The sequence below is a fragment of the Camarhynchus parvulus genome, chromosome 2, assembly GCF_901933205.1.
Source record: "Camarhynchus parvulus chromosome 2, STF_HiC, whole genome shotgun sequence".
In the NCBI taxonomy this organism is placed as follows: domain Eukaryota; kingdom Metazoa; phylum Chordata; class Aves; order Passeriformes; family Thraupidae; genus Camarhynchus; species Camarhynchus parvulus.
Window position 1 is genome coordinate 20545977 of NC_044572.1, and position 576716 is coordinate 21122692.

General features: G+C 40.0%; 9 protein-coding genes across 17 annotated transcripts; 6 read left to right on the forward strand and 3 right to left on the reverse strand.

Annotated features, from left to right (window-relative positions):
* Positions 1 to 555: 555 nt before the first annotated feature.
* Positions 556 to 31123, reverse strand: STAM (signal transducing adaptor molecule). Its single transcript, XM_030967829.1, has 14 exons — positions 30986 to 31123; positions 20421 to 20505; positions 13805 to 13880; positions 13625 to 13720; positions 12917 to 13063; positions 12555 to 12645; positions 11366 to 11558; positions 10944 to 11038; positions 9634 to 9722; positions 7953 to 8040; positions 5484 to 5538; positions 5076 to 5229; positions 4385 to 4560; positions 556 to 3239 (listed from the first exon to the last, which is right to left on the reverse strand). Exons 1-14 carry the CDS (start codon positions 31023 to 31025, stop codon positions 2990 to 2992), a joined length of 1635 nt encoding a protein of 544 aa, XP_030823689.1. The 5' UTR covers positions 31026 to 31123; the 3' UTR covers positions 556 to 2989.
* Positions 31124 to 40453: 9330 nt separating this feature from the next.
* HACD1 (3-hydroxyacyl-CoA dehydratase 1) lies at positions 40454 to 58812 on the forward strand. Of its 2 annotated transcripts, XM_030967842.1 has the most exons (7): positions 40454 to 40704; positions 44842 to 44959; positions 46174 to 46192; positions 46274 to 46362; positions 49112 to 49233; positions 51701 to 51879; positions 53367 to 53591. In XM_030967842.1, the coding sequence occupies exons 1-7, from the start codon at positions 40574 to 40576 to the stop codon at positions 53447 to 53449; spliced, it is 741 nt and encodes a 246-aa protein (XP_030823702.1). In that variant the 5' UTR covers positions 40454 to 40573; the 3' UTR covers positions 53450 to 53591. The 2 variants fall into 2 exon arrangements, with proteins under 2 accessions (XP_030823702.1, XP_030823710.1); XM_030967850.1 differs by lacking the exon at positions 44842 to 44959 and having other exon boundaries at positions 40560 to 40704; positions 53367 to 58812.
* Positions 58813 to 92728: 33916 nt separating this feature from the next.
* On the forward strand, positions 92729 to 138178 carry ST8SIA6 (ST8 alpha-N-acetyl-neuraminide alpha-2,8-sialyltransferase 6). 4 transcript variants are annotated; one of them, XM_030971246.1, is made up of 9 exons: positions 92729 to 92931; positions 93145 to 93261; positions 102159 to 102257; positions 107692 to 107778; positions 119308 to 119452; positions 121710 to 121822; positions 122959 to 123051; positions 125948 to 126420; positions 130584 to 138178. In XM_030971246.1, exons 1-8 carry the CDS (start codon positions 92837 to 92839, stop codon positions 126414 to 126416), a joined length of 1218 nt encoding a protein of 405 aa, XP_030827106.1. In that variant the 5' UTR covers positions 92729 to 92836; the 3' UTR covers positions 126417 to 126420; positions 130584 to 138178. The 4 variants fall into 4 exon arrangements, with proteins under 4 accessions (XP_030827106.1, XP_030827107.1, XP_030827108.1 ...); XM_030971247.1 differs by having other exon boundaries at positions 93145 to 93240; XM_030971248.1 differs by lacking the exons at positions 102159 to 102257; positions 107692 to 107778.
* A 17306-nt stretch (positions 138179 to 155484) lies between these two features.
* VIM (vimentin) lies at positions 155485 to 164034 on the reverse strand. The gene is made up of 9 exons (XM_030965841.1): positions 163409 to 164034; positions 163177 to 163237; positions 159083 to 159178; positions 158781 to 158942; positions 158191 to 158316; positions 157256 to 157476; positions 157120 to 157163; positions 156616 to 156701; positions 155485 to 156097 (listed from the first exon to the last, which is right to left on the reverse strand). The coding sequence occupies exons 1-9, from the start codon at positions 163948 to 163950 to the stop codon at positions 156056 to 156058; spliced, it is 1380 nt and encodes a 459-aa protein (XP_030821701.1). The 5' UTR covers positions 163951 to 164034; the 3' UTR covers positions 155485 to 156055.
* Positions 164035 to 176510: 12476 nt separating this feature from the next.
* On the forward strand, positions 176511 to 205420 carry TRDMT1 (tRNA aspartic acid methyltransferase 1). 2 transcript variants are annotated; one of them, XM_030943784.1, is made up of 11 exons: positions 176511 to 176590; positions 184613 to 184722; positions 186360 to 186436; positions 187932 to 188003; positions 191385 to 191450; positions 192905 to 192974; positions 194268 to 194351; positions 194860 to 195227; positions 199230 to 199287; positions 200301 to 200430; positions 204815 to 205420. In XM_030943784.1, the coding sequence occupies exons 1-11, from the start codon at positions 176527 to 176529 to the stop codon at positions 204913 to 204915; spliced, it is 1200 nt and encodes a 399-aa protein (XP_030799644.1). In that variant the 5' UTR covers positions 176511 to 176526; the 3' UTR covers positions 204916 to 205420. The 2 variants fall into 2 exon arrangements, with proteins under 2 accessions (XP_030799644.1, XP_030799645.1); XM_030943785.1 differs by lacking the exon at positions 176511 to 176590 and adding an exon at positions 184049 to 184096.
* An 8770-nt stretch (positions 205421 to 214190) lies between these two features.
* Positions 214191 to 356518, forward strand: CUBN (cubilin). Its single transcript, XM_030971133.1, has 67 exons — positions 214191 to 214309; positions 214464 to 214593; positions 214910 to 215002; positions 215901 to 215939; positions 216701 to 216802; positions 217671 to 217774; positions 221314 to 221440; positions 222869 to 223037; positions 223763 to 223894; positions 225065 to 225160; positions 225703 to 225824; positions 227945 to 228131; positions 229872 to 229990; positions 231452 to 231683; positions 232910 to 233091; positions 233881 to 234043; positions 234240 to 234430; positions 238057 to 238213; positions 238988 to 239166; positions 239622 to 239784; positions 240025 to 240241; positions 241242 to 241372; positions 249388 to 249574; positions 253174 to 253334; positions 253861 to 254042; positions 254716 to 254872; positions 257373 to 257560; positions 270708 to 270867; positions 278782 to 278963; positions 285298 to 285472; positions 287025 to 287206; positions 292431 to 292587; positions 294469 to 294585; positions 296840 to 296953; positions 298542 to 298670; positions 298954 to 299086; positions 301863 to 302068; positions 302959 to 303140; positions 304806 to 304995; positions 305647 to 305844; positions 306173 to 306319; positions 307169 to 307359; positions 307645 to 307828; positions 309145 to 309319; positions 310349 to 310527; positions 312283 to 312492; positions 312794 to 312934; positions 313328 to 313509; positions 315031 to 315202; positions 316141 to 316347; positions 319399 to 319548; positions 320394 to 320515; positions 322182 to 322407; positions 324251 to 324438; positions 326625 to 326781; positions 327996 to 328145; positions 335293 to 335493; positions 337599 to 337728; positions 338625 to 338842; positions 348915 to 349129; positions 350122 to 350284; positions 350740 to 350948; positions 351590 to 351737; positions 351856 to 352037; positions 353141 to 353306; positions 355096 to 355331; positions 356211 to 356518. The coding sequence occupies exons 1-67, from the start codon at positions 214191 to 214193 to the stop codon at positions 356316 to 356318; spliced, it is 10911 nt and encodes a 3636-aa protein (XP_030826993.1). The 3' UTR covers positions 356319 to 356518.
* A 6352-nt stretch (positions 356519 to 362870) lies between these two features.
* RSU1 (Ras suppressor protein 1) lies at positions 362871 to 464455 on the forward strand. Its single transcript, XM_030967082.1, has 9 exons — positions 362871 to 362996; positions 363289 to 363400; positions 370253 to 370303; positions 384263 to 384383; positions 387804 to 387922; positions 389407 to 389489; positions 389760 to 389874; positions 402796 to 402928; positions 463885 to 464455. The coding sequence occupies exons 2-9, from the start codon at positions 363292 to 363294 to the stop codon at positions 463985 to 463987; spliced, it is 834 nt and encodes a 277-aa protein (XP_030822942.1). The 5' UTR covers positions 362871 to 362996; positions 363289 to 363291; the 3' UTR covers positions 463988 to 464455.
* Positions 464456 to 488380: 23925 nt separating this feature from the next.
* C1QL3 (complement C1q like 3) lies at positions 488381 to 495063 on the forward strand. Its single transcript, XM_030943039.1, has 2 exons — positions 488381 to 489211; positions 493607 to 495063. Exons 1-2 carry the CDS (start codon positions 488624 to 488626, stop codon positions 493784 to 493786), a joined length of 768 nt encoding a protein of 255 aa, XP_030798899.1. The 5' UTR covers positions 488381 to 488623; the 3' UTR covers positions 493787 to 495063.
* A 1301-nt stretch (positions 495064 to 496364) lies between these two features.
* Positions 496365 to 517229, reverse strand: PTER (phosphotriesterase related). Of its 4 annotated transcripts, XM_030943035.1 has the most exons (6): positions 517156 to 517229; positions 515201 to 515351; positions 506075 to 506548; positions 504104 to 504369; positions 500606 to 500746; positions 496365 to 497323 (listed from the first exon to the last, which is right to left on the reverse strand). In XM_030943035.1, the coding sequence occupies exons 3-6, from the start codon at positions 506504 to 506506 to the stop codon at positions 497113 to 497115; spliced, it is 1050 nt and encodes a 349-aa protein (XP_030798895.1). In that variant the 5' UTR covers positions 506507 to 506548; positions 515201 to 515351; positions 517156 to 517229; the 3' UTR covers positions 496365 to 497112. The 4 variants fall into 4 exon arrangements, with proteins under 4 accessions (XP_030798895.1, XP_030798898.1, XP_030798896.1 ...); XM_030943038.1 differs by lacking the exon at positions 515201 to 515351 and having other exon boundaries at positions 517156 to 517220; XM_030943036.1 differs by lacking the exon at positions 515201 to 515351 and having other exon boundaries at positions 517142 to 517218.
* Positions 517230 to 576716: the final 59487 nt, after the last annotated feature.

Here is a 576716-nt window from a genome sequence, read left to right on the forward strand (position 1 = left end):
ACAATGCATGAACAAGGAATCTGAGAATCAATCATAGCAGAGAAGCACCAGCAATGGCATCTCCAGGTTCATGATAGCAAACCAGCAGAGAGGAGGAGAATTGAAGTATCATTTCTAAGCTGTAAGAGAGAATATGAGAGGATGACTGCAGGAATTCATGCAGTGACAGCATCTAGCAAAGTAGGAGAAGGCATCACTTCAGAGTATCAAGCATACAGGGCACAATCAAGCAGAAAGATATTTTCTGATTAAAAAAACCAACATGAAGTAATGCAGCTCCAAATTTAATTTAATCCAAAAATTGCACTTGAAATGGAAAATGTAGGTTGCAAGAGAAACACTAATGACTCAGAACCTAAAATTCTAGTGACCTGCTCCACCAGTTCTAGACAATGAACTCTGATTCAAAGTTAACTAAAATTCCCAGCCTGCTGCAGGAGATACCTTAGAGCAGTGACTTTAATAAAAGTATGAAGGAAAATAGAAAATGTCTATCGTTTTTTCACAACTTTCATTATATTGAATTTAAAGGGGCACTGAATTTTAGCAAGTGGCTTTTTTTGTCATTATGAACATGAAAGGTGATTTTAATTTTCATAAAAATGGATGAATGACCAAAATAAGCAAGTTGGAGAGCAGAAAAACTGTGATGCACATAAGGGTTCAGTGTTCAAATGAGAAACCCAGGATCCAGCATTTCTGTAAATCAAGGAAAAACTTCAGAAGTTTTAAAAACAATGACAAATGACTAACAAAATGTATTTTTTCTGGGTCATTTCTGTATGGAAGTAACACATACCCTTATTAGGGACCATGTGACACAACATATGAAAACCTAAGAATACAATTGTTAATAACAAAAGGACTATCTTGATGCTTCAAGCTTTTCCTTGAATCAGGGACTAAGAACAATGGAATAAAAAAATTATTTTCACTTTTGTGTATAAATTATACATTTCTATACATTGACTATCTGATTTTGGAATAAGATACCTAATGCACACAGAGAACACTATCTAAATTATACTACAAATTCTTTCTAAAGACATCACTTCTTTAATCCATAAAAAGTCATCCATGACACAGTATGTCAGATTATTATTTTTTTCTTTAGTATTTCCTTTCAAATTTCACAGCCTTTTCTGATGACACCAAGTACTGAAATAATTAATGACGGTTTGCAAGGATGCTTAAAAATTTCAGAGAAAACAAATATGTGAAAATCCTAGCATTAGATCAAGCAGCTGGCTAGAACATCCCCAACTGGAATAGATCAACCATGGGAACGTTTTGTAACCACCCCAGTCAGAAGTTATACAAAGCAGTCATCTGAAAGTATCTGGCAAAACACTGATGTAAATTAAAATAGTGAAACAAAGGCATGTTAGGTAACTGTGAACAGATGCAGGAGTACATGGGATAACAGAGCTCATTTTATAGGATAATGTACAATTGCAACATTTAATTCCAGAAGCATCACACTAAAATATAGTACACATAACAAACAACTTCTGACATACACACAGGACTAAAACCAGATCTGATGTTGAAGCCGCCCAGTACTGCTCTAGTGGAAATTAGAGCTGCTGGAAAAGATGAAACCAGGATGCATTACAAGATGGAATACAAACACAAAGTAACAACAGTCTTGGTACAAGAAACTCTGCTCAAGCACACCTGAAATGCTGCCTTCCATTACCACATTTCTTTTGCAGCACCTCATCCACAGAAAGCCATGTGGCTAAGTTACTGAGGAACACAAGGGTTTGAAACAGGCTAATGCATGTTGCTGCAGAAGAGAATTTAAAGTAACCTAAAAGTGGATTTTGATGAGATGCCTCATGAACTATTCAAATTATAGGAGGCTAATAAACTCAAATAGTACAACTGGAAATTGAAACAGACATTTAAGGCAGAAGTGTTTGTGTTAGAACAGTAAACAGAACAAATTGTTAAGCAAGGCCACAAGAGATATAATGAAGCCCTGAAGGTTTGTTCAGCAAAGTGATTTACATGTCCATAATTCTCTATGTTCTAATTAAGAAGACTTGAATAAAATAGAGTAATTCACTTTGTGTGTTCCAGTTTAAAACTCCATTGTTTCTCTTTCAAATCAATTCCTCTGTCTTTCTTTGGTGTAATCTCTACCAACACACATAGAATACAGTTCTGGTTCTCATTTTAAAAAACAACTTGGAAAAATAAATTACATGCTTCTCATGATAAAATGCTGTTCTGTTTCATGGTCCCATGACATGTTTAGCAGCCTCTGAATAGTAGTTTTAAGTTAGTAATTATGTCCGAAGCAGAATCATAATTTGCTGTTATCCCCCCAAATTATTTACTAGTTAACAAGTTTACTTTGGTAGATAAGCTATCTAATAGTCATGATACACTTGTGTTCAATTCAAGAAGTAGTGAAACTTAGATAAGTTTATAAATTCATATATAGACCTTAGCTTGTAATTGTAACCATGATATGCAGAATTACTGTTTTTCCTGCACTGGAAAAAGACATTGCATCTGTCTTAAAACTAGACAAAACTATGAAATATGGTTGTCAGTTCATGATTAAAATAAAATAGTAAAGCAAATTATTTTTAAACATTGTGTTAAATATATTCACATGACCACCATAGTTATACGAAATGGGCACTACTGCAATCACACACTATATGTACATAACATATATGCCACAACAGTTTGCAATGGTTGAGTTTTCACAAACTAGCCAATTTAACCATACATAAATAATCTTGTACCAATTTTAGGCATTTTAAAAGGAATTAAATTTCCTAAATATATCAGTTCTTCCGCAAAATTAAAAAAAAATCCTAAAAAGTCAGTGCAAATTGAACTTGTTCACCAAGAGAGATTCTTATTAAGCTGAGGATAAACAAAGTTTAAGAGATTAAATGAAGGAACTCATAGAATCGCCAACCGCCTTTAGCAGAGGTTAAAGAAGATTAGGAATCACAAGTCCTGGATCCTATAGCAGAGCCTTCTGTGAGTAACTGTGCTGTGCTTGTTGAGGTGGTGGAGGCTGTGGTTGTTGTGGAGGTGCTTGCTGACTGCCTGCTGTCTGTGGCAGAGCTGTAGATGCTAAGTTATAGTTTGGCACCTGGGACATATTAGTTCCAGCATTCTGATAAGCAGCAACATCAACAGTACCAGGTGGTGGACTATACACTGAAGGCTGGTTAGAAAAGGTACTTCCAGCAACAGAACCAACCATTGCACTGAAAAAAACCAAACAACAACAAAAATGAGAGAAAACATATTTAAAGTAGAACTAACAAACAATTTATCAACATAACAGCAAAATTTTATTGCTTCTTCAGTTGTTCTATTTATACACACAAAAATCTTCTAACTCTGGACAGATTGCATATTTAAAACTGTAGCCAATGAGTATTCCCATTAAAACTCAAACACACTCCTCAGATTTAAACATACAGTAGACAGTCCCCATGGATTTAAAATTAGACTATGTATCTGTACTTCTGATTTATTTTAAGGTGCAACATGGAATACCATCTATCTCCCATTCTGTTCATGGAAAAAAAAAAAAAACAAAACGCAACAAACTGTTTTAAATAGCAAAACAAGTCGGATCAATATGCAGAAACTCACTTTATCATTGTATGCTTTGCTATCTCAAATAAATACCTCTGGGGACAAAGACTAACAAATACTTTAATAACTCAGATGGATGTGTCTCCCAATTTTTTAGAATAAAATTACTTTCCATAGAGAGTAAACAAAGGCAAAAAACTCAAACAAACAAAAACCAATTAACAAAAGCCCATAAACCTTTCCACAATATAGGTAACTTAACCAAAACTTAGCATCTTTGGCCATCCAGCCAATGTAAAAAGCCTCTTTCAGCTTCCTTATTTAGGCAAGCTGTATAAGCTTTAGTCAGTATTCATAGCCCATTCACTTTCCCAAAATGAGCAAAATTCTCCCCATTCTTCTGTAGTAAGATATTTGACAAATGAGCAGTAGAATTTACACTCAGAAATTATGCAGAGCCAGCCAGAGCAGTATATAATCTTCATCATTAAAACTATATAAAAAGTTACTACTAATTCTACTAAACCATGTCTGTATAATTTCCTCTGTTTTATATTAAAAAGCACAGAGCTATATAAATTACATATTTTGTATACGGAAAATTTAAAACTATATAAAATTAAAAAAAAAACAATAAAAAACTTAAGTTTGTCAGGAATTTTTACCAAATACATGACACCAATAAAAAGCACTCTGGAAATGATTGCACTAAAGTATCATTCAGTTGTGTTTATTATACTCCTGTAATTTAAAAAAGAGTCTCTGTTTAAATTGATTTAAAGTTGAATAGAAAAATATTTAAAATTACTTTGTGTAAGACGTCTGTGCAGGCTGACCAGGAATTACTGAGCTGGCAGATGGAGTAACTGTGCCTTGGCTGAGAGAAGGGAGCTGTTCTGGAGGAAGATTGTAACCTTGAATGGGGCCCATCTGTGCACTCCCTGCCACCAAATATGCATTACCTTGAGTTTGCCCTGGATAAACCTAGGAAGTTAAATAAAGCAGTATTAGAAATAAAATACAAGAAAATTTGCTATTTAATATCTGACTTTAGAACTTAAAGACTGCTCAAATATTTTAGTTTCCTTTTTTTTATATACCACTGAAGAGCATTTAGCATTTAAATTACTGAAGTTAAAAATGGTAATTCTTTCATAGCATCATTTTCATGTTGAATTATCTCTGAGTAGATAGGGAGAAATTGTACTCCTTTGGTTGCTTATTTTCTTTGACCCACTATGCAAAGCCCTGGCAGTTTTATTTTTTAATTTTATGCAACTAAAAGCCCAGGATGGGCTTTTTCCTTGATCAAAAGGAACTGAACAGAAAAACATTAAAAGCATTAGAACCCACAAAAGAAGAGCATCCAAAGCTTGTAGCTGAAAACAAACACTTTTATTTTTATTTTTTTACATACTGTGCCAAAAAACTAAGAGAAAACACTGCTCAGTCAGTGTGAACTTGATAAGGTCAATGGCTATTAAAGGCTACATCCATACCTGAGAGCCAGAAACACCAGATGACGGCATGTAATACTGCTGGTTTTGTAGTTTTGCATACATGGAATACATTGGGTCCTCATTCATCAATTTGTTATACAAAGAAAGAGCCTCCATTGCTTTAACATTGAGCTCTGAAAGTTCTGAATGTTTCCTAGAAAATATATATGACAGTTCATTTTACAATTTAGGTAACTTTATTATAGGAGAGACAACACAGAGTAATTTCATTAAGTGTGTTAAGTAACTTTTTTTTACTGTGAAGTGATGCTTGACAAGTGCCAGAAAGTCAAATGGTACAATATTTTCTTGCCATTATTCACAGAAATTAAGATGGTATTGAGTAACAACTCTGGTTTCTAAGAATGAATTTTAATTTCAGTCAAAGCACATGACATTTCCTTTTACCTGTCTATATCCTCCAATTTTTCATCTATGAGAGGTCCCATCTGGTGGCACATTGCTAGAATAGAAAGACATTAAAATATATCAGAATAATAAACATTTCCATACTGCAAAGTCAGAAAGCTATAAAAAAATTAAATAGAAATAGATGCTAGTCCAATTCTCTTTTAGTTCATTACTATAATCTGTATGTAAAAAAATTTTTAATAACAGAGGTAGTGTCATGAACAATTTAAGAATGAGACCCAGCTAAAGTTTTCAGTACTGGTACAATTTAAAAAACATATTTTAAAATAAAAGTAAAATGAAACAAAACACATTTAATATCCAGGAAGTATAAAAGTGAAACTATTTTGCATGAAAGGCTCATGTGAATTGAAATCTCTTCTTAAAGGAAGAAGATTTGGCACTGCAACCTAGGACGTGCTCATCCAATTTTGCTACAAGAAGACTATGAAAACAATGAAGGAGAAAATTGGTTGCAATGATTCAATCATCTGCACATCAAAGACATTAATAGCACATTAGTCTCACTAAAATTCTAACTGGGGGAAGGGGGTCTTTTAAACCAGTGACATGTGCAAAAAACAACATAAAATCTTACCAGAATCAGAATGAAAAAGCATTAAAATAAACAAAAATACACCCCATGCCTCCTTTCAGCACAAGAACATGGGGCTCATCTACCTGCCAAGGAAACCATGGCTAATTAGCAAAAAGGCAGAGTTTGTCAAATGTCAAATAAGCAGACACAAAAGCTGAAAGGGAAATTTAGAATATTAGAAATGCAGAAGGTCCTGAAAACATCTGAGCCATGACAAGTGAAAGGACATCATTATTGAGTTCCTTGGAGGCAACTCCAGGTGCAAGAGGAGTTGTATGAGAGGTACCCATCTGCTTCTTTGAACCTGGGATCAATAATACATTGGCAGAAATGCTGGGCAAAGATGTAAAAGCTGTCAAAGTTCTGCCTGCTTTTATGTATAGCACGAAGTGTGGCAAAAGGCATGACAAGGATTGTTTAGATTCTGTTAACATGATGACTGCTCTGCTGCCAAACACAAACTCTGGGCTCCTGAACACATACATTTGGATGAGCTCTCCAACTCAGACTTTTATGACTGGACATGTGGATGGCAGAAGAAAATGAAGTGGTTTTTCCCTCAAACGTTGATCAGCATCTACCACCACAGTAGGAACCAAGGACTCAAAACATATCTATAGTAAAATTTCCAGAACCTATGTCCAAAACAGTAGTTCACCAAAGCCTAAATAAGTGTAGAGCAAGTAATTTTGAATTAGCATTGTAGAACTATATGTAGTCATATGTTTGGCAAGTGCTGTTGCAGGTAGCTGGGGAATAATCATCTGACCACACTACTGCCTTCAGATTCCAGGAGCAGTCCCACTGTTTAATATAAAATTCAGCATTGTTTTAATGATGTCACAATGCATTTTGAAACAATTCCTAAAGTAAGCCATATCTGTAGGCTGGTTGACAAGCATACCTTTAATTTCTCTGCCTCTGTCCTGGATCAGATACAGAAAATCTGCTTCTTAGACAACAGCCTCTATAGCTATATTTGAGACTTGAAAGAATAAAACCAGTCATGTTTCTTTTTACCTCTCTTTAGTGGAACAAGAATATGTGCAGACGTGTTGCTGATGTGATTTTCTAAAACAGGATTAATTTACAGAGATGATGAACCAGATGGATGTGGAAAGATGGGAGATATCTAAAAGTTTAGAAACCTATGCATTTTTTAATTCTTAACTTCTAGATAGATGTAGAAACTGTCATTTTCTTAACAAATCTGGCATCATCTGGATTGTCAGTTTAAGCCTATGTTGTGTCTCATAATCAGGATGCTTCTTTTCTTCCTTTTCCAAATTCCACTTTAAAAATTTTGGTGCATCTATCAGCCTAGGTAAAATGATCTATAATGTCTCTATGAAGAGATAGTCTGAACAATGACTCAAAGAGTAGGATAATTTGTAGCACTCCATGAGTTATTTGTTAATATGCAACTCCTCCAGAAATACACATGCAACTGAAAAGCATGTGGGACACCCACAGGTATATTCTAAATCTCTCTAGTGTTTCTGCTTCCTCTCATGGAATCTTCCTGACACTCCTTTTGCCACTCATGCTGTACTACCTTGTGAAGGAAAAAAATTATGAATGAATATGACCAAATTAAGTATTTATGTGTCTTGAAAAGGGAAAATAATTTAGGAAACAGTTTTATTTAGAGAAAAGTAGATTTGTTTTAAGTTAACATTTTTGACTTTGGTCTCGTAGATGTGGGGAACAAGAAGTGAGAAGATAATTATGGCTCAGGCACTTTTCTCAGGCATGCTTCTCACATGTACACGAAGCTGAAGAAGTTTCAGCTTAGTTTCAATCTGCGTTGATACAGAAAATTACCAGTGAGAGAAACAACAATGAAAAAACTAATTCTTTTTTGTTACCCTCAAGATGAAGCAGTTCTGGGAGGTCTGGCTGGTCATCAGATGGATCAGCACTTTGTAACATCTGCAAGAGTTGGTCCATTTTATCCTGGAACACAAATTGTATTATTAGGGCAAATGTGGCAGCAAGGGAATTAGCATTTTCAGGATAGTAAATTAAAGCAGCTGTTCACAACAGCCATTTTGATCTCTTGGCACTTGAGAATCAACTAGATTAACTTAAAAAAATGCAAATTATACATGCTACTTTAGAGGAATGAAGATGCTTGAACAAGAAAATGCAAAATGAGAAAAAATAGCTTTAACAAGGAATGTGCTCAATACTCCTTTATTCCTAGAAGTCCTTCTAACCATGTACTATTTTCTGAGCAGTTCCTATTTTCCCAGCCTAGATATTACATATGCAATACCACCACCTAGTGGGACTAGTGGAAATGTTTTGACAGAATACATTGAGAAAGTACTTCAAATTCACTGAAAAGCAATTTTAAGTGCATGAGGCCTATTCAGTACATGAGCCATGCCATTATTAATGTAATGAAGTGCTGTTTTAAGATGATGTTTGGAGGCATCTCAGGATTTACTTCAGAACAAGTAGAGCTTAAGTAAGGAGTTTAAGTGCAATCCTTTTGTAATAAAATCATCAAAGGTTAGAAAACAAACAGGCATAAAGTCTTTGAAAAATATGTCTTGGACTGAACTATATTGGTTAAAGTACCAAAAACATTACATGTAAATTATTTTTAATCATTTATTAGCTGAGCACAATCAAATAATTAGCCTTTTTCACATTGAGTTATATAGGTCGCATGAAAGAAAATCATGCTTTGTCCTCCTTAAACCATGGAAAGGCTGGGACAAGTCAAATTAACTACTTCCTTAAAAATTATACTATGGCCAATTTAAAAACAAAAGAAGACACTAAAACAAAAATCAACAATGGACTCACAGAAAACAAAAGCTGGAAGGCTGAAAGCTCAAGGCAGGCCTCAGATAATCTATTTCAGCAGGTTAGAAACTAGTATCTCCTGGGAAGAAGAGTTTTTTTGAGGTGGGATTTAAATAGGACTTCAGGAAGGCAGTAACTGATTTCTCATTTCAAAAAAAAACATGACAGAACCCAGGTTGAGGTTAAAAAAAAAAAGGGGGGGGGGGGGGAAATTTCCTGGACTGAATGCTCCTGGAAACCCTACAGGATCACTGTGGTGAGATTGTAAATATCTTACTAAATATTACTTACATAGGAACAGTATTTCAGACTTTTCAGGGACAGAAAGATCTTTCAGTTTGAGGGTAGACAGTGGTGGTTACACTGGAAATAAATCTAAGTGAGCAGCCAAGATGAGTATCTCTATGGTATCCTGAAGTACTTTTAGCAAAATTTGAACGTAGATGTACCACTCAGCACTAAGATTCTAGCTTGGAGGTAAACAGATGTACAACCCTCAAGTAGGGCCCTAAATGGAATGCAGTTCCAAATTCAGTTTCAGAAATTCCCAAGAACTTCAAGACTCTTAAACAAAAAAGAATACTGAAGATTTTATTTATTACTCTAAAGGAAACTCTCTTTCCACACTCTTTTTATCATATTTTTCAAGTACATGATGAAAGGGTTAAACATCATATATTTAAATGTCCCAGCAGTGCATTTTATACCAATCAGGATTTTTGCCATGCTTACTTCATCAATATAAACTGGTTCTGGCTCAGGTTCTATTGTCTCTACTTGAACTTCATCACTGAACTGCACTGTTTTCTTCTCAGCTTTCACTGCAAGATAAACAGCCAGATTTAATTTTACAAAAGAAAAAATAAACAGTGACATAAATATTATACAACTAGTATAGGTTACAGGTTCCTTGCATTTGAAAACTCTACTGTGAAAATTTTTAAAATTAGTATTTTATTGACATTTGAAAGCCTCAGCCCTAAATAATTTTCTTATCTGTAAATCACATTATAAAAAAATAGACCAGTTCACACAATCTCAGCAGAAATATGTTTTAGCAAGTAAATGGCTTTATCATAGTCTCCGTACACATAATATATATATTGAAAGGTCATCAGGCTAAAAGACTGAGAAAGAGTGATTGGAAACAATAGGGCTACCAACTCAAGTTTAAGATAAAACTGATAAAATCATCTATGACAGACTGAGCCTTCTTTTCTCCAAAGCAAAGTCCACAACTGAAAGGTCTTAAGTTTTTCTATTCCATCTTCACCAAATCCTATATGCAAAGCATCTCATTCCTCTGTAGTGGAGATTAGCACAAAAAAGCTCTATATTTAGCAAAAAAGCCAAATATGACTCTTATCAGATAGTCATAGCATAGCACAAATGACTGGTACAGCATGTAATTCTGCTGACCTGCTCATACTTCTAGCAGCCTCAAATTGAGATAACAGATGATTAACCTTTCAAACCCATGAGATTTACATAAATCAGCTCTAGAATATTGAAGTCCTATCCCAGATTTAATATTTTTATTAAATAGTTAAAGTAGATTGGATGGATATAAATAAGCTGCATGCAGAAAATCCCTCTGTTCACTAGGCACATGTACCTATGCACATGTACATACCTACAGTAGGTAGGCTTCTTGAACTATTTGAACACTGGTAGTCTGTCTCCAAGTCCTATCTGCCATGGGGCCTTCAGTTTCATCTCAATTAGATATGCACCATTGCAACTGGACAAAAAGGCAGTTTGGAAAAAAAGCTGCTGTTGTCCGTGTCTGTCTAGGTGTCAATGGAATGATTTCATGAGTCTCAAAGAAACTGCTGACAAAGGCAGCAGCAGACAGCAGCATTTTTCAGCAGAAGACAGTTTGGGCAACCTTGGTCTGTTTTTTGTGATAGCATAGCAAGGGCTCCTCAGTTTTACTTCAATTATCACATAAATTTGCAACTGAACTCCATCATAAGGGGAAGGAAATCACCCATGAGCCATGGCAGAGCTAAACATATATACATAAATGCAATGTCACTTACTCATTTCAGGCTCAGCAGAAAGATCAGCTGTTACAAAATTAGATGGAAACAATCCTATACCCTGATGAGTTTCACCTTTCCACCAATTTGGATCACTAAAGATTAAAAAAAAAAAAAGTAAAGTCCCCATACATCAGAAATCCCATACTCACATGGAACTTTCCTAGGAATTGCACAATAAAGGCCTTTATATCACTAGCACATACATATAACTTGCATATATGCAGAAATCTTTACACAGGAATTTTTATGCAAATATATTTATTTGTAAAAAATTGAGAAGATAACAAAATAAAGTATTAATACAAAATTACGCTTCCATTCATTGCATATCAAGGTATGCTTCTACATAGAAGATATAATTATTTCTAATTAATTTTTACAGTTTAACATAATTCTAGTAGGCTTTCTATATAACTTACCTGTCATCAAGTATAGTTATAAGTTCTCCAGCTTTAAAAGTTAGTTCATTATCTTCAGCAGCCTCGAAATCGTAGATTGCACGAACCTTTCGGCCCTCGTGTTTGTGGTTGGTTAAAAGGCTTGAGGTGCTTGGATACAAACTGGAAAGTGCTGTCTGCTGTTGCCTTTGTTCTTTTAGTGACAGCTCAATAGCTACAAAAGAAGAGTTACTCAGATGAAAATTCCCTATAAAAATGGGTTGATGGATATGAAAATTTAATTCTGTGAAAACTTTTAGTATAATTCTATTCCTATTGCATTTTAATGACTTTGTGTCTTTCTCTTAGAATTAATGGTAAATAACAAAGAGAACAGAATTCTGCCTGTGGATTTACTGTGGCTTCCAACATGGACAGGATGAATAAACAGCATATAAGAACAAATAGAATAACTCCCCAAAGTCATCCAATTTTTATTATTATATTATTGTTACAACCTTGAACTGATGTAAAATATTTACATTCTTATTTTACATCTTACACCATGTTGAACTTTTCCAGACTGCTTGAAACATTAAAAAGATAATGTGTTCCAGTGCACACTGGTTCTCTGCTAGACAGAAGTCCTTAGCCTGGATTCACAGAATCAGATTCACACAGATTGGCTGAGGCTGGAAAGCACCTCTGGAAGTCATCTGGTCCAATCCCCTGTTCACGCAGGATCACCATAGCTGACTGCCAATGACAACTTTTTAATATCTCCAAGAATAAAGACACCATGACATCCCTGGGAAACCTGTGCTAGTGCTTGTCCACCTTCACAGTAAAGTCCCTCCTTAATTCATAATTGACAAAATTATTTTTGCTTAAACAAGCAAAAATTCGCCCCTTCTTTTATTTTCCTCCTTATCATTCCTTGAATAATTTCATATTTCTGGGTCATTTTCAAGTAAGCTTGACTGAGCAGAGAAGTTTCACTCATATTAAACTCAGCTCAACTTTGCAGAAAAAAATGGATCATATTTAAGAAGAGGCAGCATGGACACAAACATTATGAAACTCATGTAGATATGCTTTTGAGACACAGATCTCTTTAAAAGTAGACTTTGGTGGGTTGACTATTGAAGAAACCATTAGTAACACATACAGATTGGCTATTGTTCATTTAAATAAATCAATATGCATCATGTCAGCAAATAAATGCACTCACCTTTAGCTAAATCCTCCTCTTCCTTTTTGGTGGCTACTGTACCAGGATCTTTGGCAACTAGAGCTGGACTTGCTTTTGCTTGTTCAGCAGCCTAGCCAAAAGTAAAAGATGTAAAAATGAATCCAACAAAAAAGTGAGAGTGCATTAATTTCACCCTTTTGCTTTGTATTCACCTGCTATATAAAAATGTAAAATAATCTAGAGCATTCCACTACTCAAAGAAAAGTGTTATTAAGACAAGATAGCTTTCATTTTGTTTGCCAAACATTCTAGAATTCAAGACTACAAACTGTAAAACACAGAGCTGAGGATAAAAAGAATTTGTGACACACTTTGAGAACAACTACAAAAATCCAATATACCTGTGAACCAATAGCTGGGAAAGTAACTCCTTGCTCCTTAAGATTTTTTATCATAGCAGATATCAAACTAAGCTGTGGGTCATTCTTGAATTCATCAGTCCATTCCACCATAAGGGCTTTCAGCTTTTCACAAACTTTTGGATGACCCTGCATGGACAGTAGAAACTAGTCAAATAATGTAAGAATCTGATCTTAATTTCAAGTAATTGCCTGTTATTGTCAATATAAAACATATAGATACCTTACTTTGTAGTCAAGTTTAGCACTCAGTCATTATTAGAAAGGGAGAATAATACATCAGCATTGTGTTTGTGCCAGTACAGTACATGCTAGGCCCAAAATAAAGTAAAATAAGATTACATAGAACTCCCTGTTCCATCTCCATTTCATCATATTTGTATTTAATGTTTTACTGATGTTATTTAAAGTGAAAATATAGTAGCTTATTTATGAATTAACACACCACACCTCCCCCAAACAGAATATCTATGTTAACTAGTATGAAGTGGCATTCAGGAAGTTAACATATATACACAAATGCAATGCATTTATGCATAAAAGCCACAGTCTTTACAGTAATCTTCTCTCCTTCCCCTCCTCCGTCTTTCCAGTCCTCTAAAAGTAGATTCCATTCTACTTTCAGATTATCCCAATTCTCTATCCAATTTCACTTACAGGTGAAACATAAAAGTCAATGCAATACATTACCTTATTCAACACATTGCTTACTTCACTGGCAAAATCTCTTGAACAGACTTCTAAATGAAATATTTTGCCACAGTTTGATACACATGCTCCTAGAAGCTAATGAAAGAAAGATTAAAAATTAGACTTTTTTTGCAATATAACTTTTCAGGAAGAAAATGAACTACATGAAAAAGAACCTACTGTTAATGCTTGCATAGCGACGTGTGGATCTTTATGGTTCACTCTCTTCATAATAGAGCGGAGGCAGTCCTTAGGCCTGAAAAACACAATCCAGCTTTAAAAATATGGAATGGAACAAACATTTCCTACTGCACACGTGACAATGCTGACAACATTAACAGATAGCAAGATCTCCTGAGCATCGTAAATTATTTAGTAGTTTATAATTTAAAACAATAACATTTAAAAAAATAAATTAAACACCATAAACAGTTATAGCCATTTCTATCTGTAGTATTTGTATCTCTCTTAATTATCAAAACCTCTCAGTAATTTCTATTACTTCTTGTACTTAAGAGTGAATTACTGTAAATAGTCCAGAAATGCATCAAACCCCTTACAATTAGAGAACTGGAATTCTCTGTAGTCCATGCACCTACTCCTCTATATTTCACATATATATGTAAGAACATTTCCTTACATACTGATTTACCAACACCCTTTTATTTTGAATTACCACCATATACCTCAGAGTACCTTTTAATTTACAGAATAACATTAATAAAGAAGACATGTAATAAACCAATAATTTCTAAAAAAACCTGTTACACAATCTACATCAAAGTTTCAAAACAATTAAATACAGAATTCAAGTCTTACCTATGTTGTGGTAGATAGAAATAACATGAAAAGCAACTTCAACAAAGAATTTGAAAGGGGACTTCAGAAAGTTTAGCACATTAAAATCTATGTGACTTTCTGATACTTTGTTCCATCTATAAAGTAGTGGAAAGCTGAGCCAGGCTGAGGTAGGAATTTTCAAGGGCATACAATCATTATCTGTTGAATAGCCCTGGAAAGATAACCCTGGAAGAGGGTAAGTAGAGAAGGAGGAAAAGAGAAGGTAAATCTAAACTAAGAGATTTTACACATTCATGGAGTTTACACATTTATAGCATGGTTGTCTTTGGAAGCAAAAGTATTTTTCTTTTGAACTGATATCCAAAAACTAACATGAAACTCAGGTATAAGTTACACCACTGCTTGGCTATACTATATTTGGCAGTGTCTACATTTTACAGAAATGTCCACCTCATATTTAGTGGCACTAATTATAGAAAGTGCTGTCACACAGCACAAGTACATATCATTCAGTGTATGTCTTCATATACCAATTATTACAGATGAAGGCTTTAAGGCAAGTACTACCTTTTATCTGTTAATTATCCAAGACTTCTCATATGTTCACTTAAGTTGAGAAAGAATACAAGCTAAAATTGTTAGAAATAACTGCTTTCTTTAACCATTCGTTTATGAGTAGGAATAACAATGTGGTATGATTGCAAGCTCAAAAAAGTGCTTGCCCATTGTGAAGCCAGTATTTATTAAGGCAGGGTGCAGGATCAAGAGTTTAGCAGTTCAGAAACAGGATCATTAGCCTATGATGTTTTTTACAAAGGAATCCAAAGTCTTATTAAAAGTAATAAGAGAGCCTCAAAGCCAAATGATCATCTACATGTCTCAAGTACAATCTACTTGTACATATATTTAAAAGCAATTATCAATACTTGAATGTTAAATGTTTTTAAATACTCAAATGTTTAAAATAAGAAAACTTGATTACATGTAGATAAAGAAGATAATCCAGGTGTGCCAATCTTTAGTTACACAGAGTAAGAAAACCTATTCTAGACAGGCCTGTAATTCTTATTTTTACTTCTAATTAATTCATCATACAATTTAGTGTGTAAATTATGAGAAGCACTATACAGAAACCAGAGGGAAGCATTTACTCTATGAGTGTAGAACTCTGTCTACTTAGTAGGCATCCCTCCAAATTGTACTATACAAATATTTGTCCACAGCTCCACTCCAATGATCATCATTTCAGAGGCACCACAATGAGTAGTTATAACAAATAAGTAGGGTGAAAATTTGGCAAGATACATAGAAGTTGTGTATCATATGTGGCATCATATGGTATCATAAACCAATTCATATAGAAAATACAATGAATTTCAGGTTTAGTTTTAGAAAGTAGAAAAAATTCTGATTATATTTTATTTAACAAAGACACAATTAGCAGCATTTGCAATCTAAAATGCTACTCTGCACAAAACATTTCAGATATGTTCAGGAATTTATTGTTCATTTACAGTCTAAGGTAACTCTGTGGGACTCAGCTTTCCTCCTTGCTCCTTCAGAAACAGGCTGATCATTAAGCTTCCTGGTCAGCCTGTGAGACATACACTGCAATTACAATGCAAAATACTACTGAGATTGTGTAATGTGAGGGGGAAAAAATGGAAGATACATTGGAAAACTATCAAGTAAGCAAGTTTGCTGTTCTCTCTTGCATGAACAGGCACAAAAACAACCAAAGAAGAAACAGCTAACCAGAACACTGACTTGCTGAGGCAGTGATTAATCCTTAAGGAATCAAGACAAAGTTAGGCAAGCAGCAATATGGACAAACCACTTCTCAATGACAATTTGCCAATACCCATCCCCAACACAGAGCGTTGCAATGTACATTTCTATTTTCTCAACCCTTGGTGCAGCCTCTCAGCCACTGACTCAATTTTTTTTCAGCCATCTTTTTTTTTTACTAAGTAAATTTTCTGGAAAAAAAACTGAAGTTGTGAAAGTTTCAGTGTAGACTGATATGTCTCATGAAATAAACAGTACAAGTGTCTCAAAGCCAAATGCAAACCCAATTGGAGTTAGGAACTGGCTAGCAAATCACTGAAATGACTGAAGAAGGGGGGACATCTTTGCTAAAATATACCATACCTGTCCATTAGTTGTTCCTTTTATTCTGTTTAATGAACCATTCCAAATTTTATAGTGTTATTTTATTCTGAGATGATAAACTATAGATTCAGTTTTGTAAGCATTTTCATCATAGAAAAGCAACACTATGCAAAAATCAATATCTTTTCTGTAGTCAGATTTAAAATGCCAGTCAAATATACAATCATAGAACATCCTAAGTAGGAAGGGACCCCCAAAGATCATTGAAGCCCAGCTCCTGGCCCTGCAAAGTACAGCCTCAAGAATCACTCCATGCGATTAAAATTTTAAAAATTTTTAAAATAAACAAGTTTTCAAGAATGCTGTACAAAACCAGGAGACAGAAAGGATTGCCTCTAACAGTAAAACCTTTGTTTTAATCATGTTTCTATGCTGAAAAGGCAATTTGCTCTAAAGGCAATTTGTTGAGCTAATATTGGCAAAAAACAGGATGCAAACAATGTGATGTGCAACTGCTGAGCTGTATGAGCTTCTAATGGAAATTCAAAGATTAAAAAAAGTGTTGTCTCATCATTAGACAAATTTTAGATCATCTAAGAACCTGATATGTGAAGCATGCAGAAAATGTTAATTCTGTACTACATAGAGTACTATTTCATATAAGCTATTGTAAACAAGTCGTATTGTTTAAAATATTGACATATTTTCTGTCTTTCCTGTGTTTTCTATAAAAATTCTAATAGCAACTCTGATTTTAAATTCACAAAAAAAAACCCAGAGAAAGTAGTCAAAGAGAGGGATTCAGTGGAATTCTAACTTGCTAAAAATCTGTTTTACTTGTTTGGATTAAAGGAAGCAAGATAACATTTTCAGCAATTTGTAATTCTTGGTATGGAGAGTATTACAACATAAAAAATAACAGTAGCAATTATGTTATGGAACTGAAACTAATTTATGTTATGAGAAAATGCAACATCTTTGTAGCATAACAGGTTTCCAACAATTAATCTGGATACCAACAAGTTTGCAGACAATGTGCTATGCCAGAAGTGCTACTTGATGAATAAATGTTTTTCTAGGCTGCTGTGGCTTCAGGTATAAGGCAACTCACATCTAGAATGCTGCAGGATGCAATGGGGCTTGTAGAATAGTACAAAGAAAATCCACAAATGAGAGATTTATGTAATCTAAACTTCTGCCAAGAACAGAAACAAGCAGCTTGTACTGGAGCAGAATTGGTTAAAAAATTAAAGCTGATCCCAGTTAAGAAGACTTGCATCCTTGTCAGAGGACCTTAAACTGCAGGAGAATTTCAAACAGCTAAGCATATCTCATTTAAACTTCTTAATGGGAAACATTATCTTGCTTTACCTTGCTACTGCACTATATAATCCATTACAAACAAAGAAAACCCACTCTCAGCAAGTTTTAACAGAATCTGAATTTAAGCAACAAGTCAGCTGGCAGCCTATTACACGCAGGAAAAATATTACAAAGGTTAAAGTCCCACTTTTCTAAAACAATTTTATTAAGAAAAATATTAAAATACAAATACGCAAAAGAAAAAGACCAAAACCAACACAAACAAACCTCAGAAATCCTAACAGGAATTTATCTGCATATTACCAGGAAATCTCTAGCTTTATCTGTACTGCCGTCTCTTGCAGCTACACACATTCGAGCACTGTTCAGGCTATGTTGCTGTGAGACTAAACTTCATCTGTGGAAAGGCTTTCAGTGATTAAATAGAATACTGAAACATTCAGTAATATAGTTACTGTTACAAGCTTGGCATCAATGTGCTCAAGGAATAGAAATGCAGTTTTACATATAAAGACTAATCTGAAACATTATTAACAACTTGCCAGCTGTTATCTTAACTACAGTTATACACAACAGCACAGAAGTCTCAATATGCTGCGCTATTTTTATGTACTCCTCCAGAGAGCATCTCTAATCCCAAGGAATAAGATTATTTGCAAACCTGTCCTTAGGAACAAAGTCCCAGGTGGGACTTGGCTGTCTGGCATCTCATACTGTTTCTAGCAGTTCTACAAGGCATCCAAGTCATTCTCAGAGAAGCCTTCCACAGCATCAGTGGCAAAACCTTCTTCTTGAGTTTGTTTCATTCCTAAATTTTTACAAGAAGTGCTTCAAAAAGGTGTATTTAAAACATTTCCCAGTCCTAATACTACACTGACTGAAAGCACTATAAATACTCTGAAATTATGTCTTTAAACTGTATTTTTTAGTTGCTAGTTCAAATTATACTTTATCTTTTCTTGTCCAAAAAGTAAGTTCATGCATAAATTCCATGAAAGAGCTCAGTAAATAATCAAACATGGAAACATTAGCAGCCCATATTAAGATGTGTTTAATTTAGTATCACAACTCCAAAATGTACGTTTTCCAAAGCCCTGCTGACAGAGAATAGCTTCTGAAAACAAGGAGAAGAACCACAAAGCTTGCTGTTTTCTGTGACAAAGACACTGGTGGTCTGATGATGAGAACAATGAAAGGCAGCAGATGCTTTATACCTTGGTTTTAGCGAATTTTTGACATACAGCTGAAGCCCTTGTAGTGTCCTTATCACATAGCTAGTGAAATATGGGCTGGATAAAGGTGGGTGGAAAACCGGTCTCCTAGGCTCAAAGAGTTGTCACCTGTAGTGCAAATTCCAGCTAGCAGACAGTATCCTTCAGGGATTTCTTCTGGGAGCAACAGTGCTCTCAGTAACTTACTGACCAGAGCAAGTTGAAGTGGAACATATCAGTACACTGAGGCCATGGATAATGTTCAGAGGGACCTGGACAGGCTGGAGAAATGGGCACACTGGAAGTTCAATAAGAACAAGGATAAGCTATTGCATTTTAAATGAAGCCAGGAGCTGACCACATGAAAAGCAGGAAATTATCTGCAGGTCCTATTGGGTGAGAGGTGTCAGCAGTGCAGCCTGCAGCTAAGACAACCAACCACATCCCAGCTCGAACTATGGGTCAGCACAACCAACAAGGTCAGGAAAGTGACCCTTTCCCTCCATTCTGCACTTGTAAGATTGCATCTGGAGCATTTTGTCCACTTTGGTGCTCCCCACTGCAAGAAGGCTATTTACACACTGCCCTAAGTCCAATAGATAGCTGCCAGGATGGTCAGGGAGGGTCACATCCAGGGAAAAGATAGGAGAGGTGCTTCAGCTTTGAGAAGAGCAGCCAAAAAGTGGGGCTTACTGCTTTCAACAAGCAATTAATCAGAGTATACACAGAAGATGCAGCCAGATCCTCTCTTAGAGCTGCACAGTCACAGGACAAGATGCAATAGACAAGTCGGAAGAGTAAAAATTGCAAACAGATTGCAGAATTATTTTTTTTATTTCCTTACTTAGTAAGGAGAACTAGTTAAATACTGAAACATGTTGCCCACAGAAGTTGCAGAACCTTTGACCTTGGAGGCATTCAAGACTCGACACGGTCCTGAGCAACCTGATCTAATTAGACCAGTTTGAAGCTGGAGGGGTTGGACTAGATGACCTCTGGAGGTCACTTCCAACTTAGATTATGATTCTGTAAGAAAAATGCCTCATGAAGTTTCCTGGGTTTACAGGGATACTGCTAAAACATATCAATTTATTTTATCTGCTACACTGGCGAAAAGCTGCTGTACACAAATCCTAATTTTAACGCATCAGCCAGTATCTCCAAAGGACTGCAAAATATTTCAGCAGAAGCCCCACACGTTTTCTTTTTACTTGCAACCAATTTAAGTTAAATTCAGCTGTTGTAGAAGTTTGTAAAAGATAACGAAAAATTCACTCCTCTCGCCTGGGTATGAGACTGAAGTAACAGAATTAAAAACGTTTGGGGAGGAAATTCCTGAAGTTACTTACCCTGTGCGTGACTGTCCAACTTTATCACAGATGTCTAAGATGAGGCCCCAGTCCTCTGCAGTGTTCATCTCACTGGTTGCTTTCTCTGATAAATAAAAGTATAAGGAAATCAAAATACAAATTTTAAAAAAAATCTAAATTGTTAACAAAGACATTGGTATATTATGTCTTTGTATATTTCTAAATGTATGAAAAATCCCTATATTTAATAAAACTTATATATTAACAATGTTATATCTAATTCTTTTTAATTTTCTAATGTTCACTTGTGACCATTAATTTTAATAATAAGTAAATATATTTTGGTGTTGTTTTACCACATCATAAAGGTGTACACAAAACATTAACAAGCAGTATGGCTATCAACAGATTTTTTTCCCATTTGAACTATAAAGTTTAATAGGATATGAATACTCAAAGCATTGGTTCAGTGTTTGCAGAGTCACATACAGCTGAATTTATCACCTTCTTAGACACTAAAGTGCTGTGTCTTGCATTTCCTTTCATATATTACATCTCAACAAGAAAGATTAAAAAAGTCATCATAATCACTAAACTTCTATATTCCCATTCTTACTTCTGCTTTGGATAATATATCCCACTGTTTCTTTTCAGCTATAAAGACTGCTAAACCAAAGTTAATTTCAAAGAAGCCACTGTGACTCTTTCTTCCAAATTTTTTGAATAGGACAAGAGTCCCTGGTAAAAACTAAAGAAATAGAGGACGTTGAGAAGAAATAGATTCAATGTCAGAAGAAAAAATAGGCTCCCTCTCTATTTGTCCCCCACAAAAGCTTAGTTACAGTAAGGTTAACAATAAATAAAAGCATTAAAGGAAACTGACCCTTACACTGCAGCTCAATTGAAGATTATCTAAACACTGATACATCAGCTCAGGACTGGAGAGCATAAAGGAATGCCCCCACATTTTTAATTACTAACCAAAAAGTAGGATAATGGGCATAGAATAATACAGAAACTTTGTTTCCCATCCCTGCTCTTCATCTAATGTTTACAGCTTCATCTACAAAACACAAAATATGCGTCAGCAGTAAATACCATCCTTCAGGGAATGTCTTGGACTACTTAGTTTTATGAAAGGAACCAAAGATTTCCTATAAAAACTTCTCTGCCAGGAAAGATTCATTATCTAGATTAGCACTGGCAAAATTGCAAAGACAAAGACAAAGTAAACATCTAATCTCCAAAAATTACAAGGATTACTCATATCTAAATGGATGGCTTTTCTTATGAATAAGTTTCTACGTCCTATAAATTGATGTAGGTTACAGTTAATTCTTTTCTTAAGTCAAACAAAAATGCAGAAAAGCAAAACTCTATGGTTATATGCTCCCAAAGTATTTATGAGGAAAAATTCAACACTGACATATATACAACTGAAATGATAACACATCAGCTCTACAGCCTGATGCAAGTAAAGAGCAAAACAGTATAGGGAAATCCTAAATGGGAGTTAGTTACTATTCTGTATGTTCTCTCAGATAAAGTAGAGGGACATTACCTCTTCTCTCTAAACCCTATCAGAAAACTTGTTTGATTAGAAAAAGCATTCATAATCAACAGAAATATCAAAAATTATGGGTAGACATCATGCTAACATCTAGCACTAAGATATACCAGCTGATCAACCAACCACTTCATTTTCCTTTCAGTCTGCTCTTGTTCCAATTCATCTTATGACTAACAGTCATAGAAATTTGTGATTTTCAGGTAAGACACTTGAACTCAATGCCTTGCATGAGCCATCACAGACCAAGTCAGTCTTCTGAAATTGCAGTCTATGCACACAGCAGCTGTTCTGCTCCAAGACAGCCTCAACTCCGCAGCACCAGAACTGCTTTTTTAAAACACAGAGCCTGAGTTTCCTACACTGCGTTCCTCAGACTGAAAGCAGCTGATAAGCACAGTCCAGAGACACACAAAACAGACCACATGGAGGCAGTTTACTTCCAGGACTCCACTGCTTCAGTTCATTGCCTGCTCTACTGGAGCTGGACCAGCTCCAGTCAAAGAGTGACTGCACACTTCTCTCCAAAGCCTTCAGCTCCTGCCAGGCTCTGAGCTCGCACAAGGAGCTCACAAACCCACACTGGTCACTCTTGCCTAATGCTGCACTTCAGCTGGCACATCCTTTAGCAGAGAGATGAGCAATCCAATGGAACTAAAACCTTGGTCTTTTCCATTGTTCTACATAACAGACAGTTGTCTGTATTTTTGACAACAATTGATCCTTCTTTTCTCACTATGTCAGCAAAGAGAAATGACATAGCAATCAGTTATGTCTTCTACAAACCAAGGAGTAAACTAATGCATGTTTAATGTTTTAATATAACAGCAAACTATATGCTTTACGCTAATTTAAATACTTCGGCTGAAACTCTAAATAAGATAGTGACTGATGAAATCCCTGATCCACATTAACCACACCAATTATAGCCTTTATTTTAATTCTCAATGAGAACATTTTGCAAATCTATGCATGAGTACAATCACAAGTTTTCTGCTATGATCACGTTCTTTCTTGGCAGTCGAAGTTAGTCCTATATAAAAAGTGCCATTTGCTTGTAATGCCTTCCCCTAGGATGTTTCCTCCACCAACAAACACTAGATAGTTTCTTAGTAAATTTCAGCCTGAAACCAAGTTTCAGTGTATACTGTCAGTCTTCTGTAGTAACAATCATCTAATAAATCAATCAGATAATAAAATTAATGGTAAGACAAGAGAAAAAAAAATGCCTCTGGAGTCCTACCTAAATTCTGTCTCAAACAAGGGAAGTTAAAAGTTAAGAACATACTGAGAATGTTAGCAGCACACTGTCTGAGCTGACTGTCCACAAAAAAGGCCTCTTACTAATGCTATGCCAAACACAAAGGAAAAAGGACTGCATCACAGCTCTCTTCCATGAGGCTGCACCACTCAATTCAAGGCATTGTTTTCAGAGCACAAGCAAAGCCTACAATAGTAATTTTAAGCAGTGCAAGACTGTACAATCATATGTTGCATCCGGTTAATTTGTAGTAATTAATAGTTATTATTAATCCTAATTACTATTAATAGTAGTTAGTAAAATAATAGTTTTAATTTTTCTTAACTGTTTTTTTCCTTGTTTTTTTTTTTTCATTATTTGTCTTTACTGCTTACCTTTATTTTATCAGGAGTTATTTAATATTCTTTTCTTACCAGTAATTCCATAAAGACACACATACATATTTGTAAGAGCCGCAGTTTAAGAGGAAAACAATAATTTGATCTATGGATGCTTTGGTCAAAACCAACAATGATCAGGCACAATATAAGAATATATTTCTAAATTATTTCAACAATTTATTTAGTTCCTAAAACAAACACAAAAGAGACAAAGAACTTATATCATTTTTGGCCACTTTGTAAGGCACAGACCTTGGAATCACTAGGCCTCTCTCCTTACACTTCTGCATTCAGTGCACTAAGCATACTGGGCCAGATCAGTTCCATCTTGCCCAACATTCAGTCTCTAAAATATATATTATACCTACACCAGACACCTAGGAAAACATAAAAGAGAGCAAGGTAAGCATTAATTGTATTTTCCTACCAACACACCTTCCAGTGACCAACAATTTGCAGCTTCGTAACTCCTGAGTCAGAATTGGTGCTCCAACCACACAAACATTGTCATAAATCACACACAGAACAAATAAAACATTCTGAAGGAAAATGCACCTCATTTGATGGAAATCTCAGCTGTGTTTGTATCCCTAGCTTCTCAATAATTTGTAGAATATAATGTCCTTTAAATAAAGCACCTACATGCTGAAATCATTCGTCCAAACACATATTTTATCTTTTTTTCATGGCACTGAATAGCACCTGGCTTCTAAAGAAAACATCATTCCTCATTACAAATGCCACAGACTCTCACTGAAATACTGTGCCTAAAATCCAGAAGACAGAGTTACACCTATTGAATGAGAAGCCAGGCCAAAAAGATCTAAATATATGAGTTTAATTACTTATGCATTAGTTGAAAGTACACAGGCTATTGCACAGGCTCTTTTGGGATAGCTAAATCACCATACCTCTCCTTGTGTCCTAAGATTCATTAAGTGTGTTGAGGCCCCATTTCCCTCTAATTTACACAAACCTGAATGCTTGGAGCATTGATAAAATTCTGTTTGCTCCTCTGGTTTTATGCATTATTTATAAATTATAGGCAAAGCAAAAAATATTTGCATTCTGATTCTATTTGAAGTCCTCTATTACATTCAAAACACAATCACAGTTGATTATTTTAGGACAGAAGAAAAAAAAGCCAAAACCTTTTTCTCAGAAATAAAAATAAAAATTACCTAAAATACATGCCTGTCCTAAAAGAAATTTATCATCAGATTTACAAAGTACTATTAGACAGAAGGAAGGTAGTGCATGTTGAAAAAAATCCATTGCCAGATTTAGTGGTTGATGCTTTAGGTGCTGGTAAAAGGAATATAAATTTTGCTGCAGATTTGCCATGGAAATATGTGCTAGTCACTTGATTTCTCTGCCTTAGTTCTGCATCTTAATATCATTTTACTGCCTTAACAGAAATTTGTAAGAGTAAATACTCTCATGAGTGTTCGGATACGCAGTGAACCACATGATGCATTTCTTAGGGCAGAAAACTTAGTTACTATCCATTGCTAACATCATTTTCAGAGGGAGTTCTTGGCAGGCTTCAGCTTCCCAAGCTTCAGTTTTTACTGAAGTTTATTTTGAAAGAAAAACCCCAACTGAGTTATTTTTCTGCAACTAAGTCTCAAAGATGGTAAAACTAGTAGAATTTAAGAAATAACAAATCTAGATCAAAATACCTTCAAACCCAACACTTAAAATGTACATTATTTGAAGCAGTTAAAACAAGTAGCAGTAAAAACTGTCAGAAAATTCTACCAATATAAGGTTTTCAACCATCCGACTTATTATTTGCTATTACTCGATTCATGGATGTAACATCATTTTCACAGTTGGACATCATTAAAATGAAATACTGAAATTGTAACTTCAATTACAAAGAGACAAATGGCTACAGAAAGTCTTCAAAAGAGTAGCTAAAGAAAGTCTTCAACTCACAGATTCATATTACAACCACTTTCTAGTATGATAAAAAATCCTCAGAATCTCTTCTATCATTATAAATAACACAGATTTAATGAAAAATTCAACACACCCCTAAGCCTTCTCTCCTCTTCTGCTCAAAGTTTTCTTTTCTTCACATGGCTAAATAAAGAATTTCCTCTTCCCTATGAAATTACAAACACTAAAATTCCAAAGCAATATAGTTTAAATAGCCCTTAAGGACTAAAAGTGACTGCAAATTTTTCTTTCTTTTTGCAGACACTTGCTGAGAACTTTGGATTACATGCCACTCCACATCACTAAAGTTAAATGCACTTAAATTTTGCTCTTTTTTGTTTCTCAAATAAAAAGAATAAATACATTTGTTGGTCCATTCTACAGAAGCCACCACTTGAATATCAACCACTTTGCATTTCACTAACATGCTCAGAACTGCACAAGAAGAATATGTCCAACCAGATTCCATTTGGCAAGACTGAAAATACTCCTAACAGGCAATGACACCTTAGAGAGAAACTTGAATTCCATGTACCATTAACTTTGATAAAGCTATTAACCAACTTCTGCAGTTTAACTATACATATGCAGTGTTCCCAAGTCCTTCTGGGAGCAATTGTAGGAGGTGAAAGCCCTGCAGCTGATCCAAGGCAAAGCCAGCAGCAGTGACTGAGGCCACCTCAGCCCATTCCTTCAGAAAACTGTGTAGGATCCCATTGTACTTACAGTGGCCCAGCAAAAATGAACATCCCTCAGCTCAGTGAACTGAGCAGAATGTAGACAAAAGGACTGGTTAAAATCTGGTTTAAAAGGCTGAAATCGTAAGACTAGCTGAGCAAAAATAATTTAGATGTTTAGATCTCTCACACAAACCCTAACAAATCCACAGAACTCAAACTACCTTTCACCCAGGAATATTACAACACAACAGGAAGGTGAGCACATTAGAGATACATCAGAAGGATGAATAGTCTGTAAACAAGGTGTATCACAGGCATGTCATGTGAAAAAAAGGTGCCAGGATATACTTGCAGAAGCCCACAAGCCAAGCCACAGAACAAGAAGCATTTCAGAAGGAAGATCAGCAAGAAACTTAATTTTCCACATCAGGTATGCAGTGTTATTTTTATCAGTTAGAGGAACAGATTTTACATGTTGAAGATCTACTTTGATTCTTTTAAATTTTGGTATTATAATACACACTGTCACAGCTGAAAGTAGAACCAATTAAGCGACAGTTCTTCCCTGGGAGGAAAGCAAGAGAATTACCAGAAAAGTAGAGTCTTTCAATATCAAACATACTATGTTGGCTTCAAAGTGCCCACCTGAACTGACAGCCTGCTAATTGACAGTGGGAAAGATTTTTTTTTGTTGGCTGATAACTGAAGGGGTATTCCACTTAGTCTTACCCTGTCAGCATTGCCATTTTTCACTAAGGACCTATCACCAAAGGTATCTTTAAGTAAAAAGTTCCTGTTTTCCATAAATATTTATAAACTACTGAAAAGGGGGGTGGATATAGCTCATTTTCCACACATTTTCTACCTGGTCACCCTGTTAACTCACAGTTAATGTCCTTTGTAAAATAAAGCTGAGAAAAACAGTAGGCCAACTCAGGCAAAAAAGTGTCAGTCTCATGACAAGCTGAACCAATCTTTGGAATTCATCTTTCTTTGCAGCCAGATGTTAACTCGCAGTCTGCAGTCTCCATAATGATCTGGGGACAAGAAACTCATCTATGACAATTTTCCCTTCTTTTGACCAACCTGCCCCAACAAAAAAGTTCAGCTCAGAGAGACATGTAATTGGACATTTTGAAAATGTTGACTAAGCAAGGGGATAAATTTAAGGAACAATGAGCTTAAATAGCAAGAGGATTTTATTTCAAAAATTGCACCATGGGAATCATAGTCAAACCATTTCTTACATTCTAAGAGCATCAAACTAGAGGCTGATCATATGTAATTCAAGCATATTATTAAATATTTGAAGAGTCAATAGGATAAAATTATCAACAACTGCTAGAGTTAATAAAACATAGGGAAAATGATTACAAGTCACATCAAGTTCTACTATCTTACTAAACCACCTGCTTAATTTCCTATTACTGTAAATAACAAGCCTGAATTTCTTCTCAATCCTGTGCTACCTCAAACCATCAAAGTAAGAACCAGAGTAACATCCAGAGCAAGCGCAAATACCTTCATCCTTTACTGTGCGTAAGGAAAAAAGAAAAACAATCTAATCCCCCATGTTTTTTAACACCTTCTCTTAATATCATGTGTTATTTCTATGACACCTTATACCAGAACCTGAGTTACAGATTTTATTCTTGAGATAACATCTAAATGACACTTGAGAACTGCTTTAGCAGTAAATTCTTCATCAAACCTAGCTTAAGCACCATTACATTACTAATAAGCCTGTCATGACAGATTAGTAGACAGTCTTTTGGTTCTTAAAGCAAATGTCACCATTATTTTACCTGAGTCAAACCTGCAGATTAATCTGCATTTCTCAAGAATAACTGGCTGGGAATAATTTTATGATTAAGATTCAAAAATACAGTAGAAATACAGTAGAAACAGGAAACTCACAAACCTAATAAGAATATTTTTAATTCTAGCTCCTTAAATGGAAGATTAGAGTTTCTTAACTATACTCTCAACAGGCCCAGTTCTTGATGATTTTTTTTCTTATTTTAAATTCCATTATTACACTTCTTACTTGGGCACATCATCAAAGGTTCCCCGACTTGATTGTGAAAACTTGTGTCACCACTGATTAGCATCCCTTCTTGCTAAAATACTCCCAAATATGGTAAAAAAGAAACTTCAGAAAATGAAAAGTATTTGGGCTTCATCCAGAGATTTGGACTCTTGAGGATGACAATGGTTGACCTTCTCAAATCTCTGGGCATTCTTTAATATTATTAATTTAATAGCAGTCTTAAACAACATTCTTTAGCCAGCTACACTAAAAAAAAACAGTTGGCACAAATGGTAAACTATTATGGATGACCAGGTTCCACTGCAGCAGCATACTAACAGGACTAGCCAAATGTTGCTAGTTGATCAGACAAACTGAAAAATTTGTCCTGAATCTAAGACATACTTATGCTCCTCAAAATGATGGAAAATAATTTAGTTCCAGATATGTACTCTGCAATGCATTATCCTAAATCGTTCCAAGATAATTTCCAACTACTCCACAGTGCTGATCAGCTGTTCAGTAGACAAGAATGCACAGCTATTGTAATACTATCAACTACACCAATGTCCAAACTCTCATGAAATTAAGAATAGCTGCTGACTGCATTTCTGCTTCAGGAATCTGATTTTAAAAAGAAAACTTTCTTGCTGGTTAAGAACAAAAGCAGAGCACTCAACTTTCACTCACAGAAAACAAATGAAAAATAGCACTATGTCTTGACAACTTTTGGAAGTTTCCTGAGAACATGATAGCTTACTCTACAGCTGATGCTGTCTTATGAAGCCTGCCAAAAAATTCATCCAGATAATAGCAAATTCCCAAGGGGCCCCAAAGAAGAAGAGCCTAGGGACGCTTTCCGGGAGAGTTCACCATTCCCATCTCCCTGGCACAAATCCAGTTAAGTGATGGATAAAGGCAGCAGGCTCCTGAAAGTAGGGTGTCACCAACTGGACAACCTGCTGCTCCTACAGTGTCTCTCAGGATGCCATGAAAGGGGTCAAAAGAAAGAGGCTGTCTACCAGTGAAAATCAGCTCATTGCCCACTCTCTGCTTTTCCAAGAATGATTTGGTACTGAGTGGTTATTTCTATCTCCTCATACGGTTTACAGAATAACACTTTTGAAAATTCTTCACTGTTGATCATATTAGGCAAGCACAGTAGGTAAGGGGTTGGCATCCTCTGCACCTGGAAAAGAGCAAATGAGCCACTGAAGCAACTGATGGGTGACCCACTGCCTTGAGACTGGCAGTGCTGAGGAGCACATCCAATGAACTGAGCTCTAGAGACACCCCTTCAAGCAGTCTGGGCTTCCCTGCCAGCCAGAGGCACTAGGAAGAAAAAAGTGAACACCTGCCAGAACCTGAGCCTATCACTTTTTAATCTTATTAGTTCAAATAATTCTCTGATAGTCCATGGAAAACCAGCAAGCAGTACAATCTCTTCCTCACTTTCAGCTGTCAAATTACACTAGAAGACAGCAGAACAACTAAGAAGAATTATTTACTGCTTTCCAAAATAAGTTAGTCAAGTTTGCTACCGACAAAATCATTAATTGGAGCACAGTCTTCAGTTTAAAAGTGTTAACAGTTCAAAATAAGAAGACCAAGCTATGTCTTATTTTGATGCAATAGACTAAGAATTTCTGATAACATACATACAGACTTTATATCTCAGTACTTTGTTTAGGCACTAATCCCTTCTCCTGAAAGGTTACACACTTTTCAAACGTTTTTGAGTTGGTATTTCTTTGAAGAGCTGGAAGAATTGAATTGGAGCCTAAACATCAGAAGTCTGATAAACATTTAGAAACAATGTATCTGTAGTTGAAAGTTACAGCGTTTAATTCTATTAAAGAAATTACTTTCAAGAGACTTATACAATGTTACACTTCTGTAAGAAAATAACCAAGGGGTGTACTTATCCGCACAGGAGAAGAAGTCCCTTTATATTATGGGATTCCCCAGACAAAGCCTTTATGGCTCAAAGCAAAAGAGATGTCAGCAGCAGGTCAAAAACAAACCATATTACACAATCTCAAATAAAACACACAAAACTAATTATTAACTATCTATATGTTATTTTATCTTCAGTTTCGACACATCAGCATTAAGTAAAATTTTTGTCGAGTAAAAGCAAGATACTTCCTTTCCATCTAATCTGGCCTTGGAACAAGTAAGGTGGGGAATAACACCTGAGCTCAGCACATCAAGCTTTACTTGAAAGGAAAAGAGAAAGCTCCTACAGGAATCCCCTTTAGAAAACTAAATAAAAAACGCTTTAATGATTTTCTCATGCCTGTCTGTGAAGCAACTGTAGATGGTGCTTTTTACTGTTCATCCTTTCAAAAACACTCCAGCGCGGACCTTTCGCACTACTTGTTTTGCTGTGCTGCCGCGTTTGTGTGCTGAGCAGGCCAGCCCGTCCCCCCGGAGCATCCCCGCGCTCAGCCCCGCGGCCCGCAAGGCCAGAGGGCCCCGGCGCTGGCCCCGGCCGGCCCCGGCCGGGACGCGGCCCCAGCCCAGCCCAGCCCGGCCCGGCCCGGACCGGCCCGGCCGCTCCCGCCGCACCGCGCCCGCCGCCGCTGCTCCCACTGCCCGGCCGGGCTCCAGCGAGCCCAGCAGTGCAGGGCCGGGACAGCGGGCCGGCCGCCCGCGGGGATGGAGCCAGAGCGGCTCGGAGGGCCGGCCGGCCGCCTGCGGGGTTACCTCGAGGGGAGGCCGGGCCGCGGGAGCCACTCACCCACATCCTGGTCGAATGGGTTGGTGGCGAATAGCGGCATGGTGGGGCGGGGGCGGCCGCCCCTCCCGGCGGCGCGGCGGCAGCGGCGGCGGCGAGAGAGAGCGGCCCTCGGCGGCGGCCGCGGCAGCTCCTCCTCCCACCCCGGGCAGCTCCGCCGCCACCTCCTCCCAGCGCCGGGCGCCGCCTCCCGCGCAGCACGCCGGGAACCGGGGCTGGGCCCGCCGCCTGCCGCGGGGCCCGGCAGCGACGCCCGGCCTGGCGGCGGCATACGGACCCGGCCCGCCCCGCTACCCCAGGTCGGCACGGCTACCCTAGGCGGTGGTTTATATTATATAGTTACATGTAGCTCTTTCCTCCCCGCTGCTCGGGAGGCTGGTGCTGTATCCAGACACGTTTGCTTTCTATGGAAGATTTTTGGAACTTCCCTACACGTTGGTCTGACTGAATCTTTTCATTGGTAATGCTTGTGACACGGGTTAGCCTGACGGCAAAGGGCAGGCTGGTGGTTATGCCAGCATCTCAGCATCGCACGGGAGCCTGAGCAGTTCTCCGCGGTCACATCCCATGGAGAGCAGCCGCTATCAGCTGGTCACAGGGCCTGGAATATCCCGTGGCCTCTGCTTGCCTATCTTGGTGCTCCACTTTGTAAGGCTCTGTTGCTGCCTTCAGTGGGGTGTGTCCCACGTTAACAATATGACTCATAGGATAAGACACATTCTGCCTATTCTTGCTGTCACATAAAACTCTAAGTCATTAACCTTAAGGCCTTTTAGTACTGTTCAATTACTCTGAACTGGTTAGGTTGCAAATTAAGTAAAACTAGGCTCATGTATACACTTGGGGAAAGAGTCAGACACAGAGCAATAGGGGCATATCACAGGCGTGCAAACAAGAAATGAAAAAGGTACTATGGCTGTTTGCAAGGCAGAAATACTAGATGCAATCAATAGCACTAACCATGCTCAATAATGAATGTGATTGCATGCATTAGGCAGACTTCTGACACATCAAATGAAAACTGCACACCAAGCCTCTCCCTGCAAGGATTTACAGTCACTAGGCACTTTGTTATTTTACTGGGTTTTTTTCCCCAGACCTCTAGTTCTGCTTCTCTATCCATAGCAACTGTTTTCAGCAGCTAATGCAGGTCAGCATTGATCTACTGTGTAGAACTGACTGCTTGTAAGGAATTGCATGTTTTCTTTGGGTTCTACCTCAATTCAATGACTAGATATCCTCAGAGGATGCTTTACCTCCTCCCCATTCATCATCCCCCATTGTGTTCACAAAAGACATGGTAGATGCTTTCTGAGCCTGTTTTATCCCCTCCTTTCTCATCCCTTCTTTCTGATGGGTTCAAAACTAGTTGTAGGAAACCTTTCAAAACAAGCAGAGCTTTTATTCAGTAGTCCTGCAGGAAGAGCTAACACAACACTCGTGGGGAACTGGGGTTTTAGACTGCCTTCAGCCTAAAAGCATTCCAACCCAATTTTCCTTCCCAGTACCCTACTCAACATTCTGAAAAAATGCAGCCTATACCAGGAAGCATCTTAAGGGTCTGTAATCATGGCTCATATTTTGATTCTGTAATGATTTTTTTTTTACTGTAGACACAGTGTGAAGTCCTTCCAAAACTCCATATTGTCTTGCATCTCTCTCTTTTCCTTGTCTTATGGCTCTATCATTTTTCCGTGGCACAGCAATGGGTGGTAGGTAGAGCACTCTCCCTGGAAGTGTGGGGTTTGCCCTCTCAGACATAAATGGCTACAGAAACCAGCTTTTCCACCTTATGTGTGAGTAGTATAATGAATATGCTATTAAAAACAGGTGTGTTAATCTATATGCTATTAATAAACAGGTGTGAACTACATCTTTACTGGATGTAGTTCAAAATGTTTGTATTATTTCCTACTGCTGCCTAAGTTAGCTATCTGAAAGTAAGGCGTATAGATCAAAGGTACAGTCTCAAATTGCATCTAATTTTGGGGGCTCTACAGCTGAAAGAGAATGTAGCAACACTGCCCTGTGCCCACAACTATGTGCTGCCACCACATTTCTTGTATTAGATTTGGAATTTGATCCATTTCATTGGTGGTTGCACAATCAGCTGATCCAGCTGAAAACTACTTCACTGCAGAGAAGTTCCCTGTTGGATCATGTCACACCTCTGACTCACCTTGGAATTAGATCAGGCATGTGAAGAGGTGGGAAGGCATGGCTGGGGACAGTACTGCAGCACTCTGGGTCAGGAAAAACAGGCATGTCCAGGGGATTATTCATCTGTTCTATTTTGGACCTCATTCTGAAGATGGCCTCTGCAACAGTGACTCTGTTGATTTCACAGTGGAGCCTATCTGCCCAATAGTTCTCTGACTTAGGGCTTGTCTCTAGACAGCCTTATAGCAAGTTTAATAGGGTGGGTTTTTTTTTTAAATATGCACTACTTTTGTCTGAAGTAAGCAGTCTCAGATGACTGGTGCAGACATTTCTTTTTTCTTTGCTCTTTTTATATAGTACTGTTGTTCAGATACAGCTAAGAGGTCATAGAATGGCCTGGGTTAGAATGGACCTTAGAGGTAATCTAGTTCCAATCCCCCTACCACGGGCAGGGACACTTTCCACTACACCAGGTTGGTCATACCCCTGTTCAATCTTTGAACCACTGCCAGGTTTGGGGCACCCACACTTCTCTGGGCAACATGTTCCAGAGCCTCACCACCCTGACAGTAAATAATTTCTTCCCAGTATCTCATCTAAATCCACTGTTTCAATCTAAAGCCATTACCCCTTGCCTTATTGCTGTGTCTCTACAATCTCCTTGTTAAAAAGTCCCTCTCCACCTTTCTTGCAGGCACCCTTCAGATACCAGAAGGCTGCAATGAGGTCTCCCAGAGCCTTCTCCTTCCAGTCTGAACAGCTCCAACTCTCTCAGCCCATCTCCACAGCAGAGCTGCTCCAGCCCTCTGATATATTCATGGCCTCCTCTGCACTCACTCCAGCAGGTCCATATCCTTCTTATGTTGGGGTACCCAGAGCTGAATCCAGTACTCCAGGTGGAGTCTCATAAAGGCAGTTAATTTCCAGCATAACACACTTCCTGGATTTTAAAGATGTGACACACATCTAAATTTGATTAAGTGTTTTATTTATGTTGTTTGTTTATATAATTTGTTACTTATTTTTTAAATTGTGACAAGAGTTTATCCATATGAAAGTAAATTCTGTATTCTGATGATATACAATTATTCATTTCTCTACAATCTTCAGTAGGAAAGGATACCTAAGAGGGGCAACTTGTAAATAACAATCTGCTGGGGAAGTTCTAATGTTCTTTACCATCACTCAATTGACACCCATCTGCATTAGACAAGCATTTTCTTAAAATAAGACAGTGCCATTGTAGCCATGGAGGCCCACTGCAGCTCCAGTTTGCTGGGATAGTATTTTATTTGTCATGCCCATTTATTTTAGCATATCTTAGTTTTGTAGCTGCTCCATTGTAAAAATAAGGTGTATGATGCCAGGAAAAAGTCAGGCCAGTACACTTCCAGCAAGGAGACAGATATGAAGAACAATGATTGTCTCACAAATCAGTCCCACTGACCTTTATTTTAACTGCATTTTCGTTATAATCCACTGTGTACATTGCTTTTGGAACTGGAAGCTGTGAAGAAAGGATAATCAAAGGAAAACAGAAAGGCTCAGAATAGAGCAAGTGCCAGCCGTCCATTTAATCACAGCTTTTGTCTTTGACAGGGCAAGTACAAAATGTTTTGGATGGCATGCAAGATGCTGTACTGCATAATGATATGATGATATGACGAAGACAAAATGTTTCCCAGTTACAGGGCACATGTAAATCCAGTGCTACCGGACTACAGTGATTTATTTCCCATCTATAATCTTATTGTATATGTTCTAATATTTTGCAAGTGTCCAAGCAGCATGACTTACAGTATTCTTATCTATTTCATTATGTATAGAGAAAATATATGAAACACATCAATACAGTAAGTCTGGTGTCTGCTGTTAGGAAACCAGGCGAAAATTATTTAATTGTTCCTTTTTGTCTTAATATTTATGAAGGATGCAAGTAGGATTATGTGAAGCATATTACTGGAATTCCTTCAAACCCATGTAATCTTAGAACTAGGCAAAGATTCTACTAATAAATTTCATAAAATAGTTCATTTTGCCCTGACCACTTTAAAAATTGTGATGTGCAACCTTCTAGTTAGCATTTGCACACAGATGCCAAAAACAAGGGTTTATATCTTCCTCAATCTCTCTGAATTCAAAGCAGTAATTTCAAAGCAACTCATATGAAGTAATACTTGCATATATTTACACTAAAGTTTTGTTAAATGATTTTGAATAACAAGTTCACGGAAGTCAAACACAAAAATGTGTCTATGCTATTTGCTTGAGTACTCTTATGGAAATGTGTTGTGATAAATCTGTGAAAGGCAGATAACCTGTGAGGTGCTGTCTGCTGGGATCTCTGGGTGCCTGGGCTTCCCTGGGGATGCTGGCCAGAGCATCACTCTGTGCCAGCTTCCTGACGCTGCTCTAGAGAACCACTTGTCCTAGTGCTTTTTTTGGCACAAACACCTGTTCTCAGTGTGGCCAAACTGGCTACACCCAATATGGTCACTTTTTCATGCTGATAACTCAGACCAGTTTTCAACCAATGATGAGGTTAAAATTAATCTTTTTGTTCTTTGCCACTCTTTGAAGAAGGAAATAGAAATACTTCTACTGACCACAGCAGGCATCAGATTGGAACACTACTCACTTGATAAAGAGCCCTTTTTAACTCAAGCTCTTGAAATAAAACTAAATAACAAGCTTAGATTGTGCCTGCTCTGAAACTAATAATGGAAGTGGTCTCCTCCACAGAGATTGTAGCTCTCACACAAGCAAGCTACCATTGAAATATACAAAAAATCAGAAGGGATTTTTAATATTATTGAAGTGTGTTTTGTGAAACCCTGTGAAGAATTTGCCTGATATCTATTGGGCAAGGTAGAAAAGCTTCTTTAGAGGAAGAATATTACTTTTATTGCATAATATAGAAAAGGGATTTAAGAATATATTTATGCTACCAGGTAATTTCCAAAGTGTATTTTATTTTACTCACATGAACTGTACAATTGAAATTAATAGTACTAATTTCAGTTTTAATCATTATATGTATATATATATACACACACGAAATTAGAATATTAAAGTGGAGTTAGCTTCTTGATACAGCCAGTGTGCAAAGATTCCAACTGCACAGATCACATCATATCTGAAATATCCCATAAAGAAAATAATTGTTGCATGGAGTTCAATTAGTCTATTATAGCAAAAAGTACACTGAGTTTGGATAAATCAAAAACTCAGATAAACCAAACTCAAATGAGCAGGATAGCCATCTCCTTTTAACATGTGCTTATTCTTCAGCACTGCAGTTTGCATTTTGGTTTTGTTCCTGGAGAGGATTAAATAGAATACACAAGGGCATCCCAGACTTAATGTGCTTTTCAGAACATTTAATAAGCCAGTAGGTTTTGGATACGTAGAATCAATAACTTCCATACAAAAAAATTTAAATGTTCACACCAAAATTTTGTATTTTTGTAATAGAATTATAAAATTCCACTTCATCCTATGTTCATCACACTTCTTTTCCTTTGCTGACTACTTAGCTGTACAGTTAGAGGCTTAATATGAATCATTCATTTTGCAGCAGCAGTGCAAAACTCCAACTGCTTTAGAAGTGCCAAATATGAGATCTAGTTCTTCCCACAAGATTTGTGCAATCCATTATGCACCACATCTTTTGAAAGCATCTTCTATCAAATTGCTAGCATAGTAAATTAAAAATTAGATATACACACCTGGATGAATACACTAAAAGACACACACACAGCGTTGTTTAATTTAGACAAAATTCTGTTTACTTGCATTTATCCTTGAATATCTCATTGAGTCCTACATACCATAAACCTAGAATAGTGTACAAGTAGTATATATAAAGTCTGTTGTCTAAACACATTGTTCTTGCAGTGTGTTCGGAACCTTAACTGAAGACAGGGCAGAAGGACAAGCAGAATCGAAGCTGTTAAGTTTTTTAACAAATTCCTCTTGCCAGAATTTTAAGTTACTGTCTAACATTTAACTAGTCTGAAGTATAAAGGTAGTTCTGCAGGGTTCATATCAAGTAGTTCTTGAAGCATTCAATAGTAGATGACTTTCCCCTGTGATGGTGGAATTGATAAGTCATTGTAATTTTTTCAGAGCACTACAGTTTTTCATTCCATTAAGTGTTTCCATATTGAATAGATAAATTTTATAACAAAAACCCCAGAACACTGTAGAACATTTCATTAGAAAATAATCTCATATAAGCTTCACTTTGTATTTCTGGAAATAGATTGGAAGTAAAAACTTTATAAGGTTTATTCAGCTCTATAAGGTTTTGAGTATCTGTGTGTGCAATAGGAATCTAGAAGTAAAATATATTGGTAATATAAATCATGAAGAAGACCAAGAAAACCACTTATTTTTGTAGTAACAGTATAGCAGTGTTGATGATTTGGAGCTAGCTATAGTAAATAAAGGTAAACTTCCAGCAGGGTTGAGAATGAATGTGAAACACAATGATGCTCTCACCTACAACATAAAAGACCTTGATCTGACTGTCTTGAAATTTATTGGAAAGGTTGGTTTGTGTTTGAATAACAACAAAGTTCACCTCAATTGATAAGCCAGTCATAACTGATTTTAAAAGCTGATTTAGATAGTGCAATTAATATATAAGCTTATTAACTTCTATTGATTAAATTTCTGTATGTAAAGAAAATCTATCTTATTAATAATTTTGAGATTTTTGGGATCAAAAGGTGTTAGCCAAAGTTGAAATATTAGATGAAATAATTTTGCTACTATAAAAACCTTATTTCAAATTAAGTAAAGATACTGTACTTAATGCTTTGAAAATAGCTGACACTTTATCACATTTAAATAAAGGATTCAGAAAATACAGACTAGTAACCACAAACATATACATTGTAATTGACAGAAATCATGCTTTAAAGAATAACAGTAGGAACCTTATGAAAAAGAAATTACATTTCAACTAATAAATTGCAGTTCCTGGAACAGGCAATTATAAAAACAGATTTGTAAAAAAAAAAACAGGATTAACACAACAAATATGTTTTGAAAATGCTGCTGAAAAAATGTCACACAGGAGCTACCCAAGATATAAAGTAGTTACAGATTAAGGAATAAAATATCTCCATGGATTAAAAGATGGGAAATAGAAACAAGGAGCAAATTTATTACAGCAAAATTACAGCAGTGGGGTGTTTATGAAAGTTCTGTGATATGTTTTGTGCTTAATACTTTAATGTTTGGGAAACATAGCCAAATGGAGATGACAAATCTTGCAAATGGAACAAAAAGTCTAGTTTATTTCAATCCAAGAAAAGATCATGGGGATATTCAGAAAGTTTTCATCAATTGGGTGAATGAGTGGTGTGATAGCAAGAGAAACTGTAAGCTTAATAAATAGTAACCACAATATTAGAGCAAACACATTGAGACATTATCCTCACCACTGAGTTCTGAATTGACTAAATTAACTGAAGACAAACCCAGTCATCATTACAGATGTGTGCACCCAAAATCAATAAATCTGAGTAAATAAATAGGGGAGGGAAAGTTATATCGAATTCTGATGAGGATTAGACAAACTTCTTATCAAATTTCAAAAGATTCTGATCAAAAGCATGAAAAACATCCAAGAAGGGATTTAAAAATGGAAAATTTTACTTCAGAAAGAAAATAGGATTTGTTGCCTCAAGACTGCTGTGGAAAAATCTCAGACATGGCAAAGGACAGCTAAAAGTAGTAAAAAAAAAACAACCTAACTGATATTAAAAATTGGAAATGAGTCATGCCTTTCTCCATGTATCATAATTTAAGAAAGTCTTCATCGGTTAATGAATTCATAAACTGACAAAATCAAATGAGAAAAAAAAATACCTTACTCATAATATGTGGTTAATTTTTGATGCCTCTTTCAACACTACATTGTCAAAGCCAAAAAGTTAGAATGGTTTGAAGGGAGAAGAGGAGTTCAAGTGCAGAAAACATGTAAGATAGCAGGAATGTCCAGAATTAAAATAATAAATATTGAAAATATTTTTGAAAACTAAAGTTAAAAGCAACTTATAGCTGTCACATTGAGATGACATGTAGGCTCAGATTAACCTGTATTGGCAAAAACTTCTGAGCTGGTCATTCAATCCTGTGTGTAAATTCTTTGTCTTGATTTTTTAACTGGATTATATTTATTCTTGATTCTCAAACTGGATTATATTTATTTCCTGAACACAAAAAGTATCTCTGTATGTGTAATATTGGTACCTAGTGTAATCTAAGAGCATATATAATGTGCTCTTTTGCCAACTACTCATTTTGCACATTATACATTTGCTGTTGCGAGAGGGTGTGTGTTTTGAGGCTGAAAGATGAACATCTGCTTGTGTGCTTTGGTGAGGAGGGGGAAACAGGTTTTGTTTGGCACATCTGCTTATCTTTACATGAAGGCCCTCAACCTGAGACATCCAGGTGTCTTCAGCATTGAAACATCCACCCCATTCTAAAGTAGACTTGGACTCTTTTAAATTCTGCTGAACAAGTAGCTTTTCAAAGATATCCTGACCCAGTTTTGGAATTCTTCTGTCTGTGTATGCCTGTGTCTGAGGTATTTGGGCTGAGAGGTCATGGTCACCATGCTTAGCTGTGGAAATGAGGAGCCTGCATTCCCCAGCGAGCAGAGACTGTGCCAGGTGTCAGGATAGTGGGTGCAGCCCACACTTTTGAAGCATCATGTCACATTAGCTCAGGCTAAGGTTGTCTCCCTTCCAGAGCCAGTCCCAGCAATGCTACCTGTGCTGGCTTAGCTTCCCTTTGCACTTGCACAGAGAGCAGACATTTACAAGGTAACCTGCATACTCAAATCTCATCCTTGTCTGCCACCTGGGTGCTCTTCAGGCCCTTGGAAGAAATTTCCCCTTCTCAGGTGGGAGTCTTAGTCTTCCTCATGTATTGAGGGTGGTATTTATGGAGACCTACCAGACTGTCGCCCTGGTCACCCTGGCAGGTGGCTGTTTGGCCTCTGAGATGGGGGCCTGGGCATATTCCCACCAGTCGGTCTCTGGCCGGACTCCCCCGTGTTCCCAGTCTCAGACACCTGTTTCTGTGTTTCCAAGAACGGCGCTATTTTCTGTCACTTTTTCTGAGGTGGGCTGTGCCCGCTGCTGCTGCCTGACGCCGGGTACCACCCCACCAGGATCTCCCCGCCGATGGAGGCTCAGCCGCCCCCCCAGGCTCCGGCTGACCCGGGGAGACCCGCGGCGCGGAGGGAGGAGCGCGCAGGGCCATGTGAGCCGCCGGCGGCGGCAGCGGCCCTCGGGGAAGACAGATGGGGTGAGAGACAGCGCCGGGTCCGGCTGTCAGCGCGGCCCCAGCCCCGCCGCGGAGGGAGCCCCTCCTCCCCGCCGTGCGCGCCGCGCTCCCGGCCGGGGAACCATGGCGTCCAGCGAGGAGGACGGAGGCGGCAACGGCGCGGTGGAGGAGAAGGAGAACGGCAAGAAGAAGAAGAAGCTGGGCGTCCTGGCCACGACATGGCTCATCTTCTACAACGTCGCCATGACCGCGGGGTGAGCGGGCGCGGGCGGCGCGGCGCCTCCGCGGGCGCGGAGCGGCGGAGCGGGGGGCGGCCGGGGCGAGGCGGGGGCCCGGCGGGGCCGGGCGGGAGAGCCGGGACGCGGGGGAGCCGGGACGCGGGGAGCCGCCGGCAGCGGGGCTCTCCTCGCCCGCCGAGCATTGCCTAATACGGTGCAGCGCTGCCGGCCGCCGGCGCGTCACCCCGCGCCCGCCGCGGAGGTTAAGTATAGCCGGGACCGGAATGCCGGGCGGGGGAGCCGCGTCCCGCGGCGCGGCCTCCCGGATGCGGACGGGGCTGCTGGGCGCCCGCGGGGAGCCCACGGCGCTCCGCGGTGCCCCGGGGACTCCAGGGCCGGGGTCCCGAGAGGGACGGGTCGGCGCGCCCTGGCTGTGAGCGAGCAGAGCCCGCCCCGGCTGCCGGCAGGCAGAGCTGTCCAAAGCCAGCCCGGCCCGCGGGCAGGAGCGATGAGCGGGGCCCGGGGGAGGCAGAAGAGTGGCCCAGGAGGTTCCTTTGAGGTTGGGCTCCGTGCTGCGAGGCTTTGCTGTGAAGAAAGATGGTATTTATCTTGAATAACAGAAAATAAGCGCAGTCAGGTTTATGCTGTTAATGCTCGAAGCATGTATTCTCACTTCTTGAAAATTTTCACTGTTCACTAACTCTTAGGGGAAAAAACCGCAACCTATTCTTTTCCACGTGTTTAAGAGAAAGATAAGAATGAAAAAATTTAGAACTTCTAGTGTGATATTCATCATGAAAACAGTTTTCCTTTGGTTACTAATGGGTGGTCTCACTGCCCTTTGAATCCCGTAGAGTAAAACTAACACGCCGCAGTTGAGGCAGGAGCTCAAGCACTCCTGGAGAAAGCCAGGCATGTGATCTTAATGGCTTTCTTCTCACTAGCAACTGTGAATCTTGATTATTTATTAAAGTCTGTTCATATATTACTGCAGCACTTTTTGAAAAGTGCTTTTACGTGAGGTTAATGTTACCTCATTGAATTACCAGTCTTGTGCTCCATGTGTGAATTTGCTAATGAACACTGACTCTTGCCACTGATTTTCATGTCTCTAAAAGATTATCGAACCGTATTAGTTTTGACCTTAGGTGCTGCATCAGAGGACGTAAGGTACTTCCTTCTCTCTCATTTTCCATTAATATCAAAAGAAATTAGGACACACAAAATTAGATTTTTTTATGTGGAAACAGAAAAAAAAAAAGAGGTTGGAATAAATTCTTATAATCATTTATGGGTACAATTTAAGAGAAAAATACATATTTGAAATACAGGTATACTTAACAGAGACACTACACAGGATAAATGTTTAACTAGAACAGTATATTTGTCCAGTTGTGCAGGTAGTGCAATATAGCAAAATGTTTCTGGAGTTTTAACAAACTAATGCATAACTACATGTTAACAACCATTCTAATAAAAAACCTGCAGCTTATCTTTGTTTCAAAACAGATTTAAGGGACTAAAATGACAGATCAATACTCAGTTTTGCTGAAAGTCCCAACTGGAGATGCTGCCTTTATTACAGAAGGTGTTTTCCATTTCCTGGTGATTTGTAATAATCAGTACAAGGACTTTCCTGAGATCCAAAGTCAAAGCCACGGACATCTGAATAAATCTATCTACAGAAATTTATGTCCACATAAAAAATCCTTTAAGAAAACTGCACTTGCTGTCTTTGATTCTGAGTGTAGTCCAAGATTACTTCTCTCTGCAATGCTTATGCTTTGGTTGTGGAATGAGATGCAGAAAATGCCTTGTTAGGTTAAATATATTATGACTTCTCAGACGAAGTAGCATACAGAGCTGATGCTGCCACATTTGTGCTGCCAGCTGGATGTAAACTCACCATCACCTTCCTCCTGTCAAACACCTCACTGTAAAACGGGGCAGCTCCACTGTGAAAGACTACCAGTGATATTTCAGTAATTCCTTGTTTCCACAGTGGTTGGAGACAACCTGAAATAAATGCACTCATATTTAAAATCCGTTATAAAATCTAAGTAACACTTGCAGGGGAAAATTTTGGAGCTCTGACAGATCAGATTCACGGGCTTAAAGTAGAAGGGATCAAAGAGGGCAATCATTCCTGCTGTGTGGGGAAGCCTGACTAACTCTATGTGAGTTTGAAATGCTGTCATGAAGTGCTGGAATGGGGCACACCAAGTGACTGCATAGCAGAGGCCGCCGTGCGTAGGGAGCTCTTGAGGGGCTGACACTGATGTCCGTGCCATGCGAGGTGAGCGGGCGCTGCCAGGATCCAGGCACAGTGGGTCTGACCCAACATTGCTGTTTCCAGGTACCCTGGTTCCAGTGCTAGCCTATACCTTATGCTCAGGGAGGACTATAGGAGGATGATTTAAATATTTGTCCAAATGTTTATGTAAATATTTCTCTGAATGTTTATAATCTCTCTGAATCTGTCTCTGAGTATTTCTGAAGCCCTTCTGCTTTGTCACTTGGGCCTTTCCTTAGCCAGAGTTCGTGTTGCTGCAGAATATACTTGCCATGGCTTTGTTGAGAATGAAAGGACTGAGTAATTGTTCCCAGCAATTTCCGAGAAGACAATCAACTAAAATTTTTGTTATTTTTGATTTTTATTTTTAGCTATCCAAATAGCCATCTATAGCTCTTGCTATGCCTATGTTAAAGAATTTTTGTACTTTCTTAGTTTTTTTTTGATTGAAACCTGAAGTTTTCAGTCTTCTTGCTAATGTGATGTTTTAAGAACAAAGTATAGGTCTGAAAGGCTGAGAGAGTTGGGTTTTTTCAGTCTGGAGAATGGAAGGCTCCAGGGTGACACAATTTCAGTTCCTGAAGGGAGCCCACAAGAGAGCTGGAGAGGGACTTTTCACAAGCACCTGTAGTGATAGAGACTATCACTAGAATAAGGTATAATGGGGTTGAACTGAAAGAAGGCAGGTTTAGATTAGATATTGGGAAGAAGTTCTTTACTCAGAGGGTAGTGAGGCACTTGCAGAGGTTACCCAAAGAACCCCTGGATGCCCCATTCCTGGAAGGGTTCAAAGCCAGGTTGGACGGGGCCCTGAGTGACCTTGTCTAGTAGAAGGTGTCCCTGCTTATGGCAGAGGGGGTTGGAACTAGATGATCTCTAAGGTCCATTCCTACCTGATCAATCCCATGATTAAGGAAGATATAGTACACTGTTTTGAAAATCCTTATATAAAAATGTGTTTATTACATGGAAGGAATTCCTCATGCCTTGGATTATTTTACAGAGTCTGGGCATGTGGTGGGATCAACCCACAATTTAGATGTTTATTTTTTAATCTCAATTTCCATTCTAAATCTCAATTTATATTTTATGTCAAATTCTATGATTAAAAGATACTGTTACTTTTTCTTTCTTTACATTGGAAGGGTTATTAGTTGGCATCATTGTTCAGTTTCCTAAAAAAAACCAAAATAAATTTATCCAACACCCTCAAATGTGCTAGTTAAATATGTTTCTTGAGGTCAGGAGTATAGAACATCCATCTTTCAGCACTTTGGAGTCTGATTTTTAAGTCAACTTTTAAAACACTTCTCAACACTTTGGAAAACATAATTATAGTGGTACCTTTGTTTGGACAATCACAAACAGGAGCATTAAAATCACTAGTCAGTCCTGAAATCAATGAGTTGAGAGGCCATGAAAAATGTAAAACTGATGTGCATAAATTCCAGTCCTTTACTTTGACAAACTTGCAACTCAAACAGTGACTTCAGTGCCAAGCTCATCATGTGGTTTCAAATAACAGTATTTAATAGTCAAGATGCATGCGAATTTAAAAGATACATAAAAATTTACATAAAAATATGTAGTCACTGCTGGAGAAAACTCTGATGGATGAGTGGTTTTGGGGAGTTCCCTCAATTTAGTCAATCCTTGGAAGGCAGCAAGTTATTCTCCATTATTTTCCAAGAGATGAGCGTAATATTTACATAATATTATATACTATTTATGTCTAAAGATATTTTTTGACGATCTAAGAACACCGACAAGTGAAGAATCAAAGTTAACCTGTGAAGAAAAATACTCTACTAAATTATTTACGATGGATGGATATTTTTAGAATTCTAATTTGAAATGTATCCATTCTCTTTCTTTTATAGGTGGCTGGTATTAGGTATTGCCATGGTGCGGTTTTATATACAGAAAGGAACACATAGAGGCTTATTCAGAAGCGTTCAAAAGACGCTTAAATTTTTCCAGACATTTGCTTTGCTTGAGGTAAATTTTAAACATTAGTTTGCTTTACTGAATGCTGCATATCATAGGCAAAACACATTATTATCCTGAATTTAAAATAAGAATATTATATTAGTTCTAAAAGTCCTTTTTACTTTATTATTTAATGAAGTTTTGGGGGTGGGACAAGGTAATTACTTGAAACAAATCAGCTTGTGTTTTTCAGACTTAATTCTAATATTTCTTTAAATCAGTGCCTGAGAACTGCTTTGATTTGAGAGTCTTTAATGCAAAAGGCAAAATCTTGAAGGCATTACAGCCAGTAGATCAGCCCTCTAGTGTAGTAGATATCATCATCTCAGAGATTGAATATATATAAAGAATATATTCTTTATACTGGACTTACTATCCCTCTGTGCCTTTCCTGCTTCTGCTTATTTCAAGACAGGATTCACGCACCCCATATAATCCATTGCTACGGGGTCTGTGCAAGATTTGCAAAGTATTCTTTAAGTAATACTTTTGCAAACTGTGCACTAGTGGTCTCAGTTCTGGTACACCTGTGGAATGAGGCTTTATTGTTGGTTTTATGGAGCACTTGCAGTTCTTTCCCAGGCACAGCAAAGAATGTCTATCTACATTTTAATTTTTTTTCTCAATCTGTCTACAACATCTCTAGTTCAAACAACTGTTAAAATATGTCACCAGCTGCATATAAGCTTTTGTGTTGGTAAACTTTCACTGTAATTCTATTCAAACCTGCCAAAGTTATGAAAAGCACTTCATTTGCTAAACATTACTGACCAGAAAATACATTGTATCTAAAGATTCATAGCTGTCATTGACAAAAGTATAATAATGTTATTAATCTGTAATAAATGCAGAACATTTTTAAATTGCTGTGTGTTTAGTGTTCCTTATGTGACTTCCTCTACACTGTCCTGTAAAATTCTTCTTTGAATAAGGTATAGGAAGAGAAGCTTACTAGTTGAATAAAATGCTTTGTAAGTATCTAAATGTCTAATATTTACAATTAAATTGAAAAACAAATGTCTTACATGTATTTGCACAGCTCAGATATTGAGACCATCCCAACACTTATCGCCAGGGCTCTGCCATGTATTTCTTTTTAAGACTGTTAGTGGGAGACAAAAACCAGAATTGAGCCTAAGTTTATATTAACATCAAAAGGCCATGTTTATAGGGTAGCTAGTAACAAACCACACATCAGTAACCTCTGACATTTTTATTTACAGGTAATCCACTGTGCAGTTGGTGAGTTCTTTGTTTTAGTTTCTCCTGTAGCTAGTTAAAACATGAATTGTGGAGCAGAGATAACAGGTTTCTCTTTTTAAGGAATAGTTCGCACATCTGTGCTTGTGACTGGGGTCCAAGTCAGTTCAAGGATCTTCATGGTGTGGTTCATTGCACACAGTATAAAACAGGTATGTGTCTGAGCAAATTATGTTTTGATTGCTTTTAAGGAGAAGCTGTTACTACAGTTCTCATTTCACAAGGAAGACCAAGCTAAAACTTAATTCTATTCCTGTAGAGAATGCTTACATATTTGAGTGCAATTTTGGAAGTTAGGGTTACAAAATAGAATTTGTGTGATTCTTGCCAGGAGACAGAGTCTGGGTCGTAGCTGTGAATCAGCAGTGTTTTCAGCATCGTGCCCTCTGTGGTCTGCCTAAATGAAATAAATCAATGACTACTCCAATTATTTACAAGCAAAACTACCCTAGTGTTAACAGTCCCCTTTCAAAAATTTTAATTAGCACTTGCTGAATTAATCTAAATAAAAGGTAAATTTATGTCTTTAAATTTATGTCTTGAATTCATATGTATAAACATGGTTGTGATTTTGCTATTTTTTTAGAAACCTTCTCAAAATTTTAATGTTATGGCAATCTGTTAAGATTGTGACACACTGGATGACATCAAATTAACAATGGCACTTAAGGACCTGTGTACATGACAGTGGCTTATTTGCCTGGCTTTGGGTGGCTGTTGTAAGGTTAGTGATCCATTAGTAAAATGTAGCAAGCAGTTCACAACTAGTAGGTAGGACGTTAGATTGAGCTTGTGAGGTGTGCTTTCTATGAAAGGCGTATAAAAAATTAAGTGGTAGGTTTTGTGCTCCTGAATTTCTTCAGAACTTGAAAAGCTGAGCCGTTAAACTGTCTCACCAGCAGATGGCATAGGTCTTTCTGCAGATGAATTATCCTAGCACCTGCCTCAGTTATCAAATCTTCATTTCATTTCACAAGAGGACTTGTTTTCTACACTGCATCTTTTCCTTAACATGGAATAAATTAAATAGGCTTTTAATAGGGTGATTTTTTTTGTTCTTTTTTCTTGTTGTTTTTTCAGTTTGTTTTGGGTTTTGTGGGTTTTTTTTGGTTTTTTTTTTTTTTTTTTTTTTTTTTTGTTTTTGTTTAGTTTGGTTTGTTGCTTCTTTTTTCCTTGTAAGTTAACTTTTTATATTTTTTTGTAAGGCAAAATGTCTCAAAGATTAACAAGATTCTTATATTGAATATCTACACATGAGCTGGACTATAGCACTGCATTTTGCCTTTTTTATTATCTGCAGTGGACTAAATCTTAAGCATATCCAGCAATTTCTTTTATTTCCTCTATCTACACTACTGTAGGCCAAGCTGTGTCCAACAAGAAATGCATTTGAATGTATGTCTGATTGTATTTCATGCTGTTATTGCTTAGCAGGCATGAATGTTCAGGGTCACTTTAGGTGGTGAGAGGCACATCAGTGATAATAGCCAGAGCCAGACCTCCCCACTTGACTGCAGATTTGCAAGGCAGCAGATAGGAATTCTCTGCATACTTATTTAAAGCTCCTCTGCTTGGATTTAGCACTGTGACATGAATCCAAGTTTGAGTTATCAATGTTTGTCTCTTAATTGCATGAGGCAAAAAACAGCCTAATTCTCTCTTTACCTTTCCATATTTGTTTGGGTGTCTTTGCACTTCAGTTGCTGCTATTTGTTTGTGATTTTGGTGCTATTTTTATGTCTCCATTTTCTTTATGATATTGGTGAGATCCTTCTGGTAAAATTGCACCTTCTTTGACTGACACATTGAGGGTGTGATTTTATGAGCAGTTATAATTCTTTTTGACTTTTTCAGAGTTGTGGATTTTCACCATCTTGGAGATATATTAAGCTTTGTCACCAAGTTGCATTTTATTTTGAAAAATAATTTCCCTTTTTTATAATTTTAACAAAACTTGTGTTGCTTTATTCTATTTCACAGACATCCCTGGAGCTTTTCAGCCTTCAGGCATAGAAGTGTATTACAAAATTCCTCCCCTCTTAAGGGAAAGAAAATTACTTCTGTGTAATTCTTCCTCACAGAAGGTAGTGTTTGTAATAGATCCCCAGGTGCCTTCTTTGTATTTGGGACTTCTGTTTATTTGTTCACTCAGACTGAAAAGGAACTGGTGTTTTGAAACAGCAGAGATATGCTACTTACTGATGAGGCAGTTTAATGACTCAGAACTTAAATCTTACATGGGATTGTTGAGTGAGTTTACCCAAAGCTCCTGGTCTACCAACTATTCTTCATTTAGAGAGCCATCTGTGCTCCAGCTCCTTAACTATCTTAGAGCTCCCTGAAGTCTGCCAAACTTGATCTTCTGTGACCAAGTTCCAGTTAGTAGGTTATGTAAAGCAATTCCTTTTGTCTAAAGTTTCATGGAGATGTGCATTATATATTGAAGAAGAAGCAAGATAAAAAGAGAAAATCTAGGAAATGAAGTAGTGAAATGCAGAATGGTTAAAAAGTGATTATGAGAAGAACATACACCTTCTGCAGCATTTTGTTGTTCTTGCTGTTTTGAGGAGGAAAAACATAAACAAGTAGATAAACCACAAATAGAAGAGGGATAGTTAGTCTAGTGGAATGTAGGTAGAGAATAAAGAGGAGGAAAAAGCATAATTCGAGAGTTTTATATTTTGATATTTGCATAATGGATGAAGATTGCTCAGTTGACAAATGTCTGTATGTTAGTAATCACATATGATAATGAACTGTACATGGTAATGGTTTCAGCATAATACTTTTGTGCCAAAGGTATTAGTTCTGTTCTATATATCTTAAAGAGAAGTCTGTTGCAGTTTGCACAGAAAAGAAGCCTAAGGATGAAGCAAATGTTGGTTCTTTATACTTCTGCAGATCCAGAATGAGGAGAGCGTTATTCTTTTTCTGGTCGTATGGACTGTGACAGAGATTACTCGATATTCCTTCTACACATTCAACCTGCTCAACCATTTGCCATACTTCATTAAATGGGCCAGGTGGAGATGTCTTGCACTTGAGTTTCTCATGATTCTGTGCATGTTGGTTTCACGCATGCTGAACTAACACACAGGAGAGCAGATGTTTGAGCTTTGGTTATGTGTCAGCAAAGTGCAAGTCAGTTGCTGTCTGTATTTGGGATCATTGTTGCTTGGTTTAATATGTTAAAAATATTTTAGCTGAGGTTTTTGGAGTATGGTTTTTTCTTTGCTTTCTGTGTCTCATAGTTTGAACTCTGCTTTCACTTACTCTAATTTTTTTTTCATTTACTCTAATTTTTTTCTCTATCTTTTTAAGTTTATCTCATATTTTAATTTGCAGTATGACTCTTTACGATGCTCTGAATACAGTGCCCAAAATTAAGCACCTGTGCTAGTCTTTGTGGATGTTAGTTTTTTGAAAATGTGGGAGTTGTTGTCACTCAATCTGCATTATTACTCTCTAAGAAGTTCTGCTTTGTCAGATCTCTTGTAAGATTATATCCATGTAGTGAAGTTAAATACTGACTTAGTTTAGGCCACAAAAATTGAGTTCCAAATTAAAACTGTCTTGATTTTAAAGCATTCTTAAGGTTGGCCACTAGATCGCATACACTACAGAGACTGTGGGTGTTTATCAGGAGACTTAACTGGAATAGTATTCTATGTAGTCATTATTTGAAAAATACATGTGAGGCAGACTTGTTATGTTAGAAGAAGAATATCTAACCTACATTCAGTACAGGTGACTCTAATTTGAAAGAGTTTGTTTGTTATTTTCCTTTATTTTTGTTTTATAGATAATCCAGGTTTGATGCTTCTAATGAGCTTCTTTGATATGTCTGATATTTATGTCCATTCTTGTAAAACATTTCCTTTTTGCTAATGCCTAAGCGAGAGACTTGTTTAAGCACTAAATGACAAACTTAAAGATAGTCAGACTGCCTATCATCAGTAGCTTTTTATACAGACTTCAGAAAGAGAAATGCACTCAGAACAAATTACATTGACAGATAATAATTTTTGCCATCAGGTCAGTGTGCCTTGAATAACAGAATTTTGTTTGCTTAATATAGACAGTAGGGAAAACCAACATTCTCACTGAAAAGACATGGTGAAATATTAATATAAACAAAATATTTGAAAATAATATATTTTTTCATAGAGTCTAAAATATCCCTTCAAGATTTTTGGATAAACAAACAGCACAACTGGGTATGAATTCAGTACTGAGAGATGGAATTTCTATCTTTAGCTTATAACTGCATAGAGACAAACAATATGTAAGGTATTAGTTCCTTCTTATCTAATCTGCGTTCTTCTTGGTGCTGCCAAGCAATAGGACAGGAGGCAAAGGGCAGAAACTGATGCACAGGAAGTGCCACCTGAACATGAGGAAGAACTTTACTGTGCAGGTGACCGAGCACTGGAACAGATTGTCCAGAGAGACAATCCAGTGTCTCCCTCACTGGAGATATTCAAAACCCATCTGGACACAATCCTGTGCCATGTGCTCTAGGATAACCCTGCTTGCATGGGGAGGTTGGGCCAGATGTCTCATTGTGGTCCCTTCCAACCTGAACTATTCTGTGATTCCCCTCATCTGTGAGTCTTCTAAGCCCTTCTCTTCTAGGAGGATTTCATGCTTAGTTGCTGCTGGTTTGGATCTCATTTCTTTTGGTCAGGGAGTGCACATTGTACCTTTCTGTCTGTGTGACAACTCCCATTGCTGTTCCCTATATGAACTGGAGAATTGTTCCATAGGAGAACCTGCATATCTGTGGTGCACTGTGTGAAAGGACAGCACATAACCTATTGATTACAATTTTCATTTTGTCGCTGCCTATGTGGCTTTTGGCATTCAAACCAGATTTTCTTTCAACTGGATGTTTTGCCTTTTATTTGAACATCATCTCACTTTAAAATGGATCTGATAAGTTTCTGGTACAGTAATTTTCTTTTCTCTTTTTATTCCAATTTCCATTAGTGGTAAATGTAGTATTCCCATGTTGTAGTGAGTAAAATGGGCTCCTGATGACATTCAACATTGTCATTTTATTCAAACAATTTGTAGTACATACAACTGACCTGGTGTGTGTGCACTGTGATGAAAATATGTAGGATCATCTGAGATTCAGTCCTGGTCTGAATCCTGTCAGTGACAACAGGAGTAAGAATAGTACATTTTCAAAAAATTATTATTTGAGACTAAAAATTTGAGGATTGTTCTATTAGAAAGAGATAAAAACATTCTGATACTTCACTGTTTTTAAACAAAGCACTGAGGAATGCATTCTCTTGTCAATCGAAGCAACTCTACTGAAAGTAACTAAAAATGATATGTCAAGTCAGGATGTGATCCCTGATTCTGGTGCAGGAACCACTTTGATACATTTCTGTGCCACTAAAAATAACAAGTGAAAATGTTAGGTTTATGGAGTGTTTCTCACAAGGTTTTTTTTTTTATTATTATTATTTTTCAATACAGATACAACTTTTTTATCGTTTTGTATCCTGCTGGAGTTGCAGGTGAACTGCTAACCATATATGCTGCTTTACCCTACGTGAAGAAAACAGGAATGTTTTCACTGAGACTTCCCAACAAATACAATGTCTCCTTTGACTACTATTACTTCCTTATTATTGTCATGTTCTCCTATGTGCCATGTAAGTACTGTTTAACTGTAGAAATATTGTAACATCATAAAAATAAATCTTCAGTGATGCTATAAAAACTACCTGTATTAAAATTTGCTGAACACTTTCTACTGTAAGAGCCTGCTTTCTGTTGTTCCAAGCTTTACTATGCTTTAACTGGTTAGGCTGAAATTTTCTGTCCTGTTATCTGCTCAGGAACATAATCTGTCTTAAAAATTTCAATGAACATGCTAAAATTATTTCTCAGACTTGGACGAAGTGAGAAAAGTTGCTGCTTACACACAGATATGTCTGTAACTCTCTTGCTGGGACTTTCTAGAGCCTCTCCCACTTTGAAGTAATGACTTTAAAATGGTTCTGCAAGTTGTGCCAGAGATTTGCTGTGGCTTTTTACTACTAATAACCATGTACCTTGGAAAAACCATCATTCAAGCATGCTCAGGAAAAACTTGAAGCAGTATTTCATTTTCACAGAAATAAAACCCCCTCCCCTGCCAAACCTCTCTGAACATCTGCAGTCCCTGGCTTAATCAGTTTGTCCTTGTACTTATGCGTGCCAAAACCATGGAGGTAACAGTAGAGAGAGTATCTTACCTGTCTTTCACTTCCAGTGTTATCTCCACTGCTACCTAAGCAGTGAAGACAAGGAGAAGGCAACCTGATATACCAGATATTCCACCATGAATAGGGCTTGACCAAACTAGGCAAATGTAATATTTTAGATAATATTAATGATAGAATATATAATATTTTAAAATACATTTTAAGTACATTAAGGCAGGAGATTAGAGAGAAATTGAAAAGCAGGAAAACTGAAGTTAAAGGGTCTGTGATCTGCATTCATGAAAGGTATTCATGAAGGTATTCATGAGAAGGCAGCATTCAATATGGACTTTTACACTATGAACGCACACTTAAATTTTTGGTTCCAAGAAGTCATGAAGGCCAACAAGAGAGATTTATGTCAACAAAAAATATTCTAAGTTGTGGTAACTTACTAATAGTTTTACATCTGTTTATGTAACAACACTTCAGGAATAAACCCAGTTTTCTAGCCATTAAATGTAAGGATCAACTCTGTCAGTAGGACAGTAATATAATAGATGACAGAGGGACAGCAAAGCGGGATCTCCTTACTTCAGACTTGAACAAATAGGGTAAATTTGTATCCTCCTCCAAGTCTTCAAAAATGCTTAGGACAGATTTGAATTCTTCAAGCTCTGTCAGAATGTGGTTAAATCCTATTTCTACAAGGAAACTGTTGGAGTGAAGTTCCTTGAACACAGAGTATTTATTCAGGGATAAATGAGCTTTGAGTAATTATTGTTTTTTAAATCACTGCAATGTTCATGATTTGTTATTATTCACCTTAATCAACTCAACCACTGTGTGCCATAATTTTTACTCAGTTCATCATTCTGTAAAATAGTGGTTTTCCATTATGTGATCTGTTGAATATTTCCATCTAATTTGCTTTCTTTTATGCTTTGATCAAGTATTTCCACAACTCTACTTCCACATGCTGCGGCAGAGAAGAAGGGTGCTTCATGGAGAAGTGATTGTGGAAAAGGACGATTGAATCAAGCTGTGTAACCATGGTGCTTTCAGTGGAAAGGAAAAGAAGAGAGGGTAAAGACCCAAAACTTCCTCTGATTTTTCTGAGTCCAAGTTTTAAAACATGGAACAAGAATAAACAACTGTGCCTGTGCCTGTGGACTGTATTATTTTTGCAATTAATATATTTTGAGACCTACCTTTTCATCCTCAGATTCACTTTGGTTTTTAATTGTTCATTTCTTGAAAGAAACATTTTCTTATTTTCAATAGGTTGATGAGTAGCTTTAAGAATTAGAATAGTTGGCTACTGTGCCTTCTGTTCTGAAAGTTCTGTTATGACCTGTAGTCATTATCAAGAACAGAAGAAGAGTTGATAAGTTGTACTGAAAGTGAGTCTTCTGGAAATCAGAGTGTAAATTAGGTAATGATGTTTTTCATAGACTAGGTGAATTAAATGGTATTTAAGCTTTATATTAAGTAATACCTTTCCAATTATAAGTACTGTAGCACATTAATATTTTTTGAATTACAGTATCACATGCAGAATTCCAGAAGGACTTTTGAAAAGAGTTGAATTCTTGATTGTCAGCACAAATTTAGACCTCCCTGTATTTTCATTTGTAATTTTAAAGATACTTAGGATAATAGATATAATATTAACTGGTTAAAAGTTTGTGCTGAGGAGAAGACAGGTTGTGCCTTCCTTTCTCTGATTAGTGGCTGGAATGGCAAAGCTGATTGTCAGCATGTTTCCTATTCTACATTTAAAGTATGTATGCAGAAAAGTCAGTATTGCGTTGAAAATCTGTAGCTATGGTGAGATATTTGACTTCTTTTCAATAGCTCAGTGGGATAAAATATATTTAAAATGTAATCTTAAAATATAAATTGTGCTTTGATTCATCCCACTGGGCAATTTTAATTGCTCCCTCCCCATTAATTGTTCATACTGTGTTGACCTAATTCTATTTCATGTCTTCAAGAATCTGCAGGAAGGATCTACAGTATATTGACAGAAGTTAGAGGTGATTTTATACTATGATACTTGAGTGGGAGAGCTCCAACAAATTGGAAGATTTTGATCTAACAGCCTAGCAGATTCAGAGAAGGGTGATGCATTTGAGGAAACTTGGATACTAAGTGAGAGAGAGAAGATTGAAATGTAGTAATGTGGTACGAAGCCTTGAAAATGTAGGCAGTAAACCTGTCTTGTTTCTGGCTTCACTGATGTCAAAAGAAGTGTATGCATATGTGGAAGAGCTGCATCAGGCAGCTGTAAGTCAGAATACTTGTGGTTGCTGAGGTAATTTCTGGAGTACAGTGTTATGTTTTGGCTACCTCAGGGATGAAGAATTGGATAATCTTCTGAAAGCTCAGAGAACAATAACAAAACTAGTGGAAGTGAGAAAGAAGTCGGAAAGATTGAGTTGCTAATATGTGTAATTCTTTGTTCTATGATAAATATGGAAGAACTTTAAAAAGTATGGAGGTGTAGCTATGATGAATTTGGAACAAGGTAAAGTGCCAATGAATATCAGAAGAAAGGTCCTACTGATTAGATCAATTATGGAATGACACAGTAATGCAGTGTCTTGGAAGGGTTTCAGTTAAAGTTGGCAAGAGATTGAACTACCTATTTGAATAGGCAGTTTCCATTTTTAGCTTCAATGGTACTATGATACTACAGCTTTTTGAAATTTCTAGATATGCCAGAATAAGGTGTATCAAGTAATTTAATAAAAAAACAAGGATTTCCTATATCCCTAATTTTTAAATTCCATGTTGTGCCTTGGATTTGTGATATATATGTATGTCTTCATTACACGTAAATGAGTTTCCTTTTATGTGACAGGTGCATAGTGGACTTGAGACAGAACAGTTGTATTTCTTTAAGTTTTAAAAGGTGTAATCTTTATATTCCTTAAATTTCACACAAGGTGCTCTAATTTAACTTACTACTTCTGTTTTATATGCAGCTAAAATTATTAAAAGTTTAAAATATAAATTACATTTACAACACTGAATCACAAAATAGTTGTGTTACTATGTGTTCAGACTAGCAGTTGTATGTGTCCAACATTCTTTCAGTACTGTTTTATAAACTGTGAGGAACATATTGGCAGTTTTGGGAAATATATCTCCATTAGCAAACAGAAGAGTGTGATGAAATATGAAAAACTAAGATTGGATTAAGTTCTGTGTCTCTTTTTACTGTCAGGGCAGCTCACTGAAGACCATAGCTATCAGTTCATTGAAAATGCATTGGATACCTAAGGATGTGATTTTGAAATCCTTGATCAGATGAGTGTATCCTGTAGCTAATATTCTTACTAAAGGAAATATTTGCAGTATGAAAGTGTATTATATTTGTTTTCATTGTGGCCTAAGGACATTATCATATGTTAATCAAGGATCTATTTTTATATCCTTTTGTACATATGAAATAAAAGAAAACCAACACTGTTTGCTGCAATCTTGGGTTGCACTTCCATAAAGCAACAATGTCCAAGGTGATAAAATTTAAAACTGGATTTACAGCTACAAAACAGTCTTGCTAAATCATGAATGAATAAAAAAAAGTAAAGCTAAAATTTACTCACAGTATCACATTCAATGTTTCATTGACCAGAGAGATTGCCATGTAGATTAGTTTACATGACATTTACCTAAAAAAAGTAAGCAACATGTTCTTCACTTCCTCCTGTTTTTTGACTGAAACCTTTCACCGAAGCCTCCTTTTCACAGAATCAGTAAGGTTGGAAAAGACCTCCACGGTCACCAAGTCCAACCTTTGACTGACCACCACGACATCAAGTAGACTATAGCACTAAGTGCCATGTCCAGCTGCTTCTTGAATGCTTCCAGGGGTGGTGCCTCCACCACCTCCCTGGGGAGCCAGTTCCAATACCTGACCAGCCTTTCCATGGAGAAATTCTTCCTGATGTCCAACCTGAACCTCCCCTGACACTCCTTGAGGCCTTTTCCTCTTGTCTGGTTGCTGGTTCTGTTAACATATCTTCTGAAACATAGTGCGAATTGCAGGTAAAATCTTCTTGCTATTGACTTCAGATGCACTAGGATTTTATCCTAGGTAGCTATATTTCAATTTCAATAGACCATCTTGAAACATTTAATTAACTTGTCAAATGGACATTAAAACATAAGTATGATTTTCATATGGTGCTCTCTTTCCAACTTCTTTTTTACATCTATCTTTTTGTCTTCCTCTCTGCAATATTCCTAGTTTTCTAAAGCATTTAAATCCTTCTGCTTACGTAAGATTAGGAATGTATTAAAACATCTGCATCTCTAATGTTTTCATGTAGTCTTTAGCAAATTGTCCTTGTAAAGGTATTTTCTTACTTGTTCTATATAGGCCTTCTGAAATGAATTTATATAGAGCATGGCTTTATGAAACTTTGAATGGCAGTATATAGAAATAGGGAGATTCATTTTAATCAGGTGACTTTTCCTACTGTTGGTAGAAACAGAAACCATCTTTTGTATAAACTCTGCCTGAAAGCAGCTGGATTTCTTGAGGTTCTCCCCAGCGCTCACATACTGTGAAAAGCTGTTTTGGGACAGATTGGGTTGTTTCACAGCTCAGCCCAGAATGCTTGGAGGTCAGATTCCAGCTTCAGGGCATAGGCAGCAGCAAGGAATGTGGTGCTGAGGTATTGCATCTTCTGCATTATCTGGCAAGGGGTCTCTGAGGCCATGGTGAGCGGTAGCTGATGTAATTTCTCCCACCCTGCAGGATGTGAGATGAGAGAAAGCTCAGTGTGCTGTCATTACTGTCTGCTGAGGGAGCTCAGGGGATCAGCTGGAGGATCTCTGCGCACAAAGGGTGTGTTACAGAGAGCCTTTCACACTCCGCTCAGCTGTGGTTTGCTATCTGTTAGCCTACATGTCTTGAGATAGACAGGTGTGCCAGGATGGGCACGGCACACCAATCTCAACAGCCCAGTTCAACATAAACTGACTTGGAGAAACGGTGCAGGGTGCTGTTCTCATTCCCATTGAACATAACATTTAGCCAGGTTCATGTTCATGGATAGATTGCAAGTCTAGTTAACAGAGAGATGCATGGAGACCTTTTCTGTGACCAGATGGAAATATGTGCATTTTAAATCTAGGTCTAGCTAATGCTCTGATTGTTGTACTCTTGGTCTTCACAGTAGCTTCCTTCAGTGGATATTAGGATATGTGTATGGTTACTAAATAAACCGGAATGAAACCAATTCACAATTGTTACAATAATTTATAATTTCAAATTAGTTTAAATGACATTAACAGTTTTTGAATTGAGCACTTGCTTAATCTGCCTCAGAAAGAAAAAAAAGAAAGGAAAGTTAATACAAATAAATGTTCTGCACTAGGCAGTAGGGCCTCATAAATCAAAATTTTCAGGCAGGCAAACTGACTGCATTTCATACAGGATTTTTTAAGTGGGTTTAACAAAAAAGGTGAAAGCTTTTCTGAAAATCAAAGTTTATTTCATAATGTATATTTTAAAATGTGCTGAGACTTACTGTATTATTCATTACCAGTTTACAATTTAAATTCATGCTGAACCTGCAGTTTTTATAGATGATTAACTGTAGCCCATTAAAATGTTTCATTCTGTGTTTGTTACAATGGCTGTTTAAAGAACAAACTCCCCATTTTTCTGCAGAGCTCTGTGTTCTCTTGCTCAAGTGAGTTTCAGTATTGTTACTGCCTGGGATGCTTTGCCAGGCTGCTGAAGGGCAGATTTCAGTGTGCCAAGGGCAGCTCCATGAGCCTCCTTCCAGGAGGGCACAGCTCCACAGTGGGTGGCACTGTCGGGTCGGTGCCGGGCACTGCTCTGTCACCAGTGCCGTTCTGGGGTCTCGAGCGCCTTCAGCAGTGCCAGCTCTGCAGATGTCCCCAGCTGATTCATCCCCGTGACTTCCCAGATGGAGAGAACTTTTAGGTCACAAAAGCAAATCTGACAAGTGAACTGAGAGCTGTCCCAAGAGAACTGTGGAGACCTGAATGTTGGGTGACTCCAGCCCTCTCGAGGAAGTTGCTGTCAGTTTCACGCCCTGCAGCTGGTAGTGGCTGGTGATGTACAGTACTTTCTGTGTCATGTTGTACCACCTGAAACATGCTGTCCTTTTATTCATACTCTCCTGCCTCTCTGTTTGGTCTTGAATGTATTTGAATGTCCTTTCAGTTTATGGCTTTGTAAAAGTGTAAGTTTTATCTTTTTATTTTAGCAGAAAATTTTATCTAAGTGTGTAGAATGTATATGTATAGAATTGTACATCAAGTTTCTTAATAATGTAAATGCACTGCAACTGCTTGTTATTGTTATTTCTTCTAAAATGCGTTATCATTAGAAGTTTACATGGACAGGAAAGCAACGCAATATGATACTTCTAATAACTTATTTATTTGCAAAAAATATAATATTTTTTGATCTATAGATTCAGATATTTATTTTAGTGACTGTTAATACTGTAGCACTGTAGAAATTAATAATCTATTAAAAGATGTATTTTAAACTTTGTTCTAGTTGATTTTTAAAATTTTTTTAGCATGTAGAAGTCAGTTCCTATAAGCATTCAGCATATTACACCAGTATTGTTTACATATTACACCATAGTATTGTTTACAAATACTATACTTTTTATTTAGAATTATTTCACAAATTAATAGTGAGGTCCCCTGTAACAAATTAATCTTGAGGTCCCCTATTTATTCTTACCCAGACAGTCTTTTCATATTTCTTAAAATATATTCCATAAAAACCAGGTAATAATACCAGAGTAGTAATAACACTGGTTTATCAAAGAAGAGCATAAAACACAGGGCATTCAAGAGAATACCAATATGTATGAAAAAAATGCATTACAGTGATCCTGAAATAGATGTTCCAGTAGTAGATGTTTCAGTGTTTTGGAACAGGACTTTTTTTGTGGTACTAACCTTTGAGAGGGGTGGAGACAGAGAACATCCTCTGTCTGTCCTTTGCCGTGTGACTAACAATGACATTGCAGCTATGAGGATTTCGTTGCCATGACAGTATGAGAAAGCAGTTTGTGAGCATTCGCACCTACTTCTTTTGAATTAGGAATCAAGTGGTTGTAACCCCAAGGAGCTTAACTGCATATAAAGCTTAAATCCTGTTAGTCAGATGTATTATAATGGAGATGTAGATCTCCTAATCTGGAAGTCACAGAAATGGTCTTCTGATCTAAATTTACAGGACAGGATTTACGTGTCCTGGCCCTCTACCAAGGTTAAACAATTCAGATTTCTACAGAAGTCAGTGGAAGAACGTCCACTGATCTCCGCAGGAGTTTGATAGGATGAAGACATTTGTGTAGTCTGTTCTGTGTAATTCTGGATTCCTGTTAGTACTGTCTGGGAGAGAGCCTGTGCTTGTTGTGCATGGTGGCACATTTCCTCCCAGCTTTGCAGGATGCCCAGCACTGCTCCCTGCAGAACGCTCCAGAACACCTGGAAATCTCCAGTAGTGCACCACTATTGCATTATACTGATTTGAATTCAGCAAAGTTGTAGAAACTCCCTTCACATATCTATGTAAGTGTCTTTAATTAATCTAGGCCCAGTGAGACATCCCATTAAAAATAGGCAGGGTAGATCATCCCTCACAGCTGCTTGGACATTCCTAGCTTGAAATGCTGCCGTCACTGAACAACTTTGATTTTCATATATAATCTCTTGGTGGTTTGTGCTCATACCACTTTGATAAGATGGCACTTTGCCTGCCCTTAAGTGGCTGTTCCAGATTTCATAGAACAAATTGCAAATGACAAACAAGAAAAGACTCAGATGGGTGTCCTGCTCCACACACAGAGCACCCTCCTGTGCTGGGAAGAGAATCCCAAATCCTGGGTGTGTAATAACATTTGCATGCCTTTTGATCAATCATGTATGAAGCTGAATATTATAATACAGACCTTCAACTCATAAAGAAAGGAAACAAATTTTGTTACCAAAGACATTACATTACAAGTGAATTACATTTTATTCTCTTAATTAAGTCTGGGAAGACCATTAAGATTGAGACTCATTCAATGACAAAATAGAGACAGTATTGGGGATCTTGCAGCCAACACTTGCTGCCAACTGAAAGCAAGTATTTAACATTACTTCTGTTTTCATTCAAAGTGGGGTCATATTACTGAGAATAAAAAAATTGAATTCTTGCCAGAAGAAGTTTTTTACAGCGATCATCTCTGACCAGGTCTCAATTAATTTAACTATTCAATCTCTACATTATATCAGCCAACTCTTAACGAAAGAGTTCTGTCTCTAGAAAAAAACAAACCTGAGAACAATTCTGTTAAAGTTTTTTAAATAGAAAATGTACTTTAGACTTCATGAGATAGAAACATTTTTGAACATTTTCAAATCCTTGAGAAATGTTTATTTAAATAATTTGAAGATCATTTATTTATTTATTTATTTATTTATTTATTGTGTTCTCACTACAATAATAGAATGCTTGAAAAGATGTTGGAAATGTAGAGAACAATGCCCATATACTAAATATGCTGGTATTAGATCTTTAAAAATATGATCATAACTCAGGGTTATCAGAAAGAAAGCAGAGGCACAAACCAAGTCTGCTAAAATGGAAAGAGTAGCTGAAATATCACAGCTCCATTTGATCCACAGGCAGTGTCCACTGCTGTCTATTATAAATGTCACTGTGTTCATACTTGCTACAGAAGTTTTTGGATTTTTAAAAATCAATAGACATGAGTAGTTACTGGTGGTAGAAATGTGTTACTGTTATGTGCAACTTGAGTGAGAAAAAGGAAAAAAAGAGGGCATGGTATTTCCATATCTCAACACTTTTAAATTGAAAGATTGTCTTAAGAGCCATATTAGGCAGCATTGCCAACACATTTTTATTTTGCCATAAAACCAAATATAAGCTACTTTTTAGAGTTTTATTTTCCCACTATTTCTTTGCCATGTAAAAATAACTCTATCGTCTTGATGATTTTCTCAGTTGTCTCAGGGTCCTGCTATTTCACAGGTCAGCAGTAGTCCACAACTGGAAGAACACTTTATTGTGATATTCCTAAATTGGTGCAATGGCTTCAGTCTTTAGGAATAACTTTTTCCTCCCAAAAATTGAAGGATGAAAATAAAATATTCTATACTAATATATTTTATGAGTGTTCTTGCCTCCTAAAAATGTCTATTATGTGCTAATGGGTCTGTGTGGTTTGTTTGTTTAACTTTTGGTTTTTTGTTTCCACCTGTACTTAAAAACTAATTACACCCTTGCCTACTGAATATGAAGTCAGTGGACTGTGGTGGTTTCAGATAGGAGAGTTCCTTGAGTTTATGACAAGTTTGTAGTAAACTTCCTTGATCATTAGTTTCAACACTTAGCTGCAAATATTTGTGGGAAAAATACAGTGACTTCAGCTTCTGAAGTGAGCATTATACTTCAGAATATCTTTCTGAAGGTATTCAATGTTTAAACATGGTTCTCTTTTGTTCTGCTTCCTTCTGATCTGTGCAGAATGCTGACAGAGAGGGAACAATCGTGACGTCTCCAGTAAATAATGTCAGGTTGTTGTTCTCTTTTCACTCCCCTGGCTCATTTGAAAACTTGCTACCATCCTTGAGCTTTTAGACAGCACTAAATTGGAGGTAACTCAATCACCTTCCTCTGGTCTGTAAAGCATTCAGGGTTAGACTACGCAGAGGGCAGAAAGCCAGCAGGGAGCAATGGAACTAACACTGAGTGCTAGGTGAAGATTGAGTGGCTTTAGCCATGCGCCATGTGTAGTATGTAGGATGTGTGTTTAGGGAACTGAAAAAGAGACTGCTCCTGAGTCACTAACTCCTGGGAGGCTGCTGTGCTTGTGACTGGAACAAACTTGCTGTTTAGCCTTTGGTATTGAGAAGACACATGAGACGTGCTTCACTGATGAGAGGTACCATTTATATATCTGCTCTTGGTTTTCAGTTCTGGGCACACTATGTGCCTGCAATTTGCATGGTTCTACATGTTAAAAGAATTAACACCTTCTGCCAGTGTTTTAATGTAGTTTAATTCTGAGATGTCAAGAACTTCTTGGAAGAAATAACACCTTGGACTGATCTGATTCCATCATGAGAGCACAAATGTTTCAAGGAGCAGAAGTAAATCTATTTAAGGTTTGGGTGCCCTCCATAAATAGCTCTGGCAGCTCATTCAGTCCAGTCTCACATCTTTCTGATGTCATCTTCTCCAGCATAATCTGTATCTTCTAATTCTTTCTGCACTATGAAATCTCATTACACAAAATAAAATATGTATGAAAGAGAAATAGGAGGTATGTAGCCAGCATATTGAAAATTTGGGACCTCTCCTTCCTTACTGCAGTCTTTTGTGACAATTGTGGAAGGAATATCAGACCAACAATTTTTAGGAACAACAAAACTGTTGGTCACCAGCAATGGACTAAGAGTTTCCTGACTGAAACTGTTTGAGGGGAGTCTGCTCAGGGATGTGTTTCTTGCAGGTGCTTGCTGAGAATTTCAGTCACAAGCCCTTTCTCCCAAGGCAGTCTTTTTCCTTTAAGATGATTGTGTGTACTCCAGAAGTGATGTTTAAACCTTCAAGGTATCTAGTGCTAGTGCTAGTGCTAAAATTTCTACCTTTCAAAGGCTTTAACCTTTCTGTGATTCAGTTATACTCCCATTACAGGCCCACAGCACCCCTCCAGTGATGATCTTTCTTCACTGTGTATGTCTTGTTTTCCCGAGACTGATGTATCTAAAAATATTCACAGCCCAAGTAGAATTACCTAGTATTTCCTCTGGTTAAGAAAGTTATTACCCTGTATTTGGTTATTATAAGCATGGAGTTTTTTTGATCAAGGCGTGCTTAGTTTCAAAGCTGTGAGACATACAACAAATCTTCAATTGGAGGAAGGGGTTAAATTACTTCATTATTTACTCGAACCTCTGAGACTGTAACAGGTGCATATTGGAAGAGATAATGAGACATGTTTGAAGCCAGCTGCAGACAAGCTATTATTTCACTATGTCTCTCTGAGAAACCACAGGTAGAGAATTACTCGTCTCATGATGATGGCTGCTGCCCCAAGCACTAACCAGTGTCATTCTGTACAGCTCCTCTTCTGTGAGAAGCTGAGAAATAATAACCATGGAATTAACCCGAGCTCTAAAGAGCTGTTATTCTTTAGGTACACTACTTACCAAGAGGTTTCATCTGCAAATAATACCTCTTGAGAATGTGAGCAGGCAGGATGTGATAATTTACAAAAGCCCTTAAGAGATTGCAATTTGAAATGTCACAGCTGGGTAGGTTTGCAGTTCACAGAAGGTTTGGAGATACAGATCCTGGGGCCAGATCCTTTGCTGCCGTGCCTCAGGGGAATCGTGCTGACTTACAGAATTTTGAAGACTTGACTTTTAGAAGAGCTTTTCTAAGAATAGTTCAAAATTTGAATAGGTAGTACATGTGAAATTGTGGTGTTTTTCTTTTTTTAATTTAGAAGAATTTTAATTTATTGAACAAGTTTCTTTAATAAAACTGGAAACAGTGAGGGATTTTCTTCTGAAGCAGTTTTAGAAAAACATTTCTCTGAGTATTCTAATAATGTGAAAATGCATTTTTGACAGAAAATTGCATTATTTTCCCAGAAAATTCTTGGCTAGCACAACATCCAAGTCCCGAGACTGGGGATGGGGGTATAGAGAGGAGGGTGAAAGAACGTGAATGAAAAGCCACATTGCCTCCCCAGCTGTGAGCAGCCACTGGAGGCTCCAACACAGAGACAGCCAGGGAAACAGAGAGTGGCCACAGCAGGCAAGGGACACTTGTAACAGTGGTCATAAAATCGAGAAAAAAGACTTCCTGAGTCTTCTGCCCACCAAACAAAACAAGGTAATGCTGCTGGAGGACGAAGGGGTGAAGGATTAATTAATCCCCAACTTGAGAAGGATACAGTCTCATTCAATGAGAGTTCAATGTACTAATTTTACCTTATTCTGTCACTGACCAAGTAATCTTTTTTCTGAATTAATCTGTTTCCTTCCTATAAAAAGCAATGTGATAGAAACTTCTTTTATCTTTTCATGGATCTGTTCTCTTTCCTGGTGCTTTTAACTTGGTATCTGGAGAACAGTGGCAGGAGCTTGAACAGAGAAGCATCCAACTCCTTCCTGTGTTTTTACTGCAGATTTCTAAAGGAGTGTTTGGCTTGTTCTGTGCATCAGGAGATTAACCCTGATTCACCTTAGCTCTGTACTGAGAAAATTCTCTAGGGTCCATCTGAAACACCTACACAGCCACTCCCCTGAAGCCTTTTGGTATCCCTGAAGTAGAGTTTCATTAGAATCCAGCCATTTGAGCTTCACCTCTGCCAAGGATTTGGCTTCAGACTCTGGGAGCTTCCAGTGCTTTCTGATGCAGGGGTGGATCTTTGAAAGGAACCAACCCCTGCCATGAATGTGACTCTTGCAGTGGTTCAAGCTTTCAGTCTGGAGTGTGGATAGAGTTAAAATAATCTGTGTTCTGAGAGTTCACCCATCTCATTTTTACCACTGTGCCTTCTGGTAAGGATGATTGACTGAAAGAACCATATTTTGTTCTCAGAAGCTTAGAAAGAGGCTTAATGCTGTGACAAACAAGAAACTTCCTAAGAAAATTAAGGATGAAGTGACAACAAGAGTGATTTAGAAAGTAGAAACTTGGGATTTAACAGCAGTGTACAGTAAAAACAAGCTAGTTCCAAAGTATGAATGCTGATCTTGCATGTTTGAAGTAAACAGAGAAGGTTTCCATGTTTCCCAGACTTTTTTTTTCCTGATACTTAAAGTGGACAAGATGGTCATTTGGTGGGAATTCATGTGGTGCCAAGAAAGTGAAGTTTACAGCAAATGATATATGGCCCTTTGTGTCTATAACTCACATCACGTGTATTTCCCTTTTCTCTATCACTTTAAGTTTTCCGTACTGTATCTCTCTAGATCATTCTTTGGAAAGCTGAAAGAAATCAGTGACTCCGTCATTTCATTGTACTTGGCCTTATTTGGTTTTAGGCTATAGAAAATACAATTTTTCCTCTCTGTTATATGTGGGTCTCTTCTGATACTGAGAACATTATATTGTCTTCACAAAGGACTGATGCTGTTTATTGGACATACAACTAAAGGGATGCTAAAAACAATTATAATAATACAGTATCTGCAGACAAATGGCTTTTCTGACACAAAACAACAAAATGAGTTATTGCTCTAAGTGTCAATTAATGCTTTTAAGATGCTTTAATTGTACAGTATCTATTTCAGACTCATGAAATGTAGAGGTAATTTGGGCTAAAAGAAGATATGATTCACAGTCGATATGTAACTGTGACTTGACAAGGGGCTTAATAGCTGCCTGAGGCAGATAAGAATGTGTGATAATGAGAATCCAGCAGAAAAACACATCATGGAACTGAACTGCAGAGTTTCCCTGGGTAGATGGTGTCAGAGCTGGTCATGTTCCTACTACAAGGCAAAAAGGCAGAAGCAGTCAGTGACTGCTGCAACCTTGGAGTTAGTAACAAAGTACTCATTTTTGAAGTAAATACATGTATTCATTCATAGTCATATTAATATATAAATGTACATCCATTCATATATAAAACCTTCTTTTTTTGAATGCAGTTTGGTGAAATGCATTTCAGCATGACAGAGAAGTGGGATCATGATAAAGCCTTCCATTTACTGTGCTCTGTTGTCTATTCATGTCCCTTGCCAAGTCCTTTCCAGGAAGCTGTAAAAAGAAAATTATTTGCTGGCTTAGGTTTGGACTTAACTCTGTTCCCTTCATTGCTACTGTGCTCTTCTCTGCAGGGGATCGTTTTACATTTTCTTAATTGCAGAGAGAGATCATGGTGTTGGCAGTGGTTGTACTGAGAAATGAGTTTTTATGAAGTGCAGTCCACTTACTGCACTGGAACTTCAGCACCTGCAAGCTGAATGATAGCATCCTGTGAAGTTAATGCTGATGACTTTGTCACCAAGAGGACAGATTTATTTGCACCCATGCATTTTATAGCAAGATTGGGCTTTAAAAATGTTTTGTCATGTTGCTTTATGACTACCTGCATCTTTCTGTTTGAGAATATTGCTACTTGGAAGTAAAACAAAGGAGAAGCTATTGGCTGGACATTAAGGTGAGATTCCTCTCAAGCAACTTTCTATGCTGCAGATGTTTACAGCCAGGGCAGGTACACAACCTTCCCTTTAGAATCAGGAGAGAGAAATGGGTGGTTCATTTAACCTTTTGTAGACATCAAATTTTAATTGAGATGAACCCTACTCCAGCCTCTTTGTCTATAAATACCATCCTGTACCTGACTCTGCAAACAGTATTCCTAGAGGCACACGGATAAAGGACTCCACACTGCTCATAGGCTGCCCCACCAGGAGGAGACCGGTTGTATCCCTGCTGCATATCAGCTTTCATTTGAGAAACTCTCCAAAACAGATCACTCTCCAAAACTGATCACTTTCCAGGGTTGGTAAGTCCCACTTGGAGCAAATGAAGGAAAACATTGCAGACTATCTCTAAAGGAAAAAATCCATCCTATATTTTTCAGGATCTTATCCATGAGAAAATTCTGCACCTCTTAGAGGCTTCCTAATGAGTGACCTGTACTTGCAGAACATGCTTGCTCATGTCCTCTCTCCAACAGCTTTGCAATCCAGTTGTGAATTTCAGCCCCATGAAAAAGAGACAATAATGTTTCAAAGATGCTGTATTCCTAAATCCTTTTTAGAAAATTTATGCTTGAATACAGAAGAAGAAGCCTAGTGAATGTTACCATAAAAGAAAGGCAGTACCTTTCAGCTGGTCATGGACTTGCCCCTGGCTAAACTGGGGTACACACTCTGCCTGCCCTTCCAGCAGCAGCAGGCTCTGGACAAACCACTGTACCCTGCTTTTTCTCCAGCTGGTACCTGGGGATGCAATAGAAAGCAAGGACTTCAGAAATTTAAGAGCAGAATCTCGGGTTGCTGAGAGAGAAAGGTATTAGGAAGCTGCTGGGTCTGTGATGAAATGCTGAGTAGATAAAAATCTATAGGAATCCAGGCTTAAACTGATTGTTCTGCACATGTCATTTCTAATCACTTGTAACATTGTAAATACTGTTCACTTCTAGAGGTCAAAGAAGGATCAGGAGAATTTGAGGGAATAAAATGTACATACTCTTCAGAAACTGGAGCAAACAGCTGACTTGTCTTCACCTGCAGCATCACTTCCTGTAATTCCCCCATTCCCTGCTGTGAAATCCTCTTAGCATCCCTCTGAAACACAAGTGTAAAGAAAATTGCACTCTGTCTGCGCTTCTATTTAGCTAACATAAAAGAGGTAATCTCTGCTGCCTGGGTATTGTCCAAATGTTATACTTAATGAGTCCACTTAAACACCTTAATGAGAGAAAAAGGTATGGAAAGGCAGTTCCTTTGAGCAATTTATCACAAAAAAAGGGAAAGCTCAACACTGGAAATTCTGCAAGCCAGAAAACACAAATTCAGTGTGGAAGTGAATCCAGGCTGAAACATCCATAAGAAAGGAAAAAAAGCTGTGTCCCCTCACTTGTCAGGCTGGTTATAACCAACCCAAAAACCTGCTTAAAATCATCATGTGCCACTGACACTCTATTGTGTCCTATGACTTAGACCTCCTCAGCCTTTGAGTTTGTCTTGGGTATCCAGAGCATCTCCTGGGCCTTGGGGTGTTCCCTGCACTGCTCTGCTCAGTCCTGATTCTCTGGCCTGTCCTATTGACTAACTTCTTGGCCCTTCAGCTTGAGACTCCATCACCCAGGAGTTGGCATAAATAAGTTAATTTCATGCTGTATTGAACACTGTGCATAAAACACAAGACCTTTTTTTATGCTTTTAATGGTAATGGTATGCTTTATTTTTCATCCTTTGTTTGCTTCCTCAGAACTAAACATTTTGTCTGCCCTTTCTAGACCATAATTGTGTCCATCATTCCTTTTATCTGTGCATTAACTTTCTGTCTTTATGAACTCTTTTACTTTTTAATGAGCCTGGATATTTGACCTGTTTTCCACCTTAGAACAGATGCAGTAGTCTATTCCCTAGAAGTGAATGTTCAAGAGGTTATTGCCCTTTTGTGTGGAGCTCTAGAACACCCACCATGGCAGCCATTCTGTGCCTGTGCTCAGCAGTATAAGGTTTCATTTTTGAGATCTCAAATGACTTCAAAAGACAGTATCAAGCTGACAAAAATTTAATAGTGATGTTCTGCTCACATCATTCCCTTTTGAGAAATTCTTTTTCACTGTGTGTACTGTGAATGAGTCCTTGTTTTTAAATAGGTACATTAAATCCCACTCTGCAAGCTCTTACAAAATGTTTTCCCCTAGGAATATAACAGTTCTGGCCAAAGTCTGATTGCTGAAAATACACGTCTCGCATGGTGGTTCAGAGGGCTGCAGGAGTACACTGATTCCAGCTATGATTTTCCTTAGAAATCCACGAATTCCTTAATTTTTCTCTGTCCTTCATTGGCTAAAAGTTTAGGTACTCTCTATTCTGTAAAACTGTTTTCTGTTCCTTTTAACTCTTGCAATCATATCTGGTTCTCTTTTGCTAGTACTAAATAATCTCTGCCTTTTCACAGGTTTAAATCCAGACTGTTGATTGGATTTTTCCCCTTGATTTTGACATCTGATCCCCACTACAATTTGCTCTGACACAGTGATTATAATACCAGTATATGGTGTATTTTGAGTTAAGACAAGTTATAGAACTGCTATACATGGCTCAGAATTTCTTCCCCTCTGGTCAGTTTCTCTTGTAAAGCTGATACCTCTCAAGAGTACTTTTTCCCTCCTAGCAGTGGTACACCCCTTCAGTACCTTTTGTGCTGCCTGATCACTGGCTCAGACTTCAACACTTCCCTATGCAAACTTGATTACATGAAAATCTAAAGCCTGTTTCCTAGCAATATTTTAAAAAACACCCACTTCAGGGCCATCTTTGTTTCATACTGTCTTCCCAGAAAACATAATGGTCACTTGACCTTTTTCCCCTTGCCAGGTACATTTCTGGAAAATGTCATATTTCTTGCAGTTTTAACCTCACCCCTCTTCATGAAGCATTATATTCACTACTTCTTTCTACTTCTAAAACCTTTTCTCTGTTTTTGAATCTACTTTTTCTTATTCTCTTGCTCCCTGCCTCAAGGAGTATTCTTTGGCTTGGGAACTTTTTCAGAATTCAGAATTACAGCTTTTAAGCACAGTGAGTCATTACTACAACAAAAGGTAAAAAGAAAGACAATGTGAAGAAATAGTACATTAGAGAGGGAGATTAATCTATGTAGCCCTCTCTGAGCCTGCCTACAGACATCTAACTCTGACAGGATTGCTCCAAACCAGCACATTTCAGTCTCTGTCATGACCCCTTGTCCTCACATGCATTCAGGCTATAGTCCATTGCCCTTGAGAAAAAATACTCACTTGGTCAGAAAGTCAGAAACATGTTAAAGAAATATTCTGGACACTGAAGAAGAACTATGTCCTCTGTGCAAGAGATGGTGTAGGTAATTATTTCAGCTATTGACAGAGTTACAGATAGCTTTAAAATATGAAACCTTTCTCAGATGTTTGTAAAAAAACTAGTTGGATGAAAGAAAAGATAAAAGGATAACATTGAGCTGTGACTGAGAAGAGGATCTGTGCTTCTGGAGACTGATGTTTCTTAAATTATGGAGGGTTAACATGTGTCTGAAAGACACAGTTAAACCCCAAGAATCACATTAATTGAAGAAAAATTGCACTGCTATCCTAAAAGCTGATCCCAAGATGTGCTGTTTTGCATTTGCAGGATGAACCATACTAGTGACTAGTGTGTTGTCAGCTGCAATAAATATCTCTTGGGATGGTTGTTGTTGAAAGCCTTGAGACAACAGAGATGAAAGAGACAAAGGTTGCTGGTCCCAGGTAACAGTCACAGCTCTTTTGAAAGGCGCACCTCATTCAGCAACGAAGACAAGGACTTACCTAAAGCTCTTCAGGCATAACTAACAACAGCAGGTGAAGCAATTTAATGATGTGAAAGACAGTTTCTATAGGTGAAATATGGAAGATAACAGGTCTGGGAGAAGGGATGCTTCCCTTTTTAAAAAATTATTTCTTTTTTCTGATAGCTGACAACAAAAACAACAGCAGCTGGAAGTACTCGAGAGTGAGCGACAGCGAAGGAGCCAGGATGAGTGGCAAATGGCAGAAAATAAGAAAAGTGACTTGAAAAGGCTCTGGGCCCCCAGTGGCTCTAAGAATACTGAATTGGGACAACAAAAGCAAGAGTGCACTTTGAACGAAAACATGAATGTGCTCTTCCTCCTGGCCGCATCTGAACCCTTTCTCAACTTATAGATCAATGCAGAAGCAAAGACATGCTGAATCTTTCATGTGGCTGTGCTGTTCTATAATAAAACCTGAACAAACAGGTTTTGTTTACCAGCCTTCTACTGAAGCCACATTTTTCAATCAGGACTCTTCTCATGTACCATTCTCCAGTCTACTCAAGCAGAAGGTTAGGTCTTCCCTTGACATTGACATCAACTTCCATTGGAGAATCTCTAGCAGTTCACTTCAGAAATGAACTTGGTAATGGAAACAATGTTTATTTTTTGAGTATGAGGAATAAAAACTTTTTCCATCAACCGAAGAGTTCAGTGAAAAACAGGTGCCACAATTCTATGAAGTTGGCAACAACTTCTGGTGATGTCTGAATAGACAGACTTTGCAAATAGATCTGGATTTGAGACATAAGCTTTCTCCCCTTGAAAAAACAGCTTCACATGTCCTGCTTGTTTAGTCGCTTCATTTTAGAACTGGGTTTTGTCAAGGAAAATAATATGCTAGGTGCCCTGTGAAGTACCTACAAACAACTTTATTAGCCAAGGATGGGTTCTTGCCCTTTTTTCTGCCACTGGGAGTCTCAGAAGAAGCTTGGGTCAAAGTACTGTAGGTCAGGGAATTTTGTTCTGACTCAATGTACGTAGTTTTACAACGTTCCCTGTTTAGTGAATTACTTATTTTTGTCTTCATATCATTATGATGTTTTAGCACCTCCTTAACAGGAGACTATTTTGAGGGGCAGCAGCTGCAAAGAAACTGGCAGCAGCATGACATTTCACCTAACAGCAAAACCCCCTTCTCATGGTAGTGACCACAGCTTGCACACATCTGAAAACCTTGTCTTCATTCATGAAAAAAATAAACCCTTTAACTAAGACCTGCTATCACTGATAGCCCCTCTCTCTCTGTGTAGACCCTGGCCAAGACATGAATAGTCTTTCTCATACTTCCCTCCTATGTCTGAATACAATTTCATGGAAAATTAAATGTGACAGTAGAACTTGCCAGTGACTGTGAGGTGACTGATAACTCTTCTCTCTGCTCCCCAGTACATTCAGTGTTCATAGCACTGAGTTTGGCAGAGCTGCTGGGTTTGCTCATTTCCTTCACTCTGAGCCAAGATTCCCAGTAGTGTGGGACAATTTTAGAAGCAAGATACACTCAACTGAACTTCATCTATGAAGAGATGAACAGGTGCTTATAGCTGAGTTGTCAAGTCCATATATTACCTTGATGGGTTTTTTCTTTTTGAAATAGAGTCATTTTTGAGTATGGACTTTTGGCCAGTCCGCAGATTTCAGGAAGCAATCTACTCCTGAACTGATTCATTCTGGGGAAAACAAAAATGCAGAGAAGATAGAAACAAGATCTGCAGTATGCAGAGTAATTTTCAGGGGTGGAGTAGTGACAGTGCCTGTTGCTCATGTTGGTTGCTGGGGTGGGAGCAGCTGCAGGGGCTGTTGTCACTTTGTCAGATTTAAGGACCTTTTCCTCCTGAGGACACTGAGCACTGTTGAATATGGCTTGATAGGTCTGGGCCAGGCCCCAGCACATTGTTGAAACTTGGGTCTTCTGTGGGGTACCAGGGTGATAAGAGACTTAAAGAATATTTCGCTTCTTTCCTGGATTCTGCACTTATTGAGGGATAATGTACAAACACATTGGAGGTGCCCACTGCCCTAGGGCCTTACTCATACAATCCCACCCACCCCATCATTCTGACTATCCAGTTTTTGGGCAGATCTCTGGGTAATGTTCTTAATTATTTGTCTGGCCTTAAAGAAGGTCTGAAGCATATGCAACAACATGCTGGCTCCTAGTAAAAAGACCAGTTTGGTTTCAAGGGTAGTCACAGGATATTCAAAATCTTTTCAGTTCTTGACTACTGTAATCAGCCTGGAGTTCAAGGAAAGAATAAAGGAGGGGAGAAAAAGAAATGAAGGTGTTTCGCCCGTAGGTTGCTCCTCTGAGAAACAGAGAAAAAGCCAAAGATGTGATTTTTAGTTGTTCCAGTAGATGACTCCCAAAGCACAGAGGTGCCTGCAATACTGAGCACATCCAGTAGGTTTGTGTCCCGACAAGCAGCGCTGTCATATCATAAACCCATCCTATGAAATACACCACAGAGAGCATGTACTACAGGTGAGGTATTACAGGTATAACTCAGACAAAACACCAAAAATATGACGGCAAATAAGTCCACATTTTTAGTAGCAAGTATTGTTAAACCAATACAATGAATGTTTGTAGCAATTTTCTTTTAACACACTCTAGTCCTTATCTCAAGCTTTGGTTCCCCTGTTCAGGTGCCAAAAAAGGACTGGCATGGTTTAAGCCCAGCTGGACGCAAAATATCATCTCAGCTGCTCACTCAATCCCCCTCTGCCTGGTGGAATGGGGAGGAGAATTGCTCAATTATTAAGCACAAGAACTGCTTAATAATTGAGAATAGAGTAAAATACAATAATAATGGTAAATAATGATGATAAAAAGGAAACAAACCATTGATGCACAGTACAATTGCTCATCATCTGCTGACCAATGCCAGACCTCCCTTCCCAAACCCAGACTGGCCATGTTTCCAGGAAACTCCCCCCAGTTTATATACTGGGAATGATCTGTGATGTGGGATATCTTTTTGCCCAGTTTGGGTCACCCCTCCCTTCTATGCTCCCTCCCTGTCTTTTGGGGTTTTTTGGGTTTTTGGTTTGGTTTTTTTTTTGGCATGTCTTCACTGAGACAAGGAAAAACAAAAGTCCTTGACTTAGAATGAAATGACTTTGCAAAAAGTATGCATCAGTGTGTTATCAACACATCTCTCATTCTGAATCCAAAACACTGCACTGTAACAGCTATTGGGAAGAAATTAACTCTATTCTAGCTGAAACCAGGACACTGAGATAGGTAAATTAACTTTATTCTAGCTGAAACCAGGACACTGAGATAGGTAAAATAGTTGTTAAGCAATATCCAGAATGCATTCTTCCATAATACCCTCTCTCAAGCCTGCTAATTCAATGGATTTTAGCTTCTCTGTGCTTTGCTACATTGCATGACTACAAATGATATTTCAGGGAAGGAACAGAGCTGGTGCATCCACCTGTGTAAAGTGATAAGGAAAGGTTATGAGGAATCATTAAGCAAAGAACTGGAGGCTAGGGAGTTCTGTGAAGATGACATGGACATGAAGAGGGCATGCACACCCTGACATACAATCAGTGAATTTAGTCTACAGATTTTGAAATTTACAACCTGCAAGGCTGCAGATGTGGCAGTTGACATGCTCCAATTGAATTGGAAGCTTCAGTGGCCCCATGCTGCTGTCCAGATCAGCAAAGGTGTGAATCAGCAGGAACCTGGCTGGAGCACCTGAATGGATGCTCATACTGCTGAGTAGTGGCTTGCAATAGGAGTGGGTCTGTGGGGTGAAACAGCTGCCACTGGGGATCCGCTGTCCACACTATCCAAGGTGGGGACGTGGAGGGGGATGGAGGAGGCTGTTAATGCCATTAGTGGTTTGAGCCCACTAGATACAACCCAGTCCAGAAGCCGGTCTTCTGGTTTAATCTAATCTGAAAGCAAGCCATCTTGTGTACCCTGAGACAACTCCACAAAGCAAACAAAAAGAGGATTGATAGGGTGACAGACTTTAAAAACATATCTTGAGTGTAATATCCTCTCCATTTCTCTAACAATATATAACAATTACCTGAGTGGAAATCATTCCCATGGGCAGGAAAAAGGTTGGTTAAGAGATGAACTAATTCTCATGGGAAAGAAAGCATTGCTTGTTCCAGAGTTCTCTGTTTAGGATGTTGAAGTATTTCTCACACAGCTGTTAACTGTTTGTAAAATAACACAGACCCACAACCCCAGCAAATGCTGATCACCTGTGCCTTGGTCGCTGGTCTCTGGCATCACAGCCCTCTGATGCTGCTGTGGGACCTGGGGTGATGCTGCATAGGCAGTAACACAAACCCGGCTCTATTTCCTCTGATCATTAATCACTCAGGATTTCATTGGTGCTTAATGGCCATACTTTGGGCATTCCTATAAAGACTATAAGATTTCATGTACTTGGAGCCCTTCTGCCTTTCCAAGGCACTCACATTTTCTTTTTCTAGGAATAGCCTTGCTGATAAAATGAGTCAGCCCCCTGCCAACAGCGAACATGATGACTGACGCTTAAATGGCACCTTTCATGCTAGGAATGTTTAAACCCATGTGTGGAATCCTTCCCTGGCTGCTGGCTGTGCTGTCAATACGATGCCAGAGCCTTTCTACATGCACAGACCAGGAGGTCTCAGTGTGAGGATTCAGCACCCTTCGTTACTGCCTTGGAAAGGATCTGTGTGTGAGGCTCTGACATGGCTGGCGGGCTCAAGTATTACACAGGGAATTGTGGAGCTCCTAGGCCATGTTGCAGGAACAGCAATGAAAAGGAACTGTGCAAGTCCTCTGGTGAGGTTCCTGCAGCCATGTCAAAGGCACCTCTTCTCATCCCTCCTAATGTGCCAACAGCTTGATCCTCTAGCACACCAGTGGTCTCCTGCATGCTGCAGAGATGCAGGCAGTTGAGCATGAAGAGGTAAGTGACATGAGCTTTATGTTTATTCTGTTCCTACTGGCTTAAGCAAGACTTGACTGTCTGCCTTAGAAGCATGAAATAATTTCTCAGGGATGTGGTGCCTAGCAGCACTAATGTTAGAAAGAAGACTAAGTATTTAATACTGGTGTTTTATGGAACACTCTTCATGGACAGAATTGCAACACAAAAGCATCTGAGGAGCAAACAGCTCAGTTGTTCCTTCAGCTAGCCGGCCAAACACATCTTCAGCTTCTCTACCAAAAAGTACCTGGTTCAGAAAAAAAACTATAGAAAAGGGATTAGAAAAGTAAAAGTGAACTTCATTTTTTCTTTTATGAAACTTGAACTTCTGCAAGTTCTTACAAGATAATATTGCAAATATCATATAAAAATATACTTCAGTTACAAGGGAAGTCAGTGTTGCTACAGCCAGAAGCAAGCAAGTGGGAGATTGAAGAGGATGGTGTCATTTGGTGTTGATGGGAGCCTTGGTCTTTTGAAAGCCTGTGCACATCTGTCCAGCGACATCAGTAGTTTTCTATTTAAAGTCAAGCACTGGTTCGCTGAACCTGACTCAAAGATAACTGCAGCTTGTTTCATAAAACTGGAAAATTAATCAGTGTGAAATGTATTGGAAAACAGAATGGTAATTCATATGCCTCAGCAGTTTCCTTATTAGGTAAAACAAGCTTTTGATTGTTCTCCCAGGGCATACAATACCTCAATATGCTGCAAAATAGGCTTTTAGAAATGAGCCAGCACGACTTGCATACCTCAGTGACCACTTTTGTGACAAATGCAAATGAATATTTTGAATCCAAGGTCAAAGTCTAATCATCGAAAGGCAAAGGCTCAGTCACTAATTTCTTTAGATGTACTCTTCACCCTACATAAACAGCCTGTCCTGGGCTGACTGGGACCCAGTGGGGTTTACAGAGGACAGGGACCACTGGTTTTCCCTATGATGAGTTTCCCTAGACAGCTACACTGTAAATTCTTCACAGCAGATGCAAAAGAAACCAGTATGGAATCAAAATTCTCCTATGGAAAAGGAAAGTACCACACATTAAAATAGCAGGATTAGAAGCTCGTAAAACAAAAGGGTGGCTTAGGGTTCCAGATGTATCATATTACAAATGGTCTTTTACAGTTGGCTCTACTCCTTGGAACCACTGAATCATTTCCTACTTGGGCACGTTTGGAAATGTCAGATTTTCCAAATGAATTCTCTCTGGTTGCATCAACTGAAAACTCAGAGTGGCTCAGTGACTTAGAGTGGGAAAGACAGTTGCATAGAAGGATATAAATGAATTCATTATCCCAGCAGAATTAAGCTCATTTTAATAGCACTGCCCGCTACCCTGAACAGTGCTAGGATAAAACTTAAAGGTAGGTCCTTTAGCAGGAAGGAAGTGTTCCTTTTTTAGTCTACATTTTTTTTCAGCAACTAATGATAATAGCATCCATAATAAAAGGATGGAGGAGGTCTGGATGCTCTCTGCCTCTATCCCTGAGGAATGGGGTGATGAGAAATTGTGTTGACTTAACCATATGTCCAGAAGGATTAATTTTGATTCTGTAGTCTTGGTATCAGCTGCTAGCTCAAAGGAGATGAGTGTGATGGTGATGTTTCTAGGCTACTGATTACTTGCTATCCCTGACCTGCAAAATGACAAGATTCCTGATTCTACATGTTTCCAGCCTCACTACAGACTACTGTTAGGAGAGAGAATTATAAGAGATGGTGAGACTGCTTTAATTACATCTTTACATCTGGTAAAGACACAGATTTCCTAGGCCAAGATGTTATTTCATGGTGTGGGTTCATTCAAGGAATATCTGGGATGAGGTTAAGTCAATACCATGTAGTGCATACCACAGCAAAATCCCTGCACAAGCTGGCAGAACCCCTGTGGCCAGCAGCACCCGCACAGGCGTCAGATCTTCTGAGCCTCAGTGCTTTACTTATGTGTCCATTTTATGTGGGCAAAATACAAAATGTGATTTGCTTGATGATTTTGGAGTGCAGACAACTAATTTTTAAAACCTTGTCAGCCCCTCTGTGGTTTGTGCCCTCCCTGGGACAGCACTGCATGCCTGCTCACACCAGACAAATCCTCCAGGGTGCTCCCAGGCCACCCCCAGCAGCTGGTGGATGGACTTTTTGCATGGGCAAGCAGCTGGCCTGCCAGCTCCTGCCTGGCCCCCTTCCCCACAGGCAGCACCCAGGGCAGCTGTGGGGCGCTGGTGCTGCTGTGCCATCGAGCGGACAGAAGCTTCTCTTTGAACACTGCCCAAGCGACTGGGATTTAGTGTCTGCTTAATGGCACTAGTACAGACTGATGGAAAACCATCTTGATACAAATGACTTGTAATAATCTCCAAGTGAATGATTTCCTGTGTTTTGTTAATATTTTAAATAAATCCAATGCCACATTTCTAGAAGATGTCTATATTGCAAGAGGACTTTCTCACTCTACTGATATCTGTCTGCAGGAGAATGGAAAGAACTTGGCCACCAAGCAGCATCCATGGACATGTAATTTCCAACATGACATTTATGTCCTAAACATATTGTGTTTGCAGACATTCATTTGTAAAGATTTTCTTTTTCTCTTCCTGAAAAAATTGCATTTTTATGGATAAAACAATCAGTGAAGGTGGCCACGGTGCCAATATCCCCTTTAAATTATCAAAAATAAAAAATAAGTTGAAATAATACAAAGGACAGCTCATTTCTGGTTGTTATCTATTATTCATATGCACTGTCAATAGTTCATTAGTTCTGGTCTGTTTTCCCATGTCAAAAATCATGTTTTTCATGCCTACAGTCATGCAGTAGAAAAAAGTAGTGATCAATGACCTCAATACAATGAAAATAACCCATTTAAAATGATCTGTTTGCATACAGTCTAGAAGCTGAAAACTTCACATCCCATTTCTGAAAAAAACCCAATCTAACAACATTTCATAGAAACAAAATTTATTTTCAAGTAGAAATTACTTCTTACTGTTTTGAGTGAGGTATTTGAGTGAATTCTTGCAAATAACACTGGCAGAAATTGGGATGAGTTTGAAAACAACCTGCAAAAAAGGAAAATTGCACTTTTCTGATACCATATCCCTCTTCATAAAAATTGCAGCTAGTCCTACTTAACCGTGAGCTGTTTGTGAAATGTGAGCTGAAATGTGAGCATTTCTCAAAGTGATGAATGGTGTCTCAGCATTTCCTTCTCTCTTTCTGATGATCTGTTATAATGACAGCAGCTTTTATCATACCTCTATTTGTGAGGGCCCCTCGCTTTCTTCCTTCTTTTACTACAAAAGCTCTCAAAGGAAGCTTTTGTGTGTCAGGAGAAGCCAAATTAACATAATATTCAGCATCTATAAATAGTTACTTCAAATTGGGCTTCTACAAAACCTTGAAGTAATATTTATTCTTTTTTTTTTCCTACTGCTGGTAAAAGATACAATCTTTTTCCTCACATTTTCTCCTTTATAAAACATTAATGTTGTTTTTCTGATTTTGTATATTTTTCAATGCTTTGATCCTGAACAGGTAAAAGATGGCCAGTTCGTTGTTCCTGTATTTTGAATTTGTGCAAGAAAGACCTTGTAAGAAATATGGCATGTGGTAATGGCAAATTAATTACCAAGGACAATGCCAAATTATCTGTCTTAAAAACAGACCCTGGAAAACATGGATTTTTCATAAGCTCTGCTCCTAAAATTTTTCAAACCTTTTGACAATCGCTTCCAAATGTAAAAAAATTGGAAGGAACTAATAAACTGAGAAGGATTAAGACAAGGCTAATTAAATCAATGTCTGGTACGAGGTTCATGAGAAAATGTTAGCCACTATTTGTACATCATAACGATCAAGTTGTGAAATTATCAGATATCCTGTGCAAATGAAATAACAGAATTATTTCCTTCTTTTTCCACACAATTCCCAACCAAATTGTGAAATTCAATTCCATGTAACAAGGAAGCTCAAGAGGAATTTAGACAAATTCTTGGAAGACAAAAACCTTAGTTTTTTTTAACGAGACAGTCCAGGGATAACCAGTGACTTGAAGATTTCACAGAGCTGAGGGTTTACACCACGGGAAAGTTTACTGTTTGCACCCTTCTCCTTTTGCTTTTTTCCTCTCGGGCATGGCTGGAGAGAGGCATTGAGGCTGCCCTAACACACACAGTGGTTGTTATGACCTCAAACGTCTCAGGGGTTGCCCAGGATGCTCTCTGGAGGCAAAGACCCGGTGCCCCCCGGTACGGGAGGTGTGCGCATCAGCCCTGGGGCCCTTCCCGCATCCCTCCCCTCGCCTTCAGGACACTCTGGCATTGACACCGAGCCGCAGAGCTGAGCAGGGCTGTGAGACCTGTAGAAAGCTGTTGATGTCGAGGCTGATTGAGGGTCGTTGCCATTGAGTTGTTAGCGCTGTGAATGTCAGTGACTGCCAGGAAGAGACAGCAGATCCAGCTGTGCCAGACAGGAGCAATCTGGCCCGTGCGCCGCTCGCCGTCTGCTGCGCTGGGATGGAGCAGGCTCCAGACTGCGCTCCAACAGAGGCTGCAGCTCTTCTGCCTGATCATTAACTGGTTGGGACTTTCTTCTAAGGACCAAGAGGTGCAAAATGGTTTAAAAAATTTTCCCTGTGAACTATACGGTCTCTTTTCCACATTAGCAGGTTACTGATGGCTGATAGCTTTAAAAATCCTTAATAGGAACACAGCAGTTCTTCCAAAACCTTTTTTTTTGTTTGTTTGTTTAGCACTGAGGAGCTTTCTTTCTAATTTTTTTCCCCTCAGCAATTTTAAGGACTAATAATTTAGTTTTTAAAGGAAAAACTTGTCTTTTCTGAATCTCATGACTCCAGTGACTAAGCAGCGAGGGAAACACTAAATGACACAAGATTAAATCAAAGGTACAATTCAGGTTTTTGAGATTTTGTCCTGAGAATATTTTCCCGATCTTCTAAGTGGCTAACATTTTAATCCTGGCCAGAGAAAGGCAACCACATCTAATCTAATCTAATCTAATCTAATCTAATCTAATCTAATCTAATCTAACCTAATCTAATTTAGAGTTTACAATGAAGCTAACTCATTAACAAACTGTTTACTTTTTAATTCCATGGCAGTATAATACACTGCTATATCCTGGACAAATTACTTATTCCAGCTCATGTATATATATTAAAAAGTTATTTACATAAAGCTAGGCTATAGTATGAAACAGCTACTCAAAGAATGTCTGTTTGGGTCAAATTAAGAATAGCAGATTCATTGAAGAAATCCTATGAAAACTATTATTTTGAACTAACAGGACTCATCAGTAAATATTTTTTGAGAAAAGGCAATAGCTGAATAATCATAAAACAAGTTCTTTGTGTAGCCCAACTCACTATGCTTCTGAGGCAGTACCATCTACATTAACTACTGCTTTCCCTTCCCCATAACAGTCATTTCTTCAAGAGGAATTTACAAAATTAGAATAGCTTTTTATTGAATAGCAGGATGTTTTGCATGATGGAAATTCCTTTAATATTTCAACTTCTGCAATTCCATACAATGACTTAAAAGCAACAGACAAAATGTCTTAGACCATGTTCGCAGGAGATATTTAGGAGCAGATTTATTGCTCTATTTTAATTTTACTCTAATTTTCCAGTAACTCAGGAACTGGAGCATGAGCCTTTTTTTTTTTTACAGATTAAGAGCTTTTTTAACACTCTTGCCAATCCTTTCTTTTTTCAAGGAGTTTAGCTTATCTTTGTTCACTAAGATACTCCAGCTGTACTGTTGCCCAGAAAGGCCTCCTGCATGGCTGGGCTGTGTCTCTATTCACCATCTTTTGAGGCTCTCAGGGTTCTTTGTGCCCAGGCCCATTCAGCTGGCACATTTATGGCTCAGTAGTACATTAAATCCTGTGGCAGCTGCTTTTCTTGAAGAAGCATGCTCAGCCTGACAGAATATGAGCTGTAGAGACACGTAAGGGTGCCACTGAGGGACATGGTTCAGCGATGGACCTGGCAGTGCTGGGTTAAGAGCTGGACTCTATGATCTTAGAGGTCCTCCAGCTTAAATGACCCTATGGTTCACTGACTTGAACCTAGACTTTTGTCAATTATTGTTTTTCTCATGAATGCAAATAAAAAATCAACCTAATATTCTTTTAAAGTCTCTTATAAATTTGAGAAGAAAGAACTTCTGATAGTTGAATTCCCAAAGCAAGTGCACACTTTGTGACTTTCTCAATATGAACAGCATGAGCCACAACCCTGGTAGTGCTCTGCACACCAGTGCCATCCAGTCTGAGTACCAGAGCCCTTCAGATGATGGATGAGTTATTTTGGTGGATGCAGGATTTCTCTGTGTAGTTCCTACCAACTAACTCTGCTCTCTGGGGAATTTAACAGCAAAACCAGCTTTGATTTCTGTGGTAAGTGCTTGAAAAATTCCACCTTCTATAAAGCGAGTGTGGCAGACATCTTCTACATGAAAAGAATAAAGGTTAATTTTGGCTCTAAATTCAGGAGAAATTGAAGTAGACAGTGTGAATATAGCAGGGTGTCCATGGATAGGAAAACTCATGTCAATAATGCCATGAGAACATCACAGAATCACAGAATCACCAGGTTAAAAGAGACCTTCAAGATCATCGAGTCCAACCCAGCCCTAACACCTGAACTAAACCATGGCACCGAGTACCACATCCAGTCTTTTTTTAAACATCTCCAGGGATAGTGACTCCACCACCTCACCAGGCACGCCATTCCAGTACTTGATCACACTTTCTGTAAAAAACTTTTCTCCTAATATCCAACCTATATTTCCCTTGGCACAGCTTAAGACTGTGTCCTCTTATTCTGCCAGTTGCTGCCTGGAGAAACAGAGCAACCCCCCCCTGACCACAACAACCTTTCAGGAAGTTGGTTGCATGGGAACATGCATTATACCAAGTCTCTAAATTATTTTTCCCACATAATTAAACATGCAAGTGTAATTAAACCCTATATCTATCAAGCTTAATCCATGTCAAATCTGACTTGATTCAGCCTTGTATCTCCAGCAGAAGCTGTATGCCAGGCGATTTAAGTAATACTCATTTAAAAGCTTGCTGTCACCTCATAAAATAATGTCCGAATACATGAAAAAAAAATCAGTGTTTTTAGATGAGGACATGAATGCTTTTAATTCCCCTAAATATTTCTCAGATGGCTTTACTCACCTGTAGCTAAAACAGTGTCTCTGATAAGAACTGATAAGAAATATCAGCTTAAATATGTTCACTTTTGGATGAGATAAATTTCTCTCCAGAAGTGAGTATCTTTCATTTAAGTATAAATAGAACCAGGGTGAATGGTTCAAATATGGATGTATATATTTCATTTGACTGTATCTGATAATATGAAACCCAGCCATGATGTGCCGTGTCTTATAAAAGTAAACTTTTGTGTCTTTGTTTTTTAAAGATCTTTTACATAAATAGATCTAATGAGGTTGATACTTTCAATGAAAAATGTATCATTTCAGCTTCCTTTTAAAACCAGAAGCCCATACAAGGTTTTGTATTTATAACTGGCAAAACCAACTTGTTTGTACACAATTTATTCATTTTGCTTCCTGTCTAGGTAAATACAGTATCTATAGGCTATTTAGAAACAAATCGTGAATGTCAAGGTAAGTTTATATTTCATAACTTACCTAATTTCCTAAAAATGTTCTCTTTACTGAAATAAAAGTAACTACCTACAGACCCAGAAGTCTAATCCAAATTTCCAAATTTTATACTATTTTACCCTTTTGATTACAGAATAGATCAGTACAGTCGAAGGTCAGAGGGGGAGCTCTGTCACTTTTTCTGTTATGTTACCTGAACACAGGAGTACACATGCTATAGTCTACAGAAAATAATGCCCGTTTGCTATACCCAGGAAAAAAACTCAGGAAAGATTTGATCTTCTTGTGCCCACCCCAGAGCTCCTTCAGTGTTTCTTCACCCAGAGCCTGGGGAAAACACTTCTCCCCTCCCTGTGCCTCACACAGCTGCTGCAGTTTGTGGTTAGGATGATGCTTCGTGTGTGGAAAATGAGTGTGCAGCTCAAAGCAATGCCACTCACGTCTCATGCAGCTTAGGACCTCAGCCAACTTGTACCCAGGGCATGGGTTCCTACTGGAGCTCTACCAATGCTATTCTCCCTGTTCTGCTCACATCTTCCTGGCCCACACCTCTGTTCCTAGTTTCCTACAGAACATCTGGCGACACCTTCTCATCGTGCATTGGAAGTGCACTCACGTAGTAATGCATTCTTGCTTTTGTTTGGCCTGAAATATTTTTGTGTTTGTTAAAAATGGTCTGCATTCTGTTTATAAGTCTAGATAAAATACATGCTCAATAAATGTAAAAGTCAGTAAATGGTAGGACAGTATTTATAACTGGGCCAGTCACTAAAGACCAAACATTGAGTTACAGTGCCGTGTTGCAGCTTTATGAATTATAGGGTGTCTGGACAGAAAAATCAATTTGTTGCAATTTTGAATTACTTGGCACCTTTTAATTTTCAGAGATCATCTTGCTTCAGATCTTGACATGCATCACTGGGCCAGACAGGAAATGGGCCCCATGACTGGTTCCTGTCTTACAGGGCTCAGTAGGATACATGTAAATATCCTGTGCAGCAGATCTTTCAGATACCTGCTCCTACACATCATCCTCAGCTAGATGCTAACGTGCCTCAGAAATGCAAACCTGCAATTCAGGGCTGAAAATCTGGTTCAGTGTGGTTGAGAAAGGGACCTAGTTCCAACTCCTCCAATGTGGACTGAATTTGTGGTCTCAATCTCATCCTTGGTGAAAAGATTATTGGTTGTTGGGGTTTTTTCCCCCCACAAAGGGAAATTATTCCACTATACACATTACTGAAGACTGAATCACAGAAGATGGAAAAAGGTGGTGCAAAGGCTGAAGCACTGTCTCTCCTTGAAGAAGATCCAAGTAATGTGGTTTGGAGCAGTTCAGGGAAGTGCTGCTGCATCTGCCTGCTGCTCTCTGTGGTACTCTCTGGTCAGCTGTCAGCAGGGGGCTCATTCAGTTTTTCATGACTTTACCCAACAGTTATCAAAAAATTTCACATATTGCTTACTTGTTAAATTCTCAGTTTGCTCTTGAGGACAGCCAAGCTGAGCCTGAGTGCATCTGGGGAGCCCGAATAAATTTTCTCCAGCTGCAGGTTCCAAGTGATGATTCCTTGCTTTAGAATTGACTTTTATACACACTCAGCTATTTGGTCAAATGCATACTCATGCAATATGCAAACACAACATTAAAGGCGAAGGATTTTAAATGCTGGTATTTAAAATGCACATCTCCCAGCACATGATTATGGTACTTTAAGCATCAGCATTCCTCTCAGCTGAAAATGCCTTCATCCTCCCTCCCCTCTGCCCTTAGTGCTCAGGCTCTGCACACTTCACATGCTATCCTGTCCCCCACACTGAGCCCCTATGCTCCTCATGCACCTCTTCTCTGTCCTGGAGCCTCCATCCTCCTCTCCTTGCTCCCTGCTCTCCCTTTTGGGTCCTCTTCCCAAACACTGATACATTTTCAGATTTCTTCAGATTTCTTCAGTGATGCCAAGACTGTTCAATACAGAAGACTCAGAAACGGTGTATGCAAACCATATATTTATAAACTTAGTCTGTTTAGATGGACTCGTTTACTGTAGGGGATGTCCAGATAAGAGGTATGGTGTTAAAGTTCTCACTTAACAATGAGGTTGGTCAATCTGTAACAAGAAACAGACAATATGCTGCAGAAAGTCTTACCTGGAAACTAGGTACTAAATGCCTGTTCTGAAAGTAATGCTAAACATAAGAGCTGTTATTGATCCCTTCTGTTCAGATGACACTCACTCTTCCTAAGCTACATTTGGTTTTCCCCTCTGCTAGATCTTAATTATTTTCTGCCAGGCCATCAAAAGGCACTGGATATAATAAACTAAAATGTGGTCTCTCTGGAAGTACAGTAATTGAGAGAGAGACAAATAGATAAGTGACTACCTGAGAACCATAGGAGAGATTCTGGCTTACCCAGCAGACAGATTTTGCAGGAATGGCAGTATATTTGCAGAGCCTAATGAAAGTGATTGCAATACAATCAGCAAGGCCTGTCACTGAGGTAAGGGATATCAGCATATTTACTAAAGCCCCATACCTAGCACTACATGTTTAGAGGAGAGAGACAGAGGGAGAGAGCGGAGCCCAATTGATGCTGATCTGCCATGAGAAGGAAAATGTCCTAACTCTCTCCCTTGGCCTCTGACTGCCACCTTCCATGCCCCTGGCCATGGCACATCCAAGGTTTCTCACTTTCTCTCTATGCCAGAGAGGGGCTGTGCTGCTGGACAGCACCAATCCAGCCGCTCCACTGCCAGTCCTCTCCCCAGCAGCACAGCAATGGCCACGCACTGCCTGAGATGGCTCTCGATATGTTGGCATGAATCCCATCATGTTTTGGCCCATTTTGGACTCCGGTCTACAACCAACATAATTCAGAAAGATAATTACTTCAGAATGGGGAAAAAAAGACATTTGAGACAACTCTGGTTTGTAGCAAGCATTCCCAAATGTCTCTATATCTTGCTAGCTCTTAAAGTAACCTGGATTTATTTCAGTTTGGAGGTAAAGGCTTTCACTTCCAGTTTATAAATGGCTCAAGATGTTACTAGGCAAACAGAAATAAAGAATTGTGTAGAGTTTTTTCCCCCCTTGCTTTCACTGATGATTCTGAAACAGGAAGCCACCCTAAGGCTTAGAGGTAGATTCTTTTTTATGGCTTATTTTCGTATACTATTTCTCTTCCCAAGATGTGCTGAAAGTTCAATGACTGTCTTGATTTTCCTCATCACTGCACGGAAATGCCCCCTGCACCATGTAAACACTGATGTTTCACTTCAGAGACACACTGAGCTTTCAGAGCACTCTGGCAGGTGTCTCACCAGAAGCTCAAGTCTGGCCCCAGGTTAACATGTGCTTAAAGCTGCATCTGAGCTAAGGGACCTTGTCAAACCCTGACTCTCAAGCACCCTCACAATTACTTTCCTACACAGCCCCATGAGTTACGGATTCTCCTCCAGGTGATCTCCTTTTCACAGCAAGGTATCCCAGTCCCAAGCCCCATCTGGCTGATCCCAATGTGAACACCCACATCCCTCACCTGCACCCCTTTTGGCACCCTCCTTGTATCACAGGCTTATCAGCATTAACTTCACCACTGCAAATAGCCTAAGAAGTACCTGATGGTAGAAGAAGGAAAATCTAGGATTTGCAGCTGCTATGTTTCTATGGAGCATTCAACAATTTTTACTGCAGAAGAGACTGTGAAAATCACTATTATGTAAGAATATGTTTAGGCTACAATCTGGGCAGTTATATTTTTAACTCTGTTTGATGAAGTTAATGGCTTTTTCCCAGTTTAAAGACAGAGGTCTTGTCTTTCTTCCTCCAAACCCCTCAAACCCATGAGTTCATGGTGCTTTCTACTACTTCTGTGGTGTTCTTCCATAGCAATGAAGTAGTCAGTCCTCATACTTTGGCGCAGGATTTTCGTTTATTTTTCCATTTGTTGTACTCCATGAATTTCAACAAAGGAAATACAGGAATGCCCCAAAAAAAAAAAAGAAAAAGAGAAAAAGAGCTCTAGCTTTTTCAGTGCACTGTGATCCCAAAAAGACATTTGGAGCTGATCGGTCAGGCCACCCTCCTGGATGAAACTCAGTGGATAATCTTCCCATCCCAAGATTAGGCCTTCATTACCATGCCCTTTTTTTTTTCTTGTTCCAAGTGATCCCTGCTATTTGCTCATATCATGCATTTTTTCCCTGAATTGTTGCTCTGATTTTTCATAAACATAAATGATGCTGACTGACAATCACACCCCATCACTTGTATCATAAAGGATGATTCTGGACTCCACTATGGCCTCTCATTTCAATCACTGTGTATTTTATATGCATACTTCAACAAACACATGATCCCAAATAGGATTTTTCTACAGATGGGCAGCTGGACACACTGTGTCACACTTAGTGATGGAAAGAAATGTTTAGTTTGACTTAATTACCTTAACCATTGACCACAGAGCCCAATGAGAGCCCTTCCATTATATGACATCCCTGGGGCATATTCCCCCTTCAGCCATGCAGGCATTTTAAAAGCCTCTGGGAGCTGTACAGTCACTCTGTATGCTGATCTATGATGAATAAATGTTGCTCCAACAGTTTTTGTCAGTGCTAATTTACTTGCTTTGTTTGTTTGCTTGGGGTTTTAATAATTGTATTAGAAGACTTTGCTCCTGATGTATTTGACATTGTGCCATTGGTCCATTAGGATTTGGTTGAGTGTTGTGCATTATTTTTAATTTGCATTCACAGTATGCTCTGTAATAACTCCCACTGAATTCTAGCAATGGATGCTGTGAATTTGTATTAACAGCAGCACTGTTTTGTGCAACTGTAGTAAAATTCTTTGCAAAAGAATACTTAGCACATCATCTCCTTCAGCGAAGGAGATCAGAGTTCCAAATAACAACAGAGACTTGCAAATTGTTCCTGGGCTAATTGTAATGGAAGGATTCATCTTGGATGGAAATCACTGGCACAAGCTACTGTTGATGCCAGAAGTTTACATGGTTTCAAAAAGCAATTAGACATAATTATGGAAGAAAAATCCATGAAAGGCAACTAAACACACAGCTAGCTCTAGTTCAGAAATTCCCTGAGCCATTGATTGCTGGAAGCTGAGAAAGGGTCCTAGGGACGGATCACTGCACAGTTCTTCCCTGGGATTGTGCTACTGGGCACTGCCTGAAGAACACACTGTTCTAGCCTGACCCAGTATGGCCTTTTGCATAGTGTCATGTTAAGATGTCGTGCAGAGAGCCTTGAGGAAGAAAAGAGAATGGGAAAAAAATTATCTTCCTTCAGATTAACAACTTGCAAGTTTTTAGGTTTCTGAATTAAAATCCTCCTTTGTACCTCACTGCAATTCAGATCCTCTTGGCCCATGAGCTTCCTTTGGAAAAGCATACACACCGGACTGAACCACAGCCATGGGCACATGCCTGTAGTGCCCTTAATTGGATGAAGGCTCACACAGAGGCTGGCAGTAGAGTACTCATTTTCAGTAGTTACCAGCCTCAAGTCTGCTTATGCTACAAGATGCATTTTTGGCAACCAGTATTTATCTGCCTTTGGGCTGGATCATCATTGCTGAAGAGGAGAAGCTGGTTTCTCAGTTAAACTAAATAAAGGAATCTGGTGAAGTGTACACAATATCTTACTCTGATGGATATAAAAACATAGCTTACAACAGTGAAAAATCATTCATTTTGTGCACAAGAAGCAAGTCCTGCTGTTGGTAAGAAGAGGGAGCTAATAATACCAGGTCATGGGTTCAATCCCCATACAGGTCATTCACTTAAGAGTTGGACTCGATGATCCTTGTCTGTCCCTTCCAACTCAGAATATTCTGTGATTCTGTAAGAATGGCATCTTATGAGACACTCAGAGTCCTGAAGACTTCTCCAGGTGCCCTGATTTTTTTTCACCTTGACCTTCTCCAAAGAGTGAATGGTGCTTGACTGGATGAGTCATCACTGGCACATTTGATGAACATCTCAAAGTGATGGTACATGTAACTGCTTTTAAACACCTAATAATTTAGCTAGCTTTAGGTTGATCCCAACAGACTGCTGGCTGAATTTAGTTATTAAATTATTATTTTAATAAAGCCTAATTTTTAAGTTACAGGACACAAAAAAAATAGAGAAAAACTAGAGAAAAAAACATTAAGGCAAGATAAAAAGCATAGCAGCAACAGCCACACATGGTGATTATTTAGTTTGGACTTTGACTTTTTTTTATTTTAAAGGGGAACAGGAATGCATTGCTTTTTGTGATTTTCCTTTAGTGGAATGATTGGGGCCATTTGATGTCCTGAAGTCTGGCAGACGGCACCTTAGTTCTTGCAGTTTATCATTATGTAAAACCATGTTGCCCAAAACCGTGGGTGGAAATAAATGAAGTTGTGAAATGCAATGAACCAATGACTTTTTCCCAGTTTGAAACACATATGTCTGTTTTGTGAATTTACTGGAAGTTTCTTTTTGCTAAAAGCATATTGTGAGTGCACTAAAAATACCAAAATAGTTGTCTCACACCAACACCTCACTCTGGGGCCTCTCACACTTCCCCAGAACATGGGACTCCAGTTTCACTGAACATCTTTAATACGTTTCTCTTCTTGTTAATTGTAACAGTCATTTCTCCTCCTATTTGCAATAACTAATATCCCTATGACAGCCATTGCTTAGATGAGAAGGCAGCACTAGGAAAGCATTTAATGAACATTAATTGCTTCTTAATATGATTTAGCTGCTGGAAATAAGAAGGCTAAGCTGGCTCCATGTGACCAGCAGCCCTACAGGCACCTCCACCAGACTCCTTTCGAGACGCAATCCTGCTGACCTGGGGGACAGCAGCCTTTCATGGATGATAACCAAGGCTGCATTTTGCTTTTCGAAATTAGCAGCTAAGTAGGGCTGTAGGAGCTCAGTAACAAAGTCATGATGATACCACCTGGCTGATTAGTGATCTCTTCCTTCTGTGCAAGCCAGCAATTATCAATTCCTGCTGACTTCAGAAGCTAATGGGAATCAGAGGATGAGGGATGCTGCCAAAATGCAGCTGCTTCCAGCTGTGAGGAGGATGATGAGATGGGACACAGACTCTATATGCACTGTTAAGTCTCTGTCTTTTCCTGTGTGGCATCTTTGGCACCCATACCTTTATCATTTTGACCCTCTGCATTACATTACCTGACACCATCACTTCTGATATGGCAACACCACAGAAGAGAAACTTGGTCTTCTGAATCCAATATTCCTAAATTTGAATTCTGATTCACCATTGATTCTTATCTCACTGTTTAGTAAGGTCACTTAACCTTTCTACTAAGCTGCTGTGCCAGGAAATTAAGGCTGGTAACATTTAAAGATACTGTGACAATCAATCAATACCTGTTTGTAAACATGTTAGTAAACAACAAGCACAAAGTGCCAAGTCTAATCTAAACACATTCAGCTTATAATCTTCCCATTTTCTTTGCAAGAACTTTAATATGACACAAAGATTAACCTTCTGATCTCAGAAAAAGAAATCTTTACTGTACTATAGACTACCGTTGGCAGCAGACCTCTAACTTGAAATATTATGTCCTCACCGCCATCACTAAATTTCCCATGGATTAGCTGACAGTGATACCTCAGGACTCACAGGAAAACTGTATTGCAGAGGGAAATAACAGTGAGGGCAAAAGCCAAAGCTTTTTCTGGACTGCAATTCTTAGTTGTCTTTGATTCAGAGCTGGAATTGAATACTACTAGACTTTTAAGATGAAAGACTTATTGTTTTACATAGGGTATTTAATGGGTATTACAGAATAGCTGATGATATCCACTAACATAAGCAGGAGCCTTCATGTTTTACAGAGGTGATGGGGGATTGATATTTCTAATATCTGCTGATCAATATACACATACCTTGAAAAGCTTGACAGTTGCCCCCCTACTTATTTGTATACAGTGTAACTGGTTTGATAGCATAGGCCCAAAGCAAGCTTTTGGGAAATGGTGATGAATCACCTTCACGTTCCAGACATTTACATTCAATCACAACAATTCAAAAGTTTGCTGGTTAGAGATTCACAACAATCTTGAACCAGCAAACTTCTTCAGGACTTCAGAAGTCTTCACACTGGCTTTGTTTTGCTATTACAATCAAGTAGCTCAAAGCCAAGAAGACAACTGAGCTGTGCTCCCAGGGGACTGTGCAATGAGCCAGTCAGATACCTGCAACCCTTTGGGACACCAGCCAACTGCTTCTAGCTCCCTCCCACCAGCACCCACAGCCCTGCTCACCAGCAAGTGAACAAATGCCCCAAAACCATCATTAGATGTTTCCCTGCATACTCCAACACAATCACAGACAGTGCTGTGCTGTTCCTCTGGTGCACTTCCTAGAGGCTTGCTGCTTCCTATTGTCATATCTCTATGACTCACAATATCAAGTTGGTGTTACTTCATTAATATAGAGCAGCAGAGCTCTTACTTTGAGATTTTCTAGCCATTGTTCGATGAGCAGCAGCTCTAAGGCTTAAGGAAATGCTCACAGATACAGAAAACATGAAGGATAGGGAAGAATTTGCAAAAACAAGGTGTCAGCTCACAACTGAAAGGCTCCTGTAAGTCACAGCATCTCTTCTACCCACTTTTAATAAAGGGGACCCAGTTATTGGCACCTTGTCACCTTACTAGTGACCTTACAGAACATCTAGTTCCAACACCCCTTGCCATAAGCAGGGACACCTTCCACTAGGTCAGGTTGATCCACGCTGACCTTGAACACTTCCAGGGATGGGGCATCCACGGCTTCTCCGGGCAATCTGTTCTAGTGCCTCATCATGCTCACAGTAAAGAGTATCTTCCTAATATTCCATCTAAACCTGTCTTTCAGTTTAAAGCCATCCTGTTTGTCCTATCACTACATGCCCTTGTTAAAAAGTCCCTCCCCAGCTTTCTTGTAGGCCTCATTCAGATAGCAGAAAGCTGTAATGAGGTCCCCCCAGAGCCTTCTCCAGGCTAAAGCACCCCAGCTCTCAGGCTGTCTGCATAGCAGAGGTGTTCCATCTGGCAGATCAGGTTCACGGCCCTCCTCTGAACAGGGTCACAGCCTTCCTATGTTGGGGGGCCCCAGAGCTGCACACACAGTGTTCCACGTGGGGTCATTTTTATCTATAATATACATAGTTTTATAATATACCTTTTATGAGACGAAACACAGGACACATTGACTATTATTTTTTAATTCAGAGAAAGAGCTATTGAAGTAGCAGCGGCTTCAGTACACCGGCCACAGGGCAGGGCTGCCTGCCCTTGCCGGGCAAGCCCCACACCCTGCTCCCGCCGCCGTCCCGCAGGGCACCCCTCTCCCCCATTAAAGTTTGGGCAGTTTCGACTCCCTAGCTCCGCCGCCCTCGACACAGGGAAGCGCTGCGGGAAGCGCCCCGAGCGGCGGCCGGCACAGGCCGCTAGCAAAGGCCGCCCGGGTGCCGCCCGGGTGCCGCCCTCACGCCGGCCGAGCCCGGCCGCTCCCCGCCAGCACCGGCGGGCCGGGCCCGCGGCGGCCGCGGCGGGGGGGCCGATGGCGGCGGCGCAGGGCTGCGGGCGAGGGGCGGAGCGCAGAGACCCTGTGGCTGCCATGGCCGCCTCCCCCTCCCCGCAGCCTCCCTTAAATACTACGGGGCCGTAGCTGCGACGGGCGCCGCTGCCGAGCGCACCATGCGGGCTGTCATCGCCTTGGCCGCGGCGCTGGGCAGCCTGCTGCTGGGCGGCTGCCTCTTGCGCCTGGGCGGCCAGCAGCCCCTCCGCGCCAGGTAGGGCGGCCGGGCGGCCTCGCCCGCGGTCCGGAGCCGGCTGGGGAGGGCGGGAGCAGCGGGACGAGCCCCGCGGGGCGCGGCGGAGCCTGGTGGTGTCCCCGGCTCGGTCTGGGCTCGGCGCGGGTCGCGGGCAGGAGAGCGGCGCCGCTCTCGCCGGGTGATGTTCAATCACTGGTCCTGACAACTTTGTTTTCCCGTCTCGCTTGCCAGGGGCTGGGAGGAGGACGCAGGAATAGCGGCTGTCACGCCGAAAGTGGTGCGAGCCCTCAGGTCTCCCCTGACGCCCCTTCCTCAGACCGAGAACAGGTACGGGCTGGACGCCCGCAGGTGGGTCCGTGAGGTCGGGTCTGCAAAAGCAGAAATTCGCCTTCGCTCCAGTTCATTCTTGCTTTTGTTCCGGTAGCTTGAGCAGAGAGAGCGTTAGAGATTATTACGGCAAATGGCACTTTGCTTTAACTATAATGAATTATTTGCTCCTGGGCCCTCTTATTGACGGCTGTCACTCTGCCGTTGGTTTCGAGCCCAATAAAATACTGTGTAGAGCAATTTTGTTAGCGTACGATCCAAAAAGTGCCTGCTGAATGACACGTTCCAGGTATCTTTTTATTCTTCTTTCCAGGAAGGTGGAGCTGGAGCTGGGAAATGCTGTTACTGTTTTTGTAATCTGTATTTAGTTAAAAATACAGATTTATCATTTACAATCCATTTACAATGAAGGCCAGACGTATGAAGCCTGTTTAGTTTTGGGGTGGCATTGTACTTTGTGGGAGCCCATTCATTTGATCCTGTGTCTTGACCTTCTAGATCAGTGTAGATTTTTGCTTTACAGCCTGTTTTTTTATACTGTGAATTTTAATATGAAGGTACTTTGTAAAATCAGCTGTGAAACGTTGTGCCGTAAATGCAGACTTCAATACTAATGACTATTGTTTTTATGCTCTTGGGTCCCCACACACTGTAGGAAAACTAAGAGTGCAGAAGATGGTGGTGTAATCCATACATGAGATCAATACTATGTAAGAAGTAGTTTTGAAATATTTTTTGCTTTCTTCTTTTACTTTTTATGGCATTATTACCTTTGCAGTTACCGTGACTATTATATGTTAATATATATTACAGTCAAAAACACATTATAAAAATTAGAAGGAACTTAAGAATTGGGTCTTTCACAGAAATGATGATGTCCTGGTTGTGTTGAAGACAGTGGTGACAGTGCAGTTAACCTTACTGAGGCCACCATCTTACTCAATCTAGCTGAATTTGACAGCCTATGCTTTCCCTAAGTGAATGCAAGTGATGTTACTTGCAGTAATGATTGCAGTGTACCCTAACAGTGCGTTTCTTACGTGTTTGTGATGAGATATTCTTGTGCTCTTTCCCTCAATATTTCAAACTTTCACAAGCTATAAGTTTATAGCATCTTTCAAAGTTAGAGTGAAAGAAAAAGGACAGAATTCTCCAAATGTTCCTACCTGCTGTTATGAACTTCTAGCCCACTTCTCTTTCCTGTTCTCATTTTTTCCATTTCGGCTTTTTTTCCCATCTTTCCCCCTCTTGATATTGGTTTTTTCAGTATGTACTGTTCTGCTTTGCTTTTTTTTTGTAGACATTACTCTATTCTTCTCTCCACTCTGTTTTGGGCTATGTCTGTGGTTTCCCCCTGGCCCATCTCCTCATGCTCTTCCCTACTAGTTTCTGAGTTGCATCTCCTTTCATTCAGCTCTCTGTGTTATACCATGGAATTGAATTGACTAGAAATCCTGACAGAGAGCACTTCAGACAACAGTCTAACTATTTCCCATCTGCTGTTAGTACACTCAGCTGGAGCAATGAAAGTAGAAACAACACATACCAAAGAGGTCTGAAAAGCCTTTGCAATAGGGCAAGTGAGATTGTGATTTTAAATATGTATTTTTCCTTATTCTGTTTGGAGGATTTTGACACCAATTTGAAGCTAGTTTTTGTCAGCTTGAAATTGTATTTCTTCATGACTAAGTGTCTGCAAAAGTGTGTCAAGTAAATAATTCATCAAAGAAAGTTTCAATATACTCAAGCTCCTGTAACTGTAGTGTCTTTGGAGAGATGTCTTGCCGGCTGAATCCGAGAGTGGATGTGCTTTCTCACCTGACTGACTATGCTCAGTAAGCTGGCCTGACAAGGGTTTGTGGTGCATGTGTGGCTAGTGAGAAAGGAGAGAGAGCTGCTGGACTGGACTGACCAGGAGCCGTTAGTTCATCCAGAGAGCAGCAGGACTGGGCAGGGAGCCATGCTGGAGGGGTTTGATCCAGGCAGCAGCTGGACTGGGCCTGGCTGAGGGCCATGATGGAGATGCTTGATCCAGAGAGCATCTGGACTCATTCAGGAGTTCAGAGCAATCCCTCAGTGATGGAGATGGATGGTCTGGTCAATAGGAATTAGATTCCAGTGTGCTGTGGGGTAGTGTGGTTCTCCTAAACAACCCCGATCATTTGAATGGCATTGCTGTGTTATTGGCAGCAACGTTCTTTCCTGCATAAGAGTAAGAGGATGTACATGGATGTTTCCAGGAAAGGAAAAAGAAAAAAATGTAGGCACTATCCCTGACCTCTAAGTAAAAGTAATCTAGACAATCTTCACAGTCACAAGCTAATCTTTCTTATCATTATTTCCTTTGCTGTTGGAGGCATATTTGTAACCAGACATCTCCCAGATAATCTCTAAGGCCCTATTGTTCTGTTGCCTTGCAGTATTGAAAGCTAATCTGTTCTTTTACTTTGAGTAATACTTTTAAAAGGGTGAAACTGAAGGATGAAAGGATGAAAAGCAGGGGATTGGATCAGACTCGCTTAGATATTTAGGCAGCTATTATGTGCAGCAATGTTTAAATACATGGTGACCAGGCACCTAAAGTTCTCTGGAGATCTGTGTCTTCGTAAATAACCTTGATGATGTGGTATGTCTCTTACAGGACGTTGCTTACCCCTTTTTCTTGTTAAGCCTTAGCTGATTGGGGCAATGTGACTGCCTCTACAGTGCAACTTGCACATCTTGTTTTGGGCTCATTTCACAGCCCACTGTGCCTCTTAGTAGGGTTTCTTACTGAAAAGAAAGGCCGCTGTTAGTAAGATATGTCTAGTAGCCCCCAGATGTATTCATGGAACCAGTATCATTTATACTGCAATAGTATGTTCTCTGGCAGATTTCTCCTATCTATGCCTCATACTGTCCTCTCAATTTTTAAGCCGGAACTGCGAGTACAATTTCTATTTTCTTAACTACAGCCTTCTTATATTTTAAACAGTACAACCAAAAAAAGAAGTCTTGCATTTTTCTCATCTTTAGATCCTTGGTCTTCCCTCTCTCCTTTCCTCTTTTCCCAACTGTGTTCATGCAGGCATATTTGTTTGTTTACTGGTTACATTAATAGTAGAACAGAAGACTCAGTACTGCTAGTGCTTATCAGGGGAAAATGAAAATAGTAAGAGATGCTAGGTAGTATTTTCTTTGTAATGAGGCCCAGGGCTAGGTTAAATTTAGGAAGAAATTCTAGCTCCTATTATACTACCCAGGAATATGTAGCAGATAAATCATGCCAGGTCCTGCAAGGGAAGTCAAAAGACAGCACTATTTATGTATACTTCATATAAAAGTAACAAGGCAGCAGTACCCTGAAGAACTGACCGCCATTACTCTGTTGGTCTGTGTTGCCAGTTTTAAGGCATTCACTTACTATTTCCCCAGCTTGCTTTCTGTCTTTGCAGGTCCAGGGCAAGCACAGTGTAAAGACCACTGAGGTAATTGAACAGTGGGGGGAAGTGATTAAGAAGCTATGGATAAACAAGTTAGTATTAATACAGTGTTCCATAGTGTTGATTTCTCCAATTCCTCTCTCAGCAGCAGATCTGTATGCAGGCCTAGGAAATAAACAGCTATACTTAATTAACAATGGCACAGAGACCTGTACATTCTGTCTCCTGACAAAATATTGCATTCAGGCAGTCAGAAGGGGAAGAAGAGACAGGCTAATACCACAGTTATGGAGTAACCTAGTATATGGCACAAATAATTTGCTATGATTTGGATTAGTCAGCAGTGGGGGTCCACTTCACTAATTTTACTGCTCTCTTAATATTTTGCCCCTTCATCCCCAAGTGATGCATGCAGATATATTTTAGGAGCACATTTTGAACCCATGCCTCATGTGTTAGTTCTGTCTAAATGAATAGGTGTTCAGTTGAAAGCTGCTGCCAGGACACATTTATGTTCTGACAGTGGTGAAAGGTTTCTGTTTACTTGGTCCAAGTGAAACTGCTCTGTCATTCTATTGTGTGCCCTTGTAACATGATTTTAGTGTAAGTACCTTATTCTTTTCACTTCACCTACCATGAGGCTCTGAATGTTGCTTGTCATGTTACCTGTCATGCAGTTTATGGATTTTATAAATAAAAAGTATCTGATGTTATATATAACCTTGGTGAATGCACTGGAGGGTCTTTCAAATAATTTCAAGATGCAGTTTGTGTTGAAGACCAGATTTAGCTAAGATTTGTGTTGAAGACCAGATTTAGATAAGCAATACCTCTATAGGAACTTGAACAAAGATAGTAGGATCAATCCCTTTAAGAGTTGCTGTGATTAATGTTTCAAGACAAATTCTCACTCCTGTGGTTTGATGAAGCAATTTTTATAGTCCATTTCACCAAGAATTTAAATTGTGTATTGCCTTATTAATCAAGGTGTTGTGAACTTTAAAAACATCACTATATTCTTATCATCTGATTAATTTGAAATACTGTCAAAGACAGTACTTAAGAGCACCCTTCCTATGGAAGTATGGATTTTGGGTTTTTTAATAGTCTTCAACTAACAGATGATGAGATTCAAATATAAATTGGTCCCTTCAAGGGAGAGATTAAGACAGAAGATATTCGCAATCTGGATAATGCTATTCAGTGCCATTTTGGGAGAATGATAAAAATGTGCAATTTTGCATACAGAAGTTATCCTTTTTAGCTGGAGATGCTCAGCTGGAACATGTTTAGAGCTCTTGTGCTGCTTCAGACAGACAAGATCAAGAAGCTATAGAAAAGAGCAACAACTTATAATGCTGGGTGTGGAGTGAATAGCCAACAAGTGGGATTTTCCCTTACTTTCAGTGTGGACTTACTAGGGAGGTGAAGTTTTTGTTGCTTTCACTGCTGCCAGACACTTTAGTTCTGAGAAATTTTGAATATCTCATCCCACATTCTTTGTTTCTACCTGATTTTGAGCGATATCTAGAAGAGTGACCTTTTAATCTTTGTATTACAGTATAACTCACAGCACCAGTTTTTCCGTCTGCCTTTTTTCTTTTCTTTTCTTCCCTATCATTCCTCCATCTTATACCCATCCCATTTTCCTACTCTGATAACTGGGTTGGGTTTGGTAAAGGGTGTGCCTTTGCTTTTCCTTCCTGTATCTTTCTGCTGCCCCAGAATGTTCTTACTTGATGTACCCCTTTGTCTGGTGATTCCCTGCACTAAGGTTCCCTGTTGTCTCCCGACTGAATGCTGCAGGAGCAGCAAAAGGACTTTCCATATAGTTTCTGTCTAAAGGTGGAGTCAGTCCTTGTCTTAGCAGATCCTCAAACTGTAAAATTGTTTGTCTTCCTGAGAGCAAGATATAGAATAAAAACGTGCTGATAGATAAGGCACATGGTCTTAATCTACTGTGGATTTATTAAAGTACAGATGGTGTACTTCCTGAGTTTCTAGAATTACCATAGGAAGTATGTGGTCCTCAAGCTGTTTGTATATGATTAAAAAAGCCCCTGTTTTTCAGATTTGGTCCAATGAGATTGGCTTTGAGAACATCTAAGCCCTAGGGAAAATACAGCTGAAATTTCCCTGTATCATCAGTTTTATGAATTCAAGCCAACAGAATGTTTCTACTTCAAGTTCTCATTTAGCTTAATAGTTCACGAAATTAGTTGAATGTAGCCTGATGTCTGCACTGTTAGGCATGTTATGATTTCATTGCAGGAGTTGTAGTGCTGCTCTAAGTAGAGAGCAAAGACTGTCATCCACGAGGTCAGATAAATTCATTTAGTGGTAAGTGTTGCCTTGCACAATTGTCTGAAATGAGCAGAAATTTAATCTGAGTTTGATGTCTGCACAACTTTGCCATGGATAATGCAGTAGAAGTCTGGACTGTCTCTTGCACACCCATCTTTATCTAAGTGGAAAAAGATTTTACTGATGTGAAGCAGAGGCTACTCTGACAGTGAAACAGAAATTCAGAAATTTAACTTTTAATTGATTGAGTTATTGTTTTACATCTCTTGAAAATATATTGTTTTAATTTTGTACCTTTTGCACCACATAAAGAGGGTTAAGTAAATTTTATGTACTAAAAGCTAGAGAAGAAGCATTTTGGTGATCTATCATGTGGCTGTAAAAGTGATTGTGAGGCTTTAATGACAAAACAGAATGGAGATTTATTTTGTTCTTTCTTTTTTCTCTGACTTCCTCTTTTTTTGAATTTTTCCGGTCTTGAAAATGATTACATAAAAACAATTGTGTATTAAAAATGAGACAACTTGCTTGTGTTGATCTTATGAATTTTTTAAAGGACTAAAAGTCTGTGGAGTAAAGCTTGTATTTGAGAGAATATTTATTCATTGCCCCACAGATCTCAAGACATAAATTAATAGGAAGCTGTAAGGACTTGTAATGGTTGTCTGCACAGAGTTGTGCAAGAATGTTGGTGCTCTGCTACTCTGCTAACACCCCTTGCAGGGAGCTGATCAAACCTAGCTGCCTGCTCTGATTTGGTCATCCACTTGGCAGTCTTCACATGTTACACAGGATCTCTTCTGGCCAGCTGTGGCTCAAAATGGCTGGGACCACTTCTCAAATCAGCATCCAGCATCTTAGGTTTTAGTTATAATGAAAGGCTTATTTGCAGCAGTAACATGCACTTTGCTTTTATCAATTGTGGTTTTTTTTTCCTTTCTGTTTCTTTAAGATGCTGTTTAGGTAGCTAAACTTTTGCCTGTAACCATTTCTCTTATTTTAAGCTGCAGCTGCAGAATAATCATTTGATGTTACTAAGTTAAAGAAACAAGAGAGAGGAAGCATGATGTAGTGCTAACTAAATTTGTTTGAGAACTGGAAAGGGCCTACCTGGTTGTTCTGCGTAGACAGAACCCTTCAGATCAAGCTGCAATAAACCTGTGTACATAAATTTTGTAGGCAGAATATTTGCTAGCACTTGCTATGTGAGATCTGCAGAGTTCTTAGCTCTGAACTGTGTGCTCTGAGAGCCTTCTGCTATTTGTATTTCACTCCTTGAGAAAAAATGAGATAAAGAGCTGTATGCGAAGGCAGCCAAGGAGCTCTCGGTAGGCAGTGCCAGCTGTTACTATGTATTGAAGTCATTGCAGACCTGAAAAGATGGAGGCTTATGTTGTACGGACTTACTGTTTCCCTCAACAAGGGGCATACAGACTGGATACTTCCTCAGGGGCACTGAGTGTATACTGGGGAGAACTTATTGGTGGTGGCAAGAAATGAAGATGGCTGTTCTCTCTGCTTGGCAGCCTACATCCTGTGGAAATTGCTACTAGGGGTGACTAACTCTAGAAAATTCATGGGCAATGGAAAGAAAAAGAAAGGTGGTTCTTTCCTTCCCTGTCAGCTATGACCATGAGGGTCAGCTCAGTAGCAAAATAAACAAGCATTTATTCTTCTCTTTCTTCTTCAGTCAGTCTGCTCATCTGAAGTGTTTAAGAAGAGAATGCTCAGGAGAGACCTTATTGATACCTGAAGGGAGGGTGCAGCAGATGGAGCCAAATTCTCATTAGGGGTGCTCAGTGATAGAACAGAGGCAGTGGTCACCAACTGAAGCACAGGAGGTTCTCTCTGACCATCAGGCATCACTTTTTCACTGTAAGAGTAACTGAGCACTGGCATAGGGAGCTCGGGTAGGTTGTGGAGTCTCTGTGCTTGGAGATATTCAAAAGCATCTGGTACAGTCCTTGCTCACCCTCTCTAGGTGGGCCCACCTGAGCAGGGAGTTTGGACTAGATGAGCTCTAGAGATGCCTCAGCCACTCTGTGGTCCTGTGGCTTGAAATGGCATCTTTCCCAAGCAAGTCTTCAAAATGAGCTTGTCAGAAATCTTGTTGCTAGGGGGTCTCCATGTTGTAGCAGGTGAAGTTTTGGTCCTTGTCAGTAAAAGCAGTGATGGCTGAGAAGCACAAAGCAGGAAGGGCTTCCTCTCTGTGAGTGCTTCTGTACAGAGATGTTTCACTTGTTCTCTAAGAACAGCATACAGCAGCTCTGTCTTCTGTGTTTCTACTTCTGGTTTGAGCAAAAGGCTGCAATGTCCAAGGGCTCTGTAAGTAGTGAATCAGTGGAAAGAAGCAAAGAGGAGGGGGAGGTGGCAGGGAAGAACATGGTGAGGGGCAGGGAAAATAATGCCAGAGAAGAAGTCTTTAGGATAAATGGCAATCCACAGAGTGGAAGGCTATGTTAGAAGAGGGTGATTGTATGAGATTGGACATAGATACAGGATGAACTGAGGTGAATGGAATAAGACCTTGGTATGTCAGTCATTTACTAATTTACATCTCATTCTTCTACAAGGACTGCCCAGAGCAAGAGGGCCACACAAGAGTTTGGTGAAAATAAGACAGGAATTATAGATCACTATCTGACACTTCCCCTGGTTCCTTTTACAAATATTGTTCTTTCTGTGTAAATAAAGAATAAACAAGGCAGGAAGTATTATACTTGAATCAGTAAGTTAAGGTCAAAGTACAAAGATCCACTTCACCTGTGGATGGACTTTCCTGTATATATTATATTCACTCCAAATACTGCATTTAATCAGCAATTTTAGGAAATCACATCTGCTGAATATTTTACTAGTGAATATTTTAAATATCTTCAAAACTTAATGTTCAAGAAGCTTTCAATTTCATTTGTTTTTTTCAAATTACATTTGCTGATTACAGTGTAAAGTGGAAAATATATTCAGACTATGAAATAGAGTTATTTTAAACAACCAAATATTTTATAGCAGAAAACTCTTTTAATAACAAGAGCTTCACAATAGAAGTCCATAAGGTTTCTTTAGTAATGTTTTCAGCTAAATCAACGGTTATTCATCTTATTGTCATAATAAAGTAAATGTGACAACATTGGTAGAGTATGTTCTCTTTTAAAGTTTATTGCTTTTTCTCCTCCTGCTCCCTTTTAACAGAACAACTCATAATAAAAATGGAATTTACCAGTTTGAACAGGCTTCAAAATGTAAGGCAATTCAGGACAACATTTTGTCATCATCTATCAAGAAGAAAAGGTAGGTGTTTGCTGTCCTTTCTGCTTTGTTTGTTTTAAATAGAAGGGTAAAAGATTGTCCTTTTTTACATAATTCTTGGTTTATTAAAGGGGAGCTATGCAACAGAAAACTGAATTTGTTCAACCAATGTTTGCTGCATTTTTTTTTCTTTTCCATGGATAAGATTTATTTGAGGTGGGATTTTAACTTTTTTATTTTCACAGTACAAGATTTCTTCTTGGCAGTTAGCAACAAGTTATTCACGAAATATTTAGTAGAAGTGCGGGGTATATTTCATTTTTGAGCGTCTTTTCCCTGACTGGTGAGTGCTCCTCCTTTTATGAGCAACTTCAGTTAATGATTCTGTTCAGCATTGCTAACTAGAGGAAGTATGGAAATGTACTAGTATAAAGACCTGCTGGTTAGTTGCATGATTGCATTATGATTGCAAGTCCACAGGAAACTAACAGTCCCATTTTAGACACACTGGAGGAAAAAAAACCCCAAAATTAATTTTGGGTTTCAACTTGCTGTTCTGTATTTTTCTGGTATGGAGAAAAATCCAACTTTGATATCAGTCCTGCTCAAATTCCTTGTCACTTTCCAAAGTGAAAAGCTGAGAAGCAGCCAGTGATTTTGACATGTAACATCTTTTCCTATATCAATGCACCAATAAACAAAAGGATGCACCAATAAATAAAGTATTGAAGATAAGAAAGACTTCTATTAGGACTGAGTTGCAGCTTAAAATGGATGGTGCCATGCTGTCTTTAAAAGTGGGAGCTTCCCTCCCTGCTCCCCTCCATTTGGGAAAAGAAATGGAATGAGAAACAAAAGATGAACTAAAAGCAATTATATGCCTTTCCCTATTCAAAGTACTGGAGAATTCAAATTCTTGCTTAATCCCAAAACAACATTAAATGATAATTTGAAAACTTACTCTGTCTTTTCTGCCCCCTCCTCACTTTTTTATTGCATTTCAAGACCTTTCACATCTCTTTAAATCATCGTATTTCCAGCATTTTGTCTTTGCTCTTATTACTTCTTTATTTATTCTTTTTTCCTCTTCTTTACAACCTCTTCTCCCATCAGTATTCCACTTCTTTTAGCAACACTATCATTGAAGTTTTTATACTTTTGAAAGGTGCTAGTCCACTGTGTTACTGATGCACTGATAGTGAGAGCACGGAACACAGACTAGCAGAGGGAAAATTATGCAATTGACTGAAAACTTGAGTGATTAGCACCAAGGGGAAGAAAAGCAGTCACTGTATTGCTTTCCAAATCCATTTGCAGCAATATTAATGCTGTTGTTTATCCCACACATTGCAAAGTTTTACAGTCTTTGGAGATGAGCTCTTCACATAGAGAACATTTTGGAGCTGAGATTATGGGAGAAACTTTACAAAGTACAAGACTTTTATTCCATGGTTAAAGAGAAGGGGGTTGTACCATTTAATGAGGCAGAAGATGAACTGGGAAAGTAGGAAGAGAAACAGATGCTTGGGAAAGAAAAGGAGCAAGGGATTGCCTTTTGCCATGAATATTGCAGCTATTGACCTTCACTGAGAGGGGCTGCAGGGATTTTGTTGCTTTTTCAAGGTGTGGTATATAAATGCTTTATATTACACTTCTATCCTTGGAGGGACATTCTGGACACTCCTGCCTCTTAAACTGGAAGAAAGAAAAAAAAAATTACTAATTTAAAGCTTGTCAAATGATTTGATAGTAAGAAATGCTATGTAAGTGGGAAGTTGTTATTATAGCAAGTATGTGCTGGTGGTGACAAAGAGCCTGAAGTGCTGAGTTTTGCTAGCAGTTTTCCATTTTTATTCTAGAGCAACCCCTGTGTAAAATTCCTGAGGGCTTATAAAACTGATATTTTTTTTGATAGTGTTAAAGCATCCGGAGGCAAAACAGAGCCTCCCCTTATTTTGCATTTCATGCCACGGTTTTTCTTTTTTATTTGTTTGTTTCTTGAACATAAACTGCCAAGTAGAAATGTGTCCTTTTTTCACTCCTGCTGCTCAGTCTTCCTTCTAATTCAAATACCTTTTTTACGAGCTGGTATTTAGCTTTAGTAAATAACCAATGAGACTGCCTCTGTCTGTTCTGAGATTTTACCTGTTGTCTCCATACTGTCTCTACACTTTTGTCCTTGCTGCCAAAATTTAGAAGATACTAATACTTTGTTGGTGCTTTGAATGTGCATGGCAATTCCACCTTAGCCACCACAGTTAACATAGAAGGTCGCTTCTTACCTGACAAATACTCTGGGGAAAAAAAAAAGCCTTCCAGGTGTTATTTGTCAGTCAGGCTCATATAGTATGAGTGAGTTTCCTAGGACAGCAAATTATTATAATGGTTGTGGTGCAGGTGGCAGACAAAAACAGGACAAAAAGACCCCATGTTTCATTCATTCACTTTCTCAGCACTGTGATCATTGTGTTGTCCAAGTATCTTATAACTCAATTTATCTGAGCCTTTTTTATCTTAATAATAAAACCCTTTTAGCTTCAGTGAATATGTGCTGTAGGCTCCTAGGTGCCAGTGGAAATCTATGTAATGTGCCAGCTCTTTGAAATGGAGCAGTGGAGAGGATGACTGTCTGGGTTACAGCAGAGTCATGAAATTATTCCCTGATAGCCTGAACTGATTTGTTTGGAGAAGTGAGTCCCCAGGTCTCCTTTAAAGCAGGAAATGCTAAAATTAGCTTTCTGAGAAGAAAACAGTTTCCTGGGCTGTAAACCCAGCTGCAGCAAATCCCAGAGCTTCATGTTGAGTCTTTAAAAAATTATTTCTAGGAATGCTGTCTGTATTGGAGTTCATTTCATAGAAACCTTTCACTGGTGTGAGCAGATGCCTTGCAGAGCTGCCGCAGTTGGGAGCTCCTGTCCCCCAGGACAGCGTGCTGGGATGTCTTTGCTGCCTGTGGCACTGTGCCAGCTGGTAAAGACAACTTCTGACAGACCAGAGTGTCCTTGTAAGTCACAAGAGGAGCTAAACTGGATGCATAGGGCGAGCAGAGCTGGTGTTCTGACTTGTAAGGACCTGGAAATGGAGCTTTTGAGCTGGTGAGCTTGGATATTTCTGGGCAAGAGCAATTCCATCCAGTAGAGACAGCTGTGGGAAGGCTACAGTGTTCTTGCTTTGTAATTGGTGTTTTTACCCTAAGTGCATTTTCTGTTACAAGTATGAGAGGGCCCTTACAGTTCCTGACAGAGAGGGCCCATGTTTCCTATGAGGTCTTGGAACTGGCTTATTATGGATTATGCTTTCATTCTTCTCCCTACCAAATGTTTCCCTGTAACTTACTAAAAATTGTCAGTCAATGCAGTTTCTTTCTGAATAGGTGGTAATTTCTCATTTAATTTCTGACTCTTATCTTCATCTTATCAATGTCTTTAGGCTAGAATTTGCTTTTGCTGTATTTTTTTTTCTCCTGTATAACGATAGTGTAAGTAACTCTTTGTGGTCTGTTATCCGATTAATTTCTGAATTTTTTTTATAAGTCCGAGCATCTGAGAGTGATTTCTTGTTTAGATTAAGGAATTAAACCAGATGAATTACTCAACATCAGAATTTGCTATTTCAGTTTTGTGCTTTTATCTCACCTTCACCCCACAAACACTCCCTGCCCTGCACTCCTACTGACCCTTGTCTGACCACATAGTGACTCAATTTAGGGATCAGCTTCAGCAGGAAGGTAGTTCCATTTTCTATGGCTGCAGTTCCAAGGCTGCTGCCAAAATAGGAGGGTCTTGATCCCTGTTTGTCCATTTCCATCACTCTTTGCTTATACTGGCTGTGGTCTTAGATGGAATCTTTCTTGTCTGGTTTAACACAATCAGAAGAAAATTTATGAGCATATCCTTGTCCTTCTGGTTATTTTTTTGCCCTGGTAGTAAAAGTGGCCTATGAAGGCATTTGACAAGTGCAAAACCTGGCAAAAGAAAAACAGGGGTGGAGTCAGGTAAGTACCCATAGTGACACAAGGCAGTTGGACTGGAAGGAGGAAGAATGTACTGCACCAGGTCAGATCAGCTACAGCTGCAAGGAAACTGGTTTTTTTCTTTTCCTCTGGTTGAATTCCCTTTGAGTTGTGAAGGGCTCAGTAGAATCAGTTTAGTTATAATCTTCTAGTTCCATTAAGAGTTTGCTAAGTGTGGAGGATGAAATTTGTACATGTTGTCATAGGTGCCAACTTGAGCCAGAGACCAGTTTTAATGCAACATTCCTCTTAAAATGGTAATTTATTTTTCCATGTGGAAATTGGACATGGTTTTACTTGGGGTAAGATAAATGAGTTGCCTTTAGCAATTGCAGTACTTTTATGAAGCAAAAAATCTGTTTATTTCAAATGTGGAACAGAGACAAGAAAGCTTTCAGATAATTGATCTCTGCTGCTGAAACCACCAGAGCTTTTTTTATATTGATTTTATCAATTCTCATGCTCCATTTAAAAACAAGTGAAGTTTCTTGCCATCCCAACTCTTGTAAAACTGTTCAAAATATATACCTCTAAGTGTGTCTAAACAACGGCTTGAATAAACTCATGATCATTTGGATCAACACTAAGCTATTTTTCTTAAAATAATACAAGATAGATCTTGTATGGAGATTTGAGTCCCATAGAATTTTAGTCATGACATCCATACAATCTTTTCTTCCTATTCCCCCAGTTATCTTAAGTCAGTTATTGTTTTTAAAACCCTGTATTATAATCCAGGCACAAATGGGAGAAGTAGTAACATTGAACATGAAAACAAAAAATGTCTTGATTCTTTTGACTTGCATGTTACAAACTATTTCACTTATGAACAAATTTAAATATCTTGAATGGATTTTTAAGAGCAGAGAGCTTTTTGGTTATATGCAGCAATGTAACCAAAGTTCTGGATCATGTAAAATAGCAGATTGTTTTATTTTACAGACAGTTCAAAGGAAAAATTACATCTGTAAATATTGGTCTGTTGTCTTTAGATGATTGAGCTTTAGAGATTCTATTAAGTAGATGAAAGAAAAGGCATAAGAAATGTTGTGTTTTATCTTGGCCAGCAAGAGCCACTTTTCAAAACACTTTAAGGTTTAAACCAATAAGTACGAGAGAATTATTTATATTATTTTGGAATTTTGCACTTGAGATGATTTCTAATAACTTCAAAATATTTATGGTTAGTTATGTAAGTTTGAAACAAATGTACTGTTGAAACTTTCTGAAGTTCATTAGGACACAGTACTAAGAAGAGATGTTTAATAGGTCATGCTAGTTAAATGAGGATAGTGCTGTTACTAATTACAAAAATAAAATAGGTCATGGAGTTCTAAAAGCAATCTATTATATATGCACCATGCACATTATTATTAATAAATGCATCATTTGAATGTTTTTAGAGACTGTTTCTAAATATATATACATATGTATTCTAGTGTTTGGTGTTGTTTCCTTTTTTAGATACTCAGAAGATTATTATCTTCACATAGTCACAAAACTGCAGAACTGCTCCTGGGTAAGGAAACCAGAAGAATCTACAAAATTCAGGTAATTTTCATTGTCTCATTAAGAAAAACTGTTTACCCTAGATTTTTCTAACAGGCCATAAATTTAAATATTCCCTTTTAAACAGATAACTTTGTATTGCTTGTAGGAATTTCTATCAACTTTTTAACGCTGGGGCTCTTCTTGTTTGTTGGAATTTAACTATGCAAGTAGAATAAAAGACCTACATAAGTAATTTCATCTATCTTCACATTAAAGAGCAGTAAACTAACTTATGTAGAATGAATTAAAATATTCCTGACATACAGCCTGCAGTGTTAAACAAGTACTGATAATGTTATTTTGTCCATTTGAACTGGCACTCTGATAAAAGGCTATAATGAAGCAGTGTGTTCCTTACCCCCAGACTATTGCCTCTATTGCAGAAGTGCCCAAGGCACTCATTAGACTTGTCACTGCATGTCATGGCCCCTGAGCATGACACAGAAGGACATGCTCAGTAGGGATGGTGAGCTCTGAAAAGACTAAACTCTCATTTGGAAATCATGCTGGTTTTAAAGAACAGCTTCACTGTGCCATCCCTGTTTTCTCCAGGGAAAAAAGCTCCTTTGATTTACATTTTTACATAGATCATAATTAAAGATTCTGTCATGATTGTTAAAAATAAATAAACTGACTTATCTTCCAACTCTTTGGAGTTGACTAGCATTGAGAGCTTAATATCCACATGCTCAGCATGTTCCCTTTGGAAGAAGTAGTTTTGGGGTGGGGGGGACAGGGTAAAGGGTTTTGTGCACCATAAATTGCTGTGTTTGCTGTGTATCACAGCTGACTAATGGTGTTTCCAGAAGCTGAGGTAGGAGTATAGACAGAGTTAAAGAAACTTTCTGTTGACTCAGGCAGGCCTCAGCTGTGCACAGAGCTATCAGCATGACAAGGAGCTGCCCATTCCATCTCAGAACAGGCAACTGTCTTGTACAGAGTTGACAGGAGATGAAGCTGCTCTCACCTGCTCTTCACCCTGCTACATTTGAGCTTTTTGTTTTCCAATCTATTTTTTTTTAACTTCTCTTCAAATAGCAGTAGCTATTTGCTACTGCTTCTGCTGTACTGGGTGTTTGTATAAGCAATAAATAAGCCAGGCTGGACAAATGAGTGGCTACAGTGCCACTGATTCAATCTCCCCTCCACCAGGCCACCTTCTACATCTTCTAGGTCTATGGGAATCAAGCATCCAAAACATCATATAAGACTGGAGTTTAAATACAGGATGCTTGCTGTTCCTCATGTTGTCTTTGGTTTCCAGCAAGGAGTGTGGGTCATAAGTAGTCAAGGTAGGTTATGCAACCAATGATCAAACTGGAAAAATTCAAAAGACAAAACTTTTGGGTGCACTCAGCTATCAAAAAGTGTGGAGTCTATGATCCCATTGAGGTGATCTTAGTAACTTTAATTTAGTTCATACACCAAGCAGAAAACCATCTTTTAAAATCCATGGTTCAGCACAGGCTGGACAAACTTGTTACTGAATCAACATTCAAGGGCTGTGCTGTTATGGTTTCCTTGGTTTTTAACATCCAGCTAGCTGCAATATTAGCTAGTTCATATGTACATAACCCATGCTGCAATTCTGATGACAGTACTATGTATTCTGTTCCTGAAATTTGATTTGATTTGATGTCATCAAAGATTTCCATTGACATGACTACGGACGGGTGCTTTAGTGTAGGGCGTTGTGAATGATTAAAGACTTATGCAAAAGCACCCATCTTTTGTAAAATATTTTTTCATTCTCAGTCTTCTCTATTGTTTTTTGGAAATAGTATATTAAAATTTTACAGTTGTCCTTAATCCATGACCATACTGAAGATTTTCAAGGCTCTTAGCAGTTGGTCAATGGAGTCTTTAAAATAAGAAGATTTTAAAAAGAAAACCAAATTTTATTTAAAATTTGCTGGCTAAATCTCCATGGTTACAGAACTTCCAGACTTATTTATCAGACTTAAGCCTCCAACTAGCTTTGGAAGGGCACTTCAGCTGAAAAATGATGCATTAACGGAGCTATGGGGGTGAAAAAGTTCTAGAGTTGTAGTGAAATAAATGAATTAATAATCATTGGGCAGTAGATCTCTTCCTTTTTTTTTTGATTTAGCCTAGTGTCAGTAATAGCTGTGTAATACAAATATTTTACAGTCTGAAAAATCTCATTAAGTAGGTAGATAAACACACCCATTTGCAGAAGAGGAAATTAATCTCTGAGGGGCTGTGCAGCAGAAATTGGGTACTACAGCCAGCCACCTTCAGCAGGAGAAACTTGAAGCTGTGTCACATTATTTACCTGCCATTGCCACCAGAAGTCTGCCTGCTCACAAGACTGCAGAGAAGCTGCCTGACTTCTTTTCCTGTTTGTCCATCTGTTAAATGCAGTGAACGCTTAGATGCTTCTCAGGCACGGTGTCAATTTTATGACTTCTCTCTATTTTCCTGAAGTTCTGAAGAGCAGGCATGCATATTTATAAGGGATTTAATGTCTTATGCTTCAGGGCATACACTAACCTCTAATTAATAAGGTTCAAGAGCAGCTTCTCCTGGGTAGTTAATTTTTCAGAGAAGCTTTTCTGTGTTTTCCTTTGCAGCTTTTGCTGATGGCTTCCATCGTGCTGCTAGTGGAGTGAAGGAATATGTGATCTAAGCCAGTAACTCCTGTGTTCCTAGAAGACAGCACTGTGTGCCAAGGAGTACACATCCATTCTCATTTTAAGCTGCTCTCCCAGCAGATCCAGGCCAAATAAAAGAATATAAATTAGAAGTGCAGTTGAGGAAAGAAATACTTGTCTTTTTATTTGGCAAAAGGGTTACAGCTGACAGCCATGTCTAGCACAAACTACAGTGTTTTTGCCAACTCACTGTTGGAGAGCAGAGTCCAGGCTGACCCTCTACTACCTGGCTCAGCTTTGTCATGCAGCTGTGCAGAATGTGTCCATTTGTTGTCAGAGGGCTGCCCTTTCCCAAATGGCTCCCTCTAAAGCTGCTCTGCTGTGCTGGCTCAGGTTGCTCTCTGGCAGCACTCACTGGTTCTTGATGGCTACGTGATGTTTACACATGCATTTCTCAAAATCAAGAAGAATAAGGAAGCAAGTACAAGCCATGATGTTCTCTTTAATACCTCCCAAATCCACAGTCACTCTTTTGTGGTTGAATTTTGTCTGGACTGTCAGGGAATCAATCTTCTGGCATTTCGCTTATTTTAGTGTCTGTAGTGGTGACATCAGCATTGTCAGATGTAGGCTGCCCTCAGAGGAGCAAGTGCAAGTACTTGGTTCATTGCTCTTGAAATCTAGTTAAGATTTATTGTGCCCCACAGTAGTATTTGTCAGTCATTGTTAAAAGAGTGGTGCAAGTAGCCTCCTACTAACAGTGATTTTTGGAGTCTTCTCCAACATTTACTTCTAGGGACATATAGAAAGCTATTTTTTTATTCTGACTTTTCCTTTATAAAATTAATCTTCTCTTGACCTTTTAAAAATTTATTACATTCTTTATGGCTCTTCAGTCATCTAGCATCTCCTTATTATGCCTTCATTTACAAGCCCACCTGAATTCTTCCTCCCTTTTCAGATTTAAATCAGCTCTAACTTGTTTTAGACAGAACAAGTCCTTGGATTTCTTGTCTGTAAGGGAGAAACTTGGTAGAAACTTGGAAAAGTGGAGGAAATAATCTCACAGCTGACTGGAAGGGTTATCCTTAAAGGTCTAGGGGAAAAAAACCTGTGCTGGGTAGCTTCCTCTGCAAAGGATCTTCTAGCTACAGTCAGTAGAGTCTCAAGTTCCCTAGGTAACCTGAATATTAATTATTATATCAGTATTCTTCAAAGGTTTTCTGCTTTAAAGAAATACTTCATTACTGCAACACATTACAGAGCCCAGCTAAGTGCAAGCTGTAATTGTTTTTTACACCTCCACATCTGTCTGCTTTACAGACTTTTAAGCCTAATTTACTCTCATTTGGGGTATACACCAATGGTATCAAATAATCTGCAGGTTTTCAGAATAGTTGTGACTCCAGCTTTTGCAGAAAGCCACAAAATATTTAAAACAGGCTTCAAAATGAGGGGAGAAAGGCTGAGCAGATGCTGTGTTTCAGAGAAGCCTCTGAGCATTGTATTTCTGGGCTGTCTGAGCTTGGGAGAGCAAGGCAGTGCAATAGCACTTCAGGAGTGGCATCACACTGAAATAGTGAGCTGTGGGTACTGAGCCCTCTCCCCATGGAAAGACCATTCCAGACAAATCTTATTTGCATCTCATAATGAGGGGAGAAGGATATTCCTAGGTGTAAAACACAGTTTTAAAATTCCTGATGTTGCACTGCAGTCTAGCTGGCAGAATACTGCCCTCAAGCAAAATATTTTTCCTTTTTTAAAGGAACATTACTACTTTAAAAAAAGAACATGTCTTCTTGAAAAGATCCACCATTTTCAATGTCCTGTTATTTTCCCTCTTCCTTTTTTTCCACTTGACTTCTATTACCCTTTTCCCACTTTAATATCTCTTCTCAAAAGTGTGTGTTAAACATTCCTGCAGATTGTAGAATACCACTTCTTGAAGAGATTAGTTTTGTGCAAACTACACTGTAACCCATATAACAGTATTGCTTATCACATCTGTGTACTGCAATGAACCCCAGCTGAAACACAAATAAAACACACTGCAAAGTCAATTTATGCTTATATAAGCTCACACTACCACATAATCAATAGCTTTTCTAACACTAAACAGATCAATATTTCTGGTGTAATCTCTGAAATCTTCCAGTGTACAAGAAAGCTCACAGAACTCAGACTGCAGAGAGATTAAGAGTACGTTTGCTGCACAGATTTAGTAGATGATATGTGAAATAATGAGTATATACTCAAAGACATTTTGAATGTCTCCTATTTCAGGAGGGAAAAAGATGGGTGGAGAGATAGTAATTAGTGACAGTTTGAAACAAGGCTTGAATCTTTTAATTGGTCTACAGACTATTATATACTTTTCTAAAGGATGGAGGATTCCTATAAGTAGAATCTAATTTTGGATTAGTCTGAGCTAATTATGTCTTCATGGCAGACTCTTTAAATAGTCGTCGGTTTGAAAATTTTATTACGCTTTTTACATATTCAGCCTTGATTTCAGATTCAACCCTTTTGGTTTTGTCTTCAGCATTTATGATGTTACTTCATTTGTAGGCAATTCAAGAGCTGTCAGTGTAGCATTCCCCTTCAAAAATGTTCTGCTTCAGATTTCAGATTTAATCACTTTTTTCTTAATTTTGGAATATGTCATAATATGCCTCATTGCACTTTGGTTGACACATTGGCATGGATTGATAAGAGCCTGGAGAAACCTCTGTCATTGTCTACAGCCCCCAGTGCAGTACAATAAGATAATTGCTACCTCATTATAAAATATTACAGCAATGGAAATAGATAAAAAGTAGTCTTCCTGTTTGTAGTTGTGCCCTTGAAATTTTGCTGTTACATAGTGGAATTTTTTGTGGGTTCTTCTACTGTCACAACAGTCTCTGCAGTATGAAACATTAAAGTCTTTGATGCCTTGACATGTACAGCATAATAACTCACATGAACTAATGATTACAAAGATCTAAGCTGGGTAAACTATTAAAACAAACTTAACAAAACTTTTTCTGGTTTTTAGTAATCCATGGGCTTTTGTTGCTTGAATGCTTTGCTCTTTGTTCAAATGACCTTATGAGCTGTGTTGTGATGTCCACTTAGCTCACAGGAGTTACTGCTTTAAATATTTGCTAGTTTTAATTTGTGTTTGGTTCTCTTTTATGTGATTTTTATTTTTTGTGTCTAGGGTAACTGAAAATCCACAAGGAGATGTATCTATGTAAGCATTACTGGTGTCAGTAATGTGCAGGTGCTTCATAACGGGGCCAATATGATACTGTTTTTGCAAACAAATATTCACTTTATAGATGTTTGTAAATGGTGACTTAAAATCAAATAGATTTACATCATTACTGGAAAAAGTTTGTCCTCATCACTATTAAAATATTCCAGTTGTTGAAATTTTGCACCTTGCCTAGGCAAATTCTTTTAGTGTGTTTCCTAATACTGAACTTAAGCTTTATTTAGAGCAAATTAAAATTGTTTTCCTCCCCTTTCTCACCAGAACCTTAAAGGACAGTTGAGCATCTTTTATTTTAAAAATGTTTTGAATATTTTGATACTTTGGCAGCATCTATCTCCATCCATTTTTCTCCTCCTCCCACCCCAGTTTAGTCCAATGCATAACAACAGTGGAATATTTCACACAGTTCTCAGCAATGACCAGTGCCCTCAGGGCACAGATCCATAGGCATTGGTGTCATACTGAAGCATTTTCAATGGGAAAAGTTCGGTGGAATGGAAATTTTTAAGCTCTGCAGAAGCTTTTTACATGAAGACAGATTTCACACTCATTATAGATTCTTCCAACATCACTCAGAGTAAGGGAAGTGCTGGCTTTTGAACCAGCTGAGAGAGTCTGCAAAGCCTTGACTAACCATTGATTGCTTTAGCCCTTGTGATTGGTCCACCCTGAGTTGTTGAAGATGTTGAGATGTTTGCATTATCTTCAGGATGTGTGCACACTGTGACTTGTCAGCAGGCATGTGCAGCCTGTACAGAAGGCCTGAATCAGCTAAAATGCATATACTCATCCTAGCACAGAAACAAGATAGCTCATTTTGCTGCTATCTTGGCTCCAGAGCAACTGCAGGAGCTGCAAAGAAACTCTATCAGCGTATTCAGAGCATGTGTATTCCAATAAATACAGTGGACTATCCATATGAAGTGTGTGTTATGCAGAAAAGTTTGGAAATGTGTAATCAAGGCAACAGCCTTCTGTTACTGCCAACAGTTGAGCATGGAAAAATTGCATAGCAGCTGGAAAATAACATAATTTGGCTCATCTCATAAGCCATACAATTTTGGTAACTTTCTTCAAGAAACCAGGATTTTTGTAAGGTCTCAGTGGCCATGAACCTGAAGAAATTATTTGGATGCCACGGGCTCAAAACTGTAGCAGCTGAAAAACAATACAAACTAGGGTCCTGCATCCTTCAGCCACAAAGGAAAAAAATTCAGTGAAAGTGTATGCTGAGCAACAAAAAACATTCTCCAGTGCAATATTCTTCATTTGACTCTATGTTGTCTAATGTGATCAAAACTTCCCAGACAAATGCAGCACACTCCTCCACTTAGGTTATTGACTAAGGTTATGACTGTACTTACTGGGTCCTATGAGATATGTATTACCAGTCAAAATGGTGTAGTCTTTTATCAGGTTCTGATTTTGTTCCTCACTTACTGCAAGTGACTGTTCTAGATAATGCAATCAAATCCCTTTCTGCTTATCTTGGCATAAGAAATATCTGTGTTTGGAGTTATGCTTCAGGATTTAAAAATAACTCTTAGATATCACTCAGCTTCCAAATCCTTGCAGGAGAAATGTTGGAGGAAAAGGCTTCTCCAGATAAACTGTCAGTAATAACCTCTTCTACAGAGATATTTTCCAAAACTAGTGCCCTACAAAACTTGGGTACTTTGACTCAAGAATCACCTTCAGTCTGCACTTGTCATGCATGACTGGATCATAAGCACCCTTTGTTCTAGGGCAAGCCCACAGTCTCTGATAAAAGCTGAACTTAAACCTTCTTACTGTAAGCTACATTCATGTTCTGAAAGCTCTGAGATGGATGCTCAGCCTGTATAGCAGCATCCTATCTTCCAAGAGCTGCTTCCATATCTCAGGGTTTTCTCCCAGTCAGAACAGACAATGTGTATCACTTTCTAGTAAAAAAAACCCAAAAAACTTCTGTTTGGTGCTGTTATGATTTGACTCTTGTTTCTTATCTCCCACTGTCTTAAGTTTCCCTCTCCCCAGGTGGCATGATACATGAGTTAAAATGTTGTCTTGGCTTTGCAACCCCTCACACAGAGCCCTTGTAGGATACATGCGTTAATCTTATGAAGCTGATGCTCTTCAGTGAGTCCTTAGCTCCTGACAGACCACATATGAATGACATTAATACTCTGATGAAATTACAGTAAGAGGTTGCTTGAACTGCCCAGTCTCTACCCCTTCCTCACCATTTGCTGTCAGTTGTAGATTACCACGTGTCAGAGCTTGTATGAAGTCCTGTGTGAGCAGATTGCTGAATTCACTGCCATGGGTATTGCTGTCTGCAGTTACATGAATTCCCACTGGAGTCCCATCCTCTGTACAGGGATGCTTGAGCACAGTGGGATTCTGTGTCATGATTTGATCTAAGTAAAATGTTTCTATTGTTACCACCAAATTTTTAGCATGGATGCTCTAAGAATGTTTGTCATTATTCAGTATGTATTCTCTTGTTCTTACTGTGTTTCCGGACTAGCTTGGCTCTGTTTTGTTTTCTCAGTGAATCCATAATATTAATTTAAACTATTACTTTCTTATTAATTCTGATATTTGTTTTTCTTTTGCACTGTTTCTGCTTTTATTGAGCACTTGTTCTTGTGGAATGAGTAATAAAAAGCAAAAACATCATCTCTATTAATGAATGGGATCTGTTATCAGTTTGCTTTTCAGGGTCTGGTAGCCATCACACACACAAAAGAGCTGTTTTACTAAATTTTGCAGGAATATTCTGGCATTATTCCTTCTCCTCTAAAAATGTCTAGTGGTTGACACAGATAATGTTTAGGCCTGCTTCGTTTAGCTTCAGGAAAATAAACAAGGAAATCAGCATTAAGGGTTATGTGATTCCTCATTTCCATGTGAGTGCCAGGGAGCAGTGAAGGACAGCTTCTTCCTGAGGCACAGGGTGTGGGATCCCAGCACAGTAACCTGGCCAGCAGAGCAGAAACTGGTACCTGGGCTCATCCCACCCCTAGCCAGGAACAGGGCAGCCCTAGCCCAGGCATCCTGGGAACAGGGTGGACACAACTGGAGACTGGCCCTGCTGTGGTGTTGCTGGGGCAGTGACTGATGGCTCTGGAAGACTGAAATAGGGTCTTGGACCCTAGGCAGGATAGGGGCAGCTCCAGGATGCTGGGCAGTAGCGAGGCTGGGTAGTGCCCTCAGGACCCAACAGTGAGATCTGAATCCTCTCACTGCTACAGTATTTATTAAGGATAGAATGAGCTGGTTATAGCAAAAAGTGACAAGAAAGAAAAGCAAGTATGCTTCAGTCAAAAACCACTGGTTCAATAACATCCAGTGTTCCCAGACACCATCATTTGACTCTACTGCCTTATTGCACCCTTTTTACTTTGCCATATATTTAAAGTAGGATACTATATACACAGAGTGGATTGTTCTCACCATTGGGTGTCTCCTGACCACAGAGCATAGTCACAGTTCCATCTGCAGCCTTGGACCTTGTGGTTCTCCTTAGCCACAGATCTTCCCTGCCCCTTAAGGTTTTGAGCAGGGCAGTGGGAATCACCATGGTTGGGGAGTGGAGTCAAATGCAGCTTATGGAAATCTGAACCCTACTGGTTCCTCTCTCAGGAGTGACATTTCCTGGTTACTCTCACAGTTTGGGTGTTTCAGATCTGTGCCATCCCAGCACTCAGTCTTTCCCAGTGTTCCTCACACATCTGGGAACCTTGCCTTGAAGGAGTTTGAGAACTCAATATTCAAAATGTGTTGATATATACCAGTAAGTCATCTGACAACTGAAATGGTCCGTCCTTCCTTCCTTCCTTTCCTTCCTTCCTTCCTTCCTTCCTTCCTTCCTTCCTTCCTTCCTTCCTTCCTTCCTTCCTTCCTTCCTTCCTTCCTTCCTTCCTTCCTTCCTTCCTTCCTTCCTTCCTTCCTTCCTTCCTTCCTTCCTTCCTTCCTTCCTTCCTTCCTTCCTTCCTTCCTTCCTTCCTTCCTTCCTTCCTTCCTTCCTTCCTTCCTTCCTTCCTTCCTTCCTTCCTTCCTTCCTTCCTTCCTGTTTCCTTCCTTCCTTCCTTGTTTCCTTCCTTGTTTCCTTCCTTCCTTGTTTCCTTCCTTCCTTGTTTCCTTGTTTCCTTCCTTGTTTCCTTCTTGTTTCCTTGTTTCCTTCCTTGTTCCCCCCCCCCTTATTTTGACCATTTTTTCAAGAGAAGTGAGATTGAGAGTTATCCCAGACCTGTTCATTCTTTTCCCTGTCTTCCAGGAAACATAATCTTTAGGTTTTTCTATGTGCTGGACTATGCTTCAGTTACATCAGAAACATTAAATAATAATAATTATTATTATCAACATTATCATTATTATAATAATACAATATTTATAATAATAATTACCATTTTATGCTAATTTTACTATTGTTATTGTAGTCTTTTCTCTGTCTACACTGTGGATAAAGTGAAATGAAACAACTTCTCTTAGCTGTGTCTTACCCATTAAAGTCAGCTCACTTTCAGGCAGAATTTGGCTTCTAATATTTAACTAGTTTCAACAATTTGTTTTACTTTACACATTTAAACAGTATGAAATAAAACTTTTCTATTCCTTTGGCTCTAATGGTAAATTTTTTTCTTCTCAATTAGCCTTCAGTGTGGTATTTTCAAAATTCTGGGAAATTCTGTTATAAGACTATTTTCTCTAAATTGTTAGTAGTTCTCTTAGTATCTCACCTTATGAGAAGACCGTGTCCTAGCAATTGATACATAATGTCTGTCCATGAATATTTCAGCCTTACAGACTGAAAATCAGATCCCATGGCAGCAGAGAGGATGTTGTTGCCTATAGCAAAATAAATTATAGTGTTTTAGGTCCGATTTCAAAGGTCTGATGGGGATTTTAAGTTAATTTCATTTCACTGTTAATAATGTAGAATGTTTGCACACATAATATTTTTATAATTTTGGAGGTAACAGGAATTGTAAGTAATAGTCTTCACTCCCACAAAGGTTTGAGTGAATCCCTTCCATTTTAATTTCTTTAAGGACTTCTGCTAGGTGTTTTGGGGAGCAGCTAGGCTATCTGTCTAGGACATCTGTCTTCTTTATGTGCAAGTTTTGATGTAATTTATTTAATGCCTGTGATACTGTGCACAGGAAAATTGTGATGAACAGTTGCAGAAATTAATTATTGATTAATTGGCTTGCAACCATCTAGATGTTCACTAAGTACCACTGCCAGTACCTTCCATCTCTATCTCTTTTATTCCCATTTTTTTCCTTCTTCAGCCTTCTAGTTTCTTACAATCACTTGTTCAATATTGGTGAAAATCACATTTTTAATTCTTCAGGAACTGAAGTCTCCCAGTGTTTCTGTATTAATCTTAGCAATTAATAATATTGAGGAGATTGATTACAACTTTTTCTCAGTGGGAAAAGGAGATCAAGAGATAAAAAAAGTTATCAGCTCTGATTAGATTCTGAACATTTGCTGTGAAAATGGACTTGCATAGCCAAACAAGCCAAAGGAAATGACATCATAGAAGGTTAATATAGCCTTTTGCTGCTACTTAATTCAAACTGGTGTTCACTGATCTAGTTCTCTAGCACTGCATTTCTACTTATTTGCCTCTCTTTGAGCAGGTTTTGTTTGTGTTTTTTGCAGGTCAGAATTAGCTTCCTGCTGTGATGCAGTTCACAATTTTATTGCTTCTCAAAACAACAGCCCACTGGGAAGTAACATGAGTTACGAAGTGGACAGTAAAAAGACTATTCTCATTACACAGGACATTTTTAAGATGCTGCCTGTGGTAAGTACTGTATATTCTTCATGTTATTATAATCATAGTATATATATTTTGGGTTACTAATTGAGATACTGTGATTCCTCTGGAAGAGACCCATCAGCTCCTGTATGCACTTCTTTATTTGCCTTGCAAGGTGTTGTTTTGTTGGGTTTTTTTCCCCTTCCTCTGCAGTGGTAGAGGTATTTACAGTTATCATAGATCATAGGTTGGAGGTAGAGTTGCTATAGAACACTGGCTTGGCAGCCAGTTCAGGAGCAAATACTCCAAAAATGTTTGCCTTGCTTTTATCATTCCTGTTTTTAAAGGCATTTCAATCTGGAAGCACGTTTCATATTCCTCATATGCCCATGCCATTTGCTGTGCAGGCTTGGGCATGTAAGTTATGAAAGATATTTTGGTGGTAAACCTTATACAGAATATCATAGAACATAATAGAGTAGAACACAGAAATTTCAGTTGGAAGGGACCCTCAATAATCACATAGTCCAACTGCCTGATGAATTCAGGGCTGACCAAGTTAAAGCAAGTTACTAAGGACATGGTCTGAATGCCTTTTAAATGCTGACTCCTGGGCACATCAACCACCTCTCTAGGAAGCCTGTTCCAGCAACTGACCATCCTCTTGGTAAAGAAATGCTTCTTAATGTGTAGTCTAAACTTCCCCTGGTGCAGCTTGGAACCGTTCTGATGTGTCCTGTCACTGGATACAATGGAGAAGAGATCAGCGCCTTCCTCTCCCCTTCCCTTGCTCAGAGAGCAATGAGATTACCTGTAGTTTTCTCCTAACTACAGAAGTCCAAAGCCCTCAGTGACTTGTCATAGGACATTCCTTCCAGCCCTTTCATTAGCTTTGTTACCTGCTAGGGGCAGGTGTTTGCAGCAAGAAGCACAGGTTGAGAAAAAGAATCAGATTTTGTACCTCAGGATTACAGTAGATATACAAGATCTTGAGACTAGACAAAGAGTTTGTATTTGGTTTCTTGAAGCTAAGGGCATATGGGAGCCCTCTTACCCATCTCTGGCATTCTTGATTTGTGAGATCCCAGCTACCATGGGTCTAGTTCTTCCTAGCACTGCTGTGAATCAGTCTTTACTGACTTCATTGCAATAGAGAATTGCAATTGTAATTCCAAACTTAAGCTGGAGAAATGAAAAAGTATATGCTGTATGTGCACATATACATGCTAAGGTAGCCAGAATTTCCTGGCCCTTGTGTTCTCCTACTGTCCTTTCAGAATTGAACAAAATATTTGAATATGTTGTTCTGTAATATATTGCCAGGCAAATATGATGTTTGCCACTTTCCCACACTTTTTGCCTTGTTCATAACAGTGTCCCTTCTTGCTTCTCTTTGGGCAAGCTGATGAGAGAAGAAAGAAACATAATGCTTTCCATAAGCAAGTTTTGACTCGCTGTTACAACTGGGTTTAATTTCTGTACTCAAAATATCCCAGCTGTTGGCCTCTGGTAAATGTCAGTGCTCCCACACCAGAAGATGTTGAGCAAGATGTATGAAAAGTTTCTGAGACTGGGATAACAGCCAGCTATATTAACGTCAGCCTAAATAGCCAACAATTTGCATTAATTTTCTAGGTTGTGAACTGTGCTGGTTTTCAAGTGGATGCACTTAGCTCCCACTCAGCTTCCCCACTGCAAGACAGCAACCTGTAACAAGAGGAGGAGCAGAGAGGGTAAACAGCCAGGAACAGTAACCTCTTCTGTGAGGCCTCACATTCACAAAGAGTTAAGCCAGGGCACATCATTATCCTTTACAGCATATTCAGGTTTCCTTAAATTCATTATTCTGCTTCAAATCTAATTGTGGGATGACAAAAGTGAGGAGAATTTACAAAGTTACCTTCTATTACCTGAGAAAGTAAATTACTGTGTGACAACCCCCAGTCTGTTACAGTGCAAAGGAAAATGGGTAACTTTAAACTATCTTCAGTGTAAATTAGTTCCTTAGTTTGTCAAAGTTGCAATCCACTACTAGATATTTTTAGTGTTAAGTGTATTTAAAAGGTACCCAATTTTAACAATCCAGTGTTATTCTCTCAAAGTTCTGATAGCAGAAGTAACAGTTCTCTGTCTGTTGGTGCCTGCTTTTGGCTCTTGGCTGTCCAGGTCTGGCAATCCTGTCTGCTAAATGGTGAATGCTTTTACTGGGATTTACCAGTTTAAACCTGCAAGAGCAAATAAACACAAAGAAACAATCAAAACACTTATAAAGAATTGGCTGCATCTTTTTGTTTGTTTGCAGTCCTCTCCTCTTTCAGTCTATCCCTTCAAGAACTGTGCTGTGGTTGGAAATGGAGGCATTCTGAAAAATTCCAGCTGTGGAGCTGAAATCGATAGTTCTGACTTTGTGTTCAGGTAAGAGCTCCTTCATTTTCCTGAAGTGTGTCCCACATTCTAAAAACTTGGCAGGATTGGAAGTATGCCAGTGCCAGTTTGTAGCAATGAGGAAGAATCTTGACAATTTGTTATTTCTGCCTCTTTAAGGATACTTCTGCTTTGTAGTTTTCAGAATGCTGCTTTCTAATTAAAGAGCATGCTGGATGATACGTGTATAATCTGTGATTGCTAAGTCACCTTGCAGTGATGTGAAATGTGATTATCTGAGAACCTGGCATTTCTGATTATTTAACATCCTTTAGGAGACTGGTATTAAATGTCACATGTGTATCTCTGGTTTAACAGAGTGTTTACTTAGCCATTGTTTGGCTTACCCATGTAGCTACCTAATTGCCCCAATATTTGTTTCATCTGTTACTCATTTAAAAAATTAAGCATTTATTTCAGTAGTGTTTTTAATCTCCCTGGACAGACTGGGAGAAAACCAGGCACACTCAGAGTGTAATTTTGCCCACTCACAGTTTGTAGTTCATGCAAAGAAACAGAGCAACAGAGGGAAGGTTCTTTTCTCAGTGATGTCCAGTCACACAGCATGCTGAATTTAATTTCCTTTTCTGATTTTTTCCTAAAATTTGGGCTTTTGAAAAGCTAAAAGAAAAAAAAGGTCTTTCCAATTAGATAAGTGTTTTAATAAAAATGGGAAGTCTCTGTACTAAGATGCTAAACCTACTAAGTGACTGAAGTTAAGAAAATGCTTTCTTTACGTTTTATAGAAATCACTGTTTCTGTGATAGGGCAAATTATGCTGTTGTTAGAAGACACAATAGAAGACTTTCAGCATTGTTTAGGCAAGAGGAGCAATGTTTCCTAGCAGCCAGCATAGGGCGTTCATAGACTCCTGAGATTTTGACTGTGCTCCTGGTTTGTGATACGATTTATGAAAATGAGCTCTCTGTGCCCTATTTTAACCATCTGTACAGTAGATTAAATATCTTTACTAGAAGTGCTGTAAGCCTTATTTAATATTTGTAAAGTGCTTAGACATCCCTGGGAGCTGATGTGAAAGTGTCATTGCACAAGAGAGGAATTTGCAAATAGTAACTGTAAATCATTTCTGGTGCACATCTGTTTAAGCAAATATTTCTCAATTTCAGGTGTAACCTCCCTCCAACCACAGGAAACATTAGCAAAGATGTTGGCAATAAAACAAACCTTGTGACTGTTAATCCGAGTATCATAGCTCAGAAGTGAGTACTGCTGAAAATCTGTTTCTGTGCAATGGTGTATAATTGTTTGACATGATTTAGATTTTCGTGGAAATCCATTGGGATACCAGCATAGAGAGCAGTGCATGTAGATTGCTTCATTAAGCCTTAGCTTCCATGTAAAATATGTACTAGTCTAAATGGAAATTTTCTAAACCTGGCCTTTTTTGTATCATAAAGGAGTCAGCAATACCCAGATTAGCAAGATACCTTGGCTGATACTAGTCAGCAATTTATGGCAGGGTAAAATTGGTGATTGTAAACCCAAGCCTCTTCTTTTTGGTCCATGACCCTCATGACCCCAAGCATTTAGAAAGGAATTGTAATCATAAATCAGGAAAGGCTGGAAATGTGTGTCTGACTCTATCAACAGGACTGTGAGCACATGTTCCTAGGTAATGGGCTTGGAGGCTGTTCTGATGAAGGCTGTTTCCTGAATGGAGGCCCAGCTTCTCTAATCCATTATTTCAATCCATATGAAAGCTGCTTGCTCACACGCTTTTTTCTGAGCAGAGGTGGGGTTTTTTTTCACCTTCTTGATGAAAAGAAAATCTAATAAGGCCAGCCTGACTAATCTGACATCTTCAGCAGGCTGGAACTGCAGCTTATCTATGAAAGGACTGCTGTGCCATGTTATTTACTGCTTGCTAATCTCACTGTATTGTATTGTCTGTCATAACTGTATTGTCAAAAAGACAACATAAGGCAAAGCTTTTTTTTTTCTCCTTGAAAGGAAGAAGGAAAAAGTACAGTGAGTACACAGAAATTAATAACAGGCATTTTTCATTGATTCAGGGATAGAACTTCATTTTTTGCAATGAGCATTATGTTAGTGCTTACCCAAACCTTTTTTACTTTAATGAAGACAACTTATTGCTTCTCCAAAACTAGATTTAGCTCATTGATGTTAGTGGGGCTGCATAGGGATATGAGGAAGGGAAATTGTCCAATGACTTAGTATCCTTGGTGACTTCTGACCTGATCCACAATTTTTCTGGGCTTAATCAAAGTATTCTGCCACAGCTGCATTCATTTTTTAGCCAAATCAAGTCGCACTAGGGTTAATAGAAGTTACACTGAAGAAAATGGGAGATAAGCCTGTGGGAGGATTAAGTGAGAGTACAAGAGGACTTCTATGATTTTTAAAAAGTATTTATTTAAATATTCAGAGAAAACTGTAAATGCTTTTGAAGAAGCAGGAGGAAGCAGCCTGATACCATTTAGCAGAACCAAGTTTGTTTCTTCTCTCAGAAGACCTATTCCGACGTTATTCCCTGTAATTTCTAATTCTTTGTTTGCATACTGGCTTAGTCTGATGTTATTCTTGTTAGGGTTAATCAGCTTTTGAACTGTGTTTGTCAGCATGTAAAATGTAGGTGAACTCTCTTGAAGAAAAGCACAGCTCTTACGTATCCTAATTAAACTGGCCTACACTTCTTACAGTGGCACAGCTGCAAAGGAGATTGAGACACTGTTGAATTGTCCAGGTTTCTAGCTAAGGAAGAGTAGAGATTTGAATTCTGGCCTGGAGGCTTAGTATTTTACAGTGAGTAAAAACAGAGAAAATTCTTGTAGCAGAGGCCAGAAATTCACCCCTCAACCACTTTTCCTAGACATAGGCTCAAGCATTTCTTGCTTACTTTGGCTGTGTGACTCTTGCATGCACATAGGTTCAGGGTCAAAAGGAGGGCTTGAGTCCCTCTCATTCATTTTGTTTCAGAGTCTGGTGGTAATGGCACTTTTCTGGGAAGTAGAAGCTGTAAATTTAAACCCCTTCAGCTTGAGAAAGGGTGTATCACTCCTTGCACTAGTTGTGCAAGAGGTAATTCTTCCATGAATGCTTTGAATGGAAATGGCAGGGGCTGCTGTCCTCTGTTTCAAAGTGCTGCATGAAAAGAGGATTTGAACCTACTTGAGTTGTGAAGGGAAATGAAACCAATTTTTTCAGCTGCTGCTGGAGTTGTAAAATTGGACTCTGATAGCCTTTAAAAGGTGAAAATACTCTGCTCAAATAGACAGCTACCTACAAAAGAGGACTCAGTCCTTTGAGTCCCAAAAGGGGTGGAAGCTCCATATGTTTAGGTGATTCAGAAAATTCAGACCTACAGAGGATATGAGTTGAGTTGCATCACTTCTCAGATAACTTGGGAATTTCACTAGTCAGTATTTGGGAGCACAGAATTATGCAGTAGTGAGAGCTAAGACTCTTTGCTCTTTGTTGGTGACTGAAAGAATCTGAGAATAAATCCTTGTCATTTGTGAAGTTAAAGCTCTAAATCTTTACAGATCTCCATGTGTTCCTTTTGTAGTTGAAGGACATAAACAGGGATGCCTATATTTTTAGCTATTTTAAAAGTACATCCTGCACTTGAGCACACACTAATCTTTAACACTCCAAGACTGCTCACATGCATCCTTGGATTTCCACACAGGGCAGACACAGAGATTTTGAAGAGAGATTTTTGTATAGCTGTTGATGTAAGAAACACGTTTCACAAAACACATATGGTATATATTGTAGTGCATGTATTTTTAAACAGAGAAAGTATGAGCACAATATTTTTTGCATTCTTCCTAATTTCTTGAATTGATCAATTTTCTAAACATGTCCTAGTCTCATTAGCAGTGAATTTGATCTGCTTCAGTATCTCCTGTGTTGCCAGTTCAATCTTATGTAGTGTGTTCTTATTATACTAGAGTCAGATTTTCATAGCTGCACATATGACAGCATATAATAGGGTGATATAAATTTGCAGTATAGACAGGCTGAACTGCTGCAGCAGTGTTCATTACATCTTTGCAAGTGCCGTTGTGCTGTTCTGGTCTGTAATGTTTGTATCAATACTACATTCCATTCCTGAAATGTTGTACTTTGCAGATACAACAAGCTAAATGAAAAGAAGACAGAATTTCTGGAAAACATTGCGGTCTATGGAGATGCTTTTCTTTTACTGCCAGCATTTTCCTTCAGAAGCAACACTGCCACTTCTTTTAAAGTGTACCACACTCTGAAAGAGTCCAAAGCAGCCCAAAGGGCAATATTTTTTCACCCCACTTATCTGAAAAGTCTTGCCCAGTTCTGGAGAACTAAGGGTGTGAAGGCCTACCGGTTGTCATCTGGTTTTATGATCACTAGTGCTGCTCTTGAGCTGTGTGAGAATGTGAAGCTCTATGGCTTCTGGCCTTTCTCAAAATCCACAGAGAAGATGCCAATCAGCCACCACTATTATGACAACCAGCTGCCTAAACCGGGTTTCCATGCAATGCCCAAAGAGTACAATCAGATCCTTCAGCTTCATGGCAAAGGCATTTTGAAGTTGCAGTTTGGTAAATGTGAATCGGACTAAAAAGGTAGGTCCCATTCTTACCACATGAAATGTCTTTATTTTACTAATGTGCCAAGGGAAAACTTGTTTTACAAAGTGTGAAACTGTTCTTTCTTAGAGAGACATTTCTACCTTACTCTCAATGAAAGTTGTATTTCCAAATAAGTGAAAGATTGAATCTTTCTGAATAAATATGTATCACAGAGTTGAGAAATGTTTTCCAATTGTGAATATTAGAAGGGGAGCACAGCTAAGTACAAATTCTCCCCATAAATCATAGTCAATCAGAAGTGTCTCCTTATCTCAGATACATGTCTCTGCCAACTTATGTTTGGTTTGGTATCAGTTCCCAGGTACCAGCCTCTGTTAAGAATTGCTTTATTTATAAGACATTGTGATCTTCAGAATGGATAAGCATCTTCAGAGATGCCTAATCCTGGCCCAGCCTTTCCATGTCTATAGAGAGAGCAGAGTAAGGATGGGGATTGTTCCATGAAGGGGAAGCATGCATCTCTGGCCTTGTTGTCTCTTGTGAAAGGGTAGAGATTGGAGCAGTGTGTGCTCACAGCCCAGGGCTGCAGAGCAGCTTGTGGATGGCAGTGAGGGAGCTGCCATACACTTCAGCAGATATTGCTGAGCATTTTACCTAGAGGTAGCTCAGAATCAGGAAGTTAAAAATACAGGATGAAGTGTCATTCCTTTTCCTCTGTTCTATCTGTCCCAACCCCTTGGACCTCTATCTTCTGTGTATTGCCTCAGAGAAATGCAGCACAGTCTGGCCTCTGACCTTGAGCCAATTTACTGTGTACACACTAGAGATGACTCTGAAAAGATTTGTCTGCATGTTTTCAATCTTGATTTGCCCTGTTGAAAAAGTAGGGCCAATTTGTATAAGTACTTATTAAACTTTTAAGCTCAGAAATTCCTGAGTTCACAATACTGTTGTCAGAGTCTCCTTTCACAGACCTCTATTTTTCCAGAGGGTCCAAGTTAATATAATAGTAAGTGATGTGTACAGTAGAACTTACATTGTATACTATATACTTTAATTGGACTGATGTAATCTCATGACTGTGTTGCTCAAGTTAAATAGAGAGCATCGTCTTGTTCAAGCCAGAAATTTCAAGTTTAAAAGCTAAGAGCACTTTTCTTCTGGCTAGGTTCTGAAATGAAAATATCCTTTTTTGATATTTAGAAAACATGTTGTCAAAGATATGTTCACACTTACTTTATCATCAGAGAATGCTAAGTTTTAAAATAGCAGATTGTTAGTACCAGGAAGGCACAATTTTATTCCATTTCAAGGGGTTTTTTAAGAAATAGGAAAATAAATGGCTTTCAGATTATTAAAATAATATAAAGCATGTGAGAAGAGATCTAAAATCCATATAATGAATCCATTCTCCTTGTCCATGGCAGGGGATTACCTGGGAGGAATTGAATTGTATATATATGCACTTTCATTTTTTGCTTGCAAAAGGTTGCAGTGTATTGGAAAGGTTAATAAATACATAATGTATTTTTTCTTAGTGGCTAAGCTGTTTATATCCAGCAGTTTCCATTGTCCTTGTTATTCCAATAATATAAATCATTGGAGACATACTGTGTAATTTTAATTGTAGTAACTACACGAGATAAGAAAATGAAAGCCAGCTCCTTAGAAATATTTACTCTAGAGAGAAGATAGAAGGCACAAAAATGTTTAAGGATCTCTATGTGTTAATTAAATGCTGTCCATGCTTGATAGACTGAAAACCACTTGTGGCCAAATTTGCCAAATAAGCTGTAAAGAAAAAAAAAAAACAACACAAGAAGAATAAGTTGTGCTGCCCTATTTACACTTATATTTACAAAGAGAAAACCAAATAAATGTTTTCAGTATGAGCTACCATTCTGCTAGTATTAGCAACTATTAGAGATAAATGAAATTCTATAATTAGTATATTTTACTGAAGATGACCTTTTCTAAGAATTCAGCAATCTCCTTTCTCTTTTAATTTTCCATTTTATGTTCTTCTCCATGCTCTGTGTTCTTTCCTCTTAGTGGGTAGCTGTAGGTTCCTTACACCAGTGGGTGCCCACAGAAGGCTCAGGCAGAACCTCCCACACACATTCCTGGGGCACAAAAGTTTGCTGCTGTACATGAGAAGTGAAGGAAGCTTCTCTGCTGGGAGCACCTATATGGAGAGTATAATTGCATCCCAGTGAACCATTTTTGGCAATTTGGCTCCTAAACAGTGTCCTTGCCAGTGGAATTTTTTTTTGCCTTAATATCCTCTCCTGTACCTTTATGATTATGTTCAACAGACATGTACAGGTCATGGCTAAAGTCAGTGCCCATCTATCACAGAGGGTCAAGCAGAAAATGCAGCAACAGCAAAATCTTGAAATATAATTAATGGTCTTTACTATTTTATATTAGATTACCAAATCATTTTTGCTGTGCAGCTGAAGGAAGTCTTATTTGTTCATTGGTTTACCCTGATAAGGGCATGTCATTAGCTTCAATGTAGGTTCAAGGAGGGGAAATGACCTAATTCATATTTAAAAATAGAAAAAAATGTGATTAGACAAATTGTCAGATGATAAATTAATCAGACTGGCATAAATTTGATTGCCCAGAAGCCTGGTTAAAATGCGGATTTTGTCTGCCCAGGAATCCATCAGGTTTTCTGTTTGCTAGAAAAAGACAGCAGGGCAGATGAGTATGTGTTGCTTTGACATACAAAACAGTAACTTTAAGCATCTGCTCAGAGGAGTCAGTCAACACAAAAAAAAAACCACAGAAAGGAAGAATGAAACTGAGACTTTGAGCTGGGGAAGAAAATAGTGCTCAATTGTCTGAGCAGAAGGACTGAGGGAGGAGGGCTTGAGAAGAGGTGTGCAGGTGGTTAGGCAGTAAGAACTGCTGAATTCTCCTCTGCATATCTTACCAGGAAAGTTAAAAGTAGGTATGAGTTTTTTAACTCCAACCAAACAATTAAATGTGATCTATTTCTGACAGAGAGCAGTAGTGACTCCCTCCACTCAAGGTGGAGCTGCCAGAGCAGCATCCTCTAAAGCATGGGGATGTCTGCTTATTTTCTCAGCAGCTTTCCCAGAATGTTTCCAACATCAAAAAGAATCATTTTTTTTCCAAACTCTTTCTTTCCAAATTATCTTAGCATGTGGTAATTTTTAATCTTGAAATTTGCTGCAATCCAAGTGATAAATAGTGTTACACATAACCTATTTATAACTGTAGAACGCCAACATGAGCTTAAATTCTGTTGAAATTCTTTTGTGCTTGTGGTGTCCCAGTGTAGCTAGAGAAATATGAACTTACCCACAGTTCAGTTATAATTGCCTTGAGCAAAATGATACCACATTTTAAAATAAGGACACCTCTGGATTCCTGTCAAGCAGCCAAATTGCAGACTGTTCTTGACTTGGGCAAATATTATCCAATGTGAAATTAGTAGATATTAACAGAAAGGTTTTGTGCCTTAGAATACCTGCAGTACAGCTACACTTGGCTCATGCATTCAGTGAATTAAATTTACATTATAAGAATAATGTCAGTAATGAAACAATTGGAAATAAATTGTTTCTGGTTTAGTTAAAACCTATCAGAATAGAAAAGTATAGATTAAATCAAATGAGAATTTATGTTAGATTTCAATTCAAATTAATAAGTATTTACATTTCTAGAAGGGTTTTGGTTTGGTTTTCCACAGCAGAACTATCCTGTTGAGGAAACAGAATAATTGCAATCTCTGGTGATCTCAAGATATGAGTAAGATGATATAATTTAGAACATATCCATATTCAAATTAGCAATGGATGTGCCCCATGAAGATACTGGCTAGACCTGGCCTTGGTTAGCTTAGGAAGTCTGAAGAGTGTGGAGCAGCTGGGATAAATGTGAGTGGTTCGGGGGGTATCCAGATGAATCCATCTCCTTTAGAAAGAGCAGATGCTTGAGTTAGAGCAGGCACGGGCATTCCAACTTAGCCAGGGGAATTCTGAGAGCCTGGGATTCTGTATAATAGTTCTCACAGACTCACAGCCTGAAATACAGATGAAAAGCAAATGCAGAAGGTGCAATGCACACAAAGAATAAACTGTTGGCTTATTTCAAGTATAACAAGCAGGTTTTTTCTACTAAAAAAGAAATACCAATAACATATTTTATTGTTTTAATTTCAGGGTGACGGTCCTAAGGAGACAATTTGTGTATATCTCAGCAATTCGGTCTTGGATTTGATCTGATGTGATTTTTGTGAGCATTAAACTGCATATAATACAGTTCTACAATAATGCTACAATAGAGAAATATTTTACCCTTGGGGAGAAAAGGGAGTGATTTTTTCACACAGTGACTGCTACATTTAAAAAATTTTGAGTGATCATTTTTTAAAATACAAAGTAACAATTATTTGAAAAATTCTGAAATTCCTTACTGCTGGTTTAATGGTAGCAAAGCACAATCTCAGGATGGTGGCAATATGTGACATTCATCATGTTTTGCTTCTAGAGGATCATTAAAATATTTTGACATAAGATCTCTGGTTTTGTTGATATCACATAATATAGGCAATAGTCTCTGTATGGTGGCTGCATGAGTTGGCAGTGAATGTTTTCAATTAAGAACTTCATCCTGTAAATACTGGCATTTTTCTACATGAGAGAAGTGATGAGAGGAGCTGCAGAGGAGTAATTAATTGAGAGCCATGTCATTCTTAGTTTGTCCCAGGGTGCACAGATGAGAAAATCCCTCAGGTCAAAGGTAGTTAAGTGGTTTATGGGCTTTCATTCTGTGGGCAGTAAGTAGTGCTGTGGATTTAATGGGCTTTCATTTTGTGAGCAATAGAGGATGCTGTGGATTTAATGGGATCACTCATATGAGTGATGTTAATTCTGAGAACACATGTATGAAGGACCAGAGCTTTATAATTATTTATAAACCACTCTACTTGCTTGTGTTCCTGTCTAAGGTCCAGTTCAGTTTCAAATGAGGACTGTGAACCTGGTTCCACACTACAACCCCCAGGGTCCTGGTAGGGCATGACTTCGCACATATTCTTGCTATTCCAGTTCTGTGTCTTGGCTCATACATGAGATGGAATTTCCATTAGAAAGATGATGGGTACCAAGCCTATAATTCAATTTCTTTTCATGTAATATAGCTTGTACTCATATGTGACTACAGATAGTGAAACTGCACTAAGCATTATTAGAAGAATGTTCCTCTTACCATCAACCCCAAGTTCCTCTACACCAGGATGTATGAGAAAATGGTCTACATTCAATATACTCAATGACTATATCCAGATTATAACCTGTGTAGTTCTTTAAGTTTGCCATAGGGTCCAAGAATACATGTGGAGCAACATCCTGCAGCAAGAGAAAGTGAAATATGAGCCCAGTGGAAAGAATCATTTTAACATTTACAGGAGCTTTGACAGGCAGTTGTACCCTGTTACTGCTTTATGCTTATACATTCTACTGCAGAAAAAAGAAAACCAATCAAGCAAGCAAACAAAATTTAAAAATTGAAGTAACCAGATTCTGATACAAGTTTCACTGACTCTTTGGAGAGTCCTTTGAATGTTCAAGGTTCAAAGATAGTGTGACCTTCTTCTTTTACACTCAGATACTATCAGGTATTTTGTTTAGTAAAATTCCTTTTGCTGCTGCAACATTAAATCCCAAATCAACTGATTTAAAGAGCATTCAGTATTCCACTCTTTTAGGATTATATCTGCAAAAAAAACTCCCACTTAAATGAATTGGACCTTATAAAACAAGGTTCAGAAAAGCCTTTTAAATTTGTACTTTGTAAGAGCATTACTGTATTGTAATATTTGAACGCTTACCTTGCAGCAGTTTTATAATTACATAAACACTCCTGGAAGTATTAGAATCAATCATTATGGTTACAGGTCTGTTGATTGAGACACATTCAGCATCTGGATCCATTTCCAGGAATTATGATATCAGAATCCAGTATTACTCCTACCCAAGCAGAAGCGTCCATAAATTCTGATACAAATATGAGCAATAAAGTCCATTTTTGAAAATAAGGGGTAAAAAATACATAATGCTTTGAGGCAATACGTGATGCCACTAATACACATGTGGACCTCTGAGTGTCAGTAGAGCCTTTAACAGAAACAAAGACAGCAGAATTGAGCCAATGAGTCCATCTGCATTACCAGCTGGTAACTGGAAGAGGGGAGCACAAGGGTTTGATTTTCTGTGATCTGTTCTAGTTCCAACATCACAATCCACATTTATTCTTCCCCAGCTGTGAGATTTTTACCATTTTCTGGCCACAGTATCTGCTGCTCATGTGCAGAGAGCTGGCTGCTGAAAGAACCTCCACCCATGTTATGAGTGTTATGGATGATTACCTATTGCAACATCCTAGTTATAGATCAAAGACAAATTTGCTCACAAAAGAGCATCTCCTCTGCTATAAATCACTCACATGGTGTTTTTAATAGAAGCTGTGCAAAGTGATGTATTTGTCCTTTGGGTGATGCAAACAGCTGAGGTTGAGAACAGTCTTCCTGCATTTCATCCAGGCAGACAAAGGCACACCTGTGTTCATGTAAGGACTGTAACTTACTCCAGTCTAGTGAGGTGATCTTGGCTGTGTAGCAGCTACATGGTTTGTCTTGGGGAAAATTAATACATCTTTTGCAGGTTCTTACATAGTATCCAGAACAATTGCAAGTGCTCTGTGTGCACACAGAGATAATGCAAGATCATTCTTTGCTCAGACTAAATTCAATTAACTGCTCAGCCTGAGTAAAGGGGCAAAACCTGGTTGAGTGAAGTAGAGGATGGGGAGAGGAGAAAATTAAATTTATTTACAGCAATTTTTTCAAAAGCATTTGTTAGTTAGTTCCATGTGGCACTGCCTCAGAATAAATGTAAACAGTGTACCATGACACACCACAAAGCTGAAGTTACTGTGTGTCAGAACTATTTCTGTGCAGCTACATTATTTGAAAAATGTGTATTAGTGTTACTGGAAAGATGATCAGAATACATTTTAAGAGAGATTTAGCCAAAAAGAGGAAATCTGTTCTGGCTTCCTTGACGAAAACAGATTTTAACTGAAGGTATGTGATGTAGCACTCACAATTGAGAGCAAATGGAAATTTCTATAGTATGGATAGCCACTGCCTTTTTAGCACTGTTTCCACGAAGTTTAAACTTGCCAATGACTTGAAGACCTGATCTTCCACACTCTCAAGGCTCTCAGTGATTTATGTGGACCAGAGGGCTGATAAGAAATGCTTGAAGGAATTGTTGACCTTTCCTACCCTCTCCTACAAATGCTCTTAACTCTCCATAGAATAAAAATATACTCTATTAAACTTTAATAGATTAAGATCCTCAGGCCTTGCTGAAGACATGAAGTTAGTATGAAATGTTAGTTGCATCCACTTCACTCTGCAGGAGGACAGACATTGTACTCAGCTTTATCACAGCTACTGGTGCTCTGTGCTGCGTGGCTGGGTTGTGTTAATTCGGACGCAGGCTGGGCAAGTTAATAGTGCCATTTCTGCATCACAGGACACCATCAGATTGATCAAGACTTGCTGAAGTACACTCACTGTGGGAAATAATGTTGTCTTGGGTAGCTGAATACATTAGTACTCAATTATTTTACACCTGTGCCAGGTTAATAATAATAAATGGATTTTGTACCTGGCTGGGAAGGTTTATGCCACTTTTGCAAGACTGAGCCAACATCAGTTTGGATTAAGGATTTTTGACCAAAGGTTAGTAAGAACTTTTCAACTCTCTCTATTTCACATGAGGAATATGAATTTTTAGGTTTTGTGGACCTCCAGTGCTGTCACATGCTGTGGAATGAACGTTGAGATTAAATAGTTTTCTAAAGATAGAAACACTGACAGTGTGCTAATATTTCCACTGTACCTTCGCAGAAGCTGACAGTGTCCTTGCACGACTGCATCGCAGCATCATTAGATTAAAGCCTGCCTGGCTGCTTTTATTCCTTTTTCTCTTCTGAATCTCTAATGTTGCATCCTCCTTCAGGATCCAGTGCTGCCTTGAGTTGGTTATTTGTCTCTTTGCCCTGTGGAGTGCTATGCAGCCCTGTTTAGTGTCTTAAGGAGTTTGTGTGACTGTGAGTCAAACACTGCTATGCTTGCAGCATAGTAAAATGTGCTGTAAATGACTGGGTTTGCATCTCAAGGAAGGCAGCTTGGTGTGATATTCACATTGCCTGACTGGAGGTGCTAAAGTTGGTGTGTAGCTCCATGGTGACTTCAGCTGGAATGGCTGCAAGGTCCAGTCCCTGTTCTTGTGCTGCCCCCCTCCCTGCATGCCGTGTCCGGCCTCGGCCTGTCCCACATCGAGCTCTTTTGGCACTCTGAGATGGTGAAACCCTACCAGGGCAACAGAATGAGAAAATTGGTTCATGCCAAGAGACAGGGGAATTTTACAGTCAAAGCAAAGGAGGGGATAAGACCATGCAGGTGGGACTGTAAGGACACAGCAGGTGCCTTTTGTTATCTGACAGCTGTTGGACAGACCCAGTGGTCCCCTGAAAGCTTGACCAAGTTCAGAAGGTGACATCTCTGAGGGTCTGCCTGGTCAGAAGGGAGAGATGGGCCCTGCAAGGGGGATTGGCAGCACAGCAGCTGTTCTGGTGGGCCAGAGCCCATCTCTCCCTGTGGTGCCAGAAGGTGCTTAAGGCATCTACACTAAAGACTCCAGGTGCCTACACTGCTGATTATTGCTCACCCTTCTCTCTTTCCCATTACAGTCATTTTAACAAGCTGGTGACCCCAGCAGATTCAGAAATGACAAGCAGAAAAAATTCTCAGTTCACTGATCATAAACTTGCATAAACTTGCTTGTTATTCAGCATTCCTTTGTGTTCAGCCTCTTCTAATCCCAGCATCTAAAACAGCATCTGCAGAGAACAGAAATGAATGAGGCCTGAGGGGGTTGAGACCTGCCACTCTCACTTTGATTCTCTTTCCTTTGTACAGTAGGGAGATGACTGACGTACCACCATGCTTGACAAAAGATGAAATTGTCTGTCTTGAGTGACTCAGGAAAAGAAACTAAATTATCTAGGTGACTTCTGACCTGTGGCTCTCTAAATTACCAGGAAAATATTCCTGCTGTTAGGTATTAGTTGATTTTATTTAGTGCAAATACCTGGATCAGTTAATTAATCTGGGTTAATTGAGCATGTACGCCTTGAGCCTGCACAGACTCCGTGGTGGAGCTGCAGCCTAACACAGCAATCTAGGTTTAGATCCATTTGACCTACAGATCTTCTTCTGTCCTGTCACTTGCTCTCCTGTGACAAATTTGTGGAGAGAGGACCTGAATATCCAGGCAGTAGCTCCTCCAGGGACACTCAGGTCCACAAAGCACACATTCATCTGTATACAGGAGTTTGTGAGATCAAACTCAAGGAATATTCTGTGGAGTGCTTTATTCTGCAACAGCTCTAACTCAAACAGCTGATAGCCACTTGCTGCATGCCCTGAAGCAGTAGATTTCTTTGCACGTTAGCCTTTTAGTTAAACATATCTTAATTGAAAATATTCAAAGTCAAGTAATTCTTCATCTTGTGGTACTTCAGCAGCAAACCTCTTTAATCTCTAGGTCTGCTAGCCAGCAACAGTGACAAGGGGGCATGTAGTTACTTTAGAAGGCCCAAATCCCTTTGATTTTGAATTCTGTCATTTTAGGCAGGACCATCCTTCTTTGAGTTTCTGGACAGAAAAATTTCAAATGCAGCTAATCTCTCAGGGCACTCTGGGGAAATCCTTAAGGCTTTTCACCCGCAGCATACAGCAAGTGGGCAGATTTATATTTATTAACCTTTGTTCCAGATTTTCATAAAGTATTTAGTTGGCTCAAAATTATCATTATGATCAAGAAGAGCAGAAACACTCTGCAGCATGCCACTGAACAAAGGGACTGTTGCTGTTATCTGGTGGTCTCCTTTCATAAGGGCACGTTTCAGAATACCTTCCTATTCTGGGAACATGGCTCACCAGGGGAGTGACCCGGGGTTACTGGGTTACAGCTACAGGAGTAAGTGACAGTGTGCTCTCGTGTCGAGATGCCAGCAGTGCAGCAAGAGCTTAACACGATGGGAGAACTTCAGTTTGAGTTTGCCCTCGAGCAAGGAGTGAGTGTAGTACTGTGTTGTGTGGTGATTGAGCTCACATCACTCTGAGCACAGCCAATAACAGCCCTTGGGTGCCAGGTGTTGGCAGATACTGGTTTAAGGATGAAAACAGTCTGGCTGTGACTGGAGCCAGCATCCTCACGTTGCCATCAAAAGAACATTCAAGTCTGTCTTTTGCTAAATCCTGGTGTACCTTCAGAAATACATCAGTGTTTGTTGCTAAATCCTGGTACTTCTGTGTCTTTGTTTCATCCCTCTTTTCTCCAGTGAGGGAGAAAACTCACAGTGTATGATGGAAGCATTTAATGATCCCATCATGGTTTCAAGGCAAGAGCCCATCAGAATGAATCATGCAAATGGTTGTGACAGGATAGCCTATTGTCAGTATTGCTGGGTTTAAATTCCTCACTGTTCACTTTAGTCCCTGACAAGAGGAGATTCTTCACAGCAAGTCTGTAGGCCAGCAGCATGCTAGGCTTCTCACCTCTTGGCTCAGCTGTGAGATGTTTCCCTAAAAACACTTCCTCCTTGGTCTGTTTATTGTCAGTGTTTACAATACAAACCCATTCTTGAAATCTTATGACATTGAAGTATAACAGCTGACATTTCTGCATTTTTATATGTACTGTTCATATAGTAGCTTCATATGTATTCTTTATGTTAATATTCTTGATATTCTTCTGAGTACCTAATTAAAATAATTTTAAATATTCTTCTTGTTTAATGCCACCAGAGTAAAGTGTGTGGGAAGTTACATAATGCCACCTAAAAAAACAGTCACACAAGCCAAAATAATTTTAAGGGTATTTGACTGATTTCTGGAGGAGTATTTTTGTTAGTCATTTGGACACTTGCATCTTAGATTTACCTTTCTAAGATAGGCCTAAGAGGCAACCTCTGCTTCTGATTTAGTTCAAGATCTGCAAGGCACAAAACAGGTGAATGGAGAGGTCCTGCACAGGGCTGCTCCTCAGCGATGGCAAATGTGTGGCTTTTCAGAGACTGGTCCATGTGCCAAAATGTAATTTCATTAAGTTACCATGATAGCTTTTGCCCAGAGGTTTCATTGTCTCTTAAAATGTGCATTGTTTGCATTCATTTCAGCTCCATTTTTTGCAATGCAATTGTCAAAGCAGAGCTTACTCCCCCGTGGGGCTGGTATAATTGTGCTCCTCCACATGCACCAAGCTCTCTGAAGCTGCTAGTGTAGGCTCTGCTACTGCTGTTCCAAAAAGGTTCCTCAAATTCTCTCAGTGCTGAACTTACTTATGTTTTCAGATGTGAACTTGATATTGTCTGAGTAGAATGTGTGCAGCATAACATAGAAATGTCTCTGTGCAGGGTTTAGGAGGAGGCAGGAGCCCCTCAGCCGTGTGTGTGCTTTTATTACAGAAAACCAAGATGAAGTTTATTGTTGAGTCATCTGTTACAGCTGGTTTAATTTGTACTTTGTTTTCCTGTTTTAAGTGCCTGATGATTTTTTTGTCAAGGAGGCAATGGTTTCATTGTTATAAGGCATACTTAGAATTCTGTACTTGTTACCTGTTCTGTAATAGAATATTTTTGCAATTTCTGTTTGTAAATAAAGACTTATTAGGCATAATGGTGGTGGGTTTTTTCTTTTGTGAATTCCTGAGACTAAACAACAAAAAATATGTCTCCTGAGGCAGCAGCATATAAAATGCATTAGTCTGAATCCTCTAAAACAGTATTAGCAACTGACAGTAGAAATGTGGACAGTTCCTTAAAATTGTGCAAGGAAAAAAGCAAGCTGTGCTTAAAGGCAAGTATAGGGGATTGGGGCACTGGTGCACGTGTAAATATCGGTTGCTTAAATGGTACCTTCAAGTGATTTCAGTCTTTTCTGTTCTCAAATGGCAACATAATTAACCATCTTCTTTTGTTACTTCTAATGACTTGAAATACTTTCAAAGATTAATTATTGAAGAAATATCAAACATGGAAAGGAACAAAACAAGAAAACACAATTGTTACCATCTTCTTCTGAAAATCTCTCTTAAATTTGAAAACTATGTCTAAAAATAACTAAACATTTCAAAAACAATGTTTAATGGAAAATGTTTAAACAACAGATGCAAAAGTTTTTCTATACAAAATACTGACCATGAGTACATGTCTGATAGATGTGTATCTAGTAGATTACTATGCATATTTTAGGCACTTATATTGGGATTTTTTCTTAATATAGGTTTTGGTTATATACAAAGATTGAATGTAGTGAATGAATTTCAAACAGATAGAGTTCGGAGAAAGAATTCTCCCTCCAAGCATTTACTTTTTACTTTTGGGCAGGAAGCAGTCATAGAACTTCTGTGCCACTTACTGTGACTTCTCCAAATAGAAGCTGACTGCCTTCTTAAATCAGGTCAAATATGTACATGCAGCTGTTTTGTGAGGAGGACTATTATCCTTTAGGGCCCTCTAGAGACTGAACTGCAATTGCCAAATTTTATTGCAGACAGAACAGAGGTTTAGAACTGAAAGCTTTTATTTGGCCTCATGGACCATCAAGTGGCTTCTGCCTGAAGATTAAGATCTGGATCTTCATGGCCTACCTCCTTCCCATAGTGCATGAATCTTTCACTGATGATCAGAACCAAAGGGTTTCCTTTGTTTGCTGTACTGGCTGCTGGAATAGCATATAGCATATATGAGTGATGCAGATGCAAATGTGTCCCCATAATCAGAGCAGGTTCTAAATCAGAAGTGTGATTTCTGCTGAGGAAGGTGTCTTAGATAGAGCTTAGCCATCTCAAATATTTATGAACAGCCAAATGTTGAATGAGCAGCACTGCCAGGTGATTTGGACTGCTTGGCCCAAGTACAGAATAGCTGAGTGCGGCCCCAGACAAAGCATTGCCTTGTTGTTATTTGCTGTTTAGAAGGGGAGCAGTGTGGGAAAAATCAGCTGGACAAGAGGAGAACAGGAGGGAAGTGGTTGTGCACTGAGGCTGTGCCTGTCCTGCAGTCATTGTACCTCTGGATCACACCAAGCTCAAACCGTGCTCCTAGGGCCAGAGCACCCACCTCCAAGATGGCACTCCTGCTGTGGGAAACACTTGGTCACTGGTGTTAGAAGGGCTTTAGAAGGAATGTTTCCAGGAGCAATTATATGGTCCAAGACCAAGCAAGGTTTTCCTCTTGCCTATGTTAAGCAGAAATGTCATGGGAAGATTATGCAACATGAGGGCACTGGCTTAATCCAGAGGAAGAGCATGGCCAAAGTCCACAAGCTAAAAGCCATGGCAGTGGGCCATCACTGCCACAGCCACAGCCCAGCCAGCAGCTGGAACAATACATAAATGGGCTGAGGAAGACATCAGCATTTTAAAAGGTGAGGAGAGAATGCCTCCTTCTCAAGGATCCCAGTATGCCCATGTTCTGGTAACTAAATGTGCCTGAGTTTTGAGATTCATGGCTGAGTTTTAGTTTGCCTCTTCCATGCTGGATCAAGTGTCTGCATCATCCTCACTTCTGCACCAGAGCAAATTAATACTAAATAGGAATGCTAAGGTCTCGTGGCCACTGCAGACTGATAGATGGAACCATCTGGTTAATGGAGATACCATAATGAAAGCATTAGTTCTTAAGTATAGTACTGCAGATATTTTATCATGTAAATGAAAAAAAAGAGACCCCAGTGAGGACTGAATTTAAGCTGCTGTCTGTTTTGTACAGCACAGGGAAGCAAAGCTGAATTAGTCCAGGAGCTCACATACTGCTGCTCTCATCAGAGAAAGAAATGCTGGGTGTGCTGGGAAAATTATATAAGCATTAGAAATGGAATAACTTTCATATTTGAAATTACTTTTATTAGGTAATTTGAGAGACTGTTAAGGCAGAAATATTCTGACTGAATTTTAAGCACAGTGGTGTTTGTGTAAATCCAACCCTGCAGGGACATTGATTCTTTTTGTTTAGCTTTTAATCTTTGTAAGAACAAAAATTGCTCTTTTATTATGTGTAGAGTTTTAATAAAGTAAAATCACTCAGTAAAGGTCCCTCAGTTTGAACTGCCCCTTTAATACTGATAGTTTCTCTTGAACAATATGTGAACACTTTTGTGAGCCCAGGCAGGACAGCAGGAGTGGGCTGCAGTCTCCCACTGTGTGTGCACAGAGCACAGCCACAGCTCCTGCCTCTGGGCTGCTACCAACCTCACCCTCAGGTTCCTGCCTGGGAGGTGGGAATGATGCTCTGAGTCACCTGTAGTAGAGGAAGGAGTTGAGGTGGGTGGTAGCATGCTGCCTCAGTAAATGTCATGAAGTTGGATTATGACATAAAAGGGAAGCAAAAGGACTCATCTCTAGCTGGATTTTAAATTAGTTTGTTCTCTTAAAAAAAATAGACAATTATGTTCTCTGAGACATTGGAGTAGAAGAGTAAGAGAGAAGGTTTAAGATACTCTTGATAGGCTTGTGTGTGATACATCATGGAGAAAGGTTAGGAAGGAAGAATGAGGGGTTGTGATTATTAAGTGGCAGAAGGAGTGACTTAAATGGGAGATTGTAGTACTCTGACATTGAATTCACAGTTCTCCATCAAATGCTGCTGTAAAATAACTGTGTTTTTAAAAGCCAAATATGTTGAAGCGCTGAATGGGTGAGAGTGGGAGGCACCTGACCTTGCTCAAAGCTGAGTGAGGTGACAGGAGGAATTAGCCTGAGACTCATCTCGCCATCCACAGTCTCCAGTTCAAGGCAGGGAGACTTATGCCAAGCTCCATGGTCCTTAAGTACAGGAGGCTCCTTCATAGTCAGAAATTTATATATAAATATCTATATCATAAACACCTACATTTACTAGATCAGTCCCATCATGTCCTACACTTTTCCTATTACCTTGAATGTTTTTTCAACAGTGCCTGAGTCATAGAGCTCTGAACTCTGTTGGCCCTGTATTACAGTTCTGCTGTAATACAGATAATAATTTTTAGGATGAAATCTCTTTTTCTGAATACATTTAACATCTTTCAAAGAGTCTAAAACAGAAACTATGAGAACATTAACTTAGAGCATTTTTCAAGTTCATCTCACTTGCAGTGCATTAAAGTGAAGTGACAACTGAGGTATGACATGAAGTAATTATGCTGATTGTGTTGTATGTGCTCTGCAGGAGCCGAATGATTTGCTGAGGATATTAATTTCAAAAGTCAAACAGCAAGAGATCAGCTGAGATGAAAGATCGCTGCAAAGTGACCTCAGACTAGGGGAAAAGAAAAAGAAGGAAGGGGAGTATGGCTAAGATGAAGAGTTCAATGCTGTACAGTCTAGCAGAGAACTGAAGTAGATGCATTTTCACACCAAAGGTGGTTTCCATGGAACTGACTGCAGGTGTCGTCACTAGAGTTCAGAGTCACCACTGCAGATTCCATTTATAGTCATGGAGAGAAGTGGAGTATCATACAATGGCTTGTATTAGGTGTCTAAATTAGCTTGTGGTAAATCCTGGATTCTCTGGTTTATAGAGGGAGTGTAGCTGGTCCATAGTTCAGTGTTCCACTGTGAGGGACTGGGTGAAATGCAGGTGCAACCCCAGACTGAGCTACCACCACCTTCCTTATTCATACACAGCCATGACCTGACTGAGGCCTGATCATTACCTTTAGGCATTACTCCTTGTGAGCAGGGAAATAGTAACTAAGTAGAATATATAACATGCCTTAGAGACAGCATATAATGAGATCAGGTTGATAAGGATTCTCTGAAAGAGAATAGGTATAGATTAACCTTCGTGAATAACAAACCTAGTGAACTTAATTTCTTTGACCTCTAAAACAATTTTCATAGTCACAAAAAGTTAATCAGAATGTAAAAGCTCTTCATCAAATGCTCACTGTTGAAATCAGTGTTGGATTTGTGTACTCCAACTGCTGTGCAGCCCTGAATAGACACATTAAAAGTGGTTTAATCCGATTATACTTTGGCTTCAGCTTAGTTTGTCAATCTAGCAGTGCAAGTCAAACTGCTTTCTCTTAGGGATTTTCACTGCTTCCCTTGGATAAATTCATTAGCAAGGCAGAAAGTAACTGTGAGTCTGAGGGACTCTGGGAGCCATGGAGATCTTCCTGATGGTGCCAGAACCCGGAGGTAAGCAACAGTAACCTGGAGGCCAGCTCTCTGTGACACAACGCTACAAAGAGAATGTCATGAAGCTTGACCGGGCAGTATTCATTGAATCTGAATACTCACACTCAGAGAAGAGGTAAGCAGTAGCAAAACTATGATTTTGTGCTAACAGGGACACCCCCCACATCCTCTTCCTTAATGTGTTCCACATGGCTTCATCTGTCATTTGTCAGAAAAAGTGTCAAACTACTTTAGCTTCACTAAAGTGTTAACTTGGCCAAAAAACAATGTTCTGGCACACCAAGACCAAAACAAAAGGCTGGAATTGTCAGGGTTCTCATTGTTACTGACTCACAGGCTTCGTGCAAAAACACAGGCACTCCCTGAGCTGAAGGCCCTGGGCTCAAGGGTTCTGAACACATGTCCAAGGATCCCTGGCGCCCTGTGGTTTTGGCTGCTAAGGCTCAGTCTGTGCTGAAGAAAAGCCTGGCCAATCCAGCCTGTCCCAGGGCCTGACCCTTCTGTAGTCAGAAACAGGCCCTTAATCCCATCCATCACTGTGCTGTTATGCCCTCCACCCCCCAACAGCAGACAGACAGTTTGAACAAGAGGTTTAGGGTTTTGGTAGCAAAAATAAGTGAGAAGATCACCTTATTTACTGGTTAAGGTTGTGTCCTTGCATGGCACCATTAACTGCATCAGTACTCTGGCCTGTGCAGCACAGGCACTACCCACAGGTGATAGTGAGAACAGGTGCCAAGCAATTCATGGCCATCATCTTTTCTCACTTTCCACACACCTGGAAAGGAGGTGAGACATTGCAATGAGTTTCAGATGGAAGGATGCCTTTGTAGGGAGCTTTTCAGCTTTTATGTAGTGGAGGAAGACAGCAATCCCTGGCATTCTCTATGGCAAAGCACTCAGTCCTATATAATTCCCTCTCTGAAATGGGGGCAGTAGTGCTTGGTCATCTCCCAGTAGTGTCATGGGGGTAGATAGTACATCTTGAAGGCTATATATGTCCTGTATGATGGAGGCCACGTGTGACCTGCAGACAGACCAGCAGTATTTCCTGTCCTGAAAATGGCAGTTTATCTCTCGCTGCTGTTTCTCACACAGGGGTATGTGGCTGGCTCTGACATAGAGCACAACTGGACAGTTTAGAGATACAGTACTATTATTATGAAATTTAAATTACAAAGATAGAAAACATCAAAACATCAGGGAGACAATTTAACCTTTTTGATCAGCCTTTCTCCTGCATTTTCTTACTATTAATTTTAAACCAGAAGTGCTTCTTTCGTCCTTTAGTAATCACCCATCTCCAAGAAGGGAAAACACTCTTGCAAAACTAATAAATGAGAATCTATTTGCAAAGATACTTATTTATGCGCCTCGCACTTCAGGGTGCTTGGAGGGTAATCTCAAACTGTGAGCTCTGCACTGTGTAAATTTAGAAGCGATTTTTCTAAATGTCAAGTATTTATTACATGAAAAAAACATTTGGAGTGTAGAGCAGGTCCCCAGTGATATACAGTGCATTTGGGGAAGGGTTTCTTGGATGAACAGACATAATATTTGAGAGATGAAAAGCAAATCCTCTATTTGAAATTGCTTTGTGTGCATGGAAAGGAGCTGAGCAAAGGTAGAAGACCAGTTCAGTACTTTGCTTTGTCTCATGCATAAAATTGTGATTTTCCAAACCTTTATAACCTTTACACAAATCTGTCTTTTCTCATCCTGCAGCACTTCTACCACCTCTGCTTCTCCTTCTTACCCTCATAACAGCTCCAGCACGCTCCAGTCAGACCACAGAATGCAGAATTTATTCATGTAGGTTTTTACCCATGCAATGCCTTACCTTAAATGTCAACATATCTCTAAGTGTGAAGCAGTAAAGTGCAACAAAGCTGGAGGCTGATGATATGGAATACAAGGGACACTGGTCTATTGTGAGAAGCCTGTGATGACTGTTGTTTCATATGGAAATATGAGAACCATCAGAAGCAAGGGAAGGAAAAATTGAAGGTGGCCTTACAACGACATCAGCAGCTCCCTCAGCACTCAGTGGCACATCCTCTTGGGGCTCTGGGGTTTATGTATGTCCAGTTTGTTTAAGTGTTCTATGTCCTGATTCTCTTCCACCAAGGTACAACTTTCTCATTCCAATCTTTCACACTGGTCTCTGAGGATTCCTGAATTTTGTCTTTTTAGCAAAGGCTGAGGTAAAGAAGACATGAAGTACTTTGGAATTGTCCATGCCCTGCACCACCAGAACACCTGCCTCTTTTAGCAGCAGGTGCACATTTTCAATAGTCTTCCTATTGTCCCTTATGTATTTATGGAAGCTTTTCTTGTTGCTGTTGACATTCCTTGCCAGAGTAAATTCTGGATGGCTTTGACTCTTTCCTAACCCTGTCTGTTGGCTCAAAAGGTGTCTCTAAATTTATCACAGGTTACCTGACCCTAATTCTACTTTCTGCATACTTCATTTTGAGGTCTGAGTTCTTCCAGGAACTCCTTAACAGTCCACACAGGCCCCCAGCATTTTTCCTTGACTTCCTATTCTTTAGGATGGATAGTTCTTAAGCATAAGGAAGGTGATTGTTGAATATCAGCCAGCTTTCTTGGACCTCTCTTCCCTTTAGGCTTTTATCCCAGGGGACTCTTTTAAGTGGATCCCAGAAGAAAACAAACTCTTCTCTCCTAAAGGCCAGGGTTGGGATCTCAGTCTTTGCCCTGCTGTCTCCTCTCAGGATACTTAACTTCACCATTTCTTGGTCACTGCAGTCAAGGCAGCCTTTGACTCTCACATCCTCAGGGAGCCTTCCCTTCTTTATAAGTGTGAGGTCCAATGGAGCACCTCTTCCTACTGGCTCCTCTGTCACTTGGGTCTGGATGTTTCATCAATGCCTTCTAGGAACCTCCGAGGCTGTGCTCTTCCTCCAGCAGATATTGGTGTGGTTACATTCTGCTGTGAGGACCAGAGCCAGAGAATGGGAGGCTGTGAAAGGCCTCATCTACTTGTTCTTCCTGATCAGAGTAGACACCTTCTACATCAGGCACCTCCTTCTCCATGGAGGTGCCTGATACCTTGGGCTGGGGCTGCTCCATCTGTCATTCCACAGCAGCCTGCCCTGTTCCCTGGCTGGGGGAGGGGGGACAGTCCCTGGTGGTTAAGTCATTCCCTGTCAGCCCATGTGGGGAGCATCTACAGTGCTTATTCATCTGATGACAGTAAGTCAAGGTCTGTGGATAGAAGTGCTATGTTTCATTAGTCCATCTAATCAAGTTGGAGAAAATTACAAACTTGCATCTGAAAGCTTTGCTTCATGTCTGAAAGAGACGCTGTGAAGAGATGCTCCACATTCAGTTAGGTACATAGGGGCTCTACTACCTACAGAGGAAAAGGCAGATAGATAATTATGGGTTAAAGAACAGAAAAGCTGAAAACATATCCTGCAAAGGACAGAGAGAGACAAGAAATTTACAGCCTGTGAGGAAAGTAGAGAGGTTAGTGGTGGGTATAGCAGCTGCATGATGTACACACAAAAAAAAACCCCAAAAAACAAACAACCAAAAAAACCGCAACAAGCCCTAGAAGCCAGAAAAATGAAAATGCTGATTAGACACAAAGATATTTTTTGAGACACTTTATGTCCTGGTTTCATGTGGGAATAGAGTTCATTTTCTCCCTTGTAAAGGGCAGTGTTTTGGACGCAGGATGAAAATAATGTTGGTAACACACTGATGTTTTGGTTGCTGCTGAGCAGTGCTTGCACTGAGCCAAGGACTTTTCAGTGTGTCATACTCTGAAAGTGAGGAGATAGCTGGGACAGAGAAGAGCCAGGACAACTGATGAAACTGGCCAAAGGGATATTCCACACCACAGATCCTCATGCTCAAGGTATAAACTGGGGGGAGTTGACCTAGAGGGGCAGAGATCAACTCAGGGATGGACTGGACATCAGTCAGTGGGTGGTGAGAAATTGTATTGTACATCCCTTTTACCTCCTGGGTTTTATTCCTCTCTCTTTTTCTTTTTGTAATCTTCCTTTTCATTGTAATTAATATTAGTAGTAGTAGTAGTAATACTTCATATATTATCTAAATTATTAAACTGTTCTTATCCCAGTTCCTGCATTTAACTTTATCTGATTCCTCTCCTCATCCCACCAGGGGTGAACATGCAAGTGGCTGTGTGGCACTTACTTACCAGTTGAGGTTAAACTAATGACACCATATTAAACTGAGAACTGCCCATTATCATGCTGAAAAGCCTTCCAAAAAGAGGAAAAGGAAAAGGAAAAAATCCACAGAAAGCACCACCCAAGTTTTAAAGGACAGTGGAAGGAACTACTAGACTTTGACAGAAGTCATGCCCAAATGGGAAACCCAGGAAAATCTGGCAGTTGAAAAGTAGATCTTTAATGATATGGATCAAATACCTGTTCAAGTGCCAAGCTGCTAATAAAAAACACTTTCAGGCACATCCAAACCATGATGTCTGCCAGAAATTCACTGCAGCTTCAAGTGAGATAGTCAAGAAGTAGAAGGATTATTCAGAAAAATAAGAAAAAACTTAGATGAATGCAGCTCATTAAGGAAAAGGTGAAGGTGCCCCCTGAGACAGATGAAGAACAATCTCAAACTGAAAAGGTTTTGAAACAAATCAATACATTGACAGGTAAGAAGAAGGCAGAACGGCAACCATCAAGCAGCTCTGCAACAACTGAGCATGAAACTGCTAATTTGTGAACTGCAATACATCTGGTGTCTGGGGAAGAGACAATGGTTGGTGTAACTTCAGACTCTCAAAAAGAGGCTACATGGTGATGCTGAAATCTAGGGAGCAACAATGTCAGTGTTTTTACTTGGAAAGATCAGGAGAAGCTGTGAGAGCAGCTGTGCTGGGTAGGATTCCACACATATTTTTCCCAGAGAAGTCAGGCTTCATGGATGTGATGGAAACATCGGCAGGATTGTACCAGTTTTGTGTGTAAGGGTGAGGCAGAGGGAAGATTTAGTAAAAAAATTTTACGTAACTTCAGATTTCTAAGAGATACAAAGGTCATGTTCTCCCAGTTTTAAGCCACAGGGCAGGAAATGACAGAAATAATGGAGAGCCTTAACTGTGGAAGAAAGGTGTCAGTGGCCTGCCACAAGTATTCATACATTGGACTTTACCATTCAATACATTCCCCAGGGACCTAGCCAAGGCTGTCCAGCATGTTGACGAAAGAAAAAAGGGGAATCAATGTTAATGCTGAGCTCAAAGATGCAGAAGGGTTTTGTGTTCCTACATAACTGGGTGATCAAACAAGGAATGAAAATTTAATGTCAGTGACAGCAAAGTAGGGGGAAAAAATAACTCATAGCTGTTTGTCCTTAGGAAACAGATCTTTGAGTCACTTTGGATAACATTCTGGAAACATCAGCCCAGTACTGAGCAGTGATCAAAAAAGTAGCTAGGATATTTTTACTTACTTTGAGCACAAAACAGGAATTCTCATTATGTCACTCTGCACTGCTCCAATGCACATGTTTTGAAGATCACTTGTTCTTTGTCACCTTGTTTTAAAATAGATCACAGCAGAACTAGAACGAGGAGTAGAGTGATGAGGATTATGATGGTTACAGGATGACTTCCTGATGAGAGACACTGTAGATGTTGAAACATGCATATATGCTGGAGGAGAGCAAGTAGAGAATCATAGACTCACAGAATGTTTTGGGTTGGAAGAGACCTTAAAGATCATCTAGTTTCAACCTCCCTGCTGTGGGTAGGGACTTCTTTCACTAGATGAGGTGTTCAGAGCCCCATCCAACCTGTCCTTGAACACTTCCAGGGAAGGGAAATCTGTCAAACGAGGGATAACATGGAGGACATTGAGCATAGGATGATTATTTACCAAGTTTCATAACACAAGAGCTCCTGGAAAGTCAACAAAATGATGAGACAATAAAGATAAAATAATCAAAAGGCAATGTTCTTCCCTGGTACACTGTCATATTATGAAATTCACTCTGTTAGAATAAATTTAAAATATTAAACTACTCAAATCAAGTCAGACAACTTCATCAATGGTCTGGATAAAGCCACTGGCTCAAAAAGCCCCTGAATTTCTCTTTGCCTTAAAATAAAGGCTGTTCCCTGGAATTGCAGCCCTGTTTCTTGTGCCCTTTTTCCCAGAAAGTTCTGTAGGAGGCCAGGCAGTGCACTGGCCTGACCCAAAATGTCTTTTCTTATGTTGTGTAGAGCTCTGGCCTTTACTTCCCCCCCATCTGCCAGACCACCACTTTCTATGGATCCTTTTTATGACTAGTCAGTAAAGTTTGATACAATGAAGCTAAGTTTTCTGAAAGAGAGATAAGAAGCCAGGCAGCCAACCTGTCATGCACTCCAGCAAGCATCATCAAAGAAGGACTGCTGGAGCTGTATGTTTGCAATTAACATCTCCAATTTGCAAAATAATCTTTAAAAATATGATTATAATGGTTTACAGTAGGTGGGAGCCAAGGTATGTTTGCAGTATTTAAACAACAGCGAGAGATGGGAATGGAAACCTGGTCTGCACATGGAGTGCTTCAGACTGCAAAACTTTCCCATATTACTCACTTTTCTATGTATTATAAAGCTGGCTGCATAAAAGGGCAGAGATCCTTTAGCTCATACATTTCTTGGACACCCATAATCTCTACAAGGTGTCTTAAGTTGGGAGATCTGGGTTTTAAATCCTCCTCTTAATTTGGAAAATACAGGATTTGAATCTGGGTCATTCTCAGATCTTGTATATGGCCTCCACCCCACTGCCAGGTACAGAGACACACACCCCATCTGAGTTTCTGCAAGATTCTTGGCTGAGTCTGGCCCAGATGAAGTTCAGTATCTTCACAGCAGCCCTGGGGGGGCTCTGCTTAGGATGTGTGACTAAAACAGCGTTGAAGGTGCACTGATGTTTTGACTGAACAATGCTTGCAAGGCACCAAGGCTTTCTCTGTTTCCCACTCTGACCCATCAACAAGCCTGGCTGAGGGTAGGAAAGATACTGGGAAGGAACACACTTGGGACGAATTACCTGAATTGGCCAACAGGATATTCCATACCATACAATGTCATGTTCAGTCAGCTCAATCATCAGCAATAAAGACCGAGATAAAGAAGAGGGCTTCCAAGGTGGTCATTGTTCAGAGACCAGGTAGGCCTCTGTCTGGCTGTGGGGCATAGTGTGTGATTGCCTTTACTTTTCCCACTTTTTTCTTCACCTATTAAACTGTCTTTATCTCCACTCACCAATTTTATTACTTTAGCTCTTCCTTTTTTGTCCCCCATCTCACTGGAAGTGACAAGGACAAGCAAGCATTTCTGTAGGCGCTTGGCTGCTGGCCGAGTTCAACCTACCACACTTCTCCATCCTGAAAATATATTTATTTATATGCTGTCTGTCAAGTCTGAGACATCTTCCTGTCTCGCTGACAGTAGCAGAGAATAACTGCAGGGCAATTCTTGGAGAAAGCAGCACCTCTCCCTTTGCAGCCATACCATCCACCCTGTGCCCCCCACTGAGGCAAAGAGCCACCAGCCAGAAGAAGGCTCCCTGCAGGCCAGAAGAAAGGCTCCCTGCAGGCCAGAAGAAAGGCTTCCTGTTGTGGGAACCCAGGCCATCCCTCTGGCTGTCCAGGATGGCCAAGACCCCTGCCAGGAGGCTCAGAAACCCTGGCATGGAGCCCAAAACATCTGTGGTTTTGATTATGACCTGTGGAGCAAATTACCAACTTTATATGAAGACCAGCAAGCCACAACAGTTTAGGTAGAATAATAGTGAAGTTATCATGGGGTGAAAAAGTAGATTTTGGGGTTTCTAGAATGAGGGTTCAGGAGGCAAGATGGAGGGATCTGGGTGTGTCCAGCCTTTCTCCTTCTTCTTCTTGGCCTCCATCTTCTGCTGTGATGTTGGCACTTACAGATTGGTTTGGAGTAGAAGCTCACTGTCTAACATAGGTGATAGGTATTGGAAAGTAATTGTAAACATTGTATATGTAGTTTTTAGTATAAAGATGTAACACTGCCCTGGGGGCAGGCAGCATGGCTGGAACTGTCCTGCTGGAAGGACCTTGGCAGGGCAGGAGAAAATTTTTTATAGATAAGATGCAACAAGAAACCGTGAGACCCAGAACTGAAGAGCTCCAACTCATTCTTCAAGCGCTCGGGCTGGGAAAAGAGACTTTTAACATTTCTCGGGGTCATGGCGACCAGCAAAAGATCCCAAGACCCTGCAGGCCAGAAGAAAGGCTCCTTGCAGGCCAGAAGAAGGCTCCTTGCAGGCCAGAAGAACGCTCCCTGCAGGCTGTCCTTGCCTTGCAGTTCTCATCATCCACCACAGGGAGACAGCTGCAATACATCTCTGGGAAAGAAACCAGCCCAAAATGTCAGGCTGAGGTGTTTGTAGGGAAACTGTGACACACCACTGTGCAGAGATGTGGCTGCTGTGGACTTGCCCTTTCCAGAAACAATGAGTTTGGTTGCTTTGGATGGAAGCCTACAAGCAGCTTTTCCCTCTGGCAAGCTCATGGGCCGAGGGAATGGCCTTGGACTGGGCTGGGAGGGGCCCTGTTACCCTGTTAGCCAGAGCACTGCTGCCCTCAGTGCAGGAGGAGGGAACATGGAATGAACACAGAAGGTGGAATGTCCCATATGCTGTGGGCAGAAGAGTCCTATGGTAACTGCACTGCTGGCGACACTGATTTTTCTGTGTTTGTGCTATAGTTCTCCTGGCTGAAGCTGAGAATTTCGGTTGAATTGTGCTTTACACTGGTACCCCATAATGTGTGAACTTCATTTTGTGGGGATTTAATCTGCAATCTAGACTGGAAAAAAACCTGGGCCTGAAATCAGTAAGTGCCTTAAAAGTACACTGTACTAAACACCTTCCCAGTGGACCCCTGAGATTCAGGTCTCCACTTCTGATCTTGACTGCTGTGCTCCATGGCCCACGTTTCAAACAGGGCTCACAGTGCCTCACCTTCTACAGGGGTGTTGCAAAGGACCATGAAGAACAGCAGAGGGAACTCTTGAGGAAAATAAAAATTCAGACTCTTGAAAGCCGATAAACTCAGGAAATACAAATGCAGGAGATCTGAAATGCTCTAGCAGTGAGCAGTAGTGATTCCTGAAGTACTGTTGGGTGTGTGTACTCAGTAAGACAAGGTTCAAGAACTTGAAGCTCAAATCCACAAGATTATGCATGAGCATGAAGAGACCAAATGAAGACTGAAGACATAATTTTATTTTTGGCACTTCCTAGTTCTACATGAGTGACTGCACTCAAGTAAGTGTCTCTCTTAGGGCAGTCTTTGTTAATTACTTACAAATTTTTGGCAATATCCAGGCTTCCCTTCCCCTGTGGAAGGACTTTATAATTAAAATCTCCAATATTTGTTAGGGCACCAGCAAAATTCTCAATCCAGCCACTCAACAGTTCATCCTCTCCAAACATGGGAATTTATATCCTCTGGATGCTTTCCCTTCCAGCAGTTGGCAGAAGCCACTCCTGGCCAGGAGCAGGTCCCTCCCAACACCTGCTCCAGCAGGACATGATCTCCACACAGCTTTGGGTCCTTGGGGACTGCCCTGGAATGTCAGCCACAAGTGGCTCCATGGGTGCCTAAAGGTGATGAGAACTTACAGGATATGTTTAAATGACTGACTAAAGGGAAAACAGACCAGTCTCAAAGTGCCCAGTAACCCACTTACATGTGGGACCTTGCACCTGCAAACAGGACTTCATTGTGAGCCCTGGAAGTGCTCTAATCACAGCTGCTGGGCCTGGGCTGGTGGGATTTGGCCCAGACCCCAGCTGGGAAGTTTCCCAATGGGCTGGGATGAGTGGTTTCCTATCAGCAGTTTTCTGAAAGTTCCTCAGATGCTTTTGTGGCTTTGCCCAGAGCCCTGTCAGTCTGTGGGGCAGCACCCTGCAAGGCCAGCCCCCACCACCATGATGGACATGTCCCACCATGCCCTCAGCAGGCTTCAGCCAACCTGTCCTGAGCAATTTGACCTCACAGCTGAACATTCAGAGCCTCAGAGCAGTCTTGGAGGTGTTTCCTCCATGCACTTCAACATGCAGATGCTCCCACCCAGCACAGACAGCATCAGTGAAAGCACCAGATTCATTTAGTGATGTAACAACTGAAAAGAGCTGCCACAGGCAGGGGAAGAGAGAATGGACAGAACTGTGAGCTCTCTGTGAGCCGGGTAAGTGTGTTCAACAATGAAATATTAGAGAGAAAGGAGAGGAGAGGAGAGGAGAGGAGAGGAGAGGAGAGGAGAGGAGAGGAGAGGAGAGGAGAGGAGAGGAGAGGAGAGGAGAGGAGAGGAGAGGAGAGGAGAGGAGAGGAGAGGAGAGGAGAGGAGAGGAAAGGAAAAAAAAAAAAAGAGGGAGGGAGGGAGGGAGGGAGGGAGGGAGGGAGGGAAAAGTGTATTTGCTGTGTACTAAAACATACTGGCTGGATGGCAGAAGAACTGAATTACCTACATGTTCCCAGGGGCTTGGAATATGGAGTCTCCGCTAACAGTTTCTGTGGTTTTGCAAGATTATTAAAAAAAAAAAAAAGGAAAACAGGGTTCTGGCTACATGAAGAAAATAAACTAAATATGAGGATTCTCAGTCATCTGGAGGATGATTATTGTTGACTGTGGGAACAGCTCACATATTTGGAGGCAATGCCTATGTAAGCTCACGGGAGCAGCTTTGTGGGGCTTGTTGTGGGGCAGGACAAGTGCCTGGCCATGGATGGGGGCTGCCCCGCTCAGTGCAGCTGCTGCCTGCAGTTACTGGGATGTGAAATGCAGAGCTGAGGTCAGCTGCTGGCTCAGCACTAAGCAGCTTTCAGTAATTATATACGAGCATAAGGCTGGTGCCCCTAGATCAAACACTGAGAAGTTTACACAGCCACTGTCCACTCTCATTTCCACCATAAGGGTGCTCTTGCTCTCACAGGGGTGCAGGTTTTTGAGGTTTCCTGCAATTTTCTTATCCCCTTAGCAACTAGGTTTATTTATTTTTATTTATTTTTCTATTTATTCCCAGGACTGAGAGCTCTGTCACACACTTTTCTGTGTTCTGAGTAACCTTAAACACTGAAGAGCCAGGAATAACTCCTTTGCTGCAGTCAGTGCTGGATACAGGCACTTCTTTTATCTACTGAGTGAAATAATCAAAGACAAGAGAAAACACTGAGCCAGGTAGCTGGTGGCAGAGTGGAAGCAATATCTGAAAGACTTTCACAGCTTCAGGGGTCAATGTACATTTTAAAAAGCGCACTGTGCTGTGGGTCTCTGCCCACAGCCACCAAGGGTGCCCACCACTCCCTACCCATAGACTGCCAGATGCCACCAGCCAGGGCTCGACATTACTTTAGGGACAAGAAATTATATTTAGCATTGGCTCAACTTTCTCAATAACTAGATCCAGAGAAAGACTGAAGTAGTCTGCAACAGGCAGGACATCAGCCTCTTATTCAGCTTGTCCTGAAAGGTTGTTGACACTTATGCCTATAAAGTGCTCAAAATTAGTCATTACACATGCCCAGAGCTGTTATTATCACAGAAAATGCTTCCCATGAAAGCTCATTTATGCTTTTTTTAATCAGTCTGGATGTTGAAAGGTAGTAGAAAACCTGGTGTCTGTAATCTCTGCAACATGAAAAAGCCTGGGTTCACTCTCAGTTTCTAGTGAGACTATCCTACCCCCACATGGTGGACCAGGATGAATCTGTTCTGCTTTCCTGAGGCAAAAGCTGTGGCTGAGGCTTTTGTCCAGGCACTCTCCTCAGTGTCACTTCTGTCCCTTTTTACATGAAGGGAGTCACAAGAACAAACACTGGGCCAGCTGCAGGACTTTTCTCTTGGGAAGCACATAAAGCACCTGTGTGTTGGAGCTGCAGAGGGTTTCTGCACACCCCAAGTGAAAAGCAGCCCCGTACTCTTCCCCCTCCCTCCAATACCTACACTACATCCAGTTAGCCACATGCTTGAGGAAAGGTAAGGATAAGGGTGGAAAAGGAGTAAATTGTTTTCATCCCTATCAGATGGAGGTAACAGTAAGTTTTTCTGAGAGATCAATTCCCAAATATCTAGCATATCTGTACAACATGGAAGTTCTACCCTTACCCTGAATGCTATTATATTAACTGAAAAATTTCAGTTTGCAGTTCCTCATTCCAGAGAATCTGCATCTCAGTGAAAGCTTACAGGAAGAAGACTTTGCAGAAGTAATGCAGAACACAACAGATACTTTCATGGGGCTCTGCTGTGGGTCTTTCTTGTGTTTAAATTTGAGAAGTATGTTGCTCTGCAGAAGAAAATTTAAGTGTTCAGAGAGGACATCAACTTCCACTACTGCCTCCTGGAGGACTATGGCAAGGCAGAGTGGAACTTTCTTGTTCCCATTCTGCTGCATTTACACTGATGTTCAGCAGACAACACCAAGCATGGTGGCTCTCCTGTTTTAAAAGGGGTTTAAATACTGGAATTGTCAGCAAAAGGGCAAGTTAGTCTCTCCTAACCCCCACTCCAGCCAAAGCCTTCATGTAGCTTCTGTAATACCAACAAGCCTTTGGGAACTAGTCTTTCCTGGAAAAATAAGTTAATGCACCAAGTCAGCTGTTAACTTTGCAAGGTGCTGTCTGAGATAAGGGCTCACATGAACTATTTCTCTGCTACATAAGTGCTATGTTTTATGAAGCCAAGTTTTAAGGCACTTCAACCATTCTGACATTTAGTAACTGCATTAACTAGTATATGGAAGCAAGATTAATATTTATTAGCTTGAAGTATCATATTTTATTCAAGTGATATCATAATACATTATGCATCTGCCAGTTATAATCCATTTTAATTGGTTCCAAAACCTAAGCAGTAAATAAGTAAGACAGTTTATCTAGTTAAACTGAAAAAACAGCATTCCACACAGCCAGTACTAAAGATGTCAACCGTATAATAATTCCAGCATTATGTTATGGCTTTCCAGAAAGTCATGAAGTTTAACAAATTAGAACACATCAAGAGCCATTTTCCAAAGATTTATTGAAGTAGCGACAGGTTGCTCATACTGTGCTGGAAAAAGCAGTTTTATTGAATTCAGATACTTAAAAACAGTATTGCAGCACAAGATATTGCTATTTGTAAACTAGACTCCATTGTAAACTCTAATCCTTCAGGGAGAGTCAGTTTGCAAGATCTAAGACCTATTTCCTAGCATAATCATCTTGCGCTCATGGAAAAACTGCAGAAAGGCACTTGAAAGCTGTTTCTTCCTTTAAGACATGGACTTTTTCAATCTTGCTGGTAAGAATTTCTCCTTTAGTAAGAATGCATCTTCACTTCAGCTTTACTCCAAGTCATCATGATGCTGGGAAGTTTCATTAATAACCTAATGAAAAACAGAAACACTTGCATTAAGTTTTAGTAGGGAGATTTTTGTGGGTTTTTGAAGAGTTAGAAGTGGAACATCCACTTCCAAAATGTGAACAAGAGGGTATCAGCTCTCACTTATGAGAAATTCTAGTTTGTAAATAGCACACATAAACCATTCAAGTTTTATTTACTTACACCAACAACAGCATCTTATCCTAAGCGAGTGAAGTATCTCTGTTTACTGTCACATGTTTTCATAGGGAAATCTATTGAGAACTTGCTAACTCAGCTGAACTTAAATAATCAATACACAGGTAACAATCACCAACCTAAAGTTTTACTATCAGATGAATTTTGATTATTTTTTTTCCAGAGAAACCTGTCTGCTATACCTGTATGTTCACACAGCTTGGAATGCCAGTTGCTGTTCTACTCAATACTTACTACCACATACAAGCTGCAGTAAGCAGTAGGCAAGCTGAAGAATTTAAGGTTACCAGCTGTGATAGAAATAAAATTAAAGTTACCACCAACCTGTCCATCTCTAGTTTCGACGGTCTTAATTAGAAGTGTTCTCTTTGAGTGAGTGTCAACCATTGGCTGAGACTCAATGTTGGTTTCTGCAGAAGAAGATGTATTATTACCAATAGTCTAGATGAAGTGCCTCCTCAAAGAAATGAGGCGTAACAGATTTTAGTGTCAACTTTCAGAATCCCAATTTAGTATACAAGGAAGTCTCCTGCTCTGAATAAACCAGGTCTTCCACATTTTTTTTCTCTGTGCCCCTTAAAGCACTTTCAGCAGGTATCTAAACCAATTACTTGCTATGTATCAATATTTAAAAACATGTGTCCAGGAACAGAAGAGCTGCTACCATCAAAGGTTAAGTAGTTGCAAATACTGTAGTTGGATCCAAGAAGAGTATTCACAACTAACTGCACTTTTAAAAGTTCAAAAACCAGCAAAAAAGGAACTATCCACAACCCTCATGCTAATGATACAGCAACTGCCTAAACTGAAATAGCAGAAACAGCTTACCTCTCAGGTTCAAAGCAGCAAAGGTTGGAATAGGCATGTTAATCCTGAAGGAAAAAAGAAATGGGTAAAATCAGATATGGGTATAAAGTATCTTCTAATAATTTCTGGCTTTAGAAAAATGTTTGCATGTGATTACCTGCTCTCTTCACCCTCCAGCAGTTTTCTGTAGGTGGCAATTTCAATATCAAGAGCCATCTTTACATTCAGCAGGTCCTGGTACTCGCGGAGATGGCGAGCCATTTCTTCCTTCATGTTCTGGATCTCATCCTGCAGACGCCCAATAGTGTCTTGGTAGTTAGCAGCTTCCACAGCAAAATTCTCCTCCATTTCACGCATTTGGCGCTCCAGGGACTCATTCTGGAAGAGAATAGTGAAATCAAGCACTGCTGCAGTTCAGTGACTCTTCCCCACCCTTGAGACCCTCAACATTTTAAAGAAGGAAAATTGTGTTACATTAGTATCCTTTCTGAAAATGCCTAGACATGTCCCAAATTTGTCATCTCCTTATTTTCCCTTTGCAGAGTCAAGGAGAGTTATGCTGCAGCGTGATTTGAGGTGTGCCACATATTTGTTGTGCCAGGTGGCAAAGCCATCCTTTACAGTAAGCCCAACACATGCAGTTCAAGTCAGCATGCAGGCAGTCCTTAGTAGAGGAGATCTGCAGGTGTACTAAACACTGTTACATCTATTTCAAGCTTGTCTTTAAAGGAGTCATGTTTTAGCAACAGTAAAATTTGCACCTTTCACTGCTCCTCCAGGTTTTTTTAGTAACTTTATCTGTACCTGATAGACAAGGCATAAACACTTTCAGAAAGTGCTAAATAAACAGTGACTATTATAGCAAGAGAATGAACGTATTGTTTACAGCTTAAGACTGATTCAATGTATCAATCTAGCCAGTGCACTGTTGTGCATACACAAAAATCGAGCCCACAGCATCCTTTTCAAAAAGTATTAATATGCTGCTGAATTGCATAGCAGATTCCTGCTTTCACATCCAAATTGACAATTAAACTGCAGTGCAGTGCTTAAAGCTGCAATGAAGAAGAACAACTGCTGTCTTTTACTTACGCTTCCCTTAAGAGCATCGACTTCGCAGGTGAGAGACTGGATCTGTCTGCGGTACTCATTGGCTTCCTGCTTGGCCTGGCGCAGGGCATCGTTGTTCCTGTTAGCAGCTTCAGAGAGATCTGCAAACTGGAAAACACCAGTCCTGTTAGCATAACACTTCAACAGAAACAGTGAAACAGACCTTCTGTGGACACAGCAGTTGAGGACAACTGGAGGTATTACAAGGGTTAGCACCTGAAATGCTTAAATATTAGTATTACTCTTAAAGTGCCTCTTCTATTTCTAAATGTTACATTAGAATTCATAGCAAACTTTCGTACTTGTTTTCCTGCCCTGTACATTTCCCATCTTTCCACAATTTTTTCACTAATTTCTCCAGGCCAGGAAAGACTCCCAGTGTGCACCCATTACTTTGCTGCTGTAGTAATGGCACAAAATGTTTTCAGTTGTACCTTTCCCATAGTAGGATTTAAAAGAAGACTTTGTGTCATGGTTATGTTCATGTCCATTAGAGAGACAGAGGGAACAGCAAGTGCTACAGCAAAGCTGTTAAACAGAATTAGTTCCAGTGCCAGATGCATTTTACTTACTTTGGACTTGTACCACTCTTCAGCTTCCTGAAGATTCTTAGCAGCAACACTTTCATACTGTTGGCGAACATCACGCAGGGCAGCAGTAAGATCAGGCTTAGAAACATCCATATCAATTTGGATGTGCTGTTCCTGGAGCTGGGCCTGCAGTTCTCGGATTTCCTTAGAGAGAAGTGGACACTCAACATTATTGCACAAAAGCACTCAGATCATACACAGGTGAGGACTCTGGGACAGAACCAGCAAAGAGCTTCCTTGCTAGACAGTCTGCATCTAAACACAGACCTCATTTCTCAGCTTACCTCATCATGAAGTTTCTTCAAGAAGACAATCTCCTCTTGCAGAGACTCAACTTTGCGCTCGAGATCAAGACGTGCCAGAGAGGCGTTGTCAACATCCTGAGCAGAGAGAAGAACAATCCATAATTTTACAAAACTGATGGAGAGAAGTCTCTTACAGGAAGTTTAGCAGCATACAGGCTGGTGCTACATCTGAGCCTTTTGGCAAGACAATAGGAAATCAAAAGCTGTAAAAAAACCTTTTTGCCACCTCCTACCTTAGCCTTAAACCTTAGATATGCAGCTTTATTCTGAATTTGAAAGCTATACCACGTATGTTGATTACATCTTTGCTGACATGCTGCTAAGCATGATCAAGAGCACACAGATCATAGTGGGTGTAAATCCTTCAAGTACTTGAGTCAGAAGTCTGCAGTAAGTGCTTCTAGCTTGACTACACTGACAAAGAGTTGCACTTTGCAAACTTCCACTCTTTTCAGTGGGGCTTAAAAGTGCAACACGTGTGCTGTCAGGCCTATCAGTGGGCTTAACTTATGGACTGCTTGGTGAAAAAGCACAGAGCCCCTTAGGTTCACAGACCACACTTTTAAAGCATACTTGTAAAGCTGGTGAGGTATGTGTAAGAACTGCAGTATTCACAATGCAGGTCAACAGTTCTCCTTTGAGAAAAAGAAGGTGTGAGCATAAACACAAACTGAGCTACTCATCATTGCCTACACCCTCACAGTTGCTGGCAAAGGCTCCACCTTTTGCTGCACAGAGATAGTCTTAATCAACAGCAAAAATTCATTTAGAGCATAACAGAAGACACATCATGAATGCTCTAAAGGAGCAACTTGAATTAGTTCAAAAATATAAGACATTGCCATTGATTGGCAACTTCTTACATTTTGAATGTGTAAGGCATTTAGTTTGCAAAGGGGAAGATTGTTCCTTTCACGCTAGTTACATACACAGCCACATGCTTGTGCTCACAGGGTATTAACATATCAGGTTCTCACAGCTTACTCTAAAGCTATTTTGGATTGCCCAAAGCATAAGCATTCCTAATCAGCAGCTCTCTTTATTATGGCACCTTTGAAATAAGGAGTGTTTTCTTTAGACTCCTAGAAAGCCTTTCCTTGGATCACTCCTACTCTGGGCCAAGGTCCTTGCTCCAGAAAAATTATCCTGTTTACTTTATCCAGCAAAATACCCCTTTCATGCATCATTCCATAACTTTTCTATCAATTCCAGTTTTACACCCACAGTTCGTATCAGCTCTTTTTCAGCTAAGGGAAAGAATTTCCTAATTAATTTGTTCTCCTCCCCCCAAAACCCCTCATGACCATTCTGGCAGAAAATTACATGGCTATGACCCAACATGTTTACATAACTGGCCAGACATCCAAAGATTTTCTAGAGGATTTTGCAGAAAACTTCACCCTGAAGGCTTTATTTTTTTTTTTAATAACAACTGAATAGCTACAGGATTTTAAGACCTTATAGTAAATTGAAAGCAAGTTAAACTGAAGACACAATATGTGGCATGTGCTTTACTATATGCTATCATTTATGCATTCCCTATCACTAAAATTCAGTGTTTCAGTAGTTTCTAGATGTGTGGAGAACTACATAAATGAATTGGCTACTTGTAGCCTGAACAACAAGGACAACTTGTTTGCAGTTGGAATACGTGCTGATTTTATCCCAAGAGCTTCTTCAGTGCAAGCCATTAACCTTGCAGGGTTGAGCATCCATGTTTACTTTAGACAAACTTAATGTTAGCCAGGACCTGACCTGTTAGGCTTGTCACAGGTTCAGGACCTATTCCTTGCTGCTAGACTAGCTGGCAAACCTGCAGCAACTTTCTCACTGTGATGCTTGTCCTGTCCCAAAAGGAAAGTCCTCACTGAACTTTCACATATACTTTTTGCAATACATCCCTCAGCACATCAGTAAAATCATATCTTTGTCCAGAAGAAATAAATTAAAATTCAGTACATATGAGCTGAACAGTCTCTGAAACTGGCAGCTTTTGGAAATAAAGGTTAAGTTCAAATATTTGTTCTTTATTTTACAATACTGAAGTACACAACTGTTCCATCAAGTAAAAAGTATCTTTGATGATACATCAGAACAGGAAAGCACCTGCTGAAGTGATCCAAGTCTATACAACTGTACAACTTTCCAGTGGAAAAATATAATGATTTAATAGAAAGCTGTGCATTGTTTTAAAGTGGAAAGCACAACAGGATATTTCAGCTTCAGTGTTCTGTGAATTTAATTTCACTTTCAGAAGAACAAAACTTGCACTGAAACAGATTTAGGTTTCAAAACCAACATGTTAACTCCATCCTTGCCAGTAAGGAAAAAATAGGTATGACTGATGGTCAAATCAAGCACACCAGCATGCACCAGTTATGTCATGAGGGGATTTAGTGTAGAGTTTCCATAGACAATGCTTTGCATTTCTTATGCACAAGCTACAACTTAGGAGGGTAAATGGATCCAATTCTGACTGTCCTGCATGCACACATCTGCTGGAGGCTGAGCTTCTGAGTGACCCCTTTCCAAATAAAGGGAAGAGCTGGATAATGAGGGTAGGGTAGGCACACCAAGCCAAGCTTACTTTAAAGCCCAGAGCCTCCATAAGATTTAACTGGATTGAAATGCAGACATGCCTAAAGTGCACCAATTATATATGAAAGATCAGGTAAAAGCCAACCTTAAGTCAATTGATCCTTCAACTGAATTCAGCAATGAATCAGAGTAGATGAGGTTCTCTAAAACTTAAGTTAAATGCTCCTTCATAGAACTTCACACTACAGTAAATTGTCTTAGCGCTCAAAAAAACACAAACCCATAATCTTAAATTAAAGCAGTATCTCAGACTGTTGTTTAAAACTTCTGTCCCTGGAATGCCAGTGGAGAGTGAATTCCCAGGCTCTGAATGGGAGTAGGTGTTTCAGTTTCCCCACACTATCTCTTGAACACACCTGCTGTCCTTCAAGGACTGTAAATATACTGCAGTCAAAAGCCTTTCCCAGGGAAACACTAACAATCAAGTGCTGATTTCCTGAACAGTGACTTCTGTTAATGCCTATGAAGAGCTCCGGGACAAAGTCAGCCTGTACCCAGCTGCCTGGTGATAAGGGCAGTCACTTCCAGTCTCAAAGAATGCTAGCAATGCTGTTTTACACCGGGAGTTTTAGGGAAGAGACCTTGTTTTGAGAAGGCACATTCCTAAATATCTCTTAGTCCAAACAAGGCTTAATCTAAGTTGAAAGCTGGTTTTGCACAAGTGAAAACTTGAGCTTAAGAATTTTAGAACACTGTTTGCACAGTTGTTTCTGGTTGTCATGTAGATTTACTTTATCTGGATAACATCACAACATCCTACAAAGACTAAACTCTAACATAACTTGTTTCCTATGTTAACAGCTTTGTTTTACGGAGGATTAAATTTCATGTTCTTAATGGACACCCAGAGGAGGCAAACTCAATCCTGTGACCTCGCCCCAAGGAACACACTGTCTACTTCTTGTCAGCAGACAACACCCACATAAAAAACCTTAAATTTGAAACTCTTGCCCAGTAATGCACTGACCAGTGATTCATCAAAAAGGAGTTCTGTTTTGTACAAAAACTGGCCCATAACAGACACATTTCGCTAGAAATATTCCCGCACCATTACACATTTACTAAGAATGCAGCCCACTGCGCCCTCCCCTCCGACACAAAGGGATCTATTATTTCAATCTGCTGCCACCACACTTGCCATAATGCCTGTATCTGCATTCCACGGTGAATCCCATAGAAACCATTAATACCCTTCAGCCAAGCGAGCAGATGGCCCCCTTTCACTTTTATTGGATCGGAAAGTGATTCCACGTTGGGGTGTTTTTTGTAAAACGGGCTAGACTTGGATAAAGCAGGACAATAGTTTACTCCCCTCCCCTCAGACTGCAGCATCCCCCTAAAGAAAACACGGAGGGCTTGCGTGAGAACTGACGGAAACCTCTTTGTGCAAGGAAAGCAAACTCCTGCACTCCCACCCTCCGCCCCAGGCACAGCCACCACCCCCTCGGGCTCCTCCCTCCTCCACCACCGCTAACCTGTCTGAAGGACTGCAGGGTGTTCTCGGCCTCCTCCCTCTGAAGCATCTCCTCTTGCAGCCTGGAAGGGGCAAGACGGCGGTGAGGAGGGAGCGGGGGTCCCCCAAATCCCCCCCGTCCAGCCTCCCGCCCGCCCGGTACCGCTCGGGATGCTCCGCGCCAGGGGACAGGGCGGCGGGGAGGCAGCGGGACGCGGCAGCAGCCCCAACCCGCCTTCCCCCGGGACACTCACTTCTCCCGCAGCCGCATGATGTCGTCGGCGAGGTTGTCCCTCTCCACTTCCACTCGTGCCTTGTCGTTGGTGAGCTGGTCCACCTGTCGCCGCAGCTCCCGCATCTCCTCCTCGTAGAGGTCGCCCAGGCGGGACGTGCCCTTGCCCTTGAGCTGCTCCAGCTCGGCCAGCAAGATCTTGTTCTGCTGCTCCAGAAAGCGCACCTTGTCGATGTAGTTAGCGAAGCGGTCATTAAGCTCCTGCAGCTCAACCTTCTCGTTGGTGCGGTTCGCCTTGAACTCCGTGTTGATGGCGTCGGCCAGGGAGAAGTCCACGGAGTCGTGGAGCCGCATGGGCGGCATGCTGCTCCGCAGCCGCACCGACGTCGTCTTGGTGGCGTACATGCCGCCGGGCGAGGCGGACACGTACCGGGCGCTGCTGGGCCGCAGGGCGCTGCCCAGCGAGTACCGGCTGCTGGACGTGATGTAGCGGGTGCCGGTGCTGGGGCGGCTGCCCCCGCCGAACATGCGCCGGTACGAGGAGTTTTTCGTGCTGATGCTCATAGCGACGGCGGCGCGGGCTTTGTAATCCGGGAGCGGAGCGGGACGACCGGGGTGCGCGGCGAAGAAGGGCGGTGGCTGCGGCCAGGGCCCCTTCTTATGGGCGCCGCGAACCCGCCCCGCGGACCCGCCCCGCTCCGCCCCGCCCGCGGGGAAGGGGCGGCGGCCGCGGACACAAAGGCGGCGAGCGGGGCGGCTGGGCTCGGCCGGCGGGGCGCGGAGGGTGGGCGGCAGCCTGTGCTGAGGCTGGGTCCCCAGGGGCTGGCAGGTTTCCGCCGGGGCTGCGGGACGTGGCAGGGCGGTGTCCCACACAGCGGGCGCGGGGAACCCCGGCACGGCGCGCCCGGGGAGGACGGGCTGACAGCGGCGGCATCTTCGGCGTCGCGGAAATGGGCGCTGGCTTTCCCCCTCTCATCTCGTTGTCCCCCTCCAGAGTGAGCGTGGTGGCTGCAAGAAGGAGCTGGCAAGTCTAATGTCATAGGCCTGGCAAGATACTCCGAGTAACTTATCAAAACCCCTCTATAGGTATGATGTATATTTATCTAGATATCTTTCTAAGAACCTTTCCTTTCCTTTTGAGTTTTCCAAAAGAGTAAGATCAGGGAAAAATTATGCTAACTATTCACAAAGGGCTCCCAAGTGTTCAAAATAAGCAGCCAGAAAATAATGTATGTGTTTTCTTTAGCTGCCTCCCATGATAGCAATCTCAGCTCCTATGATTAAGAATAAACTTTACAGGTTAAATATGTTTTCCTTGTAGCTGGGTAAGCAGTTACATGCCTAAGGCTTAATACTGCCATTATTGTAACAATGATCCCAGGAATAATTTAGGGGGTTTTTATGTGGACTGTACATTATTGAAATTACTGTATCCAGGATCTTGCTCCTGGAAAATATCTAGGACAGTAGCAGGCTTGATTTTAACAAAGTTCATTTCTCCACTTCTGTACCAAACACACTTTGCTATTAATTTTGGTAGGCATATGATCAGAGTCTTAGGAGAGCACCCAGCAAAATGATAATTGTTCATTAACTATGATCAGCAAATACATACAAATATGTGTAAAATAAAAGGCCAGACAAAAATCCCAGTGTTTTCAGAGCAATTTTACTATCAAAATGGGACTACTAGCAATGGAAAAGAGTGATGTAGGTAGTACAGGGCAATAACAATGGAATAAAAGTTAACAGAGAAAAACTTTGAGTAGCAGCAGATTGTTTCAGCATGAATGCAGAGGTTGCTTAAGGAAGATGACAGAAGCTCTGCCATTTAGATAACTTTAAACTTGAGTGGCCCAACCACGACTCACATTCTGAAATTCTGCACTGATGCATCAGATAAGGGACATCCTTTTTTCTCTCTGCTATGGGAAGTGAGTGATACATTGTAGACATATTATCTGTAATGCATTGCTTCAGCACTTAGGGGATGCAAAACTACCATTGATTTTTGATTTTTTTTTTTAGCTTGCAGTCCTGCAGGAAAAAATATCTTCACTGGAAGTTCTGAAAAACCTGAATATGAACAGTGGGTAGAGAAAAAGGTAATCTTCACACCCCAATTCACAGTAGTCAACTATTGTACTTCAGGTAATGTACTTTACAAGGAAGACTGTGAACCTATGTATTTTATTAAAGATCTTGTTTATTTGAAGGAAATTTTGCTTTGTGTTCATTCTGTTGGCAACCAGAAGTGCAGGAATGCAATTTGTATTGCATTCCTAAAAGTAAAATACTTTTAGTGTATTGCAACACTAAAAGTAAGTCCTTGAGGTTTTAATTTCTTTTGTTCACTGAGGCTTAGTCAAGCAAAGGAAGCTGACAAGGTTGAGCCACTGAAGTACTTGCAGTATAAGTCCCAGGCTACAGCTCATTCCATTCACCCACTGAATAAGAGGCAGAGGTCACACAGCATTCCTGAGGCTAAGGGTTCCCAAAGCCCAGCCTGGACGCTGTTGTGCTGCCCAGCCCTCTCAGAGCTCTATTTAAGCCATCAAGTTTGAGCTGTAAGCCTTTGAGAGCCCTGGCACAGAAGTACATACTGGTTCTGCGAGGAGGCAAAAACAGCAAAACAGCACATAACAAACAATCTCACAGATTAAAGATGCTGTACTCAGAAATACTGATAGCTTTAGTAGACTGTTGTTTTTTAAAGGTGTGCTGGTGCCCCATCTGTTTTTCCTAACAGAACACAACTTATACTTCATGCAAACATATGCAAGAATCATCCTCATTCAGAAAATGCTTTGCCCCTAAAATCCAAGGTATTTGTTTTAGTAAATATGACCACCCAATTCATGTTTCAAGTGTAATTTCCGTATGTTTATGTCACTGCTGCCATATGTGCTCTTGGCCACCTGCCTCATTTCTGTGTCTCACTATGAAATGTTCAGATATTGTTGGCTGTTGGGACTACAGTAAACCTTTAAGTGCCTTTTGCTGGTTGGCACTTACACAGATGTACGAATGGAAGAAGCTGTATGTTTCTTGTAAGCTGTAATAAATTTAACACACATTTGCATTGCCACCTCCCCAGGGGATTAAAACATGTCCCCTTGAAATGCAGAAAGATCTCTACTGTCCTTCTTAGAAGAGACTGTCTCAGTGTAGCCATAAACATCATGAAGAGTGTACTTTGAATGGAAATGAAATCACAGTAATGTCTAGTTTCATGGAAAATGCTATGGGACTCTTAGACGGTGGCTGATGGAGATCCTGACCATTTCTGACATGAAGATCAGACAGCTAAGAGCATCACTCAGCACCACGTTGGGGATTATTCATAAACTACTGGTTGTCATCTGTCCTGTTTACTGCAATGCCTTCCCTTGCAATTCCAGTGTGCAGTCATGCAGCTGCCCGGTCAGCCCACAACATCACCTCTACAGAAGTAGATCAGAGGTAATGGCACTCTTGAAAAAACAAACAGGTATTTTTATCACAAGACTTTCAGTTCAGACTGTAATTTTCTTTTATGCCTTTTTTTTGCGGCCTTTTTTTTCCCCAGATAATTATGTATTGGTTTACTGCCAGGAATGAAATATGGAATCAAGTCCTAGAAATTTAGCAAAAAGACACCTGTATTGTGTGTAACTTTTATTAATGGGGAAGTGGATATGCACAGAGAGAAGATACACGTGCCTGAATGGCTTTATACTACGTGTTGGTTGTACTAAAAGTTAAAAAGTCCGTATAACAGAATTTCTATTATTTCCTTGCAAAAGTATCTATTGGTCTGAAAACGTCATTGAAAAGAGTGGCATTCACTTTTTTTCTTTTTATTTTTGAAATTTACCATTTAATCTAACAGTAAGAAACAAGACTAATTTAAGTTCAAATATTGAATGTGCTTTCCAGTTACATAAACCTGGACTAAACAGATGTGAATGCTTTTCTTAATCAGATTTATGCCCTTTTTCTAAAGTTTCTACTTCCAGGAGGTGTAGAAAGACACATAAAGATTAAATACCCATGAAAAAACATCCTGCCATGCAAATACAATAATTTTTGTGTCAGTACCATACAGCAACCATAAGCCCAGGTATGCATGGGGCTGTAGAGGCATTCCTTCACACAACCCCTGCACCATGACAATCAAACAAACTCTGGGCAGTAGGGACACATTTTAACATGAGGAAATAAAAGACCCTTAACACCCTACAGACAATTGAACCAGAGGAACACTCTGCAGTGCTCAGCCAGAGTAAATGTTGTGGCCTATCACTTCAGTGACTGCTGTGGCTTTCACTGTCTAAGAACACCTTCAGCCATGGCCTAAAAACACAGACTGCCATGATTTTGAAAACAGAAAGGCCCCTGTTTAAGAAAAAAAGGGATTCTGGCTGTAATGCTCAGCTGGAAGAAGTCTCTCCCTTTAGCTAGAGCCAAGTGTGAGGAGGAATCCCCAAGAAAGGCCAGTGCATCCAGGGAAGTGATGGTTTTTCTGAACCCTGATAATGCATCTCCCTGCATTCTAACTAGGAGAAGATGATTTGGATTTCTGAATTATTACCAGGCTGCAGAACATCTAACTGTTCCAGCATTGAATTCTCCCCTTGTGAGTAACTTCCTTGACTAATTTTTGTCTTGATAAAGAAACAGGCAAATTCTTTTATGAAATTTATTTTTAAAATTATGTTGCCTATTGTCATTGCCAGCGTTGCAAAGCATATCAAATTGGTATGACTAGCTGCTGATTTTTTCAATTAAATGACTAGGTTCTATACTCAAAACTAACCAAGTCTGTCTGAAATACTCTATTTTAATGTAAAATGAACTATATGAAACTGGCAGGGGTTTCATCATTAAGGAAGTGATTTGAACATGAGTCAAGCCACCCTGTCACACGATTTACATTTCCAAAGAATTATTATTGTCGTGCATGAGGTGTCTCTCTACTATGGTTTCTAATTGCCAGAATAGGAAGTTTTTTGTATCAAAATGGGACATTTTTGCACCAAATCAGGTGCTCATTTTCAAAGCTACTACAGTCCTGTGCCCTGAGGTTGTATCAAACACCATGCACACCTCTAGGAACAGAGGAGAAGTGTTTAAGCTCTGTCACAAGTATAGCAATTTATATAATCTATTCCTTAAAAAATAAAAAACCCCAAAAAATTAAGAATGACACCCTGTCTCACTTCATTTAACAGAAATAGCACTGACTGCTGAATGGCAGCAATACAGGAATCACTGGTACATATAGAATGAGATTTTCCAAACTGAGAAAAGGCTTGGCATGGCTTAAGGCTCAATGCTCAACTCTTTAGGCAGAACAAATTTTTAGAATACACAAAATCTCTCAGTCTTGATTTTGGGTGCCCCAAAATAGATAATTTGAAATTTTATCTCTCCACATCTGTGTTTAATGAAATTTGTATATTGTCAAAGACCAAGAAATTGTTCAAGGATCATGATAGGCACTTTGTAAGGACCATTTAAGATAAATATCAGATAAAATTAAGCAGCTCAAGTTTTCAGGAGAATCTATGCAAAATACATAGTGTAGCTTTTTTCTGTCCTTTGCCACACTGCTGACCTGGCCATCTTGGCCTTGCTCAGCACTAGGTTGCAATTCCTGCAGCACACTGTTGGTTCAGGTAGAAATCAACTGTGTGGATGAACACTTACTTGTCACATTACAATGGGAAGCACTGTCTTGGTTCACTGTTTTAAATTTTGAGGTTGCAAACTTTTTCAAGGATGAGTCATCCATCCATCCATCCATCCATCCATCCATCCATCCATCCATCCATCCATCCATCCATCCATCCATCCATCCCCTCTTTGAGAAAAAAGAAGTGATTCTTGTATGCCATTAATGAACCCTGTCAGTTAAACACTTACTACTTCTTTTTGGCCAAGTTTCTTCAACTCAAACTACTTAAAGAGCTCCTCTAGCCAAAAAACAATTAAATCTGAGAAGTGATTTCATTCTTTTCTCTCCCCCAGTTCCATCACTTACACAAAGCATAAATAGCATAATGTTTTCTTGCCATGATATACCAGGAAATGATGATCTTTCTGAGGAAGAGGCAGGACAAAGCAATGGAATCGTTAATTGTGTGCAGCAATTGTTCCATTCTTCCTTTGAGATGCCCAGGACAAGCAGAGCAGTACTCCCTCCTTGAAGGCCAAGTTTTTAGTGGATTCCTCAGTCCAAGTTCTTGTGCCAAATCCTGGGTTCCAATGAAACTCATAAACTGAGCATACATTGTTTTAGCCATTCTGGGATTAATTGGCTCCTTTCAAAGGGAAGAGGCAGTGCTGCACACACCCAAAAGCTGAGAAGACTGAGTTTCTAAAAAGACATTCTGTTTTTGCATGTCAGCTCTATGCCTAATTTTCAAGCATAAATATACTTTGTCCAGTCGGGATTAAGGAGGGAAGATGATCCAGATTTGAGATGCATAATATATTGTGGGCCATAAGGAATTGAGTGGAAAATTAGTTAAATACAGATGAGATGATGCATATGGCTGGAGAAGGAAGAGAGCAAATGTCTGGAAGAGTAGAGGTGTCCATACCTTTTCAGGTGGAACAGTGTCCCATTACAAAGACAATTCAGTGTCTACCCGAAATTTTCCTTAGGAATTTGGTCTTGTATATGGTCCAATACACATACTAGGCAGAAGAGAGTATGTGTAGGATGACAGGAGAAAGGACCTGACAACTATTCAGGAGCTTTGTAGATCTTTCAGTTTTGCTAACTCAGACTTTTGCCAGTGTTTGTAGCTGTTTATTTGACATGGATCAGGCATTTTTATAAACTCCATGACAGAATTTACCAGGCCCACCATGTAAGTCCAGCACATCAGGATGAAAAAACATACAGGTCAGACGTCAGGATATTTCAAAGGGAGAGGCATAGTTTTCCCTTAATACAGTAATGCCACTGACCTGCAGTTGTATTCTGAAAATAATCAACTTCTGTCATATCAAGAGGAATCTTGAGAGCTATCCCACAGATGAAGGACACAATACTATTGTACTACAATATACATGAAGCCTGGACTGCCAATGACAATGTGAACTATTCACAGTTTAGGTTAATTAATTACTTGAATTTAATATTGTTAGGTTTTGAACAACAGTGTCCTATGCTGTTGGAGATGAGTGCTACATCTGACGTGGCACCAAAACTGTGATAAAATCATCTTCAGGGACTTCATCTAACATGTAGGGTTCTCAATGGACAATTCCAACAATCTCCCATTGTATTTTTCTGTTGATTTATGTGAAACACATTTGCTGGAGTTTTAGTAAGCCCAACCCCCTACCGCTGAATTTTGACACTGCCAGTCCATTCTGGCATATGTCTTCTGCAAGAAGATTTCTCTTCTTCAGAAATAACTATTTTAGGCTTTCTTAGCCCTTTTTGGCTAGGCTTTTTGGGGCCTCTCTCTCCAAGCTGTCGTGGCAAAAATAACATTTAAATTTCACAGTCCTTTTTCTTAAAAAAGTTTGTTTCAACTTTAGAAAAACCTAAAGCTTTTGTTCTTAGTTGAGGCAAAGAGGAAAGGGGAATGGGCCCCAAAAGAAGCCAAAAATTACACTGTTATATTTTTCCTAGATTTCTTTCGCAATATCTTCTCAATTTTCCCTTTATTTCAGTTTATCCTTACAAAATCTCAGAACTTCTTCAACTCTCTTGTCTTATCATAGACTATTTTCCAAGAGTCTTTTGGGTAGATATTATATTGGTGTGTTTGACAGATATCTGTAGACATTTCCAATGCCAGAAGGAGAACATCTTAAGTACAATAACTTTAGCAATTGCAATCCATAACTGATATCAAATAGTTTTATATTCGTTTTTAAGTAACTCACTTGCAAATGCTAGCAATAGAACCAGGGTGGAAGACATCTCTGTGCTGCCTAGGCACCAAGTGCTCGGCTTCTTGGGCAGGTCTTACAGTACTCACTGTATACAATTTTGGTTTAATCTAATCTGAAGGTCGCTCAGGAGGGCCACAGTTACAGCTCTGCTATGGCTGCATTAAAGGTTTTCTTTCTCTCTGGAGAAAATATCCTTCTGCTGAAATCCTTCCACCATGGCAGATCTCATTTCCTGTGCTAACTAATGCTACTCGTAGTCAGAGATTAATCTCACCACATGGACTGAATAAAAAAAAACCACCAACAGTTCGGGCAGGGGCTGAACTCCTTAAAAGACAAAACTGCAGTCTACAAAAGCTGTAGGTGGTACCAGATGGCCTTGTGATCAGAAGGTGTGACCAACACTGATATACAGCTACAAGTCTTTTTTAGTTTGCACAGTGTAAGTTGTGCAAATCATACGGGGATACTGGAGGTGAAAATTCTTGCCTTAAGCAAGAAGTGAAGAGGCATATCCAGGCTCACTGGCTGCACTTTCTTTCTTTCTTTCCCTCATCTCCCCTCCCCTCCCTTTGAGAGAGCAGCAGGCACCACATCATTTCCTCCTGCCCTTGCAAGGGAGCTGGGATCTCCCACGCCATTACCTCATCCTGAACTGATCCCCCTTAACAAATGCCTGGCTCCGTGCCTGCTGTCGCCCTTCAAAGGTCTCAGTCAAAACGCATTCATTGCACCAGCAATCTTTTGCCTGACTGCAGGGGCCTTAAAGAGCTCTGTTTTGTTCAATCCAGGGAATACATAATTTTTTATATAATTTTTTTTTTTTCAAGCACTGGAATGTGTAAGTTCAAGAAAGTCAATAACATAATGTAAACATATGCCTCTCATCCAGCCTGAGTAACCACTGCAGGCCAAATGTAACAAACAAGCCAGATTTATTTAGATTTAAATGTATTTAAACAAGAAAAGTAAAGATTTAATTAGAGAAGCAATGTCTTTTTATTCCTTACTCCATACAGAGTATATACCTAGCCCCAAAACCTGAAAATCAAATCCTGAAACTGAGCTAATATTATATTTGAAAAGCAAAAAGTTAAAAATGTTTGTGTCTGATCACTCTTCCAAATAATTTCAGCTACATAAATTTTCCTGGTATCGAGTTCTTAGAAAATGCATTGAGAGAGGCTGACAAACTTGGTTTGATGTGGTTTTCTTTCTAGTCTTGCAGATGTGTGGCATTATAAATGAAAATCATAGGCTTCCTTAGCCATACAGGCACAGCCCAGCTGCTTCCTGGAAGCACCACCGCTGTGGTCGACAGCTACTTTTACTGAGCAGCACTTCAGCAGAAATCAGCTCTGATAAATACCCTTCTGAAATATAACATCCAATAAAGATCGACTTTGATAAACTGCAAGAGGTTTTCAGTTTTGTTAGTAACCTACTGGGCCAATGGTTATGGAAACAATAATTGATGCCATACGCTCTTGGAGATTTTTTTCAATTCACTGGTTGCATTGCAAGAGTATGACATGCCTCACATTCCTTCCTGGCCACAGTGATTTCTTACCCAGAATATGAGCTTCCCTTCCAGACAGCAGAGATGTTCATATACTCTTCCTGATCCTCACTTGGGTGTTTAGTAGGTTATATTGGACCTTTGGAGAAAAGAAGCATTTTTTGTTATTCAGCTATTGACATTGATATTTGCTTGTACGAAGTTTTGGCTGATCACTGTGAAGGCACTTTCAAACATGCAGTGTACAAGCAGAGGGAGGTTTTCCCTGTTCTCTCTCCATTTTTTAATATGGAGAAAATGTTCACAAGCACTTCCTAGCTTCAAGTCCACTACCTTTCATCACCCAGAGGTTGCATTCATGGCCTGGACAAAGCCCAGTGACAGGCACTGCAGACTGGCAGCCTCCTGTCACAGCTGGGGGTGAGCAGAGGCCCTGCTGGCTCTGCTCTGCTGCAAAGGGGAGGGCAGGGAGGAGACTCACATGTAACTGCTTATCGAGTTTCGTGTGCATTTTTTGAATTATAGACACAGCAGTGAAAATCTTTTCTTCTCACTTTGAGGGCAAGATTACACGGTCCAGTCATATTTTGTTTTTCAGTTGCCAAGTACAATGCAGAATCTTAAGGAAGGGGGCATGTTTCTGTGATGTTCTTTTGCACCATTACTAATTGTAACATTTTTAGCAATTCTAAAGCGTTTTAAGAAGAGAAAATATTGCAGTGGTTTCTTGTTCCACTAACCACATGTAGCTGTTTCACTACATGTTTGTTTTATTACCAAGGCAACAATTTCAGACTTGGCATGATTATCTGTATCATACCACTCATCAGAGATGTGGGCAAACTCCAGAAACTTCTGCATTGAGGAAATGATGCTAGTTGATATGAGGCAGGAGTTTTCAAAGCTGTCTCAGTGAAAATGCTGATATCACATGCTTATGTCAACAACTTAAAAAATATCATTAAAAGATCAGTTTGCTTAAAATATATATTTACTATAAATATATTGGAGTCAAGCAAATAGCTGTTTCATCAGTGCATTATCATAGTTCTGTAGATGTGATCATTTAGAATAAATTAACATCATTTTAGAAAAGCCTTTCATTTGTTATTTAAAGCCAACCACATTGTGGAGCCATGATTGATACATGAAACAGCCCATATTTGTGTCCTAAAAAATGCAGAGTCCGGAGTTGGACTTTGGACTTCAACTCTGCTATTAATCCCCTCTGTTAATAAAATTTAATGTTCATAGAGTTTTAAAGGAATCCTATCCATCCTATATGCATGGAGAAGAGTAAAAAGGAGGTGTCACAATACCCAAATTTCAGTGAGTCAGAGATCCAGTTGGGAAATTTTGCAGATATGTGGCTGCTTTGGGGTCACAAGACAAACTTTGAGCAACATCTAGCTCACCCCATGACAATGACAGCACATGTTAGCAAGATTTTCTGAGCGAAGTATGAACAATTGCTTTCACAGGGCTCACCCTCTCTCTGCCATCATTCCGGGTTTTCCTCTGAGAAGCAAGATATGAGTGGCCATGGATCTCAGCACTTCTGAGCCATTGCTCCTGTGCGAAATAAGCAGCATGCCTTAAATACTATTATCTAAGTTAGGATCCAGAAAGTATGATTATTATGCTGACTTTACATTTTTAAAGTGAAGAACACTACAAGTAACTGCTTCTAGATTCCCTGTTTTCATTCTGGTTCTTTTTGCAGCTGTCAATTGATAAAGAGAACCAGGTTAGGTCAGACACAGTTATACAGAATTATAGAAGTGACTGCTGCCAGTTGTTAAAAAATGAGCACTAGGGAAGTTTTGGTGTTTCCCATTCTTTACAAGAGGAAGCCAATAAAATCCCAATCTAGTTTATTAATTTCTTTGTTGCCAGAGTGGAGGCATGTTGATCATATTCTCCAGTTTACTACACTGGAAGAGGAAGTAGGTGGAGGATTTCCCCTGAGCTGGGAATGTTCTACTGCCACCAACCAGCACTGCAGAGACATCTCTGTAGCTTTTTCCATCTGACTCCACTTTTCCTATGTATGAATGGCAAAAATACCTTGGAGTCAGGGAAAGGAGAAGGAAAAACAGGTCTCACCCCTGTCTTCCTGTCTGATATTAATCACTCCAGGTGCTGGGCAGCTCCAAATAAATGAACTGTTTCTGGCTGACTACAGCTCTCACTCATCACAGTATCTAGCATTGCTGTCATCTGTAGCTTATGGGAATAGTAAGACAAGAAACTCAAACTCATTCTTCAGCTTTACTGATTTCAATAGTCTAAAAGTTGCTTTTTTTTTTATTTTCATCTTCCATCTATATTTTGAAAGAGTTCTACTAAAGTGTATCTTCTTAGCTGATAACAACCTTGCTCTTTGTAATCCATCTTCATAATCTTGATAAATTTTCTTCAGGGCCTTCAGCATCTTTGTCTCATGACTCATTTCTCCAGAAAGCACATTTCTAGTTTTGTTGTGCCATGGGTTCCATTTTCTCAGTTCTCCATCAACTTCCAATGCAGGAAACCTGCATGCAGCTGGTTGCAAAGCCTGCTGCTCTTCTCCGGTGTCTCAGCTGCTGCACTTCCTTTTGTGTGACATAAACTGGGACTTGTTTTAGTCACCTTCCATGGCTGACAAATAAAGCAGCAGCCCCAGACTCTGATAATGAAGATCCAGGTGAATGACAGGTGAATGACAGCACTGTTTTGAAAAAACAGGCAAAGACTGATATTTTTACTTTGAAATTTTGTTTCTAATTCCATTGTTTTCCATCCTGTATTTTGGAGGAGTGCATTGAAAGGAAGCAGATTTACCTCTTTTTTGCCCTCCAGTTTCAGCTAAAAATCCTTCCCCCACTGTAAGTCAAGAGGTGGGAGCTACTATGACATGCTGTATGAGGCAGCTTCTCAGGAAGAAAGAACTATTCCTTAAACCCACCTTGTTTTTGACAGGTTTCTTACAACAATATAATTAAATCAAGAAACTAGTGGAGAAACATGTTCAGGTTTGGGTTGGGTGATTTTTTTTTTTTTAATGTTTCATCTTCACTTTACAATCTGAATCTGCAAACTGAAGCGTAGGTGAGTGTCTGCTTCACCGTGGTGGGTAACCCATGTAACAGTCTGTGATGCATTTACTTTGGTTGATATATACACACACACACACATATATACATACATACATATATATACACATATATACACAAACTATTTGTTTAAAAAACCGGACACTTTGTGGGGCACCAATGTCATTGAGTAGTCTCTTCCTTCTCAGTTTAGCAAGAAGCGTTCGGGCGAATAAGAGCAATTTCATCAGTTATTTCCTTCTTTCCTGCGCGTGTTTTGAAAGGACTTCTCGAAAACGGGCCCGCACACATGTCCGCCCCTCACGAGCAGCAGCCCCGCCGCCACCCCGCACAGCCACCCTCTGCCTGCGCTGTCCGCACCGGTTTGGCCCGACCGACGCCCAAGGGGGTCATGGCGGGCAACGGGTCCTTCTCCCGGCCCCTCACTGCCAGGAGGACGCAAGTGGCGGAGCCGCCCCACCGCGGAGCCGATCCCGCCCGTGGCTTCCCGAGCGACCACCAAGCCCAGGCTGCCGCTGCCGCCGCCGCTCCGGGGCGGCGCAGGCCGGGGCGGGAGGGGGGAACGAAAGAGCGGCGGAACGGGCGGGCGGCGCTCGGGGAGGCGCCGGGCGGGCCGGCGGGCCGGGCATGGCGGCGCTGCGGGTGCTGGAGCTGTACAGCGGCATCGGGGGCATGCACCAGGCCCTCAGAGGTACCGGCGCGTCCCGGGGGGCTCCGTGCTGCCCGCCCCGCCCGGGACACCCCGCCCTCGGGGGCTCCGGCTTCTCCGGGGGGGCAATGCAGGGTGCCCCTGTGCTCGATGGGGCGGGTGAAGGTGGCCCCTTTTCTCCCATAGCCCCTTCGCCAGCCCGGCGTGTGGCACCAGGAGCACGTTGGAACAGAAATTAGGGATCCCTGCTCCTTGTTTGGCCCAACCAGCTGCTTCTGGAGAGGCCATGATTTTGTTTGTTATTATGTGCTGTGTGTAATACAGAGGCACCCCTGCTGCAGATGGGATGGCGATCACTGGGATGCCCAGGATGATAACCACACGAGCCAGGGTCTCCCCCTGGCATGCACGTGGACTTGGTTTTCATAGGCCGTAGTTAGGTGAACAGCTGAGCCATGTTCCAATATGAACGAGCCTGACCATCTGAGGCTGGTGTAATGTTTTATAAACATGAAAAGGAAATGTGGTATTTGAGCTGGTATAGAGGGTTCACACCAGCCCATGTTCCCAGGTGAGTTTTTGATCAGGCACAAGGAGCCCCGGAGCTCAATTTGCTGAATTGTTAAGGCGCGGCCTGGCTGACCTTCAGCAGGTCCTGTAGACTCTCTGTGCATTGGCTTCCCCAAATTAAAAATTGAGTTTGGGCTATTGATTTCCATTGTAAAGTACCCTGGACCTTATTACTTTGAAGTCCATGTTTCAACATGCATTAGTATAGCTTATGATAATCACCATAATAATTTTAATTGTAACTACAATCTTTCAAATCTTTCAGTCTTCAGGAACATTAGCAGAGAGCATTGTCATAAAAACATCAGGTGGAAACTTGCCTTATCTTGCTATTTTTCCAGGGAGCTATGGAATATTAAGAGTATGCTTACAGAGTGAAATCCATTAAGCATCATCCCTTTACTTAAAACAGCTTCAGAGTTGTCAGAGTGGCATTTTTCCTACTATCCTATTTTTGCTTGAATGTGTCTTAAGTGCTTTATTTATGAACATAAATATATAAAATATATTCTAATGTATTTATTATGTATGTATAAACACACAACAAAATAGGTTCTTACATTGTTCATGAGGATGTATCTTCCTTATTTCCAGAGACATTCTTAGAATATTAAGAGGCAAGTATAGCTTTGTCTGGAACTGCACATTTTGGAGTTTTTGTAGAATGAAAGCAGTGGTTTATGCCTTGTGTATAGTGTACACATTAATGATAACATGCTGCTTTTCTGGTAACCAGATTCCTGAAGTATTGGCAAGCTATCCATGTTTGTTGTGTTGTAGACAATTTCCATGTTTCCATTGAAAGTGGACTGATTCCTGAAAGTTAGCCTACACCATGCTTTCTTCACTCTTTACTGAACTACTTAGCTGTGTTCTTGCCAGAATAATGGATGTCTTGGGGCAGTTCAGTAGTGTGCTGCAATGTTTAGTAGATTATAATGCTAGATGTGATGTCCTGTGAGTTTCCACCTGTGAAAACATCACTTGCAACTCAGTAAATACTCAGAAGGGTGGGAATGTTGGGAATGCCTCATTAGATTATCAGAAGACTGTAAACTTTTATCCAAAAGATACACAGAATTAGTGATGCCCCAGTGGATAGTTACTACAAATATGAAGCCTTGAAATCATGTCACCTAATGGTGTAGTTTGGAGACTGAAGGACTTAACTAAACCCCTTGTATTATTTCCTGAAAAGGTGAATTTACTTCCATGTTTTCTGTTTCTGAACTTGCTGAACATAACTGATTCAGTGTCAGTCTTGGGTGTAATTTCTGTTCTTGTGGGTTTGCATTTGACTGAAGAAATTGCAATAGGTATGAACAGTGAGACTGAGATTTTTCCGTAGTGGTATCGGCCAAAGCAGATAAAGGGACTGTAAGTAAGGACATTTAATTTATTATTTGTGTAAATGACCCTAATTAGTTCAAAATGGTCAGGTACCAATTGAAATTTGCAAAGTGAATAGACACAAAGCTATTTGCATTACAGGTGGTATAATATTTTTCAATCTGGGTGCTTATGGTTCTGGGAAGCAAATGGAGTTCAGCCCATAAGCCATGTTGTCTGAGGAAAGGTCCAAACCATACACTTCTAGCTGAAAATATTGTTTAGAGTCTTGTTAAAAGTAACAGTCAGGCAATTGGATTAAAAGGTGTTCTACAAAATTTGCACTAAGCTAAGTATTTAATAACAGGTCATTATATAAAACTGTTTTTGATGAATTGGATTTCATTTGGGAGCAGAGATATACTTGGGCATTTGATAATTTCTGCTGGTTTTTAAAGTCCTTTTGACATCTGGATTCAGTTTTCTTACACAGTTTATGAAGGAACAAAGTCAAGGGGCATTGAAGTGTTTGCTTTTATGTGCAAATAAAACAGAAAAGAAGTGAATGTTCCTCTGTAAGTACTTTAATAATGTGTTTCTTATATGTTTTTGGCCTATGTATGTACATGAAACTGTGCTGTTTGAAAAGGTCTCTGATCCTATCCTCCATTTAGCCAGTGGCAGATTGTTCAGCATCTTCTTTTAAATTGTGTATAGAAATATTAGAAGGGTTGTGGGGTTTTTTTCCATATAAATATGAAGTTTGAAAGAAAGGCCTCCATTGTTCCAGTGCTTCCATAAGCCAGATGCACAACACATGAGGATTATGTATAATAATATATTATCTTAGTATGGTTTCTAGTGAATCTGTAAGCCAAGAAAAATAATAGGAATATGTAGAAAACAGAGGGAGCGTGTGCTATTTCAGTGGCAGCATCCTGGGAAAGCCTTGTTCTACAAAAGGGATTCTGCAGTTCTTGCAGGCTAGTTCCTGGCCATGTAATGGGGTCAATTATGGTTAACTCAGATGGTCCAACTTTCTACTTTTCTGTGAAATTGCCAGTGTTTCAATTGGCAAATAGGTATTTCTCAGGAAATCTGATGCTGACTTTTGTACCTTGATGCCCTTCTTGGCTGTGATCTTTCAAAAACTTTGTTAGAGGATAGCTTGCAGGATGAAGATGTTTGTTGTTTTGGCAGCTGTCATTAACATAGAATGCATTTGGTACCAAATAGAATGCAATTGGTTTTGAGATTGTCCTTGCCTACAGTAAAAAAATAATTGAATTTTCACATATTGATGGAAGTTTATAGTCTCTTGTGTTTCTCTGTGAAGAGTACATAGAAGTTGTTAGTACATAGTTTCAAAGTTGAGTCACATTCTTTTTGACAATGGAGAGAAGGCTGTTTCTGAACTTAGGTTTTCAGTCTAAAGCTGAAAAAGAAAAATCTTGGGGATTGTCTAGCTCTGTGTTGGTACTTTAGATGTAGATATCTCAGCACATGTAGAATTTCTGGTTTTAGATTTTGAATGCTTTATAATAATATTTTAACACCAAAGTCCTGCAAAAAGATACCATCTTTTGATGGTATCTTTTGATAAAGATACCATCAAAAGATGGTAAAGTTGAGCTTAGTTAAAGTCAGAAATCAGTGAGTCTCTTCAAATTCACACTCTTGAAAGATTGAGGCGCTGAGGGATGAAAGTGCATTTCTTTCTTCTTCCCACCCTGTACCTCAAGCCTTTTGGGATTTATAAAGATTGATGTTTAAGTCAAATATGTCTAAATCAATGATAATTTTTTGTGTGTGTGTGTGAGTGAATTTGTTCTTTATTAAGTGCAGTTTCTGCAGTGAAAAATAGTGTTTTATTTTTAGAAAATCTATGGCTACATATTCATTTCCTTAGCAACTTTCCATGAAACAAACAGCCTGCTCTTCCTCGTTCCCAACCAAAACAAACCTAAACTGGCTTATTAATTTAGGCAGTTTTCCCATGAAAACTGGGTTCCATGTCTCTGCCACAAGCATTTGTAATCTGCCAGGTCCCTGAAAAAAAGTCCTCTTGCATGAAACACTAAAGGGCATATTCTAAAAAATACCATAAATTTGCAGTGATGAAGTTAGTGATACTTTTCCTCTGCAATTGTTATATTTCAATTTTCAAGGTAACAACTTTTGTCTCTTGTGCTCTGTTATGCATGTTTGTTCATTTTATTTGATTGTCTCTGTGAATTGCACAGCACAGTTAACTGGTGTGTGTATTTACACTGGGCAAAGCTATCACACCAGGAGACAAAACTGGCTTTGACATTCAGCACAATGCAAAACCAAAATATTGCTGGTTTGAGCAAATTTTTACGCCTAAACTCAATTTAATGCTTCTCCAAAATATAGCTCTTTGTAGCATGGGATGGTACCAGTTGTGCCATAGTGTAAGTTTATAAAGTTTCTATGGCTTAACATGATTGAACCCTTTACAAATAGAGCAGTGAAAGGAGTTGCTAAGTATCCTACAGGAACCCGGTATCAAGTTTACTGATAGTGGTGTTCACTGTAGCCATGGACAGTTCAGCCTAATCATTTCAGCCAAGAGCTGACACTCAGAAATTAAATCTTTGCTCTCTGTTTTAAAAGGAAACAGGACTGACAAAACTTGTGACTAATCTTCCCTTTTCCATCAGTTTCCATATACCTGTCAGGAAAGAGAATTGTTCTGGCACCTATTTTCCAATATACTGAAATCCACCAAACTGCCCTTGCTGTAACACAGTGTATTTCATGTGTTCTGTTGACATTGATGACTCTATTGCAAAAGTACAGTAGTGAATATAAACAGATCTATGTTAATTTTAAGGTCTGCAGAAACACATGACAAAGGAATCAATTCTAAAGAGGAAAAGGACAGATATTGTAATGTCAGAAATTTATTTCTGGTGTTTGAAGGTGACACTCTTTGGGTTTACTTTTTCAAATCAGAAGCTAATGTACACGTTGTCTTCCTTTGTTTCGAATGCATCTCCTTCCAATCCTTACCACAGTGTCCCTTTCCCTTTCCCTCAAGAATGACATCTCCATATCTGAAAGGGCTTGTAAGCATTGTATGTTCAATGAAGCAGAGAACTGGGACCCGAAGTTTGATTGCTGCCTCTTTAGGCAGTTTAAGTAACAGTCAGAGAGTTTTTGCTGTCTGGGTCCAAGAGGTTTTAAGCTTTAAGTGTGAAATCAGTACATTACTAGTAGGATGATACAAATTTGATTTCACCTGCTTTCAGCCAAGAGAAAATATTACAATCTAGTCTGCCTAAAAATAAGTCATAACGCCTCCCTCAGTAACTTCCCCATCATATCTGTGGCTTCCATTTGAACCATGTGATCTTGCTCATAAATGAAAAGTGTCAATTCAAAAACTGATGTTGAGGAATCCTACAAATCATGTATTCCAGCAGCCAGTTAGTTTCACTTAGGAAATATATGTTATTTTTTCTTTAGTCTGAATAAAATGATACCGTTTCCTGCATTGTTGTAATTCTCTTAAATATCTGTGTTTTGAAAATTGGATGTGCTTGTTTGAGGGGGATAAAAAAATCTCCAGAGCTGTGTCTGTTTCTGTATTGAAGCTTTGCTATGTATTTTGAGGAGTTGATTTAACATCCCACCAAGTCAGCGATTCCTGAGTTGGTTTTGTGCCTTTTGTCAGTGGGGATAGTTAAACACAGTCTTCATTCTGTTTTTCTTAGATTCTGCTTTCAGGCTTTTTTTATTATGCATTCCTAATAGTAATTTTCAAGTAGTAAGTGTAATTGCTATAGAAAAGCAGAATATCACATTTTGACATAAAGTTATTTAGCTTTCAGGAGAAGTTATTTAAAATGTTGCATTTTCACACTGTTTGAAATTTAGACAAGCTTTTCTTTGTTAGGTTGGATGTGTGAGAGCTGCTTGTCTGCTCGAGCTCCTTCATGCGTTTCCAGGGCATTTCCACACAAATATGCTTAATCAGCTTTTAGAGGGAGTCTGTTCTCTTACAGGAATTCCCAAGTGAGCTGCAACTTTGAAATGAATAGGAGGAGACACTTTGAAAAAGTTATCCGGTCTTTGAATGAGGAAGAGGGGATCTCAGGTGGAATACTTCAGGAAAAGTTCCTGTCCTTTTTCCATGCTGGTTTACATCTCTGGTTTAGACTGAACGTTGTATTGCGAGGGGATTCAGTAGGTTACTATTAGCTGTGTACTTTCTTCCATATCTCCAGGCTTTTGGGCCTATCTTTTCTTGTATGTACGCAAGGAGATGGATGGATGGCAGTAAAAAAACAAGTGTCTGAATCATGAGTTGTGAGAGAAAGCGTACAGCTTGCCTTCCAATTGCCCTTTTAAAACTATGTATTACTTTAGATAATAATTTGTGGGTCTTGATTTTGTTAATTTTATTTTTCTTCTGGAGTACCTGGAAAACACAGTAAGACTTAGCTGGTTAGGACAATATGTTTTAAGAACTGAAGGAGTGAGTAAGAAAAGCGGTCTCTTTAGCAGTATTGGAAGTTTGCTCCTGTTACTTAGATGCTGCAGCTTTGTTTTAGGAAGATGGAAGTGTTGGTTCTTGAGCATGTTTTTAAATTGAGATATTCATCCAGCTTTCTTTTCACGCTAGGTGTCAGTGTTAACTTACCTGTTCTGTAATCTCAGGTGTAGTCATGCTGTTGTCCTTGTGGATACACCTGTATTGAGTTCTCAGTTACAGCTTCTGGTCAAAAGGTCAAGACAGTAATGGCAAACAATGATTTGTATGCTGACCCTTAATGGTCTGTAGGTATTTATCTTGTGAAAAACCTTATCTTTTTGCCCTCGATTGCATCAAGTAAACCTGGAAGAACTAGCTTGGTCCTTGTTAAAATGTCTGCTACAATCTTTTCAATACCCAGATTTCTCTTTCATCTTAGTTTTGACTAAGACAGCCTTGAAAACCTGAAAGATAGTAGATGGATGGTAACTGAATTATTCAAAATTAAATCCACCGGGATCATCCCAGTTGGGCTTTCATCCCCTCAAACTGTAAATAATTAGCTGACTAGTGGTAATTCATGCAGTATCTCATAAGGTCATTTGTTAATGTGTTACTTGAGCATATTGTGAGATTATTCAAAGGCATGTGGCTATTTGCCTTGTTTCTTTTGGTTTACAAAAGTTTTTTTAAAGTTGCCTGTGTTTCAGCTGAGGTTTTGTAATGCTGACCATAATGTAAATATCCTGGTGGTTGATACTGATCTTGGGTATCAGGAGGTAGGGTCACTTCTCTGCCTGCAGCTGTGACAGTAACCACAGTCCATCTTCTTGGATAAAAAGCCTCAGTGAAGGTATTGTGTTTAGTAATAACAAATAGTGTGACATGATGAGCAATGGAGTAAACACTGCTCTTTTTATCTCCTTAGCTTCTCTCTTTTTATTACTCTCTTTATAAATTAACAGTTGTTTATTTACATTCTTTTCAGTATATTTTTATTTCAGGGTTTTAGCTGTGAGTTTGTTACACTGTCCTCTCTTCAATAACACCTCTGTCCAAGAGAGGAGAAGCTGCCAAGTTTGGTATTTTGGGACCTTTAACTCAAATGAGGCAGCTGTTGAGTTTGAGGCCTAAGGCTTTACTGAAATGTAAGCACAAATGTTTTTCAGACAGCTTCAATTTTTATTGGAGAGTAGACATATGTCAAATATATTGATGATATTTTTTCATAATGAGAAGTAGTACACCTCTAAAATAACACACTTATTTCTTGTAAGTTGTCAGAGGATAAGGCAGTGGCAGTGGGGCTTGGCAGGATTGATTTAGGATTCCTGTAGCCCGGAACTTGCTGCCACAGTGACCTGCACAGAGGTGGAAATGTTGTAGAGGTACACCCTGTTTGGAATTTTTTAATCTACTTTACTTATCTACTTTTTTTATCTAGTTTAGCTTCCATTTTTGGATATATAAAGAAGGGAAGTATTGCCCATATGATTAGAAAAACAGTATGTTTTTTATACAAAGTTTCAAAGACAACACAGCAGAATTTGATTGTGTAATTTGCCTTTTGTTTTTTAGTGATGTTGTAACACAGCTGAACAACTACATTTTTCTAAGAGTAGTAAAGAGATGCTAGAGTTTTGAATTTTTTTTTATAATTTTAGAAAGCTGCACATATGCAGAAGTTGTAGCTGCTGTTGATGTAAACACTCTTGCCAATGATGTTTATAAGCACAACTTTCCCAGCACGCCGTTATGGGCAAAGACTATTGAGGTGAGTAATTAATCTGTTTTTTACTGTGGTCTTGCATTTGTAAGATGTGAGTTGTTTTCACTGCCTTTATTAGTAACAAGAGAAATGGAAATATTTATGTTATTATGAATAAAGCAGTTTTACAATAACTTTGCTTGTGCTGTTTGGTTGTTGAAGTAAGACGGATTTCGTACTGCAGACTTTTCTAGAAAGTCTTGCCTTCTGCATGAAGAAAGGTTGTATAAATGTCAAGAGGAATGCTTACCATCAATAAAGGAATGTCAAAAATCATATTTTTAGATTAAAAAATATTTTCATATACTTAAAAAAAATGTAATTAAATTACTTGGGGGCATGCCTTTGTTTTGAAATTATAGTTGGGCTCAGAGAAACACAACAAAATATATTGAACTGAACACTCTTGAATCTTTTTTAATGGGCTCAATAGATAAAATATTTTAGGAATTCTGTCACTTGCCAAATTATTTGAAAAATAACCAAGTAAAATTTGATTAAAGTTGTCTGTTTTAAGAGATGAGAGGCAAGCTAGGCATGGAGTTTTGCTTGGATTGAGTTAGAAATTACTGTATACTTCTTCATCTTCTTTTACGGTTTGACAACATGACAGTAAAAGATACTGTGTCTGCTTTAAGACACCAGCTTAAGTAAGAGTTAAATAGGTGGCTAAAGGTTAAGTGCTTATTCAGCACTCAGTAATAACTGGCTAAATGATAGTTTTATAATGGAAAAAGAAGATTAATCTTTGCCTGTATCATTTTATAGTAGACAAGAGCAGATTATTAGAGTCAGTGACACCTTCTTCAAATATAATGGAAAAAACCAGCAGCTTTTGTCTAGTTTTCTGTGGGTAGCTACATTACATTTGCTTTATATGTATCCCTCACAATATGTAAGGAATGATTTCTTTGTCCAAGTCATAGTTACTTGATCATTGTCCTTCTTTCCTCCTGGCCCCTTAGTGTGTTGATCTTCTAGTGTAGGTGAAAACTTAGTTTAGAGGAATTTCTACCTGTGTAATTAATTCCTACCACAGACCTAATTCTTTCTTTTCTAAGCAGGATTGTCTTTGTAGAGGAGAATTTCAGCCATACAATATCTTTGACTAATTTTCATAGGGGAAAATCTATGAAATAAACTTTATAAGGTGCATTGCTAGTGGGCCCCTTAGAGCTAAAACCCATAGTTTGGGTTGGTAAAAATCATTATATTTACACTTGAGCTACTTTTCTTCTCAGATGTTTTTACACACATTTTGAGTATGTGAACACTGGTTTTGATGTACAGAGACTTCATGTCTGAGTAATGATACTTTATTTTCAGGAGAAATAACAGGTGAGTATCTACTGAAGGAACCACTACACACCTCAAAGAATGAGCAGATACAAACCTCAAGATTATGTATAAATGCTAACCTTATTAGTTTTGTTTCATATGAAGAGCAGTGAATGCATATTTACATTTTATGGTTTGCCAAGGTAGAAAAGATTTTGAAATTACTAGGTCAAGTGAGAGATTAGGTAGTTTTTTGCTAAGTGAAGCATACTGGAAGTAAGAGGGGTCGTTTGATCTGAAAGATGACTTGAGAATTTCATACAATTCACAACACTCAACATTCCTCTATTTTTTTCTGTTTTCAGGGCATAACACTGAAAGAATTTGATAGATTATCTTTTGATATGGTTTTGATGAGTCCTCCCTGTCAGCCTTTTACAAGGTAGGTACAGGACACTTGGGAAAAAAGTGCAGTTATTGCACTATATACGGTCAAAGGAGAAATGTTATCAAGACATAGTGACACTATGTGTGGGTGATCTGTGTATCTTTCTCTTCCTAAGCAAATGTGTAGCTCTGTTCACCATGGAGTTTACTGAAGTGAGAGAAATTCAGCAACTTGCATCTTAATTGTTGATCACATTTCTTGCATATGTATATATTAATTCAGTTTAAGTTAAGTAAGCTTCTTACAGCACCAATTTTGTGACCTGTATTATTCCTCTAATAGTGAAATATAGTGTTTAGGAGTCCTTTTAGGTATCAATCTATTTTCCTGGGGCAAGTCCAGAAGGAGGATTGGAATTTCTCAGTTCTGCCTGAGACATAACAGTGTAATCTGGGGTTTTTTTGTGCTTTGAAAATTGCACATGCACACGGACAGTTTATTCTGAAGATTATGTCTATTTTAGCCAAGATCAGAAGGATAATGTCTTTGAAATGATTTTGTGGATGATAAAGAGACATATCTTGCTGATAAAGGACTGAGTTTACTGAGATGTTATTTGTCAGATTGATTTGTAATTCATATCATTTGACAGCAGTGACCAGTGGGATAAGATTCTAGTAACTGCACTCATGCAAAGTAGTAGCTTCATGAAAAAAGTCTGTTGATGGTGATAATAATGATTCTGTAAGAAAGTATATCTCACTAAATGTTCTAAGATTGAAAAGAAATCCCTGTAAAGTGGTGCTGATCTGTACAAATGAATTAGTACCTAATGCTAATGAATTAGTACCTTTGCTAATGAATTAGCAAACCTGTGATGTATATAGGAAACATTTCGAATTTTTTTCTTTATAATATGATGAAAAGAAAAGTCTGTGTATGACTGATTAATTTAGATACATGTTAAAGCTCTTCTACAAAGCTTTTATTCTTTTTTATGAGCTAATACAAGTATAAGCTAGGGAAACACAGGCCTGGAATCATTATTATTTTTGTAACCTACATAATCTTTCCAGTTTAGTGTTACAAAATTGATTCCAAAGTTATTCATGTGGGGCTCCATCCTGCTAAATGGTGAACAATGGGGCTTTAATTCATAGAAATAATTTAATATATTCAGTGTGAAATAGCAGGGTATTCCCAGAAACCCAGTGGGGGTTTTTTGTTCATTCAGAGCCAAGTATGTTCAAAGGCTTTGCTGGACAAGACCAGAATGCTAAAGCCTTTGCAGACTGGGGAGTGGATTTCAGTACTGAAGGCTTCAATTTTAACTTTGCTGTGAGCTGATGGATTCCAGGGGCAGGCTTCCATTCCTTAGAGCATCTCTGAGGACACTGCCTCTGTGAGCAGGTCCTCCTGTCTGTATGTGAGGCCTTTGCAGAATTTCCTTTCTAAACTCAAAGCAAAGTGTCAGCATTCAGTAGAAGAATGTAGCTCAAATGTCAGTCTGCTCTGAGTAATGCACAGGTGTTTCTTTATTCTTTCTTAGAATTGGCCTGCAAGGTGATGTGTCTGATCCACGGACCAAGAGCTTTCTCTATATCCTTGATATTCTCCCAAGGTATAAATGAAGTGCATCCATTGTAAAGCCCCTTTTGTAAATAGGCTTTGTTGTAACTAGGTCTTCTATATTTCAGTGAGACAAGATATCTGTAATGTTTTAGAGGGATACTTTTGGTGTTGTGTTGTATTCTGTGTTTCTTTTCACGTGATCGTATGTAACTTACATATACTTGTATTTTACTAATGCTGTAATCACTTCATTGTTGCTGTTTATGCTTTCATCGTCTGGTTTCCTTTTCATTGCATGTCTGTTTAAACTGTGCCTACACAGTAAATGAAAAGAAAGAGTTCTTTTCAGTTCAACATCAAATTTACATTGATTTTACATAGAAACAGGAGTAGGTAATAGAGTAGTTTGTCTATTAGCCTCATGGAAACATTAAAGGTTTTTAAAATATTGGGTTACAAAAGCTTAGATTCAACATATAGTCATATTTTGCAGAGGTGCCATTTGAAAATTGGTTTAAGTGTGCTATTGACTGTACAATGCACTGCATCTTGCAACCACTTCTTTCTTAAAGTCTCTGTTCTTTTTGGTGCTGCTTCTGGACATCTTGGGGCAGATGGTGTATTTTTTGTTTGTAGTACAGTCTCTTGTTTGGAGTAGTAATACTAAAGAATTTGAATAGCACTGCATTGTCTGGACAGTGTCCTTGAATTCATCTGTTGTTTTTTGCCTGGTCAGATCCCAGTTCCTAATAAGCCAGCCCTAATTATTTTTATTAGTGGCAGTCTTGCTTCACCTGGAGACTAGGGCAGCTGTTCCCTATATATTCCTATATTCCTCCATTAGTTCATCTTGCTGTCAGGGTTGGAGAAGGACAGATGAATGTTTGGTGTCTCTTTTACTCCTGTTTTTTGTTTTGTTTTTTTTTATGAATGCTTTCAACAGAGAAGGAAGCCAGTACCAAAAAGCCTCTCTTTCAAACTGCTGTTAGCACTGGGAGAAAAGAGTCTTCATCCTTGTTCTGGAAACTATGCAGCCAACAACATTGAATGGAACTGTGTCTTTGTCATGAGCAGAGAGCAATGACACAGAAGGGCTGAGTGGCTTGGCAGGGCCATACATAAGAAATCTGTGGCAGACAACACAGAACAAAACACAGATTCTGTAGCCGAGTAAGTTAGACAATTCCTAGGTAAAAAATAGCGGGTATTACTATTCCTCTGCTTCTGTCAGAGACACAAAATTAGGGACAGAATGTGGGTTGTTTAGAAGTTGCAAAGGATATCTTTTGTGTAACAAGAAATGTAACACAGGTTTCCAGCTGATCTGTTAAAATGAAAATGAAACCAGGCAGATACTGAGTAGGTTAATAATTTCTCAGAATAATAGTATCTTCCATATCCTTAAAGGCATCCTGACCTGGGGATTCCTTTCCATTAAACTGAAACATAGTTAAGAGGCTGGCTGCTTTTGGACATTGTAGTGCATTAATGTGGAAATACTGCTTCCCAAATGCTGTGGACTTAGCTGGATAAACAGCAGAAGCTTTTCCTTCTCAAAACCAAAGCTTTAGACACTCCAGGACCTATATTTTTATCATGATGATGCAAAGGACCTGGGCTTGGCTGTCTCACTTTTATCTCAACACCCCAGGAGACACTGCTAATGTCCCTTATCTCCCTGGGGAGGGTTCTTGAAGCAGCACCTACTCTCAGTAGTCATTAGAAGGTTCAACATGATGGCTTCTGTAGAGTTTCTCAATTCCAGTGGATTTGTGTTTTACTAAGATAGCGTTTAATGTGTTTTTGAATATGATACATTTGTGAGACATTGAGTATGGAGTACTTCAGCCCCCAAAAAGGAAATTCTTAATATAGAAATTATCCCTTTACATTCTAAATTGCTATGGTATGCATGCAGTTTATGAAAAGTGTAAAATAATTTCTCATACCTTGGATGCACTTAGCTTTTGTTCAGTCTTTTATAATGAAATATTGCTGAAATGAGGCTCAGAGGTAACCTGGGATGTCAAATATTAGAGATAATGGTAAGGACAACTTCAAGATCTAGAAAGACGTGGGAAGTCCTTGGAGCACCCAGCCAGCAAAGTCCAACCCAGATGGTCCAGATACTGTCTGTTTATTGTGTCCAAGCCATAACCTGACAAAATCCAATGCTAAAACATCAAAGTGCTGCTTTTACAGAAACATTTTTAATGTTAATATCTATCAAGTACTTAACATTTCCTGTTTGTACAGTGATTACTTGCCTTATGATCTGTCCATCCCCTATGAGTGCTTGCATTTCAGGCTGTGCTCTGGATTCATTGATGAAAAAGAAGCTTCATAGTAGTTAATGATGAACAGTGTGGGTAGACATACCAGCAGGTATATTCTCCATTCCTCTGCAAGGAATTTGGCTGATGCTGCTTTTCTCAGCTTAGTATTAGTTTTTCACTATTATTTTTAGTATTTTTAAGTTTGGCATAGTTTCTTGTGAGATGCATTGGTTCTTTTAATTCATATGATGTTTTTAATTGGTCGTAATTAAAAATGTGCTGAAACAAATTCTGCTGTGATTTGTTCCAGTGCAAGTCCAAAGTCACTAACTTCAGGAAGCATGAGGCTGCTGTCTGGGGGCATTAATATTCTACTTCTGTATGTGGTTCTGAGATCCCAGTGTGTGACAGACATTGTGTGTCTACATTAGCCTTATTAGAGAATTAATCAGTGCTACAGAATGTTCCCAGAGACTTGAATCTGAATCATCTATGCTTCTAAATTGCTGGAAGAGTCCCTGGCACAGTTTGGATGTGCTCATTTCTCCAGAGATTTAATGTGCTGTTTTTGGAATGTGCCTATTTCCAGACCTTTGCACTGATCCTGCTAAAGCTGAGACACCTCCTTCACCCCATCAAAATAAAAAAGTCAAGTTTAGAAAAATGAGAATATCTGCAGTTTGAACTCTAAATATGTTGTGTTTCTTAAATCAGTTAAATGAATACTGATTCTGATGTGCTACAATTAAGGTTTATGTGACATTTTGACATTGATTTCAGGTACAAGCACTTGAAAACAACAGTTTTATGGCTAAGTAGCAATTGGTTTTCCCCCAACAGTTATATTTCGTATTACACACTGAATCTGTTTAATAAAATTACTGTGCTTTAGGAAATGAAGAGTGATAAACATTTTCAAAAGTACATGCATGGAGTACAAGAGGGTACAGCTGTTAATCCAAACATAGGTGGGGTGTGTGGCTTTTACCAGCAGTCCACATTTTAAATTCAGTTGTTTTTTTAAGGATGCTAAACTTTAACAGCTAGCATGATGTGGAAATACTTTGATCTTTCTGCTAGCTAACCAGATATGTGGGTGAATATAATGTACTTTATGTCTTGTTACACTAATTTGCTTTTTTTTTTCCTTGTAGGCTTCAGAAGCTTCCAAAATACCTACTTTTAGAAAATGTTAAAGGATTTGAGTCCTCTTCTGCAAGGTAAACTGTAGTTAATCTATGCAGGTTTTAGTTTGCAAAAAGGATATATTCTTTAGAAGGAGAAGGGATTTATTCTTTAGAAGGGGTTTTTATTTCCTAGAGTTGGAGTTAACAAAATAGCTTGAGATGGGACAGGAATTAAATTCTTAAGTTATGAGAAGAACTTACTAGATAAATGGTTATGTCTCTAAGTGGGTAAAATACAACAGTATTTTAATTTTATTTGATGAGTATTTGATTTGATTTTGTTTGATGATCATGTTTGCTTTAGAAAAGGTCAGAATTAGTTTTCAAAGAAAACTGATAATAGGTGGTACACTCAGAGGTTTCAGCGGTTGATATATGGCAGGATTCCGTGGTATCTTGTGTTACGGTCACAGAATAGTCTAGGGGCTTTCTTGAGTGCCTTTGTTGATAGTAGATTATCCCTGATTCAGGGCTGCCATCAAATGGTCCAGAGATGCAGTAAGTATGTTATATTTGGTTATGGTCTGAAATGTGGAAGAGGAAAGGTGTCACTGCAGTTACCTAATGACAGCAGGAGCACTCTCTTGTGATCAAAGCAGGAGAGAGAGAGTTGCCATCTTCCTTCTCAGTTCTCGCTGGATCTTTCTGTGTGCTCCTTAAAGCACCAGCTGCCACCCTGCATGTCCTGCTCTTAATCAATATGGCAGGCAGCTGGGAGGCATGCTCAGCTCTCTCACTGGTTCAGTGTTCATGGTCTTCTCTTGTAGCCCCTGGGATTCCCTGGGCTGTGCCTTGCTGGCCAGTGCTTGGGACAAGCTGTACTTCAGAAAACACCCCAATTAGGACACTTGTTTGCTCTTAATGACACCTGGGATGCAGTCTCACACGCAATGCTGGGTACAGGTCACAGCTCCTGCCTTTTGTATAGTTCTAGCCTAGTGCAGTCTGCATGGAATACAGAAGAAAGGTCTTTTGAAAATTATTTCCCCTACAGTCTCTTTTCATTGTTTATAAAGCACAGTCCCACCTCACTTTTATAATCAAAGCCAGTGATTTTTGTCATCCCTCAGTTTAGCCTCTCTGTTAGGCTTAGCCAGTGCTGTGTATGTGAGCAGAAGGAAGTAGTGAGCTATTTGTAGTGCTTTTAATCTCCTGTTTTATGTTTCCCGATAAAGAGAGTATCTTGCCCTCTAATTAGTTTCCCTGTTGACACACCACAATTACTTTCCTAGAGATGGGATGTTTTTTGAAGAGGCATTTGCACTGTAGTAAGAATAAGGTGCCTTTGAATGCATAATAGTCTCTAACACTGAACTTCATATGTTGTCTCTCAAATTCAGTAATGGATGACAGATCAATAATTTGCTGTCCAATTATTTCAATGAATGCTTTGGCAAATATGATGTGGAATTTAATCTGTTTATTTAGGATTAAAAAAGGGGCTAAAGACTGTGTGAAGGGAGTAATTGCTTTTTGATTCTTTTTAGGAATGAACTTTTGCAAACACTAGCAACATGTGGATTTAAATATCAGGAATTTCTCTTGTCTCCAACATGTGTGAGTACTAAAATTGCTCCAATATTATTTAATAGTTCAAAGCGCGCTGAGTCCAAGAACATTTGAAAATTCTCTTCTGTATTAGAAAAGAGAGTCATGCCTGAAGCTAAAGATACACTTGAATGAGAAAACCAACTGACATGACTTCTGATTTCTTATACTGGCATAATTGTGCTGCTGTTTGTATTCAGATCCTAGTCCCATTGCTTTGCTGCCGTTTGATATTTTTAAGAAGGCGTGAATTTCCACTGTAACCAGGAAGGTGGTTTTCCCTGCAGGAGCCCCATTGCTTCAGAAGTGCTGTGCCTCTGGGTTTCCCAGCACAGAAAATGTGACTGTTTCTTGTGGGAGGAGGAGCTTTGTTTCTGTGTTACCCTGGCAACTGAAAAAAAGTTTGAGAGAGATTTCAGATTGTGCAACACTAACTGGAATCAGTGAAGTACCATAAATATTTGAGAGAAGCTAATAGAACATAGCTTGAAAACCAATTGTGGTGGATTTATTTAATTGTTAGGTGTCTTATAATTCCTTGTTTAAAAAAGCAAAGAGAGACTTTTTTGCTTTTAACAGCAAACAGATTGTACCTGTCCCAAGAAATTCTGAGGCGTGTAAATTTTTCTTCTAGCATCACATAAAATTTTGTTTACATTCATATTTACAGAGACGGTCAAAACTATGAGATACAGAGAATAATTGCTCACTTGGATCTTTGGAAGTACCTAGGTGTGGAAGTTACAAGTGTGTAGTTATTATCAACTAATACCTAGAGAATACCCTGGGAAAAAGGAGGCTTCAGGGTGACCTAATTGCAGTCTTCCAGTATCTGATGGGAGACTACAAGAAAGACAGAGAGGGACTGTTTACAAGAATCTGCAGTGACAGGACAAGGGGGAATGGATTCAAACTTAAGGAGTAGTATTAGATTAGAATCAGGAGGAAGTTCTTTGTGATGAGGATGGTGAGGCACTGAGGGTTGTGCAGAGAAGCTGTGGATGCCCCATCCCTGGAAGTGTTCAAGGCCAGGTTGGATGGGGCTCTGAGCAACCTGGTCTAGTGGAAGGTGTCCTTGCCCACAGCAGGGGGCTTGGAACTAGATGACCTTTGAGGTCCCTTCCAACATAAACCATTTTATGAATGTCTGATTCCATGAATACTGCTATCTCTGAAGTAATAAAATTTATTAGTGTGTCATAGTTCTGTTACTGCATGTAATGGCAAATAACTTGTATGATGCTATAGACAACTTTTTCTCTACTATCACATGGACTAAAGACTTCTGAATTTTGATTACAGCTTGGCATTCCCAATTCTAGGCTGCGGTATTTTCTAATTGCAAAGCTTCACCAAGAACCATTTTCCTTTCAAGCTCCTGGTCAAGTGAGTCTATCCATATTACTTGAATTTGCTTCATTTCATGAAGATTGAGGGTTAAATTTTCAGTTTAGTGGTGTATGTTGATAAGTGGAGAAGAATGAGTGATTCCAACAGAAAAGTTAAATTCTGTCTCCTTTTTTCAGCCTGGATATTGAGCTTTGTAAGGATGGATGTGCATGTCTGTGGCTTAGATGGCTTTACACATTTGGGAGATGTGTTTTCTAGCCTGATAGTGGGCTAGAAAATATGTCATACTGCTACATTTTTTACACACTTGGAAAGCTCTTTTTGCAAAGGCAATTATTTGAGGCTGTTCTGACATCATTGCCAATAGGTCAACTAATCTTGATGCTACTGCTTCTGAAATCTTCATGAAAATAACATCTAAAAGTTACTGTGAGCATCTCAGAAGGAATTCTTACTCTCTGTATGGTTGTTTATTCTTACTCTCTGTCAAGTTGTTTATTAAATACAGTTCTTTAATTTTATTTTTGTCATAATTTCCTCTTAGATATTGACAAGATTCCCAGATCAGGATCCAGAAGATTTAGTCAAGGAAAAAGTTGCTGACAAAGTGGGTGAAACCAGTTCTTTGTCCTCTGAGGAGAAGAATCTGGATCCAAACATTGGTGCAGATTGCAGCAGCAAGAAGAGTTTACCAAAAGGGGCCTTTCTGTTTAAGCTTGAAACAGTAGAAGAGATGGAAAGGAAACATAATCAGGATAATGATTCCTCTATTCAAATGCTACAAGACTTCTTGGAAGAGGAAAATGAAGAAATGAGTCAATATTTCTTACCACCAAAGTCCTTACTGCGCTATGCTCTCTTGTTAGACATTGTTAAACCCACCTGCCGGAGATCCACGTGCTTTACAAAAGGGTAAGGTGCCGAGAGAATGTCTTGCTAAATCATGTCCTGAAATTTTAGGTGTATTTTCTTGCTTGTGTCCTGTAAAATCACAGAGAGGTGTTTCATGCAAAAATCCTAGGCCTTTGAAAGAAATCTCCTTATTTGGTGTGCTTGCTGGTCCAGTGGAATGCCTGCATGAGAATCTGTCTGGGAGAACATCATGTGCCCACTCCACAAAGGCATTCACAAAAGACAGTTGCCATTTGTTGTTGACCTTCACAGAAGCTTAATTACCCCTGCAGAAATATGGTTCCAGTAGACTGGTATAGTGCTGATTCATTAATGAATTTCTTTATATTGCTCAATGAAGTCACAAAGTGTCATGCATGACAGATCCATTCCTCATTAAATCTGTCTCCACTGTACATTTTATTGATTTCTTGGATTTTTCAGCTATGTAGATCAGATGATGCTGGAGATTGTCATGAAAGCAGTTAGGTTGCTGCGTTACAAATCATATTTGATGGAGCAGAAGATCGGTGCTTTTCTGTCTAGTAGTTTTCTGATTTGTACTTTCCAATTTTAAGTTTGACTTCTAGAAGTTGGTGTGTGTTCTGAAACTCTGTGGACAACTGGTCAGGAGCTTTTCCACTGAATGCATTTATATTGAAACATTCCAGTTGGAGCCTGCAAATTTGTGGGAATTTTTAATACTGATAATTTTTTCTAATTGGATTGGTCTTTTGAGTTTGCTGAGTGTTTCAGTAAAATGTCTTGGACGATGAGTTAAAGCTAATTGTAACATTTTTTTTTAATTAGGAGAACTTAGACTGCCAGATTGACAGAATTCCTGCAAATTTTTTTTTATTTTAAAGGTTTAGACAATAAAGATGAAGAAAAAAAATTTCAAAAGTTTGAAATTTGTGCAATGGGAAAGGTCTTCCCTCAGCTCACATATGTATGTGCCTTTTCTGCCCTCTCTCTTTTGAGTTGAGGTGGGGTCAGCATCTTGTGAAATATCTTTCTTAACTAGAATAGTCAAAAAACCCTTAGCCAGAATGGTGTCTGATGTGTTTTCTGTATGCCTTAAGTGTCATTGAAAGTAATTGGCCACTTGTGGTTTCTCTAGAATACGTCATAGTAGTTTGTGGTCATGTTTATCAAAATCACACTGAAGGAGGCTCCTGAGTAGTTAAAATCAAGTCTCTGTACATAGTGGTGGGAAATCTGACACCGGGGGAAGGTGAGTCTTAGCCCTCTGCTGATATGGAGGTAGTTGTGGTAGTAGTGCTGTCTGATTTACCATCTTTGTTTTGTTTTTCAAGAGCCTTTGAGAAGGAAGGTTGCCAACATGTTTCTCAATGTAATCGTCTCATTTAGCTCTGCATTAAGAGAAAGTTTATACTTATATCTCATTAAAGTCATATTCTGAGGCCAGAAATAAGTCCCTGCTGTATCTGTTCCAGAAGTTCTGTTTTTATATTTCTCTGAAGCATGAGATCTAGGAAAAAGACCCCTGAATGGGGTGGAACAGCACTCTGGGTAGTACAGAGAATCCCTCTGCTGCTGTGCCTATCTGGTGTCTTTCTTGTAAGTTGCACTGACCATCAGTTTGAGAGTGGGAGAAAAATTTCCCTCTTTTCTCTTTGGTTTTCAGGTATTTCTAGCAAGGTTCATGTGATGGAAATAATCTGGATATGCCTTCTCTAGTCCTTTCTATTTCAGGGACCTCAAACACAGATAGTTTATCAGTGATTTTTGCTATACCAGTATGTCTTTTGAGAAGCTTTGGTGGAGTATACAGCAAAATGTAATGGCCTGTAATGCTTGAGAGATCAAGCAGGTAATTCTGTGTGCCCTTCTGACACTGACTTCCTGGGCACTTAGTGAATGATTGCTGAGGTCTGTGACACTACCAACACCATGGTTTCTCTTTGGAGTGTGTTTGTGGTTGCTGGAGTTGGGTATTTTAAAGGACATGAAAGGAAATGAAAATCATATCTAACTTCTCTAGATGTAGTTGTTCTGGACATACTTTAAATTTTTGCTATGCTATTGACAAGAGAAGTGATACCTTTCAAAATTGTGCAAATATCAATCACAGAAGAGCTTTCCTGCTTTGTGGAAATTAATTTTTGTCAGTCATAATATACAACACAATATACCCAGAAAAAATACATGTATGAAATGAAAAGATTTTTTTTAAAGCTTACAGAAATAAAAGATACAGGGAATCTTGAATCAGATGAAAATTGAAGTCTGTAATTTCTTAAGCTAACTCCTTTCATTGTAACTTGTAATGAAACTTGTAATGAATCTTGTCAGAAAATCAATACATCATTTTTTTTACTGTGACAAAATTTAATTATGTTCCAGGTCTAAGGTAGGAATGTTAACTTTTCTGTAGTCAGCACTTTCTATAATAATAAATAACAATCCAGCTAATATTACATTAGCCATATGCCCACATTTGTATTAAAAAGCCAACACGCACACTCACACACGCACACTCACACACGCACAGCCTTCTATGCACACAGACATCAATTGGATTTTTTTTGGGGGGGAGGGAGGAATAGGGAGGAATTCTGTACTCTAGTGCCAGTTATTTAGACAAGAATATTTATTTTTCCCAATAGAACACTTCAATACCACTCTGAATTTTACCCCATTTATTGATTTTGGTTCAGTTATATTAAACTGAAATATTACCAGATGCTATATAAGAGGAAGAGCATGAGGATTCCTCAGTGCTGTGTGTGTTACATCGTTAAACCTTGTGTTGGGGAATTTGCAGATTTAAAGATTAAACCAATTAAAGATGATGTATTTACAAAACAGATTCCACATATATTTAATCTGTAACAGTGTTTAGGTGTTCTGAGGAAGATTTGTAACCACTTTGTTTTAAAACTAGTGCTGCTCTGGCTGTTAGTGGCAGAACTAATTGTAGCTTTTTCAGCCGAGGATGGAATACTCAAGATTGAGCCATTCTGGGTCATTGTGTCTGTGCTGAAGGGAGAGTGTTCTTTTATTCACTGTGGAATTAGAGAGGCTTGAAACATAACTTGTGCCATTCTTTAGGAATGGGTCCCAAGTGGAACAAAAGACCTTTATTGTTGTTACCAATTGTCTTTACAGTTGTACAGATAAAACTAGAGAAGAGTGTCTGTTAATAATTGATGCAGACCACATCCCTCTAATGCAGGGGATCTTCTGAAGTTCTTCTGCAGGGCAAAGAACTTGAGTTGTCTTGACTAACTCTCTTTCTGTTCAGAATGTTCAAACTGCCATAGTTAGACCAACAGAGCATGTTTCTGAAAGCCCATAATTATATTTAAATGATAGCCTTGAAGAAACAGCAGAGTAAACATGTTGTTAAGCAATCAACCACAAAACATGCAGAATAGTTATCAGTGGTTTCAGAATGCAAATTTACTTACTGTTTACTTGGATTTAAATTTTTTTCTTCTTTCTTTCTTTCTTTTACTGCTCTGCAGAGATGCCTGGCCATCCCCCTTCCTTCAGTGGAAAATCCACAAGCAACCAGAAGTTAAACCTGACTGAACCTGACTGAACCACTTTGTTTCTAATGCTTTCACATGAAAGCTGGAGGCTCACACTACTGGTCCTCCTTTTAATAAGGAGAGCTAATTTGAACCTCTGGGACTATTTGACCTATAAGACATTTTGCCCTAATGTAAAATTGGTTTAGGCAGTGTAGATTTTTTTTTTTTTTTTTTGGTGGTCCTATGCTTGAATTCCTTGGTTTTGTGTAGTTGCCATGTATAAGACACTAGTGTGGATAAACCCTTGAGCACTGAGGGCAGGCTCATCCCCAGAGGGCACATTCAGAGGGTTCTGCACTCCAGGGGTTAGCAGAGTTTATAACAAGATTTTCTGCTTTATCTATTCAGGATCCTGTTTGTTCATGAAGGGAAAGAAACCTGAGTAACCTCCCTGCACCTTTGCAATTGTCAGTGCCATGAAATACAGTGAAAATATTAATTTAAGATTGTTATTGTTGTTAAGGTATGGACACTATGTAGAAGGGACCGGCTCCGTTCTGCAGACAGCAGTAGATGTACAGGTAAGTGTGTAGTCTAACATATTAGAATGACAAAAACTTTAGACTTTTTTCAAAGCTTGGGTTTTTTCTGTCTTCTCCTTTGTTATTCTGAATGTTATAAGATAAAAATCGTTTAAATGTGTATTTTATGGCAGCTGAGTTTCCAGTTTGTGTTCCTAGACGAGTTTGTTTAGACCAAAATTATATCAGTGTCTCTCTGCAAGGAGAATATGAGTTGCTATTATTTTTATCTGTCATGTCAAACAGAATTTTCACAGAGGTATGTGAAAACCTTAAAAATTACTAGTTCTGTGGAGAACCTACAGTACAGTGTTATGAATCAAGGGCTGGCTTTTGTATGCACATAATTCAGTAAATATTATCAGATGTTTAACATTTTTGAATTTCAAAATTATTTATCTGTGAAGAGTATTTTGAAAAGTTCTACTATTGATAGAATAGTAGAATAGGTTCATGACAAGTAGTATTTGGGCCTTGGGGAAGGTAATAAATGTACTGGTTAATCACCATTCAGAGATACTTTTCACAAAGCCTGTGTTGTACACAAGCCCTTCCTCCTGCACTTCTGTGCTGTTCACTAATATTATAGGGCATTTCTAAGCATAAGAGGAATGCAGCTCTGGAATTCAGGATAATCTCAAAGCGAGAGTATTAAAACAGCTGTATCCACACAGCTTTTAATTCGTATGAATGGTCTGTTATTGAGTTATACTGAGTCACTGTCCTTTGTCATTAACAAATGTTTACTCTTTGATTGCCCCATTAAGTATTGGTATAGCTTGGAACTGGAGGAAGAAATTATGGATATCCTCATGGCAACATTGATTTCTTTCTTGCAAGTCCATGTGTTGAGATGTTGGCTGCAAAACCAGAATGCAAATGACACTTTCAAGCAACACATGCTATTGTCTTTGTCACTTTGATAATTAAGGAAATATTCTATTAAGATGTGTGTAAATTTTATATATTTGGCCTGCATCAGTCACATTTCTTGGTTTTGATATTCTTCATAGCTTGAATCAGTGTTTAAACACATTGATGAGTTATCAGAAGAAGAGAAGCTTATGAAATTGTCAACACTAAAACTGAGGTACTTTACCCCAAGAGAAATAGCAAATCTTCATGGATTCCCTTTGGAATTTGGTATGTGCTGCAAAATACACACTTCTACATTATTTTTCAGAAATGCTAATGTATTTTTTTTACTGGGACTAATCTAATATTTTTATTTTGCATTTTTTTCAGACCACTCAGTTCTTATGATTGAATGATTCTTGTTGTTTGGCTAACTTTGAATTTCTCTAAATTTCCACTAGTTTTTTTCGTGTATTATAAGTGCCAGCTTCTGTGATGAGGTTTATCTTCATAAGCTAAGAAGAAGGTTTTGGCATGCAAAATGCTCTGTTAGTGAAGTGCAATGAAGGAATACCTTTGTTTAAAGTTGAAACTATTTATTCAGCAGCCAGTGTTACTCAGAACTGTGGTAAATCAACATATCCTGCTAGCTTAGGAAGTCTATTTGTGGTTCTCAGTGTTTGAGCTGCTTACTTTCTCCCTTCCACACATTTATAGCTGCTGACTGGGAATTTCAGATGGTACAGATAGCTCTTTGTTGAGGAGTAACCAATCTATGAAGCCATCTCTATCTTCTAGAAAGGGCAGCCCTTGGTGAGGTACATAATTTTCTAAGTGGTTGTTTTTTTGAAGAAGGATTCAAAGAACAAGACTCAGCAGTATCAGTACACTGGATACACATCAACAAGAATTAAACTTGAAATAAATTCATCAGAATTCTCCTTGTAAAAAAGGGCAAGCATGAAAGTGTAGCTTTTAATATCTGCTAATAAACTGTCCTGCTGACATCACATCAGATCAATTTATTGTCACTCAGCAACAAAAGCACACATGAAATCATGGAAGGGTTTGTGTTTGAAGAGACCTTAAAGATCATCTATTTCCAGCCCCCTTCCACTAGACTAGGTTGCTCAAAGAATAAGACAGCACTGACCTTGAGTAATTTGTTATATTTTGCTTTGACTTCCTCAGTGACTCTGAGAAATGTGACTTGTTTCTATGTATTGCTTTCTTTCACAATTTTAGTTTGTTTTTTCATTTATTACTTGTTATATTCAAAATTGCTACATTTGGAGAACATGATCAAGGTTGCACAGTGAAACTAGAATTGCCAGCAGTAAGCTTACATGTTTATGAGTATTTGCAAGTGTGTGCTGTGTTGTTACATACCAACATGCAATGTTTTTTCATAGCCTCTCTTCTTTATGGATCTGTTCTATTTGCCTTTTAGCGCAGCTCTGTTTCATATTCATGTAGGCTGATGTCAAAATACTTGAACTTAACAGAGCTGGATTGGGCTTGTATAGGCTTATCATGCTGCTCTGGGTCTCTTTTGGGCACAAAATTGCCCATTTTCTCTTTTTTTAAATGTAGATGGAGTTTTTCCACTGTTAAATCAGTCTCTGTGACAATTACTGAGAGGTGCAATAGGGTTATTGTTGCTTATATTTTACAAAGGGAGAACTGAAACAATGGAGAGATTTATGTTTGGAAGACTCCATTACTTTTGGGTGAGCAGTTCACAAAAACTGACATATAATTTCATAGTGCTTGGAGTGATAGCTTGCTTTCTGTTCAGAGCTCATCTGCAGACACCTGTGAGGCTCAATATTTTTGCAAACCAAAACTGAACTCTGAAGACCAGTCAGGCTTCTGAATTTGAGGATCAACCAGATCATCACCATGTACATTTAGCAGACCTGTCTTTTGTCATCTGGGATTCTGCCTCTCAGAGGAGAGTACCCTTTTGCCATAATTATGGCAGTTAGTATTATAACTGTTGTACAGTTCTTGCAGTTCCCTTCCCTCTCTATACTGCTTTTCCAACTTTGATGACACATAAAGCAAGCCTCTCTCTCATTCAGTGGTTTCCTCTGGCATATACTCCTGAGTCATAGGCAGAGCATGCATTTTCCCCTGCACTGAGTCACAAGTCTGACATTTCTTTGTGTTTAAAACTTCTCCCACTTTTTGCTTAAAAAAGTGTTACTTGACTCTAGGCTGATAGAAATCTTTAATGAGTTTCAGTATTGTAATCTTAGTTTCCTTTGAGAATTTTCAAGCTCTGGATTTTTTTTGAAAGTGGATATGCAGCAAAGAGTATTGCCCTGACAGCATTTGTGCCATGCTAAACTTCAAGTAATTATTGTGAAATATGGTATTTTCAGAGAAAAATGTGTTATAAGTTCTCTGCTACCGTGTTCTGTAGTGACAGCAACATTTAGGCTGAAATGTTCAAAACCAGGAAGCTTGGAATTGTACCCACTGTAAATATGTTATTGGTCCAAGAAACTGAAGAAACTGAGGAAACTAAAAGCTGAAAACTATGTGAACAGACTGTCAGCAGCTTTGTAACAGATGCTGTTACTAGTGCAGCTACAGTATCATCAGAAGAAACGTGATTGTCTAAATGCTTCTGCATTTTAAGAAGTTGATGGCCTTTTCTAATATGTGAGGTCCAGAATTAAAGTCATTGTTCATTCTTAACATGACCAGATTTATTTGTGCTTTTAACATCAAAAGGTATAAATAGTAATTGCACTATAGTTCAATGAAATACTGCAGTCATTTGTCTTTGTCACTCTGGTGGGTCCCACAGCAATATCATTAAAAGTGAACAGAGTGTTCTTGCACCTGTGACCTGCTTTCATGAGAGTGATGTCAGGATGTGTTTTCCATTTTTCTTATTAGCAATGCGTGCAAGCTTTTAGGAAACAAAAGCCAGCATGGTGGGGAAGTATGTGCTGTTGAGACCTCAGTGTCCTCAGGTTCTGTGTGTGACATAAATGCTACAGTGAGAGCTGTGCAGCAAGTGCCAGCATACTGGAAGTTGTTGAATCTGACCTTCTGATGTGGCCACTCTGGAGCCAAGAAGATAGAAAATGCAAGACAATGTTAACAGTCAGAGGGAGGAGGCTTGGGATACAGGAAACCACGAGTTCTGGAAATTAATGTTTGGCTCTTGGTTGCCAAAAGGCAGTAGGAGAAATTCTGAGATTTTCAAGATTCAGATAGGCTTCTTGGGTTCTAAGTGCATGTGTGTGTGTGCATAAATACATATTTATTTTCCTGTATGTTTTTAAAATGCCTTTATTCTGTACCTTATCCGTCGATGGAATGGGAAAACTCCATCTAAGGAAATGTGTGTGGGAGTGCAAGTGATTGCTCCAAAGACAGAAGGTTGCCCAAATGTGAGTGCCAGGAAGCTGGGCAGAATGGATGGAGCTGGCAGAAGATATGTTTACCAAAGCAGTCCACATTTGAGGCATTAGTAACTGGCAGAGAAGGATGGAACAACTCCTCCCAGACACCACCTCCTCCTCAGAGCCTCCTTTGGCTCAATAACTGTACAACCACATTCTCTCCTCAGCTCTCTCTGGAACAGATTTTTTTCTGAAGAGCTGTGAAAATTTCAGAGCATACATATCACTACTTGCACTCACAGTGTGCTTGTGCATCTGAGCTAATTAAGGTGGTGATGACTTCCGAGTCATAGTTAGGTGTTTCTTCTTAGGGAATGACGAAATAATTGTATGTGGCCAGGTTTCAGCAGTTTACTATATGACCCTCACAGTTAAGTCACTACTGCTGTTCATCTTTTACTCAGGTTGAAGCAAATGTACTTTACCTCACAGTTGGAGTAAGGTAAGAGTGCAAACAAGGACAGAGCAGACCAACTGGCTGCTTGAAACTGCTTCACTCTCAGGAGCCTGGTAGTCAGTACACAGCACAGCCCTTTCACAATACCTGGGCTGGTGTCCTTTTTACTGGCTCTCCCTTCTTTCTGCCAGGCCATGCACTTACTATGGAGAGGACATTTCTGGTGCTGTCTGTATTTCTGAGTGTGTTTAATGGGGTCAGCATTGAATTACATGGAAAATTGTTCAACTGCTTGATCACTCTGAATAAGCCTTGCTCATTGTTTAATCTGTATGGGTGGTATATTGCACTGAGTGACTTGGGATTTGCCTGAGCTGTTCAAGGGGATCATGTGGCAAGAACAATATAAAGCCTACTGAGAAGTGCAGTTTAGTCCATCTGCAGAATTGTTGCATTTTTCTTTCTGCTATGGTCATGTTCTTCTGTGGATGTTATCTAGAGTATCAGTTGTGCAGGGATTTAGTGCTGGTGCCCCTCCCTGAGACTGCTGGATGTTTTGAGCTCTCTGAAGGGAAGGTAGATCAGCAGTAGTTACACAACAGAGGAATGTTTTGAAGCTTCTTGTGAAACCTTAGAGATGGCAGTATTGATAACAGAAGAACTGATACAAATCCAGTGAATTGGTTGTGAATTGGTTTTGTAACCTTGTGAATTTTTGGGGGGCTGGAGGGAGGGTGAATCCTGCTGCAATCTGTGATAACTACACTGAGAAATGTTCACTGAAAAGAAAATTAGACTAAAAAGTAGGAGCAAACCCAGACTAGTGATGTTGCACTATATGTTTTTGTTTTAGGTTTTCCTGAAAAGGTAACAGTAAAGCAATGCTATCGTCTTCTGGGAAACAGCCTCAATGTACACGTGGTGGCAAAATTGATCTCCATTCTACTTGAATAATTTAGAACCTGAAACTGATGCATATGGACTGGTGACAGAAAATACTTCCATCTTTTAGAATAAAGCTGGTGGAACCTGGACAAATACCAGAGCTTACCAAGATACTTGTCCACACATTTTGCTGAATGATTTTGATATATTTTTAATAACTTGCATTCATGATAGATTTAAACTGTATAGGTGTTTTATTTAAATGGCAGTTTACAGGACTTACTTCCTTTATTTAAATGTTCTTTTAAGTTTGCAGAATGAAAAATAGTGCACATGCAAATATTTCAATGAGAAAGGACAAGATTTGATTTTTATCTTAAAACCATTTTCAAGTACTGTGTGAAACTGTCAAAGCTATTTCAGTTAGGTGTAGAGATCAAGTTCTATGCGTAACATGTCTTCATCTTTAAATGTAAGTAATCCATTCTGAAAAGATTTACTGTATATATGATCTGAAATTTTGATGTGATTTTTTTAGCTCATGAAACTAATAAATTCAGTATTTTATATAAAATTTTTAAGATGTAGTATTGTTCTTTATGGTTGTCTCATCTTCTTTAAATACTTGTAGGATTCTGGAACCCAACTGTATTTGTCTGGAATGATTTGTTTAGTTGCAGCTGAATGAAAATGCTTCAAGATTATCATAAGCCTGAGAATTACTTCCCTATTTCTCTTCTCATATTATTCAGGATAAGATCATTGCTCCTCACCAAAGACCTGCATGTAAAAGACATTAAAAAAAAAAATTAAAGCTCCATGTTTAGGTTCCTGTGATATAAGAACTGGAGAAAAACCATATGGGCTTTTTCTGTAAATCTTCACAAATCTTGGTGGCAGTACTGGGGTTAGGAGTGTATGTTGAGGTGAAACCACTGCATGTGGCCACCCCAAGTGCCATTGCTGCACAGTGCCTCGTGGAGCTGGACTCAGTGGGTGTGTAATCAAGTGCTGTGAGTTCAGTACCTCTGAAATTATAGAGAAAATGATGGAAAACTGAAAGCCTTCTAAAGAAGCATGTGCTCTGGTTGTTATCTTTCCTTGAGATTTTCCCATTGCTATCTAGACTAAAAACAGCTTGAATGAGGAAGAGACAAGATGATACTTAGCAGGCATCCTTAGGGAGATTATGTGCCAGAAGACAGAAGGATTTTGTAGTTGATCATAGTTCCTGTGCACCTAAACAGTGAGCTAAAGTTGTCAGTCCTGAAAGTGAATGAGTTTTCTTTCCCCTCTCCCTTCTACCCATGGGATGACACAGGATATGTTCCATCTGGGTTTGGTAGTGCAGGAAAAAGACCATAGAGAGCAGAGCTGCTGTACAGATACTGTAGCTATTTTCATCTGCTGTATTCCTGAAAACAATTTAAAAATAAATTTTTGTAGATAAATTCACACAGCTTTATCTTGTGCTGGGTCCTGCATTTCTTCTTCAGTCTTGATTTGCATGCTGCTTGTGGACTGTTAAACCACGAAAAGTTTGGGCTGACCTACTTCAGCCTGTCTGATTCTCCAGGAGCATATTGACCACTTGGGCTGTTCCAGTTGAAAAAGAGAAATGGAAATGGTTTCTCCTGAAAGTGCTCTGGACAAAGCCCTAGAGAAGGTGAGGTTGGCCTTTGTCCTCACCTGGGCACTTGTACTACTGAAATGGCAAAAAAGCACTGCTGTGCTGGCTACTAAACTGCAAAGAGCAGGTGTGGTTTTGACAGTGAACCATGGTTACCTGTACCCACAATGGTTATTGTATAAATTTATCAGCCAGATCAATAACTAGTATCTGTATGGTCTTGTTCTTGGGAGAAATGTGGTAGTATGAAGACCTATTGCTGTCTAATATGTTCCAAACATTGGTATGAAAACAAAGGATATCTATTTGATATATAGATCTGAATTTCCTTCTGCTAAATCATGTGAATAGTCTATTCATTCTGCTTCACTGTAGTAATACTTGGAAAAATATTACTATTAACAATTAATCTTCAATTCCTTTATGTGTAGAACATAAATTAATGCTTTATATGCCGCTTGTAAGTTAGCAGTGTTGAAGTGTAAGTTGAAATGTACCTAGCTTCACCTAAAACTGATACAGTAATACAGAGCCTGTTACATATGGATAGTGAATTTTAATTCAATGTGATTGTGAAAACTGAATCTGTTTGCTAATTTGAGCTATTTTGAAGGAAAAAAATTTAAATAATTCAGGGTTGTTAATACATATTTGTGTATTTTACCCCTGATAACCCTGTAATACTGGTGCAGCTAAATTGAGTGACTGCTGCTTATCCCCTTGGTTTGTTATTAATAGCCTGGTTTACTGAGTTCTGTTGGGTTGTACCTGCTTGACCTCACTTGATGATCATGTTGCTTCCTTTTCCAAGCAGTCTCCTAATCCTAAGTGCTTTGCAGTGTACATCATTGCTGTACTTTGCAACTTCAGCTTAAGCATTTTCATGGCAATGAAATGTGATTACAAAAGCAGCTGAAAGGTGAAGTAAAATCTGGAAAACAGCTTTGGAAAGGGAGGGAGATTCCCAAAATCTGATTTTTTTATTTTGTACCTCATTCATTTGCACATCTTAATTACATTTCATTATCTGAGTGAGGTTATGTGGTTGTGTTCCCTTAAATTTGAGAATTTCCATGCAGAAAAAGGCTGTCGTGTTTGATGGTGTTATATTTATGTAGTCATTTTTGAAGCTTGCAGATTGACTTACAAAAATCTTCCCTATACCAGCTAGTTTTTATCTGAGTTAGTCTGGAGTTTCCCTATACTCGTGAAGAAACCTGTCTAGTGGCAAAATTACTAAAATACCATTTTTTTAACACAGTGAGTTTGAGTCGTTTTTGATGCTTGCAGTGGAGGTGCATCCTCATCCAGTGAATGTGAGGCTCCTGCCCAGAGCCTTTTTTATCTCACTTTTGACTGATAGGAGACTTATAAGGATTTTCAGGAATCTATGTATTACAGTCTGGGAAAACATCGATTGGTGATAGCTATTTCTTAAATTTAAACAGGGGAAAGCCCATTTTGGTTTTGACAGAGACATTTCAATAGAAACCTAACAGGCCCAAGGCTTCAATGACAATGCAGTTCGTTTTAGCAGTTGTCACACATTTCTTAAATCAGTGGAAAATTTAGAAAATATTTGTAGCATCTCAAGGATGAATTATTCATTTCTCAGCTCTTCCTTTGGCTCCTCTTATTGCTGTTCATACTAAAGTTTAACATTTGAATTCTTGTATAAGTACTGAATTATATTTATTTTCTTTAGCAGTTTAATATATTTTGTTTCCTATGTGTTTACAACCACTTAGGTGTTGTATTTTTTCTGCAAGTTATTTAAAGAATATGAGATATTAGTAAGGATTTAGAGGAGATTAAGTAATAATTGCTTCAGAGCACTAGCATTTCTGAGCAGTCGTATGTAAATATTGTATAAAATTGAACTGATCAAAGATTACCCAAGGAAAAATAATGTGAAACCATGAAAAAGTAGACATAGAGCTCAAAATTAATTTCAATAGCCATTTTCTCTTTGCCTGTGCAAATATGAGTATTGTAGTGTTACAGCCTCATTAGGGGAAGTTTATGAAATACTGAGTAGTGATAGTATGTCAATGTTATTTAAATGTTATTGTGAAGAGCAGGACAAGATTTGTGTTACTTTTGTCTTTAGTAGATTTTAAGGTTTGGGGGAATTTATATAGCCATTAAAGAAAAGAAATAGGGGCCCAAGAGGGTCAGGCAGCCACCTGTGAAGGCAAGACAACTGGATTGTTCTCTTTGACTTTCCTCCACCTGGTCCTGTTGACAATGGGAGGAAGCTGGATGAGGAACCTTCTCAGGTGAGAGCTCTGGTGAAACAAGAAGCAGAGTTGGAAGGGTTTAAATCAACCTGAACACAACACTTTTAATGAGAGAGTTGTTGGATGTCAGATGGCCACTCTGGTTGGATGCCCTTCACTAGGGTTTGGGAAATTGCAGCAAAAAAGTTCCTGAAATCTCCTCCAGGGAGGAATGTCTCTGATTTTAGATGCAGGAATACATCCTGAAATCCCAGCTTCAGTGAGAGCGTGTTTGTCTTGTGCTTTTCTCCATGCACTGGACTGTTTTAATTCAAATATTTTTAAATTGCCACCTGGCACTTGGAAGCAAAGAATGTTGATGGTACTGAGATTTTTTCTCATATGTAGATAGCAATAAATAGTTTTGATTATTCAAATTTTGCCCTTATATATTTTTAAAAAAAAATATATTTTATTTGAATCTCATTCTGTTTATGGCATTCTTCTCAGAATTAATATTTTTATAGGCATTGTGTGTATTGACTACAATTAACATATGGCATTACTCATTCTTTGCACATGTGTTATAAGGTGAAGCTGGTGGAGAAGGAGAAGATAGGACAAGTTCATGTAAGAAAAATCCTCTGAGAATACTGAGTAAGTAGATTTCTGACTGAAGTTCCTGAGCTGCTAATAACTGGAGGCCAAGAGAGTACCTAGGAGAGGTACTGTATATGCTTACCCCTTTGTGTACCCTTTATTTTCTATCTGCTTTTGGCCACTGTTGGAGAGTGACCTGGGTGATCCACTGACCTGGAGAGATCTTTTCTAGCCCAGGATGATGACTCTTATTGCTTATTTTGTATGGTGACAGAATGTCAGTACTTGTAACCACAGCCTCAAGGCACAGCAAAGGCTTTACAGACATAGCTCAGACTGAGCTTCTTGGTGAGAGCCAGCAGCACAGAACAGAATGAATCTGAGGGAGCTTGTGCAGCCAGGTCCATTCATGGCTTACAGGTTATTAGTGAAGAAGGGTTGCTATGCAAATGGAAGGCCCTAAAAATAACTCCAGTGTATGTTAAAAGGACTGGAATAATCAATAGAAAAGAAAAAAGCCAATACAAGCAACTGGAAGCTTTTCAACAACCTAATTGCAAAAAAATAATTAAATGGAGAATAGGAAGCATCAAAGTGGTTTATAGAAACAACCATGTGTAGGAAGAAAAACCAGAAAGACAGAAGAACTAAAATAAAAGCCTCATAAGGGAAGTAAAAATCTAATGTGTTAAATCTTACTTGCTATAAAGGAATCCAGGGAGAATTTGGACAGTAGATCAATTTCAGCTTAAGTAGCTAACTAAATCAAGACTCTTATCTTTGTCATTTGCTATTAAAAAACTGAAAAACTCAATTTCCTGGCCAGGTAGTTTAACTTCATTAGCAGGTAAATTATGAACTTCGTCAACTGTGTTGAGGAAGCAGAATCTTAAACAGGTGGCAGAGGGCAGAATGCTGAAAAGAAAAAGAAATCCTTAAGGAGGGGTGTGAGAAATGAGGCTTGCAGCAGCTGCAGCCCCTGGGGAAGGTGCTGTGGCCATAAAACTCTCAAGGCACTCATGAAGAGAGGGAAAGAGTGGTGATAGGTGCTTATAGGTAAGGAACAGCAAGGGGAATGCTACTTTTCAGAGTCACCCATGTTTGATGCAAACCCCATGGTTGCTGATCCATTGCACAGGGCCTGGTACCAACTTTGTGCTTGGCTGTTCTCAGAGCTATAGGGGCACATGTGTAGGAGGATGCAGTATGGGTAAATGAAGGTGGTATAGAATGTAATGTTATCCCCCGATGAGTTGCAGCCGGACCAATTACTAAAGACTAGGAGCAGGCCTGGTCTTAACAGGCCATACCTGTAGCCAATAAGAACATTGTTAAAAAAGAGTGGATTGGTGGGAACTGGAGTCAGATGACTACTGCAGGGATTGGGAGGAGTCAGTGCTTAGAGGAGCTGCCTACGGAAAATGTCGAGGAGGTACAAAGCTCTGGTGATATCAAACCCTTCTACTGTAATAATAATAGAACTCTTGTTATGTAAGACAACACACATGGGAAATGCTGAGTTCAGTTTGGAGCTGGGTTTACACCGTGAATTTGCCCAGTGATATGGAGGTAGCAGTATGACTTCATATGTTGTGTGGCACTTTTGAACTCTAGAGTATTATTAGAAGGAGGATCCAGGGAAGTGGAGATAGAAGTACAGGGAGATATGAGCATAGGTGAGGGAAAACTTCTGTAAATGTGCTCTACTTGGTATTTAACCAGCAATGGAGTGGATTTTGAATTTTTTGCAAATATTTAAGTGATAACATTGAATAGCAGGGATTTTAAATTTTTTTTTTCATCTGTAGGGGAAGAAAAAAAAAGGATTATTTTTTAGTCTTCCATTAAAAAATTAACCAGTTTGAATTCACACCAGTGGCTGCTCTTCCTCCATTTAAACTGGTAACATAGTCAAACACTCTCGTCATGTCCATGCATTTGAATTAACTCTTGTCTTCTACACTAGCATCTTTGCATTGCAGGCACATACTGCTGGAGAAATAGAGGAATACCAGCATTTCATTTCACACGGCTACACAAGATGGTGGTAAATTGTTGTCCCTGCTAGTACAGGATGAACTTCAACCAGAATTAGAGACAAACACTGCATAACTCTTGCCAAATCTGCACACAACCTATGCTCTTTAGAGCTGTTTTCTGAGCCTTCATCTTAGGGAGGTAATGAATGACCTGTCCCAGGAGGAGAGGTTCATGCCAGCTCTTCTTGTTAGAAGGAACAGCCCCTATTCTTGTGCCAGAAATTTGTATGTTTTCCATTATGTTCCTCCAAAAATTATGTCTCAATTCAATATATTACAGTAAAATTTGAAGGTGTGGACCTACTTCTGTCCTTAAAAAGGTTTATAGTTTTCTCAATTTGGCCAGTCTGAGGTGCATTCACTAGGAATAAAGGCTAAATTAACTAAAATCTGGAAGGTCTAATGAAATGGAAAATAGTGTGTCATGCACATAGGTGGGTGTCCAACCCTCTCTTTCCATCCTATAACCAGTGCATAGTCAAAATAAGCTGGTCCTCAGGCCAACCATTTTCTAAGCTATAAAGCCTGCAGGAAGAGAAGGTGAATTTCTTCTTGTTCTTTGCATTACCAGCCTTGTCTTCATCCTTAATGGTTTATTGCTCACTGATTATTGGTTTAGTGGATTTAATTAGTTGGAAAGGGAAGCCTGAATCGAAGGCTGACAGGCAGCAGAGAGGGGCAGTGCACACTCAGCATGCAAAAGAAATGTAGGGAGGAAAGAAAGGATTTTGTGGGCCACAGCCAAAGGCCAGGATGGAAACTGTAAGCATACAATGGACTTTGTGAAATTGAGTTCCTGGAGTACACAGTCATTCAGCCGGCCTACTATGGAGTGCAGGTGTAATTGGCCTGGAGTTTATTCAAGGTGACATCCAACTGATAGCTACACAAACTCAGTAAACTGTTAAAATAAAAGGAAAATCAAAACAAGAAGAGAAAAAATCCCCACCAGACAGACTTCAAAATCAACAGGAAGAATGTTCATGAGCACCAGTTTAATGGACAGTGCTGGGATACCCAGAGGCAGAAGGTGTCTGGTCAACTAGACAGAAATATTGATAATTTGTCTGTGCTGTCCTATTCCTGAACAGAGGTTTCAGAGCGAAAAGCATAATAGTAAATATAGAAATGGTGGCGGGACAGATTCTCAGTGGATATGAAAAAACATAGCTCGCTCATGTGGTTTGAATGGAGCAGTCATATGTCCTACAACACAATTCTGCATTTTTATGGAAATATTGTTCCTCATGTTGGTAAACGACATCACATAGAAAATTTTCCTTATGTTTCTCTGTTCTGGCAGGAACAGCTGGTAGACTCCCTGGTGCAGAGCAGGTGAACATACACAGAGCTGTCCTTGTCCTTCCTCACCAGTAGGCACGTGGGATGGGCTCAGGAGGAGCTTCACCACTGCCCTTCCAGATCCCTCAGCAGCAGCAGTGACTGTTGGGTTACCTGCATCACAGCCAGTGGGAGCACAAGGAGCATGGTCAGCAGGCTGGTGCTGCTCTGAATTCCAAGGTAAGTTCATGACAACACAGATAATAAAATATAATACAAATCTAGTTTTTGGGGAAATGGTGGGGTACAGCTGATACAGCCTAAGACACTATGTTATTCACAGTGAAGATCAGGTGATCTGTGGCAGCACCACAAACGTTTGCTGTCCTGACTTCACATTCATGTCCTCAGTGTGCATCTGTCTCTTTTTGAGATGACATTAGTATTTTTTGTAACCCCATTCAATTTCTTCCCAGGTTGTTTTGAGCTCATAACGCTTCCATCTGTGAAGCTGTAGAGTTCATTCAATCCTCCAGCTCCAGGGAAGGTTCCGCATGTCTGTGGGACATCTGTAGGTGACAAGTACAAACTGGAGCAGAAAGAAAGACTGGGTAGGGTTAGGAAGTGGAAGAGCTCCATGGCTTCCAGGAAGGTCTGGTGCTTAAAGGATGCTGGGTGTTACCTACAAGAACTGTTGCTACTCTTAGTAGAGTTTTGGAATGTGGGCAACCTGGATAAGATGTCTACTAAGCAAAAAGGAAAATCAAAAAGAATAGTGGTGGACCTGGATGTCAGGAAGCTCCTAGCATGAGAAAAGAAAACACACAGAGAGCTCCTCTAAGCAGGAAGAACAAAGCACAGCAAAGTCTTGTGTAAGGGAAATATGGAGACTGGTGAAAGCAAAGGGGAGATGGGACATGGAATCTCTCACGGCATTCAGCAGTAACAGCCTCAGCATCTGGGGACTGAGTCACCCTTGAGTCAGAGCAACCGTATTCGGTTAAAATTATACTTTGCTGTTGTAATCCATGGCATGCTGCTCAGTACTGCTGACTTGTTTGTGTCATCTGCCCAGTAAATTACTGACTGGAAGCTTCTCTTTCAATACAAATATTCCTTGCCAGACACTATGGGTTTTACATTTGGGGTAGGGGATTTTTTTGGTAACAATTTAGGTCCTTTAGTGCTGCCAAATAATCTTTCCTTCGCTCTTGTGATGCAGCACGTGGGAGAGCACTTTCTGCAGATTACAAGGTGCTCAGGGACACAGGGGTGCTCAGCTGTACAAAGGGCAAAGACATAGTGATAAAATACAGGCAGATTCCATTTAATGATCTCTCAAAGCTCCTGAACCCAAAAGACAAAAGGAGAAACATGCATTTAATGTCTAGGGGATTTGCATGTTGTCAATCTTTAATTAAGGTGTCTGAGATAAAGTCCACCCTTGCAAGACAAGGCAGCAGAATGGGCACCTTGTGAACCAGGAGTGTGTGAGAGCAAAGGGCACCTGGGCTCACAACAGCCCAGTCCAGCACTGAGGTCTCACTTCAAGCTCAGGACAGCTGGAGAAAAGCAATGCCTTGGGCTCCTGCTGCTCCTCAGCTCGTGGTTGTGCTGTTATTGCTTACTGGATTGAGCTGTGACCCAAACCACCATGAAAACAAGAGGCAGAAAAGAGCCACTTATGATGAGCAGTAAGTACCATTGCTTGCAAATGCATTTGTTGGGATGTGGCCTGTAAATGCTGGTAATGGGGTCAGAATGACTTTACTACAGCTCTATTTTACTTACTCTTTGGCAGATATGTGTGACTAATTTTTATTTTTTTTTTTTCCCAATACACAACAGGCCTCGTTTATCCTCCGAGCAGGGTAATTTAGTGTTCTGTGCTGGCTCCAGCAAAAATATTGAATTTAGAACTGGACCACTGGGGAAAGTAAAAATTAATGAAGAAGACCTTACAGAACTTTTTAGTCAGGTGATATAGTTATTTTCTCTTAATATATTTTCATTTTCAGTTCTACGTATTAATAGTTAAATTGTTTTCACAAGTGTTTGATGTGTTCTGTATTTTATTTTATATTATCTATATCAGCAGTCTAATATGAAAGTAAGCCATTGCAGACTTGTAATCATGTCATCACAAAAGATAATGAAAAGATTAAATTGTGTATGTATAAGAGCTCTCTGTATTTAAGTGGACTTTATAATAGTAAAGTTATGCAAGAACTAAACTTTCCTAAGCTTTGAAAAGTCAAAGTTTGTTTCTCATTATCTCTGTTGTTTAACTTTAGGTTAGAGAGAGTAGCACAGAGATTCAAGAACTTAAAAAAGGCAGTGGTGCTTTGCAGAATGTATCCCAGCAGATTACTCTGCTGACCTCCAAGGTGAGCCAAACCTTCATGTCATCCTCCTCCAGCATTCCCACGTTTCCATTTCTCGCACTAATATTAAACAATCTGATTCATTGTAGTTTTTCTGCACCCAGTTTAGGGAACTGGAGCAGAGTCCCTATTTAATATGAGCCTGGAGTCTGTGTTTAATTTTGAGATACTTATTCAGTAACTATGTAGACAATGGAAATATTTCTGTAAATCTCCCCAAAATTTCTAGTTGCTACACAGACATCCCATTCTATCCCATAGATAAATTGGGCTATAAGGGTTTGCAGTGGAAAGATAAGACCAGCACAATAGTTTTGTCATTTCCCTGCTCCTGAATTCTTTTTTTTTCCATGAAAAAATTTTTAAATGATTGCCTGATTTAAGTGTCTTTTGTTACAGTGTTTCCACAAGTTCCTTATAGGAAAATATTTTTATAGTGTAAGAGCCCTTCCTTTAGGGAAATTGGGCTAATATGAATCCATCACATTCTCTGATTCGGTGTGAGTTTGCTGTTTGTGGTTACAACCCACTGAGATGTGGAGACCTTTTCCAGGCTTTCAGTGCTCTGTCCCAGACCTCTGTCCTTGTCACACATGTGAGGACCAGCGCATTCCCACAGGAATATTCACATTCTTGATTTTCAGCACCTGAATACATCTTTGCAAGACAGAGTCTTGCCTGGTGGATCCAAGCTGGGACATATTTAAGCTGTCATTTTCTGAACAGCCAAACCCACCAAAATCTCAGTGAATGGGGCCTCATTTGGATCTGTCACCTGGTTTCACATACCAGCTATTCTCTTTTTTCAGAGAAAAGTATTTTGTGAGTTCACCAGTATCCAGCAAGTACCTCTGTGGTCACTCTCATACTAAGCACAATGTAATTCACATTTCTTTTGCAGATCCTGAGTCTCGATAACAAACTTCAAAGCTTTCAGCAGGTAAGTAAATGGGAAGCAAACTAGAGATCAGAAAAGAAAATCTCAGCCTCAAGTAAATAAAGTGAGGTTTCAATGATTAAACAGCTAAATGATTTCTTCCTTCTCATGCATTCCTCAGGAAATTTTTTTTGGTAACAGAAGGTAAAAAAAAGCACCAAGATTTGTGGAGGAGGTGATATGCCTTCTTACAAAATATAAACTGTGTAGGAGACTGCATTTCTTAATGGAAAAACACTTGTACATTCAAGAACAACAAGTTGATACCAAGGAGAAGTAAACTTTCCCTTCACTGGTCTGTCAAGATAAAGACCAGAAACCCAAACTGGATTTTTATTGTACTGGAACTAAATTTCAGCTGTCGCCTGCTTCTCCAGTGAGCTTGTGACAAGCCTCACCTACAGGTGCCAGTAAAAGCAATTGTCAGATGAGATACCCGTGGAATCAAAACCACAAGATAACCTTCCCTCTAGACTCCCAGTCTGCTGCTGAAGAATAGTCTCTGTTAATATTTAATTTTTGCAGGTCTTTTCTCATTCTAGTGCTTGGCCATTCTGTGTATGAGCAATCACAGCATCATTATTTTGTACATGGATAAGTGAAATAGCTCAAAACTTTTACAAATCAACCTTACTGAAAAAAAAATGGAGGGCAGTTCAAGAAAGAATTTGGGGAAAGAGAAAAAAGGTTTGTCTTGAAAATAAATGCTAATGGGAGATCAGCTAAGCAGAAACCTCATTTTCTACTCTTTTCTGGCGTTTCAGGACATCCAGAGGAGAGCCTGCAGTAGTAACCCCTGTAGGAACTCAGGGACCTGTGTAAACTCACTGGATGGTTTCTTTTGCCTCTGTCCCAGCAATTGGCAGGTGAGTCTTTAGCCTCCTTGACTACAGAGTGTGTATTTCACCTGTAAGGCTGCATCTAGCTCAGGGTGATTGCCATGCAGCACAGCATTTCGGGTTGCTCAGGGTAGAGTGAGCAGCACTGAACAGCAGAGCAGCAGTCACTCATTGGTTGTTTGCTTCTCAACAATATCAACATATATGTGTAACAAAAGAAGCCCAAAGCATTGGGCCAGACCCTGCACTGTTACATGCAGGCAGTGGCCCATGAAGTCAGTGATTCTTGGCAGTTCCCACAGCAGAGAATTAGTCTGGTTTTTGCTGAGCACTGAACTGAACTGCATGCCTTGCTGTTGACCTTACACAAGGCTAGAGAAAGGCTGGGGGAAGGGATGGATAGTTACTCAGTCTTAAACAAGTAAGACAAACTGGGGGTCTAAATAAGCAGTGCCATTCTGGATTTTTAAATCCAGAGACTTTACTAGCAAATGCTTTAATGGTGCTATTATGTGCACCAGAGATGGAAATGTTCTATCTTCTTCTCAAAGGATTTAAACTTAAAAGTTATCCCAACAAGATTCGGGTCAAAATTTATGGGCTTTCCTGATAGAAACAGTTTATAACAAAATTTTCTGAGTCTTTTTCTAGTTGGAGAGTGAGGGTTTGACAAAAATGTGCTGTTCATATGCTTTCTACATCTGAGATATTTTATCCACATCTGACTGATAGCAAGGGTCACAGGAACACAGCTGAAAAATAAAGTTTTGTTACTGTGTTTCATAAGAGAATCTGTGTTGATAACAGCCCAAGGTTTGTATATCTTTGAAATTAAACGTGGTTTGCTTCATTCTCAGTTATTTGGAAAATAAACTGGTTTTCCATTTCATCTTAGGGCCCCCTGTGCTCAGTGGATGTTAATGAATGCCAGATTTTTGCTGGAACAGCATTAGGCTGCCAGAATGGAGCCACTTGTGTGAACACGCCAGGCAGCTACAGGTAACTTCTCAAAACTAGACGCAAATGTCCCATGTAGAATACTCTGCTGGTTTTGTACCCCATATCATGCCTGCAGCACAAGTTCTAGAATTAATATCTGTGCACTATAACCCCTTGCAGTCTGGGAACAGATAAAATCCTTACTGCACTGGACACTGAGCCCGCTGCAGACACAGAAAGGCCTCCACAGCCATTGCCTGCTGTGCCACAAGAGGAGCAGCAGGAGCCAGATCCATCACACAGCCGTGCTGGGGGAAGGCTGCAAATTGAGGACTGGCTCCAGTGACCCAGCCCCCTACTGGAGGGGCAGCTGCTTTAATGGAAATTGCCTGCACCATGGGGTGTAGCTGGGGCAGTGAGAGGCCCATGCTGGGCTGTGACCAGCACTCACCAACATGCCCACAGAGCACAGCCATGTTACCTTCCCTCTGCTATCACCTACGCCTTGAGATCAAAGGGTGTGATCACCCTTGATCACTGGTGTTCCCAGCACACTCATTTGGTCAGAGCAGGGTGCTAATAACATCAAGATAATGGGTGCAATCCCCATGCAGCCCATTCTCTAAGGCTTGGACTTGATGGTCCTTGTGGGTCCCTTCCAACTCAGAATATTCTGAAAATCAGAAACAGTTCTGTGAAATGCCTTCATCCCCTCCAAAAACAAAGGCACTGCTGAGACAGCAGCAGAGCAAGGAATGCACAGTGCTGCCAGGCAGAAAGGGAGAAATGCTGTCTGCAACCAAGGGGGTGCCTGGGCTGCCTCTGTGCTGGGCCCCACACACATGGGGCCTCTGGAGCATATTCTTCTCTGGCTGTGCCCAGCTCCTTAGGAAACATGTTCTTGCTTTTACAGGGCAAGCCAGCCTGAACATTTTGTGTCTCATTCTCCAAAATGTCAAATAATCTGCTAAATAAATAACTCTCACATATAATACAAAGCTACCCCTGTGCAATGGGAACCGCACGCTGGAGAGCATGCCACAGCTTTCTGCAAAGTATTTTGTCTCCTGCTTCAGCATAGAAATCTTACCCCCACAAATATTTGCTTGATGTAACACTGGCTTATAGTGCTTTGTCAGTTCTTGGAAGAACCTCAAACAAAGGAAGTTCTCCTGTAGTGTTCCTCATGCTTGAGCACAGAGGCTGCTGAGGCATCACTGCTGCGTGATGCCTCCTGTAAGCTTTAATTTTATTTTAAAGGATGTTTCTAACTTGTCTGCAACAGATATTGTCAGGGAAACAACAAAGCAATCTGCCTTTATTTGTTTCCTATTGTGCTCAGAGAAGTACAGGGGTGCGACTAAATTCTGTTGTTCTCACAAGTGTTGTCATTGTGTTAATGCAGTCACGATTCCCCACGTTCTTCCCTGGTGCACTGCTTGTCCTCCTTGGTAATTGCTGAATCAATGCTTCATGGAATGAACTAAGACCTCTACAAAAGTCATTGAAACCTTAATATTGCTGCTTTTGCATCACACTCTCAGGATCCTTACATAATCCCTTCCCAAGTCCATTGTACTATCTTTAGTGTCCCTTATTGACTTACTTCTGGGTGCTCTGCAAATGCTAAATCCATCCCCAGGCAGAGCACGATATCTCTTTTCTGCAACTGTGAGGACATTGCTGCTGAGATTTCTGGGGCTCAGCAACCCAGGTCACCCCACTAATGCTCTGGCATAGTTATGTACACCATTGTGGACTGCAGGGAAAGAAAAGGGTAATATCTGACTTTCCATAGCCTGCAGAAATAATACCAGGTGACTGGAAGTACTGGATTAGGTACCATGAAATGGAGCATAATGCTGTCTTCTCCCCTCGTTCATATACAGATTTTCCTGTAACTCAGGAAAGCTGAAATATGAGGGGAAAAAAGCAGGTATCCAGAAACACCTTTCTCAATCAAAATTTTGAGAAGACATTGTATCAGTTGGATAAAAGGCTGTGAAAGTCCCCAAATCTATCAGACTTCTGTGTCACAACCGAAATAACAGTGGCCTAATAATGTGGCCTCATCACAACGTGCCATGAGTCATGTGATGGAACCACGGCAGTGCCAAGCAGCAGAGCATCACAATTTGGCTGAAGTGCCTTGCAGTGTGACCTGCTTCTGGAAGCTCTTCTCTGAGAAACTTCAGAGAAGAAACTTCAGATGGGTAGCAGATTAATCTTTGCCAGAGTAGACAGGAGACAGTGCTGTTGTTCTCCTCCTTTGGAGATGGTCGGATTGCCTTCTGTGTCCTTTGAAGTTGAACATGAAGCTCTGAATGTACTTTAAACATATAAAAAGTCATCTGGTTCCCTGACCTGTTGCCTCTGTGCTTGCCCATGCTGAGCTGCTGCACTGATAGGAAGGTGCTGTTCTGCTTGCTGTCTCTTACAATAATGAACATGCTGTCTTGCACTGCAGACTGCAGTTAAGCATTAAGCTGTTGTGAGGTTTTGAAGCCCAAGTTCGTGTGGGTTGCTTGTCCTGGATGCACTCTTTAGTTACCTGCAATTGGCTTATCAAACTGCAATTTCAGCTGAGCATGTGACACGGTGGAAGGGACAGCAGCAGCTTATTTTATATAAATTGCTTCAAGGTCCAGGTCAGCTGCACTAGAATACCCTGACTCCAATTCCAGAGAAATGCTTTTACAGAGCACTTGTCATTAGGCAGCTTAAAAGCAATCCAAGAAGGGTGTGTGCCTGCCATATGTCTCTGCAAGCTGCAGACATTGCAGCACATAACTTGAATCCAAATAAGAGTCTCACTGTCATTTTATTGAGAAGCTGGTGATCTGGTAGGAGGTTTTCTGTACATTTATATCTCTTTCAGTTGTATTTCAGAGCCTCACATTTTGTCTATGTGGAAATAAAGAGCCAGAGAAAAGGGAAACATTATCCAATGGCTTAGAAGTTCCCAATTTCAGTTCCACCACATATGTATAATGCTGTAGCTAAGCTCTGCCCTATAAATAACAATGTGATGCATGTGGCTGCTTTCAAACCACATCCTCCCAGTAGAATGCCTTCTTTCAACCCACTGCTTTGTTCTTCCCACCTCGCCAGCCCCAAATGCCACCTCTTGCCCACTACATCCCTAAAAGCTGAGGTGCTGCTGAGACAGCAGCTGCCCATTGTTGTGGTGTGGGGGTGAAAGTACCAGACATGGCATTTCTGCACATGGCATCATATGATGGTCATAACTGAAAAAGGAAGTTTAGGTGTTCTTTGACTGAAGTGGGGTTTCCATGCTCATGTTCTATTTAAATCTTATGTTATGTTAGACTTTTTTTCTGGATTTGTGCTTATGAATGTAACAAAAGGCTGTAGATTCTTCCATAGGGCCAGACAATCATGAATATACACAAGTCTCAAATGGTTCTTGAGTCTCTGCTGAGATTTTCTTCTCTGCATGATTATTAGCAGGATTGTCATAATAAGTAAATAGATGTATTTTGTAAGGAACACCCCATAAAATGGAGAATGGAAATGACCAATCTTTAACAGTGGTAGAAAGACAAAATTTTGATTTTTCTTTTCACTTTCACTATTAGCTGCTCCTGTACTCCAGAAACTTATGGGCGTCACTGTGCCTTGAAGTTTGATGACTGCCAGGAAGGATCTGAGAGCCTCTGTGAGCATGGCCTCTGTGTGGATGAAGAAAGAGACCAGCCCAACAGGGTAAGGAACAATGAATAAACCTCAGCATACAGCACAGCATGAATAAGCAGGAAATTCTGCTGAGTCTGACAAAACTGTGTGGCATGAACTGCTGCTGAAAATAACAAGAGAGGCCACTGTACGACATAACAGCCTCTCTGTTGTACCAAAGGTGGCTGAAAGAATCAGAGATGTCTTCTGTCTTGTTAGAGGTACTTGTCACAGTATTAGATCTACTACTATATCCATAGGGAGTTGGAAATAATTTTTTTTATAAGTTGAAGTCCTATTTCAAATACAATATTCTTACTGTTCATTATTTTGGGAGTTCTAAGTTGCTATTTTGCTGCTTAAATGACTGAGAAGGACAAACATCTTATTTTTCCTGGGAAAAGTGGCACATTAGGACCAGGGGTCTGGAAGCTGCCAGGGCTGCATGGTGACTGTGTGGCTCCTGCTCATCCTTGGTGCTCCTCAGTGTCAGTTGGATGTGGGGTCTGACTCCAGGCCCAATCTTTCCAAGCATCTGCACTGGATGGATGCTAGCACACACTTGAGTGCTCTTCTGGAGCAAGCCAGCTCATTCCATTTGGGTGAGAATCTGGGTACAGGGTGTTCACTCCAAAGGGACAGATGGACCATGCCAGCTTGGGCTCTTTCCGCTCAGAGCAGCCCTCCAAAACCACCCAGCCAAGCTTGTCCTCCTTAATACTCCTATATGCCCATGCACTGTTGCAGTCACAACACTTTTTTTTGAGCTTTGCTATAAATTATTTCTTTGCTTAATTCTTAGAAATTTCAAAATTCATCACTTATTTTCTACCCACTTTTTGTTGAGAAAGCTTTTCAAAAGGGTTCAGTGTTGGCTTAACAATGTCTGCTCCTGTGACAATCAACAATAAAGCTCCCATTAGCTTTAATTGGACCAAAGCTAGATAAATGCTGAAATCTGGCCATTAGTAAAGATTACTAGAGAGAAAACTGTTTTCCTAAAAGAAAACATGTATTTGCATTTTAATGTCAGTGCTGCACATTGCATAGACTACTGAATAATTTGACTAAAAGAAAACAGCCAAGATGATTTCAGGTTGCTCACAATGATCTCTTTGCCCTGGTTAAAAAGCAAGTTGATGACTTTTAATTATGGTTATGTACAGCTCATAATTGATCTTATTTTCTCTGGGAGCTTTGGGGTAAATTACAGATTTCTTTTATGAACATAATGAATGAGCCTGAGTTGCTTCCATAATCTGAAAAAGTAAATTCAGAGGAAGAAATAGACTGGGAAAACTACTGAAGCAACTCACAAAACAAAACGTACAAGCCATGTAATGCTCCGAAAGCTTTCTTGCTATAGTTTGAAAGTCATTTTATGAAATTAACTCCTCCTGCCTTTTTCTTGACTGTTGCAAATGCCTTAAACATGCACTGTGGTGTTTTCTGTGGCAGCCCAAGTACCACTGTGTCTGTGATGCTGGCTGGATGTCCCCTCCTGGCAGCCCCGCCTGCAGCGCTGATATAGATGAATGCAACCTCCCTAATCCTCCGTGTTCACAGGATCCACTTGTACAGTGCTACAACACTCCAGGCTCCTACAGATGTGGTCCCTGCCCCACAGGTATCTTGTCCTTCCATGCTCTCGGGTTGGATGGGGTGGCAGAGGTGCTACTGCCCGTGTATGATAAGCACAAACACAGGATGCAATTCCATGAAATGGTTTGGTCTTTGTTCTAGGGAATCAATGCAGGTTGTGTTTTATATAGGTAACACAGGCAGTGGAGTCTAATGCATGATTTATCTCATCCTAAACTGAGCATCTAAATAGGTCTTATGTCCACAGGTACCTTCATGTCCATCATGTCCTGTCACCTTCACATAATTTGTCTGCAGTACTTTTTTGTCTGTATGTTTCCTGCCCTAAGGCAATATAAAAATCTGAATGTTTCCTCAGACCATATAACCTATGATTATTCTTCCTGAGCTGGGCAGGTGGTGTCTATAGGAAACATAGTATTTAAGTGAAGTTGCAGTAAAGCTTTGCTGCAAAATGTATGTATGTGCACCTGACCGGAACTGCACCCTCTTTAGGTAAAAGTGTGTTTGAATCTGAAATATCCAGAATGCAGTTAAAATAAAATATTCTTGTACTCACATCTCCACCCTGTTTTGTTTGAAACCTAATTTTCAGAATGGTATGAATTTTAATCAGTTATCAGAGAGACAGGTCTACCCTTGTGCTAATAAAGTGCAATTTAGTTGTACTCTATGAAAAGATTTGGTGAAAGAAGAAACCAAAAAGGCCAGGCATTTTCTTTCTAATGTCTTTTTTGTGCTGCTTTTTAGGCTGGCAAGGAAATGGCTACACTTGCCAAGACATTGATGAATGTGCAAGTAATAATGGAGGCTGCTCAACTGTACCGATGGTCCAATGCATCAACACAGTTGGATCATTCCGCTGTGGGCTCTGTCCACCAGGTAAAATGGGTTTCTTGCTGATAATACTATGGAAGGGCTTAAAAGATGAAGATTCAACACATGCAAGCCTGTTTTGGCGTAGATTTAAGAAGCTGAAAGTTGGTTTTATAGAAATATCACATACACAATACTGTAATACAGAATGCAGAGTCCAAATATATTCAGATTTCTTCAGCTATTAATGAACATTGTATAGAGTATGCCTCTACAGAGGATCCTCTGAAATGGGTTTCTCTTGTACTAGGTAGCTGTTTTCAGTGTTACAGCCTTGACTTGAAGTACTTCCTGTACAAGATCATTAATGGGAAACAAGGATTGCATAATTATGGTAGTAATTTCATTGTCTCTATTAATTGAAGGAGTGTCCTGTGTGCCATAAATCACAGACTGTATTGTCTGCAGTAAAAAAAGCCTTGATAATTGTCACGCTCTGAATGCTGTCTGAGGAGGCAGAGTTTCCACTGCAGTACAGCTCAAGCAGTGGAAGTTGTAACTTAGGTCTTTATAATTAATGCTTTATGATTTAAAATGCTTTCTGAAATGTATAGGATCAATACTAGGAATATAGCAGGAAAAAGTCTTTCTAATTGACTTTTTGATTGCTATTTAGGTAAGGAAGACTCCCAGTTACTGAGCACTGAAGGGTTATCCCCATGCTGGAAATGTGGCCTCAGACAAGTTTTGGTGATGTCAGCTCTGGCCATAAGGAGCTGTGCTGCAGGGCTTTGGTCCTCCTGAACATCCTGAAAGGATCTGGGTGTTGTGTTTGAGATCCACGGGCTGCTCTGATGTGCAGGAGGAAAAAGTCTGGATGGGGTTAGGGCTGACTGGGTGCAGATGTGTAGGGAGGACAGCACATGGCGGCTGAGAGACACGGGCTTCCATGGTGTCACTGACTTTACCTATATTTAAAATACACTAATATATCTTTTTTTTCTGCAACTATGTAAGGATTTATTTACAGTTGGAATCCATCCCTGCAATGAGAGAGGCACAATAAACATGCAGGTTTTACTTCAGCAGCTATCTCAATTCTTTCTTTTTAATTGCAGAAGACTAAGATTTTACACCATGAATTAGTGTTTTGCTCACCAGTTGATTGTTTTTTTTACTGTTAATTCTAAAAGAAAATGGTTTGTTACAGACTAACTGAGATTTACCTCTGAACAGGTTATGAGGGAGATGGACAAACATGTACCCAGGTTGATATCTGCTCAATAAATAATGGAGGGTGCCATCCTTTGGCTACTTGTACCTCAGCTCCAGGTATGATGCTTTCTTAAAGATTATAAGGTAATACCAGCATGAATCTCAAGGAGGACCTGGTTCAGATAAATCCACTTTATAGAAACATATCTAGATTGCAGCCCCTTTGCCACAGTCAGCTTTGCCTCATGCAAATGATTTTACAGGCAGGTTAGCTAAAGCCAGCAGACTTTTTCACAAACACTGACAGAAGATGATTTAGGCCCCAACAAAAAGAAAACTTTATGCTAAAACTGTGGAGATGTTCACCATTTCTCTTTGGTGCAGTTTTCCAATTATACAGCTGCTTTTAATATTCCCCTTCCCATAAATACCCTTTGACTACCCCACCACTTCCCATGAAGGTGACCCTGGACTCTCAGGTACCCATAGCAAAACAACGCTAAAAACTTAATAATAAAAACTTTCCATGTTCAAACTGGGCACTGACCAGGGAAAGTGTCAAAAGATCAAGTTAGAATAATATTAAGATTCTCCTTCAAAATGTCAAGGACATTTATAGACATTGGTATTATGTTCTGTGTCTTGTCTTATCTCCCAAGGGCCCATGGCATTTTGTTCCTGCACATCTGGGTTCACTGGAAGTGGATATGGGCCGAACGGGTGCTCTCCTCTCAGTGACATCTGTCAGCTGCAAAACCCTTGTGCCAATGGGCAGTGCCTGGTAAGTGCTGGGCTCCTCACACGTAGTGACAGCACTGTGCAGTCAGAACCAGCCAGGGAGCCTTGCTGAGACTGAAGGCTGAGTGCACACTGGGAATGAGGCAAAGCCAGTGGGGGCTGCAAGGTCAAAGGATATGCCTGAGGAAAGCAAAGTGAGTTTCAGGGAACACAAGCCATTTCTTTGTGTGTGAAGCAGAGGTAGCAATCTTGGCAGTAATGGCCTGAGAAATTGTGTTTGGTAGCCCACACTAGCGAATGGACTGCTTGTGCTGATGGGAGAGAAATGTTCTTGGTGGCACAGGAAAGTAATTTGCCACCCTGGATCATGGAGGAATTACCCATGATAACAGAACCAGTGCCTCTGCTGCCCTTCAGACTCTTAATATCCAGCAGAATTAGTTATGAGTTCCTAGTCTGATCTTGTGAGAGCACTCCTGGAGTCTCAGGCTGCTTGTATGAATGTGGAAAGGGTGTTTCAAAGGAATTGGTTGCACTGATGGTAACCAAGTCTTTTGGACCTAAACTGGTGGTATGAATTCATTCTCATGCACAGTGAATATTTAGTTTATCCTCATAGACCCTATGAAGGCTTTTTTGGCTTTCTGAGTGGGTTGTGCTGTGCCCTGGAAAGTCCATGCTGCAGGCCTGGGTTTTTTTTTTTGTGGAAGATATTTACAATGATTTTGCTGAAATATTCACAAATGCTAATCCTTTTATTCCACTAGAGTTTTTTCCCATTTATCCCCATTAGGCTGCAGATGTCCTCATTTTGGTTGTCCCTGGAGGCACAGGGAAAATGAGACATAAAATATGGATTTGGTAGTGTTAGGTTAACAACTGGATTCGATGATCTTAAGGGTCTTTTCCAAACGAAATCTTTCTTTGATTCCATGGTGTATTACCTCTTGCTTTTTCAATTTTCTGTGTGAAATGTGACGGTCTTCTCACACTCCACTCCTGCCCAGCATTCCTTTCTCCCTATTCTGTAGGTATCTACTCAATACTGTCTTCATTCATATTTAAAGATATTTATAGGGCCTGTTTTGCCCAGATCTTATGTACTTTTCCTGACTATTTAGTTCATTTTAGTCAATTTATTAAAAGGTATCACATCTTCCCCTAAATATATTCTAACGTACAACAGTGTCAATCATGGCTACAAACTAGTACCTGAAGATAATAACACAGATATTTAAGTAATGTGACTACAAAAGCATCTAATAAAATAGAGAAACAGCAGAGCTGTATTTGGTCAGAATCATGATAGAGGAAATAAGTAATTAAGTATCAGACAACGCAGATCAGAAAACACCTTCTAAAATAACATTCAGAGCCCTAAATACACATGAAAACCCTCTTCCATTACACTGAAAATCTCTTTGGGACACAGAGGACATGAATAGATAATAGAAAACAAAAAGAGAATGCAATACACTGATTGTATGTCATCAAAGATGGGATTGTAGCTCGTACCTGGGACCATGTTTGTTCTGCTTTACCTCTAAAGAGTGTGTCTGTAAAACAAAAGATATAATGTAAGAGAACATATGAAATTAAAAGTTACAGATATGGAAAGACTTGATTATATGGAGTAGTACAGGTTGTGACAATGGAAATAGAAAAGAGACAGACAGAAAAAGGAATAAAGCTGAAAAGGTGATGAAATTGTTCCCCTTTAACATTCCTCAGGATGAAAATGAAAGTTAACAGCTCACATAACTGCAGCACAGACTTCCTGGAGAAAGGTCTTGAGAGAAATTACTCATAAACCAGTTATCTTGCCTTGCTATTTATAAGGTTTAGGTAATTTGATTGACTTGATTCTAGCATGATCAAACAGCTTTCTGAATGGCTAAAAGGGATTTTAGCCATTCAGATTTTGATCGTCCAGAAAGTAATTTGAAAGAGCTCTGCTAAGAAATAACTTAATAGAAAACCCCGAAGAGATAATCTAATTAGGCTTTATGTTTATTTTGGTATTCACTAGTGACCATCAAGATTTTATTTCTTTACTCCAATATTTCTTCACAAAATAAGTGTAAACATCAGTCTTTCTCCCGACTTCATTGATTTCATTAGGTATTCATGCTCATTGTTTATTTGATTTCTTTATATCTGTAGGCAATGATTTCTGGCTATTTCTGCCTGTGTAATGCAGGCTGGACAGGCCCTAATTGTACAGAGAACATTGATGAATGTATCAGCAACCCGTGTCAGAATGGGGGCACCTGCACGGATGGGGTCAATGGCTACTCCTGCGAGTGCACCAGCGCCTGGACGGGAGCGCAGTGCCAGACTGCCCAGCAAGGTACAGCCAGAGCCTCCCCCTCCTTCCCCTGGGAAATGGCACAGCAGGCTTCAGCCAGCAGGTGCTTGGGGCATGGCATTGACATGTGAATAACAACTGAGTTATGATGTGAAAAACAGCCCTGTGTTTGGTGGATTAGAGGTCCCAACCCAAATTCCCTCCATGTCAGAGTTTTCCATGAGCTTTGTTTACAGCTGTTTTGTTCAGCAGTAGGAACGCAACAATGAAGCTGATCTGCAGGCCCACTGGCCTTGGCTAGATGCCAGACATCCTAAAATCAGATCTCTGTTCCTGAGAAAGTTGTCTGGAAAGCTGGTTGGGAAAGAGGATCCAGTATAAGGAAAACAAAAGAAGATATTGATGTTTCTCTTTTGTGCATATTATTTCATCTGTTATGAAGCCGAAAGGTCCTGATGTTCTTAGTCAAGTGGAAAAGCCAGAAAAGGTTTTCAAACAGAAATGTAATGAAAGAAATGTTAGGCATGAAAATTGGGGAATCTCAGTTTTATACTGACTGCATGGTTTTCCCTTTCCCTCCTGATATAATTTCTTCTGGTTTTTTGAGAACTTTTTTTGCCATTAATTTTAATTAAGCAAGGTCAGGATAGCATTCCAGTGAGTCTAGTGTCCCTGTGACATCTGTGGCTCATTTTTTACTGTAGATTGCTAAGAAGAAAGCAAATTACATTTTAATGTAATACAGTATGTAAAACTTCCACTGATCCCCTCTGAAATCCACTCTATTTTAGAACTATTTTAGGCTTTTTTTCTATTTTCCTGAAGTAACTAACTAGTAATGTTTTATTATGATTAATTATTAATATTTTATTATTAAGTCCACAGGGGGAAACATTTATTTTTAGCCATTCATAATGAAGGGATAGAAACCCAGTTTTTTATGCAGTAAGGGATCATACTGTACCACCTGTTCTTTTAGTTTTTAATGAAGGAAAAAATAATGTATTTTCTTTCATGATCATTTTGAATCAGGTTGAAAAAAGGTGAGATATTTTAGACAGACATTTCAAATAAAATTATATTACTTTTACCACTTCTTGAAACAAAACAGTTTGGTGAGAATTGACTATTTCTTTAGAATCAGTTCAATGTTAAATTACAGGTGCTTGGTGCACACTAGCTGTATCTGCATTGCATTTTGGCTACTTTACATATTTTTCTGTAGCTGTTTGGGGTTCTCAGTTCTCAGTTCCCATGCATTGAATGGTTCAGTGAGAGAAGAGTCCATGGTATATCATGAGAGGGATTATCAGGCCCAGAAATCTGAGCAAAAAGAATAAACAGAACAATAAAACCTCCTGAGGATAACTTCTGTGATGTACCACTTCTGAGAAAGACAATTTTACATCATGTTAACTTCAAAATGCAAAATGTTATTTCATTGAAGGGGAAAAATCTAGAGATTCAATCTGGAGGTATCCTTCTGGAAGCAAAGCATTTTATGGACACTATCATGAGACAGAATCAATATCTTTTGGCAGTATCCACATGTTCCAACTGACATTCTTTTCTTTTTCCAAGAACTATTTTTCTTTCGGGGAATTTGTGCTTTTCTGAGATGTCATTCCACTTGAGAAGAAGTCCTAAAGATCCTTTTATAGAAGTATTTTTCAACATTGTTTTACATGTTTAAGAGGAAAAAGCTATGCAAAAAAAGCTAGGTTTTGTTTTAGTCTGTAGAGTAATAGCACAAAATCTGTTTAATTTTCTCTCTTTTTGCAGTTTGTGGAGGATACCTCTCAGGCTTGAGGGGGACTTTCCATTACCCCAACAACCCAAACAGCCAGTGGTACAGCAGTGGGGTCAGCTGTGCTTGGGTTGTTCAAACTACTCCCAACAAGGTAAAGTAGAGTTCAGGTTAAAGAAACCCTCAGTCTGTAGGATCCCTTGGCTTATCAGAGCAAACATGACTGTCTTCATGCTACATGTGTTCCTATGCTGTGATCTAATCCCCTCAGAATAAATAGTTTTTCAAAAGAATTAATTTTAGATCCTTACAATCTTTCAGGCTCCTTAGCCTAAGGATTTGCTTGGGTTAGATTTCCCAAGCTTTTCCTAAGCAGCTGAGAGTTATAGTTTATTAACCTACTCCAGCTGCAGTGTTCTACATTGCTTTAGAATGTGATCTGTGAATGGATGCATGAGAAAAGCTCTGCTCTGATGGGCTCCACAGGTGGATCCTGAGCTGAGTGGGTTGGTCAGAGCCTGGTGCTGACAACGCCAAGGCTGCGGCTTTGAGCCCCACGTGGGCCAACTCTTCACTTACGAGTTTGACTCAATGATCCTTCTGGGTCCCTTCCAGCTCAGACTATTCTGTGATTCTGTGACCCCAAAACAATTTCATGTTTCTGATATCTCAGTACAGAAATGTAGAATGCTTAACTCATGTTGTCAATGCCTTTGTGTAATAACAGCATCTGACTTTTTTAAGGATTGATTTTTAACTGTTGCACACAAATGTATATTCTGATTCTGATCTGCAACTAACAATTCCACTTGTGTTATAAATAACAACTACAAAATACTCTACACCATGATTTAGCATTAAATTTCTTACCTGGGATCTAAATATTTGAAGTATTTTTGACATTTTGTGGAATGAATTAAGTCATTTTATAAGCCAGTGCTTAGCGGTGGTTTATACAGCATTACATATGTGTGTGTGTATATATATATATATGTGTATGTGACATGTCCTCAGCCCAAAGCTGGGGAGCCACTACTGTCTTCAGCAGAGCATATTACAGCACATCAGTGAAGAATCTGAACAAACTTAAGGCTGTGCATGTCGCTAAGTATCCAGAATGGGCTTTAGAGACGCTGATTTTATTTGTGCAAAACAAGATCATTGAGCCTTTTAACTCCCATTACAACACTTTCAAACATAGTAAGGGTGAAAAATACTAATTATCTGATGAAAAAAACTGCCTAGGGAAACCTGGAATAAGGTGTTTTATGTTGTGTTTCAAGCTTTTCACATGGCTTGAAATTTACACATATAGATATTTTGCACGTATAACAAACACAGGCAAATGGTCTCAATTATTAGTTTATAGAAATAATGCTCTTTCCAGAAAACTTCACTGACTAAATTCTTATCTGTCCGTCTATCTTCTCTCTTTCCTTTTGACCCTTAAGATTCTTTGATATTCTTTTCTGTCCTGGAACATTTCAGGAAATGACATAAAAGCTCATAGATTCTCACAGTTGCATGGATACACATATCTGCTCTATAAAGTTTCTGCATAGATAGTGTCTCAGCAACGGAGAAAAGACATATTTTCTTTTCTCTCTTCTATTAGATTCTGCGTGTTACCTTCCCATTCTTCCAACTAGAGACAAGTAATCAGTGTAACTCTGAATTCCTTCAAATCCATGATGGGCCTTCAGCATCAATGCACATTCTTGGAAAATACTGTGGCTTCCCAGGTCCTACAGAACTTCTCAGTTCGCACAACTCTCTGTATTTTTGGTTATTTTCAAACCACACCATTACTGGAGGTGTTACTGTTCATTGGGAATCTCAGGATCCTGGTAAGTTGATGAAATGCAAAGCATTTTCATGGCTTTGGAGTAAAATGAATTACTTATTTCTTTGATTAGGAAACATTGGGAACAGAAGGACGGTATTTTTCAAGGGAGTGAGGCTGAAATATATATCACTTGAAGATACTTTCAAACTCTAGTTCTAGGCCTCTGCATGAATAGCTTTCTGCTGTTTTTTAAGGCTGCTTTACACTTCCTGTGAGGAATCCCCCAGAGAGCATGTGTTTCTGGGGATGACATTCATTCAGTCAGTTTTCTTTTGTCACGGAAATATCTGGTACTTCGAACAATGCTCGAACAAGCAAGTTAATGGTTTGTTTTGCCACTGACAATTTACAACAGCCTAAATGTTCCAAACATGATAGATTACAGGGAGCTGGATTTTAAAGAATGTGTGAGGTTTTGGTGTGATTTGTTGTACATTTCTGCCTGAATTCTTGATTATGGTGATTGGGTGATTGTTCCAGATGGTCTGGCAGTGCATTCCCAGAGATAAATTTCAAATCATCTCACATAACATTAAGGTCATGTCAGTGTTCTGTGTATTATCTAGAAGCAAAAAGTGCATTGGGTTGTGTCTTAAATGAACCATAGAGTAAAAAATGCCATTTCCTTATTTCCAGAAATATTTCTTGAAGTGCTTTTAATATGATTTTTGGTGGGTTTTTTCTTTCAATTGTCATTATTAGATTGATAATTACTAATTGAAAAATACTGAATTAATACTTTGAGTACTGAAAAGTGAAAGCAGATATTTTGGAGGAAAAAATAGCACTAACAGAAAAAAAAGCAAAGAGAGCAGTATAGATGAGATTAAACTAGCTATTTCATTTTTTTTCTTTTTAATGAAACTAGTCTTGTGATAGGATAAAAAATGGAGACTATTTACAAAATACAGAAATTCAGATTAATTTTGTAAATCCAATCCAAACACAGTGTTTCTGATTATTCTTTTTAAAGCATGTTAATCATGACTGGGTAAGAATCTTTTACTGTGCAAATCAGGAAATATTTAGAGTTCTCCTTTTAAAATTGCAGAATTAACTGCAAAATTTAAAGCAAGAAGAAACTTGCTGGTTTCTTTGGCTTGGTCTTTGTTCTTTAATTTATTCTGACCCCAAAGTTGTAGGTGGTTTTGACACTACAGGACAGTTCATCTTCTGACCCAACATGTGGTGATAAATACTCTGTTGTTCCGCGTCTCTTTCTGTTAGAATGTGGTGGTGAGCTGACAGGTACTTACGGCTCGATAAGCTCTCCAGGATATCCTGGTAACTATCCTGTAAACAGAAATTGTTTCTGGACCATCTCAACCAGTCCTGGCCTCCTCATCACATTTGCTTTTGGCACCCTGAGCCTGGAACACCATGACAACTGCGATTATGACTATTTAGAGGTAAAGTGTAATTGTGAATTATGACAACATTTTGTGGATCTGTTATTGCAAAACAAGATATTTCAAAATTTTTTATGTACAGAAGGAGACTGTTTGAAAATCTAATCCTGGTTTGAAATGCTTTTTTTTTATTTGCATATTCCAGCTATCCATGCACAATCAGACATAACAGGACAGAAAGGGGATGAGACCTGCTTCACTGAAGTCGGTGGAAGTCCTGTGACAAAAAGATGGGATTCAGGCCAAATACCTGATGGGAAGCTTTCACTTTTGTACAATGTTCAGTCTCCAAACTCCTGGTCAAATGTCAACCCACAGAGAATTCATGAGCCTATGGGAAACTATTCAGGAAAGGGATCTAAGACTAATAGATTCATATCCTGGCTCACACAGCTATCCACCAGTTGACGTATGAGCTGAGGACTTTTTGTTGAGTGTGACCTAATGCTTACAGAATTCAGCAATACCTTCTCATGGAAATGAGAAGCCAGTTTGGAATAGCATGTTGTGTGCAATGCAGAGAATGATTTCAAGAAAGCAGTTGAACCGTAGATCTCCTGATACTTTCTTTCCCTTTCACAAAACCCTTGATGACTCCTGGTAGCAGCATCACAGCTGTGGATCTGTTTCTTAGTTCCTCTGTGTTTGGAGGAAACTTCCTATGAGCTTTCCCTCCACCCTCCATCCATAATACCTCTGGGGCCTCAGAGATAACTTAAGGAGTGTTGGTACTGTTCATAACTGGCACACATAGGATAATCCTAAATGTTGATCTGTCATTCTGTCTAGATTCGAGATGGTCTCCTTCCACAAGACCCTGTCCTTGGTAAATACTGTAGCACTGGATCTCCACCCCCACTCCAAACCACTGGTCCATATGCATTTATTCACTTTCACTCTGATGACTCAGTTACTGATAAAGGCTTCCATATTGTGTACACAACATCTCCTGGTAAGTAAAATACTCAGGACTAAAGGTTGGTCTGTGACATTCTCAAGATAGAGATAACACATGAATGGATGTCATTAACACTTGCTCTTTAATAATATAGAAATTCTTTTTGATTTGCAGACATTGTACAGAGGCAGCCTCAAAAGGAGTTACTGTACTTATGAATATCTCTTTTTCTTTTTTTTTATTACTATAGCAGAACCAAGTTGTGGAGGAAATTTCACAGAGAGTGAAGGGGTTATCACTTCTCCTTTCTGGCCTAACCCTTACATCAACAACCGACAATGTGTCTACATTATCCGACAGCCAGAGGATGAAAAAATATTCCTCAACTTCACCCATATGGAGTTGGAGAGTCATAATGATTGTTCAGCAAATTATATAGAGGTGATTCTCTTAATCAGTTGATATGGAAGTTTGATTGCATGTGTGTACAAGAGCATGTATAACTTCTGTCCCAAGGGCCAGTGCAGAAATAGGTGTTAATCAAACAACTAAGTATATGAATTTACTAGGGTCCAAAAGTCACAGGGACTGAAAGAGCAGGATGGTGCATTTGGAGTGAAGTAAAGATAAGAGAATGAGGAAATCTGTCTAACTTAACACTAATTCTTAATAGTCTGTACGTGGTTAAGTGGGAGTTTGAACATTTGGTAAATGAATGTCAACTGCAAGAAGAAAAAAATAATGCCATAGCTGCTATGCAGCATTTTCTGGAGTCAAAGTGTTATATGGAAGATTTTTATCTGACACTAGAAGGAAACACGCCATATAAATATTTATACACACATTCCCAGAGAAGTGGTTGAATTACCATTTGTGGAGGTATTTACAAGATGTGTAGAAGTGGCACTTAGGGCCGTGATTTAGTGGTGGGCTTGGCCAAGCTCGGTTTGCAGTTGGACTCTAAGATTTAGAGATCCTTTCCAACCTTGATGATTCTATGATTCTATATACATATGTAAAGCTGGGAGTTTATTGTTGCCATAACTGAAATCTTACAAGTCTAATTCAAGAATTGCTCTTAGTCTAAATCTAACTGGCAAAGACAACAAAATGGTACAGTTGGAATGTTTTTATATGGAAAATGTAATAATAATAATAATAATGCAATACTAATATCAGTACTTAGTGCAATCCACTTGAGGTGACTTTTACTTCTAGCTCTCTCTTCATTGGTTTGCCATGTTGTGTTACATACAAATGTACGGAGAAATAAAGGCTGGGTACAACAGCAGAGGCCTTGAGACGTGGCCTTATCCACATGGGATGGCTGCTGGGTACTGCTGCCTGGATAAAACTGTGCCTGTGCTGTGCAGACCTAAACAGAAGGAAAACAAGCTGGGCACAGCCCATGGTTAATTTGCAAAGGTGCTGCTGCAGCTGAAGAAAACAAAGTGGTACAATTGGAATGTTTCTATATGGAAAATGTAATAATAATGCAACACTAGTGTCAGTACTTAGTGCAATCCACTTGAGGTGACTTTTTGTTTTACTCCTAGCTCTCTCTTCATTGGTTTGCAATGTCGTGTTACATATAAATTTACAGCTCTAGGGTGCCAAATTTACAGCTGTAGGTGCAGGGAGCCATACCTGCAGCCCCAGAGCAGGGTCCAGCACTGCCAGCCATGCAGCTCAGTGGCACCACAGGTTGGGTTTTGTATTTAATCTCTTCTTGACCAGTGAGGAACAGGCCCCTGTGAGCTCTATGCTGTTGGTCTATTTTTAAAAGATGTTATTGTGTTGTCATCGTTCCCTTCTCTCCTCCTATAATTCTAAGTCCTAGGTTGGAATGAAGTGTAATTAGTTTCTGAAATGAGAGGGGAAGTGTGTTTAATGAAAACAGACAGCTTTTGTTTGTTTGGCCTGCTACTCCTCTTGCCTAATTGCTGGCAAAACAGCAGCCAAATTCACAACAGCCACAGAAACAAAACCATTTCTGTTGAACACCATCGGTTTGTATTAGTTCAGCAAGGCATTTACCTCACTGTTTGCTGATCAGTCACAAGCCCTTCAGTTTCCATGTGCTTCTGCCCTCTTCTTCCTACCCCCTCACTCTGTGGCTCAGCCCAGAGCAGAGAAATCAGACCAACATTTTCTGGCTGGAACAGTTAGTAAAACCAAAGTACTAGGCTCTTTTATTACGACCTGATTTTTTCACATGTGCTTTTGTAAAATACTTTTCCACTGGTTCATCTAGAGAAACTTCTGGGTGTTTAAGTTATTTTAAAAGTCGCTCTCCAACAACTTTTTTGTCACTTTGGAAAGGTGCAGATTATTCCATTCCCTGGTTAAATCAGGAAATCTGTAGACTTTGCACAGGGACTAGACACAGCTCACAGCACTCACTCAGGGAGGGATGTTTAGTTTCTTATTAAGGATGGCATCTGCCATAAGAAAACAGAGACAATAACATTTATTTGAGAAAGGCTGTGACATGATGATGCAGAGGTAAGATGCTAACCAAGGCAGCCCCTTTTACATGCTGTCCTTCTAACTGGCAAGAGGAGACATTACTCACATACATGGTTTGGAGAACCTGTTATTTTTATCACTACTCACTGGACTATATAAACAAAAAATGTAAGGAGAATCAGCTCAAGAAAAACATGTGAACTCCTGTGAATTACCACTCTGGAAGTTTTCACTGCTTTCCAAAGATTTACTAAATATTTTGGCACAGATTCTGATGTCAGCTGCTCTGCTGTAAATCCAGAATAATTCTGTCGCCTTAAATTCCAGGGAAATTGGAAATATCTATTAGTAAGAAAGTCATCTCACCAGCTTAAGACTGCAAAGCTGGGCAAGCATGCCAGCCACTCCTGTTCACCAGGACACTCATGAGAGTTCCTTACCATCTCTCCCAGCCCCTAGATGAATACAGCTGAGGAAGAAAAAATTGGTGTTGAGAGGAGACCTGAAAGCTGGATGTCCCTGGTTTGCCAGTGAACTCACTGGAATGATCTTTTAGCTTTGACAACATGTAGATGCATTTAAAAGCAGTTCCATCTACATGAGCTACCAGCACTTTTACAGCAGAAAAAAGGCATTTTGTTTCTGGGAAAATCTTTGGGACAAAATTTGCACTTTTTTGCTTGGGCAGGGAGCAAAGGACCCATCTTTTGGACCTCAGGTTTTTGTTGCCCACCTGAAATGAGATGGGCACCTCAGAGATATACCAGGGCTCTGCCTGGATCCCTGGATGTAGCTATTCTTACTCACGGAATATGGATTCAGGGTCTGAAGTCTTGAGGTACAAATAAGTCTTTCCCATCAACTCCCCTTGATAATCAGGATTTATAATCAACTTTAGGGAAAATATATAAGATACATTTCTCCTTTGATTAGCAAATTGATTGAGGTCGGTAGAAAGGCAGTGCAAAAGGTAAAAGCTGGATTCCCTGATGTAGCCTCATTGCCATTATCATGCACTGAACCCTTCAGCTAAAAGAGTGAAAGATGTCAGTGTGCCTCTTTACTGCTTTAGGGACTTGGAGTTGCATCTCCTGTTAGTGAGCTGTCTGCCTGCATCAATGTATGGATGCAGGTGCTTGTTCTGGAGAAGTGCCATACAAAAATCACTGGAAACTTCATGGCCAGAGCAAGAAAATAAAAAATACCATTTTCTTTCCCCAGCAGATTTTAATGCTGGCAAAAATTTCAGTTATCACTGGTGAGCACCCTACCTGTCTCTTTCATCCTAAAGGTGTCACTTTTGGAAACAGGCTCAAATACTGCTAAACACGTGGTTCATAGAGAAGATCACTTAATCCTAATGTCCTGTGACAGCAGCATGTGTTTGTGTCTTCTGTGCTCATCATGTGATTGTTTCTTTGAGCTCTTATAAGTCCTGTGCTTGTGCCAGTTACAGTGATGGCTCTGTGCCCCTCTCATAAATACATAAAACAGCTACTCCTTTTGTTATGCAGCAGCTCCTGGGAGATTACAGTCTTATCTGGATATCAGATCCCAGTGCTTTTGTGATGTAACACTTTCCTCTTTTTGATGACTAGGTTCGAGATGGTGACAGTGAGATGTCTCCTCTCATTAGAAAAATCTGTCATAATACACTCATGTCTGCAATCACTTCTACCAGCAATGCTCTCTGGATCAAATTCAAGTCTGATGCTTCTGTGCAGAGATCTAGCTTCAGGGCTATTTATCAAGTTGGTAAGTGGAACTGGTCATTTACACAGTGAACTTCCTGTAATTTGGACACTTTCAGTCATTTCCATGATATAGTATTCATATAATAGGTTAAACACAAACTTCAAAAGAAAGAAAATAACAGAACAGAATCAATTTATTTATTTATTTAAAAAGATGTCTGCACTAGGTTTGCTGTAGGCACTCCTAGCATGCTTCAAAACAGACCTTTTGTTGCTTCTGACTTTGAGATTACCTCAGATGGTTAGAGCATGGTGCTAAACAGCAAGGTTGTGGGTTTGATCCTCATATGGGCCATTCATTTAAGAGTTGGACTCAATAATCGTTGTGGGTCCCTTCCAACACAGAATATTCTGTGATACGATATTAATGATTCTGCGATATGGTACTAATGATTTATCACTTGATGTTGAAATACCAAAGATGTTATAGCTTCAATTCTGCCTAAATTCTTTAATCATTTTGCCTGTCTTTAAGTACTTAACCACCAGCAAGCCTATCTGTGTCTGTGAAACAAATTAGTCAAATCCATTCATTTTCATGGACACAATTTGGTCTTCTGTATAAGCATGTTTATGCTATGCCTATAGCATTTTTTTCTTTTAAAAATGCTCACTTTGATGAGTGATGATCTGTAGTAGCTGCTGTAATAAGATAATTCAGAGTTGGTTTTCTTCTAATTTCATAATGTTACTTGATACATATCATACATCATCATTATGATACATTCCTTGAAATCATTCATCACAAGTACTGATTCTTGGTGTCTCTTGGCAGCCTGTGGAGGTTCCTTGTCTGGAGCAGGCACAATCCATTCACCTTATTACCCCAGGATGTCCCCTCACCCAAAGACCTGTGAGTGGATCATCTCCCAGCCAGCCACCAAAGCAGTGATTCTTAACTTCACTGACTTTGACATTCGAGACACAGCCAGTTGTGATTCGGACTACATCGAGGTAAGGAGACACACACATGCACTATCAATGTAGATATGTACCTGCAAGTTCCTTCTGACCCTCATCTCCAGCAAAGTGGAAGTTCTTGACAGGAGAGCACTCCTTCCAGCAGTCACAAAAGCTTTTCCAGGTTCATAATGGGATCCCAAAGCTTTTCTTGGCTCTCCCAAGATGTTATGACTGTTTTAATAAAGACAAGTATCAGGTTTCTTTAAACAGACAGGCCTGGTTTGGAAGGTTTTTGTGCCATTTACTGCTGAAGGTGTAAGATCTCATCTTTTCTCTGCTCCTCTGATAGGCATGAGGTTATATTTTATGTGCCTGTAGTAGAAACCACATGAAGAAAGGGTAGGGTTGACTTCCTAAGGATCTCTTTTATATAGTTCTTATGAATTACTTTATGCTTAATACTTGAATGTAATAAAAAATTCTATTTTGAATACACTGTCCTTCAGGTCAGAGATGGCAACAATGCAGACTCTCCTGTTTTGGAGAGATACTGTGGTACAGCTGTACCCTCTAGAGTGCAATCCACACGGAACAATCTCTATGTCAAATTCAGAGCTTCCTCACTTACCAACCTTGGCTTCAGAGCTCAGTACTGGCCATTAGATACAGGTAAGGACTGTTTTTGCTGTTCTCTGTGTAGACTGTTGGGACTTTCCAAATTTTCCCACAAATTGAAAACAACTGTCAATTAAGTTTTGTGTGGTGGGATATAAATTCTGAATCAGTTAACATGTAGTATGCATCAAGAAAGAAATACTATGAAATTTCAGAAAGAAAAATAACCAATTTTATGAGTGTCTGTTTTTTTTAAAAACATATCATTTAACCTGATGTTTTAAATCTCTGCAGTATGTGGAGAGACTCTCACTGGATCTTCAGGAATCATTACAAGTCCTGGTTATCCAGATGTATACCCACATGGGATTAACTGTACCTGGACTATCAACATTCAACCTGGCTACTTTATCCGCCTGACATTCACTTCATTTAACTTGGCATTTGATTATAGCTGCAGAAAGGATTATCTTGAAATATATGACAACAGCACTGTGCAAAAATTGGGAAGGTAAATATGTCCATTAGCCTACAGATCTGTGTCACTGTGGAGGGAGCACTGCTCTGTAGGTCTTGACATTCAATTTGCTTCCTTAAATTTTGTGTGTAGATTATTTTCTTTTCATCACAGAAACAACAGCAGCAATTTCTCTGCTAGGATTGCCATTTGACCATGGAATGAGAAGCATATTTAATAAATAATATATTGGGAGAAACTAAGTTGTGTCTAAAGGATAGCTCTTTTAAAGACAGGTTTCAATAGTTAGCTTCGTCCCGCTCCATTAACATTTTGATTAATGGAAAATAAATTGAAAAGCATTCATATATCCTTGTCCAGAAAAGACAGGATTTTAAAGACTTGCAGAAGTGAAAGAAAGATTACTTAAAAGGCTGTACATTTGAATATCTGCAAAAAACTAGACCACAACCTGCATTTTATGTGATTTAGTTTTCATTTTCTTCTGATACATGATTTTGTCTTAGGGAAGAATGTTTTCTTTTATTTCACTTCTCCAATTGGTGTATACACAAGGTTTTCTTGTTGCCCCAGAATTCAAGAACATTTGAATTACTTGGGAACAGTATCCAGTTGCAGCTATAGACTGTAAAACAGTTGGCTGACATGGCAGTATTTGGAAAATAAGGAGCAAATGACTCTCATAATGAAGAACATTTTGTAATCTTAGTGTTTGGCCAGCCACACTGACTCCTACAAAAGAACAGAGTATTTTGTAGGTACAGCACAGTATAAATTCAATAAGAATTTGACAATTGTATGTAAGTCAGAGTTTCTTCTCTGATTTTGCCACACTTCAGGTTTGTACCTTTGTACATGTAGCGTGCTATTAAGTCCCATGATACAGGGTATGTGCCTGGGATCTGTATCATCCAAAGGAGAGAACTGTGCGTGTGTAACTATTCAAACTTCACAGGAAAGCTGAAATCTCTTCCAGTGATGCAGATGCTTTACAAAGTACTGCCATTCCATTTGGGGTATCTTTTTGCTGCAGATACTGTGGAAGATCAATTCCACCATCTCTCACTAGTGGTGGCAATATGATGACGTTGTCCTTCGTGACAGATCACAGCATTGCATCTGAAGGTTTCTCAGCTAATTATACCTCCCTGGATGCATCCAAAGGTAATATGTCAGTCTGTTCATTATGCAAATTAAATGTTTTCAGCTGTCACTATAAATAACCACTACAAGAAACAGAAGCATTATTTTCTGTGTTGCCAGAAGACTTCCTGGTGCCTCTTCTACTCCTCCTTATTAATTCTGCTTTATTCAGAACCTTTTTTTTTACTCCCTAGGAAAGCGGAAAGCAATTTCTGCAAGCAGCATTGTTGCTTTCTTTAAAAAGTCAGTAAGACCTGACATGGCAGAACTGCATGAATTATTTAGGAAAAGTATTTTCTGAATTTTCTTTGTCCATTCTGAACTGAGTATGTGTGAGCTAGGAAACTTAGTGATCATGGACAACTCACTTCAATGGGAGACTCTTGGGTGCCATAAAAAATTAAATTTAGTCTCTCTAAGGTTCAATATTGATGGTGGGTAGAGAAAGGTCAATTTGGATGAAATTTGATAAAGCAGCAAAATAACCTGAAAGCTCAAAGAGATTTTTTCATTACAACGGAGTGCAACATTTCTGTCTCCACCAGAGTTCAAGGCTCCTGTCATGCATTAAATCCATTCTTTAAGTATTTTCTAAAGGGCCAAGACTTAGATCAGTGAGGTAAAGGAAGAATTCTCTCTGTTCTCTTCTCTTTTGGACATCAGGAGGAATTTTTTCACGGAAAGGGTGGTTAAACATTGGAAAGGACTGGCCAGAGAGGTGGTGGAGTCACCACCCCTGGATGTGTTCAAGAAATGAGTGCACATGGCACTCAGTGCTATGGAAGGTAGGGACAGGGTCTGCCTGGCAAAACTAAACCACAGAAAAGGCAGAGTGGCACAAGGAGAAGAAAAGTAAAAATAAGAACATGTTTTCAGCTGGGATGTTTGTTATCCATCACTAACCAGTTTATGTGTGGTTTCTGTGTGTGAGTGCAGACTACAAGGGATTTGTTAGATGAACACCAGAAATTCACAGTACTCATCTATGCAGCCATAAACTAGTGTTCGTTGTTTGCTCTTAGTTTCTTTATTTTTCCTAATTCCTGAATTTATTCAACCTGTTTAAAAGCAGCAAATTTTCCAATTCCTAGCAGCTTTCTTGGTGACATCTTGGGAAAATTGGCTATTTTGTCTCTCAACATGTGTTTAGGTGAGACTAGTACAGATTTTGCTACTGTGGTTTTATTCACTACAAGATAACTTACAAATCCAAAGAAACCATTTTCTCAGCTGCCTTCATTTGTGTTTGAGTTATCTGGCATTGAAACCAAAAGCTAGTACAAACAATTAAGATTTAATGAGAACTATTGCAAGGAGGACATTTCTATTTCTTAGAAAGTAATAGGCAATAAAACAAGTTGTACTTTTAAAAATCTTTCCAGGAAAACTCTGTAGTTTGAAATCTGAATTCTTACTAGTGAGAAATTGGGAAATTCTCATCCTTATAAAAATTTTTAAGCTTTTGTTTGCAACTGCAAACTAAACCTTCTATAAATATCATTGTTGCTTTTTAATCTGGTATTTTTTCTTTTTACCTCACCTCAGATTACTATTTCATGGGTGGATTGATTCCTTCCTAAGTATTTTTATCGCAACTTTTCTCAGAGTCTATCAAGATAATATTCTTTACTCAATATCAATCTGTATTTCTGTCTCTGTTGTAAACATATCTGTTTCTGTAATTTCAATGCTGTCCAGTTGCACAGTTCTGCCTCCTCTCTCCTATTCCCCTCCTTTACCACCACCATGTGATTGGCTTTTCTCACCTTTCATCCAAAGCACTGCAATGTGTGTCATTTGGAGTTCCAACTGCATCAATGCTGTCCCTGGAATCTTTTCAAACAATGCCTTAAAAATGCACATCTGCTGTCTCTTCAATGCTTTTAACAACTATGTAATATGTTTATGTGAAATGAGTGCTATGTAATATCTTAATCCAAATTCTGTATAACACCAAGGATTTTCTTTTCCCATAATGAACACAAATATCTTTGCTGCTCTTCAGCTAATCTGCACCAACTCTCAATTTATTCTCACTCTTGGAACAATTGCTAGAATAAATGCTTTTTTTTCAACCACTACTGGTATAAGTATGGCAAAGTGGGAGACAGCTGCTGAAACTGAGAGTAATAAACTTACAGAGAGGCTGAAACTATGATTTGGTTTTTTTGCAAAGATTTGTTTCTTTTGGTCCAGTACAAGGATAGCAGTACCATAAAGTTTTCATAAGTACCAGAGAGTTAAAATTCATTTTTATTAAGAATGAAGTGTTTTGAAATTTCTGTGGCCTGAGAGAAGGCAAACAAGTATGAGTATGTGGATTTTGCTGTGAGAAGCAACTCCTCACTTCCCTGCAATCATATAAAGTTTAGTTTTCCCACTGTGAGATGTTTAGGTCTGATCTTCATCTCATGTATATCCAGTTACACTAAGGTAGCAAATTACTAAGCATAATAATGTCTGAGAAATATACTAAAATTATGATTTTTTTCTTTACATCTGCTGCTAATTTAGGTTTTTTTTCTGCTAAAGAAAATATGGTTCTAATAATGTTTCTTGTGCAATAAGAATTCTTCATATTTTTCAGTTGTGTTTTCTTAGCCAGCTAGAGCATAACCAGTATCAGAATTTGTCAAAGATGTTCTGGTTCATATTACACATTTCAATAGTCTTTTGCCTGGAGTTATTTCAGGGAGAATGAGCTATTGAAAACATGGACAAGATTGTCCCTCTTCTCCCTGCCAAATAAATTTGAGTTAAAAAAAGAAGGATATGTAGGAATGATTTTTTTTAAATGCAAAATTAAATTAATTTTCTTCTCCATGCATCTTGGTAAATGATATTTCTGTTAGCATGGCTTATCTGTGATGTATTGAATACTTGAAAAGTAGCCTGAAAAGAATTAAAAGGCAAAGCTATATTTTCTGTCAAAAAAAAAAAAAAAATTAATGCCACAAGATGCAGCCATGGCCATGGCCCATAAAGTGCAAACAATTGTTTCAGCAGTCTGCCAGCCAGTAGCTGTGAATAGCTCGTGTAGCAGCAATACAGATGGAAATCCCTCAGTCAGAGATGTCCTCATGATTTTCATTTTAAAATGTGTATCACCCACTTCAACTAGAGGTACCTTGGACTCTTAGTTCTTTGCCATCCTTCTGTCATTTAAAAGGGAAGGTCACATGGAATGCAAGGTAATATTTTGATTTGTTTCAAAGAGTCCAGGTCTCAACTACCAAGCAGATGAATGTCACAAAAGCCATGTAAGTGTTATGGTTGATTTGAGGGGTTTCTTCTGCCAGTTTTGGCTGACCACATCACAAATAACCCATGTAAAAATATTGGAAAAATCTTTGAAAGCCTTCAGTCCTTCCTGGAACTTTTGTGCAAGGTCTTGATAGACACAGGCCACAATTTTCCCATAGGATTAGTAGTGGAGTCAGTGCTATTATTTTTTTCCCTCTCAACTTTTTCACAAATAAGTGGGAATTCATCTGTTTTACTTTGAATTGGGGTTTTGGCAGTGTGTTTGGTTGGTTTGTTGGTTGGTTTTCTGTTTGTTTGGTGTTTTTAAAATTTGTTTCTTTCTTTAGAGATGCTCCATTTCAGTCTTTCTGCTGGGAAAAGTTAACCATAACAAGGTTTTTAGCAGATTGTCTTCCTGACATACTTTTTATTCCTGGTCTTTCTCTGGCTTTGGTGAAAGATAGTTTTCCTCATTATCATCCTGAATTGTGAATAGTATTTATCAGGATATATAGTATGGTTTTAAATATCTTTAAATAGCTTTAAATTGTGGATTATATGTTACTTACAATGACTGTTTGGAGAAGCCAGCGTTTAAGAGGGATAAGGAAAGAGAAAAACGTCTGTGAATCCTTGAACTGAAAAGTGTTCCTGAAAGTGTAGTATGGATTTGTGTGTCTTCTTCCTTGATAGCTGAGTACAAGTTGAGGTCTTCTTTCCCCTCTTCCTGACTGAACCCAGTAGTTGTTAGCAGTGTGATGCCTGGCTCTGGTTTTCAGCTGAATGAGCAATGATGAGAATGGAAAGTAATGTCTGACAAAGAGGTGTGTGCAGAGATGTGCAGAGAATGGTTGAATGAGGTTGACCTAAGTCAGAAAATAAAGCTGCTGTCCTTTATGTTTCTTGGGCATCTGCTCAGCTCACCCCAGGTCTCAGGAAAAAGGCTCAACTGGCTGGATTCTGACAACTTTTTTAGGCTGCTGTAACTTGGCAGTGTTTAATCAGGGCATTAGTCTGCCTGTAAAAGCCAAAAAATGTCAGTATAACTCCACAGTGTTTAGGTGTAAAGCAGCAGAAGGCAGACAGAGATTCTATTTGAACCATCATACCCAGTGTTCTGAGGGAGTTTGGGTCTAACATGCTACAAAAGACCTTTGTGTGCCTCCTAGGTAAAAATCCACTCCTCCCTTCCCTGCATGTGCCAGCAGCAGTGACAGAAGGCCCTGAAATGCAGATGTGCTTTCACATTGCCTGTGGAGAGGCATATACTTCTTGTGATAGTTTCTTCTTTTTTTTTTCCTAAACATGCATGGTACTACATAAAAAGTGAATATTTAGGGATCTCAGTTTTCCTTTGGTACAGTGAGATTGAAAGGAAAATCCCATGTTACTTACTGCACTATCGCTTGATTTTTGAGTAATTAGGATTGTGGCAACTGATTGGTATCTCTTTAGGGGAAAAAACCTGGATACAATTTTCTACATTATGCATGATTGCACAAATGAGTAGCACAAAAGCTGGCATTTTTCTCTGCTATTGGCTATTACAGTGGGGTACTGCCATTTATGGCATTTTTTCCAGAAAAGCTAACATATTCAGTACTAAAATCAGAAGGCAGATTGAATAGCTTTCAAAACCTCATACACTGGGCAAAGCAAGATGTGTGATTGTCCTTAACAATTGCCTCCTGTTTTTCATGAGCTGTAATAAGTGTCTTCCAGCTAAACTGAATTCATGGTTTTTCCAGACATATAATAATCACATATACTATTAGACTGCCTTCTGAACTTTGGCAAAGGAGTCAAAGTACTTTCTTTTCCTGCTAACTTTGCTAAATGTTCACAGAAGGGTCTGTTATTGCCCAAGCACACCCCCAAATGTTGTTAGTGAGGTGAGTGCTAAAGGGGAATTCCAGCTCTCCTGCTGAAAGTAGAACACCATGAATTAATCCAGTTACCAGAAAAGAGCTGGCTGTCAGAAAACATGGGTTCATCTATGCTTTTCTAAATCCTCATAGCAGCCAGAATATTCCATCTATACTTGGATTCATTTCACTGTAGCCAGAAGTCTAACATTTATAAGGCAATCACTGTTCCATCTTCTGTATTTATTATCCCTTAGCTCATAAAGAAGATTGTTAAGTGAAATATAAAGCAGTACAGAGCATCCAGTTTAAAACAGCACACTTGGGATGTAAGTTTCTGTCTGGGTTCCTCCCAGGAAGAAAAACTTTGGTGAGGGAGGGAACCTGGACAATTCAGTGGAAATTATTAAAAGGGCTGATAAAAAGATTTTGGCTTCTGTAGTGCTAATTTTACTGTAAGTAAAATTACTAGTACACCAGTTTTAATATTCTACAGGTTGAAAGCTGATAGTCTTAGTCTTTGAGAGAGTAATGGCAGTATTGCAAGAGCTCTAATCATCAAGTCAGACTCCTATCCCTCCAAAAGCAGGAGGGAATAATTAGTTAAAAATGAATAACCTAATAAATATACACACATTTTCTTTTTAATTTTTTACTGCTTTTTCTTTAGTGGTCTGTTAGGAAAACTTGGGTCACATTTCTAAGTCAGATTTCTAACCCAGCATCCTCAAGAAAACATATGACTTGAGGATCTGGGGTTTGATCATAAGCCCTACATATGACAAAACACCATGGGAGCTGGCAGCACAGCCAACAATCCATTAGAAGGAGTTACAAAGCAGCACATAGCTCTTATGGTGACCAGGACTAAGCTGTTTGTTATATGCATACATTAAAACATAGCAGTGAACACATAAATGGCTAAAATTCTAAATAAGGACTTTCATAAATAATAATTTTAGCTAAACTGGTGCATGAAACCTTTTTGATTTGTCAATACCAAAGCACAAGCCAATGGCAGAAAATTATTGACCTTTTACTGTGTCCTGTTTCTCTGTTCTCCCCATGATGAATTTGGAACAGGGGTCTGGGAGCTGGCTTTGGGAGTATTTATCCCACAGAAAATGTTTGCAACAGAGGCCTTCCAGGTGACCCAGAATACAAAAAAACACCATTAAAAATTCACCATTAAAAGCAAAAGTGTTTTAGTAGTTAGAATGGCTAGAGAGCAGACATGGAAATTATGGAAATTATCTGCCTTAGACATGAAAGGGCTGAAGTGTAGCTCCATGTCTCTCCTGTAAATTGTTATGCAATTAAAGAGTTAAGCATAGACATTGCTACCCTGCAGCTGTGCTGTGCTAGAAAGCAGATCTCAGAGATCTGTGGCAACCAGCTTAAATGATTATTTTTGCTTGCTCTCTCAGTTCTATTTATAATTAGTCTAAACCTGCCTATTTGGTAGGAACTATTTAATTTCTTATATTGGCAACATTCAGGACATGAAATGGGGAAATGGAGGACCAGAATGTGTTCCCAGGCTCATCAAATTCAGTCCACAATTTTGTGTCACTCCCCCTTTTTTTATCCCTATGTCCTTTTTTTTTTTTTAGCTAAAAGCTCCATAATGTGGACCCCTCCTTAAACTGATCAAACTGTATCTTAAGAACCAAACTTAAGGTACGGTTTGGACTGTTTCCTCCTTTCTGAATCTGTTATGCTGATTGGATCATTACTCTAGAAACTTATTTCTTAATAAAAATTTCTCCTAATTTCTTTGTATCAGTACTCATGGACATTTTTTAACTTCTGAATTTGTCCTGTCATTGAGAATGTGTTCTATTTTTCCTTTCTTCATGCTTCTTGATGTTTGTCTGGACTTGCTAAGCCAAACAAGTTAAGCTCTTCTAGTGTCACTTGCCTACCAATCTACTAATTTCCTGCTATCTCCACAATCTCTGTCTTACTTGTTCCCATTTGATTTTCAGAACCTCAGTGCCCATGGTTATCCACATTTTCCCAGGTGACGTGTCACCATTGCCTTGTGCAGTGGCATCAGCATTTCAAGTTTTGTCTGAAAACACCTGGCACAGTTCACATTCCCTCTTGCCCTTTTTTGCAGCCATATCACAAACTTTACTCATTGACTGTGATCAACTAATAGACAACAATTCTTCTTTCCAAACAAAGTTTCATACTATTTTATAGCAACTATTTTTATTCCTAGACTTTATGTCTGTGCTTTGAAAAGAGCTTCTTTTTAATTATTGCTTAGATTCTACCTTAGCATTAGTTCACACTATTTTCTTCTTCCCAGCTTATACATTGCTCAGAAAAAAAAGTTCATTTAGATGTAAGACCTTAAGTAAAGCTCTTGTACCCTCAAATTCTAAGGATTATACTACTTTCTAACTTATTGTCACTTGTAGCCCAGAAAATGGGAAAAGAAATTTAGATATAAAATCCCCTCAAATAGTTTTGACCATGGGGAATGCTTGAAAACAATGTAGCTTCTCCTCATAGCTAGAAACCATGTTTAGTTTCCATCACCACTGCTTTTCAGAAATTCAGGAATCCTACCTTTCATTTTCAGCAAGACATCCCTTTCAGTTTCCATTCTCTGCTTACTTGGGCTTTAGGACAAAGCCATCTAGGCAGGTGAAACTGCTTTTATGTTGCCTATTTATTACAGACACAGTGTTGTGGTAAAAACTGAACAAATCAACTCAAATGTAAGAAATCCCCCGAAATAGCTGGATCCTGGTTTTAGTTTATACTGTTGACATTCAGCAGTGAGATGTGTCCAGGAAGAGTTATAATGCACAGGAACACAGGATGTTTGCTCCTCTGCCTGTTGAAAATAGAAATTTCCTGTTAATTTAGCAGACATATGACATTAATTCATCTTTGTTTCTTTTCTTTTTAAAGTTTGCTCGCACAACTACACGGCTGACACTGGTGTGCTGACATCTCCCAACTACCCCAGCAATTACCCAGTCCGCACGGAGTGCACCTACACCATCGCAGTGGGGATCAACAGGCGCATCGTACTCAGCTTCACCGACTTCACCCTGGAGGGCAACAAACGCTGCACAGAGGACTATGTAGAAATCAGGCAAGGCTCATTATTTCTCTTGTCCTGAGTATTGGTTTGTATGTTGTCCAAACCCACTTAAGCGTGTTCAGAATCTTTATTTTAGCTGTACATCTTGCTGTCATTGTGGGAAAAGGACTTAGCAGAGAGCTTTAAAGGCGACCTATTGCTGCTCTCATACTTCTGTGTTGTCAGCTTTCCCACTTGATAAATTCCAGTTCTGAGAGCAAGTGGAGTGTGTGGACTGTGTTCTCATGCACTGCATTTGGGTTGTTTTCCTTAGTGCAGAAACAAGGAGTTTTATTGCCTGCTTTGTGACATGTTCTCCATGATGTTTGAAAAGTTGTGGCAGTCAGGTGAAGTTCCAGGTGACTGGAAAAGGAGAAACCATTGTACCTATCCTTTAAAAGGGTAGAAAAGAGGACCCTGGGAAATATTGAGCTGTCTGCCTCACCTCTGTGCCTGGGAATGTCATGGAACAGATCCTCCTAGAAGCTCTGCTAAGGCACATGGAAGACAAGGAGGTGGCTGTAGACAGCCAGCACGACTGCACCAAAGGCATTCTTGACCAACCCAGTGGCCTCCTGTGATGGAATGACTACATCAGTGGATGAATGAGCAGCTACAGATGTCATCTCTGTGGACTTCTGTAAAGCTTTTGACACAGTCCCCCACAACATTCTTCTCACTAAACTGGAGAGAGATAGATTGGATAAGTGGATGGTTTGGAAGAAGAGGAGTTGATTGGATTGTCACATCCAGAGGATAGTAGTCAATGGCTTGATGTGCATATGAGATCTCTGACAAGAGATCCCTCAGGGGTCTGTTATGGGATCAGAGTTATTTAGTATCTTCATTAATGACATAGACAGTGGGGTCAAGTGCACCCTCAGCAAGTTTGCAGGTGACATCAAGCTGAGTGGTGCATCTGACACACATGAAGGACACGATGCCATCCAGAGGGACCTGGATAAGCTTGACCAGTTGGTCCATGTGAACCTGATGAAGTTCAAAAGGCCAAGGACAAGGTTCTGCTCCTGGTTTGGAGCAACTCTCAGTATCAATACAGGCTGGGGAGTGAATAGATCAAGAGCAGCCCAGGGGAGAAGTACTTGGGGGTGCAGGTGGATGAAAGATCAGAGAAGACCTAGCAATGTGTCCTTGCAGCCCAGAAAGCCAACTGTATCCTAGGCTGCATCAAAAGCAGCAGGGGCAACAGGCCAGGGGAGGTGATTCTGCCCCTCTGTTCTGCCCTGGTGAGAGAAACCCCACCTGGAATGCTGCATCCAGCTCTGGGGCCCCCAGCATAAGGATACAGATCTTGGAGCAAGTTCAAAGGAGGACCATGAAGACAATCAGAGGGCTGGAGCACTCGTATGAAGACAGGCTGAGAGAGTTTGGATTATTCAGAAGAAACTTTTTACAATGAGGGTAGTAAGGCACTGGAACAGGTTGCCCGCAGAATTAGCTAATGCCCCATCCCTGGAAATGTTCAAGGTCAGGCTGGATTAGGCTCTGAGCAACCTGATCTATTTGAAGATGTCCCTGTTCCTTGCAGAGTTGCGTGGCATAGATGACCCTTAATGCCCCTTCCAACCCAAACTATTGTATATAGTTTATTGTATATTGTTTATTGTATATTGTTTATTCTATATTCTATATTCTGTTTTATGTTAATAGTCTTTAGAGAGTAGTTACTCTAGGAGGTAACAAGAAGAGCATATAAATAATCTGCTGTATTTTTCTATACTGGCACTACCATTAAACTGAGGATACTAACCTAGTAATTTCTAGGAAATTTTGCAGAACAGGGACAAATAGAAGAAAGGAATATTTGCAGGAAGGTTACCTGCTCACAGTACAGCAGCACCAAGCACATATCCTTTCTGCTGTGTGTCTGCAGATGGATTTGCAATTTGCAGTGTTGGTGCACCCATTCCTGTCCTCGTGAGCCAGCTCTGGTGAACCATATCTGAGGAATGCAGTGTGTTTTTTTCAGTCTGAGCATGCTAAGAGTTTCCATTACCTCACTGAGCACCATGATAAAGCTCATCCTGAACGTTATACCAGATATTCTGTATGGGTTATTCCTTGGTAAATAGTATCTTCTTTTTAAAACCAAACGAAAATCTGCTTGCTGAAGTTGAAATTTTGAGATTTTGAATTCTATCTGAATTAGCTGAGTTTTTTCAGCTGTGCATACCGACCAGAGAAAGTTATGAAAACCTGAAAAGCTTTCTCAATATTTTCTAAGTAAAGCATTTCATTTTTTTTCTTTTTAGAAAAACAATCTGAGATTAAATTCAATCTAACTTTATTTTAAGAATTAATGCTTTAATTTGGGTTAACCCAAAAGTGATTTTTTTTCACTTTTTCACCTTAGTAACTGAAAACATTTATTTATAACATAAATCTAGCTTAGTTTTCACTGTGAAGAGTTCAGCAGAGTTGAACAGGTTCTAAGATATGGGCAGAACATTCTAAGTGCAACTCAGCACATTGCTACTGCCATGACTGGATTTTTAGAATGCCTCTTCAAACCTGATACTGTTAAATGGGGTAGCTACACAAGTCTTAGGTGAAGTGCCACTCTCATTTCTTGTCCTGAGGCGTCCTCTGATAAACTGCATTCAGCCAACTAAGAAAGTTGTTCATCTGACCATAGCTGCAGAGGCCAAGATGCAAGTGAGGGGAGGTTCTGGCACATTTCTTCAACTGCCAGCAACATGAGAGAGCAGCAAGCAGTTTAAGCTAGGAGGATGACAAGAAAACAGAGTGGCAAAGGCTAAGTAGAAATTTTTCTCAAAAACAGCTGTAAACCTGTGAATATGCAATTGAAAGTATTACTGTCCACTTAAAAAGCATCATAGGAAGATCACACCAGATATAGGTATAAATTATTTGTTATTGTCCTACTGACCTATAGGTTGATTGTAGTATGAAAGTGCTTAAAGACAAGGCCGGGAAGCAATTGATAAGCAGGTTGTCACCCTCTTTTTTTATTCCTATGAGGCATGTGCAGGAGGCAAACCAGAACATTAGCTGTGAATCCTGATTACAGTATGAAAATAATGTTACTGGAAATATTACTTAATTTAAAAACATGAATATAAGTGGTTTTAGAACCAATTCTGAAGACTAAGAAAATATTTCAAAACATGCATCTCATCAGTGAAATTAACTCAGGAATGAAGTCCCATTTGTTTGGTGGCAAATAAACATGTTTTTTAAAATGAGTCAGCTCATCTAGGTTTACACCAGGTTAAAGAGTGAGGAGTGAGAAAATTACTACTTCAAATTTGAAGATTACCTTTGGTTTTCCAATGATTGTAGCCTTGTAGAATATAGAGAATATAGTCTACCTGAGACACTTCTCAAGCTTGTCATTGTGATGACACACTCAGGCTGCTGAGATGAGAGAGTGACGTGCCCAGCAAGCAGGTGGTTGTGGCAGGGCTTATTACTGCAAGCAGCAAGGCTCAGTATTTGGTAGCAGTATTTCTGTTGAAGAGCCAGGATTAGTCTTTCCCAGGCCTGAAAGAATCACAAGATTTTCGATTAGCTAGCATTTCTCATGGTATCTCTCTTTGACCAAAGGTTTTTCTTCTTTACCATTCTAGAGATGGAGGCTATGAAACTTCTCCTCTTCTTGGGAAATTCTGTGGTACAGACCTGCCTCCTGTTATAATCTCTCATGGTAACAAGCTGTGGATAAAGTTTGTAAGTGACATATTTGGCACAAGAAGGGGATTTTCAGCAGAGTGGGATGGTACCTCAGCAGGTAAAATGACTGCATCAAGTATAGAACTATTTTACACATCTTATTTTTTATCTTTTCTTTGTATTTAATTTCTCACCTTTCCCCCTTCAATTTTTTCCTTCCAATATTCTAAAGTCTGTCTGCTAATTATATAGTGACATATATGCATGTTGTTAAGAGCAAAGATATTTCTTGATCCTTGGGCTTTATTTTTTACCACAGAAAAGAGCATATTATTTCCCAGATATAAAGCAGCTTCAGCTTTCTCTTATGTTTAGGAAAGCAGTAATTAAGAATATAATGAAGAGGTTTCTAATTTCTAATACTTCTCTATCAGAAGCACTCTTCAAGTTAGATAGTTAATACTTCTATTTGCTATGGGCTGTCTTCTGCTTACAACATTGATGGCTGGATGCAGATTTTTGGGGCATTACTGAAGAAGTTCAGGGCATGTGAAGGAGGTCACCAGTGAGAATCACACACTCCAGGTTTAATTTTCCCCTCTTCTAGTTGTTAAATATTGCTTTGCTTTCTCTGCTATTTTCAGGTTGTGGTGGGACTTTTACAACATCTTCTGGCATCCTCATGTCTCCCAACTACCCTATGCCGTATTACCACAATTCAGAGTGCTACTGGCTGCTCAAGGGAAGCCAAGGAAGCCCGTTTGAAATCCAGTTTGAGCAGTTCCACCTGGAGCATCACCAGAAGTGCAGCTTTGATTACCTTGCGGTAGGTGCCCTGGGGCACTCTGCTCCCCAGGAGGCAGATGAGGGTGCTGAGTACAAAGGCAGCAAAAACACAGGGTCTTGGCTTTCAAGTGGTCCTAAGTGACCAGACTCAGAATAGGAAAGCTCCATATTGATGTGCTCCCTTCATCTCACGGAGCCCAGAGAGGCAAGGCAGCAGTGTCTGTGTAGCTGCTGGTAAGAAAAGCATTTATGTCTAGATAGAAAGAATTTGATAGATAGAAACAAGAATCTGTCTGCATCTTTTAAATTTTCTGTGTTTTGAACCAAGGCCTTAGCATAATTTCTTAGTAAATTATGGGGAACAAGGCACAATGCTGTCAATAACCATATTGTTAATACCAAATTTAATATCTGAATTGTTCCATAAATTATTTGAATATTTCAAATGAATTTGAGATGGAGTGCTGTATTCCCCTCTTGGTGACTAAGCCCCTAAAAATCCACTAGTATTCAGTTACTGACTTCCTGTTTTTGCTTGTTTCTGAAATGCCTGCCAGGCTTCTTCTGAGCAGAAATGGAATTTAACCTCTTGTATACCCAGTAACATTTCCCTAAGCAGACATTTGTCAGGGGCAAATTAATCAGACTTGTAATGCCATCAGCTTTATTATGTTTTCATTTTTCTTTTTTGTTTTTGGTTTAATTTTTTTTAGATATATGATGGCAACAGCAGCAATGCTAAACCACTGGGTAAATTTTGTGGGGATCAGATACCACAAACCATCCATTCCAGTGGAGACAATGTGTACCTAAAACTAAGGACAGACAGCAGTCTGCAAGGTGGAGGTTTCTTAGCCAAATACAAACAGGGTAAGTAAAGGAAGAGGAGATGTTTCTACAGCTCATGTTGTCTGTGAAGCTGCTTGCAGCCCATGATCTTACATATTTATCAGCACAGTAAAATCTGTACAGCATACCAACAACACAGATTTTCTATTCTGGTACAGTTACAGAACACAGAGACCTAAAAATTATCTGCCCATCTACCTGTGATGGAGATTATCTCCTCCTTAGGAGAAAGGTACTAAGGTGGCTCTATTTCTATTACCTGCACCAGTGGCATATGCCACTCCAGATTTACTCAGAATAACAAATGCTGGAAGTCCATAACAGGGTAGATTTGACAGCCCTTGCTCTTCTGCTCCTTCAGGCTCCTGAATTTTTAAAAGAGAAGGCAGATTTAGCAAGATTCTCTGATCTTAGAGCTGCTTTTGAGGAAGGATGACAAAGGATAATTGAGTTTCTGTCAGCCAGACTGCATTATTGTGGGTGCTTGGGATAATTTAGCCTATCGGGAACATTTTAAAAAGCTTCATTTTTAATATTTTGTGGTAAGGGTAATACTTTTCTTGCAAACATGTTTTTGTAAAATAAACCCCAGAAATATCAGAGTAATAGCATTTGGAGAAAAATACAGGAAGACACATGACAAAGTTATTTTATTCCCAGTCATAATCTGAATATAGTCCTGGTTTTTACTTTTCTCTTTATACACTTTATATTTTTTTTTACAGTTGAATGCATATTGGAAAATATGTCATTTCATCACATACAAAGTGATTTGCAAGCATATTTGAGTCCTCTAAATATGATATGCCCAAGTGACAAGGACTGTTATAGGTTTATAAGATGTGAAGTTTTCCTGTGTTTGGACAATAGTAAATGGATTACAAAAACCCAGAGCTGTTCATCCACACATGACACATGCAGTAATTAGGAGAGGGAGGAAGACTTGGCTCCCTCATTCCTTACAGATATCACTACCATGTACTTTTCAGACTGCAATGTCAAGAGGATATATTAGAAAAGATTCCCCCTGCCTTTGATTAATTAAACAGAAAGAGCACTTTCAAAGCACTCAGATGTAGAACCTGAGCTATCAGATAATGTGATTTACATTCATATTTAATTCCTGAAGATGTATCAGAGAAAGGTTTTAATGGCTTGCCCAAAAGCTAAAATTATGTAGGCAGTATGTTGTAAAATAAGGATGCTTAGATACCAGATACATTTACGTGTACATGAAAGAAATGTAATGATTAATTGGATAATGTTGCAAAGGAAAACATGGTATCAAGTTACCATTCAAAGGCACTTCTGTGCCTGATATGTTTCTAATAAAATCCTTTTGGCAGGGGGTAGTAGATTTTACCTGTCTTGCATTCTTCAAAACCCATTTTGTGCTCTTTGTCCTGCCCTTTCAAAAAGTCATATGCTTCAGAGTAGCTTTGCAGACAAGCTCCGCTCCACTCCACCTGACCCTGACCTGCAGCTATATCCCAAGCATTTTGAAATACTGAAAACACAGACCTTTAAATCCTTTGGATAGAATAGAAAAAATGTGCAGGAGGTGGGTGTACTGTCTGTGGTGACAGACAATAGAGCAGTCATGCAGTGAATCTCAGCTATTTCTGCTGTTCAAACACAGCAGATTTGCTGCACAAACCAAGCAGCCTGGTCTGCTCCCTGCCTCCTGCCCACTCCCCTGGGCATTAATTACACTGCTCTGCTCCCAGTTCACATTGTATGCTCTCTCCAGACAAGGGATTGCCCACACTGATGTTTTTTGTCTTTAGGGAAAGGTGGATACAGGAAAATGAGACTCACTGACCTAATGCCATAATTGTAATTTTGTTCTTTATCTAGTTTAGTTTATTTTTATTTTCTCTGCACTTCAAGGAAAGCTCTTTTTAATCCAGGTTAGTGTCCAGTCCTTATGCTAGGATGCTATTGAATGTCTCACAAGGAAAATTATGGCTTCTTTTAAACAAATTTCATTATCACATTCTCTTCCTGGGGCTAGAAAGCCCAATAAGAGTAATGTACTTTCCATTAGTTGTTTTAGCCAGGGATCATAATTTTTTCCCACTTAGCAGAAATAAATCACTTTTATCTATTTGTCAATATTTGTTGAGCAGTTACCCAGATTGTTTCAAATGACAGGGTACATTTCTACAATTATTTTAAAAAGAAAAAGAAAATGTGTTTCATGAATACCCATGTATTTAGACTTAAAGAAGACTGCCCAAAAATATTTATGTTCAAAAATATATACTGATAGGTCTGCAAGCATCAGAAAAGAAGGTCATAAGAATGCTGATAGATGCAAGTTTGAATAGCTGGAGTTTTGGTTGAAACATACACAATATGTTTTTCAAGAGGTCACCATTCTCTTTCTGCATGGCTTCTCTAAGCTGAAGAAAATATTTCTCATCTTGTAATGCTATCAGTAACTTCAACTAGTAATTTTTGAGATACTGGATTAATTACACTGAACAAAAATGATTTATAATCACTTCTTTTTTTACAGTTTGCCATGGAGTGCTGACTGTTAATCATAGCCATGGCATATTGGAAAGTTTAAATTATCCAAATAATTACCCATTAAATGAGCACTGCAACTGGACTATCCAAGCCACCAAGGGGAACACTCTCAACTACAGCTTCACAGCCTTTGATGTAGAAGATGGATCTGACTGTGACCGTGACTTTGTGAAGGTATGTGCCCAGATTCTAGGAACAAGAAAAATCAAGTCTTTAACAAAAAAGAAAAATATTAAGATTGTAGAAGAGCAAGGGGAAATTTATATTACGTAAATTTAACCATTAAAGCTCAAGTGTTAAATCCAAACAATTTAACCCTGTTTCCTCAGTGGTCAGTAGGGAGTGAAGCATTGCTGCTCAAGACAGGAGTGAGCCTCTGAGAGGAGAGTCACTCTGCAGGTGCCTAGGCTGCTACAGTCTGACTTCCACCTTAGATTGGATGCACTGGCTTTTATGGGCAAAGGGAGATGTCGTGATTCCAGCTTCATGCAAAGAAGGGGGAATCCTGAGATTAGTAAATGGGTAGCAAAAGGCAGTGAGCTCAATTATTTTCCTCTTGTTTTTATCTGAAAAGGAATGAGGAATGTTCAAAAACTTTGATAAATGTCTACATTTTTAAAGGCAGAGTTCCTGTGTCTCTTGTTTATACTTTACATAATTCATCTGCATCTTTAAAGGGGCTAAAAGAAAATGAATGCACCCACAAACAAAATGTGACATTTTTAGGCAAATGAAACCATAGAGTCAATCTAAAACCAAGTACTCTTTATTTTTATTTCCTCAAAAAAATATTTCAAGGACAAAAAAAAGTTTTCTCAAAATTTTCTAGGAAAACTGAAAAGTTACTTCCTCTAAATTTTGTACTTAGTACTGTAGGATATAAAGGGTAGGCATGATCACTCTATACTGTGGATTATAATTTCCTGCCTACAATTTTGCTGTTTTGTTGGACAGCATCCTTGTACAGCATGCCAGCACACAGCCCCTGTGCTCTACTTAGGGTTTTGCAAAGAGGAACTGAAATTTAGAGAAATCTTAGAGAAGAGTGCTTACAGCCTGGAAGAGGACTATGGAATAGTACCTGTATTTCTGGGGATATTTACACCCAGCTATTGCAGCAGGTTCAGCAACAGACTGGTTGATGGCCTAATCTATTCCTTGTAGATGTCCTCCCTCACTTCCTCTACCTTGTTACTATGGCAGCTTTCACAGCTCAAAATTGGTGGTAAATTGACAAAAGTGATGTTCTTCCAGCTTTCTTCTCTTTGTGGCCAGGAATGGAAAGAAAGAATAGACATGTGAAGAAAATAAACAAGGGAGCACTGTATTGAGAACTAACTTTTAAGCCCTGGTTTGTTTTTGTGAGGAGGCTGAAAAAGAAACATTGGAGCCAAGTGGAGAGGCCAGTGCTGGTCTCAAGATGCCTAAAGCCTTGACCCATGGAAAGCAGGAGACCTGCACACAGTAGCCAGCCTGTGAGGAGCAAGAAACTTGCCAGATTCACTATTGTAGACATAAGTCAAGGGTGGAGGAATAGTGCCAGGGGCAAGGATCTGATCCAAGGCACTTAAAAGAACAGAAATAAACATATTGGAGAGAATGAGGAGACAGAAGCACTCTTTGCTTAACAATTTTTCAGTGCTTTCAGTCAAAGAAAACACAGGCTGAAAGAGGTATAAAAAAGAGAAAACAAGGGAAAAATAAAGTCATGGAAGTGTGTTAAGGAGGCTTTTATTTGCAATTCATGTAATGTTACTTACAAATCTTTCTCCAAATGCCATTAGGAAATACCCCTTGGAAAAGATGTCCTCATTTGGTTGTTGCATGCTGCACAAATATGTGCCATAGTGTAAAAGGAGAACGAGGTTGAACCAGCCAGGGAATTGAATAGTGTTTGCTCCCACCCTGCCTCTTGTGAAAGGGGAGGAATTGGCAAGGCTGGGAATGAGCTGTGGTGTAGGGGAAAGGGGGAATCATCTGCAACAAGCATGCAGTTCACTTTTGTACCAGGCTGCAGATATTTGGGACTTTTCTGTTTGAAATCCATATGGAGTCTGACACTGCTGCAAATAGGAAAAAAAGGATAATTAGAAGAAACCTCATAGCCATTCAGCTAAAAGGAATTACTTTTCTGCCACATATCAGTTTTGAGATTCCTTTATTTCAGCGAGGTCTAAGAGGGGAAAGATCTGATGCTGTTGCTGAGTATAATAGAGACATAAACCTGTTCACTGTAGCCAAAGTAGGTGATGGAGGGACCATACACCAGAGTCCCTCACCATTTTCTTGGAACAAATAGGAACCTGCTGCTCAGACATTTTCCATGTAGCTATGCTCATGAACCAGGGTGGCCACTGGTGCTGATCAAGTGCTCTTTTCCCTGGGAGCTTTTAAGGGTCCCTTCCCCCATCTAGTTTTGGGTTTTTGGCAGCTGCTCTCCCACCTCAGGCACTTACCTGAGCAGGCAGCAACACTCTCTTTGTCTTCTTAGCTCTGTGGCAGCTCTGACAGTAGCAGCATGCTGCTCCATGGCAGCTGGCAGATGGCAGGCTTGGTGACAATATCTCCTCCTGCTTGCTGGGAGGCTGGGGACAGGAAGGACAAGAGTTAGCTCTTAGGGTGGATTAGCTGATGATCACAGCTGTAGTGGCAGAAGGAGTAAGGAAAAGTGGTAGCTGATGCAAGGACAAGACTAAATGTTGCAGAGGTGTTATGGCAGAAACATGACCTGCCTTAGGAAACTACAGTCAAGAAATGGCAGTTGCAAAAAAACCCCAGAAGTAGTAAAGCAGTTTTTAAAAGTTAGTGTGAGAAACAGATTTATGGACATGTGGACATATTTTTATAGTCTCAAACTAAAGCTCTAATTTTTTTCGAAATCTTGCTGAAATCTGAAGGGGAAAATCATGGTGCTTGGTGGGGTGGGGACAGCTAGACTGAGCAATCTGTTTTCCTGAGTACTGCAGAACCTTGCTTGCTGAACAAAATGCTTTTGGTACCAGTCTTTATACTGGAAAGGGGCCGGTTCTTCAGCTTTGTGTTAATTATGACTGAAACTCTGACCCAAACCCACATAAAAAGAGCATTTTGCCTGATGACTAATTCAGTCAGATATACACAGTTAATTAGCTATTTGCTCCCTGGCTTAGTCCACATATGAGTCAGAAGTTATATGTGTAATGTCAAAACCAAAAATTTCTACACATGGGTATTCCTAGTGATTTTCAGTTACCAAAGGTATTATCATGCCATAGAGCAAATAACCATTTCACATTAAGGGCAGGAAAAATATAGTCAGCTGTCCAGTGAGTACGAGTAAGTACAAGTAGAGTGCATGGTTCTTCCAGACTGAAATTCAGTCACATCTGTACAATGAGAAGTCAGCTGTTCATTGTGTTACTTATTTCCTTTTCTCCTTTGATCATGGGAGGCTTCCTGTCAGCTGGGTCCCCATTCCACCAGCTGACAGGGGTTACTCATGGTGAGCAGCATTCTCTTTCTGCAGGGAGCATTGGGTGACTCCAGCTTGGTCTGGTCTGGGCAGGACCTGCATCTGCACCCCTTCAGCATATACAACTATTTATACCTGTGTCAAGTAGGAAGGGAAAAACTCTGTTCTTCTGACTTTGGGGCAATTCTCTGCCTCTGTGTGTAGGTGCCAGAAACTGAGAAGGGACAATGTGGGAGGGAAGCAAAACTGCAGTTTTTTATTATATCAGTCTCTAGGATGAATCTCATATGAGCACTTACCCAGCAAATGAGCACTTTGGAGTGTTTCATGTCCTGTCAGAGGATGTTGGCTCATCACTAGTGATGCTCATAGGATGTGTGACATTTTGGAAGGAGTTTTGTAGTGAAGTTGCAAGAATATGAGATTAATTGCTTCTGATAAAGACATGTACAGAAGTGACAATAATAAGATACAAGACATATCAAATAGCAGAATGTTTACTGGTGATGCTACACTAACTGTAATTAGATTGGATGATCTTTAACTTATGTTGCTTGCTGTGCCTTGGCTAAATAACCTGACATTAGTCTTTCTAGAGGAGTCATGGGGCTGTAGCTAGTGAGATATTGCAGGCAATGACATAGAAATGTCATTCTTTCCTCCACATTCATCAGATTATTAGCTGAACAAGCATATATTTAACTCCCCATCCTTAATGATGAATTACCTTCTTATTTGGTAGGGCAGAACCTAATCTCTGAGGAGGCAAAGTAGGAAGAATATTATGGTTTTGCCCTGAAGATCAGAGTCCTGCTGTAGAACTGACATATACTCCTTCCTTATAGAAGAAAAATATTATTTGAAAACCACTGATTATTCTGTCTTTTAGTGACAATGTCCCTCTGTGTTCTACTGCTGAGAAAGTACAACTGTCCCTTGATGTCCAGTCTGTTTAGCATCTGCTTTTATTAATTACAGGGATGTCATGGATTAGGAATGGTATTCTCCAATTTAGTACTCCCACAACAGCCATGCACTGCTCCCCTCTCCCCCTCCAGCTGGAGGCATAAAAGGCAAAGATCAAGAGTTGACATAAGAAAATTAACAGTATCAGCAACAAGACTAATGACAGAGGGTCTAAGAAAAGAAATTATTCACACAGGCAGAAAAGACCCCAAGCTGTAACAGACAATCCCAGACAGTTCTCTCTGCCAGATTTTCAGAAGGAGCTCCTTCTTCCTGGCCCTGGCCCTGCCCCTGGCAGTGAAATGATGGTACAGAACAAGCCCTGTGTCCTGGTCATGCCCCCTCCCACCTCCTGCAAAAAATTAACCCCATCCTGTCCTGGCCAGGACACGGACAAGGGCAGGCTTTGCTCAGCCTTTTGCAAGATGCCAGCAGCCTGACAAACAGATAGCAAAATTGTGTCAGGCAGCAAGACAAATTTCAGAGCTCTCTGTGCAAGTTTCACCCCTTTGGTCTGTGCATCTACTGCCAGTGTTGGAATTATCATTGTGTTAATGCAAAAGAACATCCTATGAGGGCAAACAACTGCCTGATAACAACAAATGCTTTTATTCTGCTGCAAGCCAGAACAGAGCTCCATTTTGGAGCAGAGCACTGCCTTGCTTGCTTACTGTCAGTGTGCTTGAGCAGCCCAGACTCTTTCAGCAACTGGGCTCAAAGTGGTTAAAATAACATTGCACGATTATAGGAGGAATATTATTGAATGAATACAGTAATTAATATGGCATCTGCTCCTGAGAACTGTTTCATTTCCTTCTGGTGGTAGCAGGCTATGTCTTTTTTCCCCTCCTTTTTTAAACCACAGTAGCATTCCAGGGATGTACCATAATATCCTTTTTCTCCATCTGGGAATACTGCATTAGATAATTGCTGCTCACACTCATCTGGTCATCCTCTTTTTTTATTAGCTTAACATAAAAATATCTTACCCTGTTTCTAGTTTTATTCCCTCTTGCAATTAGAAAATATGCTTAAACTATATTAGGAGATCACCATTATTACATTTTATTTATGAGTGTGTCTTTCTAAAGTGCTGCAGGAATTCTTCAAGCACAGGGAATGGCTTTTCTTATGGCCATGCATTGATTTACAAAATGTCACTGGTAGTACATGTCCCTGGAGAAGCAGATGATGTATGAAATAAACCCAGCCAGTTCTGTACCCAGACATCACATCACAGCCTGCTGGCCATGCTGCAGTGGAATCCATTAACATATTACCATGCAAGCTGGCAGCACAACAGCACATCCCTGAATTCCTTCAGGGGGTTATGGGCCTCCAGAAGAAATCCTTCAGTGCAAGACTGTAAGGATAAAAGTGACAATTCTCAGGTTTCTGTGCCAGGCTTCATATACCATTGGTATACAATGAAATCTAAGCCCATGCACTGATTTTCAGTGAGAGATCTGGATATTTAAAAGGAGAGTATCAGGCCAAAAAGCTGTCTACCCTAAACAGGACCACCTCAGCACTCTGATTCTTTGTTTTTCTAATTGCCTACATTGCCAGAATCAAAGTACACTTTGGCTCTGCTGTTTGAAAGGTTACATAGAAACAAAATTACAAATGCAGACAAAACCCCGGACCCCTCACAACCGCTAAACCTGTAGTGATGCCAGGGCTGCCTGGTGCCTACAGAAACCTCAGATGACGAGAAGCACAAGTGAAGCCAGCACAGACTCCTCTTTTGGACTCTCAAAATGAGTCAGACCTTCATGGACTTGGCGTTTTCCACACCCTGCCAGCTCATAGCAATGTGACTTAGCCTGTTTCTTCAGAAAAAAGCATCCTACAATGAAATGCCTGTGAAATACCACCACATGATGATGGTGTGCACGCCCCTTGTTGGAGAAAGAATATTTGGGACTCATCTAGTTGCAGCTGGATTCTCGTTTCCTTTGTTCTTCTTCTCTATTCTAGATTTTGCTGGAAAGCCTGGCCATTATCTGTGAGTCTGTTGCTTATCACACTCAGCACAGGCATTGCAATAAAAAAGTTGTGTTGTGACTGGAGAAACTCCATTTAAATCAGCCAAAGATTCCCCTCATCAAAGGGGAGACCCCAGACAGCTCAGAAAAAAACACACTGAATTTTGTGGAAGGTCATGTGCACCCCCTGCACTGTTCCCATAAGCCAGCCTGGAAGCCTAAGAGGCAGGAATATTTCCTTTTTTTCTGTCTCCATTTGCTGACACCAAGCTGCAACTCTCCATGGTGTCCATAGATCTGCATGATGCAAATTTTCTCAGATAAGGGGGGATTCCCAGCGCCCTTCCTGCCCTCTCTGGCCCTTTATGGTGTCAGGGTGATGTTCCTTCCCCTTACAGTCCCGTTCATCTGGGCTGGCAAAGCACAGGAGGAGAAACACAGCCCTGGCACAAGTCAGCAGCTGCAAACTGCTCAGGCCACCCTGGGCTTTTCAGAGCAGGCACACTTCTCCACCCCTTAGGCACAGCCCTCCCTTTGCAGGCAGCTTTTCACACAGATTGCTGCTGAAGAGCAATTTTGGAAATATTATTGTGCCAAGCTCAAAAGCAGCCCTGTTCCCTCCACCACGAGTGGATTCTCACTGCAGAGGAACTGCCTCAATTTCTGCTCTGAGGACAGCAGTCACTCCATCAAAATAGCAACAGCCTCATCACCAGGAATGTGATCCCACTGCCACAAAGGCGTGTATCCCCAGGCAGTCCCTTGGTCAGCAAAAGCTGCAGAGACACTTCAGGGACCCATCTGGATTCTGTCCACCACAGCATGCTGACTGGGAGGAGGTGCCTTCCCCATAGAGCTTTGGAGATTTAGGATGACATGCTGAACAAATAAGGTTTTAGGTGCAGATTTTGAGAGGTACTGGCTAGGTGGATGTCTCCTAGGCATTCCTTTCTTCAGCAGCAGTTATTTCCTACTCCTGTTCTAAAACAATTTTAAAATTTGATCCAAAGATACACCTGGCATTTCTTACATTCTTATAATTTATTAATTGCTAAAAAATACTGGTTTCATAAAATTTCAAGAAATAAACCTTCCCTAGAAAGACAGGAATGAGCAGATATGACTGTAGTTAAAAATCTTTCTTTTCTTTGAGAAAGAAGTAAGTGCTAATGCAAGAGGTGAAAAACTATTCTTTAAAAAAATCACTCCAGTCTAATGTGGACTTCAACATTGCTCAAAATTTTAAGAGGGCTCTGATTATTTTAGGCTCAGGTTACAAGACAAAACACAGACTCAGATAAAAATCTTACTATTAAAAAAAATAGGCATTTATTTATTTATTTCCATATGTTAGATAAATCCCAGCAAGATTAACTAGTATGCCTACATGTCTAAGTGATGCCTGATGTCAAATTCCATTGTACTATAGAATGAAATGGTTCATTAGTGAAAGTGTGTTATTGTGTGGAGACAAGAAAGGTGCATAGGGTGGTCAGAGCAAGAACTTTCATCATAGGGCATAAACATGTTTAAATAATCATATTAAAATATTTGTTAGAACGAGTTCTTAAAGAGGGCCTTTTTCTTGTGGCGATTGCAAACTGTTATCATCATCCAAGCACAAGCATAACCTTATTTTGTTCTCCTGTTTGTGCAGAAGTGTCAAGGCTCCATGCAGTCAGTCACTCAGAGTCTTAAAGTGCCTTTGTTTCTGTGAAACAATGCCATTGTGGTGCTCAGCTAGCACATTGGGCCACATCCTGGAGCTTTAATTTGTTTGGATTTTCCTCTGGCTGACAGACCTGCAGGTTCTTAAGTTTGCACTTTAGCCTACTGGAAGGAAATGTGTTGCTTGGAAATTAATTATTTTTGTTTGTGTTAATTCTTGTTTTAACCGTTAATGGTGATCTCTCTTTAGAGTGCATTCTCTTACTTGGATGAGGATTATATTTGTTTTTTGCTTCTTTTTGTTTTCTGGTAATATATTTGCGGCAATGCCATCAAAATTTCCTTTCCAGAATTTCTTTTCCTTTCATTTCCTTTCAGGAAGAGCTATTCAGAAACCTGTAATCACTGCCTCTGGTGTTTAGATCCAAACAATCCCATATCAGCTTTCCCAGTTCTAAGAGGAAAGGGATACTTGTGTGTGTCACGCTGCCCTAGAGGCTCTGAGCATGGGTGGGACCCTCGTGGCTCTGTTGGTTTGATCCAAGGCAGTGCCTCCTTTCCTAGGCTCTGCAAATACAGCCCAGGACTGCTGCTGCTGGTCCCTGTATAAAGGTTTTCTGACAGCAAATAGTTTGTTTCAAGACTCAGTTGGAGACAATTATTACTAAAATTGTGCATTATTACGATGAATTTGTGACATCTGATGACAGTATTAGTTACAATACAATGAAAGAAAACTGTCAGTATTCATAGGATAGATTTTCCCCTCATATAAAACTGAAAGTTTGTTTTTGAAGACTATCACCTCTTGATCAAGACTATATGTTGTTACTAACTAGTGTACATAAGCAGCTTTTTTCCAGAGCTGATTAGGCATGGGCTTCCCCTCTGCAATATTTTTCCTGGTGAAAAAAAAACCCATGTCTTTTCATAGAAATAACATTCTCCAGGAGAAAACTGATATTTTGCCTTAACAATCCCTTCCCCCCACCTCCCTGCTCCCCACCCCCTAGTTTTCTGCCAGGAAAACTGAACAGATGGAGTCTTACTACCAGTCTGAAAGGCTCCCTTTTGCAAGACAGAGTAAGCTTGACAAGGCAGTCGGCTAGAAAATTGTCCCTACCTCGAGTATGTCCAAAAGGAACACATTCCAAGGTTATTTCCACCATTTTTTATAGATCTTTATTTCTTCCAAGTAGAGGAAACCTCATTTTCCAGTCAGCTCAGTCCTTGAGCCCCTGCTCCAGTTCTGGTAATGAGCTTTTCTGTGGCACAGGTCATGCCCTTTTGCTTTGCTCCTCCAAAAAGAAGCAAACAGCTGTGGCCTCCAGGGCGCCATTATTGGTGTTAGTGACATTTTTCCAGGCTGAAGAGTCAGAAGAGCCAAAATGCAATACTGGTGGCCCTGGTGTCCCCCAGGAGAGCTACCCAAGCCAAACCCTTCCAGCAGCTTTTGCTAGTCCTGCTTCCCCAATCCCATTCTAATGTACAGCAGATGGTTTTCAGCTGCCACTTGGCTGTGGGGCAGTCACACAGCTTGATTCATCCCTTAGAGAGCTGGTACCTCCCCTTTTTACCTTCATGTCAACCTATACACTTGCTCCTAGGGAGCCTGGTAAGGAGTTTCTTCTAGCAGTTATTGAGCCGTGCCCAGTAATTCATGTGAACATAACCCATCCCTCCTGGACCCAGGGCTGCAGGCTGGTGAAATGATGTGTTCTGCTTGCTGCTGGGCAATCACTTTGCTAAAAAGGAGAGGCTAAGGATCTGAATGTGTGCTGCAGGTGTTTGCCTGTTTTGCTGGTTGAATTATCTGCCAAAATTATTATGAAGTGCTTGGATTTTCTGGTGGAGGCTAAAAGGTCTGAACAAATAAATATATTACAAAACCAATATATACACAGAAAGGGAACAAGCACTTTCTTCCCAATGGGGAGCTGGAAGAGAGTCAAATTACCAGTTCTTGGAGTCAGTATGGTGCAGGAGTGACTAATACACTGCCCCAAAATCCAATTGTCTTGCACAGTCATAAGGAGTATCTTGCCTCATATAGACTGCAGAAGAACCTTCCCTCAATTTGCAGCAGTTTAAGATAACACAGCTGACAGAGCAGGACCTGACACAAGAAACATTATCTCAGATATCAGGAGAGAAATTATGGCTCATGAGAGCTGTGTGCAGCTTCAGTTTCCCTTGCCTGTGTTTGTGTGAGAGCAAAAGGTGGTTTGAGAAGTTCAAAATGCCCTGTGAAAACACACAGCTGTTCCCTTCATTTAGAAATGAAAGACAGCTCAAAAAAGCCAGTTGTAATTCTAGCAGTCGTGGTTCTGCCTCTCTCAATGAGTTACAGCTGGCCAGGCACTCAAATTTCCTGTGAAATGCTGCTCTGAACTCAAACCCACAGGGCAGCACGCCATGAAGGGATTGCCATAGTAACCATGCTTTGTGGCTAGAAAAACTGATGGACTGTTTGTAGAGGAAATGACATAGAAATGTGGCATTCTCTGTCTTAGATAAAAATAATACACTCTTGATGAACCAAATTGCAGGAGACACATGAAGCTTTTTTTGTTGTTGTTTGTATTTGGAAGTTTCTGGGTATGATTTAGTCCATAGCTCTTTAGAATGTATTTCCATTTGTAATCACTAGAGCTAACAGTACATTGTAAATATGTGTCTTGACATAGTTTTAGCTACTCTTCAGAGTGATCTCCACATTGATTCATTCTTCACCATTCATATTTTTCTGGTGTAAGATTTCCATGGCTTGAAGCCACAGAAATATGAGTAGTATACACCACAAATTGATCAAAGGAAGTACTATTAAAAAATCTAATTGGATCGGACTTGATTTCATTTTTCTGAACTTATGCCTTGAAAGAATGTGTAAAGCTCTCATGCTGGCTTGGAAGAAGGTCATACCTGTATTGCTGGGCATGGGACAGCTCATCTGTCTATCTGGTGGTCCTTCAAATTTTATATGTGGAAAGAATACAGATTGATATTCGACATATTGCCATCTAATCTTTAGGACAATTTCATATTTATTTTCAAACACATCTGATCACTACCAGCAATGTGTCTGCAATTAGAAACTTTCAATCTTTTCTGATTTCACGAAGAGAAATCAAATAGAGTGATAGTTCTCAATTTGCAATACACTTAGCTTGCTTTGAGCTTTTCATTGTATTAGACTGATGGTCACCAGTCATTAAATAGGCCACGGAATATTACCATAGAATTATTCCTGCAATTTGACCCTAACTTCTGACAGAACTAACTCCATTTTTTTTTTAACCCAAAAACATTTCAACTGGACTGTCTGCTAGAGGATTTGAAACCGTTCAAGTTGATTTTTTGGCCCCAACTCTGTTTTAAATGAGTAATGAGATTTCTGAAGATTCTGCAAGACCAGCATCTTCAGCAGAAAGGCTGGGGGAGCAGAAAGGCTGGGGGTTAATGACTTATTCTCATATGAGAGTCTGCCAGAAAATATGTGTGAAAATTAGTAGCTAGCATGGTCAATCAATATTTGCTGAAATGTATTTCCATAGTATGACTTATGCAGTACTGAACATAGCAGAATTCTTAGTGGAATCAAAGATATTTGGAAAAGAGATTTGAATGGAGACCAAAGATAAATAAACCTTTGCTGTTTTTCTAAAGATCATAGATTTCATTTTTTGCATGGAGACAACTTTACGGTAATGGCTTCAAATGAGCGAAAAGTTTTTGTTGAAATTCTGTAAGGAGGTGTGCCAAAAATGCACAATGAGAATGTTCAGACATGGTTTCTGTGCCAGTAATTTGCTGGGTTGTGTTAGGAAGATATGCTTTGTAAGACAAAGGATCAGATGAACTCTCACAACGTGATAATAAAGGAAAAGGGTTGCTGTTTTCCTAAACTTTAAGAATCATAGTAACTAAGGTAGAAATAATAAAGCAAGTCCTAACTTGAAAATAACCTGCAATCTGATATTGTAAATCAAAGGTAATCTAGCTAAAATGTTTCATTTTTATTAGCTTTGCAAAAATTACATTCCTCATGCCTGGAAAATGACACTGGGGCATGGGGTATTTGGTGGGAACACAGAGGCATGTTCAGTGTGATTTGCTGGATTTGAAAAAACTTCCAAAACTAGAATTTGAAATACCATTTAAACCTGTCTGGAGACAACAAATGTAAAGAAGTTAAAAAGCTCTAAGCATCTACTATCACACCATCAAAATATGTATTAAGTGTTTTCATTTAATTGTGAGTACATGACTGCCTTCAGACATAATTTAAATATTTAAATACAGAAATATTTCCCTAGTAGTTTGTTGCTTTGACTGTTTGGTTGATTTTGGATTTTTTTTAAGAGTGGCGATGTTTTATGAGTGGGATGGAGGATTCCTCAGCTGTGTTTAGAGAACAGAAAGGTTTTTGGGCTGGCTATATCTGACTGATTGCTGATTGTCAAAATACCAGCACATAGGGTATGACAAGGAAATCAAATTTCAGTAGCATGGCTCAGTACAGTTTTCCTCCAAATCAAGACTTCAGCATGAGTTTATGAAACCATTCATAAAGTCATATGAAATCTTGTGTTTTTGAAGATTTACTTTACTCCTGGTTTTCAGTTTGTCCTCGCTGTTCCAGGAGGCCATCATGATGTTGACTGCTTGGTTTTCTCCATTAGAAGCCCAGGCAGTCCTCTTATCACCAGGCTGCAGCCTTAAACAGATGGAGATGTAAACAGAGTTGTCACCAAGGGGTTTGGAGGCACTCAGCCTGTTGGGTGCATGGGTAAATCAGACCCACAACATCCTCTATTTCTTTCTATTTCAGTTCATTGCCACTTGCCCTTTATCTTTTTCCCCAGCAACCCCCAATACACACCAAAACAGAAACAGCAAACCCTTCCTACTGCACACAGTGTGCAGCCAGGTTTAAAGACATATTGGCGTTGTATTTACTCATCATTTTACTCAAATCTTTCCACACTCCCCAGGCTCATATTGCTGTGCAAGGGTGGCCAGTAGGAGAAGTGTCTCACTATCTCACTATTTTGGTTTGTTTGGTGTTGTTGTTTTTTGTTTTTTGGTTTTTGGTTTTTTTTGTTTGTTTGTTTGTTTGTTTTTTGTTTTTTTTGTTTTTTTTTTTGTTTTGTTTTGTTTTTTTTTAATCCTGTACAAACCATTGGGAATCTGCTTAATTGCAGAGCTTCTTTTTACTCACTGGCATTTTTTTTTTATTTCATTTCAGCTCTATGATGGGCCTGATGCACAATCCAACCTGATAGGCACTTTCTGTGGACAGTCTCTTCCACTGGCAGGGAGCACTACAGGGACCAGCCTTCATGTGGAGTTTTACTCTGATGGACTGAATGCTAGAAGTGGGTTCCAGATGCTATGGCATGTTGATGGTAAGTGAGCCAGGTTTCCTCTGGGGAGGTTTCCTTCCCTGGATGTGTAATGGAGTTCCAGCTTATGCTACTCTATGCCATCTAAATAGAAATAACTCATTGCAGCTCTAAATCCATTGCATTTCCTCATAATTCTACACATACTTTCCCAGTGGATGTTTCTGCACATGTACACCATCACAGATCAGCTGATTGGAGACTGAGAGCTATTAGTGAAATCTGCTTCCATTTCCAGGAGTAGGCACAGGGATGAGGGGCGTGTCCAGAATTTCTGTAACGAACTGGAGATAGATGCTGTCACGAGAAAACTGTGAGTGACTTGAGCTTTTTAATGGGAACATTCAGCCCTCAGTCTTCCCCATTTCTATAGACTTCTGTTTTCTGTGCAGGCTTCTCTCTAGTTTAATTGAGTGGTACTTGTTTCCTGCGGTAGTGTCCACTTCCAGCTGCCCTGGCCCCATTTCTCTGCATGAAATAACATTGGCCAGGATGTGCATTGGGTGTCTGTTCTCTTGTTCTTGCATGTCATGAAAACTGTCACAGGCCTTATTAAACAGGCAAGCATGCAAGCCAACTATAAACAAATCTGTTAATGATTGTAAAACAGCAAACTATGTTTGCAGTTTCTTCATAAGTGAGGTTACAAATGTAGTATTTTTCGCTCTGCTTATTTAACAGCAGTTGTGTGCTGCAACATGGTTAAATCATGTGCCATTGTACATCCCACCAAAGGGGTTCCAGCCTTGAAAATAATTAAGTTGCCCCAGTTGCTGTGTCTGTCTCATCAGTCAGCAGCATTCAGGTTTGACTGCATTTGAAGCAGATGAAGAGGGCTGCAGAGACCCCACTGCAGGTTGCTGAGGCTGCTGAACACGGTTTGGATGGAAGCTCCTTGCTCTAGCACAGACTGCTGGAGCTTGCAGGCTCCCAAAGGGCTCTGCCAGCTCCCCAGAGGTGCCTTGCATTCAGCAGGGGGAATGAGGCAGCGTTTCTGGGTAGGGGAGGGACACAGGCTGGGAGTGGGATGCGTAGCAGGAGCCAGCAGGGGAAGGGCCCCAGCACAAAGGTGCCTTCTTGTGCTTCGGGGTGATGTCATCCTGGAGCTGCACAAAAGAAGAAAAAGCAGAGGCTTTTATGCACAGCCAGATGACATCAGTTCCATACAGTAGCCATGGTGCTGGGTTAACTTGCTTTTCTAAAGCTCTCAAAGCTTCCCAGAATCTGCCTGCATGGTAAACACTCTTGTGCTTTCTCTCCTTTCCCAGCCCTCTGCTGTCCTTTGCTGCACTGACATTCGTTTCTCTGTCAGGCAGCTCTGTCCTTCTGTTCATTCCTGTGCACTGAGCTCCACCCTGATGCTGCACGGGGCCCAGGCTGCTAATGTGGGGCTGTGTCTAAGCACAGACCAGGATCTGTGGGGTCAGATAGGCCTGGCTCTTAGGGAATGTCATTGCTGGCTCAGAACGTTGCGGCTGTGACTTCTGACAGCTTGCAATGTGAGTGCGAGTTCCTCCAGAGCTGACCGCAGTTGTCATCTTTTTGTTCATTCCAAAAATTCCTTTCCTTTTCTCTGTTGGTGTCATGCACAAATACAGCTATTCCTCTTACTCTTGGTGGCTACATTGCCTGGTTGCCCTAGAGTAAATAAATTAAATATGTCCCTGTGGCTGGGGTACTATATTTACCTCTCCCTTCTGAAAATCTTTCGAGTTCATATAAAAAATGTCACTGGAAAAAGTCTCCTTGTCTAGGGGAACTGATCAGGAGATGCAGCCTTTGAGTTGGATATTTAAGAGTGAAGCATTTGGGTCCCTTCTTCCCTGAGAGCAAATTCCTAGGGCAATCTACATCCAGATCTGGTAACATCTCACCGGACAAGAAAATAGCAGAGCTGCATATATTGCTGAGAGAGGAGCTTTTATTTCTGCTCAAGTGACAAATGTGTGCTCTAGAGTTCAAGCTGCTGTGAACTGTTTCTCAGGCTGTCCATGTGCTCCTTAACTGGCAGTTGTGAAGCCTCTATGAGATATTTATCAAGGACATTCCCATGTTTTGATGGTAAAGAGAACAGCACTTATGTTTTCCGTGTCTCTGATACAGTTTGCTTCAGAGACTCTTCCCAGAAGCTTTTTCACAGTTGTGAGGTGGTCAAAAAAAGACAAAAGCTTACTTCATTGATAGCTGATCTGAATAGCCCCTCCTGCCATAGATGAAACAAAACTGTTTTGATTTAAAACATTTGCATCTCATCTTTCCAGCTGCTGAGGAAGCCTGCTTTAAAAAGTGGTTTCTTTGAAAACCTAAAGGCTTTCACAAAGACAAAATTAGTAACTGATCTTAAAAGAATGCTTTTATTTATGTTAAAATATCCTATGTAATTTTAACTTGAAAAAAAAAGAAATAGAAATAGAAAGACTAGAAATAGAAATAGAAAACAAATAGAAATAGAATAGAAAGTTCTAGTGCAGAGTAGTAAATTTAAAAATTATTTAGGTTCTGAAATAACATCATTGTTCTTCTAAGGGAGTTTCATTGATGAGGATGGATTTTAAAATTATTTGGTTAAATCACTAATGTTTTCTTCTGCAGTCAGGGCCTCAGAAAGATTATTTGCCAGTGTAAAGCTTGAATCTGCAAGGTGCTTATTCTGCTTTCACTCTGGTTTAGGATGTTTCATATAGGCAAATATATATGGGACATATATTGGCCTTTTGAGAAAGAACAAACTTATGGTAACAGTCTGAATATTGCAAAGATGGAATGCCAATCAAATTACTTTCCCTAAAAAAAAATTCAGGAGGCCAAGAGGGCAAAGGTCTCAGTGCCAAATTACACCAGTGCCAACTGTCATATCTTGAGGAGACACATATTTCCTGCACTCATCACTTACCTTATTAAGCAACGTGCATGTAGGGCCTCACTGCTTTATATTTACATCTGCATTGCACTGGAAGCTCACTCATTTGGCTGCTTCATAGTCAATAGACCTTTTCAATTTAATTGTCTCTTCTCAGCATTTCTCAGTCCAAATTTGCACCAATGATTCTGCTTTCTGTTTCACGTTGTCAGTATAGGTGTCAGGTCAAATGTTAAAGTTGTTGGCTCTTCAGAGAAGCACTGCAGAAACTGAGGTTAGATGAAGATGCAGAAGCCATTCACTGGAGACATTTTTCAGGCATCCATTAGGATTGCTGAACAGAATATCATCCTGCAGGTCAGCAAGGGAGCTGAGGTCCAGATTTTCTAAGCCTGAATCATAGCTCTGTTGTTTATTTCTTGTGTAAGCTTTGACAAATTGCCGTTTTTTCAGTTTCCAAAAATGACTATTCCTTTTCAGTGTCTTTTTGTCACATTAAGTCTAAGGATGAACAAGGTCTGATGTTAACAAATCAGAAAGCAAAGAAAAACCCAAAACATATCTCACTTGAATTTTTACTCTCTTGCATAAACCCTTATCACGTAAATTATTTTACTTCATCCATTGGATAATATTCTGTAACCAAACCTACCCAAGAGAGCAAACATTTTCAGAATCAAATCCAAATTATACTTCACACAGTATTATTGTAGTACAGGCACATGTTTATAGTACCTGCTCCTTGCAGTTAGAGTCAGCTTGCATTTACTGAAATGATTCACCATGAGCACCACAATTGGAAAACTGTTCCTTTCATTTCCCTAACTTTGGTTTTGCAGGAACAGTGCCAGTTCTCTTTAACCTTTATGGATGGGGTTTTTCTAACATGTAGCTAAAAACATACCCCTGAATAAATCTGAAAACCTAGCAAATAATAGAGTTTTCCACAGATTACAACATTTCTGTTCAGCTATAATTATTTTTGAGAATAGGGATTCTTCTTTGGTTAATGAACACCATCTGCTAACCAGACAGGCAGTAATATGGAAAGATCTGTAAATCATTGCTTGCACAATCTTCAACGAATACGTAAATTTTAGTCAGAAGAAAGCAAAACCACCAAATATATGTTTCCTAAGTTTTCTGTTTGTTGTCTGATTTCCTAGCAACTAACACCAGAGTAGGTAGTAGTTTTCAGTATTTTCAGGGGAATTCCAGGACCTTTACACTACTAAAAGAGTACCTCCCCTTTCTTATTTTTTGTTCTCTGTTTAACTGTAGGGCTGAAATGTCCAAAATTACTGCAAGGAGGTTGGCCAAACTGGTCATATGCTGTATGCTTGCAGTTCAGCTGCAAGCAACTTTTCCACAGTGCAGCTGTCTGCATTTCACAGCACACAGCAAGAATGTGTATTTCTGTGCTGAGAAAAACTTTTAAAGGTGTTTCACTAGGAGCAGAATGGCTTGGTATTAATCACTGCTATTTCAGTGAAAGATGAAGTAATGCTGCTATTTATACCTTTTGCTTCTGCATTTTTATTTATCCCTAAAGATCAACATTTTTTACTTTGTTGCTATAAACAGCAAAAATTCGATTTTTTTCAATAGAATCAAAATTTTATTTGATGTTTGCAGACAAATACAAGCATTGGGAGAAGGTTTGTATTCACGTAACTTTGTAATCAAAGTTTCATAAGCATTTCAAAAAGTTCATTATTTGAGTTTTCTCGTTTTGGCATTGTAGAGCAATCCTACAAGTGAGCAAGTGAGTTTAAATTGGGAACATATGTTTTAATCTCTTAAATATTTATGTAAATATTTTTAAAAATCGACTAGCATCTATATTTTTGGCAAAGTGCAACAGAATTGACCCTTACCTCATCCTTATAAAGAACTGAAACATCATGCACAGGCTTCCTGGCAGTTGGCCAGAGAGTTCAGAGATAGTGTTTCTGCTCTGATGTGGAGGCTTCTTGTGGCATATGCTGGTCAGTCAAAAAAATACATGTCTGAATTCATATTTGCAAAGATCAGTGAGCTCTTATTTCTGCTATTAGTCAGTGAATGCTTAGGCATAAACTCAAGTAATTCAGATCTTTTTTGCAAAAAACTTGTAAGAAATTAATCTCAGAGACCTAAACTTTACCTCCATTTTGCTGAAGCACTCTAAAAGGAATCACTCCATTAAAAAAAAAAAAAAAAAAAAAGAAGCCTTTTCTGGGAACATTTTTAATTGGAAGAAAAGAAGTGAGACATTAAAAGCAGTTTGACCTTCTTACTGATGTGCTTCCAGAGAATGTTGATTGAGCTCAGAGGAAATATAAACCCCTCTGGAGAGGGAGTGTGACTAATCTGAATGCTACCTGCAAGGGTTGCATGGAAGAAAGGTCTGTGCCTCAAAGAAGAGCACACAGGCTTTCCTCTCCTCTGAGCCATTTCAGGTTTAAATAAAAAGTGCCTTTTGTGGCTATCAGGAAACCCTTAGTAGGAGAAGCTGAGTCATAGCTGCCTGTTAGGTTTTAAAATGTTCCCAGCTTTCTTTGAGCTGAGATAAATAGCAATTGGCTTTGTTTTGCCTGCTGAAACTCCCCTGATCCCTGTTCCCACCCCCTCAGGAGCCGAGACATTAAGTCTGGTTGTTGAGAAATCTTTCAGTTTCCCAAGCTGGAAAGCAGCGTTTTCTGAGCTGAGCTCTGTCCTGAGTGGCTGTGCAACTCCAGCTGCTCAGGGGAAAGAAGAGCTGCAGATTCCACTGTGAGGCTTCCCCAGCAATGCCACCTTTTGTTCTCCAGTTGTAAAACCTCAGCAACCTGGTTTCTTTAGAGGGAAACCAGGCCATCTTCTAAAGGCACTGGGAGGAAAAAGGGATGGTGGTTTACACTGAAGCTTCCTCTCCATCTCACTGATGAAATGTTCATGGATATCAGAGTTTCAGGGGATTTAACATTTACCTGTGCTGACGGCCTTGGGGGAGGAAGTGCACTGCCTTTTTCTCCATAGGGATCAAAGGCAATATTGGTTTAAAATACACTTAAAAACGTCTTCAGTTCCTGAACTGAGATGCCCAGTAGCTTGACAATGGAGCGTTGTGACTGCAGGGCAAGCCACCTCTGGCTGCTCCATGTGCAGCAAGGTGGAGAAAAGGGAGAAGAGCTAAGCCCGTGCCAATTCACCTGTGAGACAACTTCAGCTATGGAAAGGTTCACCTGGATTAGTGGGAATTCTTTTGTTTAAAAGGTGCTTTGCTGGTGGATACTGTGTGATGGACTGAGGGAGATCAGTGTTACATAGCTGGCATGGTCTCACATCTGTATTTAGATGTCTCCTTTTTTAGCTTAAAATAGATTCTTATAGTTTTGCTCCCTTTCAGACCTGCTGCTCTTTCCCCTCATAGATTTGTGTTTTGCAGTCCTAGAAGTCCCATAGCCAGCTATGAGGAAGTCAAAGTCAGGTTTTCTGTGTGAAGCTGAAAGACTCAATGGTAGAAATGATGGTAAATGCTTCTGAGACTTAGCAGCCACAAGTTTGGCATGAAAGACATTGAGGAAAATATTTGCACTTAATTGAAGGTCTTGATCTACAGCTTCCTGAAATATGGTAAAACAGAGCAATGGCCAAAGACACCTTATTCAAATTGCAAATTATTCTTAGATTTAGAGATTAGAGGTTTTACACATCTGTGTGCATATGTTGAGCAGATCAAAGGAGTATTTTATTTAGTTTGTGTTATGAAATATCTCCTATAAGTAAAGGCTCTGATAGAGATGCTATTTTTCACTTCTGACATACCACAGTATTTGCCTCTGGGAATATAGAGCTCATGGTTAGTGAGATGGTTTTCTTAAGTATTTTGGGGCTTTTCAATGTGACAGAACCTTTCCTCTGGAGATGAAGCCAAAGAGATTGATGGAGTGTGGGTATTACAAAGCTCAAGTGAACCTATAAATTCTGTGTAAGCAAAATATCAGTGCCTAAATGAAACACCTGGGGGGCTTGTAATGTAAAGAGCAAAAAAAAATTGCTGCTGGAAGGCAGAATGGCACGCACAAAATCAGATCAAACACAGAATCCCTTTTCTTTCTGTGTGTGACAGGTACAAAACCCCGCTACTGGCTTTTCTAAAGGTAAGGTTTCGCTATGAATGTAGCTGATGTAAATCTGCCCTGATACTGGGAGGGCTGCTGTGCCTTCCTGCCCTATTTATGCCTGAACTTGGGGACTGAGGCAGGAATAGCATCTTCCCAGGAATTCATTAAAGAGAGGCTCGTGCTACACTTAGCACATCTCCATCAAGCAATGATAAAACCAGTCTCAGATGTTCAGCTGCTTTGTCCTGTTAAACCAGGGCCTGCATTTCATCCATTGTTTTGCTGCTGGTTTCTTTTTTCAATCTAGCTCACAGTGTGTAAGAATTTAGTCACCCCAGGGTCTGGGGAGTGGTGTTAGGACAATGCTTTCTTATCTGAAAAAAAAATACATAACCTTTCAAACACAGCTTGTTTTACAATTGCACTGTTACAATTGAATAAAGAAAAGAACATTAAACACACCAAGTGTCAGAAAGTTGGTTTATCCACTGTGATCTGGCAGCTTGTAATCATGCTCAGTAGGCTGAGGCAAATTGCATTGTCTTTAATTTTATGATTTCTAAAGCAGTGGGAAATGGCATTTTTACAATAGAAGGACCTCCCTGTGACAACTTGGCTTGATTATTTGAAGTTAGTAAGAGCTGAGAATGGATCTGATTTAGCTTTCTTGAACTGATAAAGTTAGAAGCCAATAAAAAAAATCCACTTTTTTTCTCTGTGTCTCAGCAGTCAGAGCAGATGCTGAGGTTTGGTACAAAATGTACCAAAACAGGAGGTGAAGTACTGCCTGCACAGGCAGTGCAAGCTGCTCCAGCCTGCCATTCTCTTCCTGGGTTCCCTGTAGCAGAGCAGACCTTCCAGCCCAGAGTACACATTTGTCAATGAAATGGGTGCCACTGCCTGTCCTTATCAGAGCTGTCAGGGAGTTTTTCCAGACCTCCTCACCAGGCTGCTTTGCTTTGTTGTCAGGTTGTGGAGAAGAGCTCTCTGGCCCTTCTGGTTCATTTCACAGCCCTGGCTACCCCCACAGATACCCAAGCAATAGGGAATGCATCTGGTACATCCACACAGCGCCTGGCAGCAGCATTCAACTCACCATTCAGGAATTCGACATTGAGTATCACCCAAACTGCAGCTATGATGTTTTGGAGGTAAGAGCATTTATTTACTCCTCTAAAATGCACAAGTTATATTAATTTCTGTCTGGAACAGATAATCCCAAGAACTGCAGATGCAGAACAAACAATTCTACCACAATTTCCTGTTTCTGCTGAGGCTACAGTTATGTTCAACAGGTATTGTCACAGAAGCCACAATGTTCTTATTACTTTTTGCTTTCATATCTTTGGTGACTGTATACCTTAATTAATTATGATGTTATGCACTGTATGCTTCTTAACAAAAGACAAAATTCCTTTGAAAAACTTAAAAGTCTTAAAAACTCCACCTTTTATAAAGAACTAAGTGTAGGATGCTGTACCATGAAGATAATTTCCTGATGCAAAGGAAGATGATGGATCACTGCAGGGGATAACTCAGGTGAGATCTTGCATAGGGCCTTCCAAGGATGTGGGGAGATTTAAAACCCTGAGTGATGAAAATTGTGAAGAATCTTTGCACTCAAAAAAAAAAAAAAAGAGGCAGTATCCTAGTCACCTTAGGGTGGTGGAAAAAGGAGAAAAGGGGCCTCTCTAAGGATGTTCTGACCTCCTTGAAGAAACCCATAAGACTGGATGACCCTGTTATATATGACATCTTTTCACTCATGTTGGTAAGCAACCAGGTGACCAATCTCAGCTAACAGAGTTGAACAGACTTCCAGTACAGGAAGAAGGGATAGGAAATAATTTCAGGAAGAACTTTAGAGTTACAGACTTTCTAAACTGCTCTCACTAGAGATCACCAATGGAGGTACACTTGCTGTGACTTTTTGTCAGTGTTGATACATGGGTGACTTTTCAATGTTTTTGTAATGAATGCAAAAGACTGATTAAGAGAACTTGTACCACTCTGCTGCAGCCTTTCTTCTCCTCTTCTGGGTGATGTGATACAGCATACAGTTAGACACCTGTCTGTCCAGCACCCACACTTGTGCTCTGCTTCCCACTCCCACATTCTGACTTCTGCAGTAGCATTGGCAAGAACACCTGTGTGTCACATTGCTGACACCAGAGACTGAGTAGGTGTACCTGTGCTGGCTGGTTTGGCTGTTGATGAAGTCTGCTATATTGCATCTTCATTGTTCTTTGTGCCCACAATTACCAGATAGAAGGCAATCTGCCTATAAACTTCCATTTTGCCTCTGTTGCCCAGAGGAATCCATTAAACAGCCTCCAAATCTAAATTTGCTGTGATGACCAATTCTTGAATAGTCCAAGGACAATGCCTACATCTGCAGATGGTTGCTCAGGAGCTACCATGATCCAGCAAGAGTACAGATGGCTGGCAACCATTTGTTTGGGAACTTTTTGACTGGGAAGGTAGCTGGGCTAAAACCAATTGAGTGGATTGCCAGACACCAACTGCTTAAAGACACCATTTAACAGGACCCTGCAGTTTGCTGCTCTGTGTTCCTGAGCAAGGTATTCACCTTAGGTTTCGGGTTTCCCTTTTTTGCCTTTTGCAGCTTAGTTGCTATGTTTTGCTTCATTCCAACCATACTGATTCATCTGCACAGATGCTCACCCTGCTGCTTGAACTCCCCTGCCTCCTGCCCTCAGAACTGGCATGCTTTGAGTTACTTGTCTCCTGATCTTGGTTCATCCAGTTCCCAACACCTGACTCTGATCTGCTGGCAGATAATCTAACATAAATCAACTTAGAGGGGAAAATTGGTTCATGTCTTAGTGCATGATCAAAGATCTTGTGTGGCAGCATAGAGCTTCCCCTGCCAAGCTGCAGGCACACAGTGGAGCTTCATGCACCTTGCCACATACATATTTTCTTGCTTTTGTTATAAAATTCATTCATACCATGATTGACAGTCTGAGCAGAACAAAGGATGACTCAGATTTAGTGGGGGAAAAAAAGAACATGGCTAGCCATTTTCAGAAGCTGCTTTATCTTGCCACCTTCTTTCCTGTGGTTTCTATGTATGTCCAAGCAGAAAACCACACACACATTTAAGTTTGCAGAGTGTTAAAAAAAAAGGCCACTGGTGTGCTTTTGATACTGTGTGTTTCAGTGATCACTAAGGTTCCAAGGGTCTTTCACTCTCACATTATCTTCCCAAAAGTATCCTGTCTAAGTATCTTTGGGGTTTGAAGTCTAATTTTTCTCATAGTTATTCTTCTGATTTCACATTTTCCTTATCTCTGAGTAGTAAGTTCTACTGCTTCCTGCTTTCTTTGACATCAAACAATTTTCCAGTTTTAATGGGAAGTCAAAATCAGTACTAAAGTAGGTTTGCACTCTGCTGTCCCTCCATGTCCCATTCACTCTGGTACCTAAAATAAGATGTCCTGTAATGAATATTTCCCAGCAATCACAAAACTTGCTCTCCTGGATGCATTTAACTTTTGCTTAGGAACACCCTCATCCCTATGACCTGGCAGTGAATTTAGGAAAATTCTAAGAGATATTTCTGATTGCAACATCTTTGTTGCTAAGTTCATTTTTATACCATGGTTTCTTGAATATTTCACCCTTGCACATTTGTCTGAAGCATCCGTGTTCTTGTAAAAGGCAGCATCTCCCTTCCCTTTCCTTTGACAATGGAAAACAAGCTGTCATTTCCCTGTCAGTATCCCAGGACTGCCATATGTTTCACCAAAACCATGCAATAATAGTTACATTATTTTTTTTAATGTGAAATCCTCAGGTTATCCCCATGTTTCAAGTGTTTGATACATTCTCCTTTAATCTTTTTTCCCTGTTTCTTTTATGGCACTGTTGCAGTCTGTCTTTTTTTCTTCCCCTTGAAATTACATTCCTTTTATAAATATCCAAAAAGCAAATTTAAATTGTTCTTAAAGCTATTTTCTAAAAATGTTTCATGGAAATAGAAGACATTATTTTGGACACAATGAAATAATTTAAATAGTTTTAAATGGCATCTATTGAAATTACATTCATAGAGGAAAATTATCATGCCTGCTTTGAATAAATTATGACACATAAATGATGACATCTTCTTCTTTAGCATGGACCAGATTTTTACAAACTATAAATATATTCTGCCTCAGCAATATGCAGCCCTGAGCAGAAAAGGAAGGAAGACTGTCAATCTATTTCACTTCCAAGTCAGATGTTCTGGTCTTCTCATTTAAATAGAAGAAAACATTAGGTATTACCACAATTCTTATTTCTCTGTCAAAGCCAGGCTCTCTCTTTGCTGGAAGTTATATCTGGGCAGGGATCAGTGTTATTCCCAGAAAATCTGTGTCATGAGGGTGACCAACTGCATAAAAACAGCTTTCTGTTGCTCATAACTCTGGAATGCTGACTGTTAACATTAAATGGAGCTAACAGGGCAGAAGCAAATGATAAGAACAGGTCAAAACCATGGGCCTTATGGCAGTGTCCTGCAGCCCTGCTATGAGATCCAATACCACTTTATCTTGGGATCAGATACTCTGGTCAGACTAGATGTTTATTTATTTTTTTTCAGCTCAGATATCCTATCATTCTTTATGAACCACACCCTTGAATTCATTCTTTCCATCCATTCTCTTTTCCCTCTTTTTTTTTCATGTGGTAACTATTGGTTTTTCTCTTTGTAGCCAAATATAATATTTTATTGTTTTTTGTCATGGAAACACTCAAACTTGCTTTTATTCCAGCCTTTATGAAAGCATCTGATTAATTGAACTGGCCTAAAAGAGAAAATAAAATACACTCATAACTATAAGGAGTATGCCTCTGACTGCTTTTTATTTTGAAACTGTGCAGAAGGTGTTGCTGAACAATTAACAATGTAAAGGAGACCCACAAGCTTCAGATTTCCATCAGTATTTCTCCCCCATCCTTAATTCTTTCCCAATAGGTCAATTTGAAGTGTTCAGCTTGGGACAAGTTAATTTCTGGGGGGATGCTGCAGAAATCAGCAGGGTTTATGTCAGAGCTGGGTTTGGTTCCCTTGCCCAGGGGCAGACAGCCCCAGGGAGCACCAGGGATGATGTGAGAGGGCTGGTCCATGAGACATCTTAGATGCATATTAGAAACTCCTGCTGTTTCCTCTGCCACATAGCTTCCCTAGGCTGCTTTAGATGATTAAGAGCATGTGTTCCTGCTAGATCTCATGCTGTGGCTCTGACTCAGGGAATGTACCACAAACACATTTTAAAATTCATATTTGAACAGACTTCTGACAAATGCAGCAGTCACTGGGCCTCACAGGCAGCCAAGCAGTAAGATTTTTCTGAAGACACTGAGCTTCCAGCGGACAAACAGGCTTCTTCCCCAGACCCTGACAGCTTCATTACAGATTCTGAATCTGAGCTGTGATTTCATCCATACTGACTTCTTTTGAATGCCTTGAGACGATCGATTGGGCAGAGGAGCCATTATCCATTCAAGTCATGCAGCCTCCCTGCAGAATGCAAAAAAGTGCTGTCTCAGTCAAAATAAAAATGTTTAAGCTATTAAGCCTGTGTTATCAGCCACCAAAGCAAAATACTGTCTTTTGAACATCTAACTGTCTATGATGTTTATAGAAAAATTCATTCCTTATTTCTTCTGCGGATGCAACCCTCAGTTCCTGAGGTCTCATGTTAACCTGGAGTCACTGATTTTTTTTTTCCCAGTTAAAACCAAATTATTTCTCTTATATCTCTAACATCAGAGCAGTGTCAGGCCCTCTGAGTAGTTAGTGAGCACACAATTAATCAAATTATGTAACAATGCAGTACACTTAGCCCTGAATGTGAGGGGACTAGCTCAGCTCTTTGTTAGACTTGCTCAGATATTTTGCTTGGACAGAACCCAAGCTGCTTCTGGGGTTTCACAGTGTCTCACGAAGCTTATTAAAATATTGAATTTCCCCTCATCTTGAAGTGATCATAGGAAAAAAAGACACATATAAAGCTGTTTCTAACAGTACTGCTGCTTTCTGAGAAAGATGCATAGACTGTTTCTTTTAACTTTTTTGATGCTTACCAAACTATTAATTTTTGGAGTGGACTTGAGGTGCTACTGTTGGAAAATTCTGGTGGGATTTGTTGCCTTATATTCCTATTCTCTGCTTTTGGGTTTTTTTTTGTTTGTTTCTTTTTGTTGTTGTTTTGTGGTTGTTGGGGTTTTTTTGTTGTTAGAACTTGATATTATCTAGTTTAATTTTGGGATTTATGCATAATAATAAGCGTACTTATAGAATTAGAATCTTTCTGTTAATTGTTTGGTTGCTGAAAGACAGCAGCACATTCTTTATTTGGTGTATCTCTTTTATAGTTTTCACATCCAAGGTTACTGCCAAGCTGACGTTTGCAGCTGCAGTCCTGCCAGGCACATACAGTGGAGGTGGCAGACTGTCAGTATCGGGTGCCATTTCATTAGCATGCAGGCAGCCAAGAAAATCCAATAACTGTGGGCTCTAGGCACCAAAATCACATGTCAATTGGAAATTGCCCTGAGCATGTGTGTTTTCTTCAGCTTTGAGAGGGAAGACTGGGGAAGGTGAGCTGTTCCACCAGTTACAAATGGGTTCAAACTAAAATCCTACATCCTTTCTGGAAAACAAGCAGGGTTAACAAGGCTTCACACTGCCACATAATTCACTGCACTTGGTTTAAAAATGCATTGTAAGTACATCGTACTGCTGTGGTGCTTGAGGGAGTGGTGGTTCTCTGGTTTATGACTGCCTGAGGCACATTCTGCTGAGTAGGAAACAATTACTCTTAAAAGCCAAAACCTGTCATTTGTGGCAAATATGTATGCTATATATCCTTGTTTCCAAAGGACATTATTAACATTATGCAGCATAAGACATCAGGTAGCTTACTTGACCCAAATCCAGTATTTTGGATATTTATGCTGCCCTTGAAGAAAATAAAGTTGCAAAGCTTTTTGTTTTAGCAGAAAGAATTATGAAATCTGTCCCCAATTTAAAAATCGTCTTTAACTATGCATCTAGATATCAGTGGTGCAAATCATCAGCACAGGTTCCTGCAAAATGAAGCCAGTTCTTTTTACACAAGGATGAAAAAAAAAAAAAAATCTGGATTTATATGTCCAGAGAAACAAGGTGGTAATTCTGGAGGGAAAGGGAAAAAGAATCTGGCCAACTCCCCAAACAGAAAATTCAATTTAATGCAAGGCTGTTCTCAAATCACCTAGAATTTTAAACTTGGTTTCTACAGGTGGTTCAGGTGCCAACAAAGTCTGCAGAGAAAAAGACTCTATTAGCTGCTTTATATTTTAAAATGTTGAATCATTTTCAATACTTATAGATGGGTTTTTTTTTCCTCCTAAAAATTAAACAGTTCTCATGTATTCTGTGTGACAGATACTCTCTTGGGAAAACTTTGACAATATTTCTCCCACTTCTAGGTCTTTGGAGGCCCAGATTTCCTCTCTCCTAGGCTAGCCCAGCTGTGTGTCTCAAGATCAGCACAGAACCCACTGCGAATCTCCACCACTGGCAATTCAGCCGTTGTCCGTTTCGAGACAGATGCAGCAGACACAGGGAAAGGTTTTAATGCCTCCTGGCAAGAAATTCCAGGTGGTGAGTATACTGATTAATACCAGGAGAAATTCAGGAAGCCTAAGAATTGAGAATCAGCCACGCAGCATTCAAAGTAATCAACCAGCAGAGGACTGAAAGCTGAAGGAGAATTTGGGTGATACTGAATTTGGTTACACTAAGAGATGCTGGAAAACACAAAGAGTTAAAAATTGTCTAATTATCTGAAATCTAGGCCTATTAATGTACTTTTTTCCTGTTTCTTCTCTACGTAATTAATGAAGACATTCCTGCAATGAGCAAATGATTTTGCATGCTACCACTTCTTTCCACCCACTTACCCATACAGAGTCTTTTAGTCACCGAATGGTGCTGTTGGTTTTAAATGGTAAACTGAAAAATAGCTGAGAACACTAGCTTGAAGAACTCAGTAGACTGGACCCCAAAAATATTTGGAGTGATTAGTAAATACTTGATCTCTATAAGGTTTATCCATCCCCCAATGTGATTTTTTGTTCATAGCCTTACTGGTAATCACTAAAAGAGATATGCTTAAAAGACTCAACCACATCTCTACATGGGAGTTCTAATAAAAAGGCCAATTATTGGAAAATAATTGCTATGAAAAGTGATGAGAGGCAAATTTTAATTCTTGCAGTTTTGCTTTATTAAGCACACTGATTCATTAGTTTGTCAAGGTTTGTACTTCTCCTCTTGCAGAAGTTTTATGAGAAAGGCACAAGATTTTTTTCTTAATAAAAGAAGTCTAGTCCTTTGAATTAATCCCCTTTTGAGATCTGGCGGCCTATTTTTTCTACTTAGGCCCCCTGAAGCTTTCTTATCCCTTTACAATGTCTTGCCTGCTGTACTCCAACCCCCTCTAGCCTCTAAAATACCCACTCACCAGAATAAAATAACAGTATAGTTTTTTTATCCTTGCATTTCTTTTTCCCTCCTCCGTCTCTTTTTAAGATGTAAAACTCTGTTCGTGTAAGTCCTGTTGAAATCCCTCGTACTTCCCACACAGAATTCATCACTCCGGGCTATTTAGATATTCATGAGCACATGATCTGTTCTGACCAGAAGTACCTGAGGGTGGAGTCCTCGGGAAGCCCTCAACTTCATGGGTAGAGAAGTAAAAATGTGAGGTGTGCAATTGTTGCACTGCTCATGAGCAATGAGGAGCTCCCAGCTCTCTCAGTAAATGAGTAATTTTCTCACCCTAAGCTCAGCTAGGCCTAGTTATTGCTTTCTCAGTATGCCAGGTCTCTGGCATTCCTATGAACAGTATTTTGGATTGATTTTACAGTATCTAGGATAGAAGAATACCAGCACTAATGCTTCAGCCAGTTTGGGGCTACATTACTCTGAGCAGTGTTGTCACATATTCTAGTATAATGATAATTTTATACTTTCCTAAAAGAAATTTCCATTGATTTTGTTGCACACTTCAACTGTTGTAGCACTCATCTTACAAACGCTTAATGTAGGAAATATAAAAAAAGGAGGTGTCCACAGTTTAAAAATAGAGCTGGATTCTCACTAAGTATGAAAGAAAAGAGCTTGTGATTAAAACTGATTGTGTCTTTTTCAGGCTGTGGTGGTATTTTCCAAGCTAACAGCGGGGAAATCCATTCTCCAAACTATCCTCAACCTTATAATAACAACACTGATTGCTCTTGGGTTATCCAAGTTGACCAAAGCCACAGAGTCCTATTGAATTTCACGGATTTTGACATTGAAAATCACCACTCATGTAACTACGACAATGTTGAAGTAAGTAACAAAAGAAATTTCAAAGGTTTCCTTGATTAGTCTGGTGAAATGCATGCAAAATAACCTCATACACAGATAACTGTTATGATGACACCCTTTCCTATTTACAGTGCATTTTGCCACAGCTTGCTCCAAGCCATAGGATGAACTGCTGACATATATAGCAGATTGCCCAAACTCTGCTACAAACTCAGGAGAGAGGGAGTCTGCATCCAGAGGGAATTGTTACTGGCTGATTTTCTTTATGTATGCACTGTTTATTCAGGTGCTCTGCAGCTGTCTGTTTAATTGCTTCATTAGACCCACTGCTCTCTTTAAAGCTTCCCATTGCTGCTGGTTTGGGAACTTTTGTTGTCACAGAAACTCAAATTGCTGCTCAATCAGTGCACAGCAACGAAAAACTCTCCAAGTCTCCTCTTGGCCTTTTGGGAGCAGGGACATGAAATCCTGGCCCTCGATGTCAGATTGCACTTCACTCAGTACAAAGGCATGTGTGATCAGTACTAGGCAGATAAAGCACAGTGACTGTAGCCCAAAATCCAGCTTTCCTCTCCTTGATAAACTGTCATTCACAAAGAACTCAATTTGGCAGGAGCTGAGACTCTTTTGAAAACAGCATCAGTTTAACAACATTGCCTCGTAAAGCTTTTTTGTACTGAACTAGAAAAAAAGGAAATGTGTCCCCATTTTGCTGAGCACAACTGAAGATTTCATTTGCCCACAAAGCGTCTTTGTACAATGACTGTTCCTTTTTTTTTTTCCTCCTGGTTATGAGGCATAAGGAAATATGGCTATGTCTTTTTATTTAAATTATAAACTACGTCAGGGAACCTTTGGAAAGGAGCTTTCAGTTCTTCTGTGCTGTGACACAGGAGTAGAAAGTCAGAAAGTCAAAGTGCCTGATAGAAACACAGGCTATCTAAGATGGTTGTATTTGTATTAATGCAAACAAACCATTCACAAATTAAGGGCTAAAGCCTGAAAAGGCCTGATATACCAGTTTCTCTTCTAGACCTGATGCCGATGGATGCTTGCACAAATCTTTACACTTTGTGGAGTATTCAGTTCCATGAGCTCCTTGCAGCTACCAGCAGAAATCTCCCATTATCTTTACAGGCTGGATAGGACTGTTTTGAATCATTGACTGTTTTGCATCACTGAGTTTTGAATCACTGAAAAGAGTCATTCCCTCAGTGGCCAGAGATGTCTGTGCCAGAGCTCTTTGTGTGAACAGAGTCTGCAGACCATGTGCAGTGACACCCCTTGTCCTCCAAGGCTATTGGAGTATCTGTCGTTTGCTTCTGCTTTTTGGTTTTTTTGGGGGTGCTGAAGAAGGGAGTTGCCCATTATCCCCAACTGTCCAAACACAACTGGAGAGTCCAATTTGATGCAGACTTCAATCACTGCCCACAAAATAGAGTGTGGTTTGAAAATTGATGAGGGGGAATGCTGGTTTGAAGCCAAGAGATAATAAAGGGATCTGAAGCCTTGGTGTAGGAGGTAGAGTTTTTCAGCGCTCATGCAAGGGAACCAGCAGGGCAAGAAAGGAGTAAATGAGGTTTCTTTCACTCCTGGCATGCCAATAATAGGAGAATCACTTGTTACCAGCACCTAGATGCGATTTGTGTTCACCTTGTTTCGAGACTTGCTATATGCCTCACACGTAGGAGAGCAGAGTGAGGGGACAGAGAGTGCCTGGAAAATATAAGTAGGTGTCTGACTGTGAATGGTTTAGGAATTGCATTCCAAAAGCTGTGGAAATGGAAAATACAGGCAGCTAAGGAAGCAGGTGGGTTGTTTTTCTCTCCCTAATATAGGAACAACTACCATGTATGAGTAGCACAGAGGTTCCACCCTTTTCTGTTTCTTGAATTTTTACTTATCTGTAGGGATTTTAGTTGCTCTGTGAGATCTCTTGGGCTTCCCTCCACCCTCGAGTGCACCAATGGTCTTTTCCTTCACCCTCCCCCCTCTAAATCCACTCATTTTTCCCTGCATTATGACTCAAGTTGCTTTTTTTTCCAAATATTTCTCCCATAAATTCCTTTCTATGGGGAACACATGAAAACATTTTTCCTCTAAGGTTTTCCATTGCACGTGTGTTATGTCAGCAAAGTAGGAGGAGGGAAAATACTTGTACCTGCTGCTTCTTGGCTGTGCTGCAACTCCATAAATCCTGGTGCATTTTTCTGTTCAGCTCAGTGATTTCAGATGTGAACCTGGGCACAGATCTAGGTTCAACCAAATGTATTCTGAGCCTGTGATGGTAAATCATGGGATAACTGCCCTGAGCTCCCCCTAGAGCCAATGGAGGGAGTGCAGAGAGCACATATTTCAAGTGTTTAGTTTTCTAAATTTAGTTGAGTCCTCTGCTTCTGCACCTCAGTTTTCTTTCTTATTTTTTCTCAGAACAGATGACCATCTCTTCGTCTGTTAAATGGGGGCGTATAGCCTTTCTCTAATCTCAAGTATAACTCAGTTATATTATGTAGAAAGCATAAGATCTTTGAGAAGAGTTTTTTCGTCATTGTCACCATACTTGAGTAAATTTTCAATTCCTCCCTGTGTACCCACCCCTGTGTTCTTCTGTCGGGAGAGTGACTCACAAAAATTTTTTTGTGACTCACAAAAAATTTGTTTTTTTGAAGGAAAATAGATGGAAAGAAATTGTGAATGTACCAATTGCTGCATTTTTGGGCAGTGTTTAACCAATAATGTATCTGATGCTATGCCAGGAGCTCAGGTCAGCAAGTTTCAAGTATTTGGAGACGGGAGGAGAACCTGGCTCAGAAGGCAATGCTTGTAGCACAAGGTCCTGAAAAGGGGAGTGAGAATTAGCTTATTCTGTCCAGTGAGCTTGATTAGATAAATGCTTTTTTTCCTTCATGTTGCTGTATAACAAGTAAAACACAGGAATATAGAAATGTGAGCTTCTGGGATATAGAGAGGAGGTACGACTTCATTTATTCCAGGTGCTGGCAAAGAGAATCTTTCAAGGGAGAACAGTTAGAAATATATGGAGTTTTTTTGGCTCAGAAGACAAAAATTGACATCTTTTTGTCATGTGTTTGTGCAAAGTTCAGGACACATTTGAAGAAGAAGGCAATGAGTCACTCATTTATGTTCACTGTGGAAAGGGAATTGCTGCTATGCACAATGCAACTGAAAACTTGGCTTTTAAGAGAGCAGATGCATTGGTTTTCCTTAGCCCTGCAGCCACAAAAATGCATTTCTCAAATGCTTTTAAAATGACTTTAAGAAACTGCAGAAACTCAACTCTTTCCCGAGCTAGTGTGTGAATATTGTGGTTTCTGATCTAACTGCAAGCCTGAAATCCTCCTGGTTGTATCCTCAGCTGGAAAGAGGCACGCAGATCAAAGCCAGCATTTTACCAGGAGCAGTCAGGCCCTCTTTCTATGCCCTGTCAATGCAATGCTTCTTCTCAGATAAAATCCTCTCACTACTGTCTAAGGAAAGACACTGCCTTAATTCCTAAGGGTTATTTTTTCCCCCTACATTCCATGGTTTGTGGTTTTTAACTCCAGGCCGTCTGATTTATACACAGAATATATGTGCAGGGGAAGAATAAACACTGCACACTGTGTATTCGAGGGTGATTGTGGCAGGCTGCCAAAAGAGAAGAAAAGGTTGAATGGATGGATGTTTTTGGGTGTCTTTACCAGGTACTCATTTTAACAGGCGTTGCAGACTTAATGCTCCATCACCAGATCCCACACAGCTAGCCAGTGTTCACAGAATCACAGGCAAATGTTTAATTCATGAGTACAGCATTGACTATGTAGGGTATGTCAGGGGATTAAGCAGGAGTTTTGTCCCTTGTTTCTTAGATCTGAGGTTTATTTGAGACAGGTCATCTTTCTCTCAGCTGCTGTTTTTTTGGGTTTTTTCACTAGTGTGTTCAAAAGCCTTTGAATACTGGAGGCAGAAACATTGCATTGTGTTACACAGTCTAGTTAAAAATTTCTAATTCATTGGTGCTGCCTTGCACAGACTTGCTAGGATGTGAGCCACTTTGAAGTAAAGGAAGATATTCTCAATAAAAAATACATGTCTTCTAATCTGACGGCATTTGTATAGCTTTTATATAGCTTTTAGCCTCCTGACTGCATTTTTGGGTGCTCCTATGCATATTTTAATTCATATTTTTCTCCATTATATTAAACTATGTGACTATGGCAGGGCAGGATGTTAATGCTGAAACAGGAACTGAATTCAACTGCTGTTGCAGCCCAAAGGCTCCTCCTCTGTGGTCATGCAACTGTGCTGGGAGCTCCAGTGCTCCTCCCTGCTGAAGGCAGCACTTCTGAGACTCTCCCATGGCTCCCAACACAGCTGTAACAAATCACTTCTGCTGGAGTGCTAGGAATGATTAATGGGGGACTGATATTGTGGCCATTCTTCTCTCTCTGTACTTTCTCTTGTCAAAATTTTGATGTTGCTTAAATTATAAACTCATTGGTTTTAACTTCTCTGTCCTTCTCTTCCTGATTGTGAAACAGGAAGGAAACAAAATTATCAGCTGTAGGGGGGAAAAAAGAGAAGGAAGCCTTTTGTGGTAAAATGAAAAGTGATGAAAAGTGAAGTTTTGTAAACCTATCCACTTTCTTCCTCCTTTTTTTTTTTTAACTTCTCTTTACCCTCTGCTTAAATAGTGCTTCATGTATATGTGTGTAATTTGGCACTCTGAAGTTTTTATAAAACATAGATATAGAACTCTGATCCTTGATGCTGGATCTAAAAGCCATAATCTTGGTGACCTTTTATCCAGAGTCATAGCTCTCACTGATGCACCAGTTGCATGTTAGGGCCAGTTTAGAAATCTTTACTGAGACAAAATGTAGGGTTTAACTGAATGAAAGCTACACAGGAACTCATGTTGGCCATTAACAGAAAACAGCAAATATATGGGGACATCTGGGTTGTTAAATGAGTGTTGCTTCAATACCCAATGCACATGAAAGAAGATGTTGACTTGGGGCATTTTGTTTACATTTAGTTACAAGGGTCCCAGTAGCTTCAACCTGAAATATATGCATTTTTTTGAAATTAGCACTTAAGATGGGCAATGTACAGTTTGTTTGCACTGCCAATAGAAGGACTACATAATGATCAAATCTTATGAAACATAAGAGAGGGAATGAAATTAAAGTCTTCTCAATACTCCCATTGAAACCAAATACTTCATTTGATATTTTCATAACAGGTATTTGATGGTCCTAACAATGAAGCACCACTTCTTAAAAGGCTCTGTGGAACAGAGCATCCTCCTCCCATCACATCCTCCAGGAACCTGCTGTACATCAGACTGCACTCTGATACAACCATCCAGCACAGGGGCTTCAGTGCTCGCTTCACGGAGGGTAATTGCATCATTTGCATTAATGCACATTTATCTCATCACTACTTTGTATCTGACACACTCTTTTAGGACAGCTGATAATGGAATGTGTCATTTCTACCCATGCAGCACACCAGTGTGTATCTTTACCAAGAACAAATTTTTCCAAATTATAGATAAAAGACTTTGAAGTCCAAGGATCAACTTAGATTCTTCAGCTGGGAAAAAAGAAATCATACTTTTTATGGCAAGGCATCTAGCACACATCAGCTACTATTATTCTTCCTCCCTAGAGGGTTAGCTGTCCATAACTGTCCTGAGAAAAATGTGCAACTGGCAGTTTCCACAGACCTGGTGACAAAATAACATTTTTTATGGCCATCCATGCGCATGAATCTGAAAAGCTAGAAAAGAATTCTGTGGTGCTGTTGATGAGGTCCATGGATTCAGGCCTGCATACCCTGCCAAACATCAACTATCCAATTTGTGGCAGACTAATTGGTATTTTACATGGTTTCCTTTATAATGAAAAATGACACCAACTGGGCAGAATTTTTTTCATGAAGTTACATACTATTTGATACCTGGTGATTTGCTTTTACTTTTTCTCAGTAATTTGGAAAACAGCTTTTCCCCAAGATACAGACATTTAATTTTTGCAGAGAAAATCAGTTTCTCTAATTTTCCTCTCAGGATTCTTTTCACTATTAATTACTGCTTTTCCCAGAAATGCTTCTTTCTTGAAAATATTGTGACAAATTATAAAGAAAAGGAAGATCTTGTATCAACAAAAACCTCAGAATCCCCAGTTTCTCAGGTACTAGTTAGATACCTAATTAGGCATTTCTGGCCAACAGCTGTGAGAGCCTAAACTGTTCAGCTTTCTCAGAACACATTTACTGGGTTCAGTACTGCCACTCACAAACCATGTCTGGTGAGTGAGTGCTCCCTGCCTAGGATGTGAGCAACCCAGCTTCCCTCTTCCTGAGAAAACTCATTTAACAAAGTCCCATCTTTTGCTTGGTATTTTAGGCAGCACAGCACAATAAATGAGCCTCACTCTTCAGTACTCAGCTCCTCATCCTGCAGTTTACAGCAGGTGTGTGTTAAACTCTGACCTGGGCAGTTTATGAGCAGCCAGTGAGCTTAGAGATGGGGCAAGGCAGCACTCAGCACTGTCAGCCAAAGTTCTGCAGTCAGTCAAGCTCTAGTATGTGTGCAACACCTCACACAATTGCAGTTTTGCTGGTACAGCTCCAAGAGGATCCTGCCCATGCAATGTGGGGCCACCCTTGGGTGCTGGAAAGTTGTGAACAGTTATTTATGATTTTTTTCTTCCTTGCTGCCAACATAAACAAATGGCCAGAGAAATGGGCATTTTGCACTACCCTTAAACCAAGTTATTTTGGCCCCAAGGTGTCTCTTCTGGGCTATGAAGAGATGAAAACTATCAGGTCTAAAGTCAGTTTGGCTTCTTGCAAGTGGCTGCTTGAGGGCCCACAGTATAATTGGAAAACCAATATTTATGCGCTCGTAGAGATTGTACTCTTTTTTAAAGGAGCTGTACCTCCTTTAAATAGCCCTTAATTTGTTTCATTAGGGTTCATGGATTTTCCTTGGAGAAGAATTAAGAGTGAACCTAGACTCATTTCACAGGCAACCAGCTATCACCCAGCTCGGTTGGGTGCAGCATGGCATGTGGTCAGGAAAGTGCAGCCAGTGCTGGGAGCTAATCCTTAAATCTCTTCTTCTGATTAAGTACTATTGCAAATTTTATCCTCATTTCAAGCTGATGTACCTTGTTACACTTTATGCATTCATTTTCACTACAGAATCTAAGCAAGGTGATTTGTATGTATAAATATTTATATATGTAACTATGTTTTTGTGTTTCATTCTAAAGCATGTGGAAGTTTCATAGAGTCAGATTCAGTTGGGGCAGCAATTTCCTCTCCTCTGTATCCTGCCAAATACCCAAACAATCAGAACTGCAGCTGGATTATTCAGGCTCAGGAACCATGTAAGTAAAAAACATCTTTTGTAGTTAGTTGGGATGACTAACATCCTCGTCTTCTTTTCTGTAATAACAATGCAAAATTCCTCCTTTATTTCTTTAGGAAGTTCTGCTTCCTGGTAGCTGTGAGTGTGGCTCTCCCAGTCTGTCACAAGTCAGATTTCACTGTAAAAGATTAAGTGCATAGTGAGGAAAACAATTCACAACTTTGTCATCCTAGCCAATTTACTGTGACCCAAGTGTTAAAATTATAAATGAGGTGTTAAATACTATGTGAAGTTGGATTCATTTGTGAGAAAATCTAAGGGTTTACGTATAATTAAAGCACTTGTATTTAGCTGAACTTATTTGGTCTGGAGTTTTCAAGGTGGAGTTGTGTTACATGAAAACTATGCTGTTGACATTAAAAAAATTACATTGAATAATGAGAAAAGGTACACAGAAATTTCAATTTCAAATACAAACAAAAATATATAAATAAGCTGTTGTTATGTGCATAGATACACTCTCAGCTATCCATAATTTTACACAGATTTATGATTGATCATAAAACACTGGATATTTTCCATCAGATACTGCTACTACTTTTAATACCCTCTATTACCTTTAAATTGTAGAAAATTCCTAAAAATAACTTGTATGTGTTAAATCCCATAATAATGCCCTGCTATCCTAATTTAAAATAGCAACTATTCTACTTCAGTTGTACATATTATATTTAGATGTTGTTAAAATCTTAGAATGTTTCAATCATATTTATAAGTTTACTTTGCTAGTTTATAAAACAAATATCAATTTGCCAAGAAAATACCAAAACATAAATCAGGAGATAAGCAATCCTTTTTTAAGCATAGTTACTTATACAAATAGGATATCCATGAAAAGGGCATCATCTGAGCAGTTTATCACCTGTGTAATGTTTATTTTTAAAGACAAACTTTCCCATGATTCATATTGAAATGAACATGACTGCTGTCTCCTGAATTACATGAGTATGAGAGACCATAAAAATGCTGTGTGAGAAGCAGTGACTTCCTCCACTTACCAGCAGGACCACCCCATGCCTCCTGTTGCAGCTGCAGTGGTTTCATTACGCTGTATGTAATGCCATTCATTTATGGCATTGCATAAATAAACAGCATGCATACATTGCATTGCATACCCATGTCTGATAGATTTATCCAGTGGCAGGCCACAGCAGAGATCCTGCTCTGCTTTTACTGGGAAGGCCAACAAGTCTCCTGCTCTGGCCACCCACTGTGTTTTTCTTTTTTGCTGTGTATCCTGAGGACCTGCATTGACAGCTGTGATTGACCAAGCAGGAGGGACACAAAGGATGCAGCTGAATGCCAGCCAGGGCACCCTGCTGGATGCAGCCTGGGCTCCGTGGCTGTCATCTCAGCTTCTTCAAGCCAATTAAGTGGGGCCCAGGGAGAAGCAAAATATTTGTGTCAAATTCAGTTTGGTCAGTGTGGGAGAAAACTTAGTTATCATCTAAATCATGAGACTCTTTCTGATCTACTCAAACTGCATGGAGCCCTAAGGCCAGTAATAACTACTGTCCCAGACTGGTGTCAAGGACAGCCTCTCTTCTGCCAGCTGTGACTTCACCTTTGTTTATATTAGACAAGCAAGAGTAGTAGGAGAATCAAAAATACCCTGAATCAGAAATGCTCTTTTTCATGATATAGCCTGCAGTCCAAGAGCATGGAAAATCCAATTTTGTACAAGCACAGCTGAGGGTAGTTAATGATCCTTTGACCAAGCCAATTGATGAATATGGAATGTTGCAATATGATGAAAGAAGCTGCTCTTTCTAAGCCTGGAGCAGGGCACATTTGTCCAGATCTATGATATAGATTGCAAAGGGACAGCAGGTCATGGGTGTGTAGAAATAAGTTCTGTTTCTGAAAGTCTGTAGATTTTCCATGTTTTATTTGCTATTTTTTTCAATATATAATGAAGTTGTCCAGAAACAAGGACACTTAGATCCGTGTGTATGTACTAAATTCTCTCCTTCTAATGTTGATTGAACTAGAAAGCACTGAAAGGTACTGAAGGGATTTACCAGGACCATTCCACTAAAGGTTAATGCACTTAAATCAAATTCATTCAATATGTAATGAAAAAAACCTACTTCAGATATGCTTTATGGGGACTGATTGACTTCAGAGGAAAAAAAGAACATTTGTTTATATGTAAATATTTCTCTGTGAAATGACTAAGTTCTTCCTAAATTTTTACTCTTTGCTCTTGCCAGTCAACCATGTCACACTTTCATTCACTGACTTTGATATTGAAAAACATGGACAAAACTGTACAACGGATTTTGTGGAGATTTTGGATGGGAATAACTATGAGGCTCCTCTTCAAGGTATTGTACCTTTCCCTTGTGTATTTGATATATATAGAACTACACCCAAGGTAAGCAGGAGAAGCTTTTCTGTTCATGGTCTCCTGCTCCATGGATTTTCTTTGATAACAGAATCTCCCTGGCCTCTCTGGCCAGAGGAAATTGAGAATGGAGAATAAGTCTTCAGTGTGAATGGCAGAGTTCTCCCAGGCTCTGACTCTGCTCCTGCTAACCTGCAGTTTGGTGTTGACTCCAGCTGCCTTTTCCTTCCTTCTCAGTGGAACAATATTGGGAACCAAACAATTCAGTTTAAACTGAATTTCCATTTAACTGTGCAAACACGTAAGTCACAAGCACAGCAAATAAGCACAGTCCATGCTAAACACAGGTAAGGAAGCTGAAGACTTCTGGGAGCAGAAAATGTTTTTTTGTCAAGCCATGGAATACCTAATTCTTCTGCTCTTTCATGAGTTTTTGATAACTTTCTTCTGACTTCTCTGGACAGTACCATCCCCTTCAAGGGCCAGGAGCAGCCTGAAGCAGCAAGATTCCCAGCCCTGGTCACAGGGTGGTCCCAACTCTCCTTGTATCCCTAGGGCTGCCCCTAATTACTTTCTGGAAAATTCAGAATATCCCTGTCTTATTATGTTCTCCCTTACTCTACTTTTGTACATGCTCCTTTGTTGGGAGTGGGGCTGCAGTCAGTTTAAATGGTTTGTAACTAGGAGCAGAATTCATTTTTTGTCTCGTATCCTTGGCTTTCACTTGCCAAAAGGACTTTTTAGTTCTTAAAGGGGACACATAAGAAAGATGGGGGAAAACCTTTTAGAAAGGCATATTGAGATTGTCATGGTTTTAAGCTAAAAGAAAGTAGATTTCAATTTTTATTTATTTTCTAGATATAAAGAAAACATTTTTTACAATGAGGGTGGTGAAATACTGCAACAAGTTGTCCAGAGAATTGGTAGATGCCCTGGCAACATTCAAGGTTTGGTGGATGAGGTTCTGAGCTACCAGATCTAGTTGAAGATGTCCCTGCTCATTGCAGGGTGGTTAGACTAGATGATCTTTAAAGGTTCCTTCCAACCCAAAGTATTCCATGATTCCATGATACTGCTATCTTTCTTTTTACTGGCAGATGCCTTTTTGACAGATCATGACTCATATTCCTAATCCCCATGTTACAATCCATTACTGGAGAAATGGTCTGTTATTTTTCAGGTTTTTTTTTTTACATCAGAAATCAATTGAGTGAAATATAAACCACTGTCAGATATATCTGATAGATTTTCTTGGGGTTTATTTCCAATTAGGCAGTAATTCCTCATTTTTTTTCATTCTCATTGAGGGAACTCAATGACAGAATAGCCAGGGATCAGGGTGTCTGGAGTGCCAGAGGTCCTTTTCCTGTTGAAAAAATATTGCCACAAGAGTTGAGTTTTGGGCAAATGTCATGGAGTATTTCTTTTTTATGTAGATTGAATTGACAACTGCAATTTTTAGCAGCAAGCACTACTCCTGCTTGTTGTCAGGCATTAACTCCAAATGTTAAATTAGGAGCAGTAACTACATGCTGAACACTCATTATTTTCCCTCTGCTCTCTTTCAGGCCGTTACTGTGGCACTACTATGCCACATCCTATCACTTCTTTTGGTAATGCCTTGGTGGTGAATTTCATCTCCAACAACGATATTGCTGCCAGGGGCTTCCATGCCACCTATGCTGCATCGTCATCATGTAAGTCCATACAACAGGTCCTACTTCCTTATGCCACTGACTTTTAAGAAAAAGAACAGATCCTTTAACTTTTTTTCTCTCTGCCATTCAATTTTTGAACCTCCCCTGTTGTCCTTCCTCTTTTTGGCCAAGGTCTCAGCAAGTCCATCAACAAGCTAAAGAACAAAGAGACAAGGAGAAATGCTTTCTTGATTAGCAAGTGCTCTGTCTCTGTCAAGTTTTTTTGTTGGTTTTTTGTTTATGCCATCCTTTCCAAACCTCTGCTATCTCTTTCTTGTTGCAGCCTGCGGGGGTTCTTTCCACATGGACAGAGGAGCTTTCAACAGCCCTGGCTATCCCGAGCCGTATCCGCCCAACAGCGAGTGTGTCTGGACAATCCTCAGCTCCCCTGGCAACCGGCTCCAGCTGTCCTTCATGTAAATCCATTGCCAGGGGTCATTATTCAGCCTTTAACAGACCTGAAGGAAGGATGCTCTGTGTTTGTTAGGAAATGTAATTACCCAGTGATAAAGCTGAAACATATTTTTAGAGTATCTTGGAAAGAGAACACAGCAGGGGTTAGTGGCAGCTTGCAATCAGTGTTTCCCTTTCTTAGTCATTGCTTCTGTTAAGGCATATTCAGCATTATATAAATAGGTGGTTTATTATTTGAGCAGCATGAGATGATGAAGAAGCCAGTTCTTACTCACTGATAAACAAGAAGAGGAAATTTAGCATCATTGTACCTTTTCTTTACAAAGGAAATTCCTACAATGTAAAGATTCATTTTAGTGTTTGTTATATAGCTGATAATTATAAAGGGCCTAGATATCCCACACATTGTAGGGCTATACCTCTGGAGGGGTCTTGACGCATTTATGAAGTGGGCTAAGGTAAACCTCATGAAATTCAACAAAAGTAAGTGCCAGATCCTAAACCTGGGTCAGGGCAATCCCAGATATGCCCACAGCCTGGGCAGAGAAGGGATTAAGAACTGTCCTGTAGAGAAGGACTTGGGGGTGATGGTTGCTGAAAAACTCAATATGAGCCAGCAGTGTGCACTCACAGCCCAGGAAGCCAAAGGAATCCTGGGCTGCATCCAAAGGAGTGTGGCCAGCAGGTCAGGGGAGGATTCAGAGAAGGCTGTGTGGAGACCTCTTAGCAACCTTCCCGTATCTGAAGAGGGCATACAGGGAAGATGAAGAGGGACTCTTCATGAGGAACTGCAGTGACAGGACAAGGGACGATAGCTTCAAACTGATAATGCACAAGTTTGGATTAGATGTTAGAAATTCTTCACTGTGAGTGTGATGAGGCACTGGAACAGGCTGTCCAGAGAAGTTGTGGGTGCCCCAAACCTGGCAGTGTTCAAGGCCAGATTGGATGGGGTTCTGGGCAGTCTGGTCTAGTGGAAGATGTCCCTGTCCATGGCAGAGGATTTGAAACTACTTGATCTTTAAGGTCCCTTCCAACACAAAACATTCTATGATTCTATTCTGAGATTCTAAAATTGATGTTAGATTTTTCAAAATTTCTTCAACAGTTAAAGCAGAGAAGCTACAACAGGAATCAGAAGAATATGTGACAGAATTTTGTTTTCCCTTTAGTTAACTAACTTTCCTTTGAACACTTCTGACAAGAAAGTCATGTGGAGAATTATGTGGAGTCCATTACCAGGGTTGTTAGGTTGTTCTTTACCCATGAGGTAGATTTCTGAGCCTCCTCATTTCCGGGCATCAAACAGTGGCTGCTGCCAAGAAAGGAGCACTGACCTTCAGCAAAGCTTATGAAGAATGAGCAGGAAAACAAAACTAACTCTGAAACCTGAATTTGCAATTAATCAGAACAAAAGGAAAATTTTTCTGGTAACACACTGGCTGCGTAAAACACAACTTGTTAGGCATGTGCTGATTCACTAATGCAATAAAAAGGACATTCTATTCCTCCACTACTCACTGAAGCAGAGAAAAAGCACTACAGCTTGAAAACATTTTCCAAAATGTTTTCCAAAAGCCTGAGAGCATTTTTCAAAATGTCACAAAATAAGCAGTAACTTTTCAGAAACAACCCAAAATTCCACTGTGAAGCAGAAACTTTCAGTGGAACATACATTCCCTTATATAAACTGACACTGAGTAGATGTCAATTCTTGTTCTTCAGTTACAAATAGCTGAAAGGCAAGCTGAAAATACTGGAAATTATTGAGTAATTGTGTTAGAAAGCACTATTTTTTAATTTAATTTAGTGTTAGGGGGTTATAAAGTTTTTTTGGCATGAGGCATTAATTTTCTTCAATGTCTGTCTTGCAATGTGAGGGCTAGCTTTAAATTGTTCTGAAATATATCCAGATGAGTGGTTGGAACCATTTCACAGCATGATATGCTGAACACATATGGCTATATTCAAATCTGAAAGGGAGAAGTTGTTACCAGAGTATCAGAAAGCATGAATATTTAAGGCATTGGTTATTAGAGGCACTCTCTGGAATCTTTGCTATATATTCATAGCCTGCTTCTGAAAACCATGTTGGTTTGTATAAAAGCAATTCACTTAAAATAACAGATGATTTTTAGAATATATTTATCATTCAGCTTGGTGTAATAATTAAGAATTTATAATTTAATTACTATATCTCATTCCTTTTCTAGGGTAAAACTACTTTAGAGGAATTGATAACAATCCTTGTTATTATTTTGCACACCCAGATACGTAAAAGTCAGAGGCCAGAGGAACAGTAATATTTTATAATTCTGGAGGAACTGCTAAGGGATTTCTCACCTCTGAGATGTTAACTGCAACTAAATCAGTAATTGTTTTCTCACCGCAGAGTGTGCTGAAATAATAGACATTTGAAGGGGCTAAAATATTCTCTGCGCTCGACACTCGCTGGATTTACATTAAAAATCTGGATTAGATCTCAGGGCTTTCTGAGTTTCATGGTTTTCCTTGGAGAACCGAGTAATTTTAAAAGCATTTGAGAACTCTTTAAAATGTGTAACTCTGCACACTGAAGCTCTGTTATAAAATAAGGGGCTGGAAAGTGAGTGCCCTGTATTGGTGGCCTTGGCAGGTGCTGAGGGTTTTGTTGCTGCCCTTTTCCTAAGCCTTACAGAAGGATACCATCTACAGTGGGATTAATGGCCTGGCAGGCCACATTCTGAAGTATGTGCCAGGCCTGTGTGTGCTAATGCTCTTCTGCTGCTGTTGAAACAGAGCATTTCAGCTGGAGGATAGCGATGGCTGCACCAAGGACTACCTGGAGATTCGGGAAGGGAGTGACACAGGCACGCTCACAGGACGGTTCTGTGGGAGCTCCTTCCCTTCCAATTATACATCAACTGTTGGACATATCCTCTGGGTCAAATTTGTCTCAGACAGTTCAGGCACGGATGTTGGCTTCAGGGCCACCTTCTCTCACTGTAAGTAGATGTAATTTGATTGAAAACTATTGTTCTTTCATAGTACTTCTGAAATTATTCTAAAAAGTGACTGTTTGGCCCTCTAAAGTCTGTTAGAAAATATTTCCTGATATCAAAACGGTTTGTAAATTCACTTTAAAAATATTTTGTAAAATGTCTACTGAATGTAAAGGAGTGCTCTTAAACATGCCAGAAGTATATCATATTTATTAGGAAATTGGGAAATTAAGAAAAAAGTATTTCTTTCTCAGCTTTCTGTTTTGCTTTTTGCGTGTGACAGTGTCCATCTTCTGGTTTGGATCTAGATGCCATCAACCAGGGAGCAGAATTAGAAAAAAGCAAATTATGCCAATTTATAGATCCAAAATTTCAATGGACCACTGCCAACATCAGTCTGACTTGCTGCGTGAACAGACTGCTGAAGCTAAACATCCACAGCCATTTTGATTATGCAAGCTAAACTTCTAATAATTTCCCTTCTTTTGAGATTTAACTCCTTTTCAAAATGAATTATCAATAGTTCAGACCTCAATGAAGTCAGAACCATTTTTCACCAGAATGTGCACAGGCATTTCAAAAAAATTCTTTAATGCTTTTGGGTGGAAATGAACATAAAGTAGTCAGAGTCAGGGAGGAGTTTCGGTGTGCTGTCTTCCTGCTTCCCCTACTCGTAGACCCATGTGGCTCAAATGGGTAATTTCTTTCAGGAAAGGGAACACTGCATCTCTCAAAACAAGAAAATAATTGGATATGCATCTTAGAGCTGTCTGAGATGTCTGACAGCCTTACAGCACCGTCTAGTCCTAAGCAAATTAAGTCAGATGGGCCCCCCACTTTTCTTTTACTTTACATGAATTAGAGGCATTAGTTGTCTCTTTCTTGTTTTTCAGTGTTTGGAAATGACATTGTGGGAGAGAGAGGACAAATAGCCTCCCCACAGTGGCCCAGGAATTATCCTCCCAATTCCAATTACCAGTGGCGGATAAGCGTTAACGCTTCCCAGGTTATCCACGGCCGGATCCTGCAAATGGATATTGAAAATCATCACAGGTGCCAGTATGACAATCTAAAGGTGATTTCATTCTGACAACTTCTTTTATTTCCATCAATTTTGGTAAAATGGATGAATAGAGAAACCTACAGGATGAATGGGGAGCATTTCAGAGGGTGTGGTGTGGCTTACTGTTTTTGCTGTGTTGTCCTTTCAATACTTATTATGTATGGGAAGAGTATTATATATTCAATAATATATCTTGAATATATTCATTAATATATTCAATTATATATTCAACAATTATTTATTTATTTATACTCTTTGGCTCCCTAACAGATATTTCCAAGTTTGAAATTTACTGAAAATAAGTCCACAATGGTACAATCTCAAATATTACTATTCAATAATTTCAGGTCACATACCAGACTGAAATTTGCTCCATGCTGGTTCAGTTAAGGACAACAGTGATAGTAACATCTCAATGTTTCTAAAAGTAGAGTTATTTTCAAATCCTACAAGGAACAATTCTTGTGCCTTCTTTGCTCTCTGGATCAGTAATTTGGCTGCTGGTGGTAGAAAGGTGCCTCTTCCAGTTTGATTGTTTTTCTGTACCCCCCTGTAATACAGTCTAGCTAGGTTAAAAAATGGAATAGTGGAATGGTTGGGAGTTGGAAGGGGCCTTTTACAGCTTATCTAGTCCAACCCCACAGCAATAAGCAGGGGCATCTTCAACAGAGCACTGATAGTGCTAAGCAAATTGAACAACAGAGAATGCAACTTCTTTCTGAACTTAGCCAACATAACCACTTAAATAAGATAAATCACTTTGAGCTTCTTTTTTTTTTGCAGGTAATTAATCAATTATCCTTTTTTTTATTTGAGAAAGTTAATACTAGTTCAATATTTTCAGTTCATTATTAATTTACTGATATTCAAATGTAATAGTAGTTCAAAAAGGAAATAAAACTTTTTCTTTCATCTCATGTTATATATTAATAGCATTTTTTTTCTCCTAACTCAGCCTGCCTTTCTTTGTCCCTCTGAAAGCAAAATGAGTTTCTTAAACCAGCTAGAATTTAGTGAGTGTAAATCAGCCTGATCTTTAATCTGACTCAAGGATCAGGTCATTAATGCAATGTTAATGTTTATTTAATAATTCCTAGCTTTGTCTACTGGACATTTTTACTGGGTGGTAGATGAGAAGAGCAAAATAAGCTTGAAAGGTGGCAAAGGAGAAACATCTTGTAACCAGACGAGATTTTGGATTATAAATACATACAATAAAGAAAATATTTCTGTATATTTATCTGATAGAATTCAAAATAAATATATTCCTCAGTGGGTGGAAAAAAGATAAAGGAAAAAAAGAAAAGTAATTACTTTTCTTTCCCCTGCATATCATGGTTTATTGGTTTTTTTCCCATGAAGGGTAAAAATTGTACCTTTGGACTTTTTTTAAAGTGGGATGTCATTCTATGTCCCCAAAGAGCAGCCCTGTGATAGGGACTGAGGTGAATTTGATGACTTCCATTCAGATCCTTCTTCTGTGAAAGCTTCACTTTTAACTGATATAATGGAAAGAGAGATTTTATTTCCTTTTTATAAGAGAGGTTTCTCTCTAACTTGGATTTGTTAAAATCCCTCACTGATTTAAAGAGGATAATTTTCTCCTTGGAAATTGCTGAGTATGGGGCAGATGAAAATCTGACTCTGTGAGGAGCAGCACTGTTCTTCTCTCTGCAGGTGTACGATGGGTCCACAGTTCATGCTCGTCTTGTTGCAACATACTGTGGTGCAGACCCTGCCTCTTTTGCATCCTCTGGCAGTTCAATGACAATCCAGTTCCAGTCAGATTCCACTGTGACTGGAAAAGGCTTTCTTTTGGAGTGGTATGCAGTGGATGCTTCTGCTGTTACACAGACCATTGCTAGAGGTGGGTTTTCAGTGAGTTCCACAGCTACAAGTGGTACAGCCAGTGATACACTCAGCTTTACTTAAAGAATTCCAAACAAACTTCCCCTCTAGAGAAAGCCCAAGTTATTAATGAGGGAAAGATTTCAGTGATATTTTAATAAAGTATTTTACTGTCTTTTAAAAACAACTTCTAGAAACTCTTAGATATTCTAATTTATAGTGTTCTAAAAATGAGCATGTTGCCAGAGGATCATTTTTCTTTACACAGGTATTTAATTAAATCTAAACATTTGTTATGCTCTCATTGAAAATTATCCCTCTTGAAAAACCATTCTAAATCATTGGCCACTGTGGTATGAAACAAGCACAATAACTTCTCTTAAACTGTGGTGGATGCTCTTAGGTATTTTATTAGATATTCCTCAAGATAAAATAGATCACCACATTGTTGCAGCAGCTGACACAGGAACATCCTTAAGGATGAGGATTTTCAAGTTTTATACTTCCAAGCCAAACTCAAGTTGAAAAATTCCTGCATTACTGTAGCTACACACATCATCACTGTGCCCTTATTGTGCTTTATTATAGGACTGTCATCTTACATTACATAAGGGGTGTATTCAGTTTAAAAAGAGGATGCATTCTTTTTTTGTCTTCTTGTCCATGACAGGTGCATGTGGAGGGTCTGTAACAACTGAAGAAACACCTTCATTCCTCTTCTCACCAAGCTGGCCACTGAATTACAGAAATTTTGAGGACTGTATGTGGCTTATCAGAGCTCCTGGATCCACTGTGGAATTCAATATCCTGGCACTAGACATAGAATCTCACAGCTCATGCAACTATGACAAACTTATTATCAAAGATGGTGAGAAGCCAATCTTGCCCTACCCTGACCAAGGTGCAGTAGAGACCCAAGGTCCAAATACCTCAAATTCTCATCTCCACTGAGCTTAATCAATCTCGATAGCAACAGGAACATGCCCTAAAACAGTAGTCTTCCTCTACTTTGAGACATTCTGCTAGTTAAAATTAGCAAAGTCTAGCAAAATATTTAGTGATCTACAAAAGTATTTCTAAATCTGTAAGGGGTTAAAGGTCTTGAAAAGCACCTTCCTGAAAGTGTAAGCCACAGCAACAGGCAGGCAGATGTGGACTGATTCAGTTCTCACACTAATGTGTTCTTTTCATCCCAGGAGACAATAGCCTTTCCCCAGTACTGGCTACTGTGTGTGGACGAGAACCTCCTGGGCCAATAAGATCAACCGGAGATGCAATGTTCATCCACTTCGTGTCAGATGCAAGTGTCACTGGAGCTGGCTTTAATGCCTCTTATCACAAAAGTAAGACTCATTTCTCTTCTCCCCCAGAAAAATGTCTGCCTTGCTGCTAGCAATGGGGTAAGAGAGTCTGGCATTGTTAAGAGCTGTCTACAATTTAATTAATTACGCACGCATCTAATTATTCACCTCTCATGAATATGTGTTAATAAATTTCTGACTCTACAAAGGTAAAATTTGCTCTTTTTCCAGCAATATAATGCAACAAAGCATGATTCAACCTGACCAGTCACTTCTCAGAAGGAAAAAAAGCATTTGCCTAAGTTTATAACAGCTCAGCTGAAGGATGAAAGAATGCTTAGCTAAGAGAATGAAATAAATGACTCAAAGCAGAAAGAGACAAATGCAGGAATCTGTATAAATTCTATCAGGAATGTCAGCAATTTCCAGCAACAGTCCTCCCACATGAACTCAGGAATGATGACAGATTCCTGAATGGGCTGAGGCACCAAGGAAGTGTTAGGGCAACAGTGACAACTGGGGAAAGTTTTCTGACTGGCAGCTGGAGTAGATGGCAGTGTTTTGGTCCATGGCTAGAAGCAATGTCCTCAGAGAGGGTTATGATAAACTCATGCTGTGGGAGGTCCTGGACATCACTGCCTGCTGATTCATCTGCTAAGTCTGAGAACAGTCTCACAGTCAGGATTTTGGTGTGTCATCTTGAAATCTATAAGCTTGCAATCATTCATCATGTGCATTGCTATATGCCCCTCAGCTCTTCATACACTCATTCCAAAATTTATTTTAACCCATCACATCTCTTAGGAGACAGTGTTTTTCTCAAAATCAGTAGATGAATAGTTGATGCTTTTGTGTTTTTCTCTTTGCTTCAACTTTTATCATTTTTTTCAGGTTGTGGAGGCTATTTGGACACAAGCAGAGGTGTGATAACGTCCCCCAACTACCCTCAAAACTATTCTCCTAACCTAAATTGTTCCTGGCATGTAGTGGTAGCCACTGGATCTATCATTGCTGTTCATTTTGAGCAGCCTTTCCAGATTCAGAGCGAGGACACTTCCTGCACCCATGGAGATTACATAGAGGTGAGGTTATTGGCTGGGTCACCAAATCCTCAAAGCTATTAAAGCTACTGAATCTTAAAGATTTACGTGTCAGTAGAGCAGCTCAAAATGTCATGGGGTACAACCACCAAAAGAGAAATACCAAAGATATTTCTCTCTATCTCACTCTCTCTCTTTTTTTAATATGCATTAATTAATCGCTAGTTTATTAATTTCCCCTGTGGCTGGAAGCATTAAGATGATGTGCGCACAAAGTTTACATTCCATGGCTGTTTGCTTGAGTAACATTAGCAATTTCTGTTTTAGCTGAAGAATGGGTTAGATAATGGTGCCCCACCTTTGGTGTCAGCAAGAGGGAATGGACGTTTTTGTGGAAGCAGCCCCATCTCCGCCATGTACACCACAGACAATCAGCTCTTTGTCCACTTCATTTCTGACAGTAGCAATGAGGGTCAAGGATTCAAACTGAAATATGAGGCTAAGAGTCTAGGTAAGTCTAGGTAACAAATTTAAATTCTGCAGTTTATATATATGTAACTTGGATTTTGTCCTCATAAAGGATATTTTTGTTCCAAGTCCCAACCCTGGTAAAATCAGATGTCTGCAAAAATGTCCTGTACTGCATGACTTCTGATCTGACACTCAGATTTCTCCTTTTTAAAGAGTATCAGGCTCAGGTCACAGAACCTGAAAATATTAAAAGATAGATTAAAAAAAAAAGGGAGACCCTTTAGTAAGGAAGTAGCATCTACAGTTAGGAAGAGATGTTAAAAATTCATACAGGAAAGGAAAGTCTCCTGGAACCAAGAACTTTATTTTGAACATTTAGTACCCCATGCAAGCACTACATGAAGTCAGGAGCTTTTCAGGGTAGAGTTTCTAGAAAGGTGGCAACATTTCTCATAAGTTTTACTCCCAGCTGAGAAAATAACATTAATTGCCAAAGCTAACTTCTTTGAAAGAATGAACAAAATAGAGACCAGGTCCCAGGAGGAAATCACAAACTTGGCATTTGCAGTTATCCCACTGTGTTCATAACAGATGCCCGTTGGTGCACCTGGAGACCTGTTAAACAGAATATCTAAACAACTAAGGCATCTGTCAATCAGCTCAAATCTTTAAGCGCTTGATTTCTGCCTATTTTCCCTGCTGCCCCAAAGAATTAGCAGTACTTCAGAGAATTCATGAGAGAGAATAGGTGACGCTGTACAATAGCATTTCTACCACTTCAATTCATGGAATTTGAGTAAAGCCCCAGGTTAAACCAGTATTGCTAGAACATAGAGGGAGTTTAGGACAGAAAGGTTCTGGTCAAAATAAAGATATTTTTGTCAGGTGAAGGACCTGAACAAACCTTCATGGTTGCTCTGACTGGCGTTCCTCACACATTCATTATTATCTCAGACATTTCAGTTCTTGGAAAGTAGAAGTTGGGAATGATTCACAGAAATATTGATGGGTCTGACTTGTGGGCTTCCTAGCTCTTGGGAATTGGCATAGGAACAAGGCAAGAAATATGTTTTTTGCTTGTTTTATAAGCAATCCAAGGAAGAAGTAATAGCCGTTCAGTGCAGGAACCTGAACATTTGGAAATGAGAATGACTAGGTAAATAGAAGCACGGGAGTATAGGATTCCACTGCATTAAAATGCTTTTCCACAGCAAGCAATAAAATGCATTTGTTTTTTGATGTGACTATATGACATCAAAAGGAAACTCTGTTGGAATATAGTGATAAGTCATTTTTTTGATGCCTCACCCATTTCCTTTTCATGTTGTTTTTTACTGGTGATCTTTTCATTCCCAGCCTGTGGAGGGAACATTTATATCAGTGATTTTAACCCCAGTGGATATACATCTTCCCCCAACTACCCGAGCAATTACCCTCCGCATGCTGACTGTGTCTGGACCATAACTGCTCCCAATGGACATGCAGTAGAGCTGCAGTTTGAAGATCAGTTTTACATTGAACCTTCTCCAAAGTATACATCCACATTGTTTTGCCTGTTTTTCTTCAGAAACTCCATTCTGATTTTTCTTTCTCTGTTACTTTCTCTAATTCCTCCCAGAGAACAAACACTTCTATATTTAAAATCAAATGGTGTTAAGAAATTTTTGAGAGATCACTGAAGCTATCAGGTCATTGGCTTACATTCCTAGGATGTTGCAATGCATAAAAGAAACTAATATGACAAAAAAAGTGAAAACATCCATGATAGAAAGGTGCTTTCTGTAAAATCTGTGCCCCATAGTCCTTTCATATTCAGCTTTTCAGTAATTTGGACTCTCGGGTGCTTTTAAAGCCAATGGATTCCCACCATGACACTTTGCCTCCCTCCTCCATTGCCTGGCAGCTGGTTTGCAATGGATCTACACATTTTGCACCCCCTGCCTGGACCATAAAACAAGATTATTTTCCAGCTGATGTAGCTTCATTGGTAGGGGCTGTAAGGCAAAGGTGAGCCTGTGAAACCATATCCAGGAAAAATAATGAAGGATGGAGAATCCCAAAGGTGTCTTTTCTTGTATCCAGGACACTGCACCATTCTGAAGGCAAAGCTTGTACTTGGGTCTTTGTATGCCCACCTAATTAGACCCCAGAACTGAATTTTTATTCCCTTAATCTGTCTTCTTGTTGTCCCTTAATTCAACTTCTCTCAGTGAGACTAATAGGGAATATCTGCTGAATCTGAATCCTGCCAATAAAATGTCTTTAAGATGATCACAACTGCTTTGCCAGTGCTGTTCATATCCCTACCCAGAATTTGCTCCTGTCACATCTGATCTGATCATAGACTGAGTTTTAGATGAATCTTTCTCAATGTTTCTAGCACTTCTTTTGATTCAATTATTACATAACTGCAATAAATTGTGATCTTGTTGATTCTGTCCTGCTCACACTGCATGGAAACGAATCTAATTCACTACAGCTTCATGCCTTTGTGCACATACTGGAATGATTTTGGACCACTACTGCCATACACTGAAAAGAAAATTGTCTCCTCTTCCAGCTGCACTTCCAGTTACCTCGAGCTGCTCAGCGGAGCTGACTCCAGTGCCCCCCTCATTGCCAAGCTCTGTGGAGGTTTGAGGCCAGGCTCACAGAGATCCTCAGGAGCTGTCATGTACCTGAGGTTCAGGTCTGACAACAGTGCCACACACGTGGGATTCAATGCTAAATACTCCATTGGTAATGCTTGCATTTATTTATGATTTTAAAGAAGATTTTGGTTTCAAGTGTTTGACTTTGTAATAGGGCTTAAATCAGACCTGTGGGATGGGCTGACAGGAACATGCCTCTTTCAGTTACTGTCAGAGCTAAGGCTTCAGAATATCAGCATGTTCTGCACCTGGCAAGAGCTGAAAATTAGGGGAATGTTAATAGGAAAGAGCTCATAGACCAGCAGTACCAGAAACAGCTACTGGATAACTGCTTGCCAAAGCCAGTTGTCAAAGGAGCAGTAGGAAAAAGGTCAGTGTGGATAAAGTCATGTAACATGGTTTGACTTTCAGCCTGCAAGCCTAGTGTCACTTTCATGAGCAGGGTTTTGAAGGGGAATGTGAAGATCAGCTGAGAATTGGCAGTAGAAGAACAAATTAGGAGCTTCTCTATGTAAATGTAAATAGATCTATAATAAAGCTGCTAGATATACAGGGGCAGCATAATAATGGACTGGAAAAGGAATGAGCTGCAAGAACCATTGTTTGCCATCTGGGAAAGAAATACTTTAGTTACTTGTTCTCAAGTGCAAAAACAGGGTTAGAAAGCACTAAAAAAATTTAAATTCAAGAAAAAATAGTCCTTGATCAAATTCAGAATTATGATACTTTTTTCAGTTTGATAATGTTAATAATCTTCAAAGAATAACACCCATTATGTTTGTATCATATATATAGGAAAGCTTAGGACTGTTAATTTCTCAAAGGCAAAGTAGTGAACTATATTGTTTTATACAGAATTTTGCTCATTGCATTAGATCTGAAACACTAAAGCCAAAATAGAGTGCTATCATATTTCTGTATGTGAAAACTGAAGAAGCTTGCATATATACATATATTTATTAGTATATGAAGGCATAATTTACATTTAACTGTAACAGATTTCCAGTATCTTAGCTGAATGCCAGTCATCCTGAAACAAAGCACTAATGGCTCACAGAACTGACAGTATGAACACAGCTGTTACTGCCATGGAAAGATTGTAACTAACAAACTCAGAATCCACTAAAAAAAAAAAAGGCAATAAATTCCACCTGGGAATATTGTTTCATAGAATATCCTGATTTGGTAAGGAAGCACAAGGAAGGATAATCAATGACCACCCCCAGAATCCCACCACGTGCCTGTAAGCACATGTTTGCTGTATGCCTTACTACTACAAACTTATGTTTGCAGGTACTGCAAAGAAATGAATGTTCAGAGACAATTAAAAATTAATAGCTGTTTTATACATTGTGCAGTGCCTACTCACTAAGGCTTCACAAGGAGTGAATGGGAAGGGATGAAAGGAAAAAGGAATCTGAACTACAACTGTTGATTCAAACCAGAAGTCAACTTTTGTCTGTCATAAAAAATTGAGATCCACACTTAGCAAGTTTCATTTATTTTTAATTTACCTGTTACATGTTTGCAAGGTTTTCTGGTAAATATGGACATATACATTAGATTGAAAACTGTGAGTTTATTCAAGTTATAATAGATATGAAAGAGAGGAAGGGATGTTTGCAATGGCAGTGTGTGTGGGTATGGGGAGGGGTGTGAAAAAAATAAAACATAACAGCAACCAGGACTGATTGAATTAGATTGAGAACATGGACGATTTTTAATTGGAAGATACCACAGTTAGAGAACAAGCCAGTTGTACCTTACCTGTAAGTCTTATTTAGGACAAAGATCATCTCTGTGACATTCTTTAGTTAACCAGATAATATTCTTCCTTTTGCAGCTCCCTGTGGTGGGACAGTGGTAGGACAGACTGGTATCATTGAAAGCACTGGGTATCCTGATCTTCATTATCAAGACAACCTGCTGTGTGAATGGTTTCTGCAGGGTCCCTGGGGTCACTATCTCACCATCAGACTAGAAGGCCTAGATATTCAAAGCTCTGCTGACTGCGCAAATGACTTTGTGGAGATCCGAGAATACAACGCTTCTGGTCTGAGAATTATTTCAATGTTTGTCTTCCCCTCCCTAGTACTACTGGGAAACCTCACCTGAAGTTCCTGAAAGCATTTCCCTTTGGGTATAAAGTGAGCCTTTTCAATGTGCAGTATTTGCTTGTGTCTGCCTTTCTTACTGATGCAAAGTAAGGCAAACAAAACCCTTCTATTTGGCAGCAATAACTCAATTCCACTAGTTTACTCCTGCCTGTCCAGTTAAATTGGCAAATGACCCTTCAATATAAATATAAATAATATATTGATATAAATTTCTCTTTCTCTATGTGATTTTTGCAGGAAATTTGTTGGGCAGGTACTGTGGTAACACTCTCCCTGATGCTGTGGACACGTCTGACAGTTTTGCTTATGTCAAGTTTGTCACTGATGGATCAGTCAATGCCCGGGGATTCAGACTGCGCTTTGATTCCAGCACTGAAGGTTGGATTTGTAGGGTTCAAATATACTCTCAGGGAGCAACCTATACCACAGACCAAAGTCAGAAATGTCTCAGGTTTGCCACAATTAGAGGCTTGTATCATACAGCATCAAAGCCCGTGGGTCACCCAGGCTTCTGAAGCTTGGGATGAGCCCTTTGGAGAAGGAAATATTAACAATTAGACTAAAAGGGGTTGCTGTGGTCAGTTAATACTCAGCTGCTTTTATGACTGAATGATAAAGACTGGCAGGAACTTGACTGTTTAGACAAACATGGGGTAGGGGGATCAAATCAGCCTCTCAGGATCTCTTTTTCTCACAAAATTGATTTTTTTTGCTACAATTCTATAAACAATGCTTTGCTCTGAGAAGTGTACCAATATTTGGGTATTTCAGGATGTGGTGGGGATCTTACTGCACCTGTTGGAACGTTTACTTCACCCAACTACCCCAACCTATACCCACATAACCGAGTGTGTGAATGGAGGATCACAGTGGAAGAAGGCCGACGTGTGACCCTAACCTTTAATGACATGAAAACTGAAGAGCACTGGAGCTGCTCATCAGATTATGTGGCTGTGAGTATTGGGTGTAGAGCCAGAAACTGCTCTTCCTAATCCCTTTGTGGAGAATTAAGGGGTGTAATAAAGCTGAAAATTCACTTACAGGTCTATGTATGGTTTTTAGACAAATTGTAATTTAATCTGAGGAAAGCAGATAAATGAGAGAAAGTTATCACTGTGGAGCATCTAAACTCATCTCCTTGTTTTGGGGTATGGAAATTTTGAAATTGTGGCCCAGGCAGAGTAGAAGGCTTCAAGGAATCACTGGAGTTGTCTTTTTATCAATTATGAAAAAATTTCTTGGGTTTTTGAAAGCTTTCAATGTCTCTTTTCTGGGCAAACAAAATCCATCAGTCAGTTCCAGGTTTTATTGACTTAGGAAGTGTCTACTGCTGTTGTTACTTTTTGCTGTCCATTGAAAAAACAAAGTAGAAAAAGACAGAGATTACAGCAAATGGCTGCTCTGAACTAAAGATAGAGAAACCCCAGGAAACTTTACTTATATACCACTTTCCATCTTGAAAAAAAAGGTAGATATTGGTTACTTTATCATGTTTATTTTTGATTTTTGGTTATTTAGTGAAAAAAAATCAAGCCTGGCACACAGACCTGGACCTGGTCAGATGTAAAAATGCCTCAAAAATATGATTCCTCTATGAAATTGCAGAAATGTGAGGTAGAGTTTAGCTTCCCACTTCCTCAAATAAGCAGTGCAAACACAGGAATTAATTGTAGGATGATCAGAAGCCAATCCAAGTACAAGCATGGGGGTCTGAAGTAGCTATATATCCCTTGAGGTTTGTAGATGATGTTTCCCTTGTTTTTCTTCACAGATGCTTTAGACAAACCTTTGGCAGCTGGCTTTTTATCAGATAATGATCTCTTAAAGGAAAATTTTCCCTGCTGGCTTTTATGCCTTGAATACTCTAATATATTCCAACTCTCAGTGGGAAATATCATTTCTGCCTTGCTTGCACTGTAGAGTAGAAAGAAGGAAATTAATTCCTAGGCTAAAGGGTGCATGAAGGAAACAGGGCAAAATATCCCTGGATCATCAAAAAGTGAAATGTTTGAAATAATCAGAAATGCACACCAGCACTCAGTATGTTGGAGAAGATTTTGATAAAGCTGTTGTTGGCTTTAACAAGAATACAGATTATGATTTGAAATGAAATTAATATGATCAGTAGCTGCCATTATTAATTGACCAAATATATAAATATTGAGCTAAACCACAGTATTCATCTCAATAAAAAATTCAATTTCTGTTTGAAAAGGGAGAGAGAGAGAGAGAGAGAGGGAGAGAATGTGCTTGTATTTCACCAAAATAAGCAAGTTATTTTGATGTTTTCTTCAGTGCCTCATCCACTCAAGGCAATTAAAGTTTCTTCCAAGGTTTGGGTAAATTTTAGAACTAGCCCCTTGTGATGGACATCAGTGAATTTTGTTTTAAAGGGTGTAAACACTCTTAAATGATACAGAAGATGCTCATAAGACTGAATATTGGTGTCATAAGAGTTTATTTTCACTCCACAGGTTTACAATGGCCTTGGGCAAAACTCTCCCCAGCTGGCCAAGCTGTGTGGGGAGGTAAATCCAGGCACTGAGGTGAAATCCACTGGAAACACAATGAAAGTCATTTTGGTGACAGATATGTCCCGTGCAGCCAGAGGCTTCAGTGCCTCATATACCTCTAGTGAAGATGCAGGTAGTGTATGTTTTTTACTTAAGTGATGATTTCTGTTAAGTCATTTCATAGCTCGAGTACTGGCACATGGAAAACAAAATTACCTAAACAGATAAAAATCTCTAATACCTTTTTTCTCTTTCATCTCTGGATGGGAATAGATATTTATCTTTAATTAGCTGAAAAAACTTTAAAAAAATGGCGAATGTCTGTGAGCAATGGACTTCATGTGGCTTTGTATGGATCACAGTCCCTGCTGTCCCTACTGTCCCTACTGATCTATTTTTTTGTACGGAGTCTTGAGTAAGAGATGGTCTGAAGTGGCCTTATTCCATGAAAAGTTTCAAAAAGCATAGTGCTATAGACAAATTGAATAATTCAAGTGCTTCCTTATTACTCAGGGGGGTAATTAATTTACTGTAGCTTGTGAAAGAGTGCATCTAACCTACTTTTGCAAGCTCAGCCTCCAGAGAGGAGGCAGCTGGCACAGCCTTACTACTACAGCCTTGAGTCTTTTGAACTTATTTTCCAGCTCCCACCCCAAGCATCCTACTGTGGCATTGAGGGTATCTTCCATGAATTTTTTCCTCTTGAGCTGAGAATTGGGTAATGAGTAGGGCTGAGCAATACTGAACTGAAGCTGTAGTGAGATTTTATCAAAAGATTAAATTATGCCTGTTATATTGATAGTGCTGCTGAAATATCTTATTTGATCCTGTAAATAATTGTTCTTTGCTTTACATGTGTGTTTTTAAAGACTTGCCAATAAATTCCAGGGAAACAGAGAAGAATTCTCTTGTACAGAGCAATAAGTTATAAAAAAGTTAGAAGATGGAAAAGGTTTTGATCTGATCAGCATGTGCTTTCTGATGTGAGCATACCTGAATGAAGAGGGGCAAGATTTCTCATCATACAAGAATTATTACTCCTTTTAAATAAGCCATATTTTGTTTCTGCAGTTTGTGGTGGAATCCTGATGGCGCATACAGGTGGGGATTTCTCTTCTCCTGGTTATGATGGCATTGGAAATTACACAAGTAACCTGAACTGTGAATGGATCATTGAAAATCCCTCTCACTATAATTCATCCATTTATATATCTTTTGAGGATTTCCACTTGGAACATCACCAGATCTGCCAGTATGACCACCTAGAGCTACGAATAGGTTTGTATGTTCAGCAGGGGAATGGATGAAGCCTATCAAGGTTCTGGTTGTACAACTCTGTTTGTGCCAAATCTCATTCATATATATTTGCAGGGAGTGGCTGTTTTAGAATCTGTACATTTGAGAGTGTTTAAGTCCTGCTTTCCATGTTGCATCCATGAAAAGAAGTGGGATTTCACTACCAGAGGAATGGATGCATGTTTTCTTTCAGGGGAGAAAATGGAAAACTAGATAGACATCTTGGGAACATAACTAGTTTTGCTGTTTGCAACACTCACCAGACTCTCTTTACATGGGACAATATGAATTTCACTTCATTTGCCTTGAGAGATGGCATTTGTAGTCATCAAAATAATTTATTTGGTCCGCTCCCCATTCTCTCCCTGGTCCTGAAATATCTCCAGGGACAGCAGGAATGGAGTAAAGAATGTTTGAATTATTCATAGCCTCTGGACTGCACACCCACTTCACATCAATTTTTATGTTCTATAAGATGACTCTTCAAAAATAAATACTTATTTCTAGTGAGAATATGTTGCAAAACACAGACTAAAGCATTTTAAATGAAAAAAAAATCACAGGATTAATGCACCAGTGATATCCCTGCATATTTGAGCATCTTTATCCACAAGAGCAAGCAACTGGAAATGTCACATGAAAGTCACTCAGCTAATGCCAAATGTAGTATGAAAGCTGCAGCTGTCTTCATGGAAAGGCTGTACCTGTGAGTCCCAGAGACAGCAGGTTTTAATTTACCAGGAAGTGCTTTCTGAAACATGTGAAAAGACCGAGAGCAGGGATCTGTCCATCCTTATTTGCATTCATTTGAGCAAGAGCTTTTGGTTGTATAGCATTGGTTTGTCCTGTGTAGAGCCAGACCCTGCATAGCTCTGTAGCCTAGCAGTTCTCATTTATGTATGCGCTGGAGCTGGGAGATAATAGAAAAAAACTCAGAGAAGAAACAGTAAAACATGTTTGCTTTGTTACTCATCCATTCCTGCTACTCTGACTTTGTCATGAACCTCAGGCCTCCAGGCAACACAATCAAAGAAAATTGAAAGAAAGAAATTGTAGTCCTGTTTTGTTCTACACAGTTTTGTCATCTAAATACCAGTGTCCATTTCAGCACTACTAATGGACCTCCAATTTCACAGCTAGCCTGGTATCAAAAGCAGAATGTCCTGATTTATCTTTGTAGGCTGACAAGTAACATTTACTGAGCACTGAGATGCACTAGTGCAGAATGACACTAAAATCAGCACACGGGTGCTGTTTAAGACTCTCGACACAGCCGATGCATAGTTAGGGAAAGTTTGCTTTAACTGACCCAAGAGACCCCAATAGAACTGAGATGTGCAAAATTCTTTTGTGATGCCCATACAACACACTTCATGGCACTCAAATAAAAAATGTTTAAAAGCAGAATTGACTGTAATTCAATGACTAATATTTAAGCTAAATAGATAAAATAAGTATTTCAAATTTTTTAGGGTAGCGTATTCGGTTATTAGATTATCATGCACGTGCATGTAGGTTGTGCATGGTAATAGAGCTGAGCATATTGCTACAATGAAATACATTCCTAACTTTTGGGCTTTTGTGGAAGACTCTTCATTTTTTCTTTCTGACCATTCCCTTCAGTTTGAATGAAATGGTACAGCACAATATTTCCATTTTCTTTTTGTTTATCAACAGCCTAGATCTCTGGCCAGCTGGCCATTCATGAAAGCAATGATTTGTATCACTTTTCACACTGTAGAGACTGAGTAACCTGAGTGACATCTGTCACGTAGTTAATCACTTCAGAAAATGTATGAAAATGAAAATGCGTTTCACATACAAATGCTAAAAGTGGTTGCTACTACTTTTTCCTGAACACAATTTATCATTAATGTTTTCTGCTTGAACAGCTCAATATAATTTTTAGTGCATGTTATCAAGACAGTTTGTATCATTTCTCTGTGTAATTTGCATGATAGAATTTTATTATATGTCCCTTTTCCTCCTTGTGCTTCAAGGCATTTCAAATGGTGGCTGTGTCACTTGCATATGATGGAAATGTGAAGTTACTCAACCAACCCATGATTTGGAATAACTCTGAAAAGGCTTTGAAGAGCACCCAAAATTTTCCCCTTTTGCTCTACTGCCTTCTTCACAAGAATGGCCAGCCACTTAGTGCAGGAGTTGCTTTTGAATGGAGACTTTTAAGACCAGCAAGCTGCTATTATTATTAGAGAAGTGAACTTAGGAATGGCATTGACTGGATGTCATGAGGAACACTATTACCCTCACTTTCTTTCTTCTGGGAATTTATCAATAACAAACAGAAACTGCTTTTAACAATGTGATAGACAGGAGCTCACCAATTTGAGCAAACATTCAGTGTCACTCAAGTACTGTGGCCTGTGTTATGCTTTCCTTTTAGGCTTCAACGATTTCAGCAAATGCTGTTTTGTTTTGTTTTGTTTTGGGTTTTTGGGTTTTTTTTCCATACAGAGTTTTTTTTTCCATATGTTGAGTTCCCTGGGAAAGAGATGCCAACTATTAATACAGTGATGACAGTTTGTTCATGGATGGTGCAATCCCTATACAGCAGAAAACTCAAAGTCCTTGTTGACTTTAATGAGGATGTCGCAAAAAGAAAGTTTCAATAGGTGTCCATGTGATATGGTCCTTAGGCCATCTCTTTCTACTGTTCTGCCCCAAAAAGTCTGTCATTTTGAGGCAGAACAATTTTGTGGATTTTGTGTGTCTGATATGACATATGAAAGCATGCAGGAAGGGGAGAAAAGGAGCCCAGGGTATTAGAAGGGTCAATGGTATAGCTTTGGAGAAAACTTTCTTGTTGCCAAGATTTAGAAACCAACAATGAATTGCAACACTCTGCTTATATCCATAAGAAATAATCAGTTACTAAGTGTGATATGTACTCTTCTGCATTTTCTTGTCAAATCAGAATGAATTGCATGTTTGCACTATTCCTTTAGGATATTGTAGCTCTTTCAGGACTCAAAAAGTGATGTGTTTTTTTTTTTTTTTTCCTTTGCTTAGGGAATGCTGATGGAGAGCTAATAGCCAGACTTTGTGGTCAGGCTGCACCATCTGTGCCACTAGTTATAGCTGCTCCCCAGGTCTGGGTACAATTTGTCAGTGATGCAAGCACAGAAGATAAAGGATTCTCGGCCCATTATACATTTGAAGGTAAATGGCTCAATAGACTGCTGCCTTGGCTGACTGAGGCGCTTCTGAGGAGTGTTGCCAGTCATGTAGTGATATGGAGAATAGTCCTGATGGGATCAGCTCTCAACGAGGTCCTCAAAAGTTGCACAGTGCTAGCCACTATTTATATCTTCCAAAGCAAGCATATGCTAGCAGTTGAACTCTCAGATTTTCTGCCTCACAGTTGGCATTCCCCAAACCACATTTGAGATTTTGCAACACTCAGAGCAGCTGGTTGCTCTTGGGAATGGGGATGTAACAGGTAATAGCAGCCAAGTTTGACTTACTTCAGATAGGTCTCTGGAGTGCTAGCAGAGCTGAAATGCATTCTGCTGCTTGAACCTTTGCACTCATTTTGAAATCTACTTGAAACCATATTAGTGCAAATTACACCACTTTACCATTTGTGTGCCAGAACAACTACTCTTCCTGTCACAGCTGAATTTAGCCTTGGGGTATCTAGACACATCAGAAACTTTTTTACTTCATTGTGTTGGTCCAAGGATAGCCCTGCTTTGCTTAAGAGTGAGATAAACAAATGGACGATAAGGTGGAAGAGGCAGATGTGTCAGCTGGCAAAGGTTTTGCAGAGTTATATTAAGCATCAGAATAAATGCAGAGTTTCAAGGTCGTTGTATCCTTTTACTCAGTATTCAATGACTAAGATTTTAAAACTTGGAATTTCCCAGATAAATTGTTCACTTTTAACTCTATCAGCACATCTTAAATGTATTTTATTCCTATTACAAGCTGGATAATCTTCCACCCATTTGATTATAGTGTTGTGTTCTGAAAATGCATTGAAATGTTACTTTTTTTTCCTGCAGCCTGTGGTGGAGTACAGTCAGGTGAAGGGGGAGTTATCTCAAGCCCTAACTACCCAGAGCCTTACAGCAGTCTGAATCGCTGCTCCTGGGTGTTGGAAGCCCCTGAAGGTGAAACCATCACTGTGAGTAACTTGTCACAATTGTATGCACAGCAGACAGTGTGAGAAGTACCTTTTGAGTTTTGAGGAACAGATTTGAGAGAACTTGGAAAATCAGGAATGTGGAATAATTCAATATTTCCCCATTGATTTTAACTAAAAGAGGGAATGAAGATAACACAAACTGTTTGAAGATTGTCCTTTCTGAAAAACAGAAGGATCCCTGTATTACTTGACCTCCAAACATAGCACTGACTTCTCCTTTAAACAATGACTTGCTATGTTTACAAAACTTAAATAACTAATTTTATTAGAAGTTCATGGATATTCTCACTATCATGAGAATAAACATGAGGCTGAAGGAAAGTTCAGGAAAGTTTTCTTCTCTGCAGGAAAGTTTCAAGCCACTACAAAGTTACTTTTGTGTCTTACTGGTTAGTCTGGAATATAATATGATTTCTGGTACAAATTGCATCAATGAAATGTTGCTCCAATTTCCCAATAGGTATTAAAAGTTTGCCTGAGGTGCTACTTTCTTGATTCAAACACCTGACAGACCAATTTAAGCACCTTTATGACCAAGCAGTACAAAACTTAATTCACTGAACAGTCCTAATTCTTCTGCTACTTGATATTCTAACCACTGCTTATGTACTTATTTCAGGGAATACAGGATTATTTTAGTAGAACACGAGATTTCTATTTAATCAACAAACTAGTTTAAAGCAGAACTAATTTTAATCAGATGAAAGCAGATTTCTGTTTTGAAAGGACTGAGTAGCAGCATGCTCAGTGAAGGCAAACTAATTTTTTCCAGTATAAGCTGCCAGTTTCAGTTGCTGGCAAAGTTCTGAATTTAAACTATTACAGCTAAATTTGCATTTAGTCTAAGCCAGGTTCTTTTGGAAGTGAAGACAAAAGGTACAGGAAAAAATCCTATATGTTTGCTAAACTTTTCTACAAAGATCCTGTCCCCGAAACTTACTTTAAAAAATCCCAAAACTGATGGAAACAAACAGGCAGTTACTAGTGTGCATCAATATTTCAGCATCAACAAATGCTGGAGTCTATGGAACCAGCAATCTAAATGTTTGAACTGGAAATCCCAGGTGTGAGCATATCTCTCCAAGGACAAATGGCATTGGTGTGGGAGGGAGACAGGGTCAGGAGCTGCCCAGTCTGTTTATGTGATGCATCCAGGCCCATGGGAACGAGCCACAGAACTGCTTCTGTTTTGGTGGAAACAAACTTTATTTTTAGCAACTGTTAGTCTATTGATTCAAAATAATAGGAAGGAAAAAAAAAATCCAAGGCCTTCTGCTTGCATAACTAGTTACATTTCATGAGCAGAAACTTTGCATGCAGGAAAGCGGTTCAACACCTCTGCATACTCAGCACTGTTTCGAAGCACATACTTAGTTTCAAAATATGGTTAAGACACAATGATGCCAGTTTTGAATCTATGAATTCCTCTTCCACTTCTGTCTTCAAGCTAAGAAGCTGCTGTTACTTATAGTGGCAAGATTCCAATCAATAGTTGCAGGAAAGCATCATGAAGCGAGGGTCAGATTTCTGAGTGTACCCAGAACTCACTGTGCCACAATGGCTACAGGATCTGTCTGGAATTGCTTTATACCCTCCCCGAGAGTGACTGGTTTCAGCTCCTCAATGTCACCTTTGTGTGTTGCAGCTTACTTTTACAGCCTTCCACATTGAGAACCATCCAGTTTGTAAGTGGGATTCTGTTACTATCCTGAATGGTGGCTCTCCAGGGTCTCCTGTCATAGGGAGGTATTGTGGAGACACCTCACCTGGGACTATTCGCTCTGGTTCCAACAAGCTGGTCATCATCTTTAATTCTGATCACTCCATTCAAGGAGGTGGCTTTTATGCAACATGGACAGCAGAATCTTTAGGTAAGTTTGCATTAAAGAACAAAAGAAAGGCATGCCATCATCTTCAGGATCCTTGAAAGAAGACAGTACTAAAAAAGATAAGTATTTATCCAGTGCTTTCTGATCTTACACAGTGACTTCAAATTTGGATTGATTTTGTACTTTTTAAACCTCCTACTGGCAGTTTCTTGATGGCTGTAAATTGAAACCATCACCATTACCCTCCCAGCAGTGGTGTCTATTGTCAAGGACTATGAGACATTTCACTTCATGAATAACAATTGTTCCACAGTTTGGTTTGGTTTAAACACTTAAAACTAGAAAGAAGTGAGTTCCAAAACAGAGAGGCATACAGAACACCTCAAAAAGCACATGTGACAGCAGCCTAGAACTCTTGCAGTGTGATGGAGATGTTGGTACACTTCTGAAGGTGGTATATGCAAGGATTGAATGGTACATTTCTCAAAGCTACCTTCCTTCTCTTGAAATTATCATCACTCTGTAGCACACCATTTGTGCAGTGTACTTCAGGAAGTCATTAAAGGACTAAAGGTAGATGTGGCAGATGGTGGCAGGGCAGAAATTACAGCTGACAGAAATGCCAGCTCAGTACAGAAGCTGCAAACCTTCTGGATGATCCTGATCATCTTTCTGTCCACTAATGATGCAGCTGTATTTGCACAGTTAGCTGATGGAGTGTCTTCTTAAATATATCAATAGTCTGTGCTTGCATGAATATACACTGTCATTTTAGCAAGTTTTTGACACTGTTCCCTGAGATTTCATGAGCAATGAAGCCCACTCTTCAATGGTGTAGTAGACATTAGCCTACACATGCCATGTGCATAGGCAGTATTCTCTCTAAGAGTTTTTATTTATATGTATATCTAGTTTACTTTCTTCAACTTCTCATTTGTTCACTGAGAATCTCGAGGTCTGCATTCTGTATTGTGACCAAAACTTGGCTTAACATCCTTCTAAACACAATTGCCATTTCTAACAGAGAAGAATGAAAAATAACATCTTCCTATTAAATCTATTATATATTTTTTTAAATTAAGAGGAAAAAACTAGAATGTTACAAAACTTTTTTTTGCCCTTTTTTCATCCTTTTACTACACTGTATCTGAAATAATAGTACTGTACACATAACCCTAATAAATTATTGGCATGGTATTTGCAAATATGTTTCAAATTAACTAAACTTATTCTGTGTAAAATCATGAGCTGCCACAGAGCCATGACCAGCTATTGCCCTTTATAAATGAGTCTGTTAGCAATTTTTAAAGGCATGTTTTTCAGCCCATCCCATAATTCCACTGAAATCCGCAGGGCTGCCTAGGCGGGGCAGGTCACCATTTTGCCCTGGGTAAACGGATGTAGCTTGAACAGATTCACATGTGGAGCAGCAATATTTGCATGTTGCAGAGTGAGAAGAAAAAAGGACGTATCAGTAGGCTGTTTTTTGTCCCTAGAGTGCTTTTCTGAATGGCTCTCTGTCACATTGTGCATGCTGTGGGGTGTGGGGAGCCTGCAGTCTCAGATGTACTCCTGACCCCTGCACTCTTCCAAAGCAATATTCACTTCAAATTGCCAGGAGTTTATAGATGGACCTTGTAAAAGGCTATGAAGAGGCAAGAATGAGCTTGTGAAGAAAATAAAGTGAAGTACAAAGAGACACCTCTAGGGTGTAACTACCTCCCTGCTGCAGGGGCGGGAGAAAGAAAATCGAGGGGTAAATGAAGATTCAGTGAGTATCTCTCTCACTTTTGCAGCCACAGAAGCAAACAACCATTCAAAGCTGAGTACAACACCACTCAAAAATATTTAAACATTTGTCCCATCTGTTGCTATTTTTTTCCAGGCTGTGGTGGAATCATTCACTCAGATAATGGTACAATCAAGTCCCCTCACTGGCCTCAAAACTTTCCCATGAACAGCAGATGCACATGGACCATCATTACACATGAAAGCAATCACTTGGAGCTGAACTTCCACAGCAACTTCCAGATTCCAGATAGCAATGGAAGCTGCCAGACCAGTTATGTGAAGGTAAAATAATGATTTCAGATCCCTGTTTTGCATTTGTTATGGTTTGAACTGTCAAGGCTCAAAATTTGGGAAACGTAAACTAAAGTCCTTGTATCATACAGTCCATTTTCTGTGTGCTTTGTGAACTGGCCTCTATAAAATTTAAATTTTCATCGGTTCTTGAGGTTCCACCTCCAGCATCCCCAAAAATGAAAAATATCAAAAACGCATATATTATTTCAGAATCAGAAAATAATCAGAAAATAAAGCATGAAGATAAATTCTTTTCAATTACTCCAGTGAAAAAAAACCCTGTGAATTTTACACTATAATTCTACCAAACTCCTTTATAAGTACTTAGACTGTCCAGGCTGCACTTCTTTTTTTAATTTCCAGAAACAAAATAGAAATCTGATCTTTCATATGTTGTCAAGAACCATTGTTTTCAAAGTAATAGAATAGAGTGGACATGTCTTGCATTTTTCAGTGTCATTTTTTTCTCAGGCATTTGACATATGTTCAGTGGTTTTGTGTTCATTTTCTCCCCAGCAATACAACTCCCACTTGAAATAAAGGGCAAACGTAATTTTACAACATGTAGGAAGGCTTGAGCAGCTGTACATCTGATCTATACCAACCAACTTACAGTTGCACTCATTTTTTAAGGCTGTGAAAAAAACCCCACAGGGATTAGATTTGTATTTTCATAACCTGCTCCAGAAATTAATTGATGCAATGTTACAATACATTTCACTAATATGGAAGTCTTAATGCTACTCAGTAAAAGTGTTTAATTTTAAATTCCTAAACTGCCCTGAATGACATAAGCAGAACTATGTCAATTGGAGCTTTTCTCCATAGAGGAAGATCTTTGATGCTCACTTCCTTTTTCGAATGTTTAATTTGAAATGTACGAAGGGTCTGAAAAGCTGTAGAATGATGTAAGTTTCTTCCATTTATTCCAAACTGAGCAGCCAAAAGAGAGTAATCCAAAATCAATAGTGACTTTGCAAAACCTTGACCAGGCTATAGACTGTATAAATTAATCCTTTGAGCTTTCATTGCCTCAAACACCTGGTCACATGAATGAGGTGATTCATATGCTTACACTTGCAGACTCACCCTTGGCTAACCCTTTCCTTTCTAGGATGGTTGCTTGGAGAAATCATGGTTTCATGTGGTTGTACTAGTTCCACTCAATTTCCTTCAAACACGTTATTTTAAAAATCAGATATTATATATTTTTGGGTATAAACTACAGTAAAAAACTGTTCAAACTGTTCAAACGCATTAACAAAAATAATTTTATTATTAGAGTAAATAATTCATTATTTAAACTGACTTTTAAAATCCTGTCAATAAACACCCTGATTCAGGAAAATATTTAAATGTTCAGAAACATCAAACATTTATACCTATGTTTCATTTTACATGTGTCTTGAAATTCAGCACTTAAACTGTGAATCTCAAGCACATATTTAAGTAAATACCTGAAGAGGATTTCCCTTAAATACCTGCCTAAACTTGCATGTGCTTTTTAGGATCGTGGTTTGATTGAGCTTCAATTGGCTATTGGTACAATTGAAGTAATACTTTAAAACATCATGGGTTTTTTTTTTTATTAGAAAGAGTTATTATAGTAACTCTTTACTTGATTTGATACTTGTCATTGAAAAAGTAATGCAAAATAAATTTTAAAAAATATTAGCAACACTAGGTGTTGCTAATCTGATGCCTATGTATTAACCTAGCATGACAGCTTTGATTTTCATTTACTGAATAACATAAGGATTACCTGTAATAATTACTTGTATACACAGATATGCATATTCTTAAGTTGTATGGAGTTAAGTAAGCAGAGATAAAATGGAAGTAGTTAATGATATGCATAAAATGTTTTTTCTCTTGTTCCTGGACCTGATCTATGTTTGCTCTGTTACCAGCAAGGGTTCAAGCAAATGGCCTCCAGATGCCCTTCAGAGGTTCCTGGCAACCTAAGTTATTCACTGTGACTCACTCTTTGGAGGAACCTTTTTGTCTCCACTGACTGTAGTAATTAGCTCCAATTTAGAACTCTTAGATTCACTGTGAGGTGAATGCTACCCTTAGTCTGCGGAAAGAAAAACTGCACATGTAATTCCTGTTGGGTTCCCACAAACTACTTAGACTTTGAAAGCACTAAACCATTTCCAATCTGTCCTTGCCAGGTGTGGAGAGGAAATAATGAAGAAGCAGCAGCTTTGTTAGCCACAGGATGTGGAAGTTCAGCTCCTGATCCTGTTGTTGCTCCAAACAATGTGATAACTACAGTATTTCAGTCTCAGGATGCTCCTGCTCCAGGTTTCTCTGCATCTTTCACAAGCAGTAAGTAATATTAAAGCCAGATGGCTGCTTAATTAGTCCATTATGATTAGTTTGACCTGTGTGTAGCAATTCAGACCCCAGTGCAACAAGGTACTGAAGCTTCTGCCCAGATATGTAAACCAAGAGTTTCCATACTAAGTGCAATGAACTCAAGTGTCAGACTTGCCCAAGATGCAGCTCTATTTTTGTAGTTATTCTCAGCCACCTTTGCCTTTTCAGTGTGCTGAAAAGAATAAATAGGCTTTAAATTTTAAAAATTCATAGTTAATCTGCATGGAAACGAATGCTTTATTTTTCTTAAAAAGACATTTGTTTAACCATGGTATGTGCTTTCTACCAGAAGCTGAAAAGGTACTGCTCAGCTGCTGTTGGTTGCTTGGGTTTTTTGTAGGATTCTGCCAAAGGAAACCACTTGCCCTTCATGGCATTCAGATGAAAACAGAAACGAAGTGCTTTGAGGGAAACACCACTGAAGCATTCAGAATTCTGAATTGAAACCACTTTTGTTTTTATAATGTTTGCACTAACATAGTCACAATCTCAGTGGAGACAGTCACAGGCTTCATATGCCTGTTCCTAATCTTGTACCAGCGTTTCACTGTGCACTTCATTCTTTTAAGCTTTTGTCTTAAAAAAGAGAGACAAAGGCCATGCAAGTCTGTGGGATCCAAAGGTGCTCCATGAAAATAAACTGGTGTGTGTGCCTGAAAACTTCTGGGTTGTAAAGCTTTCCTGCCTCTGCATACAGCTAAGCAATGCAGAGGTGGCCTTGCATCCTTGCATTTTCCTGGAAGTCAGGCATGAAACAAGAATGGCACCACTTACACTAATGTGGGCATTTTCAAATAAGGTTCCTGTGCCCCAGTAACGCCCCCTCCAATTCAGACACATTTGAATGGACTAAGGGATTTTGAAATGTGCGGGCTCCACACCCACAGGAACAGCAGTGCTGTGTCCTCCTGGTCAGGGCTGTGGGCCTATGGGCTGCTCTTATCCAAGAGTGTGACACTCTAGGTGGGACAGCCCTACATTTCCCGAAAACACTGCTCTGGGTATGTGTAAGACCTGCCTTTCCCATTATGGTATGTGATACTCTCCCTGGTTTTTTCACCAGGAGAGATGAGGTCCTTGTGTACATTACTGAGTTTTTTACTGCAAACCCAGAGTAGTATTATCACCAGGATTATAACTGTGCTTTATTTATTTATTTGCAGGATGTGGAGTAAATTTCACTGGCCCTGAAGGAAGTATTGTCTCTCCAAACTACCCTAGTCAGTACGGTAACAACCTGAACTGCAACTATATTATTGATCAGGGACCACAGTCACTGGTGATCCTAGAATTTGAGACTTTTGACTTGGAAGGTAACTGGTTCTTCATAATTTCAGTATGCATTATGAAGTGTAATTTCTTACTTGAAAGCATACAAGTCTTCAGTCATGGAAAATCACTGATGGTAGAAGTTGCTGGCCCATTCTGAAAATCTTTTACAGATGAACATTTATAGTTTTCAGGGTTAGGTTTTGAGTCACTGAATTCTCCCAGTAGAATGAAGAGAGATTTCACCTGTTGAATATCTTGCAGCGATGGTTTTGGGAATTTGCCAGTTTCTTGGAATATAAAAGCGATTGTGGCTAATCTGGGTCTTTGTTTCTGTTTGTGTGTTTGTTTGTTTGTTTGTTTTCCCTTGTCTTACAATCCTTTTTTTTTTCTTAGGCCTGCTGTTTTCCTTTTCAGTGCATCTGTTCCTTAACTGATAAAATAGATATAAATACACACAGATGTTTTACAAGGATGTAAGAACACAGAAATATGAAATTAGGTGAAAGACTACAGCAAGGGGAAGTGCATAAGTGATTGCCGTGTACATACCAGTAACAAAAGTCCCTCTTGTGATTATCAAATTTAGCAGCATTTAGCCAAGAAATAACAAGTATAGTATCCTGATCACATATTGGTGTGAATGATAAATCTTTCTCAACCTTGATAATTTTTATGTGTGGATGTGCCATGATAACACAGAGGAATCCAAAGTACTTGAGTGGCATCACATATTTTGAGGCCATCTTAATCTGGTTCCCTTGAAGTGACCAGTCAAAGAGATATTGAGTAGTTTGATACTAAGTTGGGTTGTGCCATTTGTATTTTTCTTCAGACCCAACAATAAAGACAGAAAACAGTATTCTTTTCTTTTCTTTTCTTTTCTTTTTAAGTTTCCAGACTGTTTTGAATTCAAAAGTATTCTGATTCAGACTTAATTTAGGTCTGAGATAAAAATTTGTTTTGACTATGATTTTATCTGAAGTATTTTTTTATCACCTAATAAAAACTGCTACTTTAAGAATTTTTAAAAATAAAATATAAACCACAGAAATTATGTCATTTCTTCACATAGAAGACACTGTTATTCAGCAAAGGCACTAAGCATTAGGCTGAATGAGATGGTGCCAATTTTGACAACTCTTTGACTACATTTACTAATCTGCATTCTGTCTGTGCATTCAGTTAATTTTATAAATGGATCCAAGCTTTTATTATCAAGAGGGTTAAAGCAGAGAGGCAAGTGACACAGACATAATAATAAACATAGATCTAAATAAATACTAAAAATATTCTGTTTCTTGCAGGGCAGTTTGTTCCTTTATTTTTATAGGGCTTCCTTAGGCTATGCTGACTAAAAGTCCTTAGTCACATGAAAGAGCTGTGGATATGAGCTAATGGACATCTGGTTAGCAAAGACAAAGTATGACACTCTCCAGTAGCTGGTTACTAATATTTTTCACAAAATCTTAAAATACAGCCCTGCAGTAAAGAAAAATCACCTGGGTCTAAATTGTAAAGAAGATTGAAACCACCATCTTGAAAACTATCATTGCAGAAATGAAAAATTATTCAGCAGTCACCCTGACTATATTTAGCACATATCTAGCATTAAGGGTTTCTAGTGTGAGCTCCATTAGTTCTTTTGCAAAGGCAGGACAATATTTGGCAGCATCTGTTAGAAACGTTTCTAGCTCTTCCATATGCTAGGAAGCATTGCACCTACTTAGATTGCTGCTGAGAGTGGCCTTTAAAATTGTAACCATGCTATTACAGATGTTCTAGATTGGATTTTAAAGTTTAGCTGCATGTCTAATTAATGTAATCTATTAACTATTTGACCTCTCAAAAGAAATCTATTTTTTCCATAGTTTTTAGGTAAAGAAATGAAATAATGCCTGTAAAGCATGCATATCTCATTGACTCGAACAAGTTGAGATATCTTCTCCAGAAAATTAGAAGGCAGAAGTTAATAGTCAGTAATGCAGTGACACAGTGCTACAAAATGGAATGACTTAATGGGTTAGTCACAGATCTCTGCCTCTGAAAACATAACAGTAGTTATGATGAGAAGCCTCTTCTGAGTGTAAAGAATGATTGAGGCTGGAAACCCACAGCAGTGATACAGCATCAGTACCTGGAACCAAACGAACGTGACATGCATGTACTAAGAATTAAATATGTATTAAGCACTAAATATAGCAACAAGCAGAGCAAGAGGGAACTTGGGGAAACTGCATTTGTTTCAAAACTTTATCTAAACTGTCTGCTTCTTGGTGGGTAGAACAATTTTTATCTCACTTTGAGCCCCTGAAAATATACCTCTAATTTAGACATTCACCCAGATTTATCTCCTAGTGGTGGAGATAAACTCAGAACCAACTATATTGTGCAGGTGGAGTCAATTACTTTCCGGAAACCTCTCTCACTCTCTTTACCTATTGACTATTGCAGGAAGCCATAAACAATAGCTTACACAAGATACTTGAGGCAGGAAAACATAGGCAAGATGAACCCCATGAATGGAGCTTGGCTTAGTTTCTGTGCTTTCCTTGCAGTGTTCAGGATGTTTATTCCTGTGCCAAATTGAAAATGGTCATAGAACCTCTTTTTTGATTTGCCAGTTTCAGGAAGTTGCATAAGCTGCCATGTGCTGCTTGTACTACCACTTGCATTGTTCTGTTTGATTATTTTATAAAGAACCAAACAAATAAGGGTGAGTTTTTGTTATCCCAGCCCAGCTTCTGCAGTGATGAATGTCTTCCATATGCTCTCCCTCCTTGGTTCAAAAGTCTACAAAAATCACACATTAGAATTAATAAAAATCCCTTATTTGTCTTTCGTGTTGGACTAAGAAGTAATTGATTTGGACAATTTACCCAAAGTAATTTGGACTTTCTTGTTGGACTAGGAAGTAATTAATCACATTCAATTTCTTGTCCATTAGGTTTATTCAGATGAACATCCTGACAAATTCTCTTTTAGGACAGCTACAGTAATGTATTGTTAAGTGGCTGTAATACTCTTCAAGTGTGAGTATAACACACAATAAAGTCTGAGTCCCAAATAATGGGAAATAGGGAAAATGGATGTAGGCTTCCTGTTGTATCTGCTTTTAGAATTCTGTAATATTTATACTCTGTCCATACAAGACAACTGCTTTCTGTTTATACCACATTGATCTAAAAGGTTTTAATAACTTGTTTATTTCTCCTTTTTAAAAAAAAACATGTTTGCAATTTTGCAATCTGGGATAGGGTCACAGCTTTGTTTTGGAGTCTGCTCTATCTGCTTTCTCAACTGTTACTAGGCAATTCAGAAAATAGATAAATTTAGCAATATAGTATTTTGAAATAGAATATATATGAGAAAGAATTTTAATTCCTTGCTTTCAAAACAATATCTTGTGCTACAGAGCTGGTTCATATATTGCACAGTGATATGTTTCTAGGTAATGCTTCTACTTTAGGAATTCCTAGTTGTACTGCCATTTATATCAGAAGCTGCTATTGTGAAAAAAAAAGCCTTATAATTTTAAGTTTTACAGCCTTTAAACAAAAAGACAGGTTCTACCTCAATACTAAATGAAACAGAATCTATGGCTAAAGACAGAGAGATAGAAAGAAGACATTGATATTAATGACCAGACAGTCAGGAGCCCAGATTTGGTCAAGGTTTTTGTGCTGGCATCATATCAAACAAATGATTTTATGGACAATAATGAGACTGGACAGAAATTTCTGCAAAGTGGAAAGGAGACAACCCAAAGGCATATTTCAAAATGTGATGCAAGGACAACTGAAGCTCTTATCATGTGAACTTTGGGTCCATGTATCAATGCTGAATGGTGCCAAGAAATGATAAATAGAGCACAGATAGATAACAAAGGGCCTTGAAAGCAAATGCATGCAGCAGTTCAAAGAAACATAATGTCAGGCCAAATAAATGATCTCTCCAGAAGTATTTGGAAGAAATATTGTCAAGGCTAGAGGAATGAATGGAAGCATAGGAAAGAGTTTATCTTAAAGATAGTAACTGGAAAATTATGAGGTCACCAACACAGAGAGAGCAGTTGCATCCATTCTCGCAAATGAGATTATACAGAGCTAATGTGGAGGTAAGGAGGACAGGACAGAAGATATCTCATTGAATCCTCATGGATGAATCAGAACAGAGGATACAGTAATACCAGAAGGATGAGCAAAAGCTCTTAGTAGACAAAGTTTTATGAAGAAAAACAGTGCTGACTATGTGGAAAGTGCCTGTCAGCTCAAAGAGGATGTTGGTCTGACATCTGGCTACGATCAGATCTCTGGAGACTCATGAAAGCAATTTCATTGTAGCGTAAGGGACAGAAACTGGTCTAGAAAAGATCTAAGATTATATGATTAGAGGAAAGAAAACCACAGAGAATAATTGTCGATGATTTGCTGAGTATGTGTAGAGGCTAAAAGTATGACATGAAGAGAATCTGAATCTGAGGAATATTTACAGAATAATCCATTTAGATTGGTGAGAAATTTAAAAAAAAGTGTAAACAAGAGAATGAAGTACAGGATAGAGATCAAACAATGACTAGTCTTGCCAGAATTTATGAGTCATAAATCATATTGGCCCAAACAATAAGGATTCAAAACTAGAAATTAAGACCTTTTTCTCACATTCCTTCATCAACCATCTCATTTTTTCCAGTGCAGCATTGCAAATCAACTTGTGATAAATATTAGGGACCTTGGCTTTGCTGTGAAATTAGTTCCACTTCATACCTTTCTCTGGTATTTTCAGAAAATTACCTAGGTTGCCTTCTTAAATCTTTCCCATCTTGAAAATACTCATCTCAATTTATTTTTGTTTTATTTGAATTTTAAGATTTATTTATTTGAATTTTAAGATTTATTATTTTTAAAAATTTTATCACCTCATCAAATATTCCAAAACAGTGTAGGAAATGAAGAATATTTTAAATAATTATTTTATTAACAATGTTATCAGCTATCTGATGTGGCTTGGTTACTCTCACTAGAGTCAGACAAGCACCATATTCTGTATTGACATAATTGCAAAGCATGTAATGCCATATTTCTGTATTGACATAATTGCAAAGCATGTTAGCATACATTGTCTTCATTGAGACAGAAGGAATTTTTAAAATTCGGCTTCCAGAGATGATCTAAGATACATCTGACTGCTGAGATCATTCTGTTGTTCTCATGGAACAGAGTTATCACTCCATTCCTGCTTGTCATCCTAGTCAATACGAGTTATCTTGTTTCCTGCAACAACTGTAAGCAAGTTGTTTTGACTGGACAATCTGCAGGAATAAATCTGCTACAAGATTAGGCTCAGTGTCTCTCCTGTTAAATTTAGGTAATTCCCCATTAATACTCTGCAGTTTAAGTAACTGTCCCATTATTGCTTACAGGTCACTAAACACAATAACTTAATAAACATGTGACAATCCAGCTTCCAGTAAGCTTATAAAATATGAAAAAGACAAAGAGAATATCAAGTTATCCTTTAGGTTTAACAACTAATGAAGTAGGCAAAAACTGTGTGCTGTGTTTTTCACTGACAGCATTAATTCAGCTTTCTTGCAAAACCCACACGGCTGTCTTCTTGCTCCCACCACATATCCCTTGGTGGTGCCAGCCTGGGTACACACAACCTCTCCCCTGCTTATGGCTCCCAGCTGGGCAGGGAGGTGGTGACATGGCTCTGAGCTCCCAGGGTGCTGCTGGATGGTGCTTGGTAGGTCTCTCACAGCCCCTGAAAGTGTAGCTTGTCCTTTGGGTACTTTCCCCTGGCAGTCTTACTCAGCTATTGACTTTTTGGTCACCTCAGTATAAGAAAGACATTAAACTATTAGAGAGCTTCCAAAGGAGGGCTATGAAAATAGTCAAGGGTCTAAAGGGGAAGCCACGTGAGGAGTGGCTGAGATCACTTGGCCTGTTCAGCCTGGGGGAGACTGAGGGGAGACCTCACTGCAGTTACAGCTTCATCATGAGGGGAAGCAGAGGGGCAGACACTGATCTCTGTGGTGCACAGTGACAGGAAACAAGGGAATGGCCTGAGATTTTGTCAGGAGAGGTTTAGGCTGGATATTAGGAAAAGGTTTTTACCCAGAGAGTGTTTGGGCTGGCTGCCCAGGGAAGTGGTCACAGCACCAAGCCTGACAGAGATCAAGAAGTGTTCGGACAGTGCTCTCAGGCACATGGTGTGATTCTTGGAGATGGCGCTGTGCAGGACCAGGAGTTGGACTTGATGGTCTGGGTGGGTCCCTTTCAACTCAGCACATTCTGTCACTCTGTGAAACTGACATGACTTTCGTATTTTTGAGATCTTTCACCTTAGTCAAATCTGTTCGCAAACAGTGAGGGACTAGAAAGTCCTGAAGGTAGGGCAGGAGTCAGAGAAAACAGCTCATTCCTCCAGAAACCTGATTGCAAATGAGAAGCTTAAAACGGTGGGGAAAAAATAATAGAATGCTGAACTCCCTATTTCTGTGTTCCTTTTTTTCCTGCTCAGCCTAATATCTGCATTGATTTTCTCCCCAAAATAGATTGCTTTAGAAAATCACTGCAAGATCAAATTTCCTTTTGACTTTTCCTTGAGCCAAGCTGAAGACCCTGAGTTTAGGTACTTCAAAGTTTGAGGAAAATCAGAAGGAAATAAGTCAGCTCTGAAACTTGCTGGTGTATGGACTACTTTTTGATTTTTCAAAAATCTCACTCTAAATTGTTTAAAATTCCCTGCAGTGAATGCTGAATTCTGCATTAGGGGAAGGAAATTCCAGGTAGCTGGTTGCCTGTAACAAAAAGTGCATTGCTTTTATCTGCAGAGGACATCCATGCTTTTGTTGCGTCTTCTTACCTCTTCACAGATAGTGTTCACTCAACTGTGAACTCCCCCAAATTCAAGGGGCCTGGAGCATTTTCCAGATCATAGGATGTGTTGAATGAGACAAATCTGATGTCTTACATACAAGGCCTCTTTGCCTTTTTTTGCCAAAGTTTTACTGCATGTTAAAAATTGACCTTTGCTTCCTCAGCAAGCAAAGGAAATCCTGAGATCCCTGGAATGGAAAGTAATATAAAATTTCATTCTTCTCCTGGATTAGGTCTATGTAGTTGTTGCTCAGTAAATCACATGTAAAACATGCTGCTAACACTTCTGCACTCTGTGTCCATGCAGCCCCAGCACTCCTGAGCAGAATTTGTCTTTATGATGGAGTGAGCATCTTCAGTGGGAAGAGCACAGCCGCTCATCACCTCATCACTCTCTGTGGCAAGGAGCTCCCTGCCCCAGTCAGCGTCTTTGGACCCATGCTGCTCAACTTTTACACTGACTCCCACATTGTGGGCTTTGGATTCCAGGCCAGATACAGAGCCATTGGTGAGCATGCACTCTTCTGTATTTGAGATGGTAGAAATATTCTGGATAACTGCTCTGTGTGTATTAACACCCTGAATGATGTGTTACCTCCTGATTCTCATTTCTAGACTTTCCATGGGACCAAGTCAGGAACTGAAATATTTTCCATCTCTGTACAAAGACATGCAACCATTTTTGGCAGATTTTGGTTCGTTGGTTGTTCTTTGCATTGTTTAAGGAGAAACATCACTAGTTTCTTTAACTGATTAATTTTTAAAGATTTTATCGCTTACAGGAGAATGGTCTAATTCTCAGTTATACTAAAATTACATGATACAATATGGGAAACAGAACAGGTAAATGGACACAGCTATATGCCTCCCATTGTATACCCTCTTGCAGTGCCAGGAATGAATGTAAATAAAACTTGGGATATAGATTTATTTTTATTTTTTAATAACTATTTTCACCAAAGCTCTTTTGTCATTCACAAGAGATCTCTTATGTTTTAAAGAGGAAATTTGAATTCAAACAAGAAATTTCTGTGTTTAGAATTTACATCTACACAAATATCCCAGAAGATTGATTTTATTTGCAAAACAAATTTTAATATTTTCTAGGTTTAACTGGTAGAGACCACTTTTATGTTGGAAAGTATTATTTTCTAACTGCAAAGTGTGAGTTTAACTTTGGTATTTCCCTTAATGCATTCCTCATGCAAACCACAAAAGCATAAAGCTAAATTCTTTATGTGAAATGAATGGTCTGTTACAGATAAGAAAGAGGGACTGGCACTGAGAAATGACAATGTGCAGTTACTCATGGAAAAGACCTTTATAACTCACTCAAGTCAGTTGCTGCTATCTGACTTGTGACTTGTGGCATTTGAGAAGGATAACTGGAGCTTTATTAGCTTGCTGTTGTATACAACACAGATTCTGCCAATTAACATTCCTCTTCCCCAGAGTTGCATTGTTTGCTGCAAAAAAATGAAAAAGGCTCCCCCCTCCCAGTGTAGAATAATGCTGATTCTTTATCTTCCAAACTCCTGTTCTTTATCTGCCAGTTCTGCAGGCTGCCAGCCTGAGCCATCAGGGGCTCTGCATCCAGCAGCACCCTGTATGGGACTGTCTTTGTTAAGGTGGTGGCCTGGGCAATGCCATCTTCTTTAAAACATGAAAAACTGTGTGTGGCTCACAGCTCAGAAGCTCAGAAGCTTATCAACAGGATGCAGGGAGATTTGGGGAAGCTTTTTTTTTTTCCTCCAAGTTTAAGATTATAAAATGAAGGCTGAAGCTAACAATGGAGATTAGAGGTTTTGTTCCCTGAAGGCCTGAAACTGGGAACAAACATTAGCCACATCCTGGCCTCATTTGCATCCATGGTGAGAAACCCTGAGAAGCCAAGCAGTGCCTGGAGTTTAGAGTTGCAGAGTTTAACTTTCTTTTCAGCCAGAAAGCAAATATTCCATCCTCCGGCCCAGCCAGCCCACAGTGCTGGTGAGTCCCAGCCCAGGGTGAAGGGGGGAACAGGATCAGTGGTACCTGGAGACTCCTCTGTGCATTTCTGTGCAGAGCAAATGCTGCAGCAATGCTCCTGCTCTGACAGGGTGTTGACAGAGGATGAGGCTCTGCATATATTTGTTCCAGAAATGTCAGAGATGGGGTTATGAGGGCAGTTGTGGCTAATTAGAGGTTTCCATGGGGCCAGGATGTGGATGAAGGAATGTCTTTGCCCACATACCAGCCAGGTTTCTTTTGACAAGCTAGAATGAGTGCAGAGATATTCTCTCTCATGCTGCTGCATGAGGCACCCATCCCTCCCTGCTGCTCCCTGGACCTCCTGCAGGACATTTGCAATCAGTCTCAGTCTTTTCCTGCTCAGTGCCAGTGCCATTTGGTGTGGATTAGTAGGAATCTGTTACTGCAGTGCTGGTTAGTCTTCCACTGCAGAGCACAGCCTGACAGACATCTCACATTTAACAGCTCTAGGCATGACCGTGAACACTGCTCCACATTTATCAAGGGTCTTTCTTTCCTTGCAGGTAAACTTCTGAAAGAAGTATGAGAATTAGGACCAAACTAGTGTTCAGACACTAATCACTCTTTTTTCTGTTTCCTCCACAGCTTGCGGTGGCATTTTCAATGACTCTAATGGTGTTATCAGCAGTCCCGGCCATTCACATCTTGATTATCACAACAACATGAACTGCTCATACCACATCACAGTTGGAAATGGCAAAGTAGTGGCCCTGAAGTACGTAATCCCAGTTTGTCATTAAGGGAACAGAGAGGTCTCTGACTCCAGTTAAAGCAGAAATTATTGACAATATTTTCTGTGACTCTCCTTTTCCAAGGTCAAAGCCAAACTGAAATAAGGGATAGTTACTGAAGTCACTTTTATCAGCCTAAGGCTCCTCTCCATCTTTCTTTTTAACATTTTAGGTAAAAAAAATCACAATTTTAAGTTCCCACTTTGGTTACCGACAAGACAGAGAAATTGTAAAAATGCAGCTCATGCTTTTTAGTTAAATTCTGTCAGCCTTTGAGAAGTTTATACAAGAAAAATAATAATACTTTTAGAAGGGTAGTAATCATTTTATAGCCAAAGTAATAATAGCCACCCAAAAATAGTGTATTTCTGAGTGTATGCTGTCTTGCCTAAGAGAGGGAGATTATTGCCCCAAAATCTTGCCACTGAGAAATTAAAAACTGATCTGTTCTCTATCATGTGGTTGTGAATTAGGAGCACATTTTCCAGCTAAGACGAGGACTCACTGGCCTACACTCTGCACCTGCATTTTTTAGGCCACTCACGTGCCCAAGAAGATTGCAGCCTGAGCAATTGCAGAAGTGAGAGAGGCTGTGTTTGCACAGGAGAGACCTCCTGCTTCATAGAAAGCTGAGGTGTGCTCACAGCTTGCCTTGCAAGAGGCCCAGTGGCTGAGGGACCCCATTTCTTTGAGGCTTGTTGGCTGAAGGGTTTTGCCATGCATTTAATAATTGCTTGGTTTATTCCTGAAGAGATGTGTTTGGTCTGTACATGGCTTTGGCTACTGAGAGTACTTGGACCTTTCCTCAAGCACTAAAACACACATAGCACAGGAAAAGAACCGAAAATGTGATACCTAAGGCTCCAACTGTGTTTTACAGATTCAACAGCTTCCAGCTTGAACTATCTCCCTCCTGCTACAAAGATTATGTGGCCGTGTATGATGGCTCAGATACTCATGCTCCTCTTCTTGGGAAATTCTGTGGCTCAGAATTGCCTCCAGATATTAAGAGCTCCAGTAGTAACTTGTTCCTGGTGTTTAGCACTGACTTCTATGGAGAAGACAGGGGATGGAAAGCATCTTTCAGAGAGGCTTTAGGTATGTGTATTATCAGACTCCTAATCTGCTGGTGAGTAATTTCTTTTTTTGAGGAGCAGTTGTGACCTCCCTCTCCAGGGGTGAGTGAAGCAGAAGAATGTTTCTGATTTTGTGAAAATTGAGTGAACTAAGCTAAATGCTAGGCTTATGGGATCCCTGCATTCCAGTCTGGTTCTGAACTGATCTCCTTCATTCCTTGCTACCCTTTCCCTGCCTCTCTGAAGGTAAAGGTCTTTCTTGGGTGACTGAAGGCCTAGCAACACCAAAAGACCTCTCTTTTGGCAGAAATACAGCAATACCTTAGAATTCTTATTCTTCTGTAGTCAAAGGTTGGTGATGTGCTAAAGATGCTTCCTTTCAATCTATGCTCACTTTCCATTTCCTTTCAGTTTCCCTCACACCATCTAAAGAGCTAAAGTGTTGAGGTCAGTTAAGATTGTGGTTCCACACCAGGCATCGCTGTGCTGATTTCTACTGCTTTGTGGGATCATTCTGAGTAGCTGGCCATAAAATAAATGGGATCACAGTAAGAAGGCACTGGATGCCCTTTGGTTTGATGGATGGAAGAATAAGGGGCAGAGTTTGATTATTACCTTAAAAAACATTTAAATGTAAAGATCAAAGTGTAAAAGGAGATTTTTATCTCCTTATCTGAATTGTTTAGGGATGGTAAGCAACAAATTACTATTACTTGCAAATTGATTTCATGTCATCTCTACTACTTTCCTGTATAATTAACTCCATGTCTTTGTGGTCTAGAAAGAAGTAATTGTCTGGTTTGCAAAGCTGACGCTCAGACAGATGAGAATGAAAGGCCTTTGTGGCAGAACAAACATAGTCTTCTGCTGAGTCACTGAATCCCCTCCCTCTCCCTCGCCAGTGACTTTCTCATTCGATAGTCTGAGAAAGTACTTACAGATAAGGAAAATAACTCTGGTTCTACAGGCCTTGCCAAGAAAAATATTCCCACAGAACCTCATAGTTATTATATTATTAACTCTTCCTTTGCTTCACTAAAGTAATTGCTACAAGAACGCTTAAGACCTTGTGAATGGGCTTTAAATCTTGTGAATGGTATTCCAGGTAACTTAACGTTTGTCCTGGTTGCTTCACATGTTGCTGTCTTTAAGTGCTGAAGTATCAGTTGTTATAGATCCGCTGCAGCCTGGGTTAGTATTTCCAGGGTGAGATCATCAGGAACTCCCCAAGCTCTTCCCCTTCCTGTTGGCATTTAATCAATTTTTTTAGCCACTGACTTTAGATTTATTTGTGCAACTTGCCAGATCTTCTTCTTAAGCGCACAACAGAGCACAAGCCAAGCTCTTCAAGTCAGCACCCTGCCTGATAATTTCCTAGAGTGAGGAGAAGCCTTTTATGAATAAACTTTGACATCCCTTAGATGTTTTGGAGGGACATTTCTGGAGGCTCCCGAGGAAAACAAGGTTAAGATGTTGCATGGGTTATTCAGGGGCTATGAGTTGCAAGTTATAAAAGATGCCCAGGAGGAGGTATGGGTTGTGTGACAAAGAGCCTGTGGTGGTGAAGTGCTTAATGGTAGGTCATCTCTCTTCATTGTGGGAAGCAAGCCACAGGGACTAAACCACACAGCCTTTAGCAAGGATCTTGGCAGTCCCATGATAACACAGAACAGCCAAAAAGAAGAAAAGCATATTACAAAAGGAAAACATGAGTCACATCCTATAAATGTTTCCAGCTTGGCTTGCCTAAAAAACAGAGCCAGGAAAATCTGTGACACATCTTTGTACTATGAGGTCTGAGATTATGGTTCAAATAAAAGAGAATATAACCATGAAGATCTAAAAGCCTGTTATTCTACATGGTGCTTTAGAGAAGCTCCCTCATGTCTGTTAAAAGATAAAACCCATGTGGTTTTGTAAGAGTAAAAATGCAATCAGATGACAATTCATAATGATAAATCTCTTGAATAATGAAGATGGTATCTGTAGAGAAACAAGAAACCTCATTCTCTGTTGGATGACAACGAGCACATTATTCTCTACTTGCCCCAGGGAAACACAACTGGATAACATAATTATTGCTCTATGTTTCATGTTGTGAGTGACCCTGATTATGTATTGGAGAGAAACAATGTACTGTTTCTGTTTGTAGTAAACTAAATTATTTCCTTTCCCCACAAGCTCTTCCAATTTCTTTCCTGATTAGGCTCTTTAAGGAATACTGCCTACATCTAGGATTATCCAGGCACTCAAAGAGTTAAACCCTGAAATTTCTGTAGAAACCTTCCCTGATTTTATTAAAACAATAATGATCCATCCTCCAACAGAATATTCAAGGTCTCCTCACTAGACAGAAAAAGGACACTAAAAGAAAGTCTGAAATAGTGTTCATTTGGCCATTTAGCAACACGTCATCCTTCTTGTCAAATATGTTTTATTTCCCTGTGCTACTCCATACACTGTGTAATAAAAAGTGCACAATTCACAGGCAGCATTCTTTGTCATTACTCTGTGAGATGGTGTGCTTGAGGCAGGGGAACATATGGCCCTTGTGATGTGGTTCAGAGGGTTTATCTTTACACTATTTCTGCTGCTAAGTTTGGGCACTTATCAGCCTCAGATTTGGAATCACTTGGACATCCTCTCAGGCAGATCTGGAGAGCTGGGCTGACTGGAAGATACCAGCTTGCTCCAAGTGTTAGATTTGTGGAAAGCCAGACTTCTCTTAGCTTAGTTACCACTGACCTTTTTCTGCCTTTCTTTTCAGTCTGTAAAGTGAGAAATATAACTCTTTTCCACAGCAAGCATGTGCTCCTCTAGACAATCAATAAAAGGATGAGAAGATAGAAATCAATATCAGCTTAAGGCATTTGGTTACATGAGATGTCTCTGTGAAGGAAGGAAAGCTAAGATCCCTCCCCAAAGAAGGAGATCGGCATGTACTGAGCTTGTGACTTGGCTAAAGATCTCCTGATTATCTCTTAAGCTCTAAGGGAAGACCTGAGTTTTTTAACTGACCCTGGCTGGCAGGGACAGAGCCTGCACACACCTCTGCCATCCCTGCTGTAATAGCACAAATAGCACTTTGGTGACAAATGGAGCTTCTGCCTATTCCCATTCAGTAATGGGTGACCCTCTCACCTGAACTTGTGATCCCCTGAGGCATATGATACAAAAGCTAAGAAGACATAAATATTTGGGGCTTTTTCTTGTTTTAAAGAGTCAGAAATCCCTGTTGGGAGATATAGCTGTGACCTCATTAACAGGAAGTCATTTCTCCTTGAAAGCTCTCTGCTGATGTACATTGCTTCATTGTGCCAGTGATGAAAAATGCCTCTAAACCATCAGGGCAGGGGGTCCTCTGAAATGCAGGTCTGCTCACTGAGGCTTTCTAAGGAATTCACATGGATGTACAAGAAGCAAAGTGTTGCATATGGTTAGATAAGTGAGTTGAGTCAGAAGGCTCTTCCTGAGCTGTATTCACATAATGCAGGTAGAACAGTAACAGCTGGGACAGTGGAGAAGGTGGGGTGCAGGAGGGCAGGAAGATTGCCTGCTTTTTCTCTACTGCCCTAAATTCTGCTTGACTTCAAGCTGTGACCAGCTTTTTCCCCCCTCTCTTTTTTATACTCTCTTTTGTGAGCATGCAGGAGAAATCCAAGTTTATGCATTGTGAAATATGAGCATTGTGTACTGCATAAATACCATTGTGGTCCCTTGTTTGCATTATTTTAGGGCTTATGAGCTCATGGGCCACAATTCCACTGCACAAGGCACTGCACAGGCAGAATAAAGCAACAATCTAATGTCACAAAAAGATTATGATTTAAACACAAGATGAAGAAAACCCAATGGATATACACAGGCAAGAAGAATAGGGCAGCCACAATGAGAAGACTAGTATTGCTGGCTCTAGGGCAGGAGAAATGTCTCCTAAACCTTTGGCAACCATTAGGCTGTTGGAATGTTAATTCCTGAAACAGCCCATCCTCTACATTGTCCTCAGTTTGCTCAATTTTTCCCTCTAGGATCTCTCTATTCTTTTTATACAAATCATCATTTCTATTGAATGAATATTAATCATTTTACATGAGAAAAATAATCATAAGCAAGTAGAATTTAGAAGAATAATAGCTGGAAAAAATTAATCTTCCCTGATATACCAGAAAACTGCATTCATAGGTAATTTACATAAATAATCTCATTTGCATATAATAGAAATAGTTTATAATCTACATGCTTTTTCTTCCTGTTAAGATGATGTGTAATTTACCTGATAAATCACCCAGAGGTATCTGCCTTCTCTTATTCTATTTGCTGTGTATTGAATTACTTACTTCCTGTGTGGAATTGAATACACTAAAAGCCTGTCACTAACAGGTTTACTGTTATGCTCTCCCTTAATGAAATTACAGTCTCCTTTTAAAAAAATTGATCCAGTAGACTTTTCAAAGCATTTTTTATGCTATTTTATTGTATCAACAACAAAATTGCCTCATTTTGTTGTAGTTCATGTTCTGTCTTGTAAACTGAAGCTATGGCTTACTCTGTGTTTGGTTTCTAGGTGCACTTTTTCAGCAGCGTTCAGCATGCACAGTTGCTGCAGAGTCTTTTTGGGTTGTTCAGAATTGCTGAAAATGCCCCATCAATTCTGAATGAGCAATATAAGGTGTAAAATACTGGTTTGGATATTCTGTTGCATAGGCCAGGGTTAGGTGTCCTTTTGTGAGTCATATTTAAATTCTCATACCAGCAGAAATAGTTCACTGCACTGATGTATGTAGTTAATGGTAGTACCTGCTGTAGGTGGCACCAGGCACCTGCACTGATAACAGCAGTTATTGCCTGTTTTGTGGAAGGCACATAACATTCAGCACAGCTGAATCCTGCCAGTTTTTCTTCCTGCACCAAAAAAAAAAAATCTTAGAAGAATGTGTCCTTGACTGTGGCATGTGAATGTTGTTGTATTTTCTCATGCCTTTGGAAAAGCAGCAGTGACTTGCAGAGATTTCACATCCCATTAGGACTGGTTCCCAGGGCTGAATCTCAAGGTATTATCCAACCTGAACTTGGAACCTGGTGCTGCAGAGGGTCTAGCTGAGAAGGAAATTGTTTGACTGTCACAAATCTTCTGGCAGAAATTTCTCTGGGCTTTCAGTTCATTCAATTTTTGCCAAATATATTACCCATTAGTATTACACATTTCATTACACTGTCATGGATAACTTACAGTTAGTTTTATGTATTAAAATAAGTGAATAAATTGTGGCTAATCATATCTTTTCTTGATCTTATTATAGTCTAGGAAAATAAGAACGTCTGTGACAAGATCAGAATATATGATCATAAGTCACAATTCCCAGACTGTTTCTAAATGTATTTTGGGTCTCAAATATCCATCAGCTTGAAATCTCACTAAATTTAGAAAGCATTTGTGGTGTTGAAATACATCTCTTTGGTGTCTTTGAAAAGAATACAACTGTTGAGCTAAGGGATAGTCTACAAATATCTCCCAGAAATGTCAGTTAATTAATCACAGGGTCACAGAAAGGGTGAGGTTGGAAGGGACCACAGTGGGTCATCTCTTCAACCTCCCTGCTCATCCCAGAGCACATTGCATAGGACTGCATCCAAACAGTGCTTGACTATCTTCAGTGAAGGATTTCTTCTTCCAAAGCAAGAGAAATAGAAAGGGCTTGCATGTTCAAATTGGACAGATAAGAAGAAAAACAGACATTAAAATAAGAAATTTTTGTCTGATCTGAAAAATTGAGGGGAAAACTTGTTTTCAGACACAGTAATTACATCTATTTGTAGTAACTAAATGGTTGAAAGCTGATGGGATATTCAGATTAATGGCCCTTCACAAAACTGTGGGTAAACTCTGCTGGCATGAACTGTCTTAGTTTGACTGAAGCCAATGACTTCTTCAGCTGAAAATCTGTCCTCTGGTGCATGCAAAAAAGAATTGGGGAGACATTTCTCATTCGCAAGAGAGATCTGCAAAGGCTTAAGTAGCTGTGGTGCCAAATATGAACACTAATTCAGTATTAGTAAGTATTGGAATTAGGCAAGACTGCATGTCAGTCCCTGGTCTCCCAGACAAGCTTCAAGGAGATGGAGAAGACAGTACATAAATCAGTTTTGAAGGCTTGCCACAGAGCATGTCTCAACTGTTATATTTGGTATCAGTCCAAAGAACCTTAAGGATACAAATTTCATCTGACTGCATTCGTGAAACCTGGCTGAAGCAGGATGCTGGGGCTTTACAGGCCTAAATGTCACTGCTAGTACCACTGCTAGGCCATTAAAACAATCAAAAAGCTTTTCTGCATGAAGGCTGGATAAAGCCTCTAAAGGGCCTTGTGCTTTCAGAGGTCTCCTGAAATGTTGCAGGCTCTGTGAAGAGGGCCTGCAGCCACACAAAATCACAATGTTGGTGCAATGATTGCCAAACATGGGAACAGCCCAGCTTGAGAAGGTTCACCAACCTTCAGTATCAGCCATGAGACAAAGCAGAACAGTACAATTCCCCACTCCAGCCCTGTCCTCCTGAGCCTTACTGTTTGAAGCCATGATCCAGACAAGGTATGAGCTAACTGTTACAGCCACAGTAAGTCCAGCCACTCCCATGCACTGGAAATAAGACCCATCAAGGAAGAATAATTAGTCTTAACTGAATTAATCTTTGCTTATGCTCATCTTTAGTTCAGATCAGAGAAAAGTCTAGAGTTCCCAGGGATGCTTCTAGGTGAAAACAAAAGAGAGTCAGAAATCTTGGAGGGAACTTTCATTACTGTCAAGCAGAACTAGACAATTTCTCTAATTTTGCAGCCTTCTAGTAGTTGCTTAGGGTGCTCATTTTTAAAAGAAGGGAAAGACACCAAAATCACTTTGTCTTTTGAAATGTCGGTGGCGTAGTTGGTTCCGATAGATTTCAAACTATTCAGTAGGTTACCCTTTCCTTGCACCCATACCTGTATAAATGAACCTTTCCCCTGGCTGTACTTCAAAGCAGGAAGCTTCAAAGATTTATCTTCATCTTCATTCCATATCTAGAGGGTATAACTCTTAACAGAGAAACATGTGCTTGGTCTCTGCTGAAATGTTTTTTATTTGCCATAGGGAACCTTCAATTCCTTCTTTTCTGAATGGTCCTGGAGCCTTTTAGTTTCACTAATGCTTCCCACCAAAAGCAATTAGGGATGACAGTGTGTGCCCTAGTTCTGATAATTTGCATTCTCTGGCAAGCTGTTTATGAGAACAAGATTGCCATCTGATTTATGATGACCTTATGATTTTTATTTTGAAGCAAAGACTGAAACAAAAGTCAGCCATGTAGTTGCTCCATCTGCTGACATACAAATTGTTTTATGAGGTACATTTCTCATTATCTTGCTTAAGTTCAGCTTTTAACATCTAAGAGCCTATTCTACAAATCAACAGACTTCTCAGTCCCAGATTTTGCCTGGATTTTAGCTACATTTGTTTCTGGCTGTGTTAGCCAGTAATGAGTGTCTTTCCTTTAAAACTCACCTGCAGGCTGGATGGCTGCTCTTTGGCTTTCTGTTCAGAAGTGGTGCTGATTTTTAAAGCTATGTGTTGTGTCCTGGCTAAAACACACTGAGATAGTGTTTCTCTTAGTTCCCTCCCGTTAAGCAGTTGGTTCTTCATTTACTCGTGGGTGTTCCCTTCATCTACACAGTTTCACTATTGTGTAACTTCTAGTGCCTGCAATCAGATGTAACATTGGTCAGCACTGGAAAGCACCAAGATAGATGGATTTTTCAACAAGGACTCCTCTTTATTTGGTTTCATGTAGGACTACTTGATATCTGGTCAGCCTCCAGTTTAGCTGTTATTTATAATGGACTGTCCTGTAAGCATCTTACTCTATCTCAGCTGAGCAGACCAGGGATTGTGAAACTTCATCTTTATTATCTATAAATCACATTTTCAGTTATTTATCTCCCCTTAGATGATATTGCTGGTTATACTATACTAGCTGGAATTAATTTTCTGATAATGGGAATTTGGCCTGCTTCTCTCTCTGTCAGGTCCTTTTCATATGCTGTACACCCAGAGCTTACCCACATGTGTATTTTTTGTCTTTGTATTAGAGCTGTCTATATAGCTGCACAGTTAGCAGTGAATTTCACCACTGCAAAAGTACAGACATTTAATATTCAAGAAAAGGACGATCCTGCAGCACTGAGAGCCTTCTTGTTGCAATGGGTCTGTGGCAATTCCCTGACTCATGTTGCTATGATCTGACTGGAATCTGCAATTTTACCCTTGAAAAAGGGAAGGGGAGCTTTGTTAGTGTCTGACCCATATACTCAGTCCAGACTCAATAATCCAGGGCTGGATGGTCTGCCTATGATCTTGGATTGATATTTATATGCTTAATGTTATGTTTAAATGCTTGCAGGGGACAGCCCAAATAACATTGTTTCAGAGGAACAGAATAAATCATGCAGAAGGGTGAACACAGAGAAAAATATAGGGAAACTGCACTCCTAGGGCCCAGGCACCCTCCTGGCTGACATTTTCTTCCTTCCCAGACTATTTGTGAGAATGTGATTTATTGCTCACATTTCCCCTGCTGTTGTTCTCGCCTTCTGCAGTGGCACTGGAATGAATGCTAACACTTTTCCAAACTTCTGACTTCATTAAATGCCCACAAAACTGGACTATACTCTATTAATTTCTGGCTTTTTCACTTTGTAATAAGTTTCTTCTGTTCATTTTTAACTATAGAAAATCTGAAATCTAACATTATGAGGATTTTGGTTTTAAGCAAACTGCTTTACAGGGTGGGGCTTTTCTGGCTTTGGTTGGTAGAGCAGGACGACTTTCAGCCTTAGTCACTCTGCTTTAACCACTACAGTCTCGCAAGCCTCGGGTTCCTGATGCAATCCTGATGCTTGGATGCTGATTTCTCACCAGCATGATCTTTTGTAATACTGTGGCTCAAGTAAAGCACAGTTTTATGTGTCTGGAAATGCATCAGTGTGTCAAGGTGAAGTCACTGAATGTGCCAGACAGGCATATTTTACACACAGATGAAATTCTGAAACTCTGCTTGTGTTGCTTAGCCACAGCTGTAGCTTCATCTGTTATTGAATACTCATAAATGGATTTGCTGCAGGAGACAACAGGCTTGCAGTTACTCCTCTGCTCTGTGCAGTTTACAAAAACTCTTTCCTCTGACCCCAAAGCAAGAGTAAAACAATATTTAATTGAGATTCCAGAGTTAAATAAGTGGCCAGGAGACCTCATAGAGACTGGGGCAGGAAATAAATGAATTGATGATCACATTTACTAGCCCAGTCCAACCTCTGGAAATCAAACTATTAAAAAAAAAAAAAAGCCTGCCACATAATCTGTGGTTTTTGCTTGTTTGGAATTCAATGTGATAAATAAATGCTTTTCCCCAGAGGTAATTTCTTTCAATGTGACTGACTTTATTGAGTTCAAATTTTCACAGTAAATAAGTCAAGGACTTAGCCCAGTCTGTGGGAACCAAATGAAAAGCAGCCTGCATTTCAGAGGGGCTGTAAGTTCCCACCAAGCAAAACACTTCCAGAAGTCCCTTTTAGCTAGATTCGTGAATACAGTGTCAGGCTGCCAAATTCAGTCCCTCTAGGATGTGGCTGTATTGCCAAAAGAAGCAACTTGATCTTATATCACATTTTCAAAGCCAACAGCTCAGTGCCCCCTACTGACTAAATATTCTCAGAGGCCAGCAAGGATCCCGTTCCAAGGCCCTCAGACCGACACTTTTCTGTTTCATTGCTGCCCTCTGTCTTCTGACAGTCCCTTTTAAAAACTTCTATTGAGATATTTTCAAAGTAAATACTGTTTTTATATTCAACAAAAGACATGAGCCTTTCTTAATTCATTCTATGAAATCTAATTGTGATTCATGTCTCTCTTTGTGTTGAAAATCTTTTAATCACTCAGATAGTCCTTGCAAGACAGGATGGTAAAATACTGTAGCACAGATAAAAAGCTCCTGGCTTAACACTAAAGAGTTAGAGATTAAATAAATGCCAGGGATTGCTGTTAAAAAGCTTCTGTTTCCTCAACAGGACCTCAGAATGGCTGTGGTGGTTACTTGTCAGCTTCAGCTTCTTCAGCTTCTACCTTTGGCCCTCCAGTCTCCAATGTGACCAGAAGATATGAGAAAAATCTGGACTGTGTATGGATCATAACTGCACCTGTGAACAAAAGGATCAAGCTCACCTTCTCTTCATTTGAGCTTGAAGCACAATCTGTTTGGATGTGCCGATATGATTATGTCAAAGTAAGACAGCTCAGTATGTTAACAAGAAAATAGCAGTGAGATACAATCCATTAACTTCTCCACAAGGCTAACTTTATTAATAGAAAATGATCCTAAGAAGAAATTAAATTCCTTAATATAATTAAATTTTTTCATTGGGTTAGATTACTACACCAGATGTCATTCTGCCTTTCTGGAAACCAGTAAGAGTTTTAACATTACACACACTTCTGTTCTTAGACTGCTCATTTAATGAGTATTTATTTCACAGAATAGAAACAAAATAAAACTCAAACACATGTAAAGTAAAACTTCAGAGTATCAGGTTGAAGTTGAGCAGAACCAATTAAAGAGAAATCAAGAATTAAAAACTGAGGGCAAGGCAGAGAAGAAGGGTGAATTATTTTTGATAACTTCTGGACAGGAGTTACATAGGCAGAGGGAAATTTTGCATATACATGCACAGTTGCTTGAAAGGACTAGAATTAATATAATTTTTCTTTTTTTTTAATCAAAAATCTTGGTGCTCAGTGCTCACCTGAAGAAGCTATTTTCTTGGAGATGAGCATACAAACCATCAGATTGCAGAATGCTGCTGAATAAACTCCACCAAGGAATGTTATAGATCCTGTTGAACATTGGAGATACTCAATGAAACAAGGATTTCATTCTACATTTGGATGAATAAAATCAATCTTCTCATTGAAAAGAACTTTGAGATTACATATAATAAAGAAATGAGAGTGCCAAATTAAAATGTAATCATTTTTTGATAGATTTGCTAAGACAGGACCAGAATGTTCCATAATGAGATTTACCCTGTCCAACAGAATTAGTTAATATGGCAGTGAATAATTATGGTAATCAAGAGCATCCTGTTAAAGCAAAAGAGAACACACTGCACTTTCAAGTAAACCAAATTGTAATGTAAAGCGGGCTCAGAGAATTTTATTTCTCTTTATTTGTTTGTTGTGCCTAAACTATTAGCAGCTTATATATTTTGCTTCTTTCAGCTTTATGATGGAGATAATGAAAATGCCAATTTAGTAGGCACATTCTGTGGATCTGCAGTGCCAGCTCCTTTTCTTTCTACTCGTAATTTCCTGACCGTGAAATTTGTCACAGACAGATATGTGGAAAGAAGGGGTTTCAATGCCACCTATACCGCAGTAGATCGTAAGTATACAAATATATGTATGCATATATATAGATATATATTTATAACTCTTTTATGGACATTCATATTTAAATACTATCTCAAAATTTGTTCTAGACATAAGTTTCAGGAAGGAGCAAAGACAGTCAGTAGCACAGCATCTTTACGCAAGCTAAAAATAGCTTGACCTCAGTACAATTCTCTTTGGTCTTAGCTGGTTGGGAGGAGGCTGTCAGTCTGAGAGTACAAAACAGAAATGCCCACAGATTGTTAACAAATAGGAAACAAACATTTATTTGAGTTTGATGACATATATTGACTCCACTAGCACGTATTTGCTTTTTGTTTTCCTTATAGAAACTCAGAGGCAAATACAAAAGTATACCGTCCAAAACTCAACTCCATTTGAGTTTTGCTCAAAAAATAGTTTTACCCAGTTTTCACTCCATGATGCATTTGTTACTGTTTTACACAGGCCTGTGTGGAGGAATCTATAATGCAACTTCTACATCTGTGACTGCAACATCTCCTAACTTTCCAAATGAATATCCACCCTTTACTCTCTGCTCTTGGGTCATTGACGCCCCTCCGCAAGAGCAAGTCAGGGTGGTGGTAGAGACCTTCCACCTCCATCCCAGCCAGGACTGCTCTCAGAACTACCTAGAGCTCCAGGATTCACCAACAGTAAGGAATTTACAGGGGATAGCATTCCCCATTCCCATTCAGCTCCCTTCACTCTTTGGAAAGAGAGAAGAAACTTACTATTTGGTAATATATCCATGGATGATCCTCTGTGAGGGCACATCCAAAACATTACTGACTGTGCCCCAAGTGACATGTGGTAACTGTGCACAGACCTCTCAGAAGCACTCTGTGCACACGTGGAGTTAGACCTGGGCAAGTGTTACTCAGTTTTTCACAGTTGAACCCAGTATCAGTGCTGCCAAACCTGATAAACAGGAAAAACTGTCCCACAGCAAGTTTTCATTGTGCTTCCTCCCATCCAAGAATCATAATAAAAATGAATACTCATGCCAGGAACTGTTAAAAACACCAGAAAAAAAACCCCAATATTTATGTCCCTCATATTCTAAACCTTCTTTCATCATTTCTCATTTTGGCATGAGAATAGCTCTTATATTCTATTTGTTCCTAATAATAATTCAGCATGAAATGTTGAGATATTATTAAGTGATTTCCAGGAGAAGTTTAAAATGCAGTTTCATAATTGGTATAGAAAGTGTTGAGAGATTTATTTACCTTATGTTCAGTACGTACAAAACTGAATTATATCATTAAGTAACTTGTGATGTATTAAATTCCAGCAGAGCCAAGGGTCAGTCCATAGATTCTGTGGCACTGAAACTTTTCCAGTCCCTGAGTTTTATTCTTATGATCGCACTGCCATTGTGACTTTCAAGTCAGATGAATATATGATTAACAATGGATTCAGATTTTCCTATCAAGCTACAGGTAAGCTTGAAGAAATGTCACAAAAAAATCTATCTACTATTCTCTTTGTTTATTTGATACACTGAAATGCAATACAGAGATCTGAAATCCTTACATGTTTCTGGTTTTCTGTCTCAAGGTTGCAGCAGAGAGTATAATCAGTCATTTGGTTACCTGAAGAGCCCTGGCTGGCCTGGTCTTCACCCCAATAATATGGATTGTTCTATCATTCTTCGAGCTCCCCCAAATCACACAATATCGCTCTTTTTCCACGCTTTCAGTTTGGAAGACAGCATCCGCTGTTCACATGATTTCCTAGAGGTATCATGCAAGTATACATATTTTGTAAGCCTATGTAAAAATCTGCTAAATTCAAAGGATATTAGTATGTTTGGATCAAGTTTGGATCAAGTCTGAGTTGAACTGACTGAATTAGGGACTAATTATTGCCAGAGTTTTATGGTGAAACAATACACTCTAGTAAATCCAAACCCAGTGAATAAATAGTTTCATTATCTTATCCTTACCTAGCTCTTGTTGAGGTTACCCAGTTTAACAGTGTCATCTGGAATAGTTTGTGTTTGATACTAACATCCATGAATGAACAGAAAGCCATAAATCTGAGTGGTTTTGTTACAGCAGTAGATTCCATCAGCTTCAAATTTTTCTCAAGAAAGATTTTCTTCCTAAAAAAGCAATTTAAAAAAACCCCAAAAAACAACAAAACAGAAATTAACAAGCTCTAGTGACAAGTGTAAGACACTTGTAGAAGTACTTTGTGTCAGTGAAAACTGTATCTTCCTCCTACACAATCCTCATTCTTGCAGGTTTCCCTGTTCTCTGGTCAGATGACAAAAATCAGATGTCTGTGGCAGAATCATTATTTAGCTCTATTTTCATATCCTCTTTACTGTCTCAAGAAATGGATCTAAGCACCAGCATTATTGGAGTGTAGGAAAAAAAATCAGATTAAATCTGAGCTATGTAATATGATCTGTGTTTTACTGTGACTAGGGAAAAGAGCAGTCTGCAGGGTAAAGAATTAATCTTTTCATCTGGAATATTAATATTTCCTATGAAAAGCAAAACATAGGCTTGAATTGCATAAGAACATCTTAGCTACTAGTCAAGCAATTTTTTCAGTCAGGAGATATTCACACTATAACATTTAGCTGCCTGTTTCTGATGATACTTGTTCTGTGCAATTACTTATAAAACTCAGACCAGTTAATGGCCTCTTTTTCCTTCTACACAAGAATATGTGGTAGGAAATATAGCAGTATTAAAGTTACAGCTATAGTAAGCATGCAAGTTGCTACCTAGTTTGTGCTGTGTTTGTATCCGTGAATAATTGTGCTGGTGTGTAAGTGCATAGGAATGTAATGTTGACAGTATTTTTTGTAAATTTTTTGTGTTCCGTGAAGGTCAGAAATGGGAGTGATGTGCAATCACCACTACTTGGCAGGCTCTGTGGAAACACTGTGCCCAGTCCCATCTTCCCCCAAAACCATGTTGTCTACCTTCGTTTCAAGAGCGATTTTTCAGTGGCTCATGATGGATATGAAATTACTTGGACTTCATCATCAAGTGGTAAGGCTGTAACTACAAAATAATTCTACATAGAAGGAAAATGCAGCAATGTGGAATTAATCTCCTTACGGATCCTTCCTCATCACCACTTTATAACTTCTCTAGAACTCACAGTCCACCCTATTCAGTCACCAGAGAGAGGCAGTTGCTCCTCAAGGCCATTGGGGCAAGATTTATTTTATGAGATGGAAGCAATTCCCTCTCCTAATGTTGACTTTAGAAACCTCAGATGATGTCGTCCACTTAAGATAAAGATCTCCTTCTTTCAGTGAGAGGCTGGAAAATATCAAGAACATCTGCCTTGGGATCCACAGAGTGGTGGTGCTGGTGGTGACTCAGCTTGCTCTACTAGTCCACTTGTGATATCCCTGAAGAGCTAGGCACGGCTAAGCCTGAAGGGGACAGGAAGCTGCCCCAAGAAAATAAACTACCTGTAATGCTGTGTAGTGACTATATCATGGACACATTCATGAATGGCTTATGAAATGGCAGTGAACAACTAGGTAATGACACTGAGTTACTAGAGGTAGGAAAGCTTGTGGCCAGATGAGAAGTACTGCAGAATAACCATACAGTACTGAGTGACCCAGTGATGGAAAGGCAGAGAAAGCTCAGTGTAGGAAAGTGTCAATAAAGAATGTGGTAAAAAAAAAAGGACAATCCTAACTTTACTTACAGAAATACGGGCATTGAGTTGACTTTTAGTAGTCAACAACAAGATCTTACAGGTAAAGACAGTTTCATGAAAACAAAAGTTTACTAAGAGTCAAATAGACTGGCATAATGATGGAAATTGTTGGGAAAGGAAGAGAAAAGAAATAGACAGCCACTGTATAAATCCATAGTTTACACACAAATTGAATGATGTGCACAGTTTTGGTCTCTTCCTCTTATAAAAATCAGGATTAACAAAGGGCTCAGCATTAAAAGTGGCTTCTGTTTGAGGTATGCTGACACTTTTAAATCTGGTTAAGAAACTACAGAATTCTATAAAATTGAGTGATATTGGATGATAAAGAGTGATCCACTGTTCTTTGACTTTTCCCATAGCAGTCATCATATAAAGCCAGGAGCTCATAGGTCCATAACAAACTAGACAAACCAGTTCTTGATACAGTATGCAGTTAAACTGTGGAGTCCCTTCCCACAGCATGCTACAAATTTACATGGATTCAAGGGCTACCCACACAAGTTCATCTGATAAACATCACTAAGGGGAAAGGTGCCATGTCTGGGAACTGTAAACTGAAACTTCTTGGAGACTGTGAGGGTAATCTGGATCATGGCCTGCACATTCTTCCTCTATAAACTTGCATTTTTTGTAGGTCATCTACTTCTGCCCACTGTTGAAGACTGAATTTTGGTATAAATGGACTTTGATTTACTTAATATGCATAATTCCTCTGAGTTGTTCTCTATATTTTTCTATCCCATGGGGTTCACTACTTTTCAGCCAAAGAACAGTCACAGCAAATTCACCTCCAGTTGAGTAGCTGGGAACTGAACTGACTAAGGCACAGACTGAAAACTTCAGTTCCTGTTTCAAAGTATTTGGGGGGTGGGGTGGTGTTGGTTTTAATATTCAGTGATGGTCTAATGCCCGTTGCATATTCTTAGGCTGCTAAAGCTAGAGCCTCAGTTTTATCTCTTATTAGTGTTCCTAGCCACGTTAGCTGTCCCAGCTCACAGTCTCTCTGGTTTTCAGCACTGATACTGTACTAATGTAGCACATCATGTATTGCCTTGTGAAACGAAGCCTTCCAGGCCAATTAACAGCATCTCCTTCCAGGATGCGGCGGGACATTGTACGGCACCAGTGGCTCCTTTGCCAGCCCCAGGTACCCGGGGACTTACCCCAACAACACTGACTGCGAGTGGGCCATCACCGCGCCCCAGGGAAGAATTGTCACCGTGAACTTTGATTTCATCAGCATCGATGACCCAGGGGACTGCAGCAGCAACTACCTGATCCTCTATGATGGCCCAGACGCCAGCCATGCCCCCGCTGGGCCCTACTGCGGAACGGTGCGTACTGCCTCCCTCCGTGACCGCAGGAGTGGTTACAAGGAGCTTTTACTGTTCCATTTACAAGACCATTTCCCTCATTCTGACGTGAATTCCAAACAGATGAGTGGAAGTGAAGGCAAAAGCCAACACCAACTATGAACGAATCCACAGCTGAATCCTCCTACTTACACGAGGCCTTCAGCCCCTTCTACCACTCATAGACACCTGATGACTCCTAGCTAACCTAACAAACATAGCCCTTCCTCCAACAACAAACCTCATAGCAGAACTAACTATTGTAATCGCACTTTTCAACTGATCCGCCTTCTCAATTATCCTAACAGGAGCCACAATCCTACTTACCGCCTCATACGCCCTATACATGCTCATAATGACACAACGAGGCACTCTCCCATCCCATATTACATCAGTCCAAAACTCCTCCACACGAGAACATCTTCTCATAGCCCTACATATAATCCCCATAAATGCTCCTAATCCTCAAACATGAACCAATCTCCGGTATCCCCATATGCAAGTATAGTTTCAACCAAAACATTAGACCACGACTCTAAAAATAGAAGTTAAACCCTTCTTACCTGCCGAGGAGAGGTAAAACCAGCGAGAACCTGTGTGGTGCCTTAGAAACCTTCCAACTCAGACCGTACAGTGACATCTAGTGGGAGGCATCAAACAAGTTTGCTCCATACTTCATTGTATTTGTGTTCTAAATATTTGCAATATCCTGAGGGAGAAATGCAGCAACAGTAACTAAAACAGTTACTGAGATCAGTCAATCCATGATCCAATTTGTGCCTCAGTTCTAACTCTCTGACTGTCTCATCAAGGATCTTGATGTTCTGTAAGGCTTTTAATTTTTCTTGTCTTTCATTTTAGGATTCAAACATCGCTCCATTTACTGCTACATCCCATCAAGTCTATGTAAAATTTCATGCTGAATATGTGACTCTGCCATCAGGATTCCAGTTAAGCTGGACAAGCTAAAACATTGCTTTTGAGAAATATATTACCATTCATTGCTACACTGAAAAGACTTTAGATGATAAAGGAGGTTTGAAGTCCAGTGATGACAATTGCAACTGAAGTAAGGCCTTTTAAAAGTTACTGTAAATGTAGCTGTTATGAACTTGGAATACTGTCAAAAAAACCATTGATCTGCCATTGTGCTGAAAATAAACTATTACCTACCCAAGTGGGAAAAGGAGGTTTTGCTAGATGTTTTTATATTCTTCTACATAATTTCAAAATTGTACAATTAATGCTATAAAAATTTAATTACACATGAAGTTGATGAGAGGATGTAACATATGAAGCTGTCTTTAGTTTGTTCCCTAGAGTTATATGGTTTTGCCCCAAGCATTTCTGAAAACATCAGCTTAAATTTTATTCAAATTACCTAAAATCAGAAATTGCTAAAAAATGGTCCCTGTCCTATAACCACTAACATAGATAACTGCGCTGAAGAACTTTCAGTAATAGTGTGCATTGGGTATAAGAACCCAGCTGAAATCAGTACTTGACCATTCACTGAAGTTTAACACAGCTAGGAGATGACATGGTTCTAAATGTTAAGCAAATTAAGAAGTTATTTCAGGATCAGAGCCCTATGTTCAATATATACAGAAAACTGTGGTTATACTTATTGAGTTATATTTTCAAGCTTCAAAGTCTATTTTACAACTGAATATAAAAAACTTCTGAGGCTTTCAGTAACCATGTCACCCTTCTAGTCAATCTTTAGGCAACTTCCTGGACATTTATGAAACAGCTATAACTTCAGAATAGGGCAGACATAAAAATATCAATTGACCTTTGACTCAATTAGTTTTTCCCTACCCCAGGCTAACACACATCATACATAAAAGATTTGTTGACAGGGTGGACAGAGGACACTGATTCCCACCATGAAGCATTTTTTGTCACAATCCAGAACAAATGACCAATTAATTTCCTGAATGTCAGCTGTGATGGACAGGCAAGAGAAATTTGCACTGCAGAAAAGGAACAGGGGCCTTATCAGAACTCTCATTTCACAACTATTACAAAGAGTCACTTACAGTGAAAGCAATTCTTTAATGTGATTATTGAAGCAATTAATTATGAAAAGAGATTAAAGTGTAAGTGGCAGTTTTAACAAAATCTAGGAACTCTTTGAAGATTGCCCAGTGAATGCCAAAAAGGCATCATTCCACAAACATACAAAACTTTATAACAGCTGAGCAGATATTCTGGTTAAGATAAAATGTAGAAAAAACAAAGCAGACAAAAGGGACAAGCTATAAAATATGACACAAATCCTTGGGTGACAACTTAGAGAAATAGAAACCTGTGAAGCCCCACTGGCCAACAGAATTAGATGTAAGCCAGCATTTTATAACTGTCCAAGGACTAAGAAAAACTGAGTCTATGTACAGGTGATACTCCTGCTAACATGCCTAACTCTAACATGGAAAAATCAGATATATCTGTATTTGGATGAAATTGTGAGGCAGCTGTTTCCTACTGAGCTGCCAGCAAAACAGAAAGTTCCTCTAATAAGGAAAGACATAAAAGACATATAATCAAATATGCTCAGATTAGTAGTCCAGAAAACTTTTGCTGAGTCTAGTCAAACTGATGCTGTACTTGCCGCCAAAGGATGATGCAATCTTTGTCCACAGTGTTTATTAAAACTCCCTACATAGGATAGCAAGCAGTAAAGAAACATCTGAAATGTCTGAAGATAAAGTCACAAAATAAGTTCTATAGACAATGATGTGTAAGAAACTCCAAGTACAATCAAACATGGATTGAGTGGTTTGCCTGCAGAGTGAAGGAGGACTGCATTTCTTCCCTGTGGAACGCTGCATCACAGGCTTCATGAATGTTGATTGTGGCTCTGACCTTCCTATGAACCACCATGGATTTGGTGCAGCTGGTGCACCCCACTTGCACTTGGCAGAGAATCTCCTCAAGATCTGGATGCTGTCACTTGCTGTGAGGTGGCTGGACATGGAAACATCAGATTCTAGGCAAGAATCAGCATGCAAGAATGTTGTCATTTTCTGCACTTCAGCAGCCCAGAGCGCAGCTCAGCTGGAAGCCACACATGAAAGGGAAGGACACATCCCTCCAAACAGCTCCGTGCCACTGCAGGCAGTGTTCTGTGGTGTGTTCATTGCTCTCTAAGAGTGGATCAGCCCTGTAAGAAATGAGTTCTCAGGTTAAACACTGGCCTTTTTGCAGGTGTGACAGAGCATAAACTGACAAACAGAAACCTGTATGTGGTTTTAATGAATGAAGGTCATTAGTGGCTTTTGGAGGCTGGAGTCAGCACCACGTCACACAGTTTAAGGACACCAAGGTGCCCGAGGACACAGCAGACACTGAGGCTGGTCTCCTGCTGACCTAGGGACAGGTACAGAGATGTGCTCCGGTGGCCTGACATGTGCCTGGGGCCACTCTGGTAACAAAACCTTTGCCCTTAAGATCTTGAGGGGAACTCCAGCTAAAAAGGTGAGTTTGCTGAAATCTATACTTCAGAAAGGCTGCTTTCACTAAGAGAAAAAACATGTTTCACTTTAAAGCAATTAAATGCTTTTGGACATTTTTTATATGATCAATACTTGCTGTTGGCAAGATCTGTCACATCATAAAATTTTATAAAATCATTGAAATTCTGCAGAAAAAAAAAGAATAAAGAGCACTATGAATGAGAGGAAGAGAATTTTTTTAAAGTTTTTTTTTTAATCTAACAATAACTAATGCTTGGTGAATCTTTAAATGTTGTAAATACTCAATACTTATGCATAATTTTATTTAAAAATGAGCTAAATGCATGAGGCTATTTAGAGGGAAAACAAAAAAAAAAAGCCCAGCAGAGAATTTGTGCTCATGAAGACTGTTGAATGAAGCTGCTGGTACAAGGTTGAATTGATCCAGCCCAACTGACTCTCGCCAAAAATAGTCAAAGTCTAAAATTAAATTATCAAACTCATTCTTTAAAAAAACAAAGGAACAAAGAAACCCACTGCTGTCCTCTAACATATTATATGAGGAACCACAACAAAAATACCAACTGCAGAAGTAAAGTGGAGGTCCTTAGAGGAGAGAGCTGATGCTAAGCCATGTTTCTGTCTTGGAAGGTAAGGAGCAATTTGAAACACTTGCTTTAAAATGAATGCACAGCAAACACAAAAATTATTTCCAGATTATCTATTTGGTTCTGAACCAAATAGATAATCTGGAAATAATTATTCCATGAAACTTCTATGTGCTTTTTGCAGTGTACAATTCAAAAGACAAAATCTGTACTTAATAAGAAATATAGCTTCATCTTACAACACTGCCATGAAAACCTTTGCTTTTATGTCTGTGCACATTGCTATTTTATAATGTCATTGTGAATGCTGCACGTCTGTATTGTAATAACTGTAATAACATGACTGCAACCTCCCTCTGTCAATGACAAAGCAGATAATGAAAGGGCAGGTTTTCACTTTCTAGAGCCTGCATATTTTTATTTTCCATGTAAAGCTTCTTCTGCATGTTACTACAGATGTTTATTCTTATACAAAAGTAATTTTATGAGGCAGTTATATATGAATGGTAAACCCTCCAAAGACTAGGATTTGAAGAATAAGCACTAAAATGTCCATAACAATGTTTTTAATTGCCCTTCCCACGTGGCAGGACTGTTCTTTATAAATGAGAAATAATACCACTGTGAGATATTCTTACAATTATAGTTGCTTAAGTAAAGGAGACAGAAGATATAGAGCCAAAATCCTAGAAGTAATGGCGCTGGTCAATTTAAAAGAATAGCTAATTTTAGTTAAATTTACTAAGCAATTTTGACTGAAAAACAGTTTTCAATTGGTTCATTAAGCAAAGGAGGAGGTGTCTCAATTTCCCATAATAACACAGGCTATGAGTCCTAGGCACCAGAATTAACATATTTGGTGTAATTATTTTTTGTCAACTGCTGAACTGAAACTGCAGAATTATTCTGCAGTCCTAATTAAAACGAAATGCAATAAAAAGTCATGGGATTGGCCATATTGTTCCAAATAGAAAGCAACTGGATTAGTAAGAAATAAGTGTTTAAAATATTTATTAAATGATAATAAAAATAGAGGCCAAATTCTAGGAGTTTTTTTTTGATACAACAATGGGAAAAATAAATACTGCATGCCAGTTATCACACTTAGTGAGTGTAATGTTGATGGATGAATTGGTAGTAGCAGTGCCCAGCACTACACAACTGGTTTTGCAGAAGTGTTGCTGTTGCATCCTTTTGATGACACGCTATCCTTGCATTAATGTTGCTCATTATCATAGCTTTTCTTGGAGGGGGAAAACAGGGATAAAAATAGAATAGTAATGTAAAACGTCATTTCCTTGGTTAGTAGAAGTACCTAAGACAGAAAAAAGGGAAGCTCATTCCCTTACTGACCCCCAGCACAATGAGAGGAACCAGCAGGAGGCAGGTCCAGCCATCACTGCCTGGGCACAGCAGCCTGGGAGCACCACTGCGAGGGCAACTTCTGCCCCCTCTGACCACCACAGGGGAAACTGCAGCTCTGCCACACAGCCATGGCCATGCATCTACTCACAGTCAGCTGCTTTAGCCTGCAGGCCTAAGGACAGAAGGCATTTGCTAGCCTCTGCAATGAATTCAGGCATCTGCTCTACAACCATTTAAGTCAAGTGATGGATTTAGAACAGATCTGACAGATAGCAAAGATATTTCATAGTTGTTTCATTAGCGAAAAATCAGTAGCTGGAAGGTACAGCAAGACCTAAATTGGAAAAGTCTCTACTGTGAGCTCAAGCACTGAATGTGTGGGGAGGGCTCTACTGGCCAGACCCCAGGAACGGGCTGGCCAGCCTCTAGCAGGGGGTATAGAGGGAACTAAGTATTTCTGGGGCCAAAGGGGTTTTGGAATGACTGCACCTACTGGGAAGAGGAGGCGGGCATAAGAGAGGGGTGAATGGGTGACTGCAGTGACACAGACCCTCTGCAGGAAATGGCTCATGACTGCAGAAGGGACAATCTGAAAAATCAGTTCTCATGCTTCTGTATCTTCCTTCCCACTCCTTCTGCGACAATTATGTGCTCAATGAGGCATTGAGAAACTTTAAAAGGAAGACTTGACAGCAAATCCCCTTTGCCAAATCCAATGCCAATATCCCTGACTGGGGCATGGATTTATGCTCAGACAAAAGTTTGCTCAAGCAGGACCAAAAGAAGGTCACATAGAAGCTGTGCATGATAGATGAACTCTTTACACAGAACAGGATAATGAAATTAGATAAATGGCAAAAAACCCCCACAATCCTGATGAAAGGGAGTACTGACAATATGTTTATTAAGTGGGAAGTAATTAAATACTTCTATGGTAGGAGTAGAATGTGGGTGTCTAGGCTACATGCAATGTTTTGATCACTGCATAAATGAGGCAGAGAGAAGCCAGGTAAGCTTTGCATTAGCCATGAAGACTGTTTTGTAAATGTCTTGTTAGAGTCAATGTGGTGTTAGTTGGAATAAGGGAGCAGGACCACACTTACAGACAATTAATCTGCCTGAGCCTTTGTTACTAAATGACACCTGCAATCATTTGCCATGAAATAGGAACAGCAGACATGTTAGCACTTAGGTCTTTGGGACAACTGATTGGTGGCAGTTAGGGCATTTCCTTAGACAGGAAAGGGATCCAGATTCATGGTTCTGCAGACAAAATAAGAACTGTGCATCATCGTCCTGTACATCTAAGTGACAGCGGGTTCTGCTGAGAAATCCAGCTAAAAGGAAGATACTCTTCCAGTAGTACCTTGTAAGGAAGACCTGAAAACAGACAGCAACTTCAGGAAGCGCTCAAAGTAGGAAACTCCAATTAGGAATAAACATGCTACAATTCTGCAGTCCAGTATGAAATCCTTACATTCCTAAAAAAGGGAAAGTTGAAGTTGCACCTCCAGGAAGTTTTTTATTTGCTGGCTTAGGCAAATCCTCATCATCTTGGTTTCTGTGGATACCATTTTTAGGCTACTAAATAACACCATGAAGTACATATGCAAAATTCAAAGCTGCGCTTCTCAGTGGGTAGCCTGGCCTTAGGTAACTTAATAGATTTAGTCACTAATTGCTCTGAGCTTCCATATCTGTTGAATGGCAGTATGCAGGAGCACCTTAACCCCTATGAAAGAGGTTACATGCATAACTACATTCTGGGCAGTAAGGTGTAACTCCAATGCCAAGGCGTGTCGAGATCAGTTACAAGTGCTTAGAACGCGGACCTAGCCTTGTGACTGGTTTTGCTGTTAGAGCCGACTGGAAAACCCAAGAAGGCACTTGAAGAAATGGAAACCGCTGGTTAAACACACCGGGGTCTTTTTTGGTGTGGGTTATTTTGGTGATAACGTGTTTTGTCCCCGGCAGCCTTTCCAAAGCCCGGAGCGCTCCGGCAGCCCCGGCCCGGTCCGACTCCTGAGGGCCGCTCGGGGGCCGCTGGCGCCCCCGCCGGTCAGTGCGGGCGGGGCTGCGCTGCGCCTGCGCGCGGGGGCGAGGGGGCGGCGCGCTGGGATCCGCCGGGGCCCGCCCGCCGTCCCGCCGTGGGATCCGCCCGCCGCTTCCCATCGTGTCCCGCTGCTTGCCGCCGTGTCCCGCCGTAGCCGCGCGCGGTGAGTGCCCTCGGGCGGGGCAGGGCCGGGCCGAGCCGAGCCTGTCCGTCCGCCCGCCCATGGCGGGAGTGCGGCCGGCATCCCGGGCAGTGCTCCGCTGGCACGGGCGGGCGTGGCGGACGGGGCGGGACGGGACTGGTTCCTCAGGGGGCGCTGGGCAGGGGGGGTTCTCTGCCCTCGGGCGCTCGGGGCCGGGGCCGTCCCGGCGCTGTCCCGGCTGGGGGAAATGCGTGTCCCCTCGGCGGGTTTCCCCCGCCGCCCGGCTCACGGTGTCCGTTTCTGCCCCGCCTAGACCATGTCCAAGTCCCTGAAGAAGATCGTGGAGGAGAGCAGGGAGAAGAACCAGCCCGAGGTGGACATGTGCGACCGCGGCATCTCCAGCATGCTGGACGTGCCCGGCCTGTGTAGGTACCGGCGGCGGGCGGGCGCAGCGCGGAAACTTCCTTATTTGTCCCGGGCGAGTGGGGCCGGCCCTGGGCGTGGGGGGTCCGGGACACCCCGGCCCGGCCCGGGCGCCGAGTCCGGGACTGTGCGGTGCGGGGGTGCCTTTGGTGGCCTTTGGGCGCGGGGGCTTGGGGAGCGATCCGGGGCTGAGCGAAGCGCCCCGCTGCAGGCTGCCGGAGCCGTGCGGGTGTGTGTGTGTGTGTGCCAGGGGGCTCAGCGTTCCCTGACGCACTGCTGGCATTCTGGCTCTTGGCTGATGGGGAGACTTTCCTTCTTCTCCGTCCTGCTACTGAAACAAAAACAGCAGCCGAGCAGCATCTCCACTGGGCTTTGAAAGGGACAGGGTGACATCAGCCTGCAACTACGGGCGACTGGCCTCTGAAGGAGAGAGCAGTAATATTGTATCACAGACACAGCAGCATCGTGCTTTGGATATTACACGGTTGCACATGCTTGCTGAACCATGGTAGGATGCTGCTGTCGGTATGGTGCATTTGCTGTAGTTAAATTCACAGTAAATACAGCCTCCCAATAGCAACATGCTGTTATGGCTCTGGAGAACACATAAAGAACAAGAACAAGTTGGGTATCTTTGCCTTGTTAAGGTGCACATGATGTTATGACGTAGCCAATACTCAGGGAGTTAAAGTTGTGACCATCTGTAGTGTGCCACAGGCTGAAATTTTTCTGAATGCATTATCCAATGAAGGGGAAAAAGCAAAATCTCAACCAACCAATGTACTTAAAACTCTTGACTGTATCCTGGTTTAGCTCTTTACTGTGTTTTTTAAACTTGAAAGCAGCCAGGAGCAGATATACATAACTCTTCTCACAAGATAGATATGAGCTCAGGGAAGGGTATGGCTCACTACCAACTCACTGTTGTCTGCAGAGTTGGGAGCACATCAAGGTGTCTTCAATCATTTCAGTAAAGGATGAAGTCTTAAGTACAGTTTTGCAGAACTAGGTTCTGTACTTAAGTCTTCATTCTCTATTACTGTTTTCCTGCTTCTGGGTGGTGCATGGGACTTTGGGAAGATGGTGTTCTAAGGACTGTATGTGTGAACTCACATTAAATAGAATTCACAGGTATTCACATTAAATAGAAAGTTTCACTGCATTTCTATAGGATGAGCAGTTATTTGAGACAAAGTGGTGTTCAGCTCACATTAACTACAGATATCAATTTTGAGAACTAAGATCTGTGAGGTATATGGAGCAGCAATAGAGTACTGTTGCTTTTGTTAAGTAGACTTGGTGCCTGCTATCAACACTAGACACATAATTAACTAACTAGCTTTGATCTTTCAAGCATGGAAAAAGGATAATGTTGAAGCACATTGATGATCCTAAAAAAAAAACTTTTCTTGCACAAAGACTCTTTGGAGTTTGTTGTTCAGGCAGGGCCAGGGATCAGGGTCGGGCACTGTGCTCCCCAGATGGTCCCTGATACCAGGTTGCTAATTAAGCATCTGAAGTGTCTTTGGCAGGGAGCTCCCTCCATGAAGTATAGACTTGTGGTAGCCTAGTTAGAGTGCATCAGAGGAGTCTCTGTGCAGATACTCTGTGTGCATCTTGTGTGACTTGATCTAGCATGGGGATCTGGGGCCTTCTTCAGTGTGAGATGAAAGTTAAGGAAGGGGGAAATGATGACTGATTTCTGTTACATTAATTGCTTTTTCAGTTATTATGTTCACAGACAGAACACATAAGTTGTTTTGAGTTTGGGGTTTTTTTTACCATGGAGGTATTTACCTTTTGCAGAAGGAGCACCTTTCACCAAATACGTCCGAATTTTTCATAAGGGGTTGAGGAAGTGTTAAACTTGTTTTCAAAACCCTGTCACCTGACCCCAAATGGTTGGTCTTCTCTAATGTAGATTGGATATGTTTTCTCTGGCTAAGCTCTCTGTAAACTAAAGGAAACTGAGCTCGTAGCTTTGCTTCTCTGTGTGTTGCATACCTTTCCAGGGCAGTGTTAAAGTGTGCATTTTCAGCTATTTTAATTTTTTCCTTCCATGAAGTAAAGATCTCTGTTAAAAGCAATCATCACTATTCGTGCCCAATAATTCTTCTTGCACAGCATTTCATCTTTAAGGAGGGCCACTAGTAGATGTTGAGAGTTAAGGTAAGTTCAGATAATGATTGGAGGGAACATTTGTGGCTGTTTGGGTTTTGTATGTTGGAAGGTGTGCCTGAGTTACTGTATTTGGTAGCCCCTGATCAGCATTTTGTCTTCTGTAATTATTTACTGGTTGTGAATGCCCCTACCAGAGGTGCCAAGTACCCCTTAGAGATAAACTGCTCCCTCTAGTCCTAAGTCTTCAAGGAAAGGACCAAGCCTTGTCTCGCTGCACGTTTGAGTACTTGCTGCAGAGTGGCTAATGAGCTTGTATTTAATCTTTCTTAACTTAATTCACATAGGGTTAATAGAGGCACAAGGATTTGGAAGCAGTGTACCATGGAGCATCTGTTCAGTGTGCCAGTCCTTTTCCTTAGTTGTAGCCTTGTTCTTGTCTTGTGTGTTTAGAAAAAAACCAAAAAACCAAAAAGAGAAAAAACTGGTGTTACATGGGGGCAAGGAAGAGCAAAGGGAAATATATACCCTGTCTCAGATACAATTCTCTTCTGGCTTCTCTTTTCAGTATAGTGAATGGCTTCCTGCAGTACAGGGCAGTCACTCATACTTTCTTTTACATTGTCTTCCACCCTCTGCAATAGGTGTGGGAGAGACAAAGCAGACAAAATTTGTTTCTGTCAAATACCAGTGTCTCTTTCCAATTAAGGATGAAATACTTCTATCTGGAAGGAGTTTGGCAAGCTAGCTTAGACCTGTAAGCTTGGCAACCTTTACATCTCTTCCCACTTTCGTGTTTAGCAAAGAAGGAGTATGGTTACCATCTTATATACAGCGTGGTGTTCAGATTCACAAAAAAAGGTTAAGTAGCCCCTGAAGCACTTGTAACTCAGGAGCTCATTAATGTCATTAGAAGTAGAGTTCTATTTCTGGCATATTCCTCAAATCCAGGCACTTCCATGTTTTCTCCTGATGACTTAAAATACAAACTAGAATTGTGTTACATACCTTCAGAGCATCCAAATTTTGATGCTTTCAGAACTGTAATATGAGAACCCTTTTTCAGACACGTTCTGTAGAAGAGATTTCATTTGAGACAAAAAAATACCCCTTGATCTAAGTGTTCTGTGCTTTAGCTTGTCATGCAAATACCATGTGACACAGTTTTAAGTGTTAAAGACTTTTTTTATTATTCCAGCATATGATAAAACAACAGTTACACCATTTGTGTGCACATCTCTACTACAGTTGTGCATTCTCCATACATAAATAGTGTAAAAAATGTCTTGTCCCACGGAAGTGTCTTATTGTGTTGGTTTGGGTTTTTTGCCTTCATATTGTGAAGTAAATATTCATATTTGTTTGTAAAGCATCCACTATGGATAGGTAGTGGTAGAGAGCATTAATAGACATCCTGTAGGCTGAGCAAGCAGGTTCAGCCAACTCCAGCGAGAAGGGAGTAATGTTCCCTTTCCCCTAGCCTAGCAAAGGATAGGGCATTTATTGAAGGACTTTGAACAGCCATCAACACCATGGAATTGTTCTTAGAGTATGGACCAGTGTCATTTATATATCTCTTAAGCAGTTGATATGGAGGAGGAGGTACGAGTAAAGGAATTATTTTGCCCAAATAACTTGCGACATCTGCTCTCTTGTCAGGGAAGGAATATTGGATGCAATCCTATTTATGTGTTAATTTGTTCTCATTATCATTCCATCTGTAAGCTATTCATATTTTGCATAAAGTACATAGTTGTGTGACTAGAATTCTTTATCAGAAAGTTGGTGTTGATAAAATTGTTCATTCCTAAAATAATGAAAGCACAGAAGATGGAGAGGCAGGCTACTTGTAACAATACTGTCATGCTCATCCTGCTTTAACTTCCTCCAGTGGGACAGGCAGTGTCTTATCTTGGCTCAGCAAAGTCACTGGGGTCTTCCTGTTTTGTGGGTGTGGGTTTTTTTTCCTAGTTTATTTTACTTTGCTTTGGTTGTTTTGTCAGGTTGGTTGGTTGGGGGGTTTTTTGTGTGGTTTTTGTTTTGGCTTTTTTTAATTTGCTGATGGGCAGGGCTTTTATTTGTTTTATATTTTCCTTAATAATTAGGTTGAGTATTGTCATCCAGATATTTTATGTGAAGCTAGCTTGCAGTGCAGGGCAGCAGTATATGAAGAGATTTGATAATAGTGCCAAAATGGAAGAACCTAAATATTCTTCCCTTGATTCACTCTTTTTTGAAGTAATAGTGGGACTGGGACCATAGTGAGAATTTGTGATTACTGTGCAAGTAAATTGCTCTGGCAGTAAGTATTATAGAATATAGGTATTATTCTGTGTGAATATCTGGTGCATTCATGAAACCACAGTAACTTATTGCCTGTATGCTAATGACTATAGTGTTACAAGGTAGTGTCCAGAAGCTCCTGCAGTGGCGTAATGGAGAGGTTAGAGCAATTTCCAGTGGGAATCTCAGTGCCCTTCCATTCTCAGGAGACTGGTACACAGGCTGAGTCATCTGACCTGTTGTATGTTGTGCTTACCTGGACTGTGTACATCCAAATCAAAGCTGCCCCACCAGCCCCTCTTTAGCCTTCTAGATGTTACTTGGGGATGTTTATCAGTTAAGACAGATGTCTTCCTTGCCAGACTTGATAGTTTAGTTGTCCTACAGAATGATTTTATGTATAGGTTGAGTCAGCTGTTCCCACAACACAGTCCTTTTCACAGGAGTAGGCATGTGGCAGTGGAAGAAAAACATTTTATCTCCGGGGCTGGTTGTTTGACCCAGGTCTGTTTATTCTAAGTGAGCAAATTTCTCTCTGTGTGAGGAGTGAGCAAGTACCGCTCTCTTATCTTTGTTCCCTTTCTTAAAATGCTTCTAAACTTGCCTCTGAACTGGTAGTAGCTTTGGACCTTTCAAGACTGAAGAATCTCTTTGTCTTGATGTGTCTAAAATGCTGCTGGAAGTAGTCCAGAGTACAGACACCTAAACCTTTGCTCTTTTCAAAATAGTATTGGAGTGTAGCCTTTCTTGTTCCTTTGGGGATTGTCAACCTGCCATTGCTGGTCAAAGATGCCGTGGGACTTTTTGTCATGCATCAGGATTGACTGAGATTGTGGAGTTTCAGACAAAGCGTCTAGGCTTCAGTCGAATTTGGACAGTAAAATACAGATGCAAATGTCTTTTGCCTAGGGATTTTCGCCTTGAAATTTTTAACATGGACTTTGTTCTGTTCTGTATAGATGTGAGAGAAGAAACCTTTTTGAAAATAGTATCAGTTGAAGAACACCGTGATGGGACAAAAAAGGAGAGGGAGTAGTGAGAATGATGCTTCTAACCTTGTGTTGCTAAAGGCTAGTGGTGCACATGGCTTGATGGGTAGTCAAAGGCTTACCTTTAAATATGCACTTATTATGGCATTTAAATTCATCAGGAGTTCAATGTTCAGACCAAAATCTGCAGCCCCAAAGCTTCATTGCCCTTTGGTTAGGATCCATGCTTCCTTTGTACAGACATGATGACATTGTTTAATTTCTGTGCTTTAAAAGCAAAGTGAAGTGGAAGCAGCTTTGTACAGTACCAAAACCAATTATTTTTTCCCCTTTTTTTAAAAAAAAAAACAAATTTTTTTTGTTGATGCTGTTGAGTCTAGGTAAAGCCTCAGAGCTCCAGAATGACTTGTTTCTGAAGTAAAATGCAGGGAAGAAAAGGTTTTTTTCCTGGGATTAATGATGTCAGATTTTATCTGGCTGTAGTCGAAGTTCAGTTGCCTTGGAACTGATGACATCAGACTAGAGGACTTTTCATCTCAATGGTAGGGCTGCTCTTCTGGTGGTTGTGTTCTTATTAGTCAGGCTTGAATATCAAGGGCCCATGAAATGTTGACTTCTACTGATTGTCCCAGTTATTAAAATAGTTATACCAAGAGAAACAAATGTATAAAGCTTACTTAGGCATTTGTTCACAAGCTTGTGACTATCTCCAGAACCTTCTCTCATTTTGCTGTGTAAATTGCAATACTGTATTTATCTATATGGATAAGCATAGTGTTAAATGTAGTGTTAAATGGTTGCTTATGGTTCAGGTACCTATGTGCCCTTTTTTTTAAAGACAGAGCTCTTTGTGGAGGCTGCTGCTCTTGTCTGCCCTTTAATGATGATTTTCCTACAATACTCTTACAGACTTTCCATGGGCTTCTTTCCCTATCCTCTTGTTCTGCATAGTAAGGTGGTGCAGGCAGTACTTTGAGTGCTCAAATTTTGGGAGAAATTCAGGGTGGGTGCACTGTTTATTCTTTTCTCCTTCCTGCCTTTCCTTCCTTCACAATCTGCAATTGCACAGTGAACTGTGGTGATGCTTTTTTTTTTAAACACTGAACTGTCTGATCTGATGATGCCTTTGAGTGACTGCTTTCATTCTAACAGGTTGTATTTGCCTTTGTTAAGTCATGAGCTTTTTCAAGGATTAGCTGAAACAGGCTGCTGTATCAGTGAGTAAAACTCTCCATGTTGTGTCTGATGCAGCAACAGAAATGTGAAATAAAAGGGCAGAGGAGTAGATGGACTCACTGTTTACTCTTGAGCTTCTCTTGTTTGTTTGTGACAATGCATGTGAATCAAGTGACTGGAGTGGAAAGAATAGCTTTCTTTTTTTTTCTTTTTTTTTATCAGCTGAAATAGATACAAGCTCTCAGTTGCCATGTCCATAAACTAACTTCTTTCTCTCTTCATTTGCAGTTACGCTGTCTCACATCACACAGCTGGTTCTGAGTCACAACAAGCTTACAAGTAAGTATTTTCCTGGGTTTGGACTTCACTGCAGGCAGTTGAGTAACATTGAAAAGCTGACGCTGCTAGTTTGATACAGAGTGCAGTGACTCTATTAGGTGATGCTTCTTGGTTAGTACTTCATTAAAAGTAAACAGATTGAGGATGTGACTTAGCAGCCATTTTCAACATGCCTTTCCAACTTCAGTACAGACCTGCAATGTACAGAAAGATCTGTAGTTCTCAGATCACCAGTTCAGCCAGAAATCCATTTCCTACCATGGCTCTGAATTCCTTATGTTAAGGTGAGGACTTTTGACATTTTTAACTGTCTCAGAAACACCAGAGTTTGCCTTTCAGTGAATTGATAATGAATTTGACTGAAGCAAAGCAAATTACAACTCCATTATGTATATAATCAAACTTATATGAGCAAGGCCAACTGAATGTAAGCATCAGGCATGGAAAAAAAAGCTTCTTTCTGTCCAAAAAATGGTTGTCTCTTGGTCATACTGCTCACAGTATCTTCAGGTTGTGGATCCTGCTTCCCTCAGTAAAGAAGTTCCTAAGTGAGGTGTTTGTGAATAGCATGTCAAGAACACATGAGTATAAGACTTAACTTGGTAAAGGGAGATACCTGACTTTTGCAAGACAGAAGTTTTTGTGGGTTTGGGTTTTTTTGTTTGTTTGTTTTTGTGGTTTATCTACCAGTGTCTTGTGCAAACATTCCTGCTTCTTGGTTGTTGAAATTGAAGCAGTGAGTTTTGTCTCACCCCTGTTTCTGTGCATCTTCTAAAAAGAAGTGTTGGTCTTGTTGATATTCTTCTTTTTGTCTGCTCTCTGCATATGCCTGTGGGTTTCTTTCTAAACCACTCCTCTTTTTGGAACTCAACTGGAGAGATGAATGGAGAGGGGAATGGAACCAATAAAGTGGGTGTGTGTTGACAAGAGGCATATTAGGATGTTTGTGCTTTTGGGTGTATCCAAGAAAATCTTTACAAATTGAGACAGGTCTTAAGAAACACAAACAAATTAATAAAACTCAGCCTGTTGAACTCTGCACTGCTTGCTGCGTGAGCTGTGAGGTAGTATGTGTTATTTAAAACACGTGAATTAATGCAAAAGTGTCACTGCAGTCTCTGAGCATTTGCAGAGGATTAAGCATGAAAAGAATATAAATATCCCTAGATTTTAGTGCATAAGCACTTCTCTGGATGCAGTTTATTGGGTACTAATGTGTAGCTTAAAGGGTTTGCAGTAAATAGATAAAATTATGGGGACTTAGTGACTGCCTGTGAGAACTATGAATTAGTTGTTCAGGACCCTTCTTTTGGTAGTGTAGTGCCCTCTAGACTGCCATCTTGCTATTTGTTTTTATCCCATTGTAGTTTTCAAAGAAATCTCTATTTAATTACAAATGTGACCAACAGTCCAGCCATCTGGCATATAAATGATGACTGATGGGTAAACTAATGGGCCAGTTAAGGGAGGAAAAATCCAAAGTGCATCACTGTTAAACATGCAGCTCTGTCCATGGTTTAGAAGGCCATGAAGTTATAAATAGCTTGAAGCTGGGAGAATGATCTTTTGAGAAAGATTATGATGAATTTTCTCTGGGCATATTGCTCTCTGGCATCTGTTATCAGCCACTGGTGGAGCTGGGGCCACCCAGCTAGTGACTTTTGTGTGTTCCCTCAGGCACTACAAGGAGATGGCTGTTCCTGAACTTGAGCTTCTGGAACCTAGGCAGTTCATTGTACTCAGCCACTGCAGCTTTCTCTGCAGCCTTTGGGGGGTTGCAGGCACCTCGAGATAGCAGTTCATTCTGCACACCTCTGTCTGATTCTTGTGATCAGACAGCTCACCCAAAGCTGGGTAACTTAGTGCTGACAGGCAAGACGTCTCTGGTGCTGATATTTATTCTGCTATCTCTGTCTGAACGGCTGCTTACCTGGCACAAGGATGAAATGAATTGGAAGTGTTACTTTATGTAAACGTCATTATTCTTTGTCTGAGACTTGTAAAATTCCTAGAACTTTTGAAATCTGACACTTTCAGATTGCCAGTGAATCAGCTTTTCCACCTGGTGCCTTACAAATTTTAATGTAGCTAAAGGATGATCTCAGCTGACACACAACTGGCTGGGCAGGTAGCAGGTGTCTGCCTTGCTCTGAGGAAGAGGAGATAGGCTCAAGCTCCTGCACGGAGACTTGAATCTTGGTTGTCTCGCATCTGAGCCTGGGGAGGGCATGTGCTTCAGCATGAGCTCCACACTGAAAAGCTGAGTAGCTAACCTATGTCCTGGCTGAGTCTTAGCTGCAGATCTGACTGGGGGAGGAAAGATGCAGTAATAAGAAGTGTCCAAGAATTATGTATCCAGGTTGGCTTTAACTATTCAAGAAAAATACAGAGTGTACCATTTGCTTAAAGCAGTTTTAGTTTTCAAAATACCAGTTTAAACATTGCCATGACTGTAAGTTTGTGTTACATTACATTAAATCTCGCCCTTCAATTAACTGCTTTCCCCTAAAGTAGCTGTCAGATCAGCAGGCTGCAAGTACATGCCTTCTCTCAGCCAAGGGATTCTGTCAGCCTTTCTAATTGCTCTGTTTGGGTTTCTTTCATGGCAGGGTAAGACCCTTGCTTCCTGAGAAGTAACTCATCAAGTCTGAAACTTACTCTTCTTTCACAAATGGATGTAGACACTTAAATAGACAGCACACATTTTTAAAAGGCTAAATTTCAAGTTCATATTCTCATATTTGACACTGTTGACCTAATCTTTTAAGCTATGTAATTAATTGTCTTAGCAGATTGTTCTTAAAATGACTAGGAGGCTGATGGCAGTGACACTTGACATGCTACACTAAGGTCATATTAGCATCTTCTACTAGTTTCCTGCCATTTAAATGAGTGTTCTGCTAGCTTTTTTTTTGGTGTTTAGAGTAAATATGTCTATCTGAAAGAATAAATAAATGTAAAATGTGGATATGCATATTTTTATGTAAATGCACTTTGTATATTTGCCACAAAACTATTAAAACTAACTAAAGTTTCATCAGCAAGTATGAGGACTGCTCAATTAAATCCATCATACTGCTCAGAATACTTGCCTGGCATGGATTTTAGAGTATTTCTAGTGTTCCATTTGTACTTCATTTACGTGTCTGAATCATTCATTATCAGAAGTACTCAAGTCCACACTGATTTTTCTGGAGGATATTAGGCTGAATTTTTTCTTCCAGTTATCTGGTGCTGTGCTAATGGAGGAGTCTTGAACTGGCTTTTTCTGCTCTAGGTGACTTCTGAAACAGTTGAGTCTGTCCTTTGCTGCTTGGTGAGAACTACTTGTGCTTCAAAATCAGAAGCAAAACTCTCAGGGAAGCCAAATAGCTGTGATTCTGCAGTCTTGTTGAACCAGGTGCTGCATAAGTGACAAAGCTGGGATGATTCCTCTGTAGGGTCTCTGACAATCTTGGCATAATGTAGACATAAGGGCCAGTGTCTCTATATTTTATACTGGGTGTTTTTTGTTCCATCATTTAGTAATTTTAAAGCCTTCTATCCAGTCTACAGCTGAGAAGCAAAATTCAAGATAATCTTAGCCTGTACAGGTTATCTGATCCTAAGCCAGGTGTCTTTTGAACCCATTGGCTACCATCAGAGTAAATGCAATAGAAGTTCCAACAAATGCTTTTAAATTGGTGGAAATGAGTGGCTGAACGATAGGTATCTGCCCTTCAGTGTGGTGGATTAATTCAGGTAGATGTGACCAAGTTGTTTTTGTTCATGTAACTTGATGCTAGCTGAGGGACATACAGATTCACCTCCTGCTCAATAGGATCATTTATGAATAGTGGTAGGGAATTAGGGTGGCTGTACTAGAGGGGCAGAGAGGGAGTTTGAGCCACAGGACATACTGTTGTAGGAACCACATTTGATCAGTTTGGTGAGCCACAAATATTGTTTCTGCATCATCTGTGCAACAGTAGTAATTTTTGTGGGTATTTATCCTTCTGTTTTGGGTATTTCTAGGGCTGCTTCACTCAAGTTCAGGTGGAATGTCACTGAAAGTCTGCAGCAATCTTGGCCACGTGTGGCTGTAGATCTGCCTGTTCTGCAGGGGCAGCTGCCATGATTCCTGTGACATTGATGCTCTGTGGTTCATGCTGGGGTAGCAGTGCCTGTCGTGTGTCAAGGAATTTGTCATAAACGTTCTTGAAATCAACCTTAGAGCTATTTTGTTCGGAGCCCTTCAGCTGGAGTTCATGTTTTAATAATGGTTCTGGGGAACAAGCTGGAATTGCAGAATACTGAGATTCTGAGAACCCAGGTCAGGGAGAGGAAGGGATATATATCCCCAGGCTTGTCTGTTTTTAATCTGGTTCTTGCCCCATATCATTTCAAGCACAACAAGGTGGAGCTCTGGGAGACAGTGTCAAATAGATCACCTGAATCAGGATGAGGATTTTTTCAGAGCTGATGGTAGGCTTTGTCTATCACATGTCTTGAGGGCTCATGGGGTTTTGGGGTTTTATTTATTTATTTACTTTATTTGTAAATTGATTGTGCTAGTACAACAAATGGATACCTTTGACTGGAAAAAAGTACCTTTGCAGGCTGAAGTCAGCAGTTAGGTTTCATTTTTGGTCCCCTTGTGCCCCACTAGATTTGTAAGTGAGCAAGAATTGGTGTAGAACTAGCAACAGAAAAAACTCACTTTCATAAAGAATATGCTCTATTAGAGCATAAAAATGTGGCTTAAGCCTTGTCTGCTTTTTCCTAGCAGAGCAGCTTTTGTGAACTATTTTGCCATAAAGTGTGAAGGGATGCTGAACCTTATGGAATTTAATAAGGTCAGCTAGCTCAAGGTATTCTCCAGCCACTTAAAACATATACAGAATTTCACATCCTGGTAGGATGGGAAATCCTTACTTGGCATGCTGATGAAGTTTTGACAATTAAAATCCATGTATTATATTGTGAATAGGAATTTTGTTTGAAGAGGTTTCAGATGCTCAGTTTGTCTGTTATCACACCCAGAAGGGCACCGAGGGGAAGATGTGACTGGAAAGCAGTCTGGAATATTAAAGGTTTCTTCAGTATGTGTACAACTATTATGCTGCCAACCTGTTTTATTTTCATTTATTTTGGGGTGTGCAGTAAGTCTTTAACTTGTAACTGCTATGACAGTTATTTGCCTTAGCTGCCAGTGGTGGTTAATTAACATTGCAATCATTTGAAGAAATCAATTCAGAGATTGTGTGCCGTTATCTGCTGGTACCGGAGTGTTCCTGCTGCCGGTGCAGTACCGATGCTCTGTGCTTTGCCCAGTAGAGGTCGCTCTTTGAGTACATTTAGCATTTTTTCCCGGGAAGCCGCTGGTGTTCCTGGTAGCTGGCAGCTGTTCATCCCGCCTGCTCGCTGATGGTGCACAGCTACTTCGTTTTGCTGTTCTCCTCAGTCTCCTTAACCTCGGGTGGTCCCGTGCTCACTGGCTTCATATATTCATGTGCTGTCTATAAATGATCTCAGAATTTTCCTGCTATTCATAGGTCACTCCTGATGGTTTCTATATCCTTTTGTTCTCGTGCTCTGATTCCTTATCCAGTATTATCAAATGATTAAATAATGAGAGATCGGGAGCAACTATTTTTTACTCAAACCTCTTCTGTGTTACCTGATGTCATGTTCTCTGTCCTCCTCTACCATTTTTTTGATGTGCTGTCCTCTACTGTTCTGTGATCTTTTCACTGCTTCTCCCTTGATTCTCATGTAATCCTTTACTCATCTTTGGTCCCTTCCTTTTTGTGGGGTGATCCATTAGTTTTTTGCTGCTGGTTCCCATTTCCAGACCTGAATTTTGTTTGAGTTCACTTTGTGCTCGTGTCAGAATGGCTGTGTCTCTTTGGTCATTGTTCTTTTGACAGCCATGTGGTCACCCTTTATCATCACTGTACATTTTGCTTTCTTTCAGCAGAGCAGTTCAAAACTTTTTTTTTTTCTGCTCACACGACTTACTGCTTCTGTGCTCTGCCATCTCCTAAATTGTTTTTCTCCCTGTGTGTGACCTGCACAAAAGCTTGTCCTTTTGTTGCTGTTAACCCTCTTGACTGTGTCCTTGATCCTTTTTAGCATGCTGCTAAAATCTCTTGGTTTAATTTTTACATTAGGATGTCTCCTTTCTGAGTCACCTTTCTGGCTGTAGTCTATACCTGGATCTATTGGAGGTAGTCCAGAGACAGCAACACCTGCATCTGCCTGTCCTGAATTCCTTCCCAGTCTGGCTGCTTTGTGTTCTCCAGTCTGCTGAAATGTGTGATGGTGTCTCCCACTGGTATTGTCTGACACTTTGCATCTTGCCTGGTATCAGGTTATTTATATAACAAATTTGCTGACTTCTGGAAGGAACCAGATGACTGTGTACTCTTTACTTTTTGTTATTTCTTATATTCTCCTCTACTATTCTACCTCTGCTTCCTTCTGGTAAGTCATTCCATGCTGTTGTCCTGACACAATATACCAATGGGGCAGGTAATGTCTGCAGGGTGAGACCGGGGCTGTGTCCAAAGCACAGGACTCGTGCCTGACAGTGTCTGTCAGCTGGGTGTGGGAGAGATGCTTTAAGCTAACTGTAAGACTTTCATTTTTTTGGTATGTTTTGTTTTGGTCTTACTTCCTGTTTCTGATGCAGGGATCTCGAATGGGAAATATCTTACTGAATGCAGTGCACAGGAGGACGTGAAAAGGAGGAAAAAGGAGATCCCTATACATATGCCTTACTAAATTTGTGACATCTGGGTTCTACTCAAAGGTGTTGATTAAATACCTTGTTAGCTTTTTCTTTTCTTCCTAAAAAAACCCCAAACCTTTGGTTCTGAGAAAATACAGATGGTAGAGCATTTTAATTTTAAATGTATATAATATCAACTTTACTTCTTAGAAACTTTGGGGAAATGAAACAGAATAATGTGTGAAAGAGTTTTGTGCTGTAGTGGTATGAGGATACATGCAGAAAGTGCCCAATTTATGCACAAATTAAATTGTCAAAGTTTGTGCTATATGGCACCAAAGTCAGTTTTGCACCATAAGTAAAGCAACACTGGACACAAATCACTTGTCTTGAACATAATTCTTCAGATACTTTTGTTCTCTTACTAAAAGACATCTGCAAACATATTAACTCTTCTTTTTTAATTATCAATGTTTTCTGACACGCTACTACAAATTTCTTGTGTCTTCGTTTATTTCCCAGTGGCTTAAAATAGCTCTCATTTTTTTGTGGAAGCCCCATATCATTCTCCATGTTTATATACAGGTTGTAATGGGAACTTATTGTAAATCCTCTTGCACATATAGGCTATTTTGGAGTTGGCATATTCAAAGGAAGTGAACATTGCAAAAGTGAACTCACTTCATTAAAGACATTAATTTTGTATTACAGAATTTACTGTCTTAACAAGCCAAGTAGAATTTTTTGGCTTCTAATATGGGAGGGCTGAGACAAAAAGGTAGGTTTGGTGTAGATTGAGAGGAAACTGGTTTTAGTTTTGTGTACTTGGTTTTGTACTTTATTTTTTATGTGTTCTTTTAGTAGTCAGGTGTGTTGAAGTGGATAACAACACAGCATTTCCCTTCAGACTGCCCACCCTCTGGCCTCTTAATCTTTTCCATTCCTGTGGCATAACCTTTGGGGTGAAATAATTCTCTGATCTTGATGTGATGATGGCAAATGTGGTAACTAGTTGCCACCAGTAATATCTCCTGTAGCTGGACATGAAATGTACAGTCAGCTGAAGCCTGGGGTAAGCTAACGGAGGGGCACAGGGAGGGCTCTGTGCCATACAGACCTTAGGAGGTGGCTTTAAGTGCTGGATCTGGGGAACTCAGACTAGGAGGGAGCTTAATTCATTCCCAGTTCTGAGAACTGGAGCAAGAAACACATGTGCTGACTCTGCTTTTGAGCAGTGAGCTTTTTTACTGCAGCCTCTTCTGTGAGTGTGTTTAGAGGACAGGCTGGTGTCCCCGCTAAGCAGTGTCAGCACAGCAGTCTGCAGTGCTGAATAGGGGAAAGACTCAGTTGATCCAAGCTGCAGTGAGAAATAGTCCTGTGTGTGTTTCTAAAAACATTTCAGTGCTGTAAAAAGTTTAAACTCCAAATACTGGCTAATAAGGCAAACTGAAATAATGAAAAACTTCTTAGACGCAGTGAAAGCAGAATTTTGTAAATAAGCATTGCTAGGCACACAGGTAGATGGACACTTCTGAGTAAGAGGCTGAAGTGATCTTCACCTTTGAGGGTAATCTATAGTAATTGTTCAAGGCCTTGTGTGCAGGACATCTTTGGTTAGTCCCTTTTGTAAATTGCAGAGAACATGTTGAATAGGCTGAAGTAAAGAGAATATTGAGGAAGGGAAAGGTGAACTTACTGAACTTCAGACGGGTTGATTTATCTAAAGCCAGCAACTGTGCAGTAGTGTGAAACTCTGAAGAGATCGTGCTTAAACAGTTCAAACACCTGGAAGAGACTCACTGGCATTTAGTGATACTGTTTGCATTTGGTGGAACCTAATATAAAATCTCAATACTATCAACTAAAGTTCTTTTGTCCTGCAGAAGTTACTTCTCTTAGCCATTTGCTATTGAAATATCAACACACAGAGATAATCTGACCTGTAATAAGGGTACTTAGACTGCATTCTTCAACTTCGTACTTGGTGTATCTCATGGGGTTTTTTTTCTCCTGACTTAAATATAAGACAGCAGGTGTCTTGGCTGAACTGTGCACTTCTCACAAAGCAATTATTGAAGATGAAGATGCTGTGGTTGACCACAGTAATTCTAAAAGCTTGGCTAATACTTTGTTCTCTTCAAAATTATTTGCAGAAATGAAATGCGTGTTTATATCCACATTTTTTATATATCCTCATTCACACCATTCCCTAATGTGTTAAAATGCTAAAAAGCATCAGATTTTTGTGAGCTATTTTGGTTTCAGTTCTTTGCAGTTAGGTGATATATTTTCAACATAGTAATCCCTTCCTAACCTCAGCCCCTGGCTTCTAGGATTTCTCTCCAAACTCTGACATCTTAAGCTCTCTTCTCAGAGAAGAACAGATTTGTCCTTTCTCTTCACTAGATGTCACTTGATTCTCAGTGTCGTCTCAGTCTTTCTTGTGCTCACTGCTCTTCTCCTTAGACTCTGGCTTCTAAATGAATAGTGTTTATTGACAAATTGAGCTATAGTATAATTTAAACATGTTCATAAGAACAGTTTAATATCTGAGATTCTTCTGTGGATAATTGAAATAAAAAAATCCCTGCTGGTTTCTGGAAGGAGCTGAAGATTAAAGAGACAAGTTTGTTTTTAATGTTTTCAGTGTGGGGAAGATTAATATCCATCTTTGGAAGACTGAAGGGAGGGCAAAAGGGGAATCTTGAACTACATAGTGTGTAAATTAAGTACTGTATGCTTCAGTTGGGATCAGGATTCTCTCCAGTTAGCTGCCAAATATGATATCAGCATGCCTATGAATATTTAAAATGAAAACTGTTGTGTTCTCCCTCTGCTAATTCCTCTTTCATTTTGGTGAAGCTGATTGCTTCTCTTTCTGTATAACAGAACCCTTGTCAAATTAATCTAAACATGACTCTAGCTCTGTGAGTGCAGTTATATTGGATGCACAGAATGCATTATATATTTAGTATTCTAAATTCTTCCTCCCCCATGAAGTGTGAGTAACATTTCATGTCTTTATGACCTTTACACTAAGGGATCCTTACTCATGAAAGCTTCCTGTTGACGCTAACTGGATTAGCAAGTCCACAGAACTGGGTTTATTACATTGTAGAGCCCTCAGGTTTTACTTCAGTCTTAAAAAGTGGGTTCTTGCTCTTGGCAAGAAATTTCTGCTTGGGATCCACAATGGACTGATTGGACTCTGAAAGGTCTGTATTGAGTTCTCTTTACCCTGTATGACTCTTGACCAGCTTTCCAGTGGAACAGTTTAATGAGAAATTGGCATAGTTGCATAAATCTCTCTTTTGTCAGGTACTGCTATTTTAATAGCTCTTTTGGATAAATATTCCCTTAGAACCTGTAAAAGTTTGGAGTACTACTGAACATCATGTTCCTAGGTACTACAAAATTACTTCATTAAGTAAAGAAACATTCTGAAAAAAAGCTAGGGATTCTGCAGCTATTCAAAGTTTCCAAGGATGTGATTGCCAAAGAAATTAATCTTACTTAAAAAAATTAACATTCTTATTTCTCATGATGTCTGATTCAAAAAACATTGACTTCAGTTGGAGGCTTTCTGTAGCCTTTGGGGTCATATTTATTGAGGAGATGGCAAGCCTATTCATGCACAATTTTATGCATAATCAGGTATTACAGATAGCACTTTCCAAGCAGCAGTGGGACAATGTTTATTTTGAATATTCAGTGTTAAGGGTTAAATGAACTGAAATGTTTAATGCAGTTTACATACTGTGTGTTCTTCTCATGGAGACTTATATTTTTACTAAATAATTTCACTAAATAATTTTGTTTACTTTTGAAATTGTGAGGATTGCTGGTCTTTCTCAGGGCTTCACAGATGTTTAAGAGAAGTAATCTTGGTGATCATTTTCAGAAATAATGACTTTTTGAAGCCTGTGCATTTTCAGCTGCCACCACAGGAGGAATTGTATTGAGACCTGTGTGAATGGCAAAAGAGTTGCTGAGAGGAACTAGAGGGAAACTAATGAACTTTTTCTTCTTTTCTATTTCCTGTGCTCTTCATCCTTTGCCAGAGGCTGGGTACAGAAAAGGAGATGGATTTGCATGTCAGTTCTAGGTAGTGGTATGAGAACCTCTTGGCTTCCTGCTTTATGGGAAAGGGTTGCATCTGAGACATTTGATTCCAGACTGCTGTCACTGATCTGGATGTTTATAGTGAGTTTCTCTGCAGGATCCAGCTGTCCTGGATGAAAGGTCCTTCTAACCCAGTGCCTGCCCTCCAGCTGAGGGCAACATGAGACCTCTAGTAAAGATCATGTATGATTCTCAATGCTGAGAGTTAAGGTTCAGATCCAGGATACTCTAAGTGTGGAGTTGCATAGTCATTGAATAGTAAAATTTAATCTGTTTTTGTGTCTTTTGGAAATAATTTTGTTAACTTTTAAACAGCTGCTGGTTGTATAGGAATAAAATGTAATAATTTGCCTCAAGTAAACTTGATGAGAACTTGATGTTTTAGTGCCTAAAGAATTGCCACTAACTTCAGGGCAAAAAGAGCAAAAATGCTTTGAAGTATAACAAGTTGCCAATCCTTATTTCCAGAAACATGAACAAAGTCCTCTAAATCCTTGTGGGCAGCCTATAGACCTTGTCTTTCTCTGTCAACCAACCCTTGAAATCAAGGTGAAGTCTACAGCTGTCATAGTGAATCACTGAATGCAGTTTCCAGTATTGAACAAGGGGAAGCTGTTCCTGGTCTTGTAAAGTGGAACTTCATATGAATGGGGCTTCATGATGTGACTGAAGCTTCGCAGGAGAACGCAAAGGCACTGGGCTGCCAAATTTTCCTAGTGTTTGCTGAGGGGGAGTTGTTAATGACACTGGGCAGCAGATGGTCTCAGGAGAGTTGTTACGACACTGCAGATCATACTGTAAACACGTGGGTGAACAGAACCAGGATGCTGACAGTTCACTCGCACAGCTCATTGTGACAAGGAGACTCGAGTGGAATTCAGCATCGCCAGAACACCAATGTCTCGGGAGTTGGCGAGTCAGCAGGCTGCCAAATGTATCTGGGAAGAGTTTTGCAACATAGTAGTGGAATGGTAGCCGGGTCATGTGAAGTTCAAAACAGAGAGAAGGATATGCCTAGTCAGCCTTGCTTCACCACAGTGGTCTTTGGACCTGAAGCTACTGATCCTGTGCAGTTTAGCTACAAGATCAGTACAGGAGTTAAATTCAGTCCTCTGATTTTCATTGAATACAAGAGACCATTTATTTATTTTACAAATTAATTTGAATTCTTGAACCAGAAAATAAACTGTTACAGGAAGAAGTCCTCTCTTCCCTGCCACAAGCCTGGTGTTGACCTACTGTTCTCTTCTTCCTTCTCACAAAATACCTTCAGGGATTCCATCCAAACCAAAAAGTACAGTTGTGGACTGGGGCTTTTCATTTTGATTTAACAGGGTAAGACACAAAAGCATTTCATTTAAATCCTTTGCTAAATATTTAGCCTTTTTCTCATCTCAACCTGCTTACCAACGCAGCTTTTAGTATATCTTGAAGAAAACAATGATATAAACTATCCTAAGTGTCATTCACAACATGAAATACAGTATGTGGGGATTAAACAGATATATCAGAAGACAGTGCTATATCTGTATTCGTCTTTCTATTATTAAAGCTTTGACTAAACTAAAACCCATATTTCCTAGTACTTTTGATTCCTAGTCTTCATAAATGCAGGATCTGAGAAGATCAGAAACATTATTTGCCTGTCTCTTGCATCTCATCAAAGTCAAATTATGAAGTCTAATTTCTGAAAGGAAAATATTTTAATACCGGTAATTAATTTTCTGGTGAAATATTGAGGCTGGAAACAGCTGAATGATGCCAATTAAAATCCTCAGTTAACTTCTGTTAGGGAATAATTTAAAATAATAGTAGTAATGAAATACCCTTTAGTTTGTGAACACACATAATTCTCACTATCATTGAATGACAGATAAGTATGGTCCAGTTGGAAAATACCTCTAAGGGAGGTCTTCTAAATGCTCAGATTTGCCTTAATGACTTTTATATAAAGTCTGCTAAAAACCTCCTGCCATGAATATAGCCCTCAACAGTAATATTTATGTAGTGTAATTAGAGTCTTTGTTAAGGATCCCATTATTGTTCACATTGTAATTAGACTTATAATCTAGTAAATGTGACATACTGCAGTGTTCCGCTTTGTAAACATTATGGACTCCATTTTAAGACTAAGATTGCCTCATACCAACAAATAAAAAAAAATCATGGCCTCATAAAACCTTCTAATTATTTAGATGAACACTTTGTGGATTCCTGATGCAAAGTTGAGACTGAACCAAGGTGAATATTGAGCACAGGTGCAAGGTTCAGTGCAGGTGACTTGCCAGCCTCCTTTACACCTCAGCTGGCTGCTTAAATCTCACTCAGTTTAAGGAGAGAAGAGATGCAAATCTGAATAGCTTTTTAACCTCATTAGCACAGTGGTTCATATTGTGTTTCTGCCTTATAGTTCATGTTTCTAGGTAGTAACAAGCAGCTATTGATCTGTTGGTAATCCGCTGTAGCCATGTATGTGTATTGATCAGTCAGTTTATCACTCATGGGAGGTAACTGAAAATGGGCTTGGCTAAACAGTTCGTTTAGGGCTGAATTTATTTTTTTTGGTAAATTTTGTTGTCTCTTAAATGACCAAGAATTTGGATAGTAAATTGTTTAAGCAGTAAGCAGATAGAGGCATAGCTAAAAATGAGGGATTATTTTATGTTTGTTGTTAAGGTCCTTTAGTACAACTGTTGTCTTGGTGTAACTACTTGTATCATTAATGTTTTCTCCACTCAAATAATGTCATGATCCAAGTCTCTCAGACTCTGCTCTTTTGAGACCTCTGTGTGCTGCATGAATCGAGAGGACAGCGTGCTTCTCTTAGTCTGTAAGAGCACTTGTCCTTGTCTCTTTCTCTCTCTCTGCAGTGGTCTTTGTTAGTCAAAATATCTTACAATTCTGGTAATAATTTTTGAAGAGTACAAAGTGACTGCTCTCAGCAATGAGAACAGGTTCCAGATAGTAGGCTTTTTGGATATAAACTTTGCTTTTATTGGAATAATTGGATGCTTTCTGTGCTGCAGCCGCTGTACAAACAGTGCAAACACCAGGTGCTGGTAAAGCATCTGTATTCTGGGTAGCTTGCCCTAATTGCAGTCTCTCACTGTGAAAACTTTCCACAGCTGTGCCAGCAAACATCGCAGACCTGAGAAACATAGAAGTGCTCAACTTTTTCAACAACCAGATTGAGGAGCTGCCTACACAGATAAGCAGCCTTCAGAAGCTCAAACACCTGAACCTTGGGTGCGTATCTTAATGCAAAACTTTGCTGTAATACAGGTGCTACCAAATGTCGTCGCAACTGGACCTGTAACTTCTTATTTTTTGATAGTAAAGTTTGTTATTGAAAGTGGGTTTGAGGCTAACCTGGGAATTACAGCTCCAGAGTGTTCAGATAATGTCCTGGATAAACAGAAACGTAAATGATCAAGCACTTACTCTGGTATACTGGTAATCATTTAAGGACAGCAGCAACTCATATTCATCAAATATCAAAGTAAAACTGAACAATTACTGACTTTTACTTCTGTAGTAACTGCCACCTAATTTTGTGGTTGCTGCATAAGAATCAAGCTCTGTGTCCTGTTCTGATTTAAAGAAACATCCATGTTATTTTAGCACTTCAATTCCAAATGTTTGAATTTGTGTTTATAGACATTTCGGTTTATATGAAACCTGTAAAAGAAGCAGCACGTATTAGGTGTGGTGTGCATTTAGTTTAAAGAGCTGGTATTGACTGAATTTGTGCCAGGCGTGTTTATATTAAGTCTTCAGATTCTATTTTGTGGTAGAACTGGTGATACTTATAATAACTACAGTTGCTTTCTTAAATTATTAAGAAAACATAAGACCTTCTTAAAATTAAATGGGCATATTAAAGTGTAACTATGGAGGAAAGCAGTGGTAGGCCTAAGCTTTAGCATTACAGGCTTCTCGTAGAAAGAAGGTTTGTATTTTATAAATTCAACTTCTGAATGCCATCAACAGACCATTTTTTATTCTTCAAAGTACCAGATAATTTTGGCTAAGCTCTGTGTATTCTGCTTTAGATACTTTCGTGAAGTGCTGATAATTGAATTGCATCTTGAACTGTTGGAATGCCAATAGACATTTTAATGATGATCTGTCTTCTCTGGTCTTTTTTTTTGGTCACAGTAGATCTCTAGCTGTCCTTAATATCTGTCTCAACATCTGAATTGCTTTTCAGAGCAAGTATCAATTAAGAATCCTGATTCTTTGTATTATGAGGGTTAGAACAATATTTTTGGAATGGCATATAGAAGTGTTGCAGTATATGAAGGAAGAAGTTGTGCACTTCCTATGGATTAAAGCCGCAACCATTGTTAATATAGGTCAAATGCTAGTCTGCATTAATACAAAAAATGTCATACAAAAGACCACTTGGTGTTTGGAACAGCAGACATTCAGATCTGGAATCACATTTGCCATCTTCATGTATCATGTGGCCTAAAATCTTAGAGACTAAACACTCTTCCATCTTAATCCCCTCCTTCCACGTGGTCTTCTAGGCACAGGATTTACCACCTAGTCTTAACTTTGCAAAATGGGTTCTGCTTTGGACATCCTTGGAGTCAGTGACAAGGAAACGTTTTTGCTCTAGTAGGTTTTTCAGGAGACAGCCTAGAAACCCTCTTGTCATGTGCAGTGTGTGTGTTACAGGGCTTTAGAAGAGCCCCTTAGGGGAGAGGGGCTTGAATAAGAGCAGAGATTATTTTTGGGAGGGCTTTGGCATGGAAGGGTCAAGTGATGTGGAAAGAGAAAAGATGTACTGCTGCACAGAAGGCTTAAAATGTAACATTTGGAAGGTAGATGAGGCACAAGCTCAGTGTTTGAACTTCTGCAGGGATGAATAGTGCTGGGCAGCAACTTTGAGCTGGTTCTCTGTCCCTGCCAAAGAACAGATACCATTCTGCCTCTTGTCAGTAGGGAGAACCTTCTTTCCCTCTCTTTTCCTTCCTTGCAAAAGTCAAGGCTGTTAGGGCAGCTTGGTAAAAATCCCTTTTCAGGAGTGGAAAACAAGCTGCTTTCTTTAGTCCTGTTTTATATAAAGACCAATTTTTAAAGCAGTGACAGTTCTGCAGTAGCAATAGTGGAAAATGCTTTTCTGTGTTTTAATTGCTAATACTACAGCAGCAATATGAGTTGTATGCCTATAATGGGACTCCTTACTGGGGATGAGGAGGAAGAAGGATTTTGTCTAGATTTAGCTACAGAGAGCTGATCTCTACAAGTTCTTGTTTTGTTGGGACTGGCTTATGCACAAAGGGTAAGGAAAGGTGAGGTTATTTCCTGAGTTTGTTAAAGAAATGGTATATGTGCTTCTTCTGACCTTGCTCACGTGCTTATATGATCTTTTTATTTTTGGTTGTGCAACTTTGTCAGTACTTTGACTAGAGTTTTTATAGTTTCAAGTGTCAGATATTCATACATTCACATAACATCTCCTCTTGACTTCAGTGACTGTTGTTTATCACTTTTGCATCAAAAGAGAATGAAACTCAGGGTATGTTTGGGGACAGCATCTGAAAGGTCATGTTTGTTTCCAGTCTTCACATAAGAAAAAATCCTGTTCTTGACAATAGCTACCTGCTCAGGCTCTTTCTGAAGATGCCTCTCTTCTCTGTTCTGCTTTCAAACCTGGGTGACAACTGAAGCAAGATCCATACAAACCAGGTATATATTTGCTGTACATGCAATAGGGACAGTATGAATAAGAAGCTGGTAGGTAGTTTTTTTTCTGTTCATGTGATAAACAGCGATACACAAACAGTTCATACACAGTTAGGTTCTGTGAAGATGTCTCCAGCCATGTGCCTGCCTTCATTGTTGCTGCAGCTCTAGAGGTTATCTGGATCACCCTGTTCAAGCTCTTGGAGTCAGAGAAAAGTTACCTTTCTCTACCTTGTCTGATCCAGGTTATCAGAGAAATCTCTTCCTTCTGTTACATGTTCTCATGTTGTTCTGTCTGTTACCACTGGGAACTGCTGTCCTAAACCCTCTGAAGACTGGCTGATTGACCTATATTTAGATTAAGCTTTATCAGTCACAGGACTGACATTTTATTTACTTCATGCTCCTTATGCATCAATAGTTCTGTAGTGACACAGATTTGCTGTTCTTAGGAAGAAGTTTGAGCAGCAGTTATCAATGAACATAAATACTGTGCACTTGAGGTATTCCCCTTTGTATTTGGTATCGTGGTGAAGAACTATGTGGAAGAATGAAAAATGGTCAACATGATGTGCGAAAGGGTGATTTTTAGTTTAGCTAGAAGTCATCTACCAAGGACCAGCTTTCTCCATGGAGTGCTGTTAAAGCTGAGCATGGTGTTGTGACACCTCTCTCCCCTGTGCTTTATGTTTTGGGTGTGGCTGCTGATTGACATGACAGGATCCCTTGAGAGTGTGTAAGTTTTGAATATACGTATGGGAATGAGAGGTTACAAAAAGGTCTGCATTGCAAAAGACTTTCTCAGTATCTCGGAGCATCAAAGCCTTTTCAAAACAAGAGGAAATCTTGGCATATATTAAATTTTTTAAGGAGAAAAAGGGAAAAAACCAAACAAAACCCTTGTGACCTGTATTATTCCTGTTAGGTGAAGTGAATACTGATGTCATATTCTTTTTTTCTCTTTACTTACAGCATGAACAGGTTAAACACCTTGCCAAGGGGATTTGGCTCTCTACCAGCACTAGAAGTTCTTGACTTGACTTACAACAACTTAAATGAAAATTCCCTACCAGGAAACTTCTTCTATCTGAGTAAGAAACTTTTCTAAAAAATCTACACATCTTCAGGATATGGTGCTTTTCTCTTTGCAGTTGAAATTTATTTGATGCAGACCAAAATACAAATACAGATTTTTTCCCCAATATTTATGTTCTCTTTTAATATATCTTGAATATTTCTGCATAGCATGGCAAATATTTATCACTGATATATATTGTTATCTGACACCTTTGGACACGAGCAGACTCGCTTAGCAAAGGCGTATTAGTTTTCTTCTCAGTAGTACTTCCTTGGGTCCCATACTCAGTTAAAACATCATGGAGGGTTGCAAGCCTCGGGAAAATAAATAATTTTGCAGCACAACTGTTGTTTGTTGAGTCTGAAAAAAAATGTATTCTTGATAGATCATTACTAAAATAGTTTTAACAGCATGTGGGTGTTGAGGTGTCCAGTACGTTAAAACATATGCTAGGGTTACAAAGCTTGGCAGAAGAATGGTAGAGCTAAGCTGACCTTTGCATATGTTAAAAATACATACCCAGAGGGTTGACAGAAAGGTATTGTAATGCATATGTGCAAAAGAGCTGCATTATGGTTGCCTAAGCAACTTGAATTCTGGCACTTTCTGGATTTCAGTGATTCTGCTTTTCCGTGTACTATGCTGAAGTGGCTTCAGGATCAGTGCATTCAGCATCAAAGTGACAGGCAAGGGGAGAGGAGGAGTGCTGCTCTCTGAAGGATGTTGTGATTGTAACCTGGCACAGGGAAGTCTTTAAGTCAGCATTATTAAAAATGGTCACATTTAGTGAAATGAGAAGAGGAGGAGTGAACTACGTAAGACAAATGGGATCTCCTCTGGTGGGAATGAGAGGTTTTGCTGATCTGACCACCTTCTCTCCTGCTGCACCTGACAGTTCTTTGTGAGTCTCCATTTTAATTCCTTTTTCCAACTGTCATGTATGCTTGTTCAGTAATAGCAAGCTGCATAGTTGTGCTGGGTCATCTTTTTTGATTAATTTCATTGAGACTTGGCATGGAAATTACGAATTATACCATTGGAATCTTCTGTATTTCATTTCAGATCTCTTTCCCATTGTGGTTTCTGTAGAGCTTAACATAGCTGTATATTTGTTGAAGAAACTCAGAAAATTTTTACATGTCTGTTTAGGATGCAAATTGATGTCATAAATAAGAATCAGGGGTAATAAAGAGTAATGACTGTATTCTCATATCTGAGCATTCAGGCTGTTTGCCAGAATCTGCCAGAGTCTACTGTTGCAGAAATTGTTAATTGTGCTAGTCCTTTTGAATATAGATGTTTTCCTGAACTCACCAACAATATAATAAGCCAGTAAATCTAAGTTTGACCTGCTTGTTATTATTGTGAGCCCTGGGTATGTCAAAGGCTTTTCACCAAGTCAGGGTTATTAATCAAACCTGACTCCTTTTTATTGATTAGACCTCAAATGGTTGGGTTATATGCCACCCTGTTTATATATTGCTATTTAATTTGCAGCCACCCTTCGTGCACTCTATCTAAGTGACAACGATTTTGAAATGCTGCCGCCAGATATTGGGAAGCTCACAAAGTTGCAGATAGTAAGTAATTTATCTAAATTCTTGGAAAATCAATTCACTTTTGCAACACTTGTAGGAATGGAATCCAGTCAATTTGAGGAGTAGTAGGGTAGGTTTGCAGGAATAGACCACTACACCTGGAACTGTTTCTTGTTTACCAGAAGACACTTGTAAATAAATTGGAAAATTGAGCATTCAGGAGAAAGTTGGGGGCAGAGGGAGTAGAGCTCTCTTTTGGGCTGCTTCATGGTAACCAAAAATCATTCTGACTGAATTTATATTTGCTCTTAGCTGAGTCTTAGAGACAATGACCTGGTATCACTGCCTAAAGAAATCGGTGAGCTCACCCAGCTTAAGGAACTGCATATCCAGGGAAATCGTCTCACTGTGCTGCCCCCAGAACTGGGTAAGATTATGGATGATCATTTATTTATTTGACTAATAATGATGATGATGAACTGTATTTCCTCTGAAATGATTATGCTTAAGTCATCATATATGGCTAATATTTATTTTCCCCTGAGAAAAACTCACTTTTACACTCCTCCACTGCACTCCTGGATATTCAGGAGGACCCAGAAGATGACATACGTTTTGTTTTATTATTTTATTACGTGTTGCATTATTCTTGTGTATCAGTACACCTGATTGCCAATTTGTATATAGCACCTTACTTTATATAGTGTATCATAAATAATGGGTCAGCAAACCCATTCTTATCTTTCACTGGGTTTTGATAATGCTATTTAGATTAGCCAAAATTGTATTAAGCAAAAATGACAATAGCATAAGTGGCTTCTTAGTGTCTGTGCCTATACAAAGGGGAAGTTTAATCATCTAGAGTGAAATATAGCTAAATGGGAGGCTTTTTTTGTTTTTCAATTTGATTAGCTTTTCTTAGGGAGCTGACAGCTTTTTAACTTATGGAGCTGGTTGATGTAATTTGAATTTGTGATACTATACATTTGAATACTATGAAGTAGGAGTTCTTCTTTGAAACTTAAGTATTGATTTTGCTGAATTTGCATTGCAGTACTCAATTTTATGTGAGGGGCATGGTTCCTGTTTGCCCCAAGCCAGAAATTGGTTTCTAATCTTAAAATTTAAAAAAATATTTTCATTGGTAATAATGTAATTGTGTCAATTACCTCTTTTTTGAAAGCTTTTGGGGAAGCTTCTCGGTTTCTACTGGTACCTTCCACGTAATACTTCCCAAAACTCAGAAGGATAGAGACAGAAATTAGCATGATAAAGTAAACTTGCTTGTTTTCATAAGAACTTGCTTTGACCCATTGACCCTTTGCTTTAATGTACTTTAATGTGACAGTATGCAATGAATGCTTTTTGTTTTATAGAAGAATGTGCTTTTCTTCTGTGAATTGGGGAAGATATTTGTTTGACTCTTATTTTTTTGCCAGTATGGGGTTTTTTGACTTTTCCTCATACCATTAGTGGACTAGTGGATGAAAGTTGCTCTCTTTTCTTCAATTTCAGATGTTTATCTCTTGACACAGGTATACTTTCCTTAGGTTTTGGTCAAAGTCATATTTATTTATCAATTCTTGCAACAGCAACATTCAGAAGCATGTAGTGTCTGTAAATGTAATTTTCCATAGCTTCCTAAATTGTAGCTTTTGGGTTTTTTTTCAGAATGTGGAAGATGAATACTGCACTGAGTCTAATCACCTTCTTTGGCTAATTAAATATTCTAAACATGCTGCTGCCTTACAAGCATAGCAACAAATCCCCATTAAGTGGTTTTACTATCAAAATTCATCCCAAATGGAAATGTTTGAAATGAAATCCTCAATATTTATTTCTGTATTAATCTATAAAATTCAGGATGGCTAAGGGAAATTTTTTCCTCTAAGCATTTATTTGCATTTTAGAACAATATCACAGTCTGGTAAAAAAAGGACTTGTAATTTTGCCCCAGTTGGTAAAGGTGAGGTTCACTGACACAGTTAAGTCCTTGTTACCTCTGTTCTTTATTACTCAAAAGGTATTTTGTAAATTACACTCTTCTTTTCGTGTATTAATTGATCAATGTTTCATTTTGCAGTCTTACTCAAGATCCTCATTTGTGATCAGTTACCATAATTTTTGTTGTGATCTATGCCGTGGATAATGCTAGAATCATCTCAAATTTTTAAAATAGATTTTGGTGTGTATTTCCAGAGAACATTACACTGAAGTCTACATTTGTAATTTGTGCAACTTGCAGGCATATTTACTGTGGAAAACAATGTTCTGCTTGTTTATTCAACATCTGGGCACATGTTAGGGACTGGAACACCAGATTAGGGTTTGGAAGGCTTGTTTGAGGTCAGGGAACAGGCCCTAGGCAAGAGTGAATCTCTGCAGTCCTGGTTTCCCTTCTGTAAACCAGGCCAGTATAGAGAAGCACCCCTTTGGAGATGATTTTAAAGTCTGCCAGTGAAAGGTGGCATGAGAGAGTTACAACCTACTGCATGGACTGCTAATGCCATAGTCAGTCACCATCTGAGGGAGAATGAACTTTGTCTGCTGTCCGAGTTCTCCCTCCTAAATTTTTAAAATTGAATTATAATGTACTCAGAACTATCCAAATACTTCTTGGTGTGCATTTTGGATAAATAGCTTTTCAGTGAGCTGGTCTTATTTGCATTAATTGGAGCTGCTCCTGTTCCATTCTAAGTAAACAATCTTTTCTCTCTCATTATCACCTTCATAATTAAAGGTGCTGAAGGCTTTTGACTGGCTTAGTTCAGGCTCTGGTGGACAGCGGTGAGTCACTGGATGTTCATTTACCATGGAGATGGGTACAACTGAATGATGAGAAGGATGTATGTGTTACATTAAACTGTTTTTTAAAAGTGATGTAAATAAGTGCAGAAGAAGGAATGAAGAATAGGGTATGAAAAAGGCCACAGACAGGCCTTGGGGTCACAACTTTGGAGTGGAGATACCGATAAATAACCTCCTACAGTCAGCCTGTAAGGTCACCTGATGTGAATGAGCTGACACCAGTACAGGGCTGGGGGAGATTGGTATTATCCTCCATTGTGTTTAGCAGAGAATTCCTACTGCTAATTTAAGAGAAATATTCCTGCCCAGGAGGAGATGAAATGACTGAAACACTGCATTGGTCCCTGGGTGAGGTGCTTTTCTGTAAATACAGTACATGTGAGTGATGAACACAGGAAATGGCCGGGAGTAGGTGGGTGGAATTTGCAGCTTGTTTTTATCATTTGTCTCTCAAAACCCCATTCATGAGAAATGGTGGTGGGCAGTCATATATAAACTTTAAAGAGGCGCTGGCATTTTTTCCCCAGAATTTAAAAGGTTATGTGCTGCATTGCAAGACAAATAAATCATGATTCACTGCAACAACAGAGTTGCAGTCAGTTATATAAATTGCCAAGGAGGCACTAAATCTGTCGCTTTGTGTGTTCTGACCATTTAACAATAAGAACGGTTTGGAAAGAAAGTAAACGAGAAACAAGAACCATATAAAATGGTAGATGCAATTAGTCACATCAGTGATGGTGTTTTAAGTTCATTGTTTGTTCATCTGGGTGGACCCATATGTGCCGCATAAAAGATTTTCTCAGGAGAATCAGGGGTGTAAGAGGAGTATGGTGCAGAGTACTCACCAAGATGTAGCTAAATAACCACGCAGAGAATGTAACTAGCTTATCTGTATGTTTGCATTTCTGATGTGAAAACAAATTTTATGATTTTTAACGCCCAGATTCTAATGTTGCCTGGGAGCCCTACCCTGCTGCTAACACATGCATGCACACATGTGATTGGGTCCTGTTTGTGCATATGGAAGAACAGTGATTTCTAAGAATACATTCCCAATTACCATCCTCCTTTTGCAAAATTGAATTTGGCATCAATGGCTCACAAGTTGCTGTTCAATGCTGTTCTAGTTTAGCAAATAATTTCCTCAGGTAACGAGAGACACTATGAAAATTATTATGTTAGCCCATACTGGAAAAGTAGAAAATTCAAGCCTTGTTAAAAAGAATCTTAAAGGCCTAAGTTGTCATATTCCTTTTTAGGGAGCATGAAACATTTTGTAAATTTAATTTGTGTATCAGAATAACCAAGTAATTCTTTCTAAATTTTTGGTTTCAAACAGCTGAATTATCTTCTGCAGATAAAGGATTGGCTTTAAATACAAAGTTCAAGGAATTGTGCCAAAAGCCTCAATATTTCCATCACAGGAAGACCTTCTAAAATTTAGGCTTTTGAAATTACTCTAGAATGTGTGAATTAATATTATATTACACAAAGTAGTAGCTGCAGTTGTTTGTTCAAGTAAATATTAATTGAAATAGCCATTTACTCAGGTAATTATAACAGGCATGTGCAAACATAAGAGTCACTTACTTTACAAAAGATATTTCTTTTCCAAATGTTAGAAACTTTCCACTAGTTGATGTAAATGCCAAACTTTTCTTATTTAGTATAAACTGTTACTGCACCCTGCCTGTGTCACAACACAGCGCTGCTCACACCTGCAGTACAGGTCATTTATTGGTGCTTGTTGGAAGCCAGAACACTGGGACTCTTTGGACAACAGATCTGAGCGCTGGAACAACTAATTGATACCTTATCATTTCAAAAAAAGATATGTTTCTGATTTTGAAACTAAGGTAAAGGTGGATAAACAAAATAATTTGTTTTCTGGGACTGCTGATGTAGCAGTTACCAGTCAAGAAACAATAAAAAACATGTAAGTAGCAAGATAGGTTATGGGGAGATTATTTATATAGAAAAGCTTCTCTGAAAATCTGTGCATATTCTGATTCTGTTATTCATTTAAGGTTTAAGTCAAAAAGAAAAGAAAAAAAAAGCCCAAAACCGCTACACCCTATACCCCACCACTTGTTATGTAGTTAGAAACCAGGCTGAATGCAAAGTACTTGATGGATACTGCTGTAATTCTTGCCAAACTTTCCAAGATTCAGATTTGATCTTGCATTAGTTTTTAAAATATGTAAGTTCCACAGTCACTTTCCAGATAACTACAAGGTGTGGGGGGTTCTCCTCATGTTGACTGTACTCTAAGTACCATCAACATAATAACGATGTTTCTGTCAGCAGATACTTCATCTGTTGTGTCAGAGCTGTAGTAGGTAAGAGTTCTGTAATTAGAGCCAATCTGAGCAAATGTTACATTTGTTGTTATATTTGGTTCATTTTATGTGTCTCGTAGTACTTGAAGGTTGTTTCGCTCTTCTGAGTACTTGGCAACCTGTGTTTGAATGGGAGTTTCAAAGGTGCAGGGCAAAAGCAATACAGTGAGTCTTTTTTGAAGTAATTTTTTTAAATTAACTAGATTTTGGTCTGATAGGGACCCTTCAAAGAGAGAATGCTCTGTTGAATTCCCATGTAATTGAGAATCTCAGGGGAGTTTCTGATGCTGGAAAAAATGTGCAATATATTTCAAAATAAATTGGGATGCTGATCCTCTAAGCCTGTAATACTTCCTGTGCCATTAAAGTGTCTTTGATGTTAAACTACTTTGACATCACGTTAATTTCCTTTGTTCCAAAAGCCATCTGCTGCTTACTGTGTTTCTTGGATTTCTTCGCTGGGAACACTTAGTGGTGACTGTTGGTCTGCCCCTTGGGATCCCAGTCAGCACTGGACATTTGTTACACAGAGCAGTGAAGGAAATGGTATTTCCAGCACAACATATCACCTTTCAAAGAAAGAAGTCAGTGAAACTTAGCAGTACTTGTAGGTCTTCTAGTAAATGGTCTTGCTCTTGCCTGAGGAATGTGGAGGAAATTAATTTAATCAAGTTTTAAGTAGGAAATAAATCATTTTAGAATGTATTTTTAAAAATACATTTTGAAAGTACATTTTGAAGTAATTTCTTGGATTTTTGTTAAAGTGCTCGTCTTCTGCCCTTCCTCTTAGCTACCAAGACAATGGCACCAGCCGGGCTGATTGCCCTGGTACCTGAGAGCTGTGTGTGGGGGAGGTCAATTGTTGAAACAGCCTGATTTGTCATGTGGCAGTGCAAGCCATTAGCAGAGTGTTGTTAGGTGAGGAGTACCTCGTGTACTGCCTTGAATAAGTTCCTGTTTTGTGGCTCTCATATGTGAATGTTATTATTATTTACTCTTTCTACTAGTTCTTCTGGTAAGGTCTGCTGTGTTGTGTATTGTGATGGTAGGAGTTTCCAAGGCTCTCTCCTTGCTCCCAGAGAGTTAACCTCTCCTCCTGCTCCCTGAATGTGGAAATGTAAGTTTGCCCAGCCAGGTTAGAGCTACAGTCTGTCTGTATTTAATACCTGAAGTATGGTTTAAGGTGGTAGTTCAGCATTTCATCCATCCTCTTCTCTTTCCCAGGCTTCATCTTCAATCCTGGCACATTCTGAAGTGTCAGACTTTCCATTACACTTTGGTATAAAGATTCTGGCTGACCTTTGCTTTGATGCTGGAATTTTGTATAAACATCTCAGGACTACATTCACTTTGTTTTAAACTCTCTCCTATGAAGCATGGTGGAGGGTAAAATTCTCTTCCCATACAAATATAATAGCTGTAGCTGAGGCAATACCAGTTTGCCCTGTAACACTTCACATTTACATCAAGGGTAAAGAATTCAAGATTTAGTTGGTCTGTTTTTAGTTGATTTATTTCAGCTATGTTCCTCTTACTAAGAGTTGAAGAAAATAAGTAACTCTGTGGAATCACAGTATAATCTGACTATATGACCTATGAAAGTAAAGAGTGAGAGAACACTTGGCTGCTGATCCTCACTCACTCCATGACAAGAGAGCACAGGTAGTCTTTCTCCCTTGTAGATGGGCAGAGGGAGCAGCAGTGTTTTAGAAATAAGTCAGCTTACTTCAGCTCAGAATTAAAGAATGTGTTTTGACAGTGATGAACCATTAGAACAAGACACAACTGGCAGAATCTCCATCTCCTGATGTTTTTCAGACCAGATGTTTTTCTGTTTGAAATGTGTTTGTAAGCTCTTCAGTTACTGAGCTGACACAGATTTTCTACGTAGTCAGGTCAATGCTAAAGTTGGGGTCTCACCTCCAAACTCATCATTGGAAATCATCATGTACATCTAAGAAGTTGTAAGAATAACATGTGATGTTGTTTTAACCTGTTTTAGCTCCCTGAAAGTAATTGTAAAACTGAGGATGGACTTTGGCCTCAGTGTTTGACTTTCAGATTGCTCCCTCAGCCTTCTCTTACCTTGGGGCTTCCTGTCTAATGCTCGCAGGGGAGATTGCAGGCATTCCCTTCTGTGTGGTTAGGAGAGGAGCCAGGGGAACACTTCCAGCCTGCTTCTGTGGGATGGATGTTCTGGGGTATCTTATTTATTTGCATGTGCTGAATCTGATTTCTTGTTATCTGAGACTTTAACCTTTTCCCATATTATGTAGAACCACCACAAATGTTATTTCAGGGTTCTCTGAAGAGCTGGTGACTTTAAGTGTTAGACCTTCTTTGGTATAAGGTTGTAGGGGTGAGAGGGCAGAAGTGTTGCTGGGATTGATCTTTTGAGGCATTTCAGTCTAGTTTTAGATTTACTAAACTTAGTTGTTCTCTCTTAGTGCACAGGAGCTCATCAATAAGCAAATACGTATTTTTGACCTATGCTGTGGAGATGTAGATTTCTTTATCATACTGAATATTGACGTGAATATTTCTGCCAGTTCCAAAGAGATTGAGTCACACTGCACTTAGGTACAAGAAGACTTTGCTCTTTGTTTTCTCACTGCTCCTTTATAAATCCTGTTCAAATCTACTGTCTTCTGTTATTAATCCTTCAAAAGTGCTACGTCTTCAAAGCAGAAATGATCTTACCTGTTTATAGGAATGGTATGAGTTGCTGGTGCACAGCCTTACATGTACTTAAGATTGGGGTAAAAATCATTGTCTTTTGATAATACTTTGTGGCATAGAAATGAGTATATATTTTCTTTTTTTTTACATAGGTATTAAAACATCATTCACAATTAATTGCTTTGGTATCCTTTTCATGACATAATAGTCATTATATTTCTTCTACCCCCACACTTTAAACAATCTCTCTCTCTATTGAGACAAAGCAAATGCCACAAAAGTAATAAAAATTATAAGCCCTGTAGTGTAAAGCAAATCTAAAACAAGCCAGGACGGACATATTTTTACATACAGCCTAAGTTTAAATTTAGTGCAGTAGATTGATCCCTTACTTAGCATTTAATAAAACAGGATCAAAGGTATTTATATCTAAATAAATTACTAAAACTAATTTTGTTCCTCCTGTTATATGTATGACAGAGAGTAAGACCTTTACATTGTAAAGGGAAAGAACGTTTGAATTGCAGTCTTAAGAGGAATTGCTAAAAGGGATGTGTAACAGCTTGAGGACTCTCCTTGAGGTCAGTGAAGAAGAGTCTAGGCTGGGAGGGGAGTTAGAGTATCAACAGGGCACAGATATGAAACTCAGCAGTATACAAGCTAAAAATTATATCCATTGATTTTAATGAAGCTTCACTGGGGATGAATTTAAACCATTACAGAGAAGCGTTGATCTGGCATTTTACAGCTAGGATCATGTTTCTTATGCTGAATGCCAGTGTTAGTTCTCAAATGTCAGAGTTGTTTAATTACTTAATTTCACCTTTTAATTTTTGGAAGTATTTAAAGTGTTACCAGGGGGCATTCAAGTGAAAAGGACAAGCCAGGTGTGTGTTCATTCTGTTTCCTTTTGTGTGTATTGAAGTAAGGCCTATCTACACTAGTCACACCTTACTGTACCTCCAATATACATCCATTGGGTAAATATTACACAGTCTGTATATCATCTGTCACAGGAGTATGGGGAGCTTGTAGCTGTATGTGTCAGGGGTGCTTGCAGGCTAGGTCTAATGGACAGAAGTAGCCTGGGAGGTCTGAGGGCACCCTTGGCCAAAGTGATGGTTAGAATTATTACTGGCTCTGACACTCTCTGCAAACACCACTGTGGGAGGCAGCATTTGATTTTCTATTCTAAGCTCTTTTCTGACCGTTGGAGGCATTTGAGCAAAACATGGATGTTCTCACAGACCACTTTTTATTTCAACAGAACTGCAGGAAAATAAGAAACATTAATGATAACGTTTTAGCTCAAGCGCAGGATAGATCCATTAAGACAGGAAAGTGTAGGTGCCTTCTTATCCTTTAAATATCTCTCAGGATGAGGTGTGCCCACTGTCATATGAGGTGGCCCTTCTGCCCACCCATTACTGTAGATGCTCTGAGTTTAGGAAGTGAAAAATGGATGACCTAAGTTAGAACACGTTAAAAATAAAAATACGCACACTTTGATTTTTACACTCTTGAATTCTCAAGAGTTTTGGTGTAGATTATTTACTATAGCTCCCAGGTGGTAGCTAACAAGAGATTTGGGCAATAGATAGTTTTTAGGTCTGCACAGCTGAGTGGTTGGGCATTAGGAGCAATTTGGTTTTGAGGTGGGGTAAACAAAGAAGTTAAATCACAAGGATCCAATCAAACTTAAAGGTTCAAGATCATCTTTAGATACAATGAATACTGAGACAGAAATAAAAATGCCAAGATCAGGCATTTCTAAGATGGCACAGATGGCTTCCCTTAAAAGGCTTTTGGTCATTCTGTGCAGGTCATCCACAGCAGTCAGCTGTTAGATCTCTGCTCTTCCCTTTTTCAGATTCTGTTCTCTTTTCAGTGTCCACTTTGCAGTCTTCCTACTTGGAAATCTATATTTACTCAAGATAGAGTAAAAAAAAGTACCTGTTGGACTTATAAAGTTATTTAAGCGTGTTAAACCCAGGTTCTGGGATGTATAGTTTTGATCATTTATTAGAATAATTTTAGAAGCACTCAGAAATAATTTAAATATAACATTTCTATGCCCTAGGAAAGGGGCTGTGCTGACTAGCCTTGAAGGTGGCCTGTTCCTCCTCACTTACCAGAGGCATATGACTGTGATGCCTTTCAGTGGAGCTGATCTCCTTCAGTATGACAAAATAGCAAGAACTTTTAAGTTCATAATGAAGAAATACAATTTTAGTGAAATGATTATGCCAAATTGCAGAAATTATTAATATTTTTTAATAGGTAGATGTGCATGTAGAACAAAACAGCAATGACCACTGCAGTCTCCTATCCTAATGTATTTTGTGGCTGAATCTTCAGTGCTGGAGTGTTACTAGAGGTAATTCTGTATTTTGCTTACTAAAAGTATCTGAGGGATTTGATGTGATCTGTGTAGCAGAACAGTATATAAATTTCTGAAAGCCCTGGAGACAGTGTTCTGCTGATGCTGCTGTTGGACAATACGCATGAAGGCACATCTGCCGTGAGTTTTTCCCTGGCTCTAGTGCTGCAGGGGTGGAATAACAGCATTTTCTAACATGGTGTTGCCATGAAAAAAATCACCTAGGCAAGGAGGCTCTTGGGTTTGGGGGATAGGGACACGTGTGAGGTGTCCAGTTGCTGGGCACTCCTGTGGGGAGCCTGGTGCCAGAGCCATTGCTTCAGGCAAGTGTGATCATTTCTTCCACACTGCTGGATTTGTCTTGTGCACTGCAGCAGGAGGGTCCATGCAGTGCTCCTGTGGGTTTGGCTGCCCCAGCACATACTGTTCCTGAGATGTTACTGAGACTTTGGCCTTGTGCTTGGAACTCCCGGCTGTCCTGCAGCCAGTGTAGAATTAGGTACATACGCCCTTGATTCATGGATTTTTTAGCTGTAAGCACAGAAAGGACACCAGGATATGGCCCCAAGCACTGCATGGTGATGCAGGAGAGACACGTTTCCCTTCTGTCTCATTTTTGGTTACGTGGCTTCTTTGTGCTCAAATGGCTTGCCTTGCATCTGGAGGGTTAGACTCCATTTCCTGCTTAGTTCTGATGAGGTGGGGCTCTCTTCCTGTAACTTCTTATCCTGCTCTTTTTTCTGCCTATTTCTATCCTTCATTTCCAGATGGAAATTTTGGTATCCAGCGGCGAGTTTTTTAAAGCCCTTGTTGCCCTGTCCGTCCTGTCTTCTGTAGGGCAGCCCTCCTTCACTCACCTGCAGAGAACCTGGTGCTTGCTATGAGGACAGACAAGTTGTTCCCTTTCTCACTACCACACTTGATTAAATTCTTCACTTCAAGTCCCTAGGCTCTCACTCCAGCTCTAGGTGGCCGGTGGGATGGGCTGCCAGGCCAGCTGCTGCTGGCAAGGCTCCCGGAAGGACGTCCTGGGCAGGGAGGGCTGGATTTTGGTGCGGATGCTCAATTTTTGTGCGCCCCAGTTTCCTCTGTAATTAGATTAATTAGGGCCTCTGCTTCCCTCTGAAGGTGAAAAGAAATATTTGTACCTGCCTCCAGTGTGTTTCAGGAAAAAAGAGAAGACCGAGGAAAATAAAGCTATTGCATTGGCATGGGGGCCTACAGGTTATTCTGCTTGAGAAGTCTTGGTTTTGCTGTAAGATTCCTTTAGCTGTAGTAGAGTAGTAATTATTACAATTAATTATGTTGAAATGGGCCATGTGGTATTTGAAATGGAAGTGGGCAGAGTATACTGTAGGAATGGAAACATGCGGCAGCCTTCCCTGGATGGTAAATTTCTGACACAGCTTGGGACAAGAGCTGAGACCTCAGATACTGAGATTTTGGGCACATGTGACTTATTCCTATAAGCAGCATTGAACTTGATCTGTGATGGGGCCAATCTTGCCTCCCCAAATTTAACTGGTTTTTTTATAGTATACACAGAGTGATCATTTTACCTTGATGCCCCACCTACAGAGTGCTTGCAGTGTTGGTAGTTTTGGAGAGCAGCATACAGGATTTTTTGCAGGTAATAAAATGGGAAATCCAATTTGCAATTGCAAAGCAAGCCCCTGAGTGATACATAATGTTCCCAGCAGCCCTGGTCAGAGGGTTAGGGCTAATTGCCACTCTGGCCAGCTTCCCCAGCAGCCTCCGCGTGAGATCTGGATGCAGAGAGCGCCAGCCCGCACCTTCAGCCAGCACAGATTTAGACACACTGCTTTCTGGCTTATTAGGTCCTCTTTGTCACAGCACTTAATCCTTTTTCCTGATCCCTGTTAGAACAGGGCTGCTGAGTCCCCTAATAAAGCAGAGAGGCGCACTGAAGCGTGCAGCGGGTGCTGCCGCCTGACTGACGGCTGTGGGGGATGCTCCTGCCACAGACAGCTGGCAGATGAGCTTGTTAAGGTAACGGTGACTCCTGACTCCCTGATAGGCTGGTATGAGATGCTTGGCATCTTTTCACACCGTTTAATGGCCTGTCTTTAATTGTGTTAACCCCTTTTACAGAGAGGAATACACTAAGGATTAGCTGTCAAAGTGAGCAGTGAGCACAGGGCTTGAAGCAGCTCCCCTTGCCTGCACTTGCACACACCCTTTCATTTTGGAAAGCTGTGGTGTCAGGTTGATTTCAGATTTCACCAGCAACTTGGCTCAGTCAATCTTCAAAACTCTGTAAATATTTTTTGTTTTGTTCCCCATACTTAAAGATCATTTTAGCTTATTGTGGTTTAGGTATTGATGATTTATGGGGGAGTGGTAGGCCTTTCTTAATTATGAAATTCACAAAAAAAAAATTGGAAATATGAAACAGATTTCTTAATTTAAAGAACACAAGAAGATATTTCAATGGCTAGGTTATCCTGGAATTCAGCCCTTTGTATCCATAGTCATGAGGGCTTTGAGTGGAGCATGTGCTGTTTTTGGGCTCGGGTGGTAAACTTTTACAAAATGAACAAAATAGCCCCGAGCAAGCCCATGACAGATCTCTTACATCTTCTGTCAAGAATCAGTAAAACTGCCGTGTCACAAGAATGGCATTGTCGGTGCTGTTGTGAGTGTGTGTCACTAACCACAGATCAGAACGGGATCTTGGTGCAGAAAATGTCTTGGGCGCTGGGAATGCAAAAAGCCCCTAGAGCAGGGATTGAGGAATGCTGTGCAATGCTAAGCTTCAGCAGAGCAGAGTTCTACCAGAGAATCATTCTCCTTTCATTCCTGCAGATCATAGTGGAGATAGTGAATGGATGCATTATCAAGTCACACTTAAAACTAATTTAATAAATAAGTGGGCAGAGTTCAACCCTGCTTTGCAGTGTGTAGCAGCACTGAAACAGATAGAGTGGAACTGCCTCCATCATGGGGGGAACTATTGTGTCCTTCTATTTCTCCTTGCTGAGACTGAAATATTTGCTATTATTATAGTTGCACTCTCTGAAATGAATTTAAAAGTTTTTACATTCACAGCAAGGTATTTCTTTCAAATTTTTCATGTTTCAAATATTTTTCATCTGGTGTTTTGTTTAATCTCTTTCAGGTAATTTGGATTTGACTGGTCAAAAGCAAGTCTTCAAAGCAGAGAACAATCCCTGGGTTACCCCTATTGCTGATCAGTTCCAGCTGGGAGTATCTCATGTTTTTGAATACATTCGTTCAGAAACATATAAATAGTAAGTATTACATTATATATTGTAGCTGTGTTATTTATTTCCCTGTAGTGTGTTGGGCAAAGTGTTACCAGCTACACACATCTTTCATAATACATGCAGTAACTTGGTATTCAGGACAAATATGCAAGCCTGTACATTTATATTAAGGAATTTTGCCTAGAAGAAGGTAACTGTCATGTAGACAAGTTAGGAAAGCACAAAGACTGTTTGATACGGTCCTGCATTTTTTGTTTATTTCTAAGAGCTATTATGTAACATGAGAGATGTGAAAGAACAAGTGTTACAAGCCTTTTGAGAAGTACTAATTTTAAGTATGCTCAGTATGACTTTATATATATATTTAAATAGATATTTGTTAATGCTTTTGGATGCAGGTTGTCATGTTTTGAGAGATATCCAGACTTTGAACATTGCTTGATCTGGATGAATTTGTGAAAGTCTACAATCTTAGTAATTCAAATACAAGTACTAGTGTTTTCTTCAACAGTGTAAATGTGTGTGCTGGGCTTCTTCATTTTAATGCAAGATCCATGTACAAATGCTGACCATTAGTTTAAGAAATAATGTCTTTAATCATTCACTAAATTGTAATATTTGTTTTAAGTAAAGATCTCCATGTTATTCTTTAGATGGGAAGTTATTTTTCAGTGTCTAGCAACTATCTTGATGCTGTCTCCCTAGGAGCAGTAGGTAGTACAACCTGGATTGGAAAGTCAATTTTTGCATTTTGCCTTTATTTAAAAACTGTATTTTAATAATTCAGAAGCATTTCTGACAATCTTTTATATGGTTGCTGTCTGAACAAAATTACCGGAGAAGGGTATTCACAAGTGACAGTTGCGGGATTCCAATTAAATTACTGAGATGCAAATTTCTGTAGGAACTAAATGACCTAACAATGGCTTTTGTAGGCTATTGCTCTTCATTTACAGAATTTTAAATGAAAAGAATCACAGATGGAAGAGTGGTTGCAAGAATCGCGTGTCTCAGAAGGGTGCTGATATTTATGCTGTGATTCGTGTTCTCAAGACAGATTTATTCATAGATTTAAGTAGGCTGCAACACCCTTCTTGCAGTAGTACTCTGTACTACAGACATGGTGTAGGGAAGCAGCTGCCTGTCTCCTTGGACCATCCCTCCCCACTGTTCATTGTGTGCCTGCATCTCAGCTCCTTGATAATGCTTGGTGATTTTGTTTTGTATTGTCAGTTTTATATTTCTCTTTGCTGGGCGGTGTAGATTAGGGACTCTCATGCACTTCTCTCAGGGACCAGTCTGGGCATCATGAAGACAGCAGAATTTTAAGGACTAAAGTGCAGTTTTGAGAATTTGAATCATATTTGGCTTCTGGAAAGGGGGATGGGGGGGAAGCTGTTATAATGTATCTATTTTTTTTTTTTTTAATTTAAAATGTCTAACTCTGGATATATTAAACTGCCCTGGCAACTTTCCTGGTGTAATCAAAATTGACAAGAAGGTTCTGTATTTCATCAGTTTCCTCAGCTGTTGTTCTATGTTCTAAGTTAGCCATATTAGGTTTGTTGTCTTACTCTTTGCTAGGTGTAGCAGTGTCTTATTGGCTAATGGGCCAATTTTTATTTTGTCCTCAGTAAATAATTGAAACCTGTATAGTTAATGGTGTAAGCGGAATCAGACTCTGGTCATTCATAGGGAGAGAAATCAAAATCAAATAATCTTTCTGTGGCTTATTCATGATTTCTACTTTGATCTTAGAAATTTATTTCATTAATGTGCCATAATTTTTAAAGTTTAGTGACAGAATCCAAATGCAAGGAGATAAATAGGTGTCAATTTTAGATTTTCAGCAGATGACCATTTTATATTTAAATCATAAATTAAAAGTACCAGTATGATTTCTTAGAAAACCAGTAGTAACTTTTTTGAATCTTGATTTTCCTTGTTTGCCCTACTAAAAGGAGAGTTTGTGGATTTTCCTCCTGAAAAAAGATTGTCCTTTTTATTTCCAGTTTCCTGTAAATATGTGATTGAGAATTACTGGGATGCCATGTCCTAAAGGCACTCCTCTGTTTTCATTTGGTTTTAGGAGTTAAAACTCAGGAGCAGTGGCATGGTCTAGGTAACAGGTCTAGTAGCGTTGGTGTGGACAAAAGCAGATAGGCTGTACACTCAGAAGAAATTAAACTGGTTTTCGTGGTGGAATTTTGGTCTTTTCCTACTAATGACCATATAGCTTCTTCAACTGCTTTTTTCTTTCAGAGCCCTTGAACCGGTAGTGTGTCTTTTTCCTATTAAGCCAAACACAAGGTTGATATGTGAACTTAGTATTTTTCCCTGTGGGTATTTAAATAAGAAAAGTCAAGTTCTTGAGTTTTCTTGTGTTTTATTGCTCATCCTGCCAATATAAAAAAATCTTACAACATTTGATAGATCAAGACAGACAAACTTTTACTGTGAGGCAAAGCAGTAGGCTTTTCATTAAATGAATGATTGGAAAGGTTGCTGCTTAGCTAACCTCACTTGCCACACTGAGAAGACACAGCATAGATCAGCAGCTGACCATCAGACCAGTAAGTTTGCTTTCAGGTACTGGAAGACATAGACTCTCATAAACCAGAACTGTGCATCTGTGTGGCAGATGAATTTTGATCTCCAGAGACAGGTTTGTTTCCCTATGCCTGTTGTTTTTGCTAGTTGATTGGAAATACTGACTTTCCTTTTTTCACAAGTTTCACATTGTCTAGGCTGGCTAAGACAGTGAGGGTAGGCTCACTCATACAGTCTCAAGTGCCAGATTTCAGAGGCTCACCAGGTTACATTTTCACTAAGGGGGTTATGGTAATATGTTTTATTTTGTGTTTGCAATTGCTAGAACTTTGTTTGCTCAGTTGCTCTTAACTTAACCAGAAATCAGTAACTCATTAGCTCCTGGCAATGCACTCACAGTCATGTAAATAAACCTTGAGGTTTCTGCTGATGACTGGCAGAAGCCATCACTTGCAGTCAGTGTCAGGGATCTCCATTCAGATTCTGTGAGGTTGCACTTGGGAAGCAGCTACCAAGTAGATCACAAACCTGTTCTTTTCCTTTGTGAAATGTACTGGCTGTTTCAAGAATATTTAGTGAAAAATTACATCCCATTTTTAGCCTTGTCTTGGGATATTCATGCTCTAGTGATTAATTGATAAGTAGGGATGACACCCATGAGGGATGATTATGTCTAAAGATAAAATGTCATTTGTCTTGCATACTTTTACATTTCCCCACTCCTGTTTTACATGGTACTCAGGCACCAAGTATAAAACTGGAATTGCACTTTACTTCAGAAGCATGTTAACCATTGAGACCCTCAGATCAGCTCATCTTATATTGTAGCTTCTTTCATTTCCTTTAATTTCCTTACCTTTCATGAGAAATGGTGCCTGGTGATTTTTTTCAACCCTAATTTTTCAAGGAAGACTTGTGCTGACAAAAAGATGGGCCATATATTGTGCTGGAAAATGTGTGTGGAGGGGCTCTTAATTCTTAACAGGAAATTCAGCAGCTCTTGGCACTTTGCTAGCTTTTGTTGGCTAAAATACGCCCACTGCACATTTCATCTGGTGACAGCATCGTTTGGAAATAGGTCAGTTTGCCAAGTGTGTAATGATTCTTAATCTCTCTCTGCTGTGTAACTTTCTGAAACTTTAGTAAGCTGAATTTTGGCTTTGATTCTGTATATACTCAGGAGCTGCCATTAAACTCTCTGTCTGGTGTCATGATAGTGTTGAGAAGCAGTTGAGGAGCTTGCTTAAACAGTGAGGGATAATGGCAACCTTGTCTCCTCAAAGGGCTTAACTAAATGTTTTATTTTTTATTCATGCCTTTAGTCAACTTTCCGAGTGACCTTTATGTTGTAAGCATATTCTCAGAGGATCTTCTCTGTCTAGGATACTGACAAAGAGATGATGTATTGTGTGATTTAGTGGTCACAATGTACTTCGATAACTGCAGACAGACTTAAATGTTTGAAAGAAAACAATGAATTAAGCCCCTATGAAGAATAAAATTCTAGTTCCTTAGGATGTTCCTTAGGATTTATATAAGATAATTATTGATTTGAGATGAGATAAAACTGAGATGTGCAATTGGTACCAGTGGGTGGGTTTGGTTCCTGGCATTTACAGCAAAGTTAGTCCAGAAAGCTGGGTTTTGGGTACATTTCTGGAATTATTCATATGCTCTTAATCCATCTTCATGTGGAACTTATTCTTTGCTTGTTTGTAACAGAAAGAACAGTAATTTTGATTTTATCACAGCAGAATCTATTGCAGGCATCAACAGCCCATAGTGTAATCCCAGCTAAAACAAAAGAAATTGCTGGATCCTGAGTGCATTTTTAAATGCACTGCCCCTAAAACCCAGCAATCCCCTTTTAACGCTTTATCTAAGACTGCTGTTTCTTTGTTTGACATCCATATTCCAGTGAGGCAGAATTAAAATAGAAGTCACACCATTTTTAAGTCTCTAGAAAGCAGATTTCCCCCACAAGGCAGTCAATTTGGAGTCAAGAGGCTCAACAAGATGTTGTGTGAAAGGAAGCAAGTTGCACTTTTCACATTTCCATCAGGAGAGGTAGTAGAAGAGCAAGCCATTTTCAAGACTGACACATGAACTCTTAGTGGAGGAAATGGTTTGACAAATGCAGTGCTGAGCATATATCACTGGACAGCATTGGAACATAGGCTTCCCTGGGCAGATTGCTCTGTGCTGAGCATTGTAATTGAAAACTCCATTTCATCAGCAGTGACAGTGTGGAAAAATCCACTCTTGATTCAGCCCTCTGTGTAGAGACAATCTCCTCAGCTTCTTGGGAGTGAGTTGTTGTTCTGAACCCCACTATTATGCAGCAGCTGCTTCCAGGGCAACAGACAGAGGTTGTGAAAGAACAGATTCCTCTTCTGGATTACATTATTGAAGAGTATTTCAGGATTTATTTTTAACAACTCAAGGAGACTGGCAAGATACTCAGAGTAGTGCGCTAACATATAAATAGTATCTTGAAATAACTGGTGATCTTATTCCACAGTTGTTAAGCCTGTTTAAGTTAAGCCAGCGGTGTGGTTCGTGCTGTCCAATGATGTAAAGATGATAATCAGTAAAACCACCTATTAAGGAGTGGAAAAGAGGTCAAACAAGTGAAGAATCCATATCTTGGTTCTTGGGAAGCACATTGGGAAAGTGGGAATTAGCAGCAGTTGATATGGAGGCATCATCAGGTTGAACTGATACGAAGAGGGATAGTTCTGAAATGGTGTTACTTGTGCAGCACAGCCTAGGACCTCCAAGAATCTGATTTTTTTATGCTGGCACAAAAAGCAAGAGTATTTAAACTATGTTTGCTGATGGTGCAAAGCTAGCAGCATAGAAAATAATCAGCATACCACACAGTAAGAATTAGCAAACAATGAGGAAGGCTTGGCTGCGTTAGTTACAGGCGAGCCACCAGTGTGATATGCTGGAGTGAGGAGGAGAGAAAGATAAGCACAATCCCCAGAGCTCGGCTAAAAGAGTGGAAATTTTCCAGTACAGAAAAGGAAATATTTTGCAGTTGTGGTCATCATGTTCATAAAAGGTGAATTCAGGCACGTGCAGACAAAGTGTGAAAATAAAATAGGATCGTGAAATGAACAGATATTTTATTTATTTAGCAAAGTCAAGCCTGATAACAGAGCTTATGGCTGTCATTGGAGAGGAGAGGAGGAAGAAGAGATTTCATTTAAGGCATAAAAAAATGGTGGACATAGGAACAAATATGAATAAGCCGGTCAGGTGTATTTTGATGGGAGGTCTCTAATTATTAAGGGAGCAAGGTAATAAATAACCTTCTGATAGAAATATTCTTCCAACAGAAGAAATAAAGGCCAAAGTCTTGTTTCAGTGAGCCCAAATCAGTTGGGCAGGAGTAGATGGTGTGATGACTTGTGGCAGAGTGTCTGTGATGTAGGCAGAGCTTGCATTCACATCTCCTGATAGTTGAGTGAAAAATTCTGATGACACCCCCATATATTTTCAGATAACTGCAGAGTGCCACTGATATTAAATTAAGGAGGCAAAGCTCTTTTTTATGTTAATAATAATAATAAGAAGAAGAAGAATGCATATTCTTCCATTTAATAACATGTTTAAGTAAACATGTATGGCAGTTTTGTACAGTAGTTTATAATTACTGACAATTTTTCATAGCTTAAGAATTGTTATTATATAAGTTATATATTCATTAGGAAAAAATCATTTGGGGTTATGAAAATCTTACTGACTTACTTTTATACTTGGGCTGTAGAGATACCTAGAGAGAATGCTTTTCTTTGGCTATCTCTTAAGTAAAATTAAATTACCCAGTCATTGTCTAATCTTGTGGTGGTACCAAAAAGAACTGGGCACAGTTAATTTCAGGTGTAATATCAAATGGTTTGTATTCTGTACTTCTTGGGGGAATAAAGATCATATAGAAGAACACAGACCAGTTGCTTGAAACATCTGTAGATCGGATTCAGCAGAGCTCAGTCAGATGCCTCAGCTGTTTGTATGATCCACAGAGGTCAGTAAAGATCTAAAGAACTTGGATAGTCTGCCTACCCTGCCTTGCTAAGAAATACAGGCCATAATAAATGCCATTTGCTTTCTTTATTTTTCTTTAATTTTGTCTTTAGTATCCTTTGGTAGTTTGTGGATGTAGTGGTTTAACGCCAGACATCAATTCAGAAGCACACAGCTGTTCACTCCTTCCCCTCCACCCCGTGGGATGGAGAGGAGAATCAGGAAAGGAAAAAGCTTGAGTTGAGATAAGAGCAATTCAATAATTGAAACAAAATACATACAATAATACTACTGAAATTAAAATAAAATAATAATAGTAATGAAAAAAAGAGAAGCATAAACCCCAACAGGTGTTGCGCAGTATGACTGCTCACTACCCACTGACCAAGCCTGAGCCCATCCTTGAGCAGCAGTCAGTCCCTTTTGGCCAACTCCTCCCAGTTTCTACACTGGGAATGGATGTTCTGTGGTGTGGAATATCCCTTTGGCCAGTTTGGTCAGCTGTCCCAGAGGTGTCCCCCGCCCCTTCCCCAGATTCTTGTGCAGCTCCTCACATTCAGAGCATGAGACACTGAAAAGTCCTTGGCTCAGTGCAAGCACTACTCAGCAACAACCAAAACATCAGTGGGTTATCAACATTATTCTCATTCTGCATCCAAAACACTGCACTGTACCAAGTACTAGGGAGAAAATTAACTATACCCCAGACAAAACCAGGACAATGGAATAGAAGATTTCATGCATTAGTTTTCTCTTAGATGCAGCTCTACAAATACTTCTAGGACCAGTATTCTCGCTGTTCCTAGAGCGATTGCTCGTATTCATACACTCACAGCATGCTTCATTAGTGAGCACCTCTTTTCCCTCCTCATTTGCACTCTGATTGTCCTGGGCCTGTACAAGAATTAAGGTGTTGTTGTGTGTCCAACATTCCATTGCTGGAGCTCACTTAAATATTTCAGTGACTTTTTAGCCTGGCATCTTTACCATTTGACCCCTGACAGTGGTAGCTGTGACCTCATTTATTTGAGCATGGTTTCAAAGACTGGGTAAAGGTAGTGGAAGAAAGATGACCTCAGTGATCTACGTTAGGTGGGAATATCTGAGATGCCACATCTCCTGTGAAGATGAGCTCGTGACAAATCAAGCTTCTCTCAAAGGATGGCAAGAAGCAAGATCCATCATAGCTGAGAAGTAAACAAGTGTTAATGGTCCTGATTCACATATTTTGATCACGTACCAGTAAAAAAATTTAAATTTACCAATAAAAATGTATTATCAACCTGATGTGGGGAAATATAAAAATGTCATCCATGTTTGGTTCTGTTGTATTGAAGACATGGTACTGTATATTTTATATGAAAATGCTGATTTGTATTCCAACCACATGTTGTATTTATTGGCTGTATTTTAAAAATTGATAAATATATTAGTACATTATTTCCAACAGAGAAAATAGATGACTCACAGTCCTGACATCTTTAGACAACATTTACTTGCAAATCTGTAACTCTTCCCTAAAGAAGAGCTAACTGGAACCCATGTCAAATGATAAACAATAAAAACACTGTGTCTGTATATTTTTGTTTATATATTGCTAAGATGGATATGTAATAAAACCAAAGCTATCACTGATGTATCTGACAGATATAGATACTGCACATATAAATATTGGTGTAACTACTGATTCTGCTGTTCCCTTTGATATGAACTTTATGTAACGTTTAGAATATTATGCGGTAATCCATTTGCCACGTCAAGGATGATAACCTAGAGTTTGTCACTGGGGCAGACATCTGGAGCTGTGTTAGAAGTGAAATTGGAATGAAGTGAGTTAAGTGCAGAAGCTGAAACCAAAGCTAGGGGAAGGGTAGCAGGGTACGTGGTTTGCATAGGGAAACAATACAAAGTTGCATCAAACTATAGGGCAAGGCAAGATCAGTAGCTGAGTTAAAAATCAGTGGTAATTATGATAAATCCAAAATGAGTAATAAGTAGAGGTGTACAAAAGAAACTGGAAAGCAGCAGGATCAAGGACCTGGCCTAGAGAACAGGTTCTTAGACCCCCTAGAACCTTGGGGTATAAGCAGGCAAGCAGAGTAAGATGTGCAGGTGCAGGCAAGTGGCACCTTGGGCAGGAAAAATGATAGAGGAGATTGAAACAAGTTTCTGCGGTGGGAAAGAGGGCCAATCCAAAGTGGGATCTGTCTCTTACCCATTGGAGAGACTACTTATAACTATCTGATTATGATAAATCTGGGAAACTAAATGGGCCCTTTTCTGAACTGTGATAGATTATTAATGACAAGGGAAGGAAACTCATGTTCTGTTATTCTTCTGTTCAGTGCAAGCTGGGTGATAATTTAGGGAAGATGAGTTATTTCTCAGTCCCTCAAGTAGAAGCCTGACCAACATTTTGTTGTGAGAAATGGTTTTAAACATCCAAGCCTCTGGGCATGCACCCAGAAGATTTAGAAGACTTGACTGATAGAGTCTGGACTCACCCAGGTTCTGTCTTAATTAATTACTGTGTCAATGAAAGACCCAAAAAGTGACAGAAGTACTAGTATCTTTCCAGCATCAAGGAAGGTGAATAGACCAAATTGGGTTATTATGAACTAGTTTACTCTGAAATTAATTTTGTGTTAAATAGTGAGGAAGAGACGTGGAATTCTACTAGTGATGATATAAAGAAAGTGACTGTAATATGAATGTCATTGATACTCTTTAAAGTATGACTAGGATTTTGAGAATTTTTTCCTAAAGAAATAGTAAATATTATAAATATTGTAAATTTGGTTGGCCAAGGCAACTCTCTAACCATAGAATTTTATGAGGCATTTAGCTTGTACAGCTGCACAACATTGTCACTAGAAAATGAGCACTGCATAATTTCAATAAAACATTAGGAAGAATTATCAACACCCTGATAGGTCTTGGGAGACAATTACCAAAGAGAATGTTTCTGGTGAGGTCTGCAGAGATCTGACCTGGAGTCATTAAATGTTCTCCTCAGGTATTTGGAAGCAAATACACAGTTGTTTTTGATGACCTGGAAGCTGGTGAAAGATAACAGTGAAGACACGGGCTGTCCTGTGTGATTTAATGAACTGTGCGTGTACGCTGTGTGTTTTAAAGCAGCTTAAAGAAGAATTGTTTATCTGTGTATATGTATATCATGTGGTTATGATTACAGGAGGAGATAAAAACAAGTGGATACATCTTTCCAGAATGAAGTCAACACTGAAAAGCATTTTAAGAGACATAGCCAAAGTGCACTGTCTGCTCACAGTTCAGTGTTATATCTGAAAGGTTTGACTGAATTCAGCATCAGCCCCAGCTGATGTGGTAAGTAGTAAGTTCTTATTCCCATACTCACTAATCTGACATCAGCTGGGGCTGATGCTGAATTCATTCTGGTATCAGTAGTTTTAAAGGGATGTTAAAAATGTGTTTAAATACGGACACCTTGATTATTTGAGAGCAGAAGTCAAGCAGATAAGGAAAGGAAAGCAAGGTACAACTTGGTAGGGCAAGCTTCCAGGGAAAGTAACATATTCATTTTTCTTTTATTGTCCTCCAGTTGCCTCAGGATGCTTTCTGGGAAGTTGTGTTTTAGAGTAACATCTCAGTGTGAAGGTTATTGTATGATCCATGATGGATTTTGAGACACAATGTGTAGTATCCAAAGGTAATGATCTCTTGCCTGATTTTAGACTTCACCAGAACTGCCACAGTTCTAGTGTGGCCTCGATCCAATAGTGTGTTCTGCTGCTCTGACTGCTGTGGGCATGCTGAGTCCATCATCTCCAGTGGATTCAGGGGGTTCTCTCAACACTTCTGGGGGGTATTGATAACCAAAGGCAGGTTGCTCAAAATAGATGCACTTCAGAAATCAAGCTGATACCCTTTGAGGGTAACTCACCTAATCTTGTTTGCGTTTTGGTTATATTTTTTGGAGTTGTTTATTCTTTGTTTGTTTAGATTTTCTGTTGTTTTTTGGGGTTTTTTTTGTACGTGTTTTTGGTTTAGTTTGTTTGGTTTGGTTTAGTTTTGTTCTGTTTTGGGGTTTTTTTGTATGTTGGAGAGGATATTGTAGGGAGCAGAATTTGGACTTTACAGTAGGTAAAAAAGAATAGAGCATTTTAAAGGAAGTCCTTGGGACAGCAAGAGGATGAGGAATAGATTGGAACTGGCAGACAGAACAATACTAGTTGAGGCCTAATTCCACTTAATAAGGTGTTTCTGGTAAAATGGTGCAGCTAAGAGTAAATAGTGTTCTCTTAACCCTTTGTAATCTTCAAAATTCAGTTGATTTGCTTTCTTGTTTTCATCTTCAGATTGGTTCTTTATAACCAAACAAGAAGAGTTACTGCACACATTTGCTGGTTTTATTTGAGAAATAAATTTAAAAGTGGCGCTTTTATAATCAAGCAGATCTGTCTGCAATTTCTATTCTCTATGCAGTCATATCTGTTTTATTGCATGCTGGTTTTTATTGAACTCCAGTTTCTTCCTTTGGTTTCACATTATTTTAGGGTTTTGTGTGATCTTCAGCAATTTTTTACCCTTCTGGTGAGGGCTATCAGCTAGATGGAGAGGCGTCCCTAATTTTATGATTGCCTTTATCAACCATTTATCCAGTGGAAGACTGAGGTTGGAATTATTCTGGTGTAATTTGCTGTAGCCACTTGTAATACAAGCTCTGATAAACTTCTTAAAAGCCATGATTTTATTTTAACAGGTATCACTGTTATCCTGTTCATATGCACTTTTACAGCCCCGTACATCTAAAACACAGTGTGGAAAATGGTTATGATCAGATTTCATTTTAAATTCTTGTCATTAAAATTAACTTCTTTTTGAAAAGTATAAGCTGAAAAGCAAGAATTTCTACTATATATGACACAGGATTTCTGCCCTGCATTTGAATGCTTTCCACTGACCAAACAAGAAATGCCCTACTGTTAAAGCAGGGAGTAGTCAAATTTAGGTCCTGTGTAGGCAGCACCTTTTGACTACAGCTTTGGATGTCTTTGTTTGTATTCTGTACCCAACTGCTTTAATTATTGAATCCTAAAAATCTGATATACTGAAAGTCAGTATCAAATATGCCAGGAAAAAAATACCCTGTAATTTTTCTTCTATGTTACACTTGATTGGAAAAAGAAGTTGAAGTCTAAAGTGAAGTGTGCAGGGCCATAAAGAGTAAATAGGATCACATAGTATATACTGACCATTTCACTTGCTCCAGCTCCAAGCAATAATAATTAATGCAGGAATATTAGCCCTCTTCATAGTTTTGCCACGTGTTTTAAAAAGCTATCTCCAGTGCTGAATGTAAACAGTAGCCTTTGTTTCACTGAATGTGGAACAGTGATTCCCTAAATCCTTTTGGTTATCTGTAGTAATCTTTGATCAGGTAGGTTTTCAATCCTATTAAAAATGCATCTTGCACCAAATTGCTGTCACAGGATGGTAAATATATGCAGAAGTAAATGGAGCAAATCCTCTACCCAGTGCTGTAAGTGTGGTTCCTCTTGGTAGGAAGAGGATATGCTTGGTCTGTATTCACATGTGTACCCAGATTGCCACCTCTGACCTGCTTCAGTGTCTGCTTCTAGGGTACTTGCTGCACATGAAATGTTTTGGGAATCATCCAAGGTAAGAGAGCAGGATCCAGACCTCTTCAAAGGTGTGTTGCAAGAACCTGCTACCTACAAAGACTCCAAGGAAGGAAGATCACAGTTCTAGAAGAATAGAATTTAGACATGAATATATGTGTGTCAGTTTTGATTCTTAATGTAAAAGGGATTTTGCTTAAAAAAGCTGCAGCTCTTAGAACATGGGTTTTAGTCACCTTTCACCTGGGTGTTATTTCCAAGCTAAATTCCAGATGTGAGTTTTGGGTATTGGGGTGTTCTGTCTCCTGTTCATTCCTCAAAAATTCAGATTTACAGTATTGTTGACTTTTAAAAAAGAAAAGGTATGCAAGGAATGACAGTGCTGATCCTGCATATAAATTATATCAAGCAAATTGATGCAAGATAAAATTACCAAATCAACCTTTTTTAGTCTATATTTTATGGAATATCTAAATCTATGTTTGGCAATAATTTACTCTTGCCCATGAATTTCTGACAGTTTAGATTCTTTGGTCTTATTAATCAAAGTAGTCAGCACCAGAGCAATTTTTATGAGACTCACTAGTCATAAAAAATTTATTATCAGATAAATCAAAGAAACAACTAGCATCTTAATAGGGTGAACAAAGTGGCATGTAAAAGATCATTCAAGACTTCATGCTTTTGACACTTGTGTATTGCATTTAGTGCTGGAGTCAGATGTTCTGCTTGCATTTTTATTAAAATATTCATGACCATGACACAATTGCTACCCTTAGTGCAGGATTTTCAGGATTTTTCTTCTTCTTTTTTTATACATACATACATACATACATATATATGTGAGTCAGGCAGTTACAAGAGTCACTTTAGGCTGTCCCTATAGTGAACTGAGCACCTCAGGAACTGAGATAGTTCACCAAATAACTAAAACATGCTCTTGAGGCCCAGAGGGGAAGGGCCGGGCCCTTGGGCACCACTGTTGCTGATGCCAGGCTCCTGTGTGCCCCAGCTGGTGCTGGCTCTAATGTGACCATGAAGCAAAGGTTTTCAGGGGCTGATGCAGTGGAAACTTATTTTGGCAGTTTTAGTCTGAATTACCTCCTTGAGCTCAGTGCCTGGCAGCCAGCACTAGCCCAGAGAGCAGCCACAGCAGAGGTGGCCCAGCTGAAGCAGGATTAAGCTCTAGGAGTTGGTGACATCAGCCCCTCAGCCATGTGTCCAAAGGCATGAAGAGGAGAACCTGAGTCTGCTTCATGCACCAATGAACCAAACCTTCTAGGAAGAGAACACAAGTGCTTTTAAGAACTGAAAAATTAACCCCCCCAGCATCAGTAAGCTAATTGGAAGTCTGGATTTTTCTTGTGCTCAGAAAACAGGGGAAGGAGGAAGTTCCGACAGCCTGTGTTGCACATGAATCTGGTGATGCTGAAAATACACATCTCATTAATGGAATTCTTGTAGGTAGCTTTCATATGTTTTGTGTAATAAAAAAATAACTTAAGGAAGATTGAATTTATTCTGTGTTAATAACAAGAAAGGACGTTTCTGGATGGCTACCAAGTGATGCAGAACTGTGAACAATACAAAAGAAACCCTACTGTTCCCTATTCCACTCAATGCGTGCTTTTCCAGGAGAAATATATTAACTTCAGCATTATGTTTTTCTGTGTTTGTGGTCCTAAGTGTGACTGAAAGTAAGGCTGCCTCTGGGATGAGCTGCTTACAGAAATGCTCTTGTCTTGTGGCCTTTAATGTTTGCCTCACTGGTCTGATTCCAGTTAAGTGAGTTACGGCTGAAAATGGTTGCTGTGGGTTGTTCACTTTGGTATGTATGCAAGGTGTAAGGGAACTAGATACAGTTCTCTTATTTCTCTTCTAGATACAGCTTTAAAGGTGTGGTGGTCTTAAAACATACTGGTAACATCCCGTAGTCAGTGACCTGACTGCAGCTACACACTTTCTTTCTTTCTTGGCCCACTTACAGTTTAATCTGTGTGAATATTTCTTGAAGAGTAAATTTTTATCTTCTCTCTTATTCTTAGGACAAATCTATAACGAGACATGGAATTTCTAGCCTGTTGTATTTGTCATTAACATGTCAAAATAATGAACCATCTCTGTGTACTTTTTATGTGGCTGCTACTCAGTAGTATTTGCATTCAGAATAAAAAGGACTAATCTTCTCTAGTCTTGATTTCAAAGCAGACTGGGGTTTGGACTGGTCCATGTTTGGGACAGCTTTTTGGTAGGAAATATAAAACTATAGTTAAAAGAACTGTTAAATTCAGTGGATTAAAGGCTGTGATTTAGACAGTGGCTTAGGAGATTTGCTTGAAATCGATACATAGTATAAGTACATTTTCCTAGAGTAAATTTGGAGGCATCTGCTGGATGAATAGTGGAATGGGCATTTGAGTTTCAAGTCCTTCTTTAAACTGGAGAGGTATCCAGAAGCTGACAAGGTGTAGGATAGAATCCCAGTTCCATGTCTGTCACAGGTCTCGTGTAAATTTAGTAACTTTTCAAAGATCTCAAAACAAACTCTCTTTACCTCAGGGCCATATCCCAAAAACTGTACCAGTAGACAGAGGTGGGCATGGATTTGCAGTGGAGAATTGGCAGGTCAGATGTCTGCTAAGAAATCAGCCAGTCAGTGCAGACCAGCATTGGAGCACACAGTTCTGTTTGTTCCCTTCACTGGGAACTCAGCTCATTTCATTCCCAGTGTGAAATCTACCTAGCAGCGCTTTGTTCTCCATAACTTCACCAGGATTTTCTTGAGTTCCATAGACAGGACAAAGACATAAAGATCTACTCTTCAGCACACAGAGGTCAAACAGAGTTTAGGTCCAAGATCCCACAGCCCCTTCCATGGGACTAACCACTGATGGAAAGAGTCAAGAGCTGCTCTAATATGGAGAACTTGAGGAACAGATGGTGTTTTCGTTTTCATGAGATTGTCTCTTGTACCTTGCATTTTTATTGGAAGCTGTTGAGGGTGAATTCTGTTTGGCATATTTGGGTACTTGCTCTTCCTGACCTGATGCATCTGAAGTGGCCTCTGGTGTGATACTTCTGCTATAACTAGGAGACATGGTTCCAAAACAGTTTTACAAACTGGTACATCAAATCATGCTGTATTGCCTACAAATTTCTTCACTGAGTCATTTTGCTTTTTTTGTTTATTTGTTTTTTTAATTAGTAATATTGACTCTTTTTTTTTTGTTGTTGTTGGTTGACTTCAATTTGCAGTTTCACTCTGGGAATTGAAACAAAATTGTTCTTTCTGCAGGTGAAATTCTTGCAAATTCAGTCTGGCATTTCACAGTTTAGGTTTTGATTAATTTGTTTACTTTTTGCTTCAGTTTTGAGACTATTCAGTAGATGCATACTATAATGAGATTTTAATCTCTTCCAGATATGTTGACTTTTCCTGCTTTCCTCTCTAAGTACAGTCCTGTTCACATGATGAGATACTACCAACTAGATTGCCCTAGAGATTCAGGTGTGCCTGTGGTCAAAATCTGGCTGCTAATGGTGTATCAATTCCAAGTGATTGCCTGCATAGATTCATAGCTTTGGATGGGGCTAATATGTGTTTAAGCATTGCAATAATCTGTATATCCCACATTGTTTTTTGGAGGAGAGTTTGCAGGTAAAGTTTCTTACCAACTAACCTGAAACCTACAGATGCATCTTGTTAGACCAATGACAGTGATGTGAGCAATCATAAATATTTTGACACTTCAGTTTGCAAAAATAAACAATGGCCTTTTACACATTTTTGTTGTGTTGGGATTCCCACTGAGTTATGGCTGTACTGATTGTTGCTGCTTTTTAAGTATTGCACTACTTTATTATTTTTTCAGTAATATTTGCTTGTCAGCATATAAATGCCAGACATTAATTGAAACTTCATCTTCCATTTGCTTGGCAACTCCTGTATCCACTGATTTATACAATTATTCATCAACCTAGTTCATTGCTTCATTAAGCTTAATGTTTAGCTTTAATACTCTGAAACTTGGTTTGCTAGAGTCAGGTTTACCTGTGTTCACAAAGTAAGTAGTGTGAGTCACTTTCATTATTTCCTCACTGACGAAGGTATTAGCATTTATGTGTAAGAAAATGTGACTCTTGTATCAAGGGTGAATGGTAGTAATTCTGGTTTCCCTGTATAGGACTGATTTGTGATATTAGATAATACTAGGATGTATTTCACACCAAATCTTCCTCTCCATATATTTCACAGACAATGGAGTTGGGAATCAAAAAGGCTGCTTTCACTTAAGCATTTGTACATTGGCATGGGAATATATACATGAGCGCTGAAGAGAGTATGTATTCAAAAAGTAAGGATGTATTAAGATGAGGTGAAACACCTTCTGTGTTTCTGATAAAAGGATAGAAGTAGATTTCTAAAAGGTTTATATGTTCATGGTGTATGTATCTCCACTCACCTGTCCATAGATATTCTCCCACTTTCCTGTATATATTTGGTTTAGTGCTGAAATTGTCTATCAGTAAATGCATCCATTAACTCAGTTCCAATTCATTCTTTACCAGGAGAAAGATAGATTTAGAAAACAATGAGCACTGAAGTGCAGAAGTCTGTTTACATGAAATTTTAAAAAAATTGTGTTAAAAATAAATTTGTAAAAATAATATTCATAGGTAAAATACTGAGATTATCAAAATTAATCACAGGATGAACTGATGCAAAATGTAGATATTGCAGAATCCAAATTACTATATTCATGAGGATCATCATTAGTTATGTAATTCTAGATGCAAATATACTATGGCCTAAAAATGTATTGTAGGTTTACAACTGACTAGCTGTTTGATGTGGCAGAATGTAGTCTTTGCATATTTATTAAAATTATTCATAACTGGTTGCAGTCTAGATGAACTGCTCTATTCTTATGTCTTACTTCAATACATTTTCTTACCCATTTTATCATGACATTATATTGGAAATTTTTCTGAATTTTAGAATGATCCATGGGGCATTTTCCAAAACCCCTATCAGCATCTGTTAAAAACATGTATTTGCAGTTTACATTTAAGAATACTTTCAAAAGGTTTAGTGGCAGTACATATTTTCTATATATAATTGTTTGCTGTTCTTTTTTAAAAAATGTTTTATTTAGATGAAAAAGGGATAAAAATTAGGGCTATGCATTTAATTAAATTCTATGGGCTTATCCATTCTCCAGCTTACAGTTATAAATTGGTTCTTTTAAAAATAAATGGTGGTGAAACATGTTTATAATGCATTTTTATGGCTTACCCACAGATGTCCTAGCAAAGTTACAAAAATCAATTATATACCTATGGAGTGTGTGGTGTCTTACACCTCCCCCAAGCTTGTCAGGGCAACAAACTTTTGCTGAAGTAAAAGAAGCAGGATGGGGAGGCTTTCTTCCAACATGATGTGCAATTAATTAGAGTGACTTTAAGAGAGTCACAGTTACCTTTGCTGGTGGCTGGTCTATAAACATTGGCTAATTTATGTACACAAGCCAGACATCTTTTCTTCTAATAGAAATCAAATGAAAAAGTCTGTCTGTAGAAGTATACATGCAGAAGAAAACCTAAGGTGATACATACTAGGTATCTTACTTTACCAACCACATTGTATTTTGGGGTTTTCTTTTAATGTAATTTGCAAGAAGAAAAGGTTTGGCTTTCAGAAAGAAAAATACAGCTTAAAACATTTCCACATTTGCAGTGTGGAATTGTTGTAAGTTGGTTGGGTCTTGTTGTATGAACCTGGAGGAGTCTGATGCTGTAGCTGAAATCTTTTGCTTTATGGCGAATAATTTAGAAATGGGTTACTGTGCTGCCATCTGCATGGTGATGCAGAATTTTTTTTGTTTGCTGTCAAAAGCAATTAGAATCTAATGAAATTGGGTGCAAACCATGTGATGAACACTTTGCATTTGATAAATGTCTTGGTGTTGAATAAAGGAACAGTCCCTTTTTAGGTGTTATTATTTCATGTCTTGCTGAAATACACTCAAGATTCCTGTTTGTAATTAAATATAAGGCAGTTTAAGAAAAAAACAAACAGATCAGTGTAAAAATTAACCTTGACAAATCTGCATGACAGACAGCTTTGTGACCACTTCTGCCATGACCATGGTTTGCCTGTAGAAGGCCTGAGGTACTGCAGTTGCTTTTCATTCAAACAAAAGACACAGTCCCAGCTGTGCATTCCCTGTTCCCAAAGAAGTGCAGCATCTTTGTGTTTATCAAAAGATTTTTCAAAGCATCAAAGTTGTTTAGACTCCATGTGATGCAGGAAATGTGTTGCAAGAGTGAAGTCTTCCACATAGGCTTAATTCTGCAAATAAAATGGGGGGAAATGAGAAATGAGGAAAGCCAGAAGAAATATGGTACAAAAATCTGGTTTAGCTTATCTCTCTGGGGAGGTTTCTGGCTGAATTTGCTGGCCAAGTTTAAGTATCCGTAAGGAGAAATCAAAAAAAATTCTTTTTTTGCCAGCTTATTTATCTACCTCCTGTCTGAGCTCATCCTTACATAAACTAAATAAAATATTTTTCCACACTGATGTTTATTCATTTAGTTCCTGTGCTCACATGTTTAGGAATGATGTACCAGGTTGGGGGGCTGCCTTCTCTGTTAATTTTTCAGCAGGATACTATGAAAGGTCTTTTTCCTTTCCACAACATGTGATACAGTGGTTCAGAGCAGTAGGATCATAATAAAAGTTCACTGTTCAACTTCATTTTCTCTTGGGCAGAACAAAAGCTCCTCTCACAAGTTTACACTGTGCCTCTTCCCAGCTTGTCATAATGGTTTGGTATGCCTGATGTGAAGTATGCCTTCTCTGAAGTGATGTTATAACAGAAATCAGTGTTCATATGGTGGTTACTGGAAGATTTTGCTGTAGCAAAAGGTGGACAAGAAATATACCTGAAGTGACTGGATTCTGAAATCTTAGAGCTCAGTAGCAGTGAATGTCAAACCACGCATTGATTTGAGAGTGTTGACCTGCCTCAAACTGTCTGTGCAGGAGTGTTTGTCTATGGTTAGCAAAGGGATTTTCTCTGTGTGCAGTGCAACATTTTGCACCTTTAGTTGGGTGGCAGTTTGAGAGAAGCACATGGTTCTCCAAACAGCCTCTTCCATCTGTTCTGCCAGCACAAATGGTGCAAGATAAAAGATATTTGATGAACTTTCTGGGAGTTTTGTAATTAGAAGGTGTCTCTCAATGGATATCCAGCACAAAAAGAGGCAGACTGGCTGGAAGCTTCTGAGAGACCAGGATGGGTTTGCATTTACAGGTTAATAGCAAGCCAGTGATATTCATTTCTTCATTAAGTCTCTGCAAGCAGTGACACTTGTTGTTACCTGTGAGTCTCCAGGTGGTGGCAGGCTCATGGTTTACTGTCAGCACAATTGTTTGGGGATGAAAGATGGACCACTTGGAAAGTTTAACCTTTCCTTTCTCCTTCAGAGGGCAAACAGCCCTTTTCCCTCTCAGAACAACATGACATCAATTTTACCAGAGAAGGCTGGAAGTTTTTCAGTCTTGTTTTTTAACCAACATAATGGACAATTTGGGCCAATAACTACCCTTAGTCAGTCCTTCTGTAATTGCAGCCAAGGAGATACTGTCATCAATTTTTGTATATCCTTTGGTTTCCTGTGAACCTACTCTGTTGAGGGGAAATGCTTAATGCTCTTGCTACTGCAATCTCAAAAACTTTTAGAGTCAGTAAAGAGTAACACTAGCTCAAACTTTGGACCTTGTTCTTGAACTTCAATTTAATGTAATTGTTATTTACAGCATTAGAGAGTGGTAAACAGCTGCTTGTGCCTGCTGGGTTTTTTTTGTTTGTTTTGGTTTTTTTTTTTTGCTGTTGGCTTGTTGGGTGTCTTGGAGGTTTTTTCCACCTAATGATGCCAACAAAAGTGACCTGGCATTTTTCCTTTAATTAAAATGGGCCTTTGTGAATTAGTATGTGAAAATCACGGGATACAGCACTAATTGGAGTTTAGGCAACTGTTCCCCTAACCTTTCACAGTGAAACTTCTAAATGAAATGTTTCAGTTAATTTAGTAGCTTGAGAGGTTTTCATAGCTAGATATAAAATAATGATTCTTGACCTTTTTTGGACAAATAATATTGGGTTTTTTTTCTGATAAAACCTTTACAGCATCATTCATTTGTGGCTAATCTTACCTGTGGTTTGACCGCTTCAGCTCTCATTTGACAGTAGGGATCCTAAGGACGTAGGAAAAGACTTTCTGTGGTAAACCTCTGACTCATTGAGCCCAGCAACCTCCCCCAAGAGGCAGTAGGGGAGCCATGCCCAACCTGACTTTAATGTTTCCAGGCATGGGGCATCTACCACCTCTCAGGATAACCTGTTCCAGCACTTTACCATCCTCATTGTAAAAAACTCCTTCCTTATGTCTAGTCTGATTCTACCCTCTATTAGTTTAAAATCATTACTCCTTGTCCTATGAGAAGAAATCCTCCTCAAAGGTCTGTTCTCATCTTTCACATAGGCCACCTTCAAGAACTGAAAGACTGCAGTATTTTTTCGTAGGGTTGGTGCTCCTGCCTGCTGATCACTTTGTTGGCCCTCCTTTGGACTTGCTCCAACAGATCCATGTCCTTCCTGTGCTGAGGACCCTGGAGCTGGACGCAGCGCTCCAGTTAGTGCCTCCCCAGAGCAGAGGGGCAGAATCACCCCCATCGACCTGCCCACCACATAGTCACTTCACTGAAAAAATCCAGATCAAGAGTAAAGTCACTGATAACATTTACAGTTTTCTTATATCTTTAGGCTATGATCATTTATGTACTGGAAGTTCACAAATCAGATGTTCGTCACGGGTGTATAGCAATAGTAGAAGCTTTTAACAATGTTAATGGGTTTTAAGTATAAAATTCTAGGTGTCCTAATTGAACTAAGGAAAGTGCTGAAAGTTGCCATTTTTTAGGGAAGCACTCTGCATAGATTTTGAACTCCAATTAGCAATCTACGCTGCAGTAGACTAGATCAAAATCAATATTTCTGCCTGGAATTCACACAGCCTCTTCGAGAGACGAGATTAATATGGTTACTGTTCGACTCTATGTTCTCAATCAGCTCAGTATGTGCACTTGTCATTCATATTTTGTTTTTAGCTTGTTATTCTGACAGAAGAGTCTCTGAGGAATGAGAGGAGAGCCAGTTTGAAGAGTAAAGCCATGTAACATTTACATATTTTCACACTGTTACGGAAGCCGGCTGTTAGGCTTTGAACATTATTTATTCATTTGATGCTGCTATTTGTTACAGACCTCTGAAATATGTTACTGACAGTAACTAAACCATCCGTCTCACTTTAGGATTTCCACTGATTGCTAATTTTGTTGACTAAGTGGTGGAAAAAGCTCAAAATATGTTAAAACTAAAAAGACGTGGTTCTATTAGGTTTTTCCTAATACCCTGCTCCCATACTGGGTTGCAAGAGAAGGTTTTTTTAATGTTGGCACATGCACAACATCATGTTGTAGGTCTTGCAAATCATGCAGATCACTTCAGTTTGTGCTGATGTGTTCTAAAAATCATGCAAATGAGCTTTCCATCATGGTTGTTTACCCAGTGGGTGGAAATATAACCATCATATTCAAACGAGTTGAACCAACTGACTCTAAAAGCAATTACTGGCAACATTGATTTTTCCATTAATTGGCTGAACCCTCTGAAACATGAAGTCTCTAAGGACAGCATCTGAAATGTGTTACTGCTTTTATTGCTGTTATGATTATTAGATTTTGGATGCTACCAGAATGTCCTGGACTCTGTTCAAAATACAAGGCAGTTCCTGATCTTGAGAACTGAGGAGTCTGAAAGACAAAATGTCAAAGGGAATAAACACTTCCAAAGTGCTTTATAATTTCGTTATTACTTTTGATAACTGTTTAGATGCTTCACAATATTTATGGGGTCTTATTGAAAATGTTGAGTTATAATGAGACAGTTCTTGCCATAGTATGTCAGAAGAGATCTGGATCAAATCCTGTTTGCTCAAAAATTTATTCAATTTCTGGTGAAAGAATTTTCATGACTTTTCAGGAAAAATTAGTTCACCCAAGACCTTACTCACATAATCCAATCTATGTTCTATTTACAGCTTAATACCCCTTCTTTGACTCCCTCTTTGTCATTGCTGTGTTTGTTGTACAGGTTCCATGAATAGAGGTGTTGTATAATTCATTTAATAGCTATAGATACCTACACCTGCCAGGCCTACTCCTGCTGGGTGTTAATTTTTGCACTTTACTGGATCAGAGCACAGTTGTCTTCATTGGAAAATAACTCTTCAGAATGACTGTGAATGTTTAAGAACATTTTCAAGTTGTCAGCTATTTTCTTGAGCCAAAGGTAGTGGCTGATTTCCTAGAATAGCCAGTAGTGCAGTGGGAAGAACCAGATGTTTCAGTAAATTTCTAAAGCAAAGATTTCCTGGATGCTGTTTTTAACCCCATCTTAAGAGTCCAAGTCTGACTGTCTTTCCCACACTCTTGCTTATCAGACATTGTTTTTCTTTTTCTTCTACTTGCTCTGTTGCTTGCCTAGTGACTTGCCTATATGTTTAGTCATACAGTTAATTTGTGTAGAAAGTTTTCCTCTGAAAAACTGGAAATGTACATTTTTGATAAGTATGTTTTCTGTAGGCATGACAGCATGATAAAGTGATTAGCAGAGTTGAAGAGAAGATAACAGAAAAGGAGACAGAGTTACAATTAAAAAAATCACCCTTGATGATTTTGGAAAAAAAAAAAAAGCATTTCAAATATAAATAGCACTGTGTCCTGAACAGAGTAGCCTGCATTTCAGCAGAGCTGAGTGTAAAATACTGAGTGAAGGAATACAGGGTAGGGAATGACTGCTAAGCACTGGATCTGCAGAATGAGCTCTGGAATCACAGAGGGTCAGCATATGCCACCACATCACTGCAGATGTGCCTCATGTGACATGGAAGAAGTAATGTACCTGCTCTACTCAGTTCTGTCACCCCCATTTTAGGGTGTGTATCCAGCTGCAAAAAACGAGAGCCAAGGAACAAGCCAAGTCAAAGGTTAAAAAAGTTCACTTACTAGGAAAGATGGATGAAGTTTGGGGGGTTTTCCCTGAAAAAGAATGTTGAAATATTTTCAAGCAAGTCTTTGAAGAAGAAGGAAAAAAAGTGTGAGTGAAAACAAGACAAAAAATGTTCAGATTCTCAAATTGACTTCTTTCATCACTGGAGATCTTTAACAGTAACTGTTCTAAAGGAAACATTAAATCTGGAATGCAGGTTCAGTTTGCTTTCAGCTTTCTCAACAGAGTTCATTGGAAGGTAATAATGTCCATTGTCTTAACCTTTGTCATGGATTTGTAGTCCTCTTATTTCACCCATCACATCACTTCATAGCATATGTTTTGCTAGAGGGAGGTGTGAACTACACATGAGACACTACAAGTAGGTTTTCTAATTTTTTTAAAAAATCTTTTGTCCCAGCCCTGAAGACTCTTTAACATAGATGAGTAGAGAAGGGAAAGAAGTTAAAAGTTAAGTTACAAATAATAAAGTTAAATAAAAATAAAAGTTAAGAAATTTTAAAATATTCTCATGTGGCTGAAAGGACAACTTTATCAGGAAAGAATGTGAGCATTAAACTCCCAATTTTCTCAGTAAGCAAAAATAGCAATTTGCAGTAGAGAAATGTGGCGCAGCATACTTTGCCTACCTTATGAGGCTATTTTCTGCTCTTGTCAAGTTTGGGTTTCAAAATGTTTTTCCTTTGGGGACTTTTTGGAAGCAGCAGTGAAGCCTGAAAATTTACCTTCTGTAATCATCTGTGGAAATTTCAGTGTGAAAAGATGAATTAAATAAAGTTTCAGAGTTTTGTTATTCAGCATTAGTTGTTTGGTTTTTTTTCCCAGAGATGATCACTAGGAAAAGGAAAGGAAAAAAACCCAAAATTGACACATCAAGCATATAACTTTAGGATTGTTGTTCTTGTTGAGGCAATTCAAGTGTGTGCTGTATTAAAAGTACAAACTATTTTTCTTGAAAAGTGATGTATTGACAATTAGTCTTACTAGAAATTCTTAACTTACTGGAGAGCAAAATAGGGTGTGCTGTGCTTTGCTTGTGATGGGAATTTTCACAGTGCAGTGACAGGAAAGAATGTGCAAAAATGCTTAGTGTCAGTTGTGCAGAATGCAGACTTACTAATGCAGATTTTCAAGCACAAGCATATCTTCTGTTAGAGTAGAATATGTGGGGAAAAAAATTCTCAGTGAAACGGGAGTAAAAAGTAAGGGGAAATCTCTTAAGGAGTTAAATGTACTGTCAGACTTGTTTGACTGCCCAGTAGCCAGGTCAGGAGCACAGGACACTGCAGTCACAGAATACTTACTCAACATGTTCATTTATGATCTCAGGGGAAGATAATTTTATATTTAATTTATGCCACTCAGAAAATCATGTTTTCTTGTGCCAGTATTCTTTGCTAATGAGAGGAGCACCTTAAGCTCCATCAGGCAGGGGATTCTGCCCATCCACAGACCTGTTTAGGTCCTTTGTGAGGTGAGGTCCAACATATTCCAGCTACCTCAGACTTCGTACAGGTGCAGAGGGTAGGCAGAGTGTGGGAACTGGGAAGTACAGTCGTGCCAGAGATCATAAATACCAAGTATTTCAGCTGTCTGCAACACAGTCTTTATCATGAAGTGGCAGCTATAATTTCCTTCCTTATCCTTCATACTGTCCCTTTTAACATTATTAATTTACAGGACATGCAGCCAGCCATTCAGTGTTTAATACCAGGAATGTATGGATCCTCAGCATCTCAGACAACTGCCTCACTTTTGTACAAAAGGTCTTAATCAGATTGAGAGACCTGTGTGCTGAAATAAAGTATTTGATATGGTTATTGAAAGATAAATATAAACTTTTTGGGTTGGAAAGCTTCAGTGGTAATTGTTACTCACATTTTATGGTGGCAGAAGAGAGGGGAGTGAGGCAGGAGAAGTAACCATTTTAAGGACTGAAGCTGGAGAGGTGACAGACACCACTTCATCAGACATAAGCACAGCTTTAGTAAAGAAGAGCAGCAATATTCACAGCAAAGCCCAGCAGTTCAAAAAGGTATGCTTAGATATTCTATACATTCTATCTTTTTTTGTTCTTCTTGTTCTCTTATGCGTATGGTACCTGATTTTTTTATATATAAGCCAAATTTAAAAGAGCTAGTTCAAGATTCATAAACCTGATGACGTTGTGTATGCACAATGAAAGATGTGTTAAATGAAAGCAGATGTGTTACTCCATATCATTATTGCTTGTGGAATTATTTAAAAATCCATCTTAGTGTTTTGTTGCCACCTTTCCTCTATTTACACCTCTTAGATTTTTGGTTTATGAGCAGCAAAAGCAAACTGTCACTATTTGCTATAAATTGAAGCTTTTAATATCTATGTCTGTTCTACAACATTTGTCAGCTTTGAGTATTCTGTCAGTAGAAAATAAAAATAGCAGGAAATCTCAGCAATAGTGACACTGAAAATTTATCTGCTTATGCTCAAAAGGTGTAAAATGCAGGTTTCAAGAATAAGCAATTGTAGTTTTCCTTAAAAAATGTATTTGCTGTGGAGAACATCTAAACTCTACATACATCACCACGAAAATAAATGACAAAGAATTTGTATGCAGTGTAGTTATCTACACAAAATACTATTAAACCCTTTAAACATAAGAGATAGCCAAATAGATATTGTTTGTCAGACTCCACTTTGGGTGCATTGTTTGACAGAAAGATGAAGTTGTAGAAATGCTCTGAAGAGTAGTTCTACTCAGTAACAGAGGTGTTTTGTCAGCTTGTAAAACTTGACTGTCATGTCACAGTGTTTTAAAGTGAAAAGATATTTCAAATGTAAACTTCTCCCAATAGCATTGTTTTATTTAATCTGGAAGTGTGCTTGGTAAAACTGGTAGGTACAAAAAATGAAATTAAAATTTCATATACGCTTTTATATTTTGTTGCTCTTATTTTTCAGTGTTACTGAGGAAAATGCACTTTTGATAATTTTCCTGAGTTTTTCTTTTGTTTAAGATTTTCTTTATTCAGTAGTATTTTTCTCTCCTTGAGGAAAAAAAAACAGCTAATACATCAGCTTTAGTGGTTTTATTCATTAGTGAAGCCTGCTTAGATTAACAGTACACACTGTGAGGTTCAAATGTACTATATTGTGGTGGATTACTTGTTACAGAACAGGACTGTTTTGGGACAGGCCTGACTGGATTTTTACTTGTCCTTGACTGAAGTGTTTTGCTTGCAATGGGACTAGTTCAGTTTTATCATCACAAGTGTGTTATATCTAGCCTGAAACACGGTTTTCCATCTAAAACAATTTCTCCTTCAGATTGACTTTTCTCTCATTTTATTTGTGAAATGTCAAACCAGGTAGTTATGGTTTTAGTTTTAGGAGATATTCTGGCAAATACTTCTCTCCTGTAGCCTTTCTGTTCAGTAGTGAATGGCTAATGTTTTAATTGTGTTCTTCTTTTCTGGCAGTCCAAAAGCCAGTAGCTATCATTTTCCTCTCCAATAAACCATCTTGTTCGCAGTCCTCCTTTGAAATTGTGAGGCTCATTTTGCCAGAAGACCAATGTGATTAAAAAAATACTTTCCATTTTAGGAGAGAGTCTACAAAAATTTTATCTGATCAAAAAGTAGTGTTACAAGATTGAATTCCTGTCCACTGCAGAAGTAATTTTTGTCTGACAGTGGCTTCAGTCTGCTGTCAGTGTCTTTCAAGAGCAATACAGGAATGTAAAGATGGAGGGGGGAGACTTACCTAGGGAGGGATAAAATTATTCCTCTGGGAAATACTTTTTGTTTGTTTATTTCACAGCAAAGGCTTGAGTCTGTTCTTAAATGAAAGGGCAACACAACCTAGACGGGCCCAGCAGGGAGAATGTGACACATAGGACTTGTGTAATTTAAATAAAGGCAATAAGGTTCTTAATTCTGTCTTTTTTCTTTTGGATTTTGTTGAGCAGAAATTGTAAATAGGTGCACAGTCATGATAAAAATGATGGTTTTGTCTATGAGTTCATTGTGCAATTGAAGCCTGTAAAACAATTTTTCTTACTCTGTAACTTCCAAAATATTTATTAGTTTAAGATTATGTATACCTGTAAAAGTATCTAAAAGTGACTTGTGTACTCCACATCTAAAAAAATGTAACAAAATCTCTTCAATCCGGAATCATATTGAAAAAAATGTGAAAAATTAGTCTATTGTGTGACAAAACAAAATTTATTATTTTAGATTAGATGTACAACAGAAATAGTTGAGGAGTTGCAAACTCAGACCTTATAAGTTTTCAGTGGCATTACCCAGTTAGGAAGGGAAGGCACTTAAGATAATTACTATTGGAAAACTTCATACAATAAAAAATATAAATCTGCAGAAATAGAACTGAACTCTCCACCCTGGGAAGGAAATGATCAACCATGATGTGTTAGAGTGCTGTTAAATAGTAGTGGCAGGATACAGTGGAAGAAGAAACTTTACTAAATGCTTCTCATAATCCAGGAATTTAGAGAGATGATGTGGGACAGAAGGAAGAAGGGAAGTGGCTTGGGTTTTAGCATGTCATTCCTTTCCAGCCTCATTTTGCTGCTGTCTGAAGGCAAAATTGCTTCTTTCCATATTCCCTTCACCATTGTTCCCACAGAAAAGAAATTGAGCTGCATGGACCAGACCGAAATCTGCTCTGTCGTAGCAGTAGTGGTCCATAACACATGCCATCACCTAACCAAGGCACTACATCTGGCTGCACCATTACCCTCCAGAAGGCAACTTTTGCCTTTGGAAGGAGCAGTATTTCCATCTCCTGGACATTCCTTGGATGCAGCCAGAGTACTCATTTTCAGGGGAAAATGCATAATAGTCAGGTTATTGGAGATGGATCCACCTAAACCTCTGTGAGCAGAAAAACTCATTATTCAGTGATACAGGCATGGGTGTTCAGAGAAGGTTATGCAGAAGTCACCTCTGGTTGACAGGAGGGCAGAGTGACACATACCAAAGAGAAATGCATTGAGACTTGAGTGGGCACCTCTTGTTATGCCAGCATCTGTTTGGTGTGGGCATTGCAGCAGTGAATTGCAGAGGGTCACATATTTCAAGTGCCTTTAGCAGAAGAGCAGCTGAGGTGTTGTACTGTGCTGGGAGGTGTCCCAGAAAAGCATCTCTGGCTGTGGTGGGTTCAGTGCTGGCCAAACACCAGTGCACCCACTAGAATACACTTACTCATTTCCTGTTGTGGGACAGGATTAGGAGGGAGGCAAAGCAGGCTCAAAACTTTAAAAGGATATAAAGAAAACTTTATTCACAGAACTAAAATAATAATAATAAGTATCAGAATACAACCTTTGGAACACTCCTCCTCCCCTCTACAACCCTTTCTTTTCCACTGACAATGTACAGAAACAATTCAGTCAGTTTATCACCTCTAGAACAGTCTTTCTTCAGTTTGCTTAGGGAGAGGAGTCCCTCTTGTTATTTTGTGGAGACTTCTCCACAAGAAAACAGTTCTCTCACTGCTTTTAATTTCCATGAATAGCAGCCACCTGGGAATCTGCAATTGTGAAGTCCCTCCCATCTTTCACAGCTTTCCCACAGCTGCATTTATGGGTCATGTCAACTTATGGAGTACTGTTTTAAGGATAAGCTGTTCAAGAGCAAAGGTTCTCTTTATCTACCTCTGAGATCATCTTCGACTCTGGGAACAGAGGCCTTCTACTTTCCCTGGGCGTAAATGGTCTTCATCACTCTTCTCTCTGTTCAAACTTCTCATGAGATCACGGTTACTTCAGCATCTGCTTGTTTTAGCATGGATACCTTTGCTCATATCTACAATTTGAACACTTCTTCCCCCCATACTTCTAATGAGTTACAGGGAAAAAAGAGTCTGATGTATCAATTACATCTTCTCCATAGCCTTACAAGACGATTTCAGCCCAGGACTTGACGCATCGCCTCAACCCTCCCATCTGGGACTTGACTTTTTCTTACTGACCTTCATATCTCATGTTGTTCCTCTACGTGTCTTCACTTTGTCCTTTTCTCTCATCCAAGGGAGGATTGAAGGTCTGCAAGTGTTACCTGTGCACTGAAAGAGTTAATATCTTGCCTGGGTCCTGCAGATGGCCGTGTGACCCCTGCCATAGGGGGTGGCCAAAGCAGTGGTGATGGATCTTCAGGCCCGGGGGGCTGTGTCAGGATCAGCCACATGCCCGGTCTCTGGCCCTGCTGCGCTCATTTCCAGCCACAGGGCCACTCTCTGCATGGGCTGTGGGGCCATCTCCAGGTTTTTTTCTGGTGGCCACACTGGGGGAAGGGCCAGGATCTCGGCAGCCAGGCGAGGACGCAGCGGTCATGGCCTCCCCTCCCCCTGCCCAGCGGAGCTCAGCCCGGCCCAGCCCCCCGCCAGGCCACAAGGACCATGGTGGAGCAGGCCTGGCCCAGGCCGCATCTGGTTACCTGTTCAAGGCCAGGAGAAAGAGCTTTTCCTGGGGTTTGTTAGTTTTTAATGTGTGTTCATAGAGGCGTGTTCAGCTATCTAGTGGTTTAACAAAGTGTCAGTATTCAAAACTAGTCCGTTTTGCTGAGCACAGAGGAAGCTCACAGCAGCTCCTCTCAGAAAAAAGCACTTCAATGGATGTCTCCAATGCAAAACCAGCACACTGGCACCTGCTCCCCACCAAGTTGCCATCTTAGAAGAGCTGGAGGTATAGTTTCCTCCACAGAGGACAGGTAAAAGGAGCCTGTTTTCCTCTGAGAAAGAGTGTCTTCTGGTACCTGTTGGGTTTCTGTGATTTGAATACATGCGGTCTGACATGCCACTTGGGCAAGGTTGCTGACCCATGATCTACATAGAGTCACTGCTGCCCTGGCGGAGATGCTGCAATTGATTCAGGTCAATTCAGCTTTTGGGGCTGGAAGCTGTTTTTAAGACCTCAGCTGCTACAAGATTCCCTGCCCTTTCTTCAGTGCTGAGGCTCAGAGCAAGGGTGACATGCATGGTCACAGGGTTACATCACCTCCCAGCGTACCAGCTGAGACCCTGCGACCTACCAGAGCTCATCTTCATGTCCTGAGGCAAAGGTGCTGTACCCCTCCACTGGGGTCACTTGCCATTCACTGGGTGGCTGGAGGACATGTGCAGACAGCGCCTTCGGGAGCAGCTCCTCAGCTGTAGCTGCAGCCCAGCATACAGATGGTGACTTGTTTGTCAAGTCATGCCATTTGTGAAACTGTAGTCTGCACCTTAGGTAGCATAGGGGATCTTTGTCCATCTCATTTTCACATATGGTCAGCATGCATATGGTTTAGGCAAGTTTTGAAATACATAGAACTTAAAAAATACTTTTCTTGTACCGATGAAATACCTCACCTGCCTTTTGACAGAGTTATAGAAGCTTCAAAGCGACCATATAATGATATGAAATAGTTTTCTTTTAATAACATCTAGTGGTCCCAGTTCTTATTAATGTTTCCTAGATTTGTAACTCCAACAACAGTATTTTTAAAAGTCAGATAAAGTGGTCTCATGTATTGGTTATATTTTTTGATGCTTTGGAAGATCTGTTCAGTTTTTATGTTGGAAGCCAGCAGGCTGTTTTAGAACCTGATGAAAAACATTGAGAAGTAATCATAAAGCAAGGCTTTGGGAAATCACAGGAAGCAGAGTTCTTGGTAAATATATTAGATCTGTAGCACGATTTAAGGACAGTACTTTTAAGGAGAATGTGTTTTGCAGAAATAACATTTGTCATCAAGTCATTTTGCAGGTAAGCACCCTTCCTTCGGTGCATTGCAAGAACTCCTGGGCATGTAAATAATATCAGTAATGTCCCTGGGAGCAGGGTCTAATGTGGAACAAATGCTTCTCTGGTGCTTCTGTTCCCAGAGAACTCTTCCTTTGTGCTTCATATAGCAGTCCAAGCTGATTTCTCAGATATTTTTAAGAAAGCTTATCTTGCCATCTTCTGTCACCACATCTTTACACACTTCAAATTGTGAGCAATTATTTCTTCCTTTCAGTCCAGCTGTTTCCTAGGCATTGCCAGTTGAAATGGTTTTACTGTGCTCATTGGTTCAGTAGCTTTGGTGAATTGGTTCAGTGACAAATGCCTTTCAAAGTTGTCCTTCAGACCCGCAGAACAGTGCTCTGATGTGACAGGTAATCCCAGTGCCTTTGAAACAGGAACTCTCAATATAACTGCATTTTATTATTCACACTTGGGCAATGGTGATCTTTTTTTTTACTTTCTTGACAGTCTGTGTGCAAAAGAATATGTATGTGTGTGTAATTTAATGAATGAGTCTGTTGTCCTTTTCACCTCGCTACTTTCTCCCAATCCTAAAAACAAAAAGGAGAAAGAAACAACCTAATTCTTAGAAGCAATTTTGATTAATGCATTGCTTCAAAATTCTGGCATTAGGAAATAGAAGAAACCTATTTTGGATAACTGAATTTTTCTGGAAGTCCTGCTTTTAAAAGTGGGTTTATATCTTTGCCTGGGTTAAGTGATACAGCAAATGCTTTTGATATAATATTTGTGTTTCATCTGAAGGCTGTAAATATTTCTTTTTAAATCTGCCTCTGATAACCCTGTGTCTAGCAGAAATTCTCCCTTTGACTGAAGCATATCCATCATTCTTCAGAGTATCCATCATTGCACATTCTGATTCAATAAGAGATTATATCTTATTATCTTTCCAGTGAGTCACCATATTTATGGATTTAACTGGTATTGTCCAGATGTATCATCTTTGATTCAGTGTTTTGGGTACTGTGGGACTTACTCCCCATACACCACATACTGGAGGTTGCTGTTAGGTGGTGCTGAGCCATCCCAGGGCCCACTTTTATCTGTGAGTGGTATCAACAGATAACAATTGAGTTTTTGTTAGTGCAGAGTATATGCATTCAGGTTTTTTGAAATGAAATGTTAAGGAAAACTTCTGTTTATCTTGTAATGCTGAAAAGTCTAATCTGATTTGGTAGTTAGGGGTTTTCACGTAGTTTCTTTTTCTGCACACATATTTACTGTTGTTTGGTTATTCAGTGTTATGCTAACTCTCCATAAATATTCACTGATTTTATGTGGATATATCAACTCTTTTAACAATTGAAAGGCATGAGACATATTCTGATTGAAACTTTAAGTCTTAATTGTAGTGGATTATGTGACTCTTGGCAAGTTTTAGGCTTGCTTTTTTTTTAAGTGATGCTTCATACAGCTTTGCATGTTGTTCAGACATCATGTTTGAACTGTCTGTGCATAATTAGTTGAAAATTGGTTTGGTTTTCTGTTTTTTGTAATTACAGAAAATTACCTTCTAACCTTGTTAAACCTCCTAAAAAAAACACTGCAAATGAAAACACAGGAAGAATGCAGAACCAGGTGTGCTTTTTCAATGATGACAAATACAGGGCAGATTTCACAAGGTTAGAGGTCAGACAAGACATCTTTTCTTATTTGTGCATTTTCAGAAAATAATTTTAGAAAATAATTGAGAAGATATGTTTACAAATAAAGCAACTGACGTGAGGAACTGTGCTTCTGTGGCAGTAGTAGTTGCCAGTAAGGCAGTAAGAGACAGAAGTTAATTACAGAATTTTAACAGTTTATAGATGTTTAAAAGATGCACCACTAGTCAGAGTAATATTTTTCTATTGCTTATTACAATAGTAGGATATGGACAGTTTTAACCTGCATGCCAAGGACAACCCTTTCGTACCAATATACAAGTAAATTAAATCTTAGATTGTGCTGTTTCCTGAAGTACTTGAAACGCATTGTTAGCAATATTTAATAAGATGAAAGTCTTTCATTGCTCAGAGCATGGGCTGGGTTTGGTTTCTAGCTGCTCTGGTGCTTAAAGCATTTTTCTTGAGGCCATCCAATTACAGCAATCTGTTAACCTCTTTGGAGAAGAAAACTGAAATCCATGTCCAGAGAGATGAATGAGATGGACCTGGGGGCAGACAGCTCACCGAATAGCCTTTTGATTAAAAAATTACCTTGTTCTTAAGTACTGATTGGGGAATTTCTGAGAAACAGATGAGAATCTGATATAGAAAAATTCTTGCATTTCCTGCCAGAGAAGATTGTTCATGCAGGCTGCACATGGCCTAAATAACCAGCTTTTAGAAAATCATCTTCGCAGGAGTCAATAACTTCAGTGCATTTTTGAGACACAGTTGCTAGTTTTCCCAACAAATGTTCCTGATAGCTCCTGCATGCAAGTAGCAGCCAAGCAAATAAATGAAGTAATTCTCATGGAAGAAAAAATCCTTCTTTTCAAGCAGCAAAGGCATGATCCAGATAATTTATTAATTTTTTAGTTTTTCGATGTTTGGAGTCCCTTCATGTAATGCCTTAGACTTGCCAAATTAAAGGGAGTGAGAACTTGAGTGATGAAAATATTGGACAGAAATTCCCCAAGTCAATTCCAGGAGAATGTTATGGGCACCCAGAGGAGAGGGGACATGCTTAGTGAAGTTACTGGGGTGTTTTGGGGAGGGGGCTGGCTCAGCAGGCAGAGGGAGGTGTTATTTTAAAGTTCAGTAGGAGGATGCAATGCAGAGGAGAACATCTCTCCAAACTCTTAGGCGCTCTCAGGTCACTTAAATGGTTGATGTATTTGCACTCCAACATACTTTTTCATACTTTGTAAATCCAGTCTCAGAGGAATCCTTCCAGTGCCAAATCCTCTGACCCGATGTGGCCTTCTCTGTCCCATTTTTCTGAATTTTGGTTGCTGAGTTCCTATATTCTGGGCATGTATGGCTAATTTTAAAAAGCTGCCTAGTGGCATCACTGTGTGTTAGTGGTGGATCTAATACTCAAGATCACACATATCCGGTGGGGTCAGAGCTCATTTGATCTGTGTCTTGCACAGTTGTTGACTCTTCCTGAATAGGGACTGGTAAAACTAAGTTCTCCAGTTTTTATTGTAGTAGCCAAGCCACACCATTATGTTCCTTCCTTAAAGCTGGAATTGGTTTTGAACTTCACAAAACTAGTTTCTTCCATTCTGGGAGGATTTCTGCAGATCCCATTATGTTACCAATCAGTCATTCCCAGGAAAGAGCGAGAGCAGGTGTGGGAAAGAGTTGTCAGCTATGTGCCATTTCACTTGCAGATCCCTGTGGTGGTCCTGGCCATTCAGCTGCTGCTGCTGCTGCTTGGTGTGACTTGTCTGCTGTGTCACCCTTCTGATTCTGAAACATATTGGCTGGCTGGCTTGGCATGTTTCTTTGTACTGTCTTTGTATTCCTGGATAAAATTTCTTGCAAATGTAGTGGCTCCTTTTCCTCTGCCTTGTTGATTTCCAGTAGGTATGAGGCTGTGGTGCTTGTTGTCAAGATTTTTAAAGGGGTTTTCAGCCTTCCTGTGAGGCAGTTGAAGTTGGTAGCTTGTTGAGTTAGAGTATTCTCTGTCAAAGAAATCATGATTGTCAGAACAGAAAGTGTTCCTTCAGAGGTAAGTAAAAAAAAATATATAGAAGTCCTTATTAATACATATACCTGTAAAATATCCATTACCTTTCTTCAGTTCTTTTCTGCTGTGTAAAGGAAGGACCTTCAAGGTTGTATTTCATCTGTCTATTTTTGCTCTTGTGTTTCATTTGTCTGTTTTTGCTCTGTCCATCTGAATCTTGTATCCTGTTAATTAAATGTAAACCTCCTTGCAGTCAGTTCAGTGGGTTTTAATCTACTCTGCTGGTGTCTTTGTGTACTGTTTGTGTTCCCAGTGTGACTGCAAGGAGGTAACATTTCTGAGTCATTTGTGGGCTTGTTTGCTTATCACACTAGCTGGTCCACCCACTGAATTTTTGAGTATAGTATTGACAGTGGTCTCAGAGGCTGGATCTTTTACCCTGGAATGTTAGAAAAGGGTAAAAGGTATATCTTGTAATCTCCTGACTTCTAAAAGTAAAATAGAGAGATTGTCCACTGATGTAAGAGGTCCATCATGCTGTTCCAGCTTACACCTAGCAAGCCCCCTGGGATGTAAAACAGCACAATTACTGCCTGGCTTTTGTCTGTTCTTGAGGGGAAAGTCTGATAGCCAGCATGCCAGAAAGCATTGGAGCTGTCTTTAATGAGTATGAATAACAGTAAAGATACAGCAACATACGGCTCAGCAGTCCTGTGCAGCTGAAACTCATAGCTCTGCTTCTTCACTGCTTCTGTTGTCTGTGCTGCCTTGGCTGGGAAATCACTTCTTCCCTTTCCATGCAGACCTGCAGCTAAGGAATGACTCATCCCTTTCTTGCACTGACATTGACCTCAGCAGTTCCTCCTTTTCTATGTGAGAGCAAATGAGAGGAGAATCAAGCCTGCAATCCCGAAAAGAAGAATTGCTTAAATTCGATCTCATGAATAAGTACTAAATCCTAATTTCATACTATTTCTGGTCTTCAGATGGAGACAGCAATATATTAGGAATTAAATAATAGTTTTGAAGCAGGATTGAAAATGCAGCATCTGCAATTGCTCCGTTATGACCTTATCTGTGTAACTGCCCCCAGTGACGGGTCCCCAGCAAGGAGACCAGGCTTGATGTTGGCTGCTTCTGCCATCCAGCATTCTGTTTCTTTCCTCTCTTCTGAAACAGATCAGTAGGACAAGTTCTTACAAAGAGATTTTGTGCACTGAATGGCGACATACATTTCTGTTGAGTTGCTGTAATGCTGCCCTGTTTTACAACTCAACAGTTGCATTTTAGGTGACTCTAGCACTTGTGCCCTAAAGCTTGTTGTTAGGTATTAAGTCCCTAGCAGAAGCCTCTGACATAACTTTGAGATGCTGGGGTCCAGCTTCCTGAGCTGGAACAATGTTATCATGGTTTGGCCAGGTATTAATGTGTTCCTGTCAGAGAAGGCATGTTTGATTTATGCAGTGTCATTTCAGTGAAGTCGTGTTCAAAACTCAGACACATGCAGTGTTAGTGCCTGGTGTTTGACACTTTGGAAGAAAGATGTTTTCATGTTAGTAATTCTGAGTAGGGAAAGATAAGATCCTTGAGAAACAGCTTCCAAATTGTGAGGTAGACTTTCTACTGTCCAAAAGTTAATACATTCAAAATGAGAAATTATTTGTTAGTTATATATCCTGTGTCTGTTACTAAGGTACATAATAGTTACTGTCTGAATTCCCTTTGAACTAATAGCAATGCTGTTCACAGCAAGAGTATTAAAACTTAATGGCTTAACTAGAAAAAAAATTGAAGTTTAGTTTTACTGGGTTGGATTGTAATAGTGAAGCATTTAGAAAAAAAAAAAGAAAAAGAAAGATCAAACCTTTCTCAGCTGCCCCCTCCACTCAAACACTTTCTGTCTCTAAGAGGAAGGTGCTGTAGGGGGTCTGTAAGAAATTACTTGTTGCCCAGTGCTAATCGCTGAGCTGTTGTTTCTTGGGTGTTTTGTTTTGTGTCTGTTTTTTATCAGGTCTTCTTGATCAAGCTATGTGTATCTAAACTTACAGTTAGGAGAGAGTGAAAAGCAGCTTGTTTTTATGGTAATGAGATGTCCCATGTTGTCTTTACATTTGCAATTTGTCCATGTTCAGGTCAATACGTTAACTGCCTGTCTCAATACCTTAACCAGTGTCTCCTGTTTGGCAGGGACAAAGACCAGCTGGAGTGACACATTTGCCAAAAATTGCATCCCAGTGGTGGGAAAGGACTTGAAACAAAACTAGATCATGAGTTTAAAATCTTTTATAATGTAGGTAACACAGGTAAAGCTGTGTGCAATGAAGGATCAGGGATATGTCATTCCAGCATCCCAGACTGAAGGACATTGCAGGCATCCCCTTGTCTCTCACTACAGCACTCCTGGTAGAACTGTCTGATTTGAATGTGGTTTTGCCAAGTTCCATTCCCTCCTGAGCAGTGTTGCAGTAAGTGGGTCCTGAGGAAAGCTGTGCATTGATCTGACAGGGATGTTGAAAGATCATTACTGCTGAGCAAGCCAGGGCCTTGTAAAGCTGTCACGTTAACGCAGCAGTGCCTGTAACAAGCTGTGTTCGTACGCTCTGCTAGGAAGGGAAAAGCACTTCCTCTTCCAAATGTGAGGTGAGGTGTTCAGTCAACCTGGCCTTGTGCTCTCTGCTTTATGGAGTGTAAGAACTTCGACATTGTTGTCTGGTTTATATTTATTTGTGTGCCCTTTGAACTGCAGGCTGTAACAAGACAAAGATAACAATGTATAGTAGGGGGAAAAAAAATTTGTAAAGTGATCCAGTAGGAAAGGATCAGCAGCATCAGATGGAGGATGCGCAGCTCAGAGGAGTCATTTCTACCTCTCATACCAAGCATAAGTAAACGGGGTACTGGGCACACCCCTGGACAGTCACTGCAGGAGCAACTCTGTGCTGGGGGCTTGTCCCTCATAAGAGGAGAATGTCTGTCACTGAGACATGTGTAGATAGTCTCAGAGAGTATTAGGTGCCTTAGTCTTCTCACAGAGTAATTTAGCCCGTAAAAGAGATCCACGCACTTGTTTTTACTAAGCTGCTCATGATGTAGGAATGTGCTGGAGTGGGTTTTTTTTGAATTTTGTTTGTTTCAGGAGGTTTTTTATGAAAAAAAAAACAAAACAAAAACAAAAAAAAAACCCCAAGCGTAATAGCAGATATGAAGAGTTGGAATTTTAAAGTCTCACATCAAATCATTCAACTTTCATCCCTGCCAGAATTTATCTATAAACAAAGAGGATGATTTGTCTGAGGTGGGACTTGGTGTGAGATCTTAGATAAAGAGTAGGTGATATAGAGAAATGTTTCATAAGAGATAACTGTTAAAGTTACGTTTATAGCTTAAAAAAAGGTAAAGAAGGTGGTGGTAACCTGCTCAGACTATTTTTCAGCCTGTTGGTTTTGCTTAGTGTACATGTGGCTTGGTGTGAGTTTTTTTAAAGCATAATTCTCTGTTTCCAAAGACCAGCGTAAGGAGGATGGGCAGCAGTGGAGGTTTGAGTGGATCCTGTGTTGATAGGAGTGCTGGAGATGGATGGTCAGTGCTGGATAAAAACCTTCTTTATTTTCCAGCTGACTGGCAGCTAGAACTAAACTCCTGGTACCACATAGTTTAAATTAGTTGGTGGAATGACACCATTTGCAGATTGCTCAGGTAAAATGGCATTGATATACCTAAGGAAACTTATCTAAGAAAAATTTTAATTATTCAGCTTAAGTCCTCATTTTTAGATACAGAAGTATCAATTAGGCTTAGAGGGTTTAAGCATAGAATCCAAATGAGAAATTAACCCTCTTTGATGCAAGGGACTGGAGTTTTACCAGTAGCTTGAATTGAAGCTGGGAGTTCCTTGCTGCTAATCTGCTGGGATGAGAGTATGCCTTGACTGCAGAGAAATAGTGACACTCCTCATTTCCCCTACTCCATCACATGACAGGTAGTCTTAGCCCTCTTGTTTAGCCACTTAGTTGGGGTTTTATGTTTATCTGTGAACAAAGGAATTGTGCATACAATTTTATACATAAATCCTGATTGAGACTACTTTTGGATTTGTGATGGTTAGCCCACTGTGGACAGCTCAGCTGAGCCATTGAAGGCGCTGAATGACTGTTTTCAACTGAGAAAATTTCACAGTAGGTCACTCTTCCTTCCATCTCAGTAAAAAATTGTGAGACCTGGGAATTTTGTTCAACACAGAAAATAATTAGAAGCTTCAAGCCAATCAACTGGACTCGGATTCCTTTCTCAGGAGCAGCAGCAGTGTGAATATATTAACCCATGGTGTTCTGCTGGAACACCAGCATCTTACCTACCCTGATGGTGTAAAAGCAGCCCTGTGTTAGATTCAGTCCCCCCTCAGTTAAAAAAAAGGGAGGATAGGGGGAGGAGATAAAAGAGGTACTTGAGCACTTGAAAACAAGTATTGATTTGTAGCCCTGCAGATGCTTGATATAATGTCAGTTATTATGAAAGTACATGGATTTGGTATGAAAGTCCTCCAAAAAAATATATTGGATAATTTATATATAGATAAAGAGATAAATATTGTTTTAAAACTAGAGCTTGTGAGCATCTATTTTTTACATATTGTTGCAATGAAATGTGAAACACTTGTTCCCGTGTTTTAAGCTGGTCATCTGCATGAATTGCAGTGCTGCTGTAAATATTTCTCAACATGGACAGGTAGATGCTCTTGGAAAAACCAGAACAAATTCTTAAGTTGCCAATATTGTCACAAAGTGTCCCTGCAGAGTGAAGCTGTTTGACAAAGTGTTTCCCTGGTGATTTGGCTGCAGATGAAAATGTCTCCCGCAATAAAATTCTGTGCTCAGGTCTCAGTTCTCTGTGCTCGTCAATCAGCAAATGACATATCAAGGATTTTTCTGCTGAATTAGTTAATATGGTGGGGAAAATATGTGAGGCATTGATACTCCTATTTTTATACATAGGGGTTTTTTCAGCCTTAAATATGCATTGTTTTAAAATATATATATTTTGTTGTCTAGAGCTTCCTTTAGTAATCAGCAGCACTGCAATAGAACTAATATAAAACTATCTTTTATGTACTTAGATTTTCTTGCCTGGAGATAATGCCTACTCTGTGAAAATCACTGTCAATCATAGGGAAGAGAGAGCTGGGGGAAGAGTGGAGAGATCTGCATTTAGTGACAGCATTTCTACCTTCAATGCACTGTCCTTTGTGAGTTAATATATTCATGTTTTGCCAATAAATGGCATTTTGTAGAATTTTTGTGGCCCTGTGTGTTGTAAACGCAGTTTTGCTGGGGATAATCATGTTCCCCATCTGCTGATACTTTCATAAGGTATCATTAATGGCTTTAGAAAGTTCAATTACATGGCTGCAAAGAAATAAATCACCTTATAGTTTAATTACCTCTAATATAGCAGCAGCAAATATCTCCTGGGAAGCTGCCTCCTGTGTTACCAAATGACTGTCAATGATGAAGTTGCTTTCCTTAAAGGATGCTCTGTTAGGGAGATTGTTTCACAGTGTTTTATGCTACATCTGTTTTATGCTGCCACCACTAAATTTTATAAAGGAATTTAAAATATGACAGATGTCAGTAATAACTTTTATTTCATGCCTGCTTTTTAAAGAAAAGAATGGAACTTACTGCAGTTCCCATAAAGATTTATAAGAAATGTTTCATAGGAAATCCTTTTTAAGTACTTTTAAAATATTTTTGAATGATTATATGGAATCCAGGAAAATATCTTAAAACACATTTTAGCAGATTCCCTCTGTGCAGTGTGTGCCCATCTGCTGTGAAAAATATTAAGAAGGAACCTTCATTTTCCTACTTAATGTCTCAAAACAGTTACTCAAACAGTTACAGATCCAACCACCAGAGAGGCAAAAAGGGAGCACAGATGGAAAGATGAGTATCCTATATAAAAAAAGAAGTGATAAAAGGATGAGAAACATGGAAAGAAAAGGAAAGAAGAAAGCATAAAAGTGGTACAGGAGGAAGAGCAGAAAGAAGATGCAGGCTGACGAGCTGGAAACAGAAAAGAAATGGGAAGAACCAAAATCCTGAACAGGGAAGATATATGAGAAAGATCAGCTGATTAGGCAAAGGGGAGAGATAGGAGGAAGTGAAAAAGCAGAAACCTTGAGCATTTAGTAAAAGCAGAAATCAAGGACACAAATAATCAAAGGATAGGCTATAAGACAATATTTTCTGCCTTTTCCTCCTATCACGAATCAGTAGTTGGGAGAGAGGTATGACAGACAAACGTGAAAAGCACAACCAACTTGTGCTGTCCTTTTCTTAGGACTCTGGTTTTCCTTTTTGTGATTTTGGTTCACCATGTTTACTTGGGGTCAACTGCATTTCCTTTAGTACCACTAAATTGCTAAACTCAGTGACTGCTTTGAATTACTTAAATCATATGATTTTAGGATCATAGCTTGAACTAAGAGGCTTTAAAATTATTCCAAGCCATTTTGAATCTCTTCCTCTTGCTTCTAGAAAAGTGCAGGTTTCAGTACATCCCCTCCCCTGTTTTAATCCAGTAACCAGTAAATGCTGTGACTTGATAGCTCAAGTGTATAAGGGTGTGCAGCCTTCAGTGTAAATACAATGGTGGTGCATAATCTCAAGCATCTTCCTGTCCCTGGGGTGGTGAGGTGGCTCCAGAGGAGCTCCCAGGATTTAGGCACTGTGCAAGATTCATGACTCTGTGCAGGGATGCGAATCCCATGGCTGTTCTGTGGCCCATCCTTTTATTTGCCAGCTAACAAAGGTTAGGCAGAGCAGGAAGATAAAAGAGCAAGGCCTTTTGAGTGATAAAGCCCTGGAACGTTTTGTCTGTTCAGATCAGAGTGGACCAGGGACTTTACCCTGCCCTTTTCTTTGGGCAATTTCTTTACAGCAGGGGTGCATGCTTGTTAACACTTCACAAGGTAATAGGTAGGTTGTTAACTAATGGCTGTTTTCAGCCTCTAAGTCATAGGCTATAACAACAAGAATACATTCTATTTCAAAGGGGTTCTTTTTAAAGAAAAAAAAGGGGGGTTTGCTGAATTCAGGAGGTGGGAGTTAGGTAGCACTTAATGTATTGAACGCAGTGAGGGAAAATTTGAGCATAAGGTACGGAGACATGTAGGTTGGATTTGGATGAGCACATTTGTGTGTGGAAAATTATATACTGTCTCAACGAAAATTACTTTTTCCTTCTGAAAGAAAATGTTTTCTTCCATGCTTCGGGAGAAGTTACAGTTCTCCCATTGTAGCATGTGTAGTTTTTTCCCCCATACACGTACACAGAAGTACCATTAAACTAATTTTTGCAAAAAGAATACAATTCCTTCAAGGATGTTTCTTTCTTTCTTCAAAATGTTTTTATTTTCTCTGTTGATTATTTTACCTTAAAGCTGTGAACTCCTGGCCTGTTCTTAACTGTTCTGGCAGGAATAAAAAATACACCATAGATAGATCCCCCTCTTCCTAAAAATAATTTCCAAATTAGAAAAAAATGTTCAGAAAGGCTCTGAGAATATCTGATTGAAAGTTGCCACTACTGAAATAACATGTTAAGAGTTTAGTAAAAGAAGAACAGAATCAAGTTAAATGAAACCTTCTTGATTCTCTGAGGCCAGAATTAAAGTAAGTACAGAATGGCTGTAAAGTGAGGAATAATAACATATAACCTGGAAAAAATGCAGGTCAAAGTAAAGTCCTGCTCTTTTGTCCTTGCCTCCCTGGTTTTTTTTTGGCTGTCTACAGGTGATCTTCAATGCCTTTACTTAGCAGGGATAGCTTTTAAAAGGCAAAGCTCTCATAACAACCAGGATTTTCAAGAGAATGTCCACACTCTGCCTCCAGTGATAGACAACATGTTTGGGTTTGATTTTGGCTCTTTTACCTAGTCTGGAGTAAGACGTCATTTGGGGCAGCTGTGATGGTTTGTGACACGGAGCAGTGGAACTGTGTCAGAGATGTGGGGACATCAGCAGGGAGTAAAACTCTGGTTTTAGAAACATTGTACAGGGAAAAGAGGAGATTCTTCAAACATCTGAGATGAATGAGTGCAGAGTGAGCCCCGAGCTGGCTCGTGCTGTTTGCAGGATGCTAGGTGTTGCCATAGAGACCAAGAAAGGGGGAACAGAGGAGTTTTGAAGGGAATATCAGCTGGGGCTTTAGTAATGCTAACTTAGCATGTGATGTCTGCCAAAGAACCCTGCTGGGGAGCCAGGCACTAATGCAGTATCAGAGCAGGAGAGCATCGAGGTCACCTGGTGTCTGCTAAGAACGACTGAAGTCATGTCTTGGACATGTGAGGACGTGGTGGAAATAAACTCAACTTGCCATATGCAGGTTATTTCCAAGTTACCTATAGGTATGTTTCCTGACAGAGTAATTGCTTCTGGTTCCTCTCCCATTCCTGAAAATATTGAAATATTTGGTTTGCTCCTAACAGTGACTGCTGTGGAGATAATTGCCAAATCCTTAGTGTCTTGAGATCACCACCCACACATCCCAGAGACTACATAGGCTCTCCTGCTCTGGCTGCCTAATTCTCTTGGCAAATAAAAAAAAAATTTAGACGGACCTTTTCTTTGTGCTTTGGCAGTCATATTGTGCTCTCTGTAGTTTTTTCTGTTGATTCAGAGAAAATGTGGAGTTGACGTTGTGGTTGGTTTGTGTTAGTGGAACAAATTTAGGAAGGTGTGCTACCTGCACAGTTGTCTTCACTAGGGTCCTGTGTCTGAGCTCTTGGATCTTCAAAACACGTATTGAGTGGCTCATAGGCAGCTGGCTGGACCTAGCACTGATCCCCTCAAGACTGAGGAGCCACCCACTCTTCATGGAGCTGCACATTTCTCCCAAAGCTGTTTGGGCTGACTGTTGTGTATGGAGCCAAGTGTCTTCTCTCTTCAAGCAGATAGTTTTAGCTGTATTGTGACTAGACTTTACAGTAAGTCACTATCCAGGATTTGCACCAAAAAACTCATTCTTGCTTTAATACAAGTTACTGTCTTCTACTAAATGAATGAAGCCCATCAAGTGGGTACAGTACTAAAGATGTCAAGTAAATTAATCATGTGCAGGAAGGAGAGTCAGGACAGAGTTTGTCTCTACAGCATGGAATCAGAATCTGGACAAGACTAAGTACTGATCAAGATATATGACTGCTCTGATACAAAGTAAATAGCATTTTTAAAATTAATGTCCTTGGCATTGCTGTGTTAACACTTCCCTTTTGCAACATTTATTTTTTCATTAATGGAGCTAATGTGACTGAGAGATGGATGTGAAGAAGTGCCAAGCACCATGTATGTTTAGACGGGGAATGGTCTGCTGCAGTGTACTCATGCTGAAAATCATAGAAGAAGGAGAAGAGCATCAAGGGGGGAATTCTCCTTGCATCAGTCAAGAGCCCGCTGTACCATAAGGGGTTCATGAATTCAGATGGTCTACATGCTCTTCTATTCCTTCATTCTTTCCATGCTCCCTTTCTTCACTGAAATGAGAGTTGCCTGCATTTTCCTGCAATATACCAGTTTTGTCTTCTTTTGCCAGGGCCAGTTGCTTTTCCATTCCTGAAGCTTTGTGTCTCTCTTATCCTTCTTTTGACCTCATAGCTCTTCCTTCCTCTCTTCCATCTTTCCCCTGGCTTGGTCGTTTTTCCTCTCCCTGAGGTAATTTTTTTCTGGGCGTCGGTGTTCCTAAACTGTACTGCAAGTCCTTAAAGGAAAGGGAGGAAATGGGGGTTCTTCTTTGCCAGACTCATTAACTTTGGCAAAGGAGGTGGCAGCCGTTCCATGGCTCTTTGGTCTATCGGCCATTAGTCCCAGACCGGGATGGCTGAAACAGCTGCATATGCCAAGCACTGCAAGAGGTCCCAAATCCTGTGCATTAATATACCTTTTCTCTCTCATTTTCTTGCTTTCAGCAAAATGAATATAACATTTTTCATTGCCTAGAACATTCCATGAAATGTTGGAATTTATCAAATAATCTAGCATCCTGAAATTATCTTGTAATAGACAAAAGTATGGAGAAAGGCCACTTGACCAGCAATCATGATACCCAGGGATGAGAACTACCCTACTGTACAAATAGGTCAACAGTCCTTAAGCACAGGTTTTTTTCTGGGCTAAATCAGTTTTCTTACACAGCTTTTTCTACACACTTGTCTTACAAATCTTTGGCAGGAAATCAGGTTGCCCATTATTTTGTGGGTCTCTGTCCCTTTGTTCTCACTCCTCATCACTCTTCATGTCAGCATTGCACAGGCTTGTGGGCTTTGAGTGACGATGAAGTTTTCTCCACAGCATATATGCACATCCCACTGTGTAGTTACACCTTCCAGTTCCCACCATCTGACTTGTGAGGGGAGTTTTGAGTTAAAGAATTGATTGATCTGTTTTCTTCCCTTTCCCTTTTTTCCTCTGCCTAGGATTTCCCCTGCCTTCATCATGTTACATCTGGTAATCTAAGAGCTGCATAGACACATTAACTTGCTGACCTGGCAGAAAGCATGCATCCCAAAACAGAAACATTTTTTAGAGCAGGATAACTACAGTGCTGGGAAGTGGTGTGAGCAAATGGTACCATGAGCATTCAACTAGGAAAAGAAGTGAAGTTTGTATACTTTTGTCTTTAGTTACTGAGGTTTAGTTATGTTTATTTTGAATTTGCAGTGTGGTTTTGTATTTTTGACTTTAGTTCTGCTTTGGTTGGGGATTTTGTTTGATTTTTTTAATGAAAGGATATATGTGCTTTTTGTTAGAAAACTAATAGAACATGGAAATTTTCTTGAGCAGAAAGAAATATAAGTGGTTCTGGAATTTATTTCTTTCAAGATTCAGTGTAAAATATGTCAAAAGGACTTTTAGTTCAGAAGGTGACATGAAGCATAAAAAAATACTTGAGTGTACTAGTATTTAACTTTTGAGTTAAGTGTTTTTCATTAATCCAAAAATATGTTATATATCTTTCAGTTTGGAGTTCAATCTTGATCCAGTTTACTTGCTGTGATAAAGCCTGCAGTCCATTGAAGCCCAAAGAGATTCATAGAGAGCAGTTGTTCACCATAGTATCATTTCTCAAAGATAAATTATGCAGCAGTAAAGACAAGTTCATAAACTTTATTGTATTGCTTTAGTAGCAGTGCTTTAGGTTCTACTGGGAAGGCAAATTCAACACTAAGGCCTTCCCCAAGGTTTATTAAACTGTCCTAGAAGTTGCCAGTGTCATTTTTTTTCCTTTTTTGAACATTTTTCTAAGCTCAGTTGTTGGAGAGGGAAGAAGAGGATAGTCTTTTTTTCTTGGTCTTTGGTTAATCCTTCTGACTTTCTGCTTCCACTAGCATGGAGAAGAATCATACTGTGAGAATATGATCATACTCTCTTTACTTGATTGACTCAAACACATGCAGCTTTTTATAGGCTCACCATTTTTCTTCAATAGCATGCATCTTTGTCATGGTTTAAAAAATATCTAGAAATAGTAGTTACAGCTCTTGAAATTATGTGCAGCTATGAGCAATATGTACCATCCACATTTTCCATATGTCGAGACAGTGTTCTAGTTTTATGGGTATAGTAAAAAATTATAAGAAGTAAACAGTCAATTGAGTGGAACTTAATAAATACTGAAAAAATCAAGATCAAAGTACTTTACATTAGTATTCAAAAGAATTTTAGGAGAAAATATTTTTCAAGCCCTTACGTGGTAATCCTGAAATATTAGGTCTTTCTGGCTGTTGCAAGCTGTACAAATGCAGTGTTGGAACCAGATTGTGTATGTTTATCTTGGATTAATTTTTTCTTAAGAATTTCAGGAGATCTTTAAGCAACTCTCATTTTTGCTATTTAAATCTGAGTTTTGTTTTAAGTAGAATGTAGGAATATTGAACTATTGCTGATCTAGCTGATGTTGGAGTCTTTTTGGAGACATAGTTCAAACTGTAAGTTGCAAGACAGAAAGATTTAAAGAAGGGTAAGAGGGAGAGTTTTTGTCTTCACTGCTTATGCAGGTATATCTTTTACAGCACAAGTGCATTTTTCATGTAAAATCCAAGGCACAGATTCATTTTTTGGGGGGGGGGCACAGTATCTCTGAGTGATCTGAGATCCAGGGAACTGCCTAGCTACATCATGGTAAATTCAGCTTTGTCCCTATGAAGGGTGTTACGGAGAGGAAGCAAACAAAAGCTTCTCCTGTAGTAAAAGTCTCATTTTGGTAGTAAGACATAGCCAAGCAGAGAGCCGCTACCTAGTCTTGGAGTCATTTTTTAACTTCCACTGCTTTTAGATAAATCCTAGGAGGTGAACATGAGGAAATTAAGAACAATCTCAAGAATACAAGCACAGTCATGGTGAAAGGATCCAGATGTTACCTCTCTATGAGAGCAACAGTGTGGATCTTGAACCTCATGTATCTCTTTTCTGAGTCCTGTTTTCTAGACCATGTGCTAATCAAGGGGGAAGCTGTCTGGAAACACCATTAGAAAGCAGCCTGTCCACTCTGCAGTTGTTCAACTGAGGATGCATCTTTTCTGTGTCCAAAACCACCTGTTTGTCACCTTGGAGCACTGAGCAGTGAGCTGAAGGTAGCTGGGTGCTTCAGTGGAAACACAGCTCTGATGAGTGTTGGAAAATACATTACCTGAGATAAGACTAAGGGAAGCAAGCCATCTTCTGTGTATGCTCTCACTTTGGCACCAAGCAGCTTTCTGACTTCTAGGGACTCAAATGTTTAATCCACATGAGCACTTCTCTATTGATGCTGCTCATTTTGATTGTCATAATAGACCAGAAAAAAAGCAGGTGAAAACACAGTATCATATTCTCCAGAGCCTGAGTATCTGCATACAACTGTTGTGTCTAGGCAAAGTTGGTATTTATAACAGCTCTGGAGTGGTGAAGAAATGAGGCATGCTATGAGGGAGAAGATGTTTTAGGCCTTAAAGAGGGATTGATTTGTGGTTATTATTGCTGCCTTTGGTCTGCCAACAGGGATCTGAAACTAATCCACCAGAGCAGCACAAGTCTGATATATAAAGCCAGATGGAGATGCCAGAATAGGTTATGCCTGCTGTCTTTGACACTGCCTTATCATGAAGTGATAAAACAGGTAGTACAAAGCAAAGCAGGCAAAGGATGGGAGTGCACTGCAGGAATGCTGCCAGCAGTGGGAAGTGACTGCCAGTTGTTAAAGCCACTGCAGGATCAATTAGCCATTTGCAGCATTACCCTGTCCTGGTGAGAGGCTGAGGCCTACAGCTGCACAGAGCACTTGGTTGCCATACAACATCTCTGGGTGCTTCCATGCTAAACTGAGGGAGTAGAAAATGCAGAGTCCCTATATTTCAAAAGTAATCCCACAAGTACATATGGCCATAGAAATAAAAAGCAGTGTTTGCATAAGGACTTCTACTTCATACCCACACCATACTTTTACCCCAACTATGGAGTGTATCAAGGGAATCTCATTCTAAGATGTGCTGTAAGCAGTAAATGTGGTCTAGCTGCTGAGATGTTGGTGGGATTTTATCATTTCTGGTGGCATTTTGTTTAGAGATTAGAGCACTTTAGGGCTTAGTATAGCTAATAATTCTCTATAGATCTCATCATCATCTGAGTCAGCTAACTCATTGCATAAGAAGAGCTTTATATAGATGTTGGATCAATTGACAGTAAGTTGTCAATAAATGTATCTCCTAGACACTGCAATCGACAGGCTAATGAAGTGCATTCTCAGTGACAGAGAGCTGTTGACAAATCTTTTGTCACTTTGCTTTTCCCACTCCTGCATTTCTCATAAATCTGCTCCACATCACAAGCTGAGTGCTGGGATTAGAATCACAGAATCACAAAGGTTGAAAAGGACCTTTGAGATCATTGAGCCAACAATGAGCACAGCAGTGCTAGTCTACCACTAAACCATGCCTCTAAGCACCACATCTACATGTACTTTGAACACTTCCAGAGGTGGTGATTCTACCATTTCCCTAGGCAGTCAGTTCCAATGCTTGACCACCGTTCCAGTGAAGAAATTTCTCCTAATATCCAATCTAATATCTTATCTTTCACAACTAAGGGGGTGCCTGTTTGCTACCTTGTGTGCATAGGCTAGGATTTGGTAAACTGTTGGTTGAGAAACCAGAAAGAAAGAATCAAGGACCATGTTTGCCCTCCCTGCAATGTATTCTCCAACATGTTTCAAAGAAGATGCAAAGTAAATGATCTGCACTTTGTCCACCAAGACTGCAACATTGTGTTGGGCTCCCTGTTGTTGCACTTTTTGTGCCTTTGTTGTTGCTGTGGCACTTAGACTGATTCAGTGCAAGTGTTTCCAGCTGCCTGTTCGTTTTCCTCTTGCCCAGAGGGAGGTGGAATCACTGGTTTATTTTACGTCATGCTTGAAGCTTCCTGTGGGTGCCTTTTGCAAATATCTGATGAGTAAACTAGTTCTTGTCCTTTTCAGTAAAGTTCCATGTTTTTTCCTTTAACTCATGAGCATTTGTAAGCACCAGCAATTTAGGATAAGTGCTGCCTGCCCTACAGCAAAAGGATGTTGAGCAAAACTAGATCAGTATGCATAATCCCACCTTCCTTGCTAAAGAAACTATTTTGGTCAATGTGTGCATTAAAAAGTCACAGAGTGACTCATTGGCCTTAGCTATTACTAGCACTTCATGAGAAAGCATAATTTTCACTCCACTGTTCATAGCCAGCCTAGATGTTGTTCATAGCTTGTTGTACATAGTTTGGGGTTTGTGAGCCACACTGCAACTGCAGTTTGCTTTTTAGCTTGCATGGATAATTGACCTTAAAGTCCAAACCTTGAACCCAATGAAATCAGAAGCAAAACTTGTGTTGATTTTGTTGAAATCAAAATCAGGCTGATGTTGTATTGCCATTTCATCTTGACAGACACTGGGGGAGAAGAAAGCCTTTCAAAAGGCTTTATGTTTTTCACACTGTGGGCCCTGAAAGACAGTGAAAGTTGGGAAGTTGTGTGGATTGGATGACATCAGAACTTAACTGATGTCAGCATTACTGCTCTTTTCCAGCTGGTTGGTCGGCTTCTTGCTTTGCGAGAGGGAAGGCAGCCAGTGTAAAAATCTGCCATGAATTAGGGATTCTTCAAAGGGTGAGGATTCACATAGTAAGTGAGACTTCTTATCTCACCCACTTCATCTAGCACTATGGAGCACAAGTCTTGGAAAAACACTGCTGTCAAGAAGACATGACTATATCACAGTTTGTTCCTGGTTGATGAAGGGAAGCCCAACCCTTTGCTCAAGGTGTTAATGGCATGGAAAAATACTATGTGATTTTCCTTTTGTTTTAGAACCGCCTCCAACTGTGGGCAAGTTTGTTTTACAGAACAGAGCTTTAAGAAAGAGGACAAACTAAAAAAGAAATGGTAAACATTCAAGCAAATGTTACTGTCTTGTGTTACTCAGGAGCTGGTTCAGTTTGCTGATTGCTCAGTTTCAGTGTGGTCTGAGTAATGAAGAGCTGACTAGTGAGCCTAATTTGGAGTAATTCCCTGAGTACTTCGAAGCATAGCAAAGCCAGAAAAACTCTAATGAAAAATAATGGAAAGGTAGCTGGGGGCTTAACTTATGATCTCTGCTCATTACAGTAAGCGACATTTTCATTGCAGTGTTGCCATAAAGATTATTGGCTGCCACATAGCATAGGTCCCTCCTGAAAAGATTCTGGAACAGCTTTGTTGGCACAGTAAAAGCCATGGAAAATCACTAAAGATTTGCTTAAAACCCAGTGATTGTTTGCCAATTATTAAGATTGTGATGCTTTGTTCAAAACTGGCTGGAAAATTAGGTGAATAGTCTGTATCATTTTATTATGTGGTTTCTGAGTGACCATCTTTGGTCTTCCACAGTAAAGTTATATAACTGGAAAACCATTGTATTGATATGTTTTGTTTCTATATAGAACTACTCAGTCTTTGGCTTTCAGTATTTCAGCATTTTAACATATATGATGGCAATGATTTTGGAATTGGCTTTGAATCACCTTTTTCATTTGCACGTATGTTGATTTCTCAGAGCACAACTTACCCGGTGTCTGTAAGATTGACATAATTGGCAAGTTTGTGCCCACGTTGGCCAGGGAGTAGGTGAAAAGGCTCTGTTTGGGAACTGGAAAGACCTACATTGACCTGTTAAAGCATGTTCAAAAACACTGTCCAAGAACAGCTTTTCTGCAAATTGTATCCATCATGAGTTAAACAAAGCCAATTCATATGGCCAAGTGAAATTGCAATGTCTGAGATGTAGCACTTCGTACGTGATTTTGTGTCAAAAAGTGACATTTTCATTGCAGTGTTGCCATAAAGTGAAGTGAGTTTCCTCTATTCTTCACCTTCTTCCTGGTAGTGGTTTGAGCAGCTAAATCCAGTGTCCTGGAGGAACCAAGTAAAGTCCTTCACTGATGGCAGTGAGTAACTGCTCCATATCCCTGTTCTCCTGTCCTGTCAGTAGCAAGGCTGCCCACAGGCCAGCCATGGGCAGATTAGCATGATGGGAGGACAGATGGACACATAAACACAGAGAAGACAAACAACAGCTCATCTGTATTCCTCAATACCTTTCCCTGCAATGTTTAGGGAAGACCCTGTGTCAGGGATCCCTCAGATACCTGGCTCCACACTCTTGATGTTTCAAATATCAAGCCCCCAGACCCAGTCTCATCAGCCTACATCCCCTGAGTCTTTCTGGAGGCTGATCCTGGAGTCCCTTGGTCACTCCAGTATTTGGGACTCAGTCCATGCTATTGACCAGCTGATCTGTGTTGAACTTGAACATGCTGATGGGACATGTATGCATGCTGCCAGAACAGAGGGCACACTCACACAGAAAACAGCTAGAAACAGGGTTTAGGGAGGACAAAGTCAAGGTGATTTGGCACAGAGTTCTGCCAGTCAGGTGTTCTGACCTCCTCCTGCTTGTACACTGTTGACCTCATTTATGCCCTGCCTCATCCTCTCTCTTTTTCCCTGCACTTGTTCTCTTCTGTCATCCTTGGTCACTCACTTCCACTCTTGCTCTGTCCTCATAAGAACCTGTGAGTCCTGTATAATCCTTACATACTCTTGTTCAATCCCAAAACTCTGTCTAAGCATCCCACAGTAAATCCTGTGCTCCCTTTACACAGTGGTCCGCAGAGCTCACAGAGCCTGCTGGAGTTTCTTGTGCTGGGTCACACAGATGGATTGTGTGACAGGACTGGGACTTCCTCCTTCCCCTTTGAGGGTCTCAGAGGTGGTGATTCAGACGGGTTAGTTTGGTTGAGTTCCCCACCTTGTCACTGTGTCCCTTGCCACTGTTCAATCCTTATGTTTATTTTAAGGAGCTGCTGGAGAGCTGGCCCTGCAGGCAGTTCAGATGGCAGAGGCAGACACCCTGGGAGAGGAGTTGTGTGAGCCAGCCCAGCAGAGCAGGGCAGCTGATTAAACCCTGTGTGTGGGAATTGCAGTCTCCTGAATGCTCTCCATGCTACTGCCAGTGAAACTGGCCATCCTCAGTGTGCAGCAGAGCAGGCTCAGATTAACTCAGACACTTCAATTTTGCTTAAAAAAAAGAAAAAGAGACTCTCTGTATCAGTATTTCCCCAGGGTCCCTTCTATACATTTTATTGGTACACTTTGTCTAGTTACTGGAAAAAAAATACATACCTGCTGGACATGTAATAACTTAAAGAAAGTTCCTTAGCTTGCACTTAGCTGTTTTTTCCCTGTTTTCCTTTTTTTAAATGTTAATCGGGTACAGAGCAAAATGCATGTAATAAATCAATAATAAAGATTATGTAAGGGCATTTATCTGAGCAGCAGTGTAGCATTCAGAAAGGAAAGTGAGCACTGTTTTACTGAAGCCCAAAGGACTCCATGCAGACAACAACATTAAAATAACATAAGAATGAAGAGTACTGTGCTCAGCTGTCTCCAGGAGGATGTCTGTGCTGCATGCCAGTATGTTTTCTGTACTGTGTTTGCTGCCTGTCCAGGGTTAGTTTGAGGTCAGGCAAGTGGCCTTGAATATTGTCCAACAATGTGGTTTGGGGAAATAGAGCAGCTGTTGATTTATCTAATGCATGCTCACAAATTACATGTACATGAAGATAAGGGTTGGGCTGATACAGATCACTTCAGTTAACTGAACACACTTCTTTCTCACTTGAGTTGTCTTTTTCCTTCTTAGTGGTGCATTTTTATCTGCAGCTACCTGTGCTGGCATCTGCCAAAGGAGCTGAGCATGCCCCTGCAGTTTCTTTGCTCCTGTTTGCTTCTGATGAATTAGATGTAGGATGCCATTTGTTCTAGTAGATACCTCAGCCCTCAGAGTTTAAACTGATGCCTGCATCTGGCATGAAATTGTTTCTTCTGGTCCTAAGGAGGAAAGCACTATTTCATCTATGGAAACAAGTAGGAAAATACTCCACTGCAGTCTGTGGCAGTTCTTACCCTTATGAACTTCAGTTTCTGGCCTATGCACATTTTGCATGCCTGAGGTGAATTCAGGCACTGGTCTGCACATGTAGGCTGAACAACTCATTGCTCCATTCAAAATGGAGCATGAGAAAGGAGATCAGACCTCCTGAATGTGCTGAAGATCTGAGTCCCAGGGGAGAAATCGTGCGTAATTGAAGTAGTCTGGTAGGACTGTCCACATGCAGAAGCAAATTGTTCTCTCCCTCGTGCTCTCAGGCTGCTGTTTCATTATACTGGCCTAGTTGGGATTCCCTAGATGAAATCTTAATTCCTGTTTGTCTCTGTTTTCAAAGAAATAAGAATAAGCATGCCCTGTTCTTTCTGTCTTTGTGACAGTTCCATAGAGGCCCCCCTTGTGTGTCTCTCTGGATTTGTAGCATGGCTGAAGATTTTCAGTGCTGGGGTCCCTGGGTATTGAGATAGGTCTTTCAGAAACTACATGTTAGTGTTCCTTGTGCTTTCAAAATTGTGTCTGCCAAAAGCCATGCTTCTTGTAAGATCTTTCAGGTTGGGTATGCAAAGTCATTAGCCAGCTTTGCAAATCTTGGCCTCTACATTTTCCTTTAAAAGAAATCTTTTTTCTTTTGCTAGGCTTCTATGAGCTTCCAGCTGTGCTTCCCTAACAAGCCTCACATTTAGAGTACTTGCTTCAAAAGGGTGCTAGCCTCAGAGAATATAAGGAGAAAGCTTTCTTTTATTGCTGTGTATTAATTAAAGAAATACCTAACACCTACTTGGAATTTCTTTATGGGAAAAAAAGATATTCGTTCCCCATAACATGCAAGATGGTGCGTTCAAAGAAGCAAGGATTAAATTAACCATTTTAAGAGCAAATGTGTCTGGCAGAATTTAAATTATGCATCTATTGCCAGCCCAATAGTAGGGCAAGTGTTTGTAAATCATAGTTACCTCAGCTCAAATCTCCCCTCACTGACACATCAGGTCTGGGATCTCTGAGCTGAGGCCAGGGGTTCCTCTGGTCGGGGTCTGTCTCTGACAGTAACCTGTAGGGATAGAGGGTAGGAAATGTGGCATGTAGAGGCTAAGCCTTTCTTTTCTTCAGGTATACAGAGCAGCAAGTACACTGGGCTAGAGGGGTCCAGCAGAAGGGAACCCTGTGGAAAACTGAATGGTGAAGTAGCCAGTAAGAGACACGTGGGATTTATTTTGGAGGGTGCACATTCTACGCAGATGCTGAAACAGTGAGTTCCAGAAAGTTTTGGCAGAGTACTTTTTTTTTGCTTGTTGAGATTTGGAGTGTTTTTAGGCAGGAATTCTGAGTAAGTCAACTTTGGACTGCGTGACTCAGCAGAGTCTCTAATGTAAGATAGCTAACAGCTTGTGAGAGTGCAGAGTGGGAACATAGAGGGAGTGGTTGGGTGGACTCCATCTAGCATTTTAAAATAGCTAAAGATGAGTGTCTGTGTGTCAGCTAGCTACCCACTGTCCTCTGTAGCTGCTGAAAATCTTTAACAGAGCAGTGCAGCTAAGCATCTCACTGCAGACACTTGTACTTGATCACCCAAAAAGCTTTTAACTCCACTGTCTTCATTAGCCAGATCTCCACTGGCTGGGAGACATGGGCTTGAATCCTTAGCTCTCCACCTATGCTAAATCCTCTTCTTACATAGTTCATGCTCCAAAAAATGAAACTAGCTAAGAAAAAGAAAGTGCTAATCCAAGATGGGAAGAGATAATCAGTTCCCCTAACAGGTGCCTGTGGGGTGAAGACCAAAAAAAAGCATTTGAGGATATTAGGGATTTCTGGTGTTGCAGAAAGTCTCTTTAAAAGGTGAAATGCAGGACTTAAGGGGAATTAGGAAGAATAGTGACAGGCAAAGTCTGCAGGAACTTTGGGTTATGAAGATAATTGAGGGAGGTGGAAGGAACAGAAAAATAACACAGGTTGTTACACTTGGGAGTGTCTCAGGGCTGGACTCTGGCGTGTATAGATTTGGGGCAGTCTGAAGCATTAAACATCCCAGAGTGGCAGTAGGCTATAGAGGAAGGCACACTGTTTACAGACCTAAAAATAGTGGAGCAGTTTCACAGCACTTTGAGAGCTGAGGTTCAGTGGCCCAGAGGCTCTGGCAGCACGTGGCACTGCCAGCACCTGCCCCCAGTGCTGCCTCCATCGTGGAGCCGGAGAGAGCTGCACAGACAGGGACAGGCCAGAAGTGAGCCGCTCTGAAGAAACTTGCGAGAGCTTCAGATGATGGGCATCGCTGGCATTGCTGCCATCTGCTCTCAGAGCACTTGAAAACAAAGGGCAAAAAATTAGCTGAATAAAATGAATCACTGTTTCTGGTTTTCCTTATTAAGAATCCTAAAGCTGCAGTTTGACATCCTGGTGTTAGGAAAACCGGTACTGGTTTCACTCTCCCATGCCCTGTTCCTCTTCACTGGGATCATCTGAGTTACATCACAAAGACTAAAAACATTATTGGTGAACTACCAATGTAATATGATACTTGCATAGTAATTTTTCTCTCACTGGTACATTACTGACCAGTTAAACCCCATTATCTGTTCCTTTCCTGGGAGAAAGAATACATGGTTTGAGGGGTTGTTAGCAGCTCCCACATAGAAAAGGTCAGTCCCAGTCACTCAGAGGGGATGCCAGAGCAACAATTAGCTGTGCAAAAACTGGTGTGGCAAAAGCATGTTGCTCTAAATGCATGTGAACTGTAACTAATGCAGAGTAGCCACCATGTATCAGTCATGCAAGCGCTTCTTTCAGCTTTGGGTTTGTAGTGATACCACCACTGATTCAGCCTTTCTCTTCTCCTGATTCATCAGCTGGGGCTTAGGACTGTTCTCTTGAGGTTGCTGTGAATATCTACTTTGAGGCTTGATCTGAGCACTAAGTATCTGCCTGACTCTGAACTTCACCTTTTCAAAAATCAAGCAGAGCTGGAATGTTTCACCTTTGTTTGCCTGATTACAGTACATAGCTGGAGGTGGTGTCTCTCCAGGACCATATTTAACAGTGTTGTCCTTTCTGTACTGCATACTTACCCTGGAGATCTGTTACAGACATAAAGCAAAATACCAGTGTATTTCTCATGGCTCAGTCTTGAAATCCTCTTTCAAAATGCTTAAACTCAAAAAAATCAATGTGTGCATCAAACACTTTGCAATAGTTCCCTAGCTTACACAAGTTCTCTGGCCCTTGGCTAGTGAGCATTTTGTTGTACAAGAGAGAAAAATTCGAGGTAGTTGTGCTGTATTTGTTTTTCAAAGTGACTCTTTTGACCTTTATGAATTTAAGAATATTAACCTATGGTTCTGTTTTTAAGTTCAGAGATTTTAGTAGGAAGACTATATGCTTTGAAGTTACAAGGTTCCATGCCTGATCTTATGCTGTAAATTGCAACATTTAGCAATTTGTGGTTTAATTTAGAAGGATCACCTACTTTCCTAAATGCTTAAGTAATGTGGCAAGCTGAGGTTATTGATTCTCTCTGAATTTATTACAAGAAAGCTGTATTCACTTTCACCTCTTGGGAATGCCTCTCCTGAACTGCATGCTTGCTTGTGACAGCTTAGACCCCTGATACATAACCAGAGACCTTGCCTAATATCCTTGCAACTACTTTAGGGAATTTTTATTAAGTAAAAGCATCATTAAAGTAGACAGAATGATGAAGTTTAATGAGCATCTTTCTCACTTGATGTTGTTCGTTTTGCTGCTGCAGCAGCCATGCTGCTGTCGTTTGTTACTTCCAGTGGGGCAGGTGGAGAATTCAGGAAGATTTTGTTCATGTTTACATCTGCATACAAAGAAACATTTTTTCATGGAAGATATTTTAAAAATATATACAAGGAAAGAAAGCTTCTCAGAGTTTCTGAGACCTTTCTGCATTTTCAGTCTTGCATGTTATCTCCCCTTTAATTTTTATGTAATGAGAAGTCTGCCTAGATTACTGTAGCTGCTCAGTCTTCAGAGGTTCTGCAGTTTGGGAGCTGTGGTTATAGTAACCAGCTTCTGAGTGTTAGCAGACTGCAAACATCACAAATATTTGCACTCCAGATTTTGTCCTTCAGCAGAGGTTTTAGCCTTGAAGTTATGTGTAGTGTCCTGCTCAGAGCTGTACCAGCGCTGTGAACAGATGAAGATTCAAAATATCTAGTGGGAAGGCACTGCCATGAATGCATTATCAGCACTTATCTCACAAATCTGCCTTGAAGCCATAGCCACAATCTGTGTCAAAATTCTTTTGTGTGTTTATGGAGACAATGTGCCTTGGCTAAGGGTCTGGTCATGCAAACAGCTGTGTCAAGGTGCCATCCTCTAGCACATCACCATCCATCAGGAGAGCAGCTGAACTGCCTGTGGGCATGTCTTCAGCTGACCTCTGCTGCCCAGGATGATGTGCAAGTGTCTCTGCCTAGCACATCTGACTCTGCATTCATGCAGAACAAGAGCATCTACCTAGTTTGTACAGCTTAGCTATAGCTGGTTCTGTGACTTTCTAGCAAGTACTGAAATGATTAAAGACTTCATGCAAACTTCACATCTTTTAAAACTAAAGGGTTATAGGTTCTTGTGGAAGTCAGATAATTGCTTCTCTGTGCGGATAAACTCCGTTAGTGTTTTTATTTTGCCTTTTTTTTTCCCTGAAGCTTTTTTTTCCCCTGGGAGTTATAAAACTGGTGTTTGTTGTTGTACCAGGAGTTCATTGAGAATTTTGAATTCTCTTTTCCCTAGTGTAACAGAAGGCAAATTCTGTCCCAGAGGCATCATCACAGTCATTACTGTATTTAAATACTGTTGTGAGACCATATGTCTCCTCATATCTGATGTGTGCAGACAGGACAGAGAGACCCTGTGTGTGAAGGCTTGTACCATCTAAATATGTCTGATCCTTGCTCTTTGACTAGCAGATTCCATTGCAGAAAGATTGTAAAGCACTCATCTTCAGTTGGGATAGCCACGTGCATTGGAACTCCTCTCATTTTGCCAAGGAAACTGATTTGATTTTCTTATTTCAAACCCTGTAATTACTTTGCTGGATGAATTTTGGTGCTTGTGGTGACAGAAGTGGTTGGACATGAAAATAGATAACCAGAATGTGAAAGTGCTGTATATGCCTTCAACTCATGTACATCTGTTACTACTAAATTAGTATTTGCATGGGACAAAGGGAGTTGCTGGGGCACCAATAGCACTGATTATTGTAGGGAGCAGATATCAAAAAAGTATCAAAATTGTCTAGGGTCAGTTGGTATTTTTACTGCTTAATGCATGCTGTGGCTTCTGGACCTTTTTTCACAGTCAAAAGGCATTGCCCAAGCAGACTTTACCAGACCTCTGAAGTTCATTCAGAATTGTCAGTATTCAGATTTTCTGCATTTCGAAAGCATCTGTGCAGTCAGTAGAATTCCCACCACACCCTTTTTCTCCTGAGGTCTAACAGTCCACATGCTTGAACATTTGCTCTGAGAAAGGAGGAAATGAGAGGCAGAATGAATGCCAGAAGGAGCACCTGAGAGGGAAATTTACATAGAGTTTCCAAAGCAAAAAGGGGGAGCCTAAACCAACTTGAGCAAAAGGGGAGGACATGTAACACTTGACAACCACTTAAGCTGTCTCAGTCCTCTTTGGGTTGGCACTAACAGGGCAAAGGAGCTGTGGGGCAACAGGATGTGGAAAACAGGACAGTGATAGGGGACTTCTGTTCCTGTCCACAAAGAATTTTTGTGCTCAGGTACAGTGAATCACTGGATTTTCTGTTAATCGGTGCCTAAAGTCCCAAATAGGGGCTTCAAAAAAGCCAAAAACTAGCTTGAAGGTTAATTTTGTATTTACCTAACTAGTGCTGTCTTGTGAGAGTTACAAAACTACTGCTGAAAGTGGTTCAAATGCTGCACTGCATATCATTCAGAATAGGATGCTGCTTGTTCCCTGACTTCTTCTATCCTGGGTCAGTTTCTGATGGCACAACCTCCTTGAATTTCACTACTGTGCTCTTCTGCTGTGATAGATTTTCATAATACTGAGCCATCTCCTTCCATAGACTCCTTCACTCAACTCACTTAACATCTTCCAGAACAGGAGTTATTTAGGATGTATATTTGATTAATACACATACTTGGATAAAATACAGCCTTGTGCTGCTGGAGCTCTGTCTCTTCAGAAATAAAATAAAAATATGTGTATTGTAGCTAATATGAAGCATGTAGTTATTGCAGAGGGTCAGGGCTCTCTGCTTTCATCAGGAAATGCCACCTGATCCCTTGTTGACAGTAGGTGATGGCACACATAAAATTTCAGTAAGGTGAAGTAATGTCATAGTTTACAGTTGTATTTTCCTTGAGCAAGGCTGTTTGGCTACAGTACACCTTGACAGCAGCCTGCTTAGCAGTATGATGTAAAACTTCAGCTGCTGAGAAGGTGAAAGCAAGCGCTGCCTCTTCACCCCACCTTACAAGAAGCTTTAATCCCATTCCACAGTCCAGGAATGCCAAGGTTGAAGTATCTGTATCCAGATACAGCAACATAAAGCTCAAATTAGGTGGTAGCTTTTAGTCTTCTGACATCGAATTAGAATAGTAAATAGAATAGAGTCACAGAATCACAAAGATTGGAGAAGACCTCCAAGATCATATGTAACTGCGACTTGGGAGGACAACCATCATCAATCTGAACATCCCCCCTTCCTTCTTCTCCCAGCTTTCTATGATGAGCAGGATGTGGTATGGTCTGGGATATGCCTTGGGTCAGTTGAGGTCATCTCTCCTGGCTGCATCTCTTCCCAACAACTTGTGCCCTCCTAGCCCCCTCACTAGTGGGGTGAGGAGCAGAAAAGGCCTTGGTTCTGTGCAAGCCCTGCTCAGCAGTAACTTAAATATCCCTACGTTATCAACACTGTTTTCAGTGCAAATCCAGACCACAGCCCCATACCAGCCACTATGAAGAAAATTACCCCAAGCAAAACCCACAAAGTGCATCTTCAAAAAGCACTTTATGTCAATTAGTGAAGTTAAGCTTGAGCTGTGTTTATTTTGGGTAGGTTTTTAATTTATTCTAATCAGGATTACTCATAAATTATCTATTAATTACTGTGTGATATTTAGCAAGATCCTTTCAGCCATGTAGTCCATTTAGCTTCACAGTGAATGCTAGCCATCTTAATTGTAGGATACTTTGTCAACATTTAATCAGTGGTACTTACTAATGTGGCATTGATGTGTTGGTATCTGTCCCAGTGCTATCAATCATGTGTGAGCAGCAAAGGCAGCTGTGACACCATTGCTCTCTGTCACATTATCAAGCCCCTGGGTTTTCTGGTTAGGGATGATGCTCACTTTGCTCTAAGCAGGCACTCTATCTCTCCAGTTCAACCCAATTTTTGTCATTGTCTACTTGAATACACATCCTTGCAGCCTTCTGAGCCTTAATCCCATAACTGCAGAATAAAGGTTGCTAGTTTCTGAAGGCAAAACTGATTGCTCCTTCACTGCTCCAAAAGCCTGCTCTTCCCTGATGTTACTCCCCTCAAAAGTCACAAAAACCCAAATGTTAATGACTGCAGCTTGAGAGCTAATAGAAAATTCAGTGTGTTGAGACAAAATAAAGATCTCTTTTTTTTCCTAGTAACTAAATGCTTTGTTTAATGTGCTGCAGAGTAGAAGTCTATGTTTAATGGTTGTATCACAATTTTTTTTTCTCCTTTCCTTACAGTCTTTATGGCAGACACATGCAGGCGAACCCTGAACCTCCAAAGAAGAACAATGACAAGTCAAAGAAGATCAGCCGTAAACCTCTGGCAGCCAAGAACAAATAAGTGCCTGGCTTCTGCCTCTGTTTTACATCTGTTGCATTGGTTTTGCTTGTGCCTACAATATTTCTACATATCTCTTATTACGTTTAAGAAAGCAGGGATTACAATTAAAGGCAGTTTACTGTGTATAATGCTTTAGAAGATACTGCTAGAGGGAAACAAAATTACAAAATTACATATGCTCCTAACTATGGTCACGTTTATGTAGCCATTTAATATATCACTGTCAAACATATTTTAGCTTTTCTATTTATATGTATATTAACATCCTCTCTTCACATGTGTCACATCCTGTTAATATAGGGGATTTTGCACTTATATTATACGATATTAAATTTCATAGCATATTCCAAGTGATTTTAATAAAACTCTTCATTTGTATTGCTGTTTAGTTTCTTCAGTAGGACTTCTGAATAGGAAATTCCTTGAGGAATGTATGTGTGTCCAGTTTCCTGTAATATGGTGTATTCTTCTGTCGGAATGTGGTAGCGTTTTATCTGATGCAAGTTAGTTAAAGTGCAAAGCATTCTGTTCAAGCAACATTTTAATCAGTTTCTTTTTATTTTTTTATGGTGCTGTGGACTGCTCTTTTTGCTCTGAAGGTTATTTTGAAATCAAGGAGTAGGGGAGGGGAGAGAGAAAAAAATTGTCTTTGTAGATAGCTGCCAATTGCCAGACTCAGTCTGGGGAAGAGAACTTTGTCACTTGAAGAAACTGGTACTTCTGCCAATTTTTCAAGTGATTTTTTTCTTTAGGCAGAAAACCCAAATAATGCGTTTAATATCTGCTTAAAGTGCTTATATTGAAGAGCTATTCCAAATGGCTTTTGAAAATGCCACAGGTTCTATATTTATCTATACAAAGCAGGCACCACAACCAAGCTCAGAAGCTGCAAACAGTTTAACAGCTCAAATAGTTTCAGGTTCTACCAGTGGAGAAGAAAAGCCTAAAATCTGCAGACAGTGTTTCCCAAACAATTTTATTCTTAGGAGAGCAAAAGCCAGCAAGGGAACTCAAGGTACAAGAACAGATATTCATACCTGGATCGCTTGTGTCAAGACCTCCCTGCCCTTGATTTCCAATTTAATGAATTTCATACCCGAGCCACCCATTGAGTGTCGGCTGCCGTCCCATCCGGCCAGCAAGCTGGGAAGCGTGCCCAGACTGCTGAGACAGGCCTGTTTGTTCAGGGGGAAAAGAAAAGGCTTTAAATGTCTCGTGCTACAAGTGATGCCTGCTCCAAAAGCCAATCTGAAGTTTCTGTTATCAGCACCAGTCTCTTGAGGATTGCATTTAGGATTGCCCCAGCATTTAGGTAACACGGTTGCCTTAGTCTGGGAATAAATGTATTGACATATATTTTGCAACAGATTTTTTTCGAATTGGCAAGCAGAGCTAGGAAGTTGGCATCAAGCTTAGACACACTTTAAGTGGTCTTCAGTACTTCAGAAGAATGAGGCAGTCTTGGTAGGCAGATGGAGAACAGTAAAAATGGTAGACTTGTCAGGAACAGTCAATTCTATCTGTTGCAAGCTCTGCAGAGGATTTTCCAGACCTCTTAAGTGAATTGCCTAGGGAACAGGTCCAACTGAAACAGGCCAGTGAAGGTGCTAGGTTGGATGCATGTTAAGAATTCACAGCAAAAACTGTGCCCCATCTGGAATGCACACAATTAAATGTGGTGTAGGGATTAACATGTGAGAGGGCCTACTGACAATAATAATCATGCTACAAAAGTCCTGAAGAAATGTCAGTGAAATGTCAGAAGATCCCCAAACTACTATTGCAAATTGGTTTTGGAACAAAATAAATAGCAAGGGCACATCTACCAGGAAGGGGTGAAGAGACTCTGGATCCTTCCCTGGAAGTGAATGCTACCCCAGCCCTGGAAGAGGGCACTTCCTCAGGCTTGCACCATGGCTCTCCTGACAGATGCCAGGCACCTGCTTTGAGCCTTGGAGACATTTTGCATGCACTCACTTCCAGCTGAAGTGGATTCACCAGTCTTCCAGAGTCTCCCTGGGGACACACAGACATGGCTTTCTGTGAGTGGGGTGGCAATACAGCTTTCCTTCGGTTTGAACAGAAATCCAGCCAGAGCTGAAGGTTCAGGTGGTGTCTGAGACTGCGTCCATCACCCACTCTGTGTCCTGGGGTTTAGGCAAAAAGAAGTTGCTACAGGGCTACAAGTGTTTCAAAGTATGGGGTAGTGTCTCTAATGTAAAATTCAAAGCTTGTTGGGGAAGGCCTGATGATGTTATTGGTGGGAAGCTACAGCCCTGCTTTAAAATAAGCTTATGGTTTTCAAGCATTAGTCAGACTTTCATTAACTGCAGTTGCAAATTTTGAAAGTGTTGGAAGAGTCATGCAAGCTCTCCTCTGCAGGATTGCAAAGTATTGATTGGAGCATTCTTGTGTGCTCATAGCACAAAAATCCACCCAACCTTCCCACTTCTTCCCTCATGAAGGAGGAAGAAACACAGTTTTGACAAGCAAAAGCAGGAATGAAGGGCCTGGGGAAGAGTAAGTGAAAGGCATAAAGATGAGAAGGATAAAAGAAATCCTAGAGGGAGAAGAACTATACTGAAGATGGTGGCAGATTGGAGGGGTGGGGGGAAAGAAGTTTCTTGAAAAGAAAAATGAAAACATAAGATAATGATCTGAGAAGATGATGAAAACCTGAAATGCATAAAGCTTTACAAACAGAAAAAAAATGGGTTGTAAAGGAATGCTCTTCAGAGGTGCAGGGCAGAATAAAAGACAAGGGAAAGAAAAGCAAAGTATCTGGGATGTAATGTGCTGAGGTTTTAGTGTTTCTAAAAATGTGCCAGCTTCTTAGAGCAAACTACACAACAGTTTTCATGTGAGTATGATGATTTTATGTATCTGTTCTCTAAGGTCATTCCTTTTTTAATATTTAAAAACAATGCTCTATTTTACTGGGTCACATTTATTTCCCCATTGTACTCAAGGAAAGGAGTTGCTGTATCTTATTGTAGTGAACCACTTAATGAACAGTGCAGCTCATGATGGTCCCCATGGTCATTTCTCCAGAAGATCCATCAAACTGAGGCCCCTTCCAATGAGTTCTTGGTTGCTGCATCTAGGTGAGCACCTGTGCTGTGCCAGCTCTGGAAAAGCTGCTCTATGCTCCACTGATCAGTATTGTTCCACTGGCCTAATTGAAAATGAGACCCCTGATCTCAGGTTGCCTTGAAGAGGATGTCTTTGCCATCCATTCATTCATTCATTCATTCATTCAGGGTCACTTGTTCAGATTGCCTCTTTGGGCCACCCTCTCATACTGCCAACAGCATGTCCCTTCAAAGGGAGAAAATTATTCCCATGATGAGAAAATTCGCTTTTTTACAGCTTTCCTGTACCTGGAAGCTCTCTGAAAACAGTTAATTCTGGTAATTCTGTTTTGATTTTGCATGCGGTGAACTGGGAAGAGTATGGCAAGGTTTTTGTGTACTATACACCCTGACAGGGGAAACCTGTTAAAATTACCATAAACCTGACATGCTGTGCCTGTGCAAAGAGTGCTCTGGGGAACTAATGATCCTTGCTAAGGGTAGAGCAAAATGAAACCAGCAAACTTGCTTGTGCAGGCACCATCCACAATTTTCTTGTACTTAACAGTGTCAACCCTGTATTGCCTCCTGCAGTCCTCTTGATGGACAGGTAACACTTATATAAAAAAACTCAGTTCTGAGAAAATGAGCACTTGCTCTTGCTCTCTTTTCTTGCTTAAAAAATACATGAGGAACAGCAACTGTGATTTTAAAATTTCACCTTTTTGTGATTGCTAGTCTAGGAATAAGTTTCCTATGGAGTCACTGGTGTTCAAGCACCTTTATTTTGGTTTTAGTCAGGTCTTTCATGTTAAGGAAATGGCAGTAGCATCTTCTTACCAATTAGTTTCCATCCTTACAGCTGGCAATTCACAGCTGCAGTATGGGAGTTTCTCCTGAACTGGCAGCATGATCTGAGCTGATGCAGTGCTTGCCTCTCCTCCCTCCAGCACTGTCTGTACTCCCCATCCTCTTCCTCTGGGCTCTCCCCACCCTCTCTGTATGGGGCTGGATCCTAGGCTTCTGGAGCAACTGGGGAGAGAAAAATGTTTCTGTTCTGCCTGACCCTCTGCTCCCAGGCAGCAGAGTGAGGTCAGGAGGCACTTCCAGCTCCAGCAGTGCTTGGGTGTTGCACACTGGCTCATGGCTTGGGGCTGGTAGGAAAGCTGGGAGGCCAAGTCTGTGCCATCCCCACGCTTGCTGAGCAGCAGGAGCTCCAGAGACGGGGAATATTTCCAGTTTGTAGCGGGTGGTAACTGTTAATATCCTCATGACAACCAGGAGGAGTGAGATTGTCATCGGTTATATTAGTTGTTAATTTTGTAAATATTAACAATTTCTAGGATTATGGCACAGGATGTGAGCTGTCAGCTTGCTTTATTTTCCTCCTACTCCTCCTTGTAATGACACATCTTTTATACTCTCAGATTCATGCTATGTGCTGCTTACCTTGCACTGACACCAGGGCTGGCAGGTGTTCTGGGATGAAACCACGATAACCTCCCGTAAGTTAGACTTTCTTCCCCTCCTGGGTACTTTGTTTCCTCTTACCTAAGGGGAAGAAATTTGCCTGAAAAGAGCAGTGATTTATAATCTCTGGTTGGTTTCCACCCAGCACGGCTGCCAAAGCTGCTGCCGTTGGCACGGCTGAGCTCCTGCTTCCCCTTCCAGCTCACCTGTGAGTGCCTCAGGCAGGCACTGCCACTCCAGTCCCCCCCAGAGCAGGAGCCGAGTTACAGCTCACAAGGAACCGTATCCCTGCTGTGAGAAAGCCCTGAAAAGTGACATTTTTACAATGTGTCTCAAGAGCAAAATTTTACCCATATTTTTAGATCAAGAAGCACGGCAATTGCACGAGTACCAGTCACAGGAGTCACCCCTGCAGCTTGATGGACGTGTTCAGAGGCAGCTTTAGCAGCAAGGTGCAGCTGGGGCCAGAGCACTGGGGAAGGTGGCTTTTCCAGGGCACTCGCTCCTCACCTTGGCTCCCTTGCTGCTGGTGGGAGCCTCTCTGCTGCTCTGCCCTGCTCCTGTGCCGCTGGCAGCCCTGAGTGTACAGCCAGTGCTCAGCCAAGCAGAGATGAGCCCCAGGCTGAATGTACATTCCCAATCTTCCTGATATCCCAGTTATTCCAGGTAATGTTTCAAATGGCCTGGTCCTGCAGCAGCCCCCAGCACAAGCAGCAGTGGGGAGCGTGGCTGTGTCCAGCTGGGTGCTGGCAGAGAGACAAGCTGCACCTCCAGCCTGGCGTGGTCCATGCCTGCAGAGGTGCCTTGCAAGCACCAGACTGAATACTCCCGCTGCTTCAGTAATCATGGAAATGGGGCACCCTCTCCCAGGGTGGCCATCCTGCAGGGCCCCAGGCAGGCAGTCTTGTCCTGTACCCGAGCCCGGGCTGTGCTCCTCGATGCTCCTCGTGGTTTTGCTGATCTTTGCTTTGCCAGCGTGAAAATGCGGGCTGCTGGCAGTGCAGTTCCCAGCGACAGGAAGGTGGGAGCAGGCAGAGCCTGAGGCACAGGGACACCTCCGGCCCTGGGGATGGCCCCTGCCATCCTTGTATGAAACCCAGCACCCCCGGGAGCCACACCGAGCTCGCTGAGCAGCGCTGCCCAGGAGCTGAGAGCCGGGGACAGAGTCCTGGCGGGGCTGGCAAGGGCACGGCAGTGCCTCGGGAAGGGGCAGCCAGAGGGGAGCAGAGCCAAAGAGCGGCTCTGAGGCAGCACTGCTGCACAGGGGGCAACACTGTGGAGGCTGTGGGTCGTGCTGGGGTCTGGATGGCTCAGACTCTCTATAGGAGAGTGGATTTTAATACTGGATGTTGTTTGCCCTCCAGTTGCGTAGTTTAGGATGTTACAGCAGTGCATGGAGAGCTGGTGATCTTGTCAACTGGCCCCTCACAGCTATGGGGTTTAGAAACCAAATTGTTGGTGTCCTGGTTTGAGCATCCTCAGCCACTTCTTTGCTCTTATTTCAATCCAGATATTTTATTTTAGGGAGCTACTCAAACATGCTTGGCACATGCGTTTTCCCAACATTACACAGAAATGAGCATCTGTGTTTGGAATGGAAGAGAGCACTGATTTGGAGGAATGCAGTGCATGGGTAGATACTGGGATATGATTTCAGCAATTTCCATCCAGACTGTACAACACAACTTTCCTGTTTTCATTTCTGGTCAGCTAAGGCTACTCAAAAGGTTCCTGCTCTGCCAGTTTATACCCAGAGACTCATTAAACACCTTGTGGATCAGACGTTCAATACTAATCCGCTCTGAGGGCGAACACAAAAATCAAAGCTTTGATTCCGATGCCGGTGCCTTGCAGACGCCGTGTGTGCCCGGGGCCCAGCTCCCCGCGGCTCCGAGCGGCCCGTGCCGGCAGGGAGGATGCCCGGAGCACCTCGGGATGCACTTTCCGCCTGTGCCAGCAGTGGGGGCAAGAATACAGCCGGAGAGGCCAGGGAGGAACACCGGAGCGCATCTAAAACCCGGGCCTGAAATCCTTTTCGTTCCCCATGTTGCTGGTACACAAACATGCCGAGACAGTTCCCAGTGAGCAGGACTGTCACCCCCCAGGCTTGGCAGGGTGTCCCCAGGGAGGCTGCTGGTATTTCCTTTCCCCTCACTTTGCTTTTACATCAATTTACTCTGCCAATTAAGCAACCAAATAATTCAGAGGCAGCCATGTGGCAGCGAGTGCTGTAGCTATGGCTAAAAATAACCCCAAAGCCTCGGGAAAAACAGCTCCAAGGACTGTGCACCCAGCCCAGCCCCGCTGTGGGGTGTGTGAAGGGGTCAGAGCCCTGGCTGGCCCCATTTGGGGGGCAGCCAGACCCTCCCCAGCTGGATTTGAGGCAGGGATGCCCCTCTGCAGCTGTCCTGGGGCTGCCCTTGCTGGGGCACAGCAGGGAGGAGCAGAAGGGATCCGGATCAGGAGCCTGGAGCCTCCTTCTCTATCCAAGGCAAGCACTCACTTAGAAGTGGGTTCATGATCTGGGCCTGGGTTTTGGACCCGTGGATGATGGCTTTGCAAACCAGGCAACATGGACTAAAATTTACCATTCCTTATTTCAGAAAGAAAACAGAAACACTCTAGTAATTAATATTGAAAAATACTCTCTCTGAAGTCCTTGAAATTACAAGCCCCATGGGTTTGGGAGAAAAATGGAATTTCTTTGGAGTAAATAAGAAAGCAGGGAAGGCCAGGCCACCTGGTGTAGCTGCACAGCTAGACCCATGCTCCCACCAGGTACAGGCAGTTAACAAAAATAGAACAGTGTATCCAGCTCTGCATAGAAGTTTTCTGTTCTTGTAAACCAAATGAAATTAATCATTACATTTATCTACAGGGTGTTCCATAAAATCAATAAGCACTGCATAGCAGTCAAAATATGACAAGGCACTTAAACTTTGCCAAATCAATCCAATTAATTATATCTTCGTTAGAAAACAGTCATTTTTATAGAGTTGGCTCTTCAAGGACCATAATACAAGCTTGATATAAGCTCATTGATTTTTACTTTATGATTTCCAGTTGAAAGCAAATAGAGATCACTTGCTTTATAAAACTGTGAAAAAATGTGCGTATTTAACATACCAATATTATTTATAAGCAGCAGCTAATGTTTAAGTGCCTCTTGTACGCCTTGATAAAAGTGGTTCATGATTCAGCCCTCTCAGATGTTCAGAGGATGTTCTTCTACATTATTGCCATCGTCATTTGTCTTTCGCCTCTGACATGTGCAGTTTTTTATGCAGGAAAACTCTGTAGATGAGGCTCATCAGCAAGGAGGAGAGCAGCCTGAATACCTATGAGGTGTCACTGCAAACAAACACTGCTGGACATCCCAGCCTGGCCCTGCCATCTTTTTTTTTACAGCAGCCTGGGAGCTTACAAGGCAGAAATGGGACCAGAGGACCCTGGGGAAAGCAAGAGTGAAGGTGCAGGTTGATAAACTCGACATGTATGACAGCCTTAAAGGAAGGGAAAGCTTAGCAGGTGATAAGCACTTTTCAGGGTGACAAGTAGAGGGAGAAAGGTTTGGTTTGGAGCAGGGATTGCAAGGGCAGCAAGAAGAGCCCTGGGTTTTGTTGGGTGCTCATGAAGTTCACAAACCCTCTGGAAAATGAAAGGTTAGAGGCAAATACTGCAAAAATAAATGCACACCAGGCAGTGGGCATTGACCCAACTCCTCTCAGTGCAGGAAGGTGCTGCTCCAAGGTCCTCAGGACCTGCACATGGGTCTCCTTGGTGAGTCAGTGCCACATTTTTGCTAGAAGTAGTCCTTACCAGAGAAGCCACATAGGTAAATGCAAAACAATCCCCCAGTAATGGCAAATACTTGGGGTTTGCTGGTTTGTTGTCATTAATAAGAGACTCATGATAAAAGTCTGAATCTATGAGGGAAGGATGAGATGAACTGCTTCTGTCCTATCAATGCCCAGATCTTCCCAAAACTAAGGCGAGTGTCCAGCAAATGAAGATGAGGATCTGGGCTTTTGAAGAAAAAGATGAAAAGTGAAGAGAAGACTGAGTTTTGTTTCTTTTCCAAAGCATGATTCTCGTTTTCAGTTAGAATGCATCAGATACAGATGAAAACAGAAAATAAAGTTGCGTTTCTGCAGCAGCTATTTGCAGTTCCCTGGTGCACTTCTCCTACTTCCTGAGATGCCCTGCATCAAGGTGATGCCAGCACTGGGGTGTCCCTGTCCCTGTGAGAGGCTGCCACCATCCCCAGCAGACAAGGAGGGGGTGCAGGGGCCCTGAAGCCAGGCCCGGGGCTGGGTCTGCAAGGTGGGCGTCTGCCATGGCAAGGGAGCTGCAAAGCCAGCAAGTGGGGCTGCTGCCATCCCCAGGGTGCAGGCACCTGGGCTTGCCTCAGAGGGAGGGAGGACTCAGTGGCAGGAGCCACTTGTGGTGTATCACAGGACAAAAAGACTTCCCAACCCTGTGAGCACGAGTCTGCAGGGAGGTGCATTGTAACCACCACAGAGGAAAGCTGGTCTCAGTCTTAAACCTCTCCTTTCCCCCCTTCCCATGGGTTTTGGACACTGGAAGAAATAAAACAGGGTGAATAATCGGATGAGTCTCAAGCCAATTTTTTGAAATCAGCAAGGTTAACAGGAGTTCCTCAAGCCAGCAACAGGGGAAGGGAGGAAAAAGCTGTGACAGGAGGAGGTGATTAGCAGATGGCAGCAGGGGAGCCCAGCAAGCCAGAAGAGTTGCTACAGAGCCCACTCCCTCTCAGAAATGCAGAGACTCTCCTGGGATGGACAATGCAGTCCTGGCCAGGATTCAGTGCAAGCACACAGAGTGGAGCATTCAGTGCCACACAGCATCCTGAGGCTCCTTCCCTGCATTCAGCTGGGCCCCTGCTGTGGAGAATGGAAGGACAGAGCTGTAATGAGGCTCAGGGCAAACCAAGGAGGGGCTAGATGCTGGGATAGCAGTGAGAGGAGATGGGGCCAAGCCCTCTTCAAACATCCCCACCTGTGCAAAGCCTGTCCAGTGGCCCAGCCCTGCTCCCAGACCCAGCATTGCCAGGACAGCAGCAAGGGGAGACTGCCCCTGCACACACAACACTGAGAAATCCCTTAGAGGAGTGAGTGACAGTAATTGGGAGTAATCACAGCAACATAGACATGGAGACAGCTTTTTAGTAATTCACCACTTCCTATGAAACAATATCAATAATCCCCCTCTAAAGTGATGGTTAGGGCCAGCCTCATCATTTTTTTGCATTGTGTCTTAAACTAGTTGTAAACTGAGATAATCGGTTCCTGTGGGATTTTTAAGAAGACCACATATCTATTACACATTTCACATCAGCTGTTTTCCTACCTTCTCTTTGTTTAATGTCATTTTTCATTATTGACCCTATAGAAGAAGAAACGGAATGTCCTTTATCACTCAGACCTGCTCTCCTGGTTGCAGGTGACATGGCAGACATTTCCTACCAGCAAGGAAAATAAAATTAGGCCCAAATTTTAAACATTTTCACAGAGATCACAGCTCCTGTCTTCAAGGTTTTGCAGTGTCTCAGTTTGCTGGATCACAACATGACACTGCAGGAGACAGAAGGAGCTGTCAGCAGCCACTGCAGATGCTCACTCTGCTAATAAGGGTTAATACCCAGAATTTAGGCTGAAGTGTGACTGATGGCATCATGCAAGATCATTGTCCAGGTGACAGCCATCAGGCCTCGTTTGGGTGCACAACTGCTGCTGGACCCCAAAGCACATTTGCTCTGCCTCATGCCTTAGCTTTTTTAGCTGATAGGGCTTCCTCCCTTCCTCCTCCTCACCTCACAAGTGGTCTGGTGGCTGTTCCAGGAGGATGGAAGATATGTTTGTAGCCTGTAGCACCAATGGTCAGAAAATTCAAGGGTGATTGAGTAGAAAATGCTCATGTTCTGTTCAGAGCAAGTCTCATCCAGTCAATATTTTCCATTTCAGTTTCTCTGCCAGCAAGAAGGCTCATCTGCCTTCAAGGCTGAACTCACCACTCTGCTGAGAGACCTGAAGAAGTGGCTGCTCCTCAGCCTGGCTTAGGAGTCAGGTGGTACCACCCCAAAAATAATGGGTTTAGTAAACCAGGGCAAAGGTTCAAACTTCTGAGGGGAGGGATGAAGGTGGACTGGCGGGACTTGCAGATGTTATGAAGAGAAATAAACTTTGAGGGCCAGGACAGAGGTGTGGTGCCCTGTGCAGGGGCAGAGGGACAGCCTGCCCTGGTGGGTGCCCTGCCTGCCATCGCCTCTGCAAGGACTGGGCACTGAGGGCTCCTCAGTGAACTCCTCTGTGTCCAGGGTCTGTGGAAAAAAGCAGTATTTCACATTTCTGAAAGCCAGGGCTCCTATGTGGGTGTCTGGAAAGGTCTGCTAGCATGACAGTGGCAATCCTCTGCCCTTATTTCACAGAGCTTGTCCCTCATGATTCCAAAAGCTTGGCAGACTTCCTGTGAACTTTCCTTCTGGGCAAAGTATGTAAAACTGCTTCTGTAGTACAAAATGCTTTAATCTGAGATTTGGTATTCTGGTATGGATCTGGTATTCTTCTTCCCATCAGTCACAATGCCCCTTTCAGGCAGCCTGGGAAGTGACCTCCCCTTCATGTTCATGCAGATGGGCTGTGGGAAATGCAGACAAGTTGTGAGCAAACTCAGCTGTGACCTGGCACTTTATCCCTGGGTTACCAGTGGGGTGCACACAGTGAACCAGCTGGGCTGGGCTGGGTGGGTGCAGTTCAGAAAGAGTGTGAGTGATTTTTCAGAGCAGAGGTTAGCACATGAACCAGGGAGCAGAGGTCAGAGCAGCACAGTTAGAACATTTGAGGCAAGGGAGGTTTGGATCTGGATTTGTTCAGTTCTCTGCAGCTTGGCCTTTCTAAAATGTTTTGGGAGGAAAATGAACAAACACATTTTCGTGATGATTTTTAGTATATGGAGAATTTTAGTTCTCTCATGGCTGTTGGGCACTGAAGTGTCAGCACTCAGGTCCAGAAGAAATTCCTAATAACTTTCTATGCTGGTAACAAAAGTTCTCTCAGGCTTTGGCCTGGTGCAGCACCAGGTCCAGAAGAAATTCCTAATAACTTTCTATGCTGGTAACAAACAGGCTTTCCTTGTGCAGCCAAGCCCTATCAGTAGAGAGCCCTCTACCAGACAGGTCTTGGTGTCTCCTCTTCCCCTTCTTCCCTTTTTGAATTGGCCACAAGACCTGGGTGACTGTGAAGAATCTTTGAATGGGATTAAGCACAAAGCAGTGCTCTGTTTCTAGACCTTTCCTCCTAAACAGAAAGTCTATATCCATCCTGATGTTACAGGTAAAATCTGCCCCTCTGTAGAGTACAGAAACTTGGCTCTAAACAGAAATTTAGGCACCATCTCTAAAAACAATCTAGCCTATTCATATAATGGATTAAAAAGAGAATTTTCTGTCTAGCATGCTCAGATGGCTTTGTATCCATCATGCTGGAAATAGCTCCCAGATAGCAAAGCTCGCTCATCATGCAAACTCCTCCTGTACCAGTATGTAATCCTTTTAATTATCCACTGCAGAATGACTTGTCTGCCATCACTCAAACCTGTTCAACTCCACCAGTATGGGTGTAATAGCACTTTCTTGGGCAGACTTCAAAAATCCCACCAGTGCCTAGCTAGATTTCTGTATTTATGGGACCTATGAGCACAGGCAGGTGGCTCTGATTAAACCATGACAAAGCTGGGGGCTCCCCTAATCAGTCCTAAAATGCAGTTTTTACAGTTGTCCCACTCCCTGCATAGTTTTGGCATCCTCACGGTAATTAAAATATATTCCAGAATTTATTCTGCTAATTTCTGGAAGAAAAATGACAAAGCCTTTTTCACGAGCAAGCTATCAAAAGCAACTTCTTTGATTACTAAGTAAGGCAAGAAACTGAATCAGCTCTGTTTCCTTGCAGCACTTTTGGTATTCTGTTGGTGTTTCTAAGATTTCTCATCTCCTGACACACTGAGACATTCATCTTCAGTTTCAGTCAAAACCCACAGGTTTGCAGAAAAGTCAAAAATTTGTCCTCATCTACTGCCTGTGATGCAGTCAAATGTTTCAGCCCAGCAGCTCCAGAATATCTCATCCCCTTTGCAGCGCTTGCTCGAGTATGTCCACTCCTCCCCAGCTCTGTGCCCCTCTCGTGGTGTTTCTCAGCCCAGGGCTGTGTTTGAAGAGGGCTGCACTGAGCACTTGCAGCCTTGCAAACATCATCGAGGTGCTCTGCTGGGAGGCTGTTAAACAGCAGCACAGCAGGGAAAAAGAGGGAGCAAAATATCAGCACGGCAGACCGACCTCACAGAAACACATCAACACAAACAGGAGTGGGGACAGGACATCAGGTTAAACACAGAGCTACAGGATAGTGCCAATGGAGGAAACACAGAGAGAAATACATTTCTCAGAAGGGAAAAAAAAAGAAGAAAAGGCATTAAAATTCTCTGCAAAATTCTGAAGTTGAATAAGTTGAATATACCTTCTAGCTGTTGATTGTTTTTTCCCAAGCTGCTGAACAGAATAATTCTTATGGAAAAACACAGCAAATATGTGAAGAAAATATATTAGGAAATCAGAATACATTTGTCAATCTAAATCACTGAGCTTTAAAAAATTACTGGATACAAACCACATCAGTAGCACCAATCTGCACGTGCATGCTGGAGGAGCAATGCTTGGGGTGCAGGGACAGGCAGGGGAAGGCAGGGAGGCATTTTGGGGTGCAGCAGCATGCAGAAGCTCTTGCTTCTGGTGCCATCCCTGCCCTGAGCACTGCAGCACAGACCTGCCAGCCAGCAGCTGCCTCCCACCTGGATGCCAGCATCCCTCTGGCCCTGCTGAGCTCCTGCCTCTGTGCTTCTCTTCTGGCTTGGGAAGGGAAAAGCCAAACCATGCCTCATGTGAGGGAGCAGGCCCCTTGCACAGGAATGACCTTGCTATAATCCCTGTGGCTGAATTAAAATGATTTTTCAGTCTATCTGCCCAAGGACTTCTAGCAATCAGTACTGAGTGCATACAAATCACACTCCCAAGCAACCCACATTTAGCCCAAGTGTCCTTTTGGGGCATTGGTTGCATGCAGACACATTTATATTTCTGTATTTATGCATTTCTGTCACACACTCAGAGCTGCCCAGGCTGCTGTCATGTGGCACAAATCCTGTCTCTTTGCCTGAGCTTGGCCCTGGCAGGAAGAAGAAAATCAACCCCATCCAGCTGCAGTCCCAGAGTGCTCTTTTGGTGACAAAACTGCAGGTCCAGTGAGCTTCCTTAATCTAATAGAAACAAATACCACTCCTAGACACTGAACTCTTCATACCTGACTCTGACAGGTTTGTGACTCTATCTTGGGCTGACTCTGATCTGGACTCACAAGCACACTTTTAGCTGTAAAAGATAATACATTTCATTCATACAAAAATGCAGAGCACCTGAGTAAGAAATATATTGTGTATTCCTGAAAACTGGACAGAAATGCAGGCATTGATGACTCCAAAATCCCCCAGGTAATTAAATATTATTTCAGAGCTGTTTGAACAGCAGATGTCCTGTATTAACAACATCAATTAGAAGCCAATTCTGTGTCACTGGCCTGGACACTGCCAGCAGCTGGAGCTCTGTGTTTTGGTTTCACTGTAGCTGGGCAGAAGACTAAACCAATCTCAACAAGATGGTGAGATGGCTGGAGTAAATGGGGTGCTGCTGCTGTCTGACACTGCCTCCAGCACCATTGCTGGAGGAGATTACTTTGATATGACAATTTATTTTCAAGTCAAGCATCCTGAAATCTTCAACAGTGATTGGGATAAGAAGCAGTAGTGCAGACATGGTCTTCCCAATATCCCTTTTCATGTGACAAATGGACAGTTCTATCTGGCCCTATGGTAGCCAAAAATCCTGTTTGCAGGGAACAAAGGAGGTGCCTGTTCCCTTTCTTCTACAGCAGTTAGGAAATCCTGTCTCCTGGAAAAAAAAATTAAGAAATTAAAATTTGCCCTTCCTTTCAGAAAAAGGTGGTTGCTGATTGTTTTTCAGAATGTGGATCTGCTCACCTTTGGAGCGTGATTCTGCAAGACCCTGTGGCCAGAGAGATATTGGATGTTGCCAGGCTGCAGACTCAAGGCTGCTTTAATGGCCTCAAGCTGCTTGGTGTATTAGCAGCTAAACTGGTTTTCTGGTGGGTCCCACACACTACTGAGCACTCTGCTTTCCTGGCACAAGTGGGCAGCCTCATCCTTCTCAATTTTGTGAGCCATGAGAGCCTCAAAACAGCATTCTCTTTAACGGGGAGCAGTCAAGGAGAGCTATGCTAATTATCTTGGGTAGAGGATCCTTTAGGTCTTTGCCAGTTTTTATCAAAGCATAAAAAGCAATTATTAAAATTAATGCAATTTACCATGTGTTCTACTTCTAGCAAAGCTATTTTTGGCAAGGGTTTCCATCTGTCCCATTCAGCAAGATCAACCACAGACTTCTCAGAGTTCTCAGATGTGGAGCTTGGCTAACACTTGCCTTCCTGCAGAGGGGAGCACCTCCTTTGCAGCCCCCAGTTTACCTGAGAGCTGCCATCACCTGGCCATTGTGTCCTCATCAGGACAAATGCTTTTACTTCTTTCTGTGTTGCTCTCTGCTGGCACTGTGGGTGCCCCTTGGTGAGGAAATGCTGCACCCTCTGCCCTGAGCAGGTGGCCAGTGGGAAAGGCTGGGGGCTAAGTGACAAATTTGTCTGCAGGTTTTCACATAATAGCTTCTATCTGTATTTTTCACAGTTCTACAGCCTGCCTTAAAGCAATTAGAAATTAGTTCATTTACATTTTCATACAGCTGAAGACAAACAACACAAGGAGAATGCATTGTAGGGAATAAGGACCTGACTCCAGGATAGTGCCCATGGGCCCATTGACATTCAAAGTCAAAAAAACAGGCACAAACACCTGGATAAACAGGAACACAGCAGGTGGGATTGTCCAGAGTGGAGGAACACGAATCTTCCACGTGACTTGAGTTCTGGGGATGGTTTTACATTTGCCATCCCCTCACGGCCCTCTGGCAGCAGCATCCTCTGCACTGAGATCCTACCTCTGCACAGGTGAAAGAGAACCCTGCAAAGGAAAGAGCAAGGGCAGCTCAGTTTGTCCTTTGTGCCCCTCATCTGAGGCTGCACAGAGGAAGGAAATGGTGCAGATAAAGGAGAGTATTCTAACAAGACATGCCGGAATAACAGAGGTGAGGCAGTTTGTTTTGGCTGGAAAATAGAAAACCAAACAGCATTTTTACTTGTCCAGTGAATACACCAAGAGGAAGGGAAGCCCAGATGTGATGCTGTCACTGAGATACCCACTTGCTGGCTTCAGACTAGCTATTTATTAGCACTTTAAAGTGAAAAAGCTGCAATAGATTGAGTGGGGAGGTGTGATAGAGATATAATGAAGAACAGAAAACTAATAAAAAAATCTATGTTAAATGCCAAATAAATGCCTACCCAGTGTAAAGAAAAAAATATCTGGGATATAAAACCCAAGGGGATGATTAAATAAATAAAAAGGAAACTGACTCAAAGTCTTTAGACTCAGTCTCTCTGGTGGCTGAATCCCACAGTTTCCATGCTTTGCAGCACAACAGCACATTGCTTTCCACTTGCCATATTTCCTGAAAAAATGAACCCAAACAACAAAGTTGGCAGCACAAATTTGGTTTGTGCTTAAAGTTGTTAATGTCCCTACCTGGTGAGAGACAAATGTTGGAGAAGCCCTCAACAGACAAGTTGTCTGAAGAATTTGCTCAAAACTGCCTTGAAGTTGCTGTCATTCACACTTGCTGCAGCATTCAAAATAACAAAGATTCCTCCTGCAGACACACTCCCCGTGCTGCATTTTCCCTGGTTCCAAATTAATTCTAAAACTAATACCTAAACACGTTCTTCTCAACATATTATCACTGCAACATTATGGCAGGAAATGCTGCTCTCCAGAAATGGCATTTCCTTTGTAACCCAGGTGCATGACAGTCTCACTCTGCTCAGAGGTGCTGCCCTCTGCTCAAATATCCTCTTCTGATCCCTTCCAGCAGTGCAGGGAGAAGTGGCATTTATCAGCACACTCAGTGGAAATTCTTCATTTTATTCTCTCTCCCAGGCATTAAAATCCATAAAAGATTTTGCCTCTTTAAGATATTGAAAGACTGGTATTAGTGATTTAAAGGTAATGAAACAGGAGATTCCAGGTAAATTCCATTCTCACAAATAGCAGTGGAACTCAAATGTAAGTTCAGTGAGCTTCCCTGTGTGGCAGCAGAGGAGCAAGGGCTCCTTCCAGGCCAACAGAGTCACTCATGAGTTAAGTGCAAACAGCATTTGGCACTCCTTCCATTAGCTCAGTAGAGTAATGCATGCCAGGGATTGAGAATATATTCATGGAATATTGTGTATGTTATCCTGCTCTTTTGGATTACATTTGAACAATAAAACACAAGATAACAGGTTCCTGAATTGTGATAGTCATAGGTTTTATTGTTCTGCTCTGATTTCACAAAAACATACACATTTTAATTTTACATTTGTATGCATACATGTGCATGGACATATGTGTGTCTCTCTATATTGAAAACATATTTGTAATGTCTCAGTGCATGAAAGCAACATTCTAGCTGAAATTTTCTCTTCCTGGGGATCAGAAAATCTCTGTCCCAGATGGCAGACATGCTCTCTAGCCAGTCAAGTTCCATTTCTCACTTGAGGCATTTTGGATTTGTGCAGTAATTGTGCACACTAGAGTTTTAATGCTGCATAGAAAGAACACAAACAGTCTAGCTGAAAATGCATGAATTGCATAAGAACACATGCATGTCTTGGGGGAGGGCTGAATACTTCTATTTTTGTCTCCAGTCTTCATCCTTTACTTATTATTATTGTTAAATGCCCAAATAATATGACAGAAAATAAAATAACAAATACCAAACCCAAAGTTACATCCAGTACAGGAAAGCTTATTAATAATGGCATTGGCAATACATTATGCTGGAAAAAAATGCACAATGGTTCCTCTGCAAGGCTTGTATCTCTACAATGCCACAAGGAATGTCCTGGTCCCTTCCTCATTGTGCAGGCATTATCAGTCCCTGTTGGGAAGGAGAGCACTCATTGTATCTCCCTGTGATTTGCAACTCTGTTGTAGCAAACTAATTTTAGCAGACTGGACGAACAGAATTGAAATAGGACTCCAGGAATGTGATGCAAATAAGCAGACCGAACTCTGATCTCACTTGTGCCAGTTAACATCTCAGTTTACAACTTCCATCAGCGGAGTTATTCCCAATTTGTGATGGATTGGGCCTGCAGAATAATATTGCAACGTGCCTTTTTTTACAGTGCAAGGCCAACTTTTGCAAAATTCCTAACACCGTTGCCTACTATAATAATCAAAAACTCAGTGTCCTGCAGGACCACACCGAAGTCCACCGTGTGCCATTTTCTTGTGGGGAAGATTGTTTGGGATCACATGGTCTCCTGCTTTAGCTAATGAACAGATAGGAAGAAAAATGAATGATCAGAAGTAATTGCAACTTGCAAAGTAAATTACACCATTAACTGCTCCAGAAATCAATAATCAGGCACAAAAAGAAATTCAGTTGAGGAGATGACAGAAGAAAAAATAAATCTCTTGGGCATCTTGCCACTCTGGGGATTTTAATTTTGAGTTTTCCACTCCCATCTATCCATTCGTATTGCCCATCCATCAACCTCCTGATGAATATAAAGGACTCCAGTATGAAATGCCAGAAGATTGCTGGGTTGGTAGAACAATGGAAAGGAAAGTCTGTCAGATTTGGAGAAGGAAGGGTAAATCACAGATGACAGTTTAGAAAAGCTTGTCTGCTCTTGCTTTTTTCCCCTAACATCTCTCTTTAATAGCATTGGCAGTCTAATAACCATTTCAAAGGTAACCAAAATCGTTCTCATGGGCAAATCATCTGGAAATCTCCTCCTGATTGACTCTAACTACTGACATAATTTTTAATAGAAGTGCAACATGATATATGCCTTTGCTTATTGGTGTAGCTTTAAGCAGGGACAAAGTGGTTGTTTAATCTTACTCCCATGTTAGAGGCATTTATCTTCCACCCCTTTGTGTTTACTATTTACATCCTCATAAGAATGCTGACACTGTAGCCTTCATTATTAGCAATACTCCTTGATTTAATAGCATTTATGACTATCTCTATGTTTTGGGCTTTATTAATGAACACTGTGAGCTCTTCTGAGTGCCTCCTTGTGACAGGTTATCTTCCATGGATCTTGACCAGAAGGGAGCTAAAAGGAGGAGAGTGGACCAAGCAGAAAGCCTACATGGAAAATGTTGCCACCACTGTTGTGGTTACATAGGTGGTGGCAGAAGACAACACTTCTTCATTAAGAGAGGGTGATCAGTTAAAATGCCCGTCCTACAGGAAGGGAAAAGTGGGATGTGGACAGAAAAAATATGTTTTCAGCTGTACAGCTGACCTAGGCTGTGAGCTGGATCCAGCTGCAAGCAGATACTATTATGGTCTGTAGGGACACTGGATGCCCAGGCTCCTGTGAGAAAAGCTGGTGGAAGTGCTGTGTAAAAACCCTCCTGGTTGGAAATCCAGTTCCTGAAATGCAGAGCACTTATGGGCAGACTGAGTATTTATGCAGGAAGCATTTGCTGATTGGTGCCAGGATTGCTCAGTTACCCCTCCATAGCACTGTGGCTCTTAGACACTCCCCAGAAACTCCAAATCCCAGCTCCTTGTGCAAAGGAAAGCGTGGACCTGCCCTTGGAAAGGGAACGGGCAAGAAAGGGGGTGTCAGTGGGGGCAGCTTCACCCAGACATCATGAATCAGACACAGCTCTGGCAGCTCTGTACCATCACCAGGGCAAGAGCAATGAGCTGCTCAGGCCACACTGTGGCTGGAGAGGTACTTGCATCATAACCAAAAATAATCCCAAGGCTGACGGTACATATGCTTTCCCAAGCAGCACTACAGCCTTGTATTCACCACCTTAGATCATGACTCCAGAGGCATAAAAGAGAGAGAAGACACAGACCAGCAGGCTTGAAGGTTAATGGGAAAGAAGAAACCTGAAAGAACAATTTTTTTGCTTGCAACTACTGTTTTATTTTGAATAAACAGGGGCACTCGCAATTATGAGAATCTTTTATGGTTAATTACTGCTATTTATATTGACAGTTATCAAGTGTCATATGTGATTCTTTTATATCCTTAAACTTTGTCAGCTGAATGTCCCTATGTGTTTAAGACTTATTTTTACATACACAGTTATGTTTTTATATCTGCGGTAATTCACCAGTCAAAACATGACATGCATGATTTTGGTTCCAATCTTTCCACTTTAATTCTGCTCTCACTCCTTCCCTCCCCCCAGTAACCAGTCATATTTGACTGATCTTTTCAGATTAAAAACTAAAAAGGAAGAAATATGTCAAATTTATTTGCAAATTCTCCTTGTTGAGCCCTGTCACTTTAGCGACAGCCCTCCTCGAATTCCCTCCCCATTTGGGTTTGAAAAGTGGATGTAACCCTTTCAAGGCTGGATACATTTTCTTTGGATCATTTTCCTGCCTTTGCATTCAGAGGCTGGTCTTCAAAGGGTTTATTAATTGAAATAAATCTTAATCTACCATATCTTAAGCCACATAAAGGTGGCTTAAATCCCTTAGTAGCAGAGAATAGCCTGGGAAAGGATTTCCTATGTTCCAAAGGACAGATAAAAACTTCCAAAAATCAGCAAAACAATTTTTTTTTTGTTACACACCAAAGCTGATTTTCTTTCCATGAGCATGAAAAGCCTAATTTTTATGAAGGAATACAGTGGGAATTTTGCAGCTCTACAAACATATTCAGTCTTCAGTCGTCCTGACCAAAACAGGTTTTGTGAGGGTTTGGTTAAATCTGCCTGTACAATCTCCCACCAAAACTGGTGCAGGATGTGGTCCTCTCCAGGACCTGACACAAATGCCAGTGCTGATTTTACCAAACTAAGGAAGCAGACATGGAATAGGATACCAAGGATGGTTTGGGATAGCAACATGTCATTGCCATGTCTGTCACCATGGTACCTTTGAGCCACCTATAGTGATAGAAATATTTTTCCCTGTTTATATTTTACAGCATTAACCTAATTACGTGGTGGAATGAGTGCATGTTTGTTTCCTTGACCATATCACTGGGACCCAGGCTGAAATGCTAACCTTTAAGTATGTCATTAAACCTGTGTTTATAACAGTACAGTGTGGCAAAGCCTTAATTTCTGAGCAGAGTGAAATTCAAAACACGTCTCTAAAATAATAATAAAAGAGATTGAAAATCTAAGAGCAAACCAGATGCAGATAGGAGTGAGCAGAAGCAGTGTGGAGCTTGGCACAGCACTGGCACCCTCATTTTCTAGGCATATGCCTTTTTCCATGGCACTCCTGCTTATTGTAGTTGGTAAAGAGTTGCCCTTTTTTTTCACAGAGTGTTTTTCCTGGGCTAACTTTGAATTTAGCAGCACAGGCGTGAGGAGCCATTTTGTGCTTGGTGCCTGCAGGATGAGTTGCCCTGTGTGCCAGTGGATGAATTTGTAAATGGTTTTCTTCAGTTTTCCCCTGTGTGAGTGCTGAGGCAACAGCACACGTGTAAAATGGACATGCATGTTATGCTGCATGTCTTTAAACCCTGGATGAATATTAACTAATTAGTGAGCAAGGGCTGTGACGAGGTTGTTGCAAATGGCAGAAGCTGCAGGGGATACAGCTCGAATACCACCTGCAAGTCTGAATGCACAAGGGCCCAGAGAACGAGAAAGGAAGCAAACAAGCTGAAAGGCTGGAGCCAGCCAACAAGAGGGCTTCAAAAATACAAATAAATTTAGCACATTAAGACTGGCAGCATCTCATATAAGTTTAATGGTTACACTAAGAATGGACTGTCAATCTGGACTGCCAGCCTTTAGCATGGAGAGATTATAACCTAAGTGCTACCCAAGCCTTAATTACAGCAAATCAAATTTTTGACATATCATTTCAGGACAACAAAGGTCCCACAGTGAAAAGAGTTTCCTACTCTTCCTTTTAATTTGCACCAGGCTGCTGAGATCCCTGGTGCATAACTTCTGAACACTTTTGTTTCCCATTCTTAGTTTTCCAAGAAAATACAATTTTTCCTAGGGAAATAAAGTGAATCTGGGAACTAAATCCAAGGTCACAGTTTATGCTCCAAGCTAACATATATGCTCTGCTGACAACCCAGTATTTGCCTTGATCTCTCTATTCTGGTTATTCTGGCTGTGATTTTTGTGGCTGTCTTCTTTGGGAGAAGGTCTGCAACAGCTCAGAGTGAATGAGCATCCCAGGCAGTATCAGTGAGGATAAAACTATTAAGGAAAAGGTTGGTATGGTAGGACCAACTTTAAGAATCAGGCTTATCATAGCTGGAGTAAGGAATTGAGAGTGTGCTTGATGCCAAAAGGTCAGCCAGCATCACAATGGCTTCACAGATCATGACAGGTTTGTGTTTATTTGAGGATGAGATCTGTCCTTTGCCCAACGTGTATCACAGCCATTGCAATGAAGGCTTATGCACACCCTGGTGTCACAAAACCAGCTGGCTTAGGGATGACTAAATACAGCACCTCAAGGGCCCAGCTGCAGGCTGAGACAGAGCACTCACTTCTGGCACATCTTTTCAATTTTTCTTGCCCAGAAGAAAAACCAGCGCTGAAAGCCCTTTCCCGTGGGGTGAAGAGAGCAATGAGATATGAACATAATCCTCCAAGTGTGTTTGACTGCCTTCCTGGGTCTTGAGGGGAAGCCCTCAGCTAAGGGAACTGGCTAGCTTGTGTCAGTGCCAGATAAGGAATTTTTTTAAGACAGAGCATTAGGGAAAAGTAAAAAAAACTTTTTTAAAAGGGGAGGGAGGAATATTTACAAGTGCATGAATGGAAGCTTTGTCGACAGTTTTCTTGGGAGATAAGGAGCTGGACTGGCCCATCTCTGCACGGCATGGACACACTCCATGCCTTTGAGTCTCTCAGGAAAGAGCAAAAGGAGCTGCTGACATTTCTGCTTAAAAGGAAGAATCAATGAATCTTTGTTTCCCACTGCCTGCTTGTTTGACCTTATTGTGTTGTGAAATAGAAAAGAAATAAAAGGGAACGGTGAGGGGAGAGCAGATTCGTGCTAATAAAATCTAAGACAAGATCACAGCCCTCTGATCATCACTGGAGATGCCATTTTTTGGTTGTTGTCCTATTTGCTGCTGTTGCTCATTTCTGATTCTTGCCCTGCTGTAATAAGTCACACTCTTTCCAGCCATCATCCCTGTATTGACAGGCAAATGTCACCCAGCTTTGATTGACGTCCATTGCTCCTGAATACAGAAGTATGATTTAGGAATCAATTCTGTTTGTTTATTTAAACAGCTCTTTGTGTACCTTGTAGATCTGTAAGCAGGACAAGTTCTTTAATATTTTCTCTGCAACATTGCCACTAATACTGCACAGTCACCTTCCCACTCAGTCACAAAGGTGCCCATCAGACCCTGGGGGAGGAGAAGCCTTTCATGCACAAAAAAACCCCAAAAACAAAACAACAACAACAACAACAAAGAAAAAAAGAGAAAAAACCAAAAACAAAAAAAAACAGCCTCCAAGATTTAACAAAATGCTTTGCTGCCCCTGAGTTAAGCCAAAGAGATCTTTATATCAGGTCCAAAGCATCTGATGATTTGCATATACCCCGGACTTTTCTTTGGCCTCTAAACAAAAGGGAACACTTTCCCTCAGTGTCGGTGTGCAAGCAGAGCAGCGGCTGGCTTTAGCACCGAGAAACACTGTCGCCAGTGATGAGCACGTCAATTTTAATTCACAGGAAAAACTATTTCCTTTTCTGCCTGTGTGGTTGCAATTGGGGCGAGGAGGAAGAGGGAGATCCGAAATCGCCGTTAATTTCTTTATTATTGTGGGAGGTTTATTTTCAAATAACTTTTACTTGGACAATTGGTAAAGCATCCCTGCATTTAAAGCCGTATTTCCCAGAAAACGCTAACATGGCAAAGTGGCCTCAGGGAAGCGTTAAGCAGGAGGTGGATTGACCTTTTAATTCTCGATCGGTGACCCGAAGGGTACCCAGAGGCTGCTAAGCACGTCCCTTCCTTTCGGTCTGCTTCAGAAAGAGCTGTCATCACAAGATGCAGCTAGTGAGTGAGGCTCACGATTTCGCTGTTCATCCGTTTGCGGGAGAGGTGGGGGAGGGAGAAAAGAAAAAAAATATATATTTCCCACACTGCCAGAGTAATGCCAAACTCTCTGTGAGTGGGAAGAGCAGAGCAGATGCTGGAATGAGATGCCAAAGCAGCTCCCCTTTCCCCTGCGCTTTTGGGTGCCTATAAATTGCTCCAGCGCGCTCGTCAGCCTCCTCCTCTCCTGGCAGGTGGCACTCGGGCAGGATCCCGCTCTCCCTACGGCTCCGGCTCCGGCTCCGGCGCGGGCACTGCGCGGCGGGCACCGGGGCTCCGGCCGGGAGGCGCGTCCCCGCTGAGGACTGTCATCCCTGCGAAAAGAGAGAGAGAGGGAGGGAGAGAGAGAGCGAGGAGGCGAGCGGGGCGATCGCGAGAGGAAAGGCAAGTTCCAGGGAAAGTTGACTCGGACTGGCACAGCCTGCAAAAAAAAAAGTCGATCGCCAGCGGGAGCATAAAAGTGCGGGCGGCCGGGGCGCGGCGGCAGCTCTTCCTCTTCCTCTTCCTCTCCCGCTCCGCTCCCTCGCCCGCCCCGCGGCTGCAGCGGCCGCAGCGGAGCGCCGCGACCCGCGGGATCCCCCGCGACACCGGCGGCCCTCGGGAGGGCGGCCGAGCCCCAGGGGAGCCGAGCTCGCGCGGGCTCGGCGTTTTTTCGGCTCTGAGAAGGAACCCCGCCAACCATCAAGATTTTGTCCAAAAGCAGACAAGAGGATCGCCCTGCGCTGAGCCGGCTGGTGGGCAGCAGGCGGCGGCTGATAGCGGCCGGCGCGCTGGGGGTGGTGATGGTGCTGCTGCTGGTCATCCTCATCCCGGTGCTGGTCAGCTCGGCCGGCACCTCGGCGCACTACGAGATGCTCGGCACCTGCCGCATGGTCTGCGACCCCTACGGCGGCACCAAAGCGCCCAGCACGGCGGCCACGCCCGACCGCGGGCTCATGCAGTCCCTGCCCACCTTCATCCAGGGGCCCAAGGGGGAGGCCGGCCGGCCGGGCAAAGCGGGGCCGCGGGGTCCGCCGGGGGAGCCGGGGCCGCCCGGCCCGGTGGGGCCGCCGGGTGAGAAGGGCGAGCCGGGGCGGCAGGGCCTGCCGGGGCCCCCCGGGGCGCCGGGGCTGAACGCGGCGGGGGCCATCAGCGCCGCCACCTACAGCACCGTCCCCAAAATCGCCTTCTACGCCGGCCTCAAGCGGCAGCACGAGGGCTACGAGGTGCTCAAGTTCGACGACGTGGTCACCAACCTCGGCAACCACTACGATCCCACCACCGGCAAGTTCACCTGCTCCATCCCCGGCATCTACTTCTTCACCTACCATGTGCTCATGCGGGGCGGCGACGGCACCAGCATGTGGGCCGACCTGTGCAAGAACAACCAGGTGGGCGCCGCGCCGGGGGCAGCCGGGGACAGGAGGGCAGGGGGGCGCCGGGCGGACGGGGGGTTCCCCGAGGGAGTGGACGCTGTGCGGGCAGCGGGCGGAGCGGCGCGGGAAGGGCGGGAAGCGGGCGGGGAGGGGGAGCCGGGCGGCCGCTGGAGGCGGCGCGGGTGCGGGCCGGGGGAGCGCAGCCCGAGCCCGGGCGGCGGGAGGGGAGCGATGGGGACCGGCGGCCGCCTCTCCGCAGCTGGCGGGGAACCTGCGGGGAACCCGAAGACTGCCGAGAGGCAGGGTGTTCTGCAGAGCCGAGGCCGCCCGGGCTGCTGGGTGAACGCGGACTCGACGCGCTCTCCTCTCCGAGAGCCGCGCCGCAGGTGCCGCTCCCAGCCCGCTGTCCGAACAGAGCAGCTCCCGGCCCGCCCCGGGCGCGGAGCGCTGCCCGCAGCTCTGCCGGGACGGGAGCGGGGGGCGGGCGGACAAACAGCGCTGCCCCCGCAGGGCCGAGAAGAGCCCGGCGCTCCCTCAGGGAGGGGAAAGTCCCCGGCAAGAAAGGGGAGCCAGGGGCGGTGGGTGAGCTCAGGAGAGGGTGCTGCTGTGTCGGGAAAGGGTGAGGTGGGTGGGAGGAACGCAGCCACGGCACGGGACGGGGCTCCCACGCGGCGGAGCGCTGGGCTTGACACGCTCAGCCCCCGGAGGGGTGCGAGGCTGCTTCTCCCTGTCAGGAGAGCTGGCAATAGAGCGAGCTGGGCGCCCGCATACCTGAGCCCTTGGCGGGCCGGTGCCGGCTCACGGACCGTGCCAGGAGGCGCACCGGGGAGCCCGGGCAGGACCCGAGTCTGTCGGCATCCCCTGGGCAGGATGAAGGCATCGGAAATAATTAATGGCCTTGCGATGCTGCCGTCTGAAACACAGAGGAATCATCCCTTTTAATTAGGATAAACGTAGCCACTGCCTGTTACATTGCCCCCTTGTAACCCCTCCTTCGCAATTTTGCGCCTCTTCCGCGCGTAGTTAACAGACACGGTTAGGCTGGCACTAATTCCTCCGGCGCCCAGAGGCACCGCCATCCCTCAAGGCTCTGGATGCCCAGGGACAGTGGGAGGTACCCAATCGTTCCCGTGTACCGCGGCCCCCGCGCACCGGCGGCTCAACAGGTCCCGCAGCGCGAGGGGGGCCGCAGGGCGGGCTGGCCGCTCGGGGAGCCCGGAGCCAGCGCTGCCGCTCCGCTGGGCTGTTCGCCCTCCGGCGGCGCGGGCCGGGGGAAGGCTCGGCTCCCCGCCGTGTCCCCAGGACTGGCAGCGGCCCCCGTGTCCCCGCCGTGCCCGGCGGCCGCGCACGGCCCCGTTCGTTCGCGCGTCCCCTCCCCAGCCGAGCGCGGCCCTTTGTGCTCAGCGCACACGGGAGCCGCGGCCGCCGGTAAATTAATCTGATATGCCACTTAACCTTTTCTTTATGGCTCCTCAGAAGGACCGTGAAAATGGAATAATGAGGACATCAGCGGCAATTAATTAAATTAGAAAATACCTACCATAAATACTGTCTCAGCAGATAAACCAGGACTAGTAAAACTAAGTACATCCTAATATATTCACTTTGATATCTTCCTACAAAAGCAGTATTCTTCACTGCAGAAATACAATTTTACTTACAATTAAAGAATTTATCTATTTTTACCCATATTTGTAATGTTGTAGAGTGTTTACTTTCCCGAACCCTGAAAAATAAATACGTAGCAGTAGTTTTAAAGAAGCATCCGATTACAAATATTCAATTGAACCTGAGGTCTAACCATTTCCAAATGTAGGTACTTCCAGTGCCAGACATGAGACAAACTCAGAGTTATTCAAAGAAGAAAGAAAAAACCCACCTAAAGAGAGGTTCTATGTGTACATTTGTATATACTATATAAGATATTTAGGGAAATACTTGCCCACCAATGGTTTAAAATAGACCCACAGTTTTAATGCCTCAATGATTGATTGGGATTTGTACTTGAAATACTAAATGCTGATGTGACAGGCTTTATGTATATTTGTAAGGAAGCTCAGAAATTTTGGAAGTAGTTAAATGGAGTGACAAAGGCAACATTATAAATCCCATGTTCTCTAACAATGAAAAAACTGGAATCATTGAAAACTGACTTACAGATAAAAAACCAAACCATTCCTAAGCAATACATATGTGAAACCTCAAGGTCCCCAATGTTACCACATTGTCTGCTTTAATGGTTATCAAGCCTGAACAGGGAAGTGCTGAGGTGACACAGCTTAGGGATGTGTGTGCAGGCTGAGAGCGTGGCTTCATGAAAGAACCTACATGGAACTTGTGAAATGTATTGTCTCATAATGCTTTAATTTTGAGATGCATTTACCCTCTTGCAGCAGTACACGGCATTCATTTGAGGAGAATTTATTTGAGACTGTTCTCCTAGGCTTTAAAAAGAAATTGTTCTGGCTAACCAAGAAAGAAGGTAAACCCACTAAGAATAGCATACAGGACCTTTGCTGCTACACACAGGGCAGTAACATCTAGATTTTGGTTTCTAGACTTTCAATACCCAGAATATTTTTTTCTTTTTTCCAGCCAATATGTGTTATGTAGAATCTTAAAAATTAAATATCCATTGCTGTTGTAGCCAGTGCCCACATGCTGACTCCCTTAGGATTGTCACTGATGTAATTCAAATTCTCCCTTACCATCCACAAGATTTTATACAAATCCACAAAGCAGCATTTCATTAGGAAGTAAACGGGAATTTGAAAAGTCCTTTAAACCATTTTTCTCACCATTATGCAAGATCCTAGTTCTCTGTGAAAGTTCTTCTACCTTGTCTGTGGCCTTTTCACTCCTCCCCACCTGCCCTTTCCATTTCCACTGCCACCAACCACCTCAGTCCGTTATTTTGTCTGGAAAATCTTTCCAGGGTTAATGGCCCAGAGCCTTCAACTCTGCCCTGCCAGTCACTATTCCAAAGGAAACATCCAGTACTTAGAATAATTATTGCTTAGAAAACTAGCAAAAGAGATCACCTCTGTAAACAATACCAGGCAAGTCAGGACCAAGAAGTCCTGAAATAGTCAGGGTTTATCATCATGCCACGTATCAGTTTAAATTTGCAGCCTGTCACAGCTTTGCAAGCCTTTGCAGCCTTTCTCACTGTTCTTACAGGATGCATAAAGAATTTCCACCTACTGTGATTTTTAAGCTGCATAATGCCATAAGATCCTGCATGGTAAAAGAACCCCCTCCTTTTTAACATTTCAATATTAATGTGAAATCATATCACATGAAATTTTAATTTGGAAATTTATCATGTAAACTTTGAAAGGAATCCATGGAAAATTGTGACTTATAGCCTATTTTTTTCAGTTCAGAGCAGAAAAAATCCCACATATAGTACGCCAAGTCATGCATTATTACTTAGTTCAGATTTGTAATGCCACTAAATCATTTACTGCTCTGTAACTACGCTAGAACAAAGACAAGCAACAAGCAGATGACGTGTTACACTGAAATAAATCACATACAACCATGTTTAAATATTTTACCAAACAGAGTCAAATTATATATAAATGATTTGGAGACGTACAATGGCACAGGCTGTTCATTGCTGAAAACCAACATATATCTTGAAATTACAGATTATTTCCAGTTTGCAAGAAATGTCAAATTTAATCAGTAGTGGAATACCAAGGGAGAAAAGGGAAAAAAAGTATGTTTAAGGGAAAGTTGCAAATGAAAAGCCCTCAATGACTTGTAAATTTCAAAAACTCTTACAGCAAATAGTGACTTGCCTGTGATTTCCAAAAGTGCATCTCTTAAAACACAGTGAAATTAAATGTTTGCTTACTGAACTGTGGTAATAGCAGTTTTTCCAAACCCAGACTGCTTGTGTGCATGGGTGTGTGGGGGGTGTACTTCTTGTATTCTTTTTTGCAGCATGATCCTATTGCTTAGTATGACAATAAACTGCCTGTGGAAAAAGTTCATCCTGGGGACTCCCTGTGGGCCTCCCTGTGGATCCTCAACATTGTCAATCACTTGTCCCACTGATACAAAAGTTATACCAAATGTAAAACTGGCACACGATCAGATCCAGTTCTCCCAACTCCAGCTATTCTTACACATATTTATAAAAAGGCTCCAGACATCAACAGAAGATCAGGCAGTTGTGTATTCATCAGATGACTGAGAAAGGAAAATATTATTGCTTTAGTTTCAGAAATACAGCAGGAGAAAATAAGCATTAGCCATAGGAATAAATTACAATATACACTGCCAGACGTTTAAAGTGGCAACTCATGCATGTTGAATAAAACTTCGAGGATATGCTTTAATTTCAGCAGGCAGGAAAAATTGCCTGAGTTTTCTTAACCAGTGGTTCTGTATTTTATGTAGGTTCGAGCTAGTGCGATCGCTCAGGATGCTGATCAGAACTACGACTACGCCAGTAACAGTGTGGTTCTTCACCTGGAGCCAGGAGATGAAGTGTACATCAAATTAGATGGAGGAAAAGCACATGGAGGAAACAACAACAAATACAGCACATTTTCTGGATTTATTATTTATGCTGACTGATAATGAGTAAAAAGACCCACCAAACCAGTCGAGAAACGAAGCCTGCTCTTCTAAGCGATGGATTGCGTGGCAAAAGTCAATGAAACAAGCACCCCAGCAGAGAGTGACCACTGAACACCTCAGCAGTGGGGGGGAATGTTGAATGCTACCTGATTCACATCTGTACAACACAGAGAAACCTTATGTTAAAAAACCACAAACCAAGTTAAACAGATGTGCGATCCACTTCCGCCAAAGCAAATACTTCCTCATTGTTACGTGTCCATGTGAATGAAGTTCTGCATAGATCAGATTTTTATAGGGAAGGAAAGCCCACCTAAGGACACTGAGTTATTTCTTCAGTGTATATGATACTTTGATGTGTTATGATCTTGCTGCTTTATCCATACTTCAGCTTTGGTTCTTGTGACTTACCTGCTAACAATGATGCTTGGAGTCCACTCATAGTGTGGTGAGGAATGATTTTACAATAAAAGGAAGAGGTAATCAAAATATACTTTCTCTCTGCAAAGAAATTGTTTGCCTTGTACTTTTCTTACCCTTCCACTTAAAACTAGAAACTAATCAGCTTTAAGCCTTAACTCAATGTTTCTGTTTTGTAGGTTTACATTAGACTTTTAACATAAAAATCAATCCAGTGGAGTTATTTAAATTTTGTCTTTCCCTTAGCTGTCCTCTAAAAGAAAATGATAGAAGAAACACTATTGTCCCCTGAAGACTATAACAGTTGACAAACTATTCTATTGGACCATATCCCCCATTCCACCAAAGCAAATGGCAAAATTCTCACTGCTATTAGTGGAAAAGGGATTTTAATTTGTATACATGTAAATACATATTTAGACAATTATTAGAGGCCCATTGTTGATGGTTAGTTGTGTAAATATTTAGAAAGTCTGGCATTCATACCATCAGACTAAGGCAGAGTGTTTTCTTTGCAGCAATTAGTCTTCATTAGTCTTCTAGCACTTAGTCTGTACCTAGGTTCTATTTTTAATAAAGTAGTTATGGATTAATATACTGCAGATGTTCCACTAGAATGTCATAGGAATACAGACAACCTTTATTGTCTTAGGTGTCTTGTCTCACTGAAGTCAGTGGGATTTTTCCAACAAAGGAAGAGTGGGAGATCTGACACAAGAGAAAATGCTGTCACACAGACCTTTTCCATGGAAGCTAGTACCAGTTTGTGGTAAGGTGTGCCTATGAGATGGACACAGAGAAGCATTTTACCAAAAATGATAACACATATGCAAAGAAAGAAGCAGATATTTACATGCAAAAAAAAAAAAAGTGTGTTGTAAAACCTATTTTTCTCATTCATATAGATATAGATATAGATATATAAAGTCTCAAATAAGCTTAATCCATATAGAGGATTAATGGCTTGGAGAATAAACTAAACAGAGATACATAGTTATAAAAATGCTTTAAAATCAGTCATAGCAGTAATGTCCACAAAATTTTTTTTACTCAGAAAATGGATTTATTATTTGCTTTGGTTTTGGGAGGCTATTTCCCTTAGGTTAATACATTCAGATTTCATTCAAAACCTAAACTTCAGCAAGATTATCAAATTTCTTTAGCACAGTTTGTTACTTATTTTTAACCTTCTGGCAAAATCAAGGTAACATTTCTGTAAATCATTAAAGAGTAACAGAGGCTACCCCTAGCATTGCTATTTCATATACTCTGTCACAAGCAACCTTGTCTAATGTAACAAGGGTACAAACTTAGATTTATCTGCACTAAAATTTCCAAAGTGTCTGCCACTCTTGACAAAAAAGCTCTCCAGTGCTGGCTACTCAGCAAAAGTCTGATAGAGATTTTACACATTGTCCTAAAAATCTCGTTTGAATGAGTGAACCTCTTCTCAAACAGAACGTGTTACTCCTTTTGCTTTGAGTCGTTCAATTCAAAACAAACGCCGAGCGAGCCCAGGCTGCTGAGAGGATCGCCAGGCAAACTCATCCAGGGTTTACAATGGGACATGGTGCTGCCAGCTGCTTGTGTATTATCTCACCAGATGGGTAATGCTTCTACCTTATGACAAAGTGCCAGCTCATGTCTGTGCATTCTAGTGGTTACTCCTGTTTAATTTCTACAAGGCAATTATTTCAGTACCAGATGTGTACCTGACTTGTCTGCTCACTCCACTGTTGCTGTTGCTGGCCCGTGCACTCCCACAGCAGTGTAGCTAGAGATTCCCTGTGTAGTGTCCAGCAGTCCTGCACCTAGAGCTAGAGATCATTCCCAACCAGCAATGTGCATTTACCATGGTGTGTATTGGTAGAGCTCAATACTATGAGACATACATGGTCAAATTTAAAGAAGCTTCTGAAATCAGGCTACCACTGCTATTGGATAACACCATTTTTTGGATAAATCACCTGCCCTGGTTAAAGTTAGACAAGAGCAAAGAACACACTTTATGTGAAAACCACATATAAGGCAAACATTTCTTCCTTTTTCATCATATCTTGATATACTGATTTGTAAAGACTTATATCGCAACCTTTGTTATAATTAATACAACTCATTAAAACTGTATTATGTAATATATTTTGAGTGCTGGTGTTGCATCCTTACAAAAAGAAGCTGGTATGTGTCAAGTTTTACATGATTGCTGTGAGACTCCAAGTTGATGATAAAAAATTAATGCAATTAGAAAAAGACATCTGTAATAATACTGCACATACTTTAAGAGGTGATCAAAATGCTTTATTCAAAAATATATTTTCCATGTATTTTTTACATTTTCAGTTACAATTAAGTAAATTGTTAAACTAGAAAGAAACCTTATCTTTTTTGATTTGAGATTCCTCTTGCCTTCTCTTGTCAATGGAAGCTAATTAAATCTTCCAGACCTTTCAATCAAGTATTACTCAAAGAATATGAGGATAATGAGAAGATTGATAGTATTACAAGGATTAAAATCAGCCCCTGCAGATAGGAAATTTAACTGAAAACCGTAAGTTCCTTGCAAGGAAATTTCCTTCCAGGTGACACATCTTCAGAAGTAGTTTGGAGGTAACATTCAGTAACAGTATTAGATTGTGCTTTTCAAACAATTATTTTAAAATTTCAATTGAAAAGATTCTGTAGAGGTAGGCTCATATTCAGTAAATCATTCATGAGCAAACTTTTGGAAGGGAGAAAATGTAGAGACAGTAGACAATTTTGATGTTCTAATTAAAAAGTTACAATTTGTTTGTTTGCATCTACTTAATTTTTAGTTTTTCAGAAATTTTTTTTAAATGACTGCTCTACTGAAATCTGAATTTTATTAAGCTTCCTTATAAATCAGGTATATTTATTCATTGTTCCTACTTAAAAGTCAACCACCGCTTTGGATTTGCTAGGAGTATTTTATCAATTTTATCTTGAGATATGCCTCTAATTAGCATTTTAGGAACTATATTTTTTAGGATATGTGAATATCCATGACCTCCATATTTCATCAACCTATTCTTGGTGTGCACATCATGAGCCATCAGAATTCTGTCTTCATAGCCTTCTTCAATCAGCGTACGAATCCTGCAAAAGTTGGAAGTATCCCTGTCAGTGAAAGTTCTCACTGCAACAGCATTTTCATTTCTTATATTATGTACTGCTGGACTGTATTATAACAGAATATACTTAGGTGCTCAGAGGATATACTCCTTACATTTACCTGAAAATAAGATACATTTTTTATTGCATGAAAAATATCCCACCTCTGAAAACACAACACCACTTCTATCAAAACGGAGAAGTAAAACTTTGCTTTTGGCACATGACTTTGCATTTCCAGACCCATAAATTCCACAGAGGAATTCAAGAACTTCAGCATCACCATGCATGGGACACAGGTTTTATAGAAATGAGTAAATAATAATTTCCTAGATAAATTCCTTCTCACACTTTTTGCTGCTGTCACAAGGCTGGTCCCATTACATTTGCTAATGACTAGACTGTGTGTGACAGGTCTTTAAAGGAGCCTGGTTCAACGACATAAATACTTTCATATCTTCAGTTGAATCCCATTTAGCAAAGCAGGTTAATAAAAAGTTGAAGTTGCCATATCATACTCCATATAGACAGTTATCATCAAAACACATTGCAAAGATGTTCAATAAAGAAGACAAAGAAGACTGGCATGGCACAGCACATGCCAGGAAATAAGGAGCATTAATTAATAAGGCAGTGCAGCTAAACAGCCTTGGCAAAATGACAAGTCAGCTTGGAAAAAGAAGTAATCCTTCTGGTCACACTCTTGTAGCAGGACTACTACAAGTCCTTCTGCTTCACGTTTCATTCAGGTGGCCTTACTCCCTTGATTTATGTTATGTGGATGTCTACACTCCTGTATTGCAAGACTGTCAAGTTTCTCAGTAAACTTCCATTTAGTTTGGCAGGGGATTACAGCACTGAAGTGGCAGGGACTGACAAACCAGCCCTGGAAAGTGTTCATTCCTCATGAAGGCCTCCAATTCCATCACTTGCCAGCACTCTGAAATGCTAACCCTTACCTTCCTGACAATGCGTGACCAGCAAGAAAACAAAAACTAGTCTCACAAGTACCCACAGCGTATCTGAAAGCCCTCACTGACAGTTTTTTATTACAGGTAGTTACAAGGAGATACATGTAGCAGCACCTAATCAGCATGGGCAGCAGAAAGAAGGCAAATAGGATGGAATTTGGTAAAATGTAATTGTTTTTCAAAAACCCACCATACATTGTGCCATACAGTGCACAACACTACGTAAACCACAGTCTTAAGACATCACAAAAATCTCCTCCAGCCTGAAATACAGAGATTTCTGTATTTCAGGCTGGAGGAGATTCTTGTGATGTCTTACACAAGCCAGACAGAAAGTAAGAGTAATGGCACTGGAGGGACTAAGTTTTTGCTGACCAAACATATTATTAGAATCATCTCCTTTAATACTGGACTCATTTCATGGGTTGGGGAGGCATATGATGCTTTCCATTCTGTATCCATTGCTCCTTTTTGCTCATTCCTTTACATTTAGTTGGTACCTGCTTCTGACTCCAAACTGCCCCAGAACAGAAGTCAGTGTTTTGCTTGCATTGGCAGTAGACTGCAGCCAAACTGCTGAAGCACACAGACAGCTAAACTGAGTTAAGCAGGTATGTTATGACTGCAGAAGTTTGTGTTTTTAACAAAAAAAGATGTGAACAAGTATTTTCCATTCAGTGTTTTCATTCAGAGGTCAATTTGATTTCTACCTCTGTGGTGCTGTTTCACAAAACAAAACCCTAAGGAGATTGCCCCAGCCATCCTTAGTCCACTGTGGGTACACTGATATAACACAAATACACACACTTGCACTGTGCAATGAGAAGAAAAACCTTTCATCTTTTCTTCCTTTGAACAGCCTGCTGCAAGAAATACTCAGACACTAGAGAGTTTCAGGAGAGATGAGGGTGGCTGAGCAAGTATCATGGATGGAATGAAAACTCTGCCACAGTTGAACATGTACTTGTTAACCAAGGCCTAGTCCAGTCCTCTCGAAATATTCCCCAGTGCTTCCAGAGATGCTGACTTTCCATGGCACAGGAGAGGGCAGGAGGCACAGCAGAGGAAGCAGCTTTACTCATTCTAAATGGGAAAACTGTGGATTCCTTGCAACAGTTTAAAATATGGAGTGCAAGACTGAGAGCATTGTTAAGAGAGAAAAAATTCCTAGTGTGAAAAGCAGCAGCAAATGCTTGGGAGGGTGGAAGAATAGCCACAGCACCTTCTTAGGAGAGAACAGTTTGAAAACAGATTAGTTTCAAGATTAATCTGACAATGAGGGGGAGGGAAACTCTGTCTGAGATGTAAGGGAAAGCTAGAAGTTACTTCATTAGTAATCAGCAATCATAAAATCTTTCTCATCAAGGAGAGTGAAGGAACTGTTTGTGACTCTGGAAGGTAAAAAGACACAGGCAGGATGGCAACCCACCCCTCAGGCACCTGCCACTTCACTGCTCACACACACTGTGGACAAACAGCACGGTAGCATCACACCTCCAGATGGAGTAGAAGGAGTGAGGTGTCCATTCCCAGCTGATCCTACCTTCTCTCAGACAGTTTCTGTACAGAATGTATCTCCTTGGCAAAACTTTGTGTTAGCACAGCACAACAGATTGGCCGTGCAGCTGAGCTGAGACTGCAGGTGCTGATGAGAAGCAGGGAAGAGGTATCCTGCCAGTGGGACCAATATTTTCACATTGTGAGTGAGTGTGAGGAGAATGGGAGCTCTGAAGAGACAGGAATCACATGCTTCAAAACAGAGAAAGGGCAAAAGGACGGTGGGCAGAAAGGTGTAAAGTGCTTGAAAGAAAAAAGGTAGTTTTCCAGGATGGAAGCACAAACCCATCCAAAACAACCAATGAGTTTTGCTGGGTTAGCAAACTAGTGAGGAGATAAAACAGGCTGAGATGATGTATAGTAGCAGCACTAAGTTTCCAATACTATGTTTCAAACAGAAGTACTTAATCCTAACATAGATGCAGTATTGTAGCCTTTTCCTTTTTAGAGACTGTATAAATTCAACCAGATCAGCATGGAATTAGGACAGAGAATGAAGTTTAAAAAGCTCTTAATCTTCTTCTCAAGTAACTTCCTACAAGACTATGATTCTGCACCTTCCTCTCAGACAGAAGAAATGATACATGCTGCTGTAACTGTGTGACAGCAGCAGGGGCAAATGGCATTATTTCAGCATGACAGAATCACTCTGTGATGGTCTCAAAACAAGTATTTTTTAATCAATACTATTTTTTTATCAATGGGCATGCTATAGCTGAAGCTGCATGGGAGCAGATACCTTGCAATTCTCTCATTGTCGCTGGGCATGTCAATATCTGGATGGAACTGGTAGTGAAGGAACTCTGTACCAAACAGGTCGTACTCTAAGTAACATCCAAGCTTAGCAAATTCCAAAAGTTTCTTTTTATCAAATATGGTCCTGTAGAAGATATATAACACAGAGTCAGCACTGCAACAGGAATAAAACATCTTATGGTATGAGGACAGGTACTTTGTGATCTCCTACATGCAAGGAAAAAAATAAATAATCTATGACATAATTCACATATTTGAGAAACAGGACTCCTGTTTGACACATGCAACTTAAGACAATACACAGCACTGTCCTTCTTACATTCATTTGAGATTTCATGCATTAAAAAACCAAAATAAAAGCAACTCTTTCCCCATGAAATAAGGAAAGCCTCTACAATAATCTTTAAGCGTAAACAGGAAAGTTACTTACTTTTGATATCATTAACCCTCTCAACAGACAACCTAACAAGGAAGGACATTTAAGGAGGAGGTTAATTCATAGCGATATTAAAAAAAAAAAAAGACAATGGATTAGTCACACGACAGATTTACTTTCCCAAAAGAGTTACAGGAGACAGCTTCACCCAGGGCTTGTTTCATCCATCACACACCAGCAATATACAACTTTGTCTTTAGTTTCTATTCTGTACAGTGATGTTTCTAGATTGCCATTAGAACAGCAATATATCATTGTTTGCACTGGGATCTGGCCAGAACGCCTTAAGGAAATGCTCTCACCAAAATACACAATGGCACTATGAGTATCTGGGACATGGGCTTTGCAACAGATTTGAAAAGTGAAGGAACAAAGCTTCTAGCACCTCTCACTCATTTGGAAAAGAACAGCAAGAGAAATAAGAGTTCTCTGGAATATTTTGGGTTTTCTTTGAACCATTTTTACCAAGTGTATAAGCTGTTCAAAGAAAAACAAAAACATTCAAGTGATACAATTTTATCTTCATAGCTGCTACACATTTTTTTTAAGAAGAAACCACATTTCCACAAGAGCATCACAGTTAACCAAAAGGGCAGTAGTTTGTTGGGGGATTTTTTTATTATTGCAGATATTGATGTCACAAAGCAGTTTTACCTTATACAATTACATCACAGTCTGTTGCTATGGAAATGACTGATGTCATAATTTCAATATTATGACTTAACTACAGATCAAGTAGGAGGAACAGATGGGTTGAGAGAGAGAAAATCCATGTTCAAACAAGCCTGCCATCAGCAGGAGTGTAAGACTTGCCAACTGTAATTAATAAAAAATGTTATTTTAAAATAAATGTTACAGTTTACAGAGACTCATTTATCACCAAATGAGTTTTCAAAGTGCAGAGCAAAAGAACAGATTATTTTAGATCCAGCCCAGCTCAGTTCACAGGGAGACAATCACCAAGAGTCTTCAATCCTGTGCAGGTGGCAAAATAACCCAACAGTCTATTTCAAAATCACAGCCAGAACAGTTTATTTTAAAAACTATTGTTAGTGTCATGCTTTTGGGTGTTTTATCCCAACAAAGAGACAGAGAATTTGATTTCTTCAGCCACTGGGTCCCACAGAGAGCCACAAGGATGTAGCAACAGCAGCAGTTCCCAGTTCAAATTGCTGGAATTGGGTGTTTGGGCAACACTGTCCCTGAACAGCTCTGAGCTCATGGAAAAGGAGGTGGGACATGGTGAAGCACCCTCTAATTTGGACCTCAGCCATAAATACCCTGGGGACAGACACCAAACTGTTATGTTGCCCTGAATTTGTAACAGTTGCTGTGAGACTTCTAACAGAAATTATTCAAGTGAGTTGAGTCAAGATGTTGATCTCCTTTATAACCTTAACCCCTAACAAATGGCTGAAGCAGAGGCTCAATAGCTTTTGCTTCCAGCCTTTTAGTACACTGCAGTTCCACTATGTGGAAGTGATACCTTTTTTTAAGGTGCTAAATTGCAAGACATGATAGCTAGCATTTTAATTTTATCATTTAATTGTAAATCCACTGGAAAACTACCATTCTGTCTATGTGAAATGCAGACATGAAATATGGAGCTATGTACAAATTTATCTCACATTTAAGAGACTGGGATGTTCCCACATGGATTTTTCTTACTGGAGGAGACTCAAAATGTTAAATGCACATTGCAAAGCCAAACTTCACAGTAGTTTATGTTACAGCAAGTGCCAACCTGAATGTGTGAAAGTAATGATAGAAAGAGATAAAAGGAAATGTCATATTGTGCATCAGTGGTTGTTATTGAAATTGCACCTCTGTTTTCCTACTTATACTGCTTAATTTCCATCAATTAATTAATTAATTCAACAATTTACAACAGTGTATAAGAGGCAAAAAGCCATAATTCTATGTTTATGTTGTATCAAAATGGCTGTGTAAGTACTGACACCTGCACCTTGCTCAGTCCTCTTTCATAAAAGATTTAAGTAACCAGTTTTTTCTCAAAAAGGGGTGAAAAATACAGTGTAACACAGGTAAATACGAAAAGGAAGTAATTTATAAATATTCAAATATAATGTCATGGCATGAATTTTATGCTCCTAAAAGTAGAACAAGGAGCTCTGTGTGAACAACAAACACCTGTAGCTCCATTTGCAAGCTCTTAGAGCCTGTAACCATGAGAAATTTGGAGCACAGTGCTGTTGCCTTTATTACATTCACACTGAGGGCAAACAATCCAATTGCTGAGAATCATATGACCACAAATAGTCTCCATTATTCAGCAACTGGCCAAAGTAATCAATGCTTGGACATACTCCAACTCACCATGAGCAAGACAAGGTCATACAAAACTGATTTGGTAATAGAGGCTATATTTCTAAACTGGAGACAGAAAAGCATCCCAATTTCTCTCCATGCCTCATATGGAGCTCCTGGCTTTTGTTCTCGAGGAAACTAAAAGTTAACGATCTGGTCTATGCTATGGACTATCCAAAACCCAACTATTTTCTTTTTAAGCAGTACTTCCTCTCTCTGGTAGCAGAACATTAAAAATATGCCTTTTGCTTTGGTCCAGACTCCAGCCAAATTAAGGACATCTCCATTAGCTTCTGTGAGATTTTGGCAAGGCCATTAAGAGTGACCCAGCTTTCAAAAACACTGGAAGCCCAGCAACTTCCAACCCCATTTAGTGAGAGCTGCTCAGTGTCCAATGCTTTGTAAAAAGGGATTTGTGCAGGGATACAAACTAATGAAATTCCCATTCTTAAAATGTGGCTACAATTGTTCCTAACCCCTCTGCCAAGTTTTCAAAGACAGCATTTAAAACACCAAAATCTTATCAATGTGAATCTAAAACTTGATCCGGACTGTACTGCAGTCAAGGAGGAGACAGATCAAGCTCTATATAAGCATTTATTTTTGAGTCAATTAACTTGAGGGTAACACTCTATGTCACCTTTTCCCAGTGTAGTTCTGCAAAACCCCAGTGAGTGTGGCAACACTGCAGGAAGGCCAGCAGAATAGTCTCCTTACCTGTCGAGGTGAGACATGACTGTCTTTGAAGCATCAGCCCCAGCCTCCTGCAGGATGCGGATGATGTGGAAAGGGGAGTCGCTGTTCCTGCCCGGATGGATGATAACAGGGCACCCAAGCTGGGCCTGAGCCTGTGCTGTGGCCTGAAGCACTCTGTGTTCACTGGGAGTCAAAGGCCAGGAGCAACCTATTTCTCCCACCACACCACACTTGATATTAGTCCCATCTGCTCCTTTGAGTACCTCATCAACAATAATCTCTGTCAGCTAGAGAACAGGAAAATGAGATTGTTGGTTATTATTACTATTTGCATTAAATAGCAGCAAATTTGGCCTATGGGCTAGTTATGCTCCCAAGGTCTTTTTGAACTTATCTAATTAACAGCTGGGAGTGTGAAAACACTGCAGTTAAAATCTGGTTTATGTCAACTAATGTTATGCTTGCCATTCACTAAGACCAAAATAAACACAGAAGCAAATCAATTTAACAGTATCCAGTGACACATTTGTCCAGGTTTGCCAAGAAAGCTGGTCTACATGTAATTTGAACTCTGATTTAGGCAGACATTAAGTTTTCTTGAAAAAAAAAAAAAGGTTAGTTTATTCCAAAACCTTTGCCTTGCACTCCTGAATTGGCTTCAGACACAATTCAATGTAATTTTTGCAAAACAAGAGATCAGAGAATAAGGAAACTTTGTCATACATATAGGGAAGAGAGAAACTCTGGAAAGCATCCTGAAGAGACAAGTTTAAGGCAAAACCTGCTTATGGGAGTGCCAATGTAAAACAACAGGAGATCTGCTGACTTCAGAACTACAAAACAAAGCTCATTTGACAAATTTACAGGATCAAAATTAGCCCGCTTTAGAGCATGCACGGACAAAACCCATCAGAATCTCTTAATAAAACTACTTTGTTATAAAAGCTTTACTTTTTCTTTCCCAGAATAGGCCATATGTCTTAAGCACACATTCAGAACTGAGAGCACAACATGGCACTGATGATGGCCAACCTTCTAAGTACTGAGTAGAGGTTATCTGTGGGTCTCCATCAGTCCATCAAACACAGAAGGGAAACCTTTGCCTTCAGAAATCTATTTGTTTCTATGCTATTTGTATCTATTTGTATTTCAAGCAATGGAAGAACATTTAGGAAAAGCAGTACTCTTGTGTACAGTTTGGGCCAGCTTGGGTCCAGTTTTGTTGGCACACTGCTCAAGTCTTGACCATTGATTTTTAAAATTAATTTGACTCATTTGGAAACTGTGACAGATGTTTAAAAAAAATGTCAGCTCTATTCATACACATTCAAAGCCTCCTGCCTTGGAGAGTTCCATTCCCTCTTCTCCTCATCACCACATTTTCTTATTAAAAGATGAATATTTATTATTACAGGAACATCTGGGGACCTCAGCTATTATTAACACATTGTCTTAGTCAATGTACAAACATGCTGATGTAGACTATGCCCTGCAAAGCCTGGACAAATGATAGAGAAGACAGCTATAACACACAGCCTGAGCAGAGCAGTGATTTACAATGATCTTACAAATATTGCAATTATTTACGTTTTTTACAAGAATGCTGGGTAAACTCAACGGGAAGCAATTAGCCATAAAAAGTGACAGAAGAGGTAGCAAGAATAAACTTCCTCCTTAAAAAACAGTAAAAAACTCAAGATAGTTTGTGGTGTACCAAATGTCCACACACGAACTATGGTATATTCCTTTTACTGTTGCATCATAACAAATCCCTCAAAGAAAATGGAGCTTAAGAACTGGAAATTCTCACAGATAAACCAAGCACATTAAAGTAGTGTTGCTCCAGATATTACACACAAGCAGTAATGCTGTTCCCATTTTCTATGCTGAGCACCTCTGTATTCCATCATTTTACTGGAACTTCTCTCCAACTCTGGCTTACCCAGGGATAATTCACAGGACAGAGACACTGAAGCAATAGTTAAGACTTACCTGTTCCACTGTCATGGCCTGTGTTTGAGAAGAATGAGTGGAATCCACATAAAACCCAGCACCAGCAATGATATGGACTCCAGTTTCTTCAGCAAGTTTCTTCAAAGTATTCATATCCCGGCCAATCCCTGTAGTTGTGTTTTCCACAATCGTCCCACCACCTGCTGCTTTAAAATGCAGCAGCTCCTCCCTCACAGCATCTGTCTCCTGATACAAAAGAAGGTTTTCTTTATGGCTGTAGGGATTTTGCTTAATCCAAAACAAGTTCTTCATCTCAATGGGCCCATTAGACAAAGGCTCTTGGCCTGGAGAAGGTGGACAAAAGCAGCTGCTGTAGTTCATAATCAAGTGTTCATGAGTCAATGTGTAGCCAAGACAGTCTGGCTCCACAGGGCCCAAGACAGTCTGCACTTTTCCACTCAAGGAAGGCATTTTTCTTTAACAAATGGAAAAAAAATCAGATGCTAAAAGAGTCTGGGAAAGAAGAAAGGAAACAAAAACATTTCAGAAAGAGCATTGTTTTCTCAGGCAATTTCTGAAATCCCTCCTCCCCTCTAGCACATGTACCTACACTCTGTGTGTGTTTGCTGGGATGTGTCCAAAAGCTGTTTGTAGCAGGGTGGTCAATATGAAAAACAAGGCATTTATTTTACCCAATTGTGCTTGTATCAGTACTCCAGCAACATAAACACACCACATTCCAGTACATGGAAATTGTCATCATTTATTGTGCTGCAGTCAGTATCACATGAAGATAAATGTTTCCTATTTAATAAAACCACTGTATGTTCATTTAGGATTCTTTGCTCTTCAGCAGCTGTCAAATTTTGTCAGCTTCAGCCACCAGATGAATACACTTGGCACCAAGGCTGAATATTCCTTACTGGTATGTTCAGTATATTTATCTCTGGCCTCCAAGACTCAGTATCCCTCTCACATACCAAGGAAGCAGTCTGTGTTTGGGCACCTTGCCTGCCCCTCTCTATGTGGAATGCAGGGATGGGGGTGATGATCTGCTCCTCTGGCTTGAGAGGGGTGGATGTGATAATCTGCTCCTCTGGCTTCAGCAGGGCTCAGGTTCTCCTACCAGCTGTGCTCTGGAGGTCTGGAACAGCCCAGGACCACTCCTCTAAGGCTGACAACAGCCACCAAAGATACAGCATGGCCCACAAACAGCAGTGGAGATGCCAAAGTGCTTCAGAGAGCAAATATTTTGCCAGTTAAGAACAGACCTTAATCTAACAATTTACATGTGGCTCAGCATCTCAGACACTTTGTAATTCATCTTTAATATCAATGAAAAAATGTTACTTCTCAAATCTTCAAATGAGCAGTGACAAACACTGAAACTACAGTCTGCAGTTGGTTCATGTCAAAGTCCCTGCGCCAATCTGGCCTAACTCACTGCAGGTTAGAATTAACTGCAGCTCTCCCCATTGGGATTTTGGGTTTTTGTTAGTTCATGTTAGATCTTCCAGATGCTAGTCACAAAGGCTTGAGGATACACAGTTAAAATCCCTAGTCAACCAAAATCATGAGTTATGAAACAAAATACATGTTTAATCATGTCCAGAGGAAAGGACTAACTAGAGCATGCATTATTGATTAAAGAGAGAGGTCTTTCCCATTTCTGCCTCCCTTTTAGTGAATAATGTCATAAACATGGGTTTGTTACTGGTAAAGCCCTCAGAGGACATTTTCCTTTTAACTGCTAAAGTTAATCTACCAGGATGACAGAAAAATTGAAATCTGAAGGGCACTGAACTCTACATATCAAAGGGCACAGGAACATCAAGATCTCTTTGGGGATACTTTGATCTCATGAGAAGCAGTCACTGTCAGAGCACCAATGCACAAAAGTGACCCAGCTCCTGGAAAAGGCAGCTATTGCTGCCCAGTGAAGTCTACAGTGCTGGTGCTCATTGTAATATGAAGAGTTGGCCATCCATAAAAAAGAGAAATGACTGACTGACTATGTTTACTTGCCTTGTGTAAAAGCAGATTAGGAAGAACTGTTCTTTTAGGAATTTTGTTCCTGGACCAGCATGTTAACTTGTTTGAGAAGGTAGAAGAATAAATTACTCTCATAGAACAGACTGCTGGCTGATTAATAGGATGATTTATTTTTCTTCCAAACAGATTAAGAAGTGCATGATTTCAGAAAATATTATTCTTGAGCAAATAATTAAAAGCAAAATACCTGCCTTAGTCAGAAACTGCTCCTAGCTGCAATTCAATTAAGCAGTCATTAATTCCATCCTTGAAGAAGGCTGGTGCTCTATATAGAGCAAACCACTATTTTGGAGAAAGTTCAATGATCTGAGTCATTCTTATATGCATAGCAAAGCAACTGACATAATTCTAAGCATTACCTTTGCTTTATTTTTTTGCCCCCCCCCTTTTTTTTTAATGTTAAATATCTACACTCTGGCATTCAGTAAAACCCTGACAGCACAGAGTGATAACTATCCTCTACATTAGGTTCACACTTTCCCCATGTTTGCAGTACTTACTGAATGGATTGGAAAATTGTACTGACAATTTTCCAATCCATTCAGTAAGCTAGCAAACCAAACCTATATACAATTAAACACACAAGTATTTAATTTCTTTTGCTAAAGCTTGACACAAATCAATTACTAGTTCCCATGCCAGGTTTTTCTTGTAGCAGACACCAACTTGTTGATTTTTAAACTGTAGATTTCAGATTACAGCTCACATACAGAATTTACAGAACCTTTTGACTGAGGCCAAGGATTTTTATAAATATAAGAAGCATCACAATAAATGGAAACTGACACAAACAACATTTAAAGTAGGCCTAATTTTATCTTCACGAAAAATGTATTAATATTAATGCCTGTTCCTGTTAACTGACACAGTTTTAGAAACCCACCACTCTTAATAAAAGAACTGTAAAAATAAAGACAGTCAACAACCTGTGACTGGAATTATTTTTGAAACCACTGTTCTGATATCTTCCCTACTGTCATTCACATAAAGAGCCTGCCCTGGTTATGATACATTATCATATGATATGATATTATTATATACATATGATACATTATTCCTAGTAAGATTCACTTGATGGAATCAGAATTATGCCTCTTTAAAACAGATTTTAGGTGCAAATAGCTTTTAAATGGAATCAGGATTCCAACTCAATTTAAGGAAGTATATGTTACTATAGGAATCCCTGTTTGTGTTGTTTACTCATGACTTGCAAGCCATGTTTTACAGTGAACTTTCTTTTGAAAAAGTTTCTTCTTTCATACACCAAGGACTGCATTCATATCACTCATTTAGCCATTTAAATGATGTATGTCTACTACAGAACAACCATCTGGAGATGGAAGGACATATCTATAGGCAATTCATCCAGCTTATTTTGAATGCCTATAATAGGACAGAAGTCACTTTCTCTAATATTATCCTCCTTCCATGGACTAAGGAGCAAGCCAAGAAACAATCCAGAACAAGACAAATATATTTCAGATGGCTTTACACAGGATATGTGAATTACATTTCCTTAATCTTAACCCCATCTGAGGGGATGGGAAAATGTGCTGATTCCCATCACAGAAGATAAACAGGTAGGTTCATATCTGGCAATAACAGCTATTTTGGTTTTGAAAATCGCTAATTTATGTGGTGGTATTGCCAAGGAGCTCCTGCACAGACCAAGACTTCTCAGCTCTGGGTGTTGTATAAAGAGAGAGATAAATTATATTTCCTGAAAATTACAAATTCAGACTAAAAAATGAGAAAATTGCTTCAAGATGTAACCAAAACTTGTGTTATTTCACAAAAGCCATGAAACACTACCTTATCATTTTTGTAATAAACTCTGGACAAATCTTTATAACCACCAACCGTATGGTGCATAAAACACAACTCTCACCATTAGCCAACTATCAAATCCTTGTGAAGTAAATATTTTTCCTAGAGGTATTGTTAAGAGAAAAGAGACTTGCTACTACAAAGGTCATGGTGCTGCATTCCTGACTCTGGTAAAAACTCCACTGAGTTCAATAGATGTTTTGCCTGAATACTGATGACAAGATTTATGTTTCCGCTTTTCCCATCTGAAACGTGCGCTTCAGTCATTGTGTCATTTTAATGGCCTTGTAATAGGAAGTCCCCCTATGTTTGGATTAGTTGCTTCCTACAGTAATCTCATATTGCTGAAACATTATAATCACATAAACACAGTTTCCATATGCTAATTCTGCATTTGTTTTGATTCGGTAAGCACATTTTAATGGCATTAGCACAGATTCTCTGCAGACCAATGTGAGAGTCATTTCATTCTCGTTACATTACAATGTGAGATTAGAGCAACATTAAATCCACATTGCTGTGACATAAAATTTACCCAAAAAAAGCAAAAAAAAAGGCTCAGTGGGTATTAACCGTACCCAGAAAAAGTTAAACACAGCTGCCACTTAGAAACAAGGGCTGCCCTGGCTGCATCAAGAGCATTTTAAGTGGGTCTTTCCTTTATAATCACATAGCCCTGGGAGATGTGATACAGCACAAGCTCACTATATATTTACAGAGGGAGGAAAAGTGTTGAATATTCAATTCTAGTTTGAGCAACCCCTACAGAACATGAAAAAGCCACTAATTAGAAATATGTGATACATCTGTAGGAAACTTCTATTAGTTAGTCTATGCTGTGTTATCTCACTGTTCCCCACATATAAACATTTTGTGACAAGGGAAAAAGTTAGCAAGACAAAGGAAGAAGAGAGGCAAAGGGTAACAGAACAAAGAGAACACGTGTAGACTACGTCAAGAAGAATTTAAAAAACCTGATTTTTCTCTTCCCTCATGTTTCTGCCAACACTGTTGAGGCTCACAGAGAGGAAGGAACTCAATACTGCCCACACAGTTCTTCCTCTTCCCCACCAGACAAGCACGCTTTCTAACCTCTCCAGATCTATTCCACCTTCTTCAAAAATATATTCACGAGTGCTAATTACAGTGCAAACACGCCTGAAACCCAGCACTCCCTCGGACACAGATTTCAGTAAGCACGGCTTTTTTGCTCATGCATGCTGTCAGGAAAGCACAGCTACAGGGGCTGTGGAGCTGAGCCTGCCATGGCTGGGCGGCTGAGTGCAGCAGGAGGACAGAACTTGCATTTGCTCCAGGACAGATGCAGGCTCACCTGTCTTTGAGTCCAGCAATTCCCTGTGCACCAGTCACTGCAAAGGAGTCCAAGACCTATGACACTGTAGTTCTACACTGCCACTAGTTCGTGTTACATGAGATAACAACATCTTATATTGCTTTTGGGTTATCCTGCCCACGAAAAAGATTTTGAAAATGAGTGGAAGTACGGAAAAAATTGAGGTTTCTGGGCAAACTTGGGCCTCTTCTGTAGAAATGGCAATTATGCTGCTCTGAAAGTGACATATTATTTTCATTAAAAGTCATAAATGTTCTTCCCTGTTTTCAGAATTGACATTGGTCAGAATGGTATTGGTCTTTTTCCTCTCCCAAAATGGAGCTTTGAAAGTACCATGGTTTGCTGAACTTCAAGCTAACTCCAGGCTTTGTGTCCTAAGGAATGATGCCACACCAGAGACTTTTCATGCCTTGAACAAAGCTCTCATGAGAAAGGGGGGGGACAGTTATGGTGCCTTTCTCCCATACAAACTCCTGCCTAACCCCATAGGAGCGTATGCTGCAGCTCCTCCCTTTGTGGGCCACCCTTTGTTTCCCACCTTTGGGTGGCTGTATCTTCATGCAGCATGCACACAAACCTCACCATTCTGGATGTGTAAGCTCTTGACTGGGTAGAAATTGGCCAAGAGACTCAAAGCCTAGAGAACTCTTGGGAGAATTATTTGAAAAGCATCATCTACTCCATCTTTCTGCATTTTTTCATGAAACACATTATTCTGGAAATATTCAGAATAGTGGGTTAATGTTGTGGCCTCCAGTGACCTACCTCTGGCCCCCAAACCATTCAAAAACATATTTCCTTATGAAGTCAAGCCAAAAGAAATGCTAAATATTGCTTTCCACTATATTTTCTATAAATGGTTTGAGCAACCAAAAAATCTTTACACTACAGAAGTGAGAAAGAATACTAAAAGTAAGACTTTATATAAGGTATGTATGTGCCATGAAAAAGAATTAGGAGAGCTTTAGACAAGCCTTATATAATCCAACTATGATAAAGAGAAGTCCCACAAAATATGCAGGTACACACACTCCAGAGCAGCTACATTGCTTGAGCAGCACTGTCAACGTTCTACAATCTAAAAGTAGTCACTTAAATTTTAAAAGAAATGTAAACACTAGTACACACATGGGAAAGGCCAATATATTGCCACCCTGCCCTCAGAACCTCCGAAAAGCACACTCAGATAAGGAGCCGGGTAAGTGAGAAGCAAAGCTTTTAAATGTTCACCTGAAAGGAAAGAGAAAACTCTTACACTATCTTCCCTCTGTGGCTCAGCTCGTGGCAGACAGACCTTCTAGCTTTGCATGGTTTGAGAGTCATGTTCTGGCTCTAGCCAGGCTCTAAGCCAGGCATATCTAAATCACATTGCTTCCTTACAGATGAACTGCCACACCAGGACAAGCACAGCAGGGGGGACAAACCCTGAGGATCAAAGCAAGCACGTGTGATTTGCCCCAAGAAGCAGAATCCAAGTCACCTCAAATATAAAACTTTGCACAATTTTTTCCCAATTTGGTTAAAGTTTAGCTGTTGTGACCAGAATAGTCAGACTTTCATTTTACCTTACTTCTGTGCAGATAACAGACTCAATATCTAGGCTTCTCTGAGCAAAGTCACATTGAAGTTTCTCTTCCTCAGAGAGATCTGAGACCAGCATACCCCTAAGTGTTTTTTCATTAACATCTCTTTAGAAGAACTTCAGGGGATTTTACATTTTGGGCAGCTTCCAAAATTACTCCTGATAAAAGGTCAGATAAAAATTCTCCTCCAGGGTCAAACATTACATTAATTATATTTTACATGCACACATAGTGTTTTTAGGCCAAAAATCAGAACTGAAGTCACATTATGCTATATGCAAATATGGGCTAAGTCTTGCATGTTGATACATACATTCATATTCTTAAGACTTAACAGACTCACATTTGCTTCTCGAGAGTTCTGTGGTATAAGCAGATATTCTCTTTCTTGTGAGGACAACAAGATGTAGGGAAAAATTCTCCTTTTCAGGAATGCATATCCAGCCTTCAAATGTGAAACAAGTGTACATCTTAACTCCACTCTTTGTTGTTATTCTCATTGACTTTCATTGGTTTTCTCTCTACTTGAGGTCACATACACATATTTTCACATGAGCTTAAACATTTCAGTAAGCAGGCTGGGTGGAGCATTATCACTCACTTGGGCAGTCCTACAGAGCCACACCAAACACCTCCATGATCTTTAAATGCAGAAATGCACCACACAAATCTAAACAATGGATATGCATTACTACCTCTTGATCAAGACTGAGCATTACCATCTAGAAAAATTCAGATGAATGAACCCCAATGTCAGATTTGCCACAGACCACAGCAGTCACTGATCCACTAAGATCTGCAAAGCCATGCATGCTGGAAAAGAGCATGGTGATTTGGTTCAGAGTCTCATCCAATATCACAGACTGCAGCAACTGGAAAAAGCAGGAGCTTCCAGAAAACCACCTTCTTTACTAGGGAGTGATGAGCTTAGATGCAAAGAAATAAATTCAATGTCCCACTACTGCAAAGAACTGTATCACAAAATTTGCAACCAATCTCAAGATCTAATGGGTAAAAATACCCTGAGAAAAGCCTTTGGACTGTGACTGCTCTCCGTGACTGTATCAGGAAATGGAGGCAGTATGTCCTTCTCAAGGTCTACTCTAAAGAAACGAGCCCACACAAGAAAAGTTAATGTGAGTCAAGGGAAAGCGCAAAGCTGACAGGTGTAGCTCAAGGAGTATCTTTTACCTCAGAAACTTTACAGTCTGCATGCTTTGTCAGTGGTCAGACTCAATGACCTCTTGCTTATACAACTCCTGATTTTAAGTTCTTACCCCCATCTTGGTACAACAGTGGAATGCTAGGAACAACCAACACACAGAAGCTGACAAAACTGTCAGGTCTCCTACATATCCTTCTACTTCTTTTCCAGGTACCGCTGAATCTTCAGTCTTAACCAGAACTGGACACAGAACCCTGCTACTGTTTTGTCTTTTTGTATCACAGAATTTTTGAAAGAAGATACAAACTCAGTATTTTTGTCCTGGAAACTATTATCTGTTTTTCAAAAAATCCTGGCTACCCAGTCTAAAATGAACAACAAAGTCCTGCAATAAAGCTTACAGAACACCAGAGTTCAAGCATTAAAATCAGTTGAAGATTTCCAGACCCATCTGAAAATGACCCATCTGCCAAAAGGTACACAAATCACAGCAAAAAAAAAGAGGTTCACTCCTTTCACTTGATCACTAACCCTCACTGTAGTGACTGTGGATAGGGCAAAGACAACTGTGGGATAAAACAATTCTCCTTTTATATTTTGAGGAAAGAGATGAGATCCCGAAAGAGCAGAAAAAGGGAGCAGTTCAGCAGGTAACACACCATTCTCTGATCCTACCTCCTCCACAGAAGTTACTTCAAGAAAAACCCTGCAGCTGTGGCTACATAACAGTAGGTTTCAGAATATCTTTGAGAAGAGTGATTCTACATTTCTGAGATCCAAGAAAAAAAATGTGATTTAGTTAAAGCTGTCATTTAAAAGATGATAGTGGTGGTCTTTCTTCTTGCTTCCTTTTTATATGAGCAGTTAAGCACTTGTGAAACATATCCCAGCTATTGTTAGGATAAAATGCTTTTCTTGGATTATTACCAACATACATATTACTGTCAGACCAAAGACATGACCACTGCTTAGAAAATTATGAGGAAGCTTTTTAATTTGTGACCAGAAAAATGACATTGAAGTAGAAAAGCTACCCTAACAGTGTTGAGAGGATTTAATTTCTTCTTAGAACTACAGGGATGGGATACTCCCCTTCCCCTTCAATACAGCTGGCAATCCAATTTTCCAGAAAAGCAAAAAATGTAAAAGAAAAAACTGTTCTGAATCAAACCAGAGACTTGTACCTTAGGTTTCCACAGTCTAGATGGATCTCTAATTCCCTCATACCAGACAGGTGGCCAGTCTGATACAAGCAGAAGCCTCACCGTTTTCATGAACCTTAAGAAGTCTTGGTTTCATCTGACTAAAAAATGAATTTGATCAGTATTTCAAGTCCTGAAAGACAGGAAAAACATTTTAGATCTACATCAAGTGAAATAAGGAAAAAAATTCACAGAATGTTCAGAGGCATAGTCCTTTAATAAACACAGAACTCACTGGTGCCATATGCTTCACTATATACTGATTTTTATGTGTGAGAAGCAAGCTGATGGCTCCTAACCACAGAAGGAAGCTGTGACACTTGTTCCTGCTGCACCATGCACTAATTCAGTAAGTTAGCACTGGTCACCTACATGAAATATAATTAAGCATTTGAATGCCATTGTTGCCACCTTTGATTACAACTATGAAAATTAATGTGATGATGGTGACAGGATGGCAAATATTGTATCTGTTAAATTCCAAAACATAAGAGGCATTCATAATAATAAATGACACTTATGTAGTCTTTCATAAACCAATCCCAGAGTACCTGACAAGATGATGCAAAACTACTTATTAGAAGCATTGCTTCACCCACCACTGAAACACAGCCCCCAGCAGAAAGAAGGCAACAACCTTTAAACATTACAGAACATATTATGACAGAGGACGTTGAATAATCTATCCAGTGTAAAGCAGAAGGGAATTCCAGACAAGTAAAACAGAATTTCCCAGAAGTAAATGACCTCCAGCTAAAAACCTGTTTCATTCATGAACTGCCACAAGCCTCTAGCATACAGAGGATACCAACCTTAACAAAAGACACCTGAAAAAAAAGAATTATGCTTACAGGTATCTTAGAGATCATGTATACATTCAAGTACTTGCTATGCTCCTCAGAGTTCCTCACCAACAGGACCTGTATGCTTCAACTTATGGCCAAACTAACCACAACACCAGACCTAATGCAGAGGGGGTGCCAAAACCCAAGGCCACTGCCCAGTAGAGGCTTTGCCACCGTGCTGAAGCACACTTGGCAGGGGGAGCTGAACCTCCCTCACTCAGATGGAGCCTGCCTTCCGCAGCTCCCCAGCCGCTGCCAGGGGAGCAGGGAACCCACTGCAGCCGTGTCCTGCAACGGGCAGCGAGCCTCAGGCCACCGAGACATGCATGGTGGAGTGTCGTGTCCCAATAGGGCACACAGGCAAGTCTGGAGCTTTGCTGCTGAGCCTTGACAAGCTTAAGCAGCTCTGGAAGCATCTTGCATCGGGCTGCTGGTGCTTCCAGATGGAGAGGCAGCTGAAGGCAGGCTCTGAAGGTCCCAGTTTTGGATTGAGGCATTTGTTCCTTCACAGACACCCTCGATAACTGTCGGGAGAGGAGTACTAGAGAGAACGTAGCTCCAATATTTAACTTGTTATGGCTGTACAAATATTAAATACCAGCACTAATAATAGCAGCGTAGCTGCACTCACACAGTGAAGCCGCCTAAGCTCGGGGCTCACTGTTAGTAACTATCATCTGGTGCTGTAAAACGCTCCTGCAGAGAGGAGCTGCTCGTCCCCTCGCACTCCACACGGGGAGCCCCGCCTGACCCAGCGCCGCCGACCCGCAGCCGCCCCTCCGCCGGGGCTGCACCGGCCGTGCCGGGCCCTGACCCGCGGCCGAGCCCGGCACAGCCCTGCGCTCCCCGCCCGCCCCAGCACCGAGCACCGCCGGCCGCCTCCCGCTCTCCCGCCTCGGGCCTTGCCGGGCCGGCAGCGGAGCGACCGAAAGCCGCTCTCGCCCCTCAACTAGGACGGAGTTTCCCGGCCCGGGCGCCTTGTCGGGCCGAAGGCATCAAGGGCGAGCTGGGCACGGCTGTGGGCCGCCGGAGGTGGCGGAGCGGCTCCGCAGGAGTTCCCCACACCCCGCTCGCTCACCCCGCGGCCCGTACCCTCCGCCAGCAGCGCCGCACCCCGCAGGGCCCCGGCGGACAGCGAGCCGCGACCGCCCCGAGCGGGGCGGGACTTCCCGGGGACGGGAGCGAGTGGCGGAGCTTGCTGGGGGCGGCGGGGCCCGAGGAGCCCGGGGAGCCCGGGGAGCCCGGGGGGAGCCGGATGGGTGGGCGGGAGAACGGCCGGGAGGGGAGCGCTGGCCCTCTGCCTCCGTGCCGGGAGCCGCCCGGCTCGCTGCCCGATCCCCGGCCCCAGGAGTTCTCCCGTGAGGGGCAAACTGTGTGAGAGGCAAACTGTGTGAGGGGCAGCTGTGCTTTGTGTCATCCTTGGCTCCTGGTACCAATGAGAGTCAGTGGCTGTGAGCATCCTGCCTGTCCCTGTGCGTACCCCCCGTTTACACAGGGAGGAGGCTGGAATCCACCGAGTCATTTTGGGGGGAAGGAGGGCGTGGGAGTTCGCCCTGAGTGCTTGGGCTTGCAAGAGGCAATGTTTTCTAATCTGCCCTTTAATGCAAATAGGATGAAGAGGCACTTCCTGTCTACACGCAGAATGATAATGACTGATTCTGGAAGAAAATGCAGGTCCAGAGTATGAAAGGAAAACACAGCTAACACCAAGTTAGAACAATGGAAGCATTAAGGCTGCAAAAGAGTACCAAAATCATCGAGTCCAACCTTTGACAGAACACTACCATGTCAACCAAATCATGGCACTATGTGCAATGCCACTTCCCCGGGCAGTTCATTCAAATGTTTTTAAACCCTTTCAGTAAAGAAATTTTTTGATGAAGAATTCACCTTCAGAATCCTTTACCTTTCTTTTTGAGGATCTCAAAAGTGTCTTATTTGCCGAAGGCTCACAGCATCCAATATGGTTCTATTCCATTTTTATAGAAGTGAAGGGTATTATAGAATGGTATACATGCTGGGGTATACATGCTGGCAACACGGCTAGCAAAGGCACAGAGGACAGAACTTCTCTAGCGCTCATACATAGCCAAAACTGCAGCAAAGTCACCCAGTGCATTGTGGAGACATGTAACCTGAAGTCAGGAAGCTTTTCTGGGAGAAGTACTTACTCTTTTCATTGCTATGTGTTCTACTTTGACTCTTCCTTGTTCCCATTCATAACGGGCTGGGACCAGCACTGCAGCATGATGCCTGCAAATGGATTCTTGTGTGCCTGCCTTTAATATGGCCTGGGGAGATGGGTCCTAGCTTTTCCTCAGGTCCCAGATAATCCTGTGATGCAGAAAGTGAGTGGGCAAGACTGGGAATGAAAGCCAATGCATGCTGATGCATGGGCCGTTTATCATCTATCCTACAGTGAAGGACAAAAGTAGAAGTAGAGGATGAAAAATGAGGAGGGTGTTGAAGTAAACAACTTTAGAGAGGTAGGAGGTAAAAGAAAGTTGTTCTTTTATGAAAGTGATGGAGAAATGAAGTTTTGTCTTAAAAAAACAACAAAAAAAAGAAAAGGCATTTTGAGAATACTAGACCTGAGGGTTAGAATCCGTGACTGCTGATATTGGTCAGGGGAGGAGAACACAACCTTTGGGATCTCAGCTAAGGGGAAATTACTGCCCAGTGAGGGAAAGTAAAGATGAAGACAGTGACACAAGTGAAATGCTTGAGATCTTTTGAATTAGCATCCACTCACCAGGAATATGCAGTAGTGATTAATACAAATAGATGGCTGGAGCTAAGCTGCTGGGATGGCTCCAGTTGTCCACGTCACCTGTTTTTTTTTGCTTCTCATATGAAGTCAAGTGAGTAGGGATCCTACAAAGATTAAGTGGAGATATGAAGGCCTGTCATTTATAATGGTTTGTATTTCAACATGTTCTTAATTATGGGCAGTCAGTGCAGGAGAAATTATGTATGAGAGGTATGTTAAAAATAGTCATGCAATGCTTTATGGAACATCATTTGTCACTGGTCATATCCAACCTGTTTTGAAGATTTGTGATGAATTTTACATAAGGTCTGCACTTCTACATATTTTGTGTTTTAAAATATACAAGCAGTATTAAAACTTGGGTAAGTACAAGGTAAAACCATATTCAATCTGCATTTTTACACATGCAGAATGAGCTTCTCTTTAAAGCAATCTTCACCATGTCCAAAGCAAAGTAAAATACTGTATTTTTAATTTTAACGTCCTTGACTTCAACCTGCTACAAAACAGAGGCTTGTAAACATGAAATAATGGGACTGCCTTGTTCAGACCAAATGCATAGTGAACAGTGAAAACAAGTCAACAGCTGGCAGAATCTATACATATGACACTAAGTTCACAATTTAGGTGATATATAACCTTGTGTAATGTATCTGGCATTTGTATCCACTTTTCCAAATCTAAAAACCAGGCTGTGGTTTTTCTAGAAATACTGAATTGGTTGCCATATTAAATAGTTCATGAAATTGGGAAATCAACCCACCACCTTTGCCCCCCAAAGCCTCTCAGCTACACAAACAGCAGTGACAGCTGTCAGTAACATCACAAGCTAAAATATCCATATTGCATAGCTCAGAAGCAAGGAGAAGTCATTTACTATTAAAAAAAAAAAGAAGAAGAAGAAGAAAAAAAAGAGAAGGTATTCTTTATTTTGCCAGGTCTGCACTAAAGCAAAGCTTGATGTCAGTAGCTTTTGTAGAAGTTACAGTTTGGTCAGGGTTAAATCACGTCTGTACTTTTGTCCACCTCAATCATGGCGTGACCAGAAGGAGAACTGAAGCCAAAGTTCCTTTTCCATTTGGGTCACTGTTGAAAACTCTGTCCACTGTTTAACTGTAGACATAAAATAAGGACCAATTATTTGCAGTGCTTGAGCTTCAGTAGCATTTCTTCTCTTTCCAAAGGTGAATAAAGAAGCGAGCAGACCAATAATTGCAGCATCAGCCCTGGGTGACCTAGGGGGAAGTGCTCTCAAGGATCCATACCCAGAGGGTGCATAGATCCCAAAATCAGGTGGGTTTTCCCAGAGCAGAGGGGTTGTGAGAGGCACTGCCGCCTGGTAACTGTGGAAACAGCTGAGCCACTACACTGGGACCCCAGGGAGAGGGACCTGTGAGACTGAGTGATCTCTTCCAGACTGAAATCTTCTGCCAGGACTCCATTTCCCAGGTGATACAGAAGCTAGAAAATCTATGTCATGTTTTAGTTTTACTCAGAGAACAATTGATAAGGTTTGCATGAGCTTATAAATGCAATACTTTTCTTCTTTGAAACAAGCCTCTTTTTGGGGGACTGTGTTAACAATAAAACACTACAGCATTCATTGGGTCAGCTGGGCTGCCCAGGGAAGTTGTGGAGTCACCATCCCTGCAGGTATGTAGAAGACACGTAGATGTGCTGCTCAGGGACATGATTTAGTGGCGGCCTTGGCAGTGTTGGGTTAATGGTTGTACTCAATGACCTTAGAGGTCTTCTCCAATCCAAATATTCTATGGCTCCATGATTCTAATGTGACTGGAAAACCAGTCAGATTAGAATCATAGACAAAATTTCAGGTACAAACAAGCACTTCTTCAATATCATGCTGCATATGAATTCTTCTTCTGGTATGACTTGAGGACAGAAAATTACAGTTTGCTATAATAAAAGTTAGCAACTGAGGGCCCTAGATTAATCTTACTCCTTCTTCAGAAAGATAGTAAGCACAGAAAGGAAACAGAGTCAGAATGTAATTTAGGCACTATTTGTGCAAGGGCCATTGCAAACATAAGCATTTGCACATGCTGTTGAGAAATGGGAAGTGAGTGTACCATTTGCACACAAGCACAATATAGTCCACAAGTTGGTAGGATGAATAAATAGAACTCCAGAGCATGAAAAACACTGCAGAGATAATTCTTTCAAAAAGAGTAAAGGAAGCAAAAAATAATCCTCCAGAGAAACCCTTTATTGATCATGCTCTTTCCAAAGGGATTCCATGAATTTAGAGGGTTAGAAAGAATAATTTGGTTGTCAATCTGGCATGTGCCTATTGCTCTTAAATGACAGAACAACAGACAGGACTCCTGCTATGCATGCAGGACATGAATTGTATGGTAAGTGGGGTTTTAAAATCAACCATGACTATTTGGAAGGGGCTTCAGGTATGACTTTTTTTGTTTAGGAAATGAGGTTTTATTGATTAAGTGTTATTCAATGATGACAGTGGCTTTCTTTGAAAAACTCTGATGTACTGAAGATGTAGGTACCAGTCTGAGTTTTAAATTGCAGATGATCAAAGGAGCAAATAAAAATTGGAAGAAGTAGGCAATACATAATATTTAAATAGAAATAACACAAAGCTATTCATTAACAGCAAAAGTAAATATGTCTCTGGAGGCAAAAGGCAGAGCAGTGTTGACTTTGACTAAAGACTTACTTAATCCTACATTCTTAGTTATTACTTGAGTTAGTGGAGGGTATTTAGAAAAAGCCAAGCTAGGCTGATCATTAAGAAAGTTTGTAGAATTCAGCTTAATGTTATTTCAGAATACCATTGAATTCAATTCTCTCAGCACCTTCATCTGTTTTTCTTTTGACTAGGCTAGAAACTCTAAGCAGCTTGTATGGTGGTGCCTCTCCTGTTATCTTGCTGATTAATATTTTAGGAGGTAAGTATTTTCAAGCTTTTGTTTGATCCAAAACCATTTTGTTTGCCAGAGAGGAGTATGCAGACAAGTATTCCTGGGAGTCTGTAAGCTTCTGAGGTGTTTTCAGCAAAAAGTGCATGTTCACCTTCTGTGTTAAGAGAATTTTTTTTCAAAGATTAATTTTTTCAAAGATAAGTTTACTGGATCTAGATGACAAGTGACTGCGCAGACTTTTTAAAGAAAATGACAGATTAAAGTTACATATAATCCTAAACTGCAGGTGTCTTGCTATTGATGATGACACAGTAGAGGAACAGAAGAAGGAGAGGAAGAAAAAGGAACAGAGGAGAGAAAAGGTTCACTGACAGAGTAGAAGATGAGCTGATGGGGCAATTTGCATCATTTATAAGGGCCGCTGGTCAGCAGCAAAAGATTCCCAAATAAACATTTCCAGCTCTTTTCTAATTCTTCTTTTACAATTCAACAGAAAAAAAATTAGATTAAATTTTACTGTTTCACTCACTGTTATTGATTTGAACATCATTTTATAGTACTCTGTGGAAGAAATTCTGAAACAACTGCTGCTTTGTCCTAGCTCAGTGCTAGGATGACTTCATTCAGTATCACAAAATTTAAACTTATTTCTGCTGCTGATCAGTGATAACATGCATGAGTAAACCAAGAGTTGTCACTTCAGCCTGCCACTTTACCTTCATTTTTTTGATAAATCCCAAGAGCTGCAGATAAATGACTTTGATACCATCTGTACTTGCAATTAGTACCAAAGTTACAAATATGTTCATGTGGATGTAATTGAGGGCAAAACTTGAGGCTGCTAGATTTTAATTCACTGTACAAACACAATTTCTTCCAGTTATTTGACACCTTTTAAACTTTATGTCTTTAATGAGAGAAACTGAAAATGAGAAAACTCCTTAATGAGGGGAATTGAAATGGAGATGGCTCTACAGGCTCAAAGTAAGCCATAAAAGGAGGCTAGACTGTTTTGTTTTCCTACTAACTTGCTGGATCAAATCCTATCTCTTTAAATCAGTTCCCTACCTCCCATTTCTTTATTGGAAACACAATTTGTTCTTTATTTGCCTCAAATTTCGATCGCTTAGGAAAAGGGCTCTGAAGGTCACAAGACTGCTTATGTTTAACAAAAGATAAAATGTAGCTTACAAGCCTTTGGTTTATTTGCTTAAAGAACATTTTATTTTTTTTAAATGTTTCACTGTTAATTTGGGCACAGGAAGATGCTATAAGTAGTGTTCTTTAAATCTCAGAATGAATGTAGAGACATGGGGTCTGGTCTTCCATTCCCCACTCTCTAAGTAATCTTTTTGAAATTAGTGAGAACACTGCCCTTGTTCTGTCCAGATGGTTATTGAATTAGGAACATTATTTAGTAGAAGATACAACTGATGGCAATTTAGAAGCATATGAAGTTAACATGAGACATTCAGGCTGCAATCCAAAGTGAAACAGATGGATCTGAAATTGGTTAATGCTAGATCAAGGGAAGCTCAAGTATTTGTACTTACTAATGCTATCTGGGTTACCCCTGCTAAGCATGATGCACCCATGCATGCCTTAGCTTGCCTGCACTTTGCACTAAGGTAGCCTGATCCAAGGAACTGCACCATCAGCAGAGGAGTTACTACACAATGCTTTTAATCATTTCTCTGTTGAGTAAAACTTTTATAGTTCTGACTCCAGCTATCCACATACTGAAAGGTTTTTTTGTGAGGACTTCTTTTTGTAAACTTATGTTATTTGTCTGGTTTTTTTCAGAAGTAGGGTTTCTTTATTTTCACTTCTCACAGGATAGCCACCTGCTGCCACTTCAGCTTTAACTGCATCTTCTTGATCTTTTATTCTTGCTTGTTCACTTACTTGTTGTTTTCACCTGTCTCTCTAAGTAATAATAAGCATGCATCTTTCCATGCTTCAGTGTCCAGCTTCTTACTCTGCTCTATCTTCTCAGTTTTTGCTCTCTGTCATGGCTCATGAGACACATAGTTCAAAACTTTCTTTTAGAGAATGAAAGATATTGTATTTTCTCCAGTCTTCCTCTAACTCCTCACTTTAACCTTGAGCTTCTCTCTGATTTTTTTAAAATAAATCAATGCCTACCACTAGACCAAATAATTGCCTCTCCATACAACGTAATATATTATTATTTCATATTTTATTTAAGAATTATATTAGTTTGTGCTTACAGCAGAAATGTAATACAGCTTTAGGCCTTACAGAATCATGTTTGGGAGATTATGGAACAATTGTTCTGATCCGTGAAATTAACTACTGAACACTAATCACACTAAATCAGATTTAGCACACTAAAAGGGGATTCAATTAAAAATTTAAATGCCTGAGGGTTTTACTTTCTGATTTGCAGAGCTGAAGCTTACTCTTTCCAACACTGACTGTATTGCTTTCCCTACCACGTGTGTCGAGGACAGTAATTGACACTGGAATCCTCTCTTTACTGCCTCTCTTTCTGGACAACATCCGTTTATTTGAAGGGACAGTCTCTCCCACTCCTCCTCTGTTGTCATCTTTTCAGTCAGTAATGGTGCTGTGATGGTAGGTCTGTAAGTGATCTGGAAAGTCCCCTGGGATCAGACTGCTGTTTAAGAATTGAGCCCTGTCAGTTTGCCTGCCCTGCCAAGAACTTGCTTTTATCTATGGTAATTGCTTTTAGAGCTGCATAGCAAAGAGGCTCTTCTCTGAGACTCCCATGCTTCATCCTTGCTTGTGGCAGACTAGTTTCACAGCTGCTCCAGCCCATTTAGGAGTCATTTTTCTTTCACCTAGTGGATATAAATCTGCTGCATTCTGCCTACAATTGACTGTCCTTCTGCTTTGCTTTAGGACTTGTCCATTCAGCACTGCCTAATGATCCTGATCCTGCAATCCCTTGGTGTTTACCATAAGTTGGGTGGGAGAGGGGTCAAGTTTGAGGCCGACTGATAGAAGTAGAAATGACTGCCCCTTTCAAGTCAAACTAGGGTGAGCAATTTCTGCTGCCTTGCTCAATCTAGGATGCAGCTGCAGTCCATGCTATTTAAAAGCAAATGTTTACAGGAGAGAAACAGTTTTCACAAGGCAAACAATTTTCTCTGGTTCTAACAGATTTTCTAGTTATTGATCAGCACAGCTACTCCTTGAAAGGGAAAGAAAGAGCTCACTGGGGTGAGCAGCAAAGTGGCAGAATTTACACTGTATTAATTTGTATGGTACCAACTGTATACTCAATGGTATTGCTCCCAGTCATATTACATAGCTGTAGAAATTTCAAGGCTGACTACTGCCACTTCCAGGGCTGTAGCAGCTGCTGAGGATTGCCAGGGTGAGGATGACCTGGATTCACCATTTGCTTGCGTAATTCCTCAGTTACAAATTTCTAATAAGGCCAAGAATCTGGCTTGAAAGTAGTTCCCTTCTGTGTTGTGCATACCATGCAGGAATTGATGTAGCCATGGGGAAAGGGGAAAACTGACAGCTCTTCAAGAATAACTAACTGGAGATCCAATAAACAAGTAAACGGGATTTTCTCCTATTGAATGTTTGTGGGAGAACGGGACAAAACAACCCCCCTTTTTTTGTTTTTATTTTGCATTTACAAGAAACTGATTCAGTTTTTACATCTATACAGTTTTTTTTATTCTTTAGTCAAGCCATGTGCCTGCTTTAGACAACATTTTGCATCATTAATTCCCTTGATCCTGCAGGCTGCTGCATGTGGGAAGCCCTGTGCTCCCATGTGGAGCCTCACCATTTTTTATGGTGTGCTGCGTGGGCAAAGCCAGGTCTCCCTGGAGAGAAACTTTGAGCTTGAGGTGCATTAGTCAGTCTTCCTTTGTTTGTGTTGCTCTTGCAAGCAGGAAAAAAAAAAAAAGGAGAATAAGAGGTAGCAAAGAACTGAAAGCCACACATGCATCCTCATCCACATGCACGTGGAAATACACATGCACAACAACAAAACAGACATTAAAAGGAGTTTTTCTGGTTAATTTTTGTGTTCTCTAAATTATGAGCTGACAGTATCCCCTTGTATCCTGAAACAGCATTATCAATTGCAACATCTTACAAGGAGAGATTTCTCATTTTCCCGTGTTTTGATTTCTGAGGTTAAAGCTACAGTTATTTTATATGTACATTTTAATTTTTTATTCATATTTGTTGTTGAATCACAGTTTTACATCCACATGAAGAAAGTCAAGGACAATTCTCTTTCAGCTGAAAACATTCTTTCTTCAAAAATCTGGCTGCTGTGTTCTTTGATTTATTGCCTCGTTGGACAAGATACCAAGTCTCATGCCACAATATTCCTATTATGAATGGGAGGGGCTTTTTCTCCTCTCTCGGTGATAGATAAATCAGAAGAGCTTGCATTTTTGGAGGATAAGTTACAATTTCTGAATATTAAGTTAATTATCTCAGACAGTGCACTTGAGACATTGTACCTGCCTACTTAATTGCCTTGCACAAGCTGTAAGTCTAAGTTCTTATATTGTCATGCAGATTGTATAATCACCTGTGCAAAAGAATGTGAAAATTCTACTTAGTGGAATCCCACCTCTTATTTGTACGAGTGACAGCAATCATATATGGAAGCCCATGTTTTTAGAGAGATCATTTTCTTTTCTGAGGAAAACAGATGGGATAAACTAAGAGATAATAGGCACATTTTATAAATTTGGGATATAGTTTTGTTTCATGATTGAAAATCTATCAATTCAGAAATATTAGCTCGGCATATTTAATGTAATTGTCTGTAACATGGGTGCCAGTTTGCCAGAAATATGCAGACCCAGTTCCAGCTATTTGTGTTCTAACAATTTGTGGCTCCCACTATTAAATTTAGGCAAATATTTCCAACTCAGAAATAAATACATGCCAGAGTTTTGGCCTCAGCCAGACTCAATGAGATTTTCCAGCCAGTAGCCCTCAAAACACAATCCAGATGATGAAGATCCTGATCATAGCTTCCTTTCAGTCATATTACTTACCCCAGGGACCTGGAGAAGTGGATGTCTCCTTTGACAAGGACACCTTTAATTGCTGGAGAATATGATGTTCTGTAAAACAGCAGGGGACCTGTTGCTAATCTGTCTAATTTGCCTTACATAGTTACTTTGTCTAGAGAAGAAGGAACTCGGGGACTGTCTGCTGCTCTATCAGTCTTGCTGTTGGGAGTGCAGCAGAAGCAATACGTGGTAAGTCAGCTCCAAAATATATCTGCACAGAAAATAGAGTGGAGAGCAAAGAGACATAAAAAACCTAAAAAAAAGCTTTGTCATATCTTGCATCTTGAACTTGACAAAAATTTTTTTAAAGTCTGCTAATATTTAATAGAATGAAGACTGAGGTATTCAAACAAGGACTAAGCAAATATTCTGAGCCAGATAAATATCTCTACAATGGATATCACAAAAGCAGCTGATTTAATGAAGCATGAAGGAAAGGTATGAATATATCTTTAGGACTGCTATACCCCTAGCCATCCTCCCACAGAAAGACCCTATTAAGTCAAGGTAAATTGTACCAACTGCCTCAAAGTGGTGCCTGTCTCTTCTAATTTTTTTGATACAGCAAGTTGAAGTTCAGTGTGATAGTGATACTACTGACCTATTAAGGCTGAAACTGATAGGAAAATGCAGTTGTCACCTACAGCTTTGTTACTGTGGTGCAACAGAAATGTTCTTTTCTTGAACCATTCTTGCTTGAAAGAAAGGCAGCAGGCCCCTCCTTTCACTGTCCAATTAGATAACATTGCTATGTTTTGCTATAAGGATGCATTTTAAATGGAGCTCTTTTTAAAATGTGTTTGGCAGCCTGAAGACACTACCAGAACAAATTAGTTATGCTTAGGGCTGCATTTGAACAGTACCTTTTCAATTGCTTTGAAAACAGAGTCACTCCTTACTTTTAATGGTTTATCACAACTCGGTACAACTTTGCAGTCATTTTGCTGAAACTGGCTCAGTTACTTTCCCCCTCTTAATTTTTTTTGGTGTGAATTTCATGTTCATGCCAAATTAACAGCCCTGGATATTTTCTCTTTTTTTTTTTTTTTCTAGTGGACATTCCCAGTAGCAGCAGTGAGAATCCAATCAACCAGCTGATGGGAGAAGAAGGTAGTTCAGACTTGTGCAGGGTGTTTTCTTGTCCTGTTCACGCTGCCTCAGAAGGAACACTGCATTGCTCTGTGGCATTCATGACAAGTCATTGTCTTCTCCTCACACGAGTTTGCCAGGTCTGTCACTTGCTGTAGGAAAGTGTTTTGCAAAGTTTGATTAAAAATGCTGTTGATAGCTATATAGGAATGAGTTTAAAAAGCAGTTAAACATGATCTTGAAGAAGAGAATGGGCTACTTGTCTTAAGTGTTTATTTAAGCACTCTATTATAAACTCACATTCTCAACATCCATTATAGTTATTTTACTAAAAGCTCTCTGCCAATATTCTCTTTTGCTTAATATTGGAAGTTGTTGGGTGGTGATCAAGCCCTCCTGTAAAGCTTTATAAATCCAGGTAAATCCAGGACATGGCTTCTTTTTTATATATCAAAACATGCAGATGTCTGAGGGTAGTATTTCCATGTGTGTTTGAGTGACTTAGGATCTAGCATCTCGACTGATAGGAACATGTTGTTCTAGTACAGGCAGGACTTCAGGTTCAAAGAAGTATATTTTTGCAACCATGATATAGCAGGTGTCAGGCTTTGCTTCCCTCATCCACTTAGAATTCAATTGTGTAAACTTTACACCCGAGTACTTGGACCATGAACAATTTATTTGAAGATGTCAGTCAAACAGTCAGCAGTACAAATACTTCCAAATGCACCTGCAATTGATTTTGCAGATACAGAAGAAAAACTGGGTCTCAGTGCAGATGAAAGCACCCAAATTTTGTTCCTTAATTACAACTTCAGGTGTTTTGTTGTTTCAGGTTTTGGGGATATTTTTAATATGCATAGAGCAGGAATAAGGGCAAAAGAAGATTTTTAAAACTACAGTTTTGGTGAAACATCTAGACAGGAATTATGACATAACATTATCTGTAGATTCACAATAGGTTTTTCTCAAGACTTGAGACTTCAGATTCTCAATCTACTGATACAATTTTTTCCCAAACTTAGTTGACCCAGTAAGAACCAGGTGAGGCCTACAGTGAATTTTTTTGGCAGGAAGTGTTAGTGAAAGCAGCAGTAATTCCTCTACCAGCTGGCTTGCGAGCCAGAGAGACCATGGGTCAAGATCAGGGTAAGAGGGCAAGGCAAAGCAGAGGTCAGAGCTCAACTCTTTAGTCCTTCAGTTTGTGAGCTGTTGCATCAGGAGAACATTCCTTTTTCTCAGGCCATCAGTACGTTAGCCTTGAATCCTGGTGCACTGAAGCACCCAGGAACGTGCCTTCCTTCGCCAGGAAAACAGAATGGTACGACCCCACAGAATATAGCAGATCTCCATTAAAGCAGCAAAGAGTAATTTGTTCAATATGTTCAGGGGACTTTGCTTTTGTGTAGCTGTCTCAAAGATAAGGTGTTTGGTCCAGGCTGCTGGTAGCCCTACATCTTTGATTGTGTACCCACGTGCTTGAAAATGTGGCAGGTATGTGTTATGCTGCCCAAAACTCTGGTAATGGATTTGGATAAAACATTCTTGTCTTTAAGGCATGGAGTATAGTTTAGTATCACTGTGCACTGTTAAATAGCTCTCAGGTTTCAGATGAGAGCTGTCTGTATTTTGCCATGAGGCATGTGTTGCAAGAGCGTGTAAATCAATCTGGTGTCTCACTGTAAGAAAGGTGCTTCATTTCAATTAAACCTGTGCCCCCAGCGTCTTTTAATGGCAGACTAATGAAACTGAGATGGTTTGTGTAACTGGGGGAGAAAATACAACCAAATGGTCTCATTTGTGATGTAAAAATGTAGACACAATTTACTAATAGTAGCTAAAATATTAAATACATCAAGAAACTTCCTCTCCTGAAACAAATTGGCATTTTGGGTGCAATCCAGCTCATTCTAAAGTGGATTTTCAAGACAAGCCTGTTTCTTAATCCTGTCAAAATATTCTCATTTTCTGTTTCTTTGTATAAAATGTCTGCATTTCAGATGTCTGAGAATCAGTGGATGCTGACAAAGAGGATCTCCCGGGTACCTGAACCCAAAAGTTTAGGTTTTGTCCCCACAGTATTTAATAAATACATATATATATGTATTATATATAAGTATATAATAAATACAATATTTACCTTTTGTAAATCTCTTGTTTTTTTAAATGAGTTTACAAATTTTATCAGGAGGGAAAAGGGAAGGGAAGGGAAGGGAAGGGAAGGGAAGGGAAGGGAAGGGAAGGGAAGGGAAGGGAAGGGAAGGGAAGGGAAGGGAAGGGAAGGGAAGGGAAGGGAAGGGAAGGGAAGGGAAAGGGAGAAAATCTTGTTTAAAGTAAGAAAGCTTCAGAAAATAATCTTATTTGCAATATGCATAATACAAAATTAATTTGTATTTTTGAAGCCTTATTCATTATGCTTCTAAGTGCAGCCTTTAATGACAACATATTAAATAACTAGTGGTAAATGCATGCTGAAATAATCCTATGTATGCATTAACATGAACCTATTTAGGCCAGACACACAGACTTTATAATTGCTGTATTTATGAAGTTATGGTCAAAGTTATGAATTATATTTGTTTGCTGATATTAAAATATTGTTCAACAGCAGTAGTCCCCCAATGGGCTGTACATTTCCAAAAACAGATGAATATTCCATAGTTACATTTAAAACCCAAACAAACAAACAAACAAAACAAGTGCCCTGCATTTAATAGATTCATCACAGACAATGGGTTTTAGAGATCCATGGGTTTTCCAGAGTGATGCTTTTCTTAATAAAATTTTCTTTTTTTTTAAGAGTAAAATTCTTTACTTCACAAATAAAAATATCAACATTTACAATTGACCACTGTTCATAGTGGCTTCTTAAAAATTCAATTTTAAACTTGAAAAATAAACTGAGAGGGCAAGACTGATGTTGCCTGTATTACCCAGAACTTGGATATTTTGTCTCATAGAATGTGAAAATAACTATTTGGCAGAAAGAATATATCTGTTGCTGTTTAATTGTCTTGCTAACTGGTTTTGGCTCATCATGCTAAAATTTACATAGGTACAAAATTACATAGGTACAAAATTCACAGTGGGATAAATTGTATATGCTATGCTTACCTCAGGAACAATTTTTTTTAATTCATTCCCATATGAAAACCTAGACTAAACGAGTATCTAGACTTAGAGAAAATATTAAGGTGATAAGGTGAGGATGTGATTCAGTAATTCTGAAAATGACATGGGAATCCCAGCAAACAATCAAAAGAAGCCAATCTGATGTTGTATGCAATACAGCAATGTAATTCCTGCCTGTTTACATCTGCCATTATCAAAAAGAAGTAGGCAGAGGGAATTATCTCAAATCTACAGTGGCATTGACTCAAGTATTATTTGACCATTTCTTCTCATCTTGCCTCTTCACAAAGGGTACTAAAAGCCACAGAAACAGTTCTGAGAAGAGTTTACAAGGAAGGTTGAAAGAAAATAGAAAGAGAGCCATACTTAATCCATTCATTTTTCAAATATTGTTTATTAAGGGTAAGATTAAAAATAAGATCCTTATACAATAAGAATACATTAATGTATAAGGATTATACATTAATGTGTAATTATAATGCCTTATACATTACATTGTGGTAACTGGTTGTACATAGCTGTTCGTCTAAAAAGGTAAAAATAGCGAACTTGAACTAGACAAACTCAGATTAAAAATAATACTCTGTTGTTTAACAAGTGAGAGTAATTAATCCCTTGAATATTTTATTGAGGGAAAGAGCAAAGCATCCACATCTTGACTGTAAATCAAAGGATGCATTTATACTTGATCCACAGTCATTCAATCCTAACTTTTGATTGTGATGTTACAGTGTTGAGACAAAATTCTCTGCTCCATAATGCCCACACTCTTGGAGTCCATTAATTGTTTTTGGTTGCTCTGCTTCAATGACAGCACTCTACACTTCTCTAGTACTCTCTACTGAGAACTCTTCATATCTCTGCAAGAGAGCAACATATCTAGTGCTAGATACTGCATCTGGAAAATCAAGGTCCATGTGGACAGTGAGCTAGTTGTTTCACCTTTCTGTACCTGAGATAACCTTGGGATGGGGACATGCATCAGTCCAAGGAGAGTGATTTTGACATTGTTGCTGGTTTAACAGCAACCCGTGGTTTTCAGCTGCTGTGCAACTTAATAGCTGGAGAGTACCACTTAGTTCTCCCCTCTGCAAGGGTTTTGACAGAGCCTGGTCACTCTGTGCGTCTCCACTCCTCTCCACCCTCTGTTTAGTTGCCCTTAGGCTGTGTTGTGTGTGGGAATTAGGGTGTGCTGACCATGTGACATCTAGGGAGCAGCAACCATGTTTTCCCCTATAATTTTCCTACTGTTATCTTTTTGTCCTCAGTCATCTTCCCAGAAAAGGCTTCAGATATGTTTGTTGGTTTACAATTGCACTTTCAATGGTGCCCACAGTAATAATTGTTCATATTGTTAATGTCTATGAACATCATATGACTGCTGGTATTATCACAGTGGAAAATTCCGGTTGTAAAAAATAATTAAATTTCAGTGGTGATCTGAAAAAATCGCATGAAACACCTTCAAATGCCTTGTTTTCACTATGTGTGTAAGCATCAATGTGCCAGAACTGGTATGCAGTTCATTAGCAAGATGTTGGTTATTAGAGGTGGATTAATACAGTTTGCAGATTAACATTTGCTAGAACTGAATTTGAAACATATTTAGCTACAGCTTTGCCGATGTTTTTAATTGCAAAGAAAGCTTTCTTCCTGTCAAGCTTTTTATTTCGCTTAGCCATGAAAGGACTTCTTTTAACACTTCTAAAAAACTCTGAAAGTGCTCTTCAGCCACTAGTAATACTAAGAAAGTCCAAATAGGAAATGTTTTTCAGCCTCCTTGGAAAAGTTTTATTGATTGCCTTTTTCACATGGGGACTAACCCAAGCATATTCACCTGTTTTCAAACTGGAAAAACAAGAAAATCAGATAGGCTGGTTCTCATTTGGGATAGACATAAATGTTATGTGAATGGGGTCATGAAAGGGGAAGCTTATTCTCTGTCTCAGGTTTAAAAGTGAAAGTCACACCATATGAAATAAGGGGGGCCCAACCTATTCTGCCCTTGTTATTCTGTTTCTCATCATGCTCACCTCAGAATGACTGAAAATACAGTATTTTGGCCAGCGATCTGAGAAAAAAAAGGTTAGGATGCAAATATTATCTCTGAATATATATATTTTTTTTGCTTTCCACCAGCTTCCCCCACCCAGCAGAGGGGAGTTCGTCTTTATGGAATCACATCTATATTTTGCACAAACTTTTGGCTTTGAGCAGTTGATATATTTGTGACAGAAAGCCATTTTACCAGAAAAATTACCACCAACGCCAATGCTGATCTTTTGGAGGCCAGGAACAGGACTCCAATTCTATCAGGAATTCCACCAAGTATAAAAGTAGAGAGTTTAAAGCATATATTTTCAAATATTTTCTTCTTACTTTGAAATGTCATTATTTTTCTTCCTTCAGCTGCTCTAAGCCAGCAGAGTAAAACATCTCCATATTTTGTAAAAGAATATATAAACTTTGTTATTTGAATCTTTCTGCCAGGTTCAAAATAGTCTTTATATATGATTAAGTATCTTAACTATTCTTTTGTTGCATTAAGATGAAATGGCAACTTTTATATATAAAAGGCCAGATGAATCTTTCCATTTAGGATTTCCCAACTGTAGCTGTAGGCATGAGAGCTAAGACAAAATTATGAACATGAGAGAGAAGTGCATTACTGTGGCATTGTATTTGAAGTGCAGGGGGGCTGACAGGATGGGTAGCGCTTGTACAATGTAGGGATAGATATCAAAATGTGCATATCTTCAGCTGTGCACTGACCTTCTGAAGTGGGAATAGAAATTGTCATGTAAATAAATTTATTGTCTTTCAAAATCATTTACTTTTAACTCATGATTTTGTAGCATCCATTGCTCTAAATTCCTACAGCTATAGTTATATAGTTTATAAAACACTACTCTGCTCAGAAACATAACTTTAAAAGGAAAACCAATTGTTCTTCCCAATCATCAAGATAGATTTTTCCAGTAGAAAAACTGTCTTCCTTCCCTTTATCTAGGCTCTGTTTCTCTTTTCTGTTTGGTGCCCATTGCCAGCAATAAAACTGAGTAAAGTTGCAATGCCATCAACCGGCTCAATAAGAAACGTTGGTGTCAAACATTGAAAAGTTTGACCCTGCTCAGCTGAGGGATTCATGACTGAGACTTGGAAAACTGTGTGTGTAATGAGTAGGAGATTGGAAGAAACAGTGTAGTTACTAGATAGGAGGAAGAAATAATAAAATTTTAAATTTGTTTTCTTTTGAAACTCAATTGTACGGCATCATCAATTGTATGCACATGTTAATAGATGTCTGAATATTACCCTGTGTGGCTATAACTTCTTGGCTTGCTACATCTGCCAGTTCTTGTGACTTTATTTCTGATGGTGTAAAGAGCTTGAAAGTCTTAACAGGGTTTTGGAGTTTTTCTGAGAAGAAAAAAGTGGATAAATTTACATCAGATCTCTGTGTTAAGAGGTTAAGAGATATTTTAATGGAGAAAGGGTATAAACTGAAAATTGTGATCTGAAGTCTCTGTGTCCCTAAGGTGGCAGGATTGCAAACAGTTTCCTCTGGACTCACAAGAAAGAGCTCTGTAGAGGCCTTTTTAGCAAGACTTTGGGATGCCATATTCCCTGACAGGTCATGTGTACTTTGGCTGATGACTTTTCTCTGCCTGCCTGGGCATTTTCTCTTTTTGGCTGACATTTTAAAGAAAATACAAGCCACAGTTTTATAACAAAACTCGTTAGGAAAAAAATAATTTCAAACTTTCAACTTAATTATTTTAATGATTTCACTTTTAAAATGTTTAAGACTTCAGTTTTTCAACAAAATTCTTTATTCAGTAAAATAAGTGGGGTTATTTCTTGAAGGTATCTCATGTAATTAATTAGAATTTCTAACTATCTCCAACATACACTTCTGTAGATTAAGCGACATTCCTAGAAGGCTTCACTATGCTTTTTTACACTGATCTGGCATATTTACTTGTTCAGATTATTCTTAAATGGTGCTATATATTCAAATGAACCCATCATGATTTCAATGAATACCAAAGCAATTAATAATGATTAAACACTTACATTAAATGTCATTCTCTCGTATGTATTTCAGTTAGAAAAAAATTCTGGCATCTATTTTTATTTGAAGAGAGTCACATTGCCCACAGAAAATTTCAAGTGCATACTCAAAGTTTAGCAATTAGCATAGATCAGAAGGCCAGAAACAGAACAGACAGCGAGAAGCGGTTTGGAATTTTGGTTATTTCATAGGAGGCATGTGCTTTCTCAAGCTGTTTCTTTCCTGGAACCAAGATGAAAATCAACATGTAAAAAAATTATTTTCCAGCCTTTTGAAGAAGAGAGGGGATGAGAAAGGTTTCTTTGTTGCTGTTGCCACATTTGGTTATGAAAACCAAGAACAGGAGTTTGAGTGCAATCACTCCCTGGGTCTTTTGGCAGTTCTGAGGTGTCAAAAGAGTTTTGTTCTGTTTAGCATGCCATAGTGGGTGTTTCAGCTGTCACTTCTGAACCAGACTGCAGGGCTAGTGGAGGCCTCCCTACTTTCCCTTGCCTGATTTCTTTTGTGACCACACATATTTTTCTATACACAGAGACTAATAGTGGGAAGGGAAACAGGAGATAATCAGAGGAGTTTATATATCTCTGATCATATAAAATATAATAAGCCTTGATTGAAAAGAAGGAGAGGATGTACATGTCCTCCAGGGACAGCTTGGAACCCATTTATGACAAAATCTTCTCCAAAAAGCAAATTGAAATGGTTTTTATTTTTGCATTTTGCAGGCCCCACCATAATAGTGGCCTTGGCAACTTTCAAAGGACAAAAAGTAAAACAGTGGTAAATTTAATTCTTGTACAGCAGTTCAACATACCTAACCACAAGACTATTGTAATTATTTCCCTTTTCTGGCATGATTGTGGACTAGAAGGACATGAATTGCTGAACTCATAATAAGATTCAGTATTTCTGATAAAAGTAAATTATTTACCATATACTGCTCCATTTACAGGCTTGATAGTTTTTATAACTGTATTATCCAGAGTCTTTCAGTGCTCAGTATATTCTCCTTTGCTAAAGAGGAATTAAATAAAGCATCTGATGGAGAGGATGCAGAGCAGATGGGCAAGTGTATATTGCAGCTTCATCGTGGTCCCTCCTTGCATGGCAGCCTTTATAAAAAAGAAACACATGGGTTTTTTCCTCCCTCTTTTCTCAGGGTGTAGCAGAGTGACATTAATCTGCCATGATTGAGATATCAGTTTGGTTAGCAGGCACAAAGCAACCTTAAGCAAAAGGGCAGAGCAGCTTGAGAAATGTTGGCTGTTAGTGCTTGGTAACAAGCCGATGGAGAAGCCCTGAAGTGGTTCAAATCACAGGCTGCCTGCTAAGTGGTCTTTGGGGACCCTGCTCTGCATCTAATCCCAACGAGAGAAATATGAGCAGCAGTGGACTGGAGATCAATGTAGGTGCCTTGCTGGGGATATTAACTACCCCACCTTCACTTCTGGCTCCTGCAGCATGACAACTTTATTCCCAGAGGGCCAGAGGATTCTGCTGGGGTCTGTAGCAAAGTCTGTTGAAAGCAGGAGAATTGACATTTTGCTGATTGTCTCGACTGCTTTGACATCTCACAAACAGTACAAATGATCACTTATGTAAAGGTTATTTGAATAAAGGTAAGATCCCTTGGTGTGACTTAACTGTAAAACCATTCCAGTTCCCTTTAGATGCCCCTCTGAGATTTCTAGTCCCCTAAAATGTGCATGTACTTCTAATTTGCCTGTAGGCTAGGAGAAAGCTGGAATCTGAAATCTGAAGAGCAGATTGAGCTTGCACAATACACTGAAACTAGGCTTATTCAAAAAGGCTCTTCCGGGGCTTTAAACAAGACATGAAAAAAACATCTGAACCATTAGTGTCTCAGGGAGCTGAGGTGGAGGCAGCCAGGGGGATGCTGGAATGGGTGCTCCTGCTGACAGAGTTACAGGGTAAGTGAAGGATTTGCTCTGCAGCAGGAGCTTTGCTGCACAGCCCCAGGGAGCTTTGCTGCCCCCTCCCCAGTGTCATGGGGAGGGTTCCTCCAGCAGCTGGGGAAGGGGTGCTTTTGGGAGACAAAGTCATGCAGCTTGAGTTCTCATTTAGCCTCTCAGACTCTGAAAACACTTGGATTATGTTCATAGGGTTTTTCAGCAGCTCCCCTTAGGACTAGAATGTTGGGGAGAGAGAGGTGTGCTGGTTTGTTTTGGTTTTCAAACTACCATCAAACATTTTTAGATTAAACTATTTAAGTTGAGGAGACAAAATTTTAATAATCACCACGGAATATTGCAAAGGGCTTGTAATATTTCAACAGTAAAATTGTGTATTAGATGTGGCCTGGACACTCGTTCTTCATAGCTCCTGTTGTGGGGAACAGCACAGACACTTGGGCAGAATCCCTCTGAAAGGGGAAAGACCATGTTCTGATGCCCCAAACCAAACCTGCCATGTACTGTCAGAGCACATCTGGAGATCTGTGCAATTAGACCCTGTATCTGCATGCACATATAGGCATTTTTTTCATTAACTGTAGAATTAACTGTATCCAATTAGCGTACACTGACGTACTTGAAACAAGCAAAAATCTGTCACAGAAAGTTGCAAGCATAGTTTTAGATGGTATTTTCCTTCATATCTGAATGATTCTCAGATACTTTGCTGCATTGATAGATACTGATAGATCATAAGAAAAAATGAAGTTACCCTAGGATGGTGGGAATAGTTGGCATCTCTGGGTGAATAAGAAGTTCAGCTTTTCTGCGTACTTGTCCAGAGCTCTGATTTAACTTGATGCAAAATCATTTTAGAAAGATGATACCAAGATTAAACACAGTACTGCTGCATTGTGCCATACTTAGTTATGCTCCTGAGATGAATTAGAACTATGCGAAGGAGGTTTTGGCCACTTTATTTGCAGAAATGTGCTGACAACCTTTGTAATTATGTACTACTCCTACTTCGAGGCTCCTGAGGGATCATGTGTTGGTTACAAAATAGCTGTGAAATTGTAACATATGAACGTTGTGAGAGTCACATCATAGTTAGGTGAATGGCTTTCTTATTGCTCCTTAAAAATAGTTTATCCTATAACATCAAGGTCTCACTAATATGCTGAAAGAACCCCCACATTTGTATGTTCCATGCAATGTAGCTAAAAGCTTTGTACCCGAGTTGTGATACTCCTTACTTAGGAGGCTTTTCTTACAAGGTCGTGGGCCAGAAATCCCCATTTACTTTAAATACAGTAAAACTTTAGCCTACTGCTCTTGCGCAGAAAAGTTTTCGTTGCACAGAAAATTTTTTTTATAGAAACATTGTGATACAATGTTTGTATCATAAGATCTACACTCTCTACTGACACAGAAAAGCCTGCTGTGGGGAAGAGAGCTGGTGATTTTTTAATGTGTGTTTTGGTTGTAAAGTTTTGCTAGAGCTCTTTTTTAAAGTGACAGTGCTGTCCCATACATACATGAAGAACATGAGCTGATGCCAAGGTTTAGCAGTCATCTGGAATTGTCTGTTGGATTCATACTTGCAGTAATTATATGCTGATTTTTATAACAAATTATGAAATGCCAAGTAATTATTAATTATTGGACATTTGCTATACAGTATTGCCTATCAATGAGTGACTCCATCTGGTCTGAAACTGTTGCAAATATTCTAAAGAAAGACTGTTCAAGAGTAGAAAGGACTTCATAAAATGGAAAGTAAAAGGATGGGAAAATAGAAAATAAGAACTATTTCCAACTTTTTGGCACTGAGGTTCAGTGAAATCCTTGTTAGACTTTTCAGAGTCCTGTAAGAGACGAGCCCTCCATGCAGTGCTGATTACATGAAGTTCTTGTGGGTTGCCTGCCAACCCATGTTCTCACCAACATATAGGTCCATCTGTAGCTGCAAGAGGAGTGGACAAGCAATGAGAGAAGAAATTATTTTGCTCTCCTCATTGTCATTAACAGACTTTTGTTAGACTTTCTGTACTGAGAAAAAGTAATTATTGTTAACACTGTGAGGAATATTGTATGGGCAACATTGATTGGCACTGAAGTCACATATAATGACTCTGCTTTGGTAGAATCTTTACAGGGGCTTTATGTCAGGCCAGATTTGTTTCTTAAGGTCCCCAAAATCAGTGTGCTTGATCAACCCTCACCTTTCTCACTGCAACTTTCTTGCTTATTTTCATATTTCACCATTTGCCCTTCAATAAGAGCAGGAGGAATCCTTTGCTGCCTATGTTGGCTGACCTTCCACATGCCATCCTAATTTCGTTCTAACAAGGCTTTTCAAGTATAAAGTTGCACTTTAATTGCTGAGAGACATTTGAACGTGAATGGCAATAACAGAACCCAGGGCTCTAGGAAGTGACTCACAATCCCATCATTGAAGTGGAGATGATCAGCTGGTCCAGGTCCATGTAGGTATTGCTTACACTCAAAGCTGCAAGGCTTCACAAGTTCAGAGTGTAAATATTGTCCTGTCCAATTTGAAAACCAGGACTCCACAACCAAGTTGGATCTCTCTGACACCACTGAGTCAGTGTGGATGAGTCCTCCACTTTTTGGGTTTCATTGTGATTTGGGTTTGATGATGCACTTGCAGCTTCACTTAAGGAAGGGTTTTACTTCAGTTACACATCTGCTATTGACAGCCAGCTAATCATGAGCATTTGAAATCTTTGGGCCAGGAACTCCACTAGTATCCTTTCAGTCGACATGTACTGATTTCCTGAAGGCAGCTGAGGATGTGGGAAGTTACACAGACTTGTCTTGCTACTTTTTACCTATGGATGGTTAGAGTGAGCAGCTTCCACTAAAAGCCCAATTATTTTCTTCTCTTGAACCACAGTAAATTTGTACATAGGTCCTTTCCCCATTTTATTGGTATTTCCCCCTTTCCTTCTTAATCATTAGTGGTTTTGGTGTTTTTTTTTCTTTTTGTTTGTGATCTGTTTTCTTAACTTTAATTCCCTGTTTGACTCATTTCTCTGTGCTTTCTGCAAAAAATCTTTTGTTTTTATCAAAAAACCAAAACATCTGACCACCTTTTCTGTCCTTCCTGCTTGTCACCATATTTCCTGCCAGAGTCAGCACAATAAGTCAGGGAGAAACAAATGTCTTGTTCGTCAGTGCCTTTTCTACTTCCTGCTGTCCAGACTTCAAGGGTTAATTCTCACTTAAGTTCAAATCACAGGAATCCTAAAGAGGGAATTTTTTTCCCACTTGCCTAAACATCCTTTCTTCATTAGGACTCCTTTCCAAATAAAATTATGAGGTTTAAGTCTGACCTTGCCCAAGTGAGTAATCAAAAAAACTGTGTTACACCCCAGAAGTGCTTTTATTTTCCACTGAACAAAACAAATCTCTTTCCTGCTGACCTTCAGCTGCCTCAGAAGCAAATCACAATAATTAACAGGTGCGACTCATATTCTGCAACTTGGTTGCCACTTGACAGCAGGATTTCATCAGCACTTAGCTGCTTTTTTCCCTTCCTTGGGGTAGTGTTTCTGGTGGTAATCACCTCATCTATCAATTACAGTGGGTCTCTCCTCAACCAGGGCTGAGACACTGCAGACTCTTGTCGCTGTGAACACTCACCCCCATACCAAGGGAAGGCATTTCTGGTGTTTTAGGAGAGGAATGGGTGCAGAAATTTGGTATGGAGCACTTCTACTGCCAAGGAATGACAGACATAGGAAGAACTGAATGGGGACACATGTGGAGGGTTCAGAGAAATGACAAGTTTACTCAATGCTTTTTGAGGCCACTTCCAACAACTCTGGCCCTTGCCCAGAATAAGCCACCCACTTGCTTTTCTGCATGTAATTTCTTACGCTGCAAACTGATAAGAAGATCAGATGTGACCAAGGACAGCTCATTAGGATGTGTACAGCTAATTTAAATAAACTCAGTGGTTTTCTGTACACCAGAAAGACAAATCATTCAATTGCTGGCAGTTTTCTGACAGTAGGACTAATGTTTTGCAGTGTTCTAGCAGCACACAGCTGTCTCAGCACCTGTGGCCATCTTCACCCTCCCAGCAGATCCGAGCTCACAGTGCCTGAGAAGCCCCTTGGTTCAGTTTGTGGCTTGAAGCTAAGATGACAGATTCCAGGGAATGATCCAGACTTTCAGCAGATGCAACTACTGAGTAATATCTATTCTAGTGCCTATCATGCACGAATCCTGGCTTTCTGCTAGAAGTAACTCTCTGTTTTTTGTATGTGTTTTTTATTTGAATCCTTGGCACAGAGGGACTGACTGGAGTCTTTCATATTCCAGAAAGCGAGCAGCAAAGGCAGAATGTAGCAGTTTTCTCTCAACTAACAAACCATGCTTTTGTTGATTTATTGTTTATTTTGCTTCTGTGTTAAAATGTGGTGCTTAAGAACTCTATTTTAATTGCAAACGAAAGAAACATAGCCGTCTTGCTTCCGTGGGATGGATGCCCGTCTTCCGAGAATGAGTGAGAGGAGAAGGCTTTTTTGGCTTTCTCCTCGGAGCTCTGGGGAAGGTGAGGAGCACAGCAGCCGGGCCGGGCTGGGCTGGGCTGGGCTAGGCCGGGCTGGGCTGCGCTAGGCCAGGCCGGGCCGGGCCGGGCTGGGATTGCCGGGCTGGGCTAGGCTGGGCCGGGCCGGGCCGGGCTGGGCCAGGCTGGGCTACACTAGGCCGGCGGGCTGGGCTGGGCTGGGCCGGGCCGGGCTGGGCTAGGATTGCCGTGACTCAGTGGGTGCAGGGGCTCCCTGGCAGCGCCGCTGTGGCTGTGGGGGCCGGCGGAGCGGGAGCCGGAGCGGGGGCCGGAGCAGCAGCTCCACGGAGCTGGGGCGGCTCACGGAGCTGGCGAGGCAGGCTCAGCTCCCTCGTCCTGTGTACATGACTGCTCCATCACCTGTTGTGCCTTCCCCTCTCTAAGAGCTGTGTTTGTTGCCATAGTGAGAGGAGACGGCTCAGACAGAGAATGGTTGCTTTTCTTTGACAGAGGTCTAAATAAAAACAAGGGTAGAACAGTTCTGCATAGTCCTAGAGAGAATCCTTCTCTGTCTTCAGTGTTTGCGTCTCATCCAGTGAAAATTGACACTTCTAGAAAGAAATGTGCTCAGGATGGCACATTGTAACCCACCCTGGGGAATTGCACTGGAGGGACTGGGGCTTTTGGGACATGACAGAGAGAGAGGGAATACAGCAAGAAGATGCACAAACAGAGAAAATGTAGTTGATTTCCTGGCCAAGAAGGGTAAATGGTGTGGGAATGAGCAGAAGAGAAACATACCCGTACTGCCCGCAGTAGAACACTATGACCTCTCCAAGGCAGAGGAGAGCAATGCCATAGCCAGGAAAGAGGGACACGCTTCTCCCAGGGCTTGAGCTAGCAGTGATGGATTTGTGGACCTCTGGAGTGCTCTAACATAGAAATTGTCTGTGCTGCACTTGTATCCTAGGGGTCTAAGAAAAGGCTTGTGTATGATTCATGTGCCCTTCAAGTCAGCAACTAGACTTTCCTATCCACCACAAACTTTCTAAATAGTTTTTAATCTAAGTACCAGTAGAAATGGACACTATGACCTGTCTAGCTATATCCTTTTCTGGTTTTACCACCTAGAAAGACTCAGAGGCAAGATTTTGCTCACCTCTGTTAAATCACCATCTTCATTTCTGACAGTGCCATGAAGGTAAGCCCACATAGGCAGAGCAAGTGAGCTAGTAAGAAGAAAAACAATCAAATATCGCCTAAAAAGGAAGACAAACATCCAGGTACAGAAGGCATTGATCATGCTGCCTGCATGATCAATGGGAGTTTTGCCAATGACACAAATGGGAGTGAATTGCAAGGAAAAAGAATTGGAAATATTTGCAAAGTGCATCAGCTTTGCATGTATAGAAGAAAAAGCAGCTGCATTAGCAACTGTCCCATTAGAAAGTGCTCAAGGAAATCGAGATTCATTGCTTCTATCTCCCAGGCATTAATTGTGCATTTTCACTCTAACTTCCAATTAGAACATTTAATCGGTCCACACCCCTTTTTTCCCACCCTCTATGCAATAAGCTTCAGGTAGAAGTTAAGTTTAGAAGAAGTGAGAGAAGTCTCACACAGCAGAGTGTATGAGGTTCTTTTTTCAGAGACTAAGACTCCAGCAGTCCCTCCCCTGCAAGTGCTGACCGGTGCCACAGGCAGACCACGAAGTGATGCTGTGTCAGTGTCTCCACTACACGTGCAGAGAGACCCCATTTAAACACAAGACCCCATTTAAACCTTCACTACTGCACATACAGCAGGGGAGGGGTATCAGTCCTTGGCCATCTCTCTCAACCACATCTTTGCCACTACCCAGTTTGCAAAAGTTTTATGAAGGCTTACCAAACACAATGGGCGGGATGTTAAACTCAATTTGCAAATTTGGAGGCTCCTTCCAAAAACAGGATTCCTGGTGGTAAAGCTTTGTGTTGGAAGATACAACAATGTAAGTGGTCTATGACTTCTTGTGATGGAAAATGAGCAGTGAGTGCTCTGGAGGTTACCCTGCATGACCTACCACTGGTGACTCGGAAGAGTGGCTTGGCAATTGCAGCTGAAAGAAAAACATATCAAAACAGCAGATACTGTGTTAGATTTGAGCTTTCTGGATTGCCAGAAAGTTTTCCTGGTGAATTAGAAGCATATTCCATGACTCTACTAATCAGCTATGTTTCCATATGTGATGTGATCCTCTTCATTAACCAGATTTGTTCCTTCATCTCAGTTCTCTAAAATACCAGTTTTGCTGAACTACTAATTCTTACTTTCCAACAGTCAGTTATGAAAAACTGCAGTTTTGAAAATGTTGCTTTCCTGTGAGCTGTCTCAGGCTTTTGCAGTAATGATATCCTAAAATACTTCTGTAGGCAAATGTCTACCCTTTATTACAGAAGCAGATGCTCCTTTTACTAGTGAAGGGACAGCTACTTCCATGGCACCCTCCTTGTCAGTCACATGAGAAAATAAAGCTATACTAAAATATGGTTGCAGCAAAGATGACTGGTGTGTAATCTCCCTCTGTCATGTAAACAGTATATTTGTGGGGTTTTATATATTTTTATATTCTGAATATAGAAAATGGAATTGTTGCACCAGAAAACTGCAACAAATCAGACTATTATGAGGAACTGGGTAGCCGGAGAATTAAAATAGATTAGGTAATAGAAAATTGGGTAAAATGTAATTGCATTTAAGGAAGAGTGATATGATCTTTTCATGTAAACTGGGAATTCATCTGTTTGAAATGAAAAAAGGAGAAGAAAACCAAAGTCTGTTAGTCAATGCCAGTGTCCCTTTAAGCAATATTTACCATGCAATTTTGAAAGATTCAGATTTGGTACTAACTTAGCATATGAAGCATAATCAAAACAAAAAGAGGAAAGTATAAAAGTCATTGTATAATATAGATTATTTAAAATAGTTCTGCCTCTCTGTGTGCTAGAACCATTAAATAAAATTAGAATTGGTGCAGGGAGTGAGGATGACCAGAGGAATAGATGTTAAAACAGTTGGTTGGTACAGCTTAGCAGACTGGCTGGGTGGAACTGGGAGAGCATATGATAGTGCTCTATAAATGCAAAAAGGACATATGTAGTCAGAATAAGAAGAGCTATTTAAGCAGAAGAATCATATAAGCCCAGAACAAATAAATACATCTTTTAAGATTAAATCAGAGGAAAAGTATTTCTAATTGTTGGTGAGATTGTGAAGCAGCCTCACATAAGAGGTAATTTCAGCAGCCTGAACATGAGGAGTTTATGAGAAGTATAGTTGGTTACCTGAAGTGGCAGAATAAAGGACCCAAGACCTTCCTGTTCCAGTTCACATACTGTGTTTTCTCACTTTCACATACAAATCAGCAAAGAGGAAACAACAAAGGTGTGCAAATGAACAGGAACCTTGAACCAAGAGTCCAGCTCTCCTCCACACCCATCCATGCTCTGGCAAGATGAACAGCCACAGCCAAATAACCATGTTCATGGCCATGGCTTTTCTTCAGACAGTGTGTAAAGAGTCACCGTCTGTCACCAGGGAGTAAATTGTGTGAATCACTGTCTTCCAGTTAAATGTCACCACTGCTGCAATATCTCAGACAGCCACTTATAGGAGGCATCATTGGTTAGGGCCCAGCAGCAGAAGCCTGTGCTGCAAAAAATAGACACAGCGTCCTCCCTCTGCTTTACACCAAACTGCTACAAATGCAACACTCAGTTGCTAATGTGACAAATGACAAATTCAAACTGTGTTTAACTGATTCGAGCCTATTCCATAAAGTTTCTTGTCAAGGCAGCAAGTTACCTCCCTGCAACAATTTCTGTCACAGAAGAATCTAAGCAGAAAAGGATCTGGGACTGTAGCAATTGAAAATTATTGGTTTATACTAAAATACTCAAAATATTTGCACTGACCCCGCTGCTGGCTCTCTGAACAATCATTCCCTGCCTTAAAACAGGTAATTATTTTCTTCTGTGTCACAAGAAAAGTGCCCTTTCTTGTCTTGCATCACAGATTTTCAATTCCAATTAGGTTGCAGCCACAATTTTGTGTGAGGAATTGTACTTTCTCAGAACAAAGCAGTTTTCTACTGTACACTGTAAATGTGTTCTCCATGGCTGAGTCACTGCAATTCACCCTCAGCACTCAGTTATGCATAGCGTGTGGGGAAAAGCACTGAATTAAAATGACAGGATTGTCCTCAGGTTCTGAATATTATACTAAGCATGCTTTGGCATCTTATATTTAGAGTGAGTTATTTTATTCTCGTTTCCTCTTGACACAATTTAGTTAATAGCCAAATTCAGTCACAAAACCACTTGTAAATAAACACCTTGTTACAGATTACAGTGTTTTCAATCTCATGGCTCTTTGGCTCAGTCTATCAGCCCATAAAACCTGCCAATACAGTACACTAACTTCTGTCATGTTTAAGTGTTTTTATACATTAATGGACCTGCTTGTAATTTCACCATATACGCTACACATTCCTGGCTATACAGCATATATGAAATAAATAAGCTGTCCAAAGAAGGCATTTGTATCGGATGTTCACTGTTGGTTTCTTCCCATACTGCCCTCAGATGCAGAAGCTGCCCTGGGAGATGAATGTGCCAGGATAAGTTATCTAGGGCTCATAAAATCTTTTTTAGAAGATTGAAATAAAGTCAGTGCTTGCAAAAGACAAATCAATTGTGACATTTCTGAATAGAGTGCGATGCATTTAATTAGCACAAGACATACTGGCAAATGCTGAATTACCCAATAAATCACTGAATGCTGGAACCCATACAGAGCTGGGAATCAGCTGTCTTGTGAGATGTGCAGCAAGTGATAATAGGAAGATCTGGCCCTTTCTCCACCATTTTCTGCTAAATTTCTTCCATTTTGACATTTCCATGCCAGATAATTTTAATTATTCTGAAACACCAAAGAAATTCTCCAGCCTAATCTGAGAAATCTGTGCCAATATCTGAGGAATGAAACATGTATTTTATAATATGCTACAGGTTTGCTCTACAGCTGGAGGCAAATGGTGGAAGTTAAGCCTGTAGGAATAAAGTATTTATAAGAAAATGTGCAAAGTTGTTCTCAAGGGAAAGTGTTGTAGGACCAGGCCCTGTAGTGACAGCTGACATTGGCCTTGATGTCTTGGGGTAACCCTGTGTTATGAGCAAAAGGGATCCAGGCTTTTTGCATCTGTGAGAAAGGAGAGAAGAGGAGAGGCTGAGCTTCAAGGTCTGCATGTGCTGTGGTGCTTAGATGTCATGGCCAGCAGCTCTCTGCTCCCTCCAGCAGAGTTACAGCCCCATCTGGGTGCATGCAGGCAGAAGTGCTGTCCCTAATGCACAGTCCCTGTGCACTCGCTGTGCCCTTGCAGAGCTGCTGATCCACCTGCTGTCACAGGACTGCTTTGGTAGCCATTTAACAAAACTTCTATTAATGTGTAAGAAATCTTCCCAAGTGCTTACAGTGCTCTCACCACCGTCCTACCTGAACTCCTCCCTTTCATCTCATTTCCCTGTGCTTCACTTCTAAAGATTACAAAACATTCAGTAGCTAGGGTAGTTTTCCAGAGACCTGAGCACCTGAGGTACTTAAGAAACAAGCCACAAAACCAAACCAAACAAAAAAACACCCCAAAACAACACAGTGACAACAAAATCAAACTCCAAATAAATTCTTAAGATCCTAAGATGTATATATGTATGCCTTTTTTTTTATTTCGCACTTAGTGTATTTGTATTTACATCAGATTCTTGTTTGCTTGTTGCTAGAAAGTTTAATCACAGCTTAAAATAGAGTTGTTTAATGAAAAGTGATTTTACTATTTAAGAAAACCTTATTTTCAGGCTAGACTGAGCTATTGTTAGGAACAAAATACAGAAGACTTGTACAACAGTACTCACAACAGTAGTGCTAATATTGTGCTTACAGTGAAAGAAAACTGCATGTGCAACTACACCCATGGGATAAGGATTTTGAACTCATTAGAGTGCCTGTGATTTTTAAAATTTGGCAATCCATGATATACCACCAAGCAGGAATGGCCTACAGTCTCTGCCCAGCATCCTCTATTAGGCAAAGACCAGGACACAGCCCCTTCTTAAGAAGAAATCCAATTGGTTTGTGTGTTGCATGTATTTGCTGCTTATTTAAATCTGTATTTATCACCAGTGTAAAAATTCAATATAAATTTAGCTTCAGTGCCTAATTTCTCCATTTCTTCTGGCTGAATATCTTGAGTTCAACATTAACATAGAATATTGTGTAACCCATCTTTCTTCTGTAAAGCATTCGTTTGCTTGCCAGTTTTACATGGTCCCATGTTAATTTTCAGCCTTGTAGTTTTCACAGGCCTGCAACAGATGATCTAAGCCACTCTGCCAATCTTACAAAGGAGAGGTATGACTCAGGTGACACTTTAGGCTTCTTCTTATCCTCAAGGAATCAGCAGGGTGTTCATTGGTGCTGCTTAAGTTGCCCAAGAGCAGAATTTAAAAAAAATCAGACCAGGGGTCTTTTGTTTCTATTCTGTTCTTATAACATCATCAGCCTCCAGGTTTTGAAAATTATTTTAAGGGTAGCCTGGAGAGGAGAAGGTTCAGGGGGGACCTTATCACTCTCTACAACCCCCTGAAAGGAGGTTGTAGCCAGGTGGGGGTTGGTCTCTTCTCCCAGGCAGTCAGTGACAGGACAAGAGGACACAGCCTTAAGCTGCACCAGGAGAGGTTTAAGTTGGATATTAGGAAGAAGTTCTCCACAGAAAGGGTGACTAGGCATTGAAATGGGCTCCCCAGGGAGGTGGTAGAGTCACTGTCCCTAGAGGTGTTGAGACAAGACTGGATGTGGCACAGTGCCATGGTACATTTGACGTGGTAGTGTTGGGTCATAGATTGAACTCGATGATCTCAAAGGTCTTTTCCAACCCAGTTTATTCTGTGATACTGGGAGCATTTAAGTCTGAAATTATTGTTATAAATAATGATAATTAGCGAATATATACAATGATTCTTGTGGAAAATTGCAGCAGAGTAAATCACAAGCCTTTGAAATCTTATCCTAGTTCTTAAAAAGTAGGGAAACCAAGATCAAAGCAATTATCTAGTAGATAGGTAAAAATAAGAGAGGCAAAATCGTTCCATGCCATCTCTACCTTCTTGTGCCTAATCCTACAGAAGGCTGAGTTCCCTCAAGCTCCAGGAGCTTCAAAGCTTCCTCTTGCTCTAGATTCCACTAGTTCTCCTGAATGTTAAGGTTTTTGAAGGCAGTGAAGCACACTGATCAGTCTATCAGCCATTAAGCAATACACTGCCTCCGCTTTCCTGTAATGAGTGGGATAATCTGCTTTGTCTGTTTATGAAGTCTTGTAAGGCTGCAGAGTTGGAAACAGATGTAATTTGCATTCCTCTGCTTCTCTGTGTCTTTCCTTAAGTTCAGAGCAGGACAACAGCAAAGCAGAGCAGAGTTCTTTCTATTATTTATAAAGATTATTATATCATCACTTCCTGAAGTATGGAGGTGTTCATTACAAACAGTCTGTGAAAGGCCAAGGACTTAGAAACCCATTACTGTACTGTTGCTCTTCGTGTGCTTACTAAACAATGTTTTCTGCAAAGAAATAAATGCTTAAAAATTCTTAAGCTTCTTAAAATAGAAGGACATGTGAATTGATGTGTGTAAATTAAGTTTATATACAGAACATATTAACAGAAGGACTTCCAGGTTGCCCAGGTTGGGGCTGTCCACATAAGGGGTGCTACTACTTTTCAAGCACATCCTCACATATGTGCCTTCCAAGCAGCAATTGTTATATTATGTCCCATAGACCTTTATGCTGGAGTGACAAAATGTAGCCATGCAGATTCCTTCCAATGGTCATTTCATTGGTAGGCACTATTTCAAATTATTTTTTAAAGTTGATTGCAAACCAGCAGCTGACTAAAACCCTTTGTAAGCCTCTGTGTCCAAAACCACCCATTCAGAATTACAGAGCACTGTCAAAGCAAACATGACACCCAGCAAGACCACATCCCTCTTCATCCATCTCCTTCATTCCCCACTGCAGTGCATGTTGGGGAGGTGGCCCAGTGAGTCCCACTGGGGTCTGGTGCTGAAAGTGCTCTGAGAGGGAAGGGGCTTTTGATGTTAGCACTGCCCGAATCCTTCCTCCCAGCTCCTGGGCCCTAGGGCTTCCAGATCAAAGCTGAAGCATTACTGCAGAGAGCAGAACAGTTTGCCAGAAAAAAGAGGAAAGTCTGCCAGAAAGAAAGCTCATGAACATTTAGGGTGTGTTTAAGAAGCATCAACTTGCAGTTCTTGCTGGAAGCAGCTCAGTAGTCCAAGTGGACCTGCTTGCCATGGGAGCACCAGCACCTTCTCCCCTCCCAGTGTTTCCTGCAGCTCCTGCAGCCTGACCTTGGAAAAGGGAAGCTGCCCCAGCCCAGAAAGGGGATCAGCTTCTGATCCTGATGAAATTCAGGACAGAACAACAGACATCTCTGCTGAACATGTACAATCATTTTGATTTTAAGATTAATAGTGCTGATAAAAGCTGTGGGTGATGATTGCTAAAACTTTATTACACAATTTAGACTTCTATCTTGGAGTAGCCAAGAAAAATTGGTTTTACCCCTTCCTACTAAATCCTGATAAAGCTTTTGTGCTAATTGTGTTAATATTCTCTTCCTCTCCTCTGTGTCTCCAAGTCATTTGTTTTTTCTTTTATGCTGTTTTGAATCCTTATCATGATGTTGGTACTTCCCAGCTGGGTGTCAGAAGCACCCAGATTATTTAGTTCATCCTTGTTTGAGTCTGTGTCATTAGCAGAAATTTTAAGCATGCTACATCCTAAGACTTGTGTTTTGGGATTTCCACCAGTAACTTTCCTGTTCCTTTTCTCATTGCTGTTGCAGTCAGTTTTTGAGCAAATCTCTGATTCTTACACTAAGGACGATGTCTTCCAGCTTAACTGTTCTTCATATGGCACCATATGTAAATTATCTTAAATTTAGGTAAATTAAATTTAGGACATTTCATCGGCAATTACCAAAATACCAAGACATTTTGGCTTTATGTATTCTGGAAAAAAACCCCATATTTCTCTCTTATTTCCTATATGTTTCCATATCTTCCACTTTTCTTTCCTTAAGAATTCTTTCTCGAGTCTTGCATACTGTTGATGAGCCTCATAATTATAGATATTCAATTAATTGATGTTTGATGTGTGGCATATCACAAGCTTGACTAGCTCACTGGAGACTCTTCATGGGGAAATTCCAGTCCCTTCTTTTGCATATTTGGGGCTGTAGGGATTTGGCTTCCACTTTAAATGTGCTATTTTCTATCTCCCTTCCTTCACTGATGCCAGTGAGAATTGAATCTGGCCTTTTGTTGGAAGCAGCAAGCGACAGCGTGTACACAAAGCTGGGAATTCAGAGAGGGGCAGATGGGATTTCAGAGGCTGTTTTTGATAATTTGTCCTTACACATTTGTCCTACTACACATGAGACATAACAGTAAGCAAAAGAAGGGAAAGTTAATCATCTTGCTAATGGACAATTTGTCTCCTGGATGCTCCCTAATGAGGGGGGTCCTTTACAGGCTGTTGCCTTTGTAGAGCTCAAGCCCCAGGTGTCACTGTATGTTTTTCACTCTGTAATGTGGAATATACCTGCTGCATTTCCTTTTAGAGAAGCTAATTGTGAGCTTCACTGAGCATTTTCTAGATCAGAGATATCTGACCTACCTGTGTCAGGGCAACTGTCTGGTATCAGCCCAGGCTGGGGATGAATGGCTGTGGAGCAGCCCTGCCCAGAGGGACCTGGGGGTGCTGGTGGATGAGAGCCTGGACATGACCCAGCCATGGGCACTCACAGCCCAGAGAGCCAAACGTGTCCTGGGCTGCACCAAGAGCAGCCTGGGCAGCAGGGTGAGGGAAGTTTTCTGCTCTGCTCTGGTGAGAGACACAGCACCTGGAGCACGGCACCCAGCTCTGGGGTGCCCAGCACAGGAGGGACATAGATGGGTTGGAGCAGGCCCAGACAAGGGCCACAAAAATTATCAGAGGGATGGAACACCTCACTTAGGAGGAAAGGCTGAGAGAATTTGGTCTGCTCAGCCTGGGCAAGAGAATGCTTTGAGGAGACCTTCTGGCAGTCTCCACGTACCTAAAGACAGCTTATGAGACAGATGATGACTAACTTTTTAGCAGATCCTGTTGTGATAGGACAAGATAAAATGGTTTTAAAGTAAAAGGGGGTAGATTTAAATTAGATCGAAGGTAGCCATTTTTACAATGAGGGTGAAGGGACCCTGGAACAGGTTGCCCAGAGAGGTGGTGGATACCCCAGCCCTAGAAACATTCAAGGTTACACTAGACAGGGCTCGGAGCAACTTGATCTAGCTGAAGGTATCCCTGCTCATTGCAGGGACTGTTGGACCAAGAACCTTTAAAGGTCCCTTCCAACCCAAACTATTCTGTGGTTCTGTGATCTTCATAGTCAAGAACATTCATTGCTAGTTCTGTTTCTGCAATTCCTTGCACTGACAAAGAAAAGTAAAGCTTTAATTGGTTATATTAAGATGTAAGTATTTTATCTCTTACATTTATTGCATCTATTGTATCTACAAAATACCTTTCTCTTTAGCATTCCAAATATGCATTGGCATTTGACAGTATATATATTTTGGCAGAGATGAGAGTAAGTTAGCAGGCTGATGGCATTTTAATTATTTTATTGAGATGGCATTGGCCCAGCATGCTTGTTGGAATTTACAAATGTGCGTTGATTTATATTTTATTTTGTAAACCAGGCCCAAGAGGCTGACTAATTAGAAACATGACTCAAAGCTATGAGGGGTACTTATTGATTCAGATCATGAAAAGCCCAGAATGATCAAAAGCAAACATCTATCTCCCTCTTCATCTGGGGTTCAGGAGGTTAAGTGCCATTTGTCTCAAATCCCTGGCATTAGCTCTCTCTCTGTAACAGAGAAGACAATTAGCATCTACATCTTCTTGGTTTTAGTATGTACTGTATTGTTTAAAACAGTGTGTTTTTCATTATTAAACTATGCATAATAATCTATTATCAACCCCTTTCATTAGCTGATATTTTGGTTTTTTGTCCCCTTAATTTATATTTTTCATTCTATTTATTTAAAGTTGGAAATGTATGGCTTCATTTTAGAAGAAACAGCATGATGGGCTAAGTAGATAGGTTTTGTGCTGCACATCTAATTAAAATACCATGGCAGCATCTAATCACTTCATTAGTTACTTGGGACCAATTTTAAATGGCATCAACAGTTCTGTGTTGCCATAATGCAGCAAAAATGCTAAAATGTTAATGCATTCATGGAGTAGTGACAGAAAAGGCAAATCAGAAGTGTTTTGTACTGTCTGTGCTGCTCCAAGTCTTTACTAGAGCCCGGCATCAGGACTGACAAGGAAGGTAATGTGCATGTTGAAAACAGACTTTGAATTCAAACTCATCCTGAATGCACCTGAGAGAGAATTTGTTTTCTGGGGAAGAGAGCAGGAACCATCCATACCTGCCTCCTTCTGCCCTCTGTTCTGCCAGGGTGGGACCGGTTCTGAGCAGATCTGGGCACATTCTTCTGTGCCACCAAACCACTGCAGAGGGGCATTGTGTTTTCAAGGGTGTCTCAGATTTTTGGACACCTTTTCCAGATTGAAGAGCCTAATGTAAGAAACGTGATTTCCTTTTTAGTATGTAAAAAAAGCACAGATAAATGTCAGGCTCTTTTGAGTACTCGTCTGTTGCTCTGCCTGTGTTGTCTCACCATGGTGCACATGGAAAGCAAAGCTAATTGCATGAGCACTGGGGTGCAGCAAGAAGCATATTGGAGCTGGGCTTGGAAAGCGGAGCTCGCAGGCCTCTGCCTGCTGCAACTGCCTGTGCCAAAGCCTTCATTACTATGAGCTGGAAATATTCACACCCTCCCACACACAAGGACTGGATTGAGAAGGTTTCATATTGCAGAGTTACTGAAATTATTAAATACAAAAACAAAGGATGTCTCATACAGGAGACTGATTGAGGTTTAGCAGCGCCAAAGGGAAGCAGGACTCTCTCTTCCAAATCAATGGGCTTCAGTAACAACTGCCAGCAAATCATTGCAATTTCACTGCTACTCAGTACCGCAGCACAAGTGGCTTCATACACTTCACCCTGCAAAATTAAAAAAAAAAATTCCCAGTATTTTTTCCATTGGCAAGGTTTATAGCCTCAAATGTGAGACCAAGCACTGAGCATCCTCAGCTTTCCTTGCTGGTGCAGGCACCTGAAGGTGCTCAGCATGGGCTGCACTCATTCCCTCTGTGCTGCACTCCACTTTCTTCCTCTAAGGTGCGAGTTTCCAGCAGTCACAGAGTGTCAGGCACAACCCCTCTGGATGTCTGCCTGCTTTGTCCCTGCCCAGTGGGTGACCATGTTGAACCGGAGTGGGAGCAGTGGAGGCTGAAGACATGGTGACACGGAGTAATCCACAGGTTACAGACATAACTGAAAAGTTTATGCCTCCCCCAAGTTACTCCATTCCAGCTGGTGGCCAGTCATGTAAAATGCTAAGTCAGGTGAACTCCAGTTTGTTCTGACTCAGCCTGTTCCATGGCAGGGCTTTAAACCACACTTACATGGCATCTATTTACAGCAAAAAGAAAAACATATCTGCAGACAGTGTTTAAAACCAGGCTTCTATAACCAAATCTGATTTAGGATGCAGCCTACGAGACAGCTGATTTAATCGAGCTAATCTAGCAATTACCTCCAGGAAAAAAACCTGTTTGTGCACAGAGGATTTAAAAAAAGCTCCCCACAGTGGAAAAGAATGGGGAACCACTGCCTGAAGTTTAGTAAAGCAGAAATTTCATTTACAAAAGACTTAAAAGAGATATTGTCATGTGGTTAGAATAGTAGGTTGGAATCATCTAAGTAAATATAGCTATCCACATCCGAGTTGATCAGCTTGACTAAGTTACAGTCAATGGAGGAATGCTTGATACGGTAAGTAGAGCATAAGGCATGATTCCTTTCTTCCTAAAAGTGTCCAAATTAGATGAATCTCAGCCCTTAAAACAATTGTTTCTCCCCAGAAAGGAGCCTCCTGTGACTAGCTCAGACACAGATCCTTTCATTATAGATGTGTGAAGTGAACAAACCCTTCTCAATGTGACAAGTATTTTTGCTTTTTCAAACATTCATACCATTGCTTTTGTTCCATGAAATATTGGGACTGCAGTCACCTTGCCTCCTTACTCTTACTGTTTTGGTCTGTACCTTATTAATTTCTTTGTGCTGCAAAGGCTGTCAAGAGGACATTGTTCTTTGCCTGACATACCTACTTACTGCAAAGCACTGTGTACACTGCTGTATAAATAACATCTCTGGGGAAAAAAATGAATAATTGAAAGGGATGGAAAACTTTGTTCAGTTGACTGAAATAATCTAGTAGAAGCTATACGAGAACAGATTCTACTGGGACAAAATTTCCCAAGCATATATCCTAGGAATTAATTTTGACAGTTCTGAACAGAGTTCTGTAGAGAGACAAACAATTCAACATATAGATTTAGGGGACACAAGGGGTTAACAACAAACCAGAGACCTGCTCCAGCTGGAGATAAGCTTATTGATGTCTGTTTCTAAAAATCTTCCACATCTGGAATTACTAATAAGAGAACTTGCTCATAGTCTGAGAAGAGGAAGAAGCCCATTTCCTTATAGACCAAAGTGTTTTATTTTCTATCTAGACTGAGAAGTGTTTAGCAACACCCTTTCACTTTTCCTGGTTGGTACTGCTGAAACTGCAACTATTTCCATGGTATAGCACTTACTGTCCTACTGCCTGCATTGCCACATAAAGTGGACCACAAGGATTTTCCAGGGAGACTCTTTGAGGCTGGGTGAAGGGCTAGTGAGGTTTAGATTGCACTAGGTGAGGGATCTGTGGTGCAGATTCACGAGTGGATGGCTTTTGAATATTACTGTAGATTTCTTCTCTGGTCATGAAAAAAGTGATATCATTTTTCTTTTCCTTTGTATCCTGTTAAAGATTTTGGTATGAGACTTCCTTTGGTGTTTTTTACCTGTCTTACTCAAATGAAAAACTCAGTGTGATTTTTCCTGCAGTGGTGGGTTGATTGTGGCTGGATTCCTTACACTCTCCTCCTGCTCCAGTGTGGGGTCCCTTCCGTCAGGGACAGTCCTCCATGTACATCTCCAGCATGAGTGCTCCTCACATCTTCAAGAACTGTTCCACTGAGGGACTCTTCCGTGGAGTGCAGCCCTTCAGGAACAGGCTATTCCAGCATGGGTCCCTCAGGGGGTCACAAGTCCTGCCAGCAAACCTGCTCCAGCCTGGACCCCTCTGTCCACGGGATCACAGATCCTGTGAGGAGCAGGAGCCTGCTCCCAGCATGGGTTTTCAATGGGGTCACATTTGCCTTTGCCTTTTGGCATCCATGTGCTCTGCTGTGGGGTCCTCCATGGGCTCCTTTGTGGACCTGCAGGGGCTGCAGGGGAAACTCTGCCCCAGTGCCTGGAACACCTCCTCCCCTCCTTCAGCCCTGATGTTTGTGTCTTCAGAGTTTTTCCTCACATATTCTCACTGCTCTCTCTGCCTGCAGATTCAGTTCTGGGTATTTTTCCCCTTTCTTAGATGTCATATCCCAGAGGTGCTCCCACTGTGCCTGGTGGGCTCAGCCCTGGCCAGCAGGGGGTCCATCCTGGAGCCAGCTGGAGTTGGCTCTGCCAGGCATGGGGAAAGCTTCTGGCAGCTTCTCACAGAAGCCACCCCTGTAGCTCCCCTCTGCTACCTCAGGGACTGTCTGAAGGTGTTATTCCATTGCACACACACTTAGAAAGTGGAGAGCTGGCCCATGGAGCAGCAACACCCCAGGCCTGTACACACCTGAGATTTTAGGGGCAACCAGGCATGGTCTGGGCAGAGAAGAACAAGCTCTGCAGCAACAAAGTCTTAAGAAGAGGAGCAGAGCTGTCCCTTTGGAGAGACCAAGTGGTGGTGTGCTGGGTAACTGGCAAATGCAGGCTCTCAGCCTCCCCCTCTCGTGAATGTGCTTACCCCTGTGCATAACCCCGTTTTATCATCTTCATATGTTTGTGTCATTTCTGTCTCACAGATAGACAGGGTGTTAGCAAGGCAAATGCTTCCCTGAAAAGTAGCATCTTCTGTATGCCCACATCAGTACTGTCTTTTTTTAGACTAGAGCTGAGAATTTTATTTTGTTTGAAATAATAACATTTTGGTTTTTAATCTTTTCCTGCTTTGCATTGAATATAGTGTTTGTGGGGGTGAGACCAAAGGAGAATTTTCATTTGTTCTAGTGACTGGCATTTTCTATAACTGTTTTCTGCCCATGGCTGTCTTGTTGCTAACAATCAGACTTGGCCCTCCTGTATTTGCTGTAAACTGGATCGTGATAATGTTGATAATGCCCTTCAATTTTTGCAGACTGTGCTAGTTGCCACTCAATAATAGACCTTAAATTGTAGCTTCTCACTGAATGTTCATCCTTAAGAAAAAAAATATATATATTTAACTTGTACCTTTTATATACTTTGAGCCATTCATAAGGAATTATGAGAGCCAGTATAAATTTGTAGAGTATCTATTATGACCCATTAATTCCCTCTCCAATGAAACCCCACATATTTACATTAAAAATGCAGCCAACAAGAAAAAACTGTTTGGAAAATAAATTGCCCAGGATCAGACTACTGCAGCTCTCTGCCCTTCCTTCCTCTGCTTCAGGTTTCCCCAGTTCTGGTTAAAAGGGCAGGGCCCAGACCAGCTGGTCTCTGTACTGTCCCAGCAGTGCACCCTGGGGGCTGCTGCCACCACCCCTGAGGCATCTCTGGGGGATAGTAGGCACAAAGTGGTCTTGGTGGCCACCTCCTCCTTCACACCTCCCAGCCCTGGGGAAAAGCGCCACAAGCAGACACAGGCTTGGGGTCATGTCTCTGTGCAAGGCAGCACCTCCTGAACCCAACTGCTGCAAAAAGCATGTGCCCCATGGTCAAGCATGTTGTCCTCAACTGAAGGACATTGAAAATGCATTTATTTACATGTCAAGATTAAACATGTAATAAAGATAGACCGGTCATATTTCTTATTTTTCTGCAATTTTCTTGTAGTAAAGATAATGTTAAAATATTTCATATTGTAACAAATTCGACAAAATATGAAATGTGGCGCTCTTTAAAAACTTATGGATTTCGACTGGTGTTCATTTTAATTCTTAATGCTAGGTATGTAGGGAGATGGTCAGTCCCCACCTAGAGTTACAGTAGTGTTCTCACAAGAAAATAAACTCAAAATCTTGTAGCAATAAAAAGCCAGGTGCTTATTGGGAATATTATTACTTTTACATTTCATATAGCTGCTTCATCGTGTTCCTTATATTGGTCAGTGATCCCCTAAAGACATCTCCCTTGCCAAGGCCCCTCAAATGCATCTGAGGTCGGTCTGACCTTGTTGAACTGCCTGCCAGCAGTTTTTCTTGCCAAGATCAAGGTAATCAGCATCTGGAGCTGCCTCTCTCGTGATTGCAAGAAGGTACTGTTAAAGTGGGAAATGGATAAACATCCTGATGGATCCCTGAGCCAAAGTATCAGCTCATTTGGATATCTTTATGTGGCACTGTGGTGCCCTGTACACATCCACTAGGCCATGATTTTGTACCACAGGATGAGCAGGGTAAGAATACATGCTCATGATCCCTCCCCTGCACACAGTCCTGCTGGCTTCAGCAGCACTTTCCACACATCCAAAGGGTGGTGGTGGGTGGCTCCTGCTTTTAAATGAGAAAGAGCTCCCTGAAATGGTAGCTCAGATTCATGGAGAGGGCTGTCTAGCAAAATTTGGGCCTTCATAGCCTGTAAATTATTCTGAATATGTGGAAGAAAAAGTTTAAATAAACGTGCAAACAAATGACCTGGGGATGCTAAATGATGATAAATTGAAAGTTAAATGCTAGTGGCAATATTGGAGAATGTTACTAACTAGCTCAAATGGCAAAAGTTTTTATGTATGATATGATGCCAAAGTGAGTGGGTGACAACGGAGGTCCAAATACCAGCAGGAATTATTAATGCTAATATTGCCTTGAAAAGTAATTACCAAACATTTAAAATCATGTTTTCACATTCCTCACTTAACTGCAATCCCTGACAGCTGATTTCCATTCCAAATAAGTTGGCAGACAAAATGATGGGTTTCCCCAGTACTGGATGTTAGTTTGTGTTGTTTGGAGATGTTTTCCTTTATTGTCTGGTGGCCTCCATGGCTATGGCACCTGCAGCCCTCTAATACAGTTCACCTGTCTCACCCTGTGTGTGCCTGGTTTTCAGCTGGGAAAGACAATGGCATGTTTCTGCCCAAGGCTAAATGCCTTGCTGCTGCAGTGGGTAATTGCTCAGACAAACTTGGTGCTCCTGTTGTTTCCAGGTTCACCAGGAGAGATGATGCCTAAACTGCCTCAGGGTGTTTGGTCACACAGCATGTGTGGGGCAGATTCAGAAGTAGCCTCTAGACCTTATGAATCCATTGGTCTCCAAAGGACTTGCATCACCTTGCACCCCCCCCAAAACATCTGTCTCTTCCACTACAACATCACAGAATGGTTTAGGTTGGAGGGGACCCTGGAGGTCGCATGCTCCAGTTCCTGGCTTAGAGCAGGATTAACTTCAAACCTCGACCTGGTTGCTTGACTGCCCAGTTGCATTTTGAGCATCTTCAACAGCAGAAATTCCAGAAGCTTGCTGGGTTGTTCCAGAATTTTTGTAATTTCTCTGTTAAGATACTTTTCCACATGTCAAATTTCTCTTGCTGCAAGTTGCATCCATTTTACAGCTCATCACTGGAAAGAGTCAGGCTGTATGTTCTCCATATTCTCCCATGACTTGGTTGAAGAAGACAGTAAGATCTTCCCTTAGCCTGATCATCTTCAAACTGAAAAAATCCAATTCTTCACTCTCTTTACATATTTATACTCCTGATTTGTGCTCCCATCCTTTAATCTTCTCGATAGCCCTTCTGGGCAATCTCCCATATCTAATGTTTTTACCATACCGGAGAACCCAAATCTAGACACAGCACACCAGATCTGGCCTCACAAGTTCCAGAAAGAGGGGAATAAACACTTCCCTCAATCTCTGGGTGTGCTGCTCACAGGCAGCCCAGCACATGGCTGCTCTTCCCAGCCCCAAGAGCCCACTGCAGACTGGAGTTCAGCTGCCTCTCCATCAGTGCCCACAGCTGGCCCTGTGCACTTGCAGAGGATTATTTCATCCCAGATGTATGGCAATACAGTGGTTTGTGAACTGGCTGAGGTACCAGAGAGGGAATGATCTGCCTTTTGGGTAAAATCTGGTGTGGTTAATTTTGTTTGTGTAAATTGCATACAAGGTGTTTGTAGTACCTCTCCCACCAAACATGATGAGACGTGCAGTGCACTTACAAACTTTCTGTTTAGTCGTTTGGGATGAAATGAAAGACTGCTTTACTAAGACAGACAATAATTAACTACAGCTTGGAGAGGGTTTAGGTTCATCTGTTAAATCAGGTTCACAGTCTTTTACCAGTGAAATGAACATATTGGGAGGAGGGGGGGAAAGGCAGACAGAAAGGAGGGAGCACATGGACTACAAAGTTTCCTTTCTGCTTTTCATGAGAACATGAAGACACAAGGTACTTTACCTCTGGTATTCTCCATCACAGAACAGAATACGGCGCAAGGCAGCAGTTAGGCAGCATCACCATCACAGCAGTGGGGCAGCATCTCTGTGACATGATGGGCCCTCTGTGCCATCTCTGGAAAGGTCAGTGGATGGCAGGGGACAAGGCTGTGGCTCTCCACTGCTCCAAGGCAGGGATATACACTCAGGTAGGAGATATGTTCTTGAAAAATTAAAATAAGAGTAAACTATGGTCTGAAGAGTGCTGGGATCAGTCCTGGTCCAGAACTGAACGAGATGGGGCTCATGTGTGCAGATTGATGATGTATCACAAAGATCATGAATTGCCTGTCAAGGAGTCATTCAAATCTCTCCAGCTTGGTAGGCAAAATTTTTACAATGAGTTGAAAACAGACCAAATATTAGACCAGTCTATAACTTCTCTGCAAGTTGCTGTGGGTTTATGTCTTTTATTTCTGGGTTGGGATTTTTTTGGTTTTCATTTGGTAGTCTGTGTTTACGTTTCTGTAATTGAAATGAATGGCAGATGACTAGCTAAATTCCTTTAAAAGAGTGTTCCCAGAGACACGGTGTCAATAAACAGAAGTATGCAGGATTATAATTATCTGTGATCTGTCTAATAGAATAATAATTTAATATGGGTTGGCACAGAGGGTCAGCTCTTTATTTCAAATTAGCATGTCTCCACTGAATTAAACAGATCTCTGACAGACTTCAGCAGCTGAAGAACAAACTCAGAATGTTCAAGCAAATTGTGATTCAAATAGACAGTTCACCTTAAAAAGTGTGTTCAGCAGTGGTACACCCAGACTGCATCACAGAAGAAGAAATGTCACTCTCTGTAGAGTGATTTGCTACTTCTTTCTGTACAGCAGTCTGGAAGCATGTGTGAACTCATTATGTTGTTGAAAGAGGAATTCAACAGTGCCAGAAAATGAATGCTGGTCTTTATCATCAGCAAGACACTAAGTGAGGTAAAATTTAGTAGAAGGAATTAGTAAAATGGGACAAAACCTCTTCTCTCCCATGAATGCAAAAGTATTTTTTTCTGATTCCCAGAACACAACCTGTGTTGATTGGATGACATGACATTAAAACTGCTGACACACTCAGAGATGGGCTGCTTGTTTACAGAGAATTGAAATTCAGATCCATATTGTCTGAGCAAGGCTGGCTGCAGACAATTTCAAATTGTTTTCCTTTCTCGGAACCATTTACCCAACAATGTTTTCCTCCAAGAAGTACTGGCTTCTGCTAATCACACAAAATATGTCTGTGCAGCAAATTCCAAAGCATGTTGTGGCTCAGGGGCTTTCTTATGTCTATGATCCATTAAAAACTTTCTGGTTTTACATTTTTTATTTTCAGAAGAGAGATGTCTTAAAGACTGATCATCTGGGGAGGCCTGTGGTCTATGAGCTAAGCTGGGCTGCGCTGAAGCCTCACGACTCCACCTCCTGGCTATTGGGAGCTGAACAGAAAATCCATCTCTGAAGTTGCTGTGGTCAAGGAAGGATCAAGGATTGGTGGTTGAAGGCATTGCAGATAGTTTGGAGAGAAACTCCTCAGCTATGGCACTCATTGCTGTACCGACTTGTTCTCAAGTTATACTTGGTTATTGTACATCACAATCCTGTGTTACTCAAAGGAGACACGCTTGAAAAGACAGCAATAATTTTGAAATAGGCTGAAAATAAATGAGCAGGCTTAGAAACTTCTTAATTGTCCTTTCCCTGTAAATTATGGAAACGGAAGATAGTTCTGAGTCAGTATGAACAGAAGATTTGTGTGATTTAAGACTTGTTTGCTTTTGGAAGTTCCCATACTGCTTGCTGCTGTGTGAAATGTGATGGTTATTCCACCATCCCAGCAAATATAACTGATTTGTGCAAGCACAGATGAAGAGAAACCTCTGAAGTATTGCCTCAACATGAAAAGCATGTTGTGAAATTCCTTATTATTATAATACTTATGGATCTGTGCAGACTATTTATACTCTGGACTTTGTGTACAGGACAGATGGCTGGCCAGTTTGCATATGGCTGCAGAACACAATTTGGACAAAGAATGGTTCTGCATCACTTAGGATATGATCTTTTGGAATAAAAGTTTTTTTCTTGGAGTGAGGCACAAAAAACTGCTGAGGGGTTTTATGGCCAATGTGCATTTTGTTTTGATGTCTGAAGATGATGATTTCCTCCTAGCCTGTTAGAAGGCTAAAGCTTACCATGTTTTCTGTTTGCAAGATAAGTTTATTTCAAAGAAGATCTAAATGCTTTAAGATATGACAATTTCAGGGCATGTGAGACCTATAAAATAAGGAGCAGTTCAGAAAGGGTTAATGGGGTATGAAAGGAGGCTCTGATATATCCAGTTAAAAGATCTAAGGGATATATAATTTTAACAGCAGGCAGAAAGTTCAAAACAAACAAAGGTGATGGTTTTTGCATTCTATGAAGGTAGTCTGTGTGGCCCCTTGAGTTTGGATGCTGGGACTATGAAGAATTTGAATGGCTTTAAAAGCATGAGTAGATAAAATTAATTGAAAAGAGCCCATCAGTATCCATTCAATGAAAAGGCAACAGCTCTTGTTCAGAAAGTCTCTGAGCTACAATGTTTTTTTGGAGTCGGGGACTGAACTTGGGGGAAATAGAAGTGCTTCCCTTGCATTACTATTCCTCCACTGTTGACCACAGACAGGAGCAGGGTGCAGTGATCAACAAACCCATGGTCTGCCTCAGTAACACCAGTCTTGTGTCCTTATGTTGTGCTGCATTATTGGACTGGGTCTCAAAACTACTGTAAAGACCCATTATAACTGAGAATGACAAAAGGGCTGGAGGTCCTCTTATGAGACCCATCTCTTGATGTTAATTTGGTAACAAATATCACTTCTTATGCTATAAGAATTTATGGATCTGTACTACAATGTATTCATTCTATTTATCTTCATTGAAACCCTAAGATATTTCCAAATAGTTGGTAACAGCTGACTGGGGACCTCATAGTTTCCCTAGGACAGTTTCAAATAAAGATCCCATGACATCAGTTACATGAGTTTTGAACTGGAGTATCCATTTGTATGATCCTTCACTCCCTACACTCCAAACCAGCAAGACAGAGGCTTGTTACAAATGTCAGATCAAGCTAAACCAATTTGCATTTTCTGAGGTTTGCATATATGCAATCTTGTCAAATGAAAGCCATAACAAGCTTGATACAACAAAGGACAGAGTGAGCTCCTTATGCTGTTTGTAGTGGGAGCAGCTAAAGCCTCATGCCTCCTATAAAGGCAGTATGTTTAAAGAGACTGGGAAGGATGCCCATGTTCTAGCAATTTTTTACTTGCCAGTAAAACAGAAAACAAGTTATTGCCACAGTAAGAAGTCAGATTTTAAAAATGGCAGAAACATACATCTTGAACCTGTTACATATATATATATATATATTCATCAGCCTCTACAGGAGAAGAAAGCATATTATAATGTGATTACCCACAGCAAGGAGCTGCTGGAGTGTTAATAGCAATCTGTCCTCTTGAGCTTCCAGAGCTCTCCACAGCAGCCTGGAGACTCTTCTCACTTCAAATTCAAGCTTATTGTCTCAAACAGAAGTTATGTTGCAAAGCGCTAAAAGATATTTTAATAAAATGGTGCAGGCTAAATTGCTGACTACAGGAAAATTTTGCAGCTTCACAATAGGAATTGTAGGGTTCCTGCTGCCTTTTTAAACTGCATGATAAATTGCAAGCTTCTTGCTTCTGTGCCACAGGCTCAGGGAGCATTGCATGATCACCATTGCTTTTCTTATTTACTTTTCATGCCTACTGCCGTCCATATAAAAGTGTCTCTGCTTATGCTCAGGCTCCCTCAACTTTTCTCATTGGTTATATAGCAGAACAATCTGTTTGGCAGTTAATGTAAACATACATCATGGATGTAATGTTAATTACATTTTAATTCTCTGCGTCCATTACATCTGTCACCTCAGTCTGTGCACTTGCTGTGAGCCTATTAACCCATTGTCAGGGCTCTGGAGATCACTTTACTCAGATGTGCACAAGGCCTGGTTCTGCAATTTCATATAGACAGCAATACCAAAATCTTCTGTTTTCACACAGAGTTTGCAGACTGTTTTGCTGTGCAGTGCAAGGTGTGCTGTTCTACTGTTGTCCTTTATGGCTGGAAGCTACCCCAAGCAAGAGTAATACATGGAGGTTTGTTTCCACCCAAATCTCGGTGACTAGTGTTTTTCTTTGTAGAGGTCCTCAGGAGCATCAGGGAGGTTGGCATTCACCACTGTTTAGGTAGAAGTAATTGGTGGAATTTTGTTTGTTTGAATATCTCACTGAGGACCTAAGCCAAAGTCAACTTGACAGAAAGCCTGGTACTGGCTACAGGAAGACTTTGCTCCAGCTCAGGAGTGAAGACTTTGCTCCAAACACTGTGAAACCTGAATAGGTCAGATGAGAAAATGCCATAGTAAGGAGAGTAAGAGAGCAGATGTGAATATGTTACTAAAAAAGTAGGGGCCTTCATGAGATGCTTTCTGTGCTACTGAGAAATTGAGTTAGCAAGTTTTTTCCTAAGCCTTGATCTTGCTGGTTTGCAGGTGTAATCTGATGGCTTCTGCTCCTCAGTAAAGAGAATGAACACATTTGTGCCTGAAAGAGACCCCACCTATGATTTCTTTCTGAGATCCACTAAATAGACAGTTTTAAACCTTCTTTAGTTTGTGCTTCAGTGGTTCAGTTAAATGTTTTTAATCAGGATGTCATACTGTATCAAGGGATAGAACCTTTGGAAATCTAAGTGTATTATGTCAGCTGTCACTTTTTATTAACTAAACTTGTCAAAAATGCTAGCAATATTTCAGTGTTAAATGCTAACATTTAAAATTGCGTTTAAATGGGATGCTATTGTTTTCATTAAAGTGTATTGTCAGTGTTCCTTATATATGCATCTTACATTGTACTTAAACCAGTCTTTGATAATAGTATTTATGTCATGCTCTGTCTTTCCCATGATTTTGCTTGTGATGAGTGCTAAGCTAACAAGTCTGCAGTGAGCCCTGCAGTTTGCCCACCATTAATGCTTTACCTGTTCTTATATCTGCATCAGCCATTGTGCAGCATCAAACACAGACAACTGTTTTAAAAAAAGATAGCTTTTGATGTAGGTTATACATATTCTGTATGCAAAAAGGTCAGGTCAAATGCTTTTACAGATATAGCAATGATAATCAGAGCATAACCTCTAAATTTTGATGCAGCCTCTGGCTCTGACTCCTGCAGCTAACACAAGTATTGATGGGTGAATTTACTGTATGTGTACTTTGGTTAATATTTACACAGTGCTTTGAAGACACAAACTATTGAAGTCCTAAATGATATTCAAACCTACATAAACTTACTGCTTTAGGACAAGGATTAGAAATATATGCCACCTGAGGTGATGTAAAACCTTGGTGAGCAAGAGTGTAGTTCAAAGCTGATGTTCTAGTATGACAGATGGGAATCTTCTCTATTGAAAAACCCAGAAACAACTTACAATTATCTGACCATAATGAAACCTTGTAATGTCTAAGTTGTGACATGGTTACAAGGAAAGGACATACAATGACACTGAACAATTGAATCAAATATGCCATAAAATAACAGTCCTAAAATAGTAAATGTTGCGATGAATTATTAAAGTTGCTTATTTTAACATTTTATTTACTGAATTTTGCATTATTAAAATTACAAATCATGAACTCACATTGTGCTGTCATTGAATCTGGCCTCATTGAGATTTGCTTTGTTCCCATTCAGTCTATCCAGTTGGTTAATATGAACTTGGTTCCTGAGTCATTACACCCTTGTGATTCATGCCACTGACTCCTTGTTGCCCATTCCCTCTCATTTGAATTTTCTTGGCTGTGCCAGGTAAGCTTTGTGAAGCTCCACGCCATGAATCTCTCAACATGTGTTTTCCCATGTGCAACACCTCTTGTCCTCCATGTCCCAGGGTGCTAAGCTACTGCCTTCTTTCATTTAATTTTATCCCTGGCATTCAACTTTCTTGCAGTACTCAAATGAAAAAGAAATTAAAGTTGCTTGGTAAAATGAAATCCCTCAGGAGATGCCCAGCATATGCCAACTTTCCTGTGATTGTTTTTATACTGTATAAATTTTCATATAGTTTGCTAAATATATAGGATGGTTTTATGTACAGGTCAATCAATGGATTCTTTAGCATGGTAACAAGCAGAGACTACTCCTGTGACATGCCCCAAATGGACCAAAGATTTGAGATAAAATTCCTTACAGGGAAGGGAGGAATCTGTAACGCTAAAAACGGAACATCAAATAGAAAACTTTTTAGACAGAGTGAAAGCACAAAGGAATAGAAACAGCTCTACCTATACTCCTCTGAGTTGCTGAGAAAAGCCTGGATCTGTCTGTCCCATCCAAGGAAATAAGGCTGGCCCAGGTGCAGAACAACGTCCCAGTCTGTGCCCGTTTGTGTCTCTCCTCTTCCATGTCTTCTCCAAAGAGCACCCACAGCCCTTCATGGAAAACATGTAATGAACACACAAAAAAAGGAGAATCACCCACCATGATTTAAAGAGACCCCGAGAGGGCAGGTCCCATGGACAATTGTATCCTCTTCAACATCATTTCTGTTCTTCTTTGAGGTCAGAGGCCTGATTCCTTCTGGGCAAAGCCGCAGCACTGATAAACCCGGCAGCAGCAGCATAAAGCAGGGTCTGTCTTCTCTCGTAGCTTGGATGCTTTATATTCAAAACTACCTATTTATAACATTTCTCATTTGAATGCTAAAATGGTATCTGCCATTTTTAAAACAACACTTATCTGTTCTGGTGAAATCAGTTTATTTTTGAAACTACCTACCTTGTGCACGTAGTCATACTGCTGGCAATGACAGCTGAGCTTTGACTCAAGTCCCAGTAGAAACAGTGCCATTACACCTCATTTGCCTTTTTCTCTTTGAAACTTCTCCTGATAGATGAACTTTTGGATATTTTCAAAATATCAGTTCAATGGCAAGTTAATTTTCAGATTGTCAGTGATACCTGCCTAATGTCTGAACAGGGATGCTAAGCCAACTGTGTCTAGGCACAGTGCTCAGTACCCTTACATGTCCTCAGAGCAGTCTGTGTGGGAGGAGAGGCTGCCCTGCTCATCAGACAGGGTAAGCACGTGGTTGGCTTTAATTACAGATGGATGGTTGAAAAGTGGCACTATTGAACCTGCTACCCATCACTACCTGAGTCTGAGCTTCTCACCTGGCTCCAGGGAGATGCAGGCAGTGCTGGCCAAGGAGTAGAGTGGGTGTTGCACCCCAGCCTCCCACATCTGCTTAAACTTGGCTTTAATCAGCTGGAGGAGAGGCATGGAAATGGGATGGAATTGCTGTCCTCAGCTGTCTGCCAGAGGTTAGAGAGGGGCCAGTTACACTCCCCACAGAGGTGAGCAGTGAAAGGAAACCTTCTCATGTTGCAGCAAGAGAAATTCAGATTAGAATCAGAGAATCACTGAGGATGGAAAAAACTTCTAAGATCATCCTGTCCAACCATAAACATAACCCTGACAAGTTCACCACTAAACCATGTCCTTAAGTGCCACATCTTTTAGATACCTCCAGGGATGGTGTCTCAGTCGCTTGCCCACGGCAGCTTCTTTCAATGCACGAGTTCTGTAAAGAGGTTGGGTGAGTCATGCCATGAGCATGGTTTGGGCATCACGCCTTCCTCTCCACTGACCCTGCAGGAGTGAGCAGTTCAGCTGGAGGTGGTTGCACTGCAAACACCAGCTGTACCACAGGACCTTCTTGTCTACCCCGATTGGAATCACCCATATGTTTGCCCTTTGGTCCTTTAAGATATTTTCAGAATAACTGCTTCCTTAATAGTCACTGAACTCTTTTTAAGGACAGATAAAGCGCAATCTATGCATTCTAGCTTATTGTTATAAGTGGGCATGTATTTGATATACAGCAAATGTTTCTGTATATGGTTTTCTTTTTCCTAAAAAAGCCATTGGTTTTTTTTGGCTGAAGCTGTCTTTGCCATTAAAAGTAAATCCAGGAGACCAGGTGATCATTCCCAGAATATTTCCATTTCAGGCTAATGATTGTGAAGAACAACCCCTGAGGTAGAGTGCAAGTTAATACTGCTGTCAATTTTTTTCAGGTTTCTCCTGTAGAATTATTTATGCTTTCTCATGAATGATTCCCTGGAAGGTTAATCAAAATAATATCAGTGGTATTTCCTTCTTTGGTCCAGCTATCAGTTCCAGAGCAGTATGTTTATGTGGAAAACCCAAGATACTTCTCCAAGTGTAATAGCTTGCACCAAGGCTTTCTGTCTCCCACAGCAATAGGAAGAGGACTTGCAGAAGAGGACTTGCAGATGCTGGCCTCTGCAACATACTCCATTAGCTTGGCACAGTCTTATTTTGGTAGGTGTCCAGTCTTGCTGGGATTTTTGCAAACTCTGTCAACATAGACGGATGCTCAGTGCTGAATAAGCTTTGTTTACTATTTGTGCTAGAAGTGAGTCAAAAAGCTCTATGACCACCTTCTAGCCAAAAGGCAATGCTGGAGTTTTCTGTGCAAAGAGCATTTGGAATCTTAACATTTTCAGAATCATGTAGGGAAAAAAATTGAAATCCCAGAGATACTGAAGAACATGTGAAATATAGTTTATGTGAGTGTGCCAAAGACTTCTGTCCAAGCTGGAACAAGGGGATGTCTTCTGATCCTTTTGTTTCCAAGGCTTTTTTTTTTTTTTTTGCACAACCTCAACCAGTCCTCTAGGAAGAACGTAAGTCCAAGAAAGTTCTCTTTATAGTATTTGGAATTAAGTACTGCACAGATATTTTGCTAACATCTGTCTGCCTCAGTTTAGGGAACAGAAACGGATTCATCTGAGGAAGCTGCTGGCAACTGACATACAGAAAAGCTGAATCACAGCCAGCACCAGAATCATAAAAATGCACTGTTTTGTTCAAAAGGAAGAATTTTGTCATTAGCCATGCCAGAACCTGCCTTCGTAGACAGAAATGGATGAGTGAGCGTTACCTTATCTCAACAACCAGTTTACCAGGTCACGCACTGGCAGAGTCCTAATTGCATCCATGATCTCACAGAGGTGACAAAGCCAAGCTTGTTCCTGGCTCAGGAGAAGCTTCTCTAGATGTATATATTTGAAAATGGGTTATGTGGCCAGACAACAGGCAGCTCTTACAGGGAGGCCCTTCTATGAGACTGCTTTGTTCTCTTCTTTGTCTCTTCCTGGGAAGGCTCTGTTGTGAAGGAGATGGTATCCGGAGGCAGCAGGGACCACTGCTGCTCACCAGCCTTACACTGGTGCCCTCAGTGAAGTCATCCCTGAATAAATGGATTGCCACCTCAAAAAGCCCTTCAGGTGAGAAATACACCATCATGACAGTAGAGGTAAGGCCTGCCCAAACTCTCTGTTGCTGAGGATGGGAATTTTGGGGAGCAATACTTTCAAGGAAGAGGCTGATGGAAAGTATTGCTCTCTTCTCCAGTAAAAGAGTCATTAGAGAAATTGCTGGAGATGGCACAGCCTAGGATTTTGCAAAACATACATTTCTTCTGAACGTTTCTAGATTATTTTAAGAATTTTACTTCCTGACTCATTGCTTCTGAGGACTTACTAAGGAACACTGCAAACACTGAAATAAGTAAAAGAGAAGGAAAAGTCATGTGTCTCCTAACTTTTTGTGCTTTGTCATCTTGGAAGGTGCCTTGAGTGCTTTTTTTTCCCCTCTCTGCAAGTTGTTTACACCTCCTGGGAGAGACTTAACAGAGGAAAAACAATTAGATGGCTCTAGGAATGTCATCAGGAAAATACTGCCTTCTTTTGACTCCATGAGAGCAAATGTGCAGCTGAGCCTGATATGTGGGCAGATGCTTGTACAGTACCTTTAGCTCATGTGATAAAAAATGAAATACTGCAGCAATTTAATAGCCCAAACATCTATTCAAACAAAGGCATTTGGTATGTATAACAGCACAGTAAAAAGACATTTGGAACACATAGGCAAATAGCTTAAGCTGAGAAATAAAAAAGCAATGTTAGCAATACAAGTAATGCCAGTGTATCTAAAGAGAATTTATCTTTCTCATTTCAGCTGATTACATCTGCCTTTGTTACTTTATTATATCACTGATGTCCGCAAATATTAAAGGCTTTTTCATGTCTTTTAAGGAAAATTTGAAGACAACAGGAGCATTAGGAACCTATCAGCCTATGTGGTAAGGATGTGTTCACTGTGATCCATTGAATATTTACTTTGGCAACAAAGGTTGAAGAAACAGAATTATGCATCTTTGCTCATGTATTTAACAGGTCATTACACTGTACAACAAAGGGATCTCAGGCTGTTTGCATATTCATTTTCAGGTGTTGTCTAAGAAATAATCTAAGGATTTGAAGAAGGACTGAAGTAACACACTGCACTTTAAATTTTTTAAAATAAGAAACTGACATTTATATGAGAAAGCTGGTTTTTAATGCTGTTACACGTATCAGTGAAGTTTAGTGTCATAATGAATTATCATGTACTTCTGGAAACATTTTTAGAAGACACTTTAGATCCCAGGACCTTCTGCATCAACTGAATGTCTTAATTTCTGCATTATGATTCCATTATTTCATTGCTGATTTAAGTTGATATAAAGCTAGAGATGCAATGGCTCATGTCAAACACCTTCCTCACTGATCTCATTGTGTCTTGAAGATATTATAGGTGAATTAAAGAAAAGAATTAAAGAAACATCCTTTAATAAATTATACTCCCATACATTCCATATAGGCAGGTGTGAAGAGCAAGAAAATATTTGTATTAATACCTCATCCATCCACATCTTTTAAAAACTTAAAAAAAAATTAGAATCCCCAACCAAATCTGCATTCCTGTTTTCCCAAGCATTTCAGGGAGGTTATTGTAATAGAAGTTACAGTAGGCTGTCTCATAATGCAAAAATAGCAACATTGTCCAAATATGGTACCAAATGTGAGCTGACATATATTAGGAGTGGGGTAAAATATGTTCTTAAGTTGTTGTAGCTGAATCACTGAGCCAGAGGTGGGGTAAGGCAAGGAGGTCCTGCAGTGTACTGTGTGCCTCCTCAAAAGGTGGTACCTGGGGGAAGGCCATGAGCACAGTGCAGGTCATGTCCAGCAGCTTGCAGGATAAATCCTCTTTGAAAGGAACTGACCATCTCTAGACGGTTTCATTTATGTTATCAAAAACTTCCCAAATAAACCGGTTCCCAAAGGAACTTCCTCTTTTTACAGAGTTGAGAAATGGTAAGTTTCTGCACTAATGAGGAAAATATAAATAAATAGAAAGGGCACAGTGTAAAGTGAAGGGTCAAATGCATGCTGCTCAAAAAACTCTTACCAGAAAGCAGGGCCAGACTCCCAGCTGCTGTAAATGACTGACTTCCCTGTTAATGATCTGAAACTCGCTTGTACCCTGCGACATCTTTCCAAAGGATGCTGTGAGTCAGTGCTGTGCTGTAACTAAAGGGTTTTGTGCAATAAGGAATAAATCCATAGGGTTGTATTCCTGCAAAAGATTAGCCTTTGAATAACAATTTCATAAATGAGCCATTAAGACCATGAGTGAGTAGGGCTGTGAAATCATATAGAGAGGAACTGTGTTCAGCAATGGATGCAACTGTCCTGAGGACAAGTAGTGACCTTACAAAAATCAAAGTAAACATATAAAAATTTGGCACTTTGATCCAAAAGTACACTTTGACCTCTGTCTTCCATGGTTTTTATCAGGATTATTTCAGAAAACATTAACCTATAGGTGGCATTCAAGGATAGCAAATTACTCCAATTTTGCACACAGGTATAGTGCTGCCACACTTGGTCACACAGGAATGCTATGAATGTGCTAATTTTTTCACAAGCTGTGAGTGTTGCAGTGTCATTCTCAGTGGTACAGGCTGGACAGAATGGGAAATGTGCTTGCCCTGCCATGGCTCTGAGAGCAGTCACCTGCCTTCTCCACAAAGCTCTGTGCCACACTACAGACCCTCCTTTTTTACTTTAGGTGCTGAATTGCCAAATGGGCTGAGCAGCAATGGGTCCTGGGCTGCAGCACGAGCTGAGCTCCAGCCAGGTCTTCCTGCCCCTGGTGAGGGGCAGCCTGAGCTGTGCCCATCCTGCTGCTGGGAGGGGAAGGTCCCAGCACGCTGCCAGCTCCAGCTGACAAACCTGTGTGTCACTGGCAGGGCTGTGCTGAGCTGGCATTGAGCAGACACCCCATGGGTGCTTCCACCAAGTGCCCAAAGCCAACCCTGGCTACGCTGTTGCAAAGGAATCTGGACTGCAAATAAAATCCCAAGCAAACTTTATTTTTTGTAAGAGATAAATCCTGGCAACCCACTGCCTGGAGTCTCTGTGAGAGACCACTGGGTGTCTCCCCTTTAGATCATACCTGGGGAGGATGACCAGCCTGCCAAAAGCAGAGAAAAAAACTAAAGTGCTTGAAAAACATAAAGAAAGTAATAATAGTATCCCAACATTCTTTCCTCTGAACATTGGTGCAGCAGAACTTGAGACCAGATGTAAATGAGGAAGCACCTGGGAAGGCTCAGGGACAGTCTGGGACATCACATGCGCACTGCAACAGGGTGCTGGCTTGCAGATAAGAATGATCCTGTATGACTTGTTTTCTCCAGACATCCAAACACTGTCCAAGAGAGCCCCACTGTACCTGCAGGAACACCCACCCTGCCACTATGGGACTTCCCCCCTGCCTGGTTGTTGGGTGGCATTTAGCACAATGGACACTGCAGCCATGTCCTGGTGCTCAGGCTGCCCTCAATAATGGGAGATTTGCATCTCTTTGAAGCAGCATGGCAAGCCATCACCTTGGTCCTCAACCCAGAATAACCAGGAAGCAGGGCATGCACTCAGGATAAAACAGCACAGCACCATCTCTTTGCTAAGGCATAAACCACACAGGAGTGTCATGATGTGTGCAGGAGCAACCTGTTCTCTGAAGTGCACCTGTATTCTACCCATCAGCACAGACCAGTCCTTCAGAGAAGCTTCATGTGCCTGAATCTTCCTGGGATTTCATCCCCAGCACCTTCCCCACACCATACCTCACCCTGATTGGCAGTGGGAGGTGCTGCTGTGCGCCCATTTCCATTCATTTCTTTGTAGCTGGAGATCCCCATGAGTAGTAAAAATCAGGCACAGCTTTTTTATCTCCTAAATAGAACTATTAAACTTCTCAAGTCTCCTGCACCCTCATCTCATGTGGTCAGTGCAGTCAGTGGCCCTGGGCAGACAGTCTGTGAGCACAGCTGGCACTGTCCTTGTCACAGGGCAAAGCAGCCAGTGCTGCCAGCACTGCCTGCCTTCACTGAATTCAGAGGTCTGCAAGGCATGCAATCCTCTAATTCTTCACTTAGAAGGTTTTCTTAAGAAATCTACGGTGCATCCAAGGTAAAAACCTCTTTTGCTGTTTTGTGACATTCTCCTTTGCAACCTGTCCACCCAGGACTTTTCTTCTGTGAATTCTGCAGAGCATTGTTGGAGGGTTAATTAAAGCAGTCTGTTTCTACAGCACGTTCTGTCTGTTTCTTCTTTTCATTATTAGATGTGATGACACATTTGCCTGTGTGGCTTCCCGCAGATGGCACGGAAATTTTGTGATCAAATGTTAAGAGTAAACCAACTGTCAGATCTGATCACAGCTTCCTGTATTGCTCTGCTGGTGCAGGAATACCATTTTAATAAAGGGCTCCTGCTTTTTAAAGTGATAGGGTTTGCAGCAAGGATGTCTGAGAGTAAGTCTAGCTCAATATTAACAGATTCAGGGCTGTATTGAGAAGTTTTATGTTCCAACTATAGATTTTATTTGCAAACACTTCTAAAAATCAATAATACAAAGCGAACATTATTAGTGATTGTGATTTAATTCACAGGCAATTTTCATGGCAAACTGAATAAAATACAAAATAATGTGGGTGGTGAATAATTCAAATGCTTTGAAAATCCTCACTTCAAAATAATCAAGTGTAATGTAATGCACAGATGCATGCAAGCACACAAAGAAGAAAAATCAGACATTTCATAGTTTAGTTTGGTTTAAAACAGAAAACTAAATTATAGGGAAGAGGTTTTGCTGGAGATGCCCATTGTAGTGCTAATAGAAGGACTATACATGCCTAGTGCTGATCAGCTGACCTCAGCCTCCTCTGAACAGATCAGACTTGTCTTGGGGACAGTAAATTTGGATCTGACATTGAAGAATCTGAGTAGGAGTTCTGCCTGATAATTCAGATGTTGACAGAACAGCATAAACTATGCAGATCAAACATTTATTTTGCTGTTTTAGCTTTTTCTGCTATTCACAAATTATCTATGAACAGAATTTGATTTTGACAGATTTGTTCAATATTCAAAGCACTCAGAACCTGTTCCAGGTTATATCTTGTATGCAAATGGTTTGTTTTCAGTTTGGGTGTGCATTCAGTGATTTGCTGAGCATCATCCTCTGCTGCTGGTTAGAGAAGTAAAAAATTTTACAACAGAGGAAGGAGAAATCTGACTTCCTCACACTAATAGGCACCTGCATGAGCAGCAGGCTCTGCCTGAATGGTCAGGTTGTGATTTTCTTGCAGAGAACTGATGGAAGCACCTGGTATCTGTGGGCCTCTTCTGTATTTCACCCAGAACCTGAGCCACCTGGACTTGACTTCCAAGATGCTTCCTCACCTATCATAGAAGAACTAATAGGATTCCACGCCCACGCCCTAATGGTTGCACTAGCAATCTGCAGCCTAGTCCTTTAGCTATTAACCCACACACTCACAGAAAAACTAGCATCAAACACAGTTTGTAATCGAACTCGTCTGAACGATTCTCCCAGCCATAGTAGTAGTCATGCTCGCCCTACCGTCCTTAGGAATCCTCTACATGATGGACAAAATCAACGAACCCAATCTAACCCTAAAAGCCACCAGTCACTAATGATACTGAACCTACGAATGCACTGACCTTTCCCAACTTTGGTTCTTTCCCTAAATGTCCCATAGGACATTTCCCTTTAAAATGTCCCGTAAGTTTTGCACAGTTCTTCCCCTGTACAGTCCAAAATAATTCCCACACCCTGGGCACGCTGTCAGCCATGGTTTGCTGGAGCTGGCTGGGGAGGGAAGGACTCTCCTAGACCCACCTCAGTGGGTTTCATGCCAGAGACAGTGGTCTGCTTGGCCTCCTTGGATGGCTTTGGAGTTACTGATTTGGCTGCTTTGGTTTTGTGCTCTTCACTGTGACCTGGTGTGGCATTTGCTGAGTCTTTGGTCAGGAAACCTGACCAAAAGGTTTGGGCATCCTCTGCTTTTTTCCACTGGCATTGTACAGAGAGGGGAACCCTGCCTCAGTGGGGCAAGTGGTAAATCCAGCCAGTGGTGCCAGTTTGTGAGTGGAGAGGGGAAAGCCCTCGATAATAAAGGCGGGTACCTCAAGCCAGTGCCAGGCTGACACTTGCACACTAATCAGATACTCTTCCATCTCCCTGGAGCTCTCCAGAGACTGATTAAATAGAGGGATCAATGGATGGCTTCACAATAATTTCACACTCAGAGAAGATTCCCTTCACCGCCCGTTATAATTAAAATAACTGACATTTTTCTGTGTTAATAAGCTGCTTTATTTCTTGGTGGGTTTGTTGGGGCATAACAGACTCCATCATGGACTGGTTTGCCAGTGTACATTGTCCTTTTCGGCTCTTATGGACACAGATGGTCTCACAATGCCACGTGAAAGACCAATTTGACTAAGATATGGTATTTAGTAGTAGAATTTCTCATGCACATATTAAATAGCATATTTAAAGGTCATAGCAATTTAAATTGTGATCTGATGAACCTTGTGGTTTAGTGCATAATGCATTAGATATAAGTATTTTCAGATTTTAAAACCAAAGACATTAAAAACCCTTATTTTGTAATTTTATTCTGAAATTTTTGTTTTCTCTGCTAGTAACCTTTAGTGTTTTTACCTTGGGCAGAAGCCATAGGATTTACTTAACACTAGTTCCTAAAATCCTCTTGGCAGGGGGTAATGCCCAGCACAGAAAAGAACAAGATCACAAAAAATATTTGTAAAATAATTCAGACTTGAAAATATGGTACACCAGTCTTGTTTCAGCAACACAGAAATAAAGTATCTGGTTTTCAGAAAAATCAGATCGACTTCCTAAGGGTCTGGTTAAACTGCTGGGTGTAAATTGCTATTGGAATTGACTCTTAAAGATCTTGGTTTAGCAGGTTAAACATCTGCTGGATTTATTACAGTTTTATTTGTACTTCATCTGTATCTGGTACAATTAAG

What these genes read in the sequence shown, in the direction of transcription:
- STAM (XM_030967829.1), bottom strand. Translation starts at nt 31,025, where the DNA reads ATGCCGCTATTCGCCACCAACCCATTCGACCAGGATGTGG. An exon ending in GTTGGACAGTCACGCACAGG is followed by an intron (nt 13,881 to 20,420) that starts GTAAGTAACTTC and finishes TGTGTTTTTCAG; the next exon opens with GCCTAAGGACTGCCTCCGCT. An exon ending in TCCCAGCTATTGGTTCACAG is followed by an intron (nt 12,646 to 12,916) that starts GTATATTGGATT and finishes ACTTTTGGCTAG; the next exon opens with GCTGCTGAACAAGCAAAAGC.
- HACD1 (XM_030967842.1), top strand. Translation starts at nt 40,574, where the DNA reads ATGGCGTCCAGCGAGGAGGACGGAGGCGGCAACGGCGCGGTGGAGGAG. An exon ending in TACTTCATTAAATGGGCCAG is followed by an intron (nt 49,234 to 51,700) that starts GTGGAGATGTCT and finishes TTTTCAATACAG; the next exon opens with ATACAACTTTTTTATCGTTT. An exon ending in CATGTTCTCCTATGTGCCAT is followed by an intron (nt 51,880 to 53,366) that starts GTAAGTACTGTT and finishes GCTTTGATCAAG; the next exon opens with TATTTCCACAACTCTACTTC.
- ST8SIA6 (XM_030971246.1), top strand. Translation starts at nt 92,837, where the DNA reads ATGCGGGCTGTCATCGCCTTGGCCGCGGCGCTGGGCAGCCTGCTGCTG. An exon ending in CAGCAGCCCCTCCGCGCCAG is followed by an intron (nt 92,932 to 93,144) that starts GTAGGGCGGCCG and finishes CTCGCTTGCCAG; the next exon opens with GGGCTGGGAGGAGGACGCAG. An exon ending in CCGAGTATCATAGCTCAGAA is followed by an intron (nt 123,052 to 125,947) that starts GTGAGTACTGCT and finishes TGTACTTTGCAG; the next exon opens with ATACAACAAGCTAAATGAAA.
- VIM (XM_030965841.1), bottom strand. Translation starts at nt 163,950, where the DNA reads ATGAGCATCAGCACGAAAAACTCCTCGTACCGGCGCATGTTCGGCGGG. An exon ending in TGAAGAAACTTCATGATGAG is followed by an intron (nt 158,943 to 159,082) that starts GTAAGCTGAGAA and finishes CTTCTCTCTAAG; the next exon opens with GAAATCCGAGAACTGCAGGC. An exon ending in CTGGAGGGTGAAGAGAGCAG is followed by an intron (nt 157,164 to 157,255) that starts GTAATCACATGC and finishes TTTTTCCTTCAG; the next exon opens with GATTAACATGCCTATTCCAA.
- TRDMT1 (XM_030943784.1), top strand. Translation starts at nt 176,527, where the DNA reads ATGGCGGCGCTGCGGGTGCTGGAGCTGTACAGCGGCATCGGGGGCATG. An exon ending in TATGGGCAAAGACTATTGAG is followed by an intron (nt 184,723 to 186,359) that starts GTGAGTAATTAA and finishes TTCTGTTTTCAG; the next exon opens with GGCATAACACTGAAAGAATT. An exon ending in TCCACGTGCTTTACAAAAGG is followed by an intron (nt 195,228 to 199,229) that starts GTAAGGTGCCGA and finishes ATTGTTGTTAAG; the next exon opens with GTATGGACACTATGTAGAAG.
- CUBN (XM_030971133.1), top strand. Translation starts at nt 214,191, where the DNA reads ATGCCTTGGGCTCCTGCTGCTCCTCAGCTCGTGGTTGTGCTGTTATTG. An exon ending in TGTGTACACAACATCTCCTG is followed by an intron (nt 234,044 to 234,239) that starts GTAAGTAAAATA and finishes TTATTACTATAG; the next exon opens with CAGAACCAAGTTGTGGAGGA. An exon ending in CAGGGCTATTTATCAAGTTG is followed by an intron (nt 238,214 to 238,987) that starts GTAAGTGGAACT and finishes GTCTCTTGGCAG; the next exon opens with CCTGTGGAGGTTCCTTGTCT.
- RSU1 (XM_030967082.1), top strand. Translation starts at nt 363,292, where the DNA reads ATGTCCAAGTCCCTGAAGAAGATCGTGGAGGAGAGCAGGGAGAAGAAC. An exon ending in GAGTCACAACAAGCTTACAA is followed by an intron (nt 370,304 to 384,262) that starts GTAAGTATTTTC and finishes AACTTTCCACAG; the next exon opens with CTGTGCCAGCAAACATCGCA. An exon ending in CTCAAACACCTGAACCTTGG is followed by an intron (nt 384,384 to 387,803) that starts GTGCGTATCTTA and finishes CTTTACTTACAG; the next exon opens with CATGAACAGGTTAAACACCT.
- C1QL3 (XM_030943039.1), top strand. Translation starts at nt 488,624, where the DNA reads ATGGTGCTGCTGCTGGTCATCCTCATCCCGGTGCTGGTCAGCTCGGCC. An exon ending in ACCTGTGCAAGAACAACCAG is followed by an intron (nt 489,212 to 493,606) that starts GTGGGCGCCGCG and finishes TATTTTATGTAG; the next exon opens with GTTCGAGCTAGTGCGATCGC.
- PTER (XM_030943035.1), bottom strand. Translation starts at nt 506,506, where the DNA reads ATGCCTTCCTTGAGTGGAAAAGTGCAGACTGTCTTGGGCCCTGTGGAG. An exon ending in GTCATGTCTCACCTCGACAG is followed by an intron (nt 500,747 to 504,103) that starts GTAAGGAGACTA and finishes TATCTTCTACAG; the next exon opens with GACCATATTTGATAAAAAGA. An exon ending in GACAATGAGAGAATTGCAAG is followed by an intron (nt 497,324 to 500,605) that starts GTATCTGCTCCC and finishes CAACTTTTGCAG; the next exon opens with GATTCGTACGCTGATTGAAG.